The sequence below is a fragment of the Eulemur rufifrons genome, chromosome 8, assembly GCF_041146395.1.
Source record: "Eulemur rufifrons isolate Redbay chromosome 8, OSU_ERuf_1, whole genome shotgun sequence".
Lineage (NCBI taxonomy): Eukaryota > Metazoa > Chordata > Mammalia > Primates > Lemuridae > Eulemur > Eulemur rufifrons.
Genome location: NC_090990.1, coordinates 33,227,543 through 33,804,258, shown reverse-complemented (window position 1 = coordinate 33,804,258; position 576,716 = coordinate 33,227,543). Strand labels below are relative to the sequence as shown.

Genomic DNA, 576,716 nt, shown 5'->3' with positions numbered 1-576,716 from the left:
TGGCCTCACTGAGGGCATCTCCACGATGGCACTGAGACCAGCCCAGAGGCTCAGTAGGAGGGGGCAGGGTGGGTCCCCCGTGAAGCATGTTTCTGAGGCTGTCTCTGGCTCAAGATCTCAGGGCAGGCCAGGCGCAGTGGCTCACGCCTGTAATCCTAGCACTATGGGAGGCCGAGGTGGGAGGATTGCTCAAGCTCAGGAATTCGAGACCAGCCTGAGCAAAAGGGAGACCCTGTCTCTACTAAAAATAGTAAAACTTAGCCGGGTATGGTGGTACCCGCCTGTAGTCCCAGCTAGTCAGGAGGGTGAAGCAGGAGGATCGCTTGAGCCCAGGAGTTTGAGGTTGCTGTGAGCTAGGCTGACTCCACGGCACTCTAGCCCGGGCAACAGAGTAAGACTTGTCTCAAAAAAAAAAAAAAAAAAAAAAAGATCTCAGGGGAAAGGTCTCAGGCAGCTGATCCTGGGGCTTCATCCCCAGGGCCAGAGTGAGAGGTAATCCCTTCCAGTGAAGCCTGGACCATACTCGGCTGCTGGGGAGGGAGAGGAATATGACAAGTGGGGCCCTTGACCAAGGAAGGCTGCAGGACCAATGTCCCCACAAGGGAGGCACAGGAAGTGGGTTTATGCTCTGAGGGGCATCAGTCCAGCCAGCCCAGGGACATCACCAGGAGGCACCCTCACAGTCCTGTCCTGTGCCCTTGCCAACCTTCAAGGATGGAAAAGAGGCGAGAGGAATGAGCTTCTCTAAACATGAGCTCTGCAAAGTCCCTGAAAGTGAGTCTGGTCCATCCCATCCACTTTACAGAAGAGAAAACTGAGGTCTTGCTCAAAAGGAAAGACTTGGCTCAAGTTAGACCGACAGAACCTGGAGTAGCAGCATGCTGCCCTCCTGCCTTGACCCTGCCCTTGCCTCTAATCGGTTCTCAGACAGGCAGGCAGACACCTCCTGCCTGCCTCCTACCTCACAACATGCTCAGCTTAGGGTTAGGCCATGGATGCTCAATCCCACCCCCTAGGGCGGGCACCTTCCCAAAGTCTCCCCGGCAAAGGATCTCCAGTCTCAACCTGCACAGCTGGAGGGACAGCAGGGTCCCTGCTCAGAATGCTCAGACCTTTGTGTCCAGCTGAGGCCTGTCCTGGGCGTCAGAGCACCCAGTGGCTCTCCCTGGGCCTGCCCACTTTTCTGATCCCACCACAATCCCCAGAGCCCAACATCACTCACAAGTTCTGTAGGAAGCTGTGACCACCATCACTGAACAGCCCACCTGTCGACAGGGTCTCCAGAGCATAGGGTATGTTGCTTGGCAAGAAGGGAACCAGCTGCAGGGATGGAGGGGCGTAAGGCCTCCAGACCTAACAACTCTTGGCTGCCATGACTGCACGCTGCTGGGCGGCCCTGAGGATGCACCGGACCAACCCTCATAGTGCTCTCACTAGAGCCACAAAGGCAGTCTTACTGACCCATGAAAACTCCCTGCAAATGCAAGCATGACAGAAACCCGGAGCCACACACAAAGTTGTCTCAGATGACCAGTCTAAAACCCACTGGCCCACTATGTCAGGGCCCTGGGAACTCTGGACAGCTGTGCTCCCCTCCTCGTGGAAGCAGCCCCCCAAATGCAGTGCTCACACGTTACCCAGAAAGAGGTTTAGTTCTCAATCACTCATCCCAATCATCCTGATCATCTCCCCCCCATATACGGGTCCTACAGGACCACAGTTCCTATCCCCAACCACGAAACAATAGGGGTGCCGGGGTGCCAGGATGCCAGGGAGGGAGTGGCCGTGGGTACCAGGAGGGCTGCCCTGGAGAAGAAGAGATGCCAGGATGCCCAGGCTCCTGCAGCCGTACCGTGTGGCCAGCAGCCTCAAGGCTCTTCTTGGTCTCCAGCAGGGCCCGCCTCATGGCCGGGGTGGGCATGGTGTAGTTGTCAGTCTCATAGTACCCCACACGCAGGGGCCGAGAGCTTGTGTAGACCTGCGGGCAAAACACAGGGTCGGGTCAGGAGAGGATGGCCCTAGGCAGGGCTCCTGCACCCAGAGAAGCTCCTCAGCCCCAGACTCAGCTGCAAGGCTGCAGCCTGGACCCCTCTGGCAATGTTTCCCCTGAAAACTGATCAGGGAGGCCAGCCCCTTCACATCTGACCCTTTCATAAAACACCTTCACAATGACGTGGAGGTGGGCAGAGCAAGGATGATGATTCCCACTGCTCATGTGAAGAAACTGAGACTTAAGGTCTAAATAGGGAGACTGAGGCTCAGAATGGGGCTGGGACTTGCCCAAAGCCACCCAATGTGGAGTGACAAGGTTAGGTCTAAAGAACCCAGGCATCCTGTCTCCTGAGGCTCTCTGCTACCTGTCCTGCCTCCCAGGATAAACTGTTCCAGACCTCTGGACAGGGACCTCATCTCCTCTCCTCCCTCTCAGGCAGGGGCTTGTGGCCGCCTGGCTGAACCCCTGGGTACAGTCAGAACACCCCCCTCTGCTGAGGAGAGGGAGCTCACCCCTCCCCAGCCAGATCTACCAGCCTGCCCCCTCCCAGGAACACCAAGGCTACTCCCCTGTCCATAGATCCACAGCCCCTCCAAGGCCACCTGGGCTGGGACGAGGGCAAGAGGTCTGCACAGGGAAGAGAAATTCTGGGATGCTGAGAAATGGAGCTTGCTGTTTACTGTTCCTCTGTCTGCATCCGTCTAACTTCACCACCCCTGAACGCTTTGTACAAATGTACAAATAACCTTACTATTCATTCTGGAAAGACCCATCAACTCTCCCACAGAAAGCATCACATGGCAGTTTACACCCCATGACTCTTTGGACCTCTCACCTCTAAATCCTCAGCTTGCTGTGTCCACCAATCCGTAAGTACTCATATTATATCAGGATCCTTACCCAGTCCTAACCAAGCCCCTTGCCGAAAGCCCTGCCTTAACACCAGGCTTCAAGATCTTAGAGGCCCCAGCCCTCTGAGTTGCTCCGGAGGCTCTGGGGCTGCGGTCCCTCATGGGAGAGCGACATGCTCAGCTCTCTCTCACCCATGGGCTGTTTTGGTGATATTGGGGGAGCCAGCCCTCCACACTGCCCACACATCCCAGCTCACTCAGCCTCTGGATGCTGCGGATACAGACAGGAATTAATTCTGTAAGAAAGGCTGCTATCTACGGAGGGCCACGCACAGCAGAGGCACAGGAGTTCTCTGGCTGGGAAGTGATTCCTGACTCCCATTTCTAGGGCCCGCAGCAGAGGCGGGGCGGGTTTGAAGACCTGAGGTTTCCAAATGCAGGCGAGGGCTCCATCTGGCGGCCGCCTGTGGAGTAGCGGCTGACCTTGGCCTCCGAGGCCTGGGTGGGCGGTTTTCAGGAGACATGGCCTCCAGACCTGCCCACCTTGCAGGAGTCCACCCCATGCCCAGCCCCACCCCGGCTCACCTCCTCCCTGAAGGGCAGCGGGGGCACAGTGGGGTCCAAGCGGAACATGTCCTCACACAGCAGGGCTCGCAGGCACAGGGCCAGGCTCTCCACGTCCCGGGCCATGGGGCCAACGGAGAGCTGCACTGTGGGGCAGGAGGGGAAGGACGTGAGCAAGATGAGGAGGTGGGAACTCAGACGCAGAGCGGCCTGGGGGCCAGACACTGCCCACCAGAGAAGCAGGGGCAGAGGTGAATCAGACCAACCCCACCCTCCTCCAGGGCACTGAGGGGACCACAGACCTCACCTGCCGTCTGTCCATAGACACAGCCCTTCAGGCCACTCTTGCTAGATAAGAAACACAAGATGTTGGAAACAGGAAATGTAGTCACCCTCTGCCCATCCCCACGCTCACACAGCAGCTCTAAACTCTCCCCACCTTGGAAACCAAGGAACCCCGCACAGCCAGCGGTGCTGTAACACTCCCTTCCAGCAAAATCCTGGGGAGCGGACCCCTGCCTGGAACCCAGAGAGGTTGGAAGCTAGGCCAAGGTCACACAGCAAGAGGCCCAGAAGCTCCCTCCATGCGTCATACCTGAGGCGGTTCGATGTGGGCTTGAGACCACAGATGCCACAGAAGGAAGAGGGGAAGCGGATGCTGCCTCCGATGTCAGTGCCTAAGCCCAGGGGGGAGCCTCCAGACCTAATGAGAGCCCCCTCGCCCCCTGAGGAGCCACCTGGGCTCTTGGAGGACTTCCATGGGTTTGTGGTCTGGCCGAAGAGGGGGTTACTGCAGTCATAGCTAGAGGAAGCAGGGACGGGTCAGTCGTGTCATGCTGGCATCTGTGCCCCCACCACTCCCCACTCCTGAGACCCAACCTGAACATGGACTGGGGGACGTTGGTGTGCACGAAAGGCACGGCGCCCTGCAGCTTCAGCACGCGCACCACCACGCTGTCGCACTCCGCCGGCATCCCCTCGTTCAGGCTCAAGCCCAGTGTCGAGTCCTGGCCCTGGGAGGAGGGATGAGCACCAAGAAGGACATGGCTGATGAGTCAGGGCAGGCAGCCCAGGGTCCACTCCCACCACTGTCAAACAGGCCAAGGCAAGGCACACCCAGCATCCCTATGTCAAGGCCTCTGGACCTGATACCTCCTCTGGGGGCCCAAAGCGACCCAGGACACACACCTGGCCTGACACTGAGGCAGGGCGTACCTTGTAGGTGAAGCACTCCTTGAGGCTCACAGGGACCCCATAGAGTAGGCCTTGCCTGGGGGCTTCGGACAGCCAAGTCTCACAGTCAGCCAGGTAGGAGGTCACACAGTTGGTCCCTTTGTTCACTTCCCAGGCCTGGGGGAGGGGAAAATAGATTCAAGGTAGAGTCAAGCTGGCCTTTAAAAAAATTGTGGTAAAAATATGCATTGTATACAATTGGCCTTTTAAAGTATATACCCAGGGAAAGAGTAACCGGCAATGTGGCCCAGAGGACAACCTAGGGCCCAGCGCCCACCTCATGGGGACATCTGGCCCCAGCTTCAGCCTGGCTCTTTCTAGCCTTCAACCCCAAGACAGAGAGGGTCCTCTAGGGCCAGGGCAAACCAGGACACTCAAGGGACCAAGATACTGGCTTCAGATGACCCCCAGCAGGGGACGAGCAAGGAGGAAGATGACCACTGACCACTCCCCACCTCCTCCAAGCCACATCTGTGCCCAGTGAGGCAGACAGCAACTAGATATGGACAGACCCATCACAGGTCACACTGGGAGCAGCCACTAGAGCAGGGCTAGACCCAGATCCTGGCCTTCCAGAGCCTGGCACTCCCTCCTCTGCCCCACACCTGGCCCGGAAACTCTGGAATCTGTCAATCAAGTCACATGAAGCAATGGACTGATTGTGGTAAAGGGGGCAGGAGCTTGACTAAAAGGAGTGTCACAATCATAGTGGACATCTGCTCAGAGCACTCAAACCACACCCCACTGGGTGATACAGAGGGAAAGTCCAGGGTAGAATGAGTAGTAAATACTCCTACACCTGTGAGACACCCAAGGAAAACCCGGCAGGTTGTGTTGCCACACTCAGGCTTATGCAAAATCTGTCCCCAGGCTACCCAAGGCAGGAAAGGAGGCCACTCTGTAAATAGAATGCTCTCTGTGATTGACTAAGAAGATCAGGGACCTTTCAGGGATTTTGATGGGAAGAAGCAACACTGCCTCGCTCGCTCAGCTGCAGTCCCTCACACGTTGTCACGCAACCCTCACCCAGACCCCAGACTCGTTCACCTGCCTGGGGGTCACACTCACTATCAAACACTCTTTCAAGAAATCATATGAGCCAACTCATAAAGCAGAATTTGTCCTCCCTCCCTTCCTTCCGTCTCTTGAGCATTTACTATGTGGAAGACAACGTGTTCAGCACTAAGGGTCAGAGACAGATAAGACAAGCTGTGTCTACAGAGAGCCCACAGTAGAGATGGGAAAGAGAAAGGGAAAGTGAGCCCCATATGGCGATGAGAACTGTGCTGTTAGAGAGCGACAGTGAGCACCAAAAAGGCAACACTACCTAGGCTGGGAGGGGAAGAGGTAAGGGTTGCCTCCTGCTCTGGGCCCTGAAGGCACAGCCAGGGGAATCTGTGGCACCGAGAGGGGCAGAGAAGAGGGAAGGAGAATTCCAGGCAAAGGAGCCCCACTCAAGCCAGTGCAGAGGAGGGCTGAGCTGCTGGTGCCCTCAGCTCCAGGAAGCCTTGGCCAGAGGAGATGCTGCGGACAGACGAGGAGCACAAGAGCAGGGCTTGAAGAGCTGGGAACCCGAGAGAGCATCTGGCCAGGAGGCTGGTGCTTGGGCATGGAGGGAGATGGCGGTGGAGGGCCAGGGTGGCTGAAGGGGGATAACACCAGGGGAGGGACAGGAGAGACATATCAGAACGGAACAGACCACACAGTGACCAATGGAGTAGAGCCAGGAGGGAGAGGGAAGTCTAGGCTGAATTCCAAGTTTCCAGCTAAGACAACATGCTCAGTGACACATACAAACACACAGAGTGCTCTGGCTTCTTCCCTGCCTGGCAGCCCCTGGCACTGTGGCCTCCCCATGGCCTTCAATGAGACAAAGTCCAGGCCAAGTTTTCCCCACCGCCTGTGCGGGGGGCGGGGGGGGGGGCAGGGAGGATCCTTGGCTGGCCTGTGCTGGCCTTACCTTTCCCACATAGGTGAAGAGGGCAGCCTCAGGGGACACGTCCCCACTGTGTAACTTCTGCACCAGTTGAGGCAGGGACAGGGCCAGCAGCGCCTCCGAGTCCAGGTCTGGGTTCTGTGGGAGACATACTCCGATCAGTCCCTCACTCCCCAACCCTCCACCCACCTCCCCGAAGGCCTCAAGTGCCTGCAGCAGACATGTGTGGCCCACGCCCCTCAGCCCCACGCATACCCAAGCAGATGCTCACGGTCACATGCTGATCCATGCAGACATGCCCACCCGCAGCTCTGACAGCAGCAACGGCCCGGGCTGGGCAGGCCCTTGCCACCTCTGGAGAGTGCAGATATGTCTCCTCCAGAAGCCTGCTGGGGAGTGCCCAGCGAGAGGCCATGCCCCGGCTGACCATTAAACCATCACAAACAACCCCTAGCAACAGCTGCCTTCTGTGTGCCAGCCACCGTGCTGATGCGCTCCGCATTTTGATTAAATCCTCCTACCATTCTCACTGCACAGATAAAGAAACTGAGGCTCAAAGAGAGGAAGTGCCCCGCCTAGGACCATAAAGGTAAACTACAGCACTACAGCGCTCTGCCCACCCAGCACAGGCTGCCCACTGACTGCCCACTGTCCCCCGACCCCCGACCCCTGGCAGGGGAGGGCAAAAACAAGAAGACCCCTCCTGGGTGGTCAGGTCTGTGGCTGGAGGCCCACCTGAAAGGGAGGATCTCTACTTTCATGCATTGGCTGCCTGGTCCGTGCCAAGCACCGCACTAGGCACCGGCTTGGCAGTGAACAGGAAGCCATGCCCGCAGGTGCCTACTTGGGTCAGGGATGGGGAAATCAGATAATTAAAAGGTAAACAAGATTTTAGATAGTTTCTCTTAGATAACTTAGAGAAAATAAAAAGGAGTGCCGTGAGTGGGCACCACGCGGATAGGGTGGGCAGGGAAGGGCTCTGCAGGAGGAGGGGCATTTGAGCAGGCATCTGACTGCCGGACCTCAAGGGCTCCAGAGTCCCCGAGTCAGCCCCTGCCTGCAAATGCCTGCCTGCTCCCACCTCAAAGGCAGAAGCAGTTAGCAAACGCTGAGTCACAGCCACCACTTATCACCCCACGCTCCACTACTCTTGCCAAGGTCACCAGAGACCTCTTAGTTACCAAACCCAATAATACAGGACCCCTTTCATCTTACCCCACGTCTTACCGAGGCACTCAAAGGCATCGAGGCCACACACCGGCTCTCTTCAATTTCTCCTGAACATGGAGACACTACACTGTCCTGGTTCCCCTCTTGCCTCTTGGCTGCTACTTATGTCGTTCATTTATTTAGTCAGTTAACAAACATGTTCTGGACGACTACTCTGTACCAAGGACTATGTTAGGGGCCATGAATTTAGAGGTAACCAAGACAGACGAAGTCCCTACTTTCAGAGAGCCTGCATGCAAGAAAATGAACGAGTTAAGAGAAACGGAGTGCTGTGACGGAGATGACACAGCACTGACTCCGATGGGACGGGCAGGCCTGTCTGAGAAGGAGCCAGATGTGAGGAGATACAGGAGCTCCTCGAGGTTCCTCCAGGCACCTTTTCTTCCCTCCCTGAGGCTGGGAGAACTGCGAGAAGGCCTTCCCTCTCCTGGCTTCCACCCCTCCATATACCCTAACTCTCTCCCGGCACTTCACCCGTCCCACAGCCTCCAGGTCCTGCACCCAGCCCGACCCAGCAGAGCTCAAGCCAGCCCACTGGGCTATTCCTGTCCCTCTGAGCTCATTGCCTCCCCAACTTTTTTTTTTTTTTTTAGAGACAGGGTCTTGCTCTGTCACCCAGGCTGGAGCGCAGTGGTACAATCATAGCTCACTGCAGCCTTGAACTCCTGGGCTCAAGTGATCCTCCTGCCTCAACCTCCTAAGTAGCTAGTACTAGAGATGCGTGCCACCACACCGAGCTAATTTTTTTTAAGTTTTTGTAGAGACAGGGTCACACGATGTTGCCTAGGCTAGTCTTGAACTCGGGAGCTCAGGCAATCCTACCCCCTCAGCCTCCCAAAGTGAGCCACCATGCCTGGCTATCCCCCACATTTAACCGACTCCTCCTCTGTGTACTGTACGCTGTACTCAGGGGAGGGTTCTGCATCCAGGCATTAAGGAAAGAAAACAGGTGTCTTGTAGCTCCTCCCTCTCCCTCCCACATGCATCCAATTAGTCACCAAGCCCTCTAAGGAGCTCTGGAAAATATTAATAAATCGTCACCTCTCCATTCCCTCTACCAAGGCCCTCATTGGGGCTCATCTTTTTCTCCTAGGTCACACAAGGGCCACCTAACTTCTGCCCTCCCCAAGCCTGCCCCTCCAACTCACATTTCCCAATAGGGTCAGACAGTGCAAAGTCCAACGTGGCCTTGCCTCTCCCCTTGAAATCCCTATCACACGGCACCACAAGCTCCAGAGCATGTGCCAGGAGGTGCTTCCAGGCCATGGTCTGGTCAGACTCCTTCTGCGCTCCTCTCCCAAGGCTCCACTGCCCCCTTGCACCCACCATAGTCCCAGAGCAGAGCACCCTGTCCACATACCCCACAGCCTCTGTACCTGAGACCCTCAATATCCAGAGCACCTCTCTGAATTTGCTAAACTGACACACTTGGGAATTTTTTTTAATACAGGGAGCTACAAAGAAGACAAAAATGGACCTATGATTTCTCCTCAAACACACCAGATAATCCCTGCTGATATATTTTTTGAAAGGTTTGCAAAATGAAAAGTGAGCAGGCTCTCCGCCCCTGGTTCCTCCTGCACAGTCCCTCCTCTAAAAAGGAAGCCAGAGTTTAGCGGTTTCTGATGCACTCTTGCAGGAAAAGAAACTATATGAAAAACCCACAATGTATACAGCCATTTACATATATTCTTTTTGCACAAAGGATCATATTATACACACAGCACTGCATCTTGCCTTTCCCATCTCACAATTAAAATAAAAATTTGGGGTTTTCTTCTGATTATATAAATATGGGTTCATTGTAAAAAAAAAAATACCTACAGTATGGAAAAGAAAGTCAAAATCAGCAGAGAGCCCACCACACTGGGATAATTACCACCGACAATCTAGTCACCATCTCCTCCAACCCCACCATGAGGTGCCCACAAAATCCCTGTGCACTAAAATCCCTGTCAGCTAAAAGCCATCAGTGTGCTCCCCTCCATTCTCTGCACAAATTTTAATTCCTTCCTGTGTTCTTCCCTGTTGACAGTTGATGACATGGCTGTTAACAGCTATTTTTAAGACTTCAACTAGTATCAAGCAGCTGAGACATTTTCTCTTTTCATAAGACACCAAAGTACGTCTGCAGCTCCAAGAAGCCAATATGGGGAGGTGAGGGAGACTGCTATTGTCTGGAGAATGCAGGGAAGTACACAGATAATGTCTAACCATGTGGCCACATGTTAATTTTTCAAGAGAGGGATACTACACCCATCACCTGAGCATTGCCCCTCCTCCATCTGTTTCTGTGTCTCCCGAACCACCTACTGTCCCAGTTCCAGGTCTCCTAGATTGTCCTCTTTTCTTTCCCTTCACGGTTTTTTATCACTTTTGTTCTATTTGAAGATATTTGATCATGCAGACCACAATAACCATGGTCCCCTTTCAATTCATCTACTGAATCATTTTGTTTTAAAGGAATGTGCCAGGTAGGTTTGGAGAAGGCCAGGAGACAGAACCACAGGTCAGATCCAGCAGAAAGTTGAAAGAAGGAAGTGGTATTTTGTAAGACCAGTGGGTCTGTGATGAGCAGGTTGTCAGAGATGCGGAAAAAGCCATTCAGGGTAAAACAACACGTGCAAAGGCACAGAGGCATGAGTGGGTGTTCTGTGGTGTCTCTCCCAGCCATAATATTCTATCAATGGTGGTCCCTTCTCCCCAGTCTAGAAACCAGTCAGAGGTCGGGGTGAGGAAAGAATGGGCGAAGGGTTATTACAGGTGAGCCTCACATGACCAACAGAGACTTGCCAGAAACACACCTTTCTCCAGAGTTGCTCAAGGGTCTAGAGAGAGTAAACTAGTTTGTGAAGATTCAGAAGGTGCTCAGGTCCCTGCCTGTCCAGCCTGTGTCCTCCTTGGAACACATCTAGGTATCTGGGCTCCCAACGAGGATTGTCCAGAATCTTTCAGACCAGAGCTTTACAACACACTGCTGCATTCTCACAGGGCCCTCGGGGTCCTGCTTGCCTCAGGTGTCCTTGGCTACTCAGGGCTGGGCTGAGAGAGCCCCCGAAGAAAGGCTGCTGGGAGTGTCTCAGATCCCACCTCCCTGCCATGCAGGGACCCCAGGGCCAAGCACAAGGGTACCTTAGGGGTTGGGAGTGGGGAGAGGAGCTGGTCCCAAGACTGGGTGGAGTTCAGCTAAAACTGCCACCTCCTACCTGCCCCCAAGGCCCACAAAGCTATTTTCATCAAGACCCCAGCCCTTTGCTAATTGCTCAAAACCACAGAGGCTCTAGAGATAGTTCTTTCTTTCTCTTCCAGTCTTTGGGAACCCAAAAAGTAATTTCCTGCTTCTCCTAAACGGGCTAAATTTTGGTGATGGAGGCCAGGGTTTCCTGCCCCAGGGAGGGTGTGTAAACAGCTTTTTGTATTTCAGAACCAAAACTTCTATCCTGGAAGATTTGGTTCTTAAAAATAATGAAGGGCAGTTACTCCAGAAGGAAACCATGTAGATGCTGCTGCTTGGAGTAGAAGTGCAGGAAGACAGACTGATCCTTCAACCATCCCACGCCTCTGTCAGCCAGGTGGGCTCTTTGTGACTGGGAGAGGAGTTCTGCAGGCAGCAACTGTGGGGAGATGTCTGCACCTGCTCCCCACACAGCTCTGGGAGCTGGCAGAATTCAGCTGGCTGCACAGAAGGACTTGGGGCCTCAGGAGCAGCCAAGGGCATCCAGGCTGAGCTGGTGCTAAATACGAGGACCCCTGAAAGGGGCACCTGCAGAGCCCAGCCAGAGAAGGGGGCCAGGCAGTGAAGAGTCTGTGCTCACACAGGGGAGGCAGCCAGTTTGGGTTGAACACCCTCCCTATCTGGGAGGAGGAAATTCTAAAAATTGACTGATGGTGGACTTTTCAGCCAGCTTGATAAGTGGAGGCTGGAACCAGATGTATTTTAATTTCAATAAATAATTAAATATGACACTTCCTGGGCCCAGGGATGGCACAGAGTAAATTCATGTGATTACAGCCAGCCAAAATCTCAACACATTCAAGGCCACACCCTGGGTATGGCATCCATGGCCCGGTCTTCCTTCCTAATATCTCGCCCCTGCTCCCTTCCTCTCCACAAGAGGGAGCCTGGGGAGTCCTGCTGGGCATCTAGGTTTTTGTTCTGCCCCAACTCAAAAATCACTTGGTGAGCATCTGCTAAATGCAATTTTCTGTGACTTCCTCTCTGCTTCCCACCTAGGCATGCCCTCCTGAATCCTGCTGCCCCCATCACCTGCAAAGCCTTCCCACCTGTCAGCTCCCACAAACACTCAGCAAGTCTACCCTCCCTAGGCACATAAGAACATCTCCCAGAGTTCAGCTTTTGGGCTTCTAACTGGGGCCAGGGTTTCCTGCACCAGAAAGGAAAGCCGGGGACTACAAGCTGTCTCTCCCCACCACAGCCCGGCCCTGCACTCCCCCCGCCCCCCAATACACACACTGAGATAATCCAGGGGCAGCTCAGAGAGAAACCAAGCTTGTTGACAGATTACCCCTGGGCTTACCAGGGGTTGGAAACGACAGCCGGGCGCAGGAGGTGGGGAGACTTCCCCGTTAGCCGTTAGCCTGGCTTTGCCAATAACTCCCTGTGCACTTGGCAAGTCTCTTTCTGGCTCCCTCAGGATCCTCATGCACAAATCAAGGAGCTTGAACTATTAAGTTCTCTGGATTCCCTGGGCCATCACTCCGAGATTCCAAGTCCTAAACCCTAGCACCCGTTTGGTTGTCTCGCTAGCGTTTTAGCGTTCTTTAGCACCGAGCAAAGCTCCTCTTTGACCCAGTGCAGCAATGGCCTTCCGCGACCTTTCATTTCCTTTCCTCCCCGCCCCACAAAGAGTGCAGAATGCATTACGACATTAAGGCGAGGAGAGCATCTGGAAAGTAACACACCTGCGCTGCCCGCCCACCTGCCCTCTGCGCGTCCAGGCTGCAGAAAGTGCCGCTGGGGGTACCCCACGCCGTGCCCACCGCCCCGCCCCGCCCCGGCAGTCACCTGGAGCCTGAAGCGCTGCGCCGCCTTGTTCATGCTCTCCAGGCCGGCTCGCTGCCTCTGCCGCGTCCGGGCCGCCGCGCCCTGTGCGGTCCAGCGCCCGGACCAGCGCAGGGCCACGGCCGCCACCACGAAGCAGCAGGCCAGGGCAGCCCCGGAGGCTCCAGACAGCGTGTCCCACAGTTCGTCCGGCAACATGATCTCCCGCCGCCAATTGCTGCAGACAGCGACTGATGAAGAATCAGCACTCGCGGCCGGACCGCTCCGCCGCAAAACCCGGCCTGGATTGGCCCGGGATCACGCGCTCGCCTGCGCGGAAGGAGCGAGGCCCCCGGGGGTGGCGCGCGGTGGCGGGGCAGCGAACCCTAGGCCAGCGGCGCACAGCAAAGTCAAGCCCGACGGCCCGGTCCGAACGAATTGCTCCCTCGTCCTTCCGCTGCGGAGCAGGTCAGCCAAGAGAGCGGAGAGCAGCCACAGCTTGGGGTCAGGGACCTTATTAACCTCAGCAAACTGTTTAGCAGCATCCTTCCTGGAGAACCAAACGCCGGGGTCGTGCACCTCCGGGCGTCCATTTCTCCCCAGCTCAGGACTTCTGGGGCGCCAGCCAGGTGACAGAAACAGGAAGTTCCTCTGGGGCGCCCACCCGCTGTCCCCTCCTCTTTCCCTAACTCCAGGACTCCGTGTCACCCGCCCTGGGCCCTCTCCTTCATGGCCCAAACCGCTCATCACTTGTCCTTTGGCTCGGCCACTTCCCGAAGACTGGTCTCCCCAGGGTCACCCTGTCCCAGTCCTGGGCCATCCTGGATTTCACACTCAGGAAGCAGAAGGAACGCCGAACCAGGAAGAGCCTGGGGACGCCGCACCCTTCATGGGGGAGGTAAATCTCGCATACAAACACACACACACCCCTCTGCTGCCGTCTGGGCTTCTCCCACAGAACTTTGTGTGCTTTATCTCCTGTGTTCTCCCAACAGCCCGATGAGAAAGGCATTTTTATGCTCATTTTATTTATGAGGTAACCAAGGAAAAGCGTAAATAACTTCTGTGGGTCACAGGTGCTCGGTGGGTGGGGATTCAAACTCAGGTGGTCTTAACCATCGAGCAGTACACCTCAGGGCCCCTGGAAGTGAGGCGCTGCGGGCGCGGGACAGGAGAGTGCTTTGTGGCTGAAAACACCGGGCGGGCGGGGCTCCTGGTTGTCTTTACGTCTCTGAATCTGGGCCTTTATCTGTAAAAGGGGGACGGTTGTGTACAGGATTGTTAGAGGGAGTCAGTGAGGTCTTTAACAATGGGGCCTGGCACATAGTAGGCCCTCCCTAAACAATTATGAACCGAGTGCAAGGCCTACCTGTGGAGCGCCTTGGGCGTTATTGGAAGAATCCCGGCCTGAGGGCCTCGAGTCAGGCTCTTGAGTCCATTCAGGAGGGGCCCCAAGCCTTGTGCCTCCAAGTCGTCATTGGCCTTCGCAAGTTGTAAATCCTAGACCTGTCTCCCTAGAAGAGGAGAGCTGACAGGTACAGAAGATGGAGACCCCAATCTGAAGTGGTTCTTGTGAGGTCACTTCACCCCATCTCCTCATTAAAAGAATGGGATTCTGGCCCTCAGTTCACCTTTCGCTTGCTGGCAGACCTTGAGTAACTCAATTTTTCCTCTTGTGCAATGAGAAGCATTCTTGCAGACCCTCTCTCCCTCTCAAGGGGAAAATAATGTGATAGTCATAGGGAAACACTGGCCATTCCTGAGGCTTAACCACCAAGTTCATAATCTGCTGTGAGTAGAGCAAAGATTTGCTACTTCAGGGACTCCATTTACAGAGCATTCACTTGTGTTTGCTATAATGACACCTTCTCTAAGCAGAAAGCTCCCTGGGGGCATATTAAATAGGATTGAATTCACAAAAAGGATCCAGGGTTTAGCGTAGTTTTGGAGGCCAAGACAGTAAGTCCAGGAAGGAGTCTAATGTTCCCATCCTGGTGGATGGCCACTTCATTCCTGTAACAGAGGATCTGGAGACCTTTCTGAAGTCCTGTGCTTCAATTCAACAGAAATGAACCCTGCTACCATGTGATGGTCCCTTGGTGATCTGGGAAACTGAGGCAAACACTAGATTTAAAATCTGTCCTGAGGTTGCAGTGAGTTACCATGATGCCACTGCACTCTAGCCCAGGCAATAGAGTGAGACTTTGTCTCAAAAAAAAAAAAAAAAATTACAACTCTTAGCAGTGGATAAAATATATATATACCCTGTGGAGCTTCAGTCTTATTGGGAAGGAAAAAGGTGTGCATAGACCAAGACACAAAATAAACAACAAGCTTTGGTGGATATGCAGAGATCATGTTGCATGAACGCAAAGAGCCTTGGATTCCAGACCCATGGGCTGAAGAGTAGCCCTTAGTACGATGGCACAGTGGTTTAGAGCTTGGCTCTGGAGCCAGACTGTCTAGCAACCCAACCTTGTTATGGGACTCTATGCCTCAGTTTCCTTATCTATAAAATAAAGATAATAATAGTACCCCCTACTACTCTAGTACTATGGTTAAGAATCAAATGAGCTCATGCATGTAACATAGCCACAACAGGGCCTAACATATAGTAAGCAATCCATGTAATTTAAACATTGTCATTGTTGTTGTTGTTACTACTTATTAGAAAAATAGAGACCTACAGAGAGGAGTTTTCTGGCCTGAGAAGCCCAGGCTCAGGAGCCAGACTGCCTGAGTTCACCTTGAGTCCACCACTTTAACTTCTTGTGCCTCAGTGTCCTTATCTGTAAAATGGAGATAACACCAGTGACTGCCTCACAGAATTGTCAACGTTAAAAAAGTTAATTCAAGGAAAGAGCTTGGAACAGCTCTTCACCCACTGTAAGAGCTCAGTAAATGTTAGCTCACTTTATTTTAAGCAGAGATGTATGCAATCTTACCAGTGTTTTGGGAAGACAGTGTGGAGGAGGGTTGGGAGAGGCAAGCTAGAGGCTGAGGTCATGGAATGGAAGAGCAGGTGGATGTGAAGATCTGTGTTACATAAAAGGCATCGGTGAGGTAAGGCAACACCACGCACCTGTACTCAGGTGGGTTATGCAAGGGCAGTTAGTTACTCTTACAGCCTGTCAAGCAGGCCTGGTAAGTTCCCTGACCAGGCTGGGGATCCTCCCCAGTTAGCTGGTGACCTTGAGCGAGTCATCCTTATGTGTCTTCAGCTGTTGAGTGGAAAGACAGGTAATAGCTTCCCAGCTCTTGAGGTGGAGGTGGGGCTGCCCGGAGAGGGAGGAGAGCTTGCAGAAGGGAAGGGAGCTTCTCGGATTCCAGAGAACTTGAAGTCTGTCTTTGTTCTGGGGATGGGAGCAGTAACTTCTCTGCTTCTCGGTTTCCTTTCACTTCCGTGAGCCTTTCCCAGGGCCTACTAAAGGGGAGGACACAGGCCTGTTCTAGGAACTGCTCTGGTTTGAATGTATGTGTCTCTCCAAACTTCTTATGATGGTATTAGAAAGGTGGAACTTTTGGGGGAGGTGATTAGTTCATGAGAGCTCTGCTGTCCTGAATGGGACTGGCTTTATGAAAGAGCCGCAAGGGAGCTGTTCACAGCACCTTTTGCCCTTCTGCCCTTGTACCACATGAGGATGTAGCAACAAGGAACCATCTATGAAGCAGAGAGCAAGCCTTTCCAGACACCAAATCTGCCAGAGCCTTGATCTTGCACTGTAAGAAATAAACTTTCTGATCTTCATAAATGCCCCAGTCTCACAGACTAAGACAGGAACCCACGGTCCCCCATGGGAGGTAGGGTACCATACGCAGAAGCACTACCATCTGTGGGGTGCTGACAATTTTTAAAAGCAGTCAAGTCTTTGAGTGCAGTTGTCTGAGTTCCCCTCACCACCCTCACACGCTCCTGTGAGTCTGGGGAGAGTTTGTCTCCTGTGGTAGATTGACAAATGACCCTGACAGTCCACCCCTCCTGGTACATGTGCTCTTTGCAAAGTCATTTTGTATCTCCTCTCCCCAAGAGGTGGAATCTACTTCCCCACCCCTGTAAATACTGGTGCCTTGCCCTAACTAATGGAAAGTAGTGGAAGGAATGTTGTGCTAATTCTTAGCCAGGGCTTCAAGAGAACTGTTTTGTCTCTATGTCTTGGAACCCTGCCACTGCCATGAGAACAAGCCCCAGCTAGCCTGTCAGAGGATTAGAAACCATGTGGAGTAGAGCCCGCTCAGCCCCATTGCCCCCCGCCCCTGCTCAGGCCCTTACACAGGTGGGAAAGCCAAGACAAGCAAACCCACCTGATGGCAGATACATGCATGAGCTTAGCTCAGCAGAACCACAAGCCAACCCATAGACTCAGAGAGTAATAGATGGTTGTTTATAACACTAATTTGGGGATTGGTTCATTACAAAGCAATAGCTAACTGATCTACCTCCCCATCCCCAGATGAGTAATTGAGGCCCACAGACAACCAGTGACTTGCTCAGTGCTGCATAGCCAGTGGAGGGCCCAACTCCACCCAGGTGAATCAAACCTGGGTCTTCAAGACTCAAAATCCCTGCTGCCTCTGTAACATAGACACAGACAGCTAGACTTTAGAACTGCTGTTAAAAGTTCCAAGTCATCAGCCAGCCACACTTCACCTTAAATCTGTTTTCCTCAACCTGTTTTAACCTATGCCCTCTTTGGATATACACGAAATGCTATGCTGCTCTATTCTATATTTCAAACTGTGGGGTTAGTTTCTTTACCGTTCTGTATCTTGGTTTCCTCATCTGTAAAATGGGGATATTGTTCTACCTCATTGATTACCATGAGAATTAAATGTTAGTAAAGTGCTTGGAACAGTGCCTGACATACAGCAAGGACTGTATCATTAAATCGTGTAACTAAAAATGAGCCATAGCAATGGCAATTTTATTAGGGAAACGTTTTTATTTTGATCATGAGAGCTACATATTTTTCCTTTGATCTGGTGACATCAGTGTAAGTGTTGAGTCAGCTTGTGTGCCATAAGCTCTTCTATCCAGGATGCTGTGGGAGACAACATCTTGTGGGTGGCAAACCAGACATGCAGAAAAAGCACACGCCTCCCTTCTTTAGGAGCATGAGTGTGACATTATTTCGCATTTATTCCATATATCATAGAGAACATATTCTTGGTAGGTTGTGTGTAAATCAAGTCCTAACATAAATATATGTCATTTAAAGAACTCATCTGAGGAATCATTCTGCAAAATGAAGACTGCTTTCCTGAAGCAAATCAGGATCCCTTAAGAGACATTCAAAATTTTGACTAGAGATGCACTGAATTTCTTTGTATCTAAAATATTAACAAATCTCTATACCCAGGGTTCCCTCGGGGGACTCTGGTCCTTCTCTCTCTTCCCAGGATTCCCCACAGGTTCCAGGGCTGCCTGCCACTAAAACTCGGGACACTCAAAGTATCCCAGAGGAAGAGGCCCCCTGCCTCCTCTCATTTGGCCTCTTGTCCTTGGCTCTTTAGGGCTGGGACTGGTGCAATTCCTGGCTCTACCCAGGTGAGTTCCTTGGAAAACAGAAAGGGAGCTGTCCTTGGGGACTCTGATGTCATTCCACTGACAGTTTGGATATTCAGCTACCAGACCTCCAGGCTGTCTGGATTCTGCCCTGACTTGCAACTTCCTTGCAACAGGAGCACCTAAGAGAGACACAGCCCACATCTGGTTCTGTGAGTTGGGGGACATAAGTCTAGGCTTACAAGCTCAGTATGTGGTAAAGAGGGTGCTGTCCTGGTGTTGGCTGTCGGCTGAGGGCCTCCTAGAAGTGACATCAAGGAATTCCTATGGCGTTTTCTGTTCCCTCCATTGCCTGTCGCTGGCTCAGCACTTCAAAACCCAATTCAGAGGTCTCAGGTTCCAGGTGACAGATGACGCACATGCATTTGCTATCCCCATTAAAATAATAACAATAAAAAGCATATTAAAAAAAACAAACAGGATAATTCCAGATTTGGGGAAGGAGCAAGATGGCCAAATAGAAACCTCCAGTGATTGTCCCCCCACCCCGCATGAACACCAAATTCAACAACTATCCACGCAAGCAAGCACCTTCAGAAGAACCAAAAATCAGAGGAGCAACCATACCACCTGGTTTTAACATTATATCAGGGAAAGAGGCACTGAAGAGGGCAGAAAAGACAGTCTTGCATTGCCTACGCCACCCATCCCCATTCCCTGGCAGTGCCACACCAGCACACGGAGGGGAGAGAGAATCTGTGTGCCCAGAGGAGGGAGAGTGAAGTGACTGTAGGACTTTGCATTGGAACTCAGGGCCGCCCTGGCACAGGGGAACACAGCACAGGGCACAATTGTGCCAGAGCCTTAAGACCAGCCCTGAGAGAGAGAAATCCTCTGCCCTGAAACCCAAGTTCCTGCTAGCGCCAACACTGACAGACAAAAAACACCTGGGGCCTGGACTAAATTCATAAGGCAGATGGGCCACAGGGGCCGCAGTTCTTGGGCAATTCCTGCAGCTGAGCTGGCTCCGAGCCAGCAGACTTGGGGTGCACATGACCCAGTGAGACACCAGCAGCTGTGCCCAAGCCAGTGCCTGTGTCACCCCTCCCCAACCACAGGCAGCACCGCTCAGGGAGAGGATTCTTCCACTTGGGGAAAGGAAAGGGAAGAATTCAGAGGACTTTGTTTTGCAACTTGGTTACCAGCTCAGCCACAGTAAAATAAAGTGCCAAGCAGACTCTTGAAGCCCCCGAATCCGGCCTTAGTTCCTAGAAGGCATTTCTGGACCCAGCCTGGGCCGCAAGGAAACATGCTGCCCTGAAAGGAAGGACCCAGTCCTGGCAGAATTCACCACCTGCTGACTAAAGAGCCCTTAGGCTTTGAATAAACATGAGAGGTAGCCAGGCAGCAATCACCAAGGGCTTCGGGTGAGATTGGGCTGGCTTCAGGTGTGACCTGGCACTGGTGGCCACAAGGGAATGCCCACATCACTCCTCCCCCAACTACAGCAGCCCAGTGCAGAGTCAGGGAGGAGAGTGACAGTCTGTGCCTGGTAATCCAGGGAATTCTCTGGTATCTTACCCAAGTCCACCAAGGCGGTACCACCTGCAGTCTGCAAGAGTCACAGAATTACTGGGCTTGGGGCACCTCCAGTGCTGATACAGCTGCAGTGACCAAAGACTTAGATCACAATACTCAATTCCGTTTGAATATCTGGAAAGCCTTCCCAAGAAGGACGGGTTTAAACAAGCCCAGACTGTGAAGATTAAAATAAATACCTAACTCTTCAATGCCTAGACATCAACAAACACCCTCAAGCATCAGGAACATCCAGGAAGACATGGCCACACCAAAAGAACTAAATAAGGTACCAGTGACCAATCGTGGAGTGATGGAGATATGTGATCTTTCAGACAAAGAATTCAAAATAGCTATCTTGAAGAAGCTCAATGAACTTCAACACAATACAGAGAAGGAATTCAGAACCCTATCAGAGAAATTTAGCAAAGAGATTGAAATAATTAAAAAAAAAATCAAGCAGAAATTCCGGAGCTGAAGGATTCAGTTGACAAACTGAGACTTGCATCAGAGTGTCTCAACAGAGGAATTGACCAAGCAGAGGAAAGAATTAGTGAGCTTGAAGATAGGCTATTTGAAAATACAGCCAAAAAAGAAAAAAGAATGAAGCATGCCGACAAGATCTAGAAAATAGCCTCAAAAGGGCAAATCTAAGAGTTATTGGCCTTAAAGGGGAGGTAGAGAGAGAGATTGGGATAGAAATTTTATTCAAAGAAAAAGAAAACTGGAGAAAGAGTTATTGGTAAACTGAAAAAAAAAAAAAAAAACACCAGAAGATAGAAAATTTTTAATTCTTAGAAGATAGAAAGCAAATGATATCAAACTGGAGGAAAAAGAGAAGCAGTCCATGACACCAGAAGGAAGCAGCGTGTTCTGCAAAGGAGCCCTAGAGAGGGTCCAAGCCGGAATGAGCCATTAGGACTATCATGGGATTATACAGAGTACAACTTGGAACTGCAACTTGGGGGCCTCTCACTGCCACCTTCAATAAATAAAGTAACCAGTCCGGGTCCAAGTCTGGAGAAATACTCTCTAAATAAAGTACCCCAGTCTGGGAAGTGCAATCACTGAGGGCATGAGGGCTTGAAAGGAGCAGAACAGAGAGGAACTGAGTGAGTCTGATCCCCTAGGACAGATGAAGAGAAAAAAGACAAGAGGATAGTGCCATTGTAGGAGTTGTAGGAGTCCCTGCCTTCATGCACATTTCTTGGTCACATTCCGTCTCCTGACCAGTCAGACCTTTGGGTCAGAGGAAAGGGCTCCTGGGAGGCAGCCCCCGCCCCAACTCAGGAAGAAATACACACCTAGGGAATTCTGGGAAGTCCTCCCAGAGGAGAGGATACTTCAGCTGAGATAGGAAGGACAAGTTAACCAGATGCACAACAATGAAATTGCTGAAAGGCAAAAACCAAAACAAAACAACCACAATCTTTGAACACTATGGATCCAACTGTACATTTAAAGTTCTGTTCTACTTCCAGTTCTCAAAAGAAAAGTTTTTTTCTGGCAGATCCTTTACTGGCCAATGGTTTGTTTTGGTTTTGATTTTTTGGTTTTAGTTTGTTTGTTTGTTTGTTTGTTTGTTTTTGAGACACAGTCTCACTCTATTGCCCAGGCTAGGGGGGCCGTAGCGTCGGCTTAGCTCACAGCAACCTCAAACTCCCCGCCTGGCCAATGGTTTGTTCATTCATCATTCATTCATTCCCTCAGATGCAGAGGATTGAGTTCATGATATGCCTCGGTTCATGGAACATTATCATCATTGATCCATCCAAGCCCCTCTCTCATTTTATCTACGTATTCTCTTATCTTTTCTCCTCAGTCTTATTCCCTCTCCAACCAAAGCAATTCTTATAACTTGTTTAACGCCTATCTTTTTGTTTGTGTATTTTCTTGCAAAATATGTGTTGTTTTGTATAAATGTGTTTTATAGTTTTCTTAAGATATAACTGGTGCACAATAAACTGCACAAGTTTAAAGTATACAATATCCATCTTCCCCAAAACTTTCCTCACAACCTCTGTGTAATCCATTCCTTTCTTATCGTTCCCCTCCCTAGGCAACCACTGATCTGCTGTCACCATAAATTGGTTTGCAATTTCTAGAATGTTATACGAATGGAATCATTTAGTATATACTCTTTTTGGTCTAATTTCTTTCATTCACCATGATTATTTTAAAATTCATTCATGTTGCTGAGTAGTATTCTATTATGTTCCATTGTATGCATTAGGTCATTAAATATGAAATATCTGATTTTGAATCAAAAGCATAGTTTATTATATTTCAAACAAGAAGCAGTACAATTAATCAAATTATGTGCCTAAAATATCAACATAGTTTTGCCATCTTAATAGTAGCTTGTTAATGTGAGCAGCAAAGAAGCCTGGAGAGCGAGGAGCAATGAAATCTCAAAAGGCATTTTCCACAGCTTGTTAAGAATTGAATGTTTCCTCGCAAGAAGTGGTCCAAAGCCTAGAAGAAGTGGTAGTCAGTTGGTGCAAGGTCTGGCGAATACAGTGGATGACAGAGAGTTTCCAAGTCCAGCTTCTGTAGTTTGAGCAGCATTGTTTTTTGCAACATGTGGTCTAGCAAGCGTTCGGCACAATAGTTGGAGAAAGATGAAGTGCTGAAACAGTCCAAAACTGAATAATCATCAAAAAAAGCTATTGGTGTCTGTTTGGTGGTCCAGCGCTGGTATTCGCCACTACAGCCTCATAAAATCTTGTCAATCCATGACAGCAGATGTCTACTGCAACCAATTGGATGAAATGATGAGGATGCTTGTGATTAAGCAGCTGAGATTGGTCAAGATTAGAGCAAGACACTGTCTCTAAATAAATAAATATTTATTTAATAAATACAGACAAGTAGGGATCACCAGACACTTGAAGAAAACCAATAACATGAAAGGTAAGAACCAAGCTGCACAAACAGGACCATTGTCCCAGATGAAAGTAAAGATTTTTTTTTTTTTTTTTAAGACAAGCTCTCATTCTGTTGCGCGGGCTAGAGTGCAGTGATATCATCATAGCTCACCACAACAGCAAATTCCTGGGCTCAAGTGATCCTCCTGCCTCAGCCTCCCAAGTAGCTGGGACTCCAGGTGCATGCTACCATGCCTGGCTAATTTTTCTATTTTTTGTAAAGACAAGGTCTTGCTATGTTGCTCAGGCTGATCTCTAACTCCTGGCCTCAAGCAATCTTCCTGCCTTGGCCCCTCAAAGTGCTAGGATTATAGGCGTAAGCCACTGCACACAGCCCAAGAAGTTACCACTCTTTAAAGGATTCATGCAGTGTTCAGCGGGACAAATGAAAAAAAAAAAATCCATATCAGCTACATCATGGTGAAATTTTAAAACTTCAAGGCTAAAGAGAAAAGCCTAAAAGCTTCCAAAAAGTAAAAGTAATCACTCACAAAGGAATGAAAATCTGGTTGATATTAGACTTCTCATCAGCAAAACACTAAATTCTAAAAAATTATGAAATCATCCTTTAAATTTCTCAATAAAATATCTTGAGCCTAAAATTATGTAATTGGCCTATCAACCAGGTGTTAGGGCCAAATAAACACTTCACCAAATGTACAAGAACTTCAAAGTTCACCACCCATGCACTTCATGTGAAAAGTTATTGGAGGAAGTACTCTAGCAAAATGAAAAAAGATCTCGATTTGGGATACAAGACAAAGTAGTATCTGAGAATGATCCAGAAGAAGGAAAGAAAGTGAAAAATAAATCAAAAAGAGTCGCCTTATATCTTGACACTTGGAAAATTCTCCTTTGAACTTCAAATTTTTGGGAACATAGGATTACATTTCCAACTCTGCCGGTCTAGTCATGGTACTTGGTTCCTCAGTATTGGTATTACTGGTGCCGCCACTCACAAGTTGTCTAACCTTGGACTAATTATTCAGTCTTTTTCTTCTCCTGAAAAATAAGCATAAGAGTATCTACCTCAAAGGATTGTTAGGGTGATTTTTTTTTTTTTTTTTTTTTTTTTTTTTTTTTTTTGAGACAGAGTCTCACTCTGTTGCCCGGGCTAGAGTGCCATGGCATCAGCCTAGCTCACAGCAACCTCAAACTCCTGGGCTCAAGCAATCCTTCTGCCTCAGCCTCCCGAGTAGCTGGGACTACAGGCATGCAGCATCATGCCTGGCTAATTTTTTTCTATTTTTAGTTGTTTGCCTAATTTCTTTCTATTTTTAGTAGAGACAGGGTCTCGCTCTTGGTCAGGCTGGTCTCAAACTCCCGAGCTCAAGCGATCCACCCACCTCAGCCTCCCAGAGTGCTAGGATTACAGGCATAAGCCACCTCGCCTGGCCTGTTAGGGTGATTAAATTATTTTATCTATGTAAACTCTTAGAACATAGTAAATCCTCAATAAATGCTATTTGTAGATATTATTATTATAAACTATTATAAATATTTGCATACTGTAATGGCTGTTTATTGGCTTTTAATTTTCAGAATCAATATATAAACAAGCACAGAAGAAATATGGATACGTACAAATTAATGTAAAAATAAGGATAAAACAAGTAAAAAGTGGAAAGTATGAAGGGAGAAGGGAGAATATGTTCACTAATTTTTGAAGAGGAGAGTTGATACCATCTCAAGTTGATATATAAAGAAACAGGCTGGGTGCGGTGGCTCACGCCTGTAATCCTAGCACTCTGGGAGGCCAAGGCAGGTGGATTGCTCGAGGTCAGGAGTTCGAGACCAGCCTGAGCAAGAGCAAGACCCTGTCTCTACTAAAAAATAGAAACAAATTATCTGGCCAACTAAAAATATATATAGAAAAAATTAGCCGGGTATGGTGGCCCATGCCTGTAGTCCCAGCTACTCGGGAGGCTGAGGCAGGAGGATCGCTTAAGCCCAGGAGTTTGAGGTTGCTGTGAGCGAGGCTGACGCCATGGCACTCACTCTAGCCCGGGCAACAGAGCGAGACTCTGTCTCAAAAAAAAAAAAAAAAAAAAAAGAAACAGAGATTAAAGAACATTACTGAAAGTCTTAATAGGTATTATTTTTGGAGTTTATAATATATGCCAGGCAATATGGTAAAAGGTTCACATATATAAACTTTTAATCCCACAAGGTAAATGCTATTGCTATCTCCATTTTACAGGTCATTCTCTAGAAAAATAAAATAATAATAGTATAACTCACAAAACATTAGGAAGGGGAGGGAGGAGAAAAGGCAGGAGGTGATATATGTGCATGAAATTTTTATCTTTTATAGAAGTCATTGGATACTGGCTAAAGCTAACAAAGAAATAAAGATTTTAAGTTGATTATTTGAAGTTATAATGATCACTGTCAGCAGCAGTTAAAATAGAAATTGCAGATTAAAACAGGACTTTTCTTTTGAGAACTGGAAGTAAAACAGAACTTTAAATGTACAGTTGAATCCATAGTGTTCAAAAGATTGTGGTTGTTTTGTTTTGGTTTTTGCCTTTCAGCTATTTCATTGTTGTGCATCTGGTTAACTTGTCCTTCCTATCTCAGCTGAAGTATCCTCTCCTCTGGGAGGGCTTCCCAAAATTCCCTAGTCTGGGTCAGGGTCACTATGCTCCCAAAGCTCCCTGTGCTTGCCTAGCACAAGGGTTCATCACACAGTGTTGAAATCCTCTGTTTACATGACTGTCTGGCCTCTCCTTAGGGCATGGACTCTGTCCTATACCATCACATTCCTAGCACCATGCACATTTAGTGAACGTTTGTTGAATGGATTGTATGAACCAATGCAATTGTATTGTAATGTATCGATAATACTTCTGTTTACATCCCAGTGGCCAGTGTGTTAAACTGATGGCTGCTTCCTTAACACAGCTAAGAATAAACTACCAGTGCTCACTGGTTGAACCCTAGGGTCGGTAACTTTCTAAAAACCCTTCCCCTGTGTTAAGTGCCAGCAACCCACAAGCCACCAGATCAGGAGCAGAGTCCCCCAAAGTAGGCACAGTTTCTTCTTCCTCTAAAGGAGGAGGATGGACATGGTCAAACTGAGCCTCTTCAGACTACCCTGCCTTTGTCACTGCAGAAAACCCCAAGGGTCCTGATAAACTGCAGGCACATCTATTTGGTTACACTCGGACACACATGCCCTGTGGCAGGGTTCCCCAACCTATGGTGAGTTGTACAATTGTTTCATTATATATTACAATGTAATAATAATAAAAATAAAGTGCACAATAAAGGTGATGTGACTGAATCATCCCAAAACCATCCCCCCACTTCCCAGTCCACGGAAAAATTGTTTTCCATGAAAACGGTCCCTGATGCCAAAAAGGTTGGGGACCGCTGCCCTGTGGGGTTGTGGACTGACTGAAGTCAGCTGAGGTTCACCTGAGAAGCCTCAACTGGAGGAAGGGAAAGGAAGGGCAGATACAGAAAGGTCCCATCCTGGGACCAAAGAGGTGGCTCCAAGGCCCTGGGAATGTGCATCTCTGGCTCCTTCCTGCTGCCCACCACCTGTAGCTTCAGACATCTGGCAGGCTTCTCAGCAACAGCTGGCACCTAAGACTCAGAATGAGGTGGTGGCCCCAAGGTCACTGGGCCATCCTCAGCACCGCAGGCAACCTATGTCCCTCCTGCCTGTCTTACGAAGTCCCCAGGATCCCACAAAAGACCACAGCCAAGCCTACTGCACAGTTGTCTACTCTGATTATTACCTCCCCTCTCCTTCAGGCAGCCCCCGCATGCTCAGACCCTCGCCCAGGCTCCAGCAACCACCGATGCCTCCTCTGTGTCCCGTCTGTGGGCTCAGAGGTAACAGCCAGCACTTAGCACTTTTACGTGTTAAACATGTCAGACATTTTCTCATTTCACCCTATCAGTCCTGTGAGGTAGGAACTATGTTTATTTCCATTTTACAGATGAGGAAACTAAGGTTAAGAGATTGAAACACCTAACTGACCATCGATTTTTATTAATACTTTATCTCCCTACAGAGTTCTGTTGTTTATACTATACTTTTAGGAATGTTCTACCCTTTAATCCTGAGAATACTAATGCTCAGAAAAGGGAAGTAACTTGTCCCTGTGGCATCCAGCTGAGAAGCAGCAGGTCAGGAAATAGACCCCAGGTCATGTGACTCTGAAACCAGGCTCCTCCTCTCCTCCACAGCCACAGCCAGCTCTGGGGTGACTGGTGAGGGCATCTGCCTTACCTAGGATCATGTGACTCTGAAACCAGGCTCCTGCTCTCCACAGCCACAGCCAGCTCTGGGGTGACTGGTGAGGGCATCTGCCTTACCTAGGATCGTGTGACTCTGAAACCAGGCTCCTCCTCTCCTCCACAGCCACAGCCAGCTCTGGGGTGACTGGTGAGGGCATCTGCCTTACCTAGGATCATGTGACTCTGAAACCAGGCTCCTCCTCTCCTCCACAGCCACAGCCAGCTCTGGGGTGACTGGTGAGGGCATCTGCTTTACCTAGTATCATGTGACTCTGAAACCAGGCTCCTCCTCTCCTCCACAGCCACAGCCAGCTCTGGGGTGACTGGTGAGGGCATCTGCTTTACCTAGGATCATGTGACTGAAACCAGGCTCCACCTCTCCTCCACAGCCACAGCCAGCTCTGGGGTGACTGGTGAGGGCATCTGCTTTACCTAGGATCATGTGACTCTGAAACCAGGCTCCTCCTTTCCTCCACAGCCACAGCCAGCTCTGGGGTGACTGGTGAGGGCATCTGCCTTACCTAGGGCTCAGACAGGATGGTTATCTGTGAGCCTGAATGCCAAAGAGCCATCTGAGCCCAAACGTGAGCACCCCTTGCTTGCATGCCACAGGCACTTTGAAGAAATTAAGAATGATACCACGGGTAAGTGCTGCTGGCAGGGCAGCTCGAGGAGTGCACAGTGATTAGGAATGCTTCAGACAGAGATAAGCTTCCACTGGGCCCTGAAATGTGGGTAGAAGAGGGCTGGTGAAGAGGAGAGAGCAAATGGGAGAGATGCCAATGACTCTGGGCTTGTGTCACCATCAAAAGAGATCTCAGAGGTCATCTGGTCCAGTCTCCCAATAGTACACAAATCCTATCAGTGACATCCTTGTCTGAGGACTACTTTCAATTTTTAATGTACTTTTAAATCGTCTGAAGAGACTTCTAAAAATGCAGATTTCTGAAGAAAGCCCCTGTCAGTAGATATGGGGCCAAGATATCAATATTTTTAACAATCACCCAAGATGATTCTATTTGCCACACTTTGAAGAACATTGACTTCTGGGTCTCATATCTATACTTCCCTATCAGCAAGATTGTTTTCAGTTGCAAATAATAATAAAAAAAAAACCCAAAATGGCTGAAACAATAAAGAATTAATTGGCTAAAATCATGGAAAAAACCGGTGTTACGGCAAGTGTTACAGCGAGTGGTCCCGAGGACAAACCGAGCGGCACACGGAGAGTCGCAGAATCAACGTTTATTCGCCAGCGGGCTCAGAGGGGTTTCGCCACCAAATTCTGAGCACCGTCTATCCAATTTTTTCCATTTTTATTAAGTTGGGGTGATCCAAGGGGAGGGGTCGCAGGTGCCTGACAGGCAATAGGTTAGGTTAGTGTTTTGCACCAGGTAATTAGGTTTAGTGTTATGCTGATGTGCTAGATGTTAGGTTAGTGACATGCTAATGTAGGTCTTCCGTGAGGGGTGGGGGTCTCAGGTGGCTGCTGTGCTAAGTAATAGATGAGGGTTTTCCTTATCATTCCCCCCTTTGATGCCCTTATATGTCTATTATAGGGCATCATTTCCCAGTGGGTGATAGCCTCGTAAGGCCATTATGTGAGCTGTTGCTCTCCAGGTTACAGTTGTTTTATAAATTTAATAACTGTGTTGAGTATGCAGGGGCCTACAGTGAGAAGGAGAAGAATAGTTATTAGTGGCCCAGCCAGAGGTAGTAGCCATGAAGTCCATTGGCCCAAGTCGAAGCCCCAGGTTTGTTCTAATTCCTTGTTTCTTTTCTGGATTCTTTCTCTTAGCTCCCTGACTTTTGTGGTCACTACTCCTGTCTGGTTTATATAGTAGCAACACTCTTCCCCTAGGAATATACAGCTTCCCCCCTTTTCAGCAGTGAGTAGGTCTAAGGCCCGTCTGTTCTGTAAGGTCACTGCCGCTAGCGAGTTCAGTTGACTGTGGAGGGACAGCAGGGAATCTGCTACTCATTCCATGTCTTCATTTAGTTCTTGGGATAACTTGTGGTAGATGCTCAGGGATGTTCCTAGGCCTCCTACTCCTGCTCCTATCCCAGCAGCAATTCCTCCCGCTATGAGGACTGATGCTAGTAAGGCCCGCCTTTTCCGGGTGTTTGGGTGGGGGCTTAGTAGATCTTCCAGTTGCTGGGTTTCAAAGATAGAAACATCTGGGGTGAGGAAGACCAGAGTGCAGGTCTCCGTCCAATTTCCTGGGAGGCAGAGGTAGGCAATGTCTCCACAAAGAAAGAATATGCAGGAGCAGGTGGCAGTGGCATTATTGGGTAAGGTTTGGTTATTTGTGCAGAGCTTACCCGGTATGAATCCCAATATTTCATTTTCTCCCGTGTTAGTAATGTAAGTGATATGTATGTGGGAAGTTATGGCTAAACGGACATTGTGTGCTACTGGGCCCATCAGGGATGTTTTGTTTGGGCCCGGGTTTAAGATACTGGAGTTCCAGCCTGGAGACACAGGGACCCCAATATAGACTCATTTCTGGAGGGGTAAACAGACCCAACATGAAGTATGGTTGGGCAGGGCCTGGAGGGTCATATTGAGGAACCGAGTTATTAGGGGAGAGGTTTCCAGGGGTTCAGTGATCTTTCCTATGCCTGTAAGATCTGGCCTCTTATAAGTTGACTCTGTTACTGAGGCTGTCTTAATTAGCTGAGCCCTTGAGTCCTCAATCTGTTGGATTTTAGCCTGCTCTTAGACTCCTCCCCCATCAGACATTCCCCAGTGGGTGTAGTAAGTCCAACAAGCTGGTTTGCCCCTTGGGGCTATACAGGTTTGAGTATCACCTGGAATGGTGCCAGTCCAATATTTCTTTCCTCCACTGTGGCACACCCGAGCCTCACTATAACATGTCTTTGGCATTTAGGTACTAACTGTGAAACCTCCCGTGGTCCAGAAGCCTTGAGTAATTCCGTTAGTGGAGGGAATCCAAGTCCTTGCATAACAAGTCTCAGGGCAGGGTTTCTCTGCCATAGTTGTTAGGGCGAGTGCCCCAACCAGGAGGACTATAGGGACTGAAGCACGAGCAGACATCCTACAATGAGCCAATATATCACAGTTAGAGATGCTCTCTGCAGTACAGTCCAATCTTCTGGAGCTACCGAGAAGAGTCCAATCCCCAGTAAAGTCATTACAACCCCAATGAGGGTCAGGGCCAGTGGTCCCATTTACTCCTGTTCAGTCCCGGATGTGGCTGTCCTCGTTGGCAGACAGTTAAGCTGGATCGTCAACGGGTTCTGCTGGTCCTGATGGGCAGTCCAGAGATCAGTTTTGTTGTCTGGTTCAGCCTTTTTCACCCAGGAGTGGTGGATCCACGGAGTGATACCTGCAACTTTAACAGCAGTGGGAGTAACTAGTATCACAGTATGGGGACGCTTCCAGGTGGGCTCTAGGGGAATTTTTTTTCCAGTCCTTTACCCAGACTAGATCCCCAGGTTGGTGGGGGTGGACAGGGTGACCCAGGGAAACAGGGGTTTTTTTTTCTAGGACAGTGTGGTGGATATGGCACATAGTTTGGGCTAAGGCTTGGAGGTGTGTGTTTATATTTAATTCCCCTAGTTGTCTGATGTCTCCCCTTAATCACTTGATGAATGGGGGAGGTCTACCAAACAGGATTTCAAAGGGTGAATATCCTGTGGGCCCCGGTGTGCACCTGACTCTGAACAGGGCGTGGCTTAGCATGTCTACCCAGGGTAATTGTGTTTCCTGACATAGCTTTCCTAGAGTGGTCTTGAGGGTCTGGTTCATGCACTCTACTTTCCCTGAGCTCTGTGGCCTGTAGGCTGCATGTAGTTTCCATTTGATTCCTAGTGCCTTGGTGAGGGTTTGCATGACCTCCGCAGTGAAGCTTGGTCCGTTGTCACTGCCAAATGAGAGTGGTAGACCATACCGGGGGATGATTTCTCCCAACAGAAACTTTGCCACTTCCCTAGCCTTTTTGGCCCGGGTAGGAACTGCCTCGACCCAGCCTGAGAAGGTGCATATCACTACCAGCAGGTATTTATAGCCTCAACATGGTTTTACTTCTGTGAAATCAACTTCCACATCTTCGAACAGAGAGGTTGCAGTGTATTGAATTCCTGGGGTGGGTCTCGGCCTGACCGCTGCATTGTTTTTAGCACAGATCTGGCAGCGGGTGCTGACTGCTGTCGCAATGGATGGAAGTTTGGCGATGTAGTAGTACCAGGTGAGTAGCTGCGTGAGGGCTGTTTTCCCCAAGTGAGTCAGGTTGTGATATCGGGAGACAATAGCGTATGCTAATTTGCTGGGAATAAAGATGTTATGGTTTCGTAGGTGCCACCACCCGTCTGCATCCTTCTTGGCCTGCTCCTGCTCTGCTCACTGGTTCTCTTCTGGAGTATATTTTGGTTTTTCAGGCCTCTCGGGTGCCAACAAGATTTGACATAGGGTCACAGTGTTGTCCTCTGAACGCTCGGGTGGCTGCATTTTTGGCTGCTTGGTCTGCCAGGTGATTGCCGGTAGCAATTGGATCTGTGCCCTTTTGGTGCCCTCGACAGTGGATGACCACAATTTCTTTTGGCTCCCAAACTGCCTCCAGCAGTTGGAGAATTTCATCCCTAGTTTTGATCTCCTTTCCACCTGCAGTCAGCAGTCCCCTCTCGCTGTATATTGCCCCATGGATATGTATTGTGGCAAAGGCATATTTAGAGTCTGTGTATATGTTTGCCTTCTCATCCTGGGCATGTCTGAGGGCTTGGATGAGGGCCCATAGCTCCGCCCTTTGTGCCGACCACCCTTGGGGCAAAGGGGCTGACATGATGAACTCATCCACTGTGATGACAGTGAAGCCCGCCTGTCATTTCCCATTCTGGATAAAACTACTGCCATCTGTATAGAGTTGTAAGTCTGGTGCCGGTAGAGGACTATCTTTCAGATCTGGCTGGCTGGCATAGACCTCCTCTACCACCTCGGTGCAGTCATGGTCCGGCGGCCCTGGCTCACTGGGTAGGAGGGTGGCAGGATTCAGGGCCCGCACAGTCTCCAGGGTGACCCGTGGATTTTCGCACAGCAGCCCTTGATACTGCGCTAACCAGTTGCTTGAGAGCCACCGGTGTCCTGAGATGTTCATTAGAGATATCACTTTATGAGGGACTCGTACATGGAGGTTTTGTCCCAGTGTGAGTTTGTGTGCTTCCTTGACTAGCAGGACGGTGGCCGCTAGTGCGCGGAGGCAAGGTGGCCATCCTGCCGCTACTGGATCCAATTGTTTTGACAAATAAGCCACTGGTCTCTGCCGGGGGCCCACAGTTTGAGTCAAAATCCCCAGAGCCACTTGTTTCTTCTCATGTACAAACAGGTTAAAGTCTTTGGTGAGGTCTGGTAACCCTAGTGCGGGGGCTCTTTTTATTAAGTCTTTTATTTCCTGGAAAGCCCTTTCCTGACTCTCAGCCCATTCCAATTCTTTGTTTTCAGGCCCACGTAGGGCCTCTTCGCCTTTAAGGAGAAACCTGGGATCCAGATGCCTGAGTTGTCTCCCTCTGGTTGGCCTGGGAATTGTACAGATGGTGTGCTTACGCTCATGTCCCAGTGTCCGGTGCCCCTGAGTGATGTGGAAACCGAGGTACTTCACCTGTTGCCTGCAGATCTGTGCCTTTTTCTAGGAGACTTTGTATCCTTTGTCAGTGAGTAGTTGCAGTAGGCACCGGGTTCCCCATTGACAATCTTCCGTGGTTGGGCTCGCTAGAAGGAGGTCATCGACATACTGTAGAAGTGTGCAGTGGGTTTCTTCTCGCGGAAAGGCGATGAGGTCAGTGGCTAGAGCCTCCCCGAACAGAGTTGGTGAATTTTTAAATCCCTGAGGTAGTCGCGTCCAGGTGAGCTGGGTTTTCCATCCAGTCTGAGGATCCTCCCACTCAAAGGCGAACAGGAGCTGACTCTTCGGAGCGAGCCGCATGCAGAAGAAAGCATCCTTTAAGTCCAGGCGGGAGAACCAGGCAGAATCTGGAATGAGGCCTGGGAGGGTGTATGGGTTCGGGACCACTGGGTGGAGAGTCACTGTGGCCTCATTAATCAATCACAGGTCTTGGACAGGCCGGTATCCACCTCCGTTGGGCTTTTTGACTGGCAGGAGGGGAGTGTTCCATGGGGATTGGCACTCCACCAAAATCCCCTCCCACTTAAGCCTATCGATGTGTTCCTGAATTCCCTCTTGAGCCTCCTTGGGGATGGGATCCTGTCGTCTTCTGGTCTGTTGGGTGTTTGGTTTCATCTTGATCACCAGGGTTGCATGTTGGTGTGTAAGACTGGGAGGGTTGTCCTCCGCCCATACCAACGGAAAGTCCTGCCGGAAGTCAGGTGGGTTCTGTTCCTCTTTGGCCCCATTGTATAGCTTCCACTCCGATTCCCGAGGCAGGGTGACTGCCATTATGAGAGTCTCTGGAGCACCGAGCGTGAGGTTTGCAGTCCCTTCCGGGTGGAAGGTGATTTGGGCTTCCAGTTTGCTCAGGAGATCTCAACCTAGGAGGGGCACAGGGCAATCTGGTATGTATAGGAATTCATGTCTTATCTGGTAGGCCCCCATCTGGCATATTTGGGATTGGCAGAAGGGATGAGCTACTCGAGTTCCATTGGCTCCCACAATGGTGGTTTCCCACTTTGTAAGTGGAGCCACGGGGATTGTTACCACCGAATGTTCTGCCCCAGTGTCTACCATGAACTTTATTGGTTGGCCCCCCACTTCCATTATGACCGTAGGTTCCCGGGGGCCAAGAGTCAGGGAACCCGGTTGGTCCTATTCTGAGTCGACCTCAGTGAGACTGATAAGGTCCTGGGTCTCTGGCTCCTGCTGGAAGCCCCTGGGCAGGTTCCTGTTTGGCGGTAGGTGGTTTTTTTTTTTTGTTGGGGCATTCATGCTTCCAGTGACCAAACTCCTTACAATAGGCGCACTGGTCAGGCTTCAGGGTCCCTCGTCTCCTGGGTCCTCCTTCCCGTGGTGGGCCAGGTTTGTTGGCTGGGTCAGGTCTTCAGAGGGCAGCGGCCAGGAGAGCAGCTTTCCGTTTCATTTTCTGGTCCTTCTCCCTCTGGGCGGTCCAGTCTCGATTAACGTAGACCTTCTGGGCCACTTCCATCAGCTGTGTGATGTTCATTCCTGCAAACTCGTCAAGTTTCTGGAGTTTCCGTTGGATGTCAGCATAGGACTGCCCAACAAATGCAGCATTCACCATCCGCTGATTTTCGGCTGCCTCTGGGTCGAAGGGTGTATAGACTCGGTAGGCCTCACAAAGGCACTCGTAGAATTCGTTCGGTGATTCCTCCGGCTTCTGGGTGATCAGAGCGAGTTTGTTCACGTTGCTTGGTTTTCTGGCTCCCTCCCGGACCCCGTGGAGGAGAGTTTCTCGATACCTTCCGAGTGCCTCTTGTCCACTCGGGGAGTTGAAATCCCAATCTGAGTTGGTCTCGGGTGCTGCTCTCAGTGCCCACTGCTCCACGTCCAAGGTCCCTGCTGGAGCCTGGTCCTGGAGCCACCTCTGGGTCCCAGCTATAATCTGGCGTCATTCTTCCGTGTTAAAAAGGGTCAGAAGGAGCTGGCTTCAGTCTTCCCAAGTGGGACGGTGGGTCTGAAAGATGGATTCTAGGAGGTCAATGAGGGCCTGAGGTTTTTTGGAGTAAGGCGGAGTGTGGTGCTTCCAGTTCAGAAGGTCAGTGGTGGAGAAGGGCTGGTAGTACAGGACTGGCTGCTCTAGCTGAACGAATCCATCATCTGTAACCTGCATCGGACCTCGCACCTCATGCAGGGGCATCTGGAGGGCTGAAGTTGGGGCCTCAGCTGACCGTAGCCGGTGGGTGATGGAATTGTTGGCACCTGGTTGGTCTGGAACTGGCGGCAGGGAGACTGACGGTGGTGGGGTGTCTGGTAGATTCGGGGGCACTTCAGGAGGTGTCACGGTAGGGTTGTAGGGTGGTGGTGGTGGCTCCTCTTCAGGAGCTTCCTGATGGATGGGTTTGTACAGTTTGGAGTCTCTGGTCCTTTGGGCCACAAAAATCCTGCTCTGTCCCTTATTAGCACAGAACTGGATCCAAGGGGGAAGGGTCTGAGCAATCTCTAGCCATGAATCTATGTAAGGGAATTGGTCGGGGTGGCCGGGAGTCCCGGTCACAACTTTCCAAACTGCTCTCACAGTGGGGAGGTCTAGAGTTCCTGTTGCAGGCCAGTCAACCCCAAATGCTGGCCATTCATGTTCACAGAGGGCCCTAAGTCTGCTAGGACTCAGTGTGACACTATAATCTCCCGTGAAACCCTCCTTAAAGTTATTTAACATGCATTTAAGGACTGTAGGCTTAGATTCTACACTACCCATTCTAGACCCTTGTACGGTGCCACAGTTTAACAGACAAAAGGTGTGTGTGGGGGGTTCTCTCAGGTGTCTGCCTGGCTACGTCCCTTGCAGGAACTTAGGCACGTCTTGGCTAAGGTGTGCCTGTATAAACCCCGGGCCTGGTCGCTCCTTTTAGGGGAGTGAATCACCGTTATGCCCTATGACGCCACCACCGAATCGCAGGTGAGGACCCACTCAGGTTCCGTAGCCATAGCCGTGGAACCACAAACAGTCACTCCTCACTCACTCACTCAGACAGGCAGAGGTTACACATTCCCACCCTGGGAATTCCCTGCACTCAGGAGGTGATCAAGCTCCTCTTCCGTCGTCTGACGGGCCTGACTCGGACGGGTCCCGGGACTTTACCTGGTCCGATGCTTTTAGACCTGATTTGACTTGTCCTTCTCTCCGGCGTGTCCAGGCGAGTTTCGGACCCCACTGCCAGCGGGAGCTCCTGAGGAGCGAAGATATTCCGCAAAAAGGCGGATGGCACTGGTTCGCTTCTGTCGCTGAGGTCCCACCGGTCGCTGCACCCGTCCCCGAACCGGTGGCTTCAAGGGGCCAGCATGGTCGGTTTTCGAGGTCAGGGAACCAAAACGTTACGGCAAGTGTTACAGCGAGTGGTCCCGAGGACAAACTGAGCAGCACACGGAGAGTCGCAGAATCAACGTTTTATTCGCCAGCGGGCTCCGAGGGGTCTCGCCACCAAATTCTGAGCACTGTCTATCCAATTTTTTCCATTTTTATTAAGTTGGGGTGATCCAAGGGGAGGGGTCGCAGGTGACTAATACCCGACAGGCAATAGGTTAGGTTAGTGTTTTGCACCAGGTAATTAGGTTTAGTGTTATGCTGATGTGCTAGATGTTAGGTTAGTGATATGCTAATGTGCCAGGTGTTAGGTTAGTGTCTTGCACCAGGTAATTAGGTTTAGTGTTATGCTGATGTGCTAGATGTTAGGTTAGTGACATGCTAATGTGGGTCTGTGAGGCGTGGGGGTCTCAGGTGGCTGCTGTGCTAAGTAATAGATGGGAATTTTCCTTATCACCAGTCTGAGGGTGAACTTCAGAGTTTGACTAGGGCAGTGGCACTGATTCTCTGCAATACTCTTGTTTTTGTCTTCCTTCACGTGTGGCAGCTTCACCCTCAGTTTTTCTCGTAGTCCCAAGATGGCTGCCAGGCAGCCGTGCTTCATGTGTACTTCCTCACTCTCAGCCAGGAAGAAAGCACTACTTCCCACAACACTTGAACAGAAGTCCTAAGTTGTACTCTAGTCCACTGAATCAATTACCATGGCAAGAGGGATGGGTTTACCTTGTCAGGGTCAGACCACTCAGAGCCCACGCCTGGGCAAAGGGTAGAGTCACTACTACCCAAACCACAAGATTGTTAAATATTATGAGACTATGACTAGAAAATAGCGTGTAATACCTCACTATATTGGTTACCTATTGTTTGTAACAAATTACCCTAAAACTTTGCAGCTTAAAATAATCCTAGCACACGGGAGGCCGAGGCGGGAGGATCACTTTAGCTCAGGAGTTCAAGACCAGTCTGAGCAAGAGCAAGACCCCATCTCTACTAAAAATAGAAAAAATTAGTTGGGTGTGGTGGTGCACACCTGTAGTCCCAGCTACTCCGGAGGCTGAGGCAGGAGGATCGCTTGAGCCCAGGAGTTTGAGGTTGCTGTGAGCTAGGCTGACGCCATGGCACTCTAGTCTGGGCAGCAGAGCGAGACTCTATCTCCAAAAACAATAAAAGAAAGAAAGAAAGAAAAGAAAAGAAAAAACAAGACATAAGGCTTATTATCTCATAGTTTCTGTGGATTGGGAATTTGGGCATCTGCTTTAGAATCTCTTGCAAGGCTGCAGTCAAGATGACAACCAGGCTATCATCATCTCAAAGCTTGACTGGGGAAAGATCTACTTCCATGCTATATGGCTGCTGGCAGGATTCAGTTCCTTGAGGGTTTTTGGATTGAGGGCCTAGTTCCTCGATGTCAGCTGGAGGCTCCCCTCAGCTCAGGCCCAGGAGGCCCTCTCCATTAGGGCAAGCACACAAGAGTCAAAAAGAGAATACCAGGAAAATGGAAGCCACAGTCTTCTGCAACCTAATCATGGAAGTGATATCCCATCACTTTTGCTGTACTGTATTCTGTTTGTAGAAGCAAGTCACCAGGTCTGGGCCATGCTCAAAGGGAAGGAATTACACAGGGGCAGGAATACTAGGAGGCAAAGATCTCTGGGAGCCATGTCAGTCTGTCTACGGCACTCACAAAGTAGCGCTGTCCATTGTGGGACCGTTTTAATTGTTTAAAGAGGTGGTTTTTACACTTCGTTCACCATGTTTCACAGTAAAAATATATTTTAAATCAAGAGCTAGTAATAAATGTGGGTCTATACACACACTCTCTGAAACAAATGTTTCACAAAATAATACTTATCTTTACTGTGTGTGATGCATATATATTTTCTATTCTATTTTTTAAGGTGGCTAACTTATTATCTCAATTAGGAGGTGCTATTAAATTTTCTTTTATATCGTGAGTCAGTAAGTTTCAAGTAATTCGTCCATTTCATCTAAATTATAAATTCACTGGCAAAAAAATTATTCATAATATCTCTTTTTTTTTCCTTTGAGACAAGGTCTTGCTCTGTCACCCAGGCTAGAGTGCAGTGGCCTCATCAAAGCTAACCGCAACCTCAAAATCCTGGGCTCAAATGATCCTCCTGCCTCAGCTTCCTGAGTAGCCGGAATTACAGGTGCATACCATCAAGCCTGGCTAATTTTTCTATTTTGTGTAGAGAAGGCGGTCTCATTCTTGCTCAGGCTGGTCCCAAACTCCTGGCCTCAAGCGACCCTCCCACCTTGGCCTCCCAAAGTGCTAGGATTACGGATGTGAGCCACCACGCCTGGCCTATTCATAATGTTTTTACTATTCTTTTAATGTTGGTTAGACATGTAGTGAATACCATTCTTTCATCCTTGATATCGTTAATTTGTGTTCTCTCTTTTCTTGATCAGTTTAGTTACATGTTTATCACTTTTGTTGATGGTTCAAAGAGCCTATTTTTTCCTTTGCAAAAATTTATTTTTGGCTGGGCATGGTGGTTCACACCTGTAATCCCGGCACTTTGGAAGGCTGAGGTGGGAAGAATGCTTGAGGCCAGGAGTTTGAGACCAGCCTGGGCAACACAGTGAGCACCTGCCTCTACAAAAAATTTTTTATTTATTTTACCTATTTTTATTTTTTGTGTATTTACTTATTTAGAGACAGAGTCTTGCTCTGTCGGCCGGGCGCAGTGGCTCACGCCTGTAATCCTAGCACTCTGGGAGGCCAAGGTGGGTGGATTGTTTGAGCTCAGGAGTTCAAGACCAGCCTGAGCAAGAGCGAGACCCCATCTCTACTAAAAATAGAAAGAAATTAGCTGGACAACTAAAAATATATAGAAAAAAATTAGCTGGGCATGGTGGCGTATGCCTGTAGTCCCAGCTACTCGGGAGGCTGAGGCAGAGGGATTGCTTGGGCCCAGGAGTTTGAGGTTGCTGTGAGCTAGGCTGATGCCACGGCACTCTAGTCAGGGCAACAGAGTGAAACTCTGTCTCAGAAAAAAAAAAGAGTCTTGCTCTGTCACCTGGGCTAGAGTGCCGTGGCATCAGCCTAGCTCACAGCAACCTCAAACTCCTGGACCCAAGCAATCCTCCTGCCTCAGCCTCCCAAGTAGCTGGGACTACAGGCATGTGCCACCCCACCCAGCTAATTTTTCTGTTTTTGGTAGAGACAGGGTCTCGCTCTTGCTCAGGTTGGACTCAAATTCCTGAGCTCAATCGATCCTCCCGCCTTGGTCTCCCAGAGTGCTAGGATTACAGGCGTGAGCCACCGTGCCCAGCCACTACAAAAAATTTTTAAAAACAAAATTTTTTAAAATTTATTTTTTATAACTGACATAAACATTGCATATATTTATTGTATACAATATTCTTTTTTTGAAATGGAGTCACACTCTGTCACCTGGGCTAGAGTGCCGTGGCATCAGCCTACCTGACAGAAACCTCAAACTCCTGGGCTTAAGTGATCCTCCTGCCTCAGTCTCCTGAGTAGCTGGGACTATAGGCGCACACCACCACGCCCGGCTAATTTTTTCTATTTTTAGTAGAGATGGGGTCTTGCTCTGGCTGAGGCTGGTCTCGAACTCCTGACCTCAAGCGATCTTCCTGCCTTGGCCTCTTACAGTGCTAGGATTACAGGCATGAGCACAGCACCCAGCCTTTATAATATGTTTTAAAATATGTATATATAGTGGAATGGCTAAATTGAGCTAATTAATGTTAACATGTATCATTTTTATATTTATTTTTTTGTGTGTGGTAGGAATACTACAAATCTACTGTCTTAGCAATTTTCAATAATGCAATACATTCTTATTAACTATAGTCACCATGCTATGCAATAGATCTCTTGAATTTATTTCTTCTAACTGAAATTTTGTACCCTTTGATCAACATCTCCCTGTCTCTTGCCCCCCAGCCCGTAACCCCCCTACCCCACAGCTCTGGTAACCACCATTCTACTCTCTACTTCTATGAGTTCAACTTTTTTAGATTCCACATTGGTGTGGCTTACATATGTGTACTCTCCAAAACTCATGTTGAAATTTAATTACCAATGTGTTCAGTTTATTAAGTGGGACCTTTAAGAGGTAACTGAGTCATGAGGGCTCTGCCCTCATGAATGGGTTAATGGACTAATGGGTTGTCACAGGAATGGGTTGGTTATCAGGAGTGTGCGTCTGTTATAAAAGCCGGTTTGGCTCGTGCTCGAGCCCTCACCATGTGATGTCCTGTGCAGACTTGGGACTCTGCATAGGATCCCCACCAACAAGAAGGCCCTCACCAGATGGAGCTCCTCAACCTTGGACTTCTCAGCCTCCATAACTGTAAGAAATAAATTTCTTTTCTTTATAAATTACCCAGTCACAGGTACTCAGTTGAAACGGCCCTTTATCATATTAATAAACTGTCATAGGGGCTTGAACTCTACAAATGTATAGACATTGTTAAAAAAAAATAACCGGCCATTGTTCCCTAGCTTGCCTTCCTATAATTGCTTATGGCTTAGGAGTCACGTATCCTTGATTAGCATAAGATTTTTGACTTCCCAAATTGCTTCTATAAATAACATCACCATTATAAACCCCCAGACCGGTCTTTGACATATATTCCATACTGCACTCAGGGGGGCCAACTGATGCCAACTGGACTAGTGGCCATACGTGGGAACTGACTCGACAGGTCCTGTGACCCTCTACACGGAAACTGCCTCAGCTCAAGAAGACAATTTCTGCTTCCCAACCCTATGAAGACATCCCCAGCCAATCAGCAGACCCAATTCCCTATCCCTTTGTCCACCAAACTACCTTTAAAAACCTTAGCCCCAAAATTCTTGGGGAGACAGATGTGAGAAATTTCTCCCATCTCCTCGCTCAGTGCCCTGCCATGTTAAAGTCTTTCTCTGCTGCAATCCCTGCTGTCTCAGTGTATTGATTTACCTTTGAGCAGCAAGCATTACAACTCAGCTGGGTGGTAACACAGTTACAGAAAATGGACTAAGGCAGAAAACTGGTACTGAGAAGTGGAGTTGCTGCTAATAATGAACACCTGAAAATGTGGAAGCAGCTTTAGAACTAGGTAATGGACACAGGCTGGAAGAATTTGAAGAAGCAGACTAGAAAAAGCCCATATTGCCACAAATGGAGTATTAAGGGTGCTCCTGGTGAGGGCTCAGAAAACAAGAAGACAGCCGCACATGGTGGCTCATGCCTGTAATCCTAGCACTTTGGGAGGCTTAGACAGGAGGACCACTTGAAGCCAGCCAGTTCAAGACCAGCGAGACCTGTCTCTACAAAAAACAGAAAAATTATCCAGGTGTGGTGGCATGCACCTGTAGTCCCAGCTACTGAGGAGGCTGAGGCAGAGGGGGATTGCTTAAGCCCAGGATTTTTGGGTTGCAGTGATGATGCCACTGCACTGTAGCCTAGGCAACAGAGTGAGATCCTGTTGAAAGAAAGGAGGAAAGAATAGGAAGGAAAGAAGAAGGAAGAATGAAGGAAGGAAGGAAAAAAGGAAAGAAGGAAGGAATTTCTTAGACATTATTTAAGTGGTCATGACCAGAATGCTGATAGAAATATGGACAATGGGAAAGGCCATTCTGATGAGGTCACAGATGAAACTGAACAAGGTATTGGAAACTGGAGTAAAGGCCATCCTCGTTATAAACTGGCAAAGAACTTGGCTGGATTGTGTCCATGTCCAAGAGGACTTTATGGAATGCAGAATTTAAGAACAATGAATCAGAATATCTAGCAGAAGAAATATCTAAGCAGCAAAGCATTCAGCCTGCTACATAGCTACTTTTTAACTGCTTGCATTAAGCTGGGTGAGAGGAAAAATGACTGAAAGTTGGAGTTTATAGTCAAAAAAGAAGATCTGGAAAACTCTCAGGCTGTCCACGTACAGTGAAAAAGCATGTTTGGGAGAGGAAACCAGTTTGCTAGAGATTAGTACAGGTAGAAGCGATTTTCAAGAGAATGGAAGAAAGACTCCAAACGCATTTCAGAGATCTTAGAGGTTGTCCCTCCCATCACAGGCCCAGAGGCCTAGGAGGGCAGAATGGTTTTGGAGGACCAGCCCAGCCCCAGTGCCCTCCTTTGGCATACCGCCCAGGGTCCCCTTGGGTCTCTGCACCCTGCATCCCAGCATAACACTTCTTAGCTGCCCCAGCTATGGCTCAAGTGGGCCCAGATGCAGCTCAACCTGTTGTTCCAGAAAGTATGAGCCTTAAGCTGTGGCTGCTTCCACGTGGTGCTGACTCTCCAGGCATGCAGAATGCAGATGTGGGGCAATGTCAGCCTTCACCTAGATTTCAAAGGATGTATGGGACAGCCTGGGGGCCCAGGCAGAAACCTGCTGCAGGGGTGGGGCCACTGCAAAGAAACCCCACTAGGGCAACTCTGAGCAGAAGTGTGGGGTCAGAGCTGCTACAGAGAGTTCCCACCAGGGCAATGCCTAGTGGAGCCATGGGAGCAGGGCTGCTACCAGAAACTGTAGGGCCACAAGTGTGCAACTCCAGCCTGGGAGAGCTGCAGGACTCTCACTCTGTTGCCGAGGCTGTAGTACAATGATATGATCATAATTCACCACAACCTTGAACTCCTGGTCTCAAATGATCCTCTTGCCTCAGCCTCCCAAGTAGCTAAGACTACAGGTATGCACCACCACCACACCTGGCTAATTTTTTTTTTTTTTTTGAGATGGGGATCACACTGTGTTGCCCAGGCTGGTCTTGAACACCTGGGCTCAAGCCATCCTCCTGCCTTGGACTGACAAAGTGCTGGGATTACAGGTGTGATCCACTGTACCCTCCCAGCAGAATGTCTGTTATATGTCTGTCCTACCATTGTATTTTGGAAGAAGAAAACTTGTTATCATAGGATCACAGCTGGAAGGAATTTGCCTCAAGGTGAATCCTGCCTCGGGACTCACTCATATCTGATTCAGACTAGACTAGGAATTTTGGACTTTTGAGTTGATGCTGGAATGAATTAAGACTTTGAGGCTAGGCCAGGTGCAGTGGCTCATATCTGTAATCCCAGCACTTTGGTAGGCTAAGAGAGGACGTCTGCTTAAGGCCAGGAGTTCGAGAGCAGCTTAGGTAACATAGCAAGACCCCCGTCTCTATAATAAAAAATAAAAAGACTTTGGGGCTACTAGAAGACAGAGGACATGAGTTTGTGGGAGGCAGGGGGAGAAAGCTATGGTTTGAATGTTTATCTCCTCTGAAACACATGTTAAAACTTAATCCCCAATGTAACAGTATTAAGAGGTGGGGCCTTTGAGAGGTGACTAGGTCATGAGGTCTTTGCTGGGTTCAGCCCAGGCAGCAGTTCTGATGGATTAATTAATGGGTTATCATGACAGAAGTTTAGTTATCACAAGAGTGGGTCTGTTATAAAAGCCAGTTTGGCTTATGCTCTAGCCCCCTCACCACATAATGTCCTGTGCTATCTCAGGACTCTACAGAAAGTCACCACCAACAACAAGATTCCCACTAGATGTGGCCCTTGACCTTGGACTTCTCAGCCTCCAGAACTAGAAGAAATAGATTTCTTTTCTAAATAAATAGCCCAGTCTCAGGTATTCCATTATAGCAACAGAAAATAGACTACTAAGACACATATAAGTGAGACTACACAGTATTTGTCTGTCTGTGCCTGGCTTATTTCACTTAGCATAATGTCCTCCAGGTTCATCCATGTTGTCACAAATGACAGGATTTCCTTCTTTTTTAAGACTGAATAGTATTCCACTGTGTGTATGTATATGTATATATACATACACACATATATATACACCACATTTTCTTTAACTGTTATTCTATTGATGGACACTTGGGTTGATTTCATATCTTGACTATTGTGAATAATGCTATAACATAAGCATGGGAATGTAGGTATCTCTTCAACAAACTGATTTCATTTCCTTTGGATATATACCCGTAAGTGGGATTGTTGGATCATATGATAGTTCTATTTTTAATTTTTTGAGGACTCTCCATACTGTTTTCCATAATGGCTGTACTGATTTACATTCCCATCAACAGTGTGCAAGGGTTCCCTTTTCTCCACATCCTCTCCAATACTCATCTTTTGTCTTTTTGATAATTCTAACAGGTATGATGTGATATCTCATTGTGCTTTTAATTTGTATTTCTCTGATGATTAGTGGTTTTGAGCATTTTGTTCATATACCTGTTGGCTATTTGGATGTCTTCTTTTGAGAAATGTCTATTCAGGTTATTTGCCCATTTTTTAATCAGGCTATTTTTTCACTATTGAGTTCCTTATATATTTTGGATGTCCTCTTATCAGATGGACAGTTTGCAAATACTTTCTTCCATTGAGTAGATTATTTATTCTGTTGATTATTTCCCTGGCTGTGCAGAAGCTTTTTAGTTTTAAGTAATCCCACCTGTCTATTTTTGCCTTTGTTGCCTGTGCTTTTGGGTTCATATCCAAAAAAAATTGTTCTATTCTATTCTCTTTCATTAAAAATAAACAGGCCGGGCGTGGTGGCTCACGCCTGTAATCCTAGCACTCTGGGAGGCCGAGGTGGGCGGATCGTTTGAGCTCAGGAGTTCGAGACCAGCCTGAGCAAGAGCGAGACCCCATCTCTACTAAAAATAGAAAGAAATTATATGGACAGCTAAAAATATATATATATATATATAGAAAAAATTAGCCGGGCATGGTGGTGCATGCCTGTAGTCCCAGCTACTCGGGAGGCTGAGACAGTAGGATCGCTTGAGCTCAGGAGTTTGAGGTTGCTGTGAGCTAGGCTGACGCCACGGCACTCACTCTAGCCTGGGCAACAGAGTGAGACTCTGTCTCAAAAAAAAAAAATAAAATAAATAAATAAATAAACAGCTGGTCTAGAACTACTGTATCAGTCAAGATAGACTAAGTTATACTTCAGTAACAGACAACATAAACTCTCAGTGGCTTAACACCACAACAGTTATTTTTCACACTGCCACATGTCTAATGCAGTAACCAGAGGAGGCTCTGCTCAACACACTAGGTACTCATGCAGATGTAGGCTTCACCTCAACGGATGTTTCCTTGATCATTGTGACAGGGATACATGGCAAATCTGGCATTAGCTCTCAAAGCTTTCATCAGAAATGACAGACACCACTTCCTCTCACATTTCATTGGCTAGAGCAAGTCACATGGCCATGCCTACCTGCAGAAAGAATGGGAAAGGCAACCCTACCAAGCTCCTAGGAGGAGGAGAACTGGGTATTTGTGAAAAGTCCTAATGTCTACCCACAAAATTCATTTCATGACAGCTAATGAATTGTGGTTGTGAACCAGAGTTCAGAAAACACCGATTTAAAGGTTTCTTATGTTAACTTGAAATCTGGCTCACTACAACTTCCTTCTGCTGGCCCCAACTCAAAACACATCTGCTCCCCCTGCCTATTTGAAGACAACATTTCTCTTCTCTAAGTCTGCCCTTCTCCTGGTGCAATAGTCCCAAGTCCCCCAGTTCTCCCTAGAATGGGATTTGCAGCTTCCTCTTCATCCTGGTCACCCTCTTCAAGGTACAACTGGCTTTGCCAATGTAGCTCCTAAAGTGTCACCTCCAAATATGGTCTGAGCAGCTTGGAGTTCAACAGTTCCCATTTACTCAAAGAGATAAGGGCTGTCTAAGCTTAAGGATAGGACTGGCCCTTAGAAGCATTTTCTGTAGAGTCAGTTATTTAATTTCCTCATTCAGTAAATGACATTGATAATCATATCCCCAGTGGGAGGTCTGTGAAATCTGATTAGATCATTTTCTGGCTTAGAACTCCTGCAATGGCTTCCATTTTTTCATTGGAATAATATCCATTCCTTCAAGTGGCCTGCAAGGCCCTATGTAGTTGCTTCTGCCTGCTTCCCCAGCCTTTTATTTCACAACCATGCCCTTCTCTCTATGTGGCATGATACTGAACCTCTTTCAGGTCCCAGAATGTACTCTCTCCTGCCTTAGGAGCTTCACATTGACACAACCTGAAACCTCTGCTAGAGGTTTCAACACCCTCCCCTGCCTCACTAACTCCTCTTCAATTTCAGGTCTGCTTGAACATCTTTCTCCAGGATAGGTTAGGTCCTCCAGGTATATGCACTCTACACGTCTCTCGGTACTCAGCTCACTCCTAATTTACTTGTAATTAATTGTAAATACTTATAATTTGTCCATCTTGCCCACTAGATTGTATGACCCATAAGACAGAACCGTGTCTATTCTGTTCACCACTATCTCTAACATCTAGGATTAGGCCTAGCACATAGGAGTTATCCAAATATGTATTAACCACTAAATATGTACCATGTGTGTTGGTGGCTAGGGGTTAGGGATGCAAAAATAAATACTAGCTTCCGGCTGTGAATAATTCCTAGTCTGGGGATGAGGTAAAGGGGAAAAACCAACCATGGGAAGTGCTATGTTCATGGCATATACAGAGGGTCGAGGAGCACAGAAGAGGAACCATCCCGTCTGCTTTAGAGGGATTAGGGAAAGCTTTCATAGGGGGTGAAAATTTGGACATTTAGACAGAGAAGACAATGTGTCATGACACAGAGGCATGGGGGCAGGTACTGTGTTTAGAGATGAGGAATGTAGATAGGAAGAACAGATTTGCAGGGGAGAGAGTGGTGATCTGAGTTGGCCACAGGGCTCTGCTTGTCTGCCTTGCCTTCCACTAAAAGCCCGCAAATCCTGAGACCTTCTAATCCAAAGGTTCTTAATTTAGGGTTTTCAGATGGGCTTTAGGGAGTGCCCAAACCCCAGAAATTATATGTAAAATGCTGTGGTGGTCTTTTTTTTCTGAGGGCCAAAGCTTTTATCAGTCTCTCAAACAGATTTGTGACCCCAAAGAGGTGAAAACCACAGATCCAAGCTATCACTCTCCCATGACCCATGGTTGCCTCAACATCTGATCCTCTGCTACAGATGAGCTGTTGTATGTCACAAGGAAAGAGGAACTCATGGACAAGACTGAGGCAACATTGCTAAGCTTCCAGATCTCTTGATATGACCCCTCCCACAGCCCATATCAAGCCATATTTGGTACTCTATGGGGTTGGTTCTCTACCCCCTCATAGCTTCTTCTAAATTTAAGTGCTTTTAATACATCATAACCACCAAATATGAAAGCCAGAACCTTAACAATAATCTGGCTTTAAGTTCCCTCCAGCCTCTAATCCCCCTACCTGTGGGAACCATTATCCCGAATCCCATAGTGATAACCATCCTTTCCTTTTTACATAGTTTCACTGCATATATGTTCTTTTTAAATGTTTTTTTTGCAAGTTTAATAAATCATGGTTTATTTAACAAGGTTATTTCTACAACTGTTATATTTTATTATGTATGTGTGATATGAAGAGACTGATGTACAATCAATAAGTCTTAAATCTCTTTTCCATGGATTTCCCCTTTTTGCTTAGCAGTAAAAGGCATTTTTAGCTTTATATAAACACATTCTTTACAACTATCTTAACAGAAAATTACTGCAGTATAGAAATAGCACTGGGCATTTATTAAATAAGTCACTGGCCATTAAGTTCAATCATGCAGTTGTGAAATCTAACATCAAAGAGTTTTTGAAACCTTAAGACTAGGTGATCTGCAATGTTTCCAACATGTCTTCCACTACCTTAAGAGAGTATTTGGTTTCCTTCTTACTTTGACCTTTGACCCAAAGTGATAAGATCTGTTTATTTCACTAGCTGCCCAACTAGCATATCTCATGTTGTCCTTTTTCGTGTTTGCACTTGCTTTTGGATTAGAAGCAACATGACTTGCCAACATGTGAAGCCCAAACAAAGTTTTCATATTTCTGTTGTTCAGTTTCAATGGTTGTGCAAAATACTTTCTTGGAAGTTCAAGGTTTTCAAGTCCACCTTGGGTATATTTAACTTCAGCATACTGTTGACAGGATAAGTGGTTGTGTGGAGTACTCATCATAAGCTCCTCTAAACAAAAGGCTGCTTTTGCAGTCATGTTCATTGATATAAAGTTCTGCAAGTTCGTGCCAGGCTTCTTGGTCTCCAACAAATTGTTCCAGATACTCATTCAGTTCCCGAATGGCCTCTATATTTTTCCCCTGGGCTTTTCGAATGGCAATCTTACGCTTTCTTGCACCCGAGTTAGTTGGATTTTCTTGTAAAATTCTATCATATAGCTGTATAGCATCATCGTATCTTTCCATGGCTTCAAATCCCATGCCCGTTAATCACTTGACTCTGTGACTGCCAGAGAATTGTCTTCTTAACTCTTAAAGACAAAACAATGCCAAGTCATCCCGACCATAGTCTAGGGCTGCAATCACCACCTGTTCATATATGATCCAATTATCATCTCCAAGCTTAATTACTTCTTCTCCAACTTCCACAATTTGCTCACTATTTCATGAGTTTTTTTCTCTCCATTTTCTCATTTTATCTCGCATTTCTTCCCAAGTGACATCGTAAAGTTCTGAAACCTTCAACATCTTCTAAATGTTTTTAAATTCTTAGTTGTATTTGACTTTGTAATATCAGTAGTCATCAAAGAAATGCAAATTAAAACCACAATGAAATACTAAGACATACCTGCTAGAATAAACTTTAAAATTGACAATACCAAGTGTTAGCAAGGATGTGAAGCAACTGGAAGTCTCAGATACATTGCTGATGGGAATGCAAAATGGTAAAGCCACTTTGGAGACAATATGGGAGTATCTTATAAAGTTAAACATACATTTACCATATGACCTAGCAACCACCCCTAAGTATTGACTCAAAAGAAAAGATGAATACACAAAATCATGTACACAAATGTTGTTAGCAGCATTACTAATAGCCAAAAATTGGAAGCAACATAAATGTCCATCAGCTGGTAAGTGGATAAACAAATTATGGTATATCTACCATGGAATACAATTCAGCAATAAAAACGAACAAAATATTAATATAACAAAATGAATCTCAAAAATATTGAGAGAAGTCATTGGAAGAAGTCAAACACAAGACTACATACTGTATGATTCCATTTATATGTGCAAAATTTCCCAAGATCAGACATTTGAAAGGATTCACCAGACTTCACAGAGCATAATCATCTAAGATTTTTATTTAAAGGCAAAGAACACAGGGCAGCAAGAGAAAGACTAGGCATGTAAATAAGAGGAATCTGAAAAACATCCCAAGTACAAGCTCCCCACCGTCCTTATTCACACATGGACTGCACTGCCTGGTGTGAATCACCATCATCTGTGTGAGGAATCCTGGCTTTGGAAGAGCTCAAATCAGAAGTTCCCAGCAGGGTTTTTACACTACTCTGGCTATGTAATCAAGCCAGACACTAGTTAGACCAGTTGCAAATCCTCAGTAAAGTGAGTGACCCTGGGGGTCACCAGAGGAGCTTCAGACTTTAAACAGCAATTATAAATCCCAATGCTCTTATCTTGACCAAGAGTGAAAACCAGACATCCAGGTGTCCTCAGAGATAAAGACAGAGCTTTTGCAATCCAGCTGTAAACCAACTCTATCTTCCACAATATGAAATTCTAAAATAGGCAAAACTATAGTGACAGAAAGCAGATCAGTGGTTATCTGGGACCAGGAATGGGGGAAGGAGATTGAGTGCAAAGGAGCACAAGGAAACTTTTCAGGAGATAGAATCATTTTCTATATCTTGATGGTGACGGTGGCTATACTATTATCTATAATTATCAAAATTCATTAAACAGTACATTTAAAATTGATGAATTATATTACATAAAAATAATAACTTAAGAAAAACTTTCTTTCAAAAAGGACATCATGCTACACTTTGGGAATTAAACTTTTTTCACTCAATATTTTATTGCTAAGATTTATCCATATTGTTAGTTCATGTGTTCTGACAATTATATAATATTCCATTGTGTGAACATTCCAATTTGTTTATCCACTCTCTTGCTCATAGGCGTTCGGGTTGTTTCTAGGCTTTTGCTTTTGTGAACAGGGCTGCTATGAACATTCTTGTATGTGTCTCCTGGTGTACATGTATGAGTTTCTCTAAGATTCATCGCCAGTACTGGAATAACTGGGTTATAGGACAGGTGAATGTTCAATTACAGGAGATAAATTATTTTCCAAAATAGTTCTCTGCTTTTCTTCCCTGGGTCTGTCTGTCTCCAGTTAGACTATGACTCCGGGGACAGAAGGCCCTCTCCTCTTGAATTACCACTGCTTAACATTCAATTAGCACCAGGCTGGATATCCAGGAGTACAAGGGCAGAAACCTAGGCACCTGGGGCCTCTCCGCCTCAGCAAATACTAACTACTGTGCAGAGTAAACAGCATGCAGGGACTATGTGCCACACATGGAGGCTGGTTAGGGTCCTACTGAGAGCACCAGCCAAGCTCCTGGGAGCTCCATCTTCCTCAGTTCACTTGACTTTGAGTCTGGAAGGTATTCCAAGGCCCTCAATTACCATGCAAATCCCAAGAGAAGGCTTAACCTCAGCTAAAGTCTTTCTCAACCAACACCTCTAATATCCAAATAAGGATCAGCAGGAAAGGTACAAAGGACAAAAGGAGTGGCAGGAAGATGAAAAGAGGGAATAAGGAAAGTGAGAAGAGCCAAGAAGCCTTCAGGTATTCTAAAGTTATACACCCTTTTCTGCACAAGGACCAGTTTTTCAGGAAAAAAATTCTTTTTAATTAAAAAATCTCTGCAAATGACCATGAACAATTTTTAATAACCCTGACACTAAAGGTTACTTTCTTTTGACTAAAGTTACAAAAACAACATAATTACTATGCAGTCAGTAAGTGATGCAATGCTGCCCCTGAACACACATGTGTGCAGAGAAGCCCTTTGATGCCAAGGGAAGAGCTCTGAGAGATTGGGGGTAGGCCAAAGAACACGCACCAGAGCTCAGCCACAGACTAGAAACAAGAACAAAAATCTGGAATATAACAAAACAAAACATCAGGAGAGTCCTAGGTATTCAGAAAGCAAAAGGAGTACAGTTGCCATTCCAAAGGATGAGGCAGCCTGATTATCTCCCACAATCCCAACTGCTACATCTCCAAGAGCTCCTTGTCACACAGGAGCTCAGGGAATACTTGCTAGACAAATGAACAAAGGATGAAACACACAAGAGTAGGACAGCTCTGTGGCAGAAGTAGCTTCCCCAGCCACATTTAAGCAGAAGTGCTGTTGACAGCAGGGAGAATAACCGGAATTATTCAGCTCAGGAGAGCTTTCTCAATGTAAGTAAGCAGATTATTTTGCATTGGCTTAACATTTTTAGTTACTTGTTCCTTAAATTAGATCATGGGCCATATGGAGAAACTAGGTAGGCTTGTTTGGGCCTGTTGGCTGCTCTAGATTGATCAGGTGAAGCTCACTTCAACTGTAACCAGCTGGTACAAATAGAACTAATGGCATTTGGACTGACATGAAGCCCCCAACTATAGCCCCAAGTCTATGGAGCTTCAACAATTTTATTGGCTAAATGCTTCTTCCCAAGTTTACAGCTTAAAGTGTGAACCTGCTCACTGGCTCCTCCTTCTAAGCGCCTAAGGGGACAGCAAACTTTAGCACAGGCTTGGAGATTGTGGGAGAGGGAGTGGTAATCAGTGAATTAGAAACCTGCTGATGCTCCACAATTGGACAGCAGGATAGTAAAACTCCTACTTTCTACTGCTGAAAACTGTCAGTAGAAAAACTCGAACAGGATGGAGACAGGTTCCAGAGTACATCTCTCCCATTGGTTCCAGTTTCCAGGGCCTCCAACACAGTATATACCCTTTGTCTTCCTACTTCAGGGAAAAGGTGACACTATGTCAGCCTACGCATTTTGCAGAAGTACATAGGCCCAAAATTGGCCATGAGGTTTGGTATTACCAGCTCCCCAACCTGGCAGGATGGGAAGAAACAGAATGTGTCCATGAAAAGCCTTCGGAAATGAGCCAGGTCTTCCACCTGAACCTCGATGCTGTATTGATTGGCCAGGAGCTCAATGGTGCCTTGCACCACATACTCGTTCTGTAACTGTGAGAGTGAGCAGGTGGAATAGACAACGTGGCCTCCTGGTTTGGTGGCAAGGAGTCCAGCCCTGAAACCAGAAAGAGACAGAAGCAGTGAGTAGTAAGCTTCCCAGTAGTGAAAGGGCAACATAAGGAGCTGAAAAGACGGACAGGGAAGGTCTACCACAGGATAGGTGGCTAGGACACGTAGGCTCTGCAGTCCCTTTCACAACAACACTGTCTGAAAAGTCCTTCTCAAGACAGAGAGTAACTCAACCTTACTCCATGAGCTCTTTGCTAGGAAGTCTTAAAATGATGCCCTGAGCTCTGACTCTGGTTATGGACCAAACTGTTATGCTGGCTATGGATTGAGTCCTCATGCCAACCCTACAGAGCCTTGGGCTCAGTATCTATTTTTCAAACATGTGCTACTCACTAAAATAGCATGAGTGAATCTGTGCCACCCACCCTGGTACGTATGTCCTACCAGATAGGGTTTTTATGTTCCAGGGACGATCTCATGATTTCTGTTTCCTCCAGACAGATCCCCAGCCAGAAGACCCCTCTATGGGTGACAGTCTTGGCAAGAGCCTCCAGTTCCCCAGTTTCCCAGGGGACCAGAAGACTAGGGTACTCTGGCACAAATTCCTAAGTTTTCATAAATCTATTACTCACGCAAGAAGCTGCACTTGCAGCAGAGGCAACATCTGTCGCTCCTTCTTCCTCGACCGCTGAAAGATGTTGTTCTCTTCCTCATGAAGAGAGTGGCGGTCTGTGGTACAGGGCACATCCACCAGCACCTGCCCAGAGTGTTAAAGGGTGAAGTAGTAAAGCTCCTTACAGGCTCCTCCTCCTTAGCCCAGAGCTGTTTTAGGCCCTTGGCCTGGGAAGTTTATGGAGTACTCCCCCTGCCCATCCCTCTATTTCAGAGTACCTGACAAAGCTGCTCATTTTAACCTGGTAGACAATTATGAAACAATGAGTGGCAAAATAGTACATTTAGGAATATTCATGGATGGTCAAAAAAATAAAACCAACACACAAACAACTATCATTAAATAATCAATATTAACCTAGAAAGATGTCTTAGTGCTTCAGAGCTCTGTCCTTAGGTATTTGAATGAAAACATCCAATTTACAGATGATACAATGCCCAGAGTATAGCTAATATACTAACAGAATCAGGATTCAAAATTATTCTAAGTTGAAACGATGTCAGATCTAATATGGAAATGTTTTAAAGTGAGAAATGTAAAGTTACTCATTCATTTACTAGGCGCCTACTCAGTGCAAAGAGGCAAAAATTTTAAAAACAGTCATATATTTATGTTTTAAAACAAGTAAAATCATCTATGGAAAAGATCTATAAATGTTTAGTTAGGCAAAAACTCCAAGTAAATTAATAATGACTCAATATTCAATATTCTGATGTATTCCTAGGCTGCATGAATTGACATAATGCATACAGAGTAAGAAAAATAACAATCACCTTGTATTCTAGTCAGGTCATATCTCGAGAACTGTGATAGGGATGGCATTCACAGGAAAAAGGGATATTAACTAAATAGGAATGCCTAGAAAAGCGCCACTGGGATGTTCTAGAAACCACATCATATAAGAAATTAATACCTTCTGTTTCCAGCAACTCCAGTAACTACGTATCCTGAAAGCCATTATAATACAAAATACCTAAAAAGGCTGGATATAATTTTAAAAATACTTTTAAATGTAGAGCTCATGCAGAATTAGAGAAATCCTCAGAACCCAAAGACAAGACTGAAAAACAAACCCAGGAAGGTATGCAAGAGCTGAAGCCAATGGCTTCCATCTTTTACCAATCCCTAGTAATCAAAAGCCTAGGAGAACAGAAAACAGGGCACTGGGCTCATTTGTGGAGGATAATTGGAACGGAAATGTATAGCAAAGCCAAATCCTGAAAGAGCTACATGCTCAATTAGAGTAAACTAGGGAAAAAAATCCAGCCCAGCCCACAAAAGAATGTGTCCGTTTTGGTTTTAACTCTGGGCAAGAAAAGGGAAACAAGAAAAGTCTCCTTGAGGGTATTTTGGGGGGTTTTTTGCATTTTTTTTTTTTTTTTTTTTTTTGAGACAGAGTCTCATTCCGTTGCCCTGGGTAGAGTGCTGTGGCGTCATAGCAACCTCAAACTCCTGGGCTCAAGTGATCCTTCTGCCTCAGCCTCCCGAGTAGCTGGGACTATAGATGCATGCCACAACGCCCGGCTAATTTTTCTATTTTTATTAGAGACAGGGTCTCGCTCTTGCTGAGGCTGGTGTTGAACTCCTGAGCTCAAGTGATCCTCCCACCTCGGCCTCCCAGAGTGCTAGGATTACAGGCGTGAGCCACTGCACCTGGCCCAAAATGCTGAGATCATAGGTGTGAGCCAACATGCCTTGCCCCAAGTGAAATCTGAAGAAAACCAAAGTTGAAGGATTTACTATAACAGATAATAAGCGTTATTACAAGGCTACAGCAACAAAGACAGTATAGTTTCTTGAAAAGAAAGACAAATAGGCCAATAGAACAGAGTCCAGAAATAGACCCAACATACATAGATACTTGATCTATGACAAAGGTGACACTGCAGAGCAATGGGAAATGAATAATCTTCAATAACTGGTACAGGGTCAATTAGATATCATTTTTTTTATCCTTAATTCTTTTACTATACATAAAAATCAATTTCAAATGGACTGAAGATCTAAATGGGAAAGGTAAAACAAAAATATTTCTAGAGGATAACATAGAATAATATCTTCATTGCCTTAGGACAGACAAAGGTGTCTCAAACAAGCCCCCAAAGCACTAACCAGTGATAAATTGGACTACAGTAAAATTAAGAACTTATGTTTTATACTTGCAATATGTATTTGCAATAAATACATTCATAAAGGACTCATTTCCAGAATACATAAAAAACTTTTTACATACCAACAAGAAAAAAACAGACAACCCAATAGCAAAAAATGGGCAAAAGAGTTGAATTCCCATTACAAAATGAATGGTCAATAAACACATGAAAAGGCATCTAAACTCATCAACCAACAGTGAAATGAACATTAAAGCCATAATGTAATACCATGATATACCCATCAGTATGGCTAAATTGGGGAAAAATAGCATATATTGATGAGGTTGTGGAACAACTACTATTTTCATACATACCAGTTGGAATATAAACTGACTCAATTTCTTGGAAAACTGATTCTGACTAAAGCTGAACATATACATATTTTGTAACCCAGCAATTGAACAGAAATGTATATGTAAGTGCACCAAAAAAACAAAAAACACTTACAAAAATGTTTATAGCAGTATTGTAATAGCCCAAAATGGAAATAACCCAATTGTCTATCATGGGTAGAATGGACAAATAAATTATTTTATATGCATACCATGGGATACAACACAGCAACAACAATGAACAAACACTGCTACAGGCAACATCATGGATAAATCTTACAAACATAATGGTGAAAGAAAAAGTCAGACACAAAAGAGCACACACTGTATGATTACATTAATATAAAGTTCAAAACACCCATGGTTTTAACATGGATAAATTTCACAAACATAATAGTGAGGAAAAAAAGTCAGACACAAAAGAGTACAAACTATATGATTACATTTACATAAAATCTAAAACATTTCAGTGCTAAATATGAAAAAAAAATTTTTTAAAAAGAAAAAAAAATTAAAATCCAAAACATTCACGGTTTTAGAAGTGAGGCAGTAAGTACCCTTAGGAGGGTAAAAGGGAGCATGCTGGTATTGCTGTATTTCTTGAAATGGTAGTAATAAGACAAGTGTATTTGACTATAAGATAATTTTTTAAGCAGTACACTTATGATTTGATCACTTTGGTGTTATACTCCAATAGAAAGTTATTAGAAAATTATGACAAGTAACAAAAATAACCACAAAATTTAAAAGGAAAAAAGCTTCCTTGAGCAATCAGCAGAAACAGCGACCAGTAGAATTAAATCCCCTCTCTTCAGAGGTAAGCAGCATATTAAAGAAAAAAAAAAAAAAAAAAAAAGACTTAAACCCCCAAACAGGTTTTTTTTCCCTAGAACTGGTAGTGCAGTAGTGAGCAGGGAGGAGAGATTAAAACAAGGAGTTTGATGTGTAACTGACTTGAACAACAAACAGTTTTGATATAGGAATTATCCAACGTAGAATTAATATAGAAACCTTCCTAAATAACAAGAGAAATTTAAAAAAACAGGCCAGGCGCTCACGCCTGTAATCCTACCACTTTGGAAGGGCGAGGCAGGAGGACTGCTTGAGGCCAGGAGTTGGAGACCAGCCTGAGCAAAAGCGAGAGCCCATCTCCATAAAAAATAGAAAAATTAGCCAGGTGTGGTGGCTTGCGCCTGTAGTCCCAGCAACTCTGGAGACTGAAAGCAGGAGGATCACTTGAGCCCAGGAGTTTGAGGCTGCAGTGAGCTTTGATGATGCCACTGTACTCTAGCCCAGGGAAAGAGTGAAACTCTGTCTCAAAAAAAAAAAAAAAAAAAAGAAAAGAAAAGAAAGAAATTAGAAGAAAAACAGGCCAGGTGTGGTGGCTAATGCTTGTAATCTCAGCACTTTGGGAGGCTGGGGCAGGAGGATCACTTAAGAACAGGAGTTGCCTGGGCAACATAGCCAAACGCTGTCTCTACCAGAAAAAGAAAAAAAAAATTATTGAGGCACCTGTGCTCCTAGCTACTAAAGAGACTGAGGTGGGAGGATCACTTGAGTCCAGGAGTTCAAGGTTACAGTGAGTTATGATCATGCCAAAGAACCCCAGCTTGGGCAACAAAGCAAGACCCCGTCAAGAAAAAAAAGAAAAACAAAAGAGCAAAGAAGAGAAACCACATAATAAAAGAAACATGGTAAATGAAATAAACACAGTAAAATAATTTGACAAGAGTTGAGACCAAAATAATCAGTGGCATCCATTGTTAAGTCAGTAATTACAGGAATAAAATTGACAGGTTGGCTCACAAAGCAAAACCTAAGTCTATGCAGTATATAAGAGACACACCTAAAAGGAAGTGATTCAACAAGATTAAGTATAAAAGGATGAGCAAAGGTATAAAAAGAAAACTGTGGGAGTTTCCACAACCCCAAATGGAGGAAATGTCTACAGATTCTTTCTCTACTCCTTACAGTATCCTGAGGAGGTGGCTGGAACTCTTGGGAAAATGGTGGCAAGGTACCTACGGATTCCTGAGAGATGGTGCATGGAAACAGCAGAGCTATGTGATTTCAAGAGGACTATAAATTAATGGCAATATATCTGAATATCTTTGTTCTAATATATTCCTAATATTGATTCAGTAGTGTCAACTGTGGAAAATATTGACCTCATTCATTCAGAAAGGAAAAGAAGTTGTATTGTTGCATTAACCAAACATTTGGGGAGGGTAGTCAAATTATTCAACATCAGATACGGCACAGGGATCTCCACATGAGGCACTGGCCTTGCCCAATAAGCATGGATATCCATCACAAATAAACAGTCCTGCCAGGATGGTGCTCCAGCTGAATCTCAGCCCTGGGCATGTGTCCTACAAATACACACTTTCTTTTATTACGTGGGAAGATATAATGTGTTTAAAGAAACACTTTGTTATTTGAAATAAACTTTAACTCTCAAAAAAATGAAAACAAGGCCGGGCGTGGTGGCTCATGCCTGTACTCTGGGAGGCCGAGGCAGGAGGATCGCTCGAGGTCAGGAGTTCGAGACCAGCCTGAGCAAGAGCGAGACCCTGTCTCTACTAAAAATAGAAAGAAATTATATGGACAACTAAAAATATATAGAAAAAATTAGCCGGGCATGGTGGCACGTGCCTGTAGTCCCAGCTACTTGGGAGGCTGAGGCAGAAGGATTGCTTGAGCCCAGGAGTTTGAGGTTGCTGTGAGCTAGGCTGATGCCATGGCACTCTAGCCTGGGCAACAGAGTGAGACTTTGTCTCCGGGGGGAAAAAAAAAAAAAGAAAACAAGCTGTGAGTTGGGGGAAAGGGTTGGTGTCTTCCGTGCGTATGCAGAGCTCTGAGGTCCTATTCTTTCCAGTTCCTGGACAAGTGGAGCTGAGGGAAGCATGCAGTTACCAATAATGTGTAGAACATTCTTCTTTGCTTAACACTTGCCTACCAGAGTAGAACGTACACAACTATTTCTTCAACAAACAAATTAACAGAGACATCTTCAAACATTAAAACTGTTTTCAAATATCTGAAGCACTGTCAAGTGAAACAGGAGGTAACTCATTCTATATTGTTCCAAAAGGCAGAGCTAGGATCCATGAATGGAAATAATAAGTATTGTGATGATACTGAATGCTTTCTATAGTCCAGTCACTGTGCTAAATGCATTCTTATTTAATCTTCACCTATGGGATAGGTACTACTAATTTTTTTTTTTAGGCAAAAGTCACTCTATTACCTGGGCTAGAGTGCAGTAGCGTCGTCATAGCTCACTGTGACCTCAAACTCCTGGGTTCAAGTGATCCTCCGGCCTCAGCCTCCCGAATAGCTGGGAATATAGGCACGCACCACCATGCCTGGATAAGTTTTATATGTTTTTGTAGAGATAGGGGTCTCAATATATTGCTCAGGCTGGTCTTGAACTCCTGGCCTCAAGCAAACGTTGGCCTCCCAAAGTGCTAGGATTATAGGTGTGAGCCACTGCACCCGGCTTGGATAAGTACTAGTATTATCCTCACTTTACAGATGAAGAAGCTGAGTTTAATTGAAAGGTTAAGTAACTCACCCAAACTTCTCTGGCTGGTAAGTGGACTTACCAGGACTCCAATCCAAGCAGTCTGACTCCAGAATTTTTGCACTCACCCATATACCATGCAATCTACACATTTTAATTCAATAAGAGGAAGAACTTTCTAACATCAGAGGTGTTCAGCAACAGAACCTCAGTGAACCCCCATCAATGAAGTGTGCAAGCATAGGCTGAATCATTGATGGCTACTCCCTGACTAATCTTCACCACCAGGTACTGTACCAAGTGCTTTCCCTGGTACTCTCATTGAATCATCACAATAATCCTCTGTGGTACAATTACCCTATTTCAAAAATGAAGAGACTGAAGTTCAGCAAGATCAAGAAGCTTGCCCAAGGTCAGTAAGGGGCAGCCCTGTAATATAGAAACTGGTTAGGGGCTGGGTGTAGTGGCCCATGCCTGTAATCCCAGCACTTTGGGAGGCCAAAAACAAGGATTGCTGGAGCCCAGGAATTCCAGACGAGCCCATACATAGCAAGACACCATCTCTACAAACAATTTAAAAATATAATAGGCGTGGTGGAACATGCCTATAGTCCCAGAAGACTGGAGCGGGAGAACTGCTTGAGCCCAGGAGTTAGAGGCTACAGTGAGCTATGATCATGCCACTGCACTCCAGCCTGGGCAACAGAGTGAGACCCTGTGTCTAAAACAAAGGAAAAAAAAAAAAAGAAACTGGTTAGGCGCAGAGGTCATGTTCTCTTCACTCTGTTCTGCTGCCCCGACGTCAAGAAAGCTGAACAGCGGATTCCTATACAGACAGGAAACAAGTCTCTCAAGCCCATCTAAGAGTCTATATAACCCTTGGTCTTTCTTTTAATTTCTTAAGAGTGGTTGAGGCAGAATTGTGAGAACTAGACAGATTAGATAAGTCAGATGACAACACAGAGACAACAACAACAGCTATATATTCTTTATATTTTTACAAGTGTATGTTTTAAATAAATATTCTGAGTATGCCAAATAAAAGAAAATAAATAATTTAAAAACACAAAAAGATTTTCAACATTATTCACAATAAGAGAATGTAAATCAGATACTATCATTTTGGGAAAAAAAAATGAAGTTTGATGGCACCAACATTGACAGGCTGTGAGAAAATGGTACTCATTTATTACCAGTAGGAGTGAAACTGGTTTAACCTCCACAGAGCAATTTAGCAATCTTTATTAAAATCTTAAATGGATATAAACTGTTACCCAGCAATTATACTTCAAAAACATAAAACTAAAAAGGACTGAACCCTAGGATACATTATTAAATGCAAAAAAACCACAAAGTTCAGAATAGTGAGTATAATATACTACCATCCCTATTTTTTAAAAAAATACATACTTATATATGCAAATTAATATATTTTAAAAGATACAGAAAAAAATAGAAACAAGGGTTATTAATAGGGTGGAGTAGATAGCTACAGGACAGAAGTAAGTGGGAAACTCACTTTTCACTGGATGCCCTTTTGTGCTTTCTGAATTTTGTACCATGTGCATATGGTACCATATATTCAAAAATAAATAAATGAGCTTATTCATATTTGCCTTCTTGAGGCTTTCTGAGCAACCAAGTGACCTGAGAAATAAAAAAGCCTAATAACATTTTTTCCCCCACTCAGGTTCAAATTCTTTTTTTGCAGCCAGCTATCTTTAATGAATATAGTAAATCGGTCATCTAAGCTGAATTGATAATTCTGTAGGTGGCTTTTTTTTTTTTTGCCAAATCACCCAAGGAGAGCTCACCAGGTCCAGAAACAGCCTTGCATGCTCAAACACAGGGGCTGGATCCTACCCCTCCAGGGCCTGGGACCAGGATGAGGAGGCCATATTTAGCTGGATGGATGTCCTAAGTCAAGAATCACTCACCCGGTCATAGGTGTCCCCCTCCAGTTCTCCCCACTTCCTGCCATCCCATGAGGTGACTCGAACTTGATTCCCATCCCTAATCTCTTGAGGCACATAGCTGTGAAGGACCTTCTGTAGTCTGCCTGTTCGGGAAGTGGAGAGATCATTGGCAGCAAGATTGCCTGTGGGAATAAAGACACATCAGAGGCCATGGCCCAACGAAACATCTCACTTACAATAGCACTGATGGAAGAGTCAGACCAATTCTCAGGCAATCCCAATTAATGCAGACCCCAGCAACAGGGACATTTATTATATGCGTGGCTCAACATCAGTCACTCTGGAGTGTGCTTACAAAGGCAAACAACTATATGATCTGGAAAGGTTAAGTAAATAAAGCAGAGCAGGTAAGAATATTTATTTCTAAAGACATATGCTCTGTCCCACTATTTTTAAAATACGTGGCTCTCTTCATCTTTGGTAGATACTAGAGGTTACTGGCCCAAAATTTATTCTCCTCTTGTTCCTTAGTAATAGAACCCCTATTTTTTGGAAGGGGGCAATGTCCCTTTCCCAGCTTTTCTTTTACAAGTACGACTGTATGACTAAGTTTTGGTCAAATAGTTATAAGCAGAAGTATCACGTGGGAATTCTGGGAAAATGCTTTTTAAAAGCTGACACAGGCCAGACGCAGTGGCTTATGTTTGTAATTCCAGCACTTTGGGAGGCCAAGGTGGGAGGATTGCTTGAGCCCAGGAATTCAAAACCAGCCTGGGAAACACAGTGAGACCCCATCTCTAAAAATAAAGAAAAAAAATAAAAGAAAATTAGCTGGTCGTGGCAGTGCATGCCTGTAGTCCCAGCTACTCAGGAGGCTGAGGTGAGAGAATCACTTGAGCCTAAGAGTTCGAGGTTGCTGTGTTGCAGGGAGCTATGATCAGACCACTCCAGCATGGGCAACAGAGCAAGATCTTGTCTCCTAAAAAAAAAAAAAGCTACACAATTGGGAGATTAGATGAGCCTCTTTTTTTTTTTTTTCCAGACAGACTCTCACTCTGTTGCCCAGGCTAGAGTGCCATGGCATCAGCCTAGCTCACAGCAACCTCAAACTCCTGGGCTCAAGCGATCCTACTGCCTCAGCCTCCCGAGTAGCTGGGACTACAGGCATGTGCCACCATGCCCGGCTAATTTTTTCCATATATTTTTAGTTGTCCATATAATTTCTTTCTATTTTTAGTAGAGACTGGGTCTTGCTCTCACTCAGGCTGGTCTCGAACTCCTGAGCTCAAACGATCCACCCGCCTCAGCCTCCCAGAGTGCTAGGATTACAGGCGTGAGCCACCACGCCCGGCCAAGATGAGCCTCTTTTGCCCAATCCTTTTCTCCTGCTTTGAATTTGAATATGATGGCTGGAGTTTCAGCAGCCATCTTGAATCATGAGGCAATCCTCAGGATGACACTAGCAATAAAATAGGCTGCAAAAAGGAAAAGGGAGCTCTAAGTCCCTGATGATTATGGAGCTTTCATACCAGCCTTGTACAGCCTATATCCTAGCTTCTCTTATGAAAGAGAGAAATAAATGTTTCTTCTTTAAGGCAATTAGTTGGGTTTTCTATTGTATACAACCAAACCTAATTCTGATTTACCATCTACCTTTTCATGTTCTCTTTTTTGATAGACATGAGTTCAAGAAACATGTCACTTTGCTCTTAGCTGTACTATAAAGGAAAATATTAATGCAAGCTTGATGATAAATCACAGCTGATATCTGGCCTCACAGTCAAGGAGCAACAGGGAAGGGTCGGAACTGTGGAGAACTGAAGAGTATATATCTTATCTAACGAGTGTGGTCACTACTGTGAACCTACAATTTTTGAGGACAAAGAGTGCTCTAGAGGAATTTGCAGGAGGATATAAACTGAGAAAAGGAAAGATGGGTTCCAGTTCCGGCTTTACCTCCAAGTCTTGCAAGATTTAAGTTATTTAATCTCTCCAGAGCTCAGTTTCCTCTTCCATAAACTATGAGAGCTAGACCAAGTAAACTCTCAGTTCCCTTCTTGCACTGAAATGCTGGGATCCTATCTTCCTGGGATCAAAGAGTCAGCTATTTGGGTGAGAAGATGGGATGAAGGTGAGGTGCTGATAGTTTAGCATACTTTATAGAAGAGCAACTCTCAATTACTTCTCCTTTGCCCTTCTTTCTCCTCTTAGTTCAAAGTTCTTCTTCTTCCAAGTAATCCTACCCTTATTCATCTCCCTTCTGATGGATTCCTACATCATTCAGTCAGATCAGCACAGCATAGCCCACAGGCTGGGCTCTCTTGCATTGGACCCATTAAGCCCATGTCACCATCTTTTCTCCTCTCCCTCTGGAAGTCCAGAAGGCTAAGACCAAATGTGATACCTCTCTGAATCACCCATGGGCCTACCATGAGGCTGGAGAATAACTCAAACTGCTAAAAACTGGAAAAGAAGGGTCCGAGCCTACAGAAAGGCTCAGGCACATGGCAAGAGAATCCTGGGCTGAGCTCCACGTGGATGTGGAAATCACAGCCCTTTGTGGATATTTTTCAGGGTCTCAAGGAAAAATACTGTCTATTTTAAGGCAAGGTGTTGGTCAGTGGATGGCTGAAGTGACACTTACAGTGCACAAGACCCAGGCTAGGCTACACTACTGAGATAAATAAGACCTGGGCCTATCCCCAAGGAATTCATAATCTTTAAGAGGGAGAAGATATACATACAGTAAAACTCTGAGGCAAGGCTATTGTGCTAATAGTTGCTCAGGGAGTGGGAGCATAGGGGAGAGAGGTATCGTTTCTGAACCGGCTAGCAGAAGTCATGAGGGAAGACTTCCAGAAGGTGGCACACTTGAGCTGATGCTTGAAAGTCAAAAGCATTTAGACAGCCCAGCTGAGATGGGGTAGGAGAATTCTAGCAGAAAACTTAACAGGAGTAAAGGCTTATTTGGGCAACAGAGTAGGAGAGTGTGGCTGAAGCACATAAAGCCTGGGGAAGAGTAACATATAAAGCATACAAATGGTAGCTGCAGCCAGAGCTTATCATTTTAGCAGGCAGGCTAAAGAGATGGGGCTTAATCTTAGAGACAAAGTAAACAGATGCAGAGGACTACAGGTGTGTGCCACTACACCTGCTTAATTTTTTTATTTTTTGTAGAGACAAGGTCTCACTATGTCGCCCACGCTGATCTCAAACTCCTGGGCTCAAGCAATCATCTCACCTCAGCCTCCCAAAGTGCTAGGATTATAGGTGTGAGCCACTGTGCCTGGCCAGAGCCCTGCTTTAATCTGCCTTCACAGACCTTGCTCAGCACTCTTCCTTAACAAGCTGACAGAAAAAGGGAGGAAATAATTGCAAACAGAAAAAAGACACAAGCTTAGCAAGCAAGCATTATTTCCTCCTCTGACCTAGGGACCAGAGAGCCTACCGTATTCAGTATGCCCTTGGCTAGGTGAGATGAGGAGCCCTCTCTGCCCAAGACACCAGCACCCTGACTTACGGCAACAGCCAGTCTGAAGCAATGCTAGTGTCTTTCCCCCAGGGGCCGCACATAGGTCAAGCACAATGTCCCCAGGCTGCAGGCCAAGGGCCAGGACAGGCAGCAAGGAAGCAGCATCCATCAGGTAGTAGTCCATGACACCCAGGCTGCCAAGTCTGAAAGAGAAGAGATCACCTTATTATCAAAGTCCAGGTTAGGGCACCCGCTGGGAGTCAAGGCCACCAAGTCCATGCCCTCAGAGGCCACTGAGCTCCATTCAGCAAAAACTCATTTCTCAGACCCACACTCACTTATTCATCTATGCAGAAGCCAGAGTGATCCTTTTAAAACATAGATCAATTTACTCCAATCTAGTCATGCTAGCCACCTTGCTATTCCTTAATTAAGCCATGCATGCTCCTGTCTCAGGCTTTTTCAGTTGCTGTGCCTTCTGCCTGCAACACTCTTCCCTTAAATATCCCTGATTTGCTTCCTCACTTCTTTCAGGTCTCTCCTCAAAAGTTCCCTCCTCATAGGCACTGGCATTGCCTGACTATCTAAAATAACAGCCCCCAATTCCCATTACTTTCTACCTCTCTACCCTGCATTGTTTTTCTTTAAAGCACTTATTATTCACTTTAAACATATAGATGTGTATGTGTGTGTGTGTTTGTGTTATGTATTTTCTCCCTTTCTATCTCCCCCTATTAGAATATTAGCTCTAGGCTGGGCACGGTGGCTCACGCCTGTAAACCTAGCACTATGGGAAGCTGAGGCAGGAGGATTGCTTCAGGTCAGCAGTTCAAGACCAGCCTGAGCAAGAACAAGACCTCGTCTCTACCCAAAATAGAAAAATTAGCCGGGCATGGTGGCATGCACCTGTAGTCTCAGCTACTCAGGAGTTTGAGGCAGGAGGATTGCTTGAGCCCAGGAGTTTGAGGCTGTAGTGAGCTGTGATGACACCACTGCACTCTACCTGGGATGATGGAGTGAGACGCTGACTCAAAAACTAATAACAACAATAATAATAAGATTAGCTCCCTGAGGGCAGGGATTTAGAGATTTTGTCTCCTTTGTTCATTATAATATCCCCAACACTTGAAACAGTACCTGGCACATAGGAGGAACTCAGTTTTATTGGGTTACATATTAAGATACAAAGCGCTTCAAGGATTCAGAGAGAAGTGCCCCCAATCGTGTTTGTCGGAGTTACCTGAGTTAGGCCTGATGAAGAATAGAAGGTCTTCATTAGGTAATAAAGTAAGAGGAGCACTCCAAGGAGAGGAAAAAGAACGAACAAAGGCATAGAAGCATAGCAACTCCTAGCTTCTTTCAGAAACAGTGAGAAAGCTGGGTGTGGGTAGAAATACAAGATGCATGAGATTGAGGTTGGAAAGCAGACTGATGCCAGATTATAAAATGTCTTAAAACCTATGCTAAGGAGCTTAGACTATAACCTATAAGCAGTTACCAAAAATTTTTAAGGAAAACATGATCAGATAGATCTAGTTTTAGAAAGCTAGGTGGGCTAGAAGGAACAAATTAGAGATAGAGACACCAGAGCGGCAGCAACAGTATGGGCACAGGGAGAGGGATGATCAACAGCAGACTGTCACAGGAGGACTCCCTACTCCCAAGCCAGCTGTCATAAGGGCAATTGGTAGTGAGCAGCCATTCCCCTGCCTTAGATGCAGTTCAGCGTGGAAAGCTTTGGGACAAACTCAAGGAGACAGAAACCTTGACAGAAAGGGTCTGGGAGATAAGACATAAGACACAGCACCACTGAGGGTCAGGTACAAGAGCTACAATCCCCAGTCCTGAGACTGTAACACTTCCAGCATTCACAAATATGCTCATGCTGTGACAGGATATTTTCAAAGTCAAACCATGCTTGGATTGTCTGTGAAACTGTGCCTCATGCCTCACAAAGGAGAGTGACAAAAAGACTGAGAAATCTGAGAAAGGCACAAACTGCTATCACACCAGCACTGGCCCGTAAAACTCATCCTCATCAAATTCCTTCCTTTTGTACGTATCACTCTTTAACCTTTTTTTGGTTCACAGTTTTGAGAATCTGCTAAAAGCTATAGTCCCTCTTTCTGAAAAAGCATATGCAATTTTGCAGACAATTTCAAGGGCTTCTTGTACTCCCTGAACACATCCTTAAACTCCTGAGAGGTTAAGATCCCCTTGATTTCATAGGGAGCCCATCAGAATAAGGTGGCAAAAACCCCAAACATATAGGGGTTTTGGTGGAAGGACCAAAAAAACCTCCAGAAATCTGTGCTGTGGCTGCTTCCCTCATTACTCTCAGAGTGTCCTCCCTGAGGAGTCGTCCCCGGAGTAGGTGCCAAGTACTTCAATCAACTTAGGAGACCACATGGGTTCTCACTCCATGGTTCTGCCTATAGCCAATGCCGGAATTGGTCTCCAACCTGGCCCAGTCTATCATCCCCCTACACAGTGACTAAAATGATCTTCCTGAGCATAACTTTGATGAGAATACCATCAATACAGACAAGTACTATTGACGAGTGCTGTATTGCTAGGTGTTTGATATGCATAATTTCATTTCATCCTCACTATAACTCTATGAGGCAGGTGAACCCAAATTCCAGAGCCAGACTACTTAGATCTCCAACCTAGCACAACTGATCATTAGTTGTGTGACTTTCAGCAAATTACTCAACTTCTCCATGCCTCAGTTTCTTCATCTGCAGTAAAAGTACTTACCAGATAAGAGTTACTGTGAGGACTGAAGGAATTAACATAAGTCAACTACTTAAAACAGTAACTGGCACATAATGAGCTACAGAGTTAGCTATTACTACTATGATTTTTCCAGATTATTTTCCAGATAAGGATACGAAGGCTCAGTTATCCAATGCCACATGTCTAATAGGTGGTGAGGGCAGGAGCAAAATCTAGGTTTGCCTGACTCCAAAGTCCATGCTTACAATCACTGTGCATTACTGCCTTTCACCTGCTCAGAAACTCTTTTCAGCAGTGCTCTGCAACAGATCTTGGCAATTCATAGCAATATATACTAAAGGGGACATGACCCAAAGCCAACCAGCCCTGGCAATCCCAGCCACCTGCAAGCAGTCCTGTGCCACCAGAAAAATCCCCTTACCCCAACTTGCAAGTTCCTGGCATTCAAGGTTCCCGCATATGGACCCACATATGCTTTTACAGCCTCATCTCTCATTCTTCGTAAGCATACAGCCTTCTCTCAAGACAGTAGCTAGGACTACTGCAAAAGCCTCCTACCTTACAAACCCATTTTTAGCCTTGACCTTCTCTAATCTGTTTTCCACACAGTAGCCAGAGTCATATTTTTAAAATTCAAATCTGGTCATGTCACTCCCCAGCCTAAAACCTTTCATGGCTTCCTCTTCCTCTAAAAGGAAAATGTCCAAAATTCCACAGGACCTATAAGACCTTCATAATATGTCTCCTACCTGCTTCTGAAGCCTCATATTTAGCCTCTCACCCTGATCCCCACCCCCATGCCACCAGCTTTAATTCCTACTCAGTTTTCAGGTCTTAGCTTAAATATCACTTCCTCAGAAAAGGCTGGGTTAGATCTCCTAATTAATTATAAGACCTCAGAGCATCTTATACTTTTCCTTTGTAGTACCTATCACAATTATAAATAATATTTTAATAGTTTTCTCACTAGACAAGAAGCTCCATGAGGACTTGTGCACCAAAGTACTTAAATGTCTAGAATTTGGTAGACAATAAATATTTGTTGGCCAGGAGTTTGAGATCAGCCCCAGCAAGAGCAAGACCCCATCTCTATAAAAAACAGGAAAATTAGCCGGGCATGGTGGCACATGCCTGTATTTCCAGCTACTTGAGAGGCTGAGGCAGGAGGATCGCATCAGAGCAAGACCCTGTCTCAAAAAAAAAAAAAAAAAAAAAAAAGAGTCTCACTCTGTTGCCTGGGCTAGAGTACAGTGGCGTAATTGTAGCTCACTACAACCTCAAACTCCTGGGCTCAAGCGATCTTCCCTTCTCAGCCTCCCGAGTAGCTGCAAATATAGGCGCACACCACCACACCTGGCTCCTTCTCACTTTGATGCGTGGCTGTGAGGGCAAAATGAGAAAACTGCTATGAATAACACACATTTTAACATGAGAGAGTACAGCGAGTGCTCATGTAAGAGGTGGCTGTTTTCCACAGGAGGCAGTAGAGCAGAGCAAGTTCAAAGTGCAGGTTCTGGGGTCAGACCATCTGGATCTAAATACTAGCTGCACCACTTACCATCTGAGGGACCTAAAGTAAGTGAGTACCTTAATATCTCTGCACCTCAGTTTCCCAAAATGTAAGAGAAGGAATAACATCACCTACCTCATAGGGCTGTTAACAGAAGGAGATAACATTATGTACAGCACTTAGAAAAATGCCGACCCTATAAGGATGCCACAAATAATAACAAGATTATGATACTTATTACAGAGGGCAGAAGCTGGGTCTCTTCATGTCTACTTCCAGCAAGCACTCAGGATAGCCCCAGACATAGCTCCCAATCCTACCTGGCAGGAGGGAAGCGGCTGACATCCCCTCTGGCAAAAGTGAAGCAGCGTAGGTTCGGACTGCAGGCCCAGGAGGCTGGGGATGGGGCTCCAGATTGGCCACTCTCGGGCTCCAGTTCCCAGTAGGAGATGGCTTCATTCACAAAGTCCCTGGCATTCAGCTGCTTAAGCTTAGCACTCACATGATCACAAGCAGCAAAGTTATTGACCAGTGCACCATATTTCTGCTCTGAGAGAAGACTAACACGGATTGATGGCCAAAGATCCCCAAACTGCATACTGTAGGTCATGTCAAAATTCTGCAGAGCCAGTCGAACAGCAGGGAATTTGGGCTCTGTGGCAGCCTAAAACAGAAAGGACAAGCTTATTGGTTTTTCCCGTCTTCCCTCTATCCCCTACTACCTGACCCCACCTCGGAGCCCAGAGGCAAACGTGGATCCAGCTAGTGCCCATTCCTGCTTTTGTATCCTGCCTCTGCCTGCCAGAGAAGAACTCTGGGAGAGAAAATAGTGGGGAGTGGCCTTCCAATCTCAGAGTTGTGAAAGAAAGGAAGCTGTAGCTCTCACAATACCATATGAAGATCATCAAGAAGGGGGACCTTAGAGCAGGAGGAACTTAAAGAGAAAGGGAGCTCAGGAGAAGACTTTTTTTTTTTTTTTAAAGAAACGGGGTCTTACTATGTTGCCCAGGCTGGAGTGCAGTGGCTATTCACAGGTGTGATCCCACTACTGATCAGAACGGGAGTTTTGACCTGCTCCGTTTCTGAGCTCAGCCGGTTCGCCCCTCCTTAGGCAACCTGGTGGTCCCCTGCTCCCAAGAGGTCACCATATTGATGCCAAACTTAGTGCGGACACCCAATTGGCATAGCACACTACAGCCCAGAACTACTGGGCTCAAGCGAGCCTCCCACCTCAGCCTCCTGAGTAGCTGGCACTACAAGCGCGTGCCACTGTGTCCGGCAGCAGAAGACTCTTGAGGAGAGCCTGCAGAAGGCTGGAAGAGACTATGAAGACCATGAGGAAGCTTCAAGCTTAAAAACAAAAGATCTTTTTCCTCCGAACAGTCTTTCTATTTTGCAAAGGACTTTCATGTGTACTAGCTTATGTGAGTACAACAGACAGCTCAGTAGATTAAAAAATAATAACAACCACCTTCCACATTTGATGAAGAGATGTGGGTAACTTACCTAAGGGAGTGACTGGCACCATAATGCTCAGAATCATAGGGCTGAGGGTTGTTTTGGGAGTTCCCAGACCCCAGTAAGATGGGATAAGGAGAGCTCACACAATCTTGAGGTATGAACCAAAACAGGGATTTCTAGGATGACTGCTATGGGGGTAGCAGAGAAGGACATGAGTTAGGTTTGAAGGGCATAAGGGTAGAGTAAGAGGAAATGAAGACTTCAGATGAGGAATCCACAAGTTGGTCCTGGTTGCTGCAGCTGGGATGCTTGCTAGGGCTGACAGTCTTGTTACTTTGACTTTTGCTCTGGCCTGAATTTTTGGTCAGGTCATAACTTTTGCTCTGGCCCTCATTTCTTGTTATGGCGAGGACTCTTGCTCCGATGACTTCTGTCATGGTGGTGACGATGGGGACTCTTACTCTGGCTCCTGCTATGATGGGGACTGTTGTTCTGGCCTTGTCTTCTGCCATTTCGGGGACTCTTGCTCCGTTTGCGATTTTTGCCATGGTGGGGACTCTTGCTCTTGCCCCGACTTCTGTCAATTTGGAGAATCTCGCCCTGACTTGTGTTTCGGTGAGGACTACTGCTCTGGCTCTGACTTCTGTTCAGATGAGGACTCTGGCTTCGAGAGATGATCTTGCTCTGGCTGTCACTACTCCGGCATTCACGAATAATAGTCAAACTACAGCTGGGATCAGGACTACACCTGGAATCCTTGCATGAAGGCAAAGGGCAGCTGTAGGGAACCCGGGGGGGCTCTTTGCAAGAGTCAGGACAGACCACAGAGTAGGTATGGAAGCCACAGGGGATAGTGTCAGGGCAGGTGCGGGCCCGGGGGCCAATGGGTAAATTTTGGGGGTCAAAGGGTGTTCTCAAAGGTATAAAAGAATAGATGTGGGTAGAACAAGGAGGCACCACAGGCTGGCAGTAGGATTGGGGTGGGCCCCTGGGAGTGCTACAGGTGCCACAAGGGGGCACTATGGCATGGTTATGACACTGAGTGGGGCCTGTGGAGTGATTGAGGGAATCAGAGACTGGGCAGTGATGGGGGGTGGAGGGAACCACAGAATATACATGGGTATTACAGGGGGATCTTATGAGGGGCCCACGGGGGCTGCTCTGAGCATAACTATTTGGAAAGACAGGATCACAAGGAAGGCGGAGGGGAAGGCAAGTGGGGAGAATGGTTTTGAGGGTTCTAGGGACCACAGTGGGTAAGGGAGGCCCTGGGGGAAATTCTTTGGGGCAGCAATTTGAAGGAATTATAATGGATGGCTCCACACAAGAAGGACCAGAAAGGACAGAGGGGCGAGAGGGAGGTGGAGGAGAGGTACTGGCCTTAGGGCACTTGGGCTGGCCAGAAGGGGTGTGCTGGGGAGTATTGACTAGGGAGTGACACTTGTGGGGAGTACATGACTCTCTTAACTCTGAAGATTTAGGAGACTTCACTTGGGGGGAAACTGGGGTGGGGAGAGGGGGTTCGTTGTAGCTTCTGGTTGGAGGTGACTGGCGTAAAGATATAAACTGGTTGCCCAGGGGTGAAGGGAAGGATAGGGCAGAATAAGGACAGTCCTGGGAACAGCGGGGGCCAGAAATTGTGGTGCCTGGGGTTAGGAGGACATAAGAGTTCCCACCAGCCTCCCAGGAGAAAAGGGACTCAAAGCAAGGCTTTTCAGAAGCCTGGGACTGGAGTGAGCAAGGAGAACCAGTACTCCCAGGGGGCAGTCGGATGGCACAGTGAGGACTTCCAGGGGCAGGTATGTAGGAATCTGACGAAAGATGAGAGTAATGATAAGTGCTCTCCTGAGGTAAGCTGGGAGAGCCAGACACGCCTGCCTGCGAAGGGAGGCCACAACAATTTTTCTCAAGGGGCAGGTCAAGCTGTGGTTTAGGTTTGCCAGAGTCTGCAGGCTTAAGACAGCCATGGTAAAGGCTGTCAGTAGGTGGGGAACATGTTGTGGAAACAGGAGGGTCATTATAACTTCTCCCTTTGGACCAGTGAGAGATCACAGGTGACATCATCAGCTCAGTTTCCACAACTCTGTGAGATAAGGTTGGGGAGACTGTAGGTCTAGTTTCCACTGGCCGGTGAGCAAGGGGAGGTGACATTGTGAGGCAAGTTCCCAGGGTCCTATGGGTAGGAGGCGGCGAAATCATGAGGCAAGTTCCCTGGGACTTTTGAATGAGGGGAGGTGAAACCACGGGGCCACTTTCCAAGGGTATATGAGTGAGCTGAGGGGAGGTCACCGGGCTGGTTCCTGGGGGCTGATGAGTGAGGGTAGGAGAAGTCACCAGGCTGGTTCCCAAAACTGAAGGGTATCCATTACAGCAACAGATGTAAGTATGCTGGTCAACGTAAGGGCCTCGAGGACAGGGGCGTGGGATTCTTGGGGGACTAATCCAGCTGCAATGAGGGCTCCGCTGACGGGGAGGTGGTGAGCCCAGGCGGCTAGACCGGTCAAAATAAGGGCTTGGAGGGGCAGAACCCGGGAGGTTGGGCCCATGGCAGTAGGCCCTTTCAGGGAGTTGGGGAGAAGAGGGTTCAAAAGAACATCTCACTGGGCGTATGGGAGGTTGGAGGAGTGGAGGTGGGGGAGGCGGGGGCGGAGAGGGCATTGGTTGGGGTAGGCAGGGAGGCGTGCCAGTTACGGAAGAAATTCCAGGGCTACCAGTGAGGCAAGAGAAAGGATCTCCGGAGAAGTGCAGAGTGTCCGGGGGGTGAGAGGAGTCGTTGCACCTTTTGCCTGCGTTTGGGGAAAGGCCTGCAGTATGGGCAGGGTGGTCGCTGTAACCTTTTCTGGGCACCAGAGGCAGCTGGAGGGTGAGGAAGGGGCTGAATCCTTTCCTGCAGGGCGTCGGAGAAGGAGGGAAGGGAAGGTCTCTATGTTTTGCGAGGGGTGAGGAAAGTTCAATGAGGAAAGGAGGAGAAGAGGTCATTGGTTGGGGGGAAATGGGTGGGGGGAAAAGGGAAGGAGGGGGAAAGGGAAGGAAGTGGAAGGGGTAGTGGGGGCCCAAGCTAAGCGCAGCAGGGAAACATGAGGAGGTGACGTCACTAAACGAATGAGGACGAGGACGGAGGTGTGACATAACTTAGAGGGGCGGAGTCACGAAGCTACGGACGTAACAAGTGGAAGAGACTAAGACTTGTGACAAAATAAAAGGGCGGGCAGAGGCGGTGACGTAACAGACATGAGAGGGAGGAGCCTAGTGACGCTCCCTGAGTGGCGTGGGAAAGAGGCTTACGGGTTCTAGAGGAGCGGGAGTAGCGAACGTAACCGAAGGGGGCGGAAAATAGAAGGGCTGGAGAAGTTTCCAGAGAGGCGGCGGCCAGAGACTGCAGTTATTGTTCCCTCTGCGCCCCGAGTCGGACCTTACCCATTTCTTCTTATGTCGATGTCTCCGCGGGACCGTTGCGAATTCCACATGCTTCAGCAGCTTCCGAACGCCTCTTAGTATAGGCGCGGCCATGTCAGCGTGCGCTGCTAGGTAATTCCGACCGGAACCGCAGGGGGAGACCCGCGGGTTCCGGGGAGGTGGTGAGCGCCGCCCTGGAGGACCGGAGCGGGTGGAGGGGAGTGAATTATAACGGACACTCTCCCAGGGCTCCGCCCACCGATATATACCACCACCACCCCGTCCTCCCGCCCGTGATCACTTGAGGGTGCTGGAGAAGGAGCAACCTAGCGCCTGGAATGCTTGGAAAAGTGAGAGATATTCTGAAGAGGCCCCTACCCAGTTGGGGGATCAGAGAGAACAATGAGCGAGTGGTTGAGTACTGAAAGAGTTATCTAGGCAAAAAGGGACGGAAAGGACCTTCTAGGCAGAAATTGCACAGAGGAAGATGCTGAGGTAGAGGAATAAGAGACCAGACTTTTAGGCAGAAGTGGATTTGCAGTGAAGATAATGAAGCTTAAGTTTTAGGACCTGTCATTTGCACGGCCCCTTTCAAGGCCTTGTACCGAATTTTGTTATTACTTTTCTTAGAGCCTTCTAAATTGTGTAAGCTTTAGGCCCACAACACTTGACTCCACCATTAGGGATCCAGTGGAGAGGAAGGACATGATCAGGTAAGTGTTTTTAAAAACGATCATCTGACAGTCGATAAATCTAAGTAGGCAGGAGTAAGGCAAGGAGATCAAATGAGAGATTAGTGTTATGGCAGTGAGAATGGAGAGAAAAGGAGGGATTCCACTTCTATGTAAGAGATAGAATTACAGGACTGATTGGCCCTATCCAGAATAGTATACACTACACCCCACCAATAGCTGCCTTCTTATCCTGCTTTTATTCTTATAATTCATTACCACCTGATATATATTACTTTATAGTCTGCTAAATTATAATTTCGGAAAGGTTAAAAACATTACTCTCATGTAAGTATAAAATGAACATACGCCAAAGATTTTATTCATCATCATAAACTACTCATCCATTATTATCCTAAATAATGAGGGAACTAGTAAGATGGTAAGACTTGTTCAAGTGATAATATAAGTTTCAGAAATTTAGATAATCAGCCAAAGGAATGCTGAAATGAATTTGCTCATAATTGCAAAAACATCAATATTGTGCTAAATAATAAGCTAATGTTTGGGATTATCTTTTCTATCAGATGGAAATCAATTCTGTCTTTACTGGACAAAATTCGTTTATATTACTATGGATAGGAATCATTTGCATTGCTTTCAGTCAAGAATTATTTGCATTGCCAACAGTTTTTACCAGTTAATCTCTGTCCCTACAAAGGTGTAAAATAGCCTACTCAACAAAAAGTCAATCCAAGGTGTATCACAACACTACAATGAAAGAACATTCAGTAAGTAATCTTGTGCCCACTTACAAGTTCTGGACAATTTTTCTGGACATGTCTCCCCTCACTAGAAATTAAGATTTGAAAGAGCAAGGTTTTTCTTTAATTCATTGAGGAACTAGCACCTAGAACTATATGTGGTACATAGTTGGCTCTCAGCTAATATTTATTAAACGAATGAAAGATGAGAAAATAGAGATGTGAGTGTAAACAGTTTTTTCGAGTTTTTTACAGGGACCTAGCAGCTGTAAGGTAGAGGGAGATATGTGTGTAGAGAAAGACTTTCTTTCTTTTTTATTTTTTTTAAGCTCATAGACATTTAAATCCAGATGAGGATCCACTGAAGAGAGATTGAATACCCTAGAGAGGAGGTATCCCAAACACACCTGTTACAAAGGCTTATACTGAATGTAGGAGCCAAAACCTAGCTGTGAAGGGCTCTTTCCCAGCCCAGCCTTAGTTTACCCATCTATAAAATGCGAGAGCAAGAGAGGTGGGTTGGACTAGATCAGTGGTTTTCAAACTTTTTGGGATCAAGCCCCATTACACTCTTAAAAATTATTGAGAAACTGAAAAAGATTTTGTTTATCTATTTGTCATCTATTAATATTTGCTGGATTAGAAATTAAAATGAAAATTTTTTTTAAATATTCATTAAAATAGCAATAATAAACCATAACATGTTAACATAAATATCGTTATGAAAAATAATTGTATTTTCAAAAAGAAATTTAGAGAATGACATTGTTTTACAGATTTCTTGCAAATTGATGTGTGGCTTAACAGAAGACAGCTAAATTCTCATATCTGCTTTCTCACTCAGTCTGTTGCAGTAGGTGGTTCTAGGTGAAGTAGATGAAGAAAATCCAGCCTCAGATATGTAATTGGAAAAGGGAGGAGTATTTTAAGAGTCTTCATAGATAACTATGAATATTCTTTGATACTACACCAAAATTTGACAAGTGTAGTTTCCTTAAAGGTTAGTGGCAGTGTGGAATCTGAAAGCACATTAAGAACTTTTCATACTCTGTTACATTAAAATCCTTTGTTCTGTGCTGAACTTTGAGTGACTCTTTTGCCCATGCATGAGTTCATAACATTATACAGTTATCTGGAAATTATTTGTTCACTGAGTTATACAGATCTTCTATTAATAGATGTTTCACATTCACTATACAATATCAAAAAATCACATTTGTTAATATCATTACTGATCTCATCACGAAAGTCTTTTAATGTTAGGAAGCTTTCAAGCTCACAATGGTGAGGACAAGTTTTTCAAAATCCTAATTTTTGCTCAAAAGCTTGAATTTTCTCATTGGCAACAAATACTGTCAATTATTTTCCTTGAAGTAACAGGCTCATTTTGTTCATTTTTCAAGAAAATGCTAATATATTAAAATACAATTGATTTTTCTCTATTGATCTTGTACCCTGAGACCTTGCTAAATTCAATTATTACTTTTGGTAACTTTTTTTGGAAATATCTTCACATTTTCTTTGCATATGATTATCTTTTATAAATAAAGGTACTTTTACTTCTTTCTTTTACTTCTGTCTGCATTTTTTTTTTTCTTTGCTTTATTCTACTGGCTACGACTTGCAGTACACTGTTGAATTCAGACAGTGGACATCCTTGCCTTGTTCTCATCCTTAAGGGGAAAACATTCAGTATTTCACCATTATATGTGATGTTAGCTGTAGCAGTGTGTGTGTGTGTATGTGTGTGTTTATAGATGTCCTTTACTGGGTTTAAGAAGTTTCTTTCTATTCCTAGTTTGCTGAAATTTTTAACATCATGCATGGTAGTTGATTTTCCTCAGAATTTTTTTTCCTGCATCTATTGAGATGATCATATAGTTTTTCTTTTGTTTTCTTTCCTTTTTTTTTTTTTCTCTGAGACATAGTCTCGCTCTGTCACATGGGCTAGAGTGCAGTGCTGCAATCATGGCTCACTGCAACTTTAAACTCTTCAGCTCAAGCGATCCTCCTGCCTCACCCTCCTCAGTAGCTGGGACTATAAGTGTGTACCACCACACCTGGCTAATTTTTCTATTTTTTGTAGAGATGGGGTCTCGCTCTTGCTCAAGCTGGTCTTGTACTCCTAACCTCAAGCAATCCTCCCACCTTGGTCTTCCAAAGTGCTAGAATTACAGGCATGAGCCACTGCACCCAGCCAGTTTTTCTTTTTTATTCTGATACTATGCTGAATCATATTGGCTGATTTTTTTAATCTGAAAAAACTTTGCATTCTTGTTAAAAAAAACACATTAGTTCGATATAGTATTCTTTTAATATATCATTGGATTCTTGCATTTGAGTTCATAAGGGATCTTGGCATGCAGTTTTTTCTTCTTGTAATGTCTTTGATTTTAATATCAGGGTAATGCTGGCTTCATAAAATGAATTTGGGAAATGTCCCTTCACTTCTATTTTATGAAAGAATTTGTATAGGATTGGTATTATTTCTTCCTTAAATGATTGACAGAAGTCAGCAGTAAAGCCATCTGGGCCTGGAGGTAGGTGTTTCTTTTCTCTTTCTTTTATAGGGGTAAGGAAGATGGGGTGAGAAGGAAGGAAAGGTTTTGTTTTGTTTTTTTGAGACAGGATCTTACTCTGTTGCCCAGGCTGGAGCGCAGTGGCATGATCATAGCTTACTGCAGACTTGAACTCCTGAGTTCAAGTGATCCTCCTGCCTCAACATCCTGAGTAACTGGGACTGCAGGTGCAGGCCACCACACTGGCTATTTTTATTTTTATTTTGTGTTTATGTTGCCCAGGCTGCTCTCAAACTCCTGGGCTCAAGCAATCCTCCTGTCTCAGTCTCCTAAAGTGCTGGCATGAGCACTGTATCTGGCCTCCTTTTTTCTTTTTTGTATTTTTTATTGATGTATAATAGTTATACGTATTTTGGGGGTACATGTGATATTTTGATCCATGTATACAGTGTATAATGATCAAATCAGGGTATTGGGATATGCATCACTTCAAACATTTATGTTTTCCTTGTGTTAGGAACATTATAATTCTTCTAGCTATTTTGAAATATGCAGTAAATTATTGTTCACTAAAATTTCCCTACTGTACCATCAAATACTAGAACTTATTCCTCCTATCTGACTGTATTTTTAACCCCATTAACCAACTTCTCTTCTCAATTTCTTTAATTGATGTAGGACAGTGGTTCTCAGCCAGAGGTAATTTTGCAATTTTGCCCCTTCCCCAGTGGACATTTTGGGTTGTTATAACTGGTGGTACTTCTGGCATCTAGTAAGTAGAGGCCTAGGATACTGCTAAACAGGAGGACATTGCACCCCCACAACAAAGAATTATCCAACCCAAAATGTCAATAGTGCAGAGGTTAAGAAACTGATAAAGGACTATTTGAATTTTCTAATTCGTCTTTTATCAGTTTTGACAATTTGCATCTTTTAAACAATTTGTCTAATCTGTCATAGGATTAGAATTAAGCAAAGAAAAAAAAGAAAAGAATTTGTCTATTTCATCTAAGTCGTTCACTGTCTTCACATAAAGTTGTTCAGAATATTTCATTATTATTCTTTTAATATCTGTTGCTGGGGGTGGCAAACTACAGCCACAAGCCAAATTCAGCCTGCGGCCTTTTTTTGAAATATTGTTTTAGCCTATAATCCCAGCACTCTGGAAGGCCGAGGTGGGAGGACTACTTGAGCCCAGGAGTTCGAGGCTGTGATCACTCCACTGTCCTCTTGCCTTGGTGACAGAGCTCAATCCTCTCTCAAAAAAATACTGTTTTTTTAATTTATTTTTATTTATGTATCTATTTTTGAGAGAGTCTCACTCTGTTGCTCCAGGTAGAGTACAGTGGAGTTATCACAGCTCACTGCAACCTCGAACTCCTGGGCTCAAGAGATCCTCCTGCCTCAGCCTCCCAAGTAGCTGGGACTACAGGCGGGCACCACAATGCCCAGCTAATTTTTCTATTAGAGAGATGGGGTCTCACTCTTGCTCAGGCTGGTCTCTAACTTCTGAACTCAAGCAGTCCTCCCACTTCAGCTTCCCAGAGTGCTAGGATTACTGGCATGAGCCACCATGCCTGGCCTTAACTTGTTCTTTTTATTGTTAGGTATCTTTTAAATAAATTTTTAAAATAAGATACAATACCTGTTATATTTACTCATATATTTATAATTCTGGGATTGTTTATTGTTTTGGGTAGATCACAGTTTCCATTTGGTATATATTTTTTTTTGTTAAATTTCCTTTAACATTTCTTGTAGTCCACATCTATTGAGGATAAATTACCTTTTGTTTGTTTGAAAACATCTTTATTTTGCTTTCATTTAAGGATATTTTCACTAGACACAGAATTCTAGGGTCAAAATTTTCTTTCAACACTTTATAAATGAATTGTGGCTGGGTGTGGTGGCTCATGCCTGTAATCCTAGCACTTTGGGAGGCCTAAGCAGGAGGATCACTTGAAGCCAGGAGTTTAAGACCAGTGTGGGCAACATAGCAAGGCCCTATCTCTATAAAAAAAAATTTTTTTTTTTTTGGGCCGGGTGCGGTGGCTCACGCCTATAATCCTAGCACTCTGGGAGGCCAATGCAGGTGGATCGTTTGAGCTCAGGAGTTGGAGACCAGCCTGAGCAAGAGCGAGACCCCATCTCCACTAAAAAAAAAAAATAGAAAGAAATTAGCTGGACAGCTAAAAATATATAGAAAAAATTAGCCGGGCATGGTGGCACATGCCTGTAGTCCCAGCTACTTGGGAGGCTGAGGCAGAAGGATTGCTTGAGCCCAGGAGTTTGAGGTTGCTGTGAGCTAGGCTAATGCCATGGCACTCTAGCCAGGGTAACAGAGCGGGACTCTGCCTCAAAAAAAAAAAAAAATTTTTTTTTTTTTAATTAGCTGAGCGTGGTGGCACACACCTGTAGTCCTAGCTACTCAGGAGACTGCATAAGAGGATTGTTTGAGCCTAGGAGTTACAGGTTGCAGTAAGCTGTGATCGTGCCATTGGACTCCAATCTGTGTAACAAAGTGAGATGCTATCTTAAAAAAGAAAAGAAAAAAGCAAGAATTGTTTATGAGAAAAGTGTAGTAATTCTTATCTTTATGCCTTTTTTTTCTTTTTAATCACTGGTTTTCAGTTTTTATTCTGGTCCAGGCCTGTTGAGCTTTTGGGATTTAAGATTTCCTAATTTTCATCAAATTTGGAAAATTTCAGCCATTACTATTCAAGCATTTTTCTCTGTTCCCCCCTTAGGCCATTAAAATTGTTTTTCAGCTTACTTTGGCTTTGTTCATTTATTTTTGGTGTTTTTATTTTCTCTGTATGCTTCATTTTTTAGTTGCTGTTGCTATGTCTCCAAGTACATTCTAGTACACTAATTTTTTTCCTTCTGTAGTGTCTAATCATCTATTGATCCTGTACAGTGAATTTTTTATTTCAGATACTATATTTTTAAGTTTGAGAATGTCCATTTCATTCATTTTCATACTCTTCACTTCTCTCTCCTCATTATGTTCATGATTTCCTCTACATCCTTGAGCATAGTTGTAATGATAGTTTCAGAATCCTTGACTGGTATTTTATTATCTCTGCTATGCTGGGTTTGTTTCTATTGTCTGTTTTTCTCCTGGTCACCTATACCTGCTTCTTTGCATGCTCAGCAATTTTTTATTCAACATTTGGTACTACTGTGAAAATTTACATTATTCAATGTTAGATTTTATTGCCTTCCTTTAAAATGTTTTAGACTTTGTTCTGGTAGGCAGTCAGGTTTTTTGTTAAGCAGTTTGATCCTTTCAAGGCTCCTTTTTAAGATTCGTTATGGTATGTATTGAGTAGCCTCTCTCTAGGCTAGTTTAGCCCTGCTGCTGAGGTGTACCCTTCTGGAGGTGCTACTCAGTGCTCCAGTTGTTCAAGTTCAACAAGAGCTCCAAGCTGGGCACAGTGGTTCATGCCTATAATCCTAGCACTCTGGGAGGCCAAGTCAGGAGTATTGCTTGAGCTCAGGAGTTCAAGACCAGCCTGAGCAAGAGGAAGACTTCATCTCTACTAAAAGTAGAAAAATTAGCCAGGCTCATGTGCCTGTAGTCCCAGCTACTACAGGGGCTGAGGCAGGAGGATCCCTTGAGCCCGGGAGTTGGAGATTGCAGTGAGCTGTGACCTGCACTCTACCCAGTGCAACAGAGTGAGACCCTGTCTCAAAAACAACAACAACAAAAAAAAAAAAACAAAAACAAGAGCTTCCCACATTAGCTGGTCAAAATGAAACATCTCCCAACCTTCTATTAACTTTGAGAATGTTAACTTTCTAGCTATGCAGTAGTTCTTTGCCTGACTTCATGGAGTTTCACCCTATTCATTTGCAGCTTACTGTTTAGCAACAGACTGAGGCATCCTCTAAGCAGAATTCTGGAGCTATGTCTCTGGGGAATTCCCTCCTTTCTATGATAAAACAGGCATAATAACATTTTACTAAACATTTACTAAAAATGAGTGATGTGTTTAGGGATGTTCACCATAAAATTTCAGCTTTGCTGCACATTTCAAAATTTAATACAGTTGAGTATTCCTTATCTGAAATGCTTGGGACCAGAAGTGTTTCAGACTTTGGATTTTTTCAGGTTTTTTTGTGTTTTTTTTTTCCTCATACATCTAATGAGATATCTTGGGGATGGGACCCAAGTTGAAGCATGAAATTTACTTATTGAGATCAGGAACTTGGGGGAGAGAAGGTAAGCAAAATAAAAAATAAATAAATTTACTTATGTTTCCTATACACCTTATACATATACCCTAAAGGTAAGTTTATATAATATTTTTAATAATTTTGTACATGAAACAACGTCTGTGTATATCAAACCATGAGAAAACAAAAATGTCATGGTTATCTCTACAAGCAGGCTGTAAAAAGAGAGGAAATAGGGAAAAAAGAATAAAAAAAATAGATCACAAATGTGTCACTATCTCAACCACCCATGAGGACAATATGTGGTTGTTTGGCATCACCATCGTTCCTAACTCTGAATTTATATAATAAACAGTCATTTTCTTAGATGTATTCACACATAAGTATTTACCAATAAAAAATATGATCATTAATACAGTGAAAAATAATGTGTTCAGAGCAACTAAGCAGCACAGTACCATCACCAGAATACCTATATCAGCTGTCAAACAATGACAACAAACAATGGCAGGCTTGCAGTCTCCACCTACAATGCCGTGTTTTGATTGAAAGGTTACTGTACACTGGCCAGGCGCTGTGGTTTATGCCTATAATTCCAGCACTTCAGGAGGCCTTCTTGGGAGGATTGCTTGAGGCCAGGAGTTTGAGACCGGCCTGGGCAAGATAATGAGACCCTGTCTCTACAAAAAATTTAAAAATTAGCTGGGCAGGGCGGCGCATGCCCTGTAATCCCAGCTACTCAGGAGGCAGAGGTGGGAGGATCCTTTGAATTTAGTAGTTTGAGATTACAGTGAACTATGATGATGCCACTGCACTCCCGCCTGGGTGACCTAGTGAGACTCTGTCTCTTAAAAAAAAAAGATACTACACACTGTATTTTATTTTTTTAGGTGAGAAGAAACATCAGAAGCAGTTGAAGGACCAGGAAGTGGGTCCTTGAGGAATAAGGAGGCATTGTGCTGGGTCACTTTTAAAAATGTTTCTTCCAGAATCATCTGCCTCATTAACAACTTTTTTGTTCAATAGAAAAAAAGTATAGTAAAGAGAAAAAACAATGGTTTTTGTCTTAGAAGTCTCTCTTTGATTTTATAAACTGACATGATTTCTTGTTATGAATGTTTGCTTCTATAGTCCTTCAATAAGCCCATCACACATTTTCACAATGTTGTCAATAGTTACTTTTTCTGAAGATAATGTCATCATCATCACTGTTAGCATGATTATCTTGATTCAGAACCATTTTGGCTATTTCACCGTCGTTCAATGAATGAACCACTGGAGCCTCGTTATTGATGTTAAAAACATCCTTCAAGGCCAGGTGTGGTGGCTCACACCTGTAATCCTAGCGCTTTGGGAGGCCGAGGTAGGAGGGTGGCTTGAGGTCAGGAGTTCGAGACCAGCCTGAGCAACATGGTGAGACTTCATCTCTACCAAAAAAGAAAAAAAATTTTTTTTTAAACTTCATTTTTTGCTTTATGAAGTATTTTTCTATTTTTCATTACTGTCTGTTCTTCCCTTTCAGCATAGAGCTCAATAGTTTATTCTTCTGTCTCTTCAGGTCATATCTGGTGGTCATTCCAACAACATACTATTCTGTAAGATGCTTCACACTTAAACCACTATCTAGTTTCTCCAACAACTTGACTTTCTGTGCTATAGATAAACATAAGTGCTCCCTCTTTTTCTTATCTCTGTTACCCATAGGGGTGTCTGCAGGCCTTTTTCAACATTTTCAACAGTATCTTTACACCACAGAATAGAGAATAAGCAAAAAAAGAAAAAATACAGTGAGTGTTTGTACATAGGTCTTGGCCCACATCCTGGGAACCCTCACATTGGCATGTTTGGCCTGTACATGTGCCATTTTATTACACTTTGTGGGTGTGCATGGAAAAAATTTATCACAGCTGAAAGGGGCTAAAAGGATCTTTTTTTCCCATGTGAACACGGAATAAATTGTGCATTGTGTGCCTGCATTTTGACTGCAACCCTGTCACATGAGTTAAAGTGTGGAATTTTCCACTTAGGGTGTCATGTTGACACTCAAGAAGTTTGGGGCCGGGCGTGGTGGCTCACGCCTGTAATCCTAGCACTCTGGGAGGCCGAGGTGGGCGGATCGTTTGAGCTCAGGAGTTCGAGACCAGCCTGAGCAGGAGCGAGACCCCATCTCTACTAAAAATAGAAAGAAATTATATGGACAGCTAAAAATATATATAGAAAAAATTAGCCGGGCATGGTGGTGCATGCCTGTAGTCCCAGCTACTCGGGAGGCTGAGACAGGAGGATCGCTTGAGCTCAGGAGTTTGAGGTTGCTGTGAGCTAGGCTGACGCCACGGCACTCACTCTAGCCTGGGCAACAGAGTGAGACTCTGTCTCAAAAAAAAAAAAAAAAGAAGTTTGGGATTTTGGGCCATTTTGGATTTTAGGTTTTCAGATTAGTGATGCTCAACCTGGTGTTGGAAAATAATCATGTTACACACAACAAATACAGTGCCAACATTTATAAAGATATTTGTGAGATGGTATTAATACATTTCCATGAAATGGGTCCTAAGTCAAAAATGAATGGGAAATGCTAGCCATCCTTGTAGCTGGGACAATAGATTGAAACAGTTTAGCCCTTTGTCCTATTTTTGTAAACATAATCCTTCAGATTCTCAGAAGCTCCATTGCCACATGTTCATCTATGAAGCTTTTCTCAGTCAGTCTTGCTGGCTTTACTGAATATCAGTCTGCTGATTTTTTTTTTTTTTTTTTTTTTGGTCTGCTGATCATTTCTGAAGTACAGGCACCCATTTTTGGCATGGTTCACTTTCTATTGCATATAACCATTTGTATTAAACATATAGGTCTTTTTCATATGCAATGAGGGGTACAAACTAGTAAGCCAAATCCAGCCCATAGTTGTGTTTTATTTGGCCTGCATCTTTCAAAAAGTTAGTTGCCCACATTTAAAAATTGAGATATTTCACATAAAACTTGGATGTCTGACTTCTTACCAGATCTGGCAACACCAGGTCTGCATTCCCAAGAGCTACAGCTGGTTGGAGTGGAGGAGCAGTTTTCCAATGCCTACACTACAGGGCCTGCTTCTCTCAGGTACCACTCAGGTGGTTGAATTTACAACTGCTAGACCTCCATTCTCCAATATCATAATCACAAGGCACACATGGCTATTTGAATTTAAATTGATTAAAATAAAATGTAAAACTCAGCACCTCAGTCACATTAGCCACATTTCCAAGTGCTTAGGAGCCATATGTGGCTAGTAGCTAGCACATTGGACAGTACAGAATAGAACATTGCCATCATTGCAATTCTATTGGATGACCTAGGATGTCTTCCCAGGTGGAAGAGGAAATATTTTCCCTATCCCTTGAGCAACGTGCATTACTAGCAATACTGTGGAGCCTCCTATTTACTGTTTTTATGGGGAAATATGGCTGATTCCAACACTAGCCATAGGAATGTGGACAGCTCAGAGCTCTTAACTGTTGCTCTCAAGTCAGCTTCTATTATACACATTTGGGATTTACTGGGGTTTTTTGTTTTTAATAATTTCAAACTAGCAGTGATACATCACTGCCATCTAATATTTAGATTCCATTTAAATTTCACAAGTTGTCCCAATAATGTCCTTAGTATTAGAACAAAAGGATCCTGCTCCGAATCACATGTTGCATTCACTTATCTTGTCTCTTTAATCTCCTTCAGCCTGAAAGTTTTTCAGTCTTTCCTTGACTTTCACAACCTTGACACAGTGAGGACTATTTTGTACTGTGTCCAATTTTGTATTCTGTCCCTCAATTTGTCTGGTTAGATTCAGCTTATGTATCTTTAGCAGGAATCACAGTGAAGCTGTGTTCTCATTGCTGCCCTTGGATGGTAGAGTTATTTGTCCCATTCTTGGTGATGGACCTTTTGTCTAAGCTATTTGCCAGGCTTCTCCAGTGTCCTTTATCCTTTTAATTTTAAAATTTAGTTATAAACTATCCCCTTCCACACCAAACTTTCAACTAATTCATTTACTTATTTAGTATGGATTAATGAATTCCTATCTTACTCAGTGGGGTATAATCCTCTCAGATCTGGCTAATGATTTTTGTGTACTTTTGACATGTCCCTGTCATTCTTTGAGCAGTTCCTTCTTTACAGTACATTTTGTTCCAGGCTTATTTGTACTTTCCGTCTCAGCCCTGGAATCACTCATTTCTCCAAGGAGCCCTGGATCCCTTTATTGGACAATCAAGTCCTCTTTGTGGGCCGGGCGCGGTGGCTCACGCCTGTAACCCTAGCACTCTGGGAGGCCGAGGTGGGCGGATTGTTTGAGCTCAGGAGTTCGAGACCAGCCTGAGCAAGAGCGAGACCCTGTCTCTACTAAAAATGGAAAGAAATTATATGGACAGCTAAAAATATATATAGAAAAATTAGCAGGGCATGGTGGCGCATGCCTGTAGTCCCAGCTACTCGGGAGGCTGAGGTAGTAGGATTGCTTGAGCCCAGGAGTTGGAGGTTGCTGTGAGCTAGGCTGACGCCACGGCACTCACTCTAGCCCGGGCAACAGAGTGAGACTGTCTCAAAAAAAAAAAAAAAAAAAAAGCCCTCTTTGTGGACAGAGATAGGGAACATATGTATTCCCTACTTGTACACATACTGGCATGTATATGTTTACTAAATAGATCTGTATTTATATAGTTCATACCAATATCTAAACACCACAGGATTCATTCTGTTTTTTTCCTTTTCCATATTTATAACTCCATTCTCTGATTGCTAGCTTCTACTATCTATTCTACTATCTACAATATATTTACTTACTGGATCAATCCTCCCTATATGTAACCAATCTCTCATTGCCAGCACCACTCTCATCCTGTTTAGACTCCAGTACCCCTCCTTCCACAACCCCATACCCTCTTCACTCCCCTCTTTTTAAAAAATATATTTTTAAAAAAAGGAACCTTGTTGGACACTGAAACCAAAAAACTGTCAAAAGATCCTTTTGAGATGAGAAACTTTTGTATGGACCAGGTATTTAGTATTAAACAATTACCATTATTTTAAGTGTAATAATAGCATCATGGTATATAAAAAATAAAGTCCTAGACCAGGCACAGTGGCTTACATCTGTAATCCTAGCACTCTGGGAGCCCAAGGCAGGAAGTTTGCTTGAGGCCAGCAGTTTGAGACCAGCCTGACCAAAGGTGAGAAACCGTCTCTACAAAACAATAGAAAAATTAGCTGGGCATGGTAGTGCATGCCTGTAGTCCCAGCTACTCTGGAGGCTGAGGCAGGAGGATCATTTGAGCTCAGGAGTTTGAGGTTACAGTGAGCTATGATGACACCAGTACACTCCAGTCTGGGCAACAGAGCAAGACCCTGCCTCAAAAAATAAAAAATAAATAAAATTAAAGTCCTTATCATTAAGACATATGTACTTGCTAGGTGATGGCTACATGGGAGTTGATTATCATTCCATCTATTCTCATATGTGCTTGAAATTTTCAGATTAAAAAAAATTCCAAATTTTAAAAAAAGACAGGAAGCAGTTCCCAAAATTTTATTTAGATGGAATCACTGCTAATTACATAGAAGCTACTTGCCTAAGCCAAAATCCATGAAGTTCATATGAACTTTTACACAAATTAAAAACAAATGGCATATTCAAATCCATAAGGAAGTATCCAGATGCCCAGGTGATGAAGGCTGAGGTAAATGAGTCTGCACATTCATTTCAAGCTGTTGAAGAGTTTGTGAGCCACCTAGATAGGGAAAAGAAAAGGATGTCATCAACTGGCAGTTTTAATGTCATAGCTTACAAGGTCCTTCATGACCTGAAACAGTATTGCCTCTTTTCTGACCACTCCTCTTCTCACACCCACACCACACCTGAGCCCTAGTGAACTCTCTTCTATCTGGAACTCAACTTTGTTCATCTTTATTCTTCCTTTAGATCTAGTTTAAACAAGCCACTACCCCTACACAAATCTGTCTCTCCTCTGTCTTCCCGCAGAAACGTATACCTCCCATCACAGTGATGTTAATATTACATATTAATTCAACAGGTATTTACAGAACACCTACGATATGCCAGCTCATGTTGTAAGTGCTGAGTGAGTTATAGCTGTAAACATCTCTGTCACTTATGGAACTTACAGAGTAATAAGGGAAATATAAACACATACATAAGGTAACTTCTGATAGTAATAAATGCTATGAGGAAAATAAAATAGAGGGAGGATAAACCTTAGTGGCTTTAAATAGGAGGTTCAGTGAATGCCAGCTTGAGGAGGTTACACCAGAGGGACTTACCACAGTTTAGTAATTGTTCTGCTTCTGTCTGTTATGCTGGCTCATAAATTCAGTGAAGGAAGGGACCGTGTCTGTGTCACTCCCAGATTCTAACCGAGTGCTTGCTTTATAAATATATTTAAATACTTGTTGAATGACTACAAAGTGGGAGGAGGAAAATCACCAAGAGGGCATGTAATAAGGGAACAGATTATGATTTGCCTATTTTGGACATTTCATATAAATGGTATCATACGATATGTGTGACTTTGTGACTAGCTTCTTTCCCTTAGCATGTAGCATAATGTTTGCAAGGTTTATCCATGTTATGGCAAATTCAGCACTTCATTATTTAAAAAATTTTGGTAAAATACATGTAACTTAAAATCTGCCATTTTAATCATTTTTAACTGTACATTTCTCTGGCATTAAGTATATTCACATTGTTCAAACCATCAATCTCAGGAACTTTTTCATCTTCCTAAACTGAAACTCTGTACCCACAAAACAATAATTCTCCATTTCCCCTCTCCACATCTCCTGGCTACCACCATTCTACTCTCTGTCTCTGAATGTGACTACTCTAGGTACCCCATATGGGTAGAATGATATATTTGTTGTTTGTGAATGGATTATTTCATTTAGCATAATGTCCAAAAGGTTCATCAATGTTGCAGCATGTGTCAGTTTCCTTTACTTTTAAGGCTGAATAATACCCCATTGTATGTATATAGCACATTTTGTTTATCCATTCATCCACCAGCGGATACTTGGGTTGTTTCTACCTTATGGATATTGTAAATAATACTACTATTAACATAGATGTATAAATATCTGTTTGAGTCTCTACCCTCAATTCTTTTGGGCATATACCCAGAAATGGAATTGTTAGATCATATGGTAATTCTACGTTTCATTTTTTTTGGGGGGGGGACGGTGTCTCACTCTGTTATCCAGGCTAGAGTGCAGTGGCGTCGTCATAGCTCACGGCAACTCCTGGGTTTAAGCAATCCTCCTGCCTCAGCCTCCCAAGTAACTGGGACTGTGCCTAGCTAATTTTTCTATTTTTTGTAGAGATGGGGTCTTGCACTCCCGGGCTTAAATGATTCTCCCACCTCAGCCTCTCAAAGTGCTAGGATTATAGGCTTGAGTCCTCTGTGTTTACTTTGTTTGAGAAAAGTACTTGATTTTTGGCCAGGCAGTGGCTCACACCTGGAATCCTAGCACTTTGGGAGGCCGAGGTGGGAGAATCGCTTGAGCCCAGGAGTTTGACAGCAGCCTCAGCAACACACCAAGACCCCATCTCCACAACAAATAAAAAATTAGCTGGGCATGGTGGCATGCACCTGTAGTCCTAGCTCAGGAGACTGAGGCAGGAGGATCATTTGAGCTCAGGAATTTGAGGTTGCAATGAGCTATGATGACACCACTGTATGCTAGCCTAGACAACAGAGGAAGACCCTGTCTCAAAAACAAACAAAACAAACAAAAAAGTCTTAATTTTTCTTTATTGCTGATATACCATTTTATGGATATACCACATTTTATTTATCCATTTATCAGTTGACAGACATCTATGTTTCCACTTTTTGGCTATTATGAATAATGCTTCTATGAATATTTGTGTACAAGTTTTTGTGTGGACACGTTTTCATTTCTCTTGGGTATACACCTAGGAGTGGAACTGCTGGGTTATATGTTAACTCCATGTTTAATCCTCTGAGGAATTGCCAGGCTATTCTCCACAGTGGCCGTACCAACTTACATTCCTACCAGCAGTGTATGAGATTTCCAGTTTTTCTATATCCTGTCCAAGGTTTGTTATCTGTTTTTTTTATTATAGCCATCCTAGTGGGTATAAAATGGTATCTCATGGTATATTTGATTTGTATTTCCCTAATGGCTACCGATGTTGAACATCTTGTCATATTTTTATTGGCCACCGAGTTTTAATAGAAGCAACCATATCAAATTCTGCCTACATGTAATTTATATAATACCTTGCTGTGTTATATGAGTCAAGCACAAGTATACTTTAAAAAAAAAAACAACTTTCTATACCAACTACTGTGTGTAAGACACACTGGAGGATATAAATTATTTTAAAGAGTCTGTTACTTAAGAGTACAAAATCCAGGCCGGGCGCGGTGGCTCACGCCTGTAATCCTAGCACTCTGGGAGGCCGAGGCGGGTGGATCGCTCAAGGTCAGGAGTTCAAGACCAGCCTGAGCAAGAGTGAGACCCTGTCTCTACTAAAAAATAGAAAGAAATTATATGGACAACTAAAAATATATATAGAAAAAATTAGCCAGGCATGGTGGCGCATGCCTGTAGTCCCAGCTACTCGGGAGGCTGAGGCAGTAGGATCGCTTGAGCCCAGGAGTTTGAGGTTGCTGTGAGCTAGGCTGATGCCATGGCACTCACTCTAGCCCGGGCAACAAAGTGAGACTCTGTCTCAAAAAAAAAAAAAAAAAAAAGAGTACAAAATCCAGCTTCCCCACTCCTTAGCAATGCAAGTTGGGACGTTCATTTTTCTTCTCTGAGCCTTAGTTTCTATCTGTAAAATGGGGATGATGATACCTATCTCCAGTGGAAGTGATAAGGATTAGGTAAGATTTTTTATGTAAAATGCTAGGCACTGTACCTGACATACGTTGAGTCACAGTAAAGACTCATTGATGGGCCTGCCCCTAGCATGGAAAGGTTGTCAGCACCAAGTCTTCCCTGGCCACTGTAAGCTTTCCCCTTCCTGACTTCAGATTGACTTACGCAGTGGTCCCTTGCATGCAAGAAGTCAAAGAGCTCCTCTGTGCAATCCTCTTCTGTATGTGATCGGGAGGAGACACGCTCATCACAGAGCTCTAGCCGCTCCCGGGCCTTTACACATTTCTCTAGCTGCTCGCATTGTTCTCTCACTGTTGTTAGGGGATCCTGACGGAGAAACAGAAAAAGAACAAAATGGTGATTTTAGGGGAGACCCACCAAACACATGCTTTGATTAATACAACCAGCAAACCAAGGTGCTGCCTCTGAATTACCGTGCAGAAGGCCAGCTAGCAGAGCCACACTGCCACCAGACATGGCAGCATAGGGTCTCCCATTCAATTCTGATGCTAAGTAGTAGGGAAAAGTTTCACATTCCTGCCTTCCAAGGTTGCCAGTATGCACTGAAAGCCTCAGTCCTATCTGAAAAACAAGGTGGTAAAGGAAACCTGGCCAAACGAAGTAGACCTATAGGAGGCCTTACTTGTTAACACAGCATTTTGGGATACGGCATGTCTAAAATTTCAATTCCCCTTGTCTGAGAACCAGGCCTATGCACCCCAGCTGTCCAGCTAGAAAGGCAGTGCTAACACAGAGAAGGACCATCTAAGAAAGGTTCCTTTGGAGGAACCTGAAGAAAGGTTCCTTCTTTATCAAATGATAAATAGCAGATGACTGAGTGCCAGGCCCTCAAGATGCTGTCTGTTCCCTGACATCACAACTGAAGAAGCCCCAAACCAAGAACAGACACAGATTCCCAGACCATACCCCCAAATACTCCATTACATGGAAAGTATTAAAGCTTATTCCACCCCCATTCTCTCCAAGGTGTCCTTCAAATGCCTTCAGTTTCATGATGCTCAAACTTCTTGCTTTTACTGAGACAGTTCCAAACCTGAGACAGCTCTTACCACTAATTCCTCCTCTTCCTCTTCCTCCTACAAAATGAAAACAAAATTAACGTCAGCAGCAATTTTATGGCATGGTTATTCCCAATAATATTGATGATGTAATTATTGACGATAAACATTATATTAATCATGTTATTTTCTAGCTTTTATGACATTTTGACATCTTAGGGGCCTTGCTAATTCTGCCCTCCCAGGGCTACCTAAGTTTTAGAGAGCAAACAACTTGTCTGGTAGCATACCTCCCATATGCAGCCCAATCAATTCAAAACCCTTGTAGCCAACCACCTTCTTTATCTGAGTCTTACACACCAAGCTCATATTTCCCTTTGTCTAAATCACCACTGGGTCAAATACAGAACTAGGGACCGGCCTTATAGCCCAGAGCCCAATGAAATTATTCAAACCATACAATCCTAAATTTAATTAAGCTTGCCTACCCTGCCTCACCCATTTCTTCCCACAGAAGCCAAGACTCTGAGCCATGCTTTCTCTCCCACTCACTTCTTCTGCCTCCTGACCAGCCCTGACACTTCCCTATGTAGCCCTGCATAGTGTGGTATGCCCCCTTCTCTTGGGAACTATAAGTAGTAAACTCTTTTTTCAAAAGCAGTTGTCTCTATGTCTGTCACATTACCTACTGTACACCTGATTAAAACAAATCCCAGGTACATTTCAATTCAAGATGGAGATACCGTCCTACTTTCATTAGCAGGAACCTAAGTATGCTTAACACTGTACAGTTTGTAAAACAACTTCTTATGTGTTATGATTTGATCACATTAGTTCCTTAAGGAAGTAGTCCCAGTTTAGAGATAAGAAACAGTAATTAGACATTTTCTGATACAGATTCAAGCTGTTAGATGTTCATATGGGACCTACATAACGGAAGTATTTTGTTCTCGATTCTGGTAAGTCCTAGTAGTGCTAGAAATATTAATAGCTAAGTTTAGTTCTTACATCTTAAATCAAGTAAGCAGGAAAGCCATTTTTTCTAGATTCTGAACTTGAATTTGGAATATGAAAATGGACAAACTAAACTCTTCTCTAGCCAGAGCCTGACTGAAGATGGTTAGTCACTGTTTTTTGGCTTGCTGAACTCCCAGAACCCTGAGACTAACCATTAATATAAGTGCACCAAAGGTCTACACAAGTCCACCCACGAGCTTGGAAACACAGGCCCTACCTATTTACTTCTGATTCAAGTGGATAATCTCAAATTTAGTTTCCCTTCTTCCAACGGGAGCAGTGTAAAAAATTCCCCGTGCATCAGCATAGGCCTAAATCCGGGGCATAGCCTAGTCTGATCAGTGTCTTAATGCCTGTCAGAAATAAGGTGTTTGCCGGCCAGTACATGCAAGTGTCCACATTTCGGGGAAAGAAAAGAAAAGGTATATATAGAAATAAAAAGAACAAGTTCAATATCCCAATACAATCTGTTTCATTCTCTACCATGCCATTCAGGGAAGAGACCAAAGCTCATACAGGCTGGGAATGAGGGGTAGGGCAGGTTCAACTGTAACCCAGGCTTTATTCTCACAATTGGCAAAGGTTTCTTCTAAACATGAAGATTCTATTTAGATTCTAGTTTTTCATTAAACAATATTTCTTAATCTTTCTCTTTTTAAAAAAATTATACTGAAAAAGTTTTCCAAAAAAACTAAAATTACATTCTGCCCGAGTCAGAAACCAGAAATTAGTATACTAGAAGGAAGACCTTTACATCATTTCCCTATTAGCAATGCTACAACACTGATAATTTTGTGTCAAAAATATCATGGCACATTTTAGAAAAACAAATCCAAATATAAGTCTGAATATGGACTGCTTCATGTAAAAATTCTAGTCAATTGAGAAAAACCAACGTCATACTAAATAAAAATATTTAATCCTCTAGAATTGTGGGTTCTTCATAAAATACTCCCATTTTCTGTTCAGGATTTTTTTTTTTGAGACGGAGTCTCACTCTGTTGCCTGGGCTAGAGTATCATGGCGTCAGCCTAGCTCACAGCAACCTCAAACTCCTGGGCTCAAGCGAGACTCCTTTGGGACTACAGGCATGTGCCACCATGCCCGGCTAATTTCATCTATATATTTTTAGTTGTCCAGCTAATTTTCTTTCTATTTTTTAGTAGAGATGGGGTCTTGCTCTTGCTCAGGCTGGTTTCGAACTCCTGACCTCGAGCGACCTCCTCCCACCTCGGCCTCCCAGAGTGCTAGGACTACAGATGTGAGCCACCACGCCCGGCCAATACTCCCATTTTCTTAATTTTAAAATTTACTGCTTATTTACTTTCTTTTTCTCATCTACTGCTGTGGTGGGCCTGCCTGAATTTTGTGAGGCTGGCTCCACTTCCTTCTGAAAATAATAAGACTAAGAAAAATTAAGGGATAAGTGAGTTAACAACTATTCTGAATCCATAAGCCCAGAATGGCCACCTTGAAGTAACGAGAGAACAAAGGAACAGACAGGAAATGAAATTGGAAACAAAAAGCTAGTAGCTTTTCTAAAGCACTGTGGGTTACGGTTAGTCCTGGCCCTAGAACCACACTGCTTGGATTCAACCCAAGCGCCAATTTGTTAGCTGTGTCCTTAGACAAGATATTAACATCCATGCTTGTTTCCTCATCTGTAAAAAAGGCAATAATAATACCACTTAATACCTCATAGGAATATTGTGTACATTAAATGAATTAGTACATAGAAAGCACTTGGAATAGCAAGCAGTCAATAAATACTTATTATACAGGCACTCTTAGTCTGGGAAAGCGCTCCTTCTTTCATCACAGAATTATACTACACATTCCTACATTGTCCCCAAAGATAAACCTCCCTTCGCCCTCAAAGAAAAAGAAACCACTTTTTCACAGAACTCTTGTAAGGCCAGATCTCCTACCCTCCAAAGAAGATGTGGCAGGGATTTCTGACCTGAGCTAGGGTAAAGTTGGTCTGTTTGCTCCCCAAACCTGTCAAACTAGGGCCTCAGAACACCTGAATGTTTTGACACAAGTTTAGTCGATACGGAATTTTCGCTCTCGTTAAACCTTCACATTTATAGAATGGGGAAGCCGAAGCTCAGAGAAAGACTACTTGCCCAAAGTCACTCGACTAATTCTGGGGAAGGGTCGAGGGAACCAGCTCTCCTGACCCTGCAAATCCAAGAGGGGAAACCAGGGCAAGGAGGGCCCCAGGCATGTTTGGGCGGGCTGGGTCCTGGGCCTTAGAAAAGAGGGTCGAGTCGATCACCTTGCCTTACCTCCTCGGGATCTCCGGATCCGGTCAGCATCTTTTGTTCGTCCTCCAGACCCATGTCCAGCTACGGTTCTGGACTCAACACGAGCAGCAACAGCGGCACCTAATACACTTCAGGATCAAAAAGGACTCGTAAGGGTCACTCAGCGGATATCCGGCGATCCGGCCGGAAGTGCGGCATACTCAATCGTAGTCGCGAACACACGCTCAGATTGGCATGTACTACCAGCCTCGGGCAGGGGTTAGGGGTAGCTGGTATTTACACCTGAGGAGGCTTTGCTAAGAAACATCCCCTTAGTCACGCCAGACACAAATATATCGATCTAGGAGTATACTTAAAATAGTAGCTCCTGAGAGATTTGGGAAATATACTAATTTATTTGACATTTCTTTAGCGTAGTTCACATTCTTACCCATATCGCTTATGGAGCCGTCCTAACTGCTGACCTTTTCAAGATGGCGGTCCGAGGACGCCACTCTCGGGCTCGCGCACCTCCCCAAGATGGCGGCGCCCGAGGCCTGGCGCGCCCGGAGTTGCTGGTTCTGTGAGGTAGCGGCGGCAACGACCATGGAGGCCACGTCCCGGGAGGCGGCGCCAGCGAAGAGCTCGGCCTCGGGCCCCAACGCTCCCCCCGCCCTGTTCGAGCTGTGCGGGCGGGCGGTGAGCGCCCATATGGGGGTTCTGGAGAGCGGGGTGTGGGGTAAGTCGTGGGGTGAGGGGCTACCTCTGGCAACGAGCGGGGGCGGCCCGGCGGCCGGGGGGCGCGGGGGGCGAGGCCGGGAGGCCCGGGGCAAGGCCCTGCCTGGGGCACTGGAAGCCAGATCGCTAGGTCAGAGCATGAATTTCGTGACTGACAGGGCTGGGCAGTAAAGACGGAGACCAAATGGGCAGGTGGATTCGCACCGCGGCCTGGCTGAGGGGCGCGGGGGGCGAGGCCAGGAGGCCGGGTCTGAGGCAAAGCAGGCAGGGCCCGGGCGACAGAGGCTGGACTGGCGTGCTGGAGCTGTGGGCTCCGAACTGACACTAGGCTGGGCCGGGCCGAGGAGTCTCGGATGTTGAACGGGTGGGCAGGGATGGCCCACCTGCCCGGGGGCAGGGGCCGAGGTTGGGAGGCCCGGCCTAGGGCAAGAAGGCCAGGCCCGGGGCCACCTAACCTGATCGACGGCCGAGGGCCTCGGGTATCTGTCTGACACACCAGGGGTACCGAGACTCGGGAGGCCAAGCCGATGGGCGGGGGCAGGACAGCGGATTGGAGTGCAAGGGAATGGGGCTGGGGGAGAGGCCGAACGACTCGGGGCGCCGCGGCCTTTCAGACGGCCCAGGGCTGACGGGAGCGAACTGACGACCGAGGCCTCGGGTACCAAACTGATTGAGCGACTGACCGGCCGGCAGGGCAGGGAGCGCCAGAGGCCACTCGGATGGGCTCAAGCGGCCAGAAGGGCCTGAGAGCAAGTAGAGGGGGCCGGGAGCGCCTTAGCAAACGAGGGAGGCTTGAATGACGGACAGGCGGGAAGGGCCAAGGAGGCCCCAGGCGGGGCGACGGTCCGGGATCCCCGGGCCGACGGGCTGGAATGGGAGGGGGCGCGTCGCTGCTAAGAGGCCTTAGTCCGAATGGGAGTGAACGGAGGCCTGAGAGCGGCCGTGACCGAAGTGCCGGGCCCTCGGTGGAGGGCGTCCAGGCTGAACAGCGAAGGCGGGCGGCCTGGGGCACAGGGATGAGCCGCTGGGAAGGGTGAACCGACCAGTTGTGCTGGCGGGGCCCGGGAGTCCGGGCCGGGTAACGGAGGAGCAGAGGCCTGCTGCCACAGGGAGGCCAGGCTGTGGGCTGGGTACCACGGCCACGGCCTGGCAGCTGATGAGGGAAACTGGGGCCTGCGACCTGAAGAGGATAAAAGAGGGGAAGAGGAGAATAAAAGAGGGGAAAGAGAAGGCTCTGCGAAGTAGGCCTGGCTGCTCAGGGGACTAGGGAGGCCTTGGGCCCCACAGACTGGTGGTGTGAGGGGGGCTGAAGTTGGGTAGGGAGATCGCAGGCCGGGCGGAGGGCCTGGGGTTGAGGGTGGCAGGAGAGGAGGCCCTGGGCCTTGGGGGAGGGGGGTGTTCCACAAGGAGGCCTTAGGGGTGGTGGCAGTGGTGTCTTTGCCAGGAGGAAGGCCCTGGTCAGGTCAGGAGTGAGGGCTTGAGGCCTGGGAGGGGATTGGGGGCGTGGGTTACATCCTGAGAGGGTGGGTATAGCTAAAAGGCCTTGGAGTTTGGGGAGTTGGGGCTCCAGAATAAGCCCTAAACCTGTGGAGGCCCTTGGCGGTGGGAACGGGGCACCAGTACTGATGAGGCCCAAGTGCCTTCCTATAGTAGGGCGTGGGGAGAGGCTGCTAGAAGGCCTCAGGCCCTGTGGGAAGGGATTGTGGAGGCCCTGTGCCAGCCAACAGCCGAGGAAAGAAGGGTCAGGCTGGACCCTTGGGGAATGGGAGAAAAGTCTCAGTGGAACTGAGCAGGGGGCTCAGAGAAATCCTAGGGACTGTGGAAGAAGGCAGAGAGGGTCTGGCTGTGTCAGCCTGGATCTTCTGGGATGCTAAACCTGGCTAGAAAGGGAGATGACTGGGTGTGGAGGCCACAGGTTGGGAAGAGGAGGCATTAAAGGTATAGGCCAGAAGGAGGCAAGGAGGAGCCTGGCTTAAGAAGATTGGAGAAAGGAAGAGAGGAGTTTGTGGGTAATAGGGGATGAGAATTCCTGTGGCTGGGAGAGGGGATGGCTAAATAGAGAGGAGCAGGTTGGAGGGAAAGGGAGTGAGGCTGCGGCCGGGCGCGGTGGCTCACGCCTGTAATCCCAGCACTCTGGGAGGCCGAGGTGGGCGGATCGTTTGAGCTCAGAAGTTCGAGACCAGCCTGAGCAAGAGCAAGACCCCGTCTCTACTAAAAAAAATAGAAAGAAATTAGCTGGACAACTAAATATATATATATATATATATATAAATTAGCTGGGCATAGTGGCGCATGCCTGTAGTCCCAGCTACTCAGGAGGCTGAGGCAGGAGGATTGCTTGAGCCCAGGAGTTTGAGGTTGCTGTGAGCTAGGCTGACTCCACGGCACTCTAGCCCGGGCAACAGAGCGAGACTCTGTCTCAAAAAAGAAAAAAAAAAAGGGAGTAAGGCTCTGGAGGAACTTCTTTCTCTATTGCCTCTTCCCCCAAAAACAAACAAGTGACAGTTTACTGAATCTCCTTTTCCTCCTCCCTTCCCCCACCACTGCTGTACATACTACCACCATTATTACTGGTTGAGCCCCAAGCCAGGTTGAGAGGAGACAGGTGAGGAAGAGCTCCTGTGGGCCTAGACCAGGTAAACAGTCACACAGAAAAAGTGAATCAAGTAAGGCCTTTTAGAAGAAGGGCCAAGTAAGAGGCCCGCTAAGCATTGCTATTTTGGAGGAAGGTCTCAGTGTGGGCTAACAGCCACAAAAAGCTTCCCAGAGGTTGTCGGTTAGCATTGCTTTGTGTAACGAGTGGGGGTAGGTGAGTGAATACAGGCAGCAGGAATGGATACAATGAGGAAACTTAAGAGAATAAGGTATATTATACCTTTCATGCCAGAATATGGAGTTTGGACTTTATTTATTTATTTTTTTATAGAGATGGGGTCGGGGTCTTGCTCTTGCTCAGGCTGGTCTCAAACTCCTGACCTCAAACGATCCTCCTGCCTCGGCCTCCCAGAGTGCTGGGATTACAGGCATGACCCCCCATGCTTGGCCCTGGACTTTATCTTGAATGCAGTAGAGAACCTTTGAAAGGTTTTGAAGAGGGGAATGTCATCAGCAAGAGTAGGATAAAGAGAGACTAGAGAGAAAGCGAGGTCAAGGAGAGCAGTTAGGCTGTTGCAGTAGTCCACATGAATAATGATGATGTCTACATTAGTGTAATTGCATAGGGAATTAACAGTTTCATTCAGCAGGTACGTTGAGTACCTACTATGTACTAAGAATTATACTAGATGCTTGGATATCAAGATTCACTTATGCCACAAGTAAAGATAAGAGGAGATTTTGGAATGGAAGTTTTGGTATACTCCGAGATATTAGACTTCTTCTTGATGGGACAGAGATACTATTGACAGGATAAAAATAATAATAGCCAACAACATTTAGTGAGCTTATTATGGCCAGGCATTGTTTTAAACAGATTACAAGCATGATCTCCTTTAATCTTCATGACAATGTGAGGTAGTTATTATTATCTCCATTTTAAAATTGAGGAAACTGAGGCTTAAAGAGGCTTAAATAATTTGTCCAAGGGTTCATTTTAACTAAGTGTTACAGTCAGGATTTCACCTAGATTTGTCCAACTCTAGAGATTAAGCCCTTTGTCACTATACTATAAGGCCTCTCAGAACTAAAGTAGTTGGCAAGAGCAGGTTTTGTTTTTAAGATATATTGAATAGATTACAGAGGTTAATTGTCTCTATTCTTCATAGAACAGTGCTAGTTCAGGGTATAGCAGTTTCCCAAAGGATGGAAGTGGTTAATCTGGAAGAATGGGAAAGGAATTCAGGAAAGACTTAATAAAGGGCATGTGACACTTGAAAGATGAGTAGTTGATGTACTGAAAGTGGCAAGGACATTCCTCTTGGAGAGAACAGCATGGCAAAGGTACAGAGACAGAAAGCAGCATAATACGTTAGGTAAATGAAAAAAGTAGTTTAGTGTGGCTGAGGTGTAGGAGGCAAAGCAGGGAGCTGAAGGTAGTAGGGTAGATTATGAAGAACTTTTTATAACACATATTCAATAGTAGGACTAGGACCTTTTCAATGCAGAATGGTTCATTATGTTTGGGCAGAAGTGAACTGACCAGCTCCTAAAAGAGCATGTCAAGCTCATTTAGCATGTCAGCTTGTTTTGTGGGATTATCTCACCTTTGCCCCTGAAATTCCAGCTCCCAACTGAGTGGCTGAAGATAAGTGGGCCAGAGTTTGGAATAGACTTAGATTAGCTTCTGTAGGTTCCGTTTATCAAATAAGTCTGCCCTTGCATTTTCCTTTCCAATAGGATAAATAATGCTTGGAACCCTGTGGGGGTGGGGGGGAAGTAAACTTTGTGTTTTGGTTTTTGTAGCCCTCCCAGGCCCAATACTTCAAAGCATCTTACCTCTGCTGAATATATATTACTTGGAGAGGATTGAGGAAACTGCCCTCAAGAAAGGTGAGTATCTTTGTGTCTCTTTCTCAGTCAGTGATTGTGAACAAGGCATCATGATGTTTTTCAGGTAAATATCATACCAGCATAGAACTTCATGCTTTTCAAAAAGTACCTTCACACCTACTTTCTTTCTGATTCCTCAGTGTCCTGTGAAACACAAAGCGAGTATATGATCCTTATTATACGGATAAAAATAAGACAAAGGCACACCACAATTAAAAGCAAAAGGCCAGAACTAGAACCCAGATCTTCTGAATTTTAGTTTTTCTATTTAGCTAACATTTAACCCTGATGTGCCAAGCACTCTCCTAGGCACTTTACCCAGAGAAACTCATTTAATCCTTTCAACAACCCTATTATTATCTTTATTAACTATTAACTACATTTTAGAGATGAGGAAACTGAAGTACAGAGAAACTAAATAACTTGCCCAAAGTCACATAGCTATAGTGTAGTTTGCTGGTAATCAAACCCAAGCAGTCTGTCTGTAGAGCCAGTGTTTTTAACCACTCTGCCATATTGCTCCTGTAAACCCAAAGGACAACATGAAAGGCTGGTATACTTCACTCATGGTGGCCAGGAAGCAGCCAAGCAAAGTGTGGTATTTCTCCCTACAGGCCTCTCTACTCAGGCCATCTGGCGCCGACTCTGGGATGAGCTGATGAAGACAAGGCCTTCTAGTTTGGAAGTAAGTTAAGGTATCAGGTAGAACTCTGGACTGATTTTGCACAGTGAAAGCAGGAATAGCACACAGACACAAGCTGGGTACTGGTAAAGTGCAGGGGCAGGGATGAAATCGATTTGGGAGGAGGGCTCTGATGGTTTGTCACAAGGTTCTGCCCCATTTGGGATTTGTCACTAACTTTCTTCCTCACCATTTTTGCAGGGCACACAAAACAGGGAAGGGTAGTGCTCAAAAGGGATGACAGAGCCAGGATTCCTAGAGTTCTTGATGGGGTTGGTGCAATGGTCAAATCTAACAAAATGTAATTTAACAGAATAAACCAATGCTTCACTAAGTCTAAAAAATTCCCATTGCAGGGCCTCAGGGTAGGGTAGATGAGTCTGGCTTAGCAGCAGCTTGTATAAAAAAGATTAGGGAAGTTTAGTCAACAACATGTTAAAGCCGCTTATAATGACTAGACCCTGAACTGTGTGAACTAATGTAAATATAACATAGGCTGAAGGACAAGGGGGACGATAGTCCTGCCTTGCTCTGCAGTGGTCAGGCTACCCCTGGAGTATGGAGAAAGAAGCTAAAGCCATATTGTATGAGCACATTTGGAAGACTGGAGATGTTTTTCCTGAAAAAGAGAAGACATGGGAAGGAAACCTGAATCATCTTGAAATATATGAATGGTTGTCACATAAAAGGGATTAATAGATTTTTTTCTGGGTGGAACATAAAGGAAGATATATGTTTGCTAAATTGAAGGTAAAACTTAAACTCTGAGCTCATCAGTGATGAAACAAGCTAATTCTAGAGGTAATAAGCTTCCCACAACTATGTGTTCAAATAGAGGCTGGATAACTCCTTGACACAAGGGTGTCATACAGGGAATTCAGCGTTGTAGACAGGATTGAACAAGATGACTTTTAGGGCTCTTTTAGCCCTGAGATTCTATTATTAGCTGATTGAGATATAAATCACTGGAGTTCTCATTTAAGCAGAATTTCTTTTGCTGTTCCATAATTAGATGATGGGACAGATTTAGTTCAATAAACATTTATTAAAACTTACTACTACTTGGGAGGCTGAGGCAGAAGGATTGTTTGAGCACAGGAGTTCAAGAGCAGCCTGGGCAACATAACAAGACCCCCAACTTCAAAAAAAGGCTTACCACATATCAGATCTTATACTAGATATTGAAAGTATAAACACAGTCCCTAATCTTGAGGACCTAGCAGTTTAATAGGGAAATCTACAAATAGATCACATATGATAGGATAAGTGGTGTGATTGAGGGTAGTAAGGAGGTTGAGGGAGAAGGGAACAAGAAAGTCTTTCCGAGGAAGTAGTATTTGAACTGGGTTTAATATAATGAATGAGGCCAAATGACCAAAAAAAAAAAAAAAAGGCTAGAATCAAGAATTGGAGATTTAACTTCTGGGGATGCACTGAGTTCAGTAACATTCCCATGTCCTTTAGCTTTTCCACTTTCAGATCTGGATTACAACCCTTGGAGTTCAGAATGAGGACACTTGAGGACCAATAAAATCCTCAGACTCTAGGCCTTATGAGGAAGAGAAGTGGATGCAAGAGTGTTAGAAAACAGTAATGGCTTTCTGCCATCTCTAAGGAAACATCAGATTCATTTTGTCCCAGTATTTCACGAGCAGTATGTATGTTTGTCCAGCAGATGATGAAGATTGTAATAATATCTTTCTCTTGGAGAAAGCTTTCTTTTTCCAACATTATCTCAAGCTTCCTGGAAAAGAATGTTATCCTGCTATCTTGGCTGGAAGCATTTCAGAATATTTAGAAGGCCCCAGGTTTGGTGGCCCAACAGTCACTTAGGCAGAGGTCCTAACTTGGAGCTTATCCGTTCCAAAGGGAGTCTTATGCTTCCCACTTTTGCACAACAGTAGCTTTCACCTCACTCATAACTCAAAAACATTTACTGAGTGCCTGCTCAGTTCCATGCACTATTCTATTATAGATTCTAGGGCTACAATGGTGAACAAGATAGTTATAGCCTATAACTGCTTAAAAAGCAATAGTATTTGAAACTGTGTAGTACTAGTGTATAAAAAGATCTGTAGAATAGAATAGATACTCTGGAGACAAAGCAATGGAGAAATGAAGGGTTACTCAATAAATGCATCTCTAGCAGTTGGTTAACCATTTGGAAAAAATAGAGCCTCACTTAATAATGTACTCAAATTATTTCTGTATAGATTAAAAATTGTAGAAAGTAAAAGCACACCAGGCATGGTGGCCCATGCCTATAATCTCAGCACTTTGAGAGGCCAAGGAGGGAGGATCACTTGAGGTCAGAAGTTCAAGACCAGCCTGAGCAACATAGTGAGACCCTGTCTCTACAAAAAATAGAAAAATTAGCTGGGCACGGTGGCACACACCTGTAGTCCCAGCTACTTGGGAGGCTGAGACAGGAGGATCACCTGAGCTTAGGAGTTTAAGGTTGCAGTGAGCTATGATCATGCCACTGCCCTCATGTCTGGGCAACAAAGCAGACAAAATAAAAATAAAAATAAAATAATATAGAAGCACAAAACAACTAAAAAAGAATAAAGGTGACTGGCTATCAAAACTCAGGATGGAGAGAGTGCTAATTATTAAATGGGCAATCCAAAAAAGAAAATACAGCCATATTTAACCACATAAAATACTAACACCATAAACAAATTTTAAAAGGTAAATAAGCTGGGGGAGAACATTTGCAACAATATTTAAAAAACAGAGGGATACAGAGAATAAGAAAAAGACAAACATCCCAGTAGAGTAAAACAAGTAAAGATTTGGACAAGTCACACAATATTAAAAAATCTCCAATAAAGTGAAAAATGTTCAACCTCATGGTAAAAAAATGGGAAAGTAAAATTTCACTTCTTAAATTAGTAAAGTCTTGTTTGGATTTGTTTTTTGTTTTGAAAGGTAATGCCTAGGGTTGGCCAGGGGTGGGTGAAATTCAGAAATTGTTATAACTTTCTTGGTGGGCAATCTGGTGATATTAAGAGAAGAGGTTTTAAAATAATTAAATTCTTTCACTAGAAATTCTTCTTAGAATTTATGGTGTATAAAATTGAGATACTCCTGAAGATTATTTCCAGATGTTTATTACAGCAAAGTTTAATATCAAAAGGCTAGAAACAATTTAAGTATTCGATAATACAGTAATTACTAAATATCATATGTACATATTTTGAAAATAATCACAATTTTCTAGATCTAATGGTCCAGTAAAAAGGAAAAAAAAAAATCACATTCTAAAAACATTTAAATACATGGTAGTATAATGTTTTAAAAGCTCAGCATTTGAAAGTGTTCAGAATTGTTTCAATATTGTAAAAACAAATATACATAGCTATTCACATATATAAAAATACTCCAGAGTTGGTTTACATGTGATTTATCATTGCTTCATTATCTTTCCACAAACAATATTTCTGTTCTCAGAAAAAGAATGGACAGTATATAGTTTGTGGACATTCCTGGCTCTAACAACTTAGTACAAGAAGATATTTAGCCTTCCTTAGTTTGTACACACACTTCCTCTTCCCTCACTAGTGCCTGAGCTGCCAGCCTGTTGAGGATGGGGCAAAGATGGTGTTGGTGGGCAAATGTCACTTCACCTCGTTGGCTGTGCCTCATTTCCCTTACCCTCACCCAAAAGAATTTAAATCACTTGTCTGGGCTATAGTGTACAAGTCCACAAAATGAGTGGCTTGGACCAGATCTCTCAGGCATTTTTTTTAGCTTTGATGTTTTAGCATAGATTCTTCTAAAAGATGATGATGGAATAAAATGCAGTGAACTGCTGTCTGCTCGTGCATTCATTTGTGAGAAAGAAGCCATTGAGATAGCTGTCAAAACTAACTTTACATACTCATTTAACCCTCACAAGAATGCTATGATGTTGCTGTAGTTATCTAGCACTTTATAGATGATGAAAGTGAGGCAGAAAGAGATGAAATGACTTGCCTAAGGTTATAGTTAGTGAATGGCAGACCCAGGATTCAAGTTGAAGCAGTCTGGCTCTGGATTGCATGTTCCTGATCACTACGCCATGCTGCCCACTGCAGTTACCACGTGTCTGAGGTGGTCCAATTTCAAATATTCTCTCCCATTGTCTACAACCATTAACATGTCTGAAAAAGTCCAATATGTAGTTATCTAACCTACATTTCCCACATGACTTTTATGACGAGAAACAGTCATAATATCTTGGTTCACATCTTTGTCCATATTTTAGGCCCAGATCTTATAACCACCTGACTATCTCACTTATAAAATTGGAAGGCCTTGCTAGGATTACCTGCAAGTGTTTTTCAAGACCATGGGTATGGGCCAGCAAATACTAGAGTGAGGTAGGACATGAAGGACTCAGGGATCCCTCTTTGCATCTACTCAAAGCTGAGCGGAGACTTGGTTGCTAGGTATTTTTTCCTGCTCCCCTAATGCCCTGCTGCTGGTGAGTAAGGCCTTTGTCTGTTGCTGTTACACAGTTAATTCAAGCATAAAGAAGTCATTTCTAATTGTTACCACAACAGGCAGAGTCTGGGGAAATAGCTAGGGCAAAGTAGAGGCCAAGCTCCTGCTAAGATGTTAAGAACCTTGGATATGAGTTGAGAGTCACTCTGCTACGGAGGAATGTGTGGAGGCAGGGTAAGGACCAAAGAGAAGTGTTCTACTTCTAGTCTTAGTGAACCTCAGGCCCCTACTACCTTTACTTCAGGCCAAACAAGCAGCCTGCTTAACAGGCTCTACCTCCATTTCACATTGCCCATCAGGGCTAACAGCAGCAGCAGTAACATCCACTTTGTATTTTAGTTTACAAAGCACTTTAACTTGTACTGTCTCATTGGATCTTCAAAACAATCCTTTCAAACAAGTGATGTTATTCACATTTTACAGATGAGGAAAAAGGTTTAGAGAGGTCCAGAGTATAGTAGCAGAGCTATATTGACCTTAGGAGAAGGCAAAGACTTAGGGATGGTCTTAAATTAGAATCTCTGAGGCCTGGTACCTTTCTTTGTGTGCCTTTGGGATTAGGTAGCAGTATTTTTTTTTTTTTGAGACAGTCTCCATCGCCCTGAGTAGAGTGCCGTGGCATCAGCCTAGTTCACATAACCTCAAACTCCTGGGCTCAAGCGATCCTCATGCCACAGCCTCCCGAGTAGCTGGGACTACAGGCGCACACTTATGGTGCCTAGCTAATTTTTCTATTTTTAGTAGAGACGGAGTCTTGCTCTTGCTCAGGCTGGTCTCAAACTCCTGAGCTCAAGCAATCCTCCTGCCTCGGCCTCCCAGAGTGCTAGGATTACAGGCGTGAGCGACCACGCCCCGCCTAGGTAGCAGTAATTCCTAACCTCTGACGTACATCAGAATCATCTGGGAGTGGTTTAAAAAAAAAATGCCTGGACCTTACCTCAGGTGTAATATACAGAATCACCAAATCTGGGCACCTGGCATATGAACTTTGAAAAAAAAAAAAGCTCCACAGTAAATTCTGATGTGCACCAAAGGTTGAATGAAAATCACCTGATAAATTTAAACTACTAAGTTTATCAGCATAATATGATGAAGTCCCATACCCATCAAAGCAAATAACTCTTGCCCGGAGGAAACAAATCTAAGAGTTGGTTCCTGCTCCCCAGAATTTCTAATCTGGTTGGGACGTGTACACGGACAAAGAGGCTCAATATCATGAGACAGTACACCAACATCTTAGACTTGAGTAGTCAAAGAGTCCCAAAAAGAAATAGCCTCAAAAAGTGACATGTTAGTAGGTCTTTTCAGGAAGTCTGTTTAGTCTGGCAATGGAGAATATTTCTGGTAGGTGTAAGAAAGGACATAGAAGGTAGGTTTGGGTTAACGAGGTGACTGATTTTTGCCAGAGCAAAGCATTCACTCTTATGCAAGATGTGGGAAATAAAACTTAGGTAGGCAGAAGCCATAGTGTGGAAGGGCCTTGCTGCCAGGCTGAAGAACTTCAAATTAACTCTGTCCAATGGGGAGACAATGGCTGTTTTAAAGCAGAATAATGTAATCAAGGTAGTGTTTTACAAAAAAGATGAATCCAGTGTGCCTGTGCAAAGTAGCTTGTAAAGGGGAAAAGGGGACAGGGAGAGCAATCAGGAAGCTGATGAAATGGTCAGGTGTGAGATGATGGGGCTGAACAAAGGTAGTGGTGGTAAGAATGATAAGTTGGGATCAGGTTCTAGAAACAAGTATGGAAGAATTCATGGGAGTGATTGTTTCAGTTGCGAGAGACACTATAGCAAAAGAATGGTCTGGAACCAGATTTCCTTGGTTTCAAATCTTGTTTCTGCTACTTACCTGTGTGACCTCGGTTTTCTTACCTGTGAAATGGGGCTAATAGTAATATATACCTCAAAGATGTGAGGATTAAATGAACTTGTATAAATTATTTAGAATGTTGCCTGGCTCAATAGTTTGCTATTGGAAGAGGGGTAATTGGGATAACAGTTTCATGAATCTCTGGTATGTTCTCTGCTTTCAGAGTGTGACCTGCTGGCGAGCCAAGTTTATGGAGGCTTTTTTTTCCCATGTTCTACGTGGGACCATTGATGTATCTTCTGACAGGCGTCTTTGTGACCAGCGCTTCTCGCCTCTTCTGCACAGCTCCCGCCATGTCCGACAGCTCACCATCTGCAACATGCTGCAGGGTGCAACCGAGCTGGTGGCTGAGCCCAACCGCAGGGTTCTGGAGACCCTGGCCAGTTCCCTGCATACCCTCAAGTTCCGCCACCTGCTGTTCTCTGATGTGGCTGCTCAGCAGTCACTTCGGCAGCTGTTGCATCAGCTCATTCACCATGGGGCTGTCAACCAAGTGTCGCTGTACTCCTGGCCTGTGCCAGAGTCAGCCCTTTTCATCCTTATTCTCACCATGAGTGCTGGCTTCTGGCAGCCAGGCCCTGGTGGCCCACCCTGCCGCCTCTGTGGAGAGGCCTCCCGAGGCCGGGCCCCATCCCGAGAGGAAGGGTCCCTCTTGCTAGGCTCACGCCGGCCTCGCCGAGATGCTGCTGAGCGATGTGCTGCAGCCCTGATGGCCACCCGGCGGAAGAGTGAAGCCAAGCAGATGCCCAGAGCTGCACCTTCCACTCGGGTAACACGCCGGAGCACACAGGAGAGCCTGACATCAGGCGGGACAGACCCTAAGAGGGAGCTGTACCCTCCAGCCACCTCCCATGAGGCTCCTGGCACCAAGCGGCCACCCTCTGCCCCAGCCGCCACTTCCTCTGCCTCTGCCTCCTCTTCCACATCCTCATCCAAACGAGCTCCAGCTAGCTCAGCCCCACAGCCTAAGCCTCTAAAGCGTTTCAAGCGAGCTGCAGGGAAGAAGGGTGCTCGCACCCGTCAGGGGTCTGGTGCAGAGTCTGAAGACCTGTATGACTTTGTTTTTATTGTGGCTGGTGAGAAGGAGGATGGTGAAGAGATGGAGATCGGGGAAGTGGCTTGTGGAGCTTTGGATGGATCAGATCCCAGCTGCCTGGGGCTTCCAGCACTGGAGGCCTCCCAGCGATTCCGCAGCATCTCCACCTTAGAGCTATTCACAGTTCCTCTCTCCACGGAGGCAGCCCTGACACTATGCCACCTGCTGAGCTCCTGGGTGTCTCTGGAGAGCCTCACACTCTCCTACAATGGTGAGCACCCTGGAGGGGCAGGGGTTGGGCTTGGACTCCCAGCAGCACCAGCTGTGTGCCTAATTCTGAGGGGGGTTGAATTAGGAGCATGATCAGGAAGCTGAAGATGTAGCTTTGTGTGCCTCACAGAGGAACAGACTCAGTGTTAGAAGAGAGGAACATGAGCTCTATAAGGCTTGATTTATTGTTTGTTGGAAGCAGGTGTTCCTGAGGAGCAATGAGATAAGTCAGCTGGACTCTGAAGAATGAGTACATTTAAGATATGGGAGGCAACCCAAGGGCAGGTGGGGGTAGTATAGGGTATGCATACACAGCCAGGGTTGGGATTGGAGCCCACCAGTAATATCAAAGCAATTGTCCAGACAAGGTGTGGGACAATTTTTTATCAGACCAGCAACCTCCAAGGCAGTCCTCAGTCCTTTCCCATCTCTTTATGCCCAGCTAGCAAAACTTCAGCTTTGGCCGAATCCAGCAATCTGCCTAGGTTGCTGAGCAACCTAGAGAAAAATCATACAACTATGCAAATTGGTGCTACTATACATTCATAGTCATCAGCTTCATAAGAGCCTTCACTGTATTTGCAACATCAGCTCCCATTCCTACTCTTCTACTTCCAAACGCTTCCTCCTTTTCCTTTCTCAGATGACCTCACTTCCTGCTTCATAGAGAAAATAAAAGCCTTCACACAAGTTCCTTCAACTTGTTAACCAACCTATAAACTCTCCTGCATCTGCACTTATCCTTTCCTCTTTCACCACAATGGAAGAGATCACCATCGTATCTAAGGCTAATTCGTCCACCTGTGCTCTGGATGCCTATCTCCCACTTATTAGGGAAGCTTGTTTCTTACATGCCGTAGTAATAATTTTCATATACTGCTTAGTATGTCTCTGATATTTCAACTACTCTTGATATATTATTTATTTATTTTATTTTTTGAGACAGAGTCTTGCTCTGTTGCCCGGGCTAGAGTGCTGTGGCGTCAGCCTAGCTCACAGCAATCTCAAACTCCTGGGCTCAAGCAATCCTTCTGCCTCAGCCTCCCGAGTAGCTGGGACTACAGGCATGCGCCACAATGCCCAGCTAATTTTTTCTATATATATATTTTTCTAGTTGTCAAGCTAATTTCTTTCTATTTTTAGTAGAGACAGGGTCTTGCTCTTGCTCAGGCTGGTCTCGAACTCCTGACCTCGAGCAATCCTCTGGCCTCGGCCTGCCAGAGTGCTAGGATTACAGGCATGAGCCACTGTGCCCAGCCTTGATATATTATTTAATTCTTACAACAACTTCTAGAGGTTGATTGACTTGCCCAGGATAATCTAGCTAGTAAATTATAAAGCCAGGATTCAAACCCAGGCAACCTGACTCCAGAATCCATGTTGTTTTTTGAGACAGAGTCTTGTTCTGTCACCTGGGCTAGAGTGCTGTGGCATCAGCCTAGCTCACGGCAACTTCAAATTCCTGGGCTCAAACGACCCTCCTGCCTCAGCCTCCCCAGTAGCTGGGATTACAGGTTCACGCCACCATGCCTGGCTAATTTTTTCTATTTTTAGTAGAGACGGGGTCTCGCTCTTGCTCAGGCTGGTCTTGCACTCCTGACCTCAAGCGATCCTCCCTGTCTTGGCCTCCCAGAGTGCTAGGATTGATTACAGGCAGAATCCATGCTTTTAAACCACTATGTTGCCTCCCTTCTGTCTCTCCCACCAACATTTAAACATTAAATCAGGTCTCCAACAAAACCTGCCACCACCTCCTCCCTCAATCTCTAATTTTTACTAACTACCGTTCTGTTCTGTTCAGTCATCTGTACTGTCTCCACTTCTCATGCACAGCCCACTCAAGCCTCACTTACACCTCTACCACTACATTGAGGACCTGTCAACAAGGTCCTCCTTGTTACTAGATCCAGTGTATACTTTTCAGTCCTCTTCCGTTAACTCTCAGCAGCATTTGCTATTAATCGTTATCCTCTTCATGAAATACCTGTTTCCACTACATTAGCAATCTTTTTTTCTCTTCCTCTTCCTAGACATTTACTTATTGTTCAGAGCTCTCCCACTTTATACATCCTTCCTGGACCATTTCATCCATTCTTGTGGCTTCAAAGGCAACCTATGCTAAAGACTCCCCATTCTATGACATTAGCCCAGACCTTTCTCCTGGACTTCTGGGCCCATTTATTCAGCTGTCGACTAGACATCACTTCATAATCCCCAAGCTCCCCAAAACTCATTATATCCAACCTGAATGAGCCCTTTTCACTCTATACTGATCCTCCTGTTCTCAGTGATATCACAGTTTGACTCAGTTGTCCAAAGATACCTGGATTCTGTCTCTCTTACTTCACATATATCTGGTTACCAGGTCCTATCTTTACAGTCTCTCAAATCCATTTCTCTATCTCCACATCCTTAATTCAGGCTACCTGTATTGCTCATGTGGACTCATTTCAACAGTTCCTCCTAACTCCACACTCTTGTCATACAATCCAGTTACCACTGTAGCCCAAATACTCTTTCAAAAACATACCTCTAACCCTGTCATTCAAACATCCTTCAATGGCTTCCTGTCAGCACACTTAATTTTACAGAGTTGTTCATATTCTTGCCCCTGCTTACCTCTATAATGGCATCTTAAATGCTTTCCCTGCTCATATTTTACACACCAGCCATACTAAATGTTTTCCAGTTCTTGCATTGCTACTTTCTCCTTCAAGGCTGTATATATGCTGAGTTCCCTCTGCCACAATCATTCGCTCTTCTTTTATGAATCACTTGTCTCCTTTTAGGTCCTTTAGGACGCAGCTAGAATACCTTTACTGATGTAAGTTTGTCTAGGTGTTCGATACTCATCTTTTGTACTTTCATAGCATTCTGTTGCCCCAATTTGCCTCATATTTTATCAGGCTGTATAGGCAAAAGCAATGTGCCGCACTAATGTCTAGCAAAATATCTGATACTTAGTAGGTGCTGGATAAAGCTTAGTTGAATGAATCAACAGGAACCTATACAGTCCCAAGGTGGGGAGGATGAGAGAGGGGGTGGGATTCAAGGAATTATTTGCTTGTGGCATTAAGCAGCTGCCCTACCCTCTCTGGAACGTACTTCATTCTGTAAGATGGAATTATCTTTTTCTGCCCCATTCCCATCTAACAAATCTTCTAAAGTATTCCCTATTGGGTTTGTCACTGTCCTACTCAGTTTTCAGGTGCTCTCCATGACCTATAGGAGATTAGACCATCTCTTCATCTTTCAGAACCTTCCACAGTGTGGGCTCCGCTGCCCCATGCTCTAGAGCTCAGTTTCCTGAGCCCCATCTAGCCAGACAAGCCTATGCATGTCCTGCACTCTCCTGTGACCCTTGATGTGTCTTCTACCTCTGTCCAAAACATCCTTCCTTCAAGGCCAGCTTCTTCAGGAAAATACTCAAAACACAAAAGTCCAGAGACTTCTGCTGCTGTCTGGGCCTGTCATTCAGCTGGTAGCCACATGCTGCCCCCCCACATCCTATCTTCCATTTTGTGACTGCCCTGATGCTTCTTGAGGGCATGGCCCAGTACAGTACAGTAGGCATCAGGGTTTGCTGGTTGCCTGAGGAAAAAGCAAGACACAGATGAGTAGTTGAGGGACAAAATGGTTTTTAAAAAATCTGATCCAAAGCCCAGGATGTTTGGTGGTAATCAAAAGAAATATTTGGAGTTGTCTCTGAATACATCACCCTTGCTGACACTCCCACATGACTGACTTAATAATCTCTCTTTCCTATCATAGGCCTAGGCTCTAACATCTTCCGCCTACTGGACAGCCTGCGGGCCCTGTCAGGTCAGGCTGGATGCCGCCTCCGTGCCCTGCATCTCAGTGACCTGTTCTCACCACTACCCATCCTGGAGCTGACACGTGCCATCGTGCGAGCCCTGCCCCTGCTACGGGTCCTTTCTATTCGTGTCGACCACCCAAGCCAGCGGGACAACCCTGCTGTGCCAGGGAATGCAGGGCCCCCTAGCCACATAGTTGGGGATGAGGAGATACCAGGTGAAGCATTGTCTGTGTGTGCAGATGGGTGTGTATCTCCACACAAATGTGCAGGTGCATTTGTGTGGGGGGAAGGGGAGAGGACCTCCAATCCAGGTCTGCTGCCACCCATTCCTGACCTATCTGGAATCTGTTCCCCCTTAAGATAACCTTGGGCAGGACAGGGCCTCGTCCACTATAAGCCCACTGGCGTATTCATGACAGCTTAGTCTCCACAAAAAGAACAGAACTGACCTTTAGACTGGATTAGGTCCCTCTGCTGTATGTTCCCATAGTTCCTGTATATTTCCTATCCCACCACTCTGCATACTTTATGAAGTTAGTCCAAGTAATCTAATCTTCCTGGACTAAAAGCTCCACGAGGGTGAGGACCAAATCTCATATTTAGTGCTCGATTCCCAGAACCTAACAGAGCACCTGACATACAATAGGCAAGTGGATGAATGAATGAGTGAATCCCTAAGAACAGGATGGGACCTACTTACTATAGGAGTGAGGCAGAGATGGCCAGCTGCAATCTTCTCTCCCCACCATATCCAGAAAACTGCCTGGAGCAGTTGGAGATGGGATTTCCACGGGGAGCCCAGCCAGCCCCACTGCTCTGCTCTGTACTGAAGGCCTCAGGTTCTCTGCAGCAGCTGTCCCTGGATAGCGCCACCTTTGCCTCCCCCCAGGACTTTGGGCTTGTGTTGCAAACACTCAAAGGTAGGACCCAGCCAGAACAATGAAGGGAGGAGGGTGTGTGGGGACCTAGTATTGTTGTCTGGGAAAGCTAAGGCCCATGGCCCCTGGTCTCTGCCTCCTATCCAGAGTACAACCTAGCCCTGAAGAGACTGAGTTTCCATGACATGAATCTGGCTGACTGTCAGAGCGAGGTGCTCTTTTTGCTACAGAATCTGACTCTTCAAGGTAAGTTCTTCATCCAGAACCTGGGCATTCCTGGGTCCTCACTGTGGCTCTTGCACTGTCTTGCCGAGTGAGCAAACCACTGTTTCTTTCTTGCTCGTGTCATATAAGATGGATATAGGACCTGTATGGCCTTCCTTTTAAAAGTTCCAACCTCACCTGCTCTTCTATCAAACATGAGGAATTACTCACTTTTAGAGTACCTCATCCAAAAGTTTTTCTTACCTTTCAGGGGCTGACAGAAATGGTGATGGTGGGGAGGAAAAAATGTGCTGTGCCAAGCTCCCCTCATAGACTCGTCTCTGATCTCCACCCCTGCATAGAGGGTGGTCAGTGAATAGAGAGGGAAAGAGGAAGTGAATGGAGAATTTTCCATGCAGAGAACCTGCTTACAGCAAACATTTAGGCTCAGTCTCTGGTTTGAATTCTGATTAGTTCAAGCCTTGCTTGGGGTCTCAGATAAATTCCTTCCTTTCTGGGCCTCTATAAAATGGTAACACACCTTGTCTGGGCCAACTGGGGCAAGCGGGGCAGCCGTCCTAAATGCAGCCATCAGAATTTGCTCTAATTTCTCTTGACAGAGATTACCTTCTCCTTCTGCCGTCTGTTCGAGAAGCGCCCAACCCAATTTCTGCCTGAGATGGTTGCTGCTATGAAGGGCAACTCCACACTGAAGGGCCTTCGGCTGCCAGGGAACCGCCTGGGTGGGGGCCGGACCTTGGGGAGGGAGAGGGGGAAGGAGCCAAGCCTTTGACCTAAAAACTCACTGGGTGAAGGCACAGACCTCTCCACTGGGAACACTGAGGTTGGAACATAGATATTTATGTCCTGGGGTTTCAAGAACCTGCAGGGCTGGGCTTCTCCCTAGCCAGAGTAGTGTGGGGATACCCTTGTTCCCTGTTCCTGGGTGGAGGTGACAGGTACTTCTCCCCTTCTCTCCAGGGAATGCTGGCCTGTTGGCCCTGGCAGATGTTTTCTCAGAGGATTCATCCTCTTCTCTCTGTCAGCTGGACATCAGGTACATGGAGGGGGTGGGATGCAAGGGATGGGGTGCAGCAATAGAGACCAGGAAATAATCGCTTCCTGGATATCTAATCCATCTCACCCCCACCAGTTCCAACTGTATCAAGCCCGATGGGCTTCTGGAGTTCGCCAAGCGGCTGGAGCGCTGGGGTCGTGGAGCCTTTGGTCACCTGCGCCTCTTCCAGAACTGGCTGGACCAGGATGCAGTCACAGCCAGGGAAGCCATCCGGCGACTCCGGGCCACCTGCCATGTGGTTAGCGATTCGTGGGACTCATCCCAGGCCTTTGCAGATTATGTCAGCACCATGTGATGGGGCCCATACCTCACAGACCCATGTTCAGTACCATCAGCTTGCAGGGGCTGAGGCATGGGCTGCCCAGAAACCCCAACCACCAGTTCTGTCCTTCTCTATCACCCTTTTTCTCTTTTTCCCTTCTTCCCTTGCACTGAGGTCTTGGAGGCCTTGATGGAGCCCAACAAAGGCATTCCCACAGCTGGGTTTAGAGCCTTTGGGCCCCTTACTCAGTATCCTGCGAACCCTGGGCCAGGATTACAGTTTTCATCACCATCACTGAAGACAGTTCCCCTCCCCCGGCCCTGGGGTTCCTGCCTTCCCACCTCAAGCAGGTACCTAGGCTTTAGAGAAGTGTAGGAGTGCCCACTACCAGGCCTCTTCCCTGCTGGGCTTATCATGCTGCTCCCAGGCCTCAGTCCCTTTCATACCTTTATTCCTTTCTTTTTTTTAACCAAAAAAGTTTTTCTTATAAAATAAATTTTGGGCAAACATCATGCAGCCCTTCTTGATGATTTTCTCCCAGAGAACGAAATTCAGTAGGGTCTTGTGAGGTAAGGAGCCCCCTTTCCCTATTTCCTTCCTCTAACAGCTACACCCAGACCAGCTGGTATTCAGCAGAGCCCCCGCTGCTCCTCATGAGAACGCTGGTGGAAGACGAAGGTGATGGCAGTGGAGGTAGCGTCCCAGGCAGCCTGGAGTACCTCATCCTGGAGCCCACGCTTATCAGTGCAGTGGTTCCACTGAGCCAGGTCTGAAGTGCAGTCAGAACCATCAGGGGGTGGAAAGACCTGGCGGCTGTTGACACAACGGCGGCAGTGCAACCTAGGGGCAGAGGACAGAGCTGTGGTCACTACAGATCCCATCTCCATGCTGTGCAGGTAGCTCAGGAATAATGGCAGAGACAGCCCACCTACCTATCATGTGTGTCACTGAGGCTAGCCTCATCCAGGATAAACAGCTCCTTCAGCTCACCTAGAGAGAAGTGCCGCTCTACATCCTGCTCCTCATCCACCACACAGCTGCTCAGTGCCTTCTTGTGGCTCTGACGCTGGAAGATCTTCTCCTCAATGGTTCCTGCCTGGGGGAGGGAGGTGGGAGGATAGCGGGGAGTGGGAGGGAGTGTCGAGGGATGCAGAGCTTAGTCATCCCCCTGCAGAGGGAACAAGGAAACCCAGGGGTTGAAACTACAGTCACCCAAGAGAAGGGAAGATGAATGAAAAGTTAAGGGTCCTGGAGCACTAGCTCTGCTCAGCTGAGCCCTATTTTCCCAGTCTATCTCCTGGGAACATAACTGTGCATGTATGCCCACCCGGACTATTTTCTGTACTAATGAAGATTCTCAGGGCCTGGCTAAACCCCTCCAGGGTGAACTGAGGTTTGTCTGCAGCAGCTTCAGATCTCTACGCCAAGCCCAACTCTCATTCATTCAATAAACATCATTTGGGTATCTTTTCTTTGCCAGGCCCTGTGCTAACATTAGGATACAAAGAAGAATCAAATATGACCCCTATACTTGAGCTCATAGACTGGTAGGAAAGACACACATACAAACAAATTGGTACAACGATAGAAACTTGTAGCATGAGGATGTTAGAAGAGAATAGTGTTGAAAAACTTGAAAGTAGAGACTATCCTTGAGCAGAATCTTGAAAAATAAATAGATTTTACAAGAAAAGAGAGAAAGGAATGCATTCCCAGGATAAAACAAAGAAATACACCTGGCCTACTGGAGGACTGTGAGGAGCCCAGGCTAACTATAGGATGGTGGGAGTGTAATAAAAGCTAGAACTGGGGAAGTCAGCAGAGGCCATATGGGAAGACCCTGGATGCTGAAGGGTTTGGTCTTGTCCTGGAAGTGATAAAAAGCAAAATCAGAATTTTTTTTAAAGCTGATTCTGAAAACAGTATGTGAAGAATAGGTTAGGATAAGACAAAAGGTAAAAAATTAGGAAGCTGCTGCAATATCCAAGTGAGAGAGGACTGTGACCTTAGCAGGGGATGTTAAAGAAATTTCAAAAAGGTAAAATCAGCGAAAACTGGTGGGAATCTGGTTGATAGGAGACAAAGAATAGTCCAATAATATGATTCCCAGATTTGGGATGGGTGGATAAAAGAGCCATTAAATGACAAAATTCAGAAGGAGAACAAGTTCAGTCATGATGCAGCAAAAGTGCTCAGAAGAAATCCAAGTGGAAATGTAGATTAAGTAATGGAAATATGGATCTAGAGCTCAAGTAAGAGATCTGGGTTAAAAATTCAGTTACAGATTTGTCAATATGAGTGTATATAATCAGAGAAGTAGGAGAACCAGAGAAGAGTTTCCAAAAACAAGAGAATTTTAAGGGATTAGTAGTCAACAGTGTCAAGTATACAAAAAGGAAAATGGAGAGTCTCCTACTTTGGCAATTAGGAAGTCAGTAGTATGTTTCAAAAGCAGGTTCAGGCCGGGCGCGGTGGCTCACGCCTGTAATCCTAGCACTCTGGGAGGCCGAGGTGGGCGGATCGTTTGAGCTCAGGAGTTCGAGACCAGCCTGAGCAAGAGCGAGACCCCATCTCTATTAAAAATAGAAAGAAATTATATGGACAGCTAAAAAATATATATAGAAAAAATTAGCCGGGCATGGTGGTGCATGCCTGTAGTCCCAGCTACTCGGGAGGCTGAGACAGGAGGATCGCTTGAGCTCAAGAGTTTGAGGTTGCTGTGAGCTAGGCTGACGCCACGGCACTCACTCTAGCATGGGCAACAGAGTGAGACTCTGTCTCAAAAAAAAAAAAAAAAAAAAAAAAAAAAAAGCAGGTTCAGTGGCATAAAGGGTCTGAGTAGAAGATGAGAAGCTTAAGAAATTAATCTGTAGGTTTTGGAAAACTTTAACAGTAAATGAATGGGAAATAACAAAAGTAGTGGTTAGACTAGGACAGGGTTGAAAAATTACTTTGTTTTTAAGGTGAGAGCTACCTGAGCACGATTATAGATTTCAGGAGAATAAAGAAGTAGTTGTTGACTAAGAAAGCACTGGATGGGAATGGAGTTTAAACAAGAGCTAGAAGGATGAGCCTCAAATAGAGAGGAATGGAATCCTGCTCCCCTGAGATGGGAAGGGAATCTCAGGTGTAGAGATTTACAGAAGAGAGGAAGAAGGGAGGTGAGAGAATTTGTGCCTGGTATCCTACATTTTCTCTGTGAAGGAGAAGGCAAAGTTTGTGCAGAAAGTAGAGAGACTGGGTTGGGTAGGAAACTTAAGGGAAGCGGTGAAGGCTTAAAGTGGTTGTTGAAGGAAATGAGATATCGCTCAGCCCAAAAAGGAGACCATAAATTTGCAGTGGTACCAATTTGTAAATGCAAAATTTAGCTGATGTAGAAGCTGAGAACAGCTAGAATAATCCAAGTGGAATGGGTATTGGGAAAACAGCAGCTGAAAGAATGCACAGTGAGGATTGGGCTGGATAAAAAGGAAGTCAAGGGCCAGCACAGTGGCTCAAGCCTATAATCCCAGTGCTTTGGGAGACAAGAGGATCACCTGAGGCCAGGAGTTCGAGACCAGCCTGGGCAACAAAGCGAGGCCCCTGCCTCTACAAAAAAACTGTTTAAGAGTGTTAGCCAGGCACAGTGAAGTGTACCTATAGTCCCAGCTACTTGAGGCTGAGGTGGGAGGATCACAAGCCCAGGAGTTCCAGGCTGCAGTGGGTTATGATTGTACCACTGCACTCTAGCCTGGGCAAGAGTGAAACCTTGTCACTAAAAAAAAATTAAAACAAACAAATAAATAAATACATTGGCCAGGTGCAGTGGCTCACTCCTATAATCCCAGTACTTTGGGAGGCCGAGGCAGAAGGATCACTTGAGGCCAGGAGTTTGAGGTTACAGTAAGTATGATCATGTCACTGCACTCCAGCCTGGGAGACAGAGCGAGACCCTGTCTTTTTAAAAAAAACAAAAAAAAAAAAGTCAAGCCAGAGTAGAGGGGGTCGGGTACAGGCAGGGGACAGGTTCTGGGGACATTAGGTTGAAACAGAGAAAGCTGGAAGGATAAGAAGTGAGAGTGGAATGACTTATTAAAGTTCTGGGTACTAACAAGTTCCATAGTATGACCTTAGGAGTAATTAAATGAAGGGGAGCAAGGTCATTAGAGATGAGGTCAAGGAAACATGAAGGCCAGTGTGTTGGGTAACTGTATGGTCCTTGAAATTAGCCAGGATAATTACTGGATTTGAGAAACAAATGAAGGCCAAGCTGGTGTCCAAAGCCATCAATGAATTAGGAACATAGCAGAGGACAGATGACTACATCAAAGAAAGAAAGAGGGTAATGAAGTCAGACAACGTGAGCTGCAAAGAACTATGAGATGGACAGCCTGAAAGTGGTAAGTGAGAACTTGGAGAATGCCAGTGGGACACGCGGTGTGAGAAGACTAGGAGGCAGGTGGCACAGGAGAAATCCGGTATGAGTGAAAGCAGGTGTCCTGTGAAAAGGATGCACTGAAAAAGTGTCCAGATAGCACAGTAAGAAGTGTTTGAAGGAACAGAGAGAAGGGGAGGGGGAACAGAATAAAGGGCTCCCAGGGTAGCCCTACAGCCTGGCTACTGCGAGAGGCAGAGGGGCCAAAGAGAGGCACCGAGAAACGAGTCAAGATGGTCCTGAAGGTCTTGTTCCATGCCCCGCCCCTACTGTGTCTACTGTCACCATCCTTACAGACAGCAGGCGGTAGATATAGCAGGTCTTCTTTTGACCATCACGCCAGACCCGGGCCATGGCTTGTTCATCATTGGCTGGGTTCCAGTCAGGGTCAAACATGACTAGCCGGTTAGCCCCAATGAGATTGAGGCCACAGCCTCCAGCTTTGCTGCTCAGCATGAAGACGAAGTCAGGGCTCTGGGAAGAGAGGAAGTAGGAGAAAAAGAACCTCTTACAGCCTAAACTGGGATCCTGCTCAGCCCAACCAACTCCTCTCTCACACTTCTGTATTCTTATACTCAGACCAATTGTGAAAACCACCAGTTTGTCTGCCCAGCCGCCAATTTCCCAACCCACAAAGTCAGTTTCTAGCCCAGCCATCACCAACCAGGCTAACCCTAGCACAACCACCAGGAAAAAAATCGGAGCCCTTTAATTCTGATGTTACTGCATTGGTGGTATGGGGACAAGGGCTGTGTATTTACCGATGGACTGTTGAAGCGTTCTACAACCTTGGCTCGCTTCTTAATGGACATCGTGCCATCCAGCCGGACATATAAGTACCTGAAGGGGGAATCCAAGATTAAGACCCAAGAAGAAAGCAGAGTCCCTTGGGGAGTCAGAGCTACTGAAGGAAATGAACTAACCATGCCTGAGGTCCTAAACTCCCACAGGGAGGGACAAGGAGGGACCTAGGGGCCAGGACTCTGTTCTATGGGAGTACATGAGGGACTAGGGGATATTCTGCTTAGAGATGGTAGCTAGGGCCATATCAGCAATAAGGGAACAGACATCTCGAGGGAAATCCTTCATGTACCTGTATATCTTAGCCCACATACACCAATCAGAACCCCTAATCTTACTAGAGGGGCAGTAGGGGAGGCACACCCATTTGGCAATCTCGTTAGGCTCTTCTCTACCTTCGGGCCCGGCAGAGCTTCTCAAAGAGATCCAATGTCTGGGTGTAATTGGAGACCAGCACAACTTTGTCACTGCTGTGGCTTCGGGTCACTGCCAGAATATAATCAAGGACCAGCATCTTACCTGGGAAGAGTAGCAACCATCAGTCCCCAAATGTCTATCCCAATGGCCTAGGATTCTTACTTTTGATATCCTGTCTTGAAACAGGACAGTTCTAGCACAAAGAGACACCCTATTCCCACTCCTAGAGGAGCCCAAATACAGGTGGGAAAGGGCTCACCTGACAGCTGGGGTTCTAGAGCCTTAGAGCTATAACCAGGGGGGAAGATGTCCAAAGTACCCTCAAAGCCAGCCTCCTCTTCCACACACTTGTCATAGATCAGAGCTGGATCTGGAAAAAAAAAATTGCCAGCTACTTTGCTTTCTAAAGTTTCTATTTCAATGCCCACTAGAACTCCCCCTAGAAGCCTGGCCCAGAAGGCCTTCCTCAGTACACTTGCTTGGTATTCACCCTCCCAAATTCAGGGTGTAGTCAGTGCTGTCTGGGACTATGGATGGACAATCTTGCTCACAGGTGTGTTCTCTCAAGAAGAAGGGACTTATAACAGAGAAGGCAAAGTTTCTTCATTATTTTTCTTCCTGCCCAACATTTTACTGAGCATGTGTGTATGTAGGCACTCACACACACACAGTCCTATACATCTCAAGCATCAAGCATGGACTGGACAGAGGATATGGTAAATTTTCCAAAGCAAAGGGTCTAGTTTACAGAGTCTACAATGCAGAGTTCATGCCTTGTGTAGGGCCGAATCACATGTGGCTTCTGTGAGGGCTCTGGACAAGTTTTAGTGAAGGTTGCTGGGCCACTACAAGAGCCTACTCTCCATCGCTCACTCTCACTAAGGACACCAGGACAAGAGCCCAACTCACGATTACAAAGCTTCTTTAGCGAGGTAATGGAAGAAAGGGAAGACACAGTCATCTTGCCCTCAAGCAATTCTTCTGCTGGCTTGGCCTGTCTCAGAAACCTCTTGTATAACTCAGTCTGAAGGGGTGTTAGCCTGAAAAAAGACAGCCAGGTCAGTGGGAAAAGCTGAACAACACTCTGCCCTCTGAAGACATCTTGAAAGCCCAGCCATCCTTCAGAAGCTAAGCTTTGATCCACTAATTCCATACCCTGCAGTTGAGTTCAGTACCTACAACAAACCACCTGCTCAATCTTCACAGGCAGGTATTTAGAAAGGATATCAGATGTCCTCCGTATCAGGCACCTAGGGAAAACAAGATAAAAAGGCAAGGGGCTGGTAAAACTACTGTGCTAACCACTAAAATAAAAGCTACCACCCCTAAAAAAAAAAAAAAAAAGCTACCACCCAAAGGACCAAGACTGGCTCTCTTTTGTAATATCAACTGTCAGACACCCATCAGTCCTATGGCAAAGATATCTGTATCAGGGTCTCAGTCATGGGAACAGAGACCTTTGAAACAGCCTAATGTAGACTAACAACTCTTTCTCTTCCCTTTCAACTGGCTGGCTGATCTTAAGCCAAAGCTGAGGTCTCCCAATGAGCCTGGAGCTCTGACAGGAAAAGCAAACTACAAACCACTAAGCTCTTAGGGGAGTTTCTGCTTGCATTTGCCCAAATGCCTGCTGCCACATGGCCCTAGGCTCAATAAAATTAAGCCCACATCTCCTGGGCAGACCAGGAAGGATAAAGATCTGAGCACTTAAGAAGTACCTCTTAAAAACACTGACTCTCCTTCCCATCATCTAAAATTGGTAGAGAGAGGTAGCTAGGCAGTTGGGAAGGGCAGGGGGACTCTTACGATATAACCCATCAAGTATGCATACATCCTCTGGAAAGAGGAGTCCAGAATGTGTATATGTATCTGCCCGCTGGGCTGTGCAACTCCCATGAAAAAAATAAGTCCTCTTAGCCTGGGAGCCACACCCATCTTTCAGATTGTCTTCTATTAGTCACAGAACTATGGGGCCTGGAGAGAGAAGCCTGGCTCTTTTAAGTCTGAGACCGACTGACAAGAAGCTTCTGAAGTACTACTGATACTCCAAGGTATATTTTGCCCAGGAAGTCCAGCAGCTTCAAAGAGCTTCCTCAGCAGGTTTGTAAACAGACCAAAACCAGACCACAGGGCCCAGATCCCACCTACTTCCTAGAATGCTAGCCTTCAAGGTTCCAGACAGGTCAAGTCCCCCAAGGATTGGCCTTGAATGGCTTGGGAAGAAATTTTGATGACCTCCCTTGGGGTCATTACCTATTCACAATGCTGGTGAGCTCCCGAAGTCTCTCCTCTCCTAGCTTCCTGTCTGCCTCACTGGCGGCTGCATCTCGACCCTTCAAAATTGGCAGCTCAAAGTGCCTCTTGAACTCATGAGCAGTCCCTAAACACAGAAGGGAAAATTAAAGAACGTGGAAAAGGAATAATTTTCCCACTGCTAGTAATGGCAGACTACCTTGTCACAGACCAACCTTCCTACCAAGAACAACAAAACTGAAGATATAGGCCAATTTCTGTTTAACAGATCAAAGAGATACTAAAGCAGTGAACATTTGAAAGGCCAAATAGAAAGATGGTAGATTAAAACCCAAATATTAATTACAGTAAATATAAATGAATTAAATAGTCCAATTAAAAGACAAAATGGTCAGAGTGGATTTTTTTTAAAAGCCCAACTGTATGTTGTTTTTAAAGATTAAGTAGCATGCATCGGTACAGAAGTATATGCAACAATGTGGATGAACCTTGAAAACACTGTGCTAAGTGAAAGAAGCCAAACACAGAAGGTCACATATTATATGATTCCATTCATGTAAAATATCCAGAACAGGCAAATCCATAAAGACAGAAAGCAGATTGTGGTTACCAAGGTTTGGGAGTAGGGGTAAATAGGGAGTGATTGCTTAGTGGGTTTAAGGTTTTCTTTAGGGATGATGAAAATGTTTTGGAACTAGACAGGGGTGCTGGTTGCACAACAGTGTGGATATACTAAATGCCGCTGAAATGTACACTTTAAAAAAGGTTACATGATGTGAATTTCACTTCAATTTTTAGAAAAAGCAACTATTTGATAAAATTTAATACCCATTCATGATAAAAACACCTAGGAAACTAATCAAAGTCCTTAATCTGATAAGAATATCTATAAACAAAAAAGCAAACATTTTATTCAATGGTTAAATATTAAAAGATTTCCTTTTCCCAGGATCAGCAATGAGACCCATTGTCACCTCCTCTATTCAGCACTGCGATAAAGGCTCTAACCAGTGCATAAGACAAAAAAGAAATGTAAATCATACAAACTAAAATGGAAAACATAAATTATCATTATTTACAGATGACATGATTATATATGTAGAAAAATCCAAAAGAATTTACAGAAACTATTAGGAAAAAAAATTAGCAAGGTTTCCAGATACAAAGACTATTAGTCCAGGTCCAGTAGATGTACCAAAAATCAACTGAATTTCTATTTACCAACAAAAAGCAGTTATAAATAAAAACTTGGAAAGATACCATATAATTGTATTAAAAAACATTACAAACCTAGAAATAAATCTAACCGAAGATGTATAATATTTCTCTGCAGAAAGCCATAAAAGATCACTGAAAGAAATTAAAGATGATCTAAACAAATAGAAGAACAGGCCATATTAATAAACTGGAAAATTTCATACTATAAAAATATCGTATCTTTCAGCACTGATCTATGGATTCAAAGAGTCCAATTAGGATTTTTTCTGGGCGGGGGGTAAGGGGGTGCAAACTGATGAGGTGATTCCCAAATTGACATGGGAATGCAGAGGGCCAAAAATATCTAGGACAATGTTAAGGAATAGAATATAGTTAAAAGGCTCATACTAATAGATATCAAGACTTATATTAAGCTACAGTAATTAAAGCAGAGAAGTACTGGACACAAAAAGACCAGTGGAACAGAAAAGAATCCACAAATAGAGCAACATATATATGAATATTTGATTTATGAAGGTAGCACTGCAAGGTAAGGGGGAAAAAGCCTATTGGTACTAGGTGAACCAGACATCCATAAGGAAAAAGATGAATCTCGATCCCCACCTTGTACCATATATAGGATTAATTTAAGATGGATTATAGATTTTTTTTTTTTTTTGAGACAGAATCTTGCTCTGTCGCACGGGCGAGAGAGCCTAGCTCACAGCAACCTCAAACTCTGGGCTCAAGCAATCCTCTTGCCTCAGCCTCCCAAGTAGCAGAGACTACAGGTGCATGCCACCACACCCAGCTAATTTTTTCTATTTTTAATAAAGATGGGGTCTCGCTGTTGCTCAGGCTGGTCTCGAACTCCTGACCTCAAGCGATCCTCCCTCCTTGGCCTCCCAGAGTGCTAGGATTACAGGCCTGAGCACTGTACCTGGCCTCCTTTTTTTTTAAACAGACAAGGTCTCAATATTTTGTCCAAGTTGGAAACTCCTGGGCTCAAGCGATCCTCCTGCCTCAGCCTCTTGAGAAGCTGAGACTACATGCATGCACCACTGCACTCAGCTACAGATTATAAATTTTAATATGAAAGGTAAAACAATAAAGCTTCTTCCAATGCATTTTCATAAAAAACACTCAACAAACTAGGAATAGAAGTGAACTTCTGGCTGGGCATGGTAGCTCACACCTGTAATCCCAGAACTTTGGAAGACCAAGGGGGAGGACCGCCTGAAGCCAGGAGTTTGAGATCAGCCTGGGCAACATAGCAAGATTCTGTCTTTAAGAAAAAAAAAAATTATCCGGGTGTGGTGGCATGTACCTCTATAGTCCCAGCTACTGGGGAGGATAGGAAAAAAAGAAGTCAACTTCCTTAACCTAATAATGGACATCTTTGATTAAACATAGTTATATGACACAGCAATTCTACCCCTAGGTACATATACTCAAGAGAAATGAAAACATATGTCCACATAGAAACTTGAATATGAATTTATAGCAGTATTATTCCTAAAAGCCAAAAGGTAGAAACAACCCAAATGTCTATTAACTGATGGATAAACAAAATGTTTAAAAATGGGCAAAAGACAAAGTCAGGTACTTCATGAAAGAGGATCTCCAAATGGCCAATGAATGTATAAAAGATGTTTGACTTTATCCATCGTTAGACAAATGCAATGAGATAACACTAAACACCCACCCATTTTAGAATGACTAAAACTTTTTAAAAACCCAAAAGACAAATATTGGTGATAATATAGAGCAAGAGTTGGCAAACTACAGCCACGGCTAGCCACTTGCTTTTATAAATAAAGTTTTATTAGAACACAGCCATACCCATTCATTTACATATTATTTCTGGCTGTTTCATGGTACAATAGAAAAGTTGAATAGTTGTGGTAGAGACAATATGGCCTGTGAGCCTAAAATGCTTACTCTCTAGCTCTTTTAGAAACGGTTTGTTGATCCCTAATGTAGAGACACTGGAATTCTCATATACTCCTGGCAAAATTATCATTTTGAAAAACTGGAATATCCACTAGACCAGAGCACATACATAACAAACATATGACCCAGCACTTCTTCTCTTAGGACAAAGAAATGTATACTATGCTCATGTAAAAACATGCACAAAAATGTTCATGGCATCATTATTCAAAAAAATTAAAAACTGGAAAGTACTCAATAGAATGGATAAATTCTAGTATATTCATAAAATTGAACAGTATACAACAATGAAAATGAACAAACTACTGTTACACATGACGTGGATGAATTTTAAAAATGATGTTGATCAAAAGAAATCAGATGCAAAGGAATATATACTGTATGATTTCATTTACGTAAAGTTCAAAAATAGACAAAACTAATCTACAGTGTCAGCAGAGTGTTTACTTCTGGGGTGAAAGGACAGGGTAGTGATTAGAGGAGCGGCTGCTGAGAGGATGGTAGTAACTCATCTGGTGGTAGGTACACAAATGTGTTCACTTTGTGATAATCTTGCCACTCAGTAGGTTCTCTGCCTAACGTGATTCTCCTGAGCACTGGGGTTGCAGTGGCACTAAACAAACCCTTCCACAAATACCTGTGTGCAAGAACTGCTCAAATGGTGGTTACCAGGGGCTGAGGTAAGGGGGAATGGGGATTTATTATTTAACAGGCAGAGCTTCAGTTTTGCAAAAAGAAAAAATTCTGAGGATGGATGGTGGTGATGGTTGCACAATGTGAAGGTACTTAATACCACTGAAATGAAATACTTAGAAATGGATAAAATGGACTGGGCATGGTAGCTAATGCCTATAATCCTAGCACTTTGGGAGGCTGAGGCAGGAGGATTGCCTAGTCCAGGAGTTGGAGATCAATCTGAGCAAAATAGTGAAACCTCATCTCTACAAAAAAATAGGAAAATTAGCCGGGCATGGTGGCACACACCTGTAGTCCCAGCTACTTGGGAGGCTGAGGCAGGAGGAAGATCACTTGTACTCAGGAGTCTGAGGCTGCAGTGAGCTATGATGGCACCACTGCACTCTAGCCCAAGCAACAGAGAAAGACCCTGTCTCAAGAAAAAAAAAAAAAGGTTAAAATGATTTAAGAAAAAAAACAAACTGCCCAAGACAGTCTGCTCTGAGGCCAAAGCTCTTGTAAGGGAGCCAGGATATGAGGAGCAAAAATATTTACTTTGGGGTAACACAGCTCATGACGACACATTCTGTATAGCCCCTGCCGCCTCTGCAAAGGAAAAACGGCCAAATTGGGCCTTTCTGAGTTGCTCAGCAGCGCCAAGACCTCCCCAATGGCTTTGCTATTCCCGGACAAGAGCAGCAGTCTTTCAAGAGTATTTAGTGACCCACACATAACTAGCATTCTCTCCTTTATACTCCCAAGGACAAGGCAAGGCTCCTCTCCAAAGTGGCAGACAAATTCTTACCTAGGATGCCTGAATTAACAAAATGTACCAAGCTGAAATACTCAAGCAGATCATTCTGGATGGGGGTCCCAGAGATGAGCACCCGCCGGCTGGTGTTCAAGCTGTCCAGGGCCTGATAAGTCTGATTCTCAGAGTTCTTGAGCCTGTGTCCCTGCAAGGGAATTAATTCTCACTCAGAGTACAATATGCCATCACTGCATGGGTAGCAAAGTCTTGTGTAAATAGGAAAACAGGAGTCACAAACATGACAGGTTCTGGGACCTTGGAAACTAGGTAGGAGGCAGCATGAAAGAGTTCACTCGCTTGATTGGGGAGAAATATTAAGCTCACAAGGTAGACCTTTAGTTTCCAGACCAGTGCTACATCCGTAAAGCAAGGATTCCCCTCTGTTCCCTCTCATCCCTTTCCCTGCCATAACCTCCAGAGCCATGGTCCTCTTCAGAGACCATGTAGCCATGTTACAGGGAACTCTCCCCCCAACCCAAAACCTTCTGAGCCAGATGCCTTCTATATTGGCCTCCAGGGCTTGTCATGACCTACCGCCAGTGCTGAAGGGACTTGGCCCACGCTCCACCTCCCACTAGAATCCACACTGCTAGTTACACGTAAAGAGCCTCCCTCTGCCTCCCATGTCTCTTCCCCCGTCCTTAATTTCCCTGTCCCCTACCCCTGCCCCCCACACACCTGTGTTAATTCTTTCTTTTAAGCCTTTTTCAAGAAAATGATAAAGGATCATACTGCCTTCCATCTTTCTCCAAGAACCATGTGGGCAAGATTAGGCCTGTGCCTTTTCTATATCCAGCCCCCACTCAGCCCCACACTGGGCAAGACACACAAAACTCAACCACCAGTGAAAGAATGAAGAAACAAATAAGCCTTGCTCTCTCTGGTCAGCCTTTGACAATGCAATTAAACACAGACCTGGGCATGGTGGCTCAAGCCTATAATCCTAGCACTTTGGGAGGCTAGGAGGATCACTTGAGCGCAAGAATTTAAAACCAGCCTGGGCAATAGTGAGACCCTGTCTCTATTAAAAAAAAAAAAAAAAAAAATAGAAAAATTAGCTGGGCGTCAGGGCGCATGCCTGTAGTTCCAGCCACTCAGGAGGTTGAGACAAGAGGATCAATTGAGCACAGGAGTTTGAAGCTGCAGTGAGCTATGATCATACCACTGCACTCTAGCCCGGGCAACAAGCAAGACCCTGACATACATACACATATACATAAACAAACACAGACCCTCCACTGACTCTCCCATCTTTAGGATCAAGTTCAGAGTTCTTTAAGTGTATTAGCTTAGCATTCAAAGCTCCTCTCAATGAGGCCTCTGTGAACTTCTCTGAGCTTATTGTAGTCCAGGAAGCCTTATCTCCTCACCACTCCTACCACTGATTTCCTTATGTCTCTTTGCCCATGCCACTCCTCTGCCTAGAGCTCTTCCACAGGCAAATTCTTCAGTGTCACCTCCTATGCAAAACTTTCCTCAATGACCACAGACTGTTGGTCTCTCTCACTTCTGTGCAACTATGGCAGTGTATACATAATGGCTGCTACTATTTATTGAAACTTTTTAACGTGCAAGGCACAGTACTAAGCACTTTGCCTATATTCTCTTCTATAACCCAAACAAGTGGAAATTATAATACCCATTTTAGAGATGAAGAAGCTGAAGTTCAGAGAGGGGCAGTTATCCAAAATTATGCTGGTAGAAAGTAGTAGAAATGGGATTTGAACTCAGGTCTGACTCGAAGTCTGGGCACTATACTACTCTGCCTCTCATCCACTGATACACATACTAGAGTAACTAATCACACTCTGCTCTACTTTATCTTCTCAACTAGGCATGAACTTCTTAAGGCAGAGACTTAAGAAGTCCTGGCCATTTCATATTCACTGTTATAATTTTAGTGCACAGGACAAAGCTGTTCACAGAGTACTGCTCAGTGAATGTTAGCTGAATTAAAGAATGAATTTAAAAAGAATTAAATAAACACAGAATTTTAATCTTTAAAAAATTATTAGAGGCCCCAAGCAATAGCCATAAAACAGAAGGCTTAGACTCCTGGGCTGAAGAGGGAAATGAGACTTGAAACTTGTGAGGAAATTACCCATCAGGTCCAGGGGAAATGGGCATCAACAATTAGGTCCCAGACAGGCACGGTGGCTCACACCTGTCATCCTAGCAATTTCGGAGGCCAAGCCAGGAGGATCCCTTGAGGTCAAGAGTTGAAACAAGCCTGAGTAAGAGCAAGACGCTGTCTCTACTAAAAATAGAAAAAATTAGCTGAGTGTAATGGTATACACCTGTAGTCTCTGCTACTTGGTAGGCTAAGGCAGGAGGATCACTTGAGCCCAGAAGTTTGAGGTTGCTGTGAGCTAGGCTGATGCCATGGCACTCTAGCCCAGGCAATAGAGACTCTGTCTCAAAAAAAAATAAGTAAAAAATTTTTAAAAATTAAAACAAACAAACCAATTAGGTCCCTTTAAACTGAAGCTCCCCAAGGGAAGGCATTGTGGGATCCTCAGGGCCTGACACATAACAGGTACTTAATAAATAACCCAGCAAATGAACTAGGCTGCCACGCTACCCTGTGGGCCTCTGTGGAAGGAAGGCCAACCTCAGCTCCCTATTGGACCAGTCACTGAGGCTCCAGACCCAGCTCCTGCCACCATCGCCTATAGATTTAAAACACAAATTCTGGCATATCAGCAAACCAAATGTTGGGCTAGATGAAAAGTTGTCACAGTTCTAATATATAAGCTGAATTTCTTCTGGCTGAGTTCTCAATTTATTCTTATAAAAAATCATGCCTAGATTAAATACCACGACTTCCCTCTCTAACAGGAGACCCATGAGTAGCATTCATGTATTTTATGCATGTCCCCAGCATCTTTCACCTGGCTTGTTTTGTGTTCTAGCACTTGTCCGGGAACATTCATGGTCTGGATGAGGAACACAGGGACAGCGCTTCTGTACCTGAGCCAAGCTGCTCCTTATACGAAGCATTCAAGGCAGTAAGGCATAGGAAAAATGGCCAGGACTTAAGATCTCAGACCCGCATTCAAGTTCCAGCTCACTATGTACTTGGCTGAGTGAACCTGGGCAAGTCCCTGCACTTCCCTGAGCTCTAGTCTCCTCATCTCTAAAACCGAGATGATAATGATGATGTCAATCTCTCCCCTATTCATACACTTTTAAAAAGAGCATCCACGTATCATCTCGATCAGAATCATATCCCTTTCAAGTAGACCCTGTGCCATCCACTCTATAAATAAAAAAAACTGAGTCTCAGAGCAGTATCATCTGTGGAAAGTCACGCCTGTAAGTGGCAAAGCCAAGGTTGATGCCATGGCTTCCGATTAAGAATCAAAGATTTTGTACATGAAAGTTATTATGGGCCGGGCACGGTGGCTCACGCCTGTAATCCTAGCACTCTAGGAGGCCAAGGCGGGTGGATCATTTGAGCTCAGGAGTTCGAGACCAGCCTGAGCAAGAGCGAGACCCCATCTCTACTAAAAATAGAAAGAAATTAGCCAAACAACTAAAATATATACAAAAAATTAGCCGGGCATGGTGGCGCATGCCTGTAGTCCCAGCTACTCGGGAGGCTGAGGCAGGAGGATCGCTTAAGCCCAGAAGTTTGGGGCTGCTGTGAGCTAGGCTGACACCACGGCACTCTAGCCCGGTGAACAGAGACTCTGTCTCAAAAAAAAAAAAAAAGAAAGAAAGTTATTATGAAGAACTCTGCGTTCCAGAGCAAAGTGTTAGCTGGGAGAAACCAGTTGTGGGTGCTCGGAACATGAAAGTCTAGGGTGGCACCTGCCCTTCCCAGGGTCGGAACAGGACAAACTCTCTCCTCTGGAGTACGATGACTATCTTTCAGGACCGTGGGTTCCTCAGGTCTCTGACAATTGACAAAAAGTTGACAAATAAAAAGGTAAACAAGTAGAAATGAAGGCAGGGGGCTGCAGGGTAACAAGAGGCAGCTTAGTCCCGTGTGCCCAGCACAGAGTCAGCTCATAAAACAGGACAGAGTGAGAAAGAAGAGGAACATTAAAGAGTTGAAAAAAAGTCTCAACGCTCCCCAGTCCTTAAGGGCTCAGCAGCTATAGCCTGCCTTCTTCTCCCACAACGCCCTGGCCTCTGGACCAGGCTCCTGGCACAGTCCCCCTCCATGGTGGTAAGCAGAGGCCAGGGCCCCATATCAGGGCAGTCACATGCATACCCCACCTCAACCCCACTAAGTCCCTTACTTCCACCAGGAAGAACAGCACACCAGGGTATCAGGACTTTGTCGACATGCCAGAGAAGTCCAGCAATGACATAGTTCACAAGTAGCAAGCTTGGTACCCAAAAGTAAGCTTTTCTCCTCTGTCCCCTTCCCTAAAGTCCCTCAGACACATGCTAATTTATAATCCCCAGAGAACAGTCAAGCTTGCCAGTTGGTTGACAGGGCCAGGTCTTTTAGCCACCTCTCCATTAGAGTCCCAGGGGTGTGCAAAGGACCTTAACTCTCCCCAAGAGGTACAAACAATGGCAGCAGCCTCAGGGTAGCCAAGCCCAAGGGAGTCCTGGAAAATTCTCTATAGTAGGAAGCTCCCTGCCATCTTCACGACTTCCTAAGCAATAGCATCTCTACCACCATTAATGCATACTGAAAAAGGCCATATTTCCCATAGTCCCAGAGAGAAGGAACTAGAAGTCAACACAAACTACCACAAAGCACATCGACTGTCCACCCTGGGCTTTCTTATCTCTGCTTCTGTTCATGTGAGTACCCCCAGCCTAGAATAAAAACCGGAGCTGACATTTACCAAGGCCTTATGGCATACCAGTCACTGTGATAAGACCTTTCCCTCAATCACTTCATTTAATCCTCACAATAACCATAAGGCAGATATTATCACCCCATTTTACTGATGTAGAAAGAGAGGCTCAGGTAACTTGTCCAAGGTCATACCTACTGATAAGTGGCAGAGACAAGATATGAATAAAGGTCTCTGACTCTAGAACCTATTGTCCTAAACACTGTACCATATGTGTCTCCACCCACCCAAATCCCTCTCATTCTTCTTTGGTCTATGAATGTTATCAGGAGGCAACAAAACCTGCCAGCCCATGGCACTCACTCCCTACTCTCCTTGGAGTTCCAAGCACTGTTTCATCCCTCCTTCAGCACACGGGTATCACAGGCTCTCCCCCCCACTTGTCTCCCTCAAGGCAGCATCCTCTGTCCTCAGGACTCCCCAGTGACTACTGTAGCCCTTGGATGGCGGTGCTCAGTGAGGAGATGACCGGCTTTCTCCTACCACCCAGACTGCTGAGGGTCAAGTACCTCATCACATATGACTAGACCAACACTTCCTTTCTGGAGGACTCCAACATGAAGGCGGAAGGTCTCATAGGAAATGATGAGGATGGGAGAAGGCACTCTGGCTCCATGCTGGTTCATGAATCCTTCTACAACAGAAAAGGTGTCAAGGGAACAAATCAGAATACCTTTAACAAAAAAAAATAAACACAAAGAAACAGTTCAACAGTTCTTTAATTGAGTCTGGAAATAACCAACTATTTTCAATGGAAATTCTCTTGTTCCCCTGCATCGCCCTCAAGCCTGGCCACAAGTGAGCATACACACAAGAAAGCAAGCAGCAGGCTGGGTAGAAGAGTGCAACCATCTTTGTTGAGGCTTCATACCCAGTTTTCGATCTATCTCGTCCTTAGATCCTCCATCGATGGCCAGAGGTTGGATTCTCCCTCCAAGCCATTTTCCAACCTCATTGTACCAGTTCTTCACCAGGCTGGAGGGCGACACCACCACCGCCTTGTCAATTTCTGGCTTGCACTCTGGACTCTGGCGCAAAAGCGTCCACATCAACGTGATGCACTGCAGCGTCTTTCCCAGGCCCATCTCATCAGCCATGATGCAGCCATGGCTGCCAGGGATGCGCCGACTGGTGACACACTCCCACAGGAACTTCACTCCCTGGGGAATAACAGCATTCAGCCCAGCCACTTTGGCACCTACACTGCTGCTTCCCAAAGGATGGCAGTCTCCCAGGCTCAGCCCCTGGCCCCACACCTCATTCCCTTCACCCTCATTTACCTCTCTCTGATGAGGCCGCAAAACCTTACTGAGAATAGGATCAACAACCACATGGACAGGGAGTTTTTCCCTGAGAAAACACAGCAGAAAAAAACAAAACAAAACATGGTGCTCAGACATGGGCAAGGGCATGCCCCTGGGGAGGTTGGGTCCTGCTGATGCAGAGGAAACAGAGGGAGGCAGCTGCCTAAAAGAGGACATTCTTGGCCTAGTAACCAAACCATAAAACCATAGCAAATTCTTGCTCCAGGAGTTAGAAAGTTAGGAGAGAGGGGTGGGTTCCCTGTGTCATCACTTCAATTACGCCTCCCCCGAGTAAGCATGGCAAGAGGGATGAGGAACCTTCACTAACTGGTCATGACCACATGCTCTTCCCCAAGTACTCTCCTTTCCCAACTTCCTACACTGGATGGTGCAGTAGTCATGACAATTTCTGAAAACATATGCCAATCCCAAAGAGAAATCACACTGAAATACCCTCCGCCCTCCCAGGAATGTGCACGTACAGAGGACCAGAATTGCACAGGAGATACCAATGCACATACTTATCAAGCTTCAACTGGTCATGGGCACTCAGCAGGGGAGGCTCATACAGAACCAAGGCACCTTCTTCTAGGGGGTCATGGAGGGCCCGGCGAACCCCAGCTCTTTTCAGGCCCAATGCCCGAGAGCCCAGAGGACCTGCAAACCAACAATCATTCTGTAACTGAAGCCTCTGTTCAGAAGCTCCAGCAGGCCCAGCTCAAACACTGTCCTTCACATAACCTTTCCTGAGACCCCATATGACCCTCTCTCTCCCAGAACTCCTCCAAACCCAGTTTGAGCACCTCTATCTGACCATTATCTCATTCTGCTTTGGATCAGAGGTTTTCCCATTTTATTTCTCCCATTCAACTACAAACTTCTAGAAGGCCAGGTCTTGTTCATCTCAAGTCTATCCTGGAAAGGTCTGAAACCTTAAAGGGGCCTTTTCAAGTCTGAAAGCTCTTGAGAACTGGCCTCTTCCCCACCCCCAAGCCCCAGTTTTAGCACAATGCTGTGGACTACAAAGGACAGGGAAAAATTCTGTAGAATCTAGGCCTCCCACACAGTCAACCTCATAAAGGAGATGCTACTGAACGCACTTGGACCTAATAAAGCCTGGGTCCATCAGCCACTGTGGCCCACCAGGTGCTTCCTGAGCACTGGCACACCCCCACCAAGAAGATGAAGGGCAGTCAGTCTTGGCAGCCCTTACTGACACTAACACAGCTTTCATGCAGGCCTCAGGAGGGTCACCCCAAACACAGCCACCACTGGACTGGCATCTTCTATTTTCAGGTAAGCTTATATTTACAAAAGCAGAGGTTTTTAATTTATTCAGGCACATTTACACATGACTGATTCAAAAACTAGAAAATCTATTTTACCTTGATAATTTGGAATGGGGACTTTGAAAGGCTTTGACAAAATGCTTCGAATAAATGCTTCCTAAAAAGAAAGGAGAAATAGGGATTCAGGACTGATTGGAGATGTAATGGGACAATATTGTTATCATATGCTCCACATTAGGTTTTATGCAACAGCTTCCATCTTTCAGGCTTTATGTAAGGTTCTACAAATACCTAGGGACAACAGGAGCACTTAACCTCAGTCAACCGTGAGGCTCAGAACCTATTCACTCATGAAAGAACATGCCAGTGAGGACACCTGGCTCTTCTGTAGGGTATGGCACCTTATGGTACAATACCGCTAAAATAATGATAGTAATATTAACAACAGCAAAAATGACAATAATGATGGCTAACAATGTAAGCCTCTTCCATTCATGTAATTAATACCATTTAATCCTAACAGCCATATGAGGTCCGTATATTACTGGCATTCCCATTTTACAGATGAGCAAACTGAGGTTCAGAGTGATTAAGTCACTTTATCAAGTCACACAGCCATTGCAAATACAGGACTTTCCTGACTCTAGAGCCTTTACTTGATTTTTAAAATTAGTCCATCATGCCCAGCTAATTTTTCTATTTTTTTGTAGAAATGGGGTCTTGCTCTCGCTTTGGATGGTCTCAAACTCTCAACCTCAAGCAATCTTCCTGCCTGGGCCTCCCAGAGTGCTAGGATTACGGGCATGAGCCACCTCACTCAGCTGAGAAAATCAATGTACATTAAATAGGAAAAACATGATGAATAATTTTTGTACTATATTGGAAGATAGAAAAAGAACATGGAGAAATGAACTTCATTATCACACTAAATAACGTGACATGGTTGGTGAAGAGCCAAATCTTTTATTTATTTGCACATTTCTTTATACCTGAATAAAATCTATTTTATGGACTATTTTTTCTTTTTGAGACAGGTCTCACTCTGTCGCCCTGGCTAGAGTGCAGTGGCATCATCATAGGTCACTGTAACCTTGAATTCCTGGGCTCAAGCGATCCTCCTGCATCGGCCTCCCAAAGTGCTAGGATTACAGGCATGAGCCACCGTGCCTAGCCATATACTCCAAATTTAAAAAGCAATACTTTTAGTAGAACCCAGGAGCCACAGGTTCTGCAGGGAGAACCACAGGCTTGCATAACTGGCAAGGGAGAATGTGAAGACCCCTGGCCAAAAACGTCTGACAGCACAGCCTGCAAGACTTGGAACAGCCAGCTTTCAGGAATTTCATCTGATACTACTCACCAGACTCTGGCAGAGGCAGGAGAGAAAGCATGCTTTCATTCTTTGTTCATTTAGTTACTGATAATTCATACCATCCTTTCCCTCTGATCCCTCCTCCCAAGGCCAAAGCTTCCCATTTCCACAGATATTCACCGTACCAGTTATGCCTGATCTCCTGTATCTCAACTTATCACTCTCTACTAGCTCTTTCTTACCAGCATATAAAACACGCTTAACTCTCTATTTTAGACACAAAAATTCCTTTGATTCTTTATCTCCTCCCCTCTGCAGGCAAACTTCTAGAAAGAGTTGTCTGTCTCCCCTTCTCTACCTCCCACTCCTCCTATCTGTCTTCTGCCCCATCCTCTCCTCTGAAATGATTGGCCAAGATCACCAATGGCCTACATAACCCTAATTCCAATGGACATGTGTCTATCCTTATCTTACCTGATGAGGCTGGCTACTCCTTCTTCTGAAATATTCTCTGACCTTGACTTCCATGACACCACTCTCCCACTGTTTCACTTCTCTGGAATCTCATGCTCAGTCCTCTAATGGGCTCTTCTTCCTCTGCCTAACCCCCTTAAAAGTCAGTGCTCCCCAGGGGTCAGGGTTTAGCCCTCAGCTCTTCTGACTGCACATTCACCCAGATGCTCCAAAACGCTTCTGAGGTATAAAATATCTCTATGCTAATGACCCCCGAATCTGTTTCTAGTCCATACCTCACTCCTAGCTCCACACCCACGTTTGTAACTACCTCTAAACCCAGATAACCTACAGGTACTTCACACTCATCATGTAAGGTTAACATCCTCATTTCTAAGGCTGCACTATTACTTTTGTGGGCCCCAGGCACTTTTGCCTTTTGGGCCTCTTCTTCCATAAAAAAAATTATAGTCTATGACTGTGTTAGTATAGATAAATATAATCCAGGTTGGATTCATCACTATGTACGGTTTTCCTTCTGATTTTAAAAGGAATTAAAGGCTGCCATTGCTAACTCAAGTGCTGCTTCTAGCTCACTGGTCTCCAGCCAAAGGAGAAATGAGGTAAATATGACCAGTGGAAAACTACCCAGGAGTGACCACAGAAGCCCCTTGCAAGAGTGCACCCTCTACTGGAGGAGTGAGGAAACCTCATCGTTTTAGGCCTGGTACTGTGGCAGTCCCTGAGATCACGTATCAGAAATCCGGCAAACTTCCCTTCCAGCATAAGAAATTGCTTAGGACTTCAAAACAGATATGCATTTCCAGAGTACAGCTCTTCGTGCTTTTGCAGGAGGCAAGTGAGGCCTAACTGGTTGGCCTTTTTGAAGGCACCACCAACCTGTGTGCTATCCATGCCAAATGTGTAACAGAATCCACTATAATGGGAACTATTTCATTCTCAAAAAAAAAAAAAATTTTTTTTTCTATTATTGGTAGTTCTGAATGTTAGATTTTTTTTCCCCATGAGATCAAAAGGTATCTAAGTATATGCCTGTGAGTGAAAAAGTAGGGGACAAAAATCAGATATTGTAGTTTTCCCATTTTCATTTATGTGTGAATTTTTAATATAAATGTGGGGACATAAAGCAGTGAACAAGTTTCAACAGTTCAATTCTATAACAATTATAAATAAACCTGTTAAATTTTTCTGGATAATGGACATTTTAAAAAAACAAGTAAATTTCTTATTGACAGCAACTAAAAGGGGCTTGTAGCATTTTTTTTTTTTTTTTTTTTGAGACAGAGTCTCACTCTGTTGCCCAGGCTAGAGTGAGTGCCGTGGCGTCAGCCCAGCTCACAGCAACCTCAAACTCCTGGGCTCAAGCGATCCTCCTGTCTCAGCCTCCCGAGTAGCTGGGACTACAGGCATGCACCACCATGCCCGGCTAATTTTTTCTATATATATTTTTTTTTAGCTGTCCATATAATTTCTTTCTATTTTTAGTAGAGATGGGGTCTCGCTCTTGCTCAGGCTGGTCTCGAACTCCTGAGCTCAAACAATCCGCCCACCTCGGCCTCCCAGAGAGCTAGGATTACAGGCGTGAGCCACCGCGCCCGGCCGGCTTGTAGCATTTTTATCATACAGTAGATTCCATCCATTTGCTACACTTTTCTGAGTTGCCCCACATGCAAGTACATATTTTTAATATTATCTGTCTTCTGTTCTGTTCATGTAAGTTTCCTATTAAAACACAGCACATTAAGCTATTTAAAAAAAAAAAAAAAAGGAATTAAAACATTTTGTGGGCTAGGCACGGTGGCTCACACCTGTAATCCCAGCACTTTGGGAGGCCAAGGGGGGAGGATCACTTGAGGCCAGGAGTTCAAGACCAGCCTGGGCAATATTGCAAGACCGGTCTCTACAAAAAATAAGAAAAATTAGCTGGGCGTGGTGGTGCATACCTGTAGTCTGAGGTACTCCAGAGGCTGAGACAGGAGGATCCCTTGAGCCCAGGAGTTTGAGGCTGCAAGTGAGCATTCCAGCCTGGGCAACAGAACAAGACCCTGTCTCTTAAAAAATTTTTTAAATTTTATGGGCCCCTAAAGGTATCATGGGTCCCATGACTATAGTGCTCGCCATATCACTCCCACCAAATGCTATTCCTTCTCTGTGCTCCCTATCTCAGTACATGGCATGGCCATCTACCTTGCCCAGTCTGAAAGTTCAACTTCATCCTCCATTTTCCCTCTCCCCACATGTAATCAAACCAAAGCTTTTCCCCTCGTAAGTCTTTTTTTCCCCTAGCTCCAGTCTCTCCCACTCTTATGGATTTTCATGCCACCCCTACTTAGAATACTTCAAAAGCTCTTCAGTGTCCTTAAAAGTCCAGTCTGTCATAGCATGGATTACGAAAGCCCTTCCACTCCTGGCCTCTACATAGCACTCCAACTCTCGTCTCTCACCACCATCTCCCAACTGATCCAGCCATAGGAAACCCTTTTTAGGACCCACCTCTTTCTTTTCCTGCCAGGGTTTCAAACAGGCTGTTCCCTCTATCTGGAATATTTCCTATTCCTTTCACCTGGCTAACCCCTCATATCCTTCAGGACTTAATCATCACGTCCCTGGAATGCAGGTCTTCCCCAGCCTCCAGACTGTTAGATCCCCTGCTGTCTACTCCCACCCCAACTGCATTTATGTCATGTAGTTACAACGGACAACTCGAACAAATCCTGAATGAAAAAGTACGAGGGAACTATGTGTCATTTTTTAAAGCTTCAAAAAAAAAAAAAACTTAAACAACGTGTTACTTAATGAATTATATACATATGGTAAAACTATCATAAAAAAACAAGGGATAGGCTGAGTGCAGCGGCTCCTGCCTATAACCCTAGCACTTTGGGAGGCCGAGGTGGGAGGATTGCTTGGGCCCAGGAGTTGGAGGCTGCAGTGAGCTACGATGATGTCATTGCACTCTAGTCTGGGCAACAGAGCAAGACTCTGTCTTAAAAAAAAAAAAAAAAGAAGCAAGGGACAATGAACACAATTCAGGATAGCTGTACCTCTAGAGATGGGAAAAGGGGTTATATGGCATTGACGATGCTCTAGTGTCTGGGATAGTGGGTTCACAGGTGGTTTTTGTGTTTTAAAACTTAGGTGTTATATATATATTCTTTTGCATTCATCAAATAGTATACAAAACTGTTTTTGAATGTTTGCTGAATGTACAAATGACTAACCTCCATTACATATTTCCATTTTTCCTTCAAAAGCTTACCTCAGCATTCTAGCTCAGGTGACAGAGCAAGACTCTGTCTCAAAAAAAAAAAAAAAAAAGGTTTCCTCAGAAAGCTTGATGGAAAAAGCTTTGGAACTAGGCAGATCTACTCCATCCATTGACTACTCTGTAATGTGTGGCAAATTACTTAGCCCCGAGACTCAGTTCTCTCATCTAAAAAATGACAATTAAGTGAGATAATGCATAGAACCTGCCAAGGTGACAATTAAGTTTTACTTTACTAGAGCAAACACATGGAAGCTCCAGGACTCTGGTACTCCTTAAAACCATACGCAGAGTCAGAGACTGAGCTGCTTCCAACGTCCCACCATGGCCTTCCCTCTCTTCTACTCTTTCTTCAGGAATCTGAGCCACCTGATATCTGGTGCCCTTGTACTATAAACAAGGCACAAGTCAGGCACACATCTCTGAGCAGGCCATGGCAACTGTGGGCAGGCCCAAAGCCCCCACAAATGTCTGTCTGCTGGCCACTCTATAGGGCACTGAGGGCGTCTACAGGGGCATGAATCTACCTAGGCAAGATGACTGGGCACACACATACACACGCAGGTTGCAGTTCTGACTTACATGTTGACTGCTGTCCAGACAGGGTGGTTGATTGGTTAGCTGACTCAGAGGTTTCCGAAAAGGAGACAGGAAACACTCCTGGATCTGAGTCTCACTGCTGGATTTCCGTTTCTTAGGAGTCTAGGAGAGAGAATTGGGAAGGCTGAAGTCCGGAGACCACAGAGTAATGGAAATTACTATTTAAAGTGCTTATTAAGTGCCAAGCTTTGTGCTGAATTCTTCGTATGTAGTATCATGTATCATCTTCATAGCAACTCAATGATATAGGTTTATTATTATCCTTATTTAATAGGTGAGAAAACTGGAGCCTAATCAGAGGGGGGCAATAGAAGAGGTAAATGAAGTGGGTCTGTGAAGATCAAATCCACCTGCAGCATGGAATCACAGTGGCCCCAAGGGTTTTTTGTTTGTTTGTTTGTTTGTTTTTTGCTTCAGAGACAGGTTCTCATTCTGTCACCCAGGCTAGAGTGCAGTGGCACAATCATAGCTCACTGCAACCTCAAACTCTTGGATTCCAGGGATCCTCTTGCCTCAGCCTCCTCAATAGCTAGGACTATAGGTGTGGCTCAATTTTTTTTTTTTTTTTTTTTTTTTGGTAGAGAAAGGGTCTCACTATATTGCCCAAGCTGGTCTCAAGCAATCCTCCCACCTCAGCCTCCCAAAGCTCTGGGACTACAGGCGTAAGCCACTGCCCCCAGCCAGTCCCAAATCTTCACTCCAAAAGCTCAAATGAATAATTGAGCAACCAAATGCTTCCCTATTTTCCCAAAGGAGCGACAAGAGTACAGCTGTCCTCAACTCCCAAGCCACTGAGGCCACTCCCCACTCATTCTACTTCATGGTAGTGAGGTCACTGGCACTGAAAGCATTTTCAGGGGCAACCAGAAGCTGACAGCACCATGCATGACCCAGCTGCTAAGAATGCTGCCCCTAGTTCAAGTCTGAGACCCCCCGTAAGTGGCAAGGGGCAGCCAATGTGCCTCCCTCACAGGTAGAAGAGCCCCCTGCACACCAGTGGTACAACTACTGAGCAAGCCCCACCAAGCCATCAGGCAAGAGCCCACTTGTACCAGCTTGCCAGGTTATCTGAAGCTCCAACGATCCTATAAGACACACCTGAAACAAACGCCAGTTCCCTCTCCCCTACATGCCTTTACTCGCTGCCTCTGCCAAAAAAGTGCCTTTTAGTCCTTTCTTAACCGATCTCTTCCCTCAAAGCTCTGGTGGCCAAGCCCTTGCTTTTTTTTTTTTTTTTTTTTGAGACAGGGTCTCACTCTGTCATCCCAGCTGGAGTATAATGGCGATATTACAGCTCACTGCAGCCTCAAACTCCTGGGCTCAAGGGATTCTCTTGCCTTAACCTCCCAAGGAGCTGTGACTACATGCATGCATCACCATGCTTGGATAATGTTTTTTTAATTTTTATAAAGACAGGATTCTGGCTAGGTTGCCCAGGCTAGTCTCGAACTCCTGGCATCAAGAAATCCTCATCTTGGCTTCCCAAAGTGCTGAGATTACAGGCATGAGCCACCACGCCTGGCTGTCCCTGCTTCTTGAACTGCTTTCTCTCGCTGAGGTACATGCTGCATCGTTCCATTTATTTTGGTTTTTTTTTTTTTTTTTTTTTTTTTTGAGACAGAGTCTCGCTTTGTTGCCCGGGCTAGAGTGAGTGCCGTGGCGTCAGTCTAGCTCACAGCAACCTCAAACTCCTGGGCTTAAGCCATCCTACTGCCTCAGCCTCCCGAGTAGCTGGGACTACAGGCATGTGCCACCATGCCCGGCTAATTTTTTGTATATATATATTTTAGTTGTCCATATAATTTCTTTCTATTTTTAGTAGAGACGGGGTCTCGCTCTTGCTCAGGCTGGTCTTGAACTCCTGACCTCGAGCGATCCACCCGCCTCGGCCTCCCAGAGTGCTAGGATTACAGGCGTGAGCCACCGCGCCCGGCCTTATTTTGGTTTAAACAGCTCCTGCCCACAGCCAGCCCCAGAAAGCCTCCGAGACAGAAAGCAGAGCACAAGAGCACAGGGCCCAGTTCAAAGTAGAACACACAGTACTTGAGTATGAGCAAGGACTGAAAGGGACCACCCCTTATATTTAGGCCCAAATGAGCTCAGGACTCTAAGGCAGGCCCAGAACACTCTACTGTTCTGTGACACTGGGCAGGGGACAAAGAGCAAAAGAACAGCTGCTAGTTACTGTTGTGCAGCCCTTTTTTCCCCAAAGGAGTCAAAGGGCCAAACCCAACCACTCTTTTGCTTTAGAATCCTCTTTTCGGCCGGGCGCGGTGGCTCACACCTGTAATCCTAGCACTTTGGGAGGCTGAGGCGGTGGATCGCTCGAGGTCAGGAGTTCGAGACCAGCCTGAGCAAGAGCGAGACGCCACGGCACTCACTCTAGCCCGGGCAACAAAGCGAGACACTCTGTCTCAAAAAAAAAAAAAAAAAAAGAATACTCTTTTCCACCAGGAAAAGCTTCTATTGACTGACTACCTTGAGGACAAAGATTTTATTAATTTTGTTCAATAGCTGGCACAAAGTGAGTACTCATTAAAAGTTTACAGAATATATGAAAGAGCCATCCGGAGGTGACTACGTAACCCAAGAAACCACGTCCAGGTTTCCTTTCTGCCCAAACAGCCCCTCATTCCCACCTTCCATATCCCATTGATTACTCACAACTGCCCCAGGCTGCCAGTCTTCATCGTCAGAGGATCTGCCTTCAGGTTTTCTCTTGGCCAGCTGACTGGGAGCTAAGCTCCGCCTCTGTTAAGGGGAGAATGGGAACTAAGCACCTGCGGGGATTCTGCAGCCAGGGCCCATTAGACCCAGACGCAGGGCTACTCCCAGTCTCCCCTAAGTTCATACTTACCATCCTGGGCCCAGGAGCATAAAACGTCAAGTACCCATCAGCCGAAGGTCAAAGGCAAGTAGCAGCTCAGAATGCAGGACCAGGGTCTGATATAGAGGGGGTTACTATATTATTGAGAGGATGGGCTAAGTAAAGAGGATGGGGATAGAGGGGATCCAGCCAGGGGCTGGGGTGTGGACCCAAACAGTGAGAGTGTAGGTCGCTAGTTAGCCTAGGCGGCAGAATGGAGTTGGGGAAAATGGTCCCAGCTGGAGTGAAAGAAGGTAGTTTCGCGGGGGAAGGGGCCGTAATCAAAGACTAGGAGAGAGAAATTGGGGTTAAAGTCCAAGGCCTGGGAAGCTCAGATCTGGAAAAGGGGGATTTCCCGGCGCTGCATGCTCATGCCAGGCCCGGAGTGAGGGAGGTCGAGCAGGGATCCAGGTGGGGCCAGTAAAAGACCTAGGTTGAGAGGAGAATCCCAAGAAGGGCTGAAAAGAGCGGCAGAGATGGATTCGGGGCCAAGCAGCACCCCCTTTACCCTCCTGGTTCCAAAGCGCGCGTTAACAGCCGCCAAGACTCTCCGACCCGCCAGGCCGGGTCAATCGAACCTCCCGCCGCGCTGCCACTGCGTCACCCATTGGCTACGTTCGATGAGTTCGGCGCTCGCGACCGCGGAAGGGGAGGGCCTAGTGCTGAGTCCAATGAGGGGTCCGGGCTTTGGCGCTGGAGAAAGGAACCGACTTTGTAGGAGATGGGACTTGGGTGGAAGGGCGAGGCCTGCAGAACCGTGCTGGGAGGGCCAAGCCTGACCGAGCCGGGCCGGGCCGGGCCGAGCCGGGCGGAGCAGAATTAGTGCCTGCGGGTTGGAGTTCTGTTCTGGTCCCTGGGCCTTTGTTCCAGGCCTGTGAGCTAGCCCCGCAGAAACTGAAGGGACGATTTGCACTGGACTGCACCGCAGAGGAGTTACCACCGGTCCCCATTTGTAGACAGCCGAGAATTATGAAAGGCAGCACATTACTGCGAGTTTGGCCGGGCTTTAGAGCGAATCGCACCTTCCCTGGTGCCGGACCTGGAGCAGAAGGGCCTAGGTTCAAATGAGGCCTCAGCTCACTCGGAGGGTGGGGAGAGGCATTGAACCCTGACTGCCACGTAGTGGGCTCAGGCAGTGGGATCCCTGAGAGTACGTGACTTTCACGGTCTGAGTTGTCTTGAAAGAAGCTACCTTCCTTTCCTAGGCCAAACGTCGTTGGTGGAAGCGTGGTTTTTGGAGTCAGACTTAATCACCCAATCTCTCAGTTTCTTCATATCTAAAATGACATTATACCAGTACCTGCCCCACAGGGTTATTCTGAGAATTAAGTAAATTAATGTGTGTACTCGACACAGTGCCATACACAACCTAGGTGCTCACTAATAATGATAAGGGTATGTATACGCGTAGCATTTACCCCAGGCATAAGCTTCTTAGATATAATAATTCATTTAATGTCCACAACTGTGAAGTAGGTTTATTATTGTCCCCATAAGTGAGGAAACAGGCTCAGAGAGGCTAGGAACTTGTCACAGGTTACACACCTACTGAGTATAGCCACGATTTGAATTTAGGCAAAATCAGGCTTCAAAGTCCTTGTTCTTATCCACCAAGGATAGGGAGGGGCAAAACGTGGGGTTTGTGGAGCCTGAAGCTTTTGTAAGTACTTCTCGAGAACCTCTAAAATTAGGTACATATATTGATACTTATTTAGGGTGAGAAAAAAAACCACAACACAAGTATGGATTTTTGGAGTTTTAAGTCCCTTTCTTCTAAAAACTTTTTAGGCAGTTTATCAGGAATGCTTCATAGAAATGTTTCCTATTGCAATCTTGCTTCTCTCCAATTAAAACACTGATTACAAATCCCCATCCCCAGTAACTTCCAGCACTCCCAGGGTCTGTGCAGGTGGCCTCTAATGCTTACCTTTAGCTTCATAATAAATCTGTCTTTGATGATAGCTATTATTTGGCAGGTGGAGGAAAATAATTTTTTATTTACTCTCTAAATTAAATATTTTAATTCATATGCAGTTGTAAGAAATAATACAGAGAGATCCTATGTACATCTTGCAACACTATAGTGCAATATTACTACCAGGGTAATGACAATAATACAGTCAAGAGGTAAACATTTCCATCACCACAAGGATTCCTCATGTTACCCTTTTATAGCCAAGCCACTTCTACAGCTTCTTTATCCCTTGGCAATCAATCTTTTTTCCATTTCTATAGTTTTGTCATTTCAAGACTGTTGGCTGGGTGCAGTGGCTCAGGCCTGTAATCCTAGCTCTTTGGGTGACCAAGGCAGGAGGATCACTTGAGCCCAGGAGTTTGAGGTTGTAGTGAGCTGTGATGATGCCACTGCACTGTAGCCCTGGCAAGAGAGCAAGACCCTGTCTCTAATAATAATAATAATAATAATAATGTTACATAGGGCTGAGCATGATGGCTCATGCCTGTAATACCAGTGCTTTGGGAGGCCAAGGCAGGAGGATCGCTTGAGGCCAGGTGTCTGAAACAAGCCTGGGCAACATAGCCAGACCCCATCTCTACTAAAAAATTTTAAAATTAACCAGGTGTGGTAACATTAGCCTGTAGTCCCACCTAATAGGGAGGCTGAGGCAGGGGGATCCCTGGAGCCCAGGAGTTTGAGGAACCCAGGAGTTCAAGCTTACAATGAGCTATGATTGTGCCACGGTACACCAGCCTGGGTGACAGAGGAAGACACCTTGTCTCAAAAAGAAAAAAAAAAAAAAGAATGTTACATAAATGGAATCATATGGTATGTAGCTTTTTAAAATTGGCTTTTTTTCACTCAGCATAATTCTCCAGAGGTTCATCTAGATTATTGTGTGTATGTGTATCATTATGTCCCTTTTTATTGCAGAGTAATATTCTGTGGTATAGATGTACCTCAGTTCATTTAACCATTCATGTGTTGAAGGACATCTAGGTTATTTTCAGTGTTGCCTATTATGAATAAGACTGCTATGAATATCCATGTGAAGATTTTTATGGGAACATAAGTCTTCATTTCTCTGGGATGAATGCCAGCAGTGCAATTGCTGGGTTCTATGGTAGTTACATGTTATATTTTAAGAAATCAAATTGTTTCCCGGAGTAGCTATATCATTTTACATTCCCACCATTTGTTGAAAAGGCTATCTTTCCTCCATTGACTTGATTTTGCACCCTTGTCAGAAATCAACTGGGCATATTTGTGTGATTATATTTCTGGGATCTCTATTCTGTTCCATTGATCTCTGTTTTAATATTCCACCGATACCACTTGATTACTGTTGGTATATAATGTCTTGAAATTGGGTAGATTGATTCCTTTCATTTTCTTTTTCTTTTTTTTGAGACAAAGTCATACTCTGTCACCCCAGCTAGAGTGCAGTGGCATCATCATAGCTCACTGCAACCTCAAACTCCTGGGCTCGAGTGATTCTCTTTCCTTAGTCTCCCGAGTAGTTGGGACTACAGGTATGTACCACCACACCTGGCTGATTTTTCTATTTTTTGTAAACACGGGATCTTGCTGTTGTTCAGGCTGAATTCAAACTCCTGAACTCTAGTTATCCTCTTGCCTCCCAGAGTGCTAGGATTACAGGTGTAAGCCAGCACACCCAGCCTTATTATTCTTTTTTAAAGTTATTTTAGCTATTCTAGTTATTTTTTGCCCTTCCATATAAATTTGAGAATAACCTTGTTTATATTTACCAAAAAATCTCGCTAGGATTTTGATAGGAATTTAATTAAAACTGGATATCGAGGGGATATAGACCATTCATCCAGGTAGGCCATAAAACAAGTCTCAGTAAATTTTAAAACATTAACAGCTTACAGAATATATTCTCTGAAAAATTTTGGGCCGGGCGCGGTGGCTCACGCCTGTAATCCTAGCACTCTGGGAGGCCGAGGCGGGTGGATCGCTCGAGGTCAGGAGTTCGAGACCAGCCTGAGCAAGAGTGAGACCCCGTCTCTACTAAAAAATAGAAAGAAATCATATGGACAGCTAAAAATATATATAGAAAAAATTAGCCGGGCATGGTGGCGCATGCCTGTAGTCCCAGCTACTCGGGAGGCTGAGACAGTAGGATCGCTTGAGCTCAGGAGTCTGAGGTTGCTGTGAGCTAGGCTGATGCCACAGCACTCACTCTAGCCTGGGCAACAGAGTGAGACTCCGTCTCAAAAAAAAAAAAAAAAAAAAAATTTTTGAACCATGTCAAAATAAAAAATAAATAAATACAAATTAAAAAGAATATATTCTCTGAAATTAAATGAGAAATCAATAAGTTTTATAGAAATCCTCAAATATTTGGTAGTTGAACAATATACTTCTAATTAACCCATGGAACAAAGAAGAAATACCAAAGGAAATTCTAAAACATTTTAAACTGAACAATAATAAAATTCAACATAGTAAAAATATATGGGATATAGATAAAGCAGTGCTTAGAGAGAAATTTATAGCTTATATTATAAGAGAATAGAAGCTTAAAATTGATTATATAAGTTTCCACCTTAAGAAGCTAGAGAAAGCTGAGCAAATGAAACCCAAAGTAGAAGGAAAGAAATAGTAAATAGTAAAGATTGAGTAAAATTCAATGAAATAATAAATAAAAATTCAATGAAATAGGAAAGAGACAATGAGAAAATTAACAGAGATGAAAAGTTGATTCTTTTTTATTTTTATTTTTAAATAGAGATGAAATCTTGCTATGTTGGCCAGGCTGGACTCTAACTCATGGGTTCAAGCAATCCTCTCATCTCAGCCTCCTGAGTAGCTGGGACTACAGGCACATGCCACCATGCCTAACTCAAAAGTTGGTTCTTGGCTGGGAGCGGTAGCTCACGCCTGTAATCCTAGCACTCTGGGAGGCCAAGGCGGGAGGACTTGAGGCCAGAAGTTTGAGACCAGCCTGAGCAACATAGTGAGACCCCCATCTCTACAAAAACTTTTTTAAAAAATTAGCCAGGTATTGTGGTGCATACCTGTAGTCCCACTACTCAGGAGGCTGAGCGAGGAGGACCGCTTGAGCCCAGGAGTGTGAGGTCGCTATGAATGCACCACTGCACTCTAGCCTGAGTGACAGAGTGAGATTCTGTCTCAAAAAAGAAAAAAAAATAATATTATAATAATAGAGATAAAATGAGTCTCTGAAGAAGAAAATCAAAGCAAGTGAGCAAAACAAATACTAAAAATTATTCAAGAAAAATTTCCTAAAATAAAGAAAAATTTGAAACTACATATTCAAACAGCATACTACAAAGCTGAGAATATTGTCCTAAAATGACTACCACCAAGACATATTCTAATAAAATTACTGAACGTTAAAGGAAAAAAGTCATTTGGGCATCTAGAAAAAGTATAACTTAGAAAGGAAAAATAAGACTTTTCAACAGCAAAACTTTATGCCAGAAGAAAATGAGGTATCATATTTAAGAGACTCAAGAAAGGAATGTGTGAAACTAGAAACACAGACATTGTAAGTAAAAAGGGCACAAACTTACCAACATGCAAGATCTCAGGGAATACCGTTCCCAAGCCCCTTCCTGAGGAATCTAGGAGAGCATGAGCTTCCGCCAACCAAAATAAGTAGAATGACTGAAGGACTGGAGGTGAATTTGAAATATTGTACAAAGTTACTTGTAGAACTAAAACTATGTAAGGGCTAAGAGGGAGCGAGTATAGTATATAATGATGTAATATATGCCCCAACAATGTAGATTTACTATAAAAAATTTTAATGTAGTGGAGAATGGGAAATGCCTTAGCAAAATACTTTTTAAATGTTTTCAGTGATCATATTGGTGGTACTGTTAATATTGTTATTCTAAGAGTGCTTTGTGTATAATATAAAAGAAATGACCAATTATGGAATATTCTAATTCTATCATCTCTTATGTCCTTGAAAACTAGGATTCTTGGTATGGAAGAAAGGAGCTAGAGAAGAAAGAATCCAGGAGCCAACTTTTTTTTTTCTTTCTTTCTTCTTTTATATTATACCTCTAATCAATGGAGCCAACAGCAAACTTTGGTGAGACTCCACTGGCCAAAGTTGAGACAGTTGGCCCTTAATGATAATATTTCCGATGAATTGAAACCCCTCAAATGTATATAAACCCATAAATTCATAATATTTTTTAAGTGGTCAACTTTGGAAGATGATAGGGATTTAATTCATTATCTTGAAACTGGTGGAAAAAAAATGAATCAAACATTTATTCTGGCTTTCCTATGTGAATTATATAACTCAGAAAACAAATAGTAGACAATAGGAAATTTCGCTTTATATTTAAACTAATCAATAAAATGAAATTATAGAAATAAGGGCACCATTTTGCAATCCCCAACGAATTAATAGATACAGTCAACACTTGGGAAAAAATCACAAGCACAGAAACAACTAGATTTACATGCCTCCTATAATCTTGCCAAGGGAATCAAATCTGAGTCTGATTCAGCCTCTGGCTCCACTTACTAATTTGTAAGAAATACTGAGCAAACAGTAACATTTAGAACTGCATCATGAGTATATAATCAGCAAAATCCAGACTGTGGTGAACTCTATAAGTCACATTGACATAGGAAAGTGACTCCCAATGCTGGGAGGCACTTGAAGTCCAAGTGGGTCCTTGGCTTCAAGCAAGAAAGAATTCATGAGTGAGCCAACAAAATAAAACGAAAGCAAGATTTATTCAGAAACTATAGAAAGTTAGAAAGTCTGTACAGGCACAGTGGCTCACACCTGTAATCCTAGCACTCTGGGAGGCTGAGGAGGGCAGACTGGGCAGATTGCTTGAGCTCAGGAGTTGGAGACCAGCCTGAACAAGAGTGAGACCCCATCTCTACTAAAAACAGAAAAATTAGCTGGGCTCAGTGGTGTGCACCTGTAGTCCCAGCTACTTGGGAGACTCAGGCAGGAGGATTGCTTGAGCCCAGGAGTTTGAGGCTGCAGTAAGCTACGATGACACCACTGCACTCTACCCAGGGTGTTAGAGTGTGACTCTGTCTCAAAATAAATAAATAAATAAATAAAAGAAAGCTAAAGTCTACTCCACAGACAGAGCAGAGGCAAGTTCTTCCTGCAAGAAGAGAATCAGCCCCCTGCAGAAACTATAGAAAGTCTACTCCACAGAGCAGACGCTGGCCCCCTCTGCAAAAGAGAACCAACCTCTTGCAGAGGAGGAGTGGTCTTGTGTAGAGGAAAACCAGCTTCCTGGTTCCTGTTGCCTTTCTATTTAAGCAACCCGCTAAACAAGGGGAGGAATATTCATGGTAGGGGTGGTGTTTCTCCACCATCTTGGTTCTAACTGGTTGGAACTTGCTCTGCTTCCATCCTGTTTTGATAGGGCAATTTGAAACTCTGGAGACTTCCTGACTCAGGCAATGTCTGCAGCAATGCCCAAGACATCACCTGTGCAATGTCATACCCAAAGCAGTACCTCCAATTCCCTGTCTCAAAATGGCCCAGAATCTTCAACAAATAAATTGTAAGGAATTAAGAAAAGGATGACAACAGAACTTTATAAAGAGACTTAAAGACACATCAATTGCTTTTAAATGGATAAAACTAAAACTACAGGCCAGACCTGTAATCCCAGCTTTCTGGGAGGCTGACATGGGAGGATGGCTTCAGGTCAGGAGTTCGAGACCAGCTAATCTACTAAAAAGAAAAAAAAAATAGAAAAATGAGCTGGGCCGAGGTGCCTGTACCACCAGCTACTCAAGAGGGTGAGGTGGGAGGATCCCCTGAGCCCAGACATTCAAGGTTGCAGTGAGCTATGATCGAGCCATTGCATTCCAGCCTGGGCAACAGAGAGAGACCCTGTTTCTAACAACAACAAAAAAAGAAATGATAAATGTTTGAGATGATGAATCCACCAATTACCCCGATCTGATCACTCACATTATATGAATCATACATAACATCACTATGTACCCCATGAATAGGTACAATTATTTGTCGTTAAAAAGAATAAAATTAAAACAACTTTTAAAAAAAGTTTATTGGAAAATTAAACATCAACTATATTATATTGAGAAATTATTAAATTTTTAGGTACAATAATGGCAATAAAAGTTATTTTCCTTTATAGATACATACTAAAACATTTACAGATCAATTGATGTGATATCTGGTTTTGCTTGAAAATAATCTTGCTTAGTTGGGAGGAGTTGAAGGAATAAATAAACAAAAACCGGTCATGAGTTGGTAAGTATCAGAGCTGAGTGATAGGTGCCTGTGAGTTCATTACACTATTTTCTGTACTTTTGTAAATGCTTAATATTTTATATCATATAAAGCAAAAAAACCCCTGCAAATTATTAAAAGACATTAAATATATAAGAACTACAGGTTCATAGCAATAATTTTAAAAGAGAGTGAAACCAAACCAAACCATTGAACACCATTAGAAGTTGCTAGGATACCAACTACTTAGAAAATCATAAGTAAAGGAAGAGATTCAAGCATTTATCTTGCCATTCTGGTATGAATTTTATTTCAGGGTAACCACATGGTCCCAGAGAATGTGAAAAGTTTTTCTGTGCAGAATTGGAGCTAATAAATGAAGAAAAAATAATAGCCTTAGAAAAATCACCATTTTGTAATCGATAGTTATAAATAATTCATAAAATGCTCATCAATAGATAGTAAAACAAGTAGTTGAAAAGTTGACAGGAAACGTTATGACGCAGGGATCAGGCTACCCGACAACAGAAGGAGCCTGGGGCCTGAAGTGGAACGCTGTCCAACCGGGAACATCTGTGCTGCGTGGAATAAGCGAAAAATAAATCTTTATTGTTTTAAATCACTGGAATATGGAGGCAATTCATTACAGAAGTTAGCTTACTGTGAAAGTATGCCATCTATATATATTATAACACATGAGCACATAATTACATATATTTTCAAAGATACATACACATCCAAACCTATCATGACACATTTGAATGTGTGCCTATGTCAGGGAGAGGAGAGAGAATAGGGATCAGGCATCAAAAGAAGAAAATGAAACAAGAAAGGGAACTAGTGTCAATTGGTGATGAGAATTCACTACACTCTGAGCAGCATGGTTTAACTATTAAGAAATAAAAACAATAATTTAAAGAGAAGACAAATAATCGATCCTTTCCAGAGAGAACCCAGGCTGGTTCACCAGGAGTGTAATTATCTTCAGTCTTGAGGAGCACAGAATGGTCCCCGAGAGGATGCGGTGTTGAGGACAGAGCCTGCTGGAATCCTCCACCATGGTCGCCAGGAGGGTCTCAGGCCTAAAAAGCTTTTTAAACTGAGAATTTCTCCCAGGCTTGATCTTTACCCTCAGCTTTCCCTGGTGGTGATGGCTGGTGCAGGAGGTGCTTGCTATTCTCCAGACGTGGGACCTGGACCCGCCACCTCCCCCTTGGCACGACTCTCACTCCAGGGTGAGGGAAGGTGGACAAAGCACAGAGGTTCATTCCGGGCCTGGGTACATCCTGCCCACCCTCCATCCCTGCCTGTGGCAAGCTAAATAATAGCCCTAGCCCAAAAGATGTCCACTTCCTAATCCCCAGAAGCTGTGATTTTTTTTTTTTTAGAGAGAGATGGGCTCTCGCTAGGTTGCCCAGGCTGGCCTTGAACTCCTGTGCTCAAGCCATCCTCCCGCCTCCACCTCTGGGACTACAGACACGTGCCACCATGCCCAGCTTAACCTGTGAATATTTTACCTTAAATGGCAAAAGGGACTTTGAAGATATGATTAAATCAAGGATCCTCAGATGGAGAGATGATCATGGATTATCGCAGTGAATCCCATGTAATCCTTACAAGAGAGAGACAGGAGAATTAGAGAGATGCAGGGATGGAGGCAGAGGTCAGAGAGGAGAGATGTTATGCTGCCGGCTTTGAAGACGAAGGAAAGAGCCATGAGCCAAACAATGCAAGCAGCTTCTAGAAGCTGGAAAAGGCAAGGAAACAGATTCTCCAGAGGGAATGTAGGCCTGCCAACACTTTGACTAGTCCAGTGAAACTGATTTTGGACTTCTCACCTCCAGAAGTGTAAGATACTAAATTTGTGGTTATTTGTTACAGCAGCAATAGGAAACTAATACCCTGCCCCTGCTGCTGGGCAGCACTCACTAACCTGTTCTACTAGCAAAGTAAGGTTTATGTGAGTATGGGGGGTGGGGGGAGGATCAGAGAAGACCTCCTGGAAGTCCCTATAGTCAAACTGAGCTCACTCATTACCTATCTGACAATATGCTGTTAACAATGCATTGTTTATAAGATTGCTAAGAATTAAAAATGTTTTAAATTACCTAATTAAAATATAAATGACCAACTTTTTTTTAAAGTCACATCTCCTTGTGGGTGACATCATGCAATGAACAAGAGTCAGTGAACACGCAGTGCATGCCTGGCACCACACACACAATGAGCTTGTGTCCACTACAACACCCAAGCACTTCTCACTGAACCTGCCACTGAGCTTCCAGTTAGCTGAGTGCTCAACTTCACTGCCCCATCCTCAATGCAGACCCTCACACCTGCCCACTCCCATGACCTTGTGTCCCCTTGCTGGGCCCATCCCAGCCAGCACTGCCCCTTACCCTCCCAGGCGCTGCTTCTGCAGCTGCCACCAGCAATCTCATCTCTGCCTTTACCCTGAGCCCTGACAAAAGCCCCCAGTGTGCCTGGAGGGCAGTGTGCTCCCTCTGATCAAGTTTTCTACATCCTGTTTTCATCTCACTCTCTCTTGTCTCTCTGCACCTCTCCCTTTTTATCCCTTCTCCTTCTTTGAGCCCTTCCCTATAACCCAGAAAAGTCTAAGCTAACAGGAGAACTGAGCCCCAACCAGCCAATCTAGAGGCTGGTGGGAGGGACCAAGGATGTGGGTTCACTGGGTTTCTCTAGTAGTGAACTCGAGCCTAAGGTACTCAGACAGGATGCCCAGACCCAGCTGGACTACCCAGGCAGCCTCACTCACCCACCTCTCTAGCCCCTCAGCACTCTCAAGTACCTAAACTGATCTGTAATCACTGACCCATGGAGCCCCCACCCCTGCCACCTCTGCAAGATCTGAATTTCCTAATTTCACAGCTCCCCAACCCTACTTCCACAGCTAACCTCCAGGTCTGAAATGCTGAGCTCTGCTCCCTTGATGTCTAGACCTACTAGCCCTCCTTCCCAGAAAAAATGGTTGGTCCAGGACTGATTTTCCTCCTATCTGTGTTGCAGACTATGCACTCTACACCCAGTCCAGGCCCAGGGTTCTCTTTCCTCAGAGCCTGCAGCTCTTTCTCTAAAGACTGAGCTGCCTCTTTAGGGAGGGCTGAGAGCTCAAACATTATAATGGGGGAAAATAGCTTTCAGTTCCTTTGGGCTTTGGTGATGTTGGCTGGGAACAGACTGGCCAAGTGATGCTGTGGGCATGTAGGCAGGCAATCTGAGTTCTCTAACCCGCGAATTGTCACAGATTTCTAATGGGTGACATTAGGCAAGTCTATGCTCTAGGCCTGTCTCACTAGCCTTCTGTGCACTGAGGGGGCTGGTCTTCTGGAAGGCTATATATCATATTATTGGAGTTTGGAGGTTCCACCCAGCAACCCCGGCAACGGTACATAATGGCCACAAGGGGGCAGGCAACCTCTTCAGCTCAGAAGTTTTCAGACTAAACGGAAAAAGTGAGCAGCTGGCATTGTGGTACACACCTCTGGTCCCAGCTCCTCAGGAAGCTGAGGTGGGAAGATCACTTGAGCCCAGGAGTGCCACTGAACTCCAGACTGGGCAACATAGCAAGACCCTGTCTCTAAAAAAAGAAAAAGTGGGCCTCAAATAGGAATACTATACAATGGTTTCCAAGAGGAGGAGTAGTTACCTACCCAAGGGCACACCACAAAATGGCAGCAGTAGGGATTGGATTAGGGTATTCGAATTCCCAGTCTGAGTGGAAGTCAGGAGCCCCAAGACCATGAGAAGTGGTAAGTACAAGTCTTGTGGGTAGCATAGAAGAGGCTGAGAATATACTTTGGAGATTTCAATCTTTTGAGGGGATGGGAGGGGAAAAGAGGGTCTTTAGGGCAGGGCCATGACTGCATGTATTGCTCCAGAAGGACTGGGGTAGAAGTTGCAAAACAAGACTTGAGGACTTTAGGGGAAGTGGAAATGATCAATTGGCTTCCTTCCCTTCCCCAACATAGAACGAAAAGTAGGGGAATAGCAAGAGTTATTCCAAGATTTGGGGAAGACTCTGACAATGCAGGAGGACACAGTGAACAGCCAAAGATCATCTGACATCCTTTTTCCTCCTTTTTTCCCTCCAGTAATCTAGTTTCAGGGCCCAGGAATGACAAGGACTAACATATGGAGCAATTACCTGGGTTCAAAGGATTAATTTCCAAGAATTCATTCCCTGACATTAGCCACAGCCCTTGTCCCCTGCTCTGGATCTGTTCCCTCTCTGAGCCCCAGGTTGGCAGCTTCCTTGAATTCCTTCCCAGATGTAATTCACAAAGGCCCTGGGACCCAAGCCCAGAGCCAATCCCCTGCTCCCTCCTCAGGTCCCAGGAATCAAGGGCTTGCTCTAAGAAGGAAGGAAAGAGGCCTTTCCCCTGTTCCCTCCCCCTTCCCAGGATGGGACCCAGAGACCAAAGAGCCTTTGTCTCTCCCTGCCACGCCCCCACATTGTAGCCCAGACAAGGGGATTCCTTGTATCCCAACCTCAGGCAGGCATCCTTGTGACCAAATGGTGGAAGGCTGGTGACAGCCTGGGGGAAGGGTAGTCACAAAGTCAGAGAAGACACGGCCCCCATCCAAGATTCCAAGATTCTGGTATAACCCCAGAGCTCTGAGACCCAGAGTTTCTCCCTCCCTGGCTCCCATCAACAGTGGGGAGAGGAGGCCAAGACTCATCTACATATAAAAGGCCCGAGGCCTGAAGAGGAAACTGAGAGGGTGTGGAGACAGAGGCTGCACCTGCTGGCAGGCAGACATGGAGCCAGAGCACAAGAATGGGGGCAACGCAGGTGCAGGGCAAGGCAGGGCGGCCAAACAGACCTGAGAGCCCTAAGTGGAGGCCCCTGACAGTTTCTCTCCCTAACACCATGGGGACAGGAGTGTTGGCACCACACAGAGATGCGGCCACAGAGAAGGTGAGATCTCCTTAGCATAAAATGAGAATAGACCCCTTAAAAAGTAAGACCCTTCTGAAAAGCAGCACAAATAATCTGACAGTGAGAAACTTTCCTGCCAGGAGGGGTGATGTGTTCCCACTCACTAGAAGTAATGGTTTGGACAATAAATGATACAATCTCACTTAGCAGCAGGGGCTCAGACACCTCCATACTGACCTGTCACCATCCAAGGACGGGTACAGAGGAAAGGCTAGGGCCGTCCTAGCTGGAAATGACATCACTCAGCAGATTGGAAGGGGTAGGTCCACCAACCCCAAAGCCTTCTGGGAGGGCCAAACCATGGAGGGTTGGCCCTGAATGTCCATGTCCCTCGTCAATCCTCCATCTTGGCCAAGAGTGGTGGGCCAAGGTTCCTAGACTTTGGGCGAGGTAATTACACTCCCATCTCTTCATCAGTGATCTCCTGAGGGGTCCTAAATTCCTTAATTGTTATCTAGTGGGGGGAGCTACCATCACACTAGGAGCCATAGGCCGATCCTCTAGAGTCACTATCTCTATGGAAATAGCTCTGGGGACCCAATAATTGAGGGATACAGGCTGAGATTCCCTAGGGACCAGAGGGTGATCAGCCAGGTTTCCATGGTAACTAATTTCAGTGCAGCTTCTTCCCAGTCCCAGATTGAGGGAGCATAAATTTTGGGGGAGACAAGGGCCAAGAGATGAAAGAGCCACAGGAATACAAAAGGGTGGAAAAGTTGTTACAAGAAGGTCACATCATCCTGGCACGGCTCCCAGTACCAGTGGGCCTCGAAGCCCAGCTTGGCACTCTCGTCCTCTGGTGACTCAGGTGGTCCACCTTGGAGCCCCTCCCCTGGCGGCTTCCACACGGCCCTCAAGCTCCCTAGCCTGGTGGCCATCAGGTCCACCTCAGTCCTGCCCCTCTCCCCACCAGGTATAGCCTTTGCCCAGTCCATCTCGGGACGGGGAGCCCCAGGGGGGGCCTGTTCATCCAGCTCACTGGGGACCACCGTGTCCAGAAAGCTGCCAAGAGAGACACTGTCCAGCCGGTCAGTGCAGCCGGTGTCTGGCAGGCTGTCCCAGCTGCCTCGCCTTGAGCGGCCGGGGCTCCCGCCTGTCAGGCTATACTGGCTGCTGGTGAGGCTGCTGCAATGGCTGGTCAACGTCCCCCGCTCCTCCAACAGCCAGCGCACGGCCTCGATGCCCTCATTCAAGGTCACCAGCTGCTGCAGGATCTTCACATCGATGGCTCGCAAGTAAGCCTGGGGGAGTGGGAGAAGGCATTAGTCCCAGGTTTCCGGGTCGTGGGTTTCCCCAGTGTTTTCCAGAAGCCCCCACCTTGCGGTCCAATAAACTATGCTGTGCTTTCAAGAAGCACAGAAAGATAATGGTTTGCAGTGTGGGCTTTAGAAGTAGACAGACTGCTGTGTCAAATTTCAGCTATACCACTGATTATGACTGTGGGCAGCTTTCTTTCCTTCTTTCAGCCTCAGTTTCCTTGTTTGTAAAACGGGCTAAATCACTTACCTCAGAGTGGCTGTGAGGATTTTAAAATGCTGTCTATTAAGTACTCAGCAAAGTACCTGGCACAGAGTAAGGTCTCAGTTAACAAGTATTAAAATCTGATCCCATTGAGCTTTGAATTTCCTATTTAGGATATTAACTATTGAACCCATCCAGATTCACCAGAAAGTCTTCGAAACAAGCCAAAGAATACTGATTGGGCCAAAAGGAGGCAGAAGCTGGGGAATAATGAGGGACCTAACCTGGTTCCCTTGTCCCTTCAGTGTTTCAGTAGATGCTGCTGAGAGAGGGAAGGATTGGCCAGAACTTAGAAGGCTCAGAATCCCACTGGCTGGGCATTCAGGGCTTCCCTCCACCACACGCTGGAAGTATTCGTTTGACTTACTGGGTAATCTCCAGGGTCCCTTCCAGCTCGCATGCGTTCAGTTCCCTTCTCCAAGTACAAGTCTGAACCTGTCCATCCCCTGCTCAGGAGCCTTTAGGGGCTTTGTACTTCTCCTAGAGAGCATGGAATCCTAACCACTGGACCACCAGGGAACTCTGCCCTGCTTTAGAGAATGAAATCTACACCCTTTAGCAGTGGGCATTCAAAAGCCTGTCACAATATGGCTCTTGCCCATCTCTCTAGCTTCACCTCTAGCATGGTTCCCTGGGAACACAAGGTCCCACCACAAATGACTTTTTAAAATTAGTTTTAGTTTTATGTTTAATAAAAGTAACAAAGCACCACAGGTACTCACCAGCAAACTGGTTTCCCTGAGTGCACATTTGGGATTAACACCAATTGGGTATCAGACAGAGGTGGGGGCTGGGGGGAAGGGATGGGTGTATACCTACTTGATGAGTGCGATGCGCACTGCTTGGGGAATGGACACGATTGAAGTTCTGACTGGGGGGATGGGGTGGGGGGAGGGGAGGAGTGCACACCTACATGATGAGTGTGATGTGCACTGTCTAGGGAATGGACTGAAGCTCAGACTCGGGGGGATGGGGAGGCATGGGCAATGTATATAGCCTGATCTTTTGTACCCCCTTAATGAGCTGAAAAACAAACAAAAAATAAAAAATAAATAAAAATAAATAAAGTAACAGATGCACACAGATTAAAAGAGACAAATAGTTCTACGAGATTATGAACACGAGCAGTTCCCCCATCCTAGTCCTACATCCCACTTCTGAAAGACAACTATTACTATTTTTTAGCTATTTATTTTGGTATCTACTTCCTAATCTCCAAATGGCATTCTTACATTGCTACTTCTTGATATTTAGGTTTTAGGCATTTTTCTATTAACGTCTCACACTACAGAAGGTTAAGGATTTAACTTTCATCCCACTCCCTACTCCTCTGCCATACAGATGCCCTTCCCACCTTCCATCCTCCCAATAGGCAATAAAAGTATTCAGTGTTTACCTTCTTAGACTTTGGAAATTCCATTCACAGCTAAGCCATATAGTTTACTACAGTTACTTTTGATTTCTTTTTTTTTTATTTCAGCATATTATGGGGGTATGAGAGTTTAGGTTATGTATATTGCCCTTTCCCCCTTCCCCCCTCCCGCCACCCCCCCACCCCCCGCCCCACTGAGGCAGAGCTTTAAGCATGTCCATCCCCCAGACGGTGCGCATCGCACTCATTATGTATGTATATACCCATCCCCCCACCCACCCACATCTGCCCGACACCCGATTAATGTTATTCCTATATGTGCACTTAGGTGTTGATTAGTGAAACCAATTTGATGGTGAGTACATATGGTGCTTATTTTTCCATTCTTGGGATACTTCACGTAGTAGAATGGGTTCCAGCTCTATCCAGGAAAATACAAGAGGTGCTATATCATCATTGTTTCTTATAGCTGAGTAGAACTCCATGATATATATATATATATATATATATATACCACATTTTATTAATCTACTCATGTATTGATGGGCACTTGGGTTGTTTCTACATCTTTGCAATTGTGAATTGTGCTGCTATAAACATTCGAGTGCAGATGTCTTTTGATTTCTTATAACTTCCTGTTTTCCTTAGAATTATTATTATTTTGCTTAGTTTGCTATGTAGTTATCAGTAAGTTATCCTCTAACTCTCCCCTCTTTTGTCTGAATTCCCCTCTCAAGTCTTTCAAACACAGTACGTGTTCTATCTACTCCATCTTCTTAGAGCCATCTCTTAAGGAACCTTCTGATCTGTTCCAATCTGTCCCTGCTGGGATTGTCCTCCAGTGATTTTCCTTTATTATCTTCTTGGGAATTCCTTTGACTCTGTCCTGAGCTGAATCCCTTGTTTCTTAGATTCCATATCTTCTTCTTTCTTGATTTACTCCTTCATTTGGGTGGGTGGCACTCTCCCTCCAGTAGCATCCTGAGAAAGTCTGCATAAGAGGTAAATTTGTTGAAGCTCTGGGTGTTTTTAAATATTCCCTCCTCACACTACTGATAGTTCAGCTGGGTATAGAATTCTAGGTTGAAAATTTTTCCCCAGAATTTAAGACATGTTTCATTGTCTTTTAATTTTCAGTGTTACACTTTAAAAGTCTAATGTCATTCATATTCCTGATCCATTGTATGTGATACTTTTCTCACTCTTATTGAAAGTTTTAGCATCTTTTCTTGCTTTCCAGTATTCTAAGTTTTCACAGAAATTTGCGACGGTATGTGTCTATTTTCATCCATTGAGTTAACCACTTGATGGGCCCTTTCAATCTGGAAACTTAATGTCCTTCAGTTCTGGGAGATTTTCTTTAATTATTTCTTTATTATTTATCTTCCAATGTTTTTCTGTTCTTTCTGGGAATCCTATTATTTGGCTGGAGGATATCCTGGACTGATCCTCCATTTTTTTTTTTCTCTCTCTCTCTTTCATCTTTCTATTTCTTTCTTTTTTTTTTTTTTTTTTTGGATACAGAGTCTCACTTTCGCTCTGTTGCCTGGGTTAGAGTGCTGTGGCATCATAGTTGCTCACAGCAACCTCAAACTTCTGGGCTCAAGGGATCCTCCTGCCTCAGCCTCCCTAGTTGGAACTACAGTCATGCACCACCATGCCCAGGTAATTTTTTTCTTTTTCTTTTCTTTTCTTTTCTTTTTTTTTTAGTTGCCCAGCCAATTTCTTTCTATTTTTAGTAGAGACAGGGTCTCACTCTTGCTGAGGCTGGTCTCAAACCCTGTCCTCAAGCAATCCTCCTGCCTCAGCCTCTCAGACTGCTAGGATTACAGGTGTGAGCCACCACACTTGGTCTCTTCCTATATTTGCTCTAGTTTCTGAAATATTTCAACATAATCAACTATTTTGAGTTTTTCTCTTTATTTCTATCACGGTTTTATTTCCAAGTGTTGTTGGAACATTCTCTGAATGTTTTCCTTTTTTATAGCTTCCTATTTTTGTTCATGGCTGCAATATTATCTTTTATCTCTCTAAGGATATGATTAATGATATTTATTTTTATTTTTTAATTTCTCTTATTAACACTAACATTTTTTTTTTTTTGAGACAGAGTCTTGCTCTGTTGCCTGGGCTAGAGTGCCGTGGCATGAGCCTAGCTCACAGCAACCTCAAACTCCTGGGCTCAAGCAATCTTTCTGCCTCAGCCTCCCATGTAGCTGGGACTACAGGCATGCGCCACCATGCCCAGCTAATTTTTTTTTCTATATATTTTTAGTTGTCCAGCTAATTTCTTTCTATTTTTAGTAGAGACAGGGGTCTCACTCTTGCTCAGTCTGGTCTTGAACTCCTGACCTTGAGCGATCTTCCCGCCTCGGCCTCCCAGAGTGCTAGGATTACAGGTGTGAGCCACCGCGCCCGGCCTGATTAATGATTTTTATAAGTTCTCATCTCCCTCTCTTATCTCCATTTCATTCAAGTTGCTTTTTTTCTGTTTTGGTCTATATAATTAGAAGGTCAGATGTTATGATCTTTAACTATTGCTCACACTTCCAAGTGGATCTCTAAAATGACTGGAAACTCTGAACCTCACTACAGGGTGATCTTGGATTGTTTGATTGGAGAAGGTCGAAACTCAGTATCTCTTTTCTCCTCTTGAGTTCATCATATTCCCCATACTATACCCATCTAGAGAGTATAATGTAAGTAAGGCTGCCAATATTCTAGGAGCCAAGTAGGGGTAAAGGCTACCAGGGGTATTTCATAATATTTAGTACATTTTTATTTAATCCCTCTTGCCCTCAGCTGTGTTTACTGTCTCCTAACCTGGGGACCTTCTGTTCTATTCTATACATACATACACAGTCACTCATAGCTTAACAATGGGGATATGTTTTGAGAAATGTGTCGTTAGGCAATTTCATCATAGAGTATGAACATCATAGGGTATACTTACACAAACCTAGATGTCCCAGCACCATTACTGAATATCAGTCATTTACCCTACTTGATCTGCAGTGCCAATGTCAAGTGCCATGTATCAGGTTTCTATATATGCTCCATTATAATCTTACGGGACCACTGTTGTATATGCAGTCCATTGTTGACCAAAACGTCATTATGTGGTGCATGACTGTATACATACACACACGTAATAAATGTTTCATAAATGTTTATTGCACTTGAACAGTGTTTATTGAATTATTCAGGAAATAATTGCTTTACTCACATCTACAATGATAAACCAGAGTCAGACCAAGTATTTATATACTGAGAAAAACCAGGCACTGGAATTAGACCTAGATTCAAATTCCAGTTCTGCCATTAATGAGCCATATGAAATTGGAATTTTTTTCTTTAAACCTTCATTTATTATAATATGAGGATACTGTCCAACTTAAAGGTTTATCATGGCTGGGCATGGTGGCTCACACCTGTAATCCTAGCACTTTGGGAGGCCAAGGCAGAAGGATCACTTAAGGTCAGGAGTTCAAGACCAGCCTACGCAAGAGTGAGACCCCATCTCTACTAAAAATATAAAGAAATTAGCCGGGCATCGTGGCACATGCCTGCAGTCCCAGCTACTTGAGAGGCTGAGGCAGGATGATTGCTTGAGCCCAGGAGTTTGAGGTTGCTGTGAGCTAGGCTGAAGCCACAGCACTCTAGCCTGGGCAACAGAGCAAGACTCTGTCTCAAAAAAATAAATAAATAAATAAAATAAAACAAAATTCTTAAAAAAAAAAGTTTATCATGAGAAATGGAGGCAACATATTAATGTATAGCATGCCATCTGACAAGTATTAATCAATAAATGGTAGCTATTGGGCTCCACATATTACTATGATCAATTTATTTACTATGTATGATATTATACATACACATAAACATATATAAGTTTTCATCCATGGTTCCTGGCTCATAACTCCCATAGTCCTTGTTACAGTCTCTTGTTATAATGTTGGGGTGCTTTAGGCCTCAGCAACAGGCCTCAGGATCTCTGGCTCTGACCTTTTCCTACTCTCCTTTCACCTGCCCAAGGCAGGATTCTAATCTGACTGTGGGTGATAAGACCCTCATTCCACAGAGGGTCCTGCCTCATACCCTGGAGAAAGGAATGCTGCACAGAGAGGCCAAGAAGAATCTAAACAGACAGGCTTTGCGGGTTTAGCTCATACCCTTTTTGTCCAATCACATTTCTACACAGTGTCCATGCTTCAATCGTGGACAACCAATAAAGTCTCCATAAATGTCCCAAAGGACAGGGTTCAGGGAGCTTCCGAGTACCTGAACATACGGAGGCTCCTGGAGGGTTGCATGCCCAGGTAGAGCACAGAAGCTCCGCACCCCTTCCCACAGGCCTTGCCCTATGCATCTCTTCATCTGTATCCTTTATAATAAAACAGGAAGTGTTTCCCTGAGTTCAGTGAGCCGCTTCAGCAATTTAAGCAAAAGGGAACCCCAGCTTGAAGATGGTCAGTCAGAAGTTCCGGAGGCCTGGACTTAAAGCAGGTGTCTGAAAAGGGGAGCAGTCCTGGGGACTGAGCCCTCAACCTGTGGGATCTGACGCTGTCTCCAGGTAGACAGTATCGGAATTAAACGAGGGGATACCCCGCTGGTGTCTCCTGCAGAATTGATTGCTTGCTTGCTTGCTTGCTGGTGGGGAGAAATTCTCGCACATTTTGGGGCCAGAAAAGTCTTATGTGTGAATGATTATTGATGTGTCGTATTAAGTGAAAAAATAGGGTTTTCCTAAACACTATGGCAAAAGCATAGAGCAAAATTTTATACCTGAAATTATTTGTGTTTTTGGAAGAATATCACAACTCTAGTTCAATTAAACAAATGATTATTTGGTATATGGATTTTCTTTTTTTTTTTTGAGACAGAGTCTCACTCTGTTGCCCAGGCTAGAGTGAGTGCCGTGGCGTCAGCCTAGCTCACAGCAACCTCGAACTCCTGGGCTTAAGCGATCCTACTGCCTCAGCCTCTCAAGTAGCTGGGACTACAAGCATGCACCACCATGCCCAGCTAATTTTTTCTATATATATTTTTAGTTGGCCAGATAATTTCTTTCTATTTTTAGTAGAGATGGGGTCTCGCTCTTGCTCAGGCTGATCTCGAACCCCTGACCTCGAGTGATCCACCCACCTCGGCCTCCCAGAGTGTTAGGATTACAGGCTTGAGCCACTGTGCCCAGCCTGGATTTTCTAATAATTACAAAGATAATGGAGAAATTATCCCTGCTCAACAAAAGCTTGCAGTCTCAATAAGGGGAGATGCACATAAATGAGATAACACAGATTATATAGACTATTAATAACATGATAAAGGAGATTATCTTCAATTCTTTCATCCTGGAGACAAATACATGAACAGTGAAAAACAACAATCCTAGTCCACAACCAAACTAAATGCATTAACCAAAACTCCTCATGCTAAAACCACTTCTGCTATGTTTTCCCTTTCTTCCCTCCTTTCCTCTTTCCTTCCTTCCAACCTCCCTCCCTTTTTTCCTTCTCTCTCCAAAACTTTTATCTCCAGTCTTCTGCTTGATAAAGGAGTAGCTGGCACCTGGTTGCACAGTAAGGGAGAGGATCTTAGAATATGATTTTTTTTTTTTTTGAAACAGGTGTCGCTCTGTCATTCAGGCTGGAATGCAGTGGCGTCATCATAGCTCACTGTAGCCTCAAACTTCTGGGCTCCAGTGATCCTCCTGCCTCAGCCTCCTGAGTAACTGGGAATACAGGCATGCACCACCACACCAAGGGAATTTTTCTTATTTTTTTGTAGAGATGGGGGGGGGCGGGGCGGGAGTCTCATTATGTTGCCCTGCCTGGCTGGTCTTGAACTCCTAGCCTCAAGCAATCTTTCAACCCCAGCCCCCCAAAGTGCTGGGATTACAGGTGTAAGCCACCTTGCCTGGCCTGGAATGATTCTTAAACGTTCAACCAACCCTTTTGTTTTTCAGCCCCACCTGTGCCCCCAGTTCCAGAAATACCTGGTGCTTCCAACTCCTGAAACCTTTGCGAGTTTTCATAGTGCAAAGTGCGTTGCTCTTCAGCTTTCTCCACTGCTGGCTTGGGACTCAGCTTTTTTCAGGTCTGAATTAGTTACCACTCTTCTTGCTGCAGTTCAGCTTCCAAAATGTTGTTCCTATCATCTTATTCTCATTGTCAGAATTGCTTCATGCCTTTTTAACATAATCCTTCCACTGGCTTTTTAGGGGAGTTTCAGGAGGGAATGGAAGTAAATGCATATGTTCAATCTGCCATCTTGAACCGGAATTCCCACTGACTTCATTCATTCTTCAAGGCCCAGCTCAAATGCTACCTCCTCCAGGAATTCTTCCCTGTTTTTCCTCAAGATGGAATTAATGCATTCAGTCATGGGACAAATATTGAGTGTTTATCATAGGTGTGGCACTGTGTTAAATGAAGAAAGAAAAGGCACCATTTCTTACCCTCAGAGGGTTCATAGTCTAGTGGGTAAGATAAGACAATGAAGCAAGCACTTAAAATTCAGTGTGGCAAATGCCAGGGGAAACAAGTGCTGCAACTCAGGCTGTCGGTACCTAGAGGGCCACAACCCAACTGGGGGAGGTCAGGAAATGCTTCCTAGGATAAGGGACATGAGCTGAGACCTGAAGGTTAAGTAGAACTTAGCCAAAGAGGTGGAGAGAAGCACTCCAACCAGAGGAGACAGCCTGTTCCTCCCCCTAGTCTGAGTGGCCTTTCCAGAGCACAGACCCAGGCATATCACTCTATGGTCAAGACTCTTCCAGGAGGCCCTTCCTGCATTCCAATAGCACTTATCATCCTACACTAGAGTTGCTACTCTTTCTCCCCCCTTTCCTAACCAGACTGAATGAGCTCCCTGAGAGCAGGTCCTGCCCAGTTCATTTCTGGTGCTCAGCCTAGGGTTGGGTAGGTCACATTCAGTTCTGTGATTCTTTTGCCCTTTCCTTGGTCCCTCTGGTGATCACCAGGGTTCAGGGGGCTGGGTTATACTGTGTTGCTGGGAAAGGAATCCGAGGACCAGATTCTATAATCCTGTGACAGTGGGATTCCCTGACTGTGATAGCATCACTCCCCAGAATAGAAAAAAGCAAGACTTTCTTGCCAGAAAAAGAAACACTCATTTCACACCATCCCTTGGAAACGGAGTAAAGGATAAACAGCTCAGGAGAGATGCAGCCTCAGTGCCTACCCCAACCCAATTCTCTTCCCAGGGGGATTCAAGCTCCCTGCTCCTGCCCCTAACATCTACGTATCAGGCTCTCTCCCAGCCCTGGGGTCCCGGTATGCCTCCCTCTTGCTCAATCCAAATCAGGCCCTGGGGTAAAAGCTTGGAGATCCCAGTCCCAGCTCCCTGGTGGTTGATTGTCAGAATATTGTTACTGAAAAGCTCCTACAGATCATCTGGTTCCACAATCCCCACCTCCCTATATTCCCCCCACCACAAGGAAGAAAAACAGGCCAGGAGAGAAACAGGGTCTTGCTCAAGACCACAAAATGTTTCAGAAGCAGAGTCAGGACTTGAACCCATGTCTTCCCCTTCCTTGCCTAAAGCTTTCTGTCAAACTGCTGTGTGGAGGTGGGTTGTCGTAGTAACAGTTCTTTGGGTGGGAGAACTAAGGAGGGGAGGTTGCCATCCTTTCCCATTCCCACATATCCCAGCCTGGCCTGTTCACTCAACCTTTGAATGAAGGGGGTGTGGGCAGGAGGAAAGAGGCCTAAAGGCAGGACTGACCTTGGCCTCATGGGCAGGCTGCCCACTCCCTGCAAGGAGAGCTGGGAGAGGGACAACTGAAGGACAGTCCTTAGAGGGCTTGGACCAGTCCTGCCTCCAGTGGCTCCAAGGGAAACCCCCCTGCCCCGCCCCTTGTCCTTCCTGGGTACAACCCAGTGGGCAGGGCAGAGCACAGGAAGAGATTAATGACATCTTGGCCTGAGGAGGAGAAAGGAATGGGGTAGGGATCCTCTCCCTGCCCTGGCCCCAGAAGGTTCCCTCCCTTGTGCCCTTCACAGGCAGCCTCAGGCCCCAGGCCAGCTGGGTCAAGAATACAGAGAGACAAAATCAGAGTCCAACGTGCCCCGTTAAAGTTTACAAACAGGTAGTTTCCACTGAGGCAGAAAAGAGAGCCAGTGAGACTAGGTGTGGCTCCTCCGCTGACTCCGTGTGTAAGTTCAGACAAGCCCCCGAACACTTGCAAGCGTGTTTCACCTGTGAGATGGGGGAAATAATGATCCCTTTTCTCATTTCAATGGCATAAAATGTGTTTAAAATGTCTGCCACTAAGCAGGTCTCAATGGTAAAGATGTAAAGTGTATTCAGATGATCTGGGTTCAAATCCTGACTCTGTTTTTTATATTTTTTTTTTTTAGTAGAAACAAGTTCTTGCTATGTTGCCCAGGCTTGTCTTGAACTCCTGGCCTCCATGCTAGCATTATGCATGCCTGGCCTGCTTTTTACTTTTTGCATGACCTCAGGCAGTTACTTAATCTCTCTGTGCCTCAGTTTCTTCATCCATAAAATATCACTTACATAGTAAGGTTGCTGTGAAGATGAAGAGAATATCACATGAAGTGCTCAGCATGATGCCTGGCACATGCATGTGGTGAAAGTTTTCAAAGCAAGACAGTCTACGTAGGCTCTTTCTAGGCCTTGATCTACAGTTTGTACAATGAGGCAAAGCCAGGCCTTCCTCCTTGCTAAGGTGGGTACAGCCACAGCCCCACTCTGGAGAACTGGCACTTCCCTCCAACCTTCAAGGCTAAGTACACACTTGGCATTCCAGTCCTCCCAGGGAGCCTTCCCTGACTGCTCCACAACCAGGCTCTCCTCCCACCCTCCATCTCAGAAAGTCAGAGCCCTGGCTTGTCTGGGAACCCCCATGATTTCCTCCCTCTGCTCCCGCACAGATCAGCCTGGCACAGAGCTGGGCACACAGTGGGGCTCCAGGAAGACTTATTAGCTGACATAGTCACTGTGAGCTCCTGGTTCTGGGCCAAGAGTGGCTGGCAATTCCTCAGTTCCCCAGAACTGGCTGCAAAGTGGTGGCAGGTGTAAATCACCCCCTTCACCGGAATCGCAGCCCTGGGGAGCCTGCTGGGGCCCCAGCTGCCCTTTTGGCTCTGAATCTAGACCGGCAGCAACAGGGAAAGGAGGGTTGCTGTTTCCTCTTCTCCTCCCCAAGAAGGTACAGATGAGATCCAAATATCCAGTTTACCTGGGAGGCTGGCAGGGAGGAGACTGAGCCGGAGGTGAGGGGGTAAACACCAATGGTGCTGCCACTACTGTCTCTGCGATGGGTCTAGGAACTTTCAAGTATTTTAAGTGGGGCTGGAGAGATGTTGAGGAAAGGGAGGATGTTTTCAGTGCCCCTAGTCCAGGCAGTTTTCAGCAGATATGCCCTTTACCCAAATCTCTTCTGTGGGGAAGAGCACCACAGCCTCACAGGAACCAAACCCTTTCCCAGTTGGCAGGAGGAGAAAAACTGGTTGGTTGCCTTACACGTAGGGGCTGGGGGAAGAGGTGGCCCCGTATGGGTGGGGGAGGATTTATGCTGCACTAGGTTCTCAGAACTTGCCAGCCCTCACCTCCCCGCGGCCAGTTATTCCACAGGAAAAACTTCCAAGAGCCTGTGCCTCCCACCCCAAGTCCCCAGGACCCATCAACAAACACCGCACTCACCCTTGGGGAGGACAATTAATGGACGTCACTCCCCCAGGATTTATGGATTGATCTGGGAGGGAGCCTGAGGAGTTGGGTGGGGAGTTTTAACTCCTTCCTCTCCAGCCTAACTCTGGGGGCATGAGTTCGTCCCTTCTGGCCCTACGATGGGGACTCATCCCCCTGGCCCGTAGAGTCCACACTCACCAGCTCCATCCTCAGCGCCATGATCTTGTCCCCAAGGCCGTGGCCCGAGCTAGTCTCCCCCGGGAGCAGCAGGGCGCCAGAGATTCCTGGCTCCCACTCGCCGCGCAGCCCGCGGAGCAGCCCTTCGGGGGTCTTCCTGCCCACCTTGCCCTCCACGTCTCGCAGGTCAGGTGTCTGGGACTCCACTGTCCCCTCCATGCGGGCCCAAGCCTGAACAGGGCTGGGTGACCGGACGCCGGGGTCCCGCTCCCGGGGGTCCTCCCTTCTCCGCGGCAAAAGCGGAGCGGAACCGGTGGGTCCCCGCCCGCACGGTGCGGGGGCGGGCGGAGGGCGCCGTAACACTCAGAAAAGCCGCGCAGCCCGGTGTGTAGATATATATCCGAGTGCTGCGCACACAACTTCTGGCCTTGGGTGGCGTGGGGCTGGGCGATCCTGGATTTGGACCTCAAGGAACACTAGGAGACCTCAGCGCTTTCGCTCACCCTGGCACTGAATCCAGCCAGGCACCCAGTCGGCGCCCAATAAGTTTGCTGAATGAAGACAGCAGCTCGGTCAGTCAGGGATATGGGAGTTTAAGGAACAGTGGTACAAGAGAGTTGCAGGTTTGGAAGGCTTCCTGGAGCAGATGAAGTGAGTCTAAACCGATGGCTGGAATTTAGCTTCCCACCCAGGCTAGAATTCAGACTAAAGAAGTAGAAAGGCACAGCCAGTGAGGAGCAGAGGTGAAGCTGAAGAGGTCCACATGGGCTTCATCATGGGCTTACAAAATGCTTCTTAAGCTTGATTGTGCATATGAATTATCTGTGAATCTTGTTAAAATGCAGGCTCTGATTCTGTAAATCTGGGGTGGGGCCTGAGAGCCTGCATTTCTAACAAGCTCCCAGGTGATGGCCACGCTGCTGGTCCAGGGACCACACTTTGAGTAACAAGGTTACAGAAGATGGTTCTAAAGTGTTTGGATTTTATTCTATGAGCAATGAGGAGCCATGAAAAACTTTGGTTTGTTTTGGCTTTTAATCCAATTAATTCCAGCCCATGGTTACAGAAGGATTTACAGTGAGAAGATAGTTACCCCTGCCCTACCCTTTCACACCTCTAGGCCCACTCCCTATTGGCAACCATTTTGAGTTTTTTCCCTGGTATTTTTACTCATAACTCTAAATAATAGCCTTATACCACTATTTTTGTTATTTTTTGGTTTTTTTAGAGACAGGGTCTCCGTATGTTGTCCAGGTTGGATTTGAACTCCAGGGCTCAAGCCATCATTCCACCTCGGCCTACTGAGTAGCAGGGATTAGAGGAATGCACCACCATGCCCAGCCACACTACTTCTCAATTTTAAACATTGTCTACTGACTTCCTATTAAGATAAATATGGATATATGGACTTAACTCACACTCTATACACATACTTTCCTCCCTCCATTAGCCCTATATATTTCTATCATTACTTTTAGTTCACCTAATGGTTACCTTTGTAATTTTAAGTAACGTATGCTTTCTTAGGTGTTTTGTTTTGTTTTGTTTTGTTTTTTGAGACAGAGTCTCTTGTTCTGTCACCCTGGGTAGAGTGCAGTGGCGTCATCAAAGCTCACTGCAATCTCAAACTCCTGGGCTCAAGTGATCCTCCCACCTCAGCTTTCCAGAGTGCTAGGATTACAGGCGTGAGCCACTGCGCCTGGCCTTTTCTTAGTATTTCTTGACCCATGCATGGAAGGATTTTACATTAGAAATTGGCAAAACATTTGCCTTTGTGAAAAATTACTCTGGATTTTGAAGGAGAAAAGGATTGCAGGGGTAAAAATCTAGCATCAAGGAGACTAGGTGGAAGGCAAGAAATGGAAATGGCCTAGACCAAGGGGCTGCCTATGAGGTTGGAGAAGAATTAGACCAGAATGGAGGGCTCTTTAGGAGATAAGATTGACAGGACTAGGTGACTGATTACATTCATTTATAGTGGCATTCAAATTAAATATTTGTTAAAAACATGAATGATTTCAACAAATATTATGGAGAGGCTACTATGTGCTAGCCATTGTGTATGGGGTGTAGAATACAGAGTTGAGCAAACAAACCTGGACCACTCCCTGGAGAGAGACAAGGAGTCAAGAGTGACTCCCAGCTGTTTGGCCTGATGCAGTTCACCAAGGGAACCCAAAAGAGATCTGGGAGTGGGAGGAGATGAATGCCAGCAATCGTGGTGTTGAGTTGGAGGGGCTGTGAAGTTGCCCAGCAGGCAGGTAGACAACAGTCAGCCAGGAGCTCAGGAGAGAGGTTAGGACGGCCAGTGTGAGTTTGGGAATCTAGACGGTAACAAAGGTCATGAGAATGAAAGAGCTCTTCCATGGAGAATGAGTTTGAGGAGAAAAGACACTCAGGAAGGAACCCTGAGAAACATCTTTTTAAAATGCTAATAAAATGTGTTGAATTTTCTTCCATTCTAAAACATACTTATTAGGGGGAAAAATCACCTATTGCTTCAACTCCTAAGACAAGTACTATTAACATTTTGGGAGATACAATCCCACCATTCAGGAAGCAGATGGAATGGGGAGAGCTCAAAAAAAATCTAACTGGTCTTCTGTCTACCTGCCTCCTTGCAATCCATTCTCCACAAAACAGTAGAGGTTACCTTAAAACATAAATTGGACTATATTGCTCCCCTGCCTAAAACTGTTCCATGGCTACTCACTCACTTCAAGCAAGCATCAACATCATCTAGAAACTTGTTAGAAATGCAAAATCCCACCCTGCCCCTCTACTGAATGTAAAACTCTAGGATGGACCCAGTACTCTGCTTTAACAAGCCCTTGTGGCGATTGTGATGTGAGCTAAAAGTTTGGGAACCAACCTGTTAAGCAAAATGCTTTCTATGTATTATCCCATTTAAACCTCACAACTCTTCTAAGTATTACTATTGCCAGTAGAGTGCAGTGGTTAAGAGCTGAATCTGGAGCCAAGCTGGGTTTCAATTCCAGCTCTCTGAGCTTTGTGACATTGGGATAATAATGGTGCCTACCTCATGGAGTTGTTGTGTAATTGAGTATCATTAAAGTCCCCAGGGAAGTAAAACTCAACCGAAATCAAGCAGGGGGGAGGAGTGAGGAGGGGATGGGCGATAACCTACTTAATGGGTACAATGAACACTATCTGGGTGACAGGCACACTTATAACCACGACTCAAGCATTGTAAAAGTGATCCATGTAACCAAAAATATTTGTACCCCCGTAATACCTTGAAATTAAAAAAAAAAGGTATCATTATAGTCCTTAGAACTGTGGTAGAAGCTGGATTTTAATCCCCATTTGCCTGTAATGGCTGTGCAAGCCATAGCTTGGGTTACCGCCTTGCCCACAGGGGCTAGGGGCCCTGACCCCCGCGTGCGGTGCGATCGGGTCCACGGTGCTAGGCCTCTGACTTGAGTAGCGTTTGCCATCGGCGGTGCCGGGAGCGGGCAGCTCTCGCTCAGCAGCCCACTCGCCAGCCGGGCGGAGAAGCCGCCGAGGAGAGTCGGAGTTGCAAACCAGCCGCCGCCGCCGCCGCTCTAAGCACCGCCCGCCGCCCTCTCACCCCGCAGCGGCGGCGGCGGAAGCTGGGGGGCGGGCCGGGCCGGGCCGGGGCGGGGCCGCGAGCGGCATGGAGGAGGCGGAGGCCGCGGCGCGCCGGGCCGAGCAGTGCGGGCCCGAGTGGGGCCCCTGCGGGGCCTGGGGCTCCTGAGCCGTGAGTGCCTCTGGGTGGGGGTCCGGGAGGGGTAGCGCGGCCGGGGCAGGTCTCCCCAGCCCTCGGGCGGCCCCGGCCCTGGGAGAAGAGCGGGGCCACGTAGGCTGGAGCGAGGGTGGAGGATTCGGGCGTGGGGGGGGGGGTCGCTGTGCTTTTGGCCACCGAAGCCTGGGATTTGGTCGTTTTAGGGGCTGATGAACCTTGAGAACCTATTATTTGGCCTCCACCCCTGGGGCCCTGGGCAGCCTTGACTCAGATAGTTCCCCCAGTCCCAGGGAATTTCCAGGTGATCCAACCCCTCTGAAGGTTTTCCTGCCAGGCTCAGAGAAGTCGAGCCACTTTGCCCAGGTCACACAGCATGGTTGCTTGCAGGGAAGAGTTGCTGGGAGGTCCTCCCTCAGCTCCCCAAAAGGCATCAGACTTTGGGAAGAGCACCTTACCCCATGTGACCCCGCTGGTCCCCTCAGATTCCTGAAGTCATGGGCTGTCCAGGACATTGGTGACCCCCCCAATCCGGCATGGATGACTGGAAGCCCAGCCCCCTCATCAAGCCCTTTGGGGGTCGGAAGAAGCGGAGCTGGTATCTTACCTGGAAGTATAAACTGACAAACCAGCGGGCCTTGCGGAGATTCTGTCAGGTATAGAGAAGTTCCAAACCTCCCAACAGCTCCCTCCCAGCTTTATCCCAGCCTAAACTGGGCACTGGGACCCACCTTGGCCACCCTGTGCTGGAAGGGGGCAGCAGGTTCCTACGTGTCGTGTCCCTACCAGGTAGCGTTTTGGACCCAGAGTTCTGGAATCGGAACTCAAGTACAGACTCCTAGGCTTCTGATAGAAACTTGAAGTCTGATCTGGAAGGCTTTGCCCCCGGGCACACACCTGTCAGGCAGGGAGGACTAGGACTCAGGTCTTCCGATCCCCCAGCTTGGTTCTCTGGGCCTGGCTCCATCTCTAGGAACTAACTATGAAGGGGACCAAGAAATTCAAGGCCTCAAACGGAAGAATACAGGATCTCTGGGTAGGGAGGGCGCTGATGGAGGTGGGAAGGGCCACAGCAGTTTCCCTGAGGAGGTGGCCATGAAACTAGCCCCTGGTCAAGGGAGTAAAAGAGTTCAGAGGCAGACAGAGGAAGGTACAGGTCCCAGGTTTTCCTTACGCCCTCACTGCAGCCAGGGCTCTCCTTTCAGGAGGACCTTTTATGAGCTGGAGAAGGTGCTCCTCTTAATCATCCCCACCCCTCCCGTCAGACAGGGGCCGTGCTTTTCCTGTTGGTGACGGTCATTGTCAACATTAAGTTGATCCTGGACACTCGGCGAGCAATCAGCGAAGCCAACGAAGACCCGGAGCCAGAGCAAGACTATGGTGGGGCCAGGCTGAGGATGGGGTGGGGGACCCTGGATCTCACAGCTGAGTGGCAGACAGATCTCAAGGGGTATGACTCTGGTGGGGAGACCATCTCCATGACCTGTCGCACTCCCACAGATGAGGCCCTAGGCCACCTGGAGCCCCCACGGCGCAGAGGCAGCGGTCCCCGGCGGGTCCTGGACGTGGAGGTGTACTCGAGCCGCAGCAAAGTATATGTGGCAGTGGACGGCACCACGGTGAGTGGGCCGGAGTCTGGTGTACAGTCACTCATTCTACTCAGGGCATGGTCCGCTGGCTGCAGCGTCTACTGCCCAAAGTGGGAACTGCAGCTCTGCCAATTTCTAGCTGTGTGGCTTTGGAGCCCTCACTTCCTTATCCATAGACTGGGACTAATGATTTCTGCTGGTCAGGATTAGACGTAAAGTGTGTAAAATGTCATACTTGTAGTGGGATCTCAAAAGTGACCATTTGTCTTAGTAGGCAGTTAATTCATTGATTTGTTTATTTTGTAACTGCTCCTTCATCCCTTCTTTGGCCTCAGCCTTATGCTGGACACTGGGGACCTGGAGGTAATCAGACCTGGCCCAACCTCAAGGGGCTCAGTGTGATGGAGACCGTGATACTTCTAGGGTGAAGCAGAGACAGTGAAGGGCTCTAAGAGCCAGGAAAGTCCTGGAGGGGGAGTTGTTGAAAGATGAGATCTCTTCTGATGGGGGTGCTGTGGATGTTTTCTGGAAGAGGTGGCCTTCAAGCTGAGTCGAAAGAGAACTGTGTGAACAGAGGCGTAGGCAGGAGGAGAGGTTTCGTGCAGCTGGTGTTTTAAGTGCCCATAAGACAGAGACTCCTTGAATGCCTGAGTGAAGAGTTGGACTTTGTCTCTGTTACTGTGTAGGTACTGGAGGATGAGGCCCGGGAGCAAGGTCGGGGCATCCATGTCATTGTCCTCAACCAGGCCACGGTGAGCTTCTCGGGGTAGAGGACCCAGAGGGCCAAAGCTGGGCTCTCCTTGCTAGTGACACTAGCTCATGAGAGGTGTGTCCCCTGTCAGGGCCACGTGATGGCAAAGCGAGTGTTTGACACATACTCACCTCATGAGGATGAGGCCATGGTGCTGTTCCTCAACATGGTGGCGCCTGGCCGAGTGCTCATCTGTACCATCAAGGTCAGTGATTCTGCCCTGGCCCCGTCCCCTATACCTCTGGCTCCAACCCTGCTCATGGCCCTGGGTTCTCCACCCCTAATTTGGCATAGTGGGAAAATCCTCTGGAGGAAGGTGACTTAGATTCTAATCTTAGCCTTGTCATTTTTATTAATTCAGTAAATAGTTATTGAGCACCTACTATATGCCAGGTACTGCTCTGGGTGTTGGAGATACAATGGAAAGCAAGAGAGTCCCTCTCCTGTGTAGCTTACATTCCAGCAGGGGCAGGTCAACAAAAACAGTCAGATAAATAAATGTATAATGTCAGGATACGGTAACTTATATGAAGAACAAAATAGAGCAAGGGAGACAGAATGATGGGGCTGCACTTTAGAAAGGGAAGGCCTCTGCAAGATGAGATGGGAGCAGAAAGCTGGAGGAAGTCAGAAGTGAGCCAGGTGGATGTGCGGAGGGAGAGCAGTCTAGGTGGAAAGAATGGCAAATACAGAGGCCCCAGAGTGGCAGGTGCTTGGCATGCTTGAGGAACAGCAAAGATGCCAGTGGAGCTGGAGCAGAATAAGGGAGGAGGGGAGAGTGGTGGGAAAAGAGGGCAGAGAGGTGGCAGGGAGCAGAGGTGCAGATTGTATGGGGTTGTGGGAAGGACTTATAGCCGGGTGACCTTGGATGATGCTCAGAATCTCTCTAAGCCTTCAGTTTTCTTATCTGTGAAAGAGAGTAGCCACAGAGGTTGTTGTGATAGTTTAATGAGCTAATTTAAGTCAAGGCTTTACGTAGTGCTTGGTACATAGTTGGTGCTCCGTGAGGCCAGGTTTCCTGGAACCTTGCCAGTCAGGCTGACCGCCTTCTCTGTTCCCCCAGGATGAGGGCTCCTTCCACCTCAAGGACACGGCCAAGGCTCTGCTGAGGAGCCTGGGCAGCCAGGCTGGCCCTGCCCTGGGCTGGAGGGACACCTGGGCCTTCGTGGGACGAAAAGGAGGTCAGAGGCCATCACTCTGTAGTATCAAGGGTCTGGGAGGAGCAGAACCCCAGGAGGTGGGGTGGAGTAGGGGCAAATAGGAGCCAGTGGCAGCGGTAGGATGAAAGTGGGCAGGGAGAGGGGAAGATACCCCAAAACTGGAGTCTGGGCCCCCACGACCCCTCATTCCTGCCTTCTGCCAGGTCCTGTCCTCGGGGAGAAACATTCTAAGTCACCTGCCCTCTCCTCCTGGGGGGACCCAGTCCTGCTGAAGACAGATGTGCCGCTGAGCTCAGCTGAAGGTGGGGTTAGTGGGCCCTGGCCTCTGGGGCAGAGCCTGGGCTGGGGGCGGGGGTGGGGGAGCAGCATTTAGATCCTGTTTATGGGGACTTTATTCCCTTAACTATGTGCTGGGGGCTCTTCAAACCACACTGGCCACATGCCTCCAACCTGTCAGTTACATTCCTCTCTCAGAGGCAGAGTGCCACTGGGCAGACACAGAGCTGAACCGTCGCCGCCGGCGCTTCTGCAGCAAAGTTGAGGGCTACGGGAGTGTGTGCAGCTGCAAGGACCCCACACCCATCGAGTTCAGCCCTGACCCAGTGAGTGGGGCCTTAGGCAGTAAGGTTTGGACTCCTTCCCGGCTTAGCAAGGGGAATCCAGGACAGTTCCAGGTTGGGTTCTGCCTATCCCAGGGAGGGAACCAGGAGCTGAGGATTTATACTGAGTTCTGAAAGACAGGGTAGAGGGGAAGGGGCAGGCCATGTGAGCAAGACCCAGGGTTGGCATTGGGCTGAGAGTATAGAGAAGCCAGAAGAGGGAAGACCCTCTGCGCCATCCTTGTCTACTCTGGATCTGCCCCCAGCCCCACCCAAGAACTCTTCCCTTGGTGGGGAACCCAGTTGGGAAGAGGAATAAGGCAAGAGCTAAAAGCTGTTTCTCTCACAGCTCCCAGACAATAAGGTCCTCAATGTGCCTGTGGCTGTTATTGCAGGGAACAGACCCAACTACCTGTACAGGTGAGCCTGAGAGTGGGCTGTACCCAGCACTGAACAGGAGGGTGCTTAGCAAGTGGGAGGGTGCTTCGCTCATCCACCTATAGGAGGAACTCTTGAGGTGGGCAGAAAGGCAACAGACTCTAGGCCCATTCACCTATGTGGATAAGCATGGGGAATCTGGGCCCTTCTATAAACACAGGGGAGCCCTGAGGTAGCGGGGACAAAGAGGCCCTAACCCATCCCTGGGCTCCCCAGGATGCTGCGCTCTCTGCTCTCAGCCCAGGGGGTGTCTCCCCAGATGATAACGGTTTTCATCGACGGCTACTATGAGGTGAGTGGGACTTGGGGGGCCTCGGGCGGAGCAGAGCACAGGGCTGCGGGTGACTGAGTACCTTAATTTGCAGTGGCAGTGATTGTCGGGGACTGGCAAGGGCTGTGAAGTGGGAAGGGCTTGTCCTGCAGAAGTAGTCAGGGGAAAGTGGTCTCACATGGTGACCAGTGGGCATGCCCCCAGGAACCGATGGATGTGGTGGCGCTGTTCGGTCTGAGGGGCATCCAGCACACTCCCATCAGCATCAAGAATGCCCGCGTGTCTCAGGTACGGCCTAGGCAGGGATGGAAGGGGCAGACCCCTGGCCCCACCCTCCACCCCAAAGCTCATGTGCCCTATTCCCACTTCCCGCCCAGCACTACAAGGCCAGCCTCACTGCCACATTCAACCTGTTTCCGGTGAGTACCAAAGATAGAACTCTTGGGCCTTGGGAGGGGAAACACGGGCATAAGGTCTAGCCCTGTAATGTAGCAAGCCCTTCCTCCCACTGGGCCTCATGCTCCTGATCTGGAAAACGGGGGCAGTGCTGCCTGAAAGAAGGGGGGTATGGGTGGAGGAGACCACAGAGTGGAGAGGATCATGATGTCCCCCTCCCTCCACAGGAGGCCAAGTTTGCCGTGGTTCTGGAAGAGGACCTGGACATCGCTGTGGATTTTTTCAGGTGAGGGGGGTTTCTAGGTTTCAGGTGAGGTCCCTGGATCTCCCTCCAGGAGAGAAAGCAGTGGGGTGTCTTGGGAACTTCCTGGAGGAAGTGAGCTCAAAATGGGGGAAGGCCTGAGCAGAGGCAGGATGGCGGGTGCTGGGGCTGGAGTAGAAGGCAGAAGGATGAATGGAAACGGTAGGGATTTGGGGGCTGACTCCAGAGTCCCAGCTCTTCCAGCATCACTGTGTGACTGGGTTTGTCCTTGCCCCTTTCTCGACTCTTGGACCCTGGCTCTCTCAGTTTCCTGAGCCAATCCATCCACCTCCTGGAGGAGGATGACAGCCTGTACTGCATCTCCGCCTGGAATGACCAGGTAGGCTGGGTGGCCAGGGGTTGGCAGGCGGGTTTGTTGAGGCCGCAAGCTAATACAGCCCCCTGACCCCCAGGGGTATGAACACACGGCTGAGGACCCAGCACTACTATACCGTGTGGAGACCATGCCTGGGTTGGGTTGGGTGCTCAGAAAATCCTTGTACAAGGAGGAGCTTGAGCCCAAGTGGCCAACACCGGAAAAGGTACTCAGCAGGGTAGGGTGAGTGGGCTAGAGTCCCCTCCCAGCTTAAGATGTCTTAACCTTCATAATCTTCCACGCCCACCAGCTCTGGGACTGGGACATGTGGATGCGGATGCCTGAGCAACGCCGGGGCCGAGAGTGCATCATCCCTGACGTTTCCCGATCCTATCACTTTGGCATCGTTGGCCTCAACATGAACGGCTACTTCCATGTGAGTGGCAGGCAGGGGGTGGGGCACCGGATGGCATGATGGTCAAGAGCGATCCCAGCTCTGCCACTTGCTAGCCATGTAACCTTGAGGAAATAACTATCCCCTTTTTGCCTCAATTTCTATATCTGTAAAATGAGGATAGAAATAGTACTCCCTCATAGAGTTATGAGGTTTAAATGAGTTAATATATGTAAAATTCTTTGAACTGTAACCATTATATAAGGGTTAGCTGGTATTATTTTTATTTTTACTATTCTTAGCACTAGACTGTGGGTGTGGGGAGGGTATTTCTGCCTCGAAGCACTGGTCCAGCCCTGCAAGTTCTCCCCTCTCCTGTCCTTAAAGTGCTGGGGCCCATGCCTCAGCCTGAGAAGAGCAAGGAGGTCCCCAGGACCCCACACCCCATCTCTGTGTCCAGAGGGCCACTCTCCAGTCACAGCAAGGGAGGCCTTGAGCCAGCCCAGCCCAAAGGAATCGATAGCATCCAGCCTGGAACTCCCTGGAAGCCAGAAGGACACTCAGAGGCTGGCTAATACAAAAGCTCCACTCGTCTCCCAGAGAGGGCCAGGCCATTACCTCAGGTCACTCTCACTACTTGAGTCACAGCAGCGTCCTCCCTCCCAGCCCAGCCTGTCCCTTTGTCCATCACCCCCTGCGGAGCCTGTTCCTGGCTTCTGTGGCTCTAGAATAGCAGGCCCAGGGAGAACCGCTGGAGAGAGGCACTGGTTCACAGGCCAGTAGTGTGAGCTGCGCACGGGGGCATGAGCTCTCCTGCAATGCTGGAGCCCAAATGACAGCTCGTAAGAGCTTGCCAAGGATGCTGGGAAGAGAATGGGGAAGACAGGAGGAAATGAGAGGGCCCTTTATAGTTCCAGGAGTTCATTTGTACGTCTCGTAGATATGTGGTGGGTCAGAGAGTGGTGGTGGGCCCGTGTGAGGCCCTGATTTTACCCTCACACCCACTCCAGGAGGCCTACTTCAAGAAGCACAAGTTCAACACGGTTCCAGGTGTCCAGCTCAGGAACGTGGACAGGTGGGGGCTGACAGCAGGGCAAGGGGGAGACTTGATGACCAGTTCCTGAAAGTCCCTTCCAATCCCTATGTGTTTACCCAGCCCTGCTGCTCCCAATCCCATGTGACCCCTTGCCCTGCTCAGTGCTACCCATGGGACCTGAGGGCCTGCCCCTCCCTGACCCATTTTTCCCTCCCCTTCAGTCTGAAGAAAGAAGCCTATGAAGTGGAAATTCACAGGCTGCTGAGGTATGGCCCAGGGCTACTGGAGTGTGTGGCAGAGAGTGAGGAGTCAAATACTGGGGATCTTGGCCCTGTAATTTGCAGGGCTTTGTGCAAAATGAAAATCAGGGCCCTTAGTTCAGAAATTATTAAGAATTTCAAGATGGCAACAGCAGAGCATTAAACTAAGCACAGGGCCCTGTGTGACACAGACCTCATACCCTGTCTTGGCCTGACTCTCCCAACCCCATGCAGCGAGGCGGAAGTTCTGGACCACAGCAGGAACCCCTGTGAAGACTCTTTCCTGCCGGACACAGAGGGCCACACCTATGTGGCCTTTATCCATATGGAGAAAGATGATGACTTCACCACCTGGACCCAGCTTGCCAAGGTGCTCCAACACCACACCCACCCCGTAGCACCCCTCCCATACACATATACTGCCCCAAGATACCCCAAGATACAGGGAGCCTTTGTTCTGGAATCTTCAACCTCAGAACCTTTTCTTCATACTCTTAGAGCCCCTCTTCCAAACTCCCTGTCCAAATCCATATACCAGAAGATGCTACCTCTTGCAAATTGAGGTAGCTGCTGAGGAAATACGGAGGCTGGGCCAAAGATCTTCAGTGGCTGCCCCCCAGCTCTCTGACCCATGTCTCTGCCCCCACCCCATCCCCACCAGTGCCTCCATATCTGGGACCTGGATGTGCGTGGCAACCACCGGGGCCTGTGGAGATTGTTTCGGAAGAAGAACCACTTCCTGGTGGTGGGAGTCCCAGCCTCTCCCTACTCGTGAGTGGCCCTTCTCTGCCTGGAGAAAGGTGGGCCTAGTGGGATTGGGGGAGATAGCTAATGACTTCTTTGCTATACATTTCTCCTCTTATCTTCTCAGAGTGAAGAAGCCACCATCAGTTACCCCAATTTTCCTGGAGCCACCCCCAAAGGAGGAGGGAGCCCCAGGAGCTGCAGAACAGACATGAGACCTCCTCCAGGACCCTGCAGGGCTGGGTACTGTGTACCCCCATGCAGGCTGGCCCTTCACACATCCTGTAGATTTTGTAGATGCTGGTAGGGGCTGGGGCCGGTTTGTTTTTAACATAAGACTTAATTACTAACTTCAAGGGGAGGGTTCCCCTGCTCCAACACTCCTGTTCCTGAGTTGAAGGTCTATTTATTTTCTCCCTTGTTAGAGCAGGACAGGAGAGTGCCTGGGAATCACTGGGATCCCTGGGCAGCGATCCTGCCCTTTGTACACCCCTTCCTCCCAGGCCTGCCTCAGAATCTAACCTATTTATTGACCGTCCTAAGGGCCTTGAAAACAGGCCGAACCTGGGGGGCCTGGATTTCTTTCTGGGCTGGTGTGCTGCCCTGAGGGTAGGGCCAGCTCTTACTCAGGAAACTGCTATGCCCAACCCATGGACAGGCCCAGCTGGGGCCCACATGCTGACACAGACTCACTCAGAGACCCTTAGACACTGGACCAGGCCTCTTCTCAGCCTCCTCTTTGTCCATTTGTCCAGATTTCCAAAGCTGGATAAGTTGGTCATTGATTAAAAAAGGAGAAAACCTCTGGGGATGTGTCTTGTGATTGTGTGTGTGTGTGTGTGTGTGTGTGTGTAAGAGAGGGAGAGGAGGTGGTGGAGAAAACAGTTGTGATGGATGGAGAGTTTTCCTTACTGTCCTCCAGAGTTTATCTTCCATTTGGGGCCATTTGGCCACCAGGGGATGCCCGAGTCTGAAAGGCCAAGGTTTTTCCCCAGGCTCCACCCTAGGACAGTCTCACGTTAGCCCCGCCCTACTTGGGGCTGAGCTTGGAGCAGCCACCCCACCCTACTGCCAGGCTGGTTCCTCCCTAGCTTATCTGGGCCAGGCACCTGTCCCCAGGGGCCGAGCAAGAGAACAAAAAGGGATTCTTGGGGGTTGGAGGAGGGAATGGGAGAGCAGGTGAAAATAGTGGAGGAGGGAAGGAAGGGGATGGGACAAGACTAGGTGAGGTCATTCAGGAGACTAGGGCTGGGCTAGAGATGGAGGCGTGGGAGCAAGTGTGTCTTTGGCCATTAGGGTACTCTATGCAGAATTCCATATCTGGATGTTTTTGTGGAAAAAAGGGTCATGGTCTCCATGAGATTCTCATACAGCCAGTGACCCAAAAAGGTTAGGAATATCTAAGTAAGATTTCTCAGAAGCACCAGAAAATGGATGAGATTGTCCAGAGGGAGTGGGTGAGATTGCCCATGGCAGGGGGGCATGACATTTAAGGGATCTGTGAAGGACTTAGGAACAGAAGGGTGAGTGCCTGGCTCTATGTAAGTATAGAAGCTGGGCCGGGTGCAGTGGCAAACACCCGTAATCCTAGCACTTTGGGAATCTGAGGCAGGAGGATGAGGCCAGGAGTTTGCAATCAGCCTGGGCAACATAGACCCCTGTCTCTACAGAAAAATTTTTAAAAAATTAGCCGGGTTCCAGCCTGAGCAAGAGCGAGACCCCATCTCTACCAAAAATAGAAAGAAATTATATGGACAGCTAAAAATATATATAGAAAAAATTAGCCGGGCATGGTGGTGCATGCCTGTAGTCCCAGCTACTCGGGAGGCTGAGACAGGAGGATCGCTTGAGCTCAGGAGTTTGAGGTTGCTGTGAGCTAGGCTGATGCCATGGCACTCACTCTAGCCTGAGCAACAGAGTGAGACTCTGTCTCAAAAAAAAAAAAAAAAAAAAAAAAAAAAAAAAATTAGCCGGGTGTGGTCACAGCTACTCAGAAGGCTGAGGCAGGAGAATCAAACCCAAGAGTTCAAGGCCACAGTGAGCTATGGTGATAACACTGCACTCCAGCCTAGGTGACAGAGCAAGACTCTGTCTCAAAAAAAAAAAAAAAGTATAGAACCTTGGTCAAGGAGGCAGGAACTGACTGAATTCCTGTCCTTCTGCCTGTCCTCTGCCCCTGTCTCCACTGGTGCCTGGAGCCCAGCCCGGTGATGGCATAGGTGGCGTATAGCTTGAATATTTCTCACCACCCTGATGACGTTAGTGTTTGCTGGAGCTAGAGATAGTGGCACTGAGAGCCAGGTTGAGAAGCAATTAGCCCATGATGACATGGAGACCCGCCCTGGGCAAACAAACTCCTTTCAGCCTCTACACAGGCACCTGGCAAAGGGGAAGTGTGTGACAGGCACAGTGGTGGCGAAGGGGTGAGGTGGGCTAATTCCTCTCCCTGCTCAGCAGCCCAGGAGGTTCTTGGTCTGGGCCTCACAGACTTGCTCTCAGGCACTACCTGGCTCTGGCCAGGTCCCTGTTCTTTTTTGGGCTCAGCAAGGGGGTGGTAATTCCAGGCTGCCATGGAAAAGTCTGGGAAGAGGGATACAGGGGTCAAAGACAAGTGAGGAGTGGGGCTGGTTTGTCAGGCTGGGCTTTGCTTGGTAGCAGACGTGATAATCTTCCCACTATAGCCTCCCTCTTTTTTTTTTTTTTTCTCTTTTTTACTTTTCTTTCACCTTCTCTGGGTTCTGGCTTGAAGCTACCCTCTTTAATGCTGTCACTCCTGGCTCAATAGCTATCAGGTCTGTGTCAGGGCCATTCTGGCCAGGTGCCCCTTGGAGTGGAGCTGTTACCATGTCAGCCAGGACCACCAGGCTCTGGAGTTGGTCTGGACTCGAACCCAGGCTCAGCTCTCTTTTTCTTTTTCGAGACAGAGTCTTACTCTGTTGCCCAGGTTAGAGTGCCATGGCATCATCATAGCTCACAGCAACCTCAAACTCCTGGGCTCAAGCGATCCTCCCACCTCAGCCTCTCGAGTAGCTGGGACTACAGGCGTGAGCCACCACGCCCGGCTAATTTTTTGTTTCTATTTTTAGTAGACTGGCTATTTTTTTCTATTTTTAGTAGAGACACAATCTCGCTCTTGCTCAGGCTGGTCTTGAACTCCTGACCTCAAGTGATCCTCCCGCCTCGGCCTCCCAGAGTGCTAGGATTATAGGCTTGAGCCACTGTGCCCGGCCCCAGGCTCAGCTCTTCACTGAAGGCTGTGGGACTGGGGCAAGTCGCCTGGCCTTTCCTAGCCCCGGTGTCCCCACTTGCAGTGGGGGGATGGTTAGGGCTAAATAAGAGATTAGGTCTGAAGAAAACCAGGTAGACCAGCACCAAAGAATAAATGAAGTTCTTTCTGACATCCCCAACACAGGGACAGATCTGGGGCTTTGCCTGGGTGGGAAGGGGAGGCAGCATGGACCCTCTGATGGGGCCTCCTGGAGGGCTTCCCAGAGCGTAAGGAGTGGCTCTTTCCCATTGCTATGGGAGTAAATCTGATCTCCCCTCCCTGACTTGGGCACGGCTTGTTATTTTAATAGCTTTCCAGTCCAGTGCCCACACCCAGGAGGGGGCAGTTTCAGGCCAAAGTCCTCCCAGGTTACAAGAAGGCAGACTGGCCCAGCCCCCACTTCCTCGTGCCCTCTTGGCCATTCCTCTTAGGCTCCCTCCCAGGCCTGGAACCCAAACACAGGGGAGAAATAACCACGCCACTTCCCTGCTGCTGTCTTCCCAGGCTTCTGAGTCGGCAGCCCCACAGAAATCTGAGGCCAGTTTAGGCAATATGGGCCCCTCTCCCCAAGGATATACAAAGAGTCCAAATGGAAACATTTCAATTGGTTTATGGGTTCTGAAGTGCCTTCTGCACAACTGCCTGGTGGCTCTGCTGATTTCACGTGTGTCCAGGCCATAAGGTGCCTTGACTCATCCCCCAGTAGAGAACTGACTGGGATCACCAAGAGCCCTCCTTGGCCTAAGGGGATGCCAAGGGTTTAAAGAAGAGACTGGGGGAAGGGACAGGAGAACTGGCTACTTAGAGGCTCTGGAACAGGTGGGCCCCAGCCCTACCAATGGAAGGAAAAGTCAGGCACAGCCTAGAAGGTGTGGTCCCTATGTAGCCCCAAGTCTACGGCAGAAAAGGCAGGCCCACTCTGGCCCCATTGACACTGTTAGATCCTGTCCCCGCTCTGGTCACTGCTTCTTGGCTGTTCCAGGGTACCTCTTCCCAGTTCCCATGTGCAGCAGTAGTGGCAGAGGCAGAAGCAGTCTTATTTCACGTTGGAGTACACATACATGGACACAATCATGGCAGCCAGCTGGTGGGGGAGGAACAGAGAGAGATGAGAGGACATGATTGGGATCCTGAAGCATTTGTCCCCTGCCCCCCAAACACCCTACATGAAGCTCTGTTAGAAGTCTGTTTCCTCCAAAGAGGCCTCAGAGGCATGTCAAGCAGCCCTGGTCCACTGGCCATATCCCAGCCCCAGCCTCCTCATCCACATACCTCTAGGGCCGCAATTCCGGCTGCCACACCACCCACGGTGGCTGCATTGGTTCGGATGTCCTGCAGAAGCTGATCGAAGCACCCCTTGGGGGAGGGGAGAGAGCATTTATAGTTTGCAGCTGCCCTACCCCCATCCTCACTTGCTACTTCTGAGGCCATCGAAACAATCCCCACCCTCCTATGCCGGCCCACACCTCTACAGCTGAGCTCTGGGCCTTTTGGCTGGTGCAGATTTCCTTGGCTGTGTCGTTTGCGTAGACATTGTCAGTACAACAGTATGCGGGAAAGGTGTTGTTGTTCGAGCTGTAGTAGGGTGAGCCCTCGAAATCAGTGTAGTTGTTGAAGCCACAGCAGTTGAGCTGGAAACAAGATGGGGAGGGTGGTTGGTGGGGTCTTGCTTCTTTCTCTCTACCCCAGAATCTCCCCTAGCCCACCTTACCCCTTTCATGGTGGAGTTCCACACTTGGGTGAAGTCTGACTGGGAACCATAGTCGCTCTTGATGACAGGCACGATGAGCAACGTCAGGAACTGCTCAGCCTGAGTTGGGCAGGCCAGTGTTTAGGGGCTGGTAGAGAAGGTGGCCATTCGCAGGCCACAGCCTCCTTCCAGGGCTTTGCCCAGTCTTCCTCCCTTGCCCCATCCCAGCATCTCACCAATGTGGTGTACACCAAGGCGACCACAGCAGCTGCAACCTCAGCAATGAAGATGATGAGGAGGATGATGAAGAACTAAGTGGGGAACAGGAGTCTGGGTTTTAGGAAGAGACAGTCCCTTATGCCCTCCTTGCCCTAGTCCACCCCCTGAAAAAATAAGGCAGGGGTCCCCGTGCTGAGGGCCCTGGAGTTCAAAGCAGGGTTTGGGGATTCCCAGGGCCTGATGTCAAAAGTGAAGGGGACTCTTGGTCATGGGCCTGTGGAGCTGGGTTTGACATACCAACATGAGGGCACACTTGTTCTCAGCGTGAGCACCGTAGCAGCCCAGGAAACCAAGAGCAAAGAGCACAGCACCAGCCGCGATGAGAAAGTAGCCCACGTTGACGAACTGAAAGGCACTGGACGACAGCGGCCCGAAGATCTTCAGGAAGGATGGCCCATCGACTGACACCCAGATGCCCACTGCCAACAGGGCTACGCCACACAGCTGGGGATAGAGAGGTCACGTAGGCTTTGAAACAGTGCTGGGAAGTAGCTCATTATCACAGTTTTGTCAGGGGGATGGGGGCCAAGAAACTTCCCCCTCTATTGGCTAAGAAGTCTAAAAACTCATCCTGTAGGGAGGGAAACATCCTATAGAGCCAGAAAAATGGGAGCAGAGACACCCATAGCCAGGATAAGGCTGCACACCTTGGCAGATATAGATGAGCTCGGGGTTTCTAGAACTATCCACAGAGTGGGGAGGGGGGCAAGACTTTCCCTCACTGCTGCCAGGATCCTGCCACATAGCTAGGAGTGAAAACAGGCAGGTGAGGGCCAGTCTCCCATTTCCTTTCTGGGCTATGGGTGCCTCGAACACCTCTGTCCTCTGATAGGTGGAAACAGCGGGGTGGTGGCATTGAACAGGCTCAACGGTCACCGTAGTAACAGAGGCGCAGCTGAGTTTACACCTGCTCCCAACCTTGGCGAGCACGGAGGTTGGAGAAAGTTCACCCACCCTGAGGCCCCACCTGGCTCCTCTCCAAGATCCAACTCCAGGCCTTCCCCCTCATCCAGACTAGACCTTCTCGCCTCACAAGTGGAAACTGAGGCACCTAGTGGGGGGAATACAGCCAGAGCTTCTCTTAAATACTCTCCAGCTCAGCCCCAAACCAGAGGAAGTCCCGAGGCCCAGACTGGGGAGGGTCTTGCCCAGTTCCCATAGCTCTGAAAGCAAAGCCTCCCTGACCCAGGGCTTCAGCGGATGGATCAGCCTGACGTCACCTTAGTGCCCAGTCCCCACTCTCCAGCTATAAAAGCTGAGGTCAGAACCAGGAGTGAGGTGGCAGATTGTGGCTGGATGCCTGGCATGTTTGCCCAAGGACAGAAGGCTGGGCTTCTAGCCTGCAGGGTCAAATTTCAAGGAGACGGAGGCCTGCCCTATCCTGCTCTGCCCAGCCTGGCAATGTCTGGGCAACAGAGGCCAGAGACCAAACCGGATTTGCCTTTAACCCTCTCAGGCCAGAGCTTCTGGAAACCCATTGCCTCCCCCAGATTCAGGAATAAAAAGTAGCTCCTTGTTGCCAAAGGAAGCCCAAGGCACAGACCACATCAGAGAGTCTACCCATCTCAGCCCAGTTTCTCCAAGTTGATTTACACATCTAAATTAGTCTCTGCTTCCTCCCCTTTTACCCACTCTAACCCACTCTAACGTGGCTGCAAGGTTTCTGGTGTCACCCTGTGCTAAATCCAGTGGACATTTCACAGGCCATATCCTTGGCCTCTCTGATATCTGGCTCTCCTTGTTTTCCTTCCCGTCTCCCACTGCTCCTTCTCAATCTCCTTCATGGTGGCTATTTTTCTGCCTATCCGCAATACGTTGAGTTTTCCAGAGTTCACTTTCCAAGAGCTCTCATCCGCTCCTATGGCTTCAGTGACCACCTACATGCACATGACTTTTAAATATCCATGGCCAGCTCCAGGCCAGGCGAGGTGGCTCATGCCTATAATCCCCACACTTTGGGAGACTGAGGCAGGAGGATCACTCGAGGCCAGGAGTTTGAGACCAGCCTGGGCAACATAGTGGGACTTTGCCTCTACAAAAAAATTTAAAAAATTAGTCAGGTGTGGTGGCTAGTCCCAGCTACTCAGGAAGCAGAGGCAAGAAGATCACCTGAGCACAGGTGGTCGAGGTTATAGTGAGCTCTGATTGGCCACTGCATTCCAGCCCAGGTGACAGAGACCCTGTCTCAACGAGGAAAAAAAAAAAAAAAAAAAAAGAGAGAGAAAAGAAAACAAGTCCACGGCCAGCTCCGATCTGAGCAGCACTTTCACTGGGTACTCACCTGCCTGTGGGACAGCCCCCTCTGCCCTTCCCATGTTGCTCATGCCAGAGATACAGGCATCATCTCCAAGACCTGTCTCCCTTGCCCCTTCTTCCATCCCTCAGCCACCATTCTAGGGCCTTGTCCTTTGTCCACTTGGTCCATTTCTCTCTATCTCCACCACCATCTCCAGGCTTTACGCCTCATTGCTCGGCTTCTCAAATATGTCCTATGAAATCTGTTCCTGGTTTTCTGAACGATATCTGGTTTCATTGCCTCTGAGCATTTATGTATGCTTTAAAACTCCCCCATCCAGTGCAAATTCCCAGCTTCGGCTATATCTTCCAGGAAGTATTCTCCAGCCAGACTGAGTTCAAGACCCTCCTGTGGGCTCCCATGGTCCCTGTGCTAAGCCCAAACTTACTGCGCTATTACTATCTGCCTATCTGGCTTACTGGACCGGACATCCTTGAGAGTGGAGAACAGTTTTGCTTACCGGCCACCCCAGCACCCAGCATGGAGTCTTGGGCTATGAACATTTGTTGAATGAATAAGGGCTGCTTGAGATAGACCCTTTGCTCTCATGAGACATGAGCCCTCTCCTTTCAGCTCCCCATCATGCAAAGGCCCCTGAATTTCCTTCCATACTGGGTGAACTTAAGCAAACCTCTTCCTTCTCTGGGCCCCCAACACCTACAAAAAGGAGAGACTCCCTCCTGCTAGCCTCCCCTACCCTACCCTAAGCCTGGGCTGAAGCTTCCTCAAAGGGAGGAGTTACCCTAAGCTTTTCTATCCCCTTCTGTTGAAAATACTGAAAAAGTATACCCTCCTCATTTTGTCAGTACCTGAGCCCATCTTCCATGAAAGCTTCTTCCCACTAATTAGCAAGGAAAAAAAAGAAGAAGAAGAAGAACTCTTTGTCCCTCTGTCGTAAACTCAGTCTGATGTAATAACTTAAACAATCCTTGCAGGAAATGCTTGATCTCTTAGGGATGACAATGTTCGGTCTTGAAGACGGCCCCTGAATACAGGATGCTGAAGGTTGAAAGCGTAGCTGTTTGTTTTGACACACAGTTTCCTCAGGATATTTTTAGCACTTAGATTCAGATCATAAAATAAGTTAAAATGCCATTTTAGAAAGACAGTAAAGGGGCAGATGCAGTATTTCTTTTGTTCGCTGTTCACTTCATGTACGTACGTCACACACACCCTTGTATGGCAGCCTGGCTGCTACGGGACCAGGAAGCAGCCTTTGGGGAGACCTCTGCATCCCACTCATGAGGGGAAACTTGCAGGACACAGTCTGGGCACAGCAGTCTCCCTTTCCCCAGTCTGGGCTCTGCTTAGGCTGTGACCTGATCCTGTGGCGAGCCCCAAAGAGCCCACAACCTCCATACTTACAAAGATGATCAAATTGAAGAGGAACATCATGGTCTTAAGGAAGCCGAAGCACTGCATGGTGGCTCCTAGGAAGCAGATATGTATGAGTTAGGACTTTCTCTCCTCTCCCCTACCTGGGCTGGCCCTGGCTTCTGGATCCTGACATGCCAGACCTGGACCCATGTCCCACCAAGCTTCCCCTGCACCTGGACTCTGACACTTCAGGACTTTTTCCCATCCTGACACCCCTGCCCCTTATACCACACATGCCCTCTACCAGCACCTTACACTCTGAGATCCTAACACCCCAGTTTCCTCCACTGGCACCCCAAGCCTGATTCCCATGCTGTAGGTCACTCCATGCCCTTCCCTGGCACGTATATATCCTGAGTCCCTTCCCAGACCCACCCCAGGCCCTTCCAGGACCTTCTCTGTGGCTCTTCCAGCTCCCTGAATCTGTTTGCTTCGTAGGATAATCTCTATCCTATGTCATCACCTGTTCAGGGCTCTTGGCAGCGAGTTCTGAAAGAGGGATCTGCTGAGGCTCCAGAAGGGACTGAAAAGCTCCAGGGAGCTGCCACCGAGTAGGCAGGCAGAGGGACGCTGGCTCTCACACACCACTGCTCACCTGCAGGCGGGGTAGCTGCTTTAAAGGCCTCCTTCTGCCCGCCCGCAGGCCCCACCCGTGGCCAGCCTCCCCTTTCCCCCTGCTGCCCCCTGCTGCCTGGAGACAGGTCCCCACAACCATAGCAGCAGGCCTCCGCCTGGCAACCCAGCCATGGGCAACACCCTTCCTGATCCCAAGAAGGGTGAACAGTCTGGGGTGGGACAAGCGGCTCTCCAGAACTTCTGTGTGCCCCCCACCACGATAGTGCACAGACGCTTCTTGCCCTGCATCTACTGACACTCACACACACCCTGCATCTGCGCACGTCGCCACTCAGATGTTCACACGTTCAGCGTAGTTACACACATACACACCTGCTGCTGCTCCTGAATGCGCGCGCGCGCGCGCGCACACACACACACACACACACACACACACTGAACTCTTTGTGGACTGACTCCCAGCAACTAACAATAGGCTAACTTCTGAGGTACATACCTACAGGCTCCCACACTCTCTCTCACACACACACTTTCAAAGAAATGACCAAGGTTTGGCAGCTTCTGCTCTCTTCTAATCAGCAAATGGTTCCTCGTCCTCTTCCCTCCACAAAACCTAAATTTCCCTGTCTTTTCTCCTCCCTCTGTTCCTCCTTTCCTTTGCCTTCCCACCCTTTTCTCTTTCTTTCCCCCCCTCCAGTCTTCCCTCAGCACTCCACGTACACCCTTTCCCTTTCTGCCGGCAGGTGGCGCCATGGGCCCATGAAGGAGTCACCCCAGGACTGAGGCTCCGTAATCCCATCCTCGGTAACCCTTCCCACTGCCTGTCCCACCGCCCACTCCAACACTCCGGATGCTCAGGTGCTGGGAAAGTTCTGGCTTTACACTCACTCAGACCAGGTGCTTGAATCCTGGTTCCGTCACTTATTAGCTGTGTGACCCTGGGGGCATTTCTTAGACTTGATTTTAAGCCTCTATTTCCTGGTCTGTATAATAGAATAGTTATGGGGTTTTAAAGTGAGATTTTCTTCCTGCTATGAGACATCAGGGAATGAACACAGAGCTAGGAGGTCAGAGGGAAGAGACACAGCCAGAAGGGTTGTGGAATGGAGGAAGTGGATTTTTACATTTGTTTTGTTTTTACAGTGGAAGAAGACAGCTGAAGAGACGAGAGGGGCTGATAATATTACAGACTACACTCATAATACTGGTCATGTTTTAAATGCACTACATATTTTAAGTACGTAGTTTCCTCTTCACAATAGTCCTGTGAGATAGACTTTCTTTTTATCTCCATTTTAGATACAGGGAAATGGAAGCACCGAGAGGTTAAGTGCTTGCCATGATCACACAGTTTGTAAGTGGCAAAGTCAGTCCCAGCCTGGCACCAGAGTCCATGCCTTCACCAAGCAGGCTGTCTACATCGATGGAGTTTCTAAGAAGGCAGGCAGGCAGGCCTGGCTTCCACAAAGAGCAGGGGAGGAGGCCTGAGGAAGAGGAGGGCAGAAGCAGGTGGGTTTGTCATTATAGTGGCTAGAAGTTGATGGGGGCAAGGTCATAGTCTAAGACTGAAGGTGGGCCGGGCGCGGTGGCTCACGCCTGTAATCCTAGCACTCTGGGAGGCCGAGGTGGGCGGATCGTTTGAGCTCAGGAGTTCGAGACCAGCCTGAGCAAGAGCGAGACCCCATCTCTACTAAAAATAGAAAGAAATTATATGGACAGCTAAAAATATATATAGAAAAAATTAGCCGGGCATGGTGGCGCATGCCTGTAGTCCCAGCTACTCGGGAGGCTGAGACAGGAGGATCGCTTGAGTTCAGGAGTTTGAGGTTGCTGTGAGCTAGGCTGACGCCACGGCACTCACTCTAGCCTGGGCAACAGAGTGAGACTCTGTCTCAAAAAAAAAAAAAAAAAAAAAAAAAAAAAAAAAAAAAAAAAAAAAGACTGAAGGTGGCAAGAGTAGAGGCTGGGGTGGCTAAGAGGGGTATGAGGCCTGTGAAGACTCCTGCAGGAACAGAAAGAAGGGGAGGCTGGGAAGGGGGCCTACAGAGGGGGTAGGAGGGAAAGGGAGAGGGTGCTGAGGTGTGGAGGGAGAAGGGGCAGGTCCAAAATCCCACAACAACTCAGTTCAAGGCCGAGCAGAGCCACTGACTCTCCAGTGTCCTGCAAGAAAGGAGACGAACCCAGGGTCAGCACCTCTTCCATCCCCAGGGGGTCTAGCTGTTCCTCCACCTGTACCAATTGTCCACATGGCATTCCCTTTCATCTCAGGAAGAACTGGGACAAGATCACATTCATCTACGTCTCTGGGGCCCAGCATATATGATGTTAGTGAGCATTTCCTAAATGAATCAGTGAATAAATGAGTTGCAGAATAACAAGAGTTAAATGCTCTGGGCTTTCTATCTTGGCCAACATGGATTTGAACCCCTGCCTGCCTCTAATTATGTGACTTCACCTCAGTGAGCCTTAGTTTCCTTATACAGTTGATCTTCATTATTCACAGATTCCACATCTGCGAATTTACCCACTGACTGAAATTTATTTGTAACTCCAAAAACGGTGCTGTGGCACTTTTGCTGTCCTTCATGGACATGAGCAGAGGCAAAACATTTGGGTCGTCCAACATACCCATTTCTAGCTGAGGTCTGTGGAACAACAGGACTCTCTGCCTTCTTGTTTCAGCTCTTAAAAACAATGTTCTTTTTTGAAGGTCTCTTTAGTGCCACGTTTTCTCACATTTTATGGGGTTTTTGGTGGTTTTGATGTCTAAAATGGCCCAGTTGTAGTGCTTAAGTGCTCTCTAGTGTTCCTAAGTGCAAGAAGGCTATGATGTGCCTTACAGAGGAAATATATTAGGTAAGTTTCATACAGGCACAAGTTATAGTGCTGTTGGCCATGAATTCAATGTTAATGACTCAACGATATATATTAAAGAAGGTTTCTCTACACATAATATCAGGTTATGTATTGACAAAATGTGACCAGAGGATTCCAGGAACATATCTTTCCCCTAGGAGCAGTGGTTCCATATTTGGTGGTCTTAGTGACTTTATAGAAAATAACTATAGGGAATAATGAGAATTGACTGTGTACAAATGGGGATAATGATAGAATCTCCTTGTAGGGCTGTTTTGAGATTAAATGAGATAATGTCAGTAAAGTGCTCAGCAGTATCTGGCATGTAGTAAGTGCTCAATAAACATTGCTGGCCGGGCGCGGTGGCTCACGCCTGTAATCCTAGCACTCTGGGAGGCCGAGGCGGGTGGATCGCTCAAGGTCAGGAGTTCGAGACCAGCCTGAGCGAGACCCCGTCTCTACTAAAAAAAATAGAAAGACATTATATGGACAACTAAAAATCTATATAGAAAAAAAAAAAAAATTAGCCGGGCATGGTGGCGCATGCCTGTAGTCCCAGCTACTCGGGAGGCTGAGGCAGTAGGATCGCTTAAGCCGAGGAGTCTGAGGTTGCTGTGAGCTAAGCTGACGCCATGGCACTCACTCTAGCCTGGGCAACAAAGTGAGATTCTGTCTCAACAAAAAAAAAAAACCAAAAAAAAAAAACATTGCTAATATTGTTAATATGGATGAATGAGAAAGGGAAAGAGTGATTTTCCCCTACTCAGAGTTCCTCTCCCCAAGGGGCCAAGCTGAGGTTCTGTGGCTCTTGGACTGGACCCAATGGAGAAGAGGGGGTGGGAGCCCTGAGGAGGGGCTGGGGGCCAGGACCTGTAACAAAGAGCACCACCCTTGTGCCCACTTTGTATGTCATAGAGGCCTCAGCTGCCACCCTGGCCAGCAGCACTCCTCAGGCACACTACAGAAGCTCCCTGTGCCCATGGGGCCCTCTTCGCTTGTCCATGCCCCCCGGCCCCGGGGCATGAGTTCCTCCCACCGCAGGCCAGGTATGGGCTGGCCCAGGCCCCGGTTTCCCAGGATGTTTAAGCGCAGCCGCAGAAGGTACCGGAAGAAACCCCAAGCCCCAACTGCCACCAGTGCAGCCACCAATCTTGCCACCATGGTCACAGAGATCAACAACACCCACACTGCCACCACCAGGGTGTGGATCTTACCATCTCAAGGTTAGTCGGGGGTCAGGGGAGCCCATGAGCCAGGGCAGGGGCTTAAAAAACAGAGCCACTGAAATTTTCCCCACCTGGTCCTACTTAGGCATTCTAAGGGACAAGTTCTATGAAATACCACCCCAAAGGTATGGTGGGGTCTTGATGGCAGGTGCCCCAAAATGCTGAGAGCCTCAATGGAGGGTGGGTTGGCTGGAAGCAAAGAGCTCGGGGAGGTGGGTGAATCCAAAGGGCAGTGGAGCTTCTAGACTGCTGCCTTCCTCACACTCTTCCTTCTCCTTCCTCTCCTCAGTTCTCAGACAACTCTGTCAACCTGGGCGCGTTCTGATCCTCTAGAAAGGCACGGAAACTAGCCCAGAACCTTGGCGTGTTCTGGACCTGCATCTCCTAGGGGCCGTAGTGGTGAACAACAGACAAATGCAGTCCATTCTGCTCAGACTGCCTTATTCCACACCCAGGTGCAGGATGTGAGGGGAGTTAGGGCTGAATACTCCCAGGGAAAGGCTTCGGCAACAGCAGCAGGGATCACAGTTAAGACAGTAGAAGGACAGGACAAGGTCAGCTTCTAATCTGCCCATGAGGCAGGGCCTCTCCTGCCTTACTCTGCCATCTGCACAGGGAGAAGGGTCTCTGTAGACATCTCGGAAGGTCCAGGAGGCACAGATCGGACAACCCTGTGAGTGCGTGAGCACGCGGTGGAGGTGCCTGGGTGTGCCTATGGTGGTCAGTGCGTAGGTGTAGCTGCTGGTGTGTGTCTGAGAGTGTGTGTGTGAGACCAGGAGAATGGGAGTATGAGCAGACGTGGCCGAATGTGCCTTCGACTGTGAGTGGCAAGGAGTGTCTGTGAGGGTACAGGTCATGCCAAGAGGGCATCGGCTCTGCTCAGAGGAATGAAGGTCAGGAGGGGGATGGGGGCAGCCTGATGAGGAGAGGGTGGAGGAGGGCCAGCTTCTGAGGAAGGCACACCACCACCTGCAGCCCCCCAGCCATTCCCTGAGGTCAGTGTTTTCCAGACTGGCAGCTGAGCCGGGGGTGGGGCAAGACTGAGTTGGAGCCCAGAAAATGGGGAGGGTGCTAAGCTCTCTGGCTGGGGATTTTCCATTCGGATTTCTGAGTGTGTGCCCACGTGTCACTGGGTGTAACTGGGTTTCTGTGGGGTTGTGTCTTAGTGGCTGGGAACATTGTGAGGGACTGGGTCCCTAATGTGTTGTATTATGTGTGGGTTAGTACGTGTATGTGTGTGTGAGAGAGTGTGTGTGTGTGTGTGTGTGTGTCCTGATATTCCAACATCTGGCTCCAGTTCCAGGCCTACCTTCCTTGAGGGTTGGGGGTGGGAGCAAACCCTGAGACCTTTGGTGGCCTGGGGGCCAGGGGTTCAGGAAGCCTGGCTAGTGTCCTTTGCTGCCTGTGAAGGGAAAATGAAATGTGTCTATATCCATCCACTCCAAGGCTTACCAGACACTGGGACCCTGAGGGGAGGTGTGGGGCAGAGAATTCACAGATACACCATGCCCAGACAGTGCTGGCCTCCTCAGGGTATTGGGGGGGGACGTTGCTGAACGTCAGTCAGAGCTGGACGGTGGCTGGGCCAGTACCCAAGGCCCCAAGGAGGCCCACACATATAAAGATACATGACACAGTCCATGAACACCTGCAGATGTCTAAATGTAAGAGGACTCACAGACATAAAATGCAACAAGCACACATGCATGAAACCACATACTATAATATAAACAGAGATATGCACTGACAGGAATGTATATAGACCCACGCCATGACACACATAACCACACATGCACATGACTGCAAATGAACACAGACACAAACATGCATGCACACAAACACAAGCACACAAACATATAGACATAGACACATGCAATCGCACTCATGCAATCCCAGGCACACACAGACACACACACATGCAGACACACTCACCAGACTTCCCTGCCCCTGCAGCCCTGGGACCCAGTAGCCTCCCTCCCCTATATAAATGTGTGTATAGGTGTGTGTGCATGCGTGGCCACAGTTGTGTCTGTGAGAGTGTGTGTGTGTGCCTGCGCGTGTTTGTGTGTGTGTGTATGAGGGGGGTGCTGAGCTATGGGAACTAGATGACATCATCTCTTCTGGCTATTTTTAGCTCCATCTGCAATGACGACTCCTTCACTGCCCCTCCCCCTCCAGATTCCCATTTCTCCTCCCCCTCTAGGCTCCTAGAGGCAGCAGCAGCCAGAGGGCACCCACCACCTCAGTTTAGGGGGCCCCCTGGATGACTGGGTGCAGCTTTCTCTCCTACTGCGCCAGGCTGAGAACACCAGGCTCTCAGGCCAGAAGGGCCACGGGTAGGTGCGCAGACCTGGCTCATCTCCAGTGCCCAGGGTGCCTCTGCTTCTGCTTCTCAATCTGCAACTCTGTCTCAGTCGACAGTTCCTGCTGTGTGCCAGGGAGGGTGCTAAGTTCTGGGGACAGAGCAGAGAGCAAGACAGTGGGAGTTCTTCCCCACGGGAGTTACAGCCCAGTGGGAGACAGACATTAAACAGAGCACACAGGCACTTCGTTAAATCGTGAAGAGGACTCTGAGCACTGGTAACAGGGGCACTTATTCTAGATGATGTTCTCTGTCTGTCTCTCTGCTCTTCCATCTCCCATAGGTGGGTGACCTGAGGAGGCCAGAGGGAACGCACTCCCTTTCCTCGCACCCTTCACTCCGCAGTCGCACCTCCAGCATTCCGGAGCACACCCCAGGCTGTGCTCCCCACACTGCTCCAACCCACCACTGCTGGTGGCCCACTGCTGTTCACATCCCCTTTCTTTGTTTTTTGTTTAGTTTTGTTTTGAGATAGAGTCTCACTCTGTCACTCAAACTAGAGTGTAGTAGTGCAATCCTAGCTCACTGCAACCTCAAACTCCTGGACTCAAGGGATCCTCTTGTCTCCACCCCCACATCTAGCTAAATTTTAAATTTTTTGTGGAGATGGAGTCTCACTATGTTGCCAACACAGGTCTTGAACTCCTGGCCTCTAGCGATTCTCCTGTCTCAGCCTCCCAAAGTGCTAGGATTCCGGGTGTGAGCCACCATGCCTGGCTCCCCGTTTTCTTTGGAAACTTCCCGTAGTTAATCCCTGGGAGACAGGCCCCTGTTCCCCATCTATAGATGAGAAAACTGAGGCCCAGAGAGGGGCGGTACTGGACCACGCCTCACAGTGCCTGGGGAGATGGCGGGCAGGTGGAGGAGGAAGTGGTGGCACACTGGGACAGCAGGCACAGGTGCAGTAGGAGCAGGTCAGGAGGTCAATGGCCTGAGGGGTCCATGCCAGGAGGAGGGCTTCCTGCTCCAGCCAGCCTCAGGCAACCACCAGAAAATCGGGTTTGGCAGCTTTGGCCATGTGCTGCGGAACTGGAGGAAGGGTCCAGACAGCTCCTGAGAGGCAACCTGGGGCAGGCCAATCCTCTGGCCCCAAGTTTCACCAACTGTCTGGTTAGGGGGGCATTTTATAATTCTGGGATGCTTTGGAGTGTAAGAACAACTCTGGGCTGGAGGCAGGAGCCCAGAGTTCCAGACCCTGTTCTGTTCCAAGCCCTAGTGTGATCCTTGGAAAGTCCTGGCCTCTTTCTTGGCCTCAGTGGCTCCACCTCCGCAACTCCTGCCCTCTGGGTTTTCCTGGGAGTCTGACTCAGGCAAGGGAACACTGTTAGTCAATGGGTAGGGGCACAACCAGACAACCTATGGAGCTCCCGGCTGGAGGTCCCTTGTCACTAATGGGTCAATGGCCGGAAGCCCAGCTCCAACCCCACAATGCAATACCGGTGGTCACCCCACCCTTAGCAGTGCCCTCCCCCGCACCCGACTTCCGGCCTCTTTTCCTTCCTCACCGCTGGGGAAGGCTGCAGGGCTCCCTAGGGAATCTCCCATGTCTCTTTCACTGGCTCCCTGCCCAGGGCTCAACCCTCTCTCCCCCTCTGCCCATTCAGCCAGGCCAGTCACCAGTCTCCCATTAAACTTTCTCCAGCGGGGAAAGGCAGCTGGGTGGAAGGACTGCAAAGGAGACTGCTTTTCCTGCTACCCTCAGATACTGGAGCCCAAGTCAGGGGCTTGGGGGGAGAGAGGGTGGACTGAGTGCTGGGGCCTAGGACTGAGCTGTCCTGGGCACTCTCCCACCCCTCTGAGCCCCAGGGTAGGTGGCAATCCCTCTCCCATCCAGCCATGTCCTTCCTCTGCCTCAGCACACCCAGAGAAGAGAGCCCAGAGCTGAGACTTGCAATTTCTGGAAAACAAACACAAAAACCCAGGCCAAGAGAGTGCTGGCCATTGTCACCACATCAATGACAAAATTCATTAAACACAATTTTAAAAACAATGAAATTCTAGATTCATAGAGTCCATAGTCATGGAATATTAGCATCACAGAATTCTAGCATGGTGAAATCTGAGTTACAGAAACTTAGAAATCCAAAATTGAGACATTACTGAGTCCCAGATCACAAAATTAGAATATTCTTGAAGTGGAAGCCTTGAGCAGTCAATTAATGAAGCCCCTACCTTCAGTAGATGTCTGAACTAGAAGATTCCATACAGGAGACGGCCGAAGGCATTCACACATGAGCTTAAGACAGACAGACACCAAACTTAGACCATGGAGACACATTTCTGGTTCCCGAGGATAAGAGAGGTGGGGTGGCAGGTGGGGCTAAAGAGGGCGGAACTATAGAAACAGAAAATGTAATCTAAAGAAAGAATCATTAAGTAGTGTAACATACTGACCCCAACACCTCCAGCTTCCCTATGATTGGGGTTAACATCAGCCCAGGACATTTTCAAAGGGTGGCAAGACTCATTGTCACATTGGAATGGCAACAACCTATGTCTGGCTATCTTTTTTGGGAAGAAAGTTACCAAATAAAATACTCCATTCTTTTCTTGGGGTGGCTGGGAGGAACAGACTCTCTTCAAAGATGCTGAGTCCTAAGCCACATGGTACACACCAAAGCCACCCTGGATGGTGGGGTTCAGAGCCCCCAGCAAGGCCCTGATAGGGGACCTTGTGGAGGACACCTGGTTGGGGTGGTGCCTAGGGGCGCTGGTCATCTCTACAGAAGAAGCCAACCTTAAGGCAAAATTCGTATGGGGACCCTTGTCTGATCTTTGGGGCTGGTTACTCAGCAAACAACAGGGGTATTTACCTAGCATTTCTGGGAAACTACTGCAAACTCCGGAACCCAGAAGGAGCAGTTCCAAAGAGAGGCAAATGCCAGGCCCTGCTGGGCATGGGAAATGGAGCAATGTCAGCTGAAGGTCTTCTTGCTCAGCTGCCTGTGGTTCGATTCAGCTCAATATCTCAGCCCTGATCTCTACGCACACCCCCATGTGCCTCCCTCTTCATGCTTGCCTGATGTTCTACCTACTTATACCTGCTGTGTGACCTTTGGCAAACGCTGTCCCCTCTCTGGGCCTCAAACCTCCTGTACTCTCTTTTGAAGTCTATAATTAGGTCCCAAGTGCAGCTTTTAGTATTGTGTAGTCCTGGTTTTGTCCAGAGCAGTTCTAGCTTCAGATATCTCCATTCCCAGCTTCCAGAGAAAGTGTCAGGCAGCTTCAGGAGAGAATGCAGGAAACAAGGAATAGAAATAATGCTCACATTTGACATCCTGTATCTGTCAATGCCTACGATGGGTGTCTTCAGAAATCTTATATAAGGCCCACAACCACCACTCTGTATGCATAAATCATTGCTCCCATTTTATAGATGAAGGAACAGAGGCTCAGGGAGAGTAAGTAAAGTGCCCAAGATCATCTAGCTAGGGAGTAACAGAACCGGAATCTCAACCAAGTCTATCTATCTTAATCTGAGCGCTGTGGTTTCAGATTAGCATTATTTTACGTGGCTTCGGCAGGTAAAATGTGAGCCCATGGATGGGAGTTTCAGGGAGAAGTGGTACATGTAGCCCTAAGAGGTGGTGAGTTCCATTCAGGGAAGTGCACAGCAGGGGCTGACAACTTCTTATGCTGTGAAAAGAGCTGAACCGAGGCTTCTTCTACTGGGAACCCTGGGTATTCTCAGCTCAGATTAGAGCTAGTGGGCTGAGCTGGAGGTGAGGAGGTTGGAGAGGAGAATGGGGTAGTCCTGAACTGGTCTTTATGAACCCCATAAGGGGTTGCTGGCACTGTTCCTGGAGACAGTGTGTATATGTTGGGGAAGGGCTGTAAATGGGGGCTTCCTCACTTTCTTGGATGGGCTGGTTCCCTTCTCCCCACCCCCAGTTGGAGCCAGTGTCAGGTCTCCAGAGCCTGGGGCAGGGGACTTTCCAGCTGGGATAGCATCATCATGTGTTGACACCAGATTCACTGTCTTGAGGTTCCCAAACACCTTGCACAATTACCTCAGTGAACTGATCCAAAGGAGGTGGGAGGACTTCAGAGGTACCCTTGATCCCTGCCTGGCCTGCCCTGCCCAAGATTGGGCCATCATAGGAGGCTGGGCTATCCAGCCACTCACAGGGTCACTGGCTCATGGGGTCAGGGCTGGAGGCAGCCCTGGGGTCATCTCATTCAGATCCCTCACTGCAAGGGTGAGGAAGGAGTCTGAGGTCCAGAGAGGTAACAGGACTTGCCAAAGTTCACACGGCAACCACTGCTGTGCCCCCCAACACGTGCCAGGCACTCCCCTTGGCACTGAGGACACAGAGTTGAATCAGTCCTGGTCCTTGTTCTTGAGAGCTTGCAGCCTAATGGAGAAAATGGACTTAGTAGAGACACCAAAAAAGGTGTTATTTTATTGAAAGAATTTGTTCTGTAAAATATGGATTCAGTCAAAAGGCTACGCTCAAGGATCCAGAAGGCCACATGTGGCTTGAAGGCAGTGGGTTCTCCACCCCCATGAGCTCGAGTGGAGGCACAGAGCGGGCACTGACAGTATGGGCTGAATGAATTGCCCTGCCAAGGCTGGCCTCTGTGGCTGGAGCGGAAGTCTGAAGGGCCAGGACTTGCGGCCAGGACTGGCTGTGCTCTGCTAGCACACAGTAGGCACTATGAGGGCCCCAGAGGCAACCGGTGGGAGGGTTGAGGGCTGGGCGATTCTTAACAGTCGGGGGTGGGGACTCCTCAACTCTCACTACCTCTGGGGTGGCAGTTTCCTTTAGCCCAACCCCCACCCCCAACACACACAAAGGCTCTGACCCCATCAGTTTCCTTTAGTCCAAGACACTCTCACACTCTCTCTGCCCCCATCTCCCTCGGGGAGAACCCAGGCCCAGCTTGTAGAGGAGGAGGTTACTCCGCACCCAGGTAGCTGCCTCTCCCCCGGGCCCTTCAGCAGCTTCCTCCCACCGCCCCATTTCCCCTCCTTCCCCACCCCGGCCTCTGGGCGGGGTAGCGACGGGGCGTCCTCAGCTTTGGCCCAGCGCCTTCTCTGGGCTGCTGTGATGCAAATCCGCTCCGGATTTACTCGCGGGCGTTCTTTCCGTAAAGCCAGGCGCACCCGGCGCCAGCACTTGGCTGGAAGTGGCTCTCCTGGCCCTGACCCAAGGGCGCCAGGACCTGGAACTGGGGGGTGCCTTCCCTTCTAGGGTCCCGCGGCTCTGATCCGGGCCCTGGGGGTGGGAGCCAAGGTGGGGGGCTGTAATTAACCGTGTGGCGCTGCTGGGTGGGGAGGAGGATGCAGAGGTCTGGAAGACTCACCTGGGCCACCGGAGAGCCTGTCTAGAGTGTGGGGATTTGGGGGACACCTTAAACAGACGGGACCCTGGTCTCCAGGTCCGGGCCTGAGGTTTTGGTAGAGAAGGTTTGGGGCTGGTGAGCGTCTGTAGGGCTCGGGGCATAGGGTGGAGGATGAGGGAATCGCTGTCCCGGGCCTGAAAGTGGCTCACTGCAAGTCTGAAAGCGGGGCCATTGTCTTGCTTGTCTCTGGACAAACTTAGTTTGGACATCAAGAGCTAATTCGACAGAACACTGTCCTTGAGGGGTTCCTCGCAAGGAAGCCAAGCAAGCTCACTAGCAGTTACCAGTAAAGGCCCAAGAGCCTGAGGATAGAGGCGGGGGAGGAGTTGGGGGAGGAAGGCCAGCAGGATTAGGAGTGGGCTGTGTTCCAACTCCCGGAAACAGAATTGCAGTTTGTGGTGTAAAATGCTTGTATGTATAGGCATAGAGAGATGGCATGTATTGAGTGCCTACTGTATGCCAGACTGAGGGTGTTCACCAAATTGACAAAAAGAAGAGCGCTTCTTACTTTTTTTTTTCTTGGTACCTTTAAAATCAGAAAAGGACAGTATAGCTCTTTTTATTAAAAAAAAAAAAAAAAAGTTGTGAGGTGTGGTAGTTCACACCTGTAATCCCAGCACTTTGGGAGGCCAAGGTGAGAGGATTGCTTGAGGCCAGGAGTTCCAGACCAGCCTGGGCAACATAGTGGGACCCTGTCTCAACAATGTCAAAAAAGAATAAATGACCTAGTTTTCAGCACTACTGAGCCACTTACTGTTTGGCCTTGGAAAATTTGCCTATAACTTCTGCAAGCCCCAGTTATATTATCTGTAAAACAAGAATAATAGGAGTACCTAGGCATAGGGTTTGTTGCAAGGATTGAGTTAAGACACAGAGGTGTTTGGAACAGTGCTAAGTGGCAGCAACAAGAAGAACACTTAGCCTAGTTTGGGAGCATGTGTGGGAATGGGGGAGCAAAAAGTCTTCTAGAAGAGTAGAAATCTGAGCTAAGTCTCAAAACATGCGTAGGAGCTAGTCTGGGGACAAAAGAGGAGGAAGAGAAAGATGTTAATGACAGAAGAAATGGCATGAGCAAAACCAGGCAGATGAGAGACAGGACAGTGAATTAGGGAAACTATAAGGTGTGAGGCAGGGAGTAGAAAGAGAGGTTAGGAAGATAAGCAGGGCCACACTGGGGCAAGGTGGAGGCTTGAAGTTACTGAGGCTAGTTTTTATCCTGGGAGCCCTTGAGGGGTGTTCAGCAGAAGCAGGAGACAGGCTTTGTGTGGGGCAGTGTGGAAGCAAGGAGACCTGTGAAGGGGAGGCTGTGGCAATGCCACAGGGGATGATGGGGACAGTGGCATGAAGTACAGTGATGGCCCTGGGATGGAAAGAAATGGATGGGTTTGAGAGGTACAGTGACAGAACTTAGTGATGGATTGAACGGGGGATATAGGTGAGAGGGAAGTGTGGGGATGATACGCTGATTTCTAGCTTGGGTCCCCAGGTGGTTCCATTCATTGAAACAGGGAGCAGGAAGAGTAACACATCTGGGGGGAAGCTGAATTCAGTTTTGGACATACACCCCTGGACAGATCCTCTTGTCATCCTACCTGGCTATTATTCTGTCCAGAAGATGGGGGGGGGGGGGCGATGTCATTAGCCACTGCTGGTTGTCTATTCCCTGACTGTCACTGGTTGGAGATCTGGGTGGGGAAGCCATAGGGGAAGGGAGTGCCAGGCCTGGTGAGTCTCCCTCAGTGGCCTGGGCTTTTGATCACGTTATCTGAGCTCATCAGGCTGTTTCTAGAGAGAATCCCAGGAGAGGACAGTGCTGTGTCCTGCTGAAATTACCATCTCCATTTTACAGCTGAGGAAACTGAGGCTCAGTAATTGAGTGGCAGAGCCAGGAAGTGAATAAAGGTCTGTGTGATGTCTTCTCACAATACCAGCTGCCACATCGTCAATGGTGACATTTGCTGTAGGGGGGCAGGGAAAGCACCAAGGCCACAGTTCCTTGGGGGAACAGTACAATCTGGAGGGGGAATGGGGATAGAGAAGGGGATAGGAAAAGCTTCCTGGAGATGGTACCATTTGTGTTGTCCTAGAACCATTATCTTGCTTTCTGTCTCCCTAGCTAGCAATCATTGGCAATCAGCCATGGCCTGCAGTGAAGGAGACCTTGCTGTTGGAGGGGCTTCTAGGCAAAATGTGTCCACAGAGCCTAAAAAGTGGTAGGCTGGAATTCCTGCAGACAGCTCCCACGGCAGGCCTGAAGTGGGGCATATCTCTGTCAGTCTCTGGCATGGGTCAGCCTAGGCATCCCTTTTGCACTGGTACTTCACTGGCAGCTAGAAGCCCAGTGCCTATTCATTTTCATATCAGGGTTCAGCACAAGTTTATGTTCTGTTCCCAGGGTTTATTAAATTGTGCTTTAAAAAAAAGCGCCATGTGATAAAATTATGAATTCTGTCTTATGGAAGGACTGGCAATTACAAGAACAACTGAAAAGCTGATCTTTCTTTCTTTCTTTATTTTTTTTTTTTTTGAGACAAGGTCTCACTCTGTTGCCTGGGCTAGCGTGCAGTGGTGTCATCACAGCTCACTGCAGCCTCAAACTCCTGGGCTCAAGCGATCCTCCTGCCTCAGCCTCCTGAGTAGCTGGGACTACAGGCGCACACCACCACGCCTGGCTAATTTTTCAAATTTTTTTTTTTTTTTTTTTTGTAGAGACAGAGGCTCGCTATGTTGCTCAGGCTGGTCTCGAGCTCCTGGGCTCAAGCGATCCTCTTGCCTCAGCCTCCAAAAGTGATAGGATTATAGGCATGAGTAACTTGCCTGGCCCAAAACTGATCTTTCTGTGGATGACTGGGGGAGAGTAAGACAAAAAAGTCACTAACCTTCATCTGTCATCCCTCAAGCATTTTTCCCCAAGTGTCCAAATGGCTGAGGCAAACTGATGCAGTAAGAGGGTAGCCATCTCCTTAATAGCTAAGAAGGCGTGACTTTCAAAAAAAATGTTTAGGTAATGTTTGCTTATTGAGGAAAACTTGGAAAATACAAGCAAGTAAAAAGAAAAGAATGCATAAAGCATCCATTAAGAAATAAACACTGTGATCATTTTTATATATTTCCTTTATTTCATTTCTGGGTTTATGTGGTTTTCTTTTACATAGTTAATATTATACTGTCTAGACAGCTTTCTTTCTTTCCTCCTTTCTTTCTTTTTTTTTTTTTTAATTTAAAAATTAGCTGTCCATATAATTTCTTTCTATTTTTAATAGAGATGGGGTCTCGCTCTTGCTCAGGCTGGTCTCGAACTCCTGAGCTCAAACAATCCGCCCACCTCGGCCTCCCAGAGTGCTAGGATTACAGGCGTGAGCCACCGCGCCCGGCTTCTTTCCTCCTTTCATTCTTCCTTCCTTCCTTCCCTTCCCCTCCCCTCCTTTCCCTTCCCCTCCCTCCCTCCCTTCCTTCCTTTCTTCCTTCCTTCCTTCCCTCCCTCCCTCCCTCCCTTCCTTCCTTCCTTCCTTCCCTCCTTCCCTTCCCCTCCCCTCCCCCCTTCCCTTTCTTCCTTCCTTTCTTTCCTTCCTTCCTTCCTTCTCTTTCCTTCCTTCCTTCTTTTCTTTTCTTTTCTCTTTCTTTTCTTTCGTCTTGCTCTGTTACCTGGGCTAGAGTGCAGTGGCATCATCATAGCTCACTGCAACCTCAAACTCCTGGGCTCAAGTGATCCTCCTGCCTCAGCCTTCCTAGTAGCGGGGACTACAGGTATGTGCCACCACGCCTGGCTAATTTTATTAATTTTTGTAGAGACAGAGTGCCACTCTTGCTCAGGCTGGTGTTGAACTCCTGGCCTCAGCAGTCCTCCTGCCTTGGCATCACAAGTGCTAAGACTACAGGTGTGAGACACTGAGCCCAGCCTGTATTTTTCTTTCTTATTCAACAAAATTATAAGAACTGTCCCATATCACTTAAAATTCTTTTAAAAGTTTTCATGACTGTATAATCTTCTACAATATTTTATATATATATATTTTTTACCAAACTCTTATCCTTAGGCACACAGATTGTTTCTACGTTTTTTGCTATTATAAAAGTGCTATGATGAAAATATTTGTGCATAAAATTTTGTCCATATTTTTGATTATTTTCTTTCTTTCTTTCCTTTTTCTTTGAGACATAGTCTCATAATGTTGCCCAGGCTGGCAGATTGGAGCAGTGGCTATTTGCAGGTGTGGTCATAGCTCATTATAGTCTCGAACTCCTGGACTCAAACGATCATTCTGCCTTAGTCTCCCAAGTAGCTAGGACTACAAGTGCACACCACTGTGCCTGGCTTGGATTATTTTCCTACAAATTTTTCTGGAAGTGGAATTACTGGGTCAAAGGATCAAAACATGTTTAAGGATCTTGATATACATTGCCAAAACGCTTTTCAGAAAGGTTGTGCCAGTTACACGCCATCATCCTGATATAAATATACCTGTCTTATGACATAGCACGAGTATTAACATTTTTTAAATCCTTGCTAATTGATCAGTGAAAAACAGAATCTCATTTTTTTGGTGCTGAGTAGTTTCCTGGAGGCCCAAGAGGCATGCGTCCATCAGGTCAATGATTTGGTCCAGTCCCACTGGTCAATTCCTCTACTGATCAGACTGTCTCCTTAACTAAATTGGTGGGGTTTGGCTATTGTCATGGACATTTCTTGCTTTTTATCTGCTTGGTATTCTCTCCTTCTTTTGATTATAGTCTCCTCATTTTCCTTTGGGGAATACTCCTCCCCCATTTTGGTCCATGTGGTTTAAGTGGACCTAGTCCACCCCAAAATTCCAGGGATGGGCATTGAAACCCTGGCCTCATGGTGGACTCAGTGATGATCCACAGGTCATAAAAATGTTCATGGGTTCCTTTCCTCCATGCAGAGTGATAATGGACCCTTCTTTGTAGCGGAGGTAACCCAGCAAGTACACAAAGCCCTATATCTAGAATAGAAATTACGTGAAATCCATCTAAAGCGAGATAGGATTTTGCTGCTTGCCCTCCTCTGGATAAGGGCAGCCCTTTAAAGGCTAGCTTAAGTTAAGCCCCTAAGAAATAGTTTATGAGAGACCCTTCCTAACACCTTGAGGTAAGTATGGCAATATAACCACAAGTAAAAGACAATAGAATAAGACAATGTGTCAAATGAGTGGGTCAGGTGCTAACCACTATGTGTGAGTTTGCCTCTTTCAGGTCCCTGTCCCAGTTGGAAGCAGAGAAGTGGAAGGGACCCTGTGAAGTTCTCTGACAACTCACACCTTGTTAAAATTGTCAGAAGTGAAAACTTGGGTCCATCATGCCAAAGACAGAGAGACAACTCCTTAGTGACGATTTCCCCAGGCTATCGCCCCTTCTGTCGATCTGTCTTGCTGCTGGTTGTGTTATCCTAAACCTTGTTTGGTACAAGTATTTCTGTACATGATTTCTGAATTTGCAGAAGCTGGTCTCTTGGATCACCCACAGGATACAACTAATAGCTCTGTACTCAGAGGTCCCGTGTTTCTTTTCTAACCCAGCCCTGTATCAGACATTGTGTGCAAGGTGGCAGTCCATTTCACCTTGTCAATCCTTCCAGTTGGAGTTATTGCTTATGCCCTTTTTCACCTGATAATCTGTACCTTCCATCTAAAACATCACCTCAAGTCAGTAGGAAGTAGCTTGATGACTACGTCACCCCTCCCCTGTAAAATTGACAGTGGGGAATATGTAACAGAGAGAAGGGCCTGAAAAAGGGTAAAAATGTTTTCTGTCTCTTCAAAACCCCCTCACCCTTTTTGAGAACTAAAACTTGCATCCCTGCCTCAGGCTAGTGGTGGGAGGGGCAGGAGATTGTCCTTTGTTCTTTGTGACAAAGGAAATGACTCAGGGAATTGTCCCTGTGGAGATCATGTGATTATCTTAGCGGAAGATGGGCTGAGTCTGGGCAGAGGCCACGAGATTGTTCTAGCCAAAGATGGGATTATGGAATTAATCAGAACCTTTAAAAGCTCTGTACTTCTGCTTAGAGGCAGGACGTTGGTACTTTGAGATGGGAGTCTGCCAACCTCCTCATTTGCTGGCAAATTAATAAACTCTTTCCTTCTCCTCAAAAAGAAAAAAAAAAAAAAAACCTGGCCTGGCCAATCACCACAGTGATTGGTTTAGTGATAAGCATTTCACCCAAGTGGGGCAATGAGTGCCTTTTGCTGGAACAAATGCAACAGAGGCCCTCTCTGCTATTGGGGGGTTAGGGGAAGGGGAGAGAAGCAGAAGAATGTAGGTCTGAAGCTCGCTATTCGGTATTTTTGCCGTTCAAAGGGAGAGCCCACCTAAGGCAGAAATCAACATTAGCTAAGTGGTGCCAAGAAATGGAGAAGATATATTTATTTATTTATTTATTTATTTTTTTGTTGTTGTTGAGACAGAGTCTCACTTTGTTGCCCAGGCTAGATTGAGTGCCGTGGCGTCAGCTTAGCTCACAGCAACCTCAGACTCCTCGGCTTAAGCGATCCTACTGCCTCAGCCTCCCGAGTAGCTGGGACTACAGGCATGCGCCACTATGCCCGGCTAATTTTTTCTATATAGATTTTTAGTTGTTCATATAATGTCTTTCTATTTTTAGTAGAGACGGGGTCTCGCTCTTGCTCAGGCTGGTCTCGAACTCCTGACCTCGAGCGATCCACCCGCCTCGGCCTCCCAGAGTGCTAGGATTACAGGCGTGAGCCACCACGCCCGGCCGAAATGGAGAAGATATATACCTGGAGATTTATTTGAGCTTCTGGATTCAGCTGCCTCATTTTTCAGTTACGTGAGGCAAAAATTCTCCCTTTTTTGTTTAAGCGAGTTTGAGCTAAGTTTCTACTATATGCAATTGAAAAAGTACTGTGGTTTTGCATAGTGTTCAGAAAAGGCAAATGGCCTGATCTTTTAGAGAATCATAGGTTCTGAGGGTTGAAGGATCTTCACCGTCTTCTTCATCCATGTTTTATATACAAATCTACATGTATTTTACTCAGATATCAGTCCACCCTCTGCATGCCTAACTCCAAGGATGGGGTGCTCACTGCCTTAAAAGGTCATCTGTTCTGTAATTGGAGAGTTAGTGCTGAAAGAAAGTTTTTATCTCATGAACTGAAAGAACTGAACTATGCTCCATGACTGAAACTAAGACAAAGGATGAGAATAACCTAACCTGACCACTCAAGTATGTTGGGCAAAGCATTGACTAAACAAATGGAGAGGTTAAAGAACTAAATTTAGGGGCAGGACAGAGCTAAGTGGTTTGAATAAGAAAATGAGTTTTTCCTTTGCTTGTTTGTTTTGCTTTTGAGAATTTGGGGGCCAGGGAGAGAGGGCTGGAGGGAAAGAAGGAGAAAGAAAGGAAAGTCAAACAGCAGCATGGTGTGGCATAGTAGCACAAAGGCTTTTAACAACAAGAACGTCTAATGCTAAATTTGGAAAGTTTTCTGTGGCTATGGTAAATCCCATGAACGTTCAGTAAAGTTTGGTAACAAAGGCCTCTGGTAAGTGATTTTGTGTGTGTGTGTGTGTGTGTGTGTGTGTGTATGTATGGTATTTACAGAAAGGGTTGAAAACCAGGTGCAGGACAGGGATAACACATGTGGCACAGGAGACAATCTATGGAAGCAAAGACTCAGAACCAGAGGTGATCATAACAATTTAATTGCCCTGGGGAGTTTCCATAATCTTTGGGAATATTTTTGGAAACCTTTGGGAATAGGGGTTTGAGCCAGTCTTATCTGGTTTTAAAGAGGCAGAGAGAGCCCCAGTTAACAACTGAATTATACTAATATTAAGACAAAATTAGCCTCCCAATGATCAAAAGTATTTGCCTTTGGGGGCATGAAGACTAAGTCTCTGTTCCCTTTGCCCCACATGGCTATCATCTGGCTTTGGAGTCACACCTGGGTTTGAATCTGGGCTTTGCCTCTGATTGTGTGACCATGGAATTTATAAGCTAGTGGGGAGACTGAAAATAAACAAATAAATAAAATATGTAGCATGACTGATGGAGCTAAGTGCTATGGAGATAAAGTAGGTAAGGGCGATAGTGCCATGAGGATTATTTGCCATTTTCTATAGGGTTGCTAGGGAGGCCTCATTGATAAGGTGATATTTGAACAGAGATCTACAAGAAGGGAGGAAGCAGGCCCTGCCTATACTTGGAGGAAAAATGTTTCAGGAAGAGGCTAAAGGCTCTGAGGTGGAAGTACATAGGATGTGTGTGTGTGTGTGTGTGTGTATTTTATTTTTTTAAATTTACTTTTGTTTTGCATCATCTCTTGTGATGTAGGATGTGTTTAAACCAACAAGGAGGCCAGTGGCTGAAACAAAATGAATTTGACCTCTCCAAGCCTCAGTTTCTCATCTATAAAATGTTGATGGTAATAGTACCTACATGAGGGAGTGGATGTGATAAGTAAACATGATAATTCTTAGCAAAAGGCCCACACCTATTGTTATGAAGATGACAGCTAAGTCTTCAACCTTGTCCACCATTCTTTTTCTATAATGATTTGTGATTCTCCCTCCATTCCAGTTCTCTTCCTCTGATTCATGCTTTTGTTAGCCTATAATCTTTCTGCTTCTGTTTGTTCATCGGTCACTAAATGGTTACCAGCACCTACAATATACTACACACTAGGTTATAGGATTTTCTTAAGCTGCTCACTGCCCCATGGGGGAGAGAACATCTGTACATTAGCAGCTACTGTATAAAGCAGGGCAGGCTGAAGAGAATAACAAGCACAGTGATCTGAGAGTTCAGAGATGAGCTCATGGAAGGCTTCCTGGAAGAGGTGGTACTTGGGCTGGCCTTTGAGGATGGATGGAGATAAGGTGGAGAGGGAATTTCAAGACGAAGGAAAAGGTGTAAGGCCAGCATGCCCAAGTCACAGGTGGGGAAGGGGATATTGCCTGATATGGTACAAGCATGGTGTGTTGGCAGGTGAGAAGTGGGGACCAGATTCTAAAGTGACTTGTTTGTCAAGTTAGGGAGTTTGGACATACTCTGTGGATGCTAGAGAGACTTCAAACACATTTAGGCTGGGAATCATATGGTCACAACTGTGTTTTCAAATGACTTTCAAACGATCTCTCTTGCTGCAGTGGAGGAGAGCTTAGAGTCAGCAGGGATGGGGTTGGGGGAGGAGTGGGGTGGGGTGACCGAAGAGACTGTAATAGCTGCCACAATGAGTACTGATGAGGACTTAGGAATGGCAGAGGAGAGGAAGGATGATGGAAATGCAGGGAGAAACAGGATGCTCTAACTGCTCGTTAAGGATCATTAAGGAACATATAGGAATTGCCCAAATAGGACTACAATGAAATTGTGCTGTTAACTCTTCTGAAATTGGGCTTTGGGTGATTGAGGTCAGCTATTTTCAGCCCCACTGCACAAAAGTACCTTTCAGAAAGGGGAGATAGACAGTAGTAACATGTGTCTGCCCTGGGCACCTTCTGTTTTGGCATTTGATAACTGTTGGAGATGTCAACAGCTTTGGGCACTTTAGCAATCACCCTGACCTTCAGTGATCAACTTTGTGAACAGAGATTTCTCATGGCTACTAGAGGAGTTTGACTTGAAAGATGGAGAATTGAGTTTTGGCCCTAGGAATGTCAAGTTTAAAGCAAATAAGGCTATGATTTCCACATAGTCATTTGAAAAGGCTGTTTTGACTTTGTAAATGGTCCATCCAGCTGAAGGAACCAAAGATCATCCAAAGTTTGATGATTCTAGCTGGCCGAATCCATAGCAGCAACACCAGGAGGATTGAGGTGCTCCAGCCTTCAACATGGGTGGCCACTCAGTCACTTCCTGTGTAGTTTTCCTATTGACAGATAGAAGAAGTCCTGTGGGCAGACTTTGGGGTGCAGGGAATTGGAGGGAGGTGGCCCAGGAGCCAATTATTATAATAGCCCAGCTGAGCATTTTTCAGCTTCAAGTATTTTTACCCACATTAGCTAATTAACTGACAGTTTGTCCAAGTGGAGATGAGGGATGATAGGAGACAGCGAGCTCATGCCTGGTCACGCTTGCAGAGTCTGGAGGGGACTGATAATGTGACTGCAGTACCAGGGCCAGAGTGTTTGTGTGTTTGGACAAGGGCTAATGGACAGGAGCTAATTGACAGGCTCTTGGGCCTGTGTGCATGATGGTCAGCTGGCTTGTCTGTGACAGTGTGATAAATGCCCCATTCAGTCCAGGGGCAGTCACGGCTCAGAAAGACCCAGTCAGACCCCGTTACTGATCTGATGACAAGTGCACGGGGTATTAGCTGCTTCGCCACAGATGTCTTCTCTGGAGAACTGTCTCTGTGTCCAGGAGACTGAATGAGATTTTTCATGGTCAGAAATGTCGCATATGATTTTTTTTTAAACAGGAAATTTTCATGTCAAAACCCAGGCAGTGGTAAATTCTTATTATTCAGTATCTCCTATAAGAAAAAACAGAAAGACCATGCACATTTATAGAAATGTGTGTCAGCACAGCTCATAGTAACTTAGCATAGGCATCTATAGTTTCACAATTTATTCATTTATTTATTATTATTTTTTTAGAGATAGGGTCTCACTGTGTCAGCCAGGCTGGAACACAGGTGGCGCGATCATAGCTCATTGAAGCCTTGATTCCCTTCTGCCTCAGCCATCCCAGTAGCTGTGACTGCAGGTGTGTGCCACCATGCCTGACTAATTTTTTAAATTTATTGTAGAGATAGGGTCTTGCTATGTTGCCCAGGCTGGTCTCGTATTCCTGGCTTCAAGTGATCTTCTTGTCTCAGCCTCTCAAAGTGCTTAGATTGTAAGTGTGAAGCACTGCACCTGGCCTATAACTTCACATTTTAAAATTCACTTTTTACAATTTACATAAGTAAGATGTACTCTTTTGAAAATTTTATTTCAAAATATACTCTTTTTTGAATATATTATTATGGGTCTAGACCAGGGGTCAACAAACTTTTACTGTAAAGAGCTAGACAGTAAATACTTTACGCTTTGTAGAATACAGTCTGTTGTAAATACTCAGCTCTGCCTTTGGAGTGTCAGACATCCACAGACAACACACAAATAAATGAGCATGACTTTATTTATGGACACTGAAATTCAAAGTTATATAATTTTCACAAGATAATCTTTTTGTGATTTTTTTTTCCCAATCATTAAGAAATGTAGACACCATTCTTAGTTTGCAGGCCATACAAAGACAGGTGGTGGGCTAAATTTGGCCCTTGTGCTGAAGTTTTCTGACCTCTGGTTTAGACCAGGGTTTCTCAACCTTTACACTATTGACATTTTGGGTTTGATAATTCTTCACTGTGGGAGTCTGTCTTGTTGCATTGCAAAAAGTTTAGTAGCGTCCCTGGTAGACGCCAATAGTACCTCCTCTCCCTTTGAATTGTGACAACCAAAAGTGTCTCCAGACGTTGCTAAATGTCCCATAGGGAGCAGAATTAATTACCCTCAATTGAGAACCACTGGTTTAGACCAAATGCATACAGTTGTTTAACCACCACCACAATCAAGATACGGAACAGTTCTATTATCTCAGAAAAGTCCCTTGCACTATGCCATTGTAGACAACCCCATGTCCATCCCAATCTCTGAGAGTCACTGTTTTCTTTTCATAAAATTCTGCCTTTTCCATAATAACATAAATGGAATCATACCACTTGTAGCTTTTTGAGGTTGGCTTCTTTTTCTTAGCATAATGCATTTGAGATTCATCCATATTGTTGAGTGTATCAGTAATTCATTGCTTTTTATTGGTGAATAGTAGTTGGTTATATGGATATACCACAGTTTATCCACTTAGTTAAAGAAACTTTGTTTTGTTTCCAGGATTTTTTTTTGTGATTATGAATGAACCTGCTTTAAACAGGTTTTTGTGTGAACATAAATTTTTATTTTTCTTGGACTTCCACATAGCAGTGGAATTTATGGATCATATGATAATTGTATGTTTAATTTTATAACAGACTGCCACATTGTTTTCCAAAGTGGTTGTGCTATTTTACATTCCCACCATATATGGCATATGAGAGTTCTATTTGCTCCACAGTCTCACTAGCACTTGGTATTGTCAGTTTTGGGGTTTTTGTTTTAATTTTACCCATTTTAATAGACATATAGTGGTGTCTCACTGTGGTTTTAATTTGTATGTCCCTAATGGCTAAGGGTTTTTTTGTTTGTTTGTTTGTTTGTTTGGGTTTTTTTTTTTTTTTTTTTTGAGACAGAGTCTCACTCTGTTGCCCAGGCTAGAGTGAGTGCCGTGGCGTCAGCCTAGCTCACAGCAACCTCAAACTCCTGAGCTCAAGTGATCCTCCTGTCTCAGCCTCCCGAGTAGCTGGGACTACAGGCATGCACCACCATGCCCGGCTAATTTTTTTTTTATATATATTTTTAGCTGCCCATATCATTTCTTTCTATTTTTTAGTAGAGATGGGGTCTCGCTCTTGCTCAGGCTGGTCTCGAACTCCTGAGCTCAAACGATCCGCCCACCTCGTGTTTGTTTTTTTTGAGACAGAGTCTCGCTCTGTTGCCCGGGCTAGAGTGCCGTGGCGTCAAGCTCACAGCAACCTCAAACTCCTGGGCTTAAGCAATCCTTCTGCCTCAGCCTCCCGAGTAGCTGGGACTACAGGCACGTGCCACCATGCCCTGCTAATTTTTTCTATATATATTTTTAGCTATCCAGATCATTTCTTTCTATTTTTAGTAGAGACAGGGTCTTGCTCTTGCTCAGGCTGGTCTCAAATTCCTGACCTCGAGTGATCCTCCCGCCTCGGCCTCCCAGAGTGCTAGGATTATAGAAATGAGCCACTGCGCCCAGCCGGTTAAGGGTTCTGAGTATATTTTAACATGCTATCTATATATCTTCTTTGGTGAAGTGTCCATATTTTTGCCCATTTTTTATGGGGTGGATTGTTTTCTTATTTCTAAGTTCTTTATATATTCTGGATACAAGTCCTTTGTTGGTATGTGAACTGAAAATATTTTATCCCAGTCTGTGCCTTTTTTTTCTTGCTCTGTCACTCTGGGTATAGTGCAGTGGCATCACCGTAGCTCATAGCAACCTCAAACTCCTGGGCTCAAGTGATCGTCCTGCCTCAGCCTCCTGAGTAGTTGGGACCACAGGCGTGAGCCGCCACACCTGGCTAATTTTTTCTATTTTTAGTTGCCCAGCTAATTTTTTTCTATTTTTAGTAGAGATGGGGTCTCACTTTGCTGAGGCTGGTCTCAAACTCCAGACCTCAAGCCATCCTCCCACCTTGGCCTCCCAGAGTGCTAAGATTATAGGCGTTAGCCACCGCGCCTGGCCTATTAAGAAATTAAAATAGAGTACTGGAATAAAAGTTGATATGGAGGGGGCTACTTTGGCTAGCATTATAAGGGAAGGCCACTTTGAGGAGGTGACATTTGAGCTGAGACCGGAGTGAAGAAAAGGAGGCAGTTATAGTGAAGATCTGGGGGAAAGAGCTTTCTAGGTAGAGGGACAGCAGGTACCTATAAAGGCCCTGAGACCTATCTGACCTGACAGATGAGAGGGCAAAGCAGATGTGAATGAATGGGTGTGTGCTGGAGGGGTTGTGAGGCAAGAGCTGGACCTTTACAATCAGGCTTCCACTCATCTTTCTTTCTCATCCCCCCAGTTGTGCCCCTCACACTTTACTTTCTAGGTATTCTGAACTTTTCTGTTTTCCACACAAGCTGTTCTTTTTCACACTCATGAGTTTTGCATAGGCTGTTCCCTTAATCTGGAATGCAGGGCTGTAAGTATTCTCTCCTTCTTCCTTTTACTAATAGAATTTCCCTGAGTTTTAGCAGGGCCTATGGGTAGAACTTACTACCCAACCTGGACCACCTGCATACTTCTGGTCTGTTATATGACAGGAAAATAAACTTCTGTCCTGTTTGACATGGTGTATGTTGAGTCTCTTTATTATAACAGCTTATCCTCCACTCTTACTTTCTCTCGTCTGCCCAGTGAATTCTTATTTATCCTTCAAGACCAAGTCATAAGCACAGCTTTTTGCATCCTCTTCAGGGAGAGTTATCTGATCCTGACAGATGACTTCCTCTCTGGCCTCACAGTACATTGTATGTCCAGCTATTATAGTATTCTACTCAGGCAATGAGCACTCTAGGAGCCTAATATAAGTCGTGCACTGTGGTAAATAGGGAGTTTGTGGTCTAGAGGGAAAGACAGACACATGCCACAATAATTGTGAAGTAGTGATGGTACATTGTCTGTGAGAAGGGAGTTGGAGGGGAATGCAGACATCCTTTATTCTTCCTTCCTCCTCAACTTCCACATCCAATTCTAACAAGATGACAAGGAAAGTGTGTATAACCTGATCTTGGGAAACTAACACAATGGGAAGGAGGAAGAGGAAGTCAGGTAGCATCAGGACAGCAGTTATAAGTCACGCCAGCCTCTAGGGGACAGATTCCAGCCCCACCAGCAGAGGTGGGAGCAGCCAGCACAGAAAGCACTGTCCTTACTAAAAGCCAGAGGAGGTTGCTGCTTGTGGTCACTGTCGAAGATGCGGCAGGCTACTGGGAGTCATCTGCCACAGAAGCTGAACAAGTAGTATGGTGGCAAAATGACCAGCCACTGGAGAACTTATTCTTGAGTAAAGAAGCCCTGGAGAGACTCTTAGAAATAGCTAGAGAACACTACATAATAGAACACTTTGAAGTAGGGTTACAAATAGGAAGTGGGTGCTTGTGCTAGAATAACTTAGGCAAAAAATTTATAAAGTAATATAATCTCATTTGGTAGTTACAGGCAAATGAGGCTGAGAACATATGGGTTGTATTTTGGGGGTTCTACTTGGGATTATTATGAATCTTATTGAAGTTTATATCTGTACCATGGAATCATCATTACCTCTAGAAATAAAGCTAATCAATGTTTATGACAATAACCAAGATAACATTGGAAAATTTGTGCATGGAAGTAGATGTAGACTTCCAGATACCTCTATACATTGTGGGATTCAAAAGAACTGTGGGAAAAAGCCCCTGAAATTGAAAAGACTGTACAAACTTCTATTAGGTCCCTGAGAAGATAAAGAGAGCTCTGCAAGGTCTTCAGGAGGGGAGAAAACACAATCTTAAGTTTTCTAGAGACGTTAACTAGCCTGCAGTCCAAGGAAGATGCCAGGGAACAGAGTTGCCATATTGAATATAGTTAGATGTTCTCTATGAGAACAGCCACAATTGCTACCAGAATCATTGGCCTGGTTACTGGTTACTGGTTACAAGATGAAAGGTAAGATTATTCAGTTACTCTAGAGACTTATGAGGATTTGAAAGTTGAGGGTATTTTGAGGGAAGGTCACTGGGAGCATGGGCAGAGAGTGGTCTTGGCTGGGGTACTCTATCGAGATGCTGTGAGTAGTGGATACCAGATGTGGAGAAGTGATGGCAGAACATCTTAGTCTGGCAAGGGGAGTCTTCAAGCCTCAGTGTTAGTTGGTTGAGCGTTGAATACTCTGACAAAGCTAGTGTGGGGAAGGTTTATACCATAGGGTTGTTCAGAGGTTTTTTATCCTCTGCTCTAACAGAGAGTGAGAGAAAAGTTGCCTACTTCTGAATTAGAGGTGGAGAAACTCTTATAAAAGGCAGAAGAAACAAGAACCAGAGATCCAAACAGTATGAATCATGTCCCCTGTATAACAGGCAAGGACTAGGGATGTTCCAGCGTAAAACTTTGGGGAAAATTCCAGCTGCCAAAGCCAGAGTGGTCTTTTAGATTCTTCTAATTATTGAAATTAACATGAGAAAAGGAGAAGCAGAGGCAGCTAGAGTAATAGAGTGAAGAAAACTCAACCAGCTGAGGTAATTGTAGAAACTTGGCAAGGACTCCGGTGACTACTATACATGAGGACTTCATGAGACAGATGAAAACCCTAATGGTGGCCCTATCATTTTGGGGAAAGAGGTATGAGAGTGGATACTTCTGAGGCCATAAAAGGTAGAACACTGGAGAAAGTTGGGGATGAAGAGGCTCCTGGCTAAGAAGAAATCCCAGCTATAGCATTCCTAAGGTGAAGAGCATCAGGGAAAGAGGGTGCATGTATGGGCCGAGAGCTTTAGCTGTCTTTACCTTTCACTAAGAGAAGTCCCCAGCCAGGCAAAGATCCCATCTTTTTCTCGCAGAGGGAAAATCCTAGGAAGAGGGGCAGCCATAAAAGCACCAACTCCTAAGAGGTGCTTGATGGCAAATTCACAAGTAGCAAGCACCCAAGCCACCTCCCATCACAAAAATACAATGGGTCAGATGTGGTTTTAGTACCAATCAATTGTGAGACTTGAGTTTCCTACAGGACTTGTGGAGATGAGAGAAGAGGTGAAAAATCTGGGGTTATATGTTGGACCCTGGGAGTGTTCAGAAGTAGGTACATTGGTGGAGATCAAGTACAGACTCGTTAAAGTGTTTACCCAAAGCATGCAGGGACAGAGTATCTGGATGTTTCATCCTCATCCAGGCATGAAAGCCACAGGAAAATCAGGGGAGAGCAGAGGCAAAAATTCCCATTCTCTCTGATTCCACTCTGGGTCCTCTAACTTGAAGCTTTAATTCAAGGGATTCCCAAAAATTCAAAATATAGAAGAAAGAGAAGGTGTCATGGAAGGACCAAACCAGTTTTCTCTCTCCCAGAATGGGATCTGACTTAGTATAACTGGCTTAGGTTACGCAGCAGAAGCTTAAGCTTGGAAACCTTTACAAAACGGTGCAGGATGTCTGTATTATCTGAGATGAATGATTTTTGAAATCACCTTAAAGATCTGCCAATTGACTGCATTATCTCTGAGTTCCATAGCCCATAGATTCCCCTTTGTGATAATAAAGAAAAAGAATCAGGTAAGATCTGGGTATGTGTGAATTTCCTGGCTCTCAGTAGACATTCCAAAATAGTCCAGCACACTGTGTTCCACATACAGGATAGCTTAGCCATTTCCTATGGAGCCAGTTGCTTCCAGCACTGAATGTCAAAGCAGGTATTATATAATAAAATTCCTATAACTGCAGAGGACATTAACAGGCAGTAAATTTTACCTTGTATAGGTCTACCAATATGCATGGTTGGGGGATTCAGGAAACCATGTTACTATCCAAAGGTTGCTGGAGAAGGTGATTCGTCATTATAATTTATCTGGAAGTGTTTATTTATTCATTTATATGTCCATATTTATATATTCATTATATATTTATTCATATGTATATCATCAAAATCTTGGAGGAGCACGAACAATGGCTTGTTAAGAGTAGTGAACATGTTTTTTGTCTGTTCAGATTTTCTTTGAGAAAGTGCCTCTCCCAATTCTCAATCTCTGTAGCGTGGGTGCAGCTGGCCCTCATACTCTGCTTCTAGGGGTGGCCACTTGCCCTATATCTGACCAATTAGAACATTCCACCTAACTGGCCTCAGTGATTGGTTCATGGGTGAGCATGTGACCCAAGCTAGGCCAGTGAGATTCAACCCCCAGAATTTTTCTGCCATTGTATGGGGAAACTTGTGCTCTGCTAGATGGAGTTGCTAATTGGGTGGAATATAAGCCTGAAGCTGCTGGATGGGATCATTGTGACCATTTGGGGAAAAATTAGATGGAAGGAGAACTGAGAATGAGTCTGATTCTTGCTAACATTGTTTGAGCACCTCTTCTCTGTTTCTGAAGAGAGACCACCCCTTTATTTGGCTTAAGCTAGTTTTCTGTCACTTGCAACTGAAAAGTCATGCTAATACAACAGTGATACTAGACCATATGAGAGACTCGGGCCCAAAGTTGTCCCATTACAACTTCAGTAATTTTGCTTGATCTCAGTAAAAGGTGATGACATGTAATATCACACTGTGGGTAAGCACAGTCCATGAAAAGATCTCCATTATTAACAACTGGTTCCACTCCATCAGTTATGGCAAATTAGAAACATTCATAATATTTATGATAAACTCCTCCAGGACTGCAAAATCCTTTAGTGTTCTAATTTGACATTATCAGGACAGATCCAGGGCACCAGTTCAGAAGTCAGCTTACAAACCAGAAGGAAGTCAACTCCCTCACTCCTTCAAACCCTTCTGGGAGTTAAATGCCTTGGTAATTTTGGTGAGCTACTTGGTTCAGGTTTGCTTGCCCTAGTAATTGCTGACTCAGACTGTCGTCAATTTTGAGGGCATCAGGATTAGGTACTATGTTAGAAAAATGAAGAGAGATAGTCCATTGCTTTTGTTAGCACAAGTTTTATAGTGAGATACAACACTATTAAAAAACCAGAGTTCCTGCCTCAAAAGTGGGAAATAACAGGTAAGTTTTGAAAGAACAGGTGTGTCAGGTGTTAGACTACCCTACACTTGCCCATGTGCTTTCCAGTATTAGGCTGGTTGCTTCTGGTAAAGGCTACTATAGGTCTATGAGGATTCTGATGCTTTCTCTTCACTGGGTATACTCATAGGCCATTGAGAGTCAGCCCCTGAGGCAGGTCTAGCAGGAGCTCCTGTCTTGGATACCATGCTCATAGTGGCATTTGACTGTGTGGCCCAGGGCAAATCATTATTACCCCAACTGTGAGTGTAGAGTTGGAGAGAGGAGTGATGGGCAGGACCCAAGCCAAGTATAGGGGGAGGTAAGTTCACCCTAGAGGAAATACTTAAGGTTTCCTAAGGGAGAAGACCAGAGCCTCCTCCAAGGGAGATAGCTTTAAGACCTGATTGATGGAGTTGTAGAGAACATTTGATATTTTTGGGTGTCTGGCACCTGAACATCCTTCTCATTTTGAAGGATTTCTAAATTAGATGGGAGGTAGGACCAATAAACTCTGTATGATGTTGAGAATATTGCCAGAATATGGAAGAATGAAACAAAGTGGTATTTTTTTTATTTTGGGGCTGCCTATTAAGCTCAAAATCACCAATTAAAGGTATAAAACTGAAAGTAGGAGAGGAAAGTCAAAATGATTGACCAAAATAATTTACCACTGATGGCAGAACCCATGAAAAAAGCTGCATCCCTGATTCTGGCCCACCTGGTAGGCATTAGGGTTAATGAGGAAGCCTTCTCCTAGCTACTCTTCCAGGGTCCTTGGGGAACAAGGAGAGAAAACTGTAAAACAGTGGTTCAGAGGATAAAGGCAGAGGCCTTAGGTTCCTGGGTTGCAAGTAAAAGAATCTAGTTAGAGCCTGCTTAAACAAACAAGGAATTTATATAAGCAGCTCCCGGTAGACCTGAGAAAGAGAGACCCTTTCCTGGGGCCACATGCCTAGAGGACCCTGCTTTGGCTCTTCTTTGAGTCCACCTCTCCCCATAGGATGAGCAAGCCATGGGGCCAAGGGCACTTATCCACCCAGATAAAATTCCTCTTATCTTTCCTCCTCCATCTAGACCATGCTCAGTATCCTGAATCTTGGAATTCCCTACCCAAATGATCTCTAGCCTGTTTCCAGGAACTGCATGGGCCTTCTCCTAGGACCTGTTCTCTTAAGGACAGCATTGTTGTTGTTTTAATATTTTTTAAAAAGTTAATTTAATTTTTTATGAGGGGGGTAGTGAGGAAAGGGTTCAATTTCTTTTTCTTGTTTTTTTCTGAGACAGAGTCTCACTCTGTCGCCAGGGCTAGAGTGCTGTGGCATCAGCCTAGCTCATAGCAACCTCCAACTCCTGGGCTCAAGTGATCCTCCTGCCTTAGCTTCCCAAGTAGCTGGGACTACAGGCACACGCCACGACACCCAGCTAATTTTTCTATTTTTAGGAGAGATGGGGTCTCACTCTTGCTCAGGCTGGTCTTGAACTCCTGAGCTCAAGCAAGCCTCCCAGAGAAGGACAGCATTGTTAGTATCAGCACCTAAGGGGTAGCCAAGGGACAGTTGTTTGTAAGGGGATTGCTATGGTTTGTATGTAGCTTGTCCTTATCAAAATTGTTGAAATTTGATCCCCAATGTGGCAATGTTGGGAGGTAGGGCCTAGTGGGAGGTATTTGGGTAATGGGGGTAGATTCCTCATAGATAGATTAATGCTTTCCTGCCGGGGTGAGTTCTTGTTTTCATGGGAATGGATTAGTTTCTGCTAGAATAGATTGTTAAAAAGAATCTGTCTTCCTTGGTTTCTCTCTCTTGCTTTTCCTCCCACCATGTGATCTCTTTGCACATGCTGGGTCTCCTTCTACTTTGCACTATGAGCAGAAGCAGTATGAGGCCCTCACCAGATATAGCTGTCCAATCTTGGACTTTTCAGCCAAAAGAATCATGAATCAAAATAAACCTCTTTTCTTTATAAATTACTCAGCTTCAGGTATTCTGTTATATCAACACAAAATGGACTAAGAAAGAGATGGATGGAAGGAGCTTGGACATGTACACAAGGACTCCCTCACACTCTCACAGTGCAGGATAGTTGGGAGTAGGAAGAGAAAGGGGTTAGTTCTTTGCCTCTCCCTTCCCCCATGTTCTGTGGGCCTCCATTTATACTCTTGCCCCCAGCCCTGCAAATGTTAGGTGTGGGCCTCACCTTAGCACAGGTACAAAGCTGGGCCTTAGGAAGCTTTAGACTCAGGGAATTGATTACTGCTTGTATTCTTTCCATTCCTTATCCCTGCTCCTTTCAGAGAATTTCCTTCATCCTGCTTTGGCTTTCTCAAGACTGGCTTCCTTTGCAACTCAGCCCTCAGGATGGACAATGGCCACAGCTAACTCCAGAGATTGATTCTAGATTATAGGTCCAAACCCCTGAAAGAGACCAGTCCATGTTTGGGGTACTATTTCCAAATATTTGTAAAAGAAACTCTAATCAGCTCAGCCTGGGTCCCATCAACTATGGCCAGGGACAAGGCCACGTACAAATTGAGAAGGGGGACATCACTGAATTGGCCAGAAGTATTAAAAGTACCCACTACCATGGGCAATTGACTGATCAGCCTGGGTCATTAATCCACTCACACCCTCAGGCCTTAACTTAAGCAGTGCTTTTGGGGCTAGTTAATCTATCCAATGAGGTCCTGGAAATGAATGAATCACCTGGAGAAGCAAAGGAGGAAAATACTACCAATAAAGAGAAAGATTCTCCATCAGAAAGGTTGTAATCCCATTTTTGAGAGACTCATTGTTTGGAGTGGGGATGTGCTGTTTACCTAATCGCTCACTAAGTGTGGCCTTTTCTACCTCACAAACATCTCACAAATCTATACAGAACTCTCCATCTTTTGCCTACATTGTTGCAACAGTGTTTTCCAAGTCTTCAAAGTTCACCCCTTCAATTCACTCTGTAATCTATGGTGATTCTCAAATGCAAATATGATCATGCCACTCCTGTGCTAAAAACTCTTTAATGCCCCCCATTGCTTGAGAATAAAGTACAGATTCCTTATCTTGGCTTACAAGGCTCTTCATGCTTACTCTGTAGCTTTATCCCTCACCATCCTTTACCTCCTTCAACATTACGCCAGCCTGCACTACTTCCAATGTGCCCAAAGAGCCATGTGCTCTTCTCTGGGCTTTTGCAAATGCTTTCTTTCTGTCTGGCCTATACTTTCTTTTTTTTTTTTTTTTGAGACAGAGTCTCACTCTGTTGCCCAGGCTAGAGTGCCATGGCATCAGCCTAGCTCACAGCAACCTCAAACTCCTGGGCTCAAGCAATCCTGCCTCAGCCTCCCAAGTAGCTGAGACTACAGGCATGTGCCACCATGCCCAGCTAATTTTTTCTAAATATATTTTTAGTTGTTTGGCTAATTTCTTTCTATTTTTAGTAGAGACGGGGGTCTCGCTCTTGCTGGGGCTGGTCTTGAACTCCCGACCTTGAGTGATCCTCCGCCTCAGCCTCCCAGAGTGCTAGGATTACAGGTGTGAGCCACCGCGCCTGGCCTGGCCTATACTTTCATCTGGCCTTGTCACTTAACTCAAAAAGGAATTGGCTTAGAGATGACAATTTTGAAGTGTTTATGGGGCATCCAGTAGGCATTTGGATATACAGAAGGGCTAGGGCTGGTGCTTTAGGAGGCTGAAGAGGGTGCCATCCAGAGACCAGATCCGGTAATTAGCTTTCAACTACAGGAAAGACATGCTTCCTCAGAAAGAAAGGTGAGGAAGCAAGAATGGGTATGGGTTTATAGGCTCTTGAGAGGATGGAAGGAAGAGGGGTTATGCCTATTGGTCTCTGTGAAGTAAAAGGTGAGGTAACATTTACTGATCTGAGGGTAGAAGGCAGTCATTTGAGATGAGTGGTGAAAGTTTGTTATGCAGAGGAAGCAGATACAGGATGAGCCAAAGGAATCCCAATTATGACCAGAGACCAGCTCAGAGCTAAGTTGGCAAACTAAGTTTTTCTTTACCTAAGCCCAGCTGCCTGGGTCTAAGAGCAGAAGGAGACCATTGTTTTGGTCTGGGACTGGGCTTTGGCTGGGTGACTCTTTTGGAAAGATAGGAGAGATAGTTGACAGTATTGGAAGAAAATGGTTTAAAAGATCCACTTCGGGGTTAGGCCTGTGGTTCCTTGGACTAGAGAGAGTCTATGACAAAGTTTCATCAGTTTAAGTACTACATTTAGTTTAATGTGACGTATGGTCATTTCTTGGGAAGGATGGTCCTTTATAAATATTCTAAAATTATATCCTCTCTACATCTTGATATTTAAATGTCTTTTAAGAAAATTAAATTATGGTGGTTGTATCATTTCCTAGGGCTGCCATAGCAAATTACCATATATTGGGCAGCTTAAAACAACAGAAATTTATTCTGTCACTGTTTTGAAGGCCAGAAGTCCAAAATCAAGATGTTGGCAGGACTGGTTTCCTCTGGAGACTCTAAGGGAGAATCCGCTCCATGCCTCTCTCCTAGCTTCTGGTGGTTGCAAGCAATTCTTAGTGTTCCTTGGCTTAGTGTTCCAATCTTTGCCACTTTTTTCACATTGCCTTCCATCTGTGTTTGTGTCTCTAATCTCCCTCTGCATTTCTTATAAGGATACCTGTCACTGGATCTGGGATCCACCTTAAATCCAGGATGATCTCATCTCAAGATCTTTAATTATATCTGCAAAGACCCTTTTTCCAAATCAGGTCACATTCAGAGCTTCCAAGGCTTAGGAGTTGGACATGTCTGTTTTGGGGACCACTATTCAACTCATTACAGTGGTATTAGGTGGTAATCATTTTTCTCCAGTATCTGTGCTTGACCAGGGGGAAAAAAAAGAAATCACAGAGGTAGGTAGGTCAGAGAGAGTGGTCTATTAGAGTTAGGATTTCAGAAAGGGAGCAGTTCATGGGTATGATGGGTACTGTCTGGTTCTTGTTTGCAGGGTCCTGGGAGAAACCAGCAGAAACACCAACCACAAAGCCCTGTGTCATGGTAGGATACTGGGTTAGATTCTTCCATTGTCTTGGAAAAGAAAACATGATCTAAGGGGTGAATTTCAGCTGTGGTTAGGGAACACAGCCAGAGGTCAACGCTGCAAGAATAGAATCAGTGAGGAGTGTGAGATTAAGACTCAGCAGTCAAGGAGGTCAGGAAAAGGGCTGAGACAGAGAGTAAGGTTGTTGGAGAGGAAAGATGGAGAAGGTAAACAAAGGTTGCTTTCTCTAATCTTATGGCCTCAGGGAGAGTTAGTTTAAAAGCACATGGGTCAGCAAAACAGTTATTGCTTGTTCAGGTAAGTCTTCCTTTCTAGATGGTGGGCTCATCAAGGGCAGAAATAGTGTCTTCCTGGCAGGGCGCGGTGGCTCACGCCTGTAATCCTAGCACTCTGGGAGGCTGAGGCGGGTGGATCGCTCAAGGTCAGGAGTTCGAGACCAGCCTGAGCAAGAATGAGACCCCATCTCTACTAAAAATAGAAAGAAATTATCTGGCCAACTAAAATATATATAGGAAAAAAAAAATTAGCCGAGCATGGTGGCACATGCCTGTAGTCCCAGCAACTCGGGAGGCTGAGGCAGTAGGATCGCTTAAGCCCAGGAGTTTGAGGTTGCTGTGAGCTAGGCTGACGCCACGGCACTCACTCTAACCTGGGCAACAAAGCGAGACTCTGTCTCAAAAAAAAAAAAAGAAGAAATAGTGTCTTCCTGAGTACTCAGCAAAAGATCTGGCCATGGAAGGGGCTCAGTTGAATTGAACTGAAAAAGCTTATCATTTTGGACCGTTCTTCTCTTTTACCATTAACATTTAATAAATATACTTTAGGTACAATTATCATATTACATATTTGTTATATATGTTGACCAATTACATTTTTTGTTTACAATATGAAAACATACTGCTCTTGAACATATACTCCAGTACCTTAGAAGCCTTGGCCCTAAAATGACATAATTTAGAATTTCACACATTGGCACTGAGGGGGGAAAAACAGGATCCTGTCCTAAGTGAAGTTTGAAGAACAGTAGTGATCTTCATTGAGTGCCTCCTGTGTAAGAAATATAAGATGAGCATAACACAGGTAGTCACTATCCTTGAATTGAAAGAAACTCACTTTGGGTGTTATCATTTTTCAATCAAATGCTCAGAGCTGAAGACATAAATGACCAGGCCTTCTACATTTCATGCTTATACTTTTCTTACTCAAGTGGTGATCTTTAAGCCCTAGAAGTTGAACCATTTTCCCAGATTTCAAGGTTCATGCCCCTACAGAGATGTATGAGAAGGCTGCAGGAGCCTTTTGTTTTAATACATAGGTGATATAAATTATCTCTAAAGGGTGCTCGAGATTTTATTGTTGATAGCAAAGAAAAATGCTATTAGTTTTTTTTTCTTTTAAACCAAAATTGTACAATAAGGGAACTGGACTGATTTTGCCCTCTAACAATGAAACATAATAAAACATTTTTTAGATTTGAGACCTGTGGAATTACAGGGTGATTACTGTACATTCCAGAAAGGAGGCATGAACTACAAATTGCTCAAAACTACTGAAATAATGGCCACAGGAAGTTAGCATACTTTAAAGCCCTATATGGTGTTATATTTCAGAAATGAGCCGGGCTGGAAAATGAAACCAGTTTCTCTTCTTGCTGCTGAGTTTTCGTGAATTTCCTACCAACTGCTTGGAATTTTGCAAACAATTCACAGCTGACAAAATAAAAGGGCAGCGGAACTCAGTGTCTGTGGTGAAGACCCTAGGGGTAGCTAGCGGGAGGGAAAGGTCACTGTCTGCCCCTTTTGGTTCCTGTAACCAAAGAACTGTACAAGTTTTTGGTTTTCCTTTTGTCCTTTTAAATAAACAGAATCAGCTGAGGACCTGGAGAAATGACTACTAGGGTAACCTGAACTTAGACTGCCCCAGAGCCTTCTTAGAGAGTTTACTTGCAACTTTTGCTTATTCACTCAAAGAACATTCACAGGCTATCCATCGTTCGACAGGCCCTGTGCTGTGCACTGATTATTCGAGGACACGTTCTCCACCCACGAGGAACTCTAACAGTGGTGGGAGAAAGACCTGGAAACAGACATTTTGAATATGGTGTGCCAAGGGTTGTGCAGAGGCCAGCACAGAGGGCTGTGTGAGCATAGTCCATGAGATCAGATGCAAAGAAGTAGGAGTTTGCCATTTCATAGTGGAATATGTTGTGTGGAGGAGAAATGTTCTGTTCTGAGAACTCTAAGTACTTCAGTTAGGTGGTTCACAGGAGTGACAGGAAGACCCATGTGAGAAGAAACTGGAGAGGTAGGCAGGGGCTAGATCATCAAAGCCTGGAATGCCAGGCTAAGAGACTTAAACCTTATCCTGAGGACAAAAGGAATTTCTTCAGGGTTGAAACAAGGGAGTGACATGTTCAGATTTTTTATTTACAGCAGTCATTCTAGCTATGTGGGATATGGCTTGGAGAAGGCAAGGTGAGGAAATGACGAAGAGGCTATTGCAGTCTGATTAAAGAAGATGAAGGACTCTGGTAATCTGATCTTCGGTCAGCTTTCAACAAAACTTTCTCAGGCTTGGAATTAAATCATATGAACTGGGGAAACTGAGAAGTAAAGAACCATGTTTAAAGCAGATGCATACAAGTTTGGGGCAGTCCAAACGTCACCTCCTTTAGGAAGCATCTATTCACCTGCACACGGGCAGAGATCACCATTGTCTTAGGGGTTCCCACAGTACTTTGTCAATTTCTCTATTATAGCACTTGCACGTCTTTAATTATTTTTTCCTTTTTTGGCCTCCCCTCTATGGATTCTGGACTCAATGTTAGGGACTCAGTCATTCGTTTTTGCACCCCCAGTGTTTGGAAGCATTAGTAAACATTTGCCAAGCAAATAAAGGGGAGAGGAAAATTGTGTGGTAGGAAAGGCAATGACATGGCAGTTGGGAGATGGGGCCCTAATCCTGGCTGTGCTATTAAGTGGCTGCATGACTTTGAACAAGTCACCTCACTGCTCTGGGTCTCAATTTCCTCATCTATAAAATGAGAATAAAAATACAACCCTTCTCCCCAGGGTTAAGGAGATTAAATGAGGTAACAGAACTCACCAGCTGCCTGCCCTGTTTGTGCCCTGCCCTCGTGAAACAGCCTGGACTATTGTTCCTGCCATTTGGATCTCATTTGCTCTCTCTCTCTCTCTTCCCTGGTGAGAGCCGAGCTGAAATCTGTTGCCTTGTTGGAGAGGAAGTTTGCTGCAGTGGCACACATAGCACCCAGTTGGCCTCTGTGTTGTTGGAAGGGCAGACGCCAAAAGAGGGGAGCATGTCAGGCTAGAGAGAGAGACCTGCTTCTTTTGTGATCCCTAAAGGTGAAGGAGACCCAAAGTGGGAAGAGTGAGGCAGAGCAGATCTATATCACTGCTGAGGGGTCTGAAGAAGCCCTCAAACAGTGCCCTGGAATTTAGCAGCACCTGGAGGAATGCCACTTCTATGAAGTCTACTCATTCATCTAATGTCATAATTTCTCGGTGTCTTGGGCTGATATGATTAACTCTAGCATGGACATTCAAGTGCTAAAAAATAAGTGGAGAGGTAAAAATTTGCAAATGCCGAACATTTGGAAAAAGCGGAATATCATGATTTTAGCCACTGCTGTCTCAAGAGTTGACTCTCAATTCCCAGGTGAGTTGTCTTTCCAGAAGATCCACTAACATTGTTCTTTTTTCATTGTAAAGGCAAACTTTTCCTTCCTGTATCAAGTTCCATCAAAACTTGATATATCTCCTACTTATAAATCACGTGGCTGGGGAGGCCCCGAAATCTGCAACTAATAATATGTAGTGCTTTCTGGGAGTCTCATTTAGTTAGTGAATTTATTCAGTTGCATGGAGTGGGCCTTATCACAAGACAAGTAGTCAAGAGAAGATGATGAGAGAGGAAAAAGAAGAGATTGAGGCCAGTGGAATCCCTCCCCAAAGGCTAATACCAGTCAGCCCTGGTATTAAAGCTAGTGACCTTAAAAGAAGAGTATGTTTCCATTTCACAAGGCTTTTTAAAAAATATTGTGTGCTCAGATGGCACCTTTAATCACGAAGAACTTCTGGCTGAGTTCCAGACTGATTCTGCTGGCACAGAGAACTCTGAGATCATACCCTATATTCAGAGCACAGAAGAACTATTTCATCCATCTCTGAAATAAAGAGGGAGAAATGAAACATATTTGAACAGTTGCAGAGCAAACCATACCAGGGTGAAAAGTGAAGGACATCCGACTCATTTGGAGTTACTATTAATTCTAAATACTTAAGTGGCATTTTTTTTTCCTTCTCAGAGTGTTTCACAATACACTAGGCAGCTTGCATAAATCTATTTCACAGATATATAAATGAAGGCAGACAGATTTCGTGATTTACCTAAGACTGCTTTAAATTAAAAAAAGAAAGGGAGGAGGCAAAGAGAAAAAAGCAACTCCCAAAGTAGCAGATTGTGACCCAGGAGTTTGAGCTCTGAGAGCTGAATTTAATCCACACCAAGGCCAAATATAATTCTCCAGGATAGAAGTGGTCCAGGACACCAGAGTTAACATTTTCTACCTTTGCAAAGAACTTGAGGTGTTTTGGTGACAAGTAGTCAGAACCTCACTTCTATTTCTCAGCTGAAGGAAAGTAAGGCCAGCATTATCTGACAGTGCTTCCCACAATGGCAGGGCACTGGTTCAAGCTCATCTGAAGGAAGTGTGCTTCCCCTTGATTCATCATTGCCTCTTGCATCACTGTTATTCTTTGGAGGTCTCCTATTCAAAGGTCTATTTAAATTGGAGAGTTCGGTCATACAATTTTAGTTGAATCCCAGCTTTACTACATGTGTCAGTCATGAGCACTTCATTATATTCTGTACTTATTCATCACTACAGCCCGCAAAGCCTCAGCTGAGGGAAAGGCCCGGGTGATTGCTGTGTATTAGAAATTGAAACCCCGCCACAAAATGATGAAAAGTGGTCCAGGCAAAAGCTGCTGTGGAAATATGAAAGCCATTATCTTTCCCACATTTCCTCTCTTTTCACTCTCATTTTGTTTGGGAATGCACAGGGACACCCGTGAACAAAAATAAACCAACTTACCCTTGACTGATGATTCTGCCTTTTGAGTTATCAAACTCGAGTACTTCTGGCTCCCAGATATGGTGAAGCAGAGACTGCTGGGAAGCCAGCCACAAATCAGGGTTGATCTTCCAGCATTTTCTACCTGGAGGAATGGTTCAGGAGATTATAATTAATGACTCCTGCCCCAAAGTTGATCTGGCTGCTGAATCACATTTCGATTTCAGAAATGTAAGAAAGCATAGAAGAATCCTGGTGTGTTTTCTTAGCTCAACCCAGTCCATCTATACTTACCAGCTTGCTTATTTGCTTTCTTTTCTTTCTTTCTTTCAGCACTGCAGATTAAACGGGATCTTTTTTTTAAATACTTACTGGCCCTTTTATTCTTTTATTTATTTATTGATTTATTGTATTCTTTTATTCTATACCCAGTCCATACACATTTTGATTGTCTGTTCCCAGGAACTGTCTCAACTCAGTCACGGGACCTTTAAGGAAGGTAGAACCAGGCCAGGCGAGGTGGCTCACACCTGTAATCCCAGCATTTTGGGAGGCTGAGGTGGGAGGATTGGTTAAGCCCAGGAATTTGAGACCAGCCTGGGCAATATAGTGAGAACCTATCTCTACAAAAAATAAAAAAATTAGCTGGATGTGGTGGCATGTTCCTGTAGTCCCAGCTACTCAGGAGGCTGAGGTGGGAGGATCACTTGAGCCCAGGAGTTTGAGGCTGCAGTGAGCTGTGATTGTACCACTGCACCCCAGTCCAGGTGACAAGTGACACACTGTCTCTTAAAAAAAAGAGGGAAGGCAGAACCACCTTAGGAGGAAGAGGGTGAAATAAGGCAACTTTTCCACAGGCCAATCAATATAACAGACCCTCTCAGGGTGTGTGGTTTTGCTAGGGCTTAAATCAGGTTGTCAGCTCAAACACAATGGGCTTTGTTACTCCTGTGTAAAGAGGAAATGGAGCAATTTTTGGCCTCCTCAGACTGTATGCAGGATGGCAATTCCAGGCACAATCTTCAGGAGACACAAATCTGCTTTTAGCTATTAGTGTTCCCCAGCAAGTTAATTAGCCGTTTCTGAAGTGCGTGGAAATATTCAGCATTTTCATACTGAAGTCCAGTCTCATAGCTTTAAGCCTGGGGGTGGGAATGGGTATATCAAAAAGGGGGTCTGTTAGGGGAAACAGAGCCCTTTTGGAGACAGATTCCAACACCTGTGACATATCTCAGAAATCACACACTCACTGTAATTCCAAGATATTTTTTCTGGCTCAAGCACTCGAGCTGGAGGGCTTGCTGAGTCGCCCCACTATTTTAGGTGTGCGGGGTTACCTTTGGGTGCAAAAGTCCTTGGGTGAGAAGCACAGAGTAACTGCAAAATGCCCCCCTAAGAAATGCCTAACTGTCCAAAGGGCTAAGCAGGGACTGGGCTTAAAGAGCAGCCAGGAAGGTTGCAGGGGTCCGGGGGCACATCCTCTCACTGACTGGTAACGGTCCTGAAAGTGGGTTTGGGGATCTTTGCTTTATGTGACAACTTATCACGAGGGGTGGGGAGGGTCTATGCCCAGAGACCTCCTAAGGACCAGAAGAGCGCGCGCCCAGCCGAGCGACAGCACGCGCCCCTGTATGTATATCCGCTCCCCTCCCCCACGGCCAGTCTCCGGGCAGAGGCACCTCACGCCAGCCCGTCCTCCCCAGCTCCTCACTCGTCCGGGCGGACCGAGCCTCAGCGGGAGCCCCGCCTGTCTCCGGGTAGCCTGAGCCCCGAGCGCTCGTCCAGCCTGTCAGTAACTGCCGTTTGCGCTTTCTTTCTTTCTTTTTTTTTTTCCTCCTCCTCTTTTCTTTCCCCTTCTGCCTTTGTCCCGCTTAGTAACTGGGCTCTGACCAATCGCTGCCTCACCGGCCGGCGCCGGCTATCTCTTGATTGGCCCGCTTGGGGCGCGCAGCCGTCTCCCGCTCCTTCTCGGGAGCAAGGCAGACAAAAGACGCCGGCTCCCGGCTCCGGCAACCGGGATCAGCCAATCAGCAACCAGCTTACCTCTCTCCCCTCTCCCCTCTCCCTCCTGGCCTGGCAAGCGTGCTCCCGGCACTGACTCCTGGAGTGCGGCCAGCGCCCGGACCGTACCATTCTGATTGAGGCTGGGGGAGAGAGAGGATGGCTGATTAAGGAGCCGAGGCCTAGAGAGCGGTGGGGAGAGTGGAAAGCCGAGATGGAGGAAGGCTCTGTGTACACTTTCCGAGGCGCCTGACAGAATCCCAGCACAATGAGGCGGGATATAGTGGAAGGGGCAGTGGTGATGCTTGCTGTCCCCCCTTCCCGGCGTGGTTGGGTTTCGCCTCAGCAGTTGGGGAGGGGGTGTGGAATAGTGGGGGCGGAGGAGGGTGTCCCCTCCGCGCCGTTAAAATGAAACTCTAGTGGCTGGAGTCAGGGCAGAGCGTGAGCGGAGCCGGTACCGGTGGGGCTGCTTACACCCCGGCGGGAGCGCACTGCCGAGCCGAGCTGACTGGACTCTCCGACGGGCCCCAATCCCAAGGCTGCGGCAGCTTCGTTTCCGAGCCCGACCGGAACGGAGCCCAAGTCCCGGTCCCTGCGGGGATCGCTTTTTGGCAGACTAGTGGGACCCCGAAACTTGAACTCAATCCCTAACCCCCTTTTTATGCCTTCCTTTGTCACTTCCCCGGCTTTAACCCAACGTGTTTTTTTCTCCTCCCTTCATTCCCTCCCGCTTTTCATTCTCCCTCTGCCGAAGGACACAAAAGTGGCTTCCGCGGAAAGATTTGGAGGCGGTGGGAGCTTTTCTCTTTGGAGAGCGACTGTGTAGAAAGGATTTTGGGGAACCGCTTTTAACACCTCTGCCGACCGTCCCCCAAGCCTCTTTGTACCCCTCCGAGGACAACCCTTATCTTGAAAGTTCGGGGGGCATTTTGCTGGGTGCTGTAGGAGGAGAGGTTCTGTCCTCGTCCTGGTAGTTGGCTGGACTTGTATCGGCCGTTGGAAATCCCGAAGTACATTTCCGTGTGGAACTTTTACAGATCTATATTTTTAGATTTTAAATACCAGATAAAAAAATATATATGCTTTCTATATATTTCCTGACGGCCTGCCCCTGACAGCGCGATGTACAATACAGTGTGGAGTATGGACCGCGATGACGCAGACTGGAGGGAGGTGATGATGCCCTATTCGACAGAACTGATATTTTATATTGAAATGGATCCTCCAGGTACTTGGGAGAAAAAAAGAATATTATGATGGGTCTTTTTGTGTTTACCAATACCTTGGTGATGTTTTCAGGGTAGAAGTATTCCTGGGTTCGCTAGATTCTGGATGAGGGGCAGATTTGCAGTTACAGCTGCAGTAAAACTGCTTCTGGTTTACACGTTTAAAGTTTGCAGTTAGGACCCTGATCCTATTGTCCTGCAAAGGTGGGGGTGGGGGCTGGAGTGGGGTTGGGAGGAGAGACCCGATATTTTGGATTTTTTTTTTTTTTTTTTTACTTTGCATGTCGTTCAGGTTTTTCTTGTGCCTCCACTTTTCTTTTTTTCCTTTTTTGATCAAAGACTGTTCTACCTGCAAGGGATGTGTTATATCCCACTCTTGAATTCCCTTTGGGTGAATTCTTTAAAGCTTGTCATTTCATACATTTGTCTAATTTGGTTCGTTGTGTTTTACCTTGGTTAACTTCTGAAACTCAGATGCCTATGTGATTATTCATTTTGAGACTCTCTTCTGTTACAGAAACCAAATGCCAGTTAGTGATTTTTAGGGATTGGGCGTTCTTACTCAGTCATGGTTTTAGTCTGAGATTTTCATCCATAGAATATAGTTGCTCAGAGAAATCTATGTGCAGTATTTTATTACTCTTTACTTTATGATGATTTAATTTATGGGGTAGGGTTTAATAGAACTTCAATACTTAGAGTACAAAAGGAACGTTCCTCTTTCCTGTGAATATGTGATATGTACATATATGTGATAGGTTCCTATACACATAATGTAAGGTATACATATACAGTACTGTATTTTTATTTTAGAGCTTTGTCTGAGGCCATTACAGACATTTTGTGTGTCTGGTAGGAAACGAAACGGAAGGGAAAATGGAAAATTTGATTTTTTTTTTTTTCGTTAAAGTCTACTCTATTTTATGATTATTAGCTGTCAGATTTTCAACCCCCGTTTGCAATTACAGATAGTGCTTTATGTAATGATTTTGAATAAGGAGAGGGCCTTTGTGGCTCCTTGTTTCTATTGTGGATGAATTCTTTATGTCTTTTAAAAATGTGTTGTAGCTTAAGCCTACAGAATAAATTGTGTGCTATTGGGGAACCTCACTTATTATAAGACTATGTATTTTTGGAAACCTTTGAAAGGATTTGAGCCCATGCAAGTGTAATGAAGTATAACTGTCTTATAGAAGGTATGTAGAATTTTTTTCCTGTGTTCTTGCAAACAGTGAATTATCCTCTTTGTTTTTTTTTTAATTAGTCATAGTGTATAATGATCCTATACTAAAAACTAATATTGAAAAAATCTTTTTCACTCTTAATGATCACTTAGAATTTTTTTCTTTTCCTTCATTTTAGAGCCTTCTTTATTTGCTTTTATAATTGTGATTGCAATCCAGATGCAGCTTTTCAGTGTTTTGTAAAGTTTGTAAGATTTGCCACCCATCTATTGTGTGTTTCCCCCTTTGTTTCCCCCATAATGGTAAAGCATCACTTCTATCAGATACATTTGTCATTCGTATGAATGGAAATCTAGTACATCACTGGTACCTCTCTTGCAAAAAATAAGGTTAATAATTCTAGATTCCTGTTATTATAACAATTATATATTCAAACTGCCTTAGAATTATACTGTATTATATAGTATCTTGCCTTGCAGACATACAAAGGGAATTTGTTAGGTGGGAGGTGAATAGGGAGGAGGGGAGAAAATGAAGGCACTAATGGTTGAAAATGTTGGCCTAGTAGAAAAATATTGGCCAAGTTGAGTCAAGTTGTCCAAAAATAATTTTAAGAAAAGTTGACTATTATGATTATATGGAGATGTGGGTTTTATAATGTTGTCTAGAAAATTCTGATCCAAACTTTGTTTATTTTGTATAGAAATAAACTTTTGAGTTTAAAATGTTCATCCTTAAATGAAATTGTGCATACTGAGATTCTATTGAGAATATGGAAAATATACATATGCTGTTCTTTATTACCTATTTTGTAGCATTAATGTAGACTATGATTAGTTATTCCTAATAGCTTTTTTAAAAGGAAGCACACTTGAGTATGCTGATACATTGCCTATGAAGTAAATGGTTTTCCATAGAAATAATGTGAATGCCAACCTTGTTTTGTACGATAAATTAAGTTTTTGAAGCATTTAAAATTATATCATTAGTGAAATGCTTACAGCATGCTTTGTATGTTTTTCGTAGCTCTCACCCTAGATCAAGTTTTTAACTCTTATTTTCTGCTTGTACTGGTGTGATGGCACACTAACTGTTGTCTCCTGTTTCTACAATCCACAGTAATTAAAGTATCATCTGATTTACCTTCAAAAGATAAGTCTAATGGCTTTAAAAACCTTCCAATGGCTTTCCTTTACCTGCTAGGAAAAACACCAGATTGCTTACCCTGTCATATAAGTCCTTCTATTTTTGCTTACAACCTAATTTTCCAGTTCATTCTCCTGGCGTTCACCATAAATTCTGTGGAAGCTATTTTGTATTTGCTGTTCCTTGAATGTATGCTTTTTTCTTCTTCCTGGATGCCTTTCACTCCCCATGGTCACATGTTAAAATTTTATATACATATGTTTAGGACCCAGGTCAGATGCCTTTTTTGCCAGGATATATGTTCCCTGATCTCTTCTGTTAGAAGTTATTTCTCCTTCCTTTTCCCTCCCTCTTCTGGCATTTCTCAGATGGAATTTCTTTCATTCTAGTTTAGAGTAACTACGGCACTTATTTATGTATACTTTCCCCTGTGGAATTGTCCTCCCACCTGGTTATGGGTGTCTTAGGTTGCTCAGAGTCTTGAGAATCGTAGACAATTTAATCAATATGTGTTGAATTAATAAATAACTAAGGAGCACCGTTTTTTTCCTAGCCTTTAGGTGCTTTTCCACTTAAGGTCCTTGGTCACCTCATTCCTTGGCTATTGCAATAGCCTAAGGTTAAATAAGTTTTGAATTAGACATTTGTTTACTTAGGGCCCTTAACTATAATGGTGCCACTATTTTTTATATGTATTTCATCTTAATTTTAGACAGAACCATAAATGTAAAATTGTTATGTATTATTGCTTTGAGTGGCCTCAAAAACTTTTTTCAAAAGTGTTTCCCTCCAGCCTATCTTTTCAGTAACTATCATTACCATGCATCCTGAAGGTTTCTAATAACTGCATGGATTCGTATGTCTACTCTCACTGATAATATAAAAATTGAGTCCAAATGGGGATTTAATGTTTTAATGTTTATATATTTCCTGGCAGAAGTAGAAATACTGAACTGTTTAGATGAAACATAAAACTTTTTATTGTAGAAATGTTAAGACTGTGGTATAGAGAATTGCCTATAGCATCTTGGTTAGTCCTGCTGTGAATTTGGGGATTGGGATTATTCTATAGCAAAGCAATTGCTGGATAGGCCTCTCAAAGATTGCCTCCTTTGGTATAGGAGCTGTTGGAGGATTACCCGTATACAACTCATTATAAACCCGTGCACAAAACTTATAGCTAGTGATCTTATTAGCCCAGCACTTTAGTTTTGACATTGCTATTGGTTTGATTTTAGGAAAATATAATAAAAATTTAAAATTTTTAAAAATTAATGGACACAAGTCTTAAGAGTGTAGACATTTTTAGTTTTCATCAAGACAAATTTTCAAAATTATCTTTAGGGCAGCAATATCTCTTCAGTAGGTAATTAGAAAATTAAAAGTTTTAATTGTTTGGCTAAATGTGAATATAAAGAAGGTCTAGAAATATGGTTCTCAATTTTTTTGGTCTCAGTACCCCTTTTAGACTCTTAAAAAATTATTAAGAACCCCAAAGAGCTTCTGTTTTAAGTGGTCATATCTATTGATATTTGCTGTGTTAGAATAAAACTGAGAAAACTTAAAAATATTTATTTAATTCATTTAAAAAATGAAGCATTATGTGATAACATAACTTTTTAAATGAAAAAAACAAGAAAAATTAGCAAGGAGAATAACATTGTTTTATGTTTTTGCAAGTATCTTTGATATCGGACTTCATAGAAGACATATAAATTCCCAGGTCTGCTCCTGAATTCAGTCTGTTGAGATATCACAGATCATAGCCTCTGGAAAACTCCACTGTACAATTGTAAGAGAATGAGAATGAAAAAGGCAAATAATGTCTTATGAATACTATGAAAATAGTTTAGACATCTTGGACCTTCTGAAAGGGTCTTGGGAACTCTGAACCACATTTTGAGAACTGCTAGTCTAGAAGTTAGACTATATAGTTTGGTGGCCAATCAGGTAAAATACCTTCTGATTTTGAGGCCAGATGAAAAGGTTTTTTTTTTTTAAAGAAACTTACTTTACTTACCCTGGCATATTGGTATTTTCAACCTGGTAAAATTTAGATAAAGTAACAATTTTGGTGGAAAACTGGTACATTTGCCCTGTGGTTGGGGAAAATATTTGCTGAGACCCACACTGAAAAAATAGTCACCTGCCACTGCATGGTTCTCACTGTTGGCAGATTGGGTATCTTGCTTCTGTGGTTGAATTTTTCTCTTTAACCCTGAACATTTGATGGGTTCATGTTATGTATAAATGCTTCTCCTGTGTGTGGTAAGGTATTTCTTTAATGATCTAGGTGTCACTTTTTAATTATATTGTAATATGGGGCAAATGTTAAATTAATACAATCAAATGATTTGCCAATTTTTTTTACATCTTATTGAAAAAGATTAGTCATTGCTTTCATTTAGTATATTATAGTTTAAAGTTTATCCAACTATGTTTCATTAGAAGTATGGTGATTCTCCCATTTCACAATGCCTTTAAAATTTATTCTTGTCACCATTTTGATGCTAAATCCTTTTATATTTTTCTTAGAATATAGAAAAGATAGGACATGTTTGTGGTCACCATATTTAATAAGGTAGGTAGAAAAAGAATTACAAATATGTCTGTGTGATATGACATAATTTTTAAATTAAAGGGAGTATTGAAGGACGAGGCAGCTTTCGTGTAGTAGAAAGAACACAGGCTTTGGAAATAGATGATACAGGTTCCAAAACTAGCTATGCTTTTTCTCTGCCTAAGATTATATGGCTGGTACTTAACCTCTCTGAGTATTTGTTATCTCTTTTGTGAGATTGAACTAATACCTACCTTGCAGAGTTGTGGGGATTGGCTGTACTATCTCAATATCGTAATATGTACCCAATAATTATAGCTTATATTTTAGAGGTATTACTGATAACATATAATTATCCCAAGTCTACCTATTTGGATACTCTTGCAGTCAAAACATTTGAGTTATTTTGCCCCATTCTTTTTTTCATCCCTGACATTTAAACGGGGGCCACATTTTATCCATTTTTTGGGGGGAAATGTTATCTAGGGACTTTTCTAGTTATAACATCTCATGAGTCTATGGAAATATCCCTCCAAGTCATCTTTTCCTTTTAGTTTCTATCGCCCTTGTCTAATTCCTTATCAACTCACATTGGAAATGATTTGTAATGAAGGTAATATAAATGCTTCTCTTTTAGCTACACAACAATGTCATAAAATAGGCACTATTATTATCCCATTTTACAGACAGGAAACTGAGATTTAGGTGTGTTTAGTAACTTATTAATAGCTCACAGCTTAGCAGGTAGCAGAGCAGGTCTGTCTGCCTGACTCTTAAGCTCTTTTTTTTTTTTTTTGAGACAGAGTCTCACTTTGTTGCCCGGGCTAGAGTGCCGTGGCGTCAAGCTCACAGCAACCTCAAACTCTTGGGTTTAAGCAATCCTTCTGCCTCAGCCTCCCGAGTAGCTGGGACAACAGGCATGTGCCACCATGCCCGGCTAATTTTTTTTTTTCTATATATATTTTTAGCTGTCCAGATCATTTCTTTTTATTGTTCCTTGTGCATATTTGTAAATTCATATAAAGTAAGAGGGTTATCTCATTTTTTTAATAAAAGAGGCATTGGGCTAGGTCCAGCCTGCCAGATCATACCATTTTGCATGTCCCACATCAATATGAATATGGCTCTGTGACCTGGTATTGATGAGCCAACATAAAACTCAAAGTCAATACCATCCACCATTATCCAGGCTTGACCTTCCTGTCTGATGTTCTGTTTGTAGGCCAGATTACCTATCCTTGTCTGAGGGTACAAGGCAACAAATCCAGAGCATGTAGTTATGTAATCTTAAATACTTTACAGCTTTTGTTTTTATTTTTATTTTCTGAGATAAAGTGTTGGTCTGCTACTTGGGCTAGAGTGCAGTGGCATCATCATAGCTCACTGCAACCTCAAATTCCTGGGCTAAAAGCAATCCTCCTATGTCGACCTCCAAAAGTGCTAGGATTACAGGTGTGAGCCACTGTGCCTGGCCAGTTGTTATTTTTAAACTTAAGAAAAATAAATTCAATCATGAACCAAAATTTAAAATCTGAATATAAATTGTTTTGAAAAAGGCCTTATTGAAAGGAACTGTGCTAGAAATATTTTGCTAGTTTGCTTTAGAGTCTGTTCTTATGTATGTATTAGGCTTTTTTTTTTTTTTTTTGGAGTCAGAGTCTTGATCTATTTCCCGGGCTAGAGTACAGTGGTATCATCATAGTTCACTGCAACCTCAAACTCCTGGGTTGAAATGATCCTTCTGCCTCAGCCTCCCTACAGGCACCATGGCCAGCTAATTTTTGTATTTTTTGTAGAGATAGGGTCTCACTGTGTGCTCAGGCTGGTCTCAAATTCCTGGTGTTAAGTGACCCTCTTGCCTTGGCCTTCCAAAGTGCTAGGATTACAGGCATGAGCTGCTGCACCTGGGCATATGTATTAGGCTTTTTAACTTTCAGTTCTACAATGGGGGGTCACTCAGTATGGTATAATTCATGTTGAGCTTCTAATAGGCATTTATAGAATTAACCACATACTTTTTTTCTAATATTAATTCTGGGATATATTTCATAAAAAAGTATTTAGTTAGTATGTTTTCAGCTGCAAGTGGCAGAACCTAATTGAACCTAATTCAAAATGGCTTTAAAAATAAGAAATTTTATCTTTTCATTTAATAGGGTTAGTTGATTTCAGCAGCTCAAAAGTGTCAGTAAAAACCCATATTTTGCTCAAGCATATATTACTCAGTTCTGTCATCCCTGGGATTGACTTCATCAGGCTAGCAGCAAAATGTTTGCAGTGATTCCAGGCATCATATCCATACACAACTTCTAAAAGAAGAAGAAAAATATCTCCTTCTATGCCTATATTTTCAGAGAGAAAAAACTTTCTCCAAAAACCTCTTGCAGATTTCTTTCATATCTTTTTGGCCAGAATTGGGTTATATGCTAGTTTCTGAACAAATCACTGGTGAGACCTTTGGACTAATCATGTCCCTGAATCTGGAATGATGTTGGCTTCTCCTGAGGTTCATGGTTGTATTGGGGAGGGATTCTGTTAGGAAGGAAGGAGAGAATTGGTGCTAGGTAGGCAGTCAACATTGGCCACTCTGGAAAGTAATTTGGAAAACCATACCTCGCTTCAAAGTTCTTATCTTTGTGTTTATAAATAAAAAGTATCAACAGATTAATTATTTTCCTTTTATAAAACTAAAATCTAGCTCTGGGAAACCCATTTTCATTTTCTAAACTGGAATTCACAGGGTCACATAATATTAAGAATTAAATATGCAGGCCTTTTCCATCTTGTCGTTTGCTTACTAGAAGATGAGGAAGCTGACTTCTCTGGTTGACAGTTTCCTCATTTGAGGAATATAGGCATTGGAATAGAGTATATTAGTATAGCAAGTAAATGAGTGTGAGAGAGCATTTTGTGATTTCAAATTCTAGTGTTCAGTAAATTAAATAAACTTGGGACCTTTGGAATTATTTATGAGTTGAATGCTTGCCTTAAAAATTAGAATACTAGCTGGGCATGGTGGCACGTGCCTGTAGTCCCAGCTACTGGAGAGGCTGGGCTGAGGTGGGAGGATCGCTTGAGGCCAGGATTTTGAGGCTGTAGTAAGCTATGACTGTGTACTGCACTCCAGCCTGGGTGACAGGGTGAGACCCCATCTCAAAAAAAAGAAAAAAAAAAAACCAAAAAACAAAAAAACGGATAGTAGTCGGGGCAGGTAGAGAGAACATCAGATGACTTACCCTGAGGCAGGAGCATCTCTGTGATATATTCAGGGATTATGTAGGAGGCCAGTAGAATGAAGGCGAAGTAGTAAGAAACGTAGACAAGTCATGGTATGGATGGTGGTGCTTTCCCACCGTGTAGGGCATTGTAAGCCATCATGATAAGAACTGGCTTTTAAAATTCGAGTGAGATGAGAAGCCATCAAAGTGTATTGAACAGCGATGTACTATGATTCCTGGCTTGAATCATTCTGGCTGATGGTGGAAAGAGGGAAAGGTTGCATTAGAAAAACTGGTTAGGAGGCTATTGCAATAATCAAGTTGAGGGATGATGGTGGTTTGGACAAGGGTGGCAGCTGTGGAGGTGATAAAAAGTGGTTGCATTCTGAATATTACTATTGCCGGTTATATAGCATATCATTTTCCAAGCTGACTTAGTCACTTTATTTGCTAATTTCTTAGCTCATATTTCTCCACGTTTTAATAATTAAGAAATTTAACTTGTTAAATTATGCCAAACTATTTATATTTTTTGAATATTTTTCTGTTTTTTGAAGTGTTAAATGATTCTGATCTCTGACATCTTGTTGCCAAGTAACATTATATGTGGCCTTAGTTATTTGATGAAGGCTTGCTCATGAATTCCCCTTTAAAAACATTATTCTATAAAGAAAATAAATTATAGTACAGTCTATATTTTTTTGGTTTGAGATGGGTTCTTGAGATGGGGTTTTGCTATGTTGCCCAGGCTGGTCTCAAACTCCTGACCTTAAATGATCCTCCGGCCTTGACCTCTCAAAGTGCTAGGATTGCAGGCATGAATTACCACATCTGGCCTATTTTTTCTTATTAGTGTAATGTTTAAGTGCTTGAGTATTAGATATTGATATAAAATGGGAGTGGTATCCATTGCTCAGTGTTTAAGAGCTCTAGACTCAAGTTGTTGGGATTTCCTATTTTAGTACTGTCTTGTTTCTAGTTTGTGACCCTGAATAGTTTTCTAATCTGTAGAGCAGGGAGAAGAATTAGCTCCATTGTAGGGTTATTGTGAGAATTATATAAAATAGTACATGTAAGACATTTAGTGCAGGTATCTATTATTGTTGTTATTTTCATTATTATTAAGCTAGGATGCCTTGTCCATCTCCACAGCGTCCCATTTAGAGGAAGAACTGACCTAACATTCAAATTAAATTGAAAAGTAATTTAAATATTCTATGCCAAAAGGGATTATATTCATAACATACTGCAATACTACTTAAAATCCTATTTCTTCATCTTTGATAAGTATCTTTGCATGGTTAATTCCAAACTTTCTTCTCTCTCTTAAAACTTGCTAACTTCTCATAACAACTTGAGCAGTCTTTCTTTTTTTTTCTGAGACAGAGTCTCGCTCTGTTGCCCAGGCTAGAGTGAGTGCTATGGTGTCAGCCTAGTTCACGGTAACCTCAAACTCCTGGGCTTAAGTGATCCTACTGCCTCAGCCTCCCAAGTAGCTGGGACTACAGGCATGCACCACCATGCCCAGCTAATTTTTTCTATATATATTTTTAGTTGGCCAGATAATTTCTTTTTATTTTTAGTAGAGGTGGGGGTCTCACTCTTGCTCAGGCTGGTCTCGAACTCCTGACCTTGAGCGATCCACCTGCTTCGGCCTCCCAGAGTGGTAGGATTACAGGCGTGAGCCACCGCGCCCAGCCCAGTCTTTCTTTTTGTTTCTTTTCTCCCCTTCTCAAACTTACTTGTTTCTCTTCCAAGAGTACCTGTCTTCATTAAACTCTCCCCTTGCTCATTTCATTACTCTGATCTGTATAATAAGGGCCAGGAACCAAGGGAGCAAAGAAAAGAAGCTATGAATACTCATACAGCAACGTTTTTATTTCTGTCACACTTAACTGTCAAAGAGGATATAACATGTTTTGGCTTTTAGAAAGATGTCTGGGCTCACGCCTGTAATCCTAGCACTCTGGGAGTCTGAGCAGGGAGGTTCTCTTGAACTCAGGAGTTTGAGACCAGCCTAAGCAAGAGCGAGACCCTGTCTCTACTAAAAATAGAAAACAGCATGGTGATGTGTGCCTGTAGTCCCAGCTCCTCGGGAAGCTGAGGCAGAAAGATTGCTTGAGCCCAGGAGTTTGAGGTTGCTGTGAGCTATGATGATGCCGCTGGTCTCTACCCAGAGCAAGACTCTGTCTCGGGGTCCCAGGGCGGTTGGGGGGAGTCTGTTTAGTTTTAAAAGGACTATCATGTGGTTTAGACCTATTGCAGGACATTAATTCAGGATTTGGGGTTTAGTTTTTCTCTGAATAGACACAAACTGTAAGAGCAGCTATCGTATCTGCCTTACTGGGACTAACCCTGGGCCTCTTTTTGATTCCTAGGGCTCAGCCATGGGAGTTTATAGTAGAGTTGCCAGATGAAATACATGCAATATGGGCCGTGCAATATTTGGGCCATAGTTATACTAAAAAATTATTCATTGTTTATTTGAAATTCAAATTTCACTGGATGTCCTGTATTTTTATTTTCTAAATCTGGCAACCCTAATTTAGAGAGAGGCTGTTGACTAGACAGCACTTTCTTTTTTTTTTTTTTTTTTGAGACAGAGTCTCACTCTGTTGCCCAGGCTAGAGTGAGTGCCGTGGCGTCAGCCTAGCTCACAGCAACCTCAAACTCCTGGGCTCAAGTGATCCTCCTGTCTCAGCCTCCCGAGTAGCTGGGACTACAGGCATGCACCACCATGCCCGGCTAATTTTTTCTATATATATATTTTTAGCTGTCCATATAATTTCTTTCTATTTTTAGTAGAGATGGGGTCTCGCTCTTGCTCAGGCTGGTCTCGAACTCCTGAGCTCAAACAATCCGCCCACCTCGGCCTCCCAGAGAGCTAGGATTACAGGCGTGAGCCACCGCGCCCGGCCAGCACTTTCTAATACAATCTCTCTATGGTATTTTTGGACTAGATGTGCAACGTGATGTCGTAGATATCAGGATACTTTTGGTTTTAATAATAGAAAATCCAACTCAAATTAGTTAAAGAGGATTTGTAGGCTTTGTATTTGAAAAGACCAAAGGGAGTGAGGGCCTCTGGCATGGTTTGATCAAGGCTATCAGGCTTTGGCCCTGTTTTTCTTTAATCTCTTGGCTTTACCCTACATCAAATTTTATCTCAGGCTGGCTTGCCTGTTAGTACAAGATGGCTGCTTTTGCCTCCTGAGACTGCATGTTTCCTCATTCCTGGGAGAGAAAGAGGATGCTTCCCACAAATACAACACAAAAGTCCTGAGCTTGACACTAACTGGACCATCCTGTGTTCCAAAGGATTGCTATCTTAGAATCTGTATAGCTTTCTTTGTCTAGACCAGTGGCTCTTAAACTTGAGTGTGCAATGCGCTGGAACTATCTGGAGGCTTGTTAAAACACAGCTTGCTAGGCCCTGCCCACAAAGTGCCTGATTCAGTAGGTTTGGGCCTGGGTTCCAAGAATTTGTTAACAGGTTTCCAGATGTTACTGATTTTGCTGGTCACAAACCACACTTTGAGAACCATTGCTGCATCAAATCAGGGCCTATTCCTGGAGCCGGGGAAAGGGTCATTCCCACCTAAACTCAATACCAGTGTAGGGAGGGAACAAGTTATGTTTTAGGAAGATAACAATAATGTCCATTAAAGAGAGGACTATTGATTTTTGCCTACCTAGCTTCCCTTCCCTCATATTTAGGTAATAGCTTCCTGATTTTTCTCTTGGAACCACTCCTCTCCCATTTGCAATGATGTAGTTTGGGTGGAGTTGACCTAATCCATTGGTTTAAGGGTGGGCACATGATCCAGGCCTGGTCAATAAGAGCATTTGCCTGGTCACAGTGATTAGCTCAGGAGTGAATAGAGCAGTGATCTTTGTAGTATAAGTCAGTGTACATTGCTATACATTGCTGTTTACTGTCCTGGCTGGCATATGAATATGACATAATCCCTGCCCCCCAGGAACTCAGACTATAATTAAAGAAGACATAAATGTAAACAAATGCATACAGTACCTCTCTTTATAACTCACTCTCTTTCTCCTGGCTATCATCTAATGTACATTTCTGTTACATACTGTATTACCTCGTTTATAATTCTTAACTATACTTTTTATTAGTTTTTAGCCTCTTTAGTTCTCATTAGATTATAAATTCCATCAGGATAAGGACTGAGTCCATAAGTAGTTGCTGGATCTCTAATACTTAGTCTTGTCTCTGGCATATAGAAAGTACTCAATAAATATTAGTTGAATGAATGAAGTATAGTAATAGAAGAACATATAAAGAAGGAAGAGGGAATGATTGGTTTACTTGTAGAGTAGGGACAGGTAACAGCCTGGGCAAACATAGAGTTATTAAAGCACCTTAAGTTTTGTTGAAGCACAGTGTGTGAGGTGGGTTGTGGTGTTAGCTGAACAGGACAGGTAGCTGAGTCTGGACAGGTAGGTGAGGTCCAGATCATGAAAGGCCCTGAATGCTATATTTAGGGGTTGGACTTTATCCTGTGAGCAGCTAGGGAGCTGCTGACTGGTTTCAAGTAGGGAAGAGAATATTTTGACTGCAAAGTGAAAAACAGATTGGAGGAGAGTAAGATTAAAGAAGAGAAACTGGTTAGGGGCCCATTTCAGTACAGAAGAGAGATATTTTGAAAGCCTAAGGCAAAGTTAGTAGCAGTGAGAATGCATAGCAGAGTTGTTTAAAATATAGGATTGATGGGACTCGACGCGTAAGGAAAAATGAAGGACTCTAGAATGACTTAATTTTCTGGTTTGGGAGATGGTGGTACTATTAACCAAGAAAGGCAATGTAAGGAGGAAGGACAGGTTTGGATTATATGGCCTCTTACATAAGAATGAGGTAGTGGTGAAATGGCCTGAGTTTTCTCCTTTTGGTGAGGTTCTTTTTCTCTTAGGATTTACTTGGGGAGGGAGGAGAGTGGCTCCTACTACTTCTAGGTTTGGGACCTAGAGCAGATGGCAGTAAATCAGATACTACTGAGTTCCTAAGGGTGGGGGAGAGATTACAGTGGGAGCTGAATGCTTCCAGGGTTTTAGTTGCTAAGGTCATTTTTAGTTTTCATATGTTTAAGCTGCCTCATCTTTTTTGAAAACAAATGGGTATAAATTATAAGAAAATTAACTCTTAAGATTCACGAGTTAGGTTCAGTACCAGTGGAAATGTGAATTGCTGCAGACTTTTGGAAAGTTGACAATATCTAGTAAAATTGCTCTCTCGGGAATCAATTCTGTAGAAATAAAAGTATCAACATGTAAAGGTATATGTATGGGATATTTTTGTGACATTATTTCTAACATTTGCCCTTAAAAACAGCCTGAATGTCCTTCAATAGTAGGTATGGATATATAATATAAATTATGTACCTATATTGTGGAATATTTTGCAATTCAGGGAGAATGTGTTAAATCTGCATATATTGACCTGGAAGGATGTCTATGATAGATTATAGAGTAAGACAAGCAAATTATAAAGAAATGTGTATAATAGGATCCCATTTTTATTAAAAAAAACCCCCAAAACTATGTTTCACATTCTTGTTTAGGATTATATTGAACCTGGAGAAAGATATAAAGGTGTATTTTATTCCAGGTACACTTTCAAAGGAATATAGCTGTGAACAAAACAAAGCCCTTGCCTTATGTGGGAAGAGATATGACAATGAAAAAATTAAGAAGTAAATAAATATATAGTATGTTAGGTGGAGATAAATACCATAGAGAAAATACCTACTGGCTAAAGGGGGTGGAGGGCAGAGAAGGAATTACTGTTTTATTTTGGGTAGTCAGAAGAAGCCTTACTGCTATGGTGATTTAACCTTCTTGTTGTGAAATATAATACATACTATTAATAAAGAGTGTATAAAATATTAATATAAACGTACAGTTTATTGACTTCATATAAAGTGAACAACCATGTAACCACCACCTAGATAAAGATGTTGAAGATAGCCAGCTTCCCAGAAGGCTAAAGCATGCCACTTTCTAATTATTCATCTTCTTCCCAGGAGAGGTAACCATTGATTTAACTTTTTATGGTAGTTTCTTCCTTGTTTTTCTCTATAGTTGTATCCCTAAATGATATATATATTTTTTGCCTATTTTTGAATTTGATATACATGGAATTATACAGTATATATTCTCTTGTGTTTTTCATTCAATATTAAGAATTATCTGTACTGTTTTCACATAACTGTGGATCCTTCTTTTTTGTCACTGTATGGTATTTCATTGTGTATCACAGTTTATTTCTCCTGTTGATAGATAATTGGGTAGTTTCAATTTTTGGCTATTATGGACAATGCTGCTATGAACATTTTTTTACATATACACTATTACATATCAATCAACCCTTTTCTGTAGGGTATATATCTAGGATTCAAAAATTCTGATTTATAGAATATGTGTATGTCATCCCTTTTAGAGAATGCTAGAAAAAACTATTTTCCTCTGTAATAGTATATGAGAATTATTCTATATCCACAACAACCCTAAATATTGTCAAACATTTAAATTTTTGAAAATTTCAAGCGTGTATAGTGGTTTCTTATTGTGGTTTAAATTCATTTGCATTTTTTCTTATTCCAAATGAGGTTTATTATCTTTTCATGTGTTGGCTGTTTGATTATCCTCTTTCATGAAATGCTTTTTCATGTCTTTTGCCCATTTTTCTATTGAATTGTCTGATTTTTTTCTCTTAATTGATTTGTAGGAGTCATAGATTCTGAGTATCAGTTCTTTTTCTATTATGTGTTGCAAATACCTTCTTTCACTTAAAATGACATTTTGAGCAGAGACCTGAAGGAAGTGAAGGAGTGAGCAATAGGCATAGCTGAATGAGGGTATTATAGGTAGAGTGAGATCAATTACAAAGACCCTAAAGCAGGAGTATTTTTGAAATGTTGCAGGAACAGCAAAAGATCCTTACCTGAGGTTGGGAAGGGAAGGGTTAAGAAGATTGCTTAAAAAAAAAAAAAGCAAAATGAAAAGAAACTTGTAGAGTGTTATTAGTAAAAATGTGGATTATAAAATTCATTCCTTGATATTACTGCAAATATATAGAAATGGAACATGATGAAGGAAGGGAACTAAAAAGTAATATGATTAAATGAAAATATCAATGGATGATGGAACTGTAGACCATTTTTGTCTTAGATTTGTTATATAGTAAAAACAATATTAAAAGTGTATTTAAAAATGAAAAGATTTACAAGTAGATACTGTAACTAAGTTTTAAAACATTTTAATCTTCAGAAAGATAAACTTGGAGCTGCCTCTTACTCTCAAGCATTAATATGTAGGACTCTTTATTATAATAGTTTCCTATTGCTGCCATAACCAATTACCATAAACTTAATGGCTTAAACCAACACAAATTTATTATCTTGCAGTTTTAGAGGTCAGAATTCCAAAATCAAGGTCTTGGCAGGGCTGCATTCCTTCAGGAGGCTCTAGGGAGGAATCCAGTTTCTTGCCTTTTCCAGCTTCTAAAAGCTGCCTTCATTCCTTGGCTCCTGGCCCCTTATTCCATTACAAAGCCTGTAGAGTTGCTTCTTCAAATTTCTCTCTCTGACCTCTGCTTCTGTTGTCACTTTTCCTTCTCTGACTCTGACACTTCTGCCTCCCTCTTATAAGGACTGTTGTGATTATTTTGGTCCACCTGCATAATCCAAGATCATCTCTCCATCTTAATATTCTTAATTTAATCATATCTGCAAACTCCTTTTTGCTGTGTAATGTAACATATTCACAGGTTCCAGGGACTGGGATTTAGACATCTTCAGAGGGTCATTATTCTTCTTCCACAGACTCTAAATTTGAGAATAAAATTTTTGTTAACTCTATTTCTTAGGGTTGGCTAAAGTGAGGAATTGGAAGTATAAGTAAAAGAGAGAGGGTCATTACTAGCAGAAAATATGCTTGGTAAATGTCTCATATTACCTTTAAGTATTCTACAATATCTGCCATGCAGGGCTAGTTTAGGATTAACCTTACATATAATGTGAAGGATGCCTAAAAGACCATTGGGAATTTTTAAGTCATGTCTTTGTGTACTTGCTCCCTTGAGAGGAAAGAGTATTGTATTTTGTTAGAAGACTGGTTTGAATTTGGTCTGCTTACCAGCTCTGTGACATTGAACAGTTCTCATCTATAAAATTGTAGTAATAATACTTAATTCACAAGGATTTTTATAAGAATTATAAATTATATTATTTATATAAGCACATATGTGAATACCTTCACATATACATATAATGAAATAATAGTTTAGTATCTGGCATATAGCAGGTACTCTACACATCTTTCTTAAAGGTCAGTGTTTTTGTGATACAGTGATAGGGAAATGTTAGGTTAAGATGAGGGACTTTGCTAGAGATTTTGCTAGAGGCATCTGCACATCTCACTTGCTAGAGGCTTCTTAGCTCTAGTGTGTATTTGGCTTTGAGATCAGGGTGGGTAAAATCTTGGGACAAGGGAAGCAATAGGTTATATTTGTAGCAAGTGTGGCTAATCATCACTTTTTTCTATGGCTCATTTTAACTTTTTCTATGGGAAAATTAAAAAAAAAATTTTCTGTTTTTAAGCTGACCTTTTTTTCATTATCTGCCTTCAGTAAAATTCCATTGTTCTTCTTTCAGCATAATTATTCTTGGATCTTCACTTTTTCTCTATGGTAAGCCTAAATGCTGATCATCTCAAGCAGTAATCCAACAAATATTTATCAAATGCCTTCTATCTGTGAGACACTCAGCACTGGAGATTCAAAAATAAATAAGAAAATGTGTGCTTCAAGGAGTTCACAATCTTAGTACAAAGACAGAGGTCAACGACTAAACTATAATCAATAACTTTATGTTAGAAGGTTGAGAAAAGCTCTGTGGAATCAAAGAAGAGGTGGTGTTTAACAAGGCCTGAGGATATGAGGGAAGAGTTCATGGAGAAAACCATGCATGACCTCTTAAAAAAAAGTAATTGGATGTAGGAGTGTGGTGAAAGAGAGAGGCCAGGCGCAGTGGCTCACACCTGTAATCCTAGCACTTTGGGAGGCTGAGATGGGAGGATCGCTTGAGGCTGGGAGTTCAAGACTAGCCCTAGCAAGAGAGAGACCCCCCATCTCTATAAAAAAGTAAAAAAATTAGCCAGACATGGTAGTGTGCACCTGTAATCCCAACTACTTGGGAAGCTGAGGTAGGAGGATCACTTGAGCGCAGGAGTTGGAGGCTGCAGTGAGCTGTGATGATGCCACTGTACTCTAGCTTAGGCAACAGAGCAAGACCTTGTCTCAAAAAGAAAAAAAAAAAAGTGAGAGAAGGAGTTGGGGATGGACATTCTATGAGATACAAGGAACCATATGTACAAAGGCATGGGAGGGTGTTATGTGTTTGGATGAGCTGCTGGTGTTTTGGTGTGTCTAGGGTGAAACGTGCCTGTGGGAAGTATACGACAGGAAAATGAGGTTGGAAGAGTAAGCAGAGACCAAACTATGTAAGTAGGGCCTTATGTGTCATGCTGAAGAGTTTGGATTTTATCCTATATGTAGTGGGGAACTCTTGAAACACAGTATGCTAAACCAGTATGATTAGATTTGAAAATCAAAAGAAGCAGAGAAAGTAGGAAAAGAACCAGCAGATTGGCCTCTGGTAAGCCCAGGGATAGATTTTCAAGAAGGAAAAAATGGCTAACAATGTAAAAAGTGATTATGTGAAATAATGATAGAAAAACTTCTACTGGACTTTGCTATTGGGAGGACCTTAACAAGATGTGTATTTTGGCCGGGCGCGGTGGCTCACGCCTATAATCCTAGCACTCTGGGAGGCCAAGGTGGGAGGATTGCTTAAAGTGAGGAGTTTGAGAACAGCCTGAGCGAGAGCAAGACCCCGTCTCTACTAAAAATCGAAAAAAAAAAAAAAAATTAGCCAGTCAACTAAAAATAGAAACAGAAGTAGCCGGGTGTGGTGGCTTGCGCATGTAGTCCCAGCTACTCTGGAGGCTGAGGCAGGAGGATCACTTGAGCCCAGGAGTTTGAGGTTGCCGTGAACTAGGCTGACACCATGGCACTCACTCTAGCCTGGGCAACAAAGCGAGACAGAGTGTATTTAATGAATAGAAGCCAAATTATGACAGATTGAAGAGTAAATGGGAGGTGAGAAAATAGAGACTGCAAATATAGACCATTCTTAGAAAACTTGGTGTGAAGCAAAAATGAGAGGTAGCAATAAAGTGAAGCTGAGAAACAATTTTTTTTTAAGATAGAAGAGTTGAACATGTGTTATGTTTTGGTGGAGATTATGAAGTAAAGACTGCATATTTGGGGCTGTGTGATTTGATGGAACAGGGTTTGGAGGTGTATTAGCTCAGGGAAGGAGGAAATAAACCTTTGCCTAACACTTACATGGAATAACCTGGGTTTGAAGAGGAATGTAGGTTAGAAAATTGGGTGAGGTCAGATTTCTTTTTTCTGGTAAAAGGCAATTGTGAGAGGAGAGAAATATAGAGTGTTGGGCTTGCGATCTAGAGTAGCCAGTGATTGCTGTGTGGGTTGGAAAAGGTCACTGATCCAAGGCACGTGGATGAATTACTAACAGGATAGTAATCTCAGTTAAGATTAGAGACTGTAAAGTTTTAGTGGCACAAATTCTCAATCTGTTATTTTCTTCAGGAGAACTTAGCAGTTGTGGTATAGGAATAGAGGAAGCAGGTGGTTGCATTGATTCCCTGTGGTTGAGAGATTTACTGGTTGGTGTGACAAAAGAACAGCAAGAAGCTAGATAGATATTGGTAAGAGAGTGGTTAATTTCCAACATTAAGGAAATAGTTAAGCAATTATGATACATTCATATAAAAACTGTTTTGCAGCTATTAACATGTATTGTGAAGGGTTTATAGAAGTGCTTGTTTTATATTGTTAAAGTAATAAAAGTGCCATATATTGTACATAGATTTAGTAATGATCAATTGTGTAATATTCTAGGGATTGTTGTAATGATGTTCATAATGATGAAAAGATAACTCTCAAAACCAGTGTATTGGTCACACCTATTCACACATAGACAATCATTTGACAGAGACTATTAGCTCTTCTTTATAGGTGAAAAAAATGAGATTTAGTAAAGCTGAGTAAATATCAAAAGAGTGATACCTACAAGTGCTATAGAAGTTCAAGAGAAAGAGGTGTTGTGGGCTAGGGTAGAAGAAAGACTTTGGAGATAATGATATTTGAACTTGGACTATGAAGGATAGGTAGGATAGTCTTTTTGATTTATTCTTTCCACCTGAAAAAAAATAAAGGTTCTGTATGATAGTCTGGTATCTAATATTCCTGGAGCCTTTGCTTAGATAAGAAAGAAATATTATTCTTGCTTATTTTGTATTAAAAGACCAAGACTATCTGTGGATGTCATAAAGGGATGCAGCATAATTTGCTGATCTCTGGTGTATCATTTAAGACTGCTTTGGAGGGAACGGAAGAAATAATGACTTCCAACTAACTTTGCAAGTTGAGTCATGAACTCCTTGGTAGACCTTCTAGAATATGTTTTAAGTGTAAATATCAATCACTCTATCTATCTGTCCATCCATGTATTATCTAAAGTTCTTTTCCCCCTTAGTCATTTATATTTGAGTATTATTTTTACTATAGAAGAAAACACTGAATTTGAAACAATTAAAATCTGTTGAAACCAAGGATTTAGCTCTTTTATGCTGAGCTGAAATGGGCAAAAATAGGATCTTTTTAAGGATAGTTGTTTAAATTTCCATTTATCTTTTTCTTCAGTCATGACACCTTCATTCTGTAGTTTTAGTGGAAAAAACATTGGAATATAAAACATTTTACATTAAAGAATCTTCAAGAATATATCAGAAAGGATTTAATAAGAATAATTGGACTTAGGGATTGCTGTGTATGAATCTATTACTCATCAGTTTTTGCATTTTGAAATGCTATCTGTAGGTTAATTTCCATAAGAAGTCATCACTGTAATCTGTCTCATTTATAGGTTAGACCCTGTTTAATGGATTATGGTTTCAAATGAGTACTTGGATACTTTTTGATAGGACTTACCTGGTAACTACACATGATTAGAGATAAAACAAACAATTTAATGATCTATGAAAAGATAGCTTCAATAGGGAAAGCACTTTTTAAAAACAACTAAGAAATAACATTAGTGTCACTAAAGTTGGTGTACAATCCCCCCACTGCTAAATTTGACTGGCTTGAAATAAAAATAATAAAATAAAAAATAAAAACAACTAAGAAAAACTTGCCAAAACTGACTTGAGAAGAAATTGAAAATCTTTATCATCTTTTAGCAATAAAAGAAATTGAACTAGTAATTTAAAAAAATCTGTCAAAATAATTCCAGGCCCATACAGATTTTCTTTTTTATTATTGTGATTTAAAAAAACCCCACATAACATAAAATACACCATTTTAACCATTTTTAAGTGTGTAGTTCATTGCTGTTAAGTGTATTTACATTGTTGTGAAATAGATCTCTAGAACTTCATCTAGCAAATCTGAAACTCTAACGCATTAAACAATTACTGGTCTTTCCCCCCACCCACCAACCCCTGGTAACTACCATTTACTTTCTGTTTCTATGAATTTGACTACTTTGGATACCTCCTATAAGTGGAATCATACAATATTTTTCTTTTTGTGATTGACTTATTTCACTTAATATATGTTTTTGAGGTTCAACCATGTTGTACCACATGACAGGATTTCCTTCCTTTTTTTTTTTTCCTCGAGATAGAGTCTTTCTCTGTCACCCAGACTGGAGGGCTATGGCGTCAGTCTAGCTTACAGCAACCTCAAACTCCTAGGCTCAAGTGATTCTCCTGCCTCAGCCTCCTGAGTAGCTGGGACTACAGGTATGCACTACCATGCCTGGCTGATTTTTTCTATTTTTAGTAGCGTTGAGGTCTTGCTCTTGTTCAGGCTGATCTCGAAATCCTGAGCTCAAGCAGTCCACCTGCCTCAGCCTCCCGGCTTTAGGATTTCTTTTGTTTTTAAGGCTGAATAATATTCCATTGTATGTATATACCACATTTTATTTATCTATTAATCTGTTGATAGACATTTGGGTGGCTTCCACCTCTTAGCTATTATGAATAGTGCTGCTATGAAGATGAGACTGAGACTATGCTTTCATTTCTTTTGGATATATACTCAGAAGTGAGACTGCTGGATCATATGGTACTTTTTAAAATTTTTTGAGGAAGCTCCATACTGTTTTCCATAGCAGTTGCAGCATTTTATAATCTCACCAACAGTGCTCAAGGGTTCCAATTTCTCCACTTCATTGCCAACCCTTGTCGTGTCGTCCCCTCCCATTCCCTTCTTTCTTTTTTTTATAGTAGCCATCCTAATCAGGCCCATGTAGTTTTATAAGTGATTTCTACCAAACATTTATGGATAATCATAACTTTAGATAAACTTTTCCTAAATCTAGAAAAAGAAGAAACATTCTTATATTCATTTTATGGGTTATTCTGAGATGAGTAATGTCTACATAAAAAGCCTAAGATAATTTGCTGATATATTCTTCAAGGAAGTAAGGCCGTTAGATAAAAGATCAAGATATGATTATGTTCCTGTATACAAACAACACATAACACATTTAATTTTTAAAAAATAGCCTTATGGGCTGGGCACAGTGGCTCACACCTGTAATCCTAGCACTTCGGGAGGCTGAGGTGGGAGGATCGCTTCAGCCAGGAAGTTTAAAGTTGCAGTGAGCTATGATGACACTGCTGCACCCTAGCCGAGGTGACAGAGGGAGACTCTGTCTCTTAAAAAAATAAAAACAAAAACAAAACAAAAAACCTCCTAGGTACAACTCAAATGTCTATCAGTAATAGAATGAAGAAACAGTAGAATATTCATGTAATGTTAGACAGTGATGAGAAAATAAAAAGATAATAGCTCCATGTATCAATATAAATAAGTCTTAAAATACAACACAAAGTGAAATGCTAGAGAATTATTCCTCCTATACAAAGTTTGTAAAGATACAAAATATGTTAGGAGATGGAACCCCTGCGGAAAAATAGTAAGGGAATTTGGAAGGGGTAAAAAGTAGTGGTAGAGGAAGAAAAGTCTGAGGAAAAACCAATCTCGCATTCCAAGGAGCCTAAAAAGGAGCAGCCAGACAGGATCAGAACCAGATAGTTTTTCTGTCATGAATAAAATTATACTGGATTGAAAGTAAATTCTGAATTGAAACACATCATTCTCTGTGTGATTGTTCTTTGTGTATGTATTTTTATATTTCATCACACCTTTAAAAAAAGTCTGCTAAAATTCTGTTTTATTTTTTTTTATTTTTTTATTTTTATTTATTTATTTTTTTTGAGACAGAGTCTCACTCTGTTGCCCAGGCTAGAGTGAGTGCCGTGACGTCAGCCTAGCTCACAGCAACCTCAAACTCCTGAGCTCAAGCGATCCTCCTGTCTCAGCCTCCCGAGTAGCTGGGATTACAGGCATGCACCACCATGCCCGGCTAATTTTTTCTATATATATTTTTAGCTGTCCATATAATTTCTTTCTATTTTTAGTAGAGATGGGGTCTCGCTCTTGCTCAGGCTGGTCTCGAACTCCTGAGCTCAAACGATCCGCCCACCTCGGCCTCCCAGAGTGCTAGGATTACAGGCGTGAGCCACCGCGCCCGGCCTAAAATTCTGTTTTAAATTAGGTAGAATTTTGAAAGTATTTGTATTGGGCTACTTTTTCTTTTATTGAGCTATAATTCAAATGCCATATATTCACCTTTTTGAAGTGTACATTCAGGCTAGTCATGGTGGCTCACACTTGTAATCCTAGGGTGAGGCGGGAGAACCGCTTGAGCCTAGTAGTTCAAGACCAGCCTGAACAGCATAGCGAGACCCCATCTCTACAGAAAATAAAAAAATTGGCTGGGCGTGATGGTGCATGCCTGTATTCCTACCTACTTGGGAGGCTAAGGCTGGAGGATTGCTTGAGCCCAGGAGTTTGAGGTTGCAGTGAGCTATGATCATGCCACTGCCCTCTAGCCCAGGTGACAGAGCAAGACCCTGTCTCAAAAAATAAAGTATACAATTCAACGATTTTTTAATATATTCACACAGTTGTGCAACTATCAACACTATCTAATTCCAGAACATTTTGATCACCCCAAAAGAAATTGTGTAGCCATTAAGAATCACTTCTCATTCTCCTTCCCACCAGCCTATGGCAACCGTTAATCTACTTGCTGTCTTTGTGGGTTTGCCTGTTATGGACACTTCATATAAATGCAATGACATGGTATATGGCCTTTTGTGTTTGGCTTCCTTCACTTAGCATAATGATCAAGGTTCATTCAATTATAGCAGGTATCAGTACTTCCTTCCTTTTTCTGGCTGAAGAATATTCCACTTTATGGATATACCACATTTGTTTATCCATTCATCAGTTAATGAACATTTGGATTGTTTCTACTTTTTGAGTATTTTGAATAATGCTGCTATGAACATTTATGTACAAGTTTTTAGGTGGACTTAAATGTTTTCAGTTCTCTTGGGTATATACCTAGGAGTGGAATTACTGGGTCATGTTTTACATCTCTGACAGCAATGATTTAGGGTTTCACTTTTCCCACATTGTCACCAACACTTATTATCTGTCTTTTTGATCATGGCCATCCTAGTGGATGTGAAGTGCTATCTCACTGTAGTTTTGATTTGCATTTTCCTAATGACTGATGATGTTGAGCATCTTTTCATGTGCTTATTGGATGGACATTTGTATGTCTTCTTCACTGAAATGTTTGTTCAATATTTTATTCTCTGTGGTGCCATTGTAAATGGAATTGTTTTCTTAATTTCGTTTTTGGATTGTTCATTGCTAGTGTCTAGAAATACTGTTTTGTATCCTGCAACCTTGCTGAACTTGTTTATTAGCTCTAATAGCTTTTTGGGTCTTCCTTATGATTTTCTATATGCAAATAAAGATAGAGATAGTCTTCCTTTTCCATCTGGATGCCTTTTATTTTACTTCCCTAATTGCCCTGGCTAGATCCTCAAGTACAATGTTGAATAGAAATGGTGAGAGCAGACATCATTGTGTTGTTTTTGATTTTGGGAAAACATTCAGTTTTTGACCATCAAGTATACTGTTAGCTGTGTGTTTTTCATAGGGTTTTTTTTTTTTTTATCAGATCGAGGAATTTCCCTTCTATTCCTGGTTTTTGAGTATTTTTTATCATGAATGGGTGTTTAATTTTGTCACATGCTTTTTCTGCATCTATTTAGGTGATCATGTGGTTTTTGTCCTTTATTCTATTAATACAGTGTGTTACTTGATTGATTTTTGTTTGTTGAATCAACCTTGCATTCCTGAAATAAATCTCACTTGGTCATGGTACATAATCCTTTTTATATGTTGCTGGAGTTGGTTCACTAGTATTTTGATGAGGATTTTTGTATCTGTATTCATAAAGGATATTGGTCTGTAGTTTTCTTGTGTTGTCTTTTTCTGGTTTTGGTATCAGGATTGAGCCTCATAGAATGAGTTGAGAAGTGTTCCCTCCTCTTTCTTGCTACTTTCCCCACCCCCTGAATGTCTAATCCACTTTTTTCAATTTTGTTAATGACTTTTAAAATTATATTAATGCCATTTTTCGTTCTGCTTATTCTTTTAAGGAACATGCAGAAATACTTTGTGATATTCATAACTGAATTTAGCTTACCAGTTAGGAATATGACTCTTGGTACTCAGCAAAGTGTTAATGAAATTTCTGGTATTCCAATGACATCTGCTTAGTGTACTGTCTCTCCCAGATAGATAAATACAAAGGTCCATAAAAATTAGAGATGAGAGAGACTGTGGAAGTATAATCAAACATTTTGTAGATAAGTAGACCAGGGAGTTTAAGATGATTGTCCAAAGTTGCATTGCTAGATTATGGCTGAGCCAGGAGATTTTACTTTATTAGCTTTTATTCACCAATGATTAGTAATCTGTGAAAAGGATAGGTTTAAAAAAAAGCTTCAGTTTCATCTATGGTTTGTGAGCAATGCTAAGAAACAGTATTCTATTTATTTGAATGAAATAGGTCTAAAACTTATCATGCCCAATCATTCTATACTCCACCTGGAGAAGTCCTTGAACATATAATTAATTCATTACTATCAGGAGGAAGTTATTATTATTAGCATTTTTGGAGTCTTCAAAGCAATTAACTTTAACTGAAGAAACTATCCAAATTACATAATATGAGTGGGCAAAACGAGGCAGTGTCAAAATGAATTGAAATCTGAAGGAACTATCTTTAGCTTGGGGGGAGGGACAGAGAGATGGAAAATCACATTAATATATCATCCTAAATGTTTTGACTTTTAATTAATTATTAACCATTTTCTCTCCTTATTGTTGAAATCATTGTTCATTTTTGCTGCAAAACAAGAGTTTTAGAGAAACATATTTTCAAAGAAAAAAATCAGCAGTATAATTTTAAGAAGATATCATATATGTCTCTAACGATAAAATCAGACTTCAGTTTTGCTGAGCCAAGAAGCTCAACTAAAACTACCTGCTGGAAACTTCAGTTTTCTGTCTCAACATCAGTAACATACTAACCAAATTCTATGTTGTGATCGGCTGTTGTATTGTTTTCATTCAGAGATTAGTTTTGCCAACACCGTCTGATTTGGGATTGGGATTTAGCTCACAAAGCAGGCTGGTTTTGGGGGCATAGGAAGGGGTTAGCGTTACTAATGAGTACACTACAGAGAAACCATTCCAGTGGGGAAAAATAGCATTTGTCCATGCATGAGCAAAATTGTTCTGTAATTCAATTCTGCATGCCAAATAGTCAGTGAAGTCTAGATTTGAATGTGGCAGCTCACTGATGCTGGGGGGCAGGGAGTGAATTTTGTTTAATCATTGTCTTTTAAAAAGAACTTTGTTGAAACTGTCAGATTTTTTTCCCTTTTTGAAAGATGAAATATATTTTTTTTTTCTCTCTCCTCCTGTTTCCACAATTTTACTTGTAGGCTTTCAAAAACTGAAGATTTAATTAAAGTAAATTTTTCTCCCCTAGGTAGCATGATCAACCAACCATTTTCTAAGCATTTTTTTATATCTAAGATTATATTATAACATCCAGGGTAGTTATAATTCTTTTTATTTTTATTCCTCTAAAATGAAATAGATTTGTGAGTTTTAGGAAATATGTATTATGAGAATTATTTTGTTTTATTATTTTTGTATTTTGAACCTTTTATAATATCTAGTTATTCACAGATATATGTACCGGGAATTTTTTTCTTGTTCCTTGGTTCCTTAATAGTGATTATTAGTAAAAGCTGATTTAATGTTTCCAGAAATTCAGAATACTATTTTATAATACTAACTAATGTGGTCAGAGTACCATGGTTAAAACTTTCTATTCAAGTAGTCAGAATTTATCATCTGATGAAATATTTCAGGTTTGTTGTGTGTCCTTGATAACATCATTTGCCTTTGACAACATTTAATAGGATAATTTTTTAATGTTCTTAGTATTTAAATGCCTTCAATGCTATATAGTAAAAGTTTACATGAATGAAACATTTCTCTTAAACTGAGCATTTTCATGTCAAGAATATTTGTAGAAGTTAGCGTTTACTATTTGGAGGGTAAATACTAAGAATTTTTCAGAAAACAAATGTGAGAAGTTGAAAAAGAAATGGTGCTATTAAAGGGCATTGCAAATCCCTTTACGGTATTTCTTTTCAGTTGATTGATCAAAATGTGTAACTAAATGTAGCTTAGATGAGTTAACTGCAAAAAGGAAACATGAATCAGTAGTAGTTTATTTCTTCCTTAATGAAATTTAAAGGCAAATTCTGATCTACTGATTCACTATCTCTGGTTATACTAAACTACCAGTAATAGCTAACTAAGCCAGAAATACTAGGGGTTTCATCCTAATACAGGGATAATTACTTTTATGTTTGTCATTTTGGTTCTACATATGTTACTAGGTCTGGTTTAGTGATAACTGAAATAGTCTGTGAATGGCTAATAAACAAATGTTTTTTTTTCCTTAACAAATAGGGCATTTAGAGTGGGTTGTAGGATCGGAACCTGAGCTGTTTCTTTATCTTAGCCCTCTTTTTTGTTTCAGGGTACAGTTAGGCTATATATAAACCTATTTTGTACCTGGGCAAAGGGAAGTAATGAAAAAAAAAAATCTCTTTTGAAACAGAGGTCTTACTAGAACAGCAGTTCTTAAACTTTTTGTTTCAGGGACCATTTTACACTCTTAACTATTATCAAAGACTCTAAAGAGTTTTTGTTTATATGAGTTATATCTATAGGGACCATATTAGAAATTAAAACTGAGAAAATCTAAAAATGTTTATTTTATTCATTTAACAATAAAAGTAACAAACTTATATGTAACAAAATTAACATTTTTAATGAAAAATAATTTCTAAAACAAATTTAGTTAGAAGAGTGGTATTGTTTTACATTTTTTCAAATCTCTTTAATCTCTGGTTTAATAAAAAGACAGGTGGATACTCTTATCTGGTTCTTTCAATCTGTTGTAATATGTTGTTTTGCTTGAAGTCTATGAAGAAACTCCAGTCTGACACAGATAAGTAGTTGCAAAAAGAAGGAACATTTTAATATTAATTAATATTTAAGTTCTTCCTTGATACTACGCCAAAAATTAACAAGTAGTAGTTTCTTAAAGTTTAGTTGAAATGTGGAATCTGAAACCATATCTAAGAACTTTTCATACTTTGGTACATTAAAACCCATTGGTCTGTCTTGTACTTTTTTTTTTTTTTTTTTTTTGAGACTGAGTCTCACTCTGTTGCCTGGGATAGAGTACCAGTAGTGTCAGCCTAGCTCACAGCAACTTCGTACTCTTGAGCTCAAGCAATGCTTCTGCCTCAGCCTCCTGAGTAGCTGGGATTACAGGTGCTTGCCACCATGCCTGGCTAATTTTTTGTTTCTATTTTTAGTTGCCTGGCTAATTTTTATATTTTTAGTAGAGATGGGGTCTCACTCTTGCTTAGGCTTGGCATATTGGACATTTTTAAGTGTCATTGACTTTTTTTCTTAATTCCAGTTATGGTAGTGAAGATTAGTGACTACACTGATGAAATAGTATAGTTTGATGCCACTGCTTTGATTTATGTTTTATCCACTATGCTTTTGCATAAACAGTGAAATATAACAGTGAAAAAGGCAAATTTTGATATGAAAATAGTTTTGATCTCACATATTCCCTGAAAAAATCTCACGGGCTCCTAAGGGTTTGCTGATCACACTTTGAAAATTGCTCCAAACTACATCAAGAGAAGAATACTTTGTCTATGTCATCACTATTTAAGTAAAAATCACCCTAGCCATTTATTTGATGCTGTGTTTGAGGATAAAAAAAGATTCTAGTTGTAGAATTTTTAAAAAATTGTGGTAATACATACATAATATAAAGTTTACCATTTTAACCATTTTCAAGTGTACAATTCAGTGGCATTAAAGTACATTCAGTGTTGTGTAACCACTACCAATATCCATTTCTGGAACTTTTCACATCATCCTTAATAGAAACTCAGTACCTATAAACAATAATTCCCCATTCCTCCTGCCTGCCCCCTGCCCCCAAGCCCCTGGTAACCCCTATTCTACTTTCTGTCTCTATAAATTTGCCTATTCTAGGTACCTTATGTAAGTGGAATCATATGATATGTTTCCTTTTGTGCCTGGCTTATTTGCCTTAGCATAATGTTTGTAAGGTTCACGTGTAGCTTGTATCAGAATTTCATCCCTTTTTAAGCTGAATAATATTCCATTATATGTATATACCATATTTTGTTTACCTGTTCTTCTGTTGATGGAAATTTGTGTTGTTTCCAGCTTTTGGCTATTGTGAATAATGCTGCTGTGAACATTGGTGTATAGGTATCCATTTGGGGCCCTGCTTTCAGTTATTGTAGATATCTACCTAGAAGTGGAATTGTTAGCTCAGATGATAATTCTATGTTTTGCTTTTTAAGGAACTATCAAACCGTTTTCCACAGCAGCTGCACTATTTGTAATACATTCCTACCAGCAATACACTAGGGTTCCAGTTTCTCCAGATCCTCACCAACACTTGTTATTTTCCATTATTTTGATGATAGCCATCCTAATGGATATGAAGCAGTAACTCATTGTAGTTTTGATTTGCATTTCTCTAATAACTAGTGATGTTGAGCACTTTTTCATGTGCTTATTGTCCATTTATATATCTTCTTTGAAGAAATGTCTATTCAAGTCCTTTGCCCAGTTTTTGAATTGGGTTGTCTTTATTCAGTTGTAGGAGTTATTTATCTATCCTGAATATTAAACCTTTATCAGACATAATTTGCAAGTATTTTCTCCCATTCTGTGGGTTGTTTTTTTTTTTGCTGTTTTGATAGTGTCATTTGATGCACATTTTTATTTTATTTAATTTATTTTTTCACAAACATTTTTAATTTTGATGAAGTCCAATTTATGTTTTCTTTTTTTTCCTTTGCTTTTTTTTTTTCTTTTTTAAAGAAAGGGTCTCACTCTGTTGCCCAGGCTCGATTGCAGTGGCATGATCATAGCTCAGTGCAGCCTTAAACTCCTGGGCGCTAGTGATTCCCCACCTTGCCTAGCTGCTTGTGTTTTTGGTGTCAACTCCAAGAAATTATTGCTGAATACAATGTCATGAAGATTTCCCCCCTGTGTTTTTTTCTAAGAGATTTATAGTTTTTTTGTTTGTTTGTTTGTTTTTTACATTTAGGTCTTTGAATCAGTTTGAGTTAATTTTTGTATATGGTGCGAAGTAGCGGTCTAATTTCATTGGTTTGCGTGTGGATGGCCATTTTTCCCACTCCCATATGTTGAAAAGACTATTCTTTCCATATTGAATGATCTTGAGACTCTTTATCCTGTATTTGAGGGTTTATTTCTGTCAGTTCTATTCCATTGGTCTATGTGTCTATCCTTAAGCCAGTACCATCCTGTTTTGACTTCTATAGCTTTGTAGTAAGCTTTGAAATAGGAAGTGTGAGGATTATTTTGGCTATTCAGGGTCCCTTTCAATTCTATATGAATTTGAGGGTTGGTTTTCTCATTCCTGAAAAAAGGCAGTTGGAATTTGATAGCTATTGCATTGAATTTGTAGATCATTTTGAGTAGTACTGCCATCTTAATATTAAGTTAGTCTTTGAATCCATGAACATGGGATGTCTTCTCATTTATTTATGTCTTCTTTAATTTCTTTCAGCATTGTTTTATAGTTTTCAGTATTCAAGTCATTCACCTCCTGGGTTAAATTTGTTCCTAGGTATTTTATTAATAGATGCTATTATAAATGCAGTTGTTTCCTTTCAGATTGTTTTGTTCATTGCTGGTTTATAGAAACGTGACTGATTTTTATGTGTTGGTCTTGTAACTCTACAACTTTGCCATATTTGTTTATTAGCTCTAGTAGTGGGTGTTTTTTTTTATTTGTTGGGATTTTCTATATTTAAGATCATGTCATCTGAAAATATAGATAGTTTTATTTTTTCCTTTCCAATTTGGATACTCTTTATTTCTATCTATCTTTCTTTTTTTTTTTTTTTTTTTGAGACAGGGTCTTGCTCTATTGCCTGAGCAAGAGTACAGTGGCGTCATCATAGCTCATTGCAACCTGAAACTCCTAGGCTCAAGTGATCCACCTGCCTCAACCTCCTGACTAGCTGGGACTATGGGTGCATGCCACAATGCCCAGCTAATTTTTAAAAATTTTTTTTGTAGAGACCGGTCTTGCTATGTTGCCCAGGCTGGTCTCAAACTCCTAACCTCAAGTGATCCTCCCATCTTGGCCTCCCAAAGTGCTAGGATTACAGGTGTGAGCTCCTGCATCCGGCCCTTTTATTTCTTTTTCTTGCCTAATTTTTCTGGCTAGAACTTCTAGGCCAGCCCCATTTTTGCATCATTTTGCCCAAGATTCAAAGTCCTATTAGATTCTGAAGAGGATTTTAAGGAAAAAAAACAAAGTTCTATTAGAAAAGATCAAATTTGCTTTGTTCAGATAAAGTGCCCATCACTTAGTCTAGAGGATGGCAGGATACTTGATTTACTGAGATGTATACATGGGGGAAGAGATAATCTACCAGATGAGATTGGGGTACTGTTACCAAAGAAAGGGAGATGGATGCTCAATATCCAAAAAACCCAAAATAAAACAAAATAAAACTACCATTGGCTCCAAAGCCCTATTTGATCACAATCAGCTGTGGGAAATGTAGGACTAGAACCCAGGACCCCTAATTCATAGGCCAGTATTTTTGTGTTTTTCTGGCAGCTCTTTGTTACATTTTAACCATAAATTTCTTTTCTTAGAATGCCCAGTTCAATAAGTTTGAATTTTTAGTGATCCTAATTGCTATAATTTAGTAAGGCTGCTTTAAAGTAATATTTTCCATTACATAGAAAACTATATTGGATAATGTTTAATTATCTTAAACTAAAGGTCCCTAAATTCATCTGAAAGTGTATATTGAATATCACATAATACTCACTATAAGGTCAAACAAATACAGTTCTGACCACTAACATCAGCTTTATAGATTGCCAGTTTGTGATGTTTTTGGTGTATAGTGGCAGGGTGAGGGGAACCAAAGCTAGATCTCTGATGATACCCCAACTGGCCTGGGAAAAGGAGCCTATGACCAATTTAGAAAGAATGACCAGACAGGTAGAAAACTATTAAATATGTAGAGTGTAGAGTCTCAGATGCTGAATAAAGAGAGTATTTCCAAAAGAGAATGATCAGCAGTATCAAATGTTGCAGATACAGACTAAAAAGTGTCTACTGAATTTAGCAACAGGGTCATTGACCTTGGCAAGAATGGTTTCAGTGGAGTTGTGGGGTTGGGAGGCAGGATTGCAATGGATTCAGGAGGGAATTCAGGTGCAAAGCAGCATTGTTCAGCTCTCTCAAAAAACTTGGGTATGAAGAAGAAAAGAGAACAAGTTATGGGGTATGGGTTCTTAACCTGGGATTTATGGACACTTCCTCCCCAATATTGTACGCAAAGTTTATATGTAATTTTTTTTTTTTTTTTTTTTTTTTTTAGAGAGAAGCCTTAAAGCTTTCATCAGCTTTTCAAAAGGAGTTATCACCCCAAAGAACCACTTTTGTGAAGGGGCCTATAGTTGAGTGATTTGGGCATATTTACAAGCTGGTGGGAAAGGAGCCTATGTAAAGCAGTAGAGGTGAAACATCCTAGACAGTAGGGTCCTACAGAGTAGGGATCTTAGACAGTATAGTCCTCTAGGGTCTTGGAGTACTATAATCCCACTGGTGGTAAAACGAGATGAGATCCAGAGCATTGGTAGAGGGACTAATAGGTGTAGTCGCACATAAATCTGTAGAAAACTGAAATAGCCCTTTGCTCACATCCATTCTGTGTTATGTAGGAGGTGAACTGGGTCTACCAAAAGTGGGTGAAGAGAGGTAGAATATGATGTTTGAGGAAGGTAGAGAAGATTTGAAATAGCCACAGTGAAGAGTGAGAGAGAGGGAAATTTAGGATTATATTGAGGGGTCCACTTATGTTTGGACACTATTACTAGTAAAACGAAATTGAAGATGATGTAACTCCCCCTCCCACCCCCCGTTAGCATAGGGAGAGAGCAGGAAAAGCATGAGAATGGATTGAGCTGTGGGTGTTGCCAGGCCTATAGAGTTGGGAGGATAAGACAGCAAAGGAGACCAAGGGTACTGGTTGAGATAGGGAGGGAGTGAAGACCAGCATGGAATAGAAAGTAAGTAATAAGTTTGAAGAGTTAAGGTCTCATTGAGGTGAAAGAATAGCAGGAGTATATGGAATAAGTGGGAAAGATACAGAGATAGAAGTCAAAGAGTACAGTTGTGGGATTAGGAATGAGGTTATCATTACATTATAGTTTATATCACAATTACCAGTTGCTTTAAAAAAACAGTTTTTGCCTAGGTTTCATTCTGGATCAACTAATCAGATTCAGAATCTGTAGGGAGTTGGACTGAGGCATCTTCACTTAAAAAGTTCCACACATGATTAAAAAAAATTTTTTTTTTTTTTTTTTTGTTGAGACAGAGTCTCACTTTGTTGCCCAGGCTAGAGTGAGTGCCGTGGCGTCAGCTTAGCTCACAGCAACCTCAGACTCCTCGGCTTAAGCGATCCTACTGCCTCAGCCTCCCGAGTAGCTGGGACTACAGGCATGCGCCACTATGCCCGGCTAATTTTTTCTATATAGATTTTTAGTTGTCCATATAATGTCTTTCTATTTTTAGTAGAGACGGGGTCTCGCTCTTGCTCAGGCTGGTCTCGAACTCCTGACCTCGAGCGATCCACCCGCCTCGGCCTCCCAGAGTGCTAGGATTACAGGCGTGAGCCACCGCGCCCGGCCAAAAAAAAAAATTTTTTTAAACTTATTCACAATAAAATTTACTCTCTTTGATGTACAGTTCCATGAGTTTTGACAAATGTATAGTGGTGCCCTTTATCAGGATAGGGTAGACAGGAACAGGTGAGCAAATACAGTCACCCTCACTATCTGCAGGTTCTGTATTCTTGGATTCAAACAACAACTGCGGATAGAAATATTTTGGGGCAAAGCAATTTAAAAACACAACCATAAAAAATACTGCAAGTAAAAATACAGTATAATAACTATTTATACAACATTACATTGTATTAGGTATTAATAGTAATCTTGAGATGATTTAAAGAATGTGGGAGGATGTGCAAGGGCTATATGTAATTACTGTCCCATTTTATGTAAGGGACTTGAGTATCCCCCGATTTTGGTGTCTGTGGGAGTCCTGGATCCAATCCCCTGCAGATACCAAGGGATGATATAGTATGTATTTATTTTTGAACACAATCTAATTTGCTTGTTACACTAAAGCTGCAGCTGTAGAGTTCAGAAGAGTGAAGATTATTACAATGAATTGACATTTTCTCCATCACTTCCTAAAGTCTAGATCTGGGATGGACACATTTTTTTCTGTAAAGAGCCAGATAGTAAATAGTTTAGGTTTTGTAGGTTATGAATGTTCTCTGTGGCATATTCTTTTTGTGTGTGTGTTTATAACCATTTAAAAATGTAAAAACCGTATCCAGGAGGATCTCTTGAGCCCAGGAGTTTGAGATTAGCCTGGGCAACTAGTGAAACCTCCATCTAAAAACAAACAAAAAAGTGGAAACCATTCTTTGCACCATATGAAAACAGGCAGAGGGCCATAGTTTGCCAACCGGTGCAGATATTCAATACAACAATACATCAGGCTCTGATGTTGATTTCTAAAGTATAAATAGTGCAGGCACAGTGGCTCACACCTATAATTCCACCACTTTGGGAGGCCAAGGGAGGAGGTTCGCTTGAGGCTAGAAGTTTGAGACCAGCCTGGGCAGCAGAGCAAGACTGGTCTTTAAGAAAAAAAAAAAAAAATTAGCCCTGGAGCATGGTGGTACCTACCTGTAGTCCTAGCTACTAGGGAGGCCGAGGCAGCAGGATCTCTGGAGCCCAGGAGTTCCAGGCTGCCGTGAGCTATGATCACGTCACTGCACTCCACCCTGGGCAACAGAGTGAGACCCTCTTTCAAAAAACAAAACAAAAGTGTGAATACTCCCACTGTAGCTGATTTCAGCCTACCAATGTGATGTACTGAATGTAGAGTTTGAAAGAGATGCTCCTTTCCCCTGTGTAAATACAATAGATGCAAATAACCTTAAAAGCATAGTTACAAAAAATATTAATGAAGTGATGGGTTTTGAGTATTTAATACCTTTATTTTAAATATAATTGTGAACTTATATGATTTAGTTTTTAATAATGACTGTGTATAACAACTGGCTTGCAAAATTCCTGAAAATGTAACAATCAGCTCTCACTGGCCTGTATGAGTTGAGTTCAACATACTGTTGAACCTACGGCTCAGAGAGGTGAGATAATTTACTAAATCTAGGTTAAGTGATAGAACTAGAACAAACTCTAGGTTCCTTTTAATTTAATTTTTATTTTTATCAAAGCAATTCAAGTTTATTGTTTAAAAAGTCAAAAGGTACTACAAGGTTTATGGTAAAAAAAAAATAGCAGTTCTCTGCCCTAATCCTCTCCACCCCCAACTTCCGATCCACAGAGGCAACACTTAACTCTTTTAGCTTTTTCTTCTGGTTTTTACCTCCTTATTTTTCATAGTATGCTGATACTGCTATTTATAATTTTTTACTTTTTTGTATTATTTATTCTTTCTAAGAGAGAAGGTGATTTAGTTCTCTTATGCCATACACATTCTTTCCTTCTACCCATTTTCCAATATATTTATATCACAATTACAATTGGTTCTTTTTTTTTTTGAGACAGAGTCTCACTCTGTTGCCTGGGCTAGTATGCTGTGGCATCAGCCTAGCTCACAGCAACCTCAAACTCAACTCCTGGGCTCAAGAAATCCTACTGCCTCAGCCTCCCACGTAGCTGGGACTACAGGCATGTGCCACCATGGCCGGCTAATTTTTTCTATATATTTTTAGTTGTCCAGCTAATTTCTTTCTATTTTTTAGTAGAGACGGGGGTCTCACTCTTGCATAGGCTGGTCTCGAACTCCTGAGTTCAAATGATCCGCCCACCTCGGCCTCCCAAAGTGCTAGGATTACAGGTGTGAGCCACCACGCCCAGCCTGTAATTGGTTCTTAAATTCTTTCAATATCCATGATTACAACTATGTAGTGTTCACAGACTAGTATATTATGAATATATTTTCTTTCTTATAGAACTTTTTCTTGGAATTAATAATTGCCTTAGTTTCTAAACATTTGCCTGAATTCTTTATATACTTATGACAATATTATCCTCACACTCTCTGACAGGACTATAAAATTCATCTCAGTACGGTTAAACATCAGGTAATTTATCATTTCTGTTTTTTTCTTTTGACATACCCCCTAAGCAACCCTTCATTCTCCTGCTTGAATCCCAACTATTGTTTTCAGCTGTCATCCTGGTACTCTCATTCACCATTGTCCCGGGCATTGCCATTGCTTCTCTCCTGTGTTGGCATCCATTTTCCTGAATTTTATAACATCTTCTTTCCTAGTTTATTTCTCCATTTTGGTGGAGCTTCATTCAGGAGCTTCCTAAGTAGAGATGCTTGGGAGACAAGTTGTTTGAAACTTTGTATGTCTGAAAATATCAATTATATCTTCACATGTAATTGATAATTTGGTGGGATATATAATTCTAGCTTGAAAAATCACTTCCCCTCAGAATTGGAGAGTTTTCTTCAATGTTGTTAGTTTCCAATGTTGTTGCTCAGAAATCCAAAGACATTCCAGGACTTAGTCCTTTGTGACCTTTTTTTCCCCTTATGATAGATTTTAGGAACTTCTTTTTATCTTCAATGTTGTAAAATTCCATGAGGATGTGCCTTGATGTGGATTTTTTTTCATTTGTTATGTGGCATATTCTGTGGGTACTTTAATTTTGGCAATGTATGTCCTTCAGTTCTGAAATTTTTTCTTATTTATTTTAAAAGTTTCTCTTCTTGTTTGCTAGAACTTCTATTAGTTCAATGTTGGATCTCTTGAGTTGATCCTCTTATTCTCTTATCTTTTCTCCTATTTTTCATTACTTTCCCTTTTTGTTCCACTTCCTAGAAGATTTTACCTTTATCTGTGAGCTTGTCCATTGACTTAAAAAAACTCTATCATAATTTTAATATATAAGGACTCTTATTCTTTGAGTGTTACTTTATTATAGACCTTGTTTGTGTTTCATAGATATAATCTTTCCTTTTATATATCTGAGATACTATACTATTAATATTTTCATTTATCTGTGAAGTTTTCCCAGGTTTCTTTTTTTGTTTTGTTTTGGTCTCCTTTAATGTGATGGCTTTCCTCCTCAAATGTCTGGTTTTTTTTTTTTAATTGTGGTAAATATATGTAACATGGAATTTACCATTTTAACCATTTTAAAATATCTATGTTCTGTGACATTAAATACATTCACATTGTTGTGTACCCGTCATTACCAATTCCCAGAATTTTTTTTATCTTCCCCAACTGAAATTCTGTACTCATTAAACACTAACTCCCATTCCCTCCTCCCCTGAGCCTTTGGCAACCACCATTCTGCTTTCTGTTTCTATAGATTTGACTACTTTAGGAACCTCATGTAACAGGTATCATATAATAATTGCCCTTTTGTGACTGGCTTATTTCACTCAGCATAATGTCTTCAAGGCTTATCTATGTTGTAGCATATGCCAAAATTTCCTACATTTTTAAGGAGTTTGTTCTTACTTATTAACACATTTGACTGCCACACTAGAAAAAAATTTTTTTTCCTTGGGGCCACGGTGTTTTGTTATGAAAATAGAATAAAAACTTCAAAAACAAAATAATCCTTTCTAATTTAATGAAAAATTTGTTATTTTTTATTGTTTTCTGTGTGTGAATTATATGCAACTTGAAAAATAGTTCTCTTGGCTCCCAAGGTGAAGAGGTGTGTGAGTTACATATGCTTCATTAGGCCCTGGGCTCAAAACTAGCGTGAGTTAAATACAACTCACATAGCAGTTAATGTGTTAAGAATGAGGTTTACTAAGAAGCTGATCTGAAGCTTCATGTGAATAGGCAGAAACTTGTTAACTGGAGGCCTTCACTGAAGGGTGATAAGATGATAAATACATTTTTCATCAGGTAACTCCCAAATATCTGTATTTTTGTGTCTTTTTTGGGGTCCTGTCAGTTTCTCCAGAGAAAAAAAATCTCCCTAACTCCTGCCTGGGGGTATAAGCTTGATAGTTCATCGTTCTGAGAACTGAGGTGGAAAAGGGGATGGGAGACTCTACCTAGACTTTTCCTTAATTCTATTGTTTTCAATAAAGGGCTCATTCCTATTCTCAGCTGTGCTTGGTGTTCCCTGAGTCTGGAGCCTCTCTAGTTTTTTCTCTGGACTGGTGAGTTTGCAGTCAGCCTTCGTCTAGGGTTGGGGAGGGCCAGTTGCTTAGTTGCATGGCCAGTTAAGAGGGGTGTTGGGAAGCAGAACTATGGATCTAACTGCTCTTCCTATAGACCCTTAGCCAATTCTTCTGTTTTTGGCCCCCTCCCTCAATATTCCCTTCAGAGACGCATTGTGCTTCCAATTCCTGGCCTTTCCAGGATACAGTGGTGTGAATGAGATTGCTTTTTATTGGACTTCTCTCTTCAGGCTTGGCTTTCAGTTTTTGCACTCTACCAGGTCAAATTTGTATTAAAGTTTTGTGGCTGTCATCTGCTGTTATTTACTCCCCTAATCTCTTTACTATTTTGTGTTTATACCTTTAAAGATGTATTTTATTTCTATTTTGGACTGATTTATAGAGGTAGTAAACAACTACATGTATTTAATCCATTGTATTTTGGCCACCGTACTTCTCCTGCCTAATTTCTTTTTACGCCATAGAAGCTTTTCAAATGAGAGACATCTATAAAGTTTGGAGCAGCAGCATTGGCATCACCTAGGAACTTGTTAGAAATGTGTTCTCCTGGACCCTAACCCATACCTAGAAAATCATATTCTGCATTTTGCAGGATCCCTGGGTGATTTATAAGCATTTTATTTTATTTATTTTTAATAAGCTTTTTAAAGTATAAGAAGCACTGGTCTAATTCACTGTGCCTACATAGTACTTGATACATATTAAATGCTTGATATATATTTTATTGAATAAATGCCTGGTGAGTCTTCTGTTGGACAGTCAGAAACTTAGAAGAGTCCCAGTAATTAGAAATATTGTTTTGGGATCAGAATATAGATATTATTTGAAGCTACAGGAGTAGGTGAGAGTATATAGTAAAAAGAAGACCAAGGAAAATTGTTTTAAAGTGTGGATGAAGAAGAAGGAAGAGAGGGCCATCCGGGAAAACTGAGAGCTAAGGAAGGATAGACGCCCAGAGTACATGAGGTGTAGGAAAAGGAGCAACCTTCAAAGAGAGAGAGCTGCAAGGTAAGTGTCCTTCAGGGAGAGCCAGATTTCAGAGAAGGCTAGGAAGTAGGGAAAAAACACTTTCCAGAAGGATATCGAAGCTATACAATTGTTTAATTAGAGTGCAGGGGAATGATCAGGGAAAAGGCTCTGGAGGACACAATAGAATGATGAACAGTGAGAGGATGGGTTGGTGGTGGGGAGGCAGCTCAGGGCAATATTGGGGTGAGAACACAGGAGACAGTAGGTGGCTAGAAGGCACTTCCACTATTCCCCAAGTCCTACTCCCTATGTGCCATTTCTTTTACTTCTCTTAATTTTCTCTTGGACTTTATACACAGGCACACACATGTTCCTTTAGTCTTGGCTTCCTTGACTATTTCTCTCTAGATTCAGTGCCTTTATTTATTTATTTATTTAGAGACAGATTCTCGTTCTGTTACCCTGACTAGAGTGCCGTGGTTTCAGCCTAGCTCACAGCAACCTCAAACTGCTGGGCTCAAGCGGTCCTCCTGCCTCAGCCTCTCGAGAGATTAGGACTACAGGCATGTGCCACTACGCCTGGCTAATTTTTTCTATTTTTAGTTGTCTGGCTGATTTCTTTCTATTTCTAGTAGAGACGGGGTCTTGCTTTTTTGAGGCTGGTCTCTAATTCCTGACCTCAAGTGATCCTCCTGCCTTGGCCTTCCAGAGTGCTAGGATTACAGGCATGAGCCACCGCGCCCGGCCTCAGTGCCCTTATTTTGTGTTCCATGGCACCCTCTATTTTCTCTCTCTTTCGTAAGATTTTTTGTTTTCAAATTTTTAGAGACAAGGGGTCTCACTATGTTGCTCAGGCTGGACTCAAACTCCTGGGCTTAAATGATCCTCCTTCCGCAGCCTCCTGTTTTTTTTAAATTGAGATATGTCATTGCTGGACTTCGTGGCTCATACTTGTAACCCCAGCACTTTGGGAGGCCAAGGCAGGAGGATCACTTGAGGCCAGGAGTTTGAAACCAACCTGGGCAATATAGCAAGACCTGCCTCTACAAGAAAAAAAAAAAAAAATTAGGAAGCCATCGTGTTGTGCACCTATGATCCTAGCTATCTGGGAGGCTGAGGCAGGAGGATTTCTTGAGTCCAGGAGTTCGAGGTTGCAGTGAGCTATGATTGTACCACTGCACTCCAGCATGGATGCCAGAATGAGACCTTATATCTAAGGAAAAAAAAAGTTTTGACTTTGCTTATTTAACTAGATGTGCCCCCAGTGCAAACTAGAGACATATATTCAAATACTATTAGCTTTTTTTCCCTTCCATTTTTGATTTAAAATCATTCTTCATAATATCAAATCGCAGCATAGAATATGAAGGCTGAGATCTGCCATACGTATCCTTGGTTTTAATAAGTACATAAATCTGATTTTTAATTTTTTAAAAAACATTTAAACTTTTTTTGGAATTAATTCCAAACTTAAAGAAAATTTGCAAAAATAAAAATACAGAGAACCACCCTTATGTTATTTACCAAGTAAAATGAACATTTTACTTTGTTTGCTTTATCATTTGTGTTCTCTCTGTTTATATAAAATAATATTGCATTTTTATTAACTACTTGAGAGTAATATTCATCCTAGCCCTTAATCCCTAAATACTTCAATGTGTATTTCCGAAAAGTAGGACTATTCCTTACATAATTACATTACACTACAGTCATCAACTTCAGTACAGTTAATGTTGATACAATACTTTAATCTGCTATTTGTAGATTATTTATAGATTATGACCAAAGAAATAAATTTGTACAGTGCTGCAGCCCCTGGATATTTTCTTTAATTAAAAAATATCAAAGTGAACTTTTTGAATGTTTTTTGAAAAAAATCAGAAGATACAATACAATAAAAATGGTGGGTTATGGGTAATTTTTTGTTTTTGTTGTTAAAACATATAAAGAAAACATACATACGGTGTTTTCCTCTGCTGTTCCTCCATCCCTGTTTTATCTACTTTTCTTCCAGATATTTGTATGCATATATGTATACGTACACACAGACACATGTACATATATATGTGTGTATATTCATATATCTACATATTAATTAAAACTGAATTTAAATATTTAAATATTTTAAATATAATGCCAGCTGTTACTCCAAGATAGGGAAAAATATTTTAAATATTTAAAAACTTGTAATTTAATTTCTAAAAATGGAAATAGAAGTATTTTTCACTGTCTACTAAATAGAAGTAAAAGTGCTCTGTATTTTATGGATACTCATTTAGGAAGGTATTTGCTCAAGTACATTTAACTTATCACTCAGCACTGCATTGCTCACCCAACGCAGAACTACTTTGTCAAGGGATTGAAAGGATGACTAATGTACCCTAATTAGCTTTTCCCTCAATATGGTCATCTTGACCTATTTAAAATCTATGTGATTTGGAATTTTTTTACCTTTATATATAATATCATAAACTGGAGGAGACATGTAGATACAAATCTGCTTATCTCCATGCAATTAGGTTATTAGAAGATAAATTTTTATTCACTTTTGTCTAGTATATTTTACAATCCACACAGGGGATGAGGAGCAGCTATCAGAGAAAGCAAGACATTGAGATTGAAGATTCAGGTTAGTTTAGTTGGGCTAAATTTTGCGTGTACTCATGATTTTAGGAACAATGAATTATCTTGAAAATTTATCCTTTTGGATTGTAAAGTCCGTACCTATAGAGACTATGCCTATCTATTTCACTGCTATATTGACAGCTTCTAGAACATATTAGGTATTCAATAAATATTTCTTTGATGTATGTATGGAGTACTGATAGAGAAGAATGTAAAAATAGGCCAATATTGCATTCAGGTCAGATCTTATAGTTCATTTATGATTGTGTTCTTTTAACAACTTCATGTAGGAGCTGCTTTGTAATAATTTCATTTTTCTTTTATTACTGGAGATGAGAAAAGCAAGATACAAGGAGGAGGCTGTGGGCAGCACTTTGTAATAGATATGAAATGGTCATTATATGTTTGTTGGTGGTAGAGCTATCAGAGAACTATCATTGTCTATAAATAGCAGCTTCCCCATGCAACCTGGTCAACTCAACTCAATATAGAGTTTCTTTAGTGAAGGGATATAGACAACAAGAAGTCTACGGGTGAATCTTTTTGGTGATTAAGGTGTAACCCACCTGCTGATGCAAGGAAGCAGATTGGTTCTTGTTTGGGCCCTGCTAGTCTTGGCAATCACTAAGAACTAGATTAGAGAAACTTAGTGTTTGAACTTAAAGTTTCTCTATCGAGGATCCATTGCTCCTTTTTCTGGGTTTCCATTACACTTTATTTTTACCTTATTATATAGTATTTACCTCATTCTACTGAGTATTATGGTTAGGTGTTTCTATGTATTGTTCCCTCTAGCTTTGTTCTTTTGAGTACTGGGAATACCTTGTCTTTGTACCTTTCATAGCTATGGCACAGTGCTTCGTATAGCCCAAGTTTAAACTGTTAATCCTTAGAAAATGTAATAACACACATAAAGGTTTCTCTTCCTCCTCTTTTCTTTTTTTTTTTTTGTTGAGACAGAGTCTCACTTTGTTGCCCAGGCTAGAGTGAGTGCCGTGGCGTCAGCTTAGCTCACAGCAACCTCAGACTCCTGGGCTTAAGCGATCCTACTGCCTCAGCCTCCCAAGTAGCTGGGACTACAGGCATGCGCCACTATGCCCGGCTAATTTTTTTCTATATAGATTTTTAGTTGTCCATATAATGTCTTTCTATTTTTAGTAGAGACGGGGTCTCGCTCAGGCTGGTCTCGAACTCCTGACCTTGAGCAATCCACCCGCCTCGGCCTCCCAGAGTGCTAGGATTACAGGCGTGAGCCACCGCGCCCGGCCTTCCTCCTCTTTTCTTTTTCTTTTTTTCTTTCTCTTTACTTTTTAGAATAAATATTTATTGCCTTTAAAAAAAATGAACTGTTAATCCTTAAGTGGGTAAGTAGAAGAATTTAAATTTTGCAAAGTTATAGTTCCAACTGTAGCTACTTTTATAAGTCTTATAAAATCCTTTCCTTTTCTTTTTCTTTTTTTTTTAGAGACAGGGTCTTGCTCTGTTGCCCAGATGGGAGTACAGTGGCACGATCTTAGTTCAGTGCAGCCTCAAACTTCTGGACTCAAGCGAACCTCCTGCCTGAGCCTCCTGAGTAGCTGGGACTATAGGCGTGTACCACCATGCCCAGCTAATTTTTTAATTTTTTATACAGATGAAGTTTCACTGTGTTGCCCAGGCTGGTCTCTAGCGATCTTCCCACCTTGGTCTTCCAAAGTGCTAGGATTATAGGCACAAGCCAATGTGCCAGGCCTCAAATCCTTTTCAAACAAGATATTTAGCCAATTGAAAAAAAGTATGAATTATAGCAAGTTCTTCCCGTATAGTAATTTCAGAAGTCTGGTATTTCTGGGTTTTTTTAAATTTCTTAAATTTTTAAATTGTTTGAGATACAGAATTCATTTACCATACAATTTACTCACATTGTATAATTCGGTGGTTTTTAGTATATTCGTAGAGTTGTGCAACCACTACCACAATTTTGGAGCAATTTCAATCCTCTTTATTTTTTATTTTTTAGACGCAAGGTCTCATTCTGTTGCCCAGGCTAAAGTGCAGTGTCACGATCATAGCTCACTGTAACCTTGAATGCCTGGGCCCAAGGGATCCTCTCGCCTCAGCCTGCTGAGTAGCTAGGACTAACAGGCATATGCTACCATGCTCAGCTAATTTTTTTTTAAATTCTTTTGTAGAGACAGGCTCTTGCTATGTTTCCCAAGCTGGTCTCAAACTCCTGGCTTCAAGTGATCCTCCCTCCTCAGCCTCCCAAAGTGCTGGGATTGTAGGTGTGAACCACTCTGCCTGGCCTCCCTATCCCTCCTTCCTCTTAACCGCTCAGCCCTAGGAAACCCTTGATCTGCTTTCTATCCATATAGATTTGTCTATTCTGGACAATAGAATCATAGAATATGTGATATTTCATGACTGACTATTTCTACTTAGCATAATGTTTTCAGATTCATCCATGTTATATCATATATTAGTACTTCATTGCCAGATAATATTATGTTGCATGAATATATACCACATTTGATTTATCTATATGTCTGGTGTTAGATATTTGGGTTGTTTTTATGTTTGGGGCTATTACAAATAATGCTACTATGAACATCATGTACAAGTTTTTGTGTGGACGTATGTTTCCTTTCTCTTGCATATATATGTAAGAGTAAAATTGCTGGGTGACCATTTAACCTTTTGAGGAATTGTCAGACTATTTTCTAAGCAGCTGCATCATTTTACATTCCCACCAGCAGTGTATGAGAGTTGCAATTTCTCTATATCCTCACTAACACTTGTTATTATCTGTCTTTTTGATTATAGTCATCCTAGTGAGTGTAAAGTGGTAATTCATTGTGGGTTTGATTTGCATTTCTCTGATGGCTGATGATGTTCAACATCTTTTTATGTGCTTAGGAGCCATTTGTTTATCTTCTTTTGGAGAAATATCTATTCAGAGCCTTTGCCCATTTTTAATTGGGTCATTTGTCTTTTATTATTGAATTATAAGAGTTCTTTAGGTATTCTAAATATAAGTTTCTTATGATATATACAAAAATATGTTTACAGATCTATTGACAAAAATTTACAAAGATGTATTTATCAGATCTATTTAAAAAAATCTCCCATTCTATGGGTTATCTTTTTACTTTCTTGATGGTATCCTTTGAAGCACAAAAAAGTTTAATATTGATGCAGTTCAGTTTATGTTTTTTTCTTGTTTGTTGCTTTCAATGTCATATTTAAGAAACCATTACCTAATCCAAGGTCAAAAAGATTTAAGCCTATGTTTTATTCTAAGAGTTTTATAGTTTTATCTCTTGTATTTAGGTCTTTGATCCATTTTTAGCTAACTTTGATGTGAGGTAGGGATCCAACTTCATTCTTTTTGCATGTGGATATCCATTTGTTCCAGCACCATTCGTTAAAAAGACTTTCTTTCCCCCATTGAATTATTTTGACACCCTTGTTGAAAATCAGTTGACTGTAAGGGACTTTCTGTTTTGAGGAACGTTTTCACATTGTTCCTCTTTTCCCCCAAGATTGCCTGCAATTTTTTTGTTAAATCAAAAAAAAAAAAAAAAAAAAAAAAATTAAAACAATCTCAAAAGTTACAAGTACATTTTGAAAAACTTGATTTTTTTGAACCATTTGAGAGTAAGTTGTCAACATGATGCCCCATGGTGACCATGTTTATGTGTATTTATCAAACACAGGCACATTTTCCTACACAACTACAATACAACCACCAAAATCAGAAAATTAACATTCCTGTACTACTACCATATCATCCTTAGATCACATTCAGGTTTTGCCCTTTGTCCCGATAATGTCATTTATAGCAAAAGGATCCAGTCCAGAATCATACGTTGCATTTATTTGTCATGATTTTTTAATCTCTAGTCTGAAACATTTCCTCAGTCTTCTTTCTTTGACTTTCAAAACCTGTACATTTTTTGAAGATTACAGGCCAGTTATTTTGTAGCATGTTCCATGATCATGGTTTTCTGATGTTTTCTCATGATTAAATTCAATTTATGGGCCGGGCGCGGTGGCTCACGCCTGTAATCCTAGCACTCTGGGAGGCCGAGGTGGGCGGATCGTTTGAGCTCAGGAGTTCGAGACCAGCCTGAGCAAGAGCGAGACCCCACCTCTACTAAAAATAGAAAGAAATTATATGGACAGCTAAAAATATATATAGAAAAAATTAGCCGGGCATGGTGGCGCATGCCTGTAGTCCCAGCTACTCGGGAGGCTGAGACAGGAGGATCGCTTGAGCTCAGGAGTTTGAGGTTGCTGTGAGCTAGGCTGACGCCACGGCACTCACTCTAGCCTGGGCAACAGAGTGAGACTCTGTCTCAAAAAAAAAAAAAAAAAAAAAAAATTCAATTTATGCATATTTGGCAGAAATATAGAAGTGATGTTGTATCCTTCTCAGTGATTATTTTGGGGCCCATGATTTCACAATTACTTGTTTGTTTGTTTTTTCTTTTTTTGAGACAGAGTCTCACTCTGTTGCCTGGGCTTGAGTGCCGTGGTTTCAGCCTCACTCACAGCAACCTCAAACTCCTGGGCTCAAGCGATGCTCCTGCCTCAGCCTCCCAAGTAGCTGGGACTACAGGCACATACCACCACGTCTGGCTAATGTTTTCTTTTCTTTTTTTTATTTGAGACAGAGTCTCACTCTGTTGCCCAGGCTAGAGTGAGTGCCGTGGCGTCAGCCTAGCTCACAGCAACCTCAAACTCCTGAGCTCAAGCGATCCTCCTGTCTCAGCCTCCCGAGTAGCTGGGACTACAGGCATGCGCCACCATGCCCGGCTAATTTTTTCAATATATATTTTTAGCTGTCCATATAATTTCTTTCTATTTTTTAGTAGAGGTGGGGTCTCGCTCTTGCTCAGGCTGGTCTCGAACTCCTGAGCTCAAACGATCCGCCCACCTCGGCCTCCCAGAGTGCTAGGATTACAGGCGTGAGCCACCGCGCCCGGCCAATGTTTTCTATTTTTAGTAAAGACGGGGTCTCACTCTTGCTCAGGCTGGTCTCCAACTCCTGAGCTTAAGTGATCTCGCAAGCGTGAGCCATCGTGGCGGCCTCATCATTACTTGTGATATTAACCTTTATTGCTTGATTAAAGTGGTGTTTGCTAGATTTTTCACTATTAAAATTTTTTTCCTTTTGTGGTTAGCATTTTTTGGGAAGGAATTTTGAGATTATATAAATCTTGTTCATTAATCTTTCAGTTTTTTCATTTATTTATGCCTACATGGACACATATATTCCTATTTTGATTAATAAGTTATCATTATTTGTATCGATGCTCCATTTGTTCCAGAATGTCTGTTGGAGCCCCTTCAAACTCATTTCTTTGTTCTTTTGACATGGCCTCTCATTCTTTGAGCACTTCCTTCCTTTTTTGGCACAACATGATGTTCCAGGCTCATTTGGTACTTGCTCTACTCCATCCCTGGAATCAGCTATTTCTCCAAAGAGCTCTGGCTCCTTTTAGTGGAGAATGGTATTAGAAACCAAGATATGAGTGTTAGTTGTACATATTGGGGTATTGCTGCTCCCAGGACCCCGTAGGGGACAGAGTTAGGGAATATATATATTCCTTCTATGTAAGACATTTACATTCATATTTATTTTTATATTTATATATTGAAATTCATATCAATAGCTGTAATTTCAGTCTAATACTAGAGAGTTCATTCTACTATAGTTAAGCAGTTAACATACCCATCATCTCATATAGTTACCTTTTGTGTGTGTGTGTGTATAATAAGAGTAACTAAATCTACTTTCTTGGCAAATTACCAATATAGTATTATTAACTATAGTCCTGATGTTGTACATTGGTCACTTAGTGGCTTTTGGACTGAGTTGTTTGGGAAGGGGCTTCACATTGTCTTTTGAGAGACAATGAAGTTTTACTCAATTAAAAGTCAGTATTTTATAGGAAGGGAAAAAACCCAAACAGCTTGAAATTTCCACTTTTCAGGCAGTCCAAAAGGATTCCTTCTTTGGCTAACATTTAGCATAAAATAACACTTAATTTGATTGATAATTATTAGAATCTTAATGTACATTGGTTAATGAGCTGCTCCTGACTGAGGAAATTAGAAAACAAATAATAATTTACATCCATAAAATGACATTCATTTCTCTTCTAGCTCTTCCACCAAAGCCACCTAAGCCAATGACGTCAGCAGTTACAAATGGAATGAAGGACAGTTCTGTTTCTCTTCAGGATGCAGAATGGTACTGGGGAGATATTTCAAGGTAACTAAAATGCTACTACAATTGAATACAGTTTTTAAAAAAATAATTTTTGAGAATTAGTAAACTAAAACATTTTAACACCCCACTAGTTGTCATTTTGAAGATTACCATTTTAAAAATTGTGTGTGGGAACATTTCAAAAGTCTTTAATGCTTTTCTTCCATTGAAAAAGTGACAAGAAAATCTTTAAATTATGGGCATGATTATTACTTTTAATATTATAATGAATATGGATTTCTGAATAAATGAAACACATTTAGGATAGTTACATGCATGTGTTTTAATAAAAATACTTTCAGATTAATTACTTTCAGCTTTAATTTTCATACCTTTCTTTCTCTAAGGCAATGGTTCTAAAATCTTTGCATGCACAAAAATCAATTAAGATGGAGCCCAGGAATCTGCATCTAACACCCTCTACAGGTGATTTTGATGCAGACTCTACATATCTCACTTTGAGAAACAGAATTCTAGGACAGATTCACTTTTTTTTTTTTTTTTTTTTTTTGAGACAGAGTCTCAGTCTGTTGCCTGGGCTAGAGTGCTGGGGCATCAGCCTAGCTCACAGCAACCTCAAACTCCTGGGCTCAAGCCATCCTCCTGCCTCAGCCTCCCAGGTAGCTGGGACTACAGGCATGCACCACCACGCCCGGCTAATTTTTTCTATGTATATTTTTAGTTGTCCATCTAATATCTTTCTATTTTTAGTAGAGATAGGGTCTCGCTCTTGCTCAGGCTGGTCTTGAACTCCTGAGCTCAAATGATCCGCCCACCTCGGCCTCCCAGAGTGCTAGGATTACAGACATGAGCCACCGCGCCCGGCCCAGATTCACTTTTTGATTAAAATGTGGTTTTGGATAATTTTGAAGCTAGAGAGAGAAAAATATATATATATTTTTAAAACTTGAATATTATATTTTCTTGTTTTTATTTATCTATTCTTCTCATTAAACTTTGTTTTAATGGGTCTCAAATGTATTTTCTTTTTTCTTTTTTAGAGACAGGATCTCACTCTGTCACCCAGCTGGAGTGCAGTAGCACTGATCAGAGCTCACTGTAACCTCTAACTCCTGGGCTTAAAGGATTCTCCTGAGTAGTTGGGACTATGGGTGCAGGCTACCATACCTGGCTGATTTTTTTTTTTTTTTTTTTTTGTAGAGACAGGATCTTGCTATGTTGCTCAGGCTGGCCTTGAACTCCTGACCTCAAAGCAATTCTCCCGCCTTGGCCTCCCAAAGTGCTGGGATTACAGACATGAGCCACTGCGTCTGGCCTTTTTTTTTTTTTTTTTTTTTTTCCCCAGAAGCCCTTTCCATTTCTGTGAAATCAGGTTCCAGATTGATGCTGTATTCCTCACTACACTTGTCCTTCCCTTTCTTTTCCCTTTTCTCTCTCTCTACCAAAGTTGTACATACTTCATTTTTTTTTACCCTTACCATTTTAACTATTTTTAAGTGTTCAGTCCAGTGGTATTAAATGTATTCACATTGTTGTGTAAACCATCACCACCATCTATCTCTAAAACTTTTTCATCTTCCCCAACTGAAACTCTGTACCCATTAAATAATAACTTCCTGTTCTCCCCTCCCTTAGCCCCTGGCAACCACCATTCTATTTCCTGTCTTTATGAATTCAGCTACTCTAGGTGCCTCACATAAGTGGAATCATATAATATTTGTCCTTTTATGACTGGTTTATTTCACTTATTTCACACATCTTCAAGGTTCATTCATGTGTAGCATGTGTCAGAATTTCATTCTTTTTAAGGCTGAATAATGTCACATTATATGTATATACTATATTTTTATTTATCCATTCATCTGGACATTTGAATTTGATGGCCATTTGGATTGTTTCCAGCTTTTGGCTGTTGTGAATAACACTGCTTTGAACACTGGTGTACAAATATCTGTTTGATTCCCTGCTTTCAATTCTTTTGCATATATACCCAGAAGTGGAATTGTTGGGTCATATGGTAATTCTGTGCTTAATTTTTTGAACAGGACTTAATATATTTTATATTAAAATTGATCAGAACATTTTTATTTTAATATTGTACAATAAAAGAGTCTATTATATTTAAATGCTACTTAAATTTATATTTTAAGATCGTATGATTCTACTGTAATTCAAGAGTCTTTTATGCCCTGCCATTTTCGTTGAGTGTTCTAGTGTTCCTTAAAGCCCTGAAACAACTCTGCAGAAAGAATTTATCATCAAAGCATGATGTTGGCTGATTAAAAAAAAAGAAGGAATTTATCAGTATAAATTCAAATTAGAGAATATCATATTGAAAGTTATAAACTTAGTAAATTCCCCTCCTTCCCTACTACTACCCACACCCCCATTCAGCTGCCACTGTTGCTTACATATAACCTTTCTAAACAGCTGCTGTGTTTTCCTGAAACTCTACAAGTTCAGACCTGCCTAAGGAAGCCGTAAGGACTTAATGGAAACACTATCCTCTATACACAACTGAAATCTGGAAGAGTTTAAAAATCAAATAGCCCTTCCTTAGATTGCATAACAACAAAAATCAAAACAGAGCATATCTAGGGAGAACTAAACTACCTCTGAAGGCCTTCGTGATCCTATAACCAGACATACCCACCTCCCAAATAGCCTTAATAATAATATGCAAAGACAACCAATGCTTACATTTTTTCATTTTCCTATAATTCTGTTCTTCAGGGAGGAGGTGAATGACAAGTTACGGGACATGCCCGATGGTACCTTCTTGGTTCGAGATGCATCAACAAAAATGCAGGGAGATTATACTTTGACTTTGCGGTAAGTACTTTTCAGCCTTTTGACTGGTGCTCTCCCAGCATTATTTTGGTTCTGGGTATACAGATATTTCTGTATTTTATGTAAATCTTTATATATACAAATTTTCATATTTTTGTTTATTTTATATACATAATTTTATTTCAGCTAATTATTCTATACATTAAATATTTAAACATCTTATATAAAAATGGCAACTTTTTTAAATGTAGCAATGAAATAAAAAGTCTAAAATCCCAAAATGAAAGGGAGTAAGAAGTACATAGTTGACATTATGAATGAAATAGAAGTCATGGTCATAGCCTAAAGTTATTAATGTATCCTTCCAATAACCCTATTTTTTCCTTAATGCAGAAAGTAGAACTCAACGTAATTTTGGCTAATAAGGATACATAGAAGATGAAGCCTGTATCATGCCTTCCATGTGGGCATATTAGAATCTCTTAAGTGGTGGATGTATGACTTTCTATATTTATACAGAGGGACACATTTTAAAAATGTTAAGAAAAAATATATTAGCTATTTCCACATTTGATTTTAATGATTAAAATAGCCCAATTACAATAAAGTCTTAATGATTTTTTTTAAAGTGACTATTTAAAGAAAAGAAAATGATAACAGGCCGGGCGCGGTGGCTCACGCCTGTAATCCTAGCACTCTGGGAGGCCGAGGTGGGCGGATCGTTTGAGCTCAGGAGTTCGAGACCAGCCTGAGCAAGAGCGAGACCCCATCTCTACTAAAAATAGAAAGAAATTAGATGGACAGCTAAAAATATATATATAGAAAAAATTAGCCGGGCATGGTGGTACATGCCTGTAGTCCCAACTACTCGGGAGGCTGAGACAGGAGGATCACTTGAGCTCAGGAGTTTGAGGTTGCTGTGAGCTAGGCTGACGCCACGGCACTCACTCTAGCCTGGGCAACAAAGTGAGACTCTGTCTCAAAAAAAAAAAAAAACAAAATGATAACAGCAACATAACTGTTAACTTTTCTTATACTAAGCACTTTATATGCAATATATCATTTATTTCTCACAACTTTATGAGGGCATTATTGCTGTTCTTATTTTATAGGTGAGGCAACTGAGGCTTAACATGAAGGTCACATAGCTAGACAGTGGCAAAGGAATGGTTCAAGTACAAATTTATCTAGCTCTTTGCTGCCTTTCCAGCCTAGTGTGTTTAGGAAAAATAATGCCATATTTTATGCTAGAAATTTGGAGGCACTATATTAGTTTCTGGTAAAGACACTAAGAAGTTAATGCCTTAGCACTTGAATTGTGCTAAGGAGTAATCAGTGTTCTACAGTGGTTCATTGAACACATTTTTTCCCCCACTCCATTCAGGCTTCTGTCTCTACCACTCTACAGGGACTACTAAACCAATGGCCACTTCTCTGTTCTTACTTTACCTGACCTCTTAGCAGCATCAGTCATTAGACACTTCTTCCTAGAAACAGTTTATTATCTTGGCTGTTATGACATCATACTCTGCTGACTTTCTTCCTAACTCTAGGCTACTCCTTTGCTTAAAATCTAAATGTTAAGTGTTCCAGGACTCAGACTGGGACCTCCTTTTCTTCTCTATATTTATTCTCCTAAGGTGAACTTGTCCTGTCCTATGGCATTAATATATGTGATGGTTGGGCCAGGTGCAGTGGTTCATATCTGTAATTCCAGTGCTTTGGGAGCCCAAGGTGAGAGGATTGCTTGAAGGCCAGGAGGTTGAGACCAGCCTGGGCAATGTAGTAAGACACTGTCTCAACAAAAAATTAAAAACCCAATTAGCCAGATGTGGTAGCACGCACCTGTAGTCCTAGCTACTTGGGAGGCTGAGGCAGGAAGATTGCTTGAGCCCAGGAGTTTGAGCCTGTAGTGAGCTCTGATTGTGCCACTGCTCTCCAGCCTGAGTGACAGAGTGAAACCCTGTCTCTAAAAAAATAAAGTGAAAAAATATATATATGTGATGGTTAAGTTTAGGTGTCAACTTGGCTGGACTAAGGAATACTTAGAGAACTGGTAAAGCATTATTTTTGAGTGTATCTGTGGGGGTGTTTCCAGAGGAGATTAGCATTTGAGTCAGTGGACTGAGTAAGGAATATCCCTGCTTCAGTGTGTGTGGGCACCATACAATTTGCTGAGGGCCTAGTTAGAACAAAAAGGAGGAGGAAAGGATTTCTTCTCTCTGTCTTGGAGCTAGGACACAGTCTTCTGCCCTTGGACATCAGAACTCCAGCCTTTGGACTCCAGGAGTTATTCCCAGCACCCTCCTCCTCTCCCTCAGTTCTCAGGTCTTCAATCTTAGACTGAGTGTTACACCATCAGCTTCCCTGGTTCTAATGCTTTAGGACTTGGACTGAATCACACTACTGGCATCCTAGCTTGCAGATGGCCTGTCATGGGACTTCTCAGCCTCTATAATTACATGAGCCAATTCCCTTGTATTTCATATATATGTGTGTGTGTATATATAGATATATCTCCTATTGATTGGTTCTGTCTCTCTGGAGAACCCTGACTAATACAGATTTTGGTACCAGGAGTGGTTCTAGAGGAACAGAATTTTATGGATAAGTTTCCTTAATTGGTTTTGGGGTTTCTGGAATTGGCTCTCTAGCCTGCTTAAACCTACAAATGCTAAGGATTCTACTTCTAACAGTAGAGAGTACTGATAGACCATGGCCGGAACTATTTATATAGAGATGTGTAATATATCTGCATTTGATACTCCTAATTTACCACTTTATAGGAGGTAAGGAACTTGGTAACTCTGTATATGATACTTTCGAACATTTATAGAAAACTAAGGACTATAAAGGCATTGGTTGCTCCTTATGTCACGGGACAAAGTAATGAAACAAACGAATGAGTTCAGGCATTTGATTTCCAGATCTAGCTCCGCATAAATAGCATAGGAGTTTCTAAGTGTGCCCTGAGTCAGAATCTTTTCTCCTGTAGCCACAGAGCTGAAACTGCCAAAAATCAAGCACAAGCCCTCATCATGTGATTAATTGAATGACAATCAAAGTTGAACTCTCAGCCTTGCAAGGTGTTTACTGTTAAGGTGAGGGCATTGGTTAGGAAAGAATGGGATCGTGTAGGTTGGGATCGGGATTGTGAGAAGACCCTGATGGAGGCTGGGGACATTGAGCTCCTACATTCTGATGAATCTTTTTTGACAGCAGAAAGGCCATCCCTACCCACTGTTGCTTTTCTACCTCTGTTTGAGGGGATTAACTCTGAAAAAACCATAATGGCCTCCCCTGAGGCAGTTGCTAAGCAAGACAATGCTGATTCTCTTCAGGACCCATTCCCACCATCCCTCTTTGCTTCTAGACCTATAATTAAACTCAAGTCCCAGCAGGCCCCTAAAGGTGAGGTACAAAGTGTGACCCATGAGAAGGTATGCTAAGTGCCAAAAGAGCTACTTGGATTTTCTGATTTATACAAGCAGAAATTGGGGGAACATGTATATGAATAGGTATGTAGAGTGTGGGATAATGGTGGAAGGAAGATAAAATTGGATCAGGCCAAATTTATTGATACTGGCCCAAGCAGAGATTCTGTATTTAATGTACAGTTCAGGGACTTAGGAAAGGCACTGTTTGTTTGGTTTGTTGGCTGAAACATGGATCAAAAAATGGCCCACTGTGAGTGAGTTGGAGATGCCTGGTCTCCCCTGAGTTAATGTAGAGGAAGGGATTCAAAAGCTTTGGGAGACTGGAATGCTAGAGTGGATTTGTCACTTAAAAGCTACTCCCCACACTGAAGGGGGAGAGTCCAGAACATATACCTTTCAGCAGTACTTTGAGAAACAGATTTGTGAAGGGAGCCCCAACGTCCTTGAAGAACTCGGTGATTTCTCTTCTCTATGGGCCAGACCTTACAATGGAAACCACAGTCACTCAACTGAAAAACTTAAATGCAATGGGAATAATTGGATCCTAGGGTGGCAGGGGCCAAGTGGAAGCAGTCAACAGACAAAGGCAAGGTGGGCATAGTTACTATAATAGACAGCAGAGGCAAAGCAACAATCAGAATAGTCTGACTCACGTAGACCTATGGCATTGACTAGTTAATCATAGTGTTCCTAGAATGAAATTGATAGGAAGCCTACTAAATTCTTCCTTAATCTGTATAAGCAGAAAACTTTCAGGTCAAGTGATCAGAAGTCTAACTTGAATCATAAAAGCAGAGAATCATGGCCCTTGAATCAATTATGAGATTTGAGCCAGTTTACAGACCTAAAACCCCTTGAACAAAGGGGAGGCCAGGTCCTCTCCTGGAAGAACCCCAATATACTACTGAAAATTTATGCTATTAATCTTTCTCCCATCCTTCCCCAAAGGGTCTTATATATCCTTTTACCAGAGTAACTGTGTGTTTGGGAAAAAGAACTATTCAGCACTGGGGACTGCTGAATACTGGATCTGAACTGATACTGATTCCAGGAGACCCAAAATGTCACTGTGGCACTCTAGTCAGAGTAGGAGCTTATGGAGGTCAGGTGATCAGTGGAGTTTTAGCATATGTCTGACTCACAGTGGTTCCCCAAATTCATCCTGTTGTTACTCTCCCAGTTCTAGAATACATAATTGGAATAGACATACATAGCAGCTGGTAGAATCCCTACATTGGTCCCCTAACCTGTGGAGTAAAGATATTATGATGGGAAAAGCCAAATGGAAGCCATTAGAGCTGCCTCTATCTAGGAAAGTAGTAAATCAAAAACAATATCACATTCCTGGAGGGACTGCAGAGATTAATGCCACTATCAAGGACTTGAAAGATGCAGAGGTGGTAATTCCCACCACAATTCCCATTCAACTCTCTTATTTGGCCTTTGCGGAAGACAGATGGTTCCTGGAGAATGACAGTGGATTATCTTAAGCTTAACCAAGTGGTGACTCCAATTGCAGCTGCTATACCAGATGTGGTTTCATTGCCTGAGTAAATGTCCTGGTACCTGGTATGCAGCTTTTCTCTATACCTGTTCATCAGAAGCAGTTTGCTTTCCACTGGCAAGGCCAGCAATATACCTTCACTGTCCTAACTTGGGTATATCCACTCTCCAGCCCTGTCACAGTTTAGTTCTCAGGAATCTTAATCGCCTTTCCCTCCCACAAGGTATCACACTGGTCCATTGCATTGGTGACATTATACTGATTGAACCTAAATGAGTATGAAGTAGCACACTCACTAGGTCTGGACCTATTGGTAAGACATTTGCATGTCAGAGGATAGGAAATAAACTAGTCTAAAATTCAGTGGCTTCTATTTACTTCTTATATCTCTTCTCTTCTATCTTCCCCTCTCTCCCTCCCTCTCCTCCCCCACCCTTCTACATTCAGCCCCACTGGCCTTTCTCTACCTTATACATGTGAAACTTCTTCCTACTTTGGGGCCTTTGCAATAGCTATTCCATCTACTGGAATGTTCTTTCTGATCTTTGGTTGGTTCCTTTTTGTTATTGAGATCTCTCTTTAGGTCTTCCTTAACCACTCAATACGACATCCAAGGATATACATTACCCTAGTTTAATTCTCTGTGTGGGCAGCTCACTGTCTTTTGTTCTCCCCTCCCACCTAGTCTGTATCATCCCATTAGAATTTAAGTTCCCTGAGGTTGGAGACTTTGTTTAATTATTGCTGTATCCCCGATGTCTAGATAAGTGCCCGATAATGGATAGGCATTAGATAATGGATGCCTAATAAATACTTACTAAGTGGATGAATATACTCCTTATTTATCTGGAAAATGGTTTTACTCCTACATTAAGCTACAAAATTTCATTCCCTTTAAGGCTTTATAATATTCTATTGTATGTATACACTACATTTTGTTTATTCATTCGTTACTTGATAGACATTGACAAGAATGTTAAAAAGTTTCTCATGTATCTAGCATAAGGTCTGACATATAGTAGGTGCTCAGTAAATATCTGAATGAAGGACAGGCTAAATGAGAGAAAGACAAAGAGAAAGTTTCTCAGAGGAAATGCCAGTTGAACTGGTCCTTGATAGATTTTGCAAGGCAGGAAGTGATGATCTTAATTCAATTTAATAAATACTTATAGCTCAGTGCCAGTTACTCTGCAAAGATTCTAACAAAGAGTTAAAACTTTTGTCTCAATGAACATATAGGCTAGTGAGGGCAAAGAGAATAAGAAAATGCTTTGAATGAAAGTTAAAATAGCAGGAGAGGTTCAAACAATATGCTTTGAGTCCTGAAATGAGTAAAGGAGACATACTGTTAAGAGAATATAGAAAGCTGACCTTCATGGAATAAATTGTATTTGTAATGCATCTTGAAGAAGAGGGTAGGTTTGGACATGTGGAAACTGGGAGCAGAGTTGCAAGAATAGATAATGATAGGAGAAGAGCTATGGAGGTAAGAAAGTATAGCCATGTTCTATGAGATGCAGTCCTGTTTGGCTAGAGGGTTAAGATTGTAAAGAGGAGGAAGTGGTAGGGGATGGAACATTGGAAAGGGGTCATGTGGAAAAGGCCTTGAATTCTAAAATTTGGAGTTTGTATCTAATATTGTAGGTAGGCAGGGAGAACCATTGCATTTTATTCAGCAAGGAAGTTGTGATCAGGATATATTTTAGTAGATTAAAGAAGACAGATACTAGTAATGAATTAGAAGGCTATTATGAATTGAGAAGTAATGGTGATTCAGAATAGGATTTATTCTTCATTTAATATTTATTATGTGCCCACAATGTTCCAGGTACTGTTCTCGGTAAAGGAATGATGAATAAGACAGAGATGGTCTCTCTAGAGTGTTTATATTTTTGGTGGCAGGGGTGAGATTGGGGAGAAGAAGACAAACACATAAAAAAGAAATGTGATAACTTCATAGTGTATGAAGTGCTCATATAGGGATACTCAGGGTTATATGATAGAGAATATGAGGAAAGGGAGTTAAAAAATTTTTTTTTTTTTTTTTTTAAACAGGGTCTCATTTTGTTGCCTGGGCTAGAGTGCAGTGATGTTATCACAGCTCACTATAACCTCCAACTCTGGGGCTCAACAATCCTCCTGCCTCAGCCTTCCGAGTAGTGGGGACTACAGGCATAGGCCACCATGCCCGGCTAATTTTTCTATTTTTAGTAGAGACAGATCTCACTCTTGCTCAGGCTGGTCATGAACTCCTGGCCTCAAGCAATCCTCCTGCCTCAGCCTCCCAGAGCACTAGGATTACAGGTGTGAGCCACTGCTCCCATCAAGGAAAGGGAATTTAAGGTAGTTTTTAGAAGGAGGGCCTCTCTGAAGAGTTCAGTTCTGTCTGAGAACTGAAGAGTTAGAAAGAGCCAGCCAGAAAAGTATTTCAGGGAGAGAGAATAAAAAATGCAAAGACATCAATTTGGTAAAGATTTGGTGGATCCAATAAATACAAAGACCTTTGTAGCTGGCTTACAGTGTGAACCAGAGAGTCATAGGAGATGAAGTTAAAATTAGGAAGGACCAAGATTGTAGTGAGCTTAATAAGCCATGGTAAGGAATTTGAATTTTATTCCTAAGTGCCAAAAAATTAGCCAGGTATGGTGGCACTTGCCTGTAGTCCCAGCTACTTGGGAGGCTGAAGTGGGAGGATTGCTTGAGCCCAGGAGTTTGAGTCCAACATAGTGAGACCTTGTCTCAAAAAAAAAATTTGATAAAGGGTTTCAAACAGGGGAATGACATAATCAAATGATTGAATACACAGTTACCTAGGAGAGTGGCTCTAGGAAAGGAGTTAAGGAGCCAGAAGGCAATGTGTAGTTGACACCAAAAGGAATTTGGCAATAGAAGAGGTATAAGGTTGAGGGGGAGTTGAGGGTGACTGTGGTTTGAGCCTGCTAGGCTTAGAATTAATGTGTCATTTGTTTTATGTTTTTTTATGTTTTTTTTTTTTTTTTTTTTTTTTTGAGACAGAGTCTCACTCTGTTGCCCAGGCTAGAGTGAGTGCCGTGGCGTCAGCCTAGCTCACAGCAACCTCAAACTCCTGAGCTCAAGCGATCCTCCTGTCTCAGCCTCCCGAGTAGCTGGGACTACAGGCATGCGCCACCATGCCCGGCTAATTTTTTCTATATATATATTTAGCTGTCCATATAATTTCTTTCTATTTTTAGTAGAGGTGGGGTCTCGCTCTTGCTCAGGCTGGTCTCGAACTCCTGAGCTCAAACAATCCGCCCACCTCGGCCTCCCAGAGTGCTAGGATTACAGGCGTGAGCCACCGCGCCCGGCCTGAATGTGTCATTTGTAGAAATAGGAAAGTGAGGAGCAGTTGTTTTATTGGTGAAGAAGGGATAGATACTGATTTTTTTTGTTGTTAGCTTATATGTCTTTTATTAGCTCATACACAATTACTTATCTTCTGGTTTGTTGAAGCAGTAAGTTAGACAACATTTGCCACAATGATGTCTATCAAAGTGGCTGGCCATAAAAACTCCAGCACCACATTCATCTGAAGGACACTCCCAACAAAGAATACTAGTTTTGCCATTCTCACTCCCACCTTATAGTATTTCAGGACAGCCAGCTTAACCTTCTTTCTCTTACGTTTATTCTTCTTGGGAGTTATGTAAGACTTCTTCCTTTTCTTAGCACCATCACAAATGACATCTCAACACAAGATGAAAAGTGAGCTCCTTTTGAATGTTGTGGTCTGACAAAGGACATCCATCTTCCAGTTGCTTGCCAGCAAAAATCAGTCTTTGCTGATAAGGAGGAATTCCTTCCTTATGCGGGATCTTGGCTTTTACTTTTTATATTGTGTCCGAGGGTTCGACCTCAAAAATGATGGTCTTCCCCATAAGGGTTTTTATGAAAATCTGCATCTTGATGGCAATTCCACAGTAAATGGCAGATTAGAAAGGAAGAGTGCTGCTCTGGCCCACAACGGTTTCCCCAGCACCCCTGCTACTGAAAGTCCCACCCCTTAGGTGACAACACAAATGCTTGAATGATGTCCAGATATTGATTTTTAGCTGCTCCAGAGCTGCAAGGTAAAAATGTATCTAGGATATAGCTAGAGATTTAGGTTTAATGCTTAGGAGAGAGTATAGGGCCAGAAAGTATCAAGTCACTTTTATGCATAGAGTAAATGGGATTTTAAGAAAAGAGTATATAGAAGGAAAAAAAGTAGAGGCTGAAGGTATGTTTTTAGGGGAATAATGGTGTTTAGAGTCAGGAAGGAAACAGGAAGAGTAGTTTGAGAGGTTGAAAGAAAAGAGTAGTGTCATCAAAGTCATGGGAGGATAAAATATTAAAAAGGAAGGTGGCGGAAGAGAGGGAAGGCCTGGGATGCAGAGCAAAGGGGCAGAGTCTGAATTTGGTCAGAGTCATTGGTGACTCTCAAATGAGAGGAGTGAGAGTGAAACCAGACTATAGAGAGTAAGTGGTGAGGAAGTAGGGGTTTTTCAGTTCGATAACTGTTATTTATTTATATTAAATTGGTAAATAATATTCATTGTAGAAAGTCTGGATACTTAATAAATTTTTAAGAATCTGCTGTCTGTCAGGCATTGGGCTAGGTTCTGGAATATAAAGAGGAACATCATGATTCTTCCGTTCAATATTATAGTGAGGGAGAAACATCTATAATTAAAAATTCAGGGGGAGTGTGGGGAAGAGGCTATTAGCTGACCTGTGCCTGATGGAGTGGTGAGCTGAGAGGGAAGGGGCCCTGGAAGGAATTAAAAAAAAGTTCACTATTCTTCAATTCCTTCATTCCTTCTCTCCTCTCTGCTTAGAGTCTGTGGTCCATTATTAAAATTACCTGTGTGACTATATCCTCAACAAACTTGCCCCTCTCGGGATCCCTCCATTATAGTCACTTAACTAAATGCCAACACTTGTTAAATTCACTACTCTACTTAGTCCTTGCCTATACCTGGGCTGCTGAATGTGGAGAAAAAGACACTACCACACCGACTGGTCTCACATTAAATTCGTGACTGCTAACCTTAAGTGGGCTTTTAAAACCGCCCAGCTTGACTTCACCATTTCCACAATCCATTTGCCCTCCCACTTTCCTATATGACAATTTCATATGTTCTTTTTTTTCTCTTCAAATCGACAACTTTCCCCCGTTTAACTAAAGAACTTGCTTTATATTTCACTGATAACATGGACACAGAAAAGAATTCCCTTTTGCTTCTGTTGCCATAACTATCAACATATTTACACATTAGTGTGAATACTCTGCCTTTCTTTTGTTCCAGTGGATAACTGTTCATGTCCATGTCCAGGGTCTACATCTCTGTTTGTGAATAGGATCCCATCCTATGCCTCTAATTCACTCTAGGACATCACTCTAGGAATCATCTTGTCCTCTTTTTTTGATCAACAATTTTTGTCTCACTACTGGCCAATTTCTATCAACATATAAATGTGCTGTGTTATCTCTCATTTAAGAATAACAAAGAAAGAAAATTCCTTTGACCCTATATCCCTTTCTAGCTATTTCCCTATTTCTCTGCTCTCGTTTACAGCAGTATTCCTTGAGATATGTTGTCTATGGCATTCTAACGCTTCTTCCATTTTCTTTTTTTTAATCCACATTTTCATTTTTTTTTCTTTTTCTCCAGCAAATACTTTAGATTGCCTAAGGTTAGCCTCTCCACTAAGGGCTATACCTCTTTACTTTGGTATGATGGACCCAAGGTTTCACTTCTCACAACTGTATTCAACGAGGTGTGAGTTGTTAGAGGCACTTTATAGGGTCCCTCCCACTTCTCTGCTTCCAGCTGGGGCAGGGACCCAAAAAATGGCCTGGTGTCCTGACACTTCCCAAATCCATTTATTTCTTCTCAACTCAGTTCAGGTTGCGGGGAGGTGTGTCTACTTTGGGGAAACAGAGGTGGGAGTTCCCTGGAACTAAAACAGGCTCTGGCAGCTGCTGGGGCCATCCCTTGGTCTCTTATTTTGAAAAGAAGTTGTTCCTACCCGTGAAGACCCACGGCTTTGACCCAAGGCTGCTCCCTGCCATTCCACCAGGGCACTAATGGGCCCACACAGGGACGCCAAATTCTATTACTGAAAGTTTGGCTCTTGCCCCTGAGGCCACATCAGAAGAACAAGGACAAGTAGTTTGAGGAAAAAGAAAGAGGAGTTTATTAATTTGCCAACAAATGAAGAGGTTGGCAGACTCCTGTCTCAAAGTACTAACGTCCTCTTCCATTTTCTTGAATGCATGCCAGTCAGGCTTCTATCCTGACCATTCTACTGAAACCATTTCATCAGGGTCACTTAGTGATCTCTACTTTGCCAAACCCAATTGTCATTGGACTCAGTTGATAATTTCCTCTTTGTTGAAATGCTTTTTTAAAAAATTGGTTTTTGTGGCCAGGTGCAGTGGCTCATGCCTGGAATTACAGGACTTTAGGAGGCCAAGGTGGAAGTATCACTTGAGGTTAGGAATTCAAGACCAGCATAGTGAGACCTCATTGCTACAAAAAATAAAAAAAATTAGCCAAGCATTGTGGCGTATGTCTATAGTTCCAGCTACTTGAGAGGCTGAGGCAGGAGGATTCCTGGAGTCCAGGAGGATCCCTTGGCCCAAGCTATGATTGGGCCACTGCACTCCAGCCTGGGTCAGTAGGAGACCCTGTCTGTAAAAAAAAGTAGTTTTTAGAATATCATGCTCTTGGTTCTCTATTAATTGCTCCTTCTTGGTTTCCATTTCTAGTTCTTCCTCATGTCCCTGACAACTAAACGGTGGTGTAAGCTGGGTGGGAGGCTGACGCAGGAGAATTGATTGAGCCCAGGAGTTCAAGGTTGCCTTGCTATGATCGCGCCACTGCACTGTAGCCTGGGCAACCCCCCCCCCCAAAAAAAAAAGAAAGAAAGAAAAGAAAGAAAATTTATATCTTTAGCTCAGACCTTTCTCCTGAACTTTATACTCTTTAAGTAGGCTGCTATGCTGGATCATCTGCTTTTGAATGTTCAGTAGGTATGTCAAATTTAACATGTCTAAAACCAGATTTTTTCCCCTTTGAACGTGTTCTTTTTATATAGCCTTTTTCATGTCAATAAATGATGATTCCATTCTTCTAATTGCTTAAGATAAAAACCTTGAAGTCATCTTTATCTTGTCTCTTTCTCTCATAACCATATCCCAAGCCATCAGCAAATCCTGTCATCCCTCTCCTCAAAATGAGGACCGGGCACTGTGGCTAACCTGTAAATCCTAGTACTCTAGAAGGCCGAGGTGGGAGGATCTTTTGAGCTCAGGAGTTCGAGACCAGCTTGAGCAAGAGTGAGACCCGATCTCTACTAAAAATAGAAAACTTAGCCAGACATGGTGCTGTTACCTGTAGTCCCAGCGACTTGGAAGGCTGAGGCAGGAGGATTGCTTGAACCTGGGAGTTTAAAGCTGCAGTGAGCTATGATGACACAACTATACTCTAGCCGTCTCAAAAAGAAAAAAAAAAAAGTATTAAGAATCTCACCATTTCTCATCTCCACTGCTACTACCCTTGTCTAAAACACCATCACCTCTTGCCTAGTTGTGTTTGTTTTTTTTTTGTTTTGTTTTGTTTTTTTTGGACAGAGTCTCCATTGCCCTGAGTAGAGTGCCATGGCATCAGCCTAGCTCACAGCAACCTCAAACTCCTGGGCTCAAGCAATCCTCCTGCCTCAGCCTCCCAAGTAGCTGTACTACAGGTGCACCGCACGACGCCCAGCTAACTTTTTAATATTTTTAGTAGAGACTGGGTCTCACTCTTGCTTAGGCTGGTCTCCAACTCCTAAGCTCAAGCAATCCTCCCACCTCAACCTCCCAGAGTGCTAGGATTACAGGCGTGAGGCATGTCTGGCCATCTTTCCTAGATTTTTATAGCAGTTTCTCAACTGGTCTTTCCACTTCTACCCCTGCCCACTTTGAACAGTCTTCTCTTTTCTTTTTTTTTTTGAGACAGAGTCTCACGCTTGCCCTGGGTAGAGTGCAGTGGCGTCATCATAGCTCACTATAACCTCAAACTCTTGGGCGAATGATCCTTCTGTCTCAGACTCCCAAGTAGCTGGGACTACAGGTGCATGCCACCATACTCGGCTAAATTTTTTTATTTTTTGTAGTGACAGGGTCTTGCTCTTGCCCAGGTTGGTCTCAAACTCCTGGGCTCAAGCAATCCTCCTGCCTCAGCCTCCCTAAGTGCTGGGTTTACAGGCATGAGCCACCATGCTGGCCTGAACAGTTTTTCCTCAACTTTGCAGCTAGAGTGAGTCTTTTAACACATTTACTGCCACACACACACAAAAAACCCCCAGAAACTTTCCCTTGGGCCCACAGTGTTTTATTACGAAAATAGAATAAAAACTTCGAATGTAATTTAAAGGTAAACATACATAGACAAATGAAATTGATTGACTTCTATTCATTTAATCCACATTTTAAAAATTAAGTTGTGAATATTAATTGTAACAATAAGAATATCAACAAGATTTTATATATGCTTCACTCGGCCCCAGGGTCAAAACTAGAGTGAGTTAAATACAACTCTTATGGCAGTTAATGTGTTAAACCACAAAATAGATTATATCATTTTACTCAAAACCTCTTGTGTCTCCCCATCTCACTTAGTAAAAGCCAAAGCCCTTACAGTAGCCTACAGGCTGTTATTACGTGAGCTAAGCTCCTTTTACATCTCTTACTTTGTCTCTTACTACTCTTCCTTTTGCTCATTCAGCCTGGGCATCACTAGCCTCTGTCTGTTCCTTGAACATTCCAAGCATGCTCCTACCTCAGGGGCTTTGCACTTACTGTTCCCTCTGCCTAGAAAACCTTTCCCTCAGGTATCTTCTGTGCTAATACTCTCACTTCATTTAGGACTCTGCTCAAATGTCACTTGAACAGAGAAGTTTTCCTTGAGGAACATATGTAAAATAGCAATCCTTCCACCACTAGAACTATCTCTTCCCTTTACTCTGCTTTATTTTTTTCTAATAGACTTACCACCATTTGATATATCTAGTTTATTTTTATGTTATATCTTGAGGAATTTTTTATCCTCTTTAATAAACTGAAAGATGGCGATCTATTTCTCAGGCTCTTAAAACTGAAAGACCCATGAGAACATGGACTGTACCTGACTTGTTTATCATAGTATCTGCAGGTCGTCATATAATTCCTGGTACACAGTAGATGTTCAGTACATTTTTTTGAATGAATGAATGCCTTTTAACTTTAACAGAGAGACTAGCTTGCATTTATTGTGAGTATATGTGTGTGTGTACATACCTATAGTAACTACATATGATTAGATGGTCCTTCTAATGTACATTTTATAGAAATAGTTCATTATCCATCTAAATACTGACCTTCTAAGCATTGTTTAATTAATTTATTTTTTAAAATATTTTTCCTTTTTAATTATTATGGGTACATACTAGTTGTGTATCTTTATAAGGGTACATGTGATGTTTTGATATAGGCATACAATGAATTTAATCAAATCTGGGTAATTAGGCTATCTATCACCTCAGGCATTTATCATTTTTTTTGTGTTAGGAACATTTCAATTCCACTCTTTTAGTTATTTTAAAGTATACTATAACTTACTGTTGATTATAGTCACTTTGTTGTGCTATCAAATATTGTTCATTCTATCTAACTATATATATATTTTTTTTTAAATTTTTTTTAGGCTAGTCAAGTGTAGTAGTGAGAAGGGGGAAAGTCAATCTAACTGTATTTTTGAACCCATTAGCATTGTTTAATTGAAATCAATCCATAGGTTCAAATCCTCATTTATCATGTATAATAGTATGAGATAGATACGGAGGCATAATTTTTTCTACTACGTCTGCATACTGCTGTAAGAAAAGTTGAATGAGAATGGTATGGCATTTTGCTGTGATATAATTACTCAACCTGCAATGGTTTTAGATTATGCCTTATGGAACTTATAAAATATTGCTATTTTAAACTTTGGTTATAAATTACCTTTTAAGGGACCATTTGAATATGTATGACTCTGTAAACAAAGGTGGTCTGAACTATCAAGCATCAAATTACATTCATCTAACATACATAGCTCTTCAAAAGCTATACTTTATAAAATAGTTGAATGACTTGAACCATTTATATGTTGTGATGGCCTGAATAGTCATTTCTGAGAATTATAAGCAAGTATAAAAGACAAAATAATGTAAGATGCTTGATTAATTACCCAGCTATAAATCATTCTAGGAGCTTATGTTTGTATATTAACAATAAAACCTTGAGTGTAAGGCCCGGTGCGGTGGCTCACGCCTGTAATACTAGCACTCTGGGAGGCTGAGGCGGGTGGATCGCTCAAGGTCAGGAGTTCGAGACCAGCCTGAGCAAGAGCGAGACCCCGTCTCTACTAAAAAATAGAAAGAAATTATCTGGCCAACTAAAATATATATAGAAAAAATTAGCCGGGCATGGTGGCGCATGCCTGTAGTCCCAGCTACTCGGGAGGCTGAGGCGGTAGGATTGCTTAAGCCCAGGAGTTTGAAGTTGCTGTGAGCTAGGCTGACGCCCCGGCACTCACTCTAGCCCGGGCAACAAAGCGAGACTCTGTCTCAAAAACAAAACAAAACAAAACAAAAAAAACTTGAGTGTATTGGTGAGTATGTGACAAATGTTTATCATCCCCTTCATATGGAGATGGCATCTACTTCCTCTGCAAAGACATAACCACCACCTAGCTTTAGGTCCTAAAGAGATTATCTGTTCTCCCTGAGAAAATATTATAGAATTTAAATTAGAAAATTCATTCAGAAAATAAACAAAAGATACAATTTGCTTCTGTTAAGTGATTTTTTGGGAGCTAAATTTATTGGATATTAAATGCTATGTAGATACGTTGACTTTCAATAACTTTCAATGCCTACATTTTATGGACAAAAAAGTAGGTGTGAATACAATATGATATTACATATACTTTTACACACATAATTATATATGCCCTTTTACTTCTTCCAGCCTCATTAGCATCGTAAAACTTCTTTATTTTGTGACACCAAGCTTTCACATCTCCATATGAAAGTAGTACTTCATACTTTAATAGAATTTGGGGAAAAGTCTACAGTTGTTGTTTTGTTTTTCACAGGAAGGGAGGCAATAATAAGTTAATAAAGATCTATCATCGGGATGGTAAATATGGTTTTTCTGATCCTCTGACATTTAATTCTGTGGTGGAGCTCATTAACCACTATCATCATGAATCTCTTGCTCAGTACAATCCCAAACTTGATGTGAAGCTGACGTACCCAGTGTCCAGATACCAACAGGTATGATTATAGAAGTCCTTGATAGCTGTTGAGCAACTCATTATTTAACAGCATTACTTGATTCTATTTACCAGACTTATCAGTTTAAAAAAAAAAGAAATGTAGTGATTTTAAATTTCCTACTTAAGATTTTAGATATTTTTGGAGCTTATTTTGTGATGACCCTTCTGTAATACTTGTTGCATGTACTTACTAACTTCATATAAAATCTTTCTGTTTATGCTTCATTTCTTAATTTTTAAAGTTTTCATTATTTTGATGTGATTTAAAGGCTGACCTTAGTGTTAACAAAAGATTTAGTGTCTTTACATGCTTGATGCTAATATGGTGACTTAAACTTCTATAGTAGAAATATAATTTAAAAATAAATAGATGGTTAAGGTGATATTTTCCCTAAAAAATAGATATGGGAAAATTCATGTATCAGAATTGTTAACATTCTTTATTTCTTTTGTTTACTCTATAGGATCAGTTGGTAAAAGAAGATAACATTGATGCAGTAGGTAAAAAACTGCAAGAGTACCACTCTCAGTATCAGGAAAAGAGTAAAGAGTATGATAGGCTATATGAAGAATATACCAGAACATCCCAGGTTAGTATATTTTTGTTGTTTGGGTTAGTAAGTATGCAATGTTACAGTGACATCAGATTTTCTATAATTCACTTGATAATTTTTAGCTGTTTTAATATCTTAAACAGCCTTTTTGAGACTTTGATGATATAAATTCCCCTCTCATTTATAAATATTCTTTTATCTTGATGATTTTCTATCTGTGGAAGTTGGCTTACTCTAAAATCAGCCATCACATCATATTCTAGTAAACAGAAAGGAAGAATAGGAAGGAGAAAGGAAGGCTCTCTGTTTTTAAAGTGATTTCCTAGAAAGAGCACACATTGCTTTCACTTTTATCCCACTGGCTAGAACTTAGTACCGTGGTCACACCTAGGTGCAGATCACAATTAGCTGCAGAGGAAGCTTTGAAATCTAGTCTTTATTTGGTCAGGTGTGCCCAACTAACTTTTGGGGATTTACTGAGGAAGAAGGAGTGGATGAATGGAATTATGGGACCGCTAGTAGATTTAGTCATACAATTTTTAGATCATTAACCTTAGTAATCAGTAATAATTATTTTGTCATATTTATGATATAGAGCAAAATTCTACAGAATAATCTGGTTCTTTTCCTAGAACTCCTTGTTTCTGTTACTACTTTTGATTCTTTTTTAGGTAGACTTGGATTGGTTTAATTTGTCCTAAGTTTTTACTTAGTACATAAAAGGTGTTGGAAATTTTGATAAAGATGAACATCTTCAAGGAAGTTTACCCTTTGTAATATTTGGGTCAGAAGTAGCCTAGGACAATACATAATATTTAACCACATTTCTCACGCACCATTCTCTTGAAACACAGGTTATTATTTTGAGCATCAAATGATTTATAGAACCATTAGTCCATGTTGATTCTATCAAATTCCTAGTGAATTCTCAGGGCAGCAATAACTTGTCTGGGTCCTTTCTAGTAGATAATAATAATGGATTTTTTAGTGTATACTTTCATGAATTTCTGCTTTTATCCTTATTATTTCCTTTCTGCCCTTTTTTTTTTTTTTTTTTTTTTGTGGCAGAGTCCCGCTCTGTCAACCTGGCTAGAGTGCCATTGCATCAGCCTAGCTCACAGCAACCTCAAACTCCTGGGCTCAAGCAATCCTTCTGCTTCAGCCTCCCAAGTAGCTGGGACTACAGGCATGTGCCACCATGCCTGGCTAATTTTTTCTATATATTTTTAGTTGTCCAGTTAATTTCTTTCTATTTTTAGTAGAGACGGGGTCTCGCTCTTGCTCAGGCTGGTCTCGAACTCCTGAGCTCAAGCGATCCTCCCACCTCAGCCTCCCAGAATGCTAGGATTACAGGCGTGAGCCACCATGCCCAGCCTCTTTTTTTTTTTTGAGACAGAGTCTTGCTCTGTCACCCTGCTAGAGTGCAGTGGCATAATCGTAGCTCACTGCAACATCAAACTCCTGGGCTCAAGTGATCCTCCTGCCTCAAACTCGCAGGTAGCTGGGACTACAGATGTGTGCCACCACGCCTGCTTTTTTGTTTTTAGTAGAGATGGGGTCTCGCTCTTGCTCAGGCTGGTCTCAAACTTCTGGGCTCATGGGATCCTCCCACCTCAGCCTCCCAGAGTGCTAGGATTACAGCTGTGAGCCACCGTGCCTGGCCATGATTTTTTAATATTGTCTCGTTTCCCTTGTGATTTCTTCTTAGACTCATGGGTTATTTAATTTCTAAATATTTGGGACTTTTTCAGATGTTATTTTTACTAATTTAATTTTGTTATTAGTGAACATATTCATTAAGGTTATAGTCTTTTGAAATTTTTGACTTATTTTATGACCTAGCATATGCCTATCTTAGTAAACTTTTCCATGTGCACTGACAAAGACTGTGTGTTCTGAAGTTGTTGGTATAATGTGCTATAAATATCAATTACGTTAAGGTGGTTGATAGTGTCACTCAGATCTTTTATAGCTTTATTGATTTTTTTTGCTAATTGTTCTGTCAGTTATTGTGAAGGAGTCTTAAAATCTCCAATTACAATTGCAGATTTGTCTATTTCTCTCTTTAGTTCTGTCAACTTTTGCTTTATATATATTGAAATTCTGTTATTAGTAGATGCCAACACATTCATGGTACATTTACCCGTTTATCAGTATGAAATAGTCTTCTTATAGCTGATAATCCTCCTGAATGAAGTCTGCTTTGTCTGATATATCCCTACCAGCTTTCATATGCTTATTATTTGCATGATACATCTTTTTCTGTTCTTTTACTTTCAGTCTGTTGTGTCTTTATATTTAACGTGCATCTCTGATAGACAGTTTATATTTGGGTCTGGCTTTTAAAAAAATAACAGCCTGCCAATCTTTCTCTTTTAATTGAGATGTGTAATCTGTTTGCATTTCTTGTAGTTATTGATATGGCTAGGTTATGTTTACTATTTTGCTATTTGTTTTTTATTTGTTCCATCATTTTTTTTGTTCCTCTACAGCTCTTTCATTGTTCTCTTTTGGGACAAACTTTGTTAGTGTTCCATTTTAATTCCTTATCTAGCTTTTTAGCTATAGCTCTTTTTTTTAATTTTTAAAATTTAAAAAATTTTTTTAGTTACTCTCAGGATTATATTAATAATATACATTCTTAATTTATCACAGTCCATTTAGAGTTCACATTGTACAATCCATCATGTAAATTTAAGAACCTTGTAACCGTGTCATTCTATTTCCACTTTCTGTTGATGCCATATGTTTCACATCTGCATATGTTATTTGCATTAAGCATTCTATTGTCTTTTAAAAAAATTTAGAAACGGAAAAAAAAAAGAGAGTCTTTTCCATGTACATATGTTTACCAATTCTAAAATTCTTTCCTGCCAAAGTATGGCCTTTCCTCTGGTGTCATTTCTCTGCAGCTTGAGGAACACTCTAATAATTCTTGTAGGGTAGGTCATTGGCAGCAAATTCTTTCAGCTTTCTTTCCTTTTAAAAAAATATGTGTTTTTTAATTGACACATAATAATTGTACATTTTATGGGATACAGTATGATATTTTGAAACATATATATGATGTGTAATGATCAAATAAGGGTAATTAGTGTATATATATCACCTCAAACCTTTATCATTTCTTTGTGTTGGTAGTATTCAAAATCCTCTCTTCTAGGTATTTGAAAAAATACAATAAATTGTTTACTGTAGTCACTTTATAGTGCTATAGAATACTAGAATTTACTCCTCATAGCCGCAATTTTGTATCCATTAACAAACCTCTCCCTAACTTCTTTTCCTCCACCTGTATCTCAGCTTTCATTTGCCTGAGAATATGGTGTGTGTATTTTGCCTTCATTGAAAAAAAATTTTTATTGTGGTAAAATATACATAATAAAATATTTGTTATTTTAACCATTGACAAGGGTACAATTCAGTGGCACTAAATACATTCACAATGTATAACCACCACCATTCTGTATATCCAAAGTCATCCCCAATAAAAACTTTGTACCCATTGAACAATGAATCCCCCCAGCCCCTAGTAACCTCTACTTTCTTTTTTATTTTATACGTTTTATCTTTTTTTTAGAGATGAGGTCTCCCTATGTTACCCAGGCTGAACTTGAATTCCTGGGCTTGGGTAATCCTCCCAGCTCAGCCTCCCAAGTAACTAAGACTATAGACTTGCACTACCATGCCCAGCTCTACCTCTGTTTTCTAACTCTATAAATTTGTCTATTCTACCTTATATTATATAAGTGGAATCATACACTATTTGTCCTTCTGTCTCTAGCTTATTTCTCTGTGTTTTCAAGGTCTGTTCATGTAGCAGCATATATCAAAATTTCATTCTTGTTTTATGGCTGAATAATATTCTATTATGTCTATATACTACATTTTGTTTATCCCTTTATCTATTGATGGACATTTGGGTTGTTTCTAGCTTTTGGCTATTGTGAATAATGCTGCTATGAACATTGGCATACAAATATTTGTTCAGATTCCTGATTTCAGTTTTTTTTGATATATAACTAGTAGTGAAATTGCTGAGTCCTGTGTAGCTCTATGTTTAAACTTTTGAGAAACTGCCAAACTGTCTTTCCACATCAGCTAAACTATTTTACATTTATACCAGCAATCCAATTTCTCCATATCCTCCCCTAACACCTGTTATTTTTCTTTTTTTTTAAAAATAGCTATTCTAGTAGTTGTGACATGGTTTTTCATTGGTTATTTTTTTATTGTTGTTAAATTTTAAAAATATATTCTGGTTATTAATTCTTCATCATATACACGATTTGCAGATATTTTTCCAATTCTGTAGGATGTCTTTTTTGCTTTCTTGATAGTGTCCTTTGATTCACAAAAGTTCTTGATTTACATGAAGTCTAATTTGTCTATTTTTTCTTTTGTTGCACATGCTTTTAGTGTAATATCTATGTTGCCAAATCCAATTGTTGAATTTTTCTCCCCAGTGTTTTCTTCTAAGAAAATTCTTTCATCTATTTTAAATTTTGCATGTGGCGTAAGGTCAGGGTTCACCTCATTCTTTTGCACGTGAATATCCATTTTCCCTCACAAATTTTTGAAGAGAATGTTCTTTCCCCATAAGGTTATCTTGGGACATTCATAGAAAACCAACTGACCATAAATGTAAGGGCTTATTTTTGAGCTTTCTATTCTATTGCAGTGGTCTCTATGTCTGTCCTTATTTTAGTACCTTGTTGTTTTGTTACTGTAGCTTCATAATAAGCTTTGAAATTGGAAAGTGTGAGTCTTCCAGCTTTGTTATTCTTTTTCAAGATTGTTTTGGCTATTCTGGGTCCCTTTCAATTCCATATAAATTTGAGGATCAGTTTTTCCATTTCTGCAAAAAGTGCCATTGGGACTTTGATAGGGATTTCATTGAATCTCTATATTGCTTTCAGTAGTGTTGTAATTTTAAGTCTTCCAGTTCAGAAACACAGGATGTCTTTCCATGTGTTTATGTCTTTTTTAAATTCTTTCAGCAATGTTTTGTAGTTTTCAGGATACAAGTCTTTTACCTCATTGGTGAAATTTATTCTTATGAATTTTATTGATTTGGATGCTATTGTAAATGGAATTGTTTTTTTAATTTCCTTTTTGGATTATTCATTGCTTGTATATAGAATACAACTGATTTTGTGCCCTGCACTTTTGCTGAATTTGTTTATTAGCGCTAATAGTTTTTTGTGGATATAAGATCATGCCTTTTGATGTGGTTTACTTCTTTCTTTCCAATTTGGATGTCTTTTATTTCTTTATATCGCCTAATTACTCTGGCTGGAACTTCTAGTAGTGTGTTGAATGAAATGGTGAAAGTGGACATCTTTGTCTTGTTCCTGATTTTTTTTTTTTTTTCAGACAGGGTCTTGCTATGTTCCCCGGGCTAGAGTGCAGTGTCATCATCATAGCTTGCTTCAGCCTCAAACTCCTGGGCTCAAGCAGTCCTCCTGCCCCAGCCTTCTGAGTAGCTGGGACTATAGATACATGCCACCATGCCCATCTGATTTTTCTATTTTTTGTAGACATGAAGTCTCACCCTGTTGCTCAGGCTGATCTTGAACTCCTGGCCTCAGACAATCCTCCTGCCTCTGCCTCCCAAAGCTTTCAGTCTTTCATAATTCTGATGTTAACCTTGGATTTTTCATATGACTATATTAGTTCCTAGGTCTGCTATAACTAAGTACCACAAACTGAGTACAACAAAAATTTATCGTCACACTAGTCTGGGGACTAGAAGTCCAAAATAAAGGTGTTGGTAGAGCCATGCTCCCCCTGACAGCTCTGGGGGAGCATCCTTCCTTGCTTCTTCCTAGTGTCTGGAGATTGCTGGCAATCCTTGACATTCCTTGGTTTGTAGATGCATCACCCCAATCTCTGCCCTCATTATCAATGGCATTCTCCCTCTGTATCTCTGTTTTATCTTTTTATAATGACACCAGTCACTGGATTAGGGTCCATCCTAATCTAGTATGACCTCATCTTAATTTACTAATTATATCTGGAAAGATCCTATTTCCTAATAAGGTTATGTTCTGAGGTCCCCAGGGTTAGGACTTGAACATACATTTCTTGGGGAACACTATTTGATCCTTAACATGGACTTCATCATGTTGAGGAGTATCTTTTTATTACTAATTTATTGCAATTTTTTATCATGAAAAAGTGTTGAATTTTGTCAAATGCTTTTTCTGCATTATTTAAGATGATCATGTATTTCTCCCTCTCCTTCATTCTATTAATGTAGTGTATTACATTGACTGATTTTCATTTGTTGAACCACCCTTGCATTCTTGGGGTAAATTCCATGTGCTCATGGTATATATGCCTCTTAATATGCTGCAGAATTCAGTTTGCTAGTACTTTGTTGAGGATTTTTTGTTTCTATTTTCATAAAGGATAATGGTCTGTAGTTTTCTTGTTAGTGTCTTGGTCTGAGTTCAATGTTAACATAATGATGGCCTCATAGAACGAGTTAAGAAGTGTTAACCTCTTCTATTTTTTGGAAGAGTTTGAGAAGGATTGTTATTCATTCTTCTTTAAATGTTTGGTAGATTGACTAGTGAAGCCATGGGCTTTTCTTTATTGGGAAGTTTTTGATTACTGATTAAATCTCCTTATTTGTTATAAGTCCATTCAGATTTTCTATTTTTTCTTGAGTCAGTTTTAGTAGTTTGTATGATCTCAGTCTTTTTAAATTTATTAAGACTTGTTTTGTGGCCTAACATATAATTTATCCTGGAGAATAATCTATGTGTACTTGAGAGGAATATGTACTCTACTGTTGTTGGATGGCGTGTTCTATTTATGTCCATTAGGTATGATTAGCTTATAGTGTTGCTTAAGTCCTTTATTTCTGTATTCATCTGTCTGGTACGTCTATCCATTATAGAATGTGAGTTATTGAAGTTTCTATTGTTGTAGAATTGTCTACTTCTCCTTTCAGTTTTGTCAATTTTTGCTTCATGTATTCTGGGGCTATGTTATTAGGCACATATATGTTTATAATTATTATATATTTTTGATGATTGAAACATTGTTAATATATAATGCCTCTTTGTTTCTTGTAACCTTAAAATCTATTGTACCTGACAATAATATAGCCATCACAGCTCTCTTTAGATTCCTATTTGCACAGAACATCTTTTTCTGTCCTTTTACGTTAAACTTCTTTGTGTCTTTGCACCTGAAGTGAATCTCTTGTAGACAGCATATAGGTGGATCATGTTTTGTTTAAATCCATCTGCCAGTCTCTGCCTTTTAACTGGAGCATTTAATCTGTTTATTTATTTATTTATTTATTTTTTGTTTGTTTTTCAGCTCATTAAGGGGGTACAAAAGATCAGGCTATATACATTGCCCATGCCTCCCCATCCCTCCGAGTCTGAGCTTCAGTTGTGTCCATTCCCTAGACAGTGCACATCACACTCATCATGTAGGTGTGCACTCCTCCCCTCCCCCCACCCTATCTCCCCCAGTCAGAACTTCAATCGTGTCCATTCCCCAGGCAGTGCGCATCGCACTCATCAGGTAGGTATACACCCATCCCTTCCCCCAGCCCCGACCTCTGTCCGATACCCAATTGGTGTTAATCCCAAATGTGCACTCAGGGAAACCAGTTTGCTGGTGAGTACATGTGGTGCTTGTTTTTCCATTCTTGGAATACTTCACTTAATAGAATGGGTTCCAGCTCTCTCCAGGAGAACCAAAGAGATGCCATATCGCCATTATTTCTAATAGCTGAGTAATATTCCATGGTATACATATACCACATTTTGCTAATCCATTCATGAATCGATGGGCATTTGGGTTGTTTCCACATCTTTACAATTGTGAATTGTGCTGCTATAAACATTCGGGTGCAGGTGTCTTTTTTATAGAATGACTTTTGTTCTTCTGGGTAGATGCCCAGTAATGGGATTGCTGGATCGAATGGTAGGTCTACTTGAATCTGTTTAAGGTATCTCCACATTGCTTTCCACAGGGGCTGCACTAGTTTACAGTCCCACCAGCAGTGTATGAGTGTACCTATCTCTCCACACCCACGCCAACATGTATAGTTTGGGGACTTTTTGATAAAGGCCATTCTCACTGGAGTTAAGTGATATCTCATTGTGGTTTTGATTTGCATTTCCCTGATGATTAGAGATGTTGAACACTTTTTCATATGTTTGTTAGCCATTTTTATATCTTCTTTTGAAAAATTTCTATTCATGTCCTTTGCCCACTTTTTGATAGGGTTGTTCGATTTTTTCTTACTGATTTTCCTGAGTTCTAAATAGATTCTTGTTATCAGTCCTTTATCTGATGTGTAGTATGCGAAAATTTTTTCCCATTCTGTAGGTTGTCTGTTTACTCTCGTGACTGTTTCTTTGGCTGTGCAGAAGCTTTTTAATTTGATCAGGTCCCATTTATTTATTTTTGTTGCTGCTGTGATTGCCTTAGGGGTCTTCTTCATAAATTCTTTGCCTAGGCCAATGTCTGTAAGAGTCTTTCCTACGTTTTCTTCTAGAATTCTAATAGTTTCTGACCTAAGGTTTAAGTCTGTTAACCACCGTGATTTGATTTTTGTGAGGGGTGAGAGCTGTGTGTCCTGTTTTAGTCTTCTACATGTGGACATCCAGTTTTCCCAGCACCATTTATTAAATAACGAATCTTTTCCCCAGAGTATGTTTTTGTCTGCTTTGTCAAAGATTAGATGGCTATATGAGGATGGTTTTATATTTGGATTTTCTGTTCTGTTCCACTGGTCTGTGTCCCTGCACTTGTGCCAGTACCAGGCTGTTTTAAGAACCACAGCCTTGTAGTAAAGTTTGAAGTCTGGCAAATTAATACCTCCCATTTTGTTTTTGTTGTTTAAGATTGCTTTTGCTAAACGGGGTCTTCTCTGGTTCCATACAAAGCATAAAATTATTTTTTCTATGTCTGTGAAAAAAGATGTTGGTAATTTAATAGGGATTGCATTGAATCTGTAGATAACTTTGGGCAGTATAGACATTTTAACAATGTTGATTCTACCGATCCAAGAGCATGGTATGGTTTCATTTAATCTGTTTATACTGAAAGTAATTACTGATTACTGTTAAGTAAGGACTTCTGTTTCCTTGTCTTGTATGTTTTTTATTCTTCATTTCCTTCATTATTCCTTTTTTTGGGTATTTAATTGATTTTTTTGTAGTGTGCCTTTTTGATTCCCTCCTCTTTTCTATATATTTTTTAGTGTTTTTCTTAATGGATACTTTGGAGATTATAATTAACATCTTAATCTCATAACAACCTACTTTGAATAATACCAATTTATTATTCAATACATTTCTCTTTTTTTGAGATAGTATCTCACTCTGTTGCCTAGGTTTGTCACAAACTCCTGGGCTCAAGCTATCCTTCTGTCCTGGCTCAACCTCCTGAGTAGCTGGTATTACAGGCATGAGCCACCATGCCCAGCTTATTCAGTATATTTTCAATAGTATATAAACACTCTGCTCCTATACCTCTCTGTTCCTCTCCCTTTATATTGTTGTTACAGATTAAATTTTTATACAGTTCATGCTTATTAATATAGATGTATAATTATGGTTTTATGCAGTTGCCTTCTAAATCATGTAAAATAAAAAGGGAGTCACAAGCCAAAAGTACAATAATACTGGTTTTTATACTTACCTGTATAACTTTTACCTATGTAGTTACCTTTATCAATGTTCTTTATTTCTTCATATGACTTCAAGTTACTGGCTAGTGTCCTATCATTTCAGCCTAAAGGACTCCCTTTAGCATTGCTTGTTGGGCAATTCCAGTAATAATGAACTCCTTCATATTTTGTTCATCTGGGAAAGTCTTTTTTAAATTTTCTTAAGAGACAATGTCTCAATCTGTCGCACAAATTGGAGTGCAGCGCTGCAAACCTTTGTCTTTTGACAATTTGAGTATAATGTGAAACATTTGTTTTTTATATCTTTGTCTGCAGTTTATAATTGTTATCTATAGGAGGATTAGCCAGCTCTGAGCTATTTTAGTACTACTGTGACTCATGATGCCTTGTTTTGACCCTAGTATTTATGTTCTCTACTTTCCCAGACCCAATGTCCTTAATCTTTATTTCCAAGCTAGTGTCTGTGGTGATTATTGTAAAGGTAGAGGCTATACCAGGAACTTCAGGACTGGTGGGGCTGTTAAGAAGATACTGGCCTGTGTATATCCCCATAGCTGAAATCACACTGTACACACAATCCTACATGCTGTCTCCTTTACTTGAAACTATATCATAAGACTTCTTAGGTCATCAGAAATTCCTAAGATACACTTAATAATAGCAGTTGCCTTTGGGGAATGGATATTTTTACTTTGTATGATATAATTCATGTAGAATTCAGCAGTAATTTATATTGAATTTAATGTGCATATTTATATAACTTTTGTACTTTTTAAAACTCAACAAATTTTTAATTTCTGAAAAATAAATTTAATATCTGTATAACATTCTATTATATGTGTATGATCATTTCAGCAACCCCTAATGTTAACTGCTTGGGCTGATTCAGTCTGAAGAAGCTTCATAACTTTTTCCCCATTCTTTTTTTCTTTTTTTTCTAAATAGAGACGGGGTCTCACTCTTGCTCAGGCTGGTCTCGAACTCCTGACCTCAAGTGATCCTCCCACCTCGGCCTCCCAGAGTGCTAGGATTCCAGGCATGAGCCACTGCGCCCGGCCACTTTTTCCCCAGTCTACCCCTGAACACTGGCCCCATCATAGATAATTCATCTAGAAAAGCTAAAGTAATAAAGAGAAGCTGAAGTTTGCAGTTAAACACACATACACATAGGCGCACCACAGCACAAATATTAGGTAGAAAGGGGAAAAAAGGTTATTAAAATAATTCTGAATAACTAATAAAAGAAAACCTGAAAATAAAATGGAATCAAATATCTCACATAGGAAAATGAACCATTACAGTATCTCTGGCCATTGTAATCCCACACTTTTTTCAATGAGAACTCTGATATTCCACCCTTAGCCTTCCTGGTATCAATTGAGAGCAATCACGTCCTTCTTGCTGATGCCAAAAGCCTTGGAGTTATATTAAACTCTTTCTTTTACACTTTGCATCCATTTCATCAGGAAATCCTGTTTACCTTATCTTCGATATATACTCAGAATCCAACCCCTTCTTACCACCTCCACTGCTAATACCTTGGTTCAACCCACTATCATTTCTTGTCTGGATTTACCACAGAGACCTCCTACCTGGTCTTCTTGCTCTTATCCATGCTCCCCTCCCCCAATTCAGTTCTCAGCATAGCAGCCAGGGTGACACTTATAAAACGTAGGTCAGATTACAGCACTCCTTTGTTTAAAACCTTGCTCTGGTTCCACATCTTACACAGAGTAAAAGCCAGAGTCTTTTCTCTAATGCTCAGCATGATCTGTGCCCCTTTTCCTCTCTGACCTCATTTCTAATAATTCTTTCTCACTAACTGCTCTAGGCACACTAACCTCCTTGCTGTTCCTCGAATATGTTACACCTGCTTCCCACCTTGGAGTGTTTACACTATTTCTTTCCCTGGAACACTTTTCTCTCAGATAGTCACCCAGATAACCCCCTCACTCCTTCAAGCTTGCTCAGATGTCATTGTCTCAATAAGGGCTATTTGACAACTTTATTTAAAATTGCAACTCACATTCTGATCTTCCTTTCCCACTCTGCTTTCTTTTTCAATGATAACTCTCGCCTTTTAACAAACTATGTAATTTACTTACTATGTCTGATGCTTATTATCTATATAACCCCCTAAACTATTATAAGTTCTAGGCGGGCAGAAATCTTTGACTAAGCTTGTTTGCTCTAATATCCCAAATGCTTCAGGTAAATGCCTGGCATATAGTTACTGTTTAATATTTATTGAATGAATTTATGCAAGTTAATGAACCAAAAACAGTTCCCCCTTGTCAGGGACCTGGAGTCAAACTTGTATGAACTGAGGTCTAGGGGAAGACTAACCTTCCAGTGAACAGAGGCTAGAAAGAATGGCCACTGTTGCATGTGGCTTTTATAGAGCTGCATTTCTGCTTTCTTGTCATGGCTGGAGAAAGCAGAGAAAGCTCTATATGTGGCCACATGTTTAGTAATATTGGGGGATTGGACTGCAGAGTATGAGTCCTGAGCAGCTGATCTGAGACTGGGTGCTGAACTTGGAATCCCTAGTTCTAAAGTTGGGTATGGGGGTAGATGGAGGCAACCAAAAAAGGCACTAGGTATAAGCTAACAGAGAGCTACATTTCTCTATGTGAAAATTGGGAGCAGGACCTGAAAAGGGCCTGGGCAGAGAAGAGCCACGGAGGCGTATAGCTTTGGGAGATGAAGGGAAAAGAGAGGAGGGACCCCGTGATTAGCAGCACAGGAAGTGTGCTAGGAAAACAAATATTAAAGAGTTTTTAAAGCATTGACATTGAGTTATGTATTATAGACCTCTGTTTTTCCTGTGAAATTAGATAAAATCTAGATTGCTTTGGTGTAAGTGAATTCTTCTCAGAGAATGGGAAGAGATGGTGTACCCTCAGTCAAAGTTGGCACAGGGTGAGAATAGGCTGCATATGGAGATATTTCACATCTGAATTATATATAATTAGGAAGAAGAGTGATGGTTTGGGATAAGAGAGAGCAATTTGGCAATGAGGAGATCTTGGTGACCTTGAAAAGAGTAGCCTGTGTGGAATGGTAAGTGCAAAAGCCAGGATAGAGTGAGCTGGTGTGAATGGAACATGTGGAAAGAGAGACAGCCCATATAAACAACTCTTTGAAGAAACTTATCTGTGATTTGGAGAGAATTTAGGATTAAGAGATTTTTTTCCCCAAAAGTGGTGTTATCAGAATTTGTATGCTGATGAGAAGGAACCATTCGACTGGGAGAGTTAATAATGTAAGAGAGGCTGGCTGATATGATGGAGTGAAGTACCTGAGAAAGGAAGAGGAGGTGAGACTCAGAGCACACATACATAAACGGAAGGGAAGGGAGAGAATGGGTGTAGATACAGCTGGGTTCATACTTTTAGTGGTAAGTGGAGTGGTATTGTTTATGGGGAAACTGCTGATTTGGTAGTGGTATTAAATACTTCTTTTCCCTTTGCTACCCTACCTATCAATACACATACCAGTGTTAGTAAAGTCTAAATTCTTGATGTTTTCTTTGAAGATGCAGGGCCAGAACTTTGTAGGTAATTTCTAACCTTGCTTGCAAGGAAGCCAAGATCCTCCACTATAAAAGTTGTAGAATTTGTAGCAATATATTAATATTTAGATGTGGGCATTCCAGTATGTTTTCAGAATTATCTGAGATAATGATAGAATGTCAACTATATGGACCATTACAAGATTCTAGCCTCCCTCATCTTCTAATCTTCTTACATTCCAGCAGTACTGAGCCATTGCTGATCCCTGAACATGCCCTGTTATTTTACGTATATGCCATACCATGCCTTCTTTGTGCAATGCTGTATTTTCTTCCTCTATCCCAATTCTTTAAGACCTGGTTTAAATAAATGTATGTCACCTCCTCTGTGAAGCCTCTGTAAAGCAAATAACTGATTAACCTCATTTGGGTGCTTCTACCATGACATGAAACCAAACCTTATTAGAGTTCAGAAATGTATTCCACCTGTGTATTCTGAGGCCTAGTGGGCAGGCTCCATGTTTCACAAATCTCTTTATCACCACATGGTACTTTCTGTATGGTGGATTCTTGATAATTATTTGTCAAAATTAATAAATGCTGAAACTGGGCATGGTTGTGTGTGCCTGTAGGGCCAGCTACTCGGAAGGCTGAGGTAGGAGGATCCCTTGAGCCCAGGAGTTCGAGTCCAGCCTGGGCAGCATAGCTACAAAAAACTCCAACCAACCAAACAAACATACCAGCCTAATAAATGCTGGATAATTGAGGAATTATCCCACAAGCAGCAAAACTTTTAGAATTGTAAACATCAGGATAGCAAACTTTCTAAACCTTTATGCATATTTATTGCCTTTCTATAAAGCAAATTAACATAATTTAACCCTCTGAAGATTTTAGGGGAATCATGATTCAGATGCTAAAATCTACTAATGTCCTCAGAGCTCCTTAAAATGTATAGGACTGTTTACTCTGATGCTGAATGGCCTAGCCTGCTGGGCCTTTCGAGTTATTAAGTCTGTTTTGTGGAGTTTTTCGTTTCTCATCTTATTATTCTTCGTGCATCTGACTTTAGCAGCTGTTCTTTCCCTTTTCATTTTCTGCTTCTAATAAGATTAATCTAGTGATGAATCTGTTTGGAAAACTATGTACACACTTCAGAAGAGAGAATAAGAATAAATAGACTCTATAGGGCTCTTCTGAGAATAAGACTTTGTACTTTGGTGCATGGAATCCTCGGCTCTATCCATTCATTCCTTCAGCACCTTTTGGGGATGAGCACTACAATAATAGGTGCAAAAGCAGAACTTGATCTTCGTCTTCAAGACTTCAAGAGATTAATCTCTCTTGGCAGCTCAGAGACCTTTCTGTGGTTCTCAGCTATATTTCAGATAATGGTTCTTTTCACTTATTTCATAGTTTGAATGTTGTATTTTACATAGACATAATAGGGTAGGGGTTGAATAATAGGTCTTTTTTTATCCCTCTTAATTTGGTTTTATATGAGATTATAACTAGAATTATAAAATTTGTTTTAAGACCAAGATTACAAAAAAAATAATAAAGATAATGAAGTTATATCTTTTCTTTTTCTCTCCTGTAGGAAATACAGATGAAGAGGACTGCAATTGAAGCTTTTAATGAAACAATTAAAATATTTGAGGAACAGTGTCACACACAAGAACAACACAGCAAAGAATATATTGAGCGATTTCGCAGAGAGGGGAATGAAAAGGAGATTGAACGGTAAGTCTACTTATACCTCCAAGGACATCAATGAGACACAACTTCTTTTCTTCCCTGATAATTCCTGTCTTGTCTGCATTTACTCCCTCAAAGTGCACAGTTCTGCCACTGGAACTACTTGCTGTTCCACTGATAGCACCAAATTGTACTTCCTCTCTTCTGGGCTGTTTCTTTATTCCCCCGGAAAAACTGCTCATTCTTTAGGGACTCAGGTTAGACATCATTTTCCCCAGAAACTCCTTCCTGATTCCCTAGACCAGTGTAGGGCTTTTTTTTGGTCCTTACATTATCTGGTCCTGATCTCTAGTGTAACATTTACTGAATATCATGCCCACTCAACTGCAAACTTGTTGAGAGTAGGCATGGTGGCTTCTTTTCCCTGATAGCCCTAGTAGTGCCTGTTTTAGTGCCTGGAGTACATAATTGGAACTCAGTGAATTTTTTTTTTGAACTGAAAATCAACTTTGGCAGCAGTCTAAGTATAAATTGGAGTGGAACAAGACTGTAGACAGGAAGACCAGGCTGACTATTGCAGGTGGCTACAATGGTTGTGGTCATCTGGTTAAAAGGACCCAGACCAGAGCAATGGCAGAAAAGAAGGGAGAGTTAGTAGAAATGCTGAGGACTTTATGCCTGACCAGATGTGGTAGGTGTGGGAGAAGCCAAAGATTATTCCTAGATTTCTAGTGTGAGTGACTGGGAGATAGTATTATTTACCAAAATAGGAAGCACATGACTTCCTATTTCTTTCTAACGAAGAAACAGGAAAGAACTTATAGTTTAGGTGCAGAGGGAGATAAAGTAGCATGATGAAATTTTAATAGTAATGTAAAGCCACATATGCTTCAGAGTTGGAATCAATGAGTTTGAAGTTCCTGTGAGAACCCCAATGGAGCTATCTGGAAGATAGGCAGCTGGTTATTTGGATTTGGAACTCGGCAGAGAAAGGATTTGAGAAGCATAAGTATGTAGGTGATGCAGATGCTAAGAATGGATTACACAGAGAGAATGAGCAGTATGAGAAGTATTGGATTTGGCAACTAAAAGGATATTGGAAGCTTTTATCAAAGCAAATTTAATGGAGTTTGCAAGACTGAGCTTGATAATAGCGGTTTGAGGAGTGAAAGGGATTGAAAAGTAGATAATAAATAAAAATAAACAATATGCAGTGGAAAAGCAAACTTATTTCTCATTAGCACCACAATATTTGTGTACTTCTGTGTGCATGAGTATAGAGCTAAGTGCTGTGAGGCAGTGTAGCTTAATGGTTAAAACCATGGGCTTGAATTCTGTGTTGGCCATTTATTAGCTGTGTAACCCTAAGTGAGTTACTTAACCTCTCTAAGTCCTTTTCCCTCCAAAAACTGTGGCTAATATCTTGTTGGAATGCTGTGAAAATTAAGTAATATGTATCTTGGCACATGGTGGGCTTTCAATAAATGGTGACTATTATTATTATTAATGAAGAAATAGGAAAGAACTTGTAGTTTAGCTGCAGAGGGAGGTAAAGTAGCATGATGAAGTTTTAATAGTAAAATAAAGCCACATATTATTGAGTGACAGAGGAGTAATGTGGACAGTTGTTACCTTAATGGTTCAGAGCATAGCAAACTTTTGTGTGTTGGAAAAGATTATAGCCATCATTTACTGAGTGCCTGCCAAGACGTGCCAGGCAATGTTCTAGTCCTTTTACATGTATTATCACATTTAATTAACACAGTAACCCAGTGAAGTAGGTACAGTTGTAGGTACGCATTTTAAACAGATAAGGAAATGAAGACACATAGAAAATAAATAACTTGCCACAGCCCCCACAGTAAGTGACAGGGAGGAGACTCAGACTTAGGTAGACTAACTGCAAAGCCATTGCTCTTAACTGCTATGCTGTGCTACTCTTGAATATCACACATGTAGCTTTACTTGTTCAGTTGTGGCTGGATGCAGGGCCCAAACAAGGTCATTGGGATACTCTCTCTTACACTGTCTTTTGGTTCAGTTTTTTTCTGGGTTGGCTTTATCCTCAGGCAGGTTTCACTTGTGAGGTGGCATTATGGCTGCTGGGAATCCTAGAATTGCATATTCTTAACTTAGCAACCCCTGTGAAAAGAGAGAATCTCTTTTAACAATAGTTGAGCAAAAGTCCTAGAATGGACTCTCATTGGGTCAGTTTGGGTCTTATTCCCATTCCTGAACCAGTCAGTGTGGCCTTGGGGTAGAAATGGGACAGTGTGGGCTGAATGTGTGTTCACCCCTGGATCTGAGATGGGGGCAGAGAACCCTTACAGGGAACATCAGGGTGCTGTTACCAGAAGAATGGGAATGGCTATGGGCCAGGCAAAAACAACAGATGTTTACCACACTTAAGATATTAGGACTATGCTCACACTATAGGATCCTTCTGTGTGGTTGCTATTTTAGCCTTAATATGTCACATATTTTCACAGAATTATGATGAATTATGATAAATTGAAATCCCGTCTGGGTGAGATTCATGATAGCAAAATGCGTCTAGAGCAGGATTTGAAGAAACAAGCTTTGGACAACCGAGAAATAGATAAAAAAATGAATAGTATCAAACCTGACCTGATACAGCTGCGCAAGATCCGAGATCAGCACCTTGTGTAAGTAGTCGGGGACTGTATGGGAAGGGAGATGCTACCTACCACCAGGTTACTACTGGCACTAGAGACATGAGAGGTAGAAGAAGAAATCTGTAATTGAGAACTGACCAGTGAGGTGGTGAGAACTTAGGAAAGCAGTTCTATTTGTCGTAGGGAGTACCAGAGTTTATCTGAAGTCAGTTCGTAGGGCAAATCAGAATGTAGGACTCTAATTCATACAAATACCTTGGAAATCTCAGAGGCTGGCTGTGGCATGAGCAAAGTGATACAGCTTAAAAAGTACAGATTAATGTTTGCCTAAAACAAAAACTAGAATCTTTGTTTACATGGTAGAACCACGGAAGTAGAAATTACCCTCAGAGGCACAGTGAAGGACACTAATCATGGGAGCCTGCAAATAGGTATACAGAACAGTCTCTTAAATGATTTTTATATATAAGAAATGAGATTCTGTATTGAAATAACAGAAATGTGTCTGTAGCAGGCACTTCAGGTAATTTGACTGAGTAATGAAACCCAACTCTTTTTATTTTATTTTATATTTTATTTTATTTTATTTTTGAGACAGGGTCTTGCTTTGTTACCCAGGCTAGAGTGCAGTGACATCATCATAGCTCACTGCAACCTCAAACTCCTGGGCTCAAGTGATCTTCCTGCCTCAGCCTCCTGAGTAGTTGGGACTACAGGTGCATGCCACCATGCCTAGCTAATGTTTTTCTTTTTTGTAGAGATGGGGGTCTTACTATTGCCCAGGTGGTCTTGAACTCCTGGCCTTAAAGGATCCTCCTGCCTCAGGTAGTGCTAGTATTTCAGGTATGAGCCACCATGCCTGGCCTGAAACCCAACTCTTTAATGTTAGGGAAAGCCATATGATTTAGCCAAATATAGGCATAATAGGGATATTATCCAAATATAGATTGAAAGATATATTATCAGAATAAAATGTGTGGATTAGATTTTTAGAAGGACAAATGACTGCTTCAAAGAAGGAAAGAACCCATGAGAAAGGAAAATACTGTATAATTGGGCTTTGTTCTGGGTAATGACTAGACTGTTATGAAATATTAATATTTTTATGGGTGACCTTCATGCATATAATACCACTCAATTCAAACTCCTGGCAGGAGAAGACAGAGCAAAGACCTCTAACTCTAGGTTTTACATAGACTTCAGGGTTCTTTGTGTGAGGAAGAGGGAAAGGATACAATATAGGCCTAGAGATTGGAACAATGGCAGATGAGTTTCAGTAGAGGAAAATTTAAGGTGATATATTTTGGGGGTAAATAATTACAACTCTACTATGCTGAATAGTTTTTAACAGCATCCCTCTCAAAAGAGATCATTTCAGTTTGCTTCTGTGGCCAAAAGTAGTCAAGCAAGTGTACACAGCATACAGAACAGCTTTGTAAACAAGGCAAGGAGGTGCCCTCATCTAAAAGTAGGGTGTGTCTGCTCTTGGAATGCTCATGTGGTTCTGGTCACATGATGAAGCTGAAGAAAAGCCCAAGAAGGCTATGCCATGGACCAAAGGAATGAATGGAAGCACTTCTTTGTCCTGAAAAGCAATAAAGACATTAGGAAATATACCATCCCAAGGGGCATGCATAAGTGTAGTGTCTTTGTTCAGGCAGCTAAAACAAAATAGCATAAACTGAGTAGCTTATAAACAAGAGAAATTTCTCACAGTTCTGGAGCCTAGGAAGTCCAAGATCAGGGCACTGGCAGATTTGGTGTCTGGTAGGTGACTCCTTTCTGGTTCTTAGATGGCACCTTCTGTGGAAGGAGTGAGGGGTTTCTTTTAGGCCTCTTTTATAAGGATGCCATTCCCATTCACGAGGGTTCTTGACCTAATCACCTAAAGTCCTCACTTCCTGATACCATCGCCTTGGGGATTAGGATTTCAACATATGAATTTTGGGAGGATACAAACATTCAGATCATAGCATTTGGCAAACTGGACCTTGAAAATTCCTTTAATGGGTTGTGTAAATAAAGACAAAAGAGGGGCCAGGCGTGGTGGCTCACACCTATAATCTAGCACTCTGGGAGGCCATCAGGAGTTTGAGACCAGTCTGAGCAAGAGTGAGATCCTATCTCTACTCAAAACAGAAAAATTAGCTGGGTGTCCTGGTGTGTACCTGTAGTCCCAGCTACTGGGGAGGCTGAGGCAAGAGGATCACTTGGGCCTGGGAGTTTGAGATTGGCAGTGAGCTGCAATGATGCCCCTGCATTCTACCCCAGTAGACAGAGCAAGACTCAGTCTCAAAAAATAAAAAAGAAAAAAAGAAAAAGAAATGAAGCTTTGTCTAAAGGCTTGGAATGTTTTAAGTTAAGATAAGGAAGTCTGTTAATCAGAGACAAGCCACCAGACATATACCAAGACTCAAGTGATCTGTTAAGTAAATTGATGACCTGCAAGTATGATTTAAGCTTTGTCTTATATAGCTTTAGGCCTGTTAATGAGTTACAAAGGATGTCTTCAAGGAAGGGGGGCATGATGAGGCATGTCTGACCTCCCTTCTCATGGCTAGCAACTCAGCTTCAGGGTATTTTGGGGCCCCATTAGCCAAGAGGGGGTCCATTGAATCATTGGGGGGCTTAAGATTTTATTTTATTAATAGTACACACACTCATATTAATTATTCAGCTTGTCACCTTGAATTTCCTGTGGCTTGCTAAAGTGCAAAAATAGCTCTTGAAATTTATAGTTTAGAAATTTAAACTCAGTTCAGTTGGCCACACTGGAAGTGGGTCCTCTGGTTTAATGAAGATTGCAAATATGACACTATGTTCACCTAACTTATAATTTCAGAAACAAATGCCCCACTGTGTGTGAGTACAAGTATGTCTGAACTTGTGGCATAACCATCCAGAAAAGAAAAATGAAAAGTAAGAGAAGTGCCTAATTTCAAGTAGCTCTCTGTGTTTCTGCCTTTTTGCAGAAAAAGTTAATTCATCATGGTATTAGTTGAAGGAAAAGTAATGGAGAGACTAATTTAGGGAAATCTTTGTTTACTCTTTGTGAGATAAGGAAAAATAGGTTTCTGGACTCTGGAAATTTGGTTAGCTTGGACATATGTACCTTGTACAGGCAGAATTTGCATAGTTTCTGACACTGGTGTCTTTCCTCTGGCAGATGGCTCAATCACAAAGGAGTGAGACAGAAGCGCCTGAATGCGTGGCTGGGAATCAAGAATGAGGATGCTGATGAGTAAGTTCTCTCTATACTTTTCTGTCAGAGGGCTTTGTTCTCAATATAAGACATGAACCTTCCTTATACATGCAAAATGTTGGTTCTCATTGTACTTGTGGACATTGAACGAAGAACTCTGGATCTCTTTTGAATTGAGTTGCCTGAAGAATACCCTATGGGCGCTTGAGTTCAGAGACCTGCCTAGCCACGGAAATCTGGATGCATACGCACTGTTACTCAGATACTCATGTTTCAGCTTATTAGATGAAACATGTGAATGCTGTGCTTTCTGCAACACAGCAAGTAATGAAGGGTTTAAAAAAACACCCAATAATTGCAGTTTTGCTTCATCATTTTGTGGTTAAAGATTTAGAAGAGCATTTTATTAATGAATTTGCTTTTATATCTAAGTAATCTGATTGTAAGGATAATGTATTAACATTGAATTTTAGGAACTATTTTATCAATGAGGAAGACGAAAACCTGCCCCATTATGATGAGAAGACCTGGTTTGTGGAGGATATCAATCGAGTTCAAGCAGAGGATTTGCTTTACGGGAAACCTGATGGCGCATTCTTAATTCGTGAGAGCAGCAAGAAAGGATGCTATGCTTGCTCTGTGGTGTAAGTCTGCTCTGGGGTTATGACCTTTTGAAATCTTCTGCATTGATTGATATAAAATCAGTGCCTCATAAAATTCAGATGATGGGTAAAGTGTGGTGGTTCACACCTGTAATCCTAGCACTCTGGGAGGCCAAAGCAGGAGGAGCGCTTGAGCTCAGGAGTTAGAGACCAGCCTGAGCAAGAGCAAGATGTCGTCTCTACTAAAAACAGAAAAATTAACCGGGCATAGTGGCACACACCTGTAGTCCCAGCTACTTGGGACACTGAGGCAGGAGGATCGCTTGAGCCCAGGAGTTTGAGGTTGCAGTGAATTACGATGATGCCACTGCATTCCACCCAGGGCAACAGAGTGAGACTCTGTCTCAAAAAAAAAAAAAGAAAAAAATTCAGATGAAAGTAGTTAAAGTACAGTAGTGAGGACCCGTGGCTTGGACCATTCATATTTGTACAAAGAAAACAGTTCTATGAGAAATGATATCTGAAATTATCTTGGGGTTTTAATTTACATGGTAAGCAGATTAGGCCCTGCAGTATTGCAGTTGGATTTTAGGTATCTGTGAAAAGTAATGTGAGATCTTGAATTGAAAAAAAAATCACTTAATTCCTTAGTAGTCTCCAGTATGCCTAGCTTGGTCACCAATGTCAAATTAGGGAAGGCTTGATTAAATGAACTATTTTTACTTCAAAACAAAAACTCTAAATTTTAAAATCAAATAGTATTCTGTGAGGTAGTGATAGAAAATGTGGAAGGGTTTTTCTTAAGATGATTGTATGACTTTTTTGAGAAAAGCCTATTTTCCTTTTTATGGAAAGTGAAATTCAAAGAGTAACTAACCAGGTCTCAGTCAGGTTTTGTCTCAGTGTTTAGTATATTCCTTAAGATGGCGAACATCTTCATTGACAAAGACCACACTTAGAAAAGGATATGAAGGTGCCAGATATACTGGGTTCAAATCCTGGCTCTACTGCTTACCAGCAGTATAACTTTAGGTAAATTACTTAACCTTTCAATGAGCAGTTTCCTTATCTGTGAAATAAGAATAATATTAATAATATCTACTTCAGGGTTTTTGTGAGGATTAAATGAGTTGATATATGTAATATAATATGCTTTTAACAGTGATGGCACATAATAAGTAAATTTTTCTACTAATATTATTATGATGATGGACACAGCAAAAGACAAACAAAGATGGCAAAATGATTGTGCCCTCAAAGAGGGCAAGGTGGAGAAGCTAGACAAAAGGATTCATGTGAACAGAGTGCTTAGTGTTTTACATGATCCTCTTGTCTTCAGTGGTCTACTTCTGTCATGGAGTCAGAGTTTGAATCCAAGTTTACCTGGTTTCAAAGCCCTCATTTTTCTATTGCACCAGGCTTTCTTCATTTCACTAAATATCCAATATAAATAGAATCACTGTGAAATAGGTATCATTAGTAGGCTGTGCACACATAGAAGTGTTAATTCTAGTGGAGAAGGAGAGGGTTGGGAGGTTTTATGGAAAAGGCATTTGAGCTGGACCTTGAAAGTATGAATGGATGTCTTGTGGGGAGAATATGGAGAAGGAATTGAAAAGTGCATTGGATTAGTGTTATTCAAAGATACAACTACTTACAACATTTCATTTCTCTCTCTCTTGGGCTACTGAAATTATTTGAGTGGAAATGACAAGAAAGGATGGTTCTTGCAAAGATTTGGGATCTTTTAAGAATAATAAAAAGAAGGAAGGCAATAAGCCCAGCCCCTTACTTTCACCCAGGTCACTGGGTGACAGCCTATAGGTTAAGCCTATTGTTTGGAGGCGCTGCCCATCAAACCTAATCCCTGGCAAACCAAGAAGCAGCTTGAATCTTGGGGAACTGTATTCTTGTTCTCTTTCCTTTAGCAACAGATTTGACCAGACTCAAGTGCACAACAGTGTGGATTTCCCTTGCCTATAAAAACTAACTGCAGTCCTACTTCATATTGAGGATGATTGGAGCAAGAGAGGCTGGCATCCCAAAGACTTCCACTTTTTTGCCAGCCTCTCTTGCTGTAGAAAGCCTGCCAGCAGTGATCTTGCAATATACTTAGGAGATTTGCTGAAGTGTAGGGATCTGCATAAGTTCAGTGTTTTAGGACTCACATAGCAAAATTAAAATGTTCATGTAGTAGGATGTCAGACATGGATCTCTCATTTATTTTTCCATTCTACTTTCTGTTAACAACATCACAAAGAAACCTAAGAAGAAGTTGTTAAACACCAGGGCCTTTTCAGGCTAAAGACCTGCAGCCAGCAATGCATATATTCCACTGGGTTGGGGAATCAGATAATGAGAACTTGTATTCCTAATTATTGTTGCCATTTGGAAAATAAGAAGTTTGATTAAGGATGGAAAACTAGACAGAAGATCAACAAGGAAATAGAAGACTTGAACAACACTGTGAAACAAGTAGATCTAACTAACAGACATCTATAGAACACTCTACCCAACAACAGCAGAATATACATTCTTCTCAAGTGCATATGAAACATCATCCAGGATAGACCATAATTAGGCTGTAAAACAAGTCTCAATAAATTTAAAAGGATTGAAATCATACAAAGTGTGTTCTCCAACAACAATGGAATTAAATTAGAAATGATAAACACAAGGAAATTTGAGAAATTCACAAATATGTGGACAGTAAACAACACACTCCTAAATAACCACTGGATCAAAAAAAAAGAAAACAAGGAAAATACTCTGAGATGAGTGAAAATGGAACTACAACATATCAGAACTTACGCGATACAACTAAAGTAGTGCTAAGAGGAAAATTTATAACTGTATGTGTCTATATTAAAAAAGAATGATCTTAAATCAGTAACTTAACCATCTTCCACCTTAAGAAATTAGAAAAATAACAAACTAAACCCATCCAAGCAGAATGAAGGAAATAATAAAGATTAGAACTGAAGTAAATGAAATAGAGACTATAAAACAATTGATAAAATCAATGAAACCAAAAAGTTAGTTCTTTGAAAAAAATCAACAAAATTGACAACCCCTAGCTAACCTGGCAGAGGCAGAGAGAGAGAGAAGATGACAGTAATTACTAAAATCAGGGTGAAAGAGGGGACTTTTTATAGAAATGAAAAAGATAAAGGAATACTATAAACAATTATATGCCAATAAATTAAATAACTTATACAGCTAACCCTTGAGCAACATGGGTTTGAACTGAGCAGATCCACTTATACATGGATTTTCTTCCACCTCTGACACCCCTTACACAGCAAGATCAACCCCTCTTCTTCCTCTTCCTCCTCCTCATCAGCCTACTCAACATAAAGACGATGAGGATGAAGACCTTTTTGATCTACTTCCACTTAATGAATAGTAAATATATTTTCTCTTCCTTAACGATTTTCTTAACATTTTCTTTTCTCTAGCTTACTTTATTATAAGAATATGGTATATAATATATATAACATACAAAACACATGTTAATTGACTCTTTATGTTACTGGTAAGGCTTCCAGTCAACAGTAGGCTATTAGTAGTTAAGTCTTTGGGGAGTCAAAAGTTGTATGTGGATTTTAGACTATGCAGGGGGTCAGTGCCCCAACTCCCATGTTGTTCAAGAGTCAGCTGTATTTACTGTTGGACGAATTTCTGGAAGCACACAAACTATCAAAACTGACTCAAGAAGAAATAGAGAATCTGAATAGAACTATATAACAAGTAAAGAAATTGAATTATTAATCAAAAACTACCCATAAAGAAAAGCCCAGGCTCAGATGGCTTCACTGAGGGATTCTACCAAACATTTAAAGAACAATAACATCAATCCTTCACAAACTCTCCCCAAAAATAGAAGAGTAGAGAACACAAAGAGTAGAGAAGAGTAGAGAACTCATTTTATGATGGTATTACCCTGACACCAAAAGCAGACAAAAACATCACAAGAAAATTGTGGGCCTTATGAATATAAACATAAAAATCCTCAACAAAATACTAGCAAACCTGTTTCAGCTGCTTATAAAAAGGATTCATCTCAGGAATGTAAGGGTGTTTCAACATACAAAAATCAATCAATGTAATAAACCGTATTTATAGAATAAAGGACACAAATTACACGATTATCTTAATAGAGGCACACAAAAGCATTTGATAAAAATCTACTCTTTTCATGTTAAAAAACACTGAACACAAACTAGGTATAAGAGGGAACGTCCTCAACCTGGTAAAGGGCATCAGTGAAAAACTCACAGCTAATATCATACTTAATGGTGAAAGACTGAATGCTTGCCCCTAAGATCAGGAAGAAGACAAGGTTGTCTGCTCCAACTATGTCTATTCATCTTTGTACAGGAAGTTCTAGTCAGAGCAATTAGGCAAGGAAAAGAAATAAAAGAAAACCAGATTGGAAAGGAAGAAGTAAACTGTTAGAGCTATAAGTGAGTTCAGCAAGGTTGCAGGTTACAAGATACAGAGGTGAATTTCTATATGCTAGCAATGAACAATCCAAAAAGGAAATGAAGAGCCTACGGCTATACCACTCTGAACATGCCCCATCTCGGATGATCTTGGAAGCTAAGCAGGGTCAGGCCTGGTTAGTAACTTGGATGGGAGGCTGCCTGGGAATACCGGGTGCTGTAGGCTAAAAGACTAAAACAATAACAACAACAAAAAGACCTCTGCCAAAATGAAATGAAGACATACCATTTACAATAGCATCAAAATGATGAAATATTAATATCTAGGAACAAGTGTTAATTGGTCAGTGACTGCTAAAAAAACAAAAGCAAACACAAAAGAAGTGTTAAGAAGTTGTACAGTGAAAACTACAAAACATCATTGAAAGAAATTAAAGAAGCCTAAATAAGTGAAAAGAATCAGGCACGGTGGCTCAGGCCTGTAATCCTAGCACTTTGGGAGGCTAAGGGAGGATCCCTTGAGCCCAGGAGTTTGAGACCATCCTGAGCAAGAGCAAGACCCATCTCTACCAAAAATAGAAACAATTAAGCCAGGCAGGTGGCACATGCCTGTAATCCCAGCTACTTGGAAGGCTGAGGAAGGAGGATCCCTTGAGCCCAGGAGTTGGAGGTTGCAGTGAGCTATGATGAGGCCGCTATACTCTACCTGAGGCGAAAGAGTGAGACTGTCTCAAAAAAAAAAAAAAAAAGAAAGAAAGAAAGAAAAGAAAAAAATGAGTGAAAAGACATCCTGTGTTCATGGATCAGAAGACTTAATATTGTTAAGATGGTAATACTTCCCAAATTGATCTACACATTCAACACAATCCCATCAGAATCCCAGCTGGTTATTTGCAGAAATTGATACGATGATTCTAAAATTCATAGGAAAATGCAAGAGACCCAGAATGACCAAAACAATCTTGAAAAAAATAGAAAGAAGTTGGAGTACTCACACCTCTTGATTTCAAAACTTAGTAATCAAGACTGTGAGGTCCTGACATAAGGAGGGACATAGATCAATGAATAGAATTGAGAGTTAAGAAACCTCACATTTATGGTTGTTTTAACATATCTGTATATCTGTGGCCAAGTCCATAGGGGGTGGGGGAAACAATTTTACAAGCTTTGTCTGATTGACTCTTCCTCCTTTGCGAAACAGTTGCTCTCAGACTTCTGGTCTTTTAGTGTTCTCTGTCTTCATTGTTACCTGCCTTAACATTTTTTCTGTGGTATGTCGTTGCAGTGCCGATGGGGAAGTGAAGCACTGTGTGATCTACAGCACTGCTCGGGGCTATGGCTTTGCAGAGCCCTACAACCTGTACAGCTCTCTGAAAGAGCTGGTGCTCCATTACCAGCAGACATCCCTGGTTCAGCACAACGACTCCCTCAACGTCAGGCTTGCCTACCCTGTCTATGCACAGATGCCCTCGCTCTGCAGATAAAGAGGAAGTGGGGAGAGAGGTGGCTCTCTAGCATTTTTTCCTACAGTTTTTATTAGACTACGATGAGGGCATTCTTTCTACGTAGACTGCTTGTTTTGCACAAGAAGTGATTCTGTGAATGTGAAGTGGAGAGGCCGAGCAGCCGCTGGCCTGGAGAGGGGCATTAGGGGCCTGGGTTCTCTGCGACTCAGCAGTGCCACTGCACCGACTTACTAAGCTGGAAGCAGATGTTTTGGGGAAAGTCTATTTCATTGGGGTTTTTGTTTTGTTTAGCCAGGCACGCTCAACAGAACTGACTAGGCTTGATGGGGGCTGGGGGTGGGGGATGTATTTGGAAGCCTTTGAAGAGTCCATGTCCTCTTTTGGTCTTTAACTCTGAGAATGCAGCAGGGGCATGGCTCTGTTGGGAGTTCTGTTTTGCTCTGGCAGTCTCTCTTCCTTCCCCTCACTCCCCAAAAAAGTCTGTTTGGGTTCTGTGGCAGAATGGGATTTGGTGGAAAGACAACCAAAGGAAAATGGGGAGGCTTGGGATTTCATTTAAAGAATCTAAGGTGGTAAAAAACCTTCAAGTGAAGGTACTTTATTTTACTAACATAATTTAGGCTTCAGCATCTCACATGTTCCCCCCTTTAGAGAAGCATTATGTTCAGCAACCAAGAAAACAGTTTGTTGCCGGACCAAGGTTTGATGGGAGAAGACAGCACTAGTAGCTGAATGTATACTTCTGTACCAAAACTTGAAAATAAAAACAAAACTAGAATTTGTGAGTTTTAGTAAACACTAAAATTGGTCAGTGTAACCCCCTCTGTCCTATCCTTGTTTCTTGGAGATGAGGAATAGCATTCGTTTTGTGGGGATGGTGAGCGTTGAGTCTTAACATGAAGTTGGTGCTTGTGTGGTGTTTCCTTAGCCTAAAGAACGATATGTTGTTTGAAACCTTTGTAACTTGTTTGTATGAGTAAAGGTGCAATCCAGTGCTTTTAGATGGCTTGATATACCAAATAATGATATAGAACAACATTCTTAATTTGTGCTTCCCCAAGTTTAAAGGCCCTGCAGAAGCAGTAAACATGGTTTAATTTCCCTTCATCTCCCCCTCCTTTGCTGGGTAGGGTTTAGGGAGCCATAGATGGCTAAGGAGGGGAGTCAGATTGTGGTCAGGGACCTCAGTAAATCACAGACCCAGGGGCCCTGGTGTCCAGAGTGAGGGTCGTACCACATTATACATGTGCTTCCATACAGTGGTTTCTGAAGCTTTTGTAGGGAGAAAAGATGGCTTACAGAGTTTAGACTGTTGGTAGAAGCCGTCTGGAAGCTTTTTCTTTTTGCCTTTTTTGTGATCCTACCATTAAGGCAATGTGCACAGTCTGCCCTCATGCTCCAGTGGCCTTGATTTTAGGCCAGGAATCTTCTGCTCCATGTGGCTTAAGCCTTCCAGCTGAGTGAAGCTAGCCGAATGGAATGGGCGTGGGGGAGCAGGCATCTACTCCTGCCTCCATTATGCCCCACACCCATCAGTCAACACTCATTTGACAAAGTCCAGCTGCCTCTGAGCCAATCCTGGGACCGTACTAGGGTCAGAGCAAGTCAGCTGTTTGAGCCCAAAGCTGTGCAGTCAGACATCCTGGCTGAGCTAGAGAAGCCAGTACTGGGGTCTTGGTTCCTAAGTCTTACAGCTAGGAAAGCTCTAGTTTTGGGGGTGAAAGAAAAATATTACTTTCTCTAAGCACTTACCTGGGTGAGGGTCTAAAATATGGACCATGATGTAGACATTGACAAAAAATTTTGGAAAAACCTCCAGTTAACTAGCGATGAGGATAGGAAGGAAAGTGCTTATCTTTGGCTTTTCCTTGGCTATCTTGCAGTTTCAAGATTGGGTGAGATAGAGACAAATGAACCGCCCTCCACTGTCACTGTTCTGACTTAAGCCCTTGGCTAAAAGCCATCACACCCCTTCCCCACACTGCCAGACTGAAAGTTTTCCTGAGCAATGCCAGGCTAATTGCTGCTGGGCACACCTGGATGCTTTGCACCTGGCGTTGAACCTGCTTAAGCAGTGGATGCTCAAGATTAGGTCCAAGGAATCCCTTCTATCTGGTACTAAAATTTTAGTGTATTCTTTTAAAATAAACCAAATGGGTATAAGATATGCGCTTGTAGTGTTGAACAATGTGTCTGTTCCTTTTTGGGCAGACATGAGGGTGTGCAGAGAGCGAGCGAGTGCCATCTAATTACCCACCTTTGGGCTGGCTTGCGAAGGACTGCTTTTTTTCAGTCCTACATTCCTTCACTTTAATTTCTGTTTTTCATTTTTGAATTCATTGCTTTGTGGGATCTAAGACCCAGGGATCATTTGAGAAATTGGAAAATATCTTTTCTGACCAGTTGCCATATGACTTGCTTGATCCTGAGCCAGTGGAAACGGCAGAGGGACAGTCTACCAACCACTGGGCCTGGCGTGCGTGGAGGGGTAGTACGCTTCTCCTTTACTCCATGGCTTGGGAGCAGATTGTGGCCTTCATTAGTCGAGCTCTGTGTCCTATCCCATCACCCGGGCCCTAGGACTAGCTCTCTTGGCATCTTAACTGTAGTCTCACAGAGGAAGAGGGTAAAGAGACAGACCAAGACCAGAGGGGCTCGGTTCTTCTCTCCTGGCTAGAGAAGCTAGCCAGCAACATGAAAGCAATGTGTGGCTGGCCGGACACGGGCCCTAGGCTCATCTTTTCCAGGTGGAACCTTCATCACGGAACAATGCTGTCTCCACCTGGCCGAAGATGTCAAACCTTGGCCATGGTTCAGGCCTGGATAGGCTGCCTGTGTCCTTCCACTGATCTGGCCAAGAATGAGGACCTCACAACACTTCCACTCCTCCCTCTCCAAACCTTGATGGGATCTCCTACTTTGGACCTCATGTCCTCAGAAACAGCTCTGAAAGTCAGTGTGGTGTCTTCTGTGGGTCTCCTCTTCTTGCTGCAAGGAACCAGCCCCATGTTTTCTCTTGAACCAAGAGTTGCATTTGGGCAATTCTTGGTTTCTAAGGTGGTCTCTGTTGCCAGTTAAGACCCTGGGTAGGCCTCTGTGAGGCTTCAATGGCTTCAGAAAACAGAGGGTCCAGATGGGTCCTGTGCTGCCAGCTGCTCAGCCTTGCTTTAGCTCTAGCCACTTGTGACAACCTTGTTTCCTTACAAGTTCCAGCATGTGACTTTGGTGCCCTATTGTTACGTGTGAAAAACCTATTCTGTTGTCTTTGATGTAGTCAAAAAAATTCATGTAGTTTACATAAAAATATCTGATTCACAAGGAAGCCAACTGTATGTCTTGTGTTGGGACAGTTCATAATGTAGTTCCTAGGCCACTTTTGCAAATTGTTCTTGTCACCAGATGTGTTCAGACATTGCTGTGCAGTTGTAGGGGAGGGTGGGGGGAAGGTGAGGGGAGATACTTTTTGGTCTTTTTGTTTTTAACCTTCCCCAAGAGGGGACAGTCTGGCCAACTTGCTCCAGTAACGCAATAAAGACATTGCAATAAAGCAACTTTTTGTCTTCATGCTAGTGGTGGTGGTGGCGGGGTGGGGGTGGGGGGGCAGTGCTGGGGGCAAGGTGGGGGTCAAGAGAGAAGACTGGGGCATTGAAAAGCCCTCGAAACTCCCAAACCGTCTCTCTAATAAGCATCAAAAGACCAGTCCCAGGGCTGAACTGGGGCCACCGGAGGCTCCCTCAGGGAATCGACCCTAACAGGCATGACACCAGAGTCCTGACCACCCAACACCCGACATAGGACACAGGGAGACTCAGATACTGACTCTGAGAAAATTAAGCCTGACAGCCATTTCTTCCCCACCCCACTACCCACTCCTAGTGAGCCCTGCTCATTGGTTCTCACCACATATTTCTGCCCAGAATTGTTTCTGCATTCTACTCTGGAGGAAGGGGAAGTGGACTCAGTCTTATAGACTATCTTACTGTTGTTCCAGAACCTTGTCACCTCCTGCCAAGACACTTTACTGAGGTTCCTATGTGTTGAGAACATAATCAACAAACGATGACAATCTCGTTGCATAGGATATTGCAGCTTTCAGCCTTGTCTCAGGCCCCACCGACATGTACTAAATTACAAATAATCAGATTGAGTAGGGGAACATTCTGTTGCTCTAAATGACCTTGCCTATGTTCTTCCTCCTCACCACACTTTAGCTACACAGCACCCCCAAGACCAATGCTAGAACTACAGATTATCTCTCCTAATCCCAAGAGTTGTTCTTACTTCTCTGTTTAGGATGCTCAGATTTCTGTCTCCTGCCCAGTCCTTTCTTCTGAACTCTACCTGCTAGCTGATGTCTCTACTGGGACTGTGGGTGTCCCCACAGCCACAGGCACTTCAAACTTGTTTACTTCACAGAGAAAACGTGGTTGGCTATGAATTCCTTTACCTTCTTACCATCACATCTACAAAGCCGTCTATATAACCATTCTCCTTCCCACCTGTTAATTTACAAAAAGTAGTCTTCCTCCAACTAAAGCCAATCCCTCTACATGTATTTTGGAATCTATTTTCTCTCACCTTCTCAAGAATTTCCCATGGTCAATGATCAATTCTTTCACAACTGTTTCCTCTCAACTGGATCATCCCCACTGACATTTAAACGTGGTTGTCTCTCATTCTACTTCTGCAATACCTACCCTTATCTATTTTCTCCTCTTCAAAGCCAAGCCTTTTGAAAGAGCTGCCTAAATGTGTTTATTTCCTCACCTCCAGGCATTTCAGGACTGGTCCCACCACTATTTGAAACTGCTCTCCTTGATGTCTTCAGTAATCATCACTGTTGACTGCTTTCTCCATGGAAAGCTCTTTCATTGACTCTAGCACAACTCATTCATCTAGGTTTCTTCTGACATCTCTGTTGCTTTTTAAGTCTCCTGACTTCACACTTTCGCCGTTTTACCTGGCAGTTTCATCCACATCCATGAATCCACTCCCCATCTCTAGGCCAATTCCATCCGTTTCTCCTGTCCAAACCCACTGGAAGACACCTCCTATTCAGCATATTGAGTGCAGCACTGAATCCAGGGTCACCACATAGCCCTGGTTCTCTTCCACTGTTTCATATTTCAATGAATAGAAATAAAATTCTTCTGGTTATGTAAATCAGAAATGTAGTTGTCATCCTTGATAGCCTTCTGCCTCAGCTACCTAAAGTCCTTCACCAACCCATATTTTACCTTCTAAATATCAATAAAAACATCACTTCGAAGTCCACTACCATCTCTACCCATAATACTGCAAGTCCTCCCATTCCTGTCCCCCTCAAATCCATTCTCATAGCAACTAGTCATCTTTTCAAAATGCAAATCTGAACCTGTATAAAATATTAAGCAACTTATAATTGCTATTACGGGGAATTACAAAATTCTTAAAATAATCTGGCTTTTCCTGGATTCCAGATCTCATCCATCCCCCACTTCAACTTCTCCTTTCACTGGCTGCATCCCCTGAGCTAATTTCGCTATCTTAGGCCCTCTTCCTTTCTCATTTCTGCACATTACCTGGACAATCCTCATTTCCTATGGCTTTATTTACCATCTATTTCATGATGGCTCCCAAATCTACATGTCCAGCTTCCCACCCTTTCCCTCCTTCCTTCCTTCCTCAGACTGGGGTTATCGCCACACTGTTGCTGTCCCAGTTTAGACCATCATAATGGGTCGTTACATCATTCTGTCTGGTATACCCACTCCATTTCTAGCCTCTCTACATTGCAGCCAGAGTGATCTTTCTAGAATATAAATCTGATAATACTGCTTCCCTAAAGTTACCTTTCAGAATCTCCTCACTCCCCTCAGAATAATCCATCAGTTAGTTTCACAAGGGGTGGGGTGGGGGCACCGCTGACACTTGAGGCAGTTGTCCTGAGCAGTAGAGGATGCTTAGCATCCCTGTGCTCACCCCTCCATCCTCATTGCCAACCCTCTAGAAGGGCAGTTCCCATGAAAAGCTGCAAAATGTTTCTCCCCACTCCCTTCACCTACGTATGGTGCTTCTGACTAGATCCTGACACACATACTCGTATTATACATGGACACTTCCCCCCTGAGCCATCCCCCTGCAATCCTCCAGGCAACAAACTGCCTGTGGCTGTCTTCGCAGTGCCCAATACATCAGCCCAACGTCTGCTGTCAATGAGCGAGGGAAGGAGAGAGTGAAATCAAGAGAGGACCGGATAGCTGAGGGACCAAATATGCCCACAGATAGGCTCTGCCACCGTGGGTAGAGCACGCCCTCTGGTGGCCCCAGCCTTCCCTGTGCAGGGTTGCCAAGAGCAGCAGGGTGCACCCAGCTGATGGCTCAGAGGCATTTTCCTGCCTACAGGCTTGAGACCTCTCCTTCAGACCTAGGCACTGGATTGTGTAACCATCAGTGGCTCCTCACGGAGGCACTCCTCTTCTAGCCTTGACCCTCTACCAAGACCCACTCCTTGCCCTGTGACGCCAACCTCCTGACTCCCCCAACACCATGGTCCCATTTATGTCTTCCCTTCCCTTCTACACTATACACCAAGTGAAGTTCTACTCATTGAGGGCTGCACCCAGCGGTGTCCACCTCTGGTGCTCAGGCATTAGATTCTCATAAGGAGCATGCAACTTAGATCCCTCGAATGTGCAGTTTATGGTAGGGTTTGCGCTTCTATGAGAATCTAATGTCACCGCTGATCTGACAGGAGGTGGAGCTCAGGCGGTGATGCAAGTGATGGGGAGCAGCTGTAAATACAGATGAAGCTTCGCTCACCTCCTGCTGTGCTGCCTGATTCCTAACAGGCCATGGACCAGTACCAGTCCATGGCCCAGGGGTTGGGGACTGCAGACCTTCACAAAGTCTAAACTCCTGGAAGACCACTAGATATGGCCCATGCCTAACCTGCCAGACCCATTTCCATTTTGCATCATTGTTGGTCCTTGAACATACAGACGTACTGTAAATGCTGTATTTTGCCTGGATGTTCTGAAACCAACTCTCACTCTGCCACACCCAGCAAACTGCTACCTACCACTGATTCTTCGTGTTTGAGCTCAGATGTCATAGTCTCTGGGAAGTCAAGCTGGGTTATGCACCCCTCCCTTGAGGGCGGAAATGTGTTATTCACCAGTATATTCCCAGCAGCAACACAGCACCTAGTTACACGTGTCGAATGAAGAAAGAAGCAAGCGAAAGACATAAAACTGGTTTCCAGGAGCATGTATTACACTGGTCTGAGTGCAAGAAATGGCAAACAACTGCTATGCTTGCTTTAAAACCTCATCTGGCACCAATGTCAAGTCCTGGTGCTTTTGATGGCCCCCTGGATCTTGGTCTCTCCAGAGCAGGCTGGGTGCAGACTCCTGGGTGAGGGGGCAGCCTCTGCATGGAACGTCCTGCCACCTGTCACCTGAGGCATCAGGCACTTTGGTGATGCTCAGGGCTGGATCCTCTTTCTCTATTTGTGCACACTCAGGCTGCCACAGCCAGCTTTGGCTGGGAACCTCACAAGGTGGATGGGCCAGCCCAGGGGCACTGGGTGGCTGTGTTTTCCCCTCCTGCCTGGGAGACAGGTTCTTAGGGTGGACTGGAGTTGTGGTTTCCAAATCCTGGAAGCTGGCTAGCTCCCCTGCCATCGTTGCCTTTCTGCCTGGGGATGCCCTGTCTGGCCCCTCAATAAGGGATTTCCAGGACCACATGCCTGGCTTCCCAGAGGTGGTGGGGGTAGCAGAGCAACTGATGGGGGTGACTCCTGAAGAGCTGGGACAAAGTGCTGTTAGTGCCTGGGTGTGGAAGTGCTGGGCCTTCCAGCAGCCTTCAGGGGGGATGGGATCTGTGGGTCCAGGCCCACCCAGGCTGGGGGCTGGTGAGCAGCAGGCGGCAGCCTCTTCAAAGGCTTCTGGGCTCCTGAGCCTCCTCTGGGGACCACTGGGACCTTCTATTCTGGGAGGCCCTGGTGTGACCCCAGCCAACAGACCTGGGACTACTGGGCCCTGTCTCCTAGGGTCTCTGGGCAAGAAGGTATCCCCTTCTCTACCCTCTCCTGCTCCTCTGGGGGTTGGATTCGGGCCCACTTCTGGGTTAGGTGCCAAGCTCGGCTCCTGCACACCCTGACCATTCTCAGGCCCCTCATCAGTGTCATCCTCTGAGGAGTCCACCTCGCGGATAGCTTCTTGCTTCTGCAGTGACTCTCGTCGTTCGGCTCGGTCCTGCCGGAGGGTGCCTAGGGTCCGTGGGGAGGCAGGCTGCAGCACCCCCTTCCCGGGCAGTGGTCCCTTCCCGGATAGTACACCCCTGGTCCCAACTACCTCCAGAGGGCTGACTTCCCTGGGTGGCAGTTCCTTCTTTAGCTCAGAGTGGGGCAGGTCAAGGCTATGCTTGCGGGAAGTGGCTAGCTTCTTCTCGGAAGCAAGTGCAGCTGCCAGTTTCTCAGCTGATTGTACCCTCTTAAGCAGCGGTGAGCGGGGAGGCTCCGCACTCTTGGGCCGCGAGAGTTGCCTGCCTAGGGGAGGCGACAAGTGAAGCTTGGTGGGAAAGGCCTGGGCTCCATGGCCAGACAGGGGCGATGGGGAACGCTGAGGTGAGGCTGTTGGTGGTGGTGGAGAAGGGGTGTGGGCCAGTGGTGACAGTGGGATGCTGCCTGCTGACTTGCGCCGTGGAGAGCGGTACTGGCGTTGAAGCTTGGGTGCCAGACCATGTAAGGAGCTGGGCCGTGTATGCCCAGAGCCGGCTGGGGAACTGGGCACGCTGGAGCTGGGGGAGCTGCTCTGTGATGAATTCCCTCCCACTTGGGACACACGGACAGACAAACAGACAAAGGCAGAGCAGTGTTAGCTGTTAGAAGCAACTGAGGGGCAAGGCAGGGCTCAGCCCTGTAATGTCCCAGAACTGTCCACCCCCGTCCTCCATCAATTTCTCCCCAAGACTGCTGGATCTTTCAGGGGCTGGGCTGAATGAGAGATTCAGAGAGTGGGACCTGCGGGAAGCAGAGGGCCCACGCACTTTCCCATTCCCCAGTAGTTATCTCTGATCTGCAGGGAGCCCCTTGTACCTGAATGTACAGCATCGGGGGTCACCCGGCAGCCCTGAGTGGGAGATCGGGGAGAAAGGCTGTGGCTGTGTGTGGGAGAGCCTGGCCCACTCTCCCCTGATGACAAGGAGCGGTTAAGGGAAGAAAGGCTGCGGCTGGTGTGGAGCAGGGATGCCTGCTTGGCGATCTTCCGGAACAGGGAGCTCCTTTTTCTGCAGCAGAGATTAGAGTTAAAGGCTGAATGGGTGCACAGGGCCCAGCACACTCTGTGCCTATGGCTGAGGCACGCAGCACAAGCACCCCCGTGGCTCAGAGAAGACCCTCCGGACTAAGCCCAGCTCACCTTTCTTGCCCATCCTTGCCCCGGCTCCGCTTGCTCCTTCGAGCCATCTTGGCCTTGTAGCTGCCCCTCCGAGCTGGCCCCACTTTAATGGATGTGTTCTCCAGGGGAGTTGTTGAAATGGCCACCTTGTTTCCACTCTGGGGAGCAGAGCATGAGGCCTAGGCTAAGGTGGTGGCCATCCCTTGCCCCTGCCCTACCCCTGGGCACGGCTGTACCACAGCTCCAACCCCTGCACCAACACACATGAACCACAGGCCTGTCTTCCCTCCTCACAGATTGGGAAATGGCTCCCGTCGGAGCCCGAGTGGTTTGGGGTGGGAAGACAGAGAAGAGGCTCACCTGTCGTCTTCTCCTGCCCTACCCACAGCTCAGGCTCCCCGGACCTTGGTCGGGGCGGGTACTGCCTTGTGGAGAAAAACCCACTCCCGTGCCACACCGATTCTGTGTGTACCCGCATCTGTCCTCAGTGCCAGATATACATGTACCCAACTCTCCCTGTCCCCCCGCCACGGCTGGGTCATTCAGGGATCACAGCGCACAGCCTCCCCAGCACCAACCTTCAGGATCAGCTCCACCACCTCCGTGTGCACCAGCCCGTGCACGGGTTCCCCGTTGACATGGGTGATGAGGTCACCCTGACGAAGCCCCGCCTCGCTGGCTGGACCACCGTCCTCCACATGCTGCCTCAGGAAGAGAACAGGCCTCACTTTGGAGCCTGAGCATGAAGTGTGGGGCCTGGTTCTGCGCGCTAAGCTGTGACCCCCATCACCATCACCCTTTGACCCCTTAGTGGGGACAGGTGGGCTCCACTAAGGGGAAGGTGGCAGAGTGATGAAGCTGGGAGACAAAAGGTCTGGATGGCTGGACATACCCACACCATGTGGTGCACAGTGTAGACATCGGAATCACCCATGTAGACACGAATGGCCCGCAGGGTGAAGCCATACTTCTTGCCAGCTCGGTGGATGATGATGGGAGGCCTCAAGCTGCCGAGAGCTGGCAGGAAGTCCCTGCTTGGAGAAGAGTCCCGGGACGACGGGTTGGATGACTGAGAATGTGGGGACATAGGGCTGGCCAATGGAGAGCAGGTGTGTTCTGGAAAAGGAGAAGCCAGGACTTAGTGGGTCAGAGGGCCCTGGCTGGCCCCCTGGCCAGCCTGCTGACTCCAGCACAGCTCTAGCCACAGACACAGCCTGAGCCCAAGTGCACCTTCCCCACAGCCCCTGCCCCGCAAAGGACTCTTACGTGCCCAGACCCTCCCAGACCCCAGCTGGGGGTGGAGGTCATGGAAATGGCAGCCAGCATTTGTTATGTTTCAGGGACTATATAAGCTTGTCACACATATTTAAACACCACAACCATTAATATCCACATTTTTTGAGGAGGAACTTGAGGCCTAGAGGGGTGAAGCAACTTGCTCAAGGTCAATAACCATTTAGTGATGGAGCCAAGATTTGAACATGAGCTCTCTGCCTCAAAGCCTGCACTTACTGCAGGCTGTGTCCTGCCTTCTGGCACATGCACACAACCCCAGACACCAACGCACACTTTCAGAGACCTCCAGTTCCGTAACAAAGGGACACGCAGTGACACACAGTTTCTCAGATACCTGCTCCTCAACACAAGTACATACGGGCACACCTGCCACATGCAGGCTCCTGCCACAGGCCCACAGAGATTCCAAGGCCCTGCTTTTGAGTTTCAGCCCAGCTCCCCAGGGCCTCACCTGAGGGAATGAGGAGGGAGAGGGCCGTGGCTGAGGCAGACTTGATCACTTTGTTGACAGGGCGAGCACTGCGCTTCTCTGTAGAGTCCCCAGATAGCAGCCGGTGACGAGCTCTACGCACAGCCAGGTCACTGATGGCCTTGGCTGTGGCTCCATCAGCCAGCTGTGGGGTCCCACGACCTCGGGTCTCCATAGCTGTGGGCCCAAGTGAGCAGTGAGACCAGCGATGCAGCTGAGCCTCCCTCCCTGTGGTACCCTCCAGGCCAGGCCCTCTGACCACCCCTGGGCCCCACCTGGACTGGAACCACTGCTCTGGCCGACAAGTCCCTCATCCAGCTTCAGCTGCCGCTCCACTGGCCGTTCAGGGACAGGCCCCGATACCCCCTCTCCAGATGAGGGTGTCAGGAGCCATATACCCTCTTGCTGCTGCCTCCTGGGGGTATTGCTGGCCTCCTCAGGGAACCGAGGCACATCCACAAGGCCTGAGCAACGGCGTCGCACTGTCATTGGAGGGCTTGAGTCACTCTCCGTGTGGGACGACTCAGACACCGACAGTCGCTTCCGTAATCTATGAGACATACGCCTGGGGTGAGACGGCCCAGGCTTCCTTAGGGGCACACAGGGTTATAGTAACAGAACTTTTCTCCTCAGACACTCCTCTTGGAGCCACCCCGTGAACGCCCTCTCATTGCCACCAGCATCTGAATCTCTGCCATGACCCATGACAACTGAGAGACAGCTGTGTTGCCCACCCTGGGTGGGCTCGGGGTGCTCACATCTCAGGGGAGCCAATCACCCAGCTCTGGTCTCGGCCCTTCAGCCCGGCCAGGCCGTCCGAGCGGTCCTCCTTCTCCTCACTCAGGCTGCGCTTGGTGGGGGGCGGGGTCCGGCGCTCCTCCAGCAGCGAGAGCCGCTCCATGCTGCTGTACACCTGCGGGCACAGGGCTGCGCTGCGGGTGGGCTCTGACAGCGCCCCCCTCCGCGGTTAGGTAGCCAGGAATTTGAACCAGTGCTCTCCTTCCCTCCCCCGTGTCCCTGCCGAGTACCTGGGGAAGCAGTTACTCCGCTGGTCTGACGTGGCCTCTCCCTAGCATTTCACGTCAGGGACTGGAGTGGTTCTAGAAGCACTTGCTATCTGCAGCCCTCGCCCTCTGCTCCTGAGGTGGGCCCCACCACTAACTCCTGAGCCTGCCCCAGGCGTGTGCCTTGACAGGTCCTCTTCTCCCAGTTTCCCAGACTGCCCTGCCCAGTCCGGCCTCCTCGGTCGCACCTTGTTGAACCTTGGAGAGCAGGAAGAGAACTGGCGGATCTCAAGGCAGCCATCCTCACTCACGTCTTCCTCGTCCTCTGAGTCCACGTGGTGGTATCGCTCCGAGCGGGCTGGGCCAGACACAAAGGACAGTCTCCTTCAGAGCCTCTGTTGGTGGCCTCCTTATGACCCTATCAGACCTCAGCAGAGCCCTGAGAAGTTGCTTCCAATGCCAAGTTCAGTGTGCACAGGTGTTTCTGGGCAAACAGGCAGGACCCATATTCCACCCTACCCCACTGGTGGCCTTACTGTCAAAGTAGCTGGTATCATCCTCTGACTCCAGCTGAGGAATAAATTCAGCCTTCTGACGGAGAAGTCCCGTCCAGTCCAGACCCGTGAAGAATGGGTGCTGCTTCACCTCATAGGCACTGCCTGTGGACAAGGGGGGGATGAGCTGCGTGGAGTCCAGCTCAGCAAGTCACAAGCAGCTACACCCGGAGGCCTCAGCGTAGGCACCTTTCCCTCTCTGCCCACAGGGAGCAGGGCAGAGCTTCAGGGTCCAGAGGGGCTGCCAACACCTGAACCCCAAACTCCAGGGTGCATCAGCTCAGCCTCCCTCCCCTCTTTTGCAAGCACTGAAAAAGGTTCCTGGGGTCTGACCTACCTGTGCCCAGTCTTTCCAGAGGGTTCTGGTGGAGCAGTTTGGAGGTGAGGTCCTGCGCTTCTGGGGGCAGTGCATCATCACCCTCAGGCCACACAATCTCATCTGACGTCATTGGGGGTGAGAGGGGAAGAAGGAATTGTGGATAGAGTGAGAGGATGTAGAAGAGGGTCCCAGGACAGTGCAAGGAAGGGAGGCATAAAGGGCCCAGGGACTCTAAGACTTTCCCTGGGACCCCCGTCCTTCGGTTCTATGGGTTCCTAGAGCATGGCTCAATCCAGGGTGGGCATTACAAAACACTACTTCCCTGTCCTAAAGATCCAGCCCACCCTAACTTTACGATGCAGACACACACACTCCACACACACAGAACTCACACTCCTGGGATGTGCACACACACAAAACAGGAACACCCATGTACATATGGGAGATACATGAACACAGATCAAGCCCAGGGGACACCACGTGTATGTGCATCCTCACCCCCCGCCAAGCATGACACACACGAATTCAGAACAAGGTGCAAGCATAAATCATATTCGCAGGTTCAGACTCTGTCTCCCCACCAAGCCAGAGCAATGGTACCTACCGCTGATCACTTGTCCAAAGAGCTCCTCCGGGGTGTCTCCAAAGAAAGGGACGCAACCCACCAGGAACTCATACAGGATTATGCCCATGGCCCACCAGTCCACCGGCTTCCCATAACCCTGACGCAGGATCACCTCAGGGGCGATGTACTCCGGGGTCCCGCACACCTGGGCACAGAGAAGCCAGGCTGGCTCAGCATCCTGAGGCAGCTTCCTGGCATGATGATGCAGGAGGGGGGATGGTCCTCCTCTGGAGCAGAAAAGTCTCTGAATGAAAACTGAGCTCACCTTAGTTAATGAACAAAATCAGGAGCCCCAGGGAACCAGAGTTGGAACTGTTGGTGGGGTATTTCCTAATTAACCAAAACATCTAATTCTAGCCTGGAACCACCACTCCCTGAACCCTCAACACCCTCTGGCATCTGGTCCCACAACTGGCCTCTGCACTCCAGCCTCCCAAAGGACAGGAACTACCAGTCACATGACCATGACAGGGATTTGTGAACAGTCACAACCTGATATGTCGAATCAGGGAACAACCAGGCTACTCTTAGGAAACTGGGCCACAGCCCAATGGAAATTTGGAGCTGTGTTCCAAGAACAGGCCCCAGGAGAGCTGTGTCCTTGGACTTGGCCGGGAGGTTTAGGACTGATCTCATACGAAACTCTGTGAGTGCTAACAGTTATATGCCCTATTTTCTTCAAACCCTGAGGAGGAAGATGACTCTGAATTTTATATCCATATGATTCTCATGGCCCATCCTGTTTTCCAAATGTGTTTCCAATCTCAGTGCCTCCCTGGAACCAAAAAGAGAAAAGATAGGAGCTCCCAGTCTTACCATCTAGCTACAGGGTACGCACGTGGCCCTAAGACCTTATTCTGAGCCCTGGAATTTAACCCCCAAGGCCTCAACTATCCTCCCTTACCTGCTTGTCCAGGAACTCCCGGGCATCCTTTTCAATGTGACCCTCATACAAGTTTGTTGTCAGACTCATGAGGCCAATTTTAGAAAGTCCAAAGTCAGTGAGCTTGATGTGCCCCATGGATGTTATTAGGAGGCTGGCCAGAGAAACAAAATTAGGGAGTTATTTTCTGGTTTTCCAAGAGTGCTGATATTAGTATACATCAAATTTCCCCACTCAGGCTTCTACGGAGGTACAGGGGGACGTAAGCAGGCTGTCTTCAGCAGGGAGCCAGGCAGCTGTGCAAATGGAAATAGCTCTGGCTTCATGAGTGCTGCATTTTGCATAAGCAACTAACCTGCCTTCCGCCCATCCCCACGACTCCATTTCTATTTATTGTCCTAGTTAGGGTGGGGAACATGTGGCCTTCTGGATCCTTGACTGCATCCAAATTATAGAGAACAAATTATTTTACTAAAAGGGGTACAGCAGAGAAAGATGAAGCTTTCCTCGCCTCCTTTCGTGCTTAAAAAACAATCCTGGACTCAGAAGGCGGCAGGTTCCCCAGCCCTCACTCGAGCAGCTCTCAATGCTCCTGTACCAGGGAGGGGAAAAGGGGACACATATTTTTGCTCCACATCCATGGCTGGTCTTAGGAGGAGGGTTGGTTGGGAGAAACTAGAAATAAGACAATTCCACACACTCTGCCTGAGCCATTTCGCCTCGTGCCAAAGGCTTCCCTATATCCTAACGCTTCCCCCTCGGTATCTCTGGCCCTGACATCTTTCATGAGCTCCACGCCTACCCATGAGCACCACAAACTCAACCTGCCCAAAACACAGTCATGCCTCCCAACTGACTCCTCTTCTCAGTGAAAAACAAAAATGTCTGTTACCTACTGAGATCTGTGATAAGTGCTTTAAAAATGCTCTGGCCCTTGAAAGGTTTTCTAGAGAAACTAACACAACAGAGGTGGGTATTATAATCCCAGTTTTAGGAGGCATATGAAGCTCAGGGGAATTTAATTAACAGAGTCAAACTCACCACGTTAAACAGCAGAAGAGTGGCCATTTGAACTCAGGTCTAATGTCAAAGCCACTTTCTACCACAGAGGCTCGTCCCCCTGCACCAGTCTCCAGCTGGCAATCTGGGAGATACTCTGTTTCCTCGCTTTCCTTTCCACTCCCACTCAACCTGATCTTCTTTCCTTTCTACTTCCAGCGCTGTCCCCTCTCTTCTCCACCCTGACTCTCTCTGGCTGGTTTACTGCAGTGGCCTCACTGTCTCTTTCCGCTGGCAGGAGATCTTTCTAAACCTAAACCAGAATGTGAGCATGTCATTCCATCATACCTTCGGGTAACAGGCCCTTCAAAGACTTTCTAGGATCCTTTAAAATAAAACCCAAACTTAACAAAAAGGCCCTTGAAGAGTCCCTTGCCTATCTCTCTAGCCTTTTCTCTTACTGCTCCCTGACGTACTGTCTATCTAAACTGTGGCCATACTCTGAGGTCCTGAGCGGGCAATGTTCCCTCACACTCATGTGCCTTTGAACATTCCCGCTCCTCAGCTTTAGAAAGCTTCTCCCTCCTGTTTCCACCTGACCAATGCCCTCTAAGAAATAGCCTAAACACACATATTTCTGGCTCCCACTGCAGACTCAAATTCTACACGCCAGGGACTATATTTAAACCTAGACTATAGAGCCTGGCACAGAGAACCTGTCAGCAAATGTTGGGACATTTGTTTAGCCATCTACTAGAAGTGCTGATTCTTTTGTTCCTGCTTGGCTTCTTCAGTGGAGCTCCTCAGTGACTCTTTCATGTCACTGAAGCCTTATGGTGCTCCCACCAGACTTTGTGGCAAAGGTCTTTGTATCTGGGTGGTCAGGGACTAAAGTACTAGGCCTAAATGGACGCACACGTGAGCACTGTTTCCCAGCAGCCATTCTGGGACAGATTCAAATGTACTGTGTTTGCCTCCATTTATCTAGAGGCCCACAAGGGAGACCCTGGGCAAGGGACCCAGACCGTGGGCATACTTGTCAGGCTTGAGGTCCCGGTGCACGATGCCATAGTTGTGTAAGTACTCCAGGGCCAGCACGGTTTCCGCAAAGTACAGACGCACCATGTCCACAGGCAGGGCCCCGATGTTCTTCAGCAGAGTGGCACAGTCTCCCCCTGCAACAAGCCCAGGCCACCATGAGGGAAGGATCCAGTTCCCTGCTCTAGCCAGTTTCCAGCCTCGCAATCTCTGAGGTCCCAGAGGAGTTTCATGGAATACCTTGGTGCTGGAGACTGTGATTCTAGCCTCTGCGGCTGGCACGGGTGGGAGACAGGGTGTAAAGAGGAGCAGAAAGTTAGGAGAATCTGCCAATGACTGTCAAGGCTATTGCTGAGGCCAGAGAGGGAAGGAACCCAGGCCTCTCTGCCTGTAAGATGACTTGCAGGGATAGGACTCAGTTATTTTAGGATGGAAATACTGTATACTATAAACAAATTTGGCTGAGACGTTAGTGTTTATTTTCTTCCTATTGGCTTTCCTTTCATTTCTGAGTAATGTGACACAATGCATTCCCAGCATGTACCCACTGAATTAAAGGGGCTATTTGGTTCAGCTTCAACTTCAAGACTTAAGGAGAATATTTTGGAAGCTGTACAGTGAAAGAGCGAGAGGGAGGGCCCCTCTCCAGAGCTATGCCCCATGTCGCTCTTCTACTCCATTTCCAGAGCATTTTGCAGGGGTGTCCCCTTCACGAGCCATCAGCCAGGGTAATGGCTTTCCTTTCTTCTGAGGGCCCAGATACCATCCTCCCAGCACCCAACCCTGGGCTTTCGCAGCTCTGCTATCGCCTTTGTTCCTGTCTGAGGTCAGCAGGGGAGGTGTGCGGGCTTTAGGGTACAAGATTCCACAGCTGCTGGCCTGCTACATCCTGCCCCTGAGTGCCTCTCATCACAGCTGACACGGGCAGCCTCATGGGAGAGCCAGGCAGCTTTGTGCCCGCTGTGGCCAAAGGCTCACCATGGCTCTGAGATCCTGAGGCAGAAACCAGTGTCAGAGAGGGCTGCGGAAGCTGGGCCCTGAAACTTCACCCCTGTACAAAGCTGCTGGTCCTTGTTTAGGGCTAAGTCTCAGATTGTGCCTTGGCCTCTGTGCTAGGCCACCTTTCTCCAGTACCTTCGACATATTCCATCACCATGCACAGGTGGCGCTTGGTCTCAAAGGAGCAGAACATGCTGACCACAAAGGGGTTCTCAGCAAAAGTCAGAATGTCACGCTCCACGAAGGCTTGTTGGATCTGGTTCCGCAGGATCAGGTTCTGCTTGTTGATCTTCTTCATGGCGAAGCGCTGCCGGGTGGACTTGTGCCTCACCAGGAATACAGCCCTGGGAAACACAGCCCAGCCCATCCCCATGGCCCCTTAGCACCGAGCTGTGCTCTCCACCACCCAAAATGCCTTCTCTCACACCTTGATTAATGCAAGGAACAAGGGAGCAGGGGTGTGCATATTAACAAGAAGGATCTGTGACCTCTGGCCCATAGAGCTCTTAAATTTCCTGATAGACAAAAATCCTGAAGACATAGCTCAACGCTTCCCCAGAGCTCAGGGAAAAGAAGAGTGCTGGGGAGAGGAGGGGTGCTGGGGGGAGGACGGGTGCTGGGGAGAGGACGGGTGCTGGGGGGAGGAGGGGTGCTGGGGAGAGGAGGAGTGCTGGGGGGAGGAAGGGTGCTGGGGGGAGGAGGGGTGGGAATCTTGCCTGGAAAAAGAACAATGCTCAGATGTCAGAGGAACTGAACTCTTGCCTCCCCAGGAGGTTTCAGGGAGGGACAGTCTACCCCGAGGCATTCACTGCCCAGAAGGCTGGCATCACACACTCTCACATGGAAGAGACCAAAGGCTAAATCAACTTCGGTCCCAGCCACACTCTGACCCCTGCCTTTACCCATAGGCGCCATTGCTGATGAGCTTAATGGTTTCGAAGTCCTCTTCAGAGGGCGTCTTTTTAGATGGAAGGGATGCCCCTCGGCCCTGGAAGACAAGGAGGAAGGCAGGAGGCAGGCGTGCTTCTCAGAGCCACATGCGTGGGGAAGCTGTGGCCTCAGCATCGCCTCAGCTCAGCCCTGCTGTAGCCTCCTGCCCCTTCTGCCTCAGGAACAGAATGACTTCTCAGACAGTGTTTGCAGCCACCAAACTCCCCTACCCCTCCTTCAGACATTCTCATAAAGAGAATTCATAGCCCTTTGCTTGGGGTTAGGGCAGAAGCTCAGGGTCTTTACCTCAACTGAATCATCTGTCTCCGGAGTGTCAGGACTGTCATAGCTGCTCAACTGGGCCATTTCTAGAAACGAAACAAGTACACAAGAGAAAAGCGTACGAGGCAACTTCAGGCAACTCAGTAGGACCCCTCAGATCACGTAACAGGTGCACGTCGGGTAGGCATTAATGCTTTCTGCATCAGCCTGGATGCAAATCCAGTTCAATGGCTCTATACTCAATGTAGTCATAGCTTTTGGATGAGGAAACAAGCCTAATATCATTGCTACTCCTATTTCTAGAAGTCCAGTGCCATTCACAAGGTCTGGCAAGTTCTATAAACCTGGGACCTGTCCTGGAAAACAAGACCTAAGCTGGGCTACTAGTGCCTATCCTGCGGCCAAGACTGCTTCGCTGGATGGGGCTGGGAAGCAGGGCAGGCAGGAGCAGGACACCCACAGACCAGCGCATGGTTCATGCAGGAGCCCAGAAGAACAGAGATATCCTCAGAAGCCCTGAGTCGAACCACCCAGAGACACAGGAGGATTTGGCCAGCAGGAGAGGTAAGTACACAGAGGAGGTGACCATTTTTGCAAATGTGATCGTGCTCCTTTGTTGTTAACCTTTTTAAATCTGAGGCTCTAAATGCAACCCAGTTGGGCCCAAGGCAATCCAGGTTGGGATATATCAGGCAGATGTGAACAGCAATTCCAAGCAAAGGCTGGTCTGTCACAGGGTGTCTCCTATAGTCCCCAGGCCCCTAGCCATGTCATAACCATGTCTAAGCTAAGCCTCTTTGCAAGGTGCTGTTAGAGCTCGCTAGCAGCCACCAGGAAGGATGCTCACCCTCTAGGGGGTCCCGTGTGAGGCCCAGCTGGCTAACGATGTAGCGGGGAATGTCACATTTAATCCCTTGTCCCTCTTTGGCGTGGCCTTCAGCTGCTTCTAATAGGTGGTAGAACTCTTCAGGGTCAAACTCCTGTACCAGGGGAGAGAGGGAGTCCGTGGTGAGAGATTCAAGTGAAGGCTGCTGGCCTCTGTGGTTTTACAGTGTATAGCAGAGTGAGATGAACAAGACCTTCTCTGTGATGGGACAGTCCCACCCCCGAATACCCAGCAACAATATGATTCAGGGATCATGGGAATGGGGACGAAGCTGTCTTACAGGTCATCTCCAGATTGGACATCCTAAGCATATGCTGTCTTCCCACAAATAAGGACCAGAGCTTTCGGTTTCAAGAGAGCTCAGTCTGTTCACCTGGTTCCAAGCCTTCTGCCAGCCTGATGGCATTGTCGGGAGTGTTTGGATGCCCAGTCCAGAGCAGTCCTGGCACACACTCAGTTATGGTTCTCAAGAGCTTCGGCTCACAGCCCTGTGGTGCATGCATACCTTCAGTATTTACTGAGCACCTCTGTGTGCTAGGGGCTGGAGATCCAATGTTGAACAGAGCGCTGTCCTTGCGCCTGCACATAATAATGAGGGTCTCACTTACTGAGTGCCTACTAAGTGCCACAATCTGGGTGAAATCCTTACAGCAACTCCTTGACCTCAGTGAGGAAATTGAGGCCCACAGGAAATGCAATGACTTGTCCATGGTCACAGAGGTAGGAAGGAACAGAAAACCAACATTCAAACCCAGGCCTGATTCCAAGCCCCTGCTTAGCCATGGCCTTTATGTTCTTAAGGGAGGGGCTCTCTGCTTGGTCACAAGCCTAGGCCCCTGCTCTTGCTTTCATCCCCTCTGGCCCCACTGTTTTGGAGAACTATACTATTACCTATCTGGATATAGTCTAAGCTAGACCTGGAAGTCATCTTAACTTCTTAATCTTCCCCAGCCCCTAGCTGGTCAGGATGTCTATCTCATAAATACCTCTCTAATGCACCTCTGCCTCTCTGCTCTCCTACCACTGTCCTAGTTCTGGCCACCATGTCTCACGTGAGTTGCTGTACGTGCCTGTGCACTGGTTTCCCTGGCCATCCCACTCTCTATTCCAATTACTATCTATGTTGCAGCCAAAATAATCTTTCTTAGGACTAAGGACTAAAACTGATGGAATATTTAATCAGAAATAAATACGAATCAACTACTGAGATATGCAACAAAAATGTATGAAATTTCCAAAAACATTACACTGAGTGAAAGAAGTCAGAACATACTATATGGCTTCATTTACATGAAGCTGTATAACGTGCAAACTTATCCACAGTGAAAGAAAGCAGGTAAGTGGCTGCCTGGGCACAGGAGGGGAAAGGACTGACGACAAAGGGGCACAAGGGAACCTTCTGGGCTGATAGAGATATTCTCCATCTTGACTGTGGCAGTGATTGTACAATTGTATAATTGTTCTGTTTTTTTTTTTTTTTTTTTTTAATTTCAGCCTCTTATAGGGAAAGGGTATAAATGTTAAAACTCAAAATACTGTATGCTCAAAGGGATATATTTTATTTTATATAAATTATAACAATACAGTTGGTTTAAAAAAAAAAGTAAATCTGATCATGTCACATTCTTATCTAAACTTTCTGGTACTGCAAGTGGCCACAGGGATAATGTAAAACTCCTGAGCTGAGAACCAACCCCCTCCCTGATCTCAGCGTGGCCTGCCTCCCAGTTTATCCCCCGACTTGCTCAAACACACCCTCCACGCCACTGAATACTCTCTCCCAGGCCCCCACCTGGCAAAGTCACACTCACCCTTCAGGTACTGAGTAAGCCTCACATTTCCTGAGGGACCACGAATGTCCACTGTAAGCAGGACTAAAGCACTTCCTTCGCCATGTTCGTCCTGCAGCTTGAACTGACGTCAGTTGTACCACTTCTTACAATATTATAATTATTATTTCCATGTCCTCCTGCCTTATCCTCCCTAACTCCACTATAGAGGAAGCACTGTGAGATCAGGACTCTTCTTTATTCACATCTGTACCTCCAGCATGAGGTAGGTACTAAGTGGTAAAGTGTAGCTGAATGATTAAATGAAGGACTCAACTTGTCCAAACTCGACTGGCCTAAGCTCCTGATGCTCCTTGGCCCCAGGGCCCTCACCAATCTGGAGCCTGCATGGCATGGGGTGGGCCAGACTAACACTGACCCCCGCCACACCCCTCAGGACCACCTGCTTGTCCTCACAGGACGCTGTTTCGCCCCCCAGTGCTTGCAAATCTTGTTTAAATAAGGACCTCAGCAACAGAGATGGCAGTGGGTATCACCAATTTTGCTGTCAGCAGGAAAATTCCTTTATAGGCCCTCTCCAAATCTCCCCCCCTAACCTTCCCAGAGTCCACTCACCAAGCATTCCAGGAGCCGAGCTGGGCGGGCAATGACGATCATCAGCTTTTTCACCAGCTGCATCACAAAAGCCACCTCGTTGCTCTCTGAGCGCTCATGAGCCTATAGAGAAGACAAAGGTCACCTCAGCAATCTGTTGGCCGGCCAGTGTGGTTGGGCTAAGCAGGACCCGACTGGGCAGAGCTGATGACAGGGAGAAATGACCTGGGAGTATAGAGAGCTCCGCGGAGCCAAGAACTCAGAGAAGGCTAGTCAGCTGTGAGAGGGGCAAGTTGCTCCTCAGGAACCATTTGAGCTTTGACACCAAGAAATGTCACACAGACACACAGCTTTACCTGCTTCTCTGGCCAACAAGCTTCATTTACCCTCTAGACACCAGCTCAAGGGGCTACTCTCAGCGGAGCCTTCATTGATGTTCACTTTCCAGCCCAGACAGATTGTAAGGCATAGAGAGACCTCAAAGCTGGGGGGTGACATGACCAGACAGGTATGTCAGAAAGGTCACTCTGGCTGCGACGTAAAGCTGCACTACACAGGGCAAGGCTAAAAGCAGGAAAACCCATTAACAGACGACTGCAATAATTCAGAGGAAAAGGCCTAAATCAAGGCAGTAAGAATGGAGACAGGTGGGCAGACTTGGGCTGCTGCAGACAACGGGGTAGACCTGAGGGGTGAAAGAAGCAGGAGTAGAAGGTAACTGCTGCAGCTTTAATTTTAGGAAAATTTCAGTGAATAGATGACACTATAAGAAGATAAGGCACTTAGGTGAGGACAGGTAAAGAAGATACTGCATTTGTGATAAAGAGCAGCTAGGCAGAAAACATAAGTTCAGTTTTGGACTTGTAGAGTTTGAGGTCCCCACACTAGATACTTTCCTGGGTATCTGCTTGGCCTGGGAAGACTTTCTCTTTTTTCTGGGAGCTGCTCTGGTTTCTAGGAGCCACATTTGTACGGTGTGGCTGCACCTTCCCTCCCACCTCCAATGGCTGACCAGGGTGGATTACTTGCCTAGGAATTTAAAAGTAGACAGAAAGACAATTGTTCATATCACTGTGGCACAAATATATAAGAACTGTGAAAAGGGATGGCCATGGCCACCATGGAGATGGAGGAAAAGCAGCACAGAAGAAAAAAAATACAGAGACAAGAAAGGGAGAATGAGTGCTTCCTGAGCTCCCCTTCCTACGGCCGTGTTGTACTCCTAGTTTCAATTCTCTAAGACCCACTTTTTTTACCCTTATAATCAGTTTTCCATTAGTGCTTGCACTATTCCAAGTGAGATTTCTATTACTTGCAACCAAAGAACATGAACCAATATGGGGAAGTCAAAGTGCAGGAGTCCAGTAAGCAGCTGGGAGTGCTGATCTGGAGCTCAGGAGAACTGTCAGGGTGGCAGTCGCACCTAGGAGTCCTCAGCGACAGAGGAAAACTCAAGACGTGGGAGCAGAGGAAGCTCATCAGGGAGAGTGTGGAGGAAGGGGAAAGAGGAGAACAGACATTCAGGATGGTGCCCATGAAACACCGGCATTTAAGAGATGGGCAGAGGAGGAACCTAAGAGGCAGCAAGACCGGTGAGAACAGGGAACAGATGACCAGGGGAAACGGTTCAACAGGAGGTATTTGCTGTGTGCTGTAGAGAGGTGAAGGAAGACTAGGGCTGAAAGAGGCCACAGGATTTGTTAATTGGCCAACTAGTTCCTTGGTGACTTGTGTCTGAACAGTTTTAGTGCAATGTTGGAAAGGCAAAGTAGAAGACAGAAGACTGAGTAGTGAATGGGTTACAAGGAAAGAAAAATAGCAAAATATTAAATTTTAAATTAGATATTTAAGTATTGGCTGTGGCTGGTGCGGTGGCTCACACCTGTAATCCTAGCACTCTGGGAGGCAGAGGAAGGTAGATCGTTTGAGCTCAGGAGTTCGAGACCAGCCTGAGCAAGAGCGAGACCCCATCTCTACTAAAAAAATAGAAATTAGCTGGACAACTAAAAATATATATATATGAAAAATTAGCTGCACATGGTGGCACATGCCTGTAGTCCCAGCTACTCGGGAGGCTGAGGCAGTAGGATTGCTTGAGCCCAGGAGTTTGAGGTTGCTGTGAGCTAGGCTGCCACCACAGCACTCTAGCCTGGGCAACAGAGTGACACTCTGTTTCAAAAAAAAAAAAAAAAAAATTTAAGTATTAAATTAAATCTAAAAATAGCAAAACAGTCCCCTGCCCCCAACAGACACATATGCACACACAAGAAGGAAAAGATGTAATTATTCCCTTTTCTTTTTTATGAAGATTGAATACCTGTGAGCTCCCTTTTCTATGTTCTGTTTGCGTGTACCGCATGGCACCATCATGTCGTTTTATAGAGTTGTCTGTGTGCTGGGCCTAGCGAGTAGAGAGGCTGTGTCTCTTTCTCTCGTTCCTCACCCGCTGGGCCTAGCATAGTGCTTCCCATATAGCAGACGTCAGTCAATGTTTGTCTACTCAATGCTGGAAAATGCATGACCTTAGACTCTGGAATAAGACAAACCTGAGTTTGGGCTCTGGTTTTGCTGCTTAAGAAATGAGTTACCTTGGGCTAACTTAGCCCTTTCAGGCTTCAGTTTTCTCATTAGTAAATTTAGGGACTAATAATAGTACCTTTCTTATAGGATTTTGAAGATTAGATAAATTAAACAAGGTAATGCAGTGTCTAGCATGTATTAAGTGCTCCATGAATGCTACTGATTTTTACTATTTTAAATGCAAATCTGATTGTGTCATTTTTCAATTTAACACCACCGAATGGTACCCCACTGACTTCATGATAAAAGCTAAGCTCCTCACAAGGCCCTTCATCCCTTGGCCCCCAGTCTAACTCTTCAAATTCATCTACAAACTTTTCCCTGCAGGCATCTTTTACTCTAGTCATGCCAAACTATTTTATCTGCAATTTCTGCAATGTATCACGTATCTTTACACCTCTGTGAGGTTGTTCATACTATTTCCTAGCTTCAATGAACCCTACCTACTTGTCAACACTCAACCTTCCCTGGACTTTCCATGCAGAGTCAGCACATCCTCCTCTGTGCTCAGGACCTACCTCTATTTAGAGCTCATCAATCACATTGTACTATATAGCAAATAAAGTGAGAGAATTCACATAAAGCACTCAGTGTCGTGTCTGGCACACAGTACACGTCAATAAACAATACCTGTTATTTTTATGCAAGTACATGCTGATGGGTCTGTAACCCCATCAATGACAAATTCCCTAAGATAAAGCCTACATTAAATTCTTTTCTGTATTCCAAGGGCCTAGCAAATTAGGGAACAGATGAACAAACTGGCTCCAAATTCAGTGCTCTTCCTACTGTACCAAACAACCTACCCCCAGGTGCAGTTAGTCTGAGAAAATGCCTGAAGGTTTTGGGCAAAGCTCTGGATTTAGCATTTTAGAAGATCAATTTTAGACGTACAAGGCAGCTTTCAAGGTACTCTACAGTAATCCTTCATCTGATGCAGCAATCCCTGATTCCCAAATGTCTCTGGGGCACCCCTATCTATTGCTAGAAAACTGTTAGAAAGTTATTCCTGGCCGGGCACAGTGCCTCAAGCCACTAATCCCAGCACTTTGGGAGGTAAAGGCAGGAGGATCACTTGACCCCAGGAGTTGGAGACCAGCCTGGGCAACATAGTGAGACTCTCATCTCTAAAAATAAAAATTGGTCAGGCATGGTGGCGCATGCCTGTAGCCCCAGCTACATGGGAGGATGAGGAGGCAGGATCACTTGAGCCCAGGAGTTTGAGGCTGCAGTGAGTGAGGTACCACTGCTCTCTAGCCTCGGCGACAGAGCAAGACCCTATCTCTAAAAAAAAATAATAACAATTTTAGGCCGGGCGCGGTGGCTCACGCCTGTAATCCTAGCTCTCTGGGAGGCCGAGGTGGGCGGATCGTTTGAGCTCAGGAGTTCGAGACCAGCCTGAGCAAGAGCGAGACCCCATCTCTACTAAAAATAGAAAGAATTATATGGACAGCTAAAAATATATATAGAAAAAATTAGCCGGGCATGGTGGTGCATGCCTGTAGTCCCAGCTACTCGGGAGGCTGAGACAGGAGGATCGCTTGAGCCCAGGAGTTTGAGGTTGCTGTGAGCTAGGCTGACGCCACGGCACTCACTCTAGCCCGGGCAACAGAGTGAGACTCTGTCTCAAAAAAAAAAAAAAAAAAAAAAAGTAATAATTTTAAAAAGAAAGTTTTTCTTTAAGAGAAATAAATAGCTGCCAGTGATTTTCATAGGGCTTTGGCTTTCTAAAGTCATATTTCTACAATGTTTGAATTTAAATATTTTCTTTGAAATCAGAAAAAGGCATTTTTGTATGAGGAAGTACTTTTTTACCTATTAAATCAAAACTTTCTCAGTGTAACTCCTGCGCACTGGGCTAGTTATATCTTTTAGGGGCACAGAGAACAATCTGCTATCTTTTACATGTAAGAATCCTTCCAATATTTTTTTTTTCTTTTCTGAGACAGAGTCTCACTTTGTTGCCCAGACAGGAGTGCATTGGCGTAATCACAGCTCACCGTGACCCCCAACTCCCAGGCTCAAGTGATCTTCCCGGCTCAGCCTCTTGGAGTGGTTAGGACTACAGGCACATGCCATCTAGCTAATTTTTTCTTTTTCTTTTTTTAAATTTTTTGTAGAGAGGAAGTCTCTCTATGTTGCTCAGACTGACCTTGAACTCCTGGCCTCAAGTAATTCTCCTGCCTTGGCCTCCCAAAGTGCTGGGAGTGGCGTGATCCACTGTGCCCAGCCAATTCTTCCAATATTTGACGGCAATAATCATGACCATCTTTAGTCACTCTGTCTCTAGATTCATTTGTTCTCTAACAAAAATTTTTTTTCAATTCCCTGCTCCTTCTAATTTCTAGACGCACACACTGAAGTCCTGTTTGACCATCAGCCCTGGGCTCTCAGCTCAGCTGGTACTACTCCAGAGATAGGTCCTGGGTCTGGAGCTAGTAACAGTTTCTGGACTGGGAAAAATTCTCTAGTGACATGAAGAGCTCTGGGGAGACAGGCACGCCTCCTCTTCCCAAAGTGTACTAAGGTACAGTATGGAGCAGCTGTGATCTGAGTGGGAAGGTACCTGGGCACCTTATTGGAGAGGCCAACAGCAAAGAGAACACTGGAGCATGAAGCAGTGGCTAAGAATTCAATGTGTGCTTTGGTCTTGGCCATCTCTGGATTACTTTACCTTCAGCCTCTTACAAATTTTTCAAACTGGGAAGGATCAGATCTCTAAATATGTAAGTTCCAACTCGAGAACTTCTCACCATGTAAATGGAATGTCACCAAATGGATAAATCCACAGTGCAAGTCTTGGACTTGCTTTCCCTTGGCTGAGGAGAAACAGTCTGAAGGCCCTGCTTAAACCAATATTTCTAGTAGAAGAGAGCGACCACAGCCATTGGGACCACTTTTTGGCTTTGCATAACAAATCTCCTAGTCAAATACTCATGAATACCAATAATGTTGGAGCTTCAGGCAGAGTAATATAGCTTTGGATTTAGAAAATAAAGAACTCATAGAACTGAGTTCCTCTGACACCAAGCAGGCTTCTCTCAGTAATGCAGGGGACTGAGGAGGAATCTAAGTCCACTGGCACCACACCTGGGGGTGGGTGGCAAGCAGGCTGGGAAGACTGAGACCACCACTAATGCTCGGATCTCAGCCTGGGACTAATAATCCAATACCACGTGCAGGTTTCACCAGGGCCCAGCATGAGGACACTCACATCTTGCAGAAGTTTCTCCAAATTCTCTTGAAGTTCATAGAAATAGTGTGATGTAATGAGGCCACTCCGAGATTTATCCAGGCAGTCTCGGGCCATTTCAATTACTTGATGATGAATAAAGCTCAGTGCTCCATCTGCCAAGGGCAACACGCTGTCTGGAGTGTTGGAGGAAATGAACTCTGCTAGTCGCTCTTCCATTTGTGCAGTGGCCTGGGAATAAAAGCAAGAAAAGAGACATTTCCCTTCTAGTCCCAACTCAGTTGGAGCTAAGCCTGAAGGACCTGGTAATAGCAAAATAATGGGCTCACTGTGATCCTGGTTTCCTGACACTGTATCTGGAAAACCTGATAACTAGAGACATGGAGAGATCACCTTCAAGTCAAGATGCCTTAGCAGTACATTCAAGGCCCTCTACCGCCTGGCTGTGCCCATCTCCCACCACTCCCTGCAGAGCAAGCTCTTTTGCTCTAAGGACACGGAAGTGTTTGCTGTTTTCCTCCTTTGCTATGCTGTTTCATGCCTCTGCCTTTGTTCATGCTGTTCCCTGTGTATGGCTTTTTCACCCTGCCAAGTCTGCTTGGTGTACTCCTAATTCTTCTAATCTCAGTTCAAGCATCATAACTCTTCTGAGGAGCCTTTCACTCCCCCAGACAAACTAGGGTTTCCATTCCTCTGTGCTCTCACTGGACCTCCCAACTGTGCAAACTTAGTGTATGCACATTGCTGATTGTTAAACCTTTCTCTGGACTAGGAAGTTCTTCAAGTCAGAGACAGTTTTATTTGTCTCAGGATCCTCTTACTTAACCTTAGGATCCAAGGGAGCTAAACGGATGTTCAGACGATGTATACTGAAGGTGTGAACCTGCCTGGTCACAGACTCCAAGTTGGGACGGGGGGCTTGTAGATAGCAATGTGAACAGGGTCTGCATTCCCAGCACAGCAGAACTGAGGTTTGATTCAGAAGCCTCTTGGGGATCTAACTGCACAGTCATGTCAAAATGACAAACACACATAAGTTCCTAGTTGCCCATTTAGGAATCTTTTGCCACCAGGTAGTGGTTTCTGATTTCCAGTGTGTGTTTAGGCAAATGTATACATACCTGCATATCTATGTGGTGTGTGTGGAGAGCGAGAGAGGAAGAGAGAGAAAGAGTGGGAGTAGGGGAGAGAGAAGGCAGGCAAGGAATCTCAACATATTTTCTCTAACAATAGTTCATCTTACAGGAAGGACTTAGAGACTTGCATATGAACACAAACATGGAATACTAGAATGACAGCAAGTAATAAACAAAGAGGAAGAAACATGTGAGATATATTTCTCAACTCTATATACTCCCAAAGTTCATTACAAATAACCAAGTATAACAAAATGTATTCCGAGTGTCTGTTCTGCCCTCTTCTTCACTCTTATGCTCTAGTGCCCACCGCAACGCCAGAAAGACGGATCACAGGGCACAGGTTCAGCGGAGAATAGCTGACACTCATTGAGAGCTTATTATGTCCTGGGCACTGTTAGAAGAGCTTAATATTCAGTAATCCTTACAAACTCCTCAATCGTAGATGAGGCAAATGAAGCTCAGAGAAGTTAAATATTCTGTCCAGGGCCATACAGCCAGTAAATGGTAGAATGAGATCTGAATTCAGTCTGGCTCCAGAATCTGAGCTCCCCCTCATGACTATGCTTCACTGTGTGTGTCAAAAGAGAAAAGCACAAGGGCTTTACATCCTGTCCCTAAGCCACCATGTGTGTCCAGGAGACTGTATCTGAGCCTAGAGAAAGAAACTCCCAGGGGAGCAGGGAACCACAGGCTGCACACTCCAGATTGAGATGAACAGACAGACCCAGGAGGGTCTGAACAAAGGATGAAGAGAGAGGTGTTAGCGCTCCATGTTCTCTGCTGTCGTGGATGTCAGCCCACTGTTCCCTCTCAGACAGAGCCAGCTGTGCTCTGCAGGAACAGGGTTTCTCTTCAGAAGGCCAGGGCACAGTGCATAGGCATGCGGTGTTTAAAAAAAAAAACCAAAAAAAAAAAAAAAAAAAAAAAAAACCCACATGGGAAACAAGGTCCTACTTCCACATACAAGGAGGCTCACAGCCAAACCAGAGTTGTGTGTACTATTTCTCAGGACAGCAACCCACCTTCCTCCCTCAGCATTTTCCTGCTCGAAAATGCGAATCCAAGTGTCAGCAAGCAACTCTGAGCTCTGTCTCCCCCACCCCCTGCTCCCTCCAGCCTTCTGCTTGCCAGTGCAGCACACCTGTGTCTGCGCACTCCCTGTGCACTGCTTAAGAAATTTGTATTGGATCAAGGTGCTACCAGAGGGCAAATCCTGCAAAGCGTGAACCCTGACTCGTGGATCCTCATGTGCACAATGAGGAATAAATTCTCCAGTTCTTTCTTTCTCCTTCTCAAGCAGTCTGGAAGCCCTTGTCCTCCTCTTGGGTGACTTTCTGTTCTTCTTGATTACCCCTGGAGGCAGCGCCTCATTCTCTCACTCTAGAGTCTCCCTGTGGGGGCTGGCTGTAGGCAGACACCCTCACGGACATTGCCAGTCTCCTTCTAAATGGATCCTTACCTTGGGAAATCTTTCTTTGTACACATGATTCATCATTATTATTTCACTGTCAAAGGAAACTGGGGATCGTCCAGGACTAAATAAGAAAGAAACAATTGTTACTTTAGGGTTGTGGAACTATCAAGGAGGAGGACAGCCACTCCCAGAGCCCCTGCCCCTCCCACTGTCTTCAGTTCCCTGCACACTCCCCACTTAATGAGTGCTGAGTTTCAGAGCCTTTCTTATTCCTGCAGTTCCAGTGTACCTTGCTCAGTTCAAAATAGTACCATCTGGAGGTGGGCTATCTTCCTGCAAGAAGTTTGGCTTTCACAAAGACCTCTGCCAGGGCCTGGGCAGGCCTAGAAAGGAGGCTCCTAAGTCCACCGGTGGCTTTCCTAAGATGACTTCCCCCAGGATTCTGTGTCCTTTTCGTTTTGGCCAGTGGGGTTGTATACACCCCAGCATGTTCTAGGAATCAAAGCAAACTACCACCAAAGCAAGACTGTGTACACCTGTATTTTTTCTCCAAACTAGCTGCAGCTAGTGGGACTAACCTAGGCGATGAATGAGGCCATTCCAGGCTGCTATGAATTACAAGTCTGGGTCATCCATTGCAGGGAGCCAACATGTTTTCAGCCTTAATTTATTATCTTTCCCAATAAGCGAAATCTTCCCCTCTAGCCCATGTATGGTTACATCTCCTTAAAGGATTTCAAAGTTTGAGCCACACAACTGAATGGCTATTTGGGTCCTGTCCAGTTTAGTGTCCCTGACATGTGATCCCAGCTGGGTTAGGTTTAGACCTGTTGCTCTCTTTCTTCCCTGGAATGGGCCATGTTTTGCCTGCTGCATGGATGCACATTACCAAGGATTTAAGAGTAATATAGCAGGGATTTCCCTGAGCATCACTGTGAGCCTCTCAACCTCAGTTGGCCTTAGCTGGGCACCATGGCGCACACCTGTAGTCCCAGCTACTCAGGAGGCTGAGGCGGGAGGATAGCTTGAGACTAGGAGTTCGAGAACAGCCTGGGCAACACAGCGAGACCCCATCTCTACAAAAAATTAAAAAATTTAGCCAGGCATGGTGGCCTACGCCTATAGTCCCAGCTACTTGGGAGGCTGAGGTGGAAGGATCCCTTGAGCCCAAGAGTTCAAGGCTGCAGTGAGCTATGATCAGGCCACTGCACTCCAGCCTGGGTGATAGAGTGAGACTCTGCCTCAAAATAAATAAATACATCTCAACTGGCCTCAAAGGTACCTTTATTGGGTGTGGGTTGCTGAGATCACCAAGACTCAGGTGTTCCTCTGTGAGACAAAGAAAGACGCTGGAGACCCCACACTCACTCCTTTGTATTCTTGATCCTCTGCACTGATGTCCTAGTCGTCATCTTCATCAATCTCTGAACCCAAACCAGCCTTTGTGGTCTGGCCCAGCGTACTCCCTGTCACTCATCGTGCCAACATTACCTGAAGGGATTCTTCCTGGAAGGCACTGCTCCTCTGGGATCCCCATGTCCCCCTGCCCCTCCGCCCGGTCATTAAAGTCATGCTTATTTTAATCTCCATTGTCTTCCTTAACCTGGAATTTTGGCACAGATTTACAGCTCACGCCAAAGAGAATGGACAATTAATCTAAGGAATTCACAAATAAATCAGCTGTTAAGATTTGTTTAGCCAGCGCGGTGGCTCACACCTGTAATCCTAGCACTCAGGGAGGCCGAGGCAGGTGGATAGCTCAAGGTCAGGAGTTCGAGACTAGCCTGAGCAAGAGTGAGACCCCGTCTCTACTAAAAATAGAAAGAAATTAGCTGGCCAACTAAAATATATATAGAAAAAATTAGCCGGGCATGGTGGCGCATGCCTGTAGTCCCAGCTACCTGGGAGGCTGATGCAGTAGGATTGCTTAAGCCCAGGAGTTTGAGGTTGCCGTGAGCTAGGCTGATGCCATGGTACTCACTCTAGCCTGGGCAACAAAGCAAGACTCTGTCTCAAAAAAAAAAAAAAAAAAAAAAGATTTGTTTAGTTTGACAAAGATGGGCCCAAGTGTTTCCAGGAATAAAGATAGATTCAGATGGGCATTTAATTCTGCTTTTAAAATGGGCTAGCAAGTCAGCTACCTGTGTCTTCAGCTGGCCTAGCTCATATACCCTGGGCCTACAGGTTCTGTAGCCAGATAACCATCAGAATTGATGACATCATTACTCTCCTTTCACTGAATGGAGTTTGAAGTATACTCCTACTGCTAACCACCTTTAAAGGGAAAAAGAAAGAGACCACTTGACAGCATTGTCAAATATCTCTTGGGGTGATGGGCTGAGCAGTACCTGAAGCCAAAAAGGGACTGAGCTTTGCTGGGCTTGACTCACTTAAGCTGGCTAGTGTGCTGTGTCGGGGGTCATCAAGCTACAGCCTACAGACCAAATCGGGCCCACTACTTTTTTTGTAAATGAAGTTTACATATTATTAGAGGACGCTTTCACAATACAACAGCAGAGCTAAGCAGTTGTGACAGAGCTATATGGCTTGAAAAGCCTAAGATATTTACTCTCTTGGCCCTTTACAGAGTAAGTGTGCTAACCCCTGTGCTGTGCAAACAAGCTGAGCTCCAGGTCCGGGGCAGTGAGCAGAGAGCACTCCTCACCTGAGGCTGCGGGAGCGCGGCCGCATGGCTGGGGACTGCCGTCCCTCCTCATCTGGCACACTCTCTGTGCTGAAATGCTTTGTCAAGAAGTGCAGCTCATCAGCTGTAGGCTGGAAAGGCAATTGATGCAGCTTTTCCTGTGAGGAGCATGACGACTAGAGGAAAACATTAAGAGACAGCATTAAAGACATGTCCAAGGGTAGTCCAGGAACACAGAAGGACTAAAAGTAGTCTGGGAATTCCTGGTCAGTGTAAACCCAAAGCAGATCTTCTTTCCCCTGCTTCCTTTAGCCTTGACTATGCACAATCCTGTTCACCTATCACCCTTCAGAGCCTTCGGCCCTGAGGAAGCCAAGACACTAGAGTCTTCAGGAGTTGTGCTGGAAGTTGGCCCCAGACCTTCCTGGGCTGTGTGAATTCAGTAACTGCGTAGGAGCCTGTTTAGGTGGTAAAAAGTAGATTCTTCTGCATGGATCCTTGCCTTCAACGAAACTTCTAGCTAGCTGGAACAGTAAATCATTAATAAATCACGCTTCCTGGCTCAGGACATGTTCTAAGTATGCCTGGCTGCAAATGACATCCCCTTAAGTTCTCCCTTCCACAACCCTGAGGGAGCTGCCCCAGGGACGGCTCAGCCATGTTCCTTCTGGCTGTTATCCAGAGGAGAACTGGCGTTCCTGAGGCTGTGTCCATAATCTAGGGACATCAGCAGGCAGGAAAATCCAGCAGGGAAGAAAATTACTTTCAGATCTCAACCCAAAGAATGGACTTGACCTGAAAACCATCATGAATTCTAAACACGGCTTGCTGACGGAGGACTGCCGATGAGGCCAATCACAACAGGCCATCTGAGGGGGTGCCACTGCTAGTGCTGCCACAGACACCCACAGACCCAGCCACGGCTGAGACGACCCACTCAGCCCCAGGACCGGGAAATTCCCCCTTTCCCTGACAAGAGTGGCGAAGAGAGAGGGCAAGTCGAACACCGTCGGCCCACTTTCAATTTACCAACTGATCGAGGATCTCAGCTTAACTATCTAAATCCACTTAGAGTCAAAGCTGCAGCCACACTGAGAGAACTCTGCTGCCACAGGGTCAATACCAAGTGAGAAATCAGCATTTTCTTTTTCTTTTTTTTTTTTGGCTAACAGTGTATGCTTTCTCTCATGAAATGCTATAATATGCGAAGTTGTAAACAGCTAGTGGGAGGTCTCTACAGGGCTTGGCCACATTTTTATAAATGATTTGGATCAAAGCTGCAGAAAGTATCCTCGCTCAACTGCAGTGAACATGAAGCTGGTGGAGCGATGTAACTCATGGTGGGAAAAATTGGTATTTTAAAGTATCGCAGTAAGCTGGAGTGATGGGATGATTCTTTTTAAGATGTACTGAACAGGAATATTTCTACATCTATGAGACATTTACCTTGGGTTGAAAATAATCACTTGTTTGAGTAAAGGATTATGGGGAAAAGGGGAAAAGATCTTAAGCTTAACAACTGCCAAAGCCCAGTGAGATCTTTGGATTAGTTTAAGAGTAATATGTAGGTCAAAGAAGGAAATGATACTCCTTCTCTCTGCTGGAGATTCATGAATAAAGATGGGAAGCAGGAAGACCTATGAATGCCGGAAAAAATGGGGGTGGCTTATCAGCTATGCAGCCTGTTTCTGTACGGCCTGCAAAGCCTAAAACACGTCCTACGTATTTGGCCCTTTGTAGAGAAAGTTTGCCAACCCTGTCATCCTGGCTTTAAAAAAAAGTTACTCAATGAGGATGATCCATTTTAGGGTCAATTGTGCATAACAGCAATTAGCACATCTGTTGTGATTTAGGCTAAAACCTTCTCTAAAACAAATATACGTAAACATTTTAGAGACAGGTCCAGCCTTTTGCTAATACACACCAGGCTTAGATATCAATCACCCTTCCATTCTTTATTGAAAGGAGAATATGAAAGAAAGAGGGAGAGTGTCTATCAAATCTTTGGGACACGGGAAGGATGATCTGTTCTCGGTTGCAGTTCTAGAAATAAGGTTGGGGGGAGTAGGGCAACCATGCTTAGAATCCCCCATGCCTGGCCTCATTGGCAAAGCCAAAGTCCATTCTCAAGCCCTCCTCTGACTCCACTAGGAGAGGGTGCTGGTTAATCCTTTCCGAAGGTTCTGATGGGTCTGGCTATGGCCGTGAAGGGTCACCAGCCCTCTGGCCACGCAGCAGCATCCCCAAGCAACCCATGTGAGTTTGGCTTTGGAGGAAAAGTTGAGAAGCATTTTGGAACACTGGATAGGGAGCAGCAACCTGCAGGGAAGTCCTTCCTTAGGGCGAAGGAGGCGTGGCCACAGATTTGGCTACTTACTGAGACAGTGGAGCTCGGAGTGTTGGTTCCATAGCCTGAAGAAGGCAAAGAGGCCAAAGACCAGCGCCGTCCATCAGTTCTACATAAGGAAAGAATATCAGGCAGTTTCTACAGGACCCACCCTGAGCCCAGGACCTGGCTGCCTGTCCATCAGCATTTCTGGGGCAGTTGATTCCCTGGTGGGCTCTTCCCTGTCTCAAGACAGCACTGCTTGGTCCAGTATATGCTTTCACATCTCTTTCCTACGTGGGGCCTATTGTATGTTTTCACCGCAAAGACAGACATCAATCTATATAAGGAGTCCATGACTTTCAATAAGAATAGTTGTTATACAATACTGTAGTTTTGTAATAAATGTTTTTATACTCTCAAATTATTCACTTTCAGAGAAGCACCAACAGAGGAATCCAGCTAAAGGCATCATCACAAGGACAGAACTGCCGCTGAAATACAGCTGCTTCCTTTTTTGAAGGTTCCGTGTGAAGGGCTCTTTGGTCTTTCCCAGGCCACTGGGTTGTCAGCCAGGCAGAAGTAGACCATCATCTGGGTCTAACCAAATATCAATCAATAGCAAACAGTTACAGCCTGCCTAGGATCCATCATGACCCCCAAACCCAGACTTTGAGAATGTTTGCCAAAGAGTGACAGTAACTTTACAAAAGAGGAGGGAGGTGACAGACCCTTGGCTGTTTATGAGGCTTCGGGGGAGACTTCTGCTGCTCTCAAAAGGATGTGCCCCAAAGCTCTCATCATAAAGAACCACAGCTATTTGCTTTACCGTAGAGGAGAAAGATCAAGCAGGTATCCAGTTTATATCATGGACATGGGATTCTTTGCTTGGACTGTGGGATGTGATGTAAAGTAAAGTATTCTTTCTTGTGGAGCTTGCGGGTACAGCCTGCTCTGGTTGAAGTTGGATAAAAACTTTGCAGCTACTCATAGAACTTAGAACATCAGCAGTGGAGGATCTTTACAGGTTCGTATTACAATTTTTAGAGAAAACACTAAGACTCAAAGATTTGGGTGATTTGTTGAAGGCCTCAGAGTTGTGGCAGAGACAGGGAGACAAAGAAGCAAAAAAGAATAAATCTTGCTGGGGCTTTTCCTTGTGAAGTGCTCCTCCCCTCTCCCCCACCAATATCTAGCGGCTTTCCAACTCTGCTCTGTACGGGGACAGCCACGGTTCCATGCCACATGCACAGGACTCAAACTTCATGCCACCCAGGCAGCAGCACATGTACATTATATAACTCTGCTGGAACCTAGTCTCTGAGGCAAAGAATGTCCAGAAAGGTGCTCAAACATGATGTTCTCTCTGACCTCTTTGTTGGGTCCTGGGAGCTCTAGACAATAAAGCAAGCTGATCCCAGGAAAAGAGATGAGACAAGTATTACTCAGAGATGGATTTCCAAAACCCCTCGTCAAATACACTTTTTCATATGTGATTTTTCCACCTTTAGATAGAAATGGAAACCAGCTGCATAGCAGCTATTTCTCTATGTAACGAAGAGTAGGGGCCACCAGAGTCAGAAAGCAATGCCACCAAAGGATGTCGCTATTCCCTCTGTCTGGTCACCTCATTGGGTGACCGAGGAAGGTTGTGGGAATGAGGGTGACTTGTCCCTAGGCTCAAAAGCTTAGAACTATTCAGCAATTCCTGTTCCAAGCACATGAGCTCTGAGCCTTGGTTCCAGCAGGTAGAGGAGATGCCTTAGGGCTTCTTTGCCAGGTAAGAAAGGCCCAATGCTCATACCCACGTTCAGAGAAGAAATCATCACACAACCAGTTCTCAGCAAGCACAAAACCACAAACCACACAGCCAGGCCATGCACAGAGTTTCCCAGACCCTCTCCCCATCACACCCACTATTACCTGTCTGCTCTGTGTCCATGGCTGCAGTGAAAAAACATATATCACAGTGAGAACCAAAAGGAACCAGAGAGAGTGATCCTTTTGACTCCTGGCATTTGGTCTAGCGTGGCACAGGCAAACCTTCTGTTTAGGAATGTGTGGTAGTTTGCTTTTTTTTTTTTTTTTTTTTGAGACAGAGTCTCACTCTGTTGCCCGGGCTAGAGTGAGTGCCGTGGCGTCAGCCTAGCTCACAGCAACCTCAAACTCCTGGGCCTAAGCGATCCTACTGCCTCAGCCTCCCGAGTAGCTGGGACTACAGGCATGCGCCACCATGCCCGGCTAATTTTTTTGTATATATATATTTTAGTTGTCCATATAATTTCTTTCTATTTTTAGTAGAGACGGGGTCTCACTCTTGCTCAGGCTGGTCTCGAACTCCTGACCTCGAGCAATCCACCCGCCTCGGCCTCCCAGAGTGCTAGGATTACAGGCGTGAGCCACCGCGCCCGGCCATGTGTGGTAGTTTGAAGTGAAATTGTAGGACTGATGGGTCTATCCTTAGCATTTTATTCAATCTGTCTTTTGTGTGATATTCCAAACTACCATGATCCTGTAAGGCTCCAGCCTAACCTCAGTAACCCAGGAACAAACAATACTTGGTACCCTGTTTGGCAGGGCTGAAACACTCCTCTGCACCCCCACCAATAACTAGCAGTTTTTCCTATTATGTTCTATAAGAAGGCAGCCCAGATCCATGTTCCGTGCACATGACTTAAATGTCAGGCTACCCAGCACAGATCCGTTTGGGTCTCAGTGGTAATGCCAGGCTCCAAAGCCCCTACTTGGTCCTACTCCTGAAGCCCAGGGAATGAAGCAGACATAGGGCGTCAATGGAACATGCCGTTGCCTCTGCCTGGAATGGTCTACACGTACCTGGGTCCTCACGCCCAGCATGGCAGATGTTCATCCTTCAGAGAAGCTTTACGTGACCATCCAGGGAGACTCTCCTGCCCTATTTCCTCCCTTCCTGTTCTTTCATGCAGCATCATATTCTTTCCCGTCATGGTGCTGTCCTAGTTTATACTCGTATATTTGGTGTTTGCATGTTCATTTATTGTCTATCTCCCCCAGCATGTATTTAATTAATAAGCACTGACTGAGTGCTTATTATGTACCAGGAGACACAGCTTTCAACAAATTAAGGTATCCCTATTAAAAGTGATTTGATTCTGGTTGAGGTGAGACCGAAAACATGCAAATAAGAAAATATCAGGTACTGAAAAATGCTAGTTTGAAAATAAAACTAGATGATTTGGCTGGGTGCGGTGGCTCACGCCTGTAATCTCAGCACTTTGGGAGGCTGAGGTGGGAGGATTGCTTGAGGCCAAGAGTTTGAATCCAGCCTGGACAACTTAGTGAGACTCATCTGTACAAAAAATCAGAACAATTAGCTGGGAGTGGTGGCATATGCCTGTAGTCCCAGCTACTCAGGAGGCTGAGGCAGAAGGGATTGCTTGAGCCCAGGAGTTTAAGGTTGCTGTGAGCTATGATGACACCATTGCACTCTAGACTGGGCAACAGAGTGAGATGGTGTCTCAAAAAACCAAGCCTAACAAAACAAAACCCTTTAGATTGAGTGTGAAATAAGAAAGACCTCTCTGAGGAGGTGACATTTGAGATGACACATGAATGACAAGGATGAGTTAACTAAGTGAAGATCTGAAGGGCAGCATTCCTCACAAAAGGAACAACAAGTACACAGACTCTACTAGACTATAAGTTCCAAGTAGGGACTATCACTATGTCTATTTTGTTACCACTACATAACTAAGCACCCAACATAGTACATAGCTCATGGCTGGTGCTCAGTATATAAATTTATTGGATGAATGAGAAATGACTCAGTGCCATCTATGGAGATCTGGTCACAGGTCCTGCTGTCTCAGCTCATACCTACTCTGAGGCTACAGTTCATACACAGTCCAGGCAATTAGTCTTTTCAGCTGGGCTAGAAAAATAAATGCATCAATCCAGCATATTCTTTTACTGTAAGTGATCCCACCTGGATCTTAGATGCGTCCATGGAACAAACCTGGGTGAAATTTGTTTGAAATAAAGCAACTGGGTCAAGATGGGCACCCAAGTCAGCCACCAAACATCTCCTAACCTGTTCATGTTCTTATCAGCTACAAAGACTCCTGGAGAGGAAGAAGATGGATTTCTTCTGGGTTGTCATTTGAATAGTGAGTTAACACTGTTTCCAGGAGTCTGTTCTTTTTCTGTTAGGTCTTTTTTAAAAAAATAGTCTAAGTATTAAAACTGCTTTGGCTTCAAGGTGTACTATATTCAATATCCATTAAAGGTTCCAGATCTAGAACCATAATTTTTTTGGAGATTTTCATACCAGAGACTAACCAAGAAAAATTTTAAAAATTAAAAATAATTAAAAAATAACTTTGCCAATAAAGAATCGTAGAAGTTGTTCTGAAAAGAAATCATTTGTGTGTGGAGCTTAGGTCTGTGATCGGACAGACTCATCTCATCAGTTCAGGCTTCTCCAGGTGATACTCTGGCAATGGGCAGGGCTGTCAGGGTTGTCACTGTGAGCCAGAGATAGGTTTATATTGCTCTCACAGAGGAGAGATGTGGTAGGAGGAATAAAAGCAAGGCTCTGCATGCACCAAATCATTCTAAATTCATGGAGGGATAAGTGAAGTTCCTGCAGTTTCTTTATCCACCCACATGAACCCCAGCTCAAAGCCAAGGAGAGAGGCACTTAAAGCCCTTCCAGCCCCTTGGAACTAGCTGAGTGAGAGGACAAAGTATGTAACTTTGGGTCTTCCTGGGAAGGGAGCCCATTCTCTCATCAATCACCCTGGGACAGCTCTTAATTCAGAGTATAATGCTTTGGAACAGACCCTCAGGACACCAGGGACTTGTGCTTAGGATTATAAAAATAAATCCACCACTAATACCCACTCCCCCATTCAAACATTCAAACACAAATACATAGAGCACCTAGAAAGCAAAACTTGAACAAGATGGTTACAATCTGGGTGAAGGGAAGCAAAGAGGGAGTTTTGATGGCTGGTTGCCCAAGGTAATGTACTTGAAAGAGTAGTGACTTAATGGAGGAATCTGACATTTGACTAACATTCATGCAAGTGCCACATGTGTTGGTCACAGATGAGGTTTTCTATCAACTTACCTACGGGCAGGAACAAAAGAAAAGTGAGCAGGTGCACTTGGAGAGAAATTCCGGGGACTGTCCAAAGGACTGTTACCTGTGGATGGGGAAAGGAAAAGAAACGCTCTGTGAGGTTTGCTTCCTTGGAGGGCTGACATGACCTTCAGGCAAGAAATCTTCCCCCAGCATCAGCAATTAGCCTGTATCAAGTTTCACAGCCCAGAGGTTTTCTCCCTTGTTCCCAAGGTGTCTATAACAACCCACGTCTCTCACACATCCATTCCAGATCTACCAGCAACTTGCCTATTTCTGCCCTCCTAACAACATCTCAGACTCCAATCTGTCAAGCTAACCCAGGGTTGTCACTGTGAGCAATCTGAAAGCTTAAGGAGCCCATTCAGTGCAGATGGTATAGCCAAATGCTCAAGCATTTCTCAAAGGGCAACAGGACTACTAGTTAAAAGTTTCTTGCACATGTATCTCTGCACACTGCACCCAAGGGCTAAATCAGGAACATGAGTGCTTTAAGGCGAAACAGAGGTTCTGAGGTAGGGACTCAGGATAGCAGTGTTTCTTAAAATAGTCCACGATCAAGATCCTCAAGTCTGCAGAGCATGCCCAACTTCCTCATGGTATAGGCATTACCACCATCTCTTTATTAGTTTTCATGTGTCCCCTATAACTTGCTAACTTAAAGCTCAGAAGGTTAGAACAAAACTGTGTACTTACCTTTCTTCTAATCACAATAGTTCTTGAACCTAACTAAGCCTGCCATACTTCTCTGATCTATCTTCAAGCTTGGGGCTGGTACTCAGGAGCCCCTAGTTGGCAGAAGTTGTTAACGTACCTCTACCCAAAAGGCCGTGTCGAAGTAAGTACCATACACCATGATGTGATGACACCCACCTACCCACTTAAGTGCTCACCTCTGTGAACCAATGTTGGCTATGAGGAACTGAAGATACCCAGAGCCCTAGTAGTTTAATGTTCCCTGGCTTTCTCTCGGACAGTTTGTTTCCTGCATAGGGTATGGATGTACCTAGGTACCATGAAGATGCCCTATTGTTTCCCATTATCTCTATCCAATAGGGCCTTGGATAGTGCTTAGTGTCTTTCTGTACAGATCTAATAAAAACCAGCCTCTCAGCCAGTGCTCCTACTACCCTGTGCAGCAGTCTGTATCAGCTATATAAGGGCATTCTCCTGAGTTGAACTAATTAGGAAGAGGCATTTTAGCTTCCTCTCATCCCCAGGTACATAAAACGCACAACTTTATCCGGTGGATTTGCTCTCCACCTAGTACCAACTCTGGGTTTTCCATGGTTTGTGTCGGGGCTATCTCTTGGGACCTATCCCCACCTCCTGGCTAGCACAGGCCACCAGGATACAAGAAGTAATCATGAGTAGTTGCTTGCTCAGCCAGGGCTTAATGAGGATCAGGCCTCCTCAGAAGTATCAAGGCATCTTTCTTAAAAAAATAAAAAATTAAAAAAAAAATCTGTTCCTTTTTGATAGTGTACCTCAAAGACTAACAAATACCTACAGTTTAACCTTTGACATATAAAGTTAGATGCCGTTTGTTGGTTCCCAAAACCACTCAGCTAAAGCCTCAAGGACATGACGAGTATCCTACAAACAATGACTAGCCTTCCAAGGACCAGGTCTGCTGTTGGTTAGAGGGTAAAATACAAACAGGTACAAAGAATCTCCCAGGCAGGTGCTCACAGCAAAGTTAGGGATACATAAAACACACATTATGTCAGAAATAACTAACACCAAGAGGAAAAAAAGCATTAAAAAACTAAATAAACAGAACATGATAGGACAACTTCAAGTGGGAGGAGGGTAGGGGATACAGAAAAAATAGAAGAAGAAATAATGGCTGAAAATTTTGCAAATTTGATGAAAACTATATACCCACATATCCAAGAATATTGAAGAATCCCAAGCATGAGAAAGAGAACTACCTCAAAGCACATCATAATAAATTGCTAAGAACTCACAATAAGGAGAAAAATCTTAAAAGTAGGTAGGGCTGGGGAGAAAATGTTACAAAAGGAACAAAAATAAGGATTATAGCAGATTTCTCATTGGAAATAATGTAAGAATACAGTGGAGCAATATTTTTAAATTATGGAAAGAAAAATAAACTCTGTCCACCTAGAACTTTCTATACCAACCGCTGTGTAGTAAAGAATTTGGCCTTTGTCCCCAGTTCATGGCAAGGAACCTTTAAATCCTAGGAACTTCCCAAGTGATAGGAGTGTCTTTGTTATTCATGGTAAGACTTTATGCTAATGACATCACTCAGGATGGTGGCTGATCACACCAGAAAGATCAATCATGTGATTGGAGGGTTGGGGCTTGGAGCCACTTGGTATCAGTGGTAACCTCCCAGGAGTGAGGTGGGGATGGAGATTGGGTTCAATCACGTGGCCAATGAGTGAATTAGTCATGCCTACATAATGAAATCCCAATAAACACTCTGGACACAAAGCTCCAGTGAGTTTCTCTGGTTAATAATAATCTGTGTGTACTGTTACACCTCAGTGTGCTGGCAGGGTGATGCAGGGGGAGAAGGCACTGGAAGCTTTGTGCATCAACCTATGCATCTCTTCTTTTGGCTGGTCCTGATTTGTATGTACCTTTTTTGTTACAATAAAACTATAATCCTAAACATAGTGCTTTCCTGAGCTCTATGAATCATTCTAGTGAATTACTCAACCCGAAGAAGTAGTCAGAAACCTTAAATATGTATCCAGATGTTCAGAAGTATGGGTGGCCTAGAAACCTCCAAGCTTGTGGCTGGTATCTAAATAGAGTGCAGTTTTACAGAGAATTGTGCCCTTAACTTGTAAAATTTGGCCTAATTTTGGGTAGTGTCAGAAGTCAATTGTATAAGCAAAAATATTTTTAAAAGACAAAGATGAAATAAAGATATTTTTAGACAAGAAAGCTAAATGTAATTCTCAACAGAAGACCACACCATAAGAAATGCTTTAAACCAGGCGCGGTGCTCATGCCTGTAATCCTAGCACTCTGGGAGGCCAAGGCAGGAGGACTGGTTGAGCTTAGGAGTTCAAGACCTGCCTGAGCAAGAGTGAGACCCCATCTCTACTATAAATAGAAAGAAATTAGCCAAACAACTAAAATAGAAAAAATTAGCTGGGCACGGTGGCATGTGCCTGTAGTCCCAGCTACCCAGGAGGCTGAGGCAGGAGGATCGCTTAAGTTCCAGAGTCTGAGGTTGCTGTGAGCTAGGCTGACGCCACAGCACTCTAGCCCAGGCAAGAGAATGAGACTCTGTCTCAAAAAACAAAAATAAACAAACAAATAAATAAATGCTTTAAAAATGCCCTTTAGGCAGAATGAAAAGGATATCAAGTGGAAATAATGGATTTGCACAAATGAATGAAGAACAATGGAAAAGTGAACTACATGGAAAAATATGGAAGATTTTTTATTATTTAAATCTCTTTAAAAAGTAATAAATGTTTAAATAAAAATAATAAAGTGGTGTGGGAGTTATAACATATATGAGAATTAAAAGTTTGAAAACAATTACGTAAAGGCTGGGAGGGGAAAAAATGGAAGATTCTTATCTCATATGCGAAGTGGTATAATATTACTTGAAAGGAGATGGTGATAAGTTAACAATATATACTATAAATCACTAATGTAACCAGTAAACAGACTACTAGACAACAAAGGATATAAAATGGAATAGAAATACTCAACCCCAAATAAAGTAGAAAAAGAGCACAGAGGAAGAAAAAACAGATGGGACAACTAGAAAACAAATAGGAAGATGGTAGATTTAAACCAAATCACATCAATAACTATATTACATGTAAATACTCCAATTAAAAACAAAAGATTATTGGATTGAATAAAAAAATGAAAGATCCTACTAAAGAAATGGAATCAATAATTAATAATCTTCCAAAAAAAGAAAGCACCAGTTTCAGATGTTTCATTAGTTAATTCTACAAGGAAAAATTATGCCAATTCTCTAAATCCCTTCCAACAGAAGCACAACAGAAGCACAAAGAACACTTCTTAACTCATTCTATGGAGCCAGTATTACCCTAATACCAAAACCAGATAAAGATATTATAGGAAAGGAAAACCATGGACCAATATCTCTTAGGAACACACATGCAAAAATTCTCAAGATATCAGAAATATCAACTCCAAAAATGTATTAAGAAATCATATACCATGACCAAGCAGAATTTACTCCAGGTATGTAAGGGTGGTTCAACATTTGAAAATCAATTAAAATAATCCACCACCATCAACAGACTCAAGAAACATCACATGATCATATTAAGTGATACAGAAAAAGTATTTGACAAAATCTAACACCCATTAAAAACTTTTTTTTTTAATAAAAACTCAACAAAGTAGGAATAGAGGAACACTTCCTTGCCTTGGTCAAGAACATCTAAAGATGACATACTGCTGACATCATACTTAATGGTGAGAAACTAGATGATTTTCCTCTAAGACTGGGAACAAGGCAAGGATATTCTCTCTCATCGCTCTTATTCAATATTGGACTGGAAGGTCTAGTTATTGGAATAACACAAGAAGATAAAACAAAAAGTAAATAGTTTGGGAAGAAGGAAATAAAATTATGTTTAGAGATAACAAAATTGTCTACATATATTATTCTACTACGTATACATGACATGACTGTCTACGTCGTCGATTTGTAGAATCAACAAACAAACACAAAACACCCCTGTAACTAGTAAGCAATTATATTAAGTTTGCAGAATACAAGCCTAATATAAAAAAGTCAGTTGTGTTCCTTTATACTAGCAATGAACAACTGGAATTTGAAATGAAAAACAATACCCCTAACACAAAAATGGAAACACTTATGTATAAATATAACAAGATATGATCAAAATCTACATGCTATAAATTATAAAACTGATGAAAGAAATCAAAGACCAAAATAAAGGAGATACTGCATGTTCATGCACTGGAAGACTCAATATTACTAAGATGTTAATTCTTCCCAATTTGACCCATAGATTAAAAGTGCAATCCTAATCAAAATCCAAGCAAGCTAGTTTGTGAATATCAACAAACTGATTCTAAAGTTTATATGGAAAGGTAAAATAATCAGAATAGCCAACACAATACTGAATAAGTTGGAGGACTGACATTACCCAACCTCAAGACTCAATTAAAACTACAGTGATCAAGACAACGTGGTACTGGTAGAACAGATACACAAATCAGTGGAACAAAGTAGGGAGCCCAGAAACAGACTCATACAAATATAGTCAACTGATATATGACAGAGGAGAATAGACAATTCAACAGACAAAGAATAGTCTTATCAATGAATGATGCTGGAATGTTTATATGCAGAAAAATGAATCTAGATGCAACCTTTCACAAAAATTAACTCAAAATAGATTATGAAAATGATCCTAATATGTAATACTTACCTAAATGTAAAACACAAACCTATAAAATTCTAGAAGATAATGTAAGAGAAAATCTAGGCAACCTTGGGTTTGGCAATAAATTTTTAGATAGGAAACCAAAAGCAAAATCCATGAAAAAAAATTGGTAAGTTAGACTGCATTAAAATTAAGAACTTCTGCTCTGCAAAAAGATACTATTAAGAGAATGAGAAAGATAAGCCACAGACTGGGAGAAAATATTTGTAAAAAAACACATACCTGATAAAAGACTTGTATCCAAAATGTACAAAGAACACTTAAATCTCAACAATAAGAAAACAACCCAATTAAAAAAATCTGAACAGACACCTCACCAAATAAGATATATAGATAGCAACAAGTATAAGAAAGATGCTCAGCCTGGGTAACATAGTGAGACCCCATCTCCACCAAAAAATATTTAAAAATTAGCTGGGTGTGGTGGCATATGCCTGTAGTCCCAGGCACCTGGGAGGCTGAGGTAGGAGGATTGCTTGAGCCCAGGAATTCGAGGTTACAGTAAGCTATGATCCCAATATTGCACTCCAGCCTGAGCAACAGAGTGAGACCTTGTGTCAAAAGAAAAGAAAAGATGATCAACATCATTTATCATAAGAAGTTACAAATTAAAAACATAATGGTCTCCAGACTTTCAGGGATGTAAAAAAAAATAAGAGAAAATTAATTTTAAAATTTATTAAAAAAACCATAATGGGATATTCATAAACACCCATTAGAATGGATAAAAAACTGACAATGCCTAATGCTGGTGAGGATGGACAACGGGAACTCTTGTTATGGTCAGTAGAAATAAAAACTGGTATAGCTACTTTGGAAGAAAGTTTGGCAGTTTCTTACAAAGCTAAACTTAGTCTTGCCATACGATCCAGCAATTGCACTAATTACTCAACTGAGTTAAAAACATTTGTATAAACAAAAACCTGAACATGAATGTGTACAGCAGCTTTATTTGCAATTGCCCAAAACCAGAAGCAATCAAGATGTTCTTCAATAGACAAATGAATGGATATACATACTTTGGTACATCCATACAATGGAGTATCATTCAGTAATATAAATAAACAAGCTGTCAACCTACAAAGAGACAGGCAGAAACCTTGAACACATACTGCTAAGTGAAAGAAGCCAATCTGAAAAGGCTATATATTGTATGATTCCAATCATATGGCATTTTGGAAAAGGCAAAACTATACACGCAGTAAAATAATCAGTGCTTGCCAGTGGGGAGGGAAGAAGATGAAGGATAAATGGGTGAGGCACCGACACTTAAGGACAATGAATCTGTTCTGTACGATACTGTAATGATGGGTACATGACATTATGCATTTGTCAAAACCTACAGAACTTTACAACATAAAGAGTGAGGTAAGCAATTTTTTTTAAAGCCTTGATTTGTCACCACTAACAGCAAATTTTATTTATTATTTTTTTTCTCTTTTTTTTTTTAACGGGGGGTTGTAACACTTGGGGGCTGGGCCTGCCGTGCCCTGTTTCCCCCAGAGAGAGAGAGAGAGAGAGAGAGAGAGATAGATAGAGAGAGAGAGAAAGGACGGGGACTCCCGAGCCACATTCCCCCACCGGGCCTTCCTGAAAGCAAATTTTAAACAAATCACTTAAAAGGTCAGGGGATCCCCAGGGAAGAATGCTGAACGTGACAAGAGAATCTAACCGTATTACAAATGTATGAAATAATTTCTTTAATTTCATTAAAGGGGGTAGAGGGAAAAGTGCTAATCTAAGAAACTCCAGGAATAAATGGAGTCTATAAGACTAAATGCAAAGGGAACTACACATAAGTATGGAACCCAAGTCAATAAAGTTGTTTGCCACAACAGTATGTGTTAATAATTCTGACACTGCTATATATGTATACTGGAATTGAATAATTTAAGTATAAGAATGGCAAATGGTGGGACCCAGGTTTCTCACTGTTGGAGTGGAAATTTACAGACCAGCAAAAGGAAGAAGCTAAGATGATCCATGTGATAATGGATTAGAATCAGAGACAGCAGGAAGAACTCATGTTTAATATAAACACAGATGGTTACATATAAAAATATTTATAGGTATGTATATATTCACAGGTTAGTATACAAACTGTACTGTATTTCTTTAATCAGTGAGATTAAGAGAGACTAGAAAAAGGATATCCCATGGAAACAAGTACACCTAGCACCTAGATCTCGGTTTCTAACACTGTTCTCCAATAAAAGCATCCAGGCTCCTTGGAGAAATATCTGATTCTAGGACTGGGGCAAGAAAGTTGGGCCTGGATCATCTTATAGTGTCAGAAAGTAAGGAAGTGATAAAATAAAAATAAACGAAAACCAAACATACCACACTGGTGGGGGTATATCAAAGGGGAAGAGAGGCCAACTGAAAGATCTCCAATAGCCAAAGCTGGAACAATTTGAGCAAAAAAATCAAGTATTAATGGATTATAATACAAACTAAAAAATAACTATCTCTTAGTCCATGCTGATATAAATGACTGAATCCATTAATAAACGGGGAAGAATATCACTGAGGATCTTATTGAATGGTACTACCAACCAACTTGACCTGATTGACACTTACAGACACTACCATGCCAGGCACAGTGGCTCAGGCTAGTAATCCCAGCACTTTGGGAGGCCGAGGTAGGAGGATCCCTTGACACCAGGAGTTTGAGACCAGCCTGGGCAACAGTGAGACAAAAAGTAAAAAAATTAGCCGGGTGTGGTGGCACATGCCACCACACATCCCAGCTACTCAAGAGGCTGAGGTAGGAGGATCACTTGAGCCCAGGAGTTTGAGGTTGCAGTGAGCTATGATGACGCCACTGCACTCCAGCCTGGCAGACAGAGAGAGACTCTGTCTCAAAAAGAAAAGAACAGAACAGAACAGAACAGAAAACTACCGAACAATTGTAGGAAAAACATTCTTTTCAAGTGAATGTGGAATATTTACTATGAAAGATCATGTTCTAGGCCATAAAACAAAACTCAACAGATTTAAAAAGGATTCAAGCCATAGAAAATATGTTTTCTGACCACAGTGAAATTGAATTAGAAATCAATAACAGAAAAATCTCTGGAAAATCCCCACATATTTGGAAACTAAACAACACACTTTAGAATAATTTGTGGGTTGAAGAAGAAATCAAAAGGAAAATTAGGAAAGTATGATAAAAATGAAAACTATAACATGTCAGACTACTAAAAGAACTAAAGTAGTTCTTTTTTTCCCCCCAAAATAAAAAGTTTATTTTAAAAAGAAACAATAACCAAGGAAACAACAACAAAACAAACTTCATGCATTAAAAAACAAAACAGAACCCAAAAAACTATGTAAAAAGAAAATAAAAATCTCAGGGCCACCCCAAATCTTTACGCTAAAAGGAAGGTAAGCCTGGCACCCGTGAAGGACTGGCTCCACAGATCATTCACTAAGGACATTCCTTGCTGGCCTCCCATAAGCAAGGACATGCAAATTGTCATTTTGGGTCTGCAGGCTATGTCCAGCTCCTAAAACTAAAGTCTGTTTGATTCCACACTAATAATGAATTACAAGTTTATCTTCACAAGCAGCAGAGCAGAGACAAGATAGGATCAAACATTCCTCCACCTACCCAGGGACATGTACATAACTGACACTTCCTTCATTCCCTTTTTCTCTTCTTTCGTTTTTTTAATTTCAAAAAATTTAGAGGGTACAGATTTTTTTATTACATGGATGAACTGTATAATGCTGAAGTCAGAGCTTTCAGTGTACCCGTCAGCAGAATAGTGTACACTGTACTGATAGGTAGATTTTTATCCCTCACCTCTCTCCTCTCTCCCTTCTTAGTTTTCAATGTCCATTACACCACTTTATGATCATATGTATCCCTCATTTATCTCCTACTTGTAAGTGAAAACGTGGTATTTGTTTTTCTTGAGATACTTCACCTAGGATAATGGTCTCTAGTTCTATCCAAGTTGCTGCAAAAGACATTATTTCACTCCTTTTTATGGCTGAGTAGTACTCCATGGTGTATGTGTGTGTGTGTGTGTGTGTGTACACACCACATTTTCTTTATCCACTCATCCATTGATTGAAGCAGTTCTTAGAGGAGAAATTATATCACTACATATCTATATTAGAAAAGACTCAATTCAATGACCTCAGTTTCTACCTTAAGAAATTAGAAAAAGAGCAAATGAAACCCAGAAAAAGGAAATCATAAAGCTCAAAGTAGAAATCAAGTAATAAGAAACCACCAGAAGACAATAGAGAAAATTAACAAAACCACGCATAGAGATCAATAAAATTAAAACCACAGACAGACTCATCAGGAAAAAAAAAAGAGAGAAGACACAAATTACCAAAATCAAGAATGAGAAAGGTGACACCCCTATGGATTCTACAGATATCAGAAGAATGACAAGGCAGTATTTTGAACAACTGTATGTCTATAGATTTGACAACTCAGATGACACTGAAAAATTTCTTGAAAGATATAAACTACCAAAGGTAACTCAGGAAGAAACAGATAACCTAAACAGTCCTATATCAATTAAAGAAATTAAATTTATAATTTAAAACCTTTCCACAAAGAAAACTCCAGGTTCATATGGCTTCACTGGAGAATTCTGCAAACGTTCAAGGAAGAAATAATAACAATTCTACACAAATTCTTCCAGAAAATTGAACAGGAAGGAATACTTCCCAACTCATACTATGAGGTCTGCATTACCCTGACACCAAACCAGACTAAGACATTATAAGAAAACTACAGACCAATGTCCCTTATGAATAGATGCATACATTCTTAAAATTTCAGCAAACCAAATACAAAAATATGTAAAAAGGCTAATACATCATGACCAAGTAGCATTTATCTCAGGAATTCAGGTTGGTTTAAAATCTGAAAATCAATCAATACAACTCACTACTTAATAGGCTAATAAAGAAAAAAACCTATCATCTCATCAGATACAGAAAAAGCGTTTGACAAAAATCCAACAATGATTTTTGATAAAAACTTTCAGCACTCTAAGAATAGGACACATTCTTAAGTTGATAAAGTGTATCTATGACAAACCTATAGCTAACATCGCAGTAACAGTAAAGACAAAATGTTCTAAGATCAGGAACAAGGAAAGGATGTCTGTGCTCACCATTTCATTCAAAATTATACTGGAGGATCCAGTCCAATGGAATAAGGTAAGCTGTCTTTATTTATGAACAACATGAATGTTTATGTAGAAAATCCAACAGAATCTTTAATAAAGCTACTAGAACAGGTGAGTTAGCAAAAGGCTGCAGGATACAATATCAACATATGAGCAAAAATCAATTACATGTATATTACTAGCAATAATCAGAAATTTAAAAAAATAATCAGAAATTAAAAAAATATAATTTACAGTTGCATAAAAAATGGAATACTTAGTGACAAATCTCACAAAGGATGTACACGAACTACACAAAACACTGTTTGGAGAAATTAAAGATGACCTAAATAAATGGACAAATAAACCATATTCATGGCTTAGAAGATTCAATATTGGTAAGAAGTCAATTGTCTCCTAATCTACAAATTCAGCACAATCCCAATCAAAACCCCAGCTGCCTTTTTGATAACCTGATTTTAAAATTTATATGGAAATCCAAAGGACAAAAAGCAAGACAAAAGACAAAGTATATACTCTGTAATTCCATTTAGATGAAATTCTACCAAATTCAAAGTAATCTATAAGCAATAAAAAGCAGACCAGTGGTTGTCTGGAGATGGAAGGAGTTACAAAACGACATGAGGAAACTTTAGGAGATTATACAGATATTCACTATTTTGATTGTGGTGATGTTTTCACGGATGTATATACTATGTCAAAAGTTATCAAACTGTATACTTTGAATATTGTATGCCCATTATATCTCAATGAAATTTGTCTTAAAATAATTCTAAATAATATAAGTAAAACAAATATTTTAAATATTTTGTTTTAGTCATGGTACAGAAGTTTTTACTCTTTTCTGAGAGTGAAATGTAATTGAAGAGGGCTCATATTTTTAGAAATCGTGGGTCTAAATCCCTTTCTGGTTTTGTTTTTAAATTTAGACTTTTGACTTGGTTTTATTACAGATAAAAAATAAACCTCACAAAGACATGTAGCTCCCAATGGAAGAAGTACATTGATGGCTCTACTTATTAAATAATGATACTCGTTTTTCAATTCCCTCCAAAGGATGATAAATTTCTATGTTCTGTGATAGCAGCAGTTTTTCTTAGAAACCAATAGAGACGCATTATAGTTTTATATTTTTAACAAATAGGTTCAAAATTGATTGAACCTTCCATTTGGAAGATTAGAAACATTATTGCCAATGTTAAGTGGTAGATTTATCTATCAGTTTTTAAAGGTGGCACAATTTTTCTCAACAAAAATCACATATAGATGAGAACATTTCCAAATATCCATTTTGAAAATGCTTTCTCCATAGCACAAATTCCTCTCAAAATGTAGCTACTTTTTTATTACTCAATGTTAAAATATCACATTCATCCTTAAAAGATGGACTATAAGTATTAATATTTACGCCAGCCCCCAAATATCTCCTAGGCAGCATACTACTAAAAACCACTTGTTAGCACAGAAAAGGTGAGAAAATTTGAAACACTTAACATTTTGCAAAAGAAAAATGTATCACATTATTAAGTTTGGCCATTCTTTTAAGTAATTTGCCGTAAGACACCCAGTAAATTTCCTTCTTGTACAACACATTATCAAAGGTCCCTCTGCACCTATATTGTAAAAATTCAATACTGCAGTACGACACTATGCTGAAGGGTATGAGTAACAGGGGGTATATTGTGAAATTCTATTCTTTGCTCATGATACATCAGTACAACTTATGACACAGTATGACACATGGAGCTAATGAGGGTACCACTATCAATCCATATCTTAAGTACTGGTAACGCCCAATTCTTATTTCTTATGATAAAAAAATGAGAAGTATTAATATATTCTCCCTACATTGAAACAGATCATCTTCAGGGATGCTCTTTGGAAAATGTTGCTATTGAAAAGTTCTAAGTAGTAAGTAGGATGACAGACACAAACTAATATATTAGAAAAAGTGTCCAGCTCAAAAATTTAGAACGGATTAAGAAAGAAAAAGAGTTTGGGGGTTTCTTCAATAAGCCAAATGAAAAGTAATTAGGACCTCCATAAGGTCATGACAATAAAATCAGAATGTGTTCAACCAGAGTTAGTTTAAACAGCTTATATATGAAAGACTTTTTCTGAGTCTTAAATTGAATCCTCGATGGTATCTACCAGAACTAAAGGCACCATACAGTAAATATTTATTCCAGTATAAATAATAAGTACTGTAAGTAGTACATACATTAATCTATCAATTAATAATTGATTTTTAAGGTTCATATATTTGTTTATTAGAATTTTTTAGAGCTGATTCACAATTCAACATTTTATATACCAAATATGGCCAAAGTCGGAGGAAAGAAATGACTTTTAAGTTATGGAGTTGTTGCCAGGACATCACAAAACACAGACCACTGTGTGTGATGAAAATCTCTGGCAAAAAGCATCTGTAGTGCAAGGGGAAATAATGATGGATTCCCACCAACTGGAAGCTGACAATGTAATAAACAAGCATTCCTTCCAACTGGCCAGACTCCAATAGACTTTTATTCTGACATTACCTCAAACAGTGTGTATTGCAATTCAACTCTGACACCACCCACAAGGAGTTAGCACAGACTCCACAGGTTCAGAGCAAAGTCCTCAATAAGACTGCCTCATTTCCCACAATAGCCATGAGGCTTAGGGGAGAAGGTCCTCGAGACCACCTGTACTTCTGACTGACTAGCTATAAATTCAGGAGTTCCCATGGCCTCAGGTTCAATAATTCACTACAACAACTCGCATAACTCACGAAAACACCATACTTATTATTATAGTTTTATTATAAAGGGTACACACAGCAAGAGTGAGGTGTGAGAGAGAAAGCAGAGCTCCTGTGCCCTCTCCTTGTGGAATCAGGGAGTGTCACCTCTTGACACATACATATGTTCACCAACCAGGAAACTCTACTGAGCTTAGGTTGTCCAGAGTTTTTATTTTTATTTTATGACATAGGCATGACTGATTAAATGACTGGCTAAACAACTAAAGTCATCTCCCAGCCCCTATCCTTTTCTCAGAGGACAGGCTGGCCCAAAGTTCCAACCCTCTAGTAACGTGGTTGGTCTTTTTAGTGACCAGTCCCCATCTTGACACTATCTAGAGGCTCACCATGAGTCACCTCATTAAACAACGCTACAGTTGCAGGAAATTCCAGGGTTTCTACAGGATCTGTGCCTGGAACTTGGATTCTAAGGCCTAAAAAATCTGTGCTACCTTTATTGTGTTTTTATTTCTCCAATATTCACTTCATCATAAAGATGCCAAAATTGCTACCACTGTTAAGTCTGTGGCAGAAGACAATCAATAATTTGAATTGGTCTTATTTTGGAGGAGGGAAGGTTAAGACATTAGAATACTAATATTTTGAAGAAAATATTTAAACTATTTTTTTGTTTTGTTAGAGGCAGGGTCTTACTCTGTCGCGCAGGCTGGAGTGCAGTGATGCGATGATAGCTCACTGCAGCTTCCAACTCCTGGGCTCAATCAATCCTCCCGCCTCAGCCTCCCAAAGTGCTAGGATTACAGACCTGAGCCACCTTTACCCAACTTCCCCAACATCTTGACAATGGTAATGGCCTCTTAACTGGCCTTCCAACTGCCAGCACTGCCCTCATCTAATAACCTTTATTTTAATATTTCTAATCATACAATTCAAGAATTATATTCTCACGGCAAAAAAAAAGGAGCAAGTTGAACGTAAGTGAAAGCTCCTCTTTTACTTTTCTTCGTCAGTGGTAACCTGTTAGAATAATGTGGTTTTTATTTTTCCAGACTTTTCCTTGCATTCTCATTAAATCTATTTTCTGCACTCCTTCAAGGATCAAATTTGACCATGTCAACCTTCACTTTCCTGTTTCAAACCTTCAAACATCCACTTTTTAGATTAAGAAATAACCTTTGGAAAATATGATAAACACTCTCCACAAGAAAATGAACATAGGTATATATATTAATTAGGGATAATAATTTTAGGAGGTTTACAGAGCTCCTAAAATTATCCATGGTCCTCAGATCTTAGGTAAAAAGAAATTCACACCATGGGACACTGATACCTCAACCCTTCAGCACTGCATATAGACCTCCATGACCTCCTGCTTACCCATCCACATCCAATTAACACTTTATAATCAGAATACAGATTATAATGGCCTATACTTTTCATGTTCTAAACATACCATTCTATTTGATACTAACAGAACTTTTCCTTTGCTTGGAATGAGCTTTCTACCATCATTCAATGAGCTAACTACGAAAAGAACATCTTGCTTAAATGACTAGCTTGGGCCACACATCCTTAACTTTTGTACTCCTAAGCACCCTGGACATACATTTAGTATAGCCCTTACCATATCAGTTGAAACATGACTGTCCCCTGTGGACACAGTGATAACTGCTTTCACACACTCCTGTGGCACTGGACCTAGAGATGGGATAAACATCCTGTTGGCTCCTCATTCTTCTAGGCCTTCTCCACCTGCTTTTTCTATAAAAACACCCAGGTCTGAAGTTATGTCATCAGACTCTATCAATCAATGGCCCTCCTTGCTGAAGTCACCTTTAGGACACTCCCTTCACTCATAAAAGATTCTTCCTCCTGCATCACTGACATTCTCTCTCTCTCTCTCTCTCTTTTTTTTTTAAATTCTAGTTTTATTTGTATTTAAAAATACATTTGGAAATTCTGCATATCACATGATGAAGCTTATTTTCAATGCACATTAAATTTTGATGACATGGTTTGTTCTGACAAGTCCTTTTTCAAGCTGAACACCAAAATTGGGAAAGTGCTGTATATTTCCAAGAACCTGCTGCTGATGACGTATACTGCTTCCTTGCTAATGATGATGGATGACTTTCATCGGCCTTTTATCACCTGAACAGTTCCGACCATAATGATAACAACTGTCAGCTGACGCAGCTGTGGTGAAAGCTGTAAAACACCACAGCACCTGAAGATTAATGCTACTGACATTCTCTTTATCATAATTCCTGTCAGGATTGATTATAATATTCTTATAGATGATCTTTCCAATATCCTAGCCTCTATTAGAAGTTTCTAGAGAAAGCCACACAAAAACCTGACTAGACTCACTTTATGTTTATGATTACGAACTTCAGCTCTTCATAGGGCCAGAAATCAGACAACATTTCTGAAGTGCATTCTTTCTCCCATCTCTTTTTTTTTTTTTTTTTTTTGAGACAGACTCTTGCTCTGTTGCCCTGGGTAGAGTGCAGTGGTGTCATTATAACTCACTGCAACCTCGAACTCCTGGGCTCAAGCGATCCTCCTGCCTCAGCCTCCTGAGCAGCTGGGACTACAGGTGTGTGCCACCACTCCTGGCTAATTTTTTTATTTTTTGAAGAGATGAGGTCTTGCTCTTGCTCACGCTGGTCTTGAACTCCTGACTTCAAGCAATCCTCCTGCCTCAGCCTCCCAGAGTGCTAGTATTACAGGCGTGAGCCACCTCGCCCAGCCTCTCATCTTTGCATTTCGTTCCTACTCTTTCTTACAGCAAAACTCCTTCAACAAACTGTTTACAGTTACTATCTCCATTTTCTTTTTCCCTTTCTTTCTTGACTCTCCAATTAGGTTTTTCCCCTATCATTCCATCAAAATAGCTAATCAGTGTCAACAATGACAACACATTGCTACATCCCACTGGTAATTCTCAGATCTCATCTCACTTGATCTGTCTACAGCACTTGGCTCAGGTGATCTCTCTGTATTCCTTGAAATACTCTTTTTATGTGTCTTCCAGGACACCACACTTTCTAAGTTTTCCTCTTTACTTTTTGGCTTCTCTTCATTCCCCTGACTTATAAAAACTGGAATGTCCCAGGGCCCAGTCCTTATACCTTTAGCCCTTTCTGTCTATGCTTACTCCCTAGGTGATCACGTCCAGACAAACAGCTTTAAAATCTTTTTATATGCTCAAAGTCCAACATTTGTATCTGCAGCCTTTTTTCCCTGAACCAAGACAAACATATTGAATTACTCATACAGATGTCTACAAAACATCTCAGTGCAGTTACGTAAGGGTCCCAAGGACTGGATGTCTTGGGAGCAAATAATTGGTTTTCAGGGGTGGGGTTTCTAGATGGCGCAAACTAGAAAGATTGGAGGCGGTGCTTAGAAGCAGGAAGAAGGATATTGAATTATGGAGACAAGGTCTACAGTATAGATCGAGGGCATAAGTGATTGAGGTAGGGTGGAGAAGAAGTTCACTGGAGGATAGGAGTTCTAAGAATGGAAAGTCCCAGGAATCGGAAAGATCGATTATGAGTACACTGAAACCATCGAGAACACCACAGCAGTAAAACTGATGACATTAACAGGTGTCAAGAACTAAAATTTTTACAACTGCCGTGTGTGGAAGATTTTTACAGTTGCAATGATGGGTATATTAAGTGATATAATGTAATGGTATAAGATTCAAAGTCTGAGGTGATGAGGGCGAGGAGAAGGAGAATAATGAAAAGGCAAAGAGGATACACACTCTGACTCTGAGACCCAGCGTATGAGGTTGTGGGAGAGAAAAGAGCTAACACTCGAGCAAGCTGCAGGACGATCAGTGTTCTACCCTCTCCTTCCCCTATAATTACACTGCAACAAGAAGAAGGAACGCCAGAGAACACAGGTAAATATAGGAGATTTTGCTGGTAATGGATTGTGAATTCCAAAGGGTACACTGGAAGGGTTTCAAGAGTCAGGGAGGGATGAGAGAAAGTGACGGAAGAGGGGACATTCAAAGGTTTGTATGAATTAAGAGTGCAGGTCGGCCGGGCGCGGTGGCTCACGCCTGTAATCCTAGCACTCTGGGAGGCCGAGGCGGGTGGATCGCTCAAGGTCAGGAGTTCGAAACCAGCCTGAGCAAGAGCGAGACCCCGTCTCTACTAAAAATAGAAAAAAATTATATGGACAACTAAAAATATATATATAGAAAAATTAGCCGGGCATAGTGGCGCATGCCTGTAGTCCCAGCTACTCGGGAGGCTGAGGCAGGAGGATCGCTTGAGCCCAGGAGTTTGAGGTTGCTGTGAGCTAGGCTGACGCCATGGCACTCACTCTAGCCTGGGCAACAAAGTGAGACTCTGTCTCAAAAAAAAAAAAAAAAAAAGTGCAGGTGATGGGAGTGTGAGTAACCTACGAGTTACTGTGGTGATTGACATAAATAGGAATAGGGATAATGAAACTAGTCCAAGTGGATTTATTATGGCAGAGAGAAGTGAGGAGGCTGCAAATGTTAGGGAGTAAAGAGGGGCAAATTACTGAGTGTAGGGGAAGCAGCCAGCCATCATACGACCTGCCACCACTCTTTGGGACTGCCCAATTAGTGCCCTGACTCTGGAACATTCCCTTATATGAAAGCTGTATGCAGAGCTGTCACTTGGCCCCAGATTCTTCTTCCTTATCAGGAGAAACTTTCCCCCTGTTCTGGGTATGCAGTAAACTTCTTTGTATTGCTTAAGTGTATGTGTCATATGGCACCTGGCCAGCCCCACCAGTGTATCTCCCCACCACGGGATGGGAACAGGATCTTTGCCTGCAGCATGAGAGGGGTGTGTGCAGTTCATCACCCTCTGCAGGCTACTGAAGGGACCCAGTGGCCACAGAAGATTGGTGCACACTATAGATGCTGATCTTGCTGCATCTCTTCCCTTTCTGTGAGCTAAGTGTCTTGTGTGTTGAGTGCTCCTTGGACACTCCAAACCCATAGAAGATGCAGTGAGCTGAGGTCTGTGGGTTCCTACTGGTGGGTGGCATTGTTATGGTCTCTGACATCCTCACAGTGGGGGTCCTTACCCAGAATTGGCAGCTGGATCCTCCTACTCAACACTGAGACTTGAGCTTGACCTTGAATGATAAGGACTGAATCTTTTTTTTTTTTTTTTTTAGATTACTTTTCTTTTTGTAGAGATGGGGGTCTCAATATTGCCCAGGCTGATCTTAAACTTCTGGGCTCAAGTGATCTTCCCATCTCGGCCTCCCAAACTGCTGGGATTACACGTGTTGAGGCACCATACTGGCCTTATGACACACTCTCACTTCCAGTCTACTAGTTTAAAATCAGCTAAATGATATGTAACAAACATCATTAAAACATGCATGCTCTCTGACCTATTGATCCTATTCCTAAAAATTTATACAGTACATTCCAAGACTCAGCAATTCCATGCTACATATAAATGTTAGAAAGCCTCTGTACATATATACAAAACAAATATGAAGAAGAAGTTTGTTGTAGTGTTGACTAAAATAGTGAAAACAATCTAAATGTCTGTGCTAGTTATCAATTTAATGCTGTTCAGTTCCAAATTCATCCTTTAATACTTGTTCTGTGATAAAGGAGAGACTCCCCCCTCCCCTCGCCCCACCTCTTATTTTAAAAGCCAGGTTCTTGCTCTGTCAGAGGCTGGAGTGCAGTGGTGCAGTCACAGTGCATCACAGCCTCAAACTCCTGGGCTCAAGTGATCCTCCCACCTCAGCCTCCTAAGCAGCTGGGACTACAGGTGCCCATTACCAGGCCTGGCTCGGAAAGGATTCATTTAACCATTTACCTTTATAGTGAGCACAATGTTAACTTTCTCAGTAGCAGGTGTTGGAGGGACGTAGCAGAAGAAAGAGGTTCCTGGTGCTAATTCTAGCAACTGCATCTTCAGTCAGTGGTGTGGGCATGAGGATAGGCAGTGGTGCCCTTCCCACAGCTCTACCTACAAGGACACTGTGTGCTTCAGGCCTGCCCCCCTCTGCTCGTGTTCTCCATCCCCATCCCAGGGGGTTTGTCTTCCACACCCTGAGGATACAAAATGTGTTCCAGTGCCCCCACTCAAAGCAGCAACCCCCCTTTCTCTGCAGGCCTGACCACTGGCTGTGACTCACCTGTGCTCCAGGGGGCTGCCTGACTGCTCAGTGACCGGGCCAGCTTTGACCTGCGCAAACCAGAAAACATCTCTGCCATCCAGTGGGCTGCAACTACATACTTTCCAACAAGGTCTAAATCCAGCCTAGAGAGTCCTTCCAAGTTTGTTCCCCCTTGAGTACTCCCTCCTTTCAGCTCTATGGCACCCTACAGAGTTCTCTTGCATGTTAAAGTTACTTGCTTATTATCATAGTTTATATCCTTTCTATTAAACTTCACATGTTTAAATCACTGGTCTCTATCTCCCCACTGGACTCAGACAAATACAATGTACATGACTAAGAAAATGAATATGTAAACTGTTGTACAGTTATACAATGGAATATTCTACAGGTAAAAAAAAAAAACTTGAACTGGCTTCTGGTTTCTGGTCTGGCATGTAAACAGCTTAGGTGCTGCCACTCTATCTTATCAAGTAAAGAGCTGAACAAACTGTAAAATCAACTGTTCTTAGATCTGTCAGAGAACTCAGGTCACAGGACAAGTCACTGCTCCTAAAACTATAAAGACAGACAGGCAGATACAAAGAATCACAATCACAAGCAGAAGTCTCCACAGCAACCAGTGATGGGGTAGGGAAACCTGAACTGTAACAGACGAGTCATCAGAGCCTTGGTGACGACTATACTGCGAGCTAAAAACCCCAAGAGGACCTCTGGGAGGCCCCCACATTTTTGCAAGTTTTATCCACAGGAGCTCTACCACGTCCTCACAGTAAAATTTCCTACTGATTCCAGCAGGGGGAGGGGAAAAGGCACCATTTTGAAATAGGTCAGAACACTCTCTCCTTCTGAGCAAGGCCTGCCCTAGGGAGAAACAATTTTATTACTGCCTAATATGCTGGGGTTTTAACAGGGTCTACCCTACCTAGAGGAAGGGGAATACCCAACTCCAGCCACCTACAGCCTTCCTGTCCCACCCAATGAGGGGGTAGGAATGGTGGGGCTGAGAAGCACAGTGCAGCTCACAGCCCAACACAGTCTCACCGAAGAGGAGATCTACTCACAGGACTACAGAGTGCTTCCCCTCCCCCCATGCCTTACCACTACCTCACTGAAGGCCTACTTAACGCAGTTACTTTTACCCCGTATGTCATGTCTACCTTTCAACAAAAAGTTACAAAGCATACTAAAAGGCAAAAAAATAGAGTTTGAAGAGGTAGAACAGGCATCAGAACCGGAGTCAGACATGGTAGGAATGCTAGAATTAACAAACGAGGAATTTTTTAAAATTGTGATTATGCTAAAAGCTTTAATGGAAAAAGCAGACAACGCACAAGAACAGATAAAGTAAGCAGAAAGATGGTAATTCCAGGAAAGAATCAAAAGAAAATGCTAGAGATCAAAAACATGTAACAGAACTGAAGAAAGCCTTTGATGGGCTCATTAGTAGACCGGACATGGCTGAGGAAAGAATCTGTGAGCTTGAGGATATGACAATAGAAACGTCCAAAACTGAAAAGAAAAGACAAAAAAGACTGAAAAAAAAAATGAATGGAATACTGAAGAACTGTGGGACAACTAAAAAAGGTATAATATACAGGTGACAGGAATACAAGAAGAAGAAAAAGAGAAAGAAACAGAAGAATTATGTGAAACAATGATTGAAAATTTCCCCAAATTAACACCAGACACCAAGTCACAGGATTCAGGGAACTCAAAAAACACCAAGCAGGATAAATTAAAAAAAAAACTATACCTAAGCATATCATATTCAAATCACAGAAAATCAAACATAAAGGAAAAATCTTAAAAGAAGCCAGAGGGAAAAAAAAACCTTACCTATAGAACAAAGACAAGAATTACATCCAAATTCTCCTTAGGAACTACACAAGCAAGACAACAGTGGAGTGAAATATTAAAAGTGTTGAGAGAAAAAAACCAAAAAAACCTGACCAACCTAAAATTCTATATTCTGTGAAATTATCCTTCAAAAGTAAAGGAGAAGTAAGACTTTCTCAAACAAAATATGAGGGAATTTGATACCAGTATAACTATCTTGCAAGAAATGTTAAAATAAGTTGTCCATAAAGAAAAATTATATAGGTGAGAAATTGAGCTCTATATAAAGAAAGAATCAGAGTATGTAAAATAAAAACTTCTATTTTTCTTACTCTTAATTCACCTAACAGATAACAGATAACAGTTTGTTCAAAATAATACAGGTTAAAGTAACCCTTATCTGAAATGCTTGGGACCAGAAGTGTTTCAGATTTTGAATTTTTCCAGATTTTGGAATATTTCCATTACACCTTCTGGTTGAGCATCCCAAACCTGAAAATCCTAAACATTCCAATGAGCATTTCCTTTGAGCATCACGTTGGTGCTCAAAAAGTTTCAAATTTTGAAGCATCTTAGGTTTCAGATTTTCAAATTTGGGATGCTCAACCTGTAATAGCAACAATGTCTTTAATTATATTAATATATGTATATATACACACACATATATGCATATGCAAGTGGATTTGAATTACAGTTGACCCATGAATCCAGGTTTGAACTGCATGGGTCCACTTATATGCAGATTTTTCTCAACAAAAGTTATAGGGAGTGTGCCTGCCTCACCTGCTTCCCCTTCCTCCACTTCTTCAACACCTTGCCACTCCTGAGACAGCAAGACCAAACCCCTCCCCTCCCCCCATGTTCTCAATGTAAAGATGATAAGGATGAATGACCTACTTCCACTTAAATAACAAATACATTTTGTCTTCCTATGCGTTTCTTAATAACATTTTCTTTCCTTTACCTGACCTTACCATAACTATACAGTCTATAATACATATACAAAACATGTGTTAATCAACTGTTTATGTTACTGGTAAGGCTCCTGGTCAATAGTAAGTAGGCTATTAGTAGTTAAGTTTTTGGGAAGATTTATATCCAGATTTTTGACTGTATAGAAGTTAGCACCCCAACCCCCACAATGTTCTAGGGTCAACTTTACTTTGTAAATTTATGTTTCAAATTCTAGGGCAACCATTTAAAAAAAAAGTAGAACCGATATGCTAAGAAATGAAAGAAAATGAAATATAAAATGCCCTATTAAAACCACAAAAAAAGAAAAACATGGAAGATAAAAAATAGAAACAAAGAATTAAAAAAAGGTAAAACATGTGGTAGATATTAATCCAACTGTATCAACAGTCACTTTTTTTTTTTGAGACAGAGTCACTCTGCTGCCTGGGCCAGAGTGCCGTGGCATCAGCCTAGCTCACAGCAACCTCAAACTCCTGGGCTCAAGCAATCCTTCTGCCTCATCCTCCCAAGTAGCTGGCATTACAGACATGCGCCACCATGCCCAGCTAATTTTTTCTCTATATATTTTTAGTTGTCCAGCTAATTTCTTTCTATTTTTTTTTTAAGTAGAGATGGGGTCTCGCTCTTGCTCAAGCTGGTCTCAAACTTCTGAGTTCAAATGATCCACCTGCCTTGGCCTCCCAGAGCGCTAGGATTACAGGTGTGAGGCACTACACCCGGCCTCAATAATCACCTTAAACATCAATGGTCTAAAAACACCAGTTAAAAAACAGAAATTCCAGCCTGTGCAACATAGTGAGACTCCATTTCTACAAAAAATTAAGAAGATAAAAAATCAGCCAGGTATGGGGGCATGTGCCTATAGTCTCTGTTACTCAGAAGGCTGAGGTAGGAGGACTGCTTGAGCCCAGGAGTTTGAGGTTGCAGTGAGCTATGATGAAGCCACTGTACTCAACCCGGGGCTATGGAGGGAGATTCTGTCCCAAGAGGGAAAAAAAAAAAACACAAGAGGTTGTCAGAGTGGATCAAAAAAAATAAAACCCACTATGTTGTCTCCAAGAAACCCACTTTAAATATAAACACATATATAGATTAAAAGTAAAGGATGAAGAAAGATTTATCATGCTAACATAAATCAAAAGAAAGTAGTTATTGGAGCAAGGAAAGTTATCAAGGATAAAAGGGGCCTTATATAATGACAAAAGGGTCCATTCTCCAAGAAGACATAACATTACTTAATGTGTACATGCCTAACAGCAGAGCATAAAAATACATAAGGCAAAACTTACAAAACTGAAAGGAGTAATACATGAATCCCCTATTATAGCTGGAGACTTTAATACCCTTCTATCAGAAATGAACAGACCCAACAAGCAGAAAAATTAGAAGAACACAGTTGAATCCAACAGTATTATGAATTAACTGAATACAACTGACATCTACACAGTACTTTATCCCAAAACAGATTACACATTCTTCTCAACTTCACATGGAACATTCACCAAAATAGACCACATTCTGGGCCAGAAAACACACCTTAACAAATTTAAAAGAATAGAAATCATTCAATGTCTGTTCTTAGACTATAATGAAATTAAATCAGAAATTAATAATAGAAAGATAGCTGCCAAATCCCCAAATAATTGAAGATTAAACAACATATTTCTATTTAACACATCATCGAATAAGAAATGTCAAAAGAAATTTTGAAACATTTTGAGCTATATGAAAATGAAAACACAACTTATCAAAATATGTGAGATGCAGTGAAGGCAGTCCTTAAAAGGAAATTCATACAATTGAATGCATATATTAGAAAAGAAGATCTAAAGTCAATACTCTTTTTTTTTTTTTTTTTTTGAGACAGAGTCTCGCTGTGTTGCCCAGGCTAGAGTGAGTGCCGTGGCATCAGCCTAGCTCACAGCAACCTCAAACTTCTGGGCTTAAGCGATCCTACTGCCTCAGCCTCCCGGGTAGCTGGGACTACAGGCATGCACCACCATGCCCGGCTAATTTTTTCTATATATATTTTAGTTGGCCAGCTAATTTCTTTCTATTTTTAGTAGAGACGGGGGTCTCGCTCTTGCTCAGGCTGGTCTCGAACTCCTGACCTTGAGCGATCCACCCAGAGTGCTAGGATTACAGGCGTGAGCCACCGCGCCCAGCCCTAAAGTCAATACTCTTAAGTGTCCACCTTAAGAGACTAGAAAAAGACCAAACTAAATCCTATGTAGGCAGAAGAACAGAAAGAATTAAAACTAGGGAAGAAATCAATAAAATTGAAAACAAAATCAACAGAGAAAATCAACAAAACCAAAAGCTGGTTGTTTGAAAAGATCAATAAGATAAGCCTCTAGCTAGACTACCTAAGGAAAAAAGAGAGAAGACAAATTACTAATATATTATGAATAACTCTATGCCCACAAATTTGATAATCTAGATGAAACGGACCACAGCAGCTTTATTCACAATTGACAAAACTTGATTCCCCAGCTATAGAAAGGGGAAGAAAAACAAACAAACCAAAAACTTGAAAGCAACCAAGAGATCCTTCAGTAGGTGAGTGGATAAATAAATTGTGGTATATCCAGACAGTAAAATATTATTCAGTGCTAAGAAGAAATGTGAACTATCAAGCCATGAAAAAACATGGAGGAAACTTAAATACCTATTACTAAGTGAAACAAGTCAATCTGAAAAGATTACATACTGTATGATTACAACTATATAACTATATGACATTCTGGAAAAGGCAAAACTATGGAGACAATAAGATTAGTGGACGCGAGGGGTCAAGGGGAGAGAGAGATGACAGAGCACAGACAACTTTTAGGGCAGTGAAAATACTCTATATGATACTATAATGGTGAATACATGTCATTATAAATTTGTCCAAATACATAGAATATATGCCACCAATAATGTAAACTATTGACTAGGTAACGATGTGTCAATCATAACAAATGTACCACTCTGGTGGAGAATATTGATAATGGGGAGCCTGTGCTTGTGTGAGGGTGGGGGGGTACAAGGTATATCTCCACACCTTCCTCCATTTTGCTGTGAACCTAAAATTATACTAAAAAATAAAGTTTATTAATTAAAAAATAAACTAGGAAGTGTCATTCAGAATGGCTAAGTGCCTACTGAACTGATCTTACTAAAGCTGTAACCTACTTATATGTAATAGGTATCTAATAATCTACTTATATATAGCAGGTATTTAATACTGAATTGAACTGTATAGAATAAATGAACCTACGTTCAAATTAACAGGATTCATTCAACAGATTCAAGACTTAAATGTGAAGTTAAAGGGTCTTAGAATGTCCCATGTATACAAATTTCAGTATATATAAGATCTGAGGATATAATCTAAGGTCATGTTTGATCTGTACTGAATAATTAGTGCTGCCTTTCTCAACAGCTGGATAAGTAAAGTCTACGCCATGGATTCGGCTTTTATATCGCTTCTTCTACTCTGGATTTTCTGCAGTGATTTGCTGAGAGATGATGAAGATGACACTAACATTTATGAAGTACTAAGCATGTTATACAAATGAACTCAAAGCCAGAGTCCATAGACACCGGCAGGCTGAAAAGGCCAGGTGGTATTTATTCTCAATCAAAGCCACTTAAGTAGGGAAGATTTAGTTCTAAACTCTAACTGCCAGGAATCTAAATAGAGAAATAATCATCTTGGAGAAGAGAAGCCAGTAGTTCATTCCTGCCCAGTACTCACATTACAGTTGTGAAACTATATACAAGGTCTAGACTTGCTAAATTTATTTCTATATGAGGAAAAGGCCATGTCAGATGTATGCTGAGTTTTTACAAAGTGCTAGGGTAGGAGGTGCTATTTGAGCTCATCCAGCTAAATTCAGTAAATTTTTTTGGAGGCAAGTACCTAAGCACAATGAGAGCTTTGCTTTAAGGTCAAGTATGTCTCCAACTCCCTGGGATTCCTGTACTCTTTGTGATGTCTTCTAATGTGACAGCTAGTGCTCAAGCTAGGGTTGAGAGATTCTGAGCTCAAGGAGGTAAGACCGTTCTCCCAAGGCCAAATTTCAGTTTCAGAATCACCCTCAAATAACTACTCCACATGCACCCTTACTTTCTTCTTCCAAAGACTCAGTAAACTGTGGGCAAGGAGAAAAACCCTAGGAGAGTGGGCCTGTCTTATTTTAGCTTGAGGTCAACCTCTTTCACTGCTTTGATACTCTTCTTTCATTGCCCAAAGATAGACAAGGTCCAGGCTTATGACAACAGTATCCACAGTTTACCACACCCAGGCAGCAAGCTCTAAACAAGGCTTCGTATGGTTCTAGGCCTGCTCCATTTCCACTAACCCTAGGTTTAGAACTTCCAGTGTAGCAATAAAGAGCATAGCAGCAGCAGCAGTACCTTCAGCAAAGCTGGACCCCTGGGGTGCAAGAACACATTGTCTAGACCAGAAGACTTGCCTAATGCAAATGAAATCTTCCTTCTGCCTCTCTCTTGGGAGGCAGAGTGTGTCTGAGTCAATGCAAGTCCCATAGTTTTTATATACTCCTCAGTAAGAGGCAAGAAAATCGGTCCTTACACTGTCTAGAGGAGCTCATACTCCAGATGGAGCAGAGTCTAAATGCTTAAGGACATTTGCTTTAATTCCCGTACGTGAAATCAATGACAGTATGACACAAATATTCCCTCTTGCTTGTTTTGTCTCCTAGTCTAATGGGGGAAAGTTAACAGGAGTCCAATGAGACAGAAAATCCTTTCTGTGAGCCCTGATCCTTGGGCATGGTGGGACAAAATGTTAATGAACCCTTCATCACATGGCCCAAGATGACTGGAGCCATAACCCATTAAAACTCATTAGAACAGAGGCCATGGACCCTGGATACATACCTGGCCCCAAGATATGTACAAGACTAAAATGAATATTGAGAGAACAAATAAGAAACAGCTAAGAGTCAAAGCAGACTAAGCTCACTCTCCTACAGAAAGCAAGCCCGTGAGCTCTATGCGTCGATCAGCCAAGTAAAGTGATGATGTAATGTACTGAACTGCACAAAATAAGAAGTAGGAAAGAAATTGGGCATCTGTGGCCACTCATTCATTTCTTACCCTTCAGGCACTCACCTGTGTGGCCATGGAGGGGTGAGTGTGGCCGTGGTAGTGTAGGTGATGTGCTAGAGGTCACAATCAAGCTCTTGCGGTTACTTGTTCGACAACTGCAATGAAAACAAAATGGCAGTTACAGCAGGGCCACACCATGGGCCTGGAGACCTTGAGTGGCTGTCAAGGAACAAAAGAGTGAAACCATACTGGGCAGTATACTGCTTTGAACTGAACTGGGTCAGCAATCACTCTCTGCACCAGTTAGATTCAATAATTCACTGTGTTCCACCTCCGAATAACTTTTGCCACTGTCTTAACTTTTACCTTGTACTGCCATTGCACTTTTCTATTGTTCAGGTTTGCTTTCCAAACAAACACAAGGCTCCCTAAGGGTAACAATCATGTTTTAAATGATATCTAATGAAGAATGACTATGCAAATTTGATTTATAAAATAAAAAGCACAAGTTAAAATATTCTCATGTCTCACAGAAAATGCCTGGATTTCTTCTATAAAACCGGCTTTCCATTACATGTTAATGCCTGAGGACTTTTCTTGTGGTTGAAGAAAACTCAGTCATGATAAAAAGTCATTTCATGAAACATTTGTTACTGAAAAGTTTATATAAATTTATTTGAAAGTCAGCCTATTTTTTAAAAGCATTAGGGAAGTTTACCACTGATAGTCATCCAAATAAATAGACACGGAACATCTACTATGCATCAGGCACTGTTCTAGGTGCTAGGGAAGAGTAGGGAACAAGAGAAGGCCTCTGTCCTCATAACTGGAGTGAAGAGTGCTATGGGAAAAGAGAGAGAGAGGTACTGAGATAAGATCAAATCTGATATGTTCAAGAAATAGGAAAGCAGCCAGAGACTTCCTGCTGCCAGCCACTGAGCCAGCCCTTAAACCACCACCCTGAGCTCCCCAGACAGAGGAGGAGGAAGGCCAGGAGGGAGAGGGATGTTTTCGGGACAAGGCACAGAGGGGCCCAAAGTAAGTGGTCATTAAATGTTACCTATCATTAATAATCCTCTTGTACCACGGTTAAGACCATAAATAAATAGTACAAAAAAAAAAAAAAAAACCAGCAAAGCAGTCAAGAGTGGGTAGCAGTAAGGGAGAGTGACTAGAAGGACAGGAAAAGACATAGGTTATAGAAGCTATGGTGTAGGCCACAGCCAGACTCTGCAGGGCTGGTAGATCATCATAAGGAGCTATTGAAAATGTGACAAGAAACTGCCAGAGGGATTGAGGTCAATCTCAAGAAAGATTATGATTAGAAATGATTACCCCACCTTCTTCTAAGGAACCATCAGGAGGAATCCAATCGTGCCCACACCCCAAATTACCTCAGTCACCATCAAATGTCCAAGTCTCCCATTCTAACTTGACATAGTCCCCCACGACCCCTGGACCTTTCAGAAAAGCTTACCCTGTGCCTCCTTGAGCTCAACTGCCTATATATCCTCAATTTTCTTTTCTAAAACTTTGCTTTAAATTCCATCTCTAACTGAAACCTTGCTATCTTCCAAGGATACCAGAGTCCTGGCGAAATTCCAACCCTTGTAAACCCCACTTTCCAACTATTTTGCAACTGCAGCTGGGAACTAAGGGTGACTGAAGAAAAATCCAGAATCATGTTGGCTGGTGTCTCTTTATATTTACGGTAACAAACATTAAGTGGGGTCCTCATTATTTCCTGCCAATCTTACTACATTTACCTAGGTAATGTGCTCACTCTTTCTCCAAGACAACTAATTCACATCTTCTCATCAAACCTCCAATTCCCTGCCCTTCCCCAAATCTCTGCCAACTTTGATTTTTATTTAACTGAAGGTGGGGGCATAGTCTTATTACAAAAATCTATATCCATATACTCTACTTTCCCATCTGTAGTAAGAATAGGAAAGACCATGTTTCTACCAAAATTGACTCCCTTATTCAAGGAGAGTACACTTGCACTGTCCTCCCTCCACTCTCTCTGGCATCATGAATTTCTACTTTCTAAAAAAGTGGAAATTGGCCGGGCACAGTAGAAACCAGCATAGGCAACACAGCAAGTCCCTGCCTCTAAAAAAATTTTTTTAAAAATTAGTCAAGCGTGGTGGTGCATGCCTGTAGTACCAGCTACTCTGGAGGCTGAGGCAGGAGGATCACTTGAGCCCAGGAGTTGGAGGTATGATGAGCTATGATGATGCCACCATACTATAACCTGGGCAACAGAGCAAGACATTGTCTCAAGAAAGAAAAAAACATATATAAATGTTCTAAATACACAGCCAATTAAGGCAGAGATTGCCAAATTGGATAAAACAGCAGGATCTAACTATATGCTGTTAATTACTTGTGACAGCCAAAAACTGGAAACTATCCCCAATGTCCACTGACAGGTGACTGATAAATCATCATAAATCTACACAATACACTACTACTCAGCAATAACAAGGAATAAACTATGGATTCACACATGAATGAATCTCAAAAATAATTATGCTGAAAGCAAGAAGCCAGATAGAAAGACTATGTTTCCGTACTGTATGATTGCATAGACCAACTGAACAACTTGCCTTTCAGATGTATTCAATGGAAAAATTTGCCCCTGGATATTTATACTAAAATATACTAAAACCAAAAGTCAAAACATAATAATAATTAAGAGAAAACAGTTCTGATATATGCACTGAAAGGGAATTGAAAGCATTATTTCCAAATCGATTGCACCATATAAATTCAGCCAAATGTGAGTCCAACATATCACGACAAATTCCTCACATGGTCTTGTTCTTTGCTTTATAAGACTAGATGTTTTGTGTATACATGCTAAAAGATAAAATGAACTATGCTGAACTATGCATTGCAAAATAGGCGACAAAGTTTGGGAAGAACAGTCACCAAAAATTTCCCAAAAAACAACAGCTGGCTGATGGGTAGTATCTACAATACCAAAAACCCATATTTCCCTTTCCAGAGCATGGCCACGATGATACTGATTTTGTAGCTAAAACAGGACTCAGTGATTTGCAAGTAATGGGTTGAACCACCAAGCTGTATCAGATGCAGTTCAATGTAATGCTTGTACACTTTGTGATAGAAATTGTAGAATACTGACCACAGTATGGATTGAAAATCCATTAACAGCAGCAGTCACTTTCTCTGTGACTTCTGTAGACCATAAGAATAGAAAATGAAGCCACATTTTGAGGGGAATGTTGAATTTTGCAAAAAAACGATTCTTTTTGAAGAGAGATCCATGACAATTGGCAAATGCCGTGAACACATTTCCATGAATAACTGTCTTTGTGCTGTACCATCTACTGTACTGCTTGGTGACGTAAAGAACATTTCCATGGATGACAAATTATGCTGCTTCAGGAAGTCAATGGCTAGTAGGTTTGAAGTGTTGACAACAATAGGCTACAGTGTATTCTGAAATAAACATCTATCCATTGGGAGAGGTGAAATAAAAATTTTCTCAAAAATAAAACCACTAAAAAAAAAAATTTTGAATTTGACCTGCAGGGGCTGACCACGATTAAGGTATCTGACCTGACAAAATTGAGAAATTTGACCTGTAGGGACTCACAGCGGTAAAGTGTTCAATTGATCCAATTCCATTTATATAAAATTCGCGAAAATGCTAACTATAGTGACAGCAAATTAGCAATTGCCCAGCTAGAGGCAGAGAATGGATTATAGAGTCATGAGGAGACTTTCATTATCTTCATCTCCATTATAACAGTCATATGTGCAATGACTATGAAAGTAGTTTCACAGATGTACACAAATATTAAAACTCATCAAACTGTATGGTTTACACATGTACAGTCTATTGCATTTCCATCATATTTGAATAAAGCTATAAAAATCTTTTTTTACCGTAAATAATATCATGTCACTCTTCTGCTTAAAATTCTCCCTGTCTCACTGAGTAAAAGCGTTCTCAGAAGGGCCTCCAAGGCATCACTGGGTCTAGGTTTTTCCATCACCTCTTTCCCTCTTGTTCACTCTCCAGCCACATCGTCCCCTCACTTTCCTTACAACAGGCCAAGCAGGCCACTGCCTCAGGGCCTTTACAATTGGTATTTCCTTTGCCATATAAAGCATTCCCCAGACAGCCTGGAGGCTTGCTCAAGTACAATCTACTCAGCAAATTTCCCCTGATCATTCTATCTGAAACTGTCTATCCCCCTTTCCTGATATATTTTTCTCCTAGCACTTACCATCATCTAACATACTACACAGTCAGCCTCTGAGTCCACAGGTTCTGCATCCACGTATTCAACCAACCGTGGAAGAAATATATTAAAAAAAAAAAATTTTTTTTTAAATACAGTTTTACAACTATTTACATAGATTTACACTGTATTAGGTGTTACAAATAATCTAGAGATGATTTAAAGTACATGGGAAAATGGTACTGGCACAAGAACAGAGACCAATAGAACCAGACTGAGAACGTGATATAAAACCATCCTCATACAGCCATCTGATCTTTGACAAAGTGACAAAAACATACAATGGGGAAAAGAATCCCTATTCAATGAATGGTGCTGGGAAAATTGGAAGCCACATGTAGAAGACTGAAACAGGATCCACACCTCTCACAAAATCAACTCATGATGGATAACAAACTTAAACCTAAGGCATGAAACCATAAGAATTCTAAAAGAAAATGTTGGAACAACTCTTCTAGACATCAGCCTAGGCAAAGGATTTATGAAGAAGACCCTCAAAGCAATCACAGCAACAACAAAAATAAATGGGACCTGATCAAATTAAAAAACTTCTGCACAGCCAAGGAAACTATCATTAGCACGAATAGACAACCTACAGAATGGGAGAAAATATTTGCATGCTACACATTCAATAAAGGGCTGATAACAAGAATCTATATAGAACTTAAGGAAATTAACAAGAAAAAAATCAAACAACCCCATTAAAAAATGGACAGAGGACATGAACAGAAATTTTGGGTACATTCCCACCTAATGGATGCAGTGTGCACTGTCTGGGGGAGGCACGCTTGTAGCTCTGACTTGGGTGGTGCAAAGGCAATATATGTAACCAAAGCATTTGCACCCCCATAATACTCTGAAATAAAAAGAAAAAAAAAAGAAATGGACTAGGGAAAAAAAAAATAAAGCAATGGGAAGATGTATGTTACATGCAAATACTATGCTATTCTATAAAAGGGACTTGAGCATCTGCAGATTTTGGTACCCGTGGGGATCCTGAAATCAATCCCCAAATATATACAATTGTGTATGTTTTGCACATTCATTTTGCTGTCTTCTCATCAGAATCTAAGCTAGAGGCTGAGGCAGGAGGATTGCTTGAGCTCAGGAGTTTGAGACTAGCCTAAGCAAGATCCCATCTCTACTAAAAATAGGAAAAAAAAAAAAATTAGCCATGCATGGTGGCATGCACCTATAGTTACAGCTACTCAGGAGGCTGAGGCAGGAGGATGGCTTGAGGCCAGGAATTTGAGGTCAGTGAACTATGAAGACACCACTGCACTCCAGTCAGGGTGACAGGGTGAGACTCTGTCTCAAAAAAAAAAAAAAAGTGAGAGAGTGAGTCAGTCAGTCTGTCTCTCTCCACTTATGGAGACAGACCCGTTTTGTTCTACAAGAAAGCTGCTATGTGAGGGGGAAGAATCTAAGCTCTATGAGGGCAAGGCTTTTGTATGCTTTGTTTTCTGCTGCATTCCTCAATGCCTAGAATACTGCGTGGCACATGGTAGCATCTCCATAAATATTTGTTAAACAAATGAATGGATGAGTATGATTTGTTACAAGGATTAAAATAAAGAGAATATTTGTACACTTGGCATGGGTAAGGTATGTCAAACTGTTGTATCTAAACTCCTTGGGTATGGAAGTAAAAATCTCTTGGAAACTTCAGGCAAGACAATTAATTCTAGCTTCATCTGCCATGATCTTATTTAAAATTTAAAATTAAATCCAAAACACTAAAGATCATATATCTAGGCCACATGCCTTTTTACAAAGGTACACATAATCTCACTTGGCAAATTGTAACAGCTGCCAGGGGGAAAAAAGGTCAGATTCTCTGGTACAGATGCCATGACTCAGCTGAGATCCAAAAACAAGGAACTGGCTAATTTTTCCATTTCAACAGGGTCTGGCCATTTCCCCAGGATCCTAAGATGATAAAGCACAAGTCTTAATTCTTTCATCCCTGTATGATGAAAGTATTAGATGTTTGCAGAGTCAGGCACACTAACTCTTGGCTGATGGGAGGTAAACCTGGAAGCCCCTAAGCTGATGCTCCACTGCCTGCTGCAAGACTGGGGTTAAACCATCCAGGTCACTTAGTCACTCAGAGTGAGACATGGTATTTCATTTTCTCACATGCCTCACCATGGTCATCTCAGTGAATAGTGAGAACAAGGGCTAAGGCACACCATGCATTCTCTGCAACACTGTTGAATCGTGGCCATATTTGGAGAGTAGCTGGTTCCCAGCCTTCAAAAATCCCTCCCTGCAATAACAAGTAGGCACTCAGAAAATCTGACCCCCTGCAAGCGATGTTGTAAACTTAGTTAGGAAACCTGCTTCCCAGCTTGAAGCAACAAAGGGTATGGGGTAGGATGCCTAGTTGTAGATACTTTAGGCCTTTCTAATATCCCTCCAAATCAAGATATCTAGCTGCTCCAAGGAGCTTGAGCACTTGGTGACTGACTAGCACTTGGCTACTTCCTTTCACAATTCAGAATGAGGAAAAGACCACTTCTGTGTCTTAAGTGTAAACAATATAGAGAAGAATCTGAAGCCAGTTAAGGTCAAGTACTTCCAGATGCTATGTCACAGTAACAATCAAAATGATGTCCCAGTTAAGACTGAGAAGTGAGAATGGGAGAAAAGACATGTTCTCGTAGCCAAAACTGCAAGGAGGTTTTGGTCTAGATCCAGTTGCTCGTTGCGCAAAGATCCAATTGTTCAGACAATGAGGATTGCCAAGGAAGAAAGGAATTTTTAATAGATGTCTTATTGGAAGAACAGGAGAAACTGCCTCAAATCCCTCTCCAGGACCAAGATATATCATGGGCTTTTAAGGGAGGAGCCACAGTGCCTTGCAGGTGGTGGTGTATCTTACAGGGGCTACGAGCATTGGGGGCAGGTTGTGGGAGATGGTGAATCTTCACAACAGGAGGTCTGCCCTGGCGCCTTCAGAATCTCAACTCCTTTGTCTTGTACAAAATCCATTAATTCAGGCTGGGTGTGGTGGCTCATACCTGTAATCCCAGCATTTTGGAAGGCAGAGGCCGAAGGATCAATTGAGGCCAAGAGTTCTTCAAGTCCATCACTTCTCGGGAACAATTCCAAGGGTCAAGTAGTTAGTTAAAGGAGAGGGTTACAAAAAACACAGAGGTTCATGGAGCTGGTTACATTCTCTCACCAATAAAGGGAGATATTATTGTTACTTATACATTATATTATTATTGATCCATTATTTACCTCTTGCCTAGATTATTTCAATACTCTGCTAACTAGTCTCTCTGATTTACCCTTGTCTTCCACCCCTAATCTATTCTTTTTTTTTTTTTTTTTAAGACAGAGTGTCGCTTTGTTGCCCTGGCTAGAGTGAGTGCAGTGGCGTCAGCCTAGCTCACAGGAACCTCAAACTCCTGGGCTTAAGCAATCCTACTACCTCAGCCTCCCTAGTAGCTCGGACTACAGGCATGCGCCACCATGCCCGGCTAATTTTTTCTATATATATTTTAGTTGGCCAGCTAATTTCTTTCTATTTTTAGTAGAGATGGGGTCTCGCTCTTGCTCAGGCTGGTCTGGAACTCCTGACCTTGAGGGATCCACCCGCCTCAGCCTCCCAGAGTGCTAGGATTACAGGCGTGAGCCACCGCGCCGGCCACCCCTAATCTATTCTTAAAGAAGCAAGCCACAGTGATTCTTTCAAAGCATAAATCAGATGATTTCACTCCTCTGCTCAAAACCTTCTAACAGGCTGCTAAGTTCACAAAGACACATCTAGCTGCTAGGACCACTGCGTTAATTGTTCTCTACCTGGAATGCTCTTCTCCCAGCTACACAATGGCAAAAATCCCTCACTCCTTCAAGACTTTACTCAAATGTCACCTTCCCAATTTCCTGCTCCCCTAATTCCCTTTACTCACCGTTTTTTTCCCCAATAGTATTTATCACCTTCTAAGATACTATATAAATTTATTGTCTCTGTTTCTTCTGTAAACTCTAAGAGGTATCCCAATCACCTAGAAATAGTGCCTAGAGCACAGTAGGTTCTCAGTGAGTGTATGCTGAACAAATGGCTGCATTTCCACAGAGAAAGGCAGTCAGAATTTCCCAAGGGCATCAGGCAGCAGAGAAACTAGGAAAAAGCCCTTGCTCTAAACCAAAGTTTTCTTCCAAGACTGGCAGCAGCCCTCCTTGAATTAAGCAAGCATTTTTTAACCTCTGCCTCACTGGTCTGGAAATTACATACTGTTTTATTTCCTTTTTTCCCCTAAAGTAGTTATTATTATTCAAGTTTTAACAGGCATTCTTGTCTTAACAAAGTCTAAAGTAACCAGCATCTCAGCCCTATTTCTGAACAAAATAAAAAGATCTTAGAGAAGGCTTTAACTCCAATTCTCCCATTCCTCTTTCAATTTATGTGGTATTGTGGTCCAGTATTTCAGGTCTACCTTACTTTTATATTGCTAAATCATTAATTATTATTGTTTTATACAACGCTTGCTTGCTTGGATTTACTCATATATTTTCCAGTTTCTTTGCTTAACATTCTCTCTTGAATCTCACAACTTTCCTCTTTCTTTTTTTTTTTTTTGAAAGAGTCTCACTCTGTCACCCTAGGTAGAGTGCAGTGGCATCATCATAACTCACTACAATCTCAAACTCCTGCCTCAGCCTCCCAAGTAGCTAAGAGCACAGGTGTGCATGCACCACCACACCTGGCTAATTTTTTTCTATTTTCAGTAGAGATGGGGATCTCGCTCTTGCTCAGGCTGGTCTTGAACTCCTGACCTCAAGTGATCCTCCCTCCTCGGCCTCCCAGAGTGCTAGGATTACAAGTGTGAGCTACCGTACCGGCCTTTCTTCTTTCTGAAATACATCCCAAAGTCTTTCGGAATCTAATACTTCTTTCTCAGTAGTTTTGTTAACATGTGCAACCATCATCATTAATTACAGAACATTTTCATCACTCCCAAAAGAAACCTTGAACCCATTAGCAGTCGCTCCCCATCCTACTCTCCCCCTCTGCCCTGCACTAACCACTTTCTGACTCTAGGTATTCACCTATTCTGGACATTTCATAGAAATGGAATCATACATTCATTATGTGGCCTTTTGTGTTTGGTTTCTTTCGCCTAGCATATGTTTTCAAGATTCATCTGTGTTGTAGCATGCGTCAGCATTTCATATCACAATTGTTGATCCATTCATAAATTGATGAACATTTGGGTTGCTACTACTTTTTGGTTATTATAGATGCTGCTGCTGCTATTGAAACCACCCTTATATAAAATTAATAAAGGGCCACAAGGTGGGAACTGTGGTAAGGGAAATATATATAAAAAAACAGCCATTATTCCCTAGCTTGCTCTCCTATAATTGCTTACTACTCAGCAGTCATATAGCTGACTGTTCATAAAGAGTCTTAACTTTCTTCCTTGTTCCCATAGATAACATCACTGTTGTGAAACTAAGGCTAGTTTTTTGAGGTATCTTTCCAGGCCCTGCATTCCAGTAGAAAGGCTGACCCACCCAGACCAGTGGCCCATACCAAGGAACCGACTCAACTGGTACTGCCACCTCCACCCAACAAGTGACTCACTCAGCAAAGAAGACAATTTCTATACCCCTATGGTTCTGCCTCGAACCTAGCCAGGGGTAAGGAACCTGTGGCCTTGGAGCCACATGTGGCCTTGCAGATCCTTGAGTGCTGCCTTTTGACTAAATCCAAATTTTACAGAAGAAATCCTTTTAATAAAGGGATTTGTTCTGTGAAGTTTGGATTCGGCCAACGGGTCGTACTCGGTGATCTGGAGGGCCACATGTGGCCTTTAGGCCGCAGGTAGGCCAAACTATCTTTAAAAACCCTTTCTCCCAAATTGTTGGGGAGAAAGATTTGAGAACTTCCTCCTCCTCCCATGGCGCCTGTGATATTAAACTCTTTCTCTGGTGTAACTCCTGCTGTCTCAGTGTATTGGCTTCCTCTTGAGCAGGGGCAATGAACCTGCTAAGGCTGTAACAATATGAACAACTGTGTACAAGTTTTTGTGTGAATGTGTATTTTTAATTTTCTTGAGTGAACTTTCTTGCTGTGCTCTTTTAGGTTTTGTGGGTTTTTGAGGGTTCTCTATCTAGTTCCTTTTAAGACATTCTCTTTGTTTTTATGGATCTGCAGTTTTATTGCAATGTATCTAGATGGAGATTTGCTTTTATTTATTATGGCGTAGACTCATCGTGCTTCAAGAAATTGCTTTGTTTCTAATCAATTCTGGAAGGTCTCAGTCATTATCTCTACAAATATGGTCTCTGCCCATTTCTTATTGTATCTTCCATATTTCTTACTCTCATTCATATTTTATATCTTTCCATCTGTCTTGTACTCCTAACAATTTTACTACCTGTGCCCACAGCTCTATCATTTAACACGGCTGTTCAATTTTCAATTTCAATGACACAATATACTTCATTCCTTGAATTCTAATTGGCACTTTTTCAAATATGTTTAGTCTTTTTTATTAAATGTCTTTTTTTCCTCTCATTTTTGTTTCCTTTTTTTTATATTTTTAATCATTTTAAATATACTTATAGTCTTTATAAGGCTACTTTCTAAAGCTCTTAGGGGCCCAATCTTCTTTCTTTGATCTATTGATTTTCACTTTTGGTGGACTGTTTCTTTGTATGGTTTGTGATTTCGGGTTTTTTTGGTCTCCCTGGTGCCCCAGCTAGAGTACATCATAGCTGACTGCAACCTCAAACTCTGGGCTCAAGAGATCTCCTGCCTCAGCCTCCCAGAGTAACTAAGACTACAGGTGTGTGCCACTGTGCCCAGCTATTTTTTTTTTTTTTTTTTTTTTGTAGAGATGGGGGTCTTGCTCTTGCTCAGGCTGGTCTCAAACTCCTGGCCTCAAGCAATCCTCCCGCCTCAGCCTCCCAAAATGTGAGGGAAGAGAACTCAAACAACATATATTGACACAGGTATTCAGTGGCACAGGAGGCTGTTAAGAATCTGAGTGTCCATATTACACTGAAATGAAGGATTAAACCAAGAGGAAGATGAAGACAGAAGATCCGGGGAATACAGAACCCATAGCAGAGAGTTACTGGGAATACCATGATGGCAACTATGCAAGAGAACTAGAAAATAATCTGTCTAGTTTGGAGTTGAAGAGAAGGCTCTAGAAGAAATGTCTCCCAGGGGACGGAGGGGTTAGATTAGATTAAATCATCTAATGTAATGTACTGAAAAGCCTTTTGCAGCTCTGATGAAAAATTGTGGGATTGCTACATAGAATATAAAGCAATGCAAAAGTGAGATAATTATTATCCTCAGGAATACAAAAAGTTATAAACAGAAATCAAGAATGGTAAGAATAGGGTAAGAGAGTTTCTAGATTCTTTTATAAGCCTTAAAGAACTGACTTGAAATCATGTCCACATAGTACTTTGATAAAATATTAAATTTAAAATGTGGGTGGCTTACACGTATGTAAAGTGAACAGAAAGGAGACGGATCTGCAGCAAGCAGTAATGTGATAGTGGTGATTATTCTGCATTTTAATTGGTACAGCCATGGTTCAAATGTTTAAAGAAAGCTATCAAATGATCCCCTGATTAAAATCCTCCACCAACGGCCACAGCCAAAGAAATAAATATCTAAATTAGTTATTAGCATGACATTGAACACCTTAGATGATATAGCCTCTGCTGATTTGTCCTACCCATCATCATGACTCCACAAATCTACCATCGACACACTTTACAACCCAATACTAAACAAGGCTATGCCATTATGCCTCCACTCTCTTGCACACGCTATTGGCTTCTACTTAAATATCCTCATCCTAAATGTCTACCTTACAATATGTTAATTCTTCATTTTTTAGCTCAAGAGTTTCCTTCTCTCTGAAGCCTTCTTTTTGTTCTCCAGGAACAAATCAGGGACTGACTGGCTTCCATATCCTGACACTGAATCTTGTTTAATACATCCTTCTGAAGAGGATCAAAATATGTCACCCCAAAATGTGCCATTTTGGCATAAGGACTATTTTAAGCTGAAGGCATTTGAGAAATAGCAAACTCTGACACCCCATCATCCCTCCTACCCCACCCTCCCAAGAGCAGGGTATAAATTACCTTCTCTTTCTTTCTTTTTTTTTTAAGAGACACGGTCTCATTTTGTTGTTCAAACTAGGGTACAATGCCACAATCATAGTTCACTACAGCCTCAAGTGCCTGAGGTCAAGTGATCCTCCCGCCCTAACCTCCAGAGTAGCTGGGACTACAGACACGTGCCACCACACCCAGCATTTTTTCTTTTTCTTTCTTTCTTTTTTTTTTTTTTTGTGGAGACAGGTCTCACTATTTATCCAGGCTTGTCTGGAACTCCTGGCCTCAAGCAATCTTCCCAAAGTGCTGGGATTACAGGCATGAGCCACCATGTCCAGCCTGAATTTCCCTTTTGTAAAAGTAATATAAATTTCCATATGCAAGTATTTCCTTCTCATGTACCAGGAAGACTCTTAATCACTTTCGGAAACAACTCTCATCAGTGAGACAGCACTGACTTGAGTCTGTACAACAAATCTTACTAAACAACCCTTATCTATGAAATAATTCCTAGTTACCGTCACATGATTTACAGCCCAAGCCCTCCCCCTTTCTTTTGTCTAGTCACTTCTGCACAATTTATTACTCTTTGTTAAAATGGTATATAAGCCCCAAATGCCTTTTTTTTTTCTGAGGCAGGGTCTCACTTTGTTGCCCAGGCTACAGTGCAGTGGCATCATCGCAGCTCACTGCAACCTCAAGCGATCCTCCTGCCTCAGCCTTCTGATTAAGCTGGGACTACAGGCATGCACCAACATGCCTGGCTAATTTTTCTATTTTTTGTAGAGACGGGGTCTCACTGTGTTGCTCGGGTTTGTCTTGACCTTCTGGCCTCAAGTGATCCTCCCATCTCAGCCTCCCAAAGTGCAGGATTACAGCATGAGCTACCAAACTCAGCCTAAGCCCCAGATTCTTCACTTTTGAGTTACTCATCACTGAGTTTTCTCAAGTATGTACATTGCAAGTGTAAATAAACTCTATTTTTTCCTCCTCCTAAGTCTCTCTTTTCTCAGTTTAATTCACAGTCCCCATTTACAAAACCTAAGAGAGTAGAAATTTTTTCCCCTCCCTTATACTTCCATTATAAAATTCATCATGCACCTCTATGCCACCCCCACCACAGACAGCTTTACAAGAGAATACTAACAAACTTTCAAGGATCCTTGTCTTATAAAATGCTGCAAAATAGATTAAGAGGAAAAATTGCCTAAGTTATTTCATGACATTAGTGTAACTCTGATTCAAAGCCAGATAACCACAGCCTAAGAAAATTATAGGTTCATATTCTTTATAAACATACATGTATTAATTCCATAAAATTTTAGCTGGCTGAATTAAAAAAAAAAAAAAAACCCACTATAATCAAGTTGGACAGTGACTCTCAAAGTGTGGTCCATAAACCTCTGTGGATCCCTGACACCCTTTCAGGAGGACTACAAAGTCAAAACTATTTTCATAGAAATAATGAGAAATTATTTACCTTTTTCACTGGGTTGACATTTGCACTGATGTTACAAAAGCAATGGTGGGCAAAACTTCTGGCACCTTCGCATAAGCAGAACTGAACTGTTCTAATAGTGATTGTATTTTTTACCGCTACATACTCGCAGTTAAAATAAAAAACCAGATTCGTTTAAAAAGATGTACTTGATGAAGCAGTAAAAATTAGCAATTTTATTAAATCTCAACTCTTTTTTGAAAATTCTGTGTGACAAAATGAGCAGTACACACAAAGCACTTCTGCTGAATTACCAAAGTGCAATGATTATCTTGAAGGCAACACTTGTGTGACTGAGTTGTGAGCTGACCAGCCACTTTTTTCATTAATACTGTATTACGGTTATTTAGACTTAAAGTATCTGCAAACTTTTTTTTAAATGAACAAACTCAGCTTATTGCTTTAAGAAAAACAACTCTCAGCATTTGTTGCCAATGATAAAATCTTACCTTAAAGCAAAAAATCAGAATTTTTAAAAACCTATATCTATTACCATGAGTTTGACAGCTTCCCAATATTTAGAATTTTCTGATAAGAGCAATGGCAATATTGGCAAATGTGATTTTTCATATTGTATAACTGAAAGTATCAACATTTAAAAGGGAAAAAAATAGAGAATACGTATTTGACAAAGTTTAGCTGGATATAAAAAACTCTCAAAAAATAGAAAACACAGAAGAAATTTTCTCAATTTTAAAACGCTCTTTATTCAAAATTTTAAGCAAAAATTATACTCAAGGAAAAATTTTTTTCTTTTTTTGAGATAGAGTCTTGCTCTGTCACTCAGACTGGAGTGCAGTGGTGCAATCACAGCTCACTGCATTCTGAAACTCCTGGGCTCAAGCAATCCTCCCACCTCAGTCTCCCAAGTGGCTACGATAACAGGCATGTGCCACAACATTCAGCTAATTTTTAAAAATATTTTGTAGAGATGGGGTCTCACTATGTTGTCCAGGCTGTCAAGGAAGAAATTTTAGATATATTCCCTGTAAGGTCAAGAAAAAACTAGGGTGTCTGCTTTCATTACTACCAGTGAACCTAATAACAGAAGCTCTGGCCAATAAAAAACATAACAGATGATAGAATGTAGAGATATATAACTGTCAATATGCTAGTAATAGCTACATAGAAAACAAATTACCATTCATAATGGTAACCAAAACACTTAAAGAAATCTAATGCTAAGAAAGTCACCCAATAAAATCAATAGTGGGAAGATAAATTTCCTTGAGTTGAAATTCAAATAATAAAAATCTGAAAAAGATTTGCAAATATAGAACGTTCAGATTATTAGAGATTAAAATGAATAAAAATTTAAAAATAAAAAGTAATGAATCAAAACTGGCAGTAATGAAACAAGAATAGTTGGACATGGAAAAAACTGAATTAGATATTTTATAAATTAAAATTGTAGAAATAAAACTCAGTAGATGAGATAAACTCTAGCTTTAGTAGTAGTCGTCAAAAAGAGAATTAATGAAAGGTAGTACTAAGGAACAGACCCAAAGACACAAATGAATTGATGGCTGCATAAGCTTATTTCTCAGACCCTATTTGGCTACATATAGCTAGAGAGAAATAACTGTATCATAAGGAGCTTCATTGTGAACCAGACACTTCCTAACAATCTGATCCACTAGCCTGGCCCTTCTTTTACTTCTTACAATCATTTATACTAGAGAAAACATACCTCTTTTAAAAATAATTAGTAATCCAAAAGGAAATCGCCAAAAATCCATATAAAGATATTTTATTATAAGAAATTAATATCTAGAATATACAAAAAACTCCTACAATTCAGCAACAAAAACAAACAGCCAGATTAGAAAATGCGCAAAAGACTTGAATAGACATTTCTCCCAAAAAGACATACAAATGGCCAATAAGCACACAAAAAGATGCTCAACGTCACTAATCATTAGGGAAATGCAAATCAAAGCCACAATGAGATACTACTCACACCCATTAGGATGACTATTATCAAAACAATAATAACACAAGCTAGAAAATAACAAGTGCTGGCTAGGAGGCAGGGAAACTGGAACCCTTGTATATTGCTTGTAGGAATGTAATATGGTGCAGCTGCTGTGGAAAATAGTATGGCAGTTCCTAAAACAACTGAGCAAAAATTATTAATACTATATGATCCAGCAATTCCACTTCTGGGTATGTACCAAAAATAACTGAAAACAGGGACTCTCTCCTGCTTCCAAATTTGTTTCCTAAACAGATATTGGTAAACCCATGTTCATAGCAGCATTACGTACAATAGCCAAAAGGTAGAAAGCAACCCAAGTGTCAATAGATAGACAAAAAGATAAACAAAACATGGCATATACATACAATGGTGGGTTATTCAGCCTTAAAAAGCATGGAAATTCTGACACATGCTACAACATGGATGAACCTTGAAGACATTATGCTAAACGAAATAAGCCAGACACAAATATTGTATGATTCCACTTACATGAGGTACCTAGAGTAGTCAGATTCATAGAGAAAGTAGAATGGTGGTTGCCAGAGGCTGGGGAGAGAAGGTAATGGGAGTTAGTGCTTAATGGACACAGAGAATCAGGTGTGAAAGATGAAAACTTTCTGGAGATGGGTGGTGGTGATGGCTGCACAACAACGTTAAGGTACTTAATGCCACATATAAAAATGATTAAATGGCAAATTTTATGTTATGTATATTTAACCACAATTTTAAAAATAAGAATTTTTTTTTCTTTGAGATAGAGTCTTGCTCTCTCACTCCTGAGTAGAGTGCTACGGCATCAGCCTAGCTCACAGCAACCTCAAACTCCTGAGCTCAAGCAATCCTCCCGCCTCAGCCTCCCAGAGTGCTAGGATTACAGGCATGAGCCACTGTGCCCGGCCAAAAAATGAGAATTTTTTAACTGTGAACAAAAAAACAGAGATAAGAAAAATAGAAGGAAAAAAAGAAGAAAAATTATATACGATGGGATCTATGCCATGCAAGTTTGGCTTAAAATCAATTAAGTCAAAACTCTTATGCTCATCAGTAGTGGGAATGCACCTGTGAACAGTAGCTACACTCCAGCCTGGGCAACACAGGAAGGCCCTATCTCTAAAAGAAAGACAAATAAGTAAATAGCTTAATTTAATTAATATATTACTCCATATTAAAAGAATAAAGGACAAAAACTACGTGATCTAAACAACACAGAAGACACATTTGACTGAAGTCAAAATCACTTCCATGATAAAGGCTCTCAACAAATCAGGAACAGATAAAAGAATATCTGCAATCTGATAATGGGAATCTATGAAAACATTAGAACTGACATATTTAATGGTGAAAGACTGGATGCTTCCCTCCCTAACGGAGGAACAAAGCAAGTATTCCTGCTTCCGCCACCTTCTATTCAACATTGCACTGGAGGTTCTTGCCAGTACTATAAGAAATAAATAAAAAATAAAGCATCCAGATTGGAAAAGAAGAAGTAAACCTGTTATCATTCACAGATCAAATGATCCTGTATGTGGGAAAATCCCAAAGAATTTTTTTTAAAGAACTAACAAAAGCAATAAGCAAGTCTGGCAAGATCACCAGATACATGTGTGAAAACTGATTATATGAATTGGAGTTATCTTGTCATACCTAAATAAATTAGAGTTGAGAGACCAGGGGAAAAGAAAAGCACTCAGGGCACAAAGCACCTGCCCAAAGATTATACTGCAAGCTAGCTCCAGAAATAACCTGCTATAACCTTTTACCTACCACCGTCATTCACCAATCAGAGCTTATCAGCTCCCAAAAACTTCACTAGTGCCAATGAGTTTTTCTAATAGCATTAGAAAGAATGAAATACTTGGCAAGACTTGTACACCAAAAACTACAAAACACTGTAAAGAGAAATTTAAGAAGAACTAAATAAATAGAGAGACATTTCATGTTCTGAATTAAAAGATTCAATATTGTCAAGGTAACAATTCTCCCCCAATGTGATCTATAAATTCAAAGCAATCTTGTCAAAATTCTAGTAGCCTCTTTTGTAGAAAACTGAAAAGTTGATCCTAAAATTTATATAGCAACATAATGCACTCAAAACAGGTAACATAATTTTGAAAAAGAACAAAGTTGGAGGAATTACACCACCTGATTTCAAAACTTACTGTAAAGACACATTAAACAGAGAAAGTGTAGAGGAATTAGCATAAGGATATGCATATAGATTAATGGAACAGAAGTGGGAGTCCAGAAATAAACCATTAACACTTACAGTCAATTGATTTCAACAAAGGTGCCGAGATGATTGAAAAGGAATAGGATAGCATTTTCAATGAATTATGCTGGAACAACGGTTACACACACACACACACACACACACACACACTTTAGAACCTTTGGCCTTTACCTCATATCATAGACAAAATTAGCTCAGATGGATCACAGACCTAAATGTAAGAGCTAAAAGCATAAAACTTCTACAAGAAAACAGAGGGAAAAAATTTTTCATAACTTTCAGTTAAGCAAACAGTTATTAGATACCAAAAGCATCATCCATAAAAGAAAATATTATAAAGTTTTGTACCTTAAAGGTGTAAAACACATCCAAAAACATAGAAAGACAAGCCACAGACAGGGAGAAAATATTTGCAAATCATATATCTGATAAACGACTTGTATCTAGAACATAAAAAGAACCCAAAACTCAATTTTAAGATAAATAGGCCAGGCATGGTGGCTGACACCTGTAATCTCAGGACTTTGGGAGGCTGAGGTGGGAGGACTGCTTGAGGCCAGGAGTTTGAGACCAGCCTGGGCAAGAGAGAAAGATCCCGTCTCTGCAAAAATATTTTAAAAATTAAAAAATTTTAAAGAAAGAAGATAAATGAACTATTTTTTAAAAATATTTGAATAGATACCCCACCAAAAAAGACTACAAGCCAGGCACAGTGGTGTACCATTGTAGTTCCAGCTACTTGGAAGGCTGAGGCAGCAGGACTGCTTGAACCCAGGGGTTTGAGAGACCAACCTGGGCAACACAGTGAGAACTTGTCTTTTAAAAAAAAGAAAGTGGCTGGGCAAGGTGGCTCATGCCTATAGTCCTAGCACTCTGGGAGGCTGAGGTGGGAGGATTGCTTGAGCTCAGGAGTTCAAGACCAGCCTGAGCAAGAGAGAGACCCCATCTCTACTACAAGTAGAAAAAACTTAGCAGGGTGTGGTGGCGTGTGCCTGTAGTCCCACCTACTGAGGAGACTGAGACAGGAGGATTGCTTGAGTCTAGGAGTATGAGGTTGCTGTAAGCGAGGATGACTCCACAGCACTCTAGCCCAAGCAACAGAGCAAGACTCTGTCGAAAGAAAAACAAGAAAGCAAAAAAAAAAAAAAAAAAAAAGAAAGAAGGAAAAGATGTACAAATAGCTAATAATAATGTTATAAGATGCTCAGATCATTAGTCATCAAGGAAATCAGGGAAATGCAAATTAAAACCGCAATGGGCTACTACATACCACTAGAATGGTTATAAGCAAGAAGACAGAATACCTAGTGTTGGTGAGAATGTAGAAAAACAAACTCTGAGAATGTAAAATGATATCGTCACTGTAGAAAAGAATTTGGTGTTTATAAAAAGGTAAACATAAACTTACCATACAACACAATTCCTACCTAAGAAAAATGAAAATATACGTCCATAAAAAGACATACATGCAAATGTTCACAGAATCATTAACATAACAATCCCCAACTGGAAACAATACAAATTCCATCAGCTCATGAATCGACTAATAAAATGTGGACCCCATCCAATAATGAAACATTATTCAACAACAGAAATGAATGAACATACTATACAGCATGTACTAACCTCAAAAACATTATGCTAAGCAGAAGAAGCCAGCAATAAAAAGCTATAACATGCATGATTCCATTCACATTCAATGTTCAGAAACAGCAAATTTATAGATCCAAAAAGATCTAGTTGCCGAGAGCTGGGAATAGGAAGCATAGGATTAACTATAGATAGGTACAAGTAAACTTTTTGGGTGATAGAAATGTTCTACATTTAGATTATGGTAACGATGCACAATTCTATAAATTTAGTAAAAACCACCGAATCCTTTACAATTGACAAATTTTAAGTATGTAAATTATATCTCAATAAAGTTATATTTTTTAAAATGTGTAAGTCCCTGGCCGGGCGCGGTGGCTCACGCCTGTAATCCTAGCACTCTGGGAGGCTGAGGCGGGAGGATCGCTCGAGGTCAGGAGTTCGAGACCAACCTGAGCAAGAGTGAGACCCCGTCTCTACTAAAAAATAGAAAGAAATGATTTGGACAGCTAAAAATATATATATAGAAAAAATTAGCCGGGCATGGTGGCACATGCCTGTAGTCCCAGCTACTCGGGAGGCTGAGGCAGGAGGATCACTTGAGCCCAGGAGTTGGAGGTTGCTGTGAGCAAGGCTGATGCCACGGCACTCTAGCCCAGGCGACAGAGTGAGACTCTGTCTCAAAAAAAAAAAAAAAAAAAATGTGTAAGTCCCTGAAGCTGCATTTGATATACTCCATGGACTTTACAATTCTCCCTCCTCCCTTTCCTTCCTGAATAATTCAGTCTAGGAGCCATGAGCTGTTGATGGTGGCCACATGGTTAGGGAGCGAGGTACCTGACATGGGATGTTAGAGACTGATGGGGGGTAAGGAGGTTGTCTGCTTGGAGAAAACAGTGGTATCAGTCTGTCACAGGGTGTTAGAGACCCAGTGCTGTGTGGAAGGCATACACACAGAAGGTCAGTGGTTGCAAAAGGCAATTAGTTACATACAGAAAGAAATGACGAAATTAGTAAGTAAATATACAGGGGATAACAGGGGTCAGCAATCACGCTATCAAAGAAGGGAGTTACAAACAGAGAAAACTAGAATCAACTAGAATTGGAAGTAAAGGTATCAATGTGAGCTTATGGTTTTCAATAAACAAAGATCAATCAGCAGTGAACCCAGGTATCAGCAACCATGTCTACCATCCATATCTTGACTTTTAAAAAGCATTCTCCAGTAAAAAGGACTACAGTTCTTAGAGAATTGGCTAATTCGAGGGCTAGGGCAGGGAGGGCACAAAATAAGCCAGCCAGGAATATCTTCTCAGGCCAGAAAGTTAGGAAGTTCTCAAAGAATGATGGAGACATCAAAAAGACACAAAAGCCAGCATGAAATGACTCCCCTTGACCAAATATGGGACAATTTGAGCATAAAAATATATAATATTATCAGATTATAAACCATGAAATAAGACAGGAATCTACTGAATTCATGTGGTATAATAAAATAAGTGAGAAATGAACAGGGAGAAGAGAAAGCTTTCCTTACGGTGGAATGCTAACTGATAAATATAGAAAGAATATAGACAAATACCATTCAGCAACCAGCATAGTATAATAATAATGTAAACAAACATCAATGGATGCTAAAAAATAGTGGGTTAAAATTTGATGAGGAATGGGGTATTTACATAATTTCAAGAACCTTCTCACAAAATACTTACTAATTACAAAGAAAAAAAGAGTAACTTCACAGGGTAAAACCTGGCAAACACCAGGTTTTTAATCAAGTAATCAAGGTTAACTTCACAGTAATGGGACAAAATGAAAACCTGTATCACTTGGTAGGATGCAATGAGAAGAACACAGTATCCTTTTTGTGATAATCCTGCCGAAGTTTCATAACCTGAATCTAATCCTGAGGAAATATCAGACAAACCCAAATCAAAGACACATTCTATCAAATAACTGGCCTGTAATCTTCAAAAGTGTCCAGATCATAGAAGTTGAGAAAACAGTACAAAATTGCTCCAGATTGAAGGAGACTAAAGTGGCATAACAAAATTCTAACTCATGATCCTGGATGGGATCCCTTTGTTATAAAGGACATTACTGGGACATTTGGTAAAATATGAATTAAGCTTGTAGATTACAAGGTGGTATTTATTAAGGTTAATTTCTTGATTTTAACGGTTATATTGTGCTTGTGAAAATGTCTCTGTAGGAAGAACACACTAAAGTACTCAGGGGTGATGAAATACCACATCAGCAACTGATTCTCGCATGGATTAGGATCAGGGCTGGTGAACTTTGTCTGTAAAAGGCAAGATAATAAATATTTCAGGCTTTTGGAGGCCACATGTGCTCTGTTATACAGTCCTTTCCTAGGATAGGAAAACTAATTCCCTTCATGTAAGATTGAAAACAAAATTCTTCTCCTTAAGGAACATTTTAATATGACTTTTTAGTTGGCTACATTGAGATACCACTTCTCTCCTCTCAGATAAGTAAAAAATCAATAGCTTGACAATACATTCTGTTGACAAGCCTGTGTGCAAATAGATATTCTCTTAAACTGCTGGTAGAAATGCAAAATGGTATAACCACTATGGAGAGAAACTGGACAATATGTAATAAAACTAAAGATACATTTATTCTTTGACTCAGTAATCCCAGTTCTTGGAATTTAACCTGAAGATACCTCTCCAACAAGAAATTATGTATGCATTAACAAATAAATAATGCCACGAAAGTTAATTTTTCTATGTCAAGGATCTATCTTTGAAAATTATTTGTCTCTCTGACTCTACCCCTAGGGTGCTAGTTCCTTAACAGCAGGACTCTATCCCTGAGCCCATCCTACCTGCCAAGATGAGGAAATCAGGATCAGCACTAGCACTGGCCCCTCCTCCTGTGGCATCCAGGGACAGGAACCAGAAGCTGCTGCCTTCTGGATCCACTCTCACCTCTTAAGAGTCCCAGAGTCTATATAACAAGGATGACTACTACAGGCGCTTCATCTTACACATGGGCCAGAAAGCCAAGGCTTTCCTCAGCTGAGCAATCAGCTACCTAAATGGCAAGCCCTTCACCAAAAACAAGACAACTCCCCTTGCACTGCTCTGGGCAAACAACCTTCACTACAAAGCAGCAGCTGGCAGATGTGAAACCAACCAAGGAACTGATGACACTCAGGCCTTAGGTGAAGGCTCAGGAAAAAAGAGTCTAGCTGAACTGACTCAAGAGTCAGGGTACCTAACTGTACCTCACGGTGAACAAACAGACAACAAGGGGGAAATTTTGTGTGTGTGTTGTACCTAACAAATGGAATGGGAATGGAAATATCAACTTTTGTAAACGCCTAATAAAATAATGGATCTGGGGGAAATTATCAATGATCACGACTAGCAAAACAGGGAACAGACCTGACATTACCTGCCTCATGACAGATACAACTGAACCAACTAATAAGTATTCTTCCCACCTTCCCCAATCAAACCATAATGGATCAAGCCTCCAGTTTACAGGAAATATAGGGGTCATAAAATGTGTTAAATAACCTCTTAGGGATGCAATCAGCAAAATCCAGAACGTGGGAAAGTCTGCAAGTGCAAACAACTCAGTTTTTGCACTAAATTAACTGCAATAGGAAAAAAGAGAGGGTGGGAAAACCTAGACTAAAAGAGACTAAAAAGTAGAGTGACCAAGTATCTTTTTTTTTTTTTTTAATTTGAGACAGGGTCTCACTCTGTTGCCTGGGCTAGAGTGCAGTGGCATCAACACAGCCCACTGTAACCTCAAACTCCTGGACATAAGCAATTCTCCTGCTTCAGCATACAGAGTAGCTGGCACTACAGGCGCATGCCACCACACCCGGCTAATTTTTCTATTTTTTGTAGAGACGGGTCTCACTCTTGCTCAAACTGGTCTCGAACTCCTGGCCTCACGTAATCCTCCTGCCTCGGCCTCCCAAAGTGCTAGGATTACAGGTGTGAGCCACCATGCCTGGCCCCAATTTTTTTATTTAATAGGTTTATGCTTGTTGTGTCAGTATAATTATTAATAGAATCCTTCCTCTTTCATTATCAAAAGTTTCCTAGTTTAGATAATAAATTATATGGTCACTCTACTTAAGAGACATACTAAATGTACTGTGTTGGCATACTTTGGCTACTAATTCCAAAAAACTAACTGTAAAATATATTTGAACATTAACTGGATATTTGATGATATTGATAAATCATTGTTGTTTTAGGTGTTATGATATTGTGGTTATGTTTTTAAAGTCTTATACCTTTAGAGATATAAACTGAAATATTTACAGAGGAAATGATATGAAATCTGGGATATCCTTCAAAATAATGGAGAGAGAGAAGGCAAACAGGTGGGGATGCAGAGGAAGCAGCACTGACCATGAAAGGTAATGCAGACACTGGGGATGTGATATGACTCTCTACTTTTGAATGTTTTTGGGATTTTTCCATAATACAACGTTTAATTCAGTAAACAAAACTTCCCTAGTTCCAGAAACATAAGTACCCTAGAAAGCTTCAGTTTCCTGCTCTTAGCCAAAAGCAAGCATTTGGCATCTAGCCAAACAGAATTATATGTTTATTCAGTCACCTGAAGCCTGGGTCTATGAAAGTTATCTGCCACACAGGTTTCCTGAGGTAAATCACAGCTAGTATTCTTTATTTCTTTACCTTTCCATCAAAACAGAACAAAACAAAACAGGACTTTCCCTTCCTCTAACAAGAGAATCACTTCTCCTGAAGGTACTCTCAAGATGCTCCTTTCCCTGACACAAGAGGAGAAATGAAACACATTAAAACTATTTTGATGGACTTTCTCCATTGCCCAAAAATAGTTCTTTTGAAAAGAATGTAATTCAGAGTGTTTCTCATTTCAGCCCGTGTCCGTGTGAGCCCCAACAGGCCAGTTTTCAGCAGCAACAATTAGTGAGACTGCAAGAGAGGTCAGGAGGGCACCCGGCTGCCACCGCCTTTATCTTAGCCAGTGACAAAGCTTCCACAGTATGGAAACAGGGTAAGCAATACCCAGAGCTGTCCATGGGAAAATAAGACTATGAGGAAATTAATGGAAACAAAATGAAGTGCTGAGGATCAGTAACATGTGAGGTTTCCAACAGTGGTACAGCAAAATAACTATTACAGCAGCCCAGGTAGTGCTCTAAACCATTTTACATATATTGACTCATTTAATCCTTACTCCAACCCTTGATGTACTTATTTTCTCAGTTTTAATGATGTAGAAAACCAAGGTAGAAAGAAGTGAAATCATTTGCCTACCACTGGTATGCAGCAGAGCCAGAATAAGAACAAGTTCTGGAGATGTGCCTCTTTTGGAAATACTCTGAAAAGCAGTTGTTTAAAAAAAGAAAGACAAGAAAAGCAGGTGTTGGTGTACTGAAAATAGTGCTTTCTCTTTGGCAGGAAATAATCTTGACACTACCAAAAAGGGGTTTCAAAGGCTGCCTAGTTTTGGAGGAGGCCCAAAGGAACACCTGTCCTTTGCCATATAAATCTACAGAAAGTCTCTCACACATGTGACACAGGAGGGGCCCGAGGGCTGAATTAGTACCAATGGCTACCAGCTTCAGCACTGAACTACTTGTTGCTGAAATGTTCAAGCAAAGGCTGAACAGCCTTTTGCTAGAAACAGTATGGAAGGAATTCCTATGCAGTAGGAAACGGGCTAAAGCGAGAACCCTTCAGATATAAACATCACTCTAATAAGGATTTTTTTTTTTTTTTTTTTTTTTTGAGACAGTCTCACTCTGTTCCCCAGGCTAGAGTGAGTGCCGTGGCGTCAGCCTAGCTCATAGCAACCTCAAACTCCTGAGCTCAAAGGATCCTCCTGTTTCAGCCTCCCGAGTAGCTGGGACTACAGACATGCACCACCATGCCCAGCTAATTTTTTCTATATATATATATTTTTTAGCTGTCCATATAATTTCTTTCTATTTTAAGTAGAGATGGGGTCTCGCTCTTGCTCAGGCTGGTCTCAAACTCCTGAGCTCAAACGATCCGCCCACCTCGGCCTCCCAGAGTGCTAGGACTACAGGCGTGAGCCACCGCGCCCGGCCTAATAAGGATTTCTTGCTGCACGCTCCCCTATTTTAGGGCTGACAAAGTCTATGGCAATTCAAAACTGACTGAAAACCCAAGTCATTCAGTGTTCTAGAAAGCTGCTAACATCCAACTTCCATCCCTAGCAAGCCCACAGCTGGGCCAGTGAATAGTCATTGACACAACTGCCTCCTTTATCTTCAGGGACACCACAGATACTATCTAGCACTCTTTCAAACAGTTATGCTAAAAATGCAGTATCTATGTGTGAATGCCAATCAAAACACTGGAAGCATATTCTTAGAAGATATACAAGAGGTTATTTGACTCAATCAAAATCTCAATCATATTATTTATGCCTCGTAAGGGCAATCATATTCAACTGAGACACTTAAGAGTTAGCATCAAGGTCTATAAGAGCTAGCATCAAAGTCTATCTATAAGACTCATCCCTTCTAATCAAGGAACAAACAGAAATGTAGTACATAGAGCTTGAGTGGGCATCACTTCAAAACTGTGTCTTGATTGTCCTTCAAATTATTATAGGAAACAATCTGTAAGGTCCTAATAACACCGCTAAGACATAGTCAATCAAGAGGGTTAAGATTTTGAGCAGGGCCAGTTTTCACTATACTATGAAGCAAAGGGACACTGGGCCAATGCAGCCAAAAGCCTCCATAGCTTTATTAGTTTGCTAGGGCTGTCATAACAGAGTATCATACACTGGTTGGCCCAAACAACAGAAATTTATTTCCTCACAGGTTGGGAGGCTGCAAGTCCAAGATCAAGGTATTGGCAGGGTTGGTTTCTTCTGAGGCCTATTCCTCGGCTTGTAAATGGCCGTCTTCTCCCTTTGTCTTCCCATGGCCCTCCCTCTAAGCATGTCTGTGTCCTAATCCTCTCTTCTTGTAAGGATATAAGTCAGATTGGATTAGGGTCTACCCTAATGACCTACATTTAACCCTTTAAAGACCCTATCTCCAAGTATAGTCACATTCCGAGGTGCTGGGGGTTAGGGATTCAAGCTATGAATTTTGGTGGAACAAAATTCAGCCCATAACAATACGTATACTCCCCCCAAAGAGATAAAAGACATCCCAATATGACCGCTGGAAAGTGGTAGTGTGTGTATGGATTCTACTTCCCTCTTTCTTGAGTCTATTTTCAAATAAAGGTCAAATTCACTCCAGTAGCTCTCAATTTTTAGTTCTTCACTTACTCATATTGTTTACTGGAACCATTTTTCTCTTGTTTCCACTTTACTTGCTCATTTGTTTAATACCAGTAAAGTTCAATAGGAACACGTTCATGGTAAGGATTCTGTAGAATGGATGTTCATCATAGTCTTCACTAAGCACTGATTCTATCTTAGACTCTGAATGGGAGTACAGAGATCAAAACTAGGTCAGTGGACAACAGCAACGAGCAGGGGTAAAAGACAACAAAATGGAATGACAGAGACCTAAAGGAACAACAGAAGTTTTAAAAAGACAGTAATAAAGGTAATAGCCTGAAAGTGACAACGAACTATAAGAACATCAACTCTCACCCCTTGGGAATATATATATATAATATATATTTATTTATTAGAAAGGGGGTCTTGCTATGTTGGCCAGGCTGGTCTGGAACTCCTAGCCTCAAGCAATTCTCCTGCCTCAGCCTCCCAAAGTGCTGGGATTACAGGCGTGAGCCACCATGCCCAGCCCCCTAATAAAGAATGTTACAAACATGTCACCTTGGAAAAAGGAAAGACCTGGGGCTGCAAAAATCACACAGGTTCAGAATACACTGTATTACATAAAGAAGATATCTTAGATGGTGAAGCAAAACAGTATAGTTTTTAAGAAATGATCTCTGAAGCCAAACTGCCCAGGTTTTAATCCCAGTTCTGCTTCTTCCCAGCTGTGTTATCTTGAGCAATTTACTTAATCTCTCTATACCCCAGCTTCCTCACATGGAATGAGCACACTAACAATATCTACCTTATAGTATTGTTATAAAGATTGAATAACCTACAAATTTTAAAGTGCTTAGGAATGTCTAGAAGCTATTAAGTGCTCAGAGTTTAACTTATTAAATAAATTCTTAATTGTACACATTTAATCAGAAACATTACAGGAGAGGGATTAAGACTACAGACATTGGAATAAGATGCTGTGGGTTGAATAGCAGTTTCTTCTGCTTATTACTAACTTCCCTTAACCTCTCCGTGCCATAGTATCTTCATCTATGAAACAGACTTACTTGCATCATCCACCTCATCACCAAAATGGACATGTGTTAACCACCTCTCAGTATTGTGAGGTGTAAATTCAACACAAATGAACCACTAGAAAAATGCTTAATACACAGTAAATTTGCAGCAGATGCCACCTATTCTTATTCTTTCATTATTTAATTTCTTAACTTTTCTTGACTAAGATAAAATAATTAAAATAAAAAGACTATGTCCTTCTTCTACTGGTTTTATCTAATATGTGAATCAGTCAACCAATAATCTCATAAAGTAATAATCACATCTGATAATGGAAGCATGAGCTCAAAATATTAGGAAGATTGGAGTTGTGTTCTCCACCATTATGGAGAAACACAGATCAGATTTACCCTTGTGCCTTAAAAACCAAAAAACCAGATGAAATATGTGAAACAACAGTTTATAGACAATGGACAAAAGGGAAACATACAAAGTAAGCCCTAAGACTGCCCCAGCTTACCACCTGGAGAACATGTCTAGGAAGCAGCACAAGAAGGAAGTACCCAAAAAGAGCCCCCCAGTTTTCCTGAGTTGATGAGACAAAGTTGATGAGTCTGAGTGGGAAAAACTCACAATACATGAACATCAAGTAGAGTACTCAGAAAGTATTGCCTCAGTAGTAAGGAAAAATTAGCCCAAATGCTGCTCTGGTCCCACCAATCAAAGCCTATAAGTAATCCTCAAAAGGATCAAACTATTTCCAAACAACTCCACCCTCAGAATCTCAACAGTGTTTAAGGGAATATGAAAATATGAAGTAAACCTGCAGTCCATGACCCATTACTGGTCTGCGGCCTGTTAGGAACCTTGCTGGGCATCACCACCTGAGCTCGGCCCCCGCAGCCCACCCCACCCAGCCCATCCCATTCAAAAAACTGTCTTCCATGAAACTTAGGAACCAGGTCGCACAGCAGGAGGTGAGCAGTGGGCAAGTGAGCAAAGCTTCATCTGTATTTACAGCTGCTCCCCATCGCTCGCATCACAGCCTAAGATCCGCCACCCCCAATTTGTGGAAAAATTGTCTTCCATGAAATCAGTCCCTACCAAAAAGGTTAGGGACCACTGCAGTAAAAAACAAGCTAAAATCATCTTGTCCTATCACTGAACTGGTACTCTGCACGGGACAGACACAAAAAAAGAATGAAATGAAGCATTATATTGTGACCAAACACGTGAACAAGTCTAGGAGGCAAAAAACCCATGAAATTTGGCCACACGTGGTGGCTCACACCTGTAATCCTAGCACTCTGGGAGGCCGAGGCGGGAGGATCACTTGAGGTCAGGAGTTCAAGACCAGCCTGAGCAAGAGCGAGACCCCCATCTCTACTAAAAAAAAAATATATAGAAAAAATTAGCTGGACATGGTGGCACGTGCCTGTAGTCCCAGTGACTCCGGAGGCTGAGGCAGGAGGATCGCATGAGCCCAGCAGTGAGGTTGCTGTGAGCTAGGCTGATGCCACATCACTCTAGCCCAGGCAATGGAGTGAGACTCTGTCTCCAAAAAAAACAAAAAACAAAACAAAACATGAAATTTAACAAGTCTTCATGCCCAAAGCTGCACAACATTGCTCTAGGTTGTATGTTCTGAGACAGGTGTCAAGAGGTACTACTTCAAGCCATGTGCCAAGACTGGGAATACCTTAAGCTGTAGCTACCCAACTTACAATCTTTCTCAGCCTCATACACCAAGGGCTAGTATCTGAGGGTGCCTTCTGAGAAGAGTCAGCCCCTGACATTGTCCTATGCCAGTCTAACACTGTTCCAAGCTATCTGTGGAATTTAACTTCCTATATCAAATAATGTCTCTTAAATCTGTATAATACATTGCACTTCTTAAATTTTTAGTTTTTCAGGTTACTTTTTTTCTAATAAAAGCTTGAAAAATACCTACGGATCAGTCACATCTTCCTTTTTGAAAAATTCTTTTTCAATTGGCCTTCTAAGATATTTCTCCTGGTTTTTCTTCCTAAATAACTGCTCCTTTTTAGTCTCTCTTTTGCTACTTCCTCATTATCTTCAACCTCTAAAAGTCAGATTGTCCAAGGGGTCAATCCTTAGACAGCTCTTCATTCTCTATCAGTCGTCACTCACCGGATGAGCTCATAAATCAGATGATTTACATCACTTAAATGCTGTCAATTTCTAATTATATACCTTTGGCCCAGACCTCTCACATCTCTCATTGAATGTCTAATTAGCTATCTCTTGTAATTTCCCAGTCTCAGTTCATGGTAATTCCATTTTTTCTAGTTATTCAGCCTAAAATCTTCTGTTATCCTTAACTTATCTTTTGCTCAAACCCTGCATCTAATCCACCAACAAATCCTATCAATTGTACCTTCAAAAGACATCCCCAAATCTGATCACTTCTTACCATCTGTATCATCATGAGTTCAAATAACTATTCTCTTCTCTAGATTATACCAGTAGCTTTCTAACTATAGCCAGAGTGATCTTTCGCCCTGATTGTGACATTTTTCCACTTGAAACCCTCCAATGGCTAATCATCTCACTCAGCAAAAACCAGAAGTCTTTATAATGGCCTTTAAAGTTCTTTAATCTGGCTCCCCCCAATACCTCAGACCTCACTTCCTACCACTCATCACCTAACTTACTCTGCACCAGCTTCACTGGACCCTGTGCTGCGCAAAGAACACACAGAGCAAGCTTCTAGATCAGGCCCTTGGCATTTAATGTTGCCTCTGTCTGGAACATTCTTCCTCCAGCTATCTCCACTCTGGCTCCATGACTTCCTTTAGGTCTTTCCTCATATGTCAACTTACAAGGATCTCCCTGACTACCTTATATAAAATGTCAAACCCTGGCTCCCTTATTCCCTACTCCTTTATCCTACTGTGTGTTTCTCAGTAGCATTTAAGGCCATCCATTGTGCTATATATTTGCTCATTAGCTTGTTTGTCTGTCTCCCTCCACTAGAATCTAAGCTCCCTGAGGACAGGGACTTTATCACTTTGTGTTCACTGCTTTTTTTTCCATGACTAAAACAGTGCCTAGCACATAGTATGTAATCAAATAGTGTTGAATGTATGAAAAGGAAGGCCGAAAGAAATGGAAGGAGAGCTATTTTCACCAACCTGAACAAATCATTTAACCTATTTTGGAATCAAATTGTCCTGTTGTATAAAACGTGAGATTTGGACTTTTTTTTTTTTTTTTTTTTTTGAGACAGAGTCTTGCTCTGTTGCCCAGGCTAGAGTGAGTGCCGTGGCGTCAGCCTAGCTCACAGCAACCTCAAACTCCTGAATTCAAGCGATCCTCCTGTCTCAGCCTCCCGAGTAGCTGGGACTACAGGCATGCACCACCATGCCCGGCTAATTTTTTCTATATATATTTTTAGCTGTCCATATAATTTCTTTCTATTTTTAGTAGAGATGGGGTCTCGCTCTTGCTCAGGCTGGTCTCGAACTCCTGAGCTCAAACGATCCGCCCACCTCGGCCTCCCAGAGTGCTAGGATTACAGGCGTGAGCCACCGCGCCCGGCCGAGATTTGGACTTTTTAACCTCTAAAGAATTCTAGCTTCCTGTCAAGCTACCGGGTGGTCACAGGTCATAGTTCACAGAGCTGTCCAAAGGTCAGGAGGGGCACACAACTATCCTAGTACTGACAAGATATTCTCCTTTCTCCTGAAATTCTGTATATAGGACAGATCTGTGATATTCCTGTTGTTCTTCTCTGTGACAGGACTCTTCTCCATGACTCGTACTCAGTTTCTCCCCATTATGAAGGAGTGAGGTATGGGTTTTTACCTATGAGGCCAGAAGCAATCGCCAAGGCCCATGTTCACATCACAGCAGGTTTCCTTACCTCCACTGCAGTGGGCGGCTGGAACAGGGACTGCCAGGACTGCTGTGGGCTTGTGGGTTCAGGAAAAAGGCAAGAGGAGAAGTAACCAGAGCACAATCAGCACTAAATGGGATTTTAGTGAGGGAGAGAGCTGGAGCCAATGTGGATGAAAACATGTGCTGGTTCACTTCAGCTCCTCGGCAAAGAGTGGAGATTCTGACAATACCACAATAGGAAAAAACAAAGTCAGTGATAACTTCTCAACCAAAAAGAAACATATTCAAAGTGGGTTAGTTTAGGCAAGAAACTCAAGCAAAGTACGTGGTCAAAAATCATTCTCAAATATACTTCAGCACCAAGGTTGGCAATAGAATGACAACAGAACTAAAACCTAATCCACAAAATTAAAATAAAAAATTTAAGCATTGGCTATTCAAGGTATTCAGAATTGGCTTCTGGGCAAACCAAACACCGCAGATTTACTACAACTCATCAATTAGCAAGCAACAGGTAACAGTTAATGTTCAATGACTCAAACTTCCTACAGAAATGTATAGGTCCATAAATATAAAACATGCTCAACAGTTTATAAATTATTGATTATATCTATAAAAACACTAACTTATTTAGCTAAATTTTCCCTAGTGAGTATATAAAATAATGTCAATTCAGTATAATAAATTTTGCTTCTATTTAAATTTTGGCTTTCCAAGTTACTTTTTTCCCCTAAAAACAAACTAGCCATTTTGATATACTATATCCTATTGAAGACTATTAAATAAATAATTAGATTAAAAACAGATAAATCATTTGTACATATGACAGAAATGATGAAAAATAATTAACAGATTCACAGTATTTAATTAGCTATTGTGTAGGCCTGGCTTTCTATACACATATTTAACTACAACATTTTATTTCCAAGGTAAAAAAAAAAAATTACTTGAGTGTCACATAGGCACCTGATCTGTTTCAAAATTATGTTAGTTTCCTGTATTGTTATTGCTGACTGCCTAGAATATGGATATGGTGACATTCTACTTGTGTTTAATTACATATATTTAAAGGAAATCTTCACCTTCGTACTCATTATCCTTCTAGCGGGCTTCAGTTTATTTGTCAGGTAGGTATGCAATACAGGGATGTAATAGGATAGGAAAGGGTAGGACAGACAGATACTTAAAATTACCAAGCATGGCCAAATTTGCATGAACTCGATATATTTTTTCAAAATTACATGAAGCAAAAAGATGTAAGGTTAATTTCTCATTTACAAAAAGAATTTTCACTCTTCTGAAGAACTGTTTCAAAATTAAGCTCCCTCACATATATGTTAGACCTAATTAGAATATACAATAACGCAATTAGTACTGACTTGTTAACCTGAGTAATACCGCTCACACAAAATTTTGGATTATTAAATCTAATCACATAAAACAAGGTTTACCCATTTTGATGATATATAATTGAGATTATAAAAATTTATGAAAAACAAATCTCATTTTTTTTTTTTGCTCCTAATTACCACTCTGCAATCAGGTTATAACAATGGGACTAAAGAATTGCTTGAAAAAGGAAAGGTGATTTATAAACTACTTACTATAATATTATAGTTCCATTGGAGGTATTTTTCTAATCAAAGTCACTAAAGCAGATAGAATGATTACCAATACCAGCATAACAACATTTGAAAGAGCATGATTTTTGATCATTATGTTTTCTTAAACTACAAATTCCATTTTAAAAATTTCAATTTTGATAAAAAGCCACCTTTATTTTAAATAACACATTTAAAATTATTACTGATGAAGTTTCTTTTTAATGGTCTTTTACTTTTGTCCCAGTATGGGAATAAAAAGTTTTTTTAAAGTATGTCAATACTCTAATCATATACTTCAAAGAAGTCCTGTTTTCCAAGGTCTGGTAGAAGCACTAATTCAATCAACAAATATGCACAGACACTGAAGAAGCCTGTCCTCTGGGGGTAGGCCATGCTGTCCCACTCCGGGGAAACAAATCTGAAGAGCACTATCTCTGCTCTGTGAGCGAAGCAAAAGCAGTTCAAGGCAGCTGAGGTGAAACAGATTCTAGGACTCCTCTCTTTCACTGGTTCTCTAATTTACTCATCAATTCACTCAGCACTTCTTCATTAAATAAGCCTGAATAGCTCTTGGAAAAGCCACTCAGAAGTGAAGAGGAAGGCTTCTTCCATTCCCCAGCTTTGAAATTCTCACCTATAAAGTCTATTTCTATATTAGCCAATACAGAAATAAAATTCAGGTCACATCCTAAAGGACTCATGCTTGGATGTGCAAGGGCAGATCTGAGGTCCTGAGCTGACAGGCCGTGGACAGAAACATAATACCCTCTTTAGTCAAAGGAGGAGCTACTTTTCATTTCCATTTTTGTTTCTCAAATTCATGGACCTGGTATCTGCAGCTTTGACGCTAACTTTAAATAAACATTTGCTTTCAAGGGAAGGAAAAAACTATCTTCATTGTTAATCCAGTTCCCCAAGTACCTAGGAGCCCCTAAAGTGACATCTAATTCAGTTTCCAGAATTGGAAACCTCATATGCCCCTGTCAGGGACCATGGTTTTGACCTTGAATAATGAAGCCAGCTCAGCCCTCTTCCTGACAGACATCTCTAAAGCAGTCTTCATCCAAGCAAATGAAGCTGTGTTAGTTGGTATTAGTTCCTTTCCTGACATTTGCCAGTTTGCAGTCAGAGACCCCAGCCTCCTTACTGAATCCGCAGGCATGGTGCTCCCAGTCTCTCTCTCCTCCGTTTGATCATACTCCTGGCTACTCGAGTTTTGCCCTTACACTGGAGTCTTGGCAGGAAGTTCTCTCACACAAAGGGTATGCAGTTTGTCAGCCAAAGGAAATTTACAAAGGCTTCCCAAACTTACAGGAAAAATTAAAGTACTCTTCTCCAAAACATGATATTCAGAACCACCCCCTGCCCCCAAAAAAGACCTAAGAGCCCAGGAGACAGCAGAGAGCCAGAGTGACGAGTTCCAGATCCCAAATGAACCAGCTGTCCTCTGATCTGCCTGACATCATTCACACTCAGCCTGCAACGAATCAGAGCCACAGAGAGCACCTTGTTCCCCTAGCGAGAAGCACCAAACTCCCTCCCCCACAAATCAGCTGCAACCTCCAACCCTGAGGCCTGGCAGCAGTAAAGACTCTGGCAGAAACTGTACATATCAACTTGAAAACTCACACTGTGTCAGAAATACTATTAACCCAGGAGGCGTGGGCCAGGCTAAACAGCTGTTGCAGTGGGCAAGAGACTGGAAGAAAGCATATTAAGGATACCAAATTGGTAAGTTAATGAGCTAAGAATATGTGGGCATTTCTCCAAAATTATTCATTCTCAAACCCAGGCCTGGTAGGGGATGATAGGGTTTTAATGTTAGGGCTCAAAGCCTAGCCATTATTCAAACTCTGAATTTGACCAATTTAAATAAATTCTGTACTCCTACAAAGTTCAGCACCATTTTTTATTCAATTTCTATTACTCTCTGATCATTTGAATAACTTTTGGTAAGAAAAGTCATAAAGAAAGTTAAGAAAATAAGCCCCCAAACTAGTTTAATTCCATCCCAAAACATTAATAAAATCACTTGTATGGCAGACTGTGCACAAGACCTTAAGGTAAGCTGCAGAAGAACTCTATTGAAGGTTAAGGTATTTAACTTCTGTATGCTTTGGTTTCCCCACTTGTAAAATGAAGATAAGTAAGGTACTAAAGCACCATAAAAGTGTTAGCTGTCTTGCCCTCCAGGAGCAATCTCTCAGTCTAAAGGAAGAGGTTAAGTCTCAACAAATATAAAACCATCTGAGAAAAGCAGCCTGGCCTGAAGAAAGCCAAGTGATCAAGTAAACTGTGGATCTAACCACTGGCAGCTAACGGAGCCAAAGAGGAAGCAAAAGTCTTGTCCCCTGCTTCAAAACACCTGCCAACTCTGATGGGCTCTTCTCATTCATCTAGATGACAAAGTATGTCAAACTGTTTTTCCAGGGTAACAGTCAAAGGATTAGTTCATACTCACACTCCAACCAGGGCTTTTCAACTGCAGGTCACAGCTCTTTAGTAAGTCATGACATCAATTTAGGAAGTCAGAATTAACATTTTTTAAAAACAGAAATACAGTGAAATAGAAAAAATATCAGAGTGCTTCACACATAGTATGGCTAAGCACTAGTTTATGAAATTTTCGTGTTTGTGACATCTATTACTAAAATACATACAAATATGTATTTATATTACATATGATGGGTCACGATGTAAAATCACCTTGTTATTAAGCTCAAAGTCTAAAAAGGTTGAAAGCCACTGTTCTAATCACTCAAACAAACTCAACCCACCTAGTAGCTATAGGCACTCACTTTTCCTTTCCATGTATTAGCCCAATTACTCAGTCCTCACAGCTCATTTCAATTTCAAAATCCCCTGTTCTCTATGAATCCTAAAGATAACTGAACACTCTCTCAGGAATCTAACACCTCTTAACAAGTACCGGGTACCACTTTGGAAAGCCTCGTGATGATATCAGGGTCAGCTATAAAAGCCCCAGCCTTGGTCTATTCCCACCCCCAGCTGAGGCTTATAATTTTGGCTGAGCCCTAAAGGTTTCTACTCAATATCTTCCAATTTTCTAATACCCAAGACCAGGCTACTGAATAATAATAATAATAATGACCTAAAAGCAACCAACATTTATTAAGTGCTTACTATTTACTAGGTTCTATTCTAAGTACTTTATAGGTATTACTCATGTAGTCCTCATTACGGCCATGATACATGTGCTATTATTATTCCCATTATTTAAAAAAAAAGACACAAAAGAGGTTAAGATCATACCAGCGGTAAGTGGGAAAGTAGCCTTTACTCAGTATGTTTTTCCCTGGTTACCCACATGTGAATTATATAAGCCAGAAGTACTTCTGTCTTCAGCCAAGTTGGTGAACTGAAGCAGTCAATGTCTACAATGTTATGAACCACTGTGCTATATCTTTCTGTAAAAGATTCTGACAACAATAGCAAATGGATTTCTCTCTAGCCTGGTCTGTAAGAATAAATTGGGGTCCTGAAGAGGAACAGCATGGAGCTCCTTAAATAATGCTAATTATTAGTTTGATTTTTAGAGAATAGAGTCATGTTTTATGTCTTTTATCTAACTAAAGAAGATATTACTTTTACTTCCAGGGTTTAACACATTCCCACACAGAGTATTTTCTTTAAACTTATTGGCATTAGAATCCATTGTGCCAATATTTCTGTAGTTTTGCCAGCACTGGGAAGGCCAAACATTTTCCTGGGACTGGTAACAGGGCTAAACAATGTGCAGTACGGCCAGTGAAACATCCACTTTCCCTTACTCATTCATACAACTGTTTATGGATTGTATTACCACCCTTAGAGAAAGGTCTCTGCTATGGGATTCTCACTTTAGAGATCCCCAAAATAACACAAACACAAAAGAACAACTTCATTAAAGAAATGAAGCCGCCTCTGTTAGGAGATCTGGCATTCTACACTGGCAAAGTAGAACCCTACAAATCCATTCGTGTGATTTACACCAGTGGTGCCCAACCTTTTTGACACCATGACACCAGGGACCGGTTTCGTGGAAGACAGTTTTTCCACAGACGTGGGGGAAGAGGAGCGTGCGTCACCGCCTAGGTTCCACCTCTGACCATCAGGCGTTGGATTCTTCAGGGGAGCGCGCAATCCGCAGCCCTCGCATGCGCAGTTTGCAGTGGGGTTCGCGCTCCTATAAGGGTCTGACGCCCCCGCTCGTCCGACCCGATGCGAGCAAGGGGGAGCCACTGGCCTCTTGCTGTGCGGCCAGTATCGGTCCGTGGCCTGGGGGTTGGGGACCGCAGACTTACACTGTTCAGACCCCAGGAAAACACCTGTCCTTATCTGTCTTCCTATGTCCTTAAAAAAAAAAAAAAAGCAACTGTGTCAGAATGCCGTCTACGGATTATGAAAGAACAAACTTCAGAGAGAATTCTGCCTAAGGATATGTATTTGAGCAGCACAGGGTCTTAGAAGTAAGCAAAAAGTCAAATTAACTGTCAAATCCTTCCTTTCAGATAACATGTAGTAGTTTTCTTAAGAAGGTATTGTCTCCTAGTAGAGTCAAACATCCATTTGCTTGACTTCTTTCTGTTCCAATTCATGGGTCTAAAGGTACTTCATAATTTAGCTCAGTAACGTAACAGTAGCACACAAGGAACATTTTACAGAATTAAGGAATTCATTACTAGTAAATGTATTTATGTGCAGGCCTAGATATATAACACATGTAAGACAGGAGGCCAATTTTTTTACACTGATAAATAGTTGAATAGTTAATGCTAAAATGTCAATTTATGTTTATAAAAATATTAGTATTTAGAAATCAAAAATTTTTAATTTAGCCATTTTAAATAATTTTAAATATTTAAAAGAAAAATAACTTTAAAAGCATGAAAATTTTTAATTTTTTATACTTTATATATTTTATGAAAATATATTCAAACTTGGTACTATCTGAATAGAACATCTTATTTTTAAATCCTAGAGATCAGCAAAAACGAGTGCAAGTTGTGATCACAACAGACAGAAAAATAAGTGAAGCTTAGAAGAGAAAAAAGAAAATCGACAAATAAGGTGTTCTACCTACATCTGAAAAAAAAACAATGAAAGTGAACAAACTTTAATTGCATACAAAAAAAGCACAAATACAAGTATTAGCACTGAAGAAAAGATTGAATAAACAGAAAATAAACCACAGTGTTAAAAAAAAAGACAAGTAAATGACAATATAAAATGCTATTAAAAAAATAATATTTTCTCTCCATTTTTAGTCAAAGGTTTTCCCCCCTGTGGTTTAACAATAAAATAATAGAAAACAATGAAAAACGTATAGCTTTAATGTAAATGATTCTAAAAATTGACGTTACAATGACTGCACAAGTAAGATGGATAACGATAAAACAAATGGTCACTGGCTAAAATAAAGACTTAGATAAAATTATTAATTTAACTGGTAATAAAGTGAAAGAAAGAATATCTAGAAAAACAAGCACCACATGTACTCACCATCAAATTGGTGTTATTGATCATCACCTAAGAGCACATTTAGGAATAACATTAATCGGGTGTCAGGCAGATGTGGGGGGAGGGATGGGTGTATACATATATAATGAGTGTGATGTGCACTGTCTAGGGGATGGACATGCTTGAAGCTGGGGGGGAGCAAGGGCAAAATACATAACCTAAACTTTTGTACCCCCATAATATGCTGAAATAAAAAAGAAAGAAAGAAAAATAATATCTAACTTTTTCAAAAAGGTAAATCTTACACAACTCTATGTAACAGGGACAAAAGTCATGTTAAACAACAAACTACGTATTATTGAATTATCTGAAGAAGAAAATGAAGAAGTAAAAATAAATAAGAATTTCATTAACTTTACCTTTGATGTAAAAAAAAAATACAGGTTTTGATTTAAGAGAGAACAAAAAAAAAAAAATTCAGTTTTAGGCACTGACCTAAAAGATTGCCAAACCTATAACTATGACATTATTAGAATAGAACTAGCCATTCTACTACAAACCATAACACGAGACAAAATATATCAGGCACCGGGAAACATGTAGTGCAAGAATGCAAACCCAGAAAGAAGGAAACTCAAAGTCAGGCCACCCCCTCAATTGCCTAAGAACAATTTCCTTACAGCGGCACAGACAGCCAGAGTTCAAGCAGAGCATAGTACTTCCCTAAGCTGAGGAGGAAAGATTAGAGTTCAGCTAATCAAACAACCTGACAAATTCCTCAAGAAAGACCATATGCTATGCCATCAAAAAAGTCTCAAGAAATTTCAAAAGACTGAAATCTCATAAATTATGCTGCCTAATCACAACAGAATTAAATCAGAAATCAATTGCAATACTCATAAAATCCCCCAATATTTAGAAATGAAACCATATACTTCCAAATAAACTATTAGTCAAAGATGAAATGACAAAGGAAACCAGAAAATATTTTGGATTAAATTATAATGAAGACACACATATCAAACTTTATAGAATACAGCTAAAGGAGTTAGAGGGAAATTTATCACTTTAACTGCTTATATCAAAAAAGGAAGATCTGAAATCACTAAGCTATGCCTCCACATTAAAAACTAAAAAAAGAAAAGCAAATTAAATTCAAAATACAAGAGCAAAGAAAAATAAAAATGGAAATCAGTAATAGAAAAAAGAAACTAACAAAACCAAAAATTGGTTCTTTGAAAAAATTAATAAAATCCTAGTGAGACAAATCAAGGAGAGAAAACACAAATCACCAATATCAGGAATAAATGACGGACTATCACAAAAGATTTAAAGACCGTAAAAGAATAACAATAGCATGAACAGTTTATAATAATAAATTCTATAACTTACAGAAAATAGACAAAAAACTCAAAAAATAACTTACCAAAACTGACAATATAGACAATATGAATTATGCTAAGGGATACAAGCCAGACATAAATGGACAAATGCTGTATAATTCCAGTCATATGCAATACTTGGAAGAGGCAGAAAGTAGAATAGAGATTGCCAGGAGCTGAGGGAAGGGAAGAATGGTGTTATTGCTTAATGGGTACAGAGTTTCTAATTGGGGTGATGGAAAAGTTTTAGGAATAGATATTGATGATGGTTGCACAACATTGTAATTATGTATTTAATGTCATTACATTGCACACTTAAAAATGGTTAAAATGGCAAATTTTGTTATTTCCATCTTACACAATTTTTAAAACTTTTAAAAAATTAATTCAAAATGAACTAAGACAAACATAAAAAGTAAAATTACAAACTTCTAGAAGAAAACATTGGAGAAAACCTTCATAATCTTGGAATGGTCAAAGATTTCTTAAACAGAACACTGAATACTAACCATAAAAACTCACAAAGTAAACAATATCAAAATTAAGACCTTCTGCTCTTTGAAAGACACCATTCCAAAAAGGAAAAGGCAAGCCAGGGAAAAACAGTCACAATATATACAGTCATACGTCACTTAATGATGGGGACACATTCTGAGAAATGTGTCGTTAGGCAATTTCACTATTGTGCAAACAACATAGAGTATACTTGTACAAACCCAGATGGTATGACCTACCACACACTGTGCTTTATGGTATAGCCTATTGCTCCTATGATATGTACCTATACAGCATGTTACTGTACTGAATACTGTAGGCAACTCTAACACATAGTGTATCTAAACATAGAAAAGGTACAGTAAAAACATGGTATAAAATATTAAAAATGGTACACCTGTATAGGACAGATATGGTTTGGATATTTGGCTCCTCCAAATCTCATGATAAAATTTGATTCCCAGTGTTAGAGATGGAGCCTGGTAAGAGGTATTTGGGTCATGGGGCAGATCCCTCATGAATGACTTGGTACCCTCCCCATGATAATGAGTGAGTTCTTGCTTTATGAGTTCACACAAGAGTTGGTTGTTTAAAAGAGCCTGGTACGACTTCTTCCCTCTCTTGCTCCTTCTCAAGCCATGTAACATGCCTACTCTTCCTCTGCCTTCCAATTGGACTGGAAGCTCCCCAAAGTCCTCATCAGAAGCAGATGCTTATACCATGCTTCTTGTAGTCTGCAGAACCATGAGACAAATAAACCTCTTTGCTTTATAAATTACCCAGCCCCGGGTATTTCTTTTACAGCAATGCAAAATGGACCAACACGAGGGCACTTACTATGAATGGAGCTTGCAGGACTAGAAGTTGCTCTGGGCGAGTGAGTGGTGAGTGAATGTAAAGGCCTAGGAGGCCTGGGACATTGCTGTACACTACTGTAGACTTCAAAAACACTGTCTACTTAGGCTACATTAAATTTGTAAAACAAAAACTTTTCTTTCTTCAACAATAAATTAACCTTAGCTTACTGTAACTTTTTTACTTCATAAATTTTTTGATTTTTTAAACTTTCTGACTCTTTTGTAATAACACTTAGTTTAAAACACAAACACACTATATTCCTGTACAAAAATATTTTCTTTCTTTATAGCCTTATTCTATAAGCTGTTTTTTATTTTTTAATTATTTTTTACTTTTTAAACTTTTTTTGTTAAAAACTAAGACACAAACACACACATTAGCATAGGACTGACTACATAGGATCAGGATCATCAAAATGTCACTAGGTGAATTTCTCAGGTCCTTTATAATCTTATGGGACCACCATTGTATATGCAGTCTGTCACTGACTGAAACATTATTATGCAGTATATGACTGTATATATCTGACAAAAGATCTGTATTGGGAATACATAAACAACTCAATAATTTAAAAAAATCAAACAGCTCATTTTTCCAAAATAAGCAAAACACATTTCACACAAGATATACAAATGGCCAATAGGGGCATGGAAAACATACTCGACATCATAATTCATCTGGGAAATGCAAGTTAAAACCATAATGAGATACCAGTATATACTCACTAAAATGGCTAAAATGTGTAAGTCTGCCCGTAACAAGTACTGGTATAGACATGGGCCAAATAGAACTCTCAACATCACTGGTAGGACTATAAAATGGTATAACCATTTTGAAAAATTATGTGGCAGTCTTTTACAAACTTAAACATACACTTACCATTTACCATTTGATGGGGCGGGGGTGTCTGAAGTCTAAATTTGGCTCTTTTACTTTTAAAAGATTAAAAATATTTTAGTCAAAACAATTTCCACACACTAGATAGCATTAAGAAGTAATAGTACAATAAAATATAAGGAAATTAAAGCAAGAAAATGGAAAAAGTAGGTTTGCATGAGGTATTAGTTTTCTATTGCATAACAAATTACCACAAACAAAACAACACGTATTTATTATCTCAAAGTTTCTGAGTCAGGAATTCAAGCACAGCTTATAGCTGGGTCTGCTGCTTAGGGTCTTACGGGCTGTAATCAAGGTGTCTCCTGAGCTATGTTCTCATATAGAGACTGGATTCAGGAAGAATCCACTTCTAAGCTCATTCATGTAATTGGCAGAATTCATTTCCATGTGGCTGTAGGATTGAGGGCCCTATCTTCTTGCTGCTTATTGCTCCTAGAAACTAGCCAATGTCCCTTGTCATGTGGGCTTTGCCAGCATGGCTGCTTACTTCATCAATCAGTATGGAGAATCTCTATGCTGAGTCTACGACCTACTTTTGGACTGTAATAGTTACAAAAGTGACATCCCATCATCTTTGCCACGTTCTGTTGATGAGAAGCAAGCCACAAGTACTGCCTACACTCAGGAGAGTATGATTACACAAAAGCAAGAAACATCAAGAGGGGGAGAATATGGGGCTTAGCTTGAGCATGTCCCCCATACATGACTATGAAGAAGATTCATCAACAAATAATACCCAAACTGGTATCTATACACTACTTTAAGACCACCACACATGAAGGTTTAGTCTGAACAAACTGCTCTTTTTGGTTTTCTTTGTAATACTCCAGCACTGAAAAGATTAAAGATCTTAAGAAATGTCATATGGCCCTAGACATTGCTTTAAGAGATGGTAAAAAAAAAAAAAAAAAAAACCCTGCAATATAAGCGAAAGCAATTTATAAGATAATATTAAAATATTATGTAATATCTTCACTGACAATGACAACATATCATAAGACCTCATTACAACATTTGATACGTAAAATTCATGGTTTATTTTTAAATCTGTATACTGCTTTAAGAATATTTTTGGCCAATTCCAATTTCTACTGCCACGGTAGAACAAATGTCCTCTACCTAGAAATTAATTTTTTTAAAACCTAAGAAATAAAATCACTCAACAAAGTCTGTTTTATTTGGCATCGTGTCAAAAGAACGCAATTTTAGAGAAAACTTTGATTATAATGTAGTGATTTTGCTGAAATAAAGCCAAAGAAAAGTACAGACATTTTAACGATGTATGAATTTGCCTATATTGCTCATTCAAGCAGATGAACACCTACATATGTGCAGTATTAATTCAACTGTCATCTTTGCTATTTTGCTGATTTTCAATCATATAAAAATTGATAATGAAACTGGTTGTAACATCTGCCTCGTTCCATCATAAATGAGTTGGGTTTTTTTTTTTCCTTTAATCTTTAAATGCATTCATTTTACATTTGGATGAGATATGACTTTTTTTTAACTGTCTGTTAAACAGTTTTGGAAGTCTTCCACCAAAATACCCTACCAATTCACCTGACAGAGTCACATCAGAGCAGTACGACTCATGTGGGCTGCCCATGCACATCGGTTCTTGGCTGCGATAAGTAAATCTGAAGTGACAATCTGAAGTTGGCTCCCAGATGTAAATCCACAGTTTGCTGAATTTCCACTATTTTAATTTTAATTTTCCTCTGTATAACTGGGTTTTGTTTGACATTTGTTAATGACTAAGTTACTCCCACTGGTGGCAGCAATGACTGGCACATTGATTTTATGGTCTGACCAATCCCAGATATATACCTAAGAGAAATGAAAACATATTCCCATTAAAAAAAACTTACACATGAACAATCATAGCAGCTTTATTCATAATATCCCAAAACAGGAAAAAACTCAAATATCCATCAAACACATAGCAGTACAGTCACACAAGGAAATACTAATCATTAAAAGGACAGGAGTACTAAAACATGGAGGGAGCCAGATACAAACGAACATATATTCTATGATTTTCATTTATATGAAATTTTACAAAAAGCAAAACTATAGTGCCAAAAAGCAGATCAGTGGTTGCATGGGGTCAAGAGGGAGAAGATGGGATTGACTGCAAAACTACACAAGGAATACTTTGAGGTAATGAAAACGTTCTACATATTAATTACAGTGATAGTTACATGGGGGGGTATATGTATATGTCAAAATTCATCAAACAAATCTTTTTGAGGACCCCAGTTTATTTCTACAGGCTATCAATGATTACTGAATTAGAAATGGAAACCAAGCCCAGGCGCAGTGGCTCACGCCTGTAATCCCAGTACTTTGAGAGGCCAAGGCAGGAGGATCACTTCAGACTAGGTGTTCAAGACCAGCCTGAACAACATAGCAAGACCCTGTTACTAAAAAAAAAAATTTTAAATTAGCTGGGCATGGTGGTGCACACCTGTTGTCCCAGCTACTTGGGAGGCTGAGGCAGGAGGATCACTTGAGCCCAGGAGTTTGAGGGTGCCATGAAGTATGATGACACCACTGCACTCTGGCCTGGGCAACAGAGCGAGACCCTGTCTCCCTCCCCAAAACAAAAGAAAAGAAAAGAAAACTGAGACATTAAAATAATGCATTGCACATTAATAACATCTTCTTAGTATTATTATAAAATTAATTCTGACCTTGAGGACCCCCTAAAACCTGTCCTCAAGTAAAGCATAAGTTTGTTGCAAAATACGAAGACTAATGAAGGACAAAATTTGGAATGTAAATTGTGTTTGACATGGTTTACAATACCCCAGTCTGAAAAGCGATGAACTGGTTAAAATCTCAGCGAAGTCTGCTCAATTTTGGCAAGTCAGTCTCCTTGGTTTACTGTTTGCTGCCTTCAACTACAGTATTAAAGGTTATTCTTTTTTCTGTGTAATATGCCTAAACAGCAAATATTTTGTGTCTTGCTAGAAAAGTTTTCTGTGCTTTATGCTGATTTATTATGCCCTTAGTTATTTAAGAAAACAAAAACTTATGGTTCCTCGTGAAAAACTATGGTTATTGAAAATTGTGTTACCTTCTATGTTTATTTTTAAATGTTTTATCATCATTTTGGTTAAATAAGTAACCAGGTACTACTTCTCAAGCACCAACAATCCTATCTTAAGTGTCTGCATTAACAACTCTTTAAAGTTTTGCCTTCCCAAAATCAGATCCTAAATATAGATTATAATAAAATAAAGCTTTCAATATATTTTTAATGCCTAAAACTATCTCTGAGATATCCCAGAGCATCACTGGGAAAAACACAAGGATGTGTTCTTTCATCTTTTTAGAGAGGTGCTAAAACAATTAGGTTTACTTGATATTTTATTATTGATGAATTTCGTGGGAAAAGTTGTCTAATCAGAAGAGATGCTCAGCCTTCCTTAGGTTAAATTTGTACAGGTAAAATGCTGTTAATATAAATATTCTGGAAATTGCATGGTTAATGGGAAGTTATTAGACATTTGTCAATGCCCTCATTATCTATAATATGTTTCTGTTTATAAGTCCTGACAGTGCTGTGCCAGATTTTAGGACAATAGTTTAGTGTTTTCAACCTTAATTTCAGTTATTATCTAAAATACTTAGTAACAATCTTATTATAAAAATTTGAATCTAGTCTCTTCTGGGTCAGTGGAGTTTTAGAAAAATATAGATGTCTAGGACTTACTCCAAACACACTAAGTATATTCTTAGTATGTTCTTGGTATGTGTAACATGCTATTAGATTATTATATGCTACACATTAAGATTTTTTCTCCTGTAAAAATTATGTTCACCCACATTTTATAAATCTGATATAACATTCATTGTCTTCTTTGAAAAAAACTACTCTTAGAGACATTTTGCTATTAGTAATAAATTAACCACAGGCATTTTAAGTCTCTGTGATCTACAAACAGATTCTGTTTTATACTGATACTTGTGTGAAGGCTCTGCAATCAACTAGAAGCCAGAGTCTGTATCTTCAACAAAGGACTGCCTCAGAGCTCCATGGAAAAGGACTGTAGTAGGTATTTAAAAACTACTGACACATCAAAGAATAGACTCTTGGATACAGCTTCCAACGGCATCACTTGGAAAACTGGACAACTTCCAGATCATTCCAGTGGACTGAGTCAGAATTTACAGAACTTTTTTTAGTTGAGAAGCAGACTACTAACCTAAGACCTAGTGAAATAATTACACAGGACTGAATAAACAGATGAGGGATGACTGTAGTTATTTGTTTGAAATGCTGTTTTAATGTCCATTTTCTAAATATATAAGAGAATCCATTCTCTTTCTCCTTAAGCTATCTATAACCGTTAACAATTTAGTAAATTTTGCTCTTGTAAAATAAGACACTCCTAAATCACAGCTGATTCTACTGACCCTCCCTCCAACCCAGAATTGAGAAAGTCTTCCTGAGTCTCTTTACTTTTCAAGGCAATAGTAAATTTGTATAGGTTTAATAAGAACCTGTTCTCTGCTTTACCAGAACATAATTGTGAAAAATGGTTGTACAGCCAATGGCTTGCCTGAAATGTCACATTTGAGAATGATGACGCTCATTTAATGAGGTATAACAAGGCACTTTTAAGGAACTATGGTTGACTATATAGAGTCGATACTTACACCCCACCCCCCTAGGAAAACTGGCCTGATACCTGCCTTTACAGGGTCCAGTCTTACAGATGGTAAGGAAGATCACTCCCTGGCAGGCCCTTAGGATATGCTGGGGACCTTCAAAAGACAGGAATTCACCCAAAATTATAGGTACTGCAGGTGAAATCTGATGGAAAGTTTCTTAGGCTTGACTTCCTAGTCTCAAAATACAAATAACTAAGGCCGTTAAGAAGTCCAATCTGAGATTCTTTGCAAAGCAAACTTAAGAAAGCCTTGTGATAAATTAACATTCTTGCTATACTATGCAAATAATCAAGCCAGACCTAATGAGACCACCCTTATTTTATAATCAAAAACATCTGAGATTTTACATCTGTGATCTTAGCCAAAAGGCTGAAAAGCAATGTGAGATTATTTTAGATGAAAAGTTTAAGGACTATATGGAAATTTGGAAAAAGCAAAACATAGTGGGGGAAAGATTACTGGGTACTTCCAATGGAAAACTATGTACTGTTTAGAGAATACTCTTCTGGTTTATTTGGTTCTAGTCTTTTATTGCCTTTGAGCTATTTTACAACTCTATTAAGTTACAGATAACTGATGGCGATGCAAAATTCTTATCTACACACATGCCAATAAATTCTGTATAGTGGAAGTTCAACTGACTTCCTTTCTCCCCATGGAAAAATGCAATTTTGTAACCATTAATAAATTCATTTCAACATTCTTTTACTCCATATAAATTTGTGCTTCTTTCACCTCTTCTTTGAACTGGCTGTTATATCCACCAGGTTCCCTTATTAATAATAAGTTAATGCATCTATTTTTAAAAAAATCAATACCTTTACACATATATTTTTAATTTGTTTTTATGAAACTATATATCTAGAGGTAGGAAGATACAACACATTTATTTTTACAATTTGTTAGCTCTATTTAAAATTATTGAACATTTATACCTTTATTTGTGACAGACCATACCCATGTTTGGAACAGGCCCAAATGGTTGCCTACAATGTGTTAAACTCTATTCTAGGCCCTGGGAATAAAATGCTATACCACACAACATGGTCCTGACCTCACGGAGCTTACCACCTGCTATGGACTTAACTGTGTCTCCCCAATATTCATATGTTGAAGCCTTAACCCCCAACTTGACTATATTTGGAAATAGGGTCTTTAGGAAGTAATTATGGTTAAATGAAATCACACAGGTGGTGCTTTAATCCTATAGGGCTAGTGGCCTTAGAAGAAGATGACAGAAAATCTACCCCTCCACCCATGGGCACATGTACCAAGGAAAGGCCATATGAGCACACAGCAAGAAGGCCACTGTCTGTACGCCAGGAAGAAAGCCCTTACCAGACACTCACCATGGTGACACCTTGATCTTAGACTTCTAGCCTCCAGAACTATGGGAAAAAACTCTGTTGTTTAAGCCACTCAGCCTGTGGTATTTGGTTATGGCTGCCCGAGCAGACTAACACACCATGCAAGGGGAGAAGACAGACAAATAATTCTTTATTTATAATTGATGTAAGAGCTATAAAGGAAAAGTACAGAATTTAATGAAAGTATGTTCTGGGAAACCCAACTTAGTCTAGGGACAGCAAAGTATGTGCATAGTCAGAAAAGCCTTTCATAAGGTAGAACAATGTAAGCTGAGACTTGAAAGATAAGCAGGAACTGGACTGGTATAGATGGGGGAAAGAACATCCCAGGCACAGGGAACATAGTGTGTAAAACATGGAGACAAAGATAGGAACCAGATAGTGCAGATTATCAGATGTGACCCCTAAGAGTAATAAAAAATTCACTGAAGAAGTTTAAACATCTAATAATCAAATCTGCACTTTAAAAAGCTTTTCCTGGCTATTGCATAATGGATGGATAGACTGTGGGTGAGCAATCCTAGACAAAGAACTGCTGGCCAGTTAGGTTATGGCAGGAGCAGAGGCAACAGATTACAAAGGCTGGCACTATGCGGACATACCAGTGGCAGCAGAAAGAAAGAAAGGTAATTAAGAGATATTTGAGAGGAATAATATATAAGATTTACGAGGGAGAGGAAGAGCAAGGCAACAAGAATAAGTTTTCTATCTTGAGGAAGTGGTACCATTTAATATGCTAGAGAATAAGAGGGGAGCCGGTTATTGAGAAAGACAATGACTTTAGTTTCATAGATGCTAAAGTTGATATGTCTGAAATGCCCAAGTAAATTACAGTGACTTGACAGTTGCAAGGTCTAGAGATATAAATGTGGGAATAATGGGCATAATAATAGCTACTCTCGACCTAAAAGTAACAAAAATAGGCTCTTAGGAATTTCAGTTCCTGTGTCCACACATTCTCAGCTCACCAACAACCACGTCCATTTTTTAACAACAAAATGGTTTCTGTAGGGAAATTAGTGATAACTATGGCTCCATCCCTACCAAGCTCTGCCAAGTCCTGCCTTCCAACCAGACACATAGAGAACCTAAGTGAGATCATTTGCTATATAACACCAATTTTTAAAAGACAGGCTCTTAAAAATGTAATACAAAGCTATCACTCTAGACTTCATAGTCCTTAAAAGTACCAAAATTTCCAATTTTCAAAGTCCCACAGAAAAACTAAAGCCCCATATCCTATACCAATGATACTTCACAAAGGGTTTACTATGTGTATGTAGCAGGTGGTATCTCTTTTTAGCACATTCTCCAGAAGCACTGGGCCAGGTATCAAGTTGCATCAGAGTGGGAAAGTACATGACACTGCGTCAGTTTCACAGGGGCAGAGGTTGACACATCACATCCTTGAGCCCCAAGAACTCCTCCCTGCCCACTGCCTATTACTGCGGATACCAGACATTTACTTCCATCCAGCATCTCGTATCCAAGTCCACTGCCCAAATGAATAAGCTGACAATGCAAAAAGGAAACTATTCCCCAGGGCTCTAAGAATAAAGGCCCATGATACCAACACACACCCCACCCCATGATGGGTGCTGCTGTTACCTCTTCACTCCTACAATCCATTCTTTACCTCCACTGGCTACTCATAGCCTCTAAGAAATAAAGCAAGATATTTCATGAAATACGAAGAAAATTACCTTACATTGCAATGGGTATTAGAAACGCTTGACTTTCAGGGTAAGTAGAGACACAAACACTATTTACATCAAGCTTCCATGTAGGGCCTAGGTATTGGTGCTGAAATTCTGTTTGAAAAGAAGCAATCCTGTTTGAAAAGAATTGCCAAAAAGAGGGCCCCTCCACAGCAGTGGGCAAGAAAAACCATTCAGACCTGCTTCCATTATGAAAAAGAAAAATACAATACTCCTCTAGCTTGGGTAAACAAATAAAAATAACTTTAAAACTTCAAAATCTGGCCGGGCGCGGTGGCTCATGCCTGTAATCCTAGCACTCTAGGAGGCTGAGGCGGGTGGATCGTTTGAGCTCAGGAGTTCGAGACCAGCCTGAGCAATGAGCGAGACCCCTATCTCTACTAAAAATAGAAAGAAATTATCTGGCCAACTAAAAATATATATAGAAAAAATGAGCCGGGCATGGTGGCGCATGCCTGTAGTCCCAGCTACTCGGGAGGCTGAGGCAGCAGGATTGCTTAAGCCCAGGAGTTTGAGGTTGCTGTCAACTAGGCTGACGCCACGGCACTCACTCTAGCCTGGGCAACAGAGCAAGACTCTGTCTCAAAAAAAAAAAAAAAAAAAAAAAAAAAATCTTCAAAATCTTTGTCCACAGATATGACACTTTGAACAAAAAGTTATCAAATTCCTCAAGCCTGATATTCTAAACGAGATTTTTGAATGCATTTTTAAAAATACCCAAATGGGTTTAGATGTGAAATAGCTTTCTAAAACTGAAAATGATTTAATTTCAGGAAGCAGCATCTAAAATAAATGGCATGCGCCAGGCCAAAAGAACTTTCATATCCAACTTGCCCCGACAAAGCCCTTATCGTGGGCAAGGATGATGCTCTCATTCCTCATATTAGAATTCAGTAGCTGTCTTCCCTAATCTGACCACATCACCATATGTATAACAACATCACTCATTCCACACTCCTATTCTCTACTCAAATGTCACCTTAATGAGAAAATTAATTCCTGGACAATACAATTTAAAATTTAAAATCTCAACCTTTGCCCTATAAAAACATATGTCCTCATTATCTCTTATCTGGCTTTATTTTTCTTCATAGCATTCAGTACAATATGATATACTATAATATATACGTTTTTGTTTGTCTCTCCCTTGAACAGAATGGAAACTCCATGAGTGCAGAGATTTTGCTTTATTCACTATTATATCTCCAGTATCTAGAATAATTGCACATAATTGGAACAGAATAAATATAGTATGATGGATGCACGGAAGAATGGATTGACTTGAGTAAATGAAAAAATAAATGGAGGCAAAAAGACAAAACACAGTAACCAAATTTACCAAAAACCACCTAGAAAGCAGTACTGCCAAGACTCAAATCCAGGTCTGCCTAACTTTCAAGCCCAAGTTCTTCATTTCTATGCTACACATGCACTTACCAATTTGGAGACACTGGGGAAACTACTTATTGGATGGAAGAATGTATACTTTGTATAATGCCAAGATATCACATATGTCTAGAAATCTATGAGCTCCTGTCCATTTTAATGCAACTACCATATTACATGGAAAAAATAGAACAGCATAATAATGAGAGCCTCCAAAATTACTTATCTTCATTCATTTTACATCACTCAGCTACTTTCAAAATTATGCTAGGTTAATTAACTGAAACTAACTCTCCAAGGACAAGAACACCAAACTAGCTGCAAACTCCAAATTTCTCTCTGCCCATAAAGTATATAAGAAGTATGCCAAAGGAGATGGGCCTTATACCTGGAATGGGCATGCCATAGGATCTGCTCTAGAGAGAGCCACTCTGAAAAAGAGGCAAACAGGAACACAAATGTAATATAATACCCCTCTCTTTCTGACCAAGACTTAGAGGACAATTATAAAAACTTCTTAAACTTTCCAGACTAGGCTACAAGGGCAAGAAACAATGAGGCAAATGGGAAGTTACTCATTTTATCAACATCAGTTTCTCCACACTTACTATAAACTTTGTATTAATTAAATTTATTTCAAACACATATGTTTTGTGGTTCTTACCTCTCTGGACTCTTTATTACAAATGCTAAGCAGTACTTTGCCTCCTACTACAGACTCCAAGCAAAGATTTGCCTAGCTCTATGAAGAAAAAGTACCATGGAACTTCAATCATTTGGAGAGACTAAGCATGGAGATCAAGTAGCCAATCCCCTCATTTTACAGGTATGGCAATTCAGGTCCAGAAATAGTAGTTCTTTTTTTTGTTTTTATTGTTCAGACAGAGTCTCATTCTGTTGCCCTGAGTAGAGTGCAGTGGCGTCACGGTAGCACACTGCAACCTCCAACTCCAAGCCATTCTCCCAACTCAGCCTCTTAGAGTGCTAGGATTACAGGCGTGAGGCCCCATGCCTGGCCAGAAATGGTAGTTCTGTTTAAAGCCACACACAACTTGTTAGTGACAAAGCCTAGATTAGTATCCATGTTTCCACACTTCCTTCCAGAACTAAACTTTTTCTACTCCTCCAATTTTAGAGCTAAGAAAAGATACTGTTTGTATTGAAGAACTTCTGGCTTAAATGTAAGCTCTTCAAAATAGAAGAATTTATCTAATTGAATCTTATAACCTTAGAACTTAGACCAATGCCCAATACATAGTAGGTATTAGTGTGTATTATTGAGTGATCAATCGTTTAAATATGAGTTATTTTATCAAAAAGAAAGGGAAAGCCTATTTCTGATCCTTATTAATTAAACATTTTTAAGGCAGTTAGAGTAGACCTAACTTTAGATAACACTAAAATGACCAAAATATTCTTCTGGTATCAAATAAAAATAAGGATATGTCTCCATCTCCCTCTTCACAGTAACTCCATTCACTGGAGACACACATTTCTGGAAGAAGCTAACTGCCTCAGGCCTTAATTTATTTCACTTAAGCTTAAGAAAAGGCAAATCTCTGAGAGCTTCCAAACAGAGCAAACCAAAAGAAAAAAAGTGGCAAAAGTAGCAGAAAAATGACCAAGTATAAATATTTGCTGAATACGATGCTGAAAAGCCACTCTCTTTCAGTTATGTGTGCCCACTTGGAGTATTATCCCATTAAGAGCCCTGGTGGTGCTTTTGCCTGGTTAGGACTTTTCTGACTCATAACTTGAGTCTCTTTATATTAAACCACAATAAGCTTTCATAAACCAGCCAAAAAGTCTTCACAAAAATCTCAGAGGACAGGCCAGGCGCGGTGGCTCACGCCTGTAATCCTAGCACTCTGGGAGGCTGAGGCGGGTGGATTGCTCGAGGTCAGGAGTTTGAGACCAGCCTGAGCAATGAGCGAGGCCCCTGTCTCTACTAAAAATAGAAAGAAATTATCTGGCCAACTAAAATATATATGTAGAAAAAATTAGCCGGGCATGGTGGCGCATGCCTGTAGTCCCAGCTACTCGGGAGGCTGAGGCAGTAGGATCGCTTGAGCCCAGGAGTCTGAGGTTGCTGTGAGCTAGGCTGACGCCATGGCACTCACTCTAGCCCGGGCAACAGAGTGAGACTCTGTCTCAAAAAAAAAAAAAAAAAAAATCTCAGAGGACAAATTAGTCATTAGAGCCTTTTCTCAAAACAAAATCCTAAAATAGAAAGTAACAGAAAGAATTACTGTTTCATATGTTTTTAAAATGCATATGATGTGAACATAGAATATATATAATAAATAAATATGAATAATATTGTGTCCTCCTCCTTAATTATATCCCATGTTTCTTCAATGAAAAGTTTCAAAACCATTGTTTTATCACAACTCTACGCTCCCCAAATTTGGCTTTACTAGTAAATCACGGTAAGTGTAGGTGTGGTGTAGGTGTATAAAATACAGGTTCCTGGGGTCCAACACAGAGATTCCAATTCAATAAGTTCATACTCTGCATTTTAACAAGCATCCCATGTGATTCTGATTGGCCAAATTTCTAATAGCACTCCAAAAGAATTCTTAGAGAAAAAGCAGCCCAAGAAAATACAAGAAATTATATTCTTATATACCCTTATTAGGGACAAGGACTAATAACTTCCCCTTACCCTGAAGCCAGTGGGGGAGCGGGGACCAGGTTGAGGACCTATTTCGACCTAGTCTCCAAACTTGGCCCATCTTGTCAGAAAAGTTGGTCTCCCCCTAGCACCACATTATGGGACAGATGTAAATGCAAAGAGTTTTAATTTGAATATTCTTATCTTCTTAGCTGGAGTCTAAGAAGATAAGATTTACTAAGATTTACTTGTGTTTGGGGATTTACTAAAATTCAGTAAATCCCCAAACACAAGTATAAAATTGTGATGGATATTTATGTGGCAGCTTTTCCAAAATGCTAGGCAAAAATTGAGACAGGGAAAGAGATTTGGAGTGGGGAGGTACAGGGAAGAGGGGAAGATCTGACCTAGTGGGAGAAGTCAGCTGACCCACTGGTTTCCCTGGCCCAGATAGCAGTGCACAGGAAAAAAAAAAAAGAATTCTTGAATGGCATTCTTCCAAGTAATATTGAAAACAGTTCCCAAGAGAGATTCCTAAGCAGATCATAATCATAATCATAATGGTAATAATCATCTACTTACAAGCTGCCTCTTCTTGGAAGGCTCAACTCTTTCTGAAAAACAAAAACATACACAAGTTAGACGGAGAACCCATCTGAGTCCTGTCTGGCTATATGTCCTAGGAGATCTACAGCAATTATCTTAGTAACAGCAAAGACTAAGCATTTCTAAATGATAATCTTTTCTTTGTTTCTTAAGTTTTAGTGAAATAAACAGCAGTCGGGTTAACTATTATCTTTTATTCTTCCTTCCTAAAAAGAATGTCTCAAAGAATACTTCCAACACTTTTCCCACTAGATGGAACCATCTCCCCAGTGTAGACTCCAGGCACTCTTTGGGCCAGCCATTAACCACTGATGAATTGTAAAGGATTCACATTATCAGTGGCAAGGATACAAAGGGAATGAAATGGGAATTTTTTTTGGGGGGGGGGAGGAAGGGTATTAGAAAATATTTTAGACAAAGAAGTATAAAAATTTTTAAAAAAGTATAAAAAGTAATATAACAAAGAGATAACTACATACACTTGCAGCATGGGAAATAACCGTCATAATAAAAATTGGGGCCCCTGTAACTTGCTCCCACCAGTCCTCACTTAACAACTATTCTTAATTTGTTATTTATCTTTTTCATATGCATCTTTATATTTTATTATATAAATATTCATAAATAATTAGTGTTGTTTTAAATTATAAATACATGGTTTCATATTATATGTATTCATCTCTGCTGATGTGAGTCAATATCATGAAAACTGGGAGATATACATTTCATTTCAGTTCATTAATCTTTAGACAGTAGTCCAGTCTATTTATTTATCCATTCTCTAGTAAATGGAAATTTAATTTTCTTTGAGTCAGAGTCTCACTCTGTCACCCAGGCTACAGTGCAGTGGTGTCATCACAGCTCACTGCAGCCTCAAACTCCTGGGCTCAAGCAATCCTCCTACCTCACCCTCCCGAGTAGCTGGGACTACAGGTGGGCAATATGAAGCCCAGCTAATTTTTCTTTCTTTTTTTTTTTTAGTAGAGACACTTGCTCAGGCTGGTCTCAAACTCTTGAGTTCAAGCAATCCTTCTGCCTTGGCCTCCTAGAGTGCTAGGATTACAGGCATGACCACCTCTCTCAGCCAGAAATTTAATTTTCTTTCCATGTTTTTCTTCTCCATCAAAACAATGGCCCTTGGCCGGGCGCGGTGGCTCACGCCTGTAATCCTAGCACTCTGGGAGGCCAAGGTGGGCGGATCGTTTGAGCTCAGGAGTTCGAGACCAGCCTGAGCAAGAGCGAGACCCCATCTCTACTAAAAATAGAAAGAAATTATATGGACAGCTAAAAATATATATAGAAAAAATTAGCCGGGCATGGTGGTGCATGCCTGTAGTCCCAGCTACTCGGGAGGCTGAGGCAGTAGGATCGCCTGAGCTCAGGAGTTTGAGGTTGCTGTGAGCTAGGCTGACGCCACGGCACTCACTCTAGCCTGGGCAACAGAGTGAGACTCTGTCTCAAAAAAAAAAAACAATGCCCCATAAACATTCTTGTACTTATTTCCTAGTGCACATGTACAGAAAGTTTCTTGGAAGTATACACTTAGATATGGAACTGCTGAGTCATAAAGTGTCAGATATTCCAAATTGCTTCCCAAAAATTGTACCAATTTACCCTCCCTCTCCAACATTTTGTAAGTGTTCTTTTCTTTAATACCATTTACTAACTGGTCATAAGAGGACCATTATCCCCAAATGCAAACATCTCCTCAGCTCTGGTAACAAACGAACCTGCTAAGATGCACAAAAATCTGCCTTTGCCATGTAGTAAATTCACCACTACTATCATTCTGGGCATTGCAGTGTTTTACCACCACTTATTGACACTTAAGCATAAATTGATCTGGAGGTCAGGAGCCCAGGGTGAAACCAGTATACATATAGGATGGTACTCCTATGTAATTCTAACATACTTCACTCTTCTTGACCACTTGCTTGTTCTATTAAATTTCCAGGGCATCACCTTGAGAACAGGTTACATGACAGAGTATTTATGTTATACAATTAAGAAATGTGGGAAAGAGCACAAAATTTGAAGTTCAGAAAACTAGGTTCATGTCATGGCTCAATAACATGTAACTGTGTGGTGACCTGGGATCTTACCTACCTCAAAGGCTTAGATACAGTGGTTGTAAAGGTCAAATAAAATAATGCATATGAAAGTATTTTATTCTATAAATGATAGGTCTTATTATCAAATGAGTTTGAGGAACAGCAAAGACAGCTTGATAATACTAACAGGATATTTCTACATGATGAAAAGAACCCAGGGCTCAGAATTAGAAAAATATTTAACATAATTCTGAGCAGGGCATGGTGGCATGTGCCTGTAATCCTAGCACTCTGGGAGACTGAGGCAGGAGGTTCATTTGAGCCCAGGAGTTCGATACCATCACAGTCTCAAAAACAAAACAAAACAAAATAAATAATTCTGCTATTCACTTTCTCATAAAATCTTCACTCGTCATTAAATCTTTCTAAATCTCATTTTTCTTACCTGCACACCTGTTATAAAAATACCTACTTTGTTTATCTCACAAAAGTTACCCTAAGGCTAGAATACAAAAATACATTTAAAAGTTTAAGGTGAGACACTTTGGGTTATCATTAGTGATGAGAAATTGCATTTTTCTAATCTGACCCACCACCAGCAAAGCTCTACAGCTAATGTATGAGGATTAGTCTCCAAAAACTAACCTCCCCTCCAACACACCGCCTCCCCATCACTCTACCCCCAACACTCAAGGAATATATTGTTTTAACAGTCTCTATAATTTTATTACCGATTGTTTCCCTCAAAGTGAAGCACTTTGATATTTCCTGCCAAAAATGATACTTTCCAGAGAGCTTTAAATAATATATGACTGTATTAAGCAAAATAAAAGATCTTGAACTATAAAATGAAGTTGCAAAGCCGTACATACTAAATCCTAAATAACCATTCACTGCCTTTCAGTTGTCCACAAAGCAAACTTATAAAGGTATTACATAAAAAATGACATGGTGTCATTCACATAGACCCATGAGGAATTACTGCCTATATGCATTACTCATTATTCACAATGACTAAAGCCATAAAATATTTCCAAAGAAAAGGCAAAGGTCAAGTGTCCAAAGGCAGTAATCACTACCCCCACAAGTAAATATGCAAGCCAAGAGTCACAAGGCTGTGCTTGTCCTTTATGTCAGCTGTCACCAAAACTGAGATTACTATGGTTCAAAGCTGTCTCTGCCTATGGTAGCTCACTCCCTAGGCTTCCCTCACACTTTCTATGGAATTCTCACTCATACACACATGCACACACACACACACACACACACACGTAATTATTCCTCTTCTCACTGCAATAGCAGCACTCTCCCTGGAGAAGGAAATTAACAGGCTCCAAGAAACGTATCTCAATCTTCTACTCCATTGGAAGTAGACAGACGGTTGGGTTTTGGAGACAAATAACTTTTCAACTAACATTTAAAATCAAGGAGGGGAAAAAAAAGGCATTCTCTACCACTAAAAGACTACATGTCTCTCAATATAACTCATAATTAAACCCACATAGTGTGACTAACATAAATAACACTGCTTGGGGTGAGGGTAGGAGTGGAGAACAACATTCCAGGGCCTACTCAGAATCCACTGCTGATGACAACACCACTGTCCAAAGACAAACTTACAACAAGATTGAACTGACTTTTATTTGCAATTCTAGAATCAGGTAACATCTCATTCTACAAAACAGAATGGGTGTTCTACTGAGCTGAGCATAGGCAGTTGGATTTAGAGGCAAAAAAAAAGGGCTGAAGAAAGCAAAAACAAGGAACAAAAAGGGGCCATTTCAAACTCACTTTCCTTATAGGATTAAAACAGAGGGAACTTTCCTATCATGCTGGCTCAGGTAAACTGGGTCCACTCTGTTTGCTCTCCATCTCCTGGGCTTTGTTGTCATTGTTGTTGTTTTAATTGGCCTGTTTCAGCAGGAGTGACTCCATTCTGGTTTGGTTTGCTTTGCTTTGGTCCGGTCTGCTGGGGCCTGGTGCAGAAGCCTAGCCCAAAATAATGGCCTCCCATAAATTTTGTTTAACACCATCCTATACTTTAGTTTCCCAGTGGATTAAAGAAGACAACAAATATTTTTTAACTATTTAATGGAATGCAATTAAATTCAGAAAAGTACACATAAGCATATGATTATAATTTTTACAAACTAAACACACTAGTATAACCAACAGCCAGAACAAAGAAAACAAATATTACCATCAACCCAAAAGCTTCCTCCTGCTCCCTCTTCTAGCCGCTACGTCCACTCCCCTAGGAAAACCATCATCTTGATTTCTAACTTCATAGATCAGTTTTGCTGTTTTGATAATTTATTTAAATGGAATATACAGTATATACTCTTGTGTGTAGCACTTGTATTCAACATGTCTAATTTGAATACCGGAAGGCAAAAACTCAACACAAAAGTTATAATAATTGATGAGATTATAGCTAAAAAATTTGTAAAGCCCCTGACAGAAATGAATGCGTATACATAGGAAGCACAATGTATCCCAAGAAGGATTTTATTTTTTTTTAAATCAAGACTAGGTAAATGGTAATAATACTGAAAAACACCAAAGACAAAAAGAGCTTAAGAGCCACAGAATAAGATCCATAAAACTTCAAAAGCATGACAATTACATTGGCAGTATATTTCTCAATAGTAATGATGGAAAACAAGAGAGCTCAATAGTACGTACAAAGTGTAAGAGAAATGACTACAAACATAAAATTATATACCCAGATAAACTACCTTGCAAGGTCAAAGACAAAATAAAGACATTTAACCAAACATAAGTATTTACTAGCAACATACCTATACTACAGGATGTCTATATGATGTACTTTAGGAAGAAAAAAAACAGTCCCAGAAGGGAATTTAAGATCCAAAAAGGAATATTGAGTAAGAAAACTAGTAAATGTATGAAGATCTCGATAAACACGGACTGTATAAAATAACAACAATAATAGAAATATCTAATATGTAGAGCTTTTTAAAAAAGAAAGAACTATAATGCTTGGCAAAAATAGTATGTAAGTCTGGAGGAGGTAATAAGAGGCAAGTCCTTTATGTTGTTCCAGAGGGGAATTAATTAAAAGTATGATTTTGTTCTAATACATCAGTAGAGTTAGAAAAAGAAAATAAGAAAACAAAAACATTCTATATTTTGGCAAAAAAAGAAAAGAGGCAGTAAGATATGGAAATGCAGGACACGGAATACAAGAAATAATATGGCAGAAACAAGTTCAAATATATCATTAATCACAATAAATGTAAATAGGCCGGGCGCGGTGGCTCACGCCTGTAATCCTAGCACTCTGGGAGGCCGAGGCGGGTGGATTGCTCAAGGTCAGGAGTTTGAGACCAGCCTGAGCGAGACCCCGTCTCTACTAAAAATAGAAAGACATTATATGGACAACTAAAAAAAATCTATATAGAAAAAATTAGCCGGGCATAGTGGCGCATGCCTGTAGTCCCAGCTACTCGGGAGGCTGAGGCAGTAGGATCGCTTAAGCCGAGGAGTCTGAGGTTGCTGTGAGCTAAGCTGACGCCACGGCACTCACTCTAGCCTGGGCAACAAAGTGAGACTCTGTCTCAACAAACAAAAAAATAAATAAATAAATAAATAAATGTAAATAGACAAATTTACCATTACAGACAGGATTTTTTTTTAAAACCTACCATATGTCTTTGCAAGAGATAAACCAAAAGCAAAATAACACGTAGGGTTGAAATAAAAGGAGAGGGTGCTGTGGTGAACATCATACTTTTATAGAGACCCTGTCTCTATAAAAATAATAATGATAACGATGAAATGAGGAGATAGATGGTTTCTAGAAAAACTAACAACAAAAAAAAACTGCTGATATTGACCATGAAAAAAAGAAAGTCTAAATACCTAATATTAGAAATATAAAGAGGAATACATGAAAAGACTCAACAAAGATTAAAAAGAGAGCAATTGGGCCGGCGAAGTGGCTCACACCTATAATCCTAGCACTCTGGGAGGCTGAGGTGGGAGGATCGCTTGAGGTCAGGAGTTTAAGACCATCCTGAGCAAGAGCAAGAACCCCATCTCTACTAAAAATAGAAAAAAATTAGCTGGGTGCAATGGCGCAACCCTGTAGTCCCAGCTACTCAGGAGGCTGAGGCAGCAGGATCACTTGACCCCAGGAGTTTGAGGTTGCAGCAAACTATGATTGACGCCACTGCATTCTACTCAGGGTGACAGAGTGAGACTCTGTCTCAAAAAAAGAGAGAGAGAGAGACAGAGACAGAGAGCAATCAAATAACATAAATTTTTCTCAATAAATAACAAAATAGTCAAAATAGATAAACTTCTAAAAATATAAACTGTACCAAAACTACCTTAAGATGAAAAATAGGAAGATCAGATCACACTCATGACCATTTTTAAAAACTGAATCATACATTATGCCTGAATTGGGTTTACTCCTAAAGTGTGAAAGTGGTTATACAACAGAAAATTTATAAATGTTATACATCTCAAATAAATTAATGGAGAAGAAAATAATCTCAAATGACACAGAAAGGAAGCACATCAAACAGGTACCAACTCACTAAAAGCAATGCACAAAATCAAAAGGAACAGAGATCTTCAAGACATTAGAAAAGGGAAAGGAGGAGAATTAAAAAGGTAGAGGCCTTTAGAGTGAGACATAAATGTTACAAACTCAAATGTTTTCAAGGGCCAGTGCAGTAACAAACTACTTCATCAAAAAATATGAAAAACTATTAACTGCAAGAGATATCATTATAGTAGGTACTAACAAGAAAAAAATTTTTTAAAGCAAACAAAAATAAGCACTGTCAATTAAAGTATACCATCAAAAATAACACAAAATAATTTCAAAGCTGTTAAAAAGTAAAAAGATGTGAGCCTTAGAATTGAGGAAATACAGTAAATATATGAAGCAGCAGAGTATAAAAAACAACAGGGGATAGATAGGGAGAGACTGTACTGGTCAATTTTTTTTTTAAATCTCCAAAGGTGACCATATAAAACATAGTTATAGGAAGTGGTTCACAGACCTCCAATTTGTGATCCTGGTTTACATAAAAGAATACAGGAATTTAACTCAGAGGTGATCAAGTGATGTAACTTTAGATTATTATAAGATTTCAGAGTGAAGCAACTCCATGTACAAAACACACAGAACCTGGAGAAAGGTGCTGTTAAAATACAGTAAAATCCACACGGCAGAGGAACTCTAAAAATCTGAGGCTGGATTGAATATCCTTGTCTGCAAAGATGCTGAAGTTATCCACAATGATACTAAAATTTGAAAATTAGGTACTCAGGTCTTAACTGCATAGGGATGACCAGGAGGTTGATAGATAGAGGAGAAGAAGGACACTCAGGAATGGGAAAATGCCACAGAAGAATGAATATGAAAAAAATAAACAAATGCAAAAGACTACAGTGGCTGCAACATAGAAAAGGAACGTATGTGGCAGGGTGAAGAAGAGGAGGGACACGGATGGGATAAATCACTTAACCTTCAAAGCCAACTGATTTGCTGACTTGATGAAAATATTTTAGTGGTACTAAAGACTGATGAGTATAAACTGAAATTTTTCCTTTACTTTTATCATAGAATAAAACAAGGAAATATAGAACAGAAGCAAATAATTAGGTTACATTTTTATCCATATGCCATCATCTTTTTTAAATGAAAAAAAATTTCAAGAAGAAATGGAATATTTGAAATCTTGAAGATTCTTGAAGATTTTGTTTTTAAGGACTAAAAACTAAACACAGTCGTATTTCATGACCATAACTTGATAGTCGTAAATTTCCAAATTAAAAAAGTCCCAAGTAGGTATCAATTTACCAGACTTCAAACTATACTACAAGGCTATAGTAATTAAAACAGTATGGTACTGGCCCAAGAACAGAAACATAGACCTATGGAACAGAACTGAGAACCCAGATATAAAACCAGCCTCATGTAGCCATCTAATCTTCGACAAAGCAGACAAAAACATACACAGGGGAAAAGAATCCTTATTCAATATATGGTGCTGGGAAAACTGGATAGCCACATGTAGAAGACTGAAATAGGATCCACACCTTTCACCTCTCAGAAAAATCAACTCACGGTGGATAACACACTTAAGCTTAAGGCGTGAAACTATAAGAATTCTAGAGGAAAACGTTGGAAATACTCTTCCAGACATTTGCCTAGGCAAAGAATTTATGAAAAAAACCCCAAAGGCAAACACAGCAACAACAAAAATAAATAAACAGGACCTGATCAAATTTAAAAGCTTCTGCACAGCCAAAGAACTATCATGAGAGCAAACAGACAACCTACAGAATGGGAGAAAATATTTGCCTGCTACACATCCGATAAAGGGCTGTTGACTAGAATCTATTTAGAACTCAGGAAAAGTAATAAGAAAAAATTAAACAACCCTATCAAAAAGTGGGCAAAGGGCATGAACAGAAACTTTTCAAAACAAGACAGAAGAATGGCCAACAAACATATGAAAAAATGCTCAACATCTCAAATCATGAGGGAAATGCAAATCAAAACCACAATGAGATAACACTTATCTCCAGTGAGAATGGCCTTTACCAAAAAGTCCCAAAACAATAAATGTTGGCGTGGATGCGGAGAGGAACACTCACACACTGCTGGTGGGACTGTAAACTAGTGCAACCTCTGTGGAAACCAATATGGAGATACCTTAAACAGATACAAGTAGACATACCATTTGATCCAGCAATCCCATTACTAGGCATCTACCCAAAAGAACAAAAGACATTCTATAAAAAAGACATCTGCACTTAATGTTTATAGCAGCACAATTCACAATCGCAAAGATGTGGAAACAACCCAAGTGCCCATCAATACATGAGTGGATTAGTAAAATGGGTATATGTATACCATGGAGTACTTCTCAGCTGTAAGAAACAATGGTGATATAGCACCTCTTGTATTTTCCTGGATAGAGCTGGAACCCATTCTACTAAGTGAAGTATCCCAAGAACGGAAAAATAAGCACCACATGTACTCACCATCAAATTGGTTTCACTGATCAACACCTAAGTGCACATATAGGAATAACATTCATTGGGCGTCGGGCAGATGGAGGGGGGAGGAGGGGATGGGTATATACATACATAATGAGTGCAATGAGCACCGTCTGGGGGATGGACATGCTTGAAGCTCTGACTTGGGGGGGGGGGAACAAGGGCAATATACATAACCTAAATATTTGTACCCCCATAATATGCTGAAATAAAAAAAGTCCCAAGAAAGCTTTGTCAACATTAATGCTTCCCAGTACATATTATATTGTCATATATCCTCTAAAATAGTTAAGTACCCCTGAACAATGGCACTTCAAGTACTCTCATTTTTGAACAGGAAAGGCAGAAAAGTGGGGGGAAAAATATTATAGTTTAGTTTTTGCCTGAGGGCAATAATTTTACCAGCACAACAAATATTCTCCATTCAGAACCTGGGAAACTGGGCTCTCCATATAAAGAAGACTAATTACTGTATCTGCCTTAGGGGCAAATACTGACTTAATGTGGAAGTGATGGCACCAAGAGAGTTGACAATAAAAAACTTGCTTATGGTGGCTAGTCAGTTGACCTGTCAAACTTAAAATAAAATCATCTCCCATAACATTGGTTGGGAAATAGGGCAAATATAAAAGCACCTTCAACTGACAAGAACTTCAAGCTCAAATGTCTCTCAATGCAGATGCTTCAAAAGTAGCAGGATGAAAGCCAATTTTTACCATATTCAGACCCAAACCTGAACAGCTTTCCAAGTGAAACAATGTCAATTCCTATACCAGATGGAGGCTCTTCTAGTGTAAAGAAAAGATGCTTACACATAATCTCCCAGATATCCTTTTACTATTAAGACCTAGGGATGTTTTAAAGTGTGACTGTGCAGCCTGAAACCACTATAGCTCTTTCTCTAACATGCAGGAAGCCAATTTGAGAATGAGGCCTATACACAAAGAAGACAAAAGCAATGAGGCCAAGCAAAGACACCAGATTACCCAACTCTGAAACCCATCCAATTTCTGGATTTCCATTTTTATGAGTCAAGATATTTCTTTAATATTTAACCCACTCAGAGGCAAGTACAAGTTTTCTGTTACTTGCAGTTCAGAGTACCCTAACCCATTCACCTCACCTGGCCATATGCCTACTTACCTGTCCTTGAGGAAGCTATTGAGTTTTACCTATCTGTAAAAATGGCCAATCAGAAAACCCTCTACAGCCTCCACTGCTATCAATCATCCCATCTAATTTGTTATTATTTCTTGCCTTTTTGACTGCAACAGTCTAATAACTAGTGGCCCTTTCCTCCATCGTCTACTCTCAACATACAGATGGACTATGTAAATGGAAGCATCAAAAGTTTTTCAAAATTTGACCATGGTTATATGGCTAGAACATGGTAGAACTGTAATTTGAACAAAACAGACAAGATCCCTGCTCTCATGGAACTTATACATCCACTATTTACTATACTGCCACCTCCTAAGAAACCTGGCAAAGAAAGTTAGGGGGATCAAAGTAGGTTGAACCTTGGCTGATTTTCTGGAAAAATTTTTAGGAAGTCTAACTTACTGCACCAAAAAGCAAACCAATTAGTGAGGCCCAAACATTTATTTGAACTTTCAACTTCTAATCTGAAGCTACCAGTGGATCACCTGCACCACTAGGCATACTTTAACTTTTGTGTGTTTACATATATAAATCTAAAATTTACTTTTAATGTTCGGTATTATAATTTAACTATTTACAACAAATAATCTAAACTGCTGCTCTTCAAGTATTATTTACATTTTAGATTGTTCCAGTGCAGTCTTCTGGCGAACAAACTTTAAAGTAATTGGGGAAAAAAAAATTTTTTAAGTAAGGCTGTAGGAAAATACCGTCTATGTACTTCCATACAGTGCTATATAATTTGGCAGTTTGGAACTCCTGCTAATTGGAAACAAAGACTCCACAGGAAGGGCACCAGTAAACAGCATAGCAGATACTGGAGACTGATTCAGTCACCAGGGAGAAAATGATTGATTAAACATAAAACAGGCACAATAAATGAAAATATTCCCCACTTAACTAATAGAATTCACTGTCTGAATCCTGGCAATTAAAGAGAAATAAAGATATAAACAGGCAATGCAATTAAATGCATTTATAGAGCCAGCCATTTTTAATTAGTAACTACTTGAATACATATCACTATTTATGAGAGGCTTCCCAAGCACAGCACTTTATAAATACTTCTCAAAATACCCCCAAGAAATCAAGTGACAAATCTTATCAAATCAACTGTACTAACAGGAGAAATCAGTATAAGTCACTGGAGTTTATGTTATTGACTTTTAAACCCTAGGTCACACTAGACAATGCTGAAGATTCAGTGGGTGGCTCCCTGTGGACTTTGAATGTTTACAACACCATTAATAAGAGGTACAAATAGTAACAACTACAAATAACATAATTTATTTAAATTTATGTTCTGTCTAAATTTAATAATCCTATACATTTTCTTTTGAGCACTTTTTAAAAACCAAAATAATGTTAATTCATGATTATTAAAAAAGACCATAGGTGCTTTGTACAAGAAAGGGCTTTATAAATGTCAAATAAACAAAACAAAAACAAGAGAAATGGCTACATTTCATGACCAGACCTTCACAGATTGATTGATTTACTCAGTGTGCTATACTGTCAATTCTCAAAAACATTCTGTGATGGACTAAATAAAAGCTGGCTTGTCTTTTACTAATAAGACTAGGATGAAATGATCTACTTTACAAAGCATCAATAAATTAATCATCAAATTTAAAATAATTTGGCATGTATGCTTTTAGTGCTAAGGATATTTGTTAAAACTCAGTTGAAGATTGTCTATCAGTATATTTTCCCTCATTGTTACACTTTACATACCTCTTGCTGTGCCAAATTACCTAAGACTTAGATAGATAACAGACAGGTGGACAGGATGTCTATATGCACAGTGATAATTTAGAAAAGTTCTTAAAACTATGTGTAGAATCAAACATATGCTACACATATATGTGACTTAATTGGGGGAGCACAGATAGGCACAGTGGTCAGGAACTGAGTATGTTCCCTGTAAGCAATCTGTCAGCAATAATGTCTAATGTCCAAAATTAGGCTTGCATCCCACACAGGTCTGATTTAATTGCTCCATTCACTAAATACAATGTAAATAAACCCAGGCCACATTTTTCTACCAAAGTAGCAAGATCTAAGATAAATTCTCTAATTATAACTGTACATGAAAGAATAAAGAGGAACTTAGCAGCATTCCACCCTGCCTCCTGTCTGGAATGAATTAAATAAAATTGTAACAATCTGTTCCGTGCATTTTCAAAAGACACTAATAGGAAGTAGACCAGTAAAAAGGTTTTCTTTTACTCACCTGTAACCCTCTCCTTCGCAGAAGACTGGAATCATCCATAATAGATAGCAGCCCCTCCCCAGACAGTCAACTCCTACTGCCTGCTTACTGCTGGATAAAGAGGCAAACAATCCCTTCAGCACACCATGCTGTGCCCACTCACCCACCGCTCCACTAAATCAGCCCTCTCGGTCCAGCCTAAGTATACAACTGCTGCCTCACATCAGAGAAACGTCTTTCTTCACAGGAGTAAAGATATATCTCATCTGAATCACCACCAAAATAGGGGAAATACTTCATATTTGTTTTCCTTTTCCATACATACCCCGCTGGGTGAAACTATTTTAAGTACCAAGAAAATAAAGGTCCCAGAAAAAAAAATTCCAATCTTTGATATGCTGACTTCACGGCTTATTAAAAAGGTTTGGCAAACAAAACAAGAGAGTCTCCATCTACAGCTACTAAGCTTATAAAATCCATGTCACGTTTCCCTTTCCAGAAACAAAACCACTCCACATACGTTTTTAAAAATACAACAATTCTTCAGAAATACAAAGAAAAACATATTATTCTGATGCCTGTATTTGAGATTCAAACTGATATAAAACCAGTTATTGTTTTGACTAAGTCGACAAAATTCCTTTCATCCTTTGTATAGACAAAGCAAATGTCAGATTCTTTCGATACTGTCACAGGCTCTTTTGTTTCTTTATCACTAGATAAGCTGGTCTTCACTTCTTGGACAGTCAGGAAAACCTCTTTCTTCAGGAGCTTAGATCATTGCTAAGGTCGGTTTCCCTGCTCTTTTATGTCCTGGAGGGGCTGGTAGGCGTGTTTTGAGTTCTTAGCATGGACAAATTCATTCATCTATTCATCGCAGATAGCGCTGCCACAGGAAACACTCCCCATTCCATCAGACTTCTAAAAGGGCACAGCATGAAAAAGTCTAGTTTTATCCAAGATTTAATAATCTCAGAAATGTACTCCGCTGCCATTTTTAAAGCAGGACTTCAGCCAAGTTTAAAGATGCTTTTGTCTCTTAATTCATGGCTCAAAATATATACTCTCTTAGATTTCAAGAGTGAACAGTTAGTTCTCATGATATGGTTCTGTCACTTAAACATCCCATAAGCTCTGTTTAAACTTTCCAATTTTATAATAATTGTTAAGAATCTTAGTAAACACAGGAGAAAGGTAAGGCAAGTTGCTGATCTTTCTAATACGTCACAAAAAAAATTGTTAGTGAAGTAGCACTATATTTTTAAGAAAGAGGGTTAAATACATTAAATATAATCATTATTCTCCAAATGATAGTACATGCTGCAAAAATTACTCACTCTCCAAGGGATTTCAGGAGATATTAATCAAAATTTCCTGATTTGACAGATAAAGGTATATATAAAGCACCCTGAATCAGCCTGTTATGCTCCCATGCTCCCTAAGGAGTAAATATAGCATTAAGTATGAGACAGATTCAGTCTGCACCCAACAAGGAGAAAGGCTGCCCATCTATAATTATGACAGCTGCAACCAACAGTCTGGGGCTTGAAGGAAAGTCTATTTACAAGATCTTTTTCTGGTCTCCTTACAACTTACTGTAGTCACAAGAGATTGCCACACTGCTGAAAATAGCAAAGAAAGCAGGATCCATGTCCCTTTCATTCAGTAGAAATCTTCTAATCCTTAGCACAACCAGTGTGATCTTTTATTGTGAGAGCTAATAAATCCACCTCTCCATGGACTCTTTCTTCCATCTGCTGCTTTAAACAACTAACGGCTGGATTATGTCTATGGGGAAAACAAACACAAAACCTGAACAGACAGCTAATTTGCATAGGGTATGCTATACGCTATATGAGTGCGTGCAAAGTCACAGACTTTTAAAGTCATAGAACCTCTCTATCAAAACATACATATCAGCAGAGAGGAAGCAGGAGTGGTCTCTAATTTATTCAACTCTGTAATCAATAGAAATATTAAATATGATACATTCTGACAAGCTATTCAGACCAGAGATTCAAAATTCAAACTCTTTATTCATTTACTAATGCAGGAATCATTTATTATGCCAACCACTGAGATAGGGATGGGGAAAGATTACCAAGATCAACATTACCCATAAACTAATGATTCTATTCCACAGAGGCTCAAATCCAACTGGGAAGCCAAACACAAACAAGTAATTAGGACACAATGTGATAATAGCTATATCAGAGGTATGACAAAGTGCTATAGGAATGTCAAAAAGGGCTCAATTCATTACATTGGGAAATCTCCAAAGAAGCTTCCAGTGGAAGTGCCATCTTGTCACTGAAACTAATGTTATGGGATTCTCAGCCTTTGGCCAAGACAGGTTCCCTTTCCTAAAGTGCACAAAGCTTCAACCAGTCCTATCTAAAAAATTAAGTAAAAAAACTTCTCCCCTTGATATTCAAAGCACCCCATAACACAGAAATGATAGATTTTATCTTCACTACTACTTATTGTAATTTAGCCTTCCAACCAGAAAGAACAATGCATTGTTTCCTGAACACATCCCATCCTTCCTCACCTCAAATCTTTTGTGGTTAAACAGGAATACAGCATCTAACTTATCAGGTTGTTGAAAGGAATCATTTTAACAACATATATTAATGCTTCTTAACATTTTTCAGTAACTCTCACAGAATAGTGTGTAACCTGCTCAAAATTTCCTGCCACAACCTGATTTTTTTAAAGTTTCATGTTTTGTTATTAAAATTCATAAAAATGTTGCATACTTCTGAGATAATAAACTTTTGTTTATTCTTACAATAATATTTGTAATTACTGATTAAATTGCAGGAGATTGAAGAAGAGTAACCAGAGAGGTAGGAGGAAAAGCAAGACTGCAAATGCTATTAAAGAAGCCAAAAAAAGAGTGGTCAGGGAGTGCTAAACAGTAACAAAATCTGCCTAGAGGCCCCACATTAAAGAACACCCACTGGATTTACTGACTTGGAAGTCACTGGTGCCCTTTGTAACAACAGTTTCAGGAGTGTATGGGTGGTAGGAGCAGAAGCCCAAATGCAGCAAGGAGACGAGGAAATAAAGGTGGCAAATCTAGACAACTCTTATAGCTTCCATTTAACTCTCTCTCACCTTCCAGAGCCAAACTTCTTTTTTAAAAAAAGTTATTCTTAAAAAGAAAAGAATGGGATTCAGAGCATTTACAGTGATAGGAAAGAGAATACACTTTCCACTATAACAGAAGAAAAAGCAGGTACAGGTAACAAAATATTTGTAACTTTAGTGGGAAAGAAGCTTCCAAATTGTAGCTATTTTCTCTACAGAATAAGGCAATCATCAGAGAACAAGAAGATTCTGAGATTTGAGAAGAGCAAAGAAAAGCTGAAAGAGATAATGTAAAGAACAAGAACATATGCTAAAGAAAAAGTAGGACTGGTGAGCAGTGTTGAGGACTGACTGGCATTATTCATCATAATTTTACAGGCCGAATAATCTGCTCCATTTTATGCTCTCTTTAGCGGACTACAGTAACACAAACGCAAAGTCTTACCAGACAGATTTACCAGAGGGATTGACCAAAACATGGAGCAAATGATTTATGACATGGACTAAAGAGTCAAAAGTTAATGGACCATGGAATATAAACTAAAAAGGGAGAAAAGCAAAGATTAAAGGACAGGAAGAAATTAGAAGGATGTAAAGAGCTGCCGATAAGCCTGAGAACTGGTATGCTTTAAGAATAATTAAATGAGGAAGCTAAAAATCTATCAGGTTGTAGTGAGGAGGTTATCTAGAGTTACAATTTTAGTGAAAGGAACATTTCAAAGATATGACAAGGCACAGAGCTAAGTGGACTAGAAATGATCATGAGGTCAAACAACTGTGCCAGGATATGGAGAGGACCCACATGGTGGCTGAGTATAAAGATGATAAAGATAACGGCAGGACTTGGGAAGAATAACTAGATTTATGACTGATAATGGCATCTAACATGAAACAGGAGGAATCATTAGGAGGTTAGCAGATACAGCAGCCAGGAAGGGAAGGCTTTAGACATAAGGATTGCTAAGAAAAATTACCCTAATGAGTCAAATACATATTAAATCTTGTTTCAAATAAATCTGATTTATAAATGGATGTGCTAATTTACCTGAAATCCCTTATTTTATAACTGGATAAATTGGGATTGAGAAAGGAGATGTAACCTGCTCAAAATAGTGTAGTAGGAATTTCAACCCAAGTTTCCTGCTAGAATGTATAGCTTTAACTAAATAGAACAGACAGAGCAGGGTTTCTTGTCCAAGAACAGATGAATGAAATATTTTCATCAACTTCTCTACTGCACATTAATTTAGTATTGAGAGGACTATCAGGCAATGACTAGATAAAAACTACAAGAACATCTTGCAGAAATAAATAAAATTAAATGCATAAATTCTCAGAATAGGTTGCATCTATACATCTTCTCAACATAAATTATCCTTTCATTTGTCAGAAAGTAGATAAAGTATCTTATAAGTAACCCTATTTGGAAAGCTATAATGTTCTTTACATGGTAAGCAAGCCAAGGTAAGCGCAACAAAAAATTGACTTTTGTTACAAAATCTAAGTTCTGTGGCAGTCTCAGAGGAGACTTTCACCAGGCCTCTCATAGTCTGGAGTAGTGCCGTACCCAGCACAAAGCACAGCATCTGGAACATTTACAGTTAATGGTAGCTTCTCAATAAAGGATTCTTTTTTGTTTATTGTTTAAATGGAGACTCAAGTAAAATTCCTTGCAAATGGAAAGGCCTTTTTATAGACAACAAATATGCTCCTGAGATAAAAAGGTAGTAATTTTCCTGATATCCCCCACACGAACCATATTTTATAATTTGCCTAGGCTTATGGTTAAGATTCCTCATTCTAACCTCATAGAAATCACTATCTTTTAAAAATCATCCTCCCTTTATTCATTTATTCCACAAATTAAGTATCCCCTATGTACTAGGTGCCATTTTGGGTTCTGAACATACAACTGTTAATGAAAAAAAAAAAAGATAAAAATCTTGGAGCTTACATTCAAGTGTAGATAGGCATTAAACAAAAAATGAATATACAGTATGTTAGAAAATGATAAATGCAATAAAGAAAAATACACTGGGGAAGGAACAGAAATTTGGGAGAGATTTTTCAAGCAAATTTTATACTTGAGATATTAAATATACTGATGAAAAGCCATGCTAATATTAAGACAAAATGAATACTCGAAAGAGGTATTAATTCCCTTGCTAAAGTATTATTTAAAATAAGTAACCTCAGTCTACTCCCAAGCCCAGCCCACTACCATCATGACATAGATTCAAGCACACTCACATAAAGAACCAGATTTAGAGGCCTAATTTCTCCCGACATAAATACAAAACATTGTTCCAGGACTGATTTTGCTGTGCTCCTCCTCAATATTTCCTCCTTCTTATTTGTTTTACTCTGACATAAAATTTAGTATTATCCTAACTCAAAACCAATTAGATAATGATATCTTTTCAAAAGACAGAACATATTTTTTTTAATATCCAGAAGCAAACCAAACTAAACCAAATCACATGTAAGGCTCAAAGAATAAAGTATCTTACTAGTAAAATATGAATCTTGAGACATGCAAGTAAAAGGAGAGAAGAAAATGAACAAAAATGTTTGATGGCAAAATTACATGTGCAACTGCAAATAACTTCATGTTTGTGAATCCAACTTGAGTTACAGTGTACTTTGTCAGAAAAGGTTTTCCTAAGACCCCTTTTACATGAGAAGAAGCCATATATTGGTTCCATTTATTCATTTAAATATTTATTCAATAAATATTAATCAGAAGTTTACTGTGTACCAGGCCCTGTATCCTCAGAACTATCTCCCTTAAGAAACTCACACTCATGGGAGACAATAATAATTGTACTGTATTGTGTACATGCTCAGAATACAGAGAGCTCTTCCTGCCTTCAGCAGGGGCAAAATACACAGTCATATTCAAGATCAATCCAAACAAAACTTCTGAAGTCCCAGAGATGCCAAAGATCTGAAACTATAAAGACAACGTGAGTGAAACTAGCATTTGCTAGGCTCATGAAGTCACTGCTTCCAGAATAAAAGTATTTAGAATAACTAAATCCTAGCCAGAGTAATAAGGTAAGAAAAGGCAAACAGATTGGAAGAAATAAAACTATCCTACTTGAAGATGACGTAATTGCCTATGTAAAAAACCTCAAAGAATCTACAAAAAAACCTCCTAAACCAATAAATGAGTTCAGCAAACTCACAGACCACAAGATGAACACACAGAAATGAACCATATTTTTCTTATACTAGTAGCAATAAACATGTGGAAGCTAACATTTAAAATACAATAACATTTATAATTTCAAAAAAAGTTTCATGTCACTTCTCTTTTCCATTTCATCTCTTAATTTTCAGCCCCACCTGAAATGAATTACCAAAGCTGAGGGACTAAGATTGCTCCTGGTAAGGTACATGAAAATACAAGGGGATGAAATAGGTAGAAACCCAATAAAATACATACAAGATATATATGCTGAAAATCATAAAATGCTGATGGAAAAAATCAAAAAGCTACATAAAGGGAGAGATATACTATGTTCATGAGTTAGAAGACTCCAATAGTAAAAAATACTAATTCTCACTAAAACTTACTGTGACACTGTAATTTATAGTAAAAAATATATACTTTGGTAGTCGTCCCAGTTCCTGGCACAGAGCTCCTAATCCCTGAGAATTTCCTAGGTGACAGGAATGCCTTTTGTTTTGATGAAGTGACTCTTAACTGGACTCCTGTGTGAGAGCTGGGCACCAGAAAGCCCAAGCCATGATTAGAAGCTTGGAACTTTCCTTCTCACCCTCTATATTCCAGGAAGGGGAGACTGAATTAATAATTGATCAAGCCTACGTGATGAAGCCTCCATGAAAATCCCCAAACTACAAGGTTCAGAGAGCTTCTAGGTTGCTGAAAATGTGGAGGTACCTGGAGGGTGGTGTGTCCGCAGAGGGCAGAAGCTCCATGTTCCCTGCCACATGCCTCGCCCTATGTGCTGCTTCATCTGTTCATCTGTATCTGTCACAATATCCTTTATAATAAACTGGTAAACATGAACCCCTGATTTATAGCCAGATGGTCAGAAGCACAGGTAAAACAACCCGGGGCTTGCGATCGGCATTTGAAGTAGGGACAGCCTTGTGGAACAGCCTTAACCTGTGGGATCTGATGCTAACTCCAGGCAGATAGTGTCAGAGTTGAGTTAAATTGTAAGACACACCCCGCTGGTGTCTGCTGGAGAACTGTGTGGTGTCAGCTGGTGTCTGTGTGGGGGTAAAACACCACAGATCTGGTATCAGAAGTGTCCTGTGAGGCCGGGCGCGGTGGCTCACGCCTGTAATCCTAGCACTCTGGGAGGCCGAGGCAAGTGGATCGTTTGAGTTCAGGAGTTCAAGACCAGCCTGAGCAAGAGCGAGACCCTGTCTCTACTAAAAATAGAAAGAAATTAGCTGGACAACTAAAAATATATAGAAAAAATTCGCCGGGCATGGTGGTACATGGCTGTAGTCCCAGCTACTGGGGAGGCTGAGGCAGAAGGACTGCTTGAGCCCAGGAGTTTGAGGTTGCTGTGAGCTAGGCTGACGCCATGGCACTCTAGCCCAGGCAACAAAGTAAGATTCTGTCTCAAAAAAAAAAAAAGAAGTGTCCTGTGTTGTGGTCAGTGTGAGAGTAAGAAAAATTGTTTAGTTTTTCCTCTGTCTCTTATACTTATCTATAAGTTTAATTCAATTCCTATCAAAATCCCAGCAAGACTTTTTGTAGATATGAAAAAGCTTATTCTAAAGTGTATACAGAAAGGAAAAGGAAGTAGAATAGCTAAAACAATTTTGAAATAGAAGACTAAAGTGTTAAAAAGTCGCTCTACCCAATGTTAAGACTTATATATATAGCCACAGTAATCAAAACAGTATGCATTGGTAGAAGGATAGCCCCATAGGTCAATGGAACAGAAAAGAGAACTTAGAAATAAACAATACAAATATGTCCAATTGATTTTTGACAAAAGTGCAAAAGTAGTTCAATGCAGGAAGGATAGACTTCTCAATAAATTATGCTAGAACAATTGGACATTCATAGGCTAAATAAATAAATAAGCCTTGACCTGTATCTCCCACTATAGGCAAAAATTAATCCAAAATGGATCATGGATTTAAATGTAAAATACAAAACTATAATCCTTTCACAAGAAAACATAGGAGAAAATCATCAGGACCTAGGGATAGATGAAGAGCTCTTAGACATAACACTAAAAATACAGTCCATAAAAGGAAAAAACTGATAAACTGAACTTCATCAAAATTAAAGACTTTTGCTCTGCAAAAGACCCTGTTTAAAAAAACAGAAAACCAAAGAACAGACTGGGAAAAGATATCTGTAAACCACATACCCTGAATTTATATCTAGCACATACACAAAACCTTTAAAAGTTAATAGCTTTAAAAAAAAAAAAAAAAAAAAAAACCATATTACCAGTGATGCAGCTTCAAAAAAAAAAAAAATCCAATCCATCAAAACATCAATGGATAAACAAATGGTAGTATAACCACTTAATGGAATACTAAGTGCAGCAAAAAACAGGAAGCAACTGTTTGATACAGGCAACAGTTTAGATGTATCTCAAAAACATTATGCTTAGTGAAAAAAGTAAATCTCAAAAGGTTAAAATACTGTATGGTTCCATTTATACAGTAGTCACACAGAAAAGGAGAACAGACTAGTGGTTGTAAGGGGATAAAGACAGGGGTGGGAGTGCAAAGATAAAGGGATAGCATAAGGGAGTTCCTTTGAATGATGAACAGTTCTGCATGTTGATTGTGTGGGGGTCATTAAACAAATCTATTCATAGAATCACACTGTATAGAACTGTATACACACAAACACAAACATACACAAGTACACATGAAAAACCAAATAAGGTCTATAATCTAGTTAATGATACTGTACTAATGTCATTTTCCTGGTTTCGATATTGTAGTACAGCTACATGTAAGATGGCACCATTGGGGAAAGCTGGGTGAAGCGTTCACAGGACTCTGTGTACTACTATTTTTGCAACTTCCCGTGAGTCTGTAATTATTTCAAAATAAAAAATTAAATAAATAAACAAACAAGCCTAAATTCCTACATTTTCATTTTACTATCTTCCTATAAATGCACTTTATTCCCAAGATGCCCATACATCTCAGGGACTTTTCTATTTGGAGCTTTGTGCCCCCTTTGAAAAATAGTCCATTAATTCTGTTCGCCAGGAGCAATCTCAGTAATGCTCAGCTCAGATAATTCATTTCCAGTGGGGCTGAAAATTAAGAGAGGTCAAATGGAAAAAAGTAAGTGAGATGAAACTACAAAAATTTCTGCCATTTTTTAAAATCTAGGCAAAAATTATAAGCAATCAGGATGGAAAAATCAATTAATAGCATTTTGATGTCTTTCATTTACAATATAAATTTTATGCCATCAAAACAGAAAAAATTCCCAACACCTACCAAAAGCAGAAAAACATTTTTGTATCCCTTTGTATTCTGTTTTAGAATAGGTTTTGGTTCCCCCATTATTTTTTAAAAGATAAATCGAAAAGTCTATTAAAGACACATATACTCACATTCTAAAAGGCAAGGCCAAAAGACAAAGAAGTCCTTTTAATCCAAACATTGACATAAATAATTCAAAACTTTTATAGGAACTAGAAATCCTATTATTAAATTCTAATTTCTAACATATCTCCCTCATCTTTAAGAGCTAGATGACTTAAACTTAAAATGAGTTTCATCACAAAAACTGCCTAAAGTGATTAAGTTAGCGCAAAATCAAAGCTAGAAAATCAATGACTTAAAAAATGAAAACATAACAGAGGAGCACATCCAGTCCCTCCTGAGATTCCAACCCCTTTCTAACAACTGATAAGAGTAAGCAGATAGAAAATCAGTAAGGATGAAAAAAAATCTTGAACAATACCATCAACCAACCTGACCTAAGGGACATTTATAGAACACTCACACAATGGCAGAATACACATTCTTTTCAAGTGCACATAAAACATTTACCAAGATATATCATATTTAGGGCCAAAACCAAGAATCAATAAATTTAAAAAGACTAAAGCCATATGTGTGACTGACCACAATGGAAATAAACTAGACATTAATAATAAAAGAGATATGAAAATCCTCTAATACATGAAAACTAAATAACACACTTATGAATAATGCATGATTGAAAGAAATCAAATGGAACTAAATGAAAATGAAAACACACATGTCAAAACATGTGGGATCCAATTAAAGCTGTAGTACATAAAGAGAGAAATGTGTACCACTAATCACCTGTATTAGAAAAGAAACTCAATTCAGTGACCTCAGCTTCTACAGTAACCTTAAGAAACTAAGCAGAGTAAATAAAATCTAGAGTAAGGAGAAGAAAGGGATTAATAAAGATGAGAACAGAAATCAATAAAATAGCAATCATAAAGACATATACATGTAAGTAAATAAATAAAATAGTAATTTTAGAAACCAATTAAACCAAAAGCCAGATCTTGAGAAAACTGATAAATCTCTGTTCAGATTGATCAAAAAAAAAAGAAAGAACAAGAGAGAAACAACTTTACACCAATGAATTCCAATTTTAGAAACCAATTAAACCAAAAGCCAGATCTTGAGAAAACTGATAAATGTCTGTTCAGATTGATCAAAAAAAAAAAAAAGAAGGAACAAGAGATAAACAACTTTACGCCAATGAATTCCACAGTTCAGATAAGATCAATAAACTCCTTGAAACAGATAAACTCCCAAAACGCCCTTGAGAAAAATGGAAAGTCAAAATATCCCAATATCCATTAGAGATTGAATCTATAGTTTAAAAACCTTTTCACAAAGAAAACTGCAGGTTCAGATGGCATCACTAATGAATAGCACACTACAAAATAAAAGAAAACATATTCCACACAATTCTACACACTCTTCCCAAATATTGAAGAAAGAATCCTTCCCAACATGTTTTATAAAGTCAGCATCATCATGATTTCAAAACCAGACAAAAGGGATAATAAGAAAATTACAGACCAATATCCCCCATGAACATATATGCAATAGTTTTAGCAAATCAGATCCAATAAAACATTAAAAAGATAATATATTCTGATCAAGTGAGGTTTATGCCAGGAATGCAAGATTGGTTTAACATTTAAAAATCAACCAATGGGGGAAAAAAAGCAATATAAACTTACCAAATTAGTAGACTAAAAAAGAAACACCTCATCATCTCAATACATGCAGAAAAAGCATTTGACAAAATACATCACTTGATCCTTACAAAACTCTCAGTAAGCTAGGAGAAGAAAGGAACTCCCTCAACTTGATAAAGGGCATCTACAAAAAACCTAAAGTTAACATCATACATAATGGTGAGAAACTGAATGTTTCCCCTGCTAAGATCAGGAACGAAGCAAGAATGCCAGCTCTCACCAGTTCTATTCAACACAGCACTAGAGTTTCTAGCCACTGCAATAAAGCAAGAAAATAAATGGCATTCGCATCTAAATTAGAAAGGAAAAAATAAAACTATCTTTATTCACAGATGACATGATCACATATATAAAACAATCTACTAGAATCAACAAAAAAGCTACTAAATTAATAAGTTTAGCAAGGTTGCAGGATACCTAATCAGCACAAAGAAATCATGGTCAGGCATGGTGGCTCATGCATAATCCGAGCACTTTGGGAGACCAAGGTGGGAGGATCACTTGAGCCCAGAAGTTCAAGATCAGCCTGGGCAAGACTCTGTCTCTTAAAAAAAAAAATTAAACATTAGCCAGGCATAGTGGTGCGTGCCTATAGTTCCAGCAACTCAAGAGGCTGAGGTGGGAGGATCACTTGAGCCCAGGAGTTGGAAGTTGCAGTGAGCCACAATTGTGCCACTGTACTTCAGCCTTGGCGACAGAGTAAGACCTTGTCAAGAAAGAAAAGAAAGGAAGAAAGTTAAGAAAAGGAAGGAAGGAAGGAGAGAGAGAGGGAGAAAGAAAGAAAGAAAAAAAGGGAAAGAATGAAGGGAGGGGAAATCAATTGTATACACTGGCAACAAGCAGTCAGAAATTGAGACATTTAAACCAATGACATTTACAATAGCATCAAAAAATGTGAAATACTTAGAAATAAATCTGTAAGAGATGCACAAGACCTGTACACCAAAAAAATATAAAAACTTAACTAGAAAAATTAAAGAAGATTTAAATAAATAAAGACATAGACCACATTCATAGATCACAAGTGTCAATATTGTTGTCAGTTCTTCCCTAACTGACCTGTAGATGCAATACAATCCCAATCAAAATCCCAACAGGTTTGTTTTGGGTTGTTGTTGTTGTTGTTGTTGTTGCTGTTGCTTCCGCAGAAATTAACAATTCTAAAACTCATATGAAAATGCAAAGAACCTAGAATAGTCAAATAACTTTGGAAAAGAAGAACAAAATTGGAGATCTTAAACTACCTGACTTTCCAGATTTACAGAGCTACAACAATCAAATAGTATGATACTGACTTGAAGACAGACAAAGAGGCTGGGCGCAGTGGCTCACACCTGTAATCCTAGCACTTTGGGAGGCTGAGGCGGCCAGATCATTTGAGCTCAGGAGTTTGAGACCAGACTGAGCAAGAGCGAGACCTCGTCTCTACTAAAAAATAGAAAGAAATTAGCTGGACAACTAAAAATATATAAAAAAAAAATTAGCCGGGCATGGTGGCACATGCCTGTAGTCCCAGCTACTTGGGAGGCCAAGGCAGAAGGATTGCTTAAGCCCAGGAGTTTGAGGTTGCTGTAAGCTAGGCTGACGCCACAACACTTTAGTCCGGGCAACAGAGCAAGACTCTGTCTCAAAAAAAAATTTAATTTAATTAAAAAAAAAAAAAGAAGGAAGACTTAAAGATGGTTTGTACTAGACATTATAAAGAACAAAATTTCCCATCATTTCCAATCTGCCCTTCCATGGAGCAGTCAGAACCTTCGTAAACAAGGTAAAAAACAGAAATCCTCAAGTATGCCACCACAGTCTGCACAGATGATTTTAATAAAATGCTTTAACATATAAAATCTAAAATTTCCTTTAATTCAGTGCCAGACCCTATACTAGTTGCCAAGAGTGAAGATGCAAACTAGGTGCCGAGTGTAAAGACACAAACAAGACAAATGAGAGTCCTTTTAAACAAAAACATAAAAAGGTAAATGAATAAAAATATAATTACAAATACTAATAAATGCTATGAAGAAAACAATCTGTGGCGGGGAGGAGGAATAATGACATTTGAGCTAAAACCTGAGAAAGAGAGTCAGTCATGAAAAGGCTCATCAGGCAACAGAGCATCTGAGGTATAAGGAAAATAAACTGCAAAGACACTGTGTGGGAACAAGCTTGCAATACTCATGGAATAGAAGACTAACCCTGGTGGAATATAGTAAGGAGAGGGCTTACTGTACCAGCTGGATTCAGAGGGACCAGATCACACAATACTTCGTAGGCCATTATAAGGTGTTTAGATTTTATAGTTTGTGTAATGGGAAGCCACCAGGTATTTTTAAGCAAGACGATGATATGATATGACATACGATTTTTTAAGAGGCTGACTACTTTGTGGAGAATGATTTGTAAGGAGGTCAAGGGGATGCAGAAAGATCAAATGAGAGCTTACTGGAATGGTTCAAGCTAGAGAAATGGGGATTTGGACTAGGGCTCTAGCAGGAAAGCTGGGAAGGGGGGAAGTATACAGATTCAGAGCGTATTCTATACAGACAGCCAACTAGACTAGCTCTTGGATTCAACATGAGGTTCAAGAAGAATCAAGGATGGCGTCTTTTACCAAGATTCTGCCCCACTTACCAAGATGAAGGATACTGGGGAAGAAACAAGTCTAGCATTTCAGACAGGTTAAAATTCGCTTCTAATTAATTTGCCTCGAAAGAGTTAGAAATTGTTTCTTACATTCCATGTCTACTAGTAGCAGTCTTGAAATGGTGAGTTCAATCACACTTTTTTCTTGAGAAGAATTATTACTTTTCAATTCTTCCATATGTAAAACCACACAGTGTGGAGAGCTGACTAACAAAGTCAGTGTTAGGTGCATCTGCCAAAGAACAGTGGGAAACTGCCTGTGAGCCACCTAAGCCTCAGCACCAAGACCAACCTGACACTGAAGCTACACATAAAGCTTTAGTGAAAACTGGAAGAAACTGTTTTTCCGCCACAGTTTCCTCATTTATAAATCAGAGATAACAATTCAGTATGTTCCTCAGCAAGTTGCCTTGAAGAATAAATAAGTTATATGAAAGCTTTTTTTAACTGTGAATTGCTTTTAAAATAATAACTGCCATTTACTGGGTACCTAAGTGCCTAATAGTATGCCAGGTACTTTACAAATATCATATCCATTTTATAAAAGATTATATGAAGAGGAAAGGGAAGAAAAGGAAAGGAAGAAAAGAGTGAAATGGAACCAAGAGAGAAAAGTAGGGGAGGGAAGGGAACAAGATAGAAGGGAAAGGAAGAAGAAAGAAAAGGAAAGAAGTAGAAAAAAGGAAAGAGAGAAAGGTCTGTGTGCTTATGGTCAAAAAAACATTAGGCGCAGAATCAGGACTCAAAACCAGGTTTACCTAATCTTAGCCCACTGTTCTTTTATTCTCAAATTCTTTCTATCTATGCAGATCCTATCTATTCTTCAAGACCTAGTTCATGTTATTTCCTGATATCTTTTCTTCCTTACCACCTGAACCCCAAAGATTTATACTTTTCCAAATTTTAAAGTATGGTATATAATCTGTACACTACCCATTTGGCAATATGCAGGTTCATAATCCCTTAGCCCCAATTCCAAACTCTAAGAAGCGCTTTGTAAAAACCTAAGTTTTTTTTCAAGCAAGTTGATGCCAAAACAAATTTAGCAGCAAAATTGACCTAATGCACTTTTAGTATTTATTTATCCCTTTCAGCATGAAAATTCATATATTTTCCTACAGAAATATAATTGTTTGATGACTTGGTACTGGCCCAGCTCCTGCTGGAGGTGTTAAGTAATATATGGTATATGTATCTCATTATTTCTAAAGTCCAAAAGAATTCTGAATTCTAAAATATATCTCCCCTTAAGGGTTTCAGGGCCGGGCGCGGTGGCTCACGCCTGTAATCCTAGCACTCTGGGAGGCCGAGGTGGGCGGATCGTTTGAGCTCAGGAGTTCGAGACCAGCCTGAGCAAGAGCGAGACCCCACCTCTACTAAAAATAGAAAGAAATTATATGGACAGCTAAAAAATATATATAGAAAAAATTAGCCGGGCATGGTGGCGCATGCCTGTAGTCCCAGCTACTCGGGAGGCTGAGACAGGAGGATCGCTTGAGCTCAGGAGTTTGAGGTTGCTGTGAGCTAGGCTGACGCCACGGCACTCACTCTAGCCTGGGCAACAGAGTGAGACTCTGTCTCAAAAAAAAAAAAAAAAAAAAAAAGGGGTTTCAGATAAAAGAATATGGGCCTCTATTACCATGCATTGTTGGTTAGCTTTCCATGTATATTTATCTTATAGTTCCACCTAGAAATTGTAATCTCAAGGAAGATATGTTTCTTTGATTCTCCTCTTAGCCCTTCTTAGCAAAAACTATAGTGATTTAATATAGTTGATACTTACTAAACATTATTTGATGGATGGTTTTATATCTGGTACTGGTGACTTAAAATCAGCACCAATATAAATAATCTCAACATTAGTTACTGAGCATGCTAAGGACACAAATATACAAAACAATCTTTGCCCTAAAGGAACTCATAATATAGGAGGGGCAGCAGGTAAAAAAAAAAAAAAAAAAAAAAATTATTTTGAAAAAAAAAAGGAACTCATAATACAACAGGGGAGACAACAAAAAATACCCAGGCTACAATATACATGCTGCAAGTAGTAGGTTAGCCTTACTAAAAGAAAAGAAATAGTGTATAACTTCTAAACCAGCTGGGATTAAGGGGAGAAAGCAATAACCAATAAATACAAAAGAAAAACCAGAAAAAAGACACACAGAAAAGGACAAAAAGCACAAAATAAAACAGCATATAAACATCAAAATATAGGCCAGGCACGGTGGCTCACACCTGTAATCCTAGCATTCTGGGAGGCCGAGGTGGGCGGATTGTTTGAGCTCAGGAGTTCGAGACCAGCCTGAGCAAGAGCAAGACCTCTGTCTCTACTAAAAATAGAAAGAAATTATATGGACAGCTAAAAATATATATAGAAAAAAAAAATTAGCCGGGCATGGTGGCGCATGCCTGTAGTCCCAGCTACTCGGGAGGCTGAGGCAATAGGATTGCTTGAGCCCAGGAGTTTGAGGTTGCTGTGAGCTAGGCTGACGCCATGGTACTCTAGCCAGGGCAACAGAGTGAGACTCTGTCTCAAAAAAAAAAAAAAGAAAGCAAACATACTGTCAGACTAGATGATAGGATGGATAAATGGAAGGTCTGAGAAAAAAAGATTTTGAAAAAGAATACAGTGTTGCAAAAACTATAAGAGTTTTAACATCTAATAATTTAGAGAAGCAAGGTGTTTTCAGATATTTCTGGTGGAAGATAAACTGCTAAAAATAATAATATTTATTAAAATAAAATATGCATACAAACTTTGATCCAGTAGTCCCATTTTAGAGAGACAGAAGCATTGGTATGTAAGGATACATGAACATGAATATTTATAACAGCATGTTTTTAATATCACTAAGAGAGGAAGAGGTGAATAAACATGATACAGTAGTTTTTTTTTAAGTCCTTTAAAGCTTGAGTTTCCCACATGTCAGTGATTCTCAAACTTTGCTGTACAATAGAATAAACCCGGGGAGCTTTAAAAAATCTTGATCTCAGCCAGGCACAGTGGTTCACGCCTATAATCCTAGCACTCTGGGAGACTGAGGCAGGAGTTTGCGACCAGCCTGAGCAACAGCAAAAACCCATCTCTACAAAAAAATAGAAAAATTAGCTGGGCGTGACAGTGTGCACCTGTAGTCCCAGCTACTGGTGAGACTGAGGCAGGAGGATAACTGAAGCCCAAGAGTTTGAGGTTGCGGTGAGCTATGATAACACCACTGCACTCTAGCACAGGCAACAGACTTAAAAAAAAAAAAAAAAAAACCTAAACTAGATCTCTGGGACACATTCCATACCAATTAAATTTGAACATTTAGGATTGGGAGTCAGGCAACAGTAAGATTTCCAGATGATTCCAACATGCAGCAAAGTTTGGGAACTGATACCACATCTCTAAAATTCCTCCGTGTTTAGTGTTGTTAGGTTTGGCAAATAAAAATACAGGATGTCCAGTTAAATTTACCCTGCTCTAACATTCAATTTTTTTTCTATCTGGTTTTAGATGAGAAAAGGGAGCTGTTAGAGCAGTGAAGGAGAGGTGTCTCTACAATTTCTCAACAATGGTGGTTCAAGAGAAACCAAGACAGAAGTGTCCTAGATACAGCAATTACAAAATGATGACAAATATATCATTAGAGAGATTATAATCCAAACTCAAACCATACTTCTATCATGAACCATCTGTGTGTACTCGGGCAAGTTACTTAACCTCTTTGTGCCTCCAGTTCCACAACTTACACACCAATTAAGTAATCATGCCTATTTCATAGGGCTGCCATAAGGATTAAAATAACTACTGCATTTCAAAATACTCAGCACAGTCCCTGGCACATAAGATATAACCTCGCAAACATTATTATACTTTTAATCATGCAGTAAATATACCATTCTAAATTGGCTCTGCTATAAGCAATACTAGTTGATGTGGAAATACTAGTGAAATGTCTCTATTATTTCTAAAGAAAGGATATGACTATTCTTTAGCTAATCTCTATTTATATAAGTAGGCAAGTACCAAGTAGAACACCACCAAGTATAAATTTAAAAGAGTTTGTAAAAAATATGACACTTTAAGCACAAAGAGAATTTTGTATCTTATGTTCAAAGCATGTACTATTCTTTTTCTCCATGGAACTGATATTCTAAAATGCCAATGGCCCATGCTTCTCATTTACATCAACAATTGTGCTAAAGGGAAAACAGCTGAGGTCCTTTAATATAATGCAGACAACAGACTGCTACCATAAGCTGATAATGAGAACTAGAATTGGTCAGTAACAAGGCTAGATTAGATGTCCATCAATCCCTCTCTCTCTTTTTTTTTTAGAGACAGGGTCTTGCTCTGTCATTCAGGCTGGAGTGCGGTGGCACGGTCCTAGTTCACCATAACTCCTGGGCTCAAGCAATCCTCCCACCTCAACCTCCTAAGCAGCTGGGACTACAGGCACAGGTCACTATACTTGGCTAATTTTTTTTTTTTCCCTCGCTATGTTGCCCAGGCTGGTCTCAAACTCCTGGCTCAAGCAATCCTCCCACTTCTGCCTCCCAAAGCACTGGGATTACAGGTGTGAGCCACCATTTTTCTATATAAATTTTCCTACTTATAATTAATTCTCTAGGTATTTTCATTTAAAGCATAGTAGCAAACATCTTTTTATCCCACTTAATACTAGTAGTTTATAGAAAAATTATAATCAAGGACAACATATACAAAGTAACTAATTTGTTGAAAGACCTAGATGGTTTCGTCTTTAAACACAGCAATACAAAACATTCCAGAAATTGATTATATTGCTTAATAGAAGAGCAAAAAGCCTAACTACCTAATCATATTGTGTGTAATAATAGGACAGTTATTGAAGCTGCAAGATTCAAGAGCAGTTCTCTTCCTCCCCTACAGCACTTTTGCTCTGCACTGTTTACTACAAACCTCTCTATTCATCTTAAAAGCTTGAGATCTTGCTAAGCACAAAGACCACATCTTATTTTTCTCTGTGCACCTCACACAGTGCACAGAGGAGTCAAAAAAGGTTTATTAAATTGAGAAAGACGCAATCCCTGTCCTAAAGAAGGTCATCATCTGACAGAAGAGGGGTTTCCCCAAAGGTTTATCCTTGTTTTTCAATTCTTCCACGTTCTCTCCCAGGTGAACTCATCCACATTCATAGTATCACCTACCATTTTCATACTGATGAATCTTTGACTCTTGAATCTATATCTCCAGCACAAATTTCCTGAGCTCTAAACACAACTGCTTACTGGCTAACCATCTGTATAGCATATAGATACCTCAAACTTAGAGCTCTTTTCCTCACTCCCTAGATCTGCTGCGGCTACCATATTCTTGTTTTTTGGTTAATGGAATCATTCTCTAGGATTATATCAAACCTCTGTAATTATCATCACAGTCACTGGCGGTTTCTAAACTATTATATAATTAGTTTCAGAAAATCTAAAAAGTATTTCAAAAATAAGTCAGTTAAGAAAAAGGGACAGAATATAGGTAAATAAAGTAGCAGAAAGTGAAAAGAGACAACTCATGAGGAAAAGCATGATCTTTACACAGAGAGTAAAGATCATGGACAGACACAAAGACCCTCATTCAGGCAAAAAACATTTTCTGGGCACTCAACATACACTGATCTCTCTCTTGCCATGGCCTACTTGTGTACTGACTCTGCACTCTATCACGTCTACACAAGACTCCCTCCACCCGAATCTCTCTCTAGTGCCACAGTCAAAATTCCCAACCATTGTGATAATCCTCAGTGGCTCCTTACTAGCTAAAAATTAAGCCCTAATGCCTTCACTTAACATTAAAATCCTCTACCATTTAATCCAGTCTACCCAACCTATTGTTTACAACCTTATCTACCACTCTATTCCTTCCCTGAGGCTCCATAAAGACAGGAACCCTATCAGCTCTAGGCACAGCAACTGCCATATAGCATTAGTAAATAAACTCTATGCTCCAGCCAAATGGAACTACTTGTTACTTTTAAGATTTCACATAATCATACCTTTACTGCATGTTCCCTACTCCAGAAAGGCCTTCCCCCTGCCCAACCTCAATCTTTCCTTATCTAAATCTTACCTATCCTTCAGGGTCCAGCTCAAATGCCATTTCTTCCATGAAGTTTTCCTTTATTTCCTAAAAAAATTGTTTATTCCTTCACAGACAACTCCTGACATTCCTTGTTCACTTCTAATCATACTTTAAAACTCAGCTCAAGTGCTGTCATTATTAGGCTTTTAATTCCCATCCACATCAAGAACTGATCACTTCTTTTGTGACCAAACTATGCTCACATAGCTCTCTATTATAGCAATCATACCGCAATTATTAGTTAATTGGTTCTCTATGAGTAAGTAATGTTTTCTACATCTTACTTCCTCCTGCATTCACAATTCCTGATACCCCATGGAAACTAGAAATATGTTTTCTGAATGAATAAAAATCATGGCAACATGTGGATATAGTATTTATTACTAACTTAAACCAGATGGGTTTTAGGAAAGGATCTCAAAACCTAGAGATATCATGACCCTAATGTAAAGGGAAATCTAAATAATAATATCCTGAAAATTACAATTATACTTGATGTTTTTCCCTTTTATATTTCTCTACCCAAAGAATTGGTACTATCCTTGGTCAATTTACCTCTAAGTTTACAACATTCTAGCAAGAATATTTCCCAGGTCCTGCAACAGATAAATAAATAGTCTATGTAACAAGCAGTTCAGGGTGAAAATTTGCAAACTAGTTTCAAATGGATCACAGAACCAAATAAATTATCACACGTTCAGTTTAGCCTATCAGAGCTTACAATATTAAGCTGTTTATTATGTTAATATATACGATCCATATGTTAAACACTGATGGAGTATTTTAAGTCACAATTCTTCCTACAATTCTCTCATTTAACACAGTAATAAATTGTGATTGTTACACGCATACACACACCAAAGTACATGCTTCAAAAGATACCATTTTATGGGGCAGAAACAATTTTGCAAGTATAGGACATAAGATGGACATTCTAGGACAGTTTATTTTTTTAAATTACCTAAACTAACTGTTAAATATATTCACAAACATAAAATATATCAATCAGGAAATCCTGAGGCAGAAAAAGGAAAAAAGCAGAAGACGACTTATTAAGCTTAGGCAAGGTATTATACAAGGAAAAAAAAGAAACAGAGCTAGATGAGGCAGTTTAAGAGGTATGTGCATCTTATTCTTTTTTATCGCCTACAGATCCTAGCATAATACTTTAAGACAGTGGGCACATATTTAACATTGACTGAATAAAAATAATGAAAGCAAGATAAAAATAAGACCTGATACAAGGAGTTAACAGATCAAGAAAATAGAATCCTGCTCTATCTCCTTTATATGCCATAAAGCACATGAGGAGAACATGGCAGAAGCATTGACATTCTAACCATATAAGGCAAACAATGCCACTTGCTGGCCAAATAGTGACAGAGAAAGAGATGGCTCCATTTCAGGAGCTATGAAAAGACTTAAAGTATAATAATTACACATAAAACAATCCTCAACCCCTCAGCATTAATGTAACTCTGGAGAGATTACCCTTGACCATTTCCATTAAGTCCATGAAGGACTACCTGGGTCAGGGGTCCCCCTAAGACCATCCCAGGTTCAATGATTCTCTAGGAGTATTCACAGGACTCTGCATACAGTTGTATCCTGACTAAGATTTACTACAATGAAAGGATACAAGTCAAAACCAGCAAATGGAAAAGGTGCATGGGATGAAGTGTGGAGGAAACCAGACACAAGCTTCCAAGAGTTCTCTCTCCCAGTGAAGTCACACAGGACATCTTAATTCCTCCAGTAACAACTGTGACAACACGCATGCAATGGTGTCTAATAGGAGAGCTGATCAGAGACTCAATGCTCAAAGGTTTTATCGGAGCTGGTCATGCAGACACCCTTTGCTTAGTACATACCAAAATTCCAGACTCCCAGGAGGAAAGCAGAGTTCAGCATAAACCACATTGTTCACAAAGTGAGTCACTCTTATCATTCAAGGAAAGTTTTATTAGCGCAGGACACTGTTTTATTAGTGTAGGACACCATTCAAGTTCCTAGACACCAGCCAAAGGCCAACCTTCCACACAGGCTTTCCAAGGATAGCAGTCTTATGTCTGCTATGTTAAGTGTTTTATGCGCACTACTCTTTCTTAACATTCCTCTCTTTTAAGGCCACCAGTCGACACATGCTGAAACCAGCCTTATTTCCTAGACATTCTGTAGATTAAGACACATGGCAAAAATGGGGAATGACAACTCAATGTTCCTAAGAAAATAAACGAGAATATATGTAAAAGAAATTAGGCATAGGGTTTAGTTCTCTATTGCAACTGAAATATCTCTAATAATTTTACTCTGCTTACATGACAGAATGTACCAATAGCACTGCTTTTCAATCTTTGCTCAGCATTATTATAAATACACCTGTGCATAGCAATACATGACAATAATGGCGTAATTAAAAGACTAGTACTAACACTTCCTATACAACTGCGATCCTCACCTTCACCCCCATCCTCTCCCTCCCCTCCACGGACCCACACAGAAGGAGGTGGGCGAGCAGGCAAGCTTCATCGGTATTTACAGCTACTCCCTATTGCTCCCATCACCACCTGAGCTTCCCCCCACCCCAAACCCCAACCCCCCCACCCCGTCCATGGAAAAACTGTCTTCCACGAAAAAGGCTGTGGACCACTGCTGTACAAGATTAAAAAACAATTACCCAGGCACGGTGGTAGATGCTTATAGTCCCAGCTACTCAAGAAGCTGAGGAAGAAGGACCCCACTTGAGCCTATGAGTCTGAGGCTGCAGTGAGCTATGATTGCACTACTGCACTCCAACTCTGGGTGAAAGAGTGAGATCCCATCTTTAAAAAATATATACAATAATATAAACTTATACCTATAACTCTTTATAGGTGGTTTAATAATACCATTCTGACATATATGACACTTTATGAAAAACCTGAATAAACATTCTTCCATGTATTCTATCAACAAATTGAATAAGATCTCTTTTTACAACCAATTGCTATGGTATGAATGTGTCCCCCAAAATTCATGGGTTGGAAACACAAGAATGCAATGCAGTAGTATTGGGAGGTAGGGCCTTTTGGGATGAACTTTGGTCAGAAGGGCTCTGTCCTCATGAATGTTTTAATGCTACCATAAAAATGGCTTGCAAGAATGAGTTTTTCCTTTCTTGTCCTTCCACCTTCCACCACATGAGGACACAGCAAGAAAGCCCTCACCAAATGCTGGCACCTTGATCTTGGACTACCCAGACCCCAGACTGTGAGAAATAAATTTTAGTTCTTTAAAAATTACCCAGTTTCAGGTATTCTGTTATAGCAGCACAATCTGGACCAAGACACAGTCAACCAATCACTTTATCTAATTTTTTTTTTAATTTTAGATGACTTTAAACATATAAAGACCTCTATTTTTAAGGTTATACCTCTTAAATTATTTACAAGTTATCACAGAAGAGATGATAAAAATGTTTAACAATCCAAGATGAAATCAGCTCTTAATTTGCTCAGGCAAAATAATTAGAGTCTGTTCTTTTGTTTCTTAATGATCCTTTTGAGAGTAAACTACTAGACTGCTAATATATGTTCAAATTTCATAAAATCTCCCAACTTTTATTTTAAAACCTCTTCTAAAATATTCTTATATTTTTGAAAAGACTAGGTGACATTAAAAAAGTGTTCCTCTTACAAAAAGAAAAACCAACAGTGGAAAGCAAAGCAATTCTCAAGTTAATAAGCAGTGTATGCACTTTATCTAAACTCCTATAGCTTTTACTAAGTTAGATACTTCATTGTTTGAGCCTATTTCCCTTTCACATGTAAATTTTGTCATGCTCCTCTACATTCCTTTTCTTGCTCTGTACTCTCTTGCGTGGTAATTTAATCTAAACCTTGCAAGTCCGTACCATTACCCTAAACTGCTCTCCTTTACCAGGGACCTCTATTTCTAACTCTTAAAAGGATATCTAACAAGTGGATATCCACATGCAAAAGAATGAAGTTGAACCCCTACCTCACAACACCATATACAAAAACTGACTCAAAATGGATCAGTGGAGTAAATATAAGAGTTAAAACCATAAAACTCAAAGAAGAAAACACAGAGGTAAATCTTCATGACCTTGGATCTGGCAATAGATCTTAGATATGACATTAAAAGCCTCAGCAACAAAAGAAAAAAAGAGAGATAAATGAGACTTCACCAAGATTTAAAACTTTTAAGTACCAAAGGACAATATCAAGAAAGTAAAAAGACAACATACAGAATGGGAGAAAATATTTGCAAACCACTCATCTGATAAGGGTCTGGTATCCAGAATATATAAAGAACTCTTAAAACTCAACAACAAAAAAACAAACAATTAAAAATGGACAAAGGGCTTCAATCGACATTTTTCCAAAGACGATATATAAATGGCCAAAAAGCACATGAAAAGATGCTCAACATCATCAGACATCAAGGAAATGCAAATCAAAACTACAATGAAGAGGGGCAAGATGGCAGACGAGAAAAACCACCAGCCAAAGTGTCTCTGCAAGAAAGGCAGATTTTAGAAGACAGTGAAAAAAAATAAACAGGCAGACAAACATAGATCAGACGAGGGTTGGCAGGAAGGGTGCCTGAAACTACAGGAAACTCCACAGGAAGCAGTTGCGGAGGAGAACTAGAAGGAGAAAGACCACCCGAGAGGCTGGGAGACCAGCAACAAGGGTAAGTGGAGCAGCTATATTTCCCCTCTCTTGCGCTTTGGACTGCGGGTGGGCTCCTGAGAGGAGAGACCTGCCAACACCAGCCCAGAGACGGCCACTGCCAGTGAGCCGTGAGCCTCTTGCGGATAGGGCACTAGGCTCCCAGTTCCCTCGGTGCACCTCTCAGTCCGCAGACCCGAGCCGATCCTGCCATATTGCTTCACTCTCCCCTCCCTTCTCCCTACTAGCTGCTGCCAAGAGAGAGACAATTTAACCACCACCCGGAGGCATCTGCAGGGAACGGAACCTTTCCTTTTTGGGACCTACAGCAGACTGAGGGGTACTCAGATTGTGAACTCCCTGCCCGCCAGCCCTCCCAGGTGCTGCTTGCCTGGTGACTCCAGGAGAGCGGGGCAAATCCTGAGGCGGAGAGACATTGATCCAGCTTGGGCACCTCATGGGTGACTTGAGACCAGCACTCCTCTCCCTGGAAGGGTCAGGGATTGATCTCCAGGGCCCAGGGGACAGGCCTGCAGACCAGATCCCGTACACCCAGGTCTCCATTGCATTGCCCTGGGGCACAGAAGGGTTATTTGTGAACGACCCTACTGAGTGTGTGTCCCTTCAGGGTCAGATCAGCATGCTTGAGGGGTAACCCGTGATCCTGGGCAGGGAACCTCCTGGCCTGCATGACAGCCAGGGTAGATCCACTGGCTTGAGGTCCTGTCTGCTGAGAGAGGCCCGGGAGAAACTGCGGAATAGGGGACGGCAGAAAGGAGCAAGGCCTGCTCTAGACTGTAGGTCTCAGACAGCCCCACCCCCACACGCAGACTTTTCTGCTGAGAGGGGCCATTCCAGCGCCTACCTGGCAGCTTTGCCCAGAGGCAAAGAACAGACCTTTGACCCCTGCTAACAGCATTTATGGAGCTTGAGGGCAGGCTCACCCAACCCAGCTCTGCCCAGACTCACTCCCTGACCTGCCCCCACTGAGGTGCAGAATAAGGACACATCTGGAAGTCCCAGGGCCCCACGCACCACGTGAGGCACGAGAGTGCCTCTCCAGAGGAACAAGAGTTGGTTACGGGACCCAAAAACAGCACTACAGCCTGCTCCTCCCAGCAAGCGCCACCTACTGATAGGGAGGTCATTCTGCATACCCTTTTACTGCAGCTACTGACTCATCATAAAGGGTGTGGTCGAATCTCACCCACAAACACCACCTACTGGCTCAGATACTAAATAGGGTGTATCATTATCCAAACAAAAATCTAAAGGTAAGAAGCAACAGCTGATCCAGATGGGAAGGAATCAGGGAAAGAACTCTGGAAGCATGAAGAATCAAACGGAAAGCACACCCCCAAAGAGGAATACCAGCTCTCCAGCAATGGACATTAACCAAATTCAGAACACCAAAATGACAGAAGAAGAATTTCAAACATGGATCGTAAGAAAACTCAATGATATGCAAGAAAAAATGAATAACCAACAAAAAGAAACCACAAAAAAAATCCAGGACTTAGAAGAAAAATTCACTAAAGAAATTGAAATATTAAAGAAAAATCAAACCGAACTCCTGGAAATGAAGAATTTATTCAGGGAACTACAAAACACAGTGGAGGGCCGGGCGCAGTGGCTCACATCTGTAATCCTAGCACTTGGGAGGCCGAGGCAGGTGGATTGTTTAAGCTCAGGAGTTCGAGACCAGCCTGAGGAAGAGTGAGACCCCGTCTCTACTAAAAAAAAAATAGAAAGAAATTAGCTGGACAACTAAAAATATACAGAAAAAATTAGCCAGGGATGGTGGCACATGCCTGTAATCCCAGCTACTCATGAGGCTAAGGCAGGAGGATCACTTGAGCCCAGGAGTTTGAGGTTGCTGTGAGCTAGGCTGACGCCACGGCATGCTAGCCTGGGCAATAGAATGAGACTCTGTCTCAAAAAAATAAATAAATAAATAGACCCCCACAGTGGAAAGCCTCAAAAGAAGGGTAGATCAAACAGAAGAAAGAATCTCAGGAATTGAAGATAACACCTCCCAATTAAATAAGTCAGTCATAGATACAGAGCAAAGAAATAAGAGAAAAGACCAAAGTCTGCAAGAAATGTGGGATTATGTGAAGAAGCCTAATGTGAGAGTTATGGGCATTCCTGAAGGTGAAGAAGATAACAAACAAGGGTTGGATAAGCTATTTGAAGATATAATTGAGGAAAATTTCCCAGGCCTTGCAAAAAATCCAGATATACAGGTACAAGAAGCCTAAAGGACCTCTAGGAGATTCATTGCAAATAAGCAGACACCACGTCATGCAGTCATCAGGCTGACCAAAATATCCACTAAAGAGGCCCTTCTTCGAGCTGTAAGGTGAAAGAAACAAGTAACATACAAAGGAAAGCCCATCCAAATAATGCCAAATTTCTCAACTGAAACCTTACATGCAAGAAGAGACTGGGGCCCCATCCTCACTCTTCTGAAACAAAATAATGCCCAGCCTAGAATCTTGCATCCAGCAAAGCTAAGTTTTATATATGAAGGAGAAATTAAGGCATTCTCAGATAAACAAAGACTGAGAGAATTCACCAAGATAAGACCAGCCCTTCAAGAAGTACTCAAAACGGAGTTGTACACGAACCAGCACAAGAAACACTCATGAATGTAAAACTACTCAGAAGCTAAAGATCAAAGGCCAGATACCACAGTGGCTCAAGAGAGAAAACATAGCAATGAAGTTCCACGTAACAGAATGAACACAAATCTGCCCCACCTATCAGTTCTCTCAATAAATGTGAATGGCTTGAACTCCCCACTCTAGAGACATAGGATGGCCCCACAGATAAAAAAAAAAATACAAGCCAAGTATGTATCTGCTGTCTCCAGGAAATTCATCTAACCTCCAAAGATGCATTTAGACTGAAAATAAAGGGGTAGAAATCAATATTTCAAGCAACAGAAGCCAGAAGCAGGTGGGCGTGCCAGTTTTGATTTCAGATAACTTAGTTTTTAAATCAACAAAAGTAATGAAAGACAAAGATGGTCACTATATAATGGTGAAGCGTACAGTTCAACAAGAAGACATAACCATAATTAATATGTATGCACCCAACATAGGTGCACCCAGATTCATAAAGCAAACCTTACTTGATCTAAACCAAATGATAAACAGCAACACCATAATAGCCGGAGACTTCAACACCCCAGACAGCACACGACAGATCCTCCAAACAGAAAATAAACAAAGAAATAATGGACTTAAACAGAACGCTAGAACAAATGGGCCTGACTGACATTTACAGGACATTCTATCCAAAAATCCACTGAATATACGTTTTCTCATCAGCTCATGGGACATTCTCTAAGATTGACCATATCCTAAGATACAAAACATGTCTTAAAAAATTTAACAAAATAGAAATTATACCATGCATCTTCTCAGATCACAGTGGAATAAAAGTAGAAATCAACCCTAACAGAAATTCTCATTTCTACTCAAAGTCGTGGAAGCTAAACAACCTTCTCCTGAACGATTATTTTATAAATGAGGAAATCAAGATGGAAATCAAAAGATTCTTTGAACTAAATGACAAATGAGACACAAGTTATCAAAATCTGTGGGACACAGCTAAAGCAGTCCTGAAAGTTTATTTCCATAAATGCCTATATCCAAAAGACAGAAAATTTACAAATAGACAACCTAATGAATAGACTCAAAGAGCTGGAGAAAGAAGAACAGACTGACCCCAAACCCAGCAGAAGGAGTGAAATTAATAAGATCAAATCAGAACTAAATGAAACGGACAATAGGAAAACTATACGGGAGATTAATAAAACATAAAGTTGGTTCTTTGAAAAGATAAACAAAATCAACACGCCTTTGCCTAGACTAACTAAGACCAGAAAAGAAAAATCTCTAATAACCTCCATCAAGAACATGAAAAGAGAAATTACAACTGATGCCACAGAGATACAAGATATCATCTATGAATTCTACAAAAACCTTTATGCACACAAACTGGAAAATGTGGAGGAAATGGACAAATTTTTAGAAACGCATAACCTCTCTAGGCTCAACCAGGAAGAAATAGAATTCCTGAACAGACAATATCAACAACTGAAATCAAAACAGCAATAAAAACCCTTCCCAGGCCGGGCGCAGTGGCTCACACCTGTAATCCTAGCACTCTGGGAGGCCTAGGCAGGCGGATTGTTTGAGCTCAGGAGTTCGAGACCAGCCTGAACAAGAGCGAGACCCTGTCTCTACTAAAAAGAGAAAGAAATTACATGGACAACTAAAAATATATATAGAAAAAACTAGCCAGGCATGGTGGTGTATGCCTGTAGAACCAGCTACTCAGGAGGCTGAGGCAGGAGGATTGCTTGAGCCCAGGAGTTTGAGGTTGCTGTGAGCTAGGCTGACACCATGGCACTCTAGCCTGGGCAACAGAGTGAGACTCTGTCTCAAAAAAAAAAAAAAAAAAATCCTGGATCAGATGGCTTCACACCTGAATTTTACCACACCTACAAAGAAGAACTGCTGCCTATCCTACAAAAGTTATTCTACAACATCAAGAAGGATGGAATCCTCCCCAACACATTTTATGAAGCCAACATAACTCTAATACCAAAACCAGGAAAGGAGGCAACAAAAAAAGAGAACTACAGACCAATATTGTTTATGAATATAGATGCAAAAATTCTCAATAAAATCCTAGCAAATCGAATCCAGGTGCTTATCAAGAAAATAATCCATCACGACCAAGTGGGCTTCATCCCAGAGATGCAGGGATGGTTCAACATACACAAATCTATAAATGTAATACACCACATAAATAGAGGCAAAAACAAAGACCATATGATCCTCTCAATAGACACAGAAAAAGCAGATGACAAAATTCAACACCCTTTTATGATAAGAACGCTAAAGAAAATAGGCATAGACGGGGCCTATCTAAAAATGATACAAGCCATATATGACAAACCCACAGCCAACATCATACTGAATGGGGAAAAATTAAAAGCATTCCCACTTAGAACTGGAACCAGACAAGGTTGCCCACTGTCCCCACTGCTATTCAACACAGTGCTGGAAGTCCTTGCGAGAGCAATCAGGCAAGAGAGCAGAATCAAGGGTGTCCAAATGGAGACAGAAGAGATCAAACTCTCACTCTTTGCTGATGATGTGATATTATATCTAGAAAACCCCAAGGATCCAACCAAGGGACTCCTGGAACTGATAAATGAATTCAGTAGAGTCTCAGGATACAAAATCAATACACACAAATCAGAGGCATTCATATATGCCAATAACAGTCAAACTGAGAACCAAATCAAAGACTCAATACCCTTCACAATAGCAACAAAGAAAATAAAGCACCTAGGAATACATTTAACTAAGGAGGTAAAAGACCTCTACAGGGAGAACTATGAAACACTGAGGAAGGAAATTGTAAACAGGTGGAAAACCATACCATGCTCGTGGATCAGAAGAATCAACATTGTTAAAATGTCTATACTGCCCAAAGCGACCTACAGATTCAATGCAATCCCTATTAAATTACCAACATCATTTTTCACAGATATAGAAAAAATACTTTTATGTTTTGTATGGAACCAGAGAAGACCCCATTTAGCAAAAGCAATTTTAGGCAATAAGAACAAAATGGGAAGTATTAATTTACCAGACTTCAAACTATACTACAAGGCTATGGTTATTACATCAGCTTGGTAGTGGCATAAGAATAGAGACACAGACCAGTGGAACAGAACTGAGAATCCAGATATAAAACCAGCCTCATATAGCCATATAATCTTTCACAAAGCAGACAAAAACATACACTGGGGAAAAGATTCCTTATTCAGTAAATGGTGCTGGGAAAACTGGATAGCCACATGTAGAAGACTGAAACAGGACCTACACCTTTCACCTCTCACAAAAATCAAATCACAGTGGATAAGAGACTTAAACCAAAGGTGTGAAACTATTAGAATTCTAGAAGAAAATGTGGGAAAAACTCTTACAGACATTGGCCTAGTCAAAGAATTTACGAAGAAGGCCCAAAAGGCAATCACAGCAACAACAAAAATAAATAAATGAGACCTGATTAAATTAAAAAGCTTCTGCACAGCCAAAGAAACTGTCACAAGAGCAAACAGACAACCTACAGAATGGGAAAAAATTTTCGCATGCTACACATCCGATAAATGGCTGATAACTAGAATCTATTTAGAACTCAGGAAAATCAGCAAGAAAAAATCAAACAACCCTATCAAAAAGTGGGCAGAGGACATGAATAGAAATTTTTCAAAGGAAGACAGAAGAATGGCCAACAAACATATGAAAAAATGCTCAACATCTCTATCATCAGGGAAATACAAATCAAAACCACAATGAGATATCACTTAACTCCAGTGAAAATGGCCTTTACCAAAAAACCCAAAACAATAAATGTTGGTGTGGATGCAGAGAGACAGGAACACTCATACACTGCTGGTAGGACTGTAAACTAGTGCAACCTCTGTGGAAAGCAATATGGAGATACCTTAAACAGATACAAGTAGACCTACCATTTGATCCAGCAATCCCATTATTGGGCATCTACCCAAAAGAACAAAAGATGTTCTATAAAAAAGACATCTGTTGGCCGGGCGCGGTGGCTCACGCCTGTAATCCTAGCACTCTGGGAGGCCGAGGCGGGTGGATCGCTTGAGGTCAGGAGTTCGAGACCAGCCTGAGCAAGAGCGAGACCCCGTCTCTACTAAAAATAGAAAGAAATTATATGGCCAACTAAAATATATATATAGAAAAAAAATTAGCCGGGCATGGTGGTGCATGCCTGTAGTCCCAGCTACTCAGGAGGCTGAGGCAGTAGGATCACTTGAGCCCAGGAGTTTGAGGTTGCTGTGAGCTAGGCTGACGCCACGGCACTCACTCTAGCCCGGGCAACAGAGTGAGACTCTGTCTCAAAAAAAAAAAAAAAAAAAAAAAAGACATCTTCACCCTAATGTTTATAACAGCACAATTCACAAATAATGCAAAGATGTGGAAACAACCCAAGTGCCCATCAATATATGAGTGGATTAATAAAATGTGGTATATGTATACTATGGAGTTCTACTCAGCTATAAGAAACAATGGTGATATAGCACCTCTTGTATTTTCCTGGATAGAGCTGGAACCCATTCTACTAAGTGAAGTATCCCAAGAATGGAAAAATAAGCACCACATGTACTCACCATCAAATTGGTTTCACTGATCATCACCTAAGAGCACATTTAGGAATAACATTAATCGGGTGTTGGGCAGATGGGGGGGATGGGTGTATAAATACATAATGAGTGCGATGCGCACTGTCTAGTGGATGGACATGCTTGAAGCTCTGATTCGGGGGGGAGGGGACAAGGGTAATATACATAACCTAAACTTTTGTACCCCCATAATATGCTGAAATAAAAAATAAATAAAACTACAATGAGGTACCACGTCACATCCACTAGGATAGTATAATAAAAAAAAAAGTATTTTTAAAAAATTGGAATATAACAAGTTTTGGCAAAGATGTGTAGAAACTGGAACACTTGTACATTGCTGGTGGGACTGTAAAATGGTAAGCTACTATGGAAAATGGTTTGGCAATTCCTCAAAAAGTTAAAGATAGATTATCCTATGGCTTCGCAATTACACTCACAGGTATATACCTAAAAGAACTGAAAACAAGTACTTAAGTACATGTATACATATGTTCATAGCAGCACTGTTCACAGTATCCAAAAGGTGGAAACAGCCCAAACGTCCATCAGTGAATAAACAGATAAACAAATTATGTTGAATACATACAATAGGATATTATTCAACCACAAAAAGGAATGAAGTATCAATATATGCTAGAATGTAACTGAACATCCAAACATTATGCCAAATGAAAGAAACCAGACACAGGTCACATACTGTATAATACTATTTATACAAAATATCCAAAACAGATAAATCCATAGAGACAAATGCAGATTGGTGGTAGCCAGCGGTTATATGGAAAGGGAAATGAAGAGAAAGGGCTTAATAAGTAAGCCCTAAAGGGGATTTAAATCAGGAGTAATGAAAAGGTTTTACAACTGGATAGAGGTGGTGGTTCCACAACACTGTGAATGTACTATTAATAAATGCCACTTTATTGTTCACTTTAAAATGGTTAATTTTGTGTTATATAAATTTCATCTCAATAAATTAGTTTCTTAAAGGACATCTACACTGGATGATCTGTCATCAACATGTTAAGAATCAAACTCACTAATTTTCTCCCCAAAACCTGTTCCTTTTCCTACATTCACAATTTCAGTTAAAGGTACCATGATCTACTCCTCAAAATAGATAACTGAAATTCATTCTTATTTACTGATTTTCTTTTATCTAGTCCAGCAGCTTCTGATGAATATGCAGTGGTTCCCAACCTTTCTGGCACCAGGGACCAATTTCATGGAAGATAATTTTTCTACACATTGGGGTGGGGAGAGAGGCGGAGCTCAGGCGGTGATGTGAGCAATGGGGAGCAGCTGTAAAAACACATGAAGCTTCGCTAGCTCACTTGCCCATGGACCGGAGGGTGGGGACTGCAGAGCTATGGAGTAAGTAATTGATATTCTTGTACTATTTTTACCCACAACACTTCTAAAACCAAATGTGTGGGATTTTTCCATCACACCAACCAATACTCCAATTCCCCAGACACCAAATGGGTGTCCTACAGGTCAAATCAACTCTGACACTACCTCCAATGAGTTAGCAAAGACTTCACAGGTTAAGGGCTCAGTACCACGAGACTACCCCCAATTCAGACACCAGCTGCAAATCCCAGGTTACCACCTGTACTTTTGACCAACCAGTTATAAAGCAGACATTTCCATAATCCCCCCTCCTCAGGCTCGATAATCTGCTGGAAGGGCTCACAGAACTCAGGAAGACATTTTACTGATCATCATCAGTTCCTTATTAAGGGTACAACTCAGGAACAGCCAAATGGAAGGGATGCATAGGGCAATGTATGATGGAAAAGGAGTGGGGTCTTTCATGCCCTCTCTAGGACAGTCACTCTCCTAATACCTCAATGTGGATAACCAACCTGGAAGCTTTTTTTTTTTTTTGAGACAGAGTCTCGCTCTGTCACCCTGAGTAGAGTACGGTGGTGTCATCACAGCTCACTGTAACCTCAAACTCCTGGGCTCACGTGATTCTCCTGCCTCAGCCTCCCAAATAGCTGGGACTATAGGTGCATGCCACAATGCCCAGCTAATTTTTCTTTTTCTTTTTTTTTTTTTTTTTTTTGAGTCTCGTTCTGTTGCCTGGGCTAGAGTGCCATGGAGTTAGCATAGCTCACAGCAACCTCAAACTCCTGGGCTCAAGCAATCCTTCTGCCTCAGCCTCCAGAGTGGCTGGGACTACAGGCATGCGCCACCATGCCCGCCTAATTTTTTACGTATATATTTTTAGTTATCCAGCTAATTTCTTTCTACCTTTTTAGTAGAGACGGGGTCTCGCTCTTGCTCAGGCTGGTCTTGAAGTCCTGAGCTCAAACGATCCACCCACCTCAGCCTCCCATAATTTTTCTTTTTTTAATAGAGATGGGGTTCACTCTTGCTCAGTCTGGTCTCGAATTCCTGACCTCAAGTGATCCTCCCGCCTGGGCCTCCCAGAGTGCTAGATTACAGGCATGAGCCCCCATGCCCAGGCATATATTTCTTACTGTATCATAGCTACTATTATAGCTTAGGTATGCAAAAAAAAGATAAGCATTTAGTTCATACTGTAAAGGAAAAATCTGAGACAAGTTAAATTTAGTGGTTTAACTGAGCAAAAAAAAAAAAGATTCATGAACCAGTTAGTATTCCGGACCAAATGTGCTTCAGAATGGTCCATCCCCCAATGTGTGCAGCTATATCTATAGCCAGAGAAAGGAAATGACATATAGAAATAGGCTGACTGATGGCAGTTTGTTTAGACATTTGCCTTATTTGGACATGTTCTGGCAGCAGTCAGCTGCTATGATTGACTGAGACAAGAGAATATTCTTAGGTTAGGCTGCAGGTTGTTTACATATTAAGTTCAGTTACAGTTCACTATGTACAGAGGCAGCTATAGGCTGCCTCAATTTAACAATTCTGGCACTATGTTATTTTACATGGATTATCTCATTTCATACTAAAAATCCCATGAAGAAAGTCCTATAATTATTTTGATTTTAAAGAAAACAGAGGCTTAACGGCTTAAGAGGCTTTAAAGAGGTTCAATGATTCATCTAGGGTCACATGTATGTGGCAGGACTAGGATGGGGAACACAGGTATACAGCCTGAACTTGTATTTGCTTTTATAAAGTAGAAGGCATTCACAATGGTTTCATTCAAATATATTTCTTGAGTAGGAATGAAAGAAGTACAAATTAATACGAAAACCCACAGGAGTTGTATGAAAATATCATTCATAATGACTTCTAGATTTCTACTTCCAAAAGTGTAAGGTAGCAATATCTACTGAAATCTAAATAAACAACAAAATCTGTTAAAAACTCTTTTAACACTTAAACAAAATAGTCAGCATTCCACCGCCTTGTAGACACATTTCAATTTGTCCCTATCTCATTAAAATTAAGTATTCAAGACAAAAAATTTTTCTTTCAAATAAAGTCCAATATTTTTCCTCTTATATAGTTTGTGCTTTTCATGTTCTAAAAACCTTTGCCTCACCCAAAATCACAAAATTTTTTTCCTGTTTTCCTCTACACATTTTATGATTTAAACTCTTACACTAGTCAATTATCTATTTCAAATTAATTTTTGTATACAGCATGAGGTAAGTATCAAGGTTTATTTTTTCTTCATGTGAATTATTTTAATACCATTTGTTGTAAAAACTACCATTTCCCCATCAAATTACCTTGGCACATTTGTCTACTTCTGGACTTTCCATTCTGTTCCAGTGATCTATAAGTCTATCCTCATACCACTGAATCACAATGACTTTATTATACCCTTTATACGAAGTCATAATGAGATTGAATGATTTCTCCAACTATGGTCTGCTTTTTAATAACTTTAATATTATTTTGGTTATTCTAGGTCATTGGCATTTCAATATAAATTTGAAATTATTTTGTCACTTTCTGAAAAATACTCTGAGTTTTAATTGGGATTACATTACATCTATAGATCAATGGGGAGAATTTACATCTTAATGATGAGTCTTCCAATTAATGAACATGTTATATAATATCTCCCCATTCATTCATTTCTTCTTTAATTTGTCTCAGTAGTGTTTTGTAGTTTTCAATGTACTGGTCTTGAAAATCTTAAAAAACGGTTTCTGAAATTTATCTTTAAGTAGTTCATATTTTTAAACTATTATAAATAGTATTGATTCTTAAGTTTCAATTTCTAATTGTTCATTGTTAATATGGAGAAAAACAATTGATTTCTGCATTTTTTATATACAGATTTTTGTATAAAACACCTACAAGAAAATGAAAATGTGAATCACAGAGAGGAAGAAAATATTCACAAAGCATATATCTAATACATAATTTATATCCAGAATATACAAAGAATTCTTAAAACTCAGTAAGACAAAAAACTCAATTTTTTTAACAGACAACAGATTTAAACAGACAATTCATTATAGAATATATATAAATGGCAAATAAGTACATAAAAAGATGTTCAACATCATTAGTCATTAGGGAAATGAAAATTAAAACCACAGTCAGATACCCCTGCATATCCACTACTACGGCTAAAATGAAAGATGATAATACCTAGTACTGACAAGGATATGAAGCAACTGCTGGTGGAAATGCAAAAATGGTAAAGCCACTTTAACAAATAGGTTGGCAGTTTCTTATAAAGATAAACACACATTTGCCATACATCCCACCAACCTCTTTCCTAGGCATTTACCCAAAAGAAATAAAAGCATATTCCACACAAAAAACTTTACAGAAACTTTCATAGCAGTTCTCTTGATCACAGGCAAAAACTGGAAACAATCCAAATAATCACTCACTAGGGAATTTAAGGATAAACAAAGTCTCATACCCCTGCCAATGGAACATTTTTCAACAATAAAAAGGAACAAACTTCTGATACTCAAAACAACATGGATGAATCTCAGAAGCATTATGCTAAGTGAAAGAAATCAGACACAAAAGACTACATTACTATATAATTCCACTTCCATGAAAATTCTAGAAAAGGCAAAAGCACAGTGACAAAAAGATCAGCAGTTGCCAAGAGCTGGACCTGGGGAGAGAGAAGAGACAACAAAGGGACACAAGAGAACTTTCTGGGGTGACAGAAATATTCTATATTAGGGTTGTTATACATCTGCATCATAATTGTGGTGGTGGTGACACAACTGTATATATCTGTCAAAACTCATCAAATTGAACACTTATAATATGGGTGAATTTTATTCTATGTAAATTTTAGCTCAATAAAGCTGACTGATACATAGATATAGGTATCTCCACCTTTCACAGTAGAAAATGCAAAGCTACAGCTGCAGAAAGGAAGAATGAAAGGGGAAGTGGTTGAGTTTGGAATCTCTTTATAACACCGAAGTAGGTAAAACAAACATCTATGGGTTTTTCTCTTTGAAGTCTTATGTGAAAATGAAGGAAAAATAAGAGTTAAGAATGATAGCATTATTTATCAAATAAAATAAGTTTTTTAAATGATGGGAAAAGGTTCTAAGGGATATCTTGGATTTTTGTTATTTACATTAAATGCATACCCCATATATGTCACCTCAAAATACAGTTCTGAAATATTAAATTAAAAATATAATAATAATCAAAGCCACCATGAGACATCACTTAACACTCACTAGGATGGCAATAATCAGAAAAGTATCGGCAAGGATGCAGTGGAACCAGAACTCTCATATACTGCTGGTGGGAATGTAAAATGGTGCAGCAAACCAAAAGTTTGGTGGTTCTTCCAAAAGTTAAAGAATTAGCATATAACCCAGCAATTCCACTCCCAAGCATATACCCCAAAATACTGGAAACGGGTACTCCTAACAAATACTAGTGCACAAATGTTCAAAGCAGCAACATTCACTTCACAATAGCCAAAAGGTAGAAATAACCCATGTCTATCAACTGAAGAATGAATAAACAAAATGTGGCATACCCATACAATGGAATCTTATTAAGCCATAAAAAGGAATAAAGTATTAATGCATGCTATAGTGTAGAAAAACCTTGAAAACATACTAAATGAAAAGAGCTAGACACAAAAGGTCATATATTGTTTGATTTCATTTATAGGAATAGGTAAATCCATAGAGACAGAAAGCAGATTAGTGGCTGCCAAGGCTGGGATGAGGGTACAATGAAGAATCACTGCTTAATGGGTAGAGGATTTTCTTTTGAAAACGTCTTGAAACTTGATATAGGTGGTGGTTGCACACATTGTGATTGTACTAACTGCCACTAAAATGCACACTTTTAAATAGTTAATTGTACGTTATATGAATCTCACCTCAATTTTAAAAATTCAATAATATTGTGGCACCCAAAACAGCATGTCATATTCAACATGAGAACTGACAGAATGGAATATCATATCCTTTGTTCTATTTAAAAATATTCCTAATTCAGTTTAAGATCACAAAAGTTTATCTTGATAATCATGTTAGAATGCTAAGTTAGAACTCAATTAAAACCTTTCAAGTCTTTTACACTCAAATGACTAAAATTCAGAGTTCAATCCAGTTTTGGGTTTTGGTTTTCAGAGTTTACTTTTCTGTTAAATCTCATTTTGCTGGTTCTTCTTGAACCATCATTTCTGTTTGTAAGGCTCTAACAGAATTTATCATTCAACATGGGGAATTTTGTGCCATCAGCATATGTGGTAAGCATTTCCTCTACACCTTTATCCAAGAAGTAGACAAAAATGATGATTAGGACAAGGACAAGAATAGAGAGGTTTCTGTGGCATTATTTCAGGGTGGTACTAACACATTAAATTAAATCAGCCTTCTTTTGTGGACATACTTCAAACAAGTGTTAATCCAATCAGATGTAACATTTAGCAAATGCTTATCCAAAAATTTCTTTACTCTTTTAATAGGTAATTCTACATTATTTACTATGTACAAGATACAATGCTACACGTAGACTAGGAACACAATGATAGACTTACTCCTTGGAAATGATCATTTCTATAAAGGCAATGTCTGCCAAAGAAATAATCTCAAAAGTATATCGGGAGAATTTGTCAAACCCTACCAATTAAAAGATTCTTGGGATTTACAGCAATACCAGTATTCAGTCAATATTCAGGAAAGTTCACTGGGTAGGCCAACCACAGTACAACTTATTTGACTCCAACAATCCAGTCTCAGAGAAAAAGTATCCAAACCTAACCCTTCCATTACTGGTCCCTGTCTCTACTTCCTCATTCCCCATTTGGTAATCTCAATGAAAACTCATTCATTCAATAACCATTTTTTATTTACTATACAATAATTGCTGTAAGAAGCTATGGAAATATTTTAAGCAAGTAAATGGCCAAACATTGGTGCCCGATAAATATTAACCAATGAAAAAATTGAAAGATAAAAGGAAGAAGAATAGGTATGATCAGATTTGGTTTGGGGGAGGGTTTTTTGTTTGTTTGTTTTTTTAGAGACGGGGTCTTGCTGTGACCCAGGCTGGAGTACAATGGCACAATCAGCTCACTGCGACCTCAAACTCCTGGGCTCAAGTGATCCTCCTGCCTCAGCCTCCTAAGTAGCTGGAACTACAGGCATGCACCACCACATCCAGCTATTTTTTTTTTAAGAGATGGGGTCTCAGGCCAGGCGCGGTGGCTCACGCCTGTAATCCTAGCACTCTGGGAGGCCAAGGCGGGTGGATCTCTCGAGGTCAGGAGTTCGAGACCAGCCTGAGCAAGAGCGAGACCCCGTCTCTACTAAAAATAGAAAGAAATTATCTGGCCAACTAAAATATATATATACAAAAAATTAGCCGGGCATGGTGGCACATGCCTGTAGTCCCAGCTACTCGGGAGGCTGAGGCAGTAGGATCCCTTAAGTCCAGGAGTTTGAGGTTGCTGTGAGCTAGGCTGACGCCACGGCACTCACTCTAGCCTGGGCAACAAAGTGAGACTCTGTCTCAAAAAAAAAAAAAAAGAGATGGGGTCTCACTGTGCTGCCCAGCTGGTCTTGAACTACTAGCCTCAAGCAATGTTCCCACCTCAGCCCCCAAAATGCTAGGATTACAGGTGTGAGGCACTGTGCCCAGCCCACGTTTGTGTTTTGAAAGAACAGACGGTGTAGAGAATGGCCTGAAAAGAAAGAAGACTGAACACACTATCAACAGTCATGAGACCACTGCAATCATTTAAGTAAGTGATTGCAAATGTGGCTTAGAGTAAGCAATGTCTGTGGTGACAAAAAGTAGACCACCTAGTGATGCTGAGAGCTAGGGCTCACTGGGTGATTGGACAGGGAGAGGAATAAGGGAGAAAGAAGAGTAAACAAGGACTTCCAGGTCCCTGGCTTTGCACTATTGGGTAGGTGATAGCATTATTTAACAAGTCAGGGACTGACCAAGAAAGAACTGGTTTGGGGGGGATGAAAAGGCAGAATAGCCAAGTGGGATGAGTCTTAGGCATGGTGATATATTCGAGTGGATTTATGTCAGAGAACTTGAAGGCAAAGACCAAAGCTGCAGATACTAGTTAACAAACTAATGAGAAAAAGCAGGAATTAACCTCATTTTACAAAGGAGAAAAACAGAGACTCAAATAAGTTTAGTCTTAATTAAATTCAAATAGCAGGTATCAGATAGATCTTAGTCTTCTGGACTTCTAATCCAGGAGTCTTTCTCTATGCCACTTTTAACAATAGATTTTAACTGTATATAATTTTTTAAAAAGGAAGAATAATAATAACTTATCTTGGACAAGATGCCATCCAAATTTTTCCTCCATCACTAGGAACATGTAATAAAATAATTGTAAGATTTTTTTTTTTTTTTTTAAGAGACGGGGCTTCGCTCTGTCACTCAGAATGGAGTGCAATGGCACAATCATAGCTCACTATGACCTCGAACTCCTGGGCTCAAGCAATCCTCCCGCCTCAGTCTCCCAAGTAGCTAGGACTACAGGTGCACACCACCATGCCTGGCTAATTTTTTATTTTTATTTTTTAGAATGAGGTCTGGCTCTGTCGCCCAGGCTGCAGTACAATGACAAAATCATAGCTCACTGCAGCCTTGAATTCCTAGGCTCAAGCGATCCACCTGTCTCAGTCCCCCAAAGTAGCTGGGACTACAAGCTCGTGCAACTACACCTAGCTAAGTTTTCATACTTTTTGTAGAGATGAGGTCTTGCTATGTTCCAGGCTGTTCTCAAACTCCTGGCCTCAAGAAATCCTCCTGCCCCAGGCTCCCAAGTAGCTGAGACTACAAGGTACAAGCCACCGTGCCTGGCATGATTGTATGTATAATCCTCTCTGGTTGAGTCTAATCTCTAGCAAGTTATCTCCCCAGTAATTATAGTCTGCATAATTCTTATATTTTTAGTTACTTTTGAATTCATAATCAACAGAATATTTCTTTAAATGTTAGGTTTTATTATTTTAAAATTGGGTGTTTTGTTATGTATAAATCTTGTTGATTCAAAAGTCCTTTGGAAGTATACTATGCCACATTCTCAATCTCTTAAGATTAGTTATTATAATTCGTATTTTTTTAAAAAAATAAGGATGCTTGCAATTAAGCAGCCAAGATTGGTCAGTAGAGACAGGCCAATCCTCTTGCAAGACAATGGTCAACCACATGCCACAAAAACAACGCTGCTCAAATTACAGAAGTTGAACTTGGAAACTCTCTGTCATCTACTGTATTCACCAGACCTTGCACCAGCTGACTACCACTTCTTCCAGGCTTTGGACCACTTCTTGCAAGGAAAAATATTCAATTCTCAACAAGCTGTGAAAAACGCCTTTTGCGATTTCATTGCCACTTCCTCTCCAGGCTTCTTTGCTGCTGGCATAAGCAAGCTACCATTAAGATGGCAAAACTGGGCCGGGCGCGGTGGCTCACGCCTGTAATCCTAGCACTCTGGGAGGCCGAGGCAGGTGGATCGCTCAAGGTCAGGAGTTCGAGACCAGCCTGAGCAAGAGCGAGACCCCCGTCTCTACTAAAAATAGAAAGAAATTATCTGGCCAACTAAAAATATATATAGAAAAAATTAGCCGGGCATGGTGGCACATGCCTGTAGTCCCAGCTACCCGGGAGGCTGAGGCAGTAGGATCGCTTAAGCCCAGGAGTTTGAGGTTGCTGTGAGCGAGGCTGACGCCATGGCACTCACTCTAGCCCGGGCAACAAAGCGACACTCGTCTCAAAAAAAAAAAAAAAAAAAAAAAGATGGCAAAACTGTGTTGATAGCTTAGGCGCATATGTTGATTAATTGTACTGCTTGTTTGAGATATAATAAACTTTTAATTTGAAAATATTTCATATTTAATGACCTAATATATATAGTCATGAACCCAAAGGGAAAACATTCTAAAGATTTTTCAGAAATGTCACAGCCAAAAGCAGGGGTGACATCAAGGTTTATTCCAGTATGGGTAGTCAAAGCAGGAAAAAGCATGCAATACCAACTAGCAAATGTGCCACTAAAATAACCAACTGGAAATCTTTGGGCAGGAGAATGGAAAGAGAAGAACTAGCTTGAGTTTACATTAGTTAAGTAAATAGCTCAAGAAAGAAAAGCAGGGCCGGGCGCGGTGGCTCACGCCTGTAATCCTAGCACTCTGGGAGGCCGAGGCGGGTGGATCGCTCAAGGTCAGGAGTTCGAGACCAGCCTGAGCAAGAGCGAGACCCCGTCTCTACTAAAAATAGAAAGACATTATATGGACAACTAAAATATATATAGAAAAAATTAGCCGGGCATGGTGGCGCATGCCTGTAGTCCCAGCTACTCGGGAGGCTGAGGCAGTAGGATCGCTTAAGCCCAGGAGTTTGAGGTTGCTGTGAGCTAGGCTGACGCCACGGCACTCACTCTAGCCAGGGCAACAAAGTGACACTCTGTCTCCAAAAAAAAAAAAAAAAAAGAAAGAAAAGCAGAAGAGAAAACAAAAAGTAGAATCCTGGGAGAAGAGAAGTAATTGGATTCAGGTCTAAAGAAACAATTCTTTTACAAATTTATAATAAACAAATATTCAATTTTTAAAATCGGCAAAAATTTGAACAGACATTTCTTCAAAGAAAACACACAAATATCCAGTAAGCACATGAAAGATATTCAGTATCATGAGTCATTACAGAAATGTATATTAAAGCCATAAGATGCCACTTCACACCCACCAGGATAGATAAAATCAAAAAGACAAGTGTTGCCAAGGATGTAGAGAAATCAAAGTTCCTCAAACACTGAGTTATCATACAACCCAGCAATTCTACTACCAGATATATACCCAAGATAAATGAAAACTTATGTCCATATAAAAATGTGTACATGGATATTTATAGCAGCATTATTCATAATACCCAAAGGGCAAAAACAACTCAAATGTCCACCAACAGGTAAACAAAATGTGATATATCCATACAACAAAATATTATTTCTTAAGCAACAAAGGAATACAAGCTGCAATACGGATGAACCTTGAAAACATCATGCTAAGTGAAAGAAGCAGTCACAAAAGGCCACATGTGATTCAATTTACATGAAAAATATAGAATACACAAATCCATGGAGGAAAGTAGATTAGTGGTTGCCCTGGGCTGGGGGGATGGGAGGGTAAGGAGGTGACAGATAAAGGGTATGAGGTTTCTTTCTAAAGTAATGAAAATGTCCTAAAATTGACTACAGTGATTGCTGCACATATCTGTGAAATACAGCAAAAATCACTGAATTTTTAAGTAGGTGAATTGTATCATATGTGACTTATATCCCAATAAGTTGTTAATTAAAAAAAATAATAAATAGCCTCACTTGGCTCAGGCCAGGATGCCAATAACCTCAGCCCAGGAATCCCTTCTGTAACACACACCTTAAAATGAAAGCTTGGTGGCAGTAGTTCTCAAAACGGTGCATGCTGCAATCAGGTATAACACTTTTAAAAAATACAGATGCCTGCGACTAACCCCAGACCTCTGGATCAAAATCCCTATGAGGGTACACGCACTTGTATTTTTTTTTGAAATTCCACAAGTTAAAAAGGAGCGTGGTGGGCTTTAATAGACATGTTGGAACCAAATTGGAAAATGTGAATATGGTCCTTCCTTATATTAGATGCTACTACTAAAATGATGTTAAACTTCTTAGATCTGATAACATATTATAGTTATTTAGGAGACTGTCCTCTATCTTAGAAGAAATAGTTAAGGATGAAGCATCATAATTAGTCTGTGACTTGCTTTAAAATGCTTCAGGGGGAAAAATATTAATACATACATGCAGATAAATATGGAAAAATGTTTACAAATTGGTCAATCTAGGTAAAGCTTATATGAGTGTTAATTGTACCATCCTTTCAATGTTTCTGTTAGTTCGAAATTTTCAAAATAAAAAGTTGGGGAGGGAGGAAGTTCCACAAGTGATCCCGATTCTTTCCATGGCCTAGGAGTCACAAACTTCAGGTATTATCAGGAAATCCTTTGATCTAAAAATCTGCTTCCACCTACTGCTACATTCCCAAACCCCCGGGGCCACAGGTGGTACCAGTCCATGGCCTGTTAAGAAGCAGGCAGTGAATCACCACCTGAGCTCTGCCTACTCCATCCCACACCACACCACCCCCTTGTCCGTCAGTGGAAAAATTGTCTTCCATGAAACTTAGGAACGGAGCCACACAGCAGGCAGACCAGCGAGCGAAGCTTCATCTGCATCTACAGCCACTACGGCCACTCCCCAGCTCCCCATCACTCCCTCGCATCATCACCTAAGTTCTGCTGCCTCACAACCCCACCCACAGAAAAACTGTTTTCCATGAAACCAGTCCCTGGAGCTGAAAAGGTTGGGGACCGCTGACTACTGCATGAATACACTACATGAATATTCCCCCATCCCCACTACTCAGGACGAACAAACTGACAAAGCTCTCTACTCCATATATGTTGACCCAAAAGGCTTATGATCCAAAGTATAGATGAGATTCTATTTTAATGGGAACAAGTTTCTATTATTATACCCTGCAAATTATTTCTGTTATTGTACCCTGCAAATTACTAGTGTGCCCTGTCCCAAGGATAGGGGGAAGAATGTGAGACCAACAGAAAGTCAGTGGGTGCATTAGGTATACAGGCAGGACCACTGAGGGTGAAAGGGTACAATATGCAATAACAGGCAGAAAACAATCTGCCCAGACTATACAGCTTAACCTTTGTAGGGCCCTGCCTATCATACAAAGCTTAGACAAAGAAAAGGCTCATTTTTATATATATGTATAAAATATGCCAAACATATTCCCTATCCTCATTTATTAAATATGTATACCACAGAGCTGTACGCCAAAGCAAGAGAACTTCACAAGATTTAGAATCATTTCCATAAAAAGAAAATTCTTTCCCAGGAAATGTATTCATTAAAGTTAAAACCATATTGAATCTTTCCCTTGATTCTCACTACATAATTAGTACCAGTGACAGTGACAGCATGGCACAGCAAACAGAATATATTAATACTAAATTAAAATTTCATTCTTAGCTGGGTGTGGTGGCATGTGCCTATAAACCCAGCTACTCAGGAGGCTGAGGCAGGAGAATTGCTTGAGCCCAGGAGTTCAGGGCCAACGTGGGCAATATGATAAGACCCCTTTTCAAAATAAATTAATGTCACTCTAGTTCTATACTTCACTTTAGGAAATTAAATTCTCCAAATCCTAAAAAGGAAGAACAATAGGTGTGGCAATGACAAATGACAATCAAGGATTTGTTCTGGCCAGGCACGGTGGCTCACATCTGTAATCCTAGCACTCTGGGAGGCCGAGGCGGGAGGATCGCTCGAGGTCAGGAGTTCGAGACCAGCCTGAGCAAGAGTGAGAAACCCCCCCCCACCCCCGTCTCTACTAAAAATAGAAGGAAATTAGCTGGACAACTAAAAATATATAGAAAAAATTAGCCGGGCATGGTGGCACATGCCTGTAGTCCCAGCTACTCAGGAGGCTGAGGCAGAAGGATTGCTTAAGCCTAGGAGTTTGAGGTTGCTGTGAGCTATGCTAATGCCACGGCACTCTAGGCCAGGAAACAGAGCAAGACTCTGTCTCCGAGAGAAAAAAAAAAAGGATTTGTTCATAAAGCAAGTCACCATCATTACTAACACTTACCAAGCCAGCTGTAAGAGAAGGTGCAGACTGCCCAAGGGACTGGTTTCTCATTCGAACCAGGTTGGATGCTTCTCCTGAAGACTGCCAAGTCACCTGTCCCACACTGCTATGTACACTGCTGGACAAAGGGAGCAGCTGCTTACCTTCAAACACAAGGTTTAGAAAATATACATGTAATTATTTATTGATAAACGGAAAACTACAAATACAATATCAAGTGCATAAAATCGTACTGACACAAAGTGAAGTTCCTCCACATTCACTTTAGAGTCTATAGTCCTTTAAAAGTTCCAGCTGTCTTGGTGATGAGGAGAATTGCAAGTGGAATATTGAAATGAATTAACTATTTTAACCATGCCAGCCTCCCACCCTGACACCCAACTTAGCAGTGTAAGAGTTTTCCAATCCCTCCAGCCTTAGTTTCTCACCAACTTAAGGCAAAACGAGTGGTACTGACAAGTACCATTCCCAGACAAGTTTGGCCCTTAGATTTCCACAACGGAAACAATGAATCTACACTGTTCTCACCAGACTCCATGTGCTCGCTCCAGGTTTACTGACTGCCTTAATCTCACTGAAAGACCATATGAGAGAGTCACTTACAAAGACTGAATGTGGAGAACTGCAATCACTTTTTTTTTTTTTATCATTTACCATTTTTATTTCATTACGCAGAAACATACATTCACCATGGGCTGTGATGCAGGTGACAGTGTAATGGAGAATATATCTTTTTGAAGGCTATTTATAACTAAACACTAAGCAGTTTTAATTACAGTGGAAATTCTCTATAGTTTAAGGCTTGCCTCTGAACTAGGTTGTAAATAGGGACTAGATTTAGAAATAATGCAATCACGTTCTGAGGTCCAAGTCCCATTTCTCCCCTTTCTTCATGCCATTTTTTACACGGTTGCTAGTGAGCTAACCAAAATAAATATGGTCATGTCATTCCCTTCCTTAAAAACCTGTGATGTCCTTTAATATTTTGAAATTTTTTAAAAAATTTAAAAAAGAAACCTCTGATGGCTCCCCACTGTTTAAAGAATTAAGCCAAACACTTTAGATTTCTAAAAAGACTCTCCATAAATCCAGATTATCTTTCGGGCCTCACCTCCTTCCACTGTTTTCTACAGTCATTCACTCACTCAACTTCAATATTATGCTTTGCACTTTCACGTGGCTTTATCATGACCACCCAATTCTTGAAAATTCTTCCTGTGCCTGAAAATCTTAGTCATGGAAATACCCACTATAGTAAAGATGTGAGGGAAAGGACTTTGGGGTGCTTTTGCTGCAAACAAAATATAATACAACTCATCTGAACAGCAGGTAAGCAAAACTCAATGTAGAAGAAAACTACGACATAGAAAAAGTAAAGGTTAAGAAAGACTTCAATTTGATGTGATGCATGTTTTGGTACTCGAATTTTTTATAACTAGCATATTTTATTTTTTTAATCAAAAAAAGCAATATATTTTAAAAAATCTAATTATCTTTTAAGCCTCCACTCAAATATTCCCTTTACTGAGAGGTAGAAGTCTTTCCATAAAACCCTCAATAATAATAATGATGATGATGATGACGATGATTCTCTACGCACAATTTCCGTAAGTCCAGAGTAGAACCTGCCTGTCTTTTTTCCTTCATTTTGCAAATGTTGTGCATATCTCCACATGACCTGCCTCTTCCTCACCTTTTAATTCTAAAGGAAACCTGGCTTGTTAACTTATCCTATCTACATACACAAAGGTTAGTATCACACTTATCTTCAAAATAAGGGCCTGCTTGGAAAAGGCTTACACAATTGCAAAAGAAACCCATTTGAGCATACACCCATAAGGGCTTGAGCATACCAAGGATTATCAAGAATATGAGGAAAATAACATAAAACAGAAGGAACAATATGAACAGATAGGACAACTAGCCCTTTAGTAAATAACAGAGGAAAAAGAAAAGCTCTTAAAAGTTCTAATTATTATTCTTATAATAATTCAATAATTACATGAAACACAGTTAAAGATGGCAGCTGAATACATGCTTTTATCTTGTCTTCCAGGAAACACCATAAAAATTAGAATAAAGAAGTAAAATAAACAAACACAGGCCATAACAAGAGAGACAGACACTGACTGACATGAGGGGGTAAAAAAATTGGAGGAAAATCTAAAGTGAATTGGTAGATTATAATCAATAGAATTGGGCAGAGAAAGGCAGAAGCTATAATACGCCTGGAAGAGGTTGCAGTAAAGTGGAATATCAGTGTGTCCTGCAAAATCTTAAACAGGCTGAGTACTCAGAAATGAAAAATACCCAAGAAGGCATAAAGTAAGACATAAGGCTGAAATCAGATTAACCAAAAATTCTATAGGCAGAACGGTCAACCCAATCACATTTCTACAATGTACGACCCAGTAGCCACGCAATTACCTTATAGGATAGAAGGGATTTAGAATTTCAGAGCCAAACACTGGATGTCTGGTTGTTAGATACTCAAAAGAAAGAGTTGATCCAGATAGTAAAAGAAAACTTTTTGTTAGTTTTTAATTCAAAATTCAAAAATCTATTTACTCATAGACAATTAGAAGATAATCACATCCCTAAAAGAAAAGAAAAATGCTATGAAAAGTAAAACAAGAAACAGTTCTAGGCCGGGTGCGGTGGCTCACACCTGTAATTCCAGCACTATGGAAGGCTAAGGTAAGAGGACTGCCTGAGGTCAAGAGTTTAAGACCAGCGTGAGCAAGGCATGATGGTACGCGCCTACAGTCCCAGACACTTGGAAGGCTGAGGCAGGAGGATCACTTGAGCCTATGATATGAGGTTGCAGTGAGTTATGATCACACCACGGCACTCCATATCCCAGGCAACAGAATTAGACCCTCTGCCTCAGAAAAAGAAAAGAAAAAAAGAAACAGCGCTATGTGATTAAATATTGACTGGTAAAATAAAAATTTCAATACAAGAATAAGAAGATAAACCCAACAGAACAGGCCTGAAAAGGGACAGGAAAATAAATTGAAAATTGTTTACTGTTGGACAAAGGAGTATGGGATTACATTTCTTCTCTACTGATCTAACACTTTTAGCTGAAGTCAAATGGGGTTTTGTTTTTTTGTTTTTGAAACTCTATTGATTGATTAAAATTATGCCCCATTTTAACTGCTTCCTATTTGGACTTCCTATAGACTTCTTTGTATAGTTTTTTCCCCTTGAATTTTGCAAATGCCTTTTCTTTGGAGGAGGTGGAGAGGCACTATGGGCTTTAGTTTCGGGAATGGAGAAAAAAAGAAATTAAAGGAAGCAAGGGATGTAAAGTCTATAGAAGTGGGCAGAGAATAAAAATCAGATTAAGAGTGACCAGTAATAGTGATCAAACAAGAAATATCTATCAGGTTCAGGTGGTTAGCAATCAGACATTCAATGTGGAAGCAGAAAGGAGAGTAAGACAACCTTACCATAGTGTTCTATACAAGACTACTACCAGAGAAGCTGCCAAGATGCCAAGTCAGTTGATATCCCTTCAAACACTGGCCACACAGTCCCACATTTATTTTAAAAACAAAATCAATCACTTCTCAGCCTTTTGGCTAAGATCAAGTGTAAAAAACAAAATCAGATAATTACCTGACAGAGAGCTGGCCAGGCTTCCTCTCCGTAACTTACAGTCATCCTGACTAAGTTGTCGTTGGAGCTTAGCTTTTCCAGTGGATGCAAATATGTCAGGATTACTGAGCTTCCTGAAGAGCAGGGGACTAAGTCCAGTCACAACATCCTTCAAAGAGAAAACAGTAAAACGTGAGTCTTTAATATCTTTTCTAAAGTTTAGGAACTTTACATTAAACATCTTTACAACATTCATTACAGTTAAAAAGTGCCAGTATTTTTTATTTCCCACTCAACAGCTAAAACCAGAACACATTTCTTAGTAAAAGCTGGGTGTGCTATAAAGGACAAGGGATATTGGTTATAAAATGTCAAAGCAAAAACAGGGGAGGAGGCACACAGAGGACATAAGACATTTGGATAGGATATATTATTCCTAATAAATACACTTCTAGTTATGTTTATTTACTTAGTTTTTCCTTTTATTCATACGCTTCCTCTATCCAATAAAGAAAAGCATATTTTAGGTTTTAAAAAAATCATTAAATATTAGACCTTCCTTTATCTATCATACAAAGTTAGAAATAACCTCTAACATTCAATGAATGCTAAAATAAAACTTAGAGCTTTCTTAATATGCGTGTAATAGGAGCTAAATATAGGTATTCAAAGTACAAAAGTACTATGGAAAAAATACAGAAAATATGAAACATTGACAGTACCTTCACTTTGCCTTTATTTTACTCTAGTTCATCCTATTCCACCCCAACACCTCTTTCTATTCACTCAGTAAGCAGTGATGAACAATATCAACACTCAGACATTTTTAAGTCAATAACCACCTAATTAGGAGTATTAAATAGGAAACTTTTAAAAAAAATAAGGCCTATCTTTTATACTTCAATGAAGGAAGATACAACAAACACAGATAAGTAGCATATCAAACTGATCTGGACAGTAAAGAGACAAACTAAGAAACATAAGGAGAAACTGACACCTATATCACCTGCCATTTAAAAAAAAAAAAAAAAAAAACTCAAGTAACTGGCACCATAGCCATACTAAAAGCCACAGGGAGGAAAAGGGAGAAAATTCCCACCTCTCTAAGATTAAAAGAAAAAAGAAAAACTCTCTAAAGTCTTCTATTGTGATTGGTGGGCTCACAAAAAAAGGGAAAGTACTAATATGGGTTGGCAGTGACTATTCACAATGTGGTTTACAAATGCCCAAACATGAAAATAAGAGAAGCTGATGAAGAAAGATACCTGGAGAGAGAAAGAAAAAAAAAAAAGATTTTAAAGTCTGATAGTAAATGAATAAAAGGAGAAAGGGGGATATTGAAGCATTGAAACACCAAACAACTGATGTGTCCACGCAACTAACTTCAGCAGGAATGAGCAGTGAGAGAGCGGAATTGGGAACAGCAGTTAACGCAAAAAGAGAAGGCAGCGAGGGAGCAGCCTGTATTTTCCACTATGTGGTGTGTCAAGGATGAAACAATACGTATGGTTCAAGGAGAAACCAGGGAAGGAAGCAGGCTTTGGGCACTAATGCTGGTAGCCCACCAAACACGGCTGGCCTCTCACAGAGGTAACACCCACAGCAAAAAGCTCTAGGTGGAGAGAAGTGAAGAGGCCTTGTAAGACATCAAACTACAGTGGATACCCTAAATGAAGGCAACGTGGAGAGGAAAAGATCCTATCCCCAAAAAACTTACAAATGAGCTATATGAGAGAACCAGCATTTGGATGCTTGCTACACCATATGGATGATCAGTCTTAGCCAGAGAAGGAACAACCATCAAGACAGAACTAGATCGGCACCAATTAAGAGAGAAACACATATCCTTTTCAATCTCCCTATTCCCTACCACAACACACCAAAGAACAGAAGCCAGAAAACATAGGAGAGGAAAAATGAAACAGTGGATCATGACCATTCCAAGTCTCTCTTGTCAAACTTGGCAAAGGAAAGAAAAATTAAATTAAATATGAAATATAACTTTTAATCTAGGATGTCTTTTTAACTTTTACCAAAGTATATTACTCATTTCAGAAAAGTGTATGTACCTAAGGATACAACTCAATGAATTTTCACAAATTGAACATACCCATGTAAGCAGCATCAAGATTAAAAAATTAAAAAGACACAATCAGTATCCCCAGAAAGCCCCTTTGTGCTCCCTTTCAGTCACTACCAGGATCCCCCAGGGTAACCACTATTCAGGCTTCTAACAGCATAAATAATTATATAAAGTGCAAAAACTTTATATGAACGCAATCTCTCAGTGTGAACTCTTCTGTGTCTTGCTTCTTATGCTCAACTAAACTGGATTTTTTTTTTCTTTTTTTTTTTTGAGACACAGCCTTGCTCTGTTGCTCAGGATGGTGCCAGACTCCTGGACTCAAGCAATCCTCCCACCTCGGCCTCCCAGAGTGCTAGGATTACAGGTGTGAGCCACCATGCCCACCTAACTGGACTTTTTAAAACAGCAGAGCATTACTGGATTTACTTAAGAAGTCTAGGTTTTAGGGTTCAATGAGATACCATTGTACTCATATTAGTTCTTCCTTTCTGCTTAAATTAGATCAATTTGGTTTCTGTCATTTTTGCAATCAAATGATTCTTAAACAAAGTAGGAAGTTAAAGACAGGAAGGAGTCTAAAGAGGCCCAAGAGAGACCCCCTCACCCTTTCCACCATGTGAGGATATGGCAAGAAGGCACCATCTATGAACCAGAAAGTGACCCTCACCAGGCAGCTAATGATCTTGGACTTCTCAGCCTTCAGAACTGTGAGAAATAAATTTGTTATAGCAGCCCAAATACACTAAGACAACAGGCTCTTGGAAAACACTATAATAAACTCAATTCACTTGTATTATAACATTCTTTTAAAGTTAGATTCTTAAAATGTAGAATTACAATAGGAATTGTAACCTGTACTTACCTATCGTAGCAATATCATAGCAAGAATGTATCTAACACATGCCATGTAAATTTCATCTGTTTTTAAGAAAAGGTTAGAAATTGCTAGACTACACAATCTGTACATGTTCCTTCCAACTCTAAGAGCTTCTTGCTTTCTCTTTTAATTCAGACTATGGAATTGTGGCTATTTTTTCTACTGTCCTAGGTAGTCTTCACATCCTCCCCATCCTGACTCTGAACCATCTCCCTCCTCTACAATATCAAAACAAATCTCACACTAACTTTACCCACAAGGCTAGATTGTGCTTATACTGTACTATGCTATTAAAGATAGGATTCCAAGTAAGTAGGTAAAGAGAATTCTATACTTTGTGACAGATTCTTCCTGACCCACCCTGCCAAGAGTCAAAATCAGACACACTTATCAAAGTCTATTCTCAGCCTGGTGTGGTGACTCAAGCCTGTAATTCCAACACTTTGTGAGGCCAAGGGAGGAGGATAACTTGAACCCAGGAGTCTGAGACCAGCCTGGGCAACACAGCAAGACCCTGTCTCTACAAAAAGTTAAAAAATTAGCCAGGCATGATGGTGCACGCATGTAGTCCCAGCTAATAGGGAGGCTGACGCCAGAGGATTGCTTGAGCCCGGGAGTTTGAGGTGGCAGTGAACTAGGATCACGCCATTGCACTGCATCCTGGGAAACAGAGCAAGGACTTGTCTAAAAAAAAGAAAAAGAAAAAAATCTATTCTCTTAATATCAAAAAGCCTTTCCCTGATATAGAAACACAAAAATCAGTGAACCTTGACCCATACCCCATGCATATCAGCACAACATATACAAAAAATTAACTCTAAATGGATCATGAATAAAACCTAATAGTATAAAACATTCAAAAGAAAATACAAGAGAAATTTTTTGTAATTTCGAGTCAGGCAGGATTCTTAGATATGACATAAATCGCAATTTTAAAAATAACAAATGTTTAAGTTGGACTTCATCAAATTTAGAAACTTCCCCTCTTCCAAAGATACCATTAAAATATGAAATCAAGTCATTACTGATTTGACTAGGAAAAATATTTGCAAAACAGACCTGTTAAAGGATTGGCATTCAGTATATATGTTAAGATCTCACCCAGTGTAGTGGCACATGCCTGTAATCCTAGCTACTCAGGGTGATGGGACAAGAGGATTGCTTGAGCCCAGAAGTTCAAGTCCAGCCTGGGAAACATAGTGATACCTCATCTCCCCCTATGCCCCCTAAAAGAAAAAGATCTCTCACATGCAATAAGAAAACACACAAGCCAATAAAACACATGAACAAAAGATTTAACAGACACTTCAACAAAGAAGAGACAAATATGGCAAATGAACATATAAAACCATCCTTCATATCATTCATCATTAAGCAAATACAAATTTAAACCAAATGAGAGATCACATCAGCCAAGTGATAGAGTATACAGCTCCAAACTCCCATCCTCCCACAGAAACAGAAAAACAAGCAGAAACTGTCAGAACCAACTTTGTCAGAACTCTGAAAATAGTCAAAGGCTTATAGCAACCAAGAAGAGAATGCTGAATCAAGAAGTTAACTTTTAAAAAGTAGGAAAGCTTTGTGGCATTTTTATTTGCCCTTGCCCTACCCACTCCTTGGTGTGGCAGCAGTCTGGAAAACAGCAGCTTGTGTTCCCAGTATGGGACCCCAGTCCGTGGTTCTGAAAGAGGCCTGGTTCTGGAAGAGGCAGAGTAAACCTTATTCACAAATTATTGTGTACGTCTATTCTGACTTGTCTAGGGGCCATCTGAAAGGCTGAGGCAAGGCCCTCCTCTCACGTCACCTAACTCAGAACCTGCTCAAGGTGGAACAGCAGCAGACATTGCTCAAAAACACTAAAGGTGATGCAAACACCCACAGTCAGTCATCTGAGGCAAAAGATTATAAGAGTTCGAAACCAGCCTGGGCAAGAGTGAGACCCTGTCTCTACAAAAAATATAAAAATTAGCCAGGCATGGTGGTGTGCACCTGTCGGCCCAGCTACTAGGGAGGCTGAGGCAGGAAGATTACTTGAGCCCAGGAGTCAGACACTACAGTAAGGTATGATGATGCCACTGCACACTCCAGTCTGGGTGACAGAGCAAGACCCTGTCTTAGAAAAAAAAGTTAAATATGGAATTATCATATTACGTAGCAATTCCACTCCTGCATATATAACCAAAATATTGAAAAACAGGTACTCAAACAAAAACTTGTACACAACAGCACTATTCACAATAGCCAAAAAGTAGAACCAATTCAAATGTCCATTTAGATAGATAAAATGTAGTATATCCATAAAATGGAATATTACTCAGCCACAAAAACGAATGAAGTGCTGATACGTGCTACAATGTGGATGAACCTCAAAAATATTATGTTAATGCACTGGTTCAATGCCTATAAAATAAATAAATATATATGGTACAAAATATATATATATATATATATATATATATATATATAAAATGTTCAGTGAAAGAAGCCAGACACAAAAGTCCACATACTGTATGATATCATTTGTATGTAATGTCCAGGGTCCAGGTTGCCAGGGACTGGGGGAGAGAAGAAATGAGGAGAGAGAGAGAGACTAGTTAATAGGTATGAGATTTCCTTTTGGGCTGGTGAAAATGTTCTAGTACTAGTTGATGGCTGCACAACATTTGAATGTACTAAATGTCACTATATTAACTGCACTTTACCATAATTTTAACAATTAAAAAGTCAAAGCACATGTGAAGATAGGCCCTCTAGGTCACACTTCCTTCCAGGTGCCTATTAATGTGAGAACAGCTGAAACCTGGCACCTCTGGCCTCTCCATGGCTCTCTTCCGACTTTTTTCCTCTTCCACAAGGCTGAGCTAAGGAAGTGAGAAAAGTCTAAGGGCAGCTCTCACTACACATCAAGGCTTTCTGAAGGAGTGAGGGGGTTGCCAAAGACTCTCTCTGCCACAGGCAGAAGAAAACAAGTTTTTCCAGATCTCCTAGCTGTGCTTGGAAAAGCCCTTTATTTGCATTCAAAATGGTTATGACCCAAAATTCTGTGGGCCTGTAAGAATAAAAAGCAGCTATGGTTCTAGACTATCTGTAACCAAAAACAAAAGGGTTTCTATATAGTTCTAAGCTGAGGACTACACTGGGGTTTGAGGCTACATGCTGACCAAGTACAATTCACCTTCCCCCTGGGCATAAATTACATGACATTGCCCAGCCCTCTAGCAGTGATGCAGTGCCCTGAAACTGAGTTCTGGAAATGCAATATGGGTGGAAGTGATAAAGCCATTTCTAGGACTAGCCCATCCTTCACTTTCCTCAGGTGACCTTGGAAGCCATGTACAGTAAAATGGAACAGCCTGGGGGTCCTTTTGAATGTTTGTTATAAGCAGTTAGTGTTAATATAAAAGACCAAAGCCTGAGCTAGTAACAAAGTGTAGGACTTAGATGTTCCTGGGTCACCTGAACAAAATCACCTTGGTAACATCCCTCTGAAATAACTTAAGGACTTTTAAAAAATTATTAACAACTATCTCTAAACTCTCTTTTTTTAAAACATTCCTGAAGGCCTAACAGTTAGAAGGCCTGCCAACTCTGTATTACTTCTGCTTTGCTGAAATATAGGCAGAGAAACTATGTGGCTTATTAATCTCCAACAAACTAATGTTAAAAAGGATTTGTGCATCTGCTACTCAGGTTCACCCTTAGGGAATATTGCTACAATAAAGTTGGTACAACTAAGATGATATCACAGAATTTTAAAATGTGGTTCCCTTGGGCAGAATTTGTTCTTTAATTACATTATAAAACCTAGGGAGGTTGTTCTATCTTCTAAACCAGTTATTTAATAAAGAAATCCACAGAAGTTTCCCTTAAGGGAAAAACGCACAAATTAAAGCCTCCTTTTCAAGATGAACAAAATAAGAAAACGTTTAATAATACCAACAAATCAAAGGTCAAGAAATCTTTTTCTATTATATTTCATTCTAAAACCAGATGAGAATACTATAAAATATGAACACTCTAGTCACATATTCTGTGCATATACCTTGAAAATATAATTAACCATTACTGAGTGCTTACTGTTATCAGGTTATATAAGTGTCTTACACAGATTAATTTGTTAAACCCTCACAATAACCTTATGAAACAGGTAATATTATCTCCATTATACATATGGGATAATTAAGGCTTAGAAAATTTAAGTAACTTGTTTCAAGTAACAGAGTTGGAATTTGAATTCAGAGAATTTGACTCAATCACTATTTAGTCAAGAAGTGTTTATTTAATATTTTCTATTTATAAGATACAATTCTAGAAGCTAAAGATACAGCAGTGAGAAAAGCACACCCAAAAATTCCTGCCCTCAGGAAGTATATATTCTAATGTGAAAAAAGACAATAAACAACAAATATGTAACAATAACAGGTGAAGAAAGGACAAAAATAAAAATTAGGAAAGGAAGTGACAAAGAGTTATTTTAGAAAGGCTGGTCAAGGAAGGCCTCTTTGCATAGGTAATTTCTGAACAGAGACCTGAATGAAATGAGAAAGCCAGCTGTATACATATATCTGGAAAAAGAATATCTCAGGTAGAGAAGACTACCAAGTGCAAAAGTCCTCAATAATAATTTTTTAAATGTCCTCAAGCAGGAGCATGCTTAATATATTCAGGGACCACCAAGGCAACCAATGTGTCTGGAGCTCAGTGAACGAGAGGAAGAATGAAAGGAAATGAGGGCCAGGCGCAGGTGGCTCACGCCTGTAATCCTAGCACTCTGGGAGGCCGAGGCGGGTGGATCACTCGAGGTCAGGAGTTCAAGACCAGCTCTGAGCAAGAGCAAGACCCGTCTCTACTAAAAATAGAAAGAAACTATATGGACAGCTAAAAATATATATAGAAAAAATTAGCTGGGCATGGTAGCGCATGCCTGTAGTCCCAGCTACTCAGGAGGCTGAGGCAGGAGGAATGCTTAAGCTCAGGAGTTTGAGGTTGCTGTGAGCTAGGCTGATGCCACGGCACTCACTCTAGCCTGGGCAACAAAGCGAGACTCTGTCTCAAAAAAAAAAAGGAAATGAGGTGAGAGAAGGCCAAGGGCCCAATCATATAAAACTGTGTAGGATAAGCATTTTGGGCTTTCATCTAAACTGTGATGGAAAGCCACTGTAGGGGTGACAAGCTCTGATTTAAGCTTCTACAGGATAACCTGCTATGTGCAAAATTATCACAGGGAAGAAGGGAGGTCATTAAGAATAGAATCAGGAAGACCAATTAGGAGACTTTTGATGATGGAGGCTAGGACTAGGATAGTGGTGGAGATGGTGGGGAAGTCTCATGCAATTTGAATGTATAGTTGGCTCTCCGTTTTCACAGGTTCCTTAACCAGATTCAACTGATAAAAATAAAACAACAAAACAACAAAAAATAACAGAACAACAACACAAAAATAGAGTGCAGCATTTACATTGTATTAGGTATTATAAGTAATCTAGAGATGATTTAAAGTATACAGGAGGATGTGCATAGGTTATATGCAAATACTGGGGTTTTGGGGTTTTTTTTTTTTTTTTTGAGACAGAGTCTCCCTCTGCTGCCCTGGCTAGAGTGCAGTGGCATCATTATAGCTCACTGCAACCTTAAACTCCTGGGCTCAAGTGATTTTCCAGCCTCAGCCTCCCAAATAGCCAGGACTACAGGCACACACCACCATGCCCAGCTAATTTTTTATTATTATTATGTTTTGTAGAGACGAGGTCTTGCTATGTTGCTCAGGCTGCAAATACTATTAATACATCATTTTAAATAAGGAACTGGAGCATCTGTGGACTTTCATACCCACAGGGGTCCTGGAACCAATCCTCCACAGATATCGAGGGATGATTATGGCACCAGACCTGATGGACTCAACGTGGAATACAGATGAGGTTAAGAAAGGAATTAAAGACAACTTCCAAGTTTTGTTCTGAGTAAATGAGTGAATGGTAGTGTCATTTATTGCCATGGGAAAGAATGGGGAAGAAGCAGACTGGGAAGTGAAAATCAGAGTTCAGTTTTGGACATGTTAAGTTTGAGCAGTCTATGAGCTATCCAAATGGAAATGTTACACAGACAATTAAAAATAGGAGTCCAGAGCTCAGGAGAAAGGTCATGACCAGAGAAATAAATGTGGGCATTGTCAGCTTACAGATGGAATACGAAGCAATACAAACTGATGAGATCACCTAAAAAGGAAGAAGAGATGTAGAGGCAGAATAACGACCAAACCCTCTGAGGTATTTTCAGTTAGACAGGAAGAAAATCAAGACAGCATGATTCCAGGAGCCAAATGAGGGCACAATCAACCATGTCAACTGCAACAGGGCAAGTGAGATGAAAACTTAAAACTGGCCGATGGGTTTGCCAACATGGAGGTCAATGATGACCTTGATATTCAGTGGAATGATGAGGAGAAAAGGCTGACTGGAGTGGCTCAAGAAAGAAAGGAGGGAGAGGAAATGAACAACTCTTTTGAGGAGTTTTGTTATAAAGAGGAGTACTCTTTGTAATAAAGCAGGCAGTTCTAATATAAATAAATGACTTGAAAGTATTTAAAATGTTACCAATATTAAGATTTTGAACATATAGACCAATAGGTAATATTAAAAATAATAATCAATACAGTTTTGTAAAGACTGTATATGTTATAAGTTGGCTATCATATACTGGACATTTATGAATTGGCGTTTTGCATTCCTAAGAATGATCTTGCCAAAAATTTGCTCTGAAGTAATTTATGTTACCTATCTTTCTAAATGGATTTTGAATAAAACATAAGAGCTCTAAAAAAAAATAAAGAGGAATACTCTCCTATTCCTAGATAATTATTTCATACCATTGCTCTTTTGCCTGAATTACTGCAATAACCTCCCAACTGTTCTCTCTGCTTCCACACTCCCATTCAGTCAGTTCTCAATACGGCAGCCAAATACATTGGATTAAAACGTTAGACCACATGATTCCTCTGCTCAAAACTCTCCAATGGCTTCCTATTTCATTCAACCGTTAACAGCTAAAATACTTAGAAGGGCCTATTTACCCTTCACAGTCTGAAACTCTTTTCCCTTCTGAGCTCATCTACTATCCTTCCTCTTACTCATTCCACTCCAGCCCCATGGCCTCCTGTTTGCTGTTCCTCAAACACAAATCTCAGAGGTGGAGGTATGCTTTCAACCCAAGCTACTTGCTACTCCCTCTATCAAGTATACTTTTCCCCCAGACAATCTAAATGCCACTCTCTCCCACACCCTTCAGGTCTTTACTCAAATATCCTCTTCTAGGAGGTGTCTTTCATGACCATGCTGTTTAAAACCAAAATCCCCCATCACTCTATATCTTCCTTCCTTGCTTTCTTTTCTTCATAAGTATAATCATATAGTATAATATACAATATATGTTACTCATTTACTTTGTTATCTAACTCTCTCCACCACAATAGAAACTTTATGAAGGCAAAGACAGTTGTCTGCTTTCTTCACTGCTATAATGTCAACAGTACTCAAAAAAAAAAACAAAAAAAAAAAACTTACCGAATTAAATGAATGAATGGAGGGGTTACAGGGTTAATTAGGATTTTTTAAGATGGGAAATACTGCAGCATGCTTGTAAGTTGACAAGCATCACCCAACAGAAAAGAAAAATTAACGATGCAGGATTATGAAGGGATAATTGCAAGAACTCTTTTTTTTTTTTTTTTCCTTTTTCTTGAGACAGAGTCTCACTCTGTCGTCACCCAGGCTGGAGTGCAATAGTGCAATCATAGCTCACCACAGCCTTGAATTCCTGGGCTCAAGCGATCCTCCTGCTTTAGCCTCCTGAGTAACTACAACTACAGGTGCAAGCCACAACGCCTGACTAATTTTTTTTTTTTTTTTTTTTTTAAAGACAGGGTCTAGCTATGTTGCCAGGCTGGTCTTAAACTGCTGGCCGCAAGCAATCCTCCCTCCTTGGCCTCCTAAAGTGCTGGGATTATAGGCATGAGCCACCGCACCCATCCCTTCTACCCTTAAATGACAGAAATCCCGTTGCTATTAAAAATAGAAAAATTAGCTGGGCATCATGGCGCATGCCTAGTCCCAGCTGCTCAGGAGGCTGAGGCAAGAGGATTGCTTAAGCCCAGGAGTTTGAGGTTGCTGTGAACTACGATGACACCACTGCACTCTATTGAGGCAACAGAGCAAGGCTGTCTCAAAAAAAAAAAAAAAAAAAATAGAAAAGTTAATGGATGACCGGGCGCAGTGGCTCACGCCTGTAATCCTAACACTCTGGGAGGCCGAGGCAGGAGGATCGCTCGAGGTCAAGAGTTCGAGACCCCATCTCTACTAAAAAAATAGAAAGAAATTAACCGGACAACTAAAAATATATAGAAAAAGTTAGCCGGGCATGGTGGCACATGCCTGTAGTCCCAGCTACTAGGGAGGCTGAGGCAGGAGGATCACTTGAGCCCAAGAGTTTGAGCTAGGCTGACGCCACAGCACTCCAGCCCTGGACAACAGAGTGAGACTCTGTCTAAAAAAAAAAAAAAGCCAACAACAAAAGAAAAGTTAATGGATGAGGAAAATGTCATAGAATTGACTGTCAGTGCTGACAGACTCCTTCAGGTTCATGATCACAAATTTAATGTCAACACGGTTGTGTTTTTCTCCAGCCACATTCAGCTACTTAGATATAGGTACAGAATAGGCAGATAGTTGGTTTAATCACAGTTGATCTTGCTAGGCAGGTATGACAGAGAGAGAAAGAGGCAAGGGAGCTGAGGGTGCATGGGCAGGAATGACTATGATAGCCCATGACAATGAAAAGATGGTTTAAAAAAAAGAAAAACAGAAATCAATGAACTGGAGGTTCCAAAGAGCTTGAACAATTTTTGAAGAGGAAATTCTAAAAGGAGTATGAGCTGGAGACATAAGAGATAATGTAAAGGTCAGAGTGTGGCAAGGTAAAAACTAAGGTTTTAGAGGTGGAACATTGTTGGTAAAGATAAAATGTACCTAATGAACATGGAAGTAGGAGGCTCAGGCTGATGTCAGTTCCGCTTACCAATTATTTGCTGCACATCCTTGCTGTACAAGGCTCTTGTAAGAAGAGGAGGAAAGAGTATTTCACAGTTAACAACGAAGTATGACACTAAAACAAGAGGGTGGTCAACTACATCTCACGAACAATGCATTTCTGTAAGTCCTTACTTTCAATAACCTCTAGCCTCTCCCCTTCTGGCCCCACCACTTCCTTTAAGGACTTTTCCCTCTTCCCCCAGGGCAAGCCCTTGATCCAACAACCCCAGTTCTCAAACTCCTTTGCAAGAATCTACATTAATGATGAAAAACAACACCTACTGACGAAAAGTAGTAATTACCAAGGTACCATAGGGATTTCACCAAGCAAGTATAAAGCTAGGTGGCAAATTTACCTGCGAACAATATAACAGCTAAGATAAGCAATAAAGGAGACATACCGATTGCAATACTCAGCTGCTTCTGATAGTCCGACCCTAGGTCACTGTGACTTACTGGGGGTAGAAAAAGCTTTTAGACTGAGCTTTAGGCCAAGGGACAGCCAACAGAACAAAAAAGAGAAAACTCTGCAAGCACATGCTTCCCACCCTCATCAGGGAACATTTTTCAATCTGTCTCAACCATCCCAGCCTCTCTGTCCCCAGCAGCTTTGATGAAACTAATATTTCAAAGTTAAGTTTTCAGGAACTAGCCCTTGCCCATACCCTTGAAAAGAGGGGGAAAAGCTGATAAACTTTCTGCTCTGATTTCCATTAAAATAATTTTGAAAATTCCTCAGCAGTGCTAAGAGTATTCTAGGAACTAAAACTGAACTCATCTTCTCCCATCCTCAAAAACGTCCCATCTCCTTTACTTGTCTACTTCTATCTTACTACCATTATTACTCAAATAGCTCAAATTCAAAACATTTGAATCATTTTTCTATTTATTCATTCATTCAATAATTAATTAGCACCTTCTGTGAACAAAGCCCTTGGCTATGCATTATGTTAGATGAAACGATGATATACTTCCTACATTCAATAATTTATAACTTAAAAGCAGAAATGGCCGGGCGCGGTGGCTCACGCCTGTAATCCTAGCACTCTGGGAGGCTGAGGCGGGTGGATCGCTCAAGGTCAGGAGTTCGAGACCAGCCTGAGCAAGAGCGAGACCCCGTCTCTACTAAAAATAGAAAGAAATTATATGGACAACTAAAAATATATATATAGAAAAATTAGCCGGGCATAGTGGCGCATGCCTGTAATCCCAGCTACTCGGGAGGCTGAGGCAGGAGGATCGCTTGAGCCCAGGAGTTTGAGGTTGCTGTGAGCTAGGCTGACGCCACGGCACTCACTCTAGCCTGGGCAACAAAGTGAGACTCTGTCTCAAAAAAAAAAAAAAAAAGCAGAAATGAAATAATACAAATGAATACAGAAGGATCAAAGTGTTAAAAACATTGCTTTATCCTTTCATTTAGCAAATATTTATCCAGCACCTACTTTATGCCTAGGAATGGATCTAATAATGTGTTACAGAAACAAAGATAAGAATTAACATTATTAAGTACCTACTTACTATGTGCTTTCCAATCATTATTTCATTTAATCCCTTGGAATCCAAGCTTTCACTTTTTGGATCACAGAATTTTGAGAATTGTAATTTCAGGACATTCACAGATTCCCTAAAGCCCAATCAAGGATCCTCTAAGGATCCCACATGGAAAAACAATTTCATAGAAGAGTTTCTATGGCATTTGAGTTAGGCCTGGAAGCTTGAGTAGAATTTCAATAGACAGAGGCAGAGAAAAGTAAGTACATGAAAATGCCTAACAATAAACATATTTACTGAATGCCCATTATGTACCAGTTAAAACACTAGAGGCTGGAGATACAATGATGAACAAAACAGCCTCTGAGGAGTTCATTCTCTGATGAGAGTCTGACAATCAGGATAATTCACTGAGCAAATATCTGTTTCTAACAAATACTCAGACAAATAACTATGTTTCAAGTACTAGGCCCTAGGTATACTAGGGCCTGTATACTAGGCCCTAGGTATACAATAATAAATGAAATGGTCTGAGTCTCAAAAAATTTACTCATGAGAGAGATAAGACAATTTCAGTAATCTGTACCATGATGAGGAAAAGCAGAGGGTCCCAGGGAACCAAGAGAAGGGGCAACTAACTCTGATTCTTCTAAAAAAAAGTGATAAGTATCAAGTAGACCCTGAATGCCAAGGTCTTTAGGCTTAATTATATGGGTAATAAGAAGCTAATGAAGGTTTCTGAAGATAAGAGAAAAGAAATGATCATTTAACAAATATTTATCCAGCACTTACCATTAGCCAAGTAGGCAATGAGTTCTAATTTTTTTTAATAGAATACAGAACATATTAGAGGTTAAAAGATTGAAGGCTGAGTAAATGCAGTTAACGTATTGCCACAAACAAGACTAAATTTTATTAGTCTGTTGAATTAAGGTAGTTACAGTAAGATAAAAGGTTTGAAAGATATCATGAAGGCAGACTCAGCAGAACCTAACACCTGACTGCTAATGGTGGGGGGTCAAGGAAAAGAGAGAAGTCAAAGACCATGGGTCTAATTTCAAGTTTCATAACAAAAAGGAAAGATATAGGGAGAAGTACATTTCAACAGAGAAATAATGGATTCTATTTTAATGATATGGTAAGTCACTGACCTGGAGATTCAAATCCTGCATCATGGTTAGAACTCATTCCCAAATACCAGCATAATATGAAGTATAACAAGCACTAATCCCTATCATGAGAAATGGAGAACAAAGTTATTTGTGAAATGTGGATGCTTGCTGCTCAGCTAGGCTCTTCCTACCTAAATGAATGAAATCCAACCAGCCTCATTAACACACACAACTGAAATTTTTGCCTTTTCAAAATCAAAAATTATTACAAATTATGGACTTTCAAGGTTACTATCAAATTATAAAAATCATAAATGGTAAGAACACAAATGATGAGAGACTACAGTGGAAATAAATGTTAGGCACAAAAATGGAAATGTAGAGCTAAGGAAAGAGGTCAGGCCTAAAGGCTCAGATCAGTCTTCAAGGAAGTTCTGTGAAACAAAACTATGAATAAAGAGGATGGCTAAGCATGGTGGCTAACCTGGAATCCTAGCACTTTCGGAGGCCAGGAGTTATCGCTTAAGTCCAGGAGTTCAAGCTTACACAAGTGAGCTATGATAATGCCACTGCACTCCAGCCTGGGTAACAGGGTGAGACCCTCTCTTTAAAAAAAAAAAAAAAAAAAAGGACCGCAGACTCTTGTTCTACATCCTAGGCGCTTGCCACAGAGTGAGCCTGCTAAATTATAGAGTACAATAAAGGATCCAGTTAAGGACAAAGGGTATATCCTTAAGGAACATTTAGGGAACAGGAAGAGTAAACAAAGACATACAAGGGAGCACTCAGAGAAGCAGTAATGGAGTGGATATTATGACAAATGAGAAGAAAATGTCAAGAAGGAACACACGGTCAATGGTAACAAACAGATCCAATGTTGGATAGGATGAGAACTAAGGGAAGACTATCACATTTAGTAATTTAAAGGTCCCCAGGACATTAGGTATTTCTCTGTGTAACTCTTTCACAATGAAACTTTTCACAAGCACAAGTAGCCATGCACTATATTTTAATTTGGAAAGCAAGTTTTTGTATCCATCATAGTATATTCACACAATGAAAAGTTATATAGCAATGAAAAAGAACAAACTATTTCTACAAGCAACATCAATGAGTCTCACATACATGATCTGAAGGAAAGAATTTGGTCACAAAAGAGTACAAACTGTAAGATTCTATTTATACAAAGTATTAGTTCAAAATTTAACTATGGTGACAGAAGTCATCAAAGTATTAATAGTTACCTTTGGAAAAGGATAGTAACTGGGAGAAAGTACAAAGGAACATTCTAAGGCTGCAGTCCCCAACTCCTGCTAGAGACCAGGATGCAGAGCTCTGCCACCACCCTCACCCCTGCCACCCCCGTCCATGGAAAAATTGTCCTCCACGAAACTTAGGAAAAGGGTGGGGGGGCTTCACAGCAGGTGAGCAGTGGATGAGTGAGGGAAGCTTCATCTGTATTTACTGCCACTCCCCAACGCTCACGTCACTGCCTGAGCTCCACTCCCCACTCCCACTCCATGAAACCAGTCCCTGGTGCCAAAAAGGTTGGGGACCACTGTTCTAGAGTCCTGGAAATGGTCTCCATCTTCATTTGAGTAGTGGTCATATGGGGATACTCATTCTGTAAAAATCCATGGGCTGAATGAACCTTTCATTTGTATATCATATGTAAATCACACCTCAATAAAAAAGTAAACCAGGCCAGGCATGGTGGCTCATGCCTCTGTAAACCTAGCACTCTGGGAGGCTAAGGTGGGAGAATAGATTGAGGCCAGGGTTCAAGACCAGCCTGAGCAAGAGGGAGATCCCATCTCTACAAAAAAAATAGAAAAATTAGGCCAAGCGCGGTGGCTCACGCCTGTAATCCTAGCACTCTGGGAGGCTGAGGCGAGAGGATTGCTCGAGGTCAGGAGTTCGAGACCAGCCTGAGCAAGAGCGAGACCCCGTCTCTACTAAAAATAGAAAGAAATTATATGGACAACTAAAAATCTATATAGAAAAAATTAGCTGGGCATGGTGGCGCATGCCTGTAGTTCCAGGTACTTGGGAGGCTGAGGCAGGAGGATTGCTTGAGCCCCGGAGTCTGAGGTTGCAGTGAGCTACGATGATGCCACTGCACTCTAGCCAGGGCAACGGAGCAAGAACTTGTCTCAAGGAAAAAAAAAAAAAAGTAAACAAGCCAGGCACAGTGGCTCACGCCTGTAATTCCAGTACTGTGCGGCGAGGCTGGAACAGGAGGATCCTTTGAGGCCAGAAGTTGGCAACCAGCCTGGGCAACAGAGCAAGACTCCATCTCTACAAAAAAATTTAAAAATTAACCAGGTGTGGCAGTTTGTATCTGCAGTCCCAGCTACTCAGGAGGCTGAGGCAGGATTCCTTGAGTCCAAGAGCTGGAGGCTACAGTGAGCTATGACTGCACCACTGCACTCCAGCCTGGGCGACAGAGTGAAACCTCAACCATCAAAAAATAAAAATAAAAAAGTAAAAAAAAAAAAAAAGAGTTACTGGTGACTTTGAAGACTTCAGTTTTGGGAAACTGTAAGTGTAGAATCCAAATCATAATATTAGGAATGTATACAAGGTGAGGAAGCTGAGACAGTGAATATAAACTCCTTTTTCAAGAAGGTTGCTGGTGAAGCAGAGATAACAAAGTAGCTTAGGTGGGTTACACAATTCGCAGAAATTATGTTGTTTTATTTTTATTTGCAATATAAGACACAGAGAGAACAAGGGTCTATAGCAGATGAAAGAGACGAAATGAATGACATAAGTAGAGGAATTAGCCTCCGAGAGGAGGATCGGTACTTATTTCTCTGAGGCTGACGCTAAATATGAGTGAACACAGAAATTCTGATAGAAAAGACAGAAAAATCAAGTAACCTTGAACTCTTCAGTGAAGTATGCAGTAAGGTCAACTGAACCAAGTAAACTGAGTCAGGAAAGGATCTGAACTTGAAGTACGATATACTTTTTGAATAGGCACTGTAGAGCAAGTAAAAGACAAGGATAAGGGGGTGTTGGATTACAGTATAGGACAATGCTCAGCAGCCTGCAAACAAAGATAGAGATGGCTAGTGGTACAATCTACTCAGGGCTTGGTGGAGAATAAAAGGTGGAAGAACAAAAGGGGAAAAAAATCCAAGGGCCAGCAAGTACATCGCTGAACTATGTAATAAAGAATGATGTCTAAGAAGATACTTATTCACCTGAGGGGAAAGAGACAGGAGACCTATAAAAAGTCTTAAAAGACTCAAGGATGAAGTCACTAGGGTCCCAAGTACAGCTGTGCAAAAGCAAAGCTGTCACTAGAGTTCATTACTACAGAACATTTTTCTGAAACTCCAACAAGACCACAGATCATTTATTCTCTTTTCACTGAACTTCCTACAGCTACTAGTGGCAGCTCCTCCTCCCTGATAAAATTGACCTTTAGCCCCTACTCATAAATACACCTTCTCTTGACTAATACATAAACAATCCTGTCCATTCAGAAACTGCAGGAATATTTTTATGACACTGTGTTTTCCCATTAAGGTGTTTTCAGTGGTAAATTGGAAGGCAGAACCTAGATCTATGAATTCTCTGCTCACAGAATTGGACTTGGCATTGCCCATTGCCCGTTGGTGTTTTAAAAAGTACTTTCTCATGAACTAGATATTTAGTGAGGAGAACCTTAACAATGATTCTGAACACACTCATACAAAAGTATAATGATGGCCAAATCCGAGGATGCTTAGGAATGTCATTCCCTTTTATAAGTGTAAGGAAAACCTAGGAAACAGGGTAACTAACACTGTATCAAATCGACTTTCCCCATCTAGCAATATTAACCCCTCCGGATAACTGCTGAATACCCCTACTCATGGGAGCTCCTTCACCCAGCCCACATTCCGGCGTCCCTTCTCCCCATCTAAACCCCCAGACTACAAACGCCCCTAGGACCATTTTCTCATTCCTCTACTCCCCCATTTCCAATGTGACCCCAGGCCATCACTTCCATTTTTCCACTCCCCATTTTTCTGCCTCTCTAGACCTCCCACTCCTCCTCCGGAACTACCCAGTCCCCACCCCTCAAACGCTCCAGCTCGGGTCCTCCCGCCTGAAACCCCGTCCCCTCCCCCACCGCTCCCCTTCAGGTTCCCCCTCCCGGACCCCAAGCCCGCCCTACCTGCTCCTTGCCCTCGGGCCCCCCGGGCCCGGTGCGCTCCTCCAGGCGCTGCCTCCCGGGCGGTGCTCGCCGGCGCGGGGGCAGGGGATGGGGCAGCTCCGCCGCCCGCTGAGCTCCATCTTCCCGGCGGGCGGGCGGCGGCGGCTGCGGCCGGTCGCGGCAGCGACTCCGCTTCATGCCTGCTGCCGGGCCCCGCGGGCGTCAGCGCCGCGACTGTCCCGGCCCCGCACGGCCCCGGGCCGCAGCGCTGCCGCGCCAACCACCGCCCGCGGCCACCATGGCCCGGCTGGCGCCCGAAGACACCGCCCCCAGCCCGCAGCACCTCCGAGCCTTCCCGGGCTTCAAACGCCACGACCTCCTCGGCGCTCCTTACGGAGGCGGCAGCATCGCCGCCGCCTTGTCTTCTCCCACCCGGCACACACTCGGCCGGCCACCCGCCGCCGCCGCGGGCTCCACCGCCAGCCGCCCGCCCGCCCGCCTGCCTCCGGCCGCCCCGCCCCTCGCGCGCGCGCACGGCCAGCCCGCCCGCCACCTCCGGCCGCGCGCGGCCTCCCGCGCACGCGCCGGCGAACGGTCGCGAAAGAACCGCCCGTGGCCGCGCCACGCGGTCTGGGGAAAGGAAGGGGGCGGGGCTCCGGGCGCGCCGCCTGGGGCTGCGGACGCTCATTGATCCTTCATTCATCCATTCATAAAACTGTGTGCCGGGCCTACCTCAGCGCTGGGGACCGAAAAATCAGTTACAACCGACCAGTGTCCTCACGGAACTAGAGGGAGAGGGGCAGGGAGACAAAATATACAACGGATGCATACGCTAATGCATGCCTTTTTGTTTAGTGCCTACCAACCGTCACCCAATTCTCCCATCACACTTTGGAGGCAAGTCTGCACATTCTTGTGTTACCGATTAGGAGACTAAGGCGAATTGAAATGCACCAGGTCACCCAGCAAACTAGACAGAACTCAAATTCTGGCTTTTCTGTCCCTTTCCCCAGTTCTTGCTCCTTCCAAACAGTGAGAGTGTGGAAAGTCCTAAGAAAGAGGAAGAACTGATGGATTCCTTCTGGGGGGAGGGGAAGACAAAAAACGTTTCTGGATTTCCCACTGACAATGAAGTCATCATATATGGCCCAATCCAGCCTGCTGTGGTCTGGGCAGCCTGACCTGCCTCCTCCGGTGACTCATGCTCAGCAACATGTGGCAGAAGCTCAGCCCTGCCTGGCCTCCTGGCTTCAGCTTGTCTGCCACATGTTGCATTTTTCTTCTTTTGACCTAGAAGCCTTTCCTGAAAGCTTCACCCATTTGTCCTGGGCCTCCTCCCTGAACCCTTTCTGAGTAGTAATAATAGCTAACGTTATGAAGTGCCTACTAGATACCACACACAGTACATTCAATTCATATATACATAAGCAAGAGTAAATTGTATTATTTCCATTTTACAACAGTTGAGGAAACAGGCTCAAGTTACCTAACATCCTTAACATCACACAGCTTTATAAGGGTACAGCCAGGACTCAAACTGAAGTGTGTCAGATGTTAGATACCAGAACCCACACACATAACCAGTGTGCTCTACAGCCTATCTCCAGCTTGCTCCTGTATTCCCTGTCCCAGTTCCTCACACCCATTCAGTTGCCTCAACTAGAAACCTGGAAGTCATCCTGGACTGCTTCCTACCCCTCCTTTCCTCACATCTAATTAATGAACAAGTCCTGCTGCTTCTGTAACCTCACTATCTCTTCAGTCTGCCTCCTCTTTCCATCCCATTAACAGCACCTCACCTCAAGTCTTATCTTCCCTCACCTACTTGACTGGGAAGGCCTTCTAACTGGTTCACCAACATCCAGGCTCATTCTCTTCAACCCCATTCTCCAAAGAGCCCTCACAAGAATCTTCATATAACATGTTTTACTCCCTTGCTTAAAACAGTTAAATGAATCTCAAGGTAAAGTATAAACTTACTACAGCTGACAAGATCATCCAAATCTGGCCTCTGCCTACCTCTCCTTCTCCTATTAATCCATGCTGTAACAACTATATATAGTTACACCAGCTACAGATACAGGGTTTGCCACATTGTTACAAACAGCAGAAACACATTCTGACCATCTCAAGCCTAAGGGAGAATTTATTGGAAGGCTATATAGAAGGAATCACAATACTGAATGGAGACTGGAGAAACAGGCTTATGAAACTGGCAGGAAACAAGGAGCCTCCACGTAATGCACATCAGGGACAATCTCAGGACACTGCTGTCACTACCATCAGGCAGTGTGTTGTGCTCCTACTATGTACTCCTGAAAAGTAATTCTGACCTTCCCTTTATAGTTGTGTCACCATTTCAAATTCACAGTCTCTGGCAAGAGAATCCACTGAGCCAGCCTTGGTAGTTTAGGGACCAGAACTCCATGCTCCTTTCTCACCTTCCACTATTTAGATTGGGAAAGTCAGTGTGGCAGACAGACTGTAAACTAGCCCTCATAATCCATGCCCTCCCCAGCATTGATACCTTTGTGTAATCCCCTACCCTGTGTGTAAGTGAGATCTGCAACTTGTTTCTAACCAATAGAATATAACAAAAGTAACATGATATCACTTCTGCAATTATGTTACATTATATAAGACTCTGTATTGCTGGAAGACTCACTCTTATACTCCCACTGGCCTTGAAGAAGCAAGCTATCATTCTCCAAACTGCCTATGAAGAGGTCCAAGTGTCAGGAAACTGCACGCAACCTCTAGGATCTGAGGGCAGCCTCCGGCAGGACAGCCAGCAAAAAGAAAACAAAACAAATCCTGAAGTATTTAGTCCTACCAAGGAAATTAATTCTGCCAACAATGATAGTGAGCTTGGAAACAAGTCCTTCTCAATTTGAGCCTCCAGATGAGAACACAGCCCAGCCAACACCTTAATGGAAGCAAAGTGAGACTCTGAAGCAGAGAATCCAGCTAAGATATGCCTAGACTCATGACCCACAGAAACTGCAAAATAAAAAATGCATGTTATTTTAAGCTTCTAAATTTGTGGTAATTAGCAAATTTTTATTACATGGTAATAAAATACAGCCAGTGACTCACTATCTCAGCCTCCCATCAGCTAGAGATGGCTGTGGGACACAATCTGGCCCAAATCCACTTTTACCCCTGTCTTCCCCAGCTCAATAAGTGACAAGTCAATTTTTTTTCAATTGTTCAGGCCGCACCCTCAGAGTGATCCTTGAGTCCTCTCTTTCTCATGTACTTTACATCCACTGCACTAGCAAATCCTATGCAAATTAGTAGAACATTAAAATTAGCTGAGAGAGAGTTGATGGTGACTAGTACTAAGACAATGTTGGTGGAGACAGAAGAAAGTGGGTGGATTTTAGAGAGACCCAGAAAGTAGAAAAAATAGGACCTGTTGATGACATCGGGGTGGAGAGAGAAAGACTTGAGAATGAGGTTTCCACGTTTTTAGCCTAGGCAACAGAATTAGAGAACAGAGGAGAGGAGAAATTTTAAGATTATGGTTAATTCAGTTTTAGTTGTGTTTGCTCTGCAGTACCAGTGATATATTCAAGTGAAGGTGTCCAGAAAGCTATTGGTTACATTGACATAGAGCTCAGAACGGACACCCACCAGTATTTAGGCATTTAACTGATATAAAATGTTCCATAATGTTAGAGTATAAATGTGATCACATCACTTTTCTTTTTTCTAGGTAGTTACTCAGGCCCCTTGTGTCATATTATCAGGAAGTCTAGTATCTCCTCCTTAATTATCTAATAAATCCAAGGTTCTTTAATATTCTAAAAGGTAACTATGACAGTTATCTATTGGTATATAACAAACCACCCCAAAATTTGTGGCTTAAAACAACCACCATTTATTTAGTGGACAATTCTGTGGGCCAACTGGATGGTTCTTATGGTCTGGTCTGGTTTAGCCAGTCACAGCTGGGCTTGCTCATGCATTTGCAGTCAGCTGAGGGTTGGCTGGCTGGTGGCTACATCATCTAGAATGGCTTTTTCACATGTCTGGCAGCCGGCAGGCTGTTGGCCATAGCAATAGGAATGACTGGCCATATATCTCTCATCATCCAGCAAGCTTGCTTGGACTTCTTCACATGGCAGCAGTGGTAGGGGTTCTAAGAACAGAAAGAGACACCAAGCCTCATTGCAAAAGCACTTTTCAAGTCTCTGTTGGTGCCACATTGGCAACTGTGTCCTTGCCAAAGCAAGGCGTAAGTCACAAAGCAAGTAATTGCCAAAGTCAGTCAGTGTGGGAAGGAACTAAAGTTACATGGCAAGGGGAAGTGTATTTGGGGAGGGGAATAATTTTTGGATATCTCTGAAATTGACTCCAGGAAGATCAGTGCAACTTCCATAGCCAACTCCACCTGGAAATAGATTAGTCTATTAGCATTATTGCTTATTAGAATTATGTTATGGGGCCGGGCGCGGTGGCTCACGCCTGTAATCCTAGCACTCTGGGAGGCCGAGGCGGGTGGATCGCTCAAGGTCAGGAGTTCGAGACCAGCCTGAGCAAGAGCGAGACCCCGTCTCTACTAAAAATAGAAAGAAATTATATGGACAACTAAATATATATATATAGAAAAAAATTAGCCGGGCATAGTGGCGCATGCCTGTAGTCCCAGCTACTTGGGAGGCTGAGGCAGGAGGATCGCTTGAGCCCAGGAGTTTGAGGTTGCTGTGAGCTAGGCTGACGCCATGGCACTCACTCTAGCCCGGGCAACAAAGTGAGACTCTGTCTCAAAAAAAGAATTATGTTATGGAGTGAATGTTTACGTTGCCCCAAAATTTATGCATTGAAGTCCTAAGCCATAGTATGTCTGTATTTGGAGATGAGGCCCCTAAGGAAGGAATTAAGGCTAAATGAGGTCATAGTGGTGGGGTTCTAACCCTATAAGATTAGTGTCCATACACAGAGACACCAGAGGGCTTACTCTCTCTCTCTCTTTCCTGAGGCACAGGCACTGAGGGAGGCCATATGAGGACATAGCAAGAAGGCAGCAGTCTACAGGCCAGGAAGAGAGTCCTCACCAGAATCCAAATTGGCTAGAACCCTGATTTTGGACTTCTAGCCTCCAGAACTGTGATAAAATAAATAAAATAAATTTCTGCTATTTAAGCCATCTAGTCTGTGATATTTTGTTATGGCAGCCTGAACAGACTAACACAGACAACACAGCACTGCTTTCAAGGAAAGGTATTCCCAATACAGCAGAGATTTATTTTATTTTATTTTATTTATTTATTTATTTATTTTTGAGACAGAGTCTTGCTCTGTCACCCCTGGTAGAGTACAATGGCATCATCATAGCTTACTGCAACTTCAAACTCCTGTGCTCAAACAATCTTCCTGCCTTAGCCTCCCGAGTAGCTGGGACTACAGGCATGCCATATCACCAGGCTAATTTTTCTTTTTTTAATAGAGATGGGATCTTGCTCTTGCTCAGGCTGGTCTCAAACTGTAAGCCACTGCGCTGGCCTCAGCAGAAATATTTTTGAGGAAGGACAATCCCATTCCCTCTGCACTAAGCTCAGTCAAGGGTGTCCAGGCCAGAGTTCCCACAATTAAAGCTCTTAGTCCTCTATCCTTTCAGGTCCCATACATAGCACAGTCATCTCCCAAGCAAACAAGCAGCCCCAGGACAAATTCCCCAAGGAGTCTACATCCTAAAGGACCTTCAGCTCTTCCTCTTAAACAGTCAATATAAAGGCAGTAATTATACTCCCTTTCCCCAGGAAATGATTACTAGCTAATACTCCTACAGGAGAATTGCCCTCTGTGTTTCTAGGGCTGGGGAATCTACTCATATGCTCCTTTCAGTGATTCTAACATGCTCTACTCTTCTAAGTCTCCCTGGGTGATTCAAAGGGGCCCACATTATTCTTCTAAAAGTCAGCTTCAAGGGTTTCTATATTATTGCTGTGGCAAAAACAGTTGTCTCCCAATATCTATTTTCCCCTTTTTCTATTGTTGGATAAGTGGCCACCCAGAATAAAGACAGATATAGCCATATGACTAAGCTGTGACCAATGCCATGTGAGCATAAGTGATGAGTGTAACTCCTGAATTAGGCTCTTAGAGAGAAGGAGTACATCTTCCATTTCTTCTTTTCACTCTTCTTTCATCCTGTTGCTTGGAAATTGTCATGGCAGAAGTCTATCTTGGAGCACAGGGATGAGAAAAACATCCTATGGATGACAATGCAACAATGTAGAAAGTTCCTAGATGAACTCATAGAGCAGAGCTGCTATCTCTACAGTACTATTGTGGTTAGTACTTACCCTCTATACTATTATGTGAGAGAGAAATACAGTTCTATCTTGTTGAAGTCACTGTTATATTGGGTGTCTGTTATATGTAGCAAAACATCTATCGCAATGATTTACTGTGATGATACCTGGTTTCTCTTTTGCTGGAGATCACAAATTTAATTTTGGTCAGAGAATTGGCTACAGATGGAAATGACATTACAATATACTTCGTAATAAGGGAAACAGGAACCTCAGGGAAATCCAAGAATAAAAGTTCAGGTGGCCTCAGGGAATTTGGAACCAGAAGCATCTTCAGGATCCTCAACAGCAAGAGTTTTAGGGCATGTTACTCTATGCTTTGTCATTACCGTGACTCAGTTTTTCTCTTGATTCTCGTTTGATGTATGTGTCTTTGTTTTTCCTCTCAGAATCAACCAGCTTCTTTACCCACTGTGCTATGTCATTGCTTTTTAGCATCACCCTGCCTACCAATGTTTTCTACTCAGACAAAACTTTGTCTTGATCATGGTCTCTTCTCTACTACTTGGCCTGTGTATGCAATTTTTAAAACTTCAGTTCTTGCTTCATTTCGTGCTTCCTAATTAATTTGCCTAAGGATGAGACGCTAACTGGCCAAGTTTTACCTGTCAGATTACTTCAATAGCTGCTGGGCAACCTACACATTAGTTAGGGTCTCATCCTGGTCCAATCAGTAAGTCTAGCAGTTGGAGAAATGGTGTCATGTGGTACAGAACATGACTGCCTTGGCAGGGACATGGAAGGGATAATTTTCCTTAAAGGGAGATGATGAACTTGTCTGGAACCATGAATAACATGTCTTGGACAGATATATTAGAAGGGAATAAAGGTAGAGACCAGAAACCACTTAGGAGTCTATTTTAAAAGAATAAGTAAAAGATGATCAGGTACTTGTCAGAGTTTTATAGTAGTAGGGCTACAGAGGAAAGAAGAATTATTAAAAATATAAAACCTATAGGATTTGATGAATAGCCATATCGGGAAAATGAGCAAATGGGAAGAGACAGGGATGACCCTGAGGATTCTGGCTTAAATGGTCAGGTGAATGGTGATGTCTTTCATTGTCCTGAAGGAAGAGCAAGTATCATTATTCCATTCATTCACTTATTCACACACTCAACAAGTATTTAGTCTCGCAAGAAAGACAAATACTAAACAAATGCACTCACCGAACATTACAAAGAAGAGCAATTTGGAGACATTTTATAGTGCCTGTGAAATATACAAGATGGAATATATGGGTCTAAAGTTCAGGGAAAGCTCTAAGACAGAAATGTATGTGACAGAGTGGAAATTAATAACAAGTAAATGCTCATAACCTTCTCTTCCACCCCCGAGTCTCCCCCTGGCCAAGAAAGTTCTCTTAATGACAAACTGCTTCTTTAAACATTGAGAATGCAGGATACGCAGAATGAAAAATAGGAGGAATAATAAAGGGATAAAAGAAGCAGAACTTAGTGCAAGAGACTAAGTTGATCTGCTTGAGAAAGAGCTTTAAGAGGGCTGGGCATGGTGGCTCACCCCTGTAACCCTAGCACTCTGGGAGGCCAAGGTGGGAGGATCACTTGAGCTGAGGAGTTCCAGACTAGCCTGAGGAAGAGCAAGACCCCATCTCTACTAAAAATAGAAAAAACTAGCCTGGTGGAGTGCACCTATAGTCCCAGCTGGAGGGCTCCCTAGAGTCCAGGAATTTGAGGTTGCTGTGAGCTATGATGACCCCACTGTACTCTAGCAGGAGCAACAAAGTCTCAGTCTCTAAAAAAAAAAATTTGAAAAACATTTTTTAAAAAAGCATCTTAAACTCACAGACACTCCATCTTTGTAACCATATGGCAGCTTGAGACAAAAATAACTGTGGACATTATAATTTCAGAGCACAATATAAATGTTATAATCTGTGGTAATATGAAATATTAATAATATAACTCATAGAAGTTGAAAAATAGAGAGATAGAGAAAGTAGATTTCCTCATCTTTCAGTACTGGAAGGTCAAAAGATATTGTTCAAAAATGGTAAGTAATAAAGATATAAATTTACTTCAAGGCTATTAAGGTGCAAAGGTAATGTTTGGAAGAATTTTAAAAATAATTTCTGTTACTAACTAAAGTTGCATGTTAAAGGAAAAGAAGGGTTGGAAAGAAGTGGAAGAATAGTAATTTTGTCATTGCTGAGAGTAGAAAGTTAATAGGTAAAGTCTCAAGAAATATAAGAAAATGTTATTGTTATAAAGATACCCACTAGAAGAACTAAAAACTAACTACGAACTTCCAAGTTAGCAGAGGATATATGTAAAAAATAAGATAAAGCAAATATAAATCATATAATAGAGATTTTAAAAGAAACAAAAGGTTACCATCTTAAAACAAAACAAAATATTCTTGACTCCTCAGAGCAGAAAGAAATTTAGAGATCATCTGGAGCAGAGCTACTCCAAGTGCAGTCCCTGAACCTGAGCCAGTTGGCAAACTGTTACCAGTCTACAAAGTAATAAGTAAAAAAAAAAAACTGAGAGCAAGCTCTTAAACAACATTTGTAGCAATTTGGCAGAACAAATTTATGTCTGTGAATCAATAATTTAAAAAGTTTATGTCTTTGTGTTACTGTATTTTTTCTACTTCTTAAAATTATATTTCATAAAAATAGTCTCTGCAATCAAAAATTACCAACAACAACAAGAAAAGTTCCAGACAGTTGAAAAGCACTGGCCTAGAACAGCAGCATCTGGGAACTTGTTAGAAATGCAAATTTATTGAGTCTCTCTTATTTTAATGACTATCCTGGGTAAAACTCTCTGAGGAAGTCAGTTAACCTAATCTGAGGGATGAGGCGGCATTAGCCAGGTAAACATCTCCAGGTCTCATGCTCTTTGTATTTCACTATGTTGCTTTCATTAATTCCTGAATTCATTTATTCAATAAATATTCAGAGTGCCTACTATGTGTCAGGTCTTATTTCTGCTCAGCAAACTGAGATGAATATGATCCTCGGCCCTGTTTAGTTTATAGTCCAATAGGGACTTCAATCTGTATAGGGGTTGAAGTCTATGTCTTGAATTTCTATTAATTTCTACTTTCTATTCTTCACTTTGTAACGAGACAGTTTTGACAAATGTTGCACTATAGAATTTTTCGAATTGTAGAGCTCTCTACCTAATAATAGTGCTACATTGTCTCTCTCTCTCTCTCTCTCTCTCTGACCCCCTTACTCTAGCTCTAGTTCTCTAAACATTTTACTAGCACAATCAGCAATTCCTGGCACAATTTACTGCCCCCTTCAAAAAACTTTCTTCTGGCCGGGCGCGGTGGCTCACACCTGTAATCCTAGCACTCTGGGAGGCCAAGGCGGGTGGGTCGTTCGAGCTCAGAAGTTCGAGACCAGCTTGAGCAAGAGCAAGACCCCGTCTCTACTAAAAATAGAAAGAAATTATCTGGCCAACTAAAAATATATATAGAAAAAATTAGCCGGGCATGGTGGCACATGCCTGTAGTCCCAGCTACTCGGGAGGCTGAGGCAGTAGGATTGCTTAAGCTCATGAGTCTGAGGTTGCTGTGAGCTAGGCTGACGCCAAGGCACTCACTCTAGCCCGGGCAACAAAGCGAGACTCTGTCTCAAAAAAAAAAAAAAAAACTTTCTTCTCTTGACTTTCAGAATATCACATTCTGGGTTTGCCCTAGACCTCCCTTATCATGCCCTTTCAGTCTCTTTAAGAGGCAGCTTCCTTCAAGCTTAACACAAAACTTGATGGAAAAAAAAAAAAAAGAGGCAGCTCCCTCTTCTACATAACGTTTAACTGTTGACAGTCTTCAGAGCTCCACCTTGGACCTTCTACTCTTCTTATTCGATACATTTTTCTCACATAATCATACATCCCATGACAAAATACCCATCTATATGCTTTTGACTTCTAAATTTATAACCTTAGATCAGATCTCCTTTCCAAGCTCTTTACTACTTGGCATGTTCACTTTGATGTGTCTTAGGCACCTTTAACAAAACGTGTTACTGATGACCTTTCTCCCCTCCTTACTCAGCTTGAATTTCATGGTAATTCATATTCACTCGTTGGCATATAGCATTGGCTATTTGTCCCTCTCTCATCTTGGTATATTCACTTGGCAAAACCAAAATCCTAGTTAAATCCTATTTTCTGTCTCCTCCTTGTACTATACATACTGCTGCAGCTGAACAGGGCTAGGAACAAATTGCAACCGTACAGTAAAGTCATAAGCAGAAATCTCAGGTGGCCCTTACTGTTGCCCGAGAATCACACTGTATGCCCCTCGTGCATTTACTTTCCCCTTTCCTAAATGACTATTTCATAACTTCCTGCCAAACCCCTAATACATTCTCTACCATCCTCGCTCCTCACCTGCCAGCATCTACACTCACGTATTTTGTTTTTATGTCTGTTACTATAGATGATGTATCCATGTTTCTATTTAAAGCCAATTCCTCTGCTTGTACAGTAATTCCATTTTCTGTAATCTATCCAAGAATATCACTCCATAAATGCTACCCCCTTTATCCTGGATCATTGCATCAGCGTACAAACTGGTATTTCTCAAACATAAAGTTTTACTGGGCTTCACTTCTGCCACCAGCTACTCGTAGTATTTTTTGCTCCCCTGTGCAGCAAAATTTCTAAGATTTGTCCATACACACTATTTCCAGTCTCTCTCCTCCATCCTATTTTTAAAAATATTTTTATTATAATATTTATAATCATATACAAAAATTAAAAGAATAATATAGTAAACCCCTATATACTCATTCCTAATGTTCTATAATTACCAACATTTGCCATATTTGCTTAATCTATCTTTTTTTATTTTTTGTTGCTGTGGTATTTTAGAGAAAATCTCTGATAGTATGTCATTTGAACTCAAAACACTTGCATGTATTTCTAAAAAACAAGAAAAATTTCTTGTATTATCATAATATTTTTACCTCTTATAAAATTAACAATTCCTTAAAATTAATTGATGTCCGGCCCACATTTAAAATTTTCTAATTGTCTCGAAAATGTCTTTATTTAGTTGGTTTGTCCACTCTTAACACACTCTAATTAAGCTTCTCCTACCACCACTCTACCAAATGTCTCTGGTCAACATCATCAAGGTTCACCATGTTGTTAAACCCAGTGATCAATTTTCATCCTATTTTATTTCTCAGCTGCATTTTATATATTTCGTCACTGCCTACTTTTATCTTTAGTAAAAATTATATAATGAACTCCCATGTACCATTATCACTCAGCTTGAACAATTATCAGTATCTTGCCATTCTTGTTTTTTTAATGCTCTACACCTTTTTTTCTGGTGTATCTAAAGGAAATCCTAGATGTCATATAATTTCAACATATATATCTACAGATAAAGACTTTAAAAACATAACCAGAATGTATTATCACACCTAAAAAATCAATAATAATTTCTTATTATCATCTAATAGCCAGTCTGTGTTCAATTTTCCCCTTTTGTCACAAAAATATATTTTTGCAGGCATTTGGAAAATTATTTCCAAACAACATCCATACATTGATTTCATTAATATGTCTTTTAAATCTCCTTTAATCTATAACAGTTTCTCCTCTCCTTCTCTTGTGGTTTAGTAGACATTTATTTCTTTAGTTTAACAACCTCTATACACAATAAAAATGTATGGTTTAAGGTTTTTGTTTTTTTTTTTTAGGAGAAAAGAATTTAGGTCTCAAGAGATTTCACAAGTCTGTTATAAATGATTCTGGAAATCATTTTTCTTAGCCTTTTGAAACCTTTAAAGAAAATAAGAGAAAAATTGGTTCAGGGAGAACAGCAATTAGATTTTGAAATCAATCTATGTACCCTTAAGTCAGCAATCCTAGAATTTCAAAGAATTGGAACAATTCTTTTTCTGTATTTCCTACTCATCCAAATTCACTCTGGGAAACAGAATCCTAAACTACTGGAAGGCATGATGCAAACAGAATAATTGCAAACAAATGTGATGGTACACTTAAAGTTAAGCTGGGTACACAATGGCTCAGCAACTTTATGGAATGGTAAAGACTTTGAGAGTCTTTCGGCATGGGATGAGAAAAATAACTTCAGGTAACACTTATAAAGTTAGATTGGAACTTGTATCAACATCAATGACATGATTTTTCTTAGTAGCCCTATGGAAGTAAATAAAGTCAGTTGACCCAAAAAGATGTGAAAGAGTGATTGGACTAGCAGTAATGTACTTTTAAATAAAGCCAAGCATATTTCTTTCCTGAGGCAGCAAGATGCTTCATAATGGTCACAAATTAGTATTACAGATAAAAGTATTCCAAATCTCAATCAAAGCTGACTTCAATTTTCCATCCTCACATTTGAAAGGTATTTACCTAAAGGCCACCAGCTTATCAGCTTCCCCACACTTGTATTGATCCCTAGTATTGATTACTACCTTACAAACCTTAAGGTTGATAATGCCCTTCCCATTTACCTGATACGCAATTTCCATTAGTTTCAATGTACACCAGTATAAATGCCAGTACTAACTACTGTGCCTCAAAGGCAGGATTCCATAAATTCCAAGGAATCATGGCATTAAACCCAGAGCTTTCACCTTTTATGTGAACTTGAATGGTATAGTGGAGACCAAGACAATTTTTTTTTTTTTTTGGTAGAGACAGGGGTCTTGCTATGTTGCTCAGGCTGGTCTCGAACTCCTGCCCTCAAGCAAGCCTGCTGCGTTGGCCTCCCAAAGTGCTGGGATTACAGGTGTGAGCCACTTTGTCCAGCCCAAGACAATTTTTTTTAGGTGAACCCAGCTTTATTTCATTTGTAAGAGGGTCCTCTTGCAACAGGTTTATTCAATTCTTCTAAAATGGATGCATTCTTTTAAATTTTTTCCTTTTAGAAGCATAAATGGAATACTAGATTAAATCTAAAAATGAGGGCTCTAGTCAACTTTCATTATTTTTCTGCATGCAATCATGGCAAAGGGTTAGGATAGCCTCCTCCCATTCTACAAATTTCCAAGCAAAATTCAATTTAAAATGTTTGTCTTTGCCAAATTCCAAAAAAACCCAAAAAACAAAAAGCAGCCATTCAAGAGTAAACCAGCCAAGCATTGCATCACCCCAATAAAGCTGTAGGTTTCATCACATGCAGCAAACAAATCTACAGGGCTAGTTTTAGCACTCCTTTTTTTCTTTAGAGAATTCATTTTACAACTATTATACCCCACAGCATGTCATTTTAAATACTACTTCCCTAATAAGATGAGACAAAAGTGTTTATCTTTTTAGAAACTATTAATAGATACACCAACTACTTACAGTCTTCAAACATTATAATTTGATAATGCATTCATGAAACAATGCAGACTAGTTTTAACAGACAAATTAAAGGACACTTTTAGGCAGACATGGCTGCCCTAAGTTGCATATTAGATATGAATTTCACAAATGTTACTTATACATTATTTGTGGTAACAGTGGAGCTGGAGAGTATCACACCTTCTCCAAGCCACAGAGAGAGAACAACCCATAGTAGACCTTGTAGCTTTTTCCAAGGCTTGTGGATTGGTTTGGTGGTCTACTGGGTATCAGGATTTCTTCTGATTGCTTTATGGAATGGATCAATGAGGATAACCTCAAAGAATTTGTATGTAAAATCTTCACAGACCCACTAAGAATCTAGACTCCCAGCCTACAGCGGCATGCAGCTTGTTCCTTGGCAAGAGACCGAGGCTTTGAGCCTGCTTTAGCTGGTTGACATCATGAAGGGCAGGTTTGTTGTACGTTGCACCCTTAGGAACTGGGCATTTGTGGCCACCACTAAGCACCCAAGTCTGCTATATGACATAACCTTGGTTGGCCTTGTATCCCAGTTCGTATGCTTTATCAGACTGGTGGAGTAGGGCGTCGTGGGTGCTGAGGAGCACAGAGATCTGGCTGTACTGCCAGCAGCAGACCCTCAAGAGAAAGTGCATTATATCAGACTGCCTTTTCCTCCACAACTCCTGGATGTACTTATAAGTACCCATCGTGGCTTCCCTGATGGCTGCCTCAAGATGGAAAAGCTCCTCCCCTTTTTATATTATTTATTTGCTGAAGAAACCAGATCATTTATCCTACATAATCTCCCACATTCTGTATTTAGCTGATTGGGTCTTTGTGGTGTCATTCAACATGTTCCCCTATCCCTAATATTTCCTGTAAATTGGTAGTTATATCTGGAGGCTTGATGAGATTCAGGTTCATTTTTGTCGGCAAGAGCACTTCACAGGTGGTGCTGTGTACTTCTCATTTCATTATATGATAGGCACATCATAGCTGGTGGTTCCACTTTCAATAAGAATAATAGGACTGATGAGTAGGTTCAGATACTTTCAACTTGCTCCATCTATTACATATTTTTCCATTAACCATTCACCTAATGGTTTTAGCACACAATGATGATCATTGCCTAAATATATTATTTCATTAGGGAATCTAATTCTAATTATCTCATTTTATGGAAAAGCCAAAATACGTGCCCAATTCTTTCTCTGTTTACCAATTTTCAAAATAATGAGTGTCCTGCCACCTCCAAAAGGGACCAACGAGGTCTGTTTATCATTGTTGTTGTTTAAGAATAGTTACAGACTCATAGTTTAGTCATTATGTTGATGTTCAAATTGCCCCATTTTTGACCAGTGGGAGCTCTTTTAGATTGGCTCCTGTGTTTTTTCATTGTTTTGATAAACCCCAGTAGTCTTTGGTAGTTTCCTTGCATTCTAGAAAAGAGGATATCGCAGGATTATCTTGTACATTTCCTGTACCAAACCTGGAATCAGCCATTCCCTCCTTCCTGATGTACTTTTCTGCATAGCTATCATATGATAAATGACACCTCCATTTATCCAGTGCTTGAGCCAGAGACCTAGGAGTCATGATTGATGCCACTGTCTTTCTTATCCCATACATGCAGCCCATCACCAAATCCTGTTGGGTCTATATAGAGAGAAAAATCTCAATTTGTCTGCTTCTTCTCTCTGCTGCTACCTGCCTAGTCCTATCATGCCTCACTTGCACAACTGAAATAATCAGATTCTTCATTCCTACTTTTGTCCCCTCCAATCTATTCTTCATCCAGCACTGGTTTCTAAAGAATGTAAGTTAAGGGACTTTATTTAATACACTAAACTGAACACAACTTCTCCTCCAAAAATTCCATTGAATTTTATACCAAAATAAAATAAATCCGGTTTGTGACAAATTCCTAGAAGTCCAAGACCAGGCAGGGTCAATGCTCCTGATAATGTTCTAGTTATTTGATTGGGTGATAAATTTGTTAGTGTTTATTTTATTATGCTTCAAACTCACAAGTTACATGTATAATTTTGTATGTATGTATATAAGACACATTTATTGCTCACTAAATACTGGCATAGTCCCCCACATTTTGCACCCTTCCTTGCAGTTAGGTGGGATCATGTGACCAAGACTGACCAAAAGGCAATGAAAGGAAATGAGATAAGTAATTTCAAAACCAAAGTGTAGAAGAAGGAGTATAAGTTTGCCATGTTCACTCTCACCCTGAAGCTGTGACTGTGGAGAACCCATTTTGAGATGGCACAGCCATAATAGAAGCAACCTGAATTCTTTAGTCATCACATGGAGACCCTAACATGTAGAATCAGTCTGGATTCATCACAGTGTGCAAGAAATAGGCCAGGTGTGACAGCTCACGCCTGTAATTCCAGCACTTTGGGAGGCCAAGGTGGGAGGATTGCTTGAGGCCAGAAGTTTGAAATCAGCCTGGGCAACATACTGAGACCCTGTTTCTACAAAAAGTTAAAAAAAAAAAAGATTAGCCAGGCATGGTGGCAAGTGCCTGTCGTCCCAGCAAGTCCCAGGTACTTGGGAGGCTGAGGCAGGAGGATTGCTTGAGCCCAGGAGTTTGGGCTGCAGTAAGCAGCACTACTGCACTCCAGCCTGGTGACAGAGCAGGACCCTGTCTCTAAAAACAAATAATAACAAAATAAAATAAAATAAAATAAACCTTTGTTGTTGTAAACCTCAAAGATTTTAGGCTTACTTTTTTAGCCTAGACTATCCTGAAAAATACAATACCAAATACTACACAATTAAAAAGAACACAGACATATTTTTTCTTTTCTTTTTCTTTTTTTGTTTTAGAGACAGGGTCTTTCTCTGTAGCCCAGGCTGGAGTATAGTGGCGTAATCATTGCTCACTATAACCTCAAATACCGAGCTCACGTGATCCTCCTGTCTCAGCCTCCCTCATAGCTACAGCTATAGTTGTGCATCATCATGCCTGGCTAATCTTTTAATTTTTTGTAGATGTGGGGTCTAGCTATGTTGCCCAGACTGGTTTGGAACTCCTGGCCTCAAGTTATCCTCCCACCTTGGCCTCCCAAAGTGCTGGAATTACAGGTATGAGTCACCATGCCCAGCCCAGACACATTTTTTACACAGATAGGATCATACTGATGGATAGACTAGAGTTGGAAAAGTCTAGAATATGCACAGAAAAGGCTAAAATGGAGGTGGAAATAGACTTCCTGGGAGAGAGAATTTCTAAACTGAAGTTAGCAGAAAAAGAGAACATCTGAGAAGGGAAACAGAAATCAAAATAATAAACTCAAGCACTGTCTATGGAACAGCTGTACTTTTTTTTTTTTTTTTTTTTTTTTTTGAGACAGAGTCTCACTCTGTTGCCCGGGCTAGAGTGCTGTGGCGTCAGCCTAGCTCACAGCAACCTCTAACTCCTGGGCTCAAGCAATCCTTCTGCCTCAGCCTCCTGAGTAGCTGGGACTACAAGCATGTGCCACCATGCCCGGCTAATTTTTCTATATGTATTTTAGCTGTCCCTATAATTTCTTTCTATTTTTAGTAGAGACGGGGGTCTCACTCTTGCTCAGGCTGGTCTTGAACTTCTGAGCTCAAACGAGCCACCCGCCTTGGCCTCCCAGAGTGCTAGGATTACAGGCGTGAGCCACCGTGCCCAGCCTGTACTTCCTGACAATCTTCTCTCTATCCACAGGCAACCACAAGCTCCCCAATTATTTCTAAATATATCTTGGGAATAAATGGAAGAATCTGCCTAGGAGATTTGGTGCCCCAAGACTCCTTATTTTAGTACTTGTGTGGGGAAAGTCTTGTTACTATTTATTTTCCTTTGAAAACAAGTTCTAACATCAAACTTCTTATTAGTTACACTTTCAGATATGTAATAATTCAGAAACTTTATCTTCCATACACTCTTTTTGAAAAAAAAAATATAATTGATTACAAGTGTGTATTCTAGCAAAAAATATAAAGGAATCTAAAGAAAGAGGGTGATATGGGAAGAAAAAATTGACCTAATATAAATAATGAAAATAGATATCAAGGCCAAGTGTGGTGGCTCATGCCTGTAATCCTAGCACTCTGGGAGGCCAAGGCGGGTGGATTGTTTGAGCTTAGGAGTTCGAGACCAGCCTGAGCAAGAGCAAGACCCCATCTCTACTAAAAATAGAAAGAAATTATATGGACAGTTAAAATATATATAGAAAAATTAGCCGGGCATGGTGGCACATGCCTGTAGTCCCAGCTACTTGGGAGGCTGAGGCAGAAGGATCGCTTGAGCCCAGGAGTTTGAGGTTGCTGTGAGCTAGGCTGATGTCACAGCACTCTAGCCCGGGCACCGGAGTGAGACTCTGTCTCAAAAAAAAAAAAGAGTTTATATCAAACTAAAAACCTTCTCTACAGCAAAGGAAACAATCAACAGAGTGAAGGGACAACCAGCAGGATGGAAGAAAAATATATGCAAACTATTCAACTGATAAGAGATTAATATCCAGAACATACGAGGAACCCAAACAACTGAACTGCAAAAAAAACAAATAATCCAATTTTAATAACGGGCAAATGAGCTTAATAGAATCTTTCAATAGAAAACATACAATATGGCCAGTCGTGGTGGCTCACGCCTGTAATCCTAACACTCTGGGAGGCTGAGGCAGGAGGACCATTTGAGCTCAGAAGTTTGAGACCAGCCTGAGCAAGAGGGAGACCCCGTTTCTACTAAAAAAAATAGAAAGAAATTATCTGGACAACTAAAAATACATAGAAAAAATTAACTGGGCATGGTGGCACATGCCTGTAGTCCCAGCTATTCGGGAGGCTGAGGCAGAAAGATTGCTTGAGCCCAGGAGTTTGAGGTTGCTGTGAGCTAGGTTGATGTCACAGCACTCTAGCCTGGGCAACAGAGTGAGACTCTGTCTCAAAAAAAAAAAAAAAAAAAAAGAAAGCAAACATACAATAAAACAGCATTCAAAGTACTGTTAAAAAAAAAAAAAAAGAAGAAGAAGAAGACATACAAATGGCCAACAGGTATACGAAAGAATGCTCAACATCACTAATGATCAGGGAAATGAAAATCAAAACCACAATGAGATATTATGTCATCCCAGTTAGAATGGCCATTATCAAAAAGACAAAAGGCAAAGAAGAGAACAGTTTCTTAACAAGATAAAAAGAAGGGCTATTAGAATTTTCAGACAAATATAAAGCCATGGTCCAAAACTGAAACAAAATAAAATGCAGCTTCTATTTTAGCAATCAATAGCAAATAAAAAATCCATCTGGCTCTGACACTTCTATTTCTGATTTTAAAGTTTTATAATTTTGAGGATGGATTTTTAAAAATCCTAGTAGACATCTTTGCAAACTTTAGCCATTATTAATTGTGCTTGTCTCAGGTCCATTTCTTGCCCTTCCTCCACCCTGCTCTATATTGCAGAGGATTCGCTCATGCAAGTTATATTTCTAAAGTTCCCTAATCTGGTCATTTTTGATTAATGAGAGGAATATTGGAGGATCTCTGCTTCAGGCAGCATCTCTAACATTGGCTCTGTCTTTTCCGTGATTTTAGTCTCACCCAAGTCTCTTCCTCCTTATCTCAGCTCCCACAGAGCAGTCCTTCCCTTTGTGGTTTCAGTTCCCACTAAGTGGTCTCAGCTCATTCCAGTCCTAGGGGTGGGAGAGGCTTCCTGCTGTTGCTAATTTCTGAGTTGCTTCCCCATTCCCTGCTTCATTTCCAACCCATTCGTCCTTCTACTTGCATGGCATAGACTCTGTTTCTTTGACATGACCCTGACTTAATCTAAATAGTGCATACAAAACATGAGAATTAATGCCATTCAATCACCCACCAAAGGACGAGGAAGGAAAGCACTGAAACTAAAGAGTTCCTGGAGCAGAGAGTTAGATAAGAGTTTTTCCACACAGTTTTTCTATGGAACCCCAGAAGGTGGGCTGCCACCCCTAATGTGAATCATTCTCCCCCAGTATTCAATCCTAACTTCTACAACTATCTGTTGAATGTCTGTTCATGCTATGTACTGAGGGAGACACAAAATGAACTAGATAGAGTATTTGGGTACTTGTGCTTAAAGATTCCAGTCTAGTATAAGACATAAAACATGTACAAGTGATCAGAAATAGGCAACTTGTTCTTTCAGGATTCAAAGGAAAAAAGGATTAATTCTAGCTGAAGTTTCAAGAGAAGCCTCAAGAAGGAGGTGCTATTTGAGCAGAACCTCGAACTATGTTGTTATTGAGAGATCATGGAGGGAATGGCCTGAACAAAGGAGTGGACTCGGGGAAATGCAGGCAGTTTATAGGGAATGGGAAGCATTTTAGTATTTTAGGAGTGAACTTGGAGAAATGTAGGTGGTTTATGGTAAATGGGAAGTGTTTTAGTTTGGCTACAGCAGTGTGTGAATGGAAGTAACAAGAAATATGTATAAAAGGATAGTAAGTTGTAGACAGATCTTGGAAACTCTTTGAATACCAAACTTCGGAATATACACTTTGGGCATTGGGCCATGGGTTGGCAAACTACAGCCCATAGGCCAAATCTGGCCTGCTGATTCTTTTTGTTGGGTCCATGAGAAAAGACCAGTTTTTACAAATGAACATTTGCGATCTATTTGATGACAGAGAACATTAACTTTGAACCCCAATTAAGTGAAATGTTGTCTCCACCCAAAAGAATTCCATTCTCCTCATTAGTATTATTTAAAAAAGTACCAAAAAAGTTATCATATTTTGAATTTTGTAGATAAAAATTTTGTGGAAATTTGTTTTCTCTGTTGTAATAGAAGTACCCACATACTATCCTTAATTTTTCCTCTTGGTTTACAAAGGCTAAATTATTTACTATCTGGCCATTTACAGGAATTGAGTAGCCAGGCTCAGAGATGTGCTTTGGGAAGGCTGGATGCACTTGCATAATCACTCCAAGCAAGGTTGAAATTGGTGGTAGAGAGACTAGAGGGGAAAACAGTGCAGTAATCTGGGAGAGAGATGATGAGGACTGTATTAGCCAAAACTTATTTGGTTGCAAGTGGTCAAAATCTAACCTAACCAGATAAGCAAAAGTGAATCTGAACACACTGCAAGTTGCCTCTCCAATATTCATTCTTTGTTTTCTATACTAGGAGAACTCCCATTTTGTACGGGCCAGCAGTATATGTAGTAGCTAAAATTTTTACCTTTCTAGGGTACAGATTGGGGTAATCTGCACTTGGGGGTGACCATATAACCCAGTTCTGGCCAATGAGAGAATAAAAGGAAGTTTTAGAGTTAGGCTTCCAGAGGTATATGCCTGGCATGCTTGCTCCTTCAGCCCTTTGTCCTTTTTCCTTTCCCTCTCTTCTTGCTAAGAAAGCAGACTCCACTTGGGATGTATAGGCACCATCTTGCCTCACACGAAGGATGGTGGAGCAGGGAGACAGAGGAGCCTGAGTCCTCTAAGACATCCTGTAATCTGGAGCAGCTGCTCTAACCCTGGAATGCCTACCTCCAAGTATCTTTTTATGGGAAGAAAATAAACTCCTGTATGGTTAAGCTGTGTTAGTTACTTGCAAATGAACACATCCCTAACTGATACAGAGAATGTATTGGAAAGATCCTAAAGTAACTCACAGATTACACAAACTGAACTGAAATTCAACAAACTGTACTTGGAAGGAGCTGAAGTATTGCAGACCTTCCCTCGTCATCTCATTACTGTCCTTTGCACGTTGGATTAATTCTTTTTTCTTTCTCTAATCTGTCTTGCTTTACTCTTCAGTCCATGTGGCAGAAAATATGGCCAACAACAGCTTCTGTGTTTTACATTAAATATCTACAGTCATTGAAGAGAGATTAACCTCACTCTCTTGGTCCTAAATATAAAAAGGTATGAGGAAACTCAATGGCCCAGTTTGGGCCAGATGATTGTCCCTATACCAACCAACCACAGATGGGCGGAGAAGGTCAAACATGGACATGCAATCTCCAGCAGGAACCATATGAATAGAGTGGGAGGAGAGGCAGTTCCCACAAGGAGGATGCCTGACACACAAAACCATAGCTGTTTACTACAAAACCTGAATTAGGGTGATGGTAGCAGAGTTAGAAAAGGAATTCAAGAAAAAATTAGAGGGATAATCAATACATGACTGATTGGCTTGGGAGGAGGGCAATGAGAAAAGGAAAAGTTAAGAAAACCTCAAAGTTTTTTGTTTCTTGTCAATAAAAAAGAAAAAACAAAGAGCCAGGCATGGTGGCTCAGACCTGCAAACCCAGAAATTTGGGAGACTGAGGAGGAAAGATTGCTTGAGCCCAGGAGTTTGAGATCAGCCTGGGCAACAAAGCAAGACCCCATTTCTAAAAAAAAAAAAAAAAAAAAGCAGAAAGAAAAAGAAGAACAAGAAAAATTAGCCAGATGTGGTGGCATGCACCTGTAGTCCCAGCTACTCAGGAGGCTGAAGTGGGAGGATTTCTTGAGCCCAGGAGCTCAATTGCACCTCTCTACTCCAGCCTGGGTAACAGAGTGAGACCCCATCTCTGCAAAACCAGAAAAGAAAGAAGAGTTGGTGATTGAATCACATGGAATTCTCAAAAACAGTGACTTTGGCCTGAATGCTATTGATTCTTCTCTATACATACTTCACATGGATTTAAAGACCAGATTCTGACCTTAGTTCCATGAAGATTCCACATAGGTCAATATGAAAATCACCAAGTTTCTAATAAATGAAGGAACAGAAAGTAAGGAACAGGCAGTTCACAAGGATGAAATTAAAGGAATTAACAAACATGAAAAATGTTCTAACCTACTAGTGAACAAAGAAATGTAAATTAAAACAAGGAGAGGTACTATTTTTTTAACCTGTCAGATTAGCAAATGGGCTGGCTTCTGAGACAATGTGCTAGACCTGGGCACTCAACCAGGTTTCAGATGGCAAAGGAAACAGGCACAGCCATTAGAGTAAGCATGGCGGTCCAAATTATTCATGAACCATAGAAATGTTTAAACCTAATGATTCCATCACTGAAGAAAGATCCTAAGCAAATAATCCAAAATGGGGGATAAGTTTTATGCATTAGAGATGTTTTTCACAGCATTGCTTAAAATAGTGAAAATTATTTAAAAACTGGTAGTACTAACTTAATAAATTATACCCTCTTACAATGCAAAATCATGCAACCATTAAAATGATAGCAATTAAAAAGTATATAGCAATATAGGAAATATTTCTAATATAACCTTAACTATATTAGCAATGCTCCATGTATAAATTCAAATAAACCCAAAGTATACAAAGTAATAAATGAAAGTTCACCCCATAATAACTATTACTAAAATTTTTGTGTACCTGCAAACTTTTCCTATGCACAGAAAATTGTATATCTTGATACTGTTACTTATCATGTGTCAAATGTTTTACATGTCATTAATAGTTCTCTAAAACATTTTTAATGGCAGTTTGATAATGTACTGTGCAAATAATGTATAATTATTTACTCAATCATTCCTTTATTATCAATAAAGCTATGATAAACTTTTGGATGTAAGTAATCGAAACCCACCCAAGTTAGCTTAAGGAAAAAATAGAAGCTGTTATAAGGATATTGGGGTGTTTCACAGAATGCATTGGTAGGAATGTAGAAAGTAACTAGAATGTGCATTGGAATGCTCCGGGAATATCCTGTCTCTGTCTCTTATCTCTGCTCTTCTCCACAACTCTGTCCCTTCCTCTGCAGACTGGCTTTTTCTGTTTTTCAGTCCACCTGGAGAATAGGGCCCTGATACAGTTCCTGAATTTTTACATTCCTTCCATTCAAGATATCAGTTCAGGCTGGGTGCAGTGGCTCACGCCTGTATTCCTAGCACTCTGGGAGGCTGAGACAGGAGGATCGCTTGAACTCAGGAATTTGAGACCAGCCTGAGCAACAGCGAGACCCCGTCTATACTAAAAAAAATAGAAAATTAGCCAGGTGTGCAACTGTAGTCCCAGCTACTCGGGAGGCTGAGGCAGGAGGATCCCTTGAGCCCGGGAGCTTGAGGATGCAGTGAGCTAGCATGACACTACTTACTGCACTCTACCTAGGGTGACAGAGTTAGACTCGGACTCAAGAAAAGAACAAGAAAAAGAAAAAAGATATCAGTCCAAACTAAACTGGAATTCCTAGGTGAGAAAGACAATATTATCGATCTAGTTTGGTCAGTAGTCTAGCCCAGTCCAATCAACAGTGGTCAGTGGGATCAACGTTCTGCTTCTGAGACTGGAATAAGGAAGGTGGTGATGTGAATAGGTTCCACTGTTCTCAGAGAAGGGTAAATCATTCTGAGCTGGGAAAATACCCCAAAAGATGTCTACTATGGCCTCCATATGTAAATCTCCCACCTTAGACTGGACAGGAAAGCAGTATGGGGATTTTAAGGCCAATTGGTTTCCAACCTACACTTTCACTTGCAGTGCCTGGGAGCTGCTGCTTGTCTGCACTCTCCTAACCCTGAGGAAGTGGAGGTTCTGACGTTTTGGTAATTTAAAAGGGAAAAAGTGGTATCTCACAATTGTTTTCATTTGCATTTTTATTGCTAGTGGGACTGAGCATTTTCTCAGATGTTTATGAACTGGTGCTTCTTATGGACAGGGAAAACCCATACGTGGCTTCCTCCCATCTCCTCAGTGAAGATTCTCCCCTCCAGCGCTGAGAAATCAGGTTTTCTGAGAGGACAGATGAATGGATGGGGCCGCTGGAGCTGTTGTGCAAGTATCTGCATTTCTTCCAGGCTGCCCACACCTGTTCTCCAGCCACTGCTGTCTCCTGCCTGGTTCCCCACCCTGCCCTGCCACCAGTTTTTCTGGCCCTCCCCCCTTCCCCAGGGCCATAGCTATATTTGGGCTGTCTGGGTCTGCCAGCTCTGTCTTCTGGAAAGGCAGTATTTGTAGGGAAAGCTCAGAAGTCCCCACTAGCAGGCGTCAACACTGCAGCAGTCTGGACTGCAGCACAGAAGCTGGGCACTGACTTGTGGTACCAGAACCATCAGCTTCCCAGAGAACCTACCTGTGCTGATGCTGTGGATGGAGCATGTGACTGTGCAGATCAAAGTTTCATTTCCCGGCCCTGTATCTCTCCATGAGGTTTCACCACCCCACCCACAGACTCCAGTACACAATGTGGTCATTGCATTTCGTATGTAATGGTGTCATTGTCTATCACTCCCTTAAAGTATCAACTCCTTGAGGACAGAGACTATGTCTGCCTTATTTATGTCAGTGTCCTCAGTTCTATAAAACTCCTCTGCAGACTGGCTAGACTTGCTCTGCCAACACTTCCTCACATCCTCTTAGATTAGCTCCCTGGCTGGAGAAAATAAAAAATAGAGCCTATATGTAGAGTAGAGGCCCAAGAAGGACCACGTGTCGTCCAAAAAAACTAAAGCACAAGATTTTTGGTTAAGCACTGAATTTACAAGGCTTATGGTAAAGGGAACCAAATGTTAGTTCTAAGTACCTCCTAAGTGCTAGGCATTTGTATTATTCAATACTCTTTCACTCGCTTGGTTTCTCTCCACTGTAGAGAAGATGGTAGCCAGCAGCCCCAGGTTTACATTATCTCAGATAAGATCCTGCAAACAAAAAGGACAGGGGACCAGGTGTGGTGGCTCATGCCTACGATCTCAGCATGTTGGGAGGTCAAGGCAGTAGGATCACTTGAGCCTAGGAGTTGAAGACCACCCTGGGCAACACAGTAAGACCCTATCTCTAAAAAAAAAAATAAAAATTAGCTGGGCATAGTGGCATGTACCTGCAGCCCTAGCTACTTGGGAGGATTGCTTGAGCCAAAGGCTTTGAGGTTAGAGTGAGCACTCCAGCCTGGGTGACAGAGCAAGACACTGTTAAAAAAAAAAAAAAAAGGAAAGGGCTTCTCTCTCATAGTATATAGATTAAGCCAAAAAACGACTCTACTTTTGTTCCATGCCCCTGTGGACCAATTACTGTGCCAGGGAGATGGAATACTATGACAGGCCACGGCTGAGTTATGTGTCCTATGATAAGAGGAACAAGTTGTTACCCAAAGAAGGGGTATAGAAAAGCTCGATGGGGGGCAAGGAGCATTAGTTAACATAGCTATAAAATACTGAAGCCTTTGTCTGTTATAGGAGCCTCTCCTATAACACTCTAATCCTTATACTATATGGACTGCCTTCTTGTGCCCTAAGAAGATGGATTCAAAGATATTAAAGGGTCTTTTCAGCTCTCTGTTTCAGAAATAACATGCTCTTTGAGCCAATCCTTGAATCCTGGGCCTGATCTGAAATAATCTGGAGAACTAGACAGTCAGCACATCTAGGTGGATCTTCTCCCACCAATAGGTCTTTAGAGCTGATGTTGGAACAAACAGGAAATTTCAGACCCAGACAAAATCCTTATCAGTCCCCAAGCAACTGGGGTTGTTTTGAGAACCAAACACAATTACACCCCATTTATGTGACTTACTTCATTCTCAGTCCTCCTTCACTAAATGATGACCCTTCAAACTCAGCTCTGCTCTATATATTTTATCCATGCACTTTTTAAAAGAGACTTACCATTGGAATTCATCCATTTCTTCAAAAATAATTCATTAAGTATCCGCCATGTACAAGAAACTATACTGGGTACCTTTAAAAACTTTAAGAATAGAAAGTCTGCAGGTGGTCATTGCAGAACAGTGAACAAAGCAGGTGTGACTTATCAGGTATGGTTTCCAGGTGTCCTGACCCAACCCTTTTCCAACTCAGTCACAAGACAAATACAGGACACCTTTTTTCAATCAAGGAAATAAATAGACCTATCTAAACAATTAGGGACTTGAAAAAGATATGGCTGTACTTTTTCTCTGGAAGTGGAGTATAACTTTATACGTGTCCATATATGTGCTCAACCTGCACCTAGGCCCAAGGCTAGATGGTTCTGACCTCACCAGCTATCCATGCAGTTGGCAATTTTCTTTCTTTATATCTCAGCAACAGCAGCAGCAGGCCCAAGGCCAGTTGCTCCTGGGTATCTCTGAGAACTGTAGCTTCTTAGTAAAGCAGAAGAAATAGTCCCCCCGGGCTTCTTCATCTGTGTTCTGTTCTGTTGCCAGGGAAAGTTATAAACTCAATTTCCCCATGCTGGAGTAAGCCACTCCTCAGCCACAATGATGCTTTCTGAGTAACACCTGATGAGAGTTAAGAGGCCTTAGGTGCTTTGAAATGGGGATATAGCGCTCTCTAGTATCTCTCTAGAGCTCAGTGTGGACGCTTCTCTTAGTCCATTTTGTGCTGCTACAACAGACTACCTACGTTGTTGAAGAAAAATTTATTGGCTCACAATTCTGGAGGCTGGGAAGTCCAACATCAAGATGCCAGCAACCAGTCAGGGCCTTCTTGCTACATCATCCCATGGCAGACAGCCAAAGAGAGGGTGATAGAGACGAAGAAAGGGAGAGCAAGAGATGGAGACCAAACTCACCCTTTTATGATGAATCCATTCCTGTGATAACAGCATTCATTTATTTATGAGGAAAGAGCCTTCATGGGCTAATCAACTCTCATTAGGCCTCAATCCCCAACACTGTTACATTGGGAGTCAAGTTTCCAACACATGCTTTTGGGGGGACACATTCAAACCATAGCAACTCTCAACTGCCCTTGCTCTGTGTGTGACAGGAGTATACATGTAACTGGTTGACCAACCATGAAGCTATGTCTTCTAAGATGGAAACTTCAACCTGTCAATCTTATAAAGGTAGAAAAGAGAAAATATTCCCAAAAGCTTTGGGGTGAACGACAAGCAGAATATGCAGGAATGCTGAGCCAATTGCAGCTTTGCTTAGAAAACCCAGGCATTGGGTCAGTGATGGTGAGGAGAAACTGCGACAAGCCTGCAAGTAGCCAGAACAGCCTCCCAGATGCCCAGTGGCCACTGTGTGCAGAGCTGGCCAAGAGGCTGGATCAAGAAAAGAAGAGCAGACGTCTGACTAAAGTCTCATCTTGTGAAAGGAAGTCTCTATTACTTGTAGATGAATTGGGATTATGTGCTATATGGAGTCAATGGATTTTTTTTTTTTTTTTTGAGACAAAGTCTCATTCTGTCATCCTGGCTGGAGTGCAGTGGCGTCATCATAGCTCACTGCAACCTCAAACCCCTGGGCTCAAGCAATCCTCCTGCCTCAGCCTCCCAAAGTGCTAGGATAACAGGTGTGAGCCACTGCACCTGGCTCCAACAGGTATTTTGATAGAGACTGTGTCTGTGATTCACTAGGAATGTCATAATCACTCCTGTGACCAGGAAATGGAAACACTGCAGACCAGCCTCAGGTAGTTTGGGAGGGGGCAGATTATGCCCAGCATCCCACATAGGGGTAGCTCAGAGCTAGAAAGAAAATGGGTAATTTTTTTTTTTTTTTTTTTGAGACAGAGTCTCACTCTGTTGCCCAGACTAGAGTGCAGTGGCACCTGCCTACCTCACAGCAACCTCGAACTCCTGGGCTCAAGCAATCCTCCTGCCTCAGCCTCCCAAGCAGCTGGGACTACAGGCATGCACCACCACGCTCAGCTAATTTTTTGATTTTTTTAGTAGAGATGGGGTCTTGCTCTTGCTCAGGCTGGTTTCGAACTCCTGAGCTCAAGCAATCCTCCCGCCTCAGCCTCCCAGAGTGCTAGGATTACAGGCATGAGCCACCATGGCTGGCCAAAAATAGGTATCTGTGGATGAAGAAAACAGACTAAAATTTGTGAGACAAGTGTTCTGGTGTTGCTCTCTGTGATTATTTCCATTGTCAGCTTTAAGCCTTCAGTAAAGTATTTTTGAAATCCCCAGCCTCAAGTCACCCTGCTGCTACCTACCATCAAGGGCAGTATTGCAACACAGCAACATCGAAGTCTCCATAGTTAAAGCCTCCATCCAGGAGCAACAATAAACAGCACCTTTGCTCTAGACCAAGCCCAGATGTGCCAAACCTTAACACAGACACAGCCAGAAGGAAACATGTCACTTTCCTTCTATAACCCTCAGTTTCCTCCTCTTGCAGGTGTAGCATGGTGTCCCAGATAAGCCCACACTGAATTCAGAGTCTGGATTGTGGTAGAATTAGAGGGCCAGGTGTGCTCTTTGTGCTTGAATTAACACACATGAAGAGGTGAGGTTCCTGGAGAGAGACAGGGGCAATGAAGGGAGGAAGTGTCATGGACTTAAGTATTTGTGTATGCCAGAGGGACAGATTTCTCCCTAGAGAGGGGATATCTTAATTTGAAGTCCTTAGAAACAGTCCCTAAGACACAGATTCAAGAGCAAGTAATTCATTAAGAGGTACAGGAAACACTGGTAAGGAAGTGAGGAGTGAAAAATGGAAGGGAAGGAAGTCAATAAAGAATTAATTATCGGCTGGGTGCGGTGGTTCATGCCTGTAATCCTAGCATTCTGGGAGGCCGAGGCGGGTGTATCCCTTGAGCTCAGGAGTTCGAGACCAGCCTGAGCAAGAGCGAGACCCCCATCTCTACTAAAAATAGGAAGAAATTATATGGGCAGCTAAAAAAAAAAAAAAAATATATATATATATATATATATATAGAAAAAAATTAGCCGGGCATGGTGGTGCATGCCTGTAGTCCCAGCTACTCAGGAGGCTGAGACAGGAGGATCCCTTGAGCTCAGGAGTTTGAGGTTGCTGTGAGCTAGGCTGACGCCACGGCACTCACTCTAGCCTGGGCAACAGAGTGAGACTCTATCTCAAAAAAAAAAAAAAAAGAATTAATTATCAAACCAACTATCACTGTGACTGGAGCATAATCCCCTGGGAACCCTGGTAAATTGTAGCATACAGGCCTCCGAGTTATTGTTTGCCAAGGGCGAGGAACTGGGGTGTATATATACGAACTTCCATCAGTCACCAGATGAGGACCGCCCAGGGAGTATCAGTTCTCTCCATCCCTACCCCTGCCATTGCGCTCCTAGCCTGCCAGACACAGGGGCTGAATGACCTTCAGGCAAAGACATGCAGATACAGGCAGCGGAAAGTTTGTTAGTGATACCAGCAATAGGCCCAAAGGGTGAGGGCAGGGCACAAACAGCATCTACTACAAAAGGGCTGGAACACAGTGTGCATCAAAATCTTCGTGAGACCTGAGACACACTTGGGGAAGCTTTGGGGTCCCAGCAGTAACACTGGGGGGCTGATAATTCCCCCTTTTCCCTCCTGTACTACAAACTACAGTGCCATGGCCAGGGGTGGAGGATGCCCACGCCTCCTGGAGCATTCTAGAGGGTTCCAGGCAATGGGAAGGTTTCTGGAAGAGGTGGCTGGAGCATAGGAATATAAACAATTTTCTCTCAGTCCCTGTGAGAAACCCCTGAGTACTCCTTGGAACATCTGGGGAGACTTCTGAGGGGGACTGAGGTCTCACGTGAGTAGATGGAGGGTGAGCACCACTGTGACTGGACATTAATATTAAAATAGTCTCTTTTGAACCCACAGTCTGGTGAGGACTAAAATATTCTCAGTGCACAGAGCTGTGGTGAAGACCAGTGAAGTGGCTTATACTAAGGGGCTTAGGCAGTACTAGACACAGAGGCACATTCAATAAAAGGCACTTTTGTTACCTCAGTCAATGCAAGGGGTCATCAAAGACAGAAAGGGCATGTCCTTCAGACTGCCAAGTTCTTCTCAGTGTAAGGTTCTTACCTGTGTGTCTCAGACTTTTGGTAGTAAAAGGGAATCAGAGCCAATTACTTGCTCTACCCCCTCTAGGCTTTCTGATCTAAGGTATGTGTGTCAGTGTGTATTTGTGTGTATCAGGATGTGACCATGTCAATGTGCATGTCTGTGTGTGTCCATGATGTGGATGTACAAAGTGGTTGTGCTAGTGTATACATGTCTGTAGGCACGTGTGTCAGTCTGTGGGGACTGGGGATGGTGCCAAGTATTACTCTGATGCGAGGCCAAGTAGTTTCTCCTTCAAAGCTGCCCTGTGATCCTGGATCTGGGAGAAATTAGAGGGGCAAATTACTCAGACAAGCCTTACTCTTGGGGCCAGCTTCATAAAGACTGGAAACAGCTCTAAATAGATGATTGGGCTAAACAGACAATTGATGGAGCAGCCACACATAGCCTGGGCCAGAGCCTAAAGATCACATTAATGAGCACAAACAGGGGAAGCAGGAACAGGAAACAGGGAAAGCAAAGAGAGGTGAGGGTAGGAGTGGGATGGGGCAGCTCAAAAACTGGAGCTAAGAGCCAAGAGCAGAGAAGCCCTAGTCTATGATGTACAGGATCTAAATAACAATTTTCCAATCCTTTATCTCGGAAAGCCCAGATTGGCCAGGCAGAACTTCCTGGATGGCTTCTGTTCAATGCCAGTCTAAGCTGAAGCTGGGCCAAGTCACAAAATAAACTGTTTGGACAAAGGCAGAAAGTCAGCTTGGCTACCCCGGGACCCAGCACAGTCCCCAGAGCCCGAGCAGATGCACGCGTCATGTGCAGGAAATCCACTAGCTGCTTTGGCCATACAGGAAGCAATCGTCCTCACTGTAACAGTGCCGTGTGTGTGCACAGAGACAAACAATTTATGAGGCCCTGTAACTGTGTTACTGCATTTAAGCCTCCTTTGAGCCCTTTGGGGACAGTATCATATGCATTTTTTGGATGAAGTGATATAAGGTTAAAGGTTAAGTGATTTTCCGGTGGTCATATAACTGGTTAGTGACACAGCTGGGACTGGAATTCAAGTGTGTCTGTCTCTAAAGCCAGAAAGTTCTGTCTCTTCTGTTTCCTTCCCTAAATCAGTCTCCTCAGTGTTCCCTCCCTGGAAACACATAGGAGTCACCTGGAAAAACAGGAGTCCCCTTCAGGGGCCCCCCCAAAGAGCCCAAGGACCTGGCTGTCTTTAAGCAGATAGGGTCCTCAGCTCAGGCACATGGTGTTTTTCCTGACAATTCACTCAGGGAAGCTTGTGTGAGCAGGGATAGAGGGAACCTGGGAGCAGAAGGCCTCAGGGGACCCCAGATTGTTAGAAATCTTTCTCAGTGTACGCAGCTCAGACAGAGAGAAGGGAGGCAGAAGCTCCTCCAAGATTCCTCCATCAGAATCACAGTATAAGCCCCTCACCCCCAGCAAGAGATGTGTATGCCCTTAATTCTTGGGTACAAAAATGATAGTTTTCTTCTAGAAGGTTCTTGGATTACTAAAAAAGATTGATCCTAACTTGTGGGAGAATAAATTAATTAGTAATAGATTGTCTCTCTGTATTTCCTTATACCTTTTTTCCTGCCACCACTCAGTGAGCTCACTGCCTTAATTACTGCCTCTGGGAAGAAATGACATGGCAGACCAAAGAGTTGTTTCTTGGCTATTGAGTACAAGGCTGCAAGTACGCATGATAGAAGAGAAAGCTTCCTATGGCTAAGACTGGCTTGAGATATGGTATGTGGAGGTGGGGGAGAAGAGTTGAGGGGAAGCAAAGAGGATGGAGTAGATATTGAGCCTGGACTTGACTGATGAGGTGTGGTCATGGCAGAAACTTCAGTTTTGGAGGGAATTCAAGCACAAGGTGAGCCCTTGCTTCCAAGTTTGCTAAGTAGAGGCCACACAGGCAGCAAGCCCCAGAGTGGAGATGGCTGGGTGGTGCACCTGGGCAAACAAGTCTGTGGCCTCCTCACAGAGCTTCCTGATCCTCAGTGTAACAAGATTCCTATGCTCGCAAGAGTGTCATGAAAGTGGCAAATAATTACAAAAAAATCCTACCAACATTCTTGTGACCCCAGCAAATTACAAGAGCAATAGAATGATCCTGGGCTCCTGAATGGAGTGTGAGAATAGTCTGAGAGAGCTAAACCTAAAGCAGCCAGGGTGACTGGAATAACGAATGATCCAACAGTGATCAACATACCTCCTTAAATATAAAATAACATGTGCACAGGGTTATTTTCATTGTAATAATATCTATAATAGCAAGAATTTGAAGGCCAGATATAGTGGATCACATCTGTAATCCCAGCACTTTGGGACGTCAAGGTGGGAGGACTGCTTGAGGGCAGGAGTTCAAGACCAGACTGGGCAAAATAGTGAGACTCCATATCTATAAAAATTTTAAAAATTAGCCAGGCATGGCGGCACACACCTGTAGTCCTAGCTACTTGGGAAGATGAGCCAGGAGGGATGGCCTGAGCCCAGGAGTTTGAGGTTATAGTGAGCTATGACCACATAACTGCACTCCAGCCTGAGCAAAAGAGAGAGACCCTGTTTCCAAAAAAAAAAAAAAGAAAGAAAGAAAAGAAAAATTGGAAACGACCCAAAATATCCATCAATGGAAGACTGCTTGAATAAATTATAATAGATTCCCAAATAAGATACTCTGCAGCTATAAAAAAGAATGAGGATCATGCAGCACTTCTACTTCTAGGTGTATACCCAGCAGAATTGGAAGCAGGGACTCAGATGAATATTTGTATAAGCATGTTCATAGCAGCATTATTCACAGTAGCCAAAAGGTGGAAGCAACCCAAGTGTCCACTGATGGACAAATGGCTAAACAAAACATGGTGTATATATGAGGTATAGTCAGCTTTAAAAAGGAACAAAATTCTGACACATTCTACACCATGGATAAGCCTTGAAGACATTATGCTGAGTGAAATAAGTAAGTCACAAAATGATAAATATTGTATGAGTCCACTTATAGAAGGTCCCTAAAATAGATTCATAGAGACAGAAAGTAGAATGAAGTTAGTGTCTAAAGGGTATAGAATTTCAATTTGGGAAGGTGAAGAAGATTCTGGAAGCGATGCACAGCAATGTGAATATACTTAATGCCACTGACTATACACTTTGAAATGGTTTAAATTTTATGTATATTATGTAAAATTTTAAATTTTAAATTTGTGTATATTTTACCACAATTTAAAAATTTTTTAAAAGAATGGGAGCAAGTTCCATTTACTTTGGGGTCTGATCTCCATGACATATTAAGTGAAAAAAACAGAATAAGCATAAAGCATGCTACTTTTTCGTTAGACAAGAGTAGAAAAATAACATGTATGCTTATTTTTGCAAAAATATGCACTAAAATAATAAATAAGAAGCTATCCTATTACATATAGGAGAATAAGGAAAATAGAATGAAGAGGCTTCAAGTATAACATCTTACACAGTTTGGCTTCTTGAGCTATGTAGCTGTTATACATTAAAAAAAGAATATGGCCGGGCGCGGTGGCTCACGCCTGTAATCCTAGCACTCTGGGAGGCCGAGGCGGGTGGATCGCTCGAGGTCAGGAGTTCGAGACCAGCCTGAGCAAGAGTGAGACCCCGTCTCTACTAAAAATAGAAAGAAATTATATGGACAACTAAAATATATATATACAAAAAATTAGCCGGGCATGGTGGCGCATGCCTGTAGTCCCAGCTACTCGGGAGGCTGAGGCAGTAGGATCGCTTAAGCCCAGGAGTTTGAGGTTGCTGTGAGCTAGACTGATGCCACGGCACTCACTCTAGCCCGGGCAACAGAGTGAGACTCTGTCTCAAAAAAAAAAAAAAAAAAGAATAAAACGTTCTGGCCAGCACAGTCAGCGGTTTATGCCTGTAATCCTAGCATTTTGGGAGGCCAAGGCAGGAAGATTGCTTTTGGTCAAAAGTTCGAAACCAGCCTGAGCAAGAGTGAGAGCCTGTCTCTACTAAAAATAGAAAAATTAGCTGGGCATAGTGGTGTGCACCTGTAGTCCCAGCTACTCGGGAGGCTGAGGCAGGAGGATTGCTTGAGCCCAGGAGTTTGAGGTTGCAGCGAGCTCTGATGACACCATTGCACTCTAGCCTGGGCACCAGAGCAAGACTCTGTCTCAAATACAAAAGAAAAAGAATTAATCATTCATACAACACAATAGCAAAAATACAAACAACCTGACAAAAAAATAGGCAAAGGACCTGAATTGCCATTTTTCCAAGGAACATATACAAATGGCCAAGTATATGAAAAGAAGCTCAACATTACTGATCGTCAGGATAATGAAAATCAAACCCTCAATGAGAAATCGTCTCACCCCAGTTAGAATGGTTATTAAGAAAAAGACAAGGCCGGGCGCAGTGGCTCACGCCTGTAACGCTAGCACTCTGGGAGGCCAAGGCGGGTGGATCACTCAAGGTCAGGAGTTCAAGACCAGCTCTGAGCAAGAGCGAGACCCCATCTCTACTAAAAATAGAAAGAAATGATCTGGACAGCCAAAATTATATATATAGAAAAAAATTAGCCAGGCATGGTGGCACATGCCTGTAGTCCCAGCTACTCGGGAGGCTGAGGCAGTAGGATTGCTTGAGCCCAGGAGTTTGAGGTTGCTGTGAGCTTGATGCCATGGCACTCTAGCCCGGGCAACAGAGTGAGACTCTGTCTCAAAAAAAAAAAAAAAAAAAAAAGACAAAAGGAAACAAGTCTTATCAAGGATGTGGAGAAAAGAAAGCCCTTGTACATTGTTCGTGGGAATGTAAATTGGTATAGACATTATGGAAAACAGTATGGAGGCTCTTTAAAAAATTACAAATCTGGCTGGGCGCAGTGGCTCATGCCTGTAATTCTAGCACTTTGGGAGGCCGAAGTGAGAGGATCACTTGAGGCCGGGAGTTCCAGACCAGCCTGAGCAACAAAGCGACACCCCATCTCCCCCAAAAAATTTTAAAAATTAGCCCGGAGTGGTGGCACGTGCCTGTAGTCCCAGCTACTCGGGAGGCGGAGGCAGAAGGATTGCTTGAGCCCAGGAGTTTGAGGTTGCAGTGAGCTGTGATGATGCCATGGCACTCTAGCCCAGACAACAGAACAAGACTCTGTCTCAAAATAATAATAATAACAGAACTACCATATGATCTCGCAATCCCACTTCAGAGTTTATATCCAAAGGAAATAAAATCACTATCTCAAGGAGATCTGCATTCACATGTTCATTATAGCATTATCCACAATAGTCAACATATGGAAACAATGTAAGTGTCCACTAACAGATGAATAGATAAATAAAATGTGATATATACATATATATACACACACAAATATATGCAATTGAATATTATTCAGCCTTAAAAAAGAAGGAAACCCCGTCACTTTTAACAACATGAATGAATCTGGAGAGCATTATGCTAAGTGACAAAAGCCAGAAACAGAGAGACAAATACTGAATGATCTCACTTATATGCAGAACCTAAAAGACGTCAAATTCATAATAACAGGGAATAGAATGGTGGTTACCAGGGGAGTGGGGGAAAAGGGGAGATATCAGTAAAAGGGTACAAACTTTCAGTTATAAGATAAATAAGTTCTAGGACCTGATATACAGCCTGGTGTCTCTATATCGCATGTAATAATGTACTGTATACTTGAAATTTGCTTAAGAAGTAGATCTCAAGTATTCCCATCACAAAATTTTTTTAAAATTTATTTTTAATTAAAAAACAGATAGAGTCAACATAGTGTGACTTCCCCCTCCAAAAAAATAATTAAGCAACAAATAGAAGGCTGGGCATGGTGGCTGAAGCTTGCAATTCTAGCATTTTGGGAGGCCAAGGCGGGAGGATTGCTTTAGGGCAATCCTCAAGCTGGAGTTTGAGACCAGCGTGAGCAAGAGTGAGACCCCGTCTCTACAAAAAATAGAAGAATTAGTCGGGCATGGTGACCTGCACCTGTATTCCCAGCTTTTCCGGAGGCCGTGGCAGGAGGATCACTTGAGCCCAGGAGTTTGAGGTTGCAGTGAGCTATGATGATGCCACTAGATTCTAGCCTGGGTAACAGAGCGAGACCCTGTCTCAAAAAAAATAAAAATAAAAATAAAAATAAAGAAAGAAAGAAAGAAAAAGAAAAAGTAAGCAACTCCAAATTTAAAAGAAATTAAAACAAATGAACTAACTGTCTTACAAACCTGTCAGAGAATGATTCCATATGACTTTTGAAGACAGTACTTTGTTCTTAAATTGGAATAACTTTTAAAAAATAATAGCTTTATTAAGACATAATTTACGTGGATACAATTTACAAAATTTCCCTTTTAAAATATACAATTCAGTAGCTCTAATATATTCGCAGAGTTATGAAACCATCACCACCATTTAATTTTAGAACATTTTCATCATCCCCCAAATAAATTCCGTATCAGTTAGCAATAACTAACCATTCTCCTATCCCTCTAGACTCCCTTCTTTTCTGCCCTGACAACCATTAATTTACGGATTTGCCTTTTCTGGATATTTCATATAAATGTTATCACACAATATGTGGTCTGCCTTCTTTCACTTAGCTTAATATTTTCAAGGTTAATTCATGTTGTAACATCAATCAGTACTTCATTCCTTTTTATGGTTGAGTAATAATCCAGTGCATAGAGATACAGTTTGTTAATCCATCATCAGCTGATGGACATTTGGGTTATTTTCTCTTTGTGGCTATTACAAATAATGCTGCTATAAGTTTGTGTACAAGTTTTTGTGTGGACATATATTTTTATTTCTGTTGCAGTAGAACTATTTAGTCATATGGTAACTCTATCTTTAATATTTTGATGAACTGCCAAATAGATTTCCAAAGTGGCTGCATCATTTTACAATCCCATTGTGAATGAATGAGGGTTCCAATTTCTCACATCCTCATCAATACAGTCTTTTTTGTTTTAGCCATCATAGTGGGTGCAAAGTGGTATCTCATTGTGGCTTGTTTTAAATTGTGGTTATGATTCTCATTTCCTTAATGACTTTTTATGTACTTTTGGCCATTTGTGTAATATCTTATTTGGGTAAATATCTGTTTGTCTATTCAAATCCCTTGCCCAGTTTTTACTTGGATTATTTGTCTTTTCATTATTGATTTGTAAGTATTCTTTATACATTCTGAATCTAGTCAGATGGGTTTATCCTAAGGATGAAGAAACTTCAAAGAAATCTTAAGTGTTATTCAATAATTTTATTATTGGTCATAATATTAGTAATGCAATTTTTATTTAATGATGTGTATTATAGTATAAAACAAGTAAATGTTAATGTTATTCAGAACTGATACTTTGAGTATAAAAGAAAAGAAATATAAAATTAAAAATCAAAGAATAAATCCTGGAATGTTCATTTTGAATTAGAAATATTAATATAAATTCAGTTTTAAAAATATATATTTTCTGGGCCGGGCGCAGTGGCTCACGCCTGTAATCCTAGCACTCTGGGAAGCTGAGGCAAGTGGATTGTTGAGCTCTGGAGTTCGAGACCAGCCTGAGCAAGAGCGAGATCCCGTCTCTACTAAAAATAGAAAGAAATTATATGGATAGCTAAAAATATATATAGAAAAAATTAGCCAGGCATGGTGGCGCATGCCTGTGGTCCCAGCTACTCAAGAGGCTGAGGCAGGAGGATTGCTTGAGCCCAGGAGTTTGAGGTTGCTGTGAGCTAGGCTGACGCCACGGCACTCACTCTAGCCTGGGCAACAGAGTGAGACTCTGTCTCAAAAAAAAAAAAAAAAAAAGAAGAATGAAGCCTATTCCATCACATTGCTCTCAGTAGAGAGGAGTAAAAAGTCTTTTTTATAATGCTTAAAATAAATAAAAACTATTTTAAAGTATTGTTTATATCATATTTATAATGTCTTTTAACTGTATAGTTTGTGTTACATATAATTTACACAGAAATAAATATACATATATTTGGAAGACACTATCTTTTGCTGATGCAGTGTATAATCACACAGGTTGGCATATATGTCCTATATGTATACTTTTTTTTGCCCTAATATCAAAAGCCTCCAGGTTTTTCACTCTATTTAGAACAGTTGTTCTAATCCCTACCTGTATTTTAGAATCACTTTGGGATTTTTTTTTTTAGACCATGAGACGCCTATCTCCCACCCCAAAACAATTTTATCAGGATTTCTGGGGGTTAAGCATAGCACTGTTTTTAAAACTCCTTAGGTGATTCTAATGGCCAGGGTTGAGACCTACTGCCTTTGAAATAGGTAATTGTCTTTGCAAAGCACTTTGTGGAAAAAAAAAAAAAAGACCCAGTTGGAAAAACATCCTGTTTAGGGTATGACTCTCTGGCTAAACCCATCTCCTGGAAGCCCTGAAACTGACCCCTATAGGAAATATGATCCAAATCACAAGGTCCAGGCAGCATTCATTTCTCTCTTCTTAATCAAAATAAAGCCATGAACACTACATACAGGTCAAAACCACACATGTTTTAGATGCAAAGTGGTCTTCAACCAAGATTCAAGAAGTTTTAAGTTTTGAGAGAGGTAAAGTCAATGGTGAACTGTGAACTTTGAGTTCAGATCTGTTCTAGTGTGTAAATAAGCTATGTTACTTATCCTTTGATTCTCTGCTGATTTGCTTGCCAAATCAGTAGATGCAATGACTCTGCAGAATAATTGAGCACTTCTGGGCTGGGCACCAAAAACAACCAGTAGGTACTCCATATAATTTGCTGACTTTCTTTTCCTTCCTTAACCTTCTTCCTAAATAAATGACCAATTGTTCTCTAACTCCCTTGCATTTCAGAATTAAATATTTCTTTGGCTAATATCAGAAATTCTGCTTTACCTTCACCTCTGGTAATTCTACAGCAAATTTTCCATCCAAACCTAAAGGCAGGCTTTTATTAAATTGTCTTTCTTCTTTACCCCTCATTTCCAGCCCAGACTATTATTTTTCAGGAGAAATTAAAAATAAAAAAATAAATAATATTGAGCTTCTGATGGCTATTTCTTTGTAAAATAGATTGCTTAATTGGGAAGTCTTCATTCTCCAGTCTTTAACATAACCTTCATTCTCCAGTCTTTAACATAACCTTCCAAGTGATGCAGAGAGTGTCCCAATTTAGGGAAGAAAACCCCCCTTGAACTTGCCAAGCAGGTTCTTGGCTTCCTGCAGGAAAGAATTCAAGCACAAGTGACAGAAAGTTTGAGATAGAGACAGACAATAGATCCTACTCCACAGATAGAGTAGGGGTCCTCTCCCAAGCAGCACAAAGACCCCTTGTGGGGCAATGGTAACATTTTGAAAAGTTCAAAAACCCCCAATTTTCAACAGCCCTACGTAACCAGCGTTGTCTTGTGGTCAGGCCATAAACTGCTGTTATGGAAATGTAAGGGCAAACAGTTTGTAAGGCATCTGGCTTAGTAATTCATCCATCTTCAGAGGTTGCCCAGCCAGCAACTTCCTGGCAACTTTCTTGTTCAGGGTGGTTAGTGTCTAGCATTGGTCAAAATGGCTGCATTCAGGCTTTCTCAGCCTTCCTTTTTTGCCTCATCCTTAGAGTACAACGAAAACAGTTTTATTATCTAAACTGTGTATTAGCAAGTCATAATCCTTTTAGGATAATAATATGTTGTAATCCTGTAGTAATCAGCCCCTTGTGGTGACCAGATTGTGGTCTTTACATACACTTTTGTGTTAAAAAACAAAAAAGGATCTAGAGGTCTTTTGAGAAATGGCTGATTCCAGGCCTGGGACAAGAATTGTCAAGGTAAGCCTGAAATATCTGTTTGTGATGACTGAAAGTGTAACAGAAGTAAGGGCCTGAAAAAGGGCAAAATGTTTTATGAGTTGTCTCTTTAACTCCCTCTCCTTCCCCCCCACTATTTTTGGGAATTAAAACCTGCATCCCTGCCCGAGGCCAGTAATCAGAAGGGCAGAGGAATGTTCTTTGTTCTTTGTTTCTAGTATCTTAAACCACAGGAGATGGTCCAACAAAACAGAGGTCACCACCTGGAGATGCTATAGTTGAACAGCAATAGCCAGAAGCTGAAAACCCACTTTTAAGAGCTCTGTATTTCTGCTAAAAGGGAGGACAAGGGTTCATTAAGACAAGAATCTACCATCCTCCTCATTTGCTGGCAAATTGATAAACTTCTCTTTCCTTTTCCTCAAATGCTTGTCCTCATTTTTCACAGCTACGGAGACAAGCACAGAGCTTTCAGTCACGAAAACAAGGAAGCTATCAAATACTACTGGTGTATCAAAATGACACAGTAGCCAACAAGAAAGAGATTCTCATTAGTCAAAGATGGGATAATTTGAGTATCAGAAAGAATAATGACTGCAATGAGTTGAACCAAATCAAATATATAAACATTTATAATTTCATAGTGATACTAAAATATTCTTTTTTTGGTCACCTTTGGAGGTTGCTAGGGCACTGATTCATTACTCTGAAAATTAATAAATGATGGCAAGCATCAAACTATCCTGTCTTTACTATACAGACTGTACTTTATGGTGACCAAAGAGATGATGTGGGAAACTTCTTTATAGAAGAATCATTGCTAATAAGAGAATGATAAAGCAACTTTTAAAATGAACATTTTACAATCCCTAATGAAATAATGGATTTGGCAATTACATAGGCAGCATTACATGTATAAAATCATTTAGTTTCTATAACTCTAAAAGGAAGGTATTCTAATTATATCCATTTTACTGATAAGCTAAATAACTTGCACAAAGGCACATGGCTAGTGAAAGATATAGTAAGATTTGAACCAAGGCACTCTGACTCATACTCTTAAATACTTCATTAGATTTCTTACTAAAGATAATAGGAAATTGAAGAATTTTAAGCAAGGGTATGATATAATCCCACTTGTAGGACGATCATTCTGACTTATAGGTGGAAAGTGGATTTGAGAAGGGGTAAACACGAGACAGAAAGAGTAAAACGTTACTCACTTGTTAATTCATATAATAAATATTTCTTGAGCATCTTTTCATGTGCTAGCTACTATTTTAGGTACCAAGAATACAGGAACACAGAATACAGGAATGATACGGAGTTTACCTTTGGATGTGGAAAGATGGTCAATAAACTCATAAATAAGTAATAATTGTAGTATGTAAGATGGTGATAGGTGCTATGGAGAAAAATACAGATGGGAACTGGAGAGAAAGTTCTGGAAGAGGTGTTGTAATTTAAAATAGGGAGGTCAGGGATGGCCTCACTGAGAAGATAAAATTTGAAAAAATACCTGAAGGGGTGAGACATGAGGATATATTGGAGAAGAATCATCCAGCCAAATGCAAACCCCCAAACAGGAGTGTGTCTATAGCACAGAAAAACACCAAGGAAGCTAGAGGGCTAACACAGAACGAATGCAGTGGACAGCCACGAATGAGGCCAAATAGGGAGACCATGGCGAGTCAGATCCTACAGGGTCTTTTGGCCACATGAAAATTTCTCTTTTACTCTAAATGAAATGGAAAGTCACTAGAGAGTTCTGAGCACAGGAGTGATATAATCTAACATAAAAAAAAACAGCTTTATTGAGATATAATTCACATACCATAAAATTTATTCTCTTACAGTGTACAATTCAATGGATTTTATTTATTTATTTTTTTGAGACAGAGTCTTGCTTTGTTGCCCAGGCTAGAGTGAGTGCCGTAGTGTCAGCCTAGCTCACAGCAACCTCAAACTCCTGGGCTTAAGCGATCCTACTGCCTCAGCCTCCCGAGTAGCGGGGACTACAGGCATGTGCCACCATGCCCAGCTAATTTTTTTTTTTATATATATATTTTAGCTGGCCAGATAATTTCTTTCTATTTTTAGCAGAGACGGGGTCTTGCTCTTGCTAAGGCTGGTCTTGAACTCCTGACCTCGAGCAATCCACTCGCCTCGGCCTCCCAGAGTGCTAGGATTACAGGCGTGAGCCACCACGTCCGGCCCAATGGATTTTAGTATATTTACGTAGTATGCAACTATAACCACCACCTAACTTTAGAATATTTTCATTATCCTGAAATGAAACCCTGTACCTATTAGCAGTCACTCCCCTCTTACCTCCTCCTCTCAGTCCCTGGTAACCACAAATCTAATTTCTGTCTCTCTTGATTTGCCTATTCTGAATATTTTATATAAATAGAATAATACAATATGTGGTCTTTCATGACTGGGCTCTTCCACATAGCATAATGTTTTCAATGTGCATCCATGTTGAAGCATATATCAGCACTTCATTCCTTTTTATTACAGAATCATATTCCATTACACGGACATACCACATCTTGTTTATCCATTCATCAGTTGATGGTCATTTAGGTTGTTTCCACTTGGTAGCTATTGTGAATAACGCTGATTAGCTTGTACCATTTCTGTACAAGTTTTTGTGTGGACATGTTTTCATTTTTCTTAGATATATACCTGGAAGTATAATCATTAGCTCATATGGTAACTCTATGTTTAAACTTTTGAGAAACTGCCAAACTATTTTCCACAGTAGCTGTACCATTTTACAGGCAATAGCAATGAATGAAGGTTTCAGTATATCTACATTCTCACCAACATTTGCTATTGTCTGTCTTTTTTATTTTAGCTTTCCTAGTGAGTGTGAAATGGAGTTTTACTGTAGTTTTGATTTGTATTTCTTGAATCACTAACGATATTGAACATCTTTTCATATGCTTATTGGCCATTTGTATATCTTCTTTGGAGAACGGCAAATCAAATCCTTCACCCATTAAAAAAAAATTGACTTTATTTTTCAGAAGAGGTTTAGAGTTATACAAAAATTGAGAAGATAGAATAGAAAGTTCTTATTTACCCCCCAATCAGTTTCCCCTATTATTAACACCTTACGGTATATTTGTAACAATTAATGAACGAATATTGGTACATTAACTAAATTCCATTGCTTTTTCAAAATTTCTTAATTTTTAATCAATGTTCATTATCTGTTCTAGAATCCCATCGAGTATACCACATTTTATTTATTATATTTATTTACTTTTATTTATTTATTTATTTATTCATTTATTTGAGATACAGTCTCTCTCTGTTTCCTGGGCTACAGTGCAGTGGCATCATCATAGCTCACTGCAACCTCAAACTCCTAGGCTCAAGGGATTCTCCTGCCACAGCCTCCCAAGTAGCTGGGACAACAGGCACATGCCATCACACCTGGCTAATTTTTAAATTTTTTTCTGGAGATGGGATCTTGCTCTTGCTCAAGCCAGTCTTAAACTCCTGGCCTCGAGCAATCCTCCTGCCTCAGCCTCCCAAAGTGTTAGAATTACAGGCATGAGCCACCACACCCAGCCCATGTTACACTTAGTTGTCATGTTTTCTTGGGCTCCTTGTGGCTATGACAGTTGCTCAAAATTTCCTCGTTTTTGCTGACCTTGACAGTTTTGAGGAATATAGATGCTCCTTGACTTACAATAGGGTTACATCCCAATAAACACATCATAAATTAAAAATATCCTGAGTCAAAAATGCTTTTTCTCCTTATGTTATTTTCAATTTATAATGGGTTTATTAGGATGTAACCCCATTGTAAGTCGAGGAGCATACTAAATGGGTATTGTCTTCACACCTTTGTAAAGTAGAGGGACTGTATTTTGTAAGACGCCCTTCTGTTGGAATTTATCTGATCTTGTTTTCACGATTAGACTAGGGTTTTGGGTTTTGGGGAGGATGATGACAGAGGTAAAGTGCTATTTTTATTACCTCACACTAAGGGTACATACTATCAACATGACTTATGACTGTTGATCTTTGTCCATTTTTGAATTGATTATTTGTCCATATGTCTGTGTATAAATATATATATTTAAAATATATATATTTATAATTACACACGCACACACACACATACACACATATGTATGTGTTCCTTTAGAGATGGAGTCTCACTTTGTTGCCCAGGCTGGCCTCACACTCCTGGGCTCAAGTGACCCCCCCAACCTCAGCCTTGGGGTAGCTGGGATTACAGGTGCATGTCACCATGCCTGACTCTGTTTGAGTCATAAGGGTTCTTTATGTATTCTGATAGAAGTCCCTCATCAGATATATGATTTGCAAAAATTTTCTCCCATTCTTTGGTTATCTTTTCACTTTTTAAAATCACTTATTTCCACTTTTATTTCATATTTCTAAATATAAAAAAAGTCAAGATTCTTACACCAATTATCTCAAATGAGACCATGCAGTGCACT

At 42.2% G+C, this 576,716-nt stretch overlaps 11 protein-coding genes and 3 pseudogenes across 28 annotated transcripts in view; 4 read left to right on the top strand and 10 right to left on the bottom strand.

Annotated features, from left to right (window-relative positions):
• FAAH (fatty acid amide hydrolase) overlaps positions 1-13,213 on the bottom strand; it is an 18,109-nt gene extending 4,896 nt beyond the window's left edge. The window contains exons 1-9 of the mRNA XM_069479923.1: positions 12,834-13,213; positions 6,602-6,715; positions 4,624-4,758; positions 4,288-4,421; positions 4,004-4,210; positions 3,716-3,756; positions 3,430-3,554; positions 1,853-1,978; positions 1,223-1,320 (exon numbers count right to left, since the gene is read on the bottom strand). Of these exons, the coding sequence (XP_069336024.1) occupies positions 1,223-1,320; positions 1,853-1,978; positions 3,430-3,554; positions 3,716-3,756; positions 4,004-4,210; positions 4,288-4,421; positions 4,624-4,758; positions 6,602-6,715; positions 12,834-13,028 (1,175 nt within the window). The 5' untranslated portion in view covers positions 13,029-13,213. The remainder of the gene's footprint in view (positions 1-1,222; positions 1,321-1,852; positions 1,979-3,429; positions 3,555-3,715; positions 3,757-4,003; positions 4,211-4,287; positions 4,422-4,623; positions 4,759-6,601; positions 6,716-12,833) is intronic.
• A 25,034-nt stretch (positions 13,214-38,247) lies between these two features.
• Positions 38,248-73,381, bottom strand: NSUN4 (NOP2/Sun RNA methyltransferase 4). 5 transcript variants are annotated; one of them, XM_069479921.1, is made up of 7 exons: positions 73,279-73,381; positions 68,721-69,064; positions 64,200-64,354; positions 60,701-60,861; positions 52,712-52,836; positions 51,999-52,125; positions 38,248-38,343 (listed from the first exon to the last, which is right to left on the bottom strand). In XM_069479921.1, exons 1-7 carry the CDS (start codon positions 73,369-73,371, stop codon positions 38,317-38,319), a joined length of 1,032 nt encoding a protein of 343 aa, XP_069336022.1. In that variant the 5' UTR covers positions 73,372-73,381; the 3' UTR covers positions 38,248-38,316. The 5 variants fall into 5 exon arrangements, with proteins under 5 accessions (XP_069336022.1, XP_069336019.1, XP_069336020.1 ...); XM_069479918.1 differs by lacking the exon at positions 38,248-38,343 and having other exon boundaries at positions 49,920-52,125; positions 73,279-73,374; XM_069479919.1 differs by lacking the exon at positions 38,248-38,343 and having other exon boundaries at positions 49,920-52,125; positions 64,203-64,354; positions 73,279-73,374.
• Positions 47,454-48,590, bottom strand: LOC138389492 (ER membrane protein complex subunit 2 pseudogene; annotated as a pseudogene).
• LOC138389077 (sperm head and tail associated protein-like) lies at positions 70,252-72,519 on the bottom strand. Its single transcript, XM_069477249.1, has one exon. The coding sequence runs from the start codon at positions 72,517-72,519 to the stop codon at positions 70,252-70,254; it is 2,268 nt and encodes a 755-aa protein (XP_069333350.1).
• A 13,554-nt stretch (positions 73,382-86,935) lies between the features above and the next one.
• On the bottom strand, positions 86,936-94,748 carry UQCRH (ubiquinol-cytochrome c reductase hinge protein). Of its 2 annotated transcripts, XM_069477881.1 has the most exons (4): positions 94,610-94,748; positions 91,356-91,382; positions 90,451-90,612; positions 86,936-87,152 (listed from the first exon to the last, which is right to left on the bottom strand). In XM_069477881.1, the coding sequence occupies exons 1-4, from the start codon at positions 94,661-94,663 to the stop codon at positions 87,120-87,122; spliced, it is 276 nt and encodes a 91-aa protein (XP_069333982.1). In that variant the 5' UTR covers positions 94,664-94,748; the 3' UTR covers positions 86,936-87,119. The 2 variants fall into 2 exon arrangements, with proteins under 2 accessions (XP_069333982.1, XP_069333983.1); XM_069477882.1 differs by lacking the exon at positions 91,356-91,382.
• Positions 94,749-94,814: 66 nt separating this feature from the next.
• LRRC41 (leucine rich repeat containing 41) lies at positions 94,815-115,850 on the top strand. Its single transcript, XM_069479906.1, has 10 exons — positions 94,815-95,306; positions 99,707-99,793; positions 100,408-100,478; positions 106,996-108,139; positions 111,910-112,170; positions 112,711-112,875; positions 112,981-113,079; positions 113,658-113,780; positions 114,019-114,094; positions 114,191-115,850. Exons 1-10 carry the CDS (start codon positions 95,108-95,110, stop codon positions 114,408-114,410), a joined length of 2,445 nt encoding a protein of 814 aa, XP_069336007.1. The 5' UTR covers positions 94,815-95,107; the 3' UTR covers positions 114,411-115,850.
• Positions 114,871-143,031, bottom strand: RAD54L (RAD54 like). Its single transcript, XM_069479907.1, has 18 exons — positions 142,820-143,031; positions 142,627-142,713; positions 139,945-140,064; positions 134,408-134,468; positions 133,544-133,679; positions 132,999-133,068; positions 132,590-132,878; positions 132,228-132,352; positions 126,893-127,043; positions 122,263-122,389; positions 121,185-121,259; positions 120,919-121,049; positions 120,269-120,379; positions 119,988-120,111; positions 119,553-119,631; positions 119,086-119,265; positions 115,310-115,473; positions 114,871-115,217 (listed from the first exon to the last, which is right to left on the bottom strand). Exons 1-18 carry the CDS (start codon positions 142,820-142,822, stop codon positions 115,007-115,009), a joined length of 2,244 nt encoding a protein of 747 aa, XP_069336008.1. The 5' UTR covers positions 142,823-143,031; the 3' UTR covers positions 114,871-115,006.
• A 13,598-nt stretch (positions 143,032-156,629) lies between these two features.
• POMGNT1 (protein O-linked mannose N-acetylglucosaminyltransferase 1 (beta 1,2-)) lies at positions 156,630-181,525 on the top strand. 5 transcript variants are annotated; one of them, XM_069479899.1, is made up of 23 exons: positions 156,630-157,228; positions 172,951-173,121; positions 173,731-173,845; positions 173,966-174,084; positions 174,741-174,806; positions 174,897-175,010; positions 175,869-175,986; positions 176,169-176,267; positions 176,440-176,567; positions 176,914-176,984; positions 177,219-177,294; positions 177,478-177,561; positions 177,651-177,692; positions 177,897-177,955; positions 178,238-178,310; positions 178,384-178,512; positions 178,597-178,722; positions 179,691-179,755; positions 179,938-179,982; positions 180,211-180,346; positions 180,638-180,721; positions 180,848-180,963; positions 181,224-181,525. In XM_069479899.1, exons 2-23 carry the CDS (start codon positions 173,002-173,004, stop codon positions 181,507-181,509), a joined length of 2,271 nt encoding a protein of 756 aa, XP_069336000.1. In that variant the 5' UTR covers positions 156,630-157,228; positions 172,951-173,001; the 3' UTR covers positions 181,510-181,525. The 5 variants fall into 5 exon arrangements, with proteins under 5 accessions (XP_069336000.1, XP_069336001.1, XP_069336002.1 ...); XM_069479900.1 differs by lacking the exons at positions 156,630-157,228; positions 180,848-180,963 and adding an exon at positions 172,385-172,769 and having other exon boundaries at positions 180,638-180,747; XM_069479901.1 differs by lacking the exon at positions 156,630-157,228 and adding an exon at positions 172,395-172,483 and having other exon boundaries at positions 180,638-180,747; positions 180,848-181,293.
• LURAP1 (leucine rich adaptor protein 1) lies at positions 156,713-168,960 on the bottom strand. The gene is made up of 2 exons (XM_069479905.1): positions 168,763-168,960; positions 156,713-157,234 (listed from the first exon to the last, which is right to left on the bottom strand). Exons 1-2 carry the CDS (start codon positions 168,958-168,960, stop codon positions 156,713-156,715), a joined length of 720 nt encoding a protein of 239 aa, XP_069336006.1.
• Positions 181,526-184,606: 3,081 nt separating the features above from the next.
• TSPAN1 (tetraspanin 1) lies at positions 184,607-191,111 on the bottom strand. Of its 2 annotated transcripts, none has more exons than XM_069477879.1 (8): positions 191,095-191,111; positions 189,619-189,683; positions 186,195-186,401; positions 185,915-185,989; positions 185,700-185,798; positions 185,455-185,619; positions 185,261-185,344; positions 184,607-185,072 (listed from the first exon to the last, which is right to left on the bottom strand). In XM_069477879.1, the coding sequence occupies exons 2-8, from the start codon at positions 189,673-189,675 to the stop codon at positions 185,025-185,027; spliced, it is 735 nt and encodes a 244-aa protein (XP_069333980.1). In that variant the 5' UTR covers positions 189,676-189,683; positions 191,095-191,111; the 3' UTR covers positions 184,607-185,024. The 2 variants fall into 2 exon arrangements, with proteins under 2 accessions (XP_069333980.1, XP_069333979.1); XM_069477878.1 differs by lacking the exon at positions 191,095-191,111 and adding an exon at positions 190,094-190,199.
• A 2,919-nt stretch (positions 191,112-194,030) lies between these two features.
• LOC138390622 (phosphatidylinositol 3-kinase regulatory subunit gamma) lies at positions 194,031-332,026 on the top strand. 7 transcript variants are annotated; one of them, XM_069479911.1, is made up of 11 exons: positions 232,461-232,713; positions 233,569-233,678; positions 281,555-281,663; positions 284,355-284,453; positions 300,515-300,695; positions 301,162-301,287; positions 316,030-316,172; positions 318,617-318,793; positions 321,930-322,004; positions 322,439-322,609; positions 328,298-332,026. In XM_069479911.1, exons 2-11 carry the CDS (start codon positions 233,573-233,575, stop codon positions 328,494-328,496), a joined length of 1,386 nt encoding a protein of 461 aa, XP_069336012.1. In that variant the 5' UTR covers positions 232,461-232,713; positions 233,569-233,572; the 3' UTR covers positions 328,497-332,026. The 7 variants fall into 7 exon arrangements, with proteins under 7 accessions (XP_069336011.1, XP_069336012.1, XP_069336014.1 ...); XM_069479910.1 differs by lacking the exons at positions 232,461-232,713; positions 233,569-233,678 and adding an exon at positions 194,031-194,285; XM_069479913.1 differs by lacking the exon at positions 233,569-233,678.
• LOC138389489 (ubiquitin-ribosomal protein eS31 fusion protein-like) lies at positions 292,780-293,272 on the bottom strand (annotated as a pseudogene).
• LOC138390942 (5S ribosomal RNA) lies at positions 327,119-327,238 on the top strand (annotated as a pseudogene).
• Positions 332,027-335,711: 3,685 nt separating the features above from the next.
• On the bottom strand, positions 335,712-532,621 carry MAST2 (microtubule associated serine/threonine kinase 2). Of its 2 annotated transcripts, XM_069479908.1 has the most exons (30): positions 532,158-532,531; positions 513,356-513,503; positions 509,732-509,874; positions 451,176-451,207; positions 396,379-396,470; positions 368,933-369,008; positions 365,746-365,766; positions 363,874-363,952; positions 361,518-361,672; positions 358,898-358,973; positions 356,321-356,530; positions 350,548-350,649; positions 348,104-348,236; positions 347,281-347,342; positions 346,947-347,032; positions 346,180-346,388; positions 345,044-345,182; positions 343,030-343,162; positions 342,105-342,270; positions 341,519-341,620; positions 341,164-341,286; positions 340,876-340,985; positions 340,382-340,536; positions 339,899-340,173; positions 339,606-339,800; positions 338,751-338,974; positions 338,437-338,559; positions 337,880-338,016; positions 337,558-337,748; positions 335,722-337,293 (listed from the first exon to the last, which is right to left on the bottom strand). In XM_069479908.1, exons 1-30 carry the CDS (start codon positions 532,332-532,334, stop codon positions 335,768-335,770), a joined length of 5,400 nt encoding a protein of 1,799 aa, XP_069336009.1. In that variant the 5' UTR covers positions 532,335-532,531; the 3' UTR covers positions 335,722-335,767. The 2 variants fall into 2 exon arrangements, with proteins under 2 accessions (XP_069336010.1, XP_069336009.1); XM_069479909.1 differs by lacking the exon at positions 365,746-365,766 and having other exon boundaries at positions 335,712-337,293; positions 532,158-532,621.
• Between the last annotated feature and the right edge of the window lie 44,095 nt (positions 532,622-576,716).

Excerpts from the sequence above, each read along its gene's own strand:
- LOC138390622 (XM_069479910.1), top strand. The coding sequence starts at position 194,042 with ATGGGGCCCTCTTCGCTTGTCCATGCCCCCCGGCCCCGGGGCATGAGT. Across the intron at positions 281,664-284,354 it reads TACTGGGGAGATATTTCAAG|GGAGGAGGTGAATGACAAGT; the intron begins GTAACTAAAATG and ends TCTGTTCTTCAG. Across the intron at positions 300,696-301,161 it reads CAGTGTCCAGATACCAACAG|GATCAGTTGGTAAAAGAAGA; the intron begins GTATGATTATAG and ends TTTACTCTATAG.
- TSPAN1 (XM_069477879.1), bottom strand. The coding sequence starts at position 189,675 with ATGCAGTGCTTCGGCTTCCTTAAGACCATGATGTTCCTCTTCAATTTG. Across the intron at positions 185,799-185,914 it reads CCTTGGTGTACACCACATTG|GCTGAGCAGTTCCTGACGTT; the intron begins GTGAGATGCTGG and ends TGCCCAACTCAG. Across the intron at positions 185,345-185,454 it reads CCCAGAGCTCAGCTGTAGAG|GGGTGCTTCGATCAGCTTCT; the intron begins GTGTGGGCCGGC and ends CCCTCCCCCAAG.
- RAD54L (XM_069479907.1), bottom strand. Across the intron at positions 121,050-121,184 it reads GAGCAGGTGGTTTGTTGTAG|GCTAACACCCCTTCAGACTG; the intron begins GTACTGAACTCA and ends GTCTTTTTTCAG. Across the intron at positions 120,112-120,268 it reads TCTAGAACCCCAGCTGTCAG|GTAAGATGCTGGTCCTTGAT; the intron begins GTGAGCCCTTTC and ends TACTCTTCCCAG.
- UQCRH (XM_069477881.1), bottom strand. The coding sequence starts at position 94,663 with ATGGGTCTGGAGGACGAACAAAAGATGCTGACCGGATCCGGAGATCCC. Across the intron at positions 91,383-94,609 it reads GATCCGGAGATCCCGAGGAG|GAGGAAGAGGAAGAGGAGGA; the intron begins GTAAGGCAAGGT and ends TTCATTTTGTAG. Across the intron at positions 90,613-91,355 it reads AGGAAGAGGAGGAATTAGTG|GATCCCCTAACAACAGTGAG; the intron begins GTAAGAGCTGTC and ends TTTCTCCGTCAG.
- LOC138389077 (XM_069477249.1), bottom strand. The coding sequence starts at position 72,519 with ATGCCCTCTCCGCCCCCGCCTCCCCCACCTCCACTCCTCCAACCTCCC.
- LRRC41 (XM_069479906.1), top strand. The coding sequence starts at position 95,108 with ATGGCGGCGCCCGAGGCCTGGCGCGCCCGGAGTTGCTGGTTCTGTGAG. Across the intron at positions 99,794-100,407 it reads GGAAACTGCCCTCAAGAAAG|GCCTCTCTACTCAGGCCATC; the intron begins GTGAGTATCTTT and ends TTCTCCCTACAG. Across the intron at positions 113,781-114,018 it reads GCTGCCAGGGAACCGCCTGG|GGAATGCTGGCCTGTTGGCC; the intron begins GTGGGGGCCGGA and ends CCTTCTCTCCAG.
- NSUN4 (XM_069479918.1), bottom strand. The coding sequence starts at position 73,371 with ATGGCCGCGCCTATACTAAGAGGCGTTCGGAAGCTGCTGAAGCATGTG. Across the intron at positions 69,065-73,278 it reads ATCGACATAAGAAGAAATGG|GCTGCCACAGAGCCCAAATT; the intron begins GTAAGGTCCGAC and ends TTTCTGTTTTAG. Across the intron at positions 52,126-52,711 it reads CTGCAAGTGCAGCTTCTTGC|GGCTGGACTCCTTGCCACCA; the intron begins GTGAGTAATAGA and ends TTCTGGTTTCAG.
- MAST2 (XM_069479908.1), bottom strand. The coding sequence starts at position 532,334 with ATGAAGCGGAGTCGCTGCCGCGACCGGCCGCAGCCGCCGCCGCCCGCC. Across the intron at positions 396,471-451,175 it reads CTTCCAAGAAGAGGCAGCTT|TTGTCGAACAAGTAACCGCA; the intron begins GTAAGTAGATGA and ends TTTTCATTGCAG. Across the intron at positions 337,294-337,557 it reads CCCCGATGCTGTACATTCAG|TGGGAGGGAATTCATCACAG; the intron begins GTACAAGGGGCT and ends GTGTGTCCCAAG.
- POMGNT1 (XM_069479899.1), top strand. The coding sequence starts at position 173,002 with ATGGATGACTGGAAGCCCAGCCCCCTCATCAAGCCCTTTGGGGGTCGG. Across the intron at positions 174,085-174,740 it reads TGGCAGTGGACGGCACCACG|GTACTGGAGGATGAGGCCCG; the intron begins GTGAGTGGGCCG and ends GTTACTGTGTAG. Across the intron at positions 176,985-177,218 it reads AGACCCAACTACCTGTACAG|GATGCTGCGCTCTCTGCTCT; the intron begins GTGAGCCTGAGA and ends TGGGCTCCCCAG.
- LURAP1 (XM_069479905.1), bottom strand. The coding sequence starts at position 168,960 with ATGGAGGGGACAGTGGAGTCCCAGACACCTGACCTGCGAGACGTGGAG. Across the intron at positions 157,235-168,762 it reads TGGCGCTGAGGATGGAGCTG|GCTTACTTGCGAGCCATCGA; the intron begins GTGAGTGTGGAC and ends CCACTCCCCCAG.